This window comes from Anomaloglossus baeobatrachus, chromosome 8 (assembly GCF_048569485.1).
Source record: "Anomaloglossus baeobatrachus isolate aAnoBae1 chromosome 8, aAnoBae1.hap1, whole genome shotgun sequence".
Classification (NCBI taxonomy): domain Eukaryota; kingdom Metazoa; phylum Chordata; class Amphibia; order Anura; family Aromobatidae; genus Anomaloglossus; species Anomaloglossus baeobatrachus.
This window is the reverse complement of record NC_134360.1, coordinates 240,059,161-240,603,417: the sequence shown is the minus strand read 5'-3', so window position 1 is coordinate 240,603,417 and position 544,257 is coordinate 240,059,161. Positions and strand designations below refer to the sequence as shown.

At 46.0% G+C, this 544,257-nt stretch overlaps 5 protein-coding genes and 1 long non-coding RNA gene across 13 annotated transcripts; 1 reads left to right on the top strand and 5 right to left on the bottom strand.

Annotated features, from left to right (window-relative positions):
• Positions 1 to 138,727: 138,727 nt before the first annotated feature.
• On the bottom strand, positions 138,728 to 178,002 carry LOC142250086 (uncharacterized; the record flags this gene model as incomplete). The annotated part of the gene is made up of 8 exons (XM_075322149.1): positions 138,728 to 139,707; positions 139,943 to 140,018; positions 140,830 to 140,936; positions 141,090 to 146,531; positions 159,553 to 159,713; positions 170,888 to 170,946; positions 171,460 to 172,547; positions 176,712 to 178,002. Coding segments are annotated over 7 exons (8,205 nt in total), but the record flags the coding sequence as incomplete, so codon positions are not given.
• C8H1orf210 (chromosome 8 C1orf210 homolog) lies at positions 139,703 to 498,469 on the top strand. Of its 6 annotated transcripts, none has more exons than XM_075320441.1 (8): positions 139,703 to 139,776; positions 303,381 to 303,480; positions 355,302 to 355,488; positions 356,402 to 356,469; positions 476,441 to 476,523; positions 476,931 to 477,399; positions 495,310 to 495,456; positions 497,766 to 498,469. In XM_075320441.1, the coding sequence occupies exons 3-8, from the start codon at positions 355,427 to 355,429 to the stop codon at positions 498,086 to 498,088; spliced, it is 1,152 nt and encodes a 383-aa protein (XP_075176556.1). In that variant the 5' UTR covers positions 139,703 to 139,776; positions 303,381 to 303,480; positions 355,302 to 355,426; the 3' UTR covers positions 498,089 to 498,469. The 6 variants fall into 6 exon arrangements, with proteins under 6 accessions (XP_075176556.1, XP_075176559.1, XP_075176557.1 ...); XM_075320442.1 differs by lacking the exons at positions 139,703 to 139,776; positions 303,381 to 303,480 and adding exons at positions 219,459 to 219,518; positions 221,330 to 221,419; XM_075320440.1 differs by lacking the exon at positions 139,703 to 139,776 and adding an exon at positions 284,403 to 284,699.
• LOC142249505 (uncharacterized) lies at positions 182,008 to 195,139 on the bottom strand. The gene is made up of 3 exons (XR_012725069.1): positions 195,053 to 195,139; positions 190,652 to 190,687; positions 182,008 to 182,087 (listed from the first exon to the last, which is right to left on the bottom strand). It is a non-coding gene; the product is annotated as an uncharacterized LOC142249505 (long non-coding RNA).
• Positions 367,920 to 391,885, bottom strand: MPL (MPL proto-oncogene, thrombopoietin receptor). 2 transcript variants are annotated; one of them, XM_075321164.1, is made up of 11 exons: positions 391,561 to 391,885; positions 389,484 to 389,637; positions 388,615 to 388,778; positions 381,892 to 382,257; positions 381,195 to 381,303; positions 373,544 to 373,707; positions 372,873 to 373,015; positions 371,613 to 371,772; positions 371,005 to 371,092; positions 369,423 to 369,510; positions 367,920 to 368,558 (listed from the first exon to the last, which is right to left on the bottom strand). In XM_075321164.1, the coding sequence occupies exons 1-11, from the start codon at positions 391,697 to 391,699 to the stop codon at positions 368,295 to 368,297; spliced, it is 1,839 nt and encodes a 612-aa protein (XP_075177279.1). In that variant the 5' UTR covers positions 391,700 to 391,885; the 3' UTR covers positions 367,920 to 368,294. The 2 variants fall into 2 exon arrangements, with proteins under 2 accessions (XP_075177279.1, XP_075177280.1); XM_075321165.1 differs by having other exon boundaries at positions 388,615 to 388,775.
• On the bottom strand, positions 394,438 to 441,228 carry TIE1 (tyrosine kinase with immunoglobulin like and EGF like domains 1). The gene is made up of 23 exons (XM_075320438.1): positions 440,816 to 441,228; positions 434,327 to 434,626; positions 422,017 to 422,127; positions 415,111 to 415,266; positions 414,892 to 415,023; positions 414,264 to 414,404; positions 413,759 to 413,887; positions 410,361 to 410,506; positions 410,117 to 410,261; positions 409,701 to 409,859; positions 408,362 to 408,499; positions 405,941 to 406,228; positions 401,984 to 402,274; positions 400,764 to 400,957; positions 399,921 to 400,131; positions 398,591 to 398,701; positions 398,301 to 398,491; positions 397,910 to 398,023; positions 396,912 to 396,982; positions 396,762 to 396,802; positions 395,981 to 396,077; positions 395,801 to 395,900; positions 394,438 to 394,843 (listed from the first exon to the last, which is right to left on the bottom strand). The coding sequence occupies exons 1-23, from the start codon at positions 440,874 to 440,876 to the stop codon at positions 394,772 to 394,774; spliced, it is 3,399 nt and encodes a 1,132-aa protein (XP_075176553.1). The 5' UTR covers positions 440,877 to 441,228; the 3' UTR covers positions 394,438 to 394,771.
• Positions 498,470 to 502,729: 4,260 nt separating the features above from the next.
• Positions 502,730 to 538,246, bottom strand: TMEM125 (transmembrane protein 125). 2 transcript variants are annotated; one of them, XM_075320437.1, is made up of 2 exons: positions 538,114 to 538,246; positions 502,730 to 508,155 (listed from the first exon to the last, which is right to left on the bottom strand). In XM_075320437.1, the coding sequence occupies exon 2, from the start codon at positions 507,764 to 507,766 to the stop codon at positions 507,110 to 507,112; it is 657 nt and encodes a 218-aa protein (XP_075176552.1). In that variant the 5' UTR covers positions 507,767 to 508,155; positions 538,114 to 538,246; the 3' UTR covers positions 502,730 to 507,109. The 2 variants fall into 2 exon arrangements, with proteins under 2 accessions (XP_075176552.1, XP_075176551.1); XM_075320436.1 differs by lacking the exon at positions 538,114 to 538,246 and adding an exon at positions 512,222 to 512,344.
• Positions 538,247 to 544,257: the final 6,011 nt, after the last annotated feature.

Genomic DNA, 544,257 nt, shown 5'->3' with positions numbered 1-544,257 from the left:
TTGTAGTTGGAGGCTTAGTGGTTGTGGGAGGCTGTGTTGTAGTTTGAGACTCTGTGGTAGTGGGAGGCTCTGTTGTAGTTGGAGGCTCTGTGGTTGTGAGAGGCTGTGTTGTAGTTGGAGGTTCAGTGGTAGTAGGAGGCTGTGTTGTAATTGGAGGCTCTGTGGTAGTGGGAGGCTGTGTTGTAGTTATGGGCTCAGTGGTAGTGGGAGGCTCTGTTGTAGTTGGAGGCTCTGTGGTAGTGGGAGGCTGTGTTGTAGTGGGAGGCTCAGTGGTTGTGGGAGGCTGTGTTGTAGTTGAAGGCTCTATGGTAGTGGGAGGCTGTGTTGTAGTTGGAGGCTCAGTGGTAGTAGGAGGCTGTGTTGTAGTTGGAGGCTCTGTGGTTGTGGAAGGCTCTGTTGTAGTTGGAGGCTCTGTTGTAGTTGGAGGCTCTGTGGTAGTAGGAGGCTCTGTTGTAGTTGGAGGCTCAGTGGATGTGGGAGGCTGTGTTGTAGTTTGAGGCTCTGTGGTAGTGGGAGGCTGTGTTGTAGTTGGAGGCTCAGTGGTAGTGGGAGGCTCTGTTGTAGTTGGAGGCTCTGTGGTTGTGAGAGGCTGTGTTGTAGTTGGAGGTTCAGTGGTAGTAGGAGGCTGTGTTGTAATGGGAGGCTCTGTGGTAGTGTGAGGCTGTGTTGTAGTTGGAGGCTCTGTGGTAGTGGGAGGCTGTGTTGTAGTTGGAGGCTCAGTGGTTGTGGGAGGCTGTGTAGTAGTTGGAGGCTCTGTGGTAGTGGGAGGCTGTGTTGTAGTTGGAGGCTCAGTGGTTTTGGGAGGCTGTGTTGTAGTTTGAGGCTCTGTGGTAGTGGGAGGCAGTGTTGTAGTTGGAGGCTCAGTGGATGTGGGAGGCTGTGTTGTAGTTTGAGGCTCTGTGGTAGTGGGAGGCTGTGTTGTAGTTGGAGGCTCAGTGGTAGTGGGAGGCTCTGTTATAGTTGGAGGCTCTGTGGTTGTGAGAGGCTGTGTTGTAGTTGGAGGTTCAGTGGTAGTAGGAGGCTGTGTTGTAATTGGAGGCTCTGTGGTAGTGGGAGGCTGTGTTGTAGTTATAGGCTCAGTGGTAGTGGGAGGCTCTGTTGTAGTTGGAGGCTCTGTGGTAGTGGGAAGCTGTGTTGTAGTTGGAGGTTCAGTGGTTGTGGGAGGCTGCGTTGTAGTGGTAGGCTCTGTGGTAGTGGGAGGCTGTGTTGTAGTTGGAGGCTCAGTGGTAGGAAGCTGTGTTGTAGTTGGAGGCTCTGTGGTTGTGGGAGGCTCTGTTGTAGTTGGAGGCTCTGTGGTAGTGGGAGGCTCTGTTGTAGTTGGAGGCTCAGTGGATGTGGGAGGCTGTGTTGTAGTTTGAGGCTCTGTGGTAGTGGGAGGCTGTGTTGTAGTTGGAGGCTCAGTGGTAGTGGGAGGATCTGTGGTTGTGAGAGGCTGTGTTGTAGTTGGAGGTTCAGTGGTAGTAGGAGGCTGTGTTGTAGTTGGAGGCTCTGTGGTTGTGGAAGGCTCTGTTGTAGTTGGAGGCTCTGTGGTAGTGGCAGGCTCTGTTGTAGTTTGAGGCTCTGTGGTAGTGGGAGGCTGTGTTGTAGTTGGAGGCTCAGTGGTTGTGGGAGGCTGTGTTGTAGTTGGAGGCTCAGTGGTAATGGGTGACTGTGTTGTAGTTGAAGGCTCAGTGGTAGTGGGAGGCTCTGTTGTAGTTGGAGGCTCAGTGGTAGTGGGAGGCTGTGTTGTAGTTGGAGGCTGTGTTGTAGTTGGAGGCTCTGTGGTTGTGAGAGGCTGTGTTATAGTTGGAGGCTCTGTGGTAGTGGGAGGCTGTGTTGTAGTTGGAGGCTCAGTGGTTGTGGGAGGCTGTGTTGTAGTTTGAGGCTCTGTGGTAGTGGGAGGCTGTGTTGTAGTTGGAGGCTCAGTGGTAGTAGGAGGCTGTGTTGTAGTTGGAGGCTCTTTGGTTGTGGGAGGCTCTGTTGTAGTTGGAGGCTCTGTGGTAGTGGGAGGCTCTATTGTAGTTGGAGGCTCTGTGGTAGTTGGAGGCTCTGTGGTTGTGGAAGGCTGTGTTGTAGTTGGAGGCTCAGTGGTAATGGGTGACTGTGTTGTAGTTGGAGGCTCAGTGGTACTGGGAGGCTCTGTTGTAGTTGGAGGCTCAGTGGTAGTGGGAGGCTGTGTTGTAGTTGGAGGCTTTGTGGTAGTGGGATGCTGTGTTGTAATTGGAGGCTCAGTGGTAGTAGGAGGATGTGTTGTAGTTGGAGGCTCAGTGGTAGTGGGAGGCTGTGTTGTAGTTGGAGGCTCAGTGGTAGTAGGAGGCTGTGTTGTAGTTGGAGGCTCTGTGGTAGTGGGAAGCTGTGTTGTAGTTGGAGGCTCAGTGGTAGTGGGAGGCTGTGTTGTAGTTGGAGGCTCAGTGGTAGTGGGAGGCTGTGTTGTAGTTTGAGGTTGTGTTGTAGTTTGAGGTTGTGTTGTAGTTTGAGGTTGTGTTGTAGTTTGAGGTTGTGTTGTAGTTGGAGGCTGTGTTGTAGTGGAAGGCTGTGTTGTAGTGGGAGGTTGTGTTGTAGTTGGAGGCTCTGTTGTAGTTGGAGGCTCTGTTGTAGTTGGAGGCTCAGTGGTTGTGGGAGGTTGTAGTGTAGTTGGAGGCTCTGTTGTATTTGGAGGTTCAGTGGTTGTGGGAGGTTGTGTTGTAGTTGGAGGCTCTGTTGTAGTTGGAGGCTCAGTGGTTGTAGGAGGTTGTGTTGTAGTTGGAGGCTGTGTTGTATTCGGATGCTCAGTGGTTGTGGGAGGTTGTGTTGTAGTTGGAGTCTCTGTTGTAGTTTGAGGTTCAGTGGTTGTGGGAGGCTCTGTTGTAGTTGGAGGCTCTGTTGTAGTTGGAGGCTCTGTTGTAGTTGAAGGCTCAGTGGTTGAGGGAGGTTGTGTTGTAGTTGGAGGCTGTGTTGTAGTTGGAGCCTCTGTTGTAGTTGGAGGCTCAGTGGTTGTGGAAGGTTGTGTTGTAGTTGGAGGCTCTGCTGTAGTTGGAGGCTCAGTGGTTGTGGGAGGTTGTGTTGTAGTTGGAGGCTGTGTTGTATTCGGATGCTCAGTGGTTGTGGGAGGTTGTGTTGTAGTTGGAGTCTCTGTTGTAGTTTGAGGCTCAGTGGTTGTGGGAGGTTGTGTTGTAGTTGGAGGTTCAGTGGTTGTGGAAGGTTGTGTTGTAGTTGGAGGCTCAGTGGTTGTGGGAGGTTGTGTTGTAGCTGGAGGCTCTGTTTTAGTTGGAGGCTCAGTGGTTGTGGGAGGTTTTGTTGTAGTTGGAGGCTCTGTTGTAGTTGGAGGCGCTCTTGTAGTTGGAGGTTCAGTGGTTGTGGGAGGTTGTGTTGTAGTTGGAGGCTCTGTTGTAGTTGGAGGCTTAGTGGTTGTGGGAGGTTGTGTTGTAGTTGGAGACTCTGTTGTAGTTGGAGGCGCTGTTGTAGTTGGGGGCTCTGTTGTAGTTGGAGGCTCAGTGGTTGTGGGAGGTTGTGTTGTAGTTAGGGGCTCTGTTGTAGTTGGAGGTTCAGTGGTGGTGGGAGGTTGTGTTGTAGTTGGTGGCTGTGTTGTAGTTGGAGGCTCTGCTGTAGTTTGAGGCTCAGTGGTTGTGGGAGGTTGTGTTGTAGTTGAAGGCTCTGTTGTAGTTGAAGGTTCAGTGGTTGTGGGAGGTTGTGTTGTAGTTGGAGGCTCTGTTGTATTTGGAGGCTCTGTTGTAGTTGAAGGCTCAGTGGTTGTGGGAGGTTGTGTTGTAGTTGGAGGCTGTGTTGTAGTTGGAGCCTCTGTTGTAGTTGGAGGCTCAGTGGTTGTGGGAGCTTGTGTTGTAGTTGGAGGCTCAGTGGTTGTGGGAGGTTGTGTTGTAGTTGGAGGCTGTGTTGTAGTTGGAGGCTCAGTGGTTGTGGGAGGTTGTGTTGTAGTTGGAGGCTCTGTTGTAGTTGGAGGCTCTGTTGTAGTTGGAGGCTCAGTGGTTGTGGGAGGTTTTGTTGTAGTTGGAGGCTGTGTTGTAGTTGGAGGCTCAGTGGTTGTGGGAGGTTGTGTTGTAGTTGGAGGCTCTGTTGTAGTTGGAGGCTTTGTTGTAGTTGGAGGCTCTGTTGTAGTTGGAGGCTCAGTGGTTGTGGGAGGTTTTGTTGTAGTTGGAGGCTGTGTTGTAGTTGGAGGCTCAGTGGTTGTGGGAGGTTGTGTTGTAGTTGGAGGCTCTGTTGTAGTTGGAGGCTCTGTTGTAGTTGGAGGCTCAGTGGTTGTGGGAGGTTGTGTTGTAGTTGGAGGTTCTGTTGTAGTTGGAGGTTCAGTGGTTGTGGGAGGTTGTGTTGTAGTTGGAGGCTCTGTTGTAGTTGGAGGCTCAGTGGTTGTGGGAGGTTGTGTTGTAGTTGGAGGCTTAGTGGTTGTGGGAAGTTGTGTTGTAGTTGGAGGCTCTGTTGTAGTTGGGGGCTCAGTGGTTGTGGGAGGTTGTGTTGTAGTTGGAGGCTCTGTTGTAATTGCAGGCTCTGTTGTAGTTGGAGGCTCTGTTGTAGTTGGAGGCTCAGTGGTTGTGGGAGGTTGTGTTGTAGTTGGAGGCTCAGTGGTTGTGGGAGGTTGTGTTGTAGTTGGAGGCTCTGTTGTAGTTGGAGGTTCAGTGGTTGTGGGAGGTTGAGCTGTAGTTGGAGGCTCTGTTGTATTTGGATGCTCTGTTGTAGTTGGAGGCTCAGTGGTTGTGGGAGGTTGTGTTGTAGTTGGAGGCTCTGTTGTAGTTGGAGGCTCAGTGGTTGTGGGAGGTTGAGCTGTAGTTGGAGGCTCTGTTGTAGTTGTAGGCTCAGTGGTTGTGGGAGGTTGTGTTGTAGTTGGAGGCTCTGTTGTAGTTGGAGGCTCAGTGGTTGTGGGAGTTTGTGTTGTAGTTAGAGGCTCTGTTGTAGTTGGAGGCTCAGTGGTTGTGGGAGGTTGTGTTGTAGTTGGAGGCTCTGTTGTAGTTGGAGGCTCTGTTGTAGTTGGAGGCTCAGTGGTTGTGGGAGGTTGTGTTGTAGTTGGAGGCTGTGTTGTAGTTGGAGGCTCAGTGGTTGTGGGAGGTTGAGTTGTAGTTGGAGGCTCTGTTGTAGTTGGAGGCTCAGTGGTTGTGGGAGGTTGTGTTGTAGTTGGAGGCTCTGTTGTAGTTGGAGGTTCAGTGGTTAAGGGAGGTTGTGTTGTAGTTGGAGGCTCTGTTGTAGTTGGAGGCTCAGTGGTTGTGGTAGGTTGTGTTGTAGTTGGAGGCTCTGTTGTAGTTGGAGGCTCAGTGGTTGTGGGAGGTTGTGTTGTAGTTGGAGGCTCTGTTGTAGTTGGAGGCTCAGTGGTTGTGGGAGGTTGTGTTGTAGTTGGAGGCTCTGTTGTAGTTGGAGGCTCTGTTGTAGTTGGAGGCTCAGTGGTTGTGGGAGGTTGTGTTGTAGTTGGAGGTTCAGTGGTTGTGGGAGGTTGTGTTGTAGTTGGAGGCTCTGTTGTAAATGGAGGCTCAGTGGTTGTGGGAGGTTGTGTTGTAGTTGGAGGCTCTGTTGTAGTTGGATGCTCTGTTGTAGTTGTAGGCTCAGTGGTTGTGGGAGGTTGTGTTGTAGTTGGAGGCTCTGTTGTAGTTGGAGGCTCAGTGGTTGTGGGAGTTTGTGTTGTAGTTAGAGGCTCTGTTGTAGTTGGAGGCTCAGTGGTTGTGGGAGGTTGTGTTGTAGTTGGAGGCTGTGTTGTAGTTGGAGGCTCTGTTGTAGTTGGAGGCTCAGTGGTTGTGGGAGGTTGTGTTGTAGTTGGAGGCTGTGTTGTAGTTGGAGGATCAGTGGTTGTGGGAGGTTGAGTTGTAGTTGGAGGCTCTGTTGTAGTTGGAGGCTCAGTGGTTGTGGGAGGTTGTGTTGTAGTTGGAGGCTCTGTTGTAGTTGGAGGTTCAGTGGTTGAGGGAGGTTGTGTTGTAGTTGGAGGCTCTGTTGTAGTTGGAGGCTCAGTGGTTGTGGGAGTTTGTGTTGTAGTTAGAGGCTCTGTTGTAGTTGGAGGCTCAGTGGTTGTGGGAGGTTGTGTTGTAGTTGGAGGCTCTGTTGTAGATGGAGGCTCTGTTGTATTTGGAGGCACAGTGGTTGTGGGAGGTTGTGTTGTAGTTGGAGGCTTTGTTGTAGTTGGAGGCTCAGTGGTTGTGGGAGGTTGTGTTGTTGTTGGAGGCTCTGTTGTAGTTGGAGGTTCAGTGGTTGTGGGAGGTTGTGTTGTAGTTGGAGGCTCTGTTGTAGTTGGAGGCTCTGTTGTAGTTGGAGGCTCAGTGGTTGTGGGAGGTTGTGTTGTAGTTGGAGGCTGTGTTGTAGTTGGAGGCTCAGTGGTTGTGGGAGGTTGAGTTGTAGTTGGAGGCTCTGTTGTAGTTGGAGGCTCAGTGGTTGTGGGAGGTTGTGTTGTAGTTGGAGGCTCTGTTGTAGTTGGAGGTTCAGTGGTTAAGGGAGGTTGTGTTGTAGTTGGAGGCTCTGTTGTAGTTGGAGGCTCAGTGGTTGTGGGAGTTTGTGTTGTAGTTAGAGGCTCTGTTGTAGTTGGAGGCTCAGTGGTTGTGGGAGGTTGTGTTGTAGTTGGAGGCTCTGTTGTAGTTGGAGGCTCAGTGGTTGTGGGAGGTTGTGTTGTAGTTGGAGGCTCTGTTGTAGTTGGAGGCTCAGTGGTTGTGGGAGGTTGTGTTGTAGTTGGAGGCTCTGTTGTAGTTGGAGGCTCTGTTGTAGTTGGAGGCTCAGTGGTTGTGGGAGGTTGTGTTGTAGTTGGAGGTTCAGTGGTTGTGGGAGGTTGTGTTGTAGTTGGAGGCTCTGTTGTAAATGGAGGCTCAGTGGTTGTGGGAGGTTGTGTTGTAGTTGGAGGCTCTGTTGTAGTTGGATGCTCTGTTGTAGTTGGAGGCTCAGTGGTTGTGGGAGGTTGTGTTGTAGTTGTAGGCTCTGTTGTAGTTGTAGGCTCAGTGGTTGTGGGAGGTTGTGTTGTAGTTGGAGGCTCTGTTGTAGTTGGAGGCTCAGTGGTTGTGGGAGTTTGTGTTGTAGTTAGAGGCTCTGTTGTAGTTGGAGGCTCAGTGGTTGTGGGAGGTTGTGTTGTAGTTGGAGGCTGTGTTGTAGTTGGAGGCTCTGTTGTAGTTGGAGGCTCAGTGGTTGTGGGAGGTTGTGTTGTAGTTGGAGGCTGTGTTGTAGTTGGAGGATCAGTGGTTGTGGGAGGTTGAGTTGTAGTTGGAGGCTCTGTTGTAGTTGGAGGCTCAGTGGTTGTGGGAGGTTGTGTTGTAGTTGGAGGCTCTGTTGTAGTTGGAGGTTCAGTGGTTGAGGGAGGTTGTGTTGTAGTTGGAGGCTCTGTTGTAGTTGGAGGCTCAGTGGTTGTGGGAGTTTGTGTTGTAGTTAGAGGCTCTGTTGTAGTTGGAGGCTCAGTGGTTGTGGGAGGTTGTGTTGTAGTTGGAGGCTCTGTTGTAGATGGAGGCTCTGTTGTATTTGGAGGCACAGTGGTTGTGGGAGGTTGTGTTGTAGTTGGAGGCTTTGTTGTAGTTGGAGGCTCAGTGGTTGTGGGAGGTTGTGTTGTTGTTGGAGGCTCTGTTGTAGTTGGAGGTTCAGTGGTTGTGGGAGGTTGTGTTGTAGTTGGAGGCTCTGTTGTAGTTGGAGGCTCAGTGGTTGTTGGAGGTTCTGTTGTAGTTGGAGGCTCTGTTGTAGTTGGAGGCTCTGTTGTAGTTGGAGGCTCAGTGGTTGTGGGAGTTTGTTTGGTAGTTGGAGGCTCTGTTGTAGTTGGAGGTTCAGTGGTTGTGGGAGGTTGTGTTGTAGTTGGAGGCTCTGTTGTAGTTGGAGGCTGTGTTGTAGTTGGAGGCTCAGTGGTTGTGGGAGGTTGAGTTGTAGTTGGAGGCTCTGTTGTAGTTGGAGGCTCAGTGGTTGTGGGAGGTTGTGTTGTAGTTGGAGGCTCTGTTGTAGTTGGAGGTTCAGTGGTTGAGGGAGGTTGTGTTGTAGTTGGAGGCTCTGTTGTAGTTGGAGGCTCAGTGGTTGTGGGAGTTTGTGTTGTAGTTAGAGGCTCTGTTGTAGTTGGAGGCTCAGTGGTTGTGGGAGGTTGTGTTGTAGTTGGAGGCTCTGTTGTAGATGGAGGCTCTGTTGTATTTGGAGGCACAGTGGTTGTGGGAGGTTGTGTTGTAGTTGGAGGCTTTGTTGTAGTTGGAGGCTCAGTGGTTGTGGGAGGTTGTGTTGTTGTTGGAGGCTCTGTTGTAGTTGGAGGTTCAGTGGTTGTGGGAGGTTGTGTTGTAGTTGGAGGCTCTGTTGTAGTTGGAGGCTCAGTGGTTGTTGGAGGTTCTGTTGTAGTTGGAGGCTCTGTTGTAGTTGGAGGCTCTGTTGTAGTTGGAGGCTCAGTGGTTGTGGGAGTTTGTTTGGTAGTTGGAGGCTCTGTAGTAGTTGGAGGTTCAGTGGTTGTGGGAGGTTGTGTTGTAGTTGGAGGCTCTGTTGTAATTGGAGGCTCTGTTGTAGTTGGAGGCTCAGTGGTTGTGGGAGGTTGTGTTGTAGTTGGAGGCTCTGTTGTAGTTGGAGGCTCAGTGGTTGTGGGAGGTTGTGTTGTAGTTGGAGGCTCAGTGGTTGTGGGAGGTTGTGTTGTAGTTGGAGGCTCTGTTGTAGTTGGAAGCTCAGTGGTTGGGGGAGGTTGTGTTGTAGTTGGAGGCTCTGTTGTAGTTGGAGACTCTGTTGTAGTTGGAAGCACAGTGGTTGTGGGAGGTTGTGTTGTTGTTGGAGGCTCTGTTGTAGTTGGAGGTTCAGTGGTTGTGGGAGGTTGTGTTGTAGTTGGAGGCTCTGTTGTAGTTGGAGGCTCAGTGGTTGTTGGAGGTTGTGTTGTAGTTGGAGGCTCTGTTGTAGTTGGAGGCTCTGTTGTAGTTGGAGGCTCAGTGGTTGTGGGAGGTTGTGTTGTAGTTGGAGGCTCTGTTGTAGTTGGAGGTTCAGTGGTTGAGGGACGTTGTGTTGTAGTTGGAGGCTCTGTTGTAGTTGGAGGCTCAGTGGTTGTGGGAGTTTGTGTTGTAGTTAGAGGCTCTGTTGTAGTTGGAGGCTCAGTGGTTGTGGGAGGTTGTGTTGTAGTTGGAGGCTCTGTTGTAGTTGGAGGCTCTGTTGTAGTTTGAGGCTCAGTGGTTGTGGGAGGTTGTGTTGTAGTTGGAGGCTCTGTTGTAGTTAGAGGCTCAGTGGTTGTGGGAGGTTGTGTTGTAGTTGGAGGCTCTGTTGTAGTTGGAGGCTCAGTGGTTGTGGGAGGTTGTGTTGTAGTTGGAGGCTCTGTTGTAGTTGGAGGCTCTGTTGTAGTTGGAGGTTCAGTGGTTGTGGGAGGTTTTGTTGTAGTTGGAGGCTCTGTTGTAGTTGGAGGCTCAGTGGTTGTGGGAGGTTGTGTTGTAGTTGGAGGCTCTGTTGTAGTTGGAGGCTCTGTTGTATTTGGAGGCACAGTGGTTGTGGGAGGTTGTGTTGTAGTTGGAGGCTCTGTTGTAGTTGGAGGCTCAGTGGTTGTGGGAGGTTGTGTTGTTGGAGGCTCTGTTGTAGTTGGAGGTTCAGTGGTTGTGGGAGGTTGTGTTGTAGTTGGAGGCTCTGTTGTAGTTGGAGGCTCAGTGGTTGTTGGAGGTTCTGTTGTAGTTGGAGGCTCTGTTGTAGTTGGAGGCTCAGTGGTTGTGGGAGTTTGTGTGGTAGTTGGAGGCTCTGTTGTAGTTGGAGGTTCAGTGGTTGTGGGAGGTTGTGTTGTAGTTGGAGGCTCTGTTGTAGTTGGAGGCTCTGTTGTAGTTGGAGGTTCAGTGGTTGTTGGAGGTTGTGTTGTAGTTGGAGGCTCTGTTGTAGTTGGAGGCTCAGTGGATGTGGGAGGTTGTGTTGTAGTTGGAGGCTCTGTTGTAGTTGGAGACTCTGTTGTAGTTGGAGGCACAGTGGTTGTGGGAGGTTGTGTTGTTGTTGGAGGCTCTGTTGTAGTTGGAGGTTCAGTGGTTGTGGGAGGTTGTGTTGTAGTTGGAGGCTCTGTTGTAGTTGGAGGCTCTGTTGTAGTTGGAGGCTCAGTGGTTGTTGGAGGTTGTTTTGTAGTTGGAGGCTCTGTTGTAGTTGGAGGCTCTGTTGTAGTTGGAGGCTCAGTGGTTGTGGGAGGTTGTGTTGTAGTTGGAGGCTCTGTTGTAGTTGGAGGCTCAGTGGTTGTGGGAGGTTGTGTTGTAGTTTGAGGCTCTGTTGTATTTGGAGGCTCAGTGGTTGTAGGAGGTTGTGTTGTAGTTGGAGGCTCTGTTGTAGTTGGAGGCTCTATTGTAGTTGGAGGCTCAGTGGTTGTGGGAGGTTGTGTTGTAGTTGGAGGCTCTGTTGTAGTTGGAGGCTCAGTGGTTGTGGGAGGTTGTGTTGTAGTTGGAGGCTCTGTTGTAGTTGGAGGCTCTGTTGTAGTTGGAGGCTCAGTGGTTGTGGGAGGTTGTGTTGTAGTTTGAGGCTCTGTTGTAGTTGGAGGCTCTGTGGTTGTGGGAGGTTGTGTTGTAGTTGGAGGCTCTGTTGTAGTTGGAGGCTCTGTGGTTGTGGGAGGTTGTGTTGTAGTTGGAGGCTGTGTTGTAGTTGGAGCCTTTGTTGTAGTTGGAGGCTCAGTGGTTGTGGGAGGTTGTGTTGTAGTTGGAGGCTCTGTTGTAGTTGGAGGCTCAGTGGTTGTGGGAGGTTGTGTTGTAGTTGGAGGCTCTGTTGTAGTTGGAGGCTCAGTGGTTGTGGGAGGTTGTGTTGTAGTTGGAGGCTCTGTTGTAGTTGGAGGCTCAATGGTTGTGGGAGGTTGTGTTGTAGTTGGAGGCTCTGTTGTAGTTGGAGGCTCAGTGGTTGTGGGAGGTTGTGTTGTAGTTGGAGGCTCTGTTGTAGTTGGAGGCTTTGTGGTTGTGGTAGGTTGTGTTGTAGTTGGAGGCTGTGTTGTAGTTGGAGCCTTTGTTGTAGTTGGAGGCTCAGTGGTTGTGGGAGGTTGTGTTGTAGTTGGAGGCTCTGTTGCAGTTGGAGGCTCAGTGGTTGTGGGAGGTTGTGTTGTTGGAGGCTGTGTTGTAGTTGGAGGCTCAGTGGTTGTGGGAGGTTGTGTTGTAGTTGGGGGCTCTGTTGTAGTTGGAGGCTCAGTGGTTGTTGGAGGTTGTGTTGTAATTGGAGGCTCTGTTGTAGTTGGAGGCTCAGTGGTTGTGGGAGGTTGTGTTGTTGTTTGAGGCTCTGTTGTAGTTGGAGGCTCCGTGGTTGTGGGAGGTTGTGTTGTAGTTGGAGGCTCTGTTGTAGTTGAAGGCTCAGTGGTTGTGGGAGGTTGTGTTGTAGTTGGAAGCTCTGTTGTGGTTGGAGGCTCAATGGTTGTGGGAGGTTGTGTTGTAGTTGTAGGCTCTGTTTTTGTTGGAGGCTCAGTGGTTGTGGGAGGTTGTGTTGTAGTTGGAGGGTCTGTTGTAGTTGGAGGCTCAGTGGTTGTGGGAGGTTGTGTTGTAGTTGGAGGCTCTGTTGTAGTTGGAGGCTCTGTTGTAGTTGGAGGCTCAGTGGTTGTGGGAGGTTGTGTTGTAGTTGGAGCCTCTGTTGTAGTTGGAGGCTCAGTTGTTGTTGGAGGTTGTGTTGTAATTGGAGGCTCTGTTGTAGTTGGAGGCTCAGTGGTTGTGGGAGGTTGTGTTGTAGTTGGAGGCTCTGTTGTAGTTGGAGGCTTAGTGGTTTTCGGTGTTTGTGTTGTAGTTGGTGGCTCTGTTGTAGTTGGAGGCTCAGTGGTTGTGGGAGGTTGTGTTGTTGTTTGAGGCTCTGTTGTAGTTGGAGGCTCCGTGGTTGTGGGAGGTTGTGTTGTAGTTGGAGGCTCTGTTGTAGTTGAAGGCTCAGTGGTTGTGGGAGGTTGTGTTGTAGTTGGAAGCTCTGTTGTGGTTGAAGGCTCAGTGGTTGTGGGAGGTTGTGTTGTAGTTGTAGGCTCTGTTTTAGTTGGAGGCTCAGTGGTTGTGGGAGGTTGTGTTGTAGTTGGAGGCTCTGTTGTAGTTGGAGGCTCTGTTGTAGTTGGAGGCTCCATGGTTGTGGGAGATTGTGTTGTAGTTGGAAGTTGTGTTGTAGTTGGAGGTTGTGTTGTAGTTGGAGGTTGTGTTGTAGTTGGAGGTTGTGTTGTAGTTGGAGGCTGTGTTGTAGTTGAAGGCTTAGTGGTTGTTGGAGGTTGTGTTGTAGTTGGAGGCTGTGTTGTAGTTGTAGGTTGTGTTGTAGTTGGAGGCTGTGTTGTAGTTGGAGGCTGTGTTGTAGTTGGAGGCTTAGTGGTTGTTGGAGGTTGTGTTGTAGTTGGAGGCTGTGTTGTAGTTGGAGGCTGTGTTGTAGTTGGAGGCTGTGTTGTAGTGTGAGTGTTAGTACTATTTGTTTGTGTGGAGATTGTCGTCTGTGTTGAGGAAGTTGACGTTTTACCTGTTACAGGAAAGTGAGAAGATTCGTTGTTAGATTATTTTACCACAAATTTCGTATTTGGAGACACCGGTAGCAAACAGAGAGTTTTGTGATTTGTGTGAATCTGCGGCTCAGAATCTTCTGTGTGATGTTTGTGAGGTGTAATGTGCGCTGTGGCCCCGATTCATGAAGGTACAGTTTTCTGACATAAAACAGTTTAATTTTTGTAACATTTTTGCATATTTTGTAAGTTGCCTAAAAACATTCTAGCATTGAAGATTTTCAGGCTAGTCCCAGCTAGCTTCACCAAAATGGTCGGAATGGGGCTTGGCCAGTAGTGTGGCTACCTGAGGGGCAGATGGAGCGTTTGTGACGCCTTGGCCTATCAGGTCGTCACAGGGTATTGTGTAACCTGCCCTTCTGCACCGTATCCACCCTCCTTGGTTACAGGTCCTGGTTCTTTGGTGTTGCTAACAGCTGAGGCAATCAAAATCCTAGGAACACTTTACACTGTACCATACCTCCCAACTTTTAAAGAAGGAAAAGAGGGAGAAAGTTTGCGGGCAAATTTTTAGGCCACGCCCCCTAACCACACCCATTTCACAGTCACGCCCATATCCATTCCCCATCCACACCCATTCAGCATGGACACGCAGGCAGCCGGCGGGCCTCCAGCATGGACAAGCAGGCAGCCGGTGGGCCTCCAGCATGGACACGCAGGCAGCCGGCGGGCCTCCAGCATGGACACGCAGGCGGCCGGCGGGCCTCCAGCATGGACACGCAGGCGGCCGGCGGGCCTCCAGCATGGACACGCAGGCGGCCGGCGGGCCTCCAGCATGGACACGCAGGCGGCCGGCGGGCCTCCAGCACGGACACGCAGGCGGCCGGCGGGCCTCCAGCACGGACACGCAGGCGGCCGGCAGGCAGCCGGCAGGCCTCCAGCACGGAGATGCAGGCAGCCACAGTGAGGCGGCCGGTCGCCCGCACAGTGAGGCGGCCGTCCACCCGCACAGAGAGGCGGCCGGCCGCCCGCACAATGAGGCGGCGGGCCGCCCGCACAGACAGGCGGCGGGAGGCGCCCGGACAGACAGGTGGCGGGCCGCCGCACAGAGAGGCGCGGGCCGACCACACAAAGAGGCGGCCCGAACAGAGAGGCGGCCGGTCGCCTTCACAGACAGGCGGCCGGCCGCCCGCACAGACAGGCGGCGGGGGGCGCCCGCACAGACAGGCGGCGGGGGGCGCCCGCACAGACATGCGGCAAGGGGGCGCCCGCACAGACATGCGGCAGGGGGGCGCCCGCACAGACAGGCGGCAGGGGGGCGCCTGCACAGACAGGCGGCAGGGGGGCGCCTGCACAGACAGGCGGCAGGGGGGCACCTGCACAGACAGGCGGCAGGGGGGCGCCCGCACAGACAGGCGGCGGGGGGCGCCCGCACAGACAGGCGGCTGGGGGCGCCCGCAAAGACAGGCGCGGGGCGCCCGCACAGACAGGCGGCCGGCCGCACGCACAGAGAGGCGGCAGGCCGCACGCACAGAGAGGCGGCCGGCCGTCCGCACAGTGAGAAGGCGGGCCGCCCGCACAGAGAGGCGGCCGTCCGCCCGCAGAGACAAGCGGCCGGCCGACCTCACGGAGAGGCGGCCGGCCGACCGCACAGTGAGACGGCGGGCCGCCCGCACAGAGAGGCGGACGTCCGCCCGCACAGAGAGGCGGCCGTCCGCCCGCAGAGAGAGGCTGTCGGCCGCCCGCACAGACAGGCGGCCGGCCGCCCGCACAGACAGGCGGCCGTCCGCACGCACAGAGAGGTGGCCGGCCGACCGCACAGACAGGCGGCCGGCCGACCGCACAGACAGGCGGCCGGACGCACGCACAGAGAGGCTCCGGCCGGGAGGGGAGGGGAGAGGAGGGGAGGGGATGGGAGGGGATGGGAGGGGAATCAGCGCTGGGGAGATTCTACATACCTTAGCAGCAGCACAGAGACTAGTTTCGGGCAGCGCGCTCCTCTCTGTTCACGTGTTAGGATGGTAGGAGGGAAAAGCAGGGAGGCGGGGAGAGAGTGGGTGGGCGGAGCCCGGGAGACGGCCGTCCCGCTCGTGGCAACGAGACAAACAATGCAAAGCGTGATAGTCCCGCTGTATCCGGGACGGTTGGGAGGTATGCTACCCACCAGACACACCATTGGGGGGCCTGAAGGGAATAGGGCCGCCCAAAGTGAAGCTGTGGAGACATTATACTGTGTATAGTGGTGCTAAGGAGCCAACATACTGTGTATAGGGGATATCTGGAGGCATTATACTGTGTATAGGGGAGCTGAGGGCCCATCATACTGTGTATAGGGAGCTGTGGGCCCATTAAACTGTGTCTAGGGGAGCTGTATATGGGGAGATTCATTGGGAGAGATTTATTGTTAAGTGGATACTTAAGAAGCATTATTGTTATAGGGGCACTCGGAGTATTGTAACCGTCAAAGGTGCACATGGGACCCTTGCTAGCGGCAAAATGTGGACACACTTTTCTAGGGCACTTGTACAGGGCATTACGGTATTCTTGGGGGTAATTTTACTATCTACCCGGCACAAAGGAGGCATTATTACTTTGTAATGGGCATAGTGGGACATTGACGTCAGGAACGGTGGAACAGTGACATCAGGAATGTCATCGTTCATCACTCTGATGAGTGGTGCTGCTCCTCACGTCACCGCTCATCCCAATCGCAGAGTGCAGCATAAGTCGGGAGTGGCTGCTGCTCAAAGTCTATAGTGCCCCATTCTGAGACTCCATAGCCTTAGATTAATGTATCAAGAAACATTGTGTGACCCGCTGGATGGACTAAGTTGGACCTGGGAACTCTGCTTTCTAATAAATTAGTGAACGAGGGGCAGTGTCTTGTTTTTGTGTCATCAATATAGTCATTGTATACCACTACTAATGGTACTATTTTAGCTCTGTGCGGTGGTGTCTACATTCTGGGGCTCTGCTGTTATTTTTGCAGTAGTGACTTCATTTTGCTTTTGATTTTTTTTAAACTTGCCTTGTATGAAAATATATTAAAGTAAACCTCAACTAAAATGAAAGAACTGAATATTTAATACATAGCCAAGAGATAAAAGCACATCATGCCGCTGTGTGGTAGATGGAGCGTGGTGCAAAACGTTTGATTTTTAACTTAAAATGTGCTCAACTTACCAGTAGTAGTTTGTGTAGTTTGTGCTTCAGCTCCCAGGCTCAGAGCTGTATAAAGAAAAATACAGATTATGCATTAGCCAGGGGCGTACATAGAAATCATGGGGCCCCATAGCAAAAGTCTGAATAGGGCCCCCCCACTCGGTAAAAAAATACAATAAAATATTAACATAATAAACAGCTCACGTCTGGGGGGGAAATACAAGTTACTGGAGGGACATATAAGTTACTGGGGGCCGGCATACAAGTTACTAGGGGCGTATATACACATTATGAATTATTCTTTATGCTAGCCAGGCTCTACATCTACCAGTCCAGTAAAGCCTGCTTTACGTGTTACGATCCAGCATACGATATCGTATGCGATCGTAACCGCCCCCATCGTATGTGCGGCACGTTCAATGATCGTTGTTGAACGTGTCGCACAAACGAGTAACCCTCCCGTCACACGTACTTACCCATCCATACGACCTCGATGTGGGCGGCGAACGTCTACTTCCTGGAGTGGGAGGGACGTTCGGCGTCACAGCGACGTCACGCGGAAGCCGGCCAATAGAAGCGGAGGGGCAGAGATGAGCGGGACGAAAACATCCCGCCCACCTAGGCAGTTCATCGTTCGCGGGGTGTCACACACAGCGATGTTTGCTACCCCGGGTACGATCAACAACCTATCGTTCAATTTTTAGGAATTGAACGACGTGCATGCAATGAACGTTTTACCGTTCAATCGCAATCGCACGTAGCTGTCACACACTGCAATGTACCTTACAATGCTGGATGTGCGTCACTTATGACGTGACCCCGCCGACACATTGTAAGATACATTGCAGCGTGTAAGGCGCCCTTTAGTAGACTATTATCGGGCACGGATCCGTCTGCAGAGCACCAGTCTAGGCAGTCCTGTGCTCCTGTTTTGTGACTGTGCGTTGTGTCCACACAAGTAAGTAGGCCCGTTGACTCCATTCCTAAACAATTTTTTGCTCTGCCTAGGGATTCAGTACTAGTTAGAAACCATATTATATTTAACGCAATTTTTGTATTGTGTGTATGTGGTTTGTTTTTCACCTTTCTTTGCACCTGTTTCGGTGGTGGTTACCTTGCTAGACAGCTATAGGGTGAGGGAGGGTCAGCCACCCGGAACGGGGGAGGCCCAAAAAATTATGACATCCTCCGTCGGTAGAAAGGGCAATATAGGATGTGATCTAGTAATTTGAGTCTTTCCTAAAATTACTGATAATCTATCAATCCCTCACGGTATGGACCTTATACCTACCTAGCACTCACTGGCACGAAGTATGTTGTATGTTGGTTGAAGGGACACCCTATGTGTCTATTTGAATGAGATTGTTAATAAAAGTATAATTTTAGAGGTAAATGATTGGTGTTTTTTTCATTCTTTACTTACCATGTACACTGACCGTGCGGTCTGCTGCCAACTTGTCACTTGTAATCAGAGTCGGCGAGGGAGTGCACTGCCATTGTGCACTGGGAAGAACTCTACACAGTTACAAGATTCTACTGAGCATCCTTTGTAACTGACAGCCGGTATACTCAATAGAGCAGGGACTGGTTCATCCCCTCAAATGGACGTCGCTAATGACAATTCATTTCAGGGTGGGGACAGAGACTGCAACAGTGAGCAAGGATGGTTGACCTTAGAGAGATCAACATCCAGCACTGCGGAGCACCATCACGTGTTTTCTCAACGCAGTGATTCTAGAGCAATGCCCCCTGGGAAATATGCAAAACAAGGAAGCCGCGGAGACACCATCACATGTTTCTCAATGCTGGCAGGTAACTAGCCAGGTCTTTCACCGGGAAGGAAAAACCACGGGAAGGGCAGTCTCCAGTCAAGGAAACCACCTATGCCAAAGCATGGTATCCATCCACAGACAGCTGTTTCGGGGTATTTGCCCCTCATCAGTGTGGAGTAGGAAACTGGCTAGTGGGAGCAATGCCTAGTAGAAGACTATATAGGTAAGGATGGTTGATGTTTGGCATAGGTGGTCTCCTTGACTGGCACTTGCCCTTCCCGTGGTTGTTCCTTCCCGGTGAGAGACCTGGCTAGTTTCCTGCCAGCGTTGAGAAACATGTGATGGTGTCTCCGCAGGCCTTCTTGCTTTGAATATTTCCCAGGGGGCATTGCTCTAGAATCACTGCGTTGAGAAACACGTGATGGTGTCTCCGCAGTGGTGGATGTTGATCTCCCTAAGGTCAACCATCCTTGCTCACATAGTCTTTTACTAGGCAATGCTCCCACTAGCCAGATTCCTACTCCACACTGATGATGGGCAAATACCCCGAAACGGCTGTTTGTGGATGGATACCATGTTTGGCATAGGTGGTCTCCTTGACTGGAGACTGCCCTTCCTGTGGTTGTTCCTTCCCGGTGAAAGACCTGGCTAGTTTCCTGCCAGCGTTGAGAAACATGTGATGGTGTCTCCGCAGGCCTTCTTGCTTAGAGACTGCAACAGTGACCGCAGCCTCTGCCCCCTGATCATGACTCATTTAAGCCTCCTAGGATGCACTGGGATTTTCAAACCAAAGCAGCCAAAGTAACAGTGCCCAACGCTTGCTGAGCACCGCAGTGGCTGACACTCGCTGAGCACCGCAGTGCCTGCAAACAGTGGAATGCGCTGCAGCCAACAAACCAAAGAACTCCAGAGTAAACAGTAATAAAAAATAGACCTAGCAAGTGCCTGACAGTAATTACTGATACATTTACTAACGCCATAAACATAATTCAATTATACAAATCTATAAATATCTACATTTCTTTTTAGTAATGCATCAGCAAAATAGTCATACAATTACCAGATAACACATTCTATATAGTGTTACTGAACAACACCCACCATACCAAGACCAATAATACTACTATACATTGCACAATAATGCCGCCACACCATGACCAAATATTATCACCACAGAGTCTCAATACAGCTACCATCCAGTTAATAAGCAGAGCTCACTGCACCAAGACCAGTGGGTTCACACCGCAAATCCCCCCCAAAAAATCTGCAGTTTAGGAACTTGGCCTAATTTAGCGATGTCCTCCTTCATGCCCCTCACCAAACACAATATGAATTTTCATATTTGTCTCCCCCATATCATGGTAACGATTATGACCCTCTTTATAGCCTTAGGAGTAATAGTGAAACTCTGCATAGTACAGGGTACAGTGATGTCACAGTACAGGGATAACATGCAGTGATGTCCCAGTACAGGGGTAATACACACAGGGATGTGACAGTACAGGGGTAATACACACAGTGATGTCACAGTACAGGGGTAATACACACAGTGATGTCACAGTACAGGGATAACATGCAGTGATGTCCCAGTACAGGGGTAATACACACAGGGATGTCACAGTACAGGGATAATACACACAGTGATGTCACAGTACAGGGGTAATACACACAGGGATGTCACAGTACAGGGGTAATACACACAGAGATGTCACAGTACAGGGATAATACACACAGGGATGTCACAGTACAGGGATAATACACACAGTGATGTCACAGTACAGGAGTAATACACACAGTGATGTCACAGTACAGGGATAATACACACAGGGATGTCACAGTACGGAGATAACATGAAGTGATGTCACAGTACAGGGGTAATACACACAGTGATGTCACAGTACAGGGATATTACACACAGGGATGTCACAGTACAGGGGTTATACACACAGTGATGTCACAGTACAGGGATAATACACACAGGGATGTCACAGTACAGGGATAATACACACAGTGATGTTACAGTACAGGGATAATACACACAGTGATGTCACAGTACATAGATAACATGCAGTGATGTCCCAGTACAGGGATAACATGCAGTGATGTCACATTACAGGGATAATGCACACAGTGATGTCACAGTACAGGGATTACATGCAGTGATGTCCCAGTACAGGGATAATACACACAGTGATGTCATAGTACAGGGATAATACACACAGGGATGTCACAGTACAGGGATAATACACACAGTGATGTCACAGTACAGGGGTAATACACACAGTGATGTCACAGTACAGGGATATTACACACAGGGATATGACAGTACAGGGACAATACACACAATGATGTCACAGTACAGGGGTAATACACACAGTGATGTCACAGTACAGGGATATTACACACAGGGATGTCACAGTACAGGGGTTATACACACAGTGATGTCACAGTAGAGGGATAATACACACAGGGATGTCACAGTACAGGGATAATACACACAGTGATGTCACAGTACAGAGATAACATGCAGTGATGTCCCAGTACAGTGATAACATGCAGTGATGTCACATTACAGGGATAATGCACACAGTGATGTCACAGTACAGGGATTACATGCAGTGATGTCCCAGTACAGGGATAATACACACAGTGATGTCATAGTACAGGGATAATACACACAGGGATGTCACAGTACAGGGATAATACACACAGTGATGTCACAGTACAGGGGTAATACACACAGTGATGTCACAGTACAGGGGTAATACACACAGTGATGTCACAGTACAGGGATATTACACACAGGGATGTGACAGTACAGGGACAATACACACAATGATGTCACAGTACAGGGGTAATACACACAGTGATGTCACAGTACAGGGATATTACACACAGGGATGTCACAGTACAGGGGATATACACACAGTGATGTCACAGTACAGGAATAATACACACAGTGATGTCACAGGACAGGGATAATACACACAGTGATGTCACAGTACAGAGATAACATGCAGTGATGTCACAGTACAGAGATATACACACAGCGATGTCACAGTACAGGGATAACATCCAGTGCTCTCACAGTACAGGTGTAACATGCAGTGATGTCACAATACAGGGGTAATATGCAGTGCTGTCACAGTACAGGGGTAACATGCAGTGCTGTCACAGTACAGGGGTAACATGCAGTGCTGTCACAGTACAGAGGTAACATGCAGTGCTGTCACAGTACAGGGGTAACATGCAGTGATGTCACAGTACAGGGGTAACATGCAGTGCTGTCACAGTACAGGGGTAACATGCAGTGATGTCACAGTATGGAGGTAGTGAACACAGTGATGTCACAGTGCAGGGATAATACACACAGGGATGGCACAGCACAGGGCAGTTTCTGTAGTGTTACAGGCAGACATTTGTACATTATAATGCTCACCTGCTCCTGTGCTGTGAGAGATGTTAGTGGCTCCCCTCCATGCTGCACTTCCTGTGGGTCTGGCTGTGTTCAGATCCTGTCCTCTGCTTCTCTCTGTGTGCTCTGTGTTTGCTGTGCTGATTCTACTCTTTCTGCCTTGTTGCTCTGTTTTCTCTGCTCTCTGCTCATTATGCTCTCTGCTCCTTCTCTGTGTTTTTCATCTTTCAATCTCCCGCGCTGTCCTGAACAAGCTCCGCCCCCTCTGCTGATTGGCTGTCTGCCTCCTGGCATCTTTCACAGAGGCCACGCGGTGTGCAGTGGCTGCATATCGATGTTGCAGCAGCCTGCAGCTATTTGAACAGTGCGGGCCCCCAGCGGCTATAATCAGCTGCTTGGTGACCTCCCCGGGGAAGCCCGCTGGTGCTGGGAAGTATGAAAGTGAGAACACACACACAGCGGGAAGGCCGGGGCCGGGCCCCCTTCACGTCAGGGGCCCCATGGCCGTGGTGTGGTCTGCCTCTATTGACGGTATACCACTGGCATTAGCTATATGATGTAAATTATTACCCACATATCATCTTAATTAATATCAGCCTATTTATGCCACTGTAAAGTGGTGTGGGGCGTTAGTTTTGGGTGAGGGATTGACGAAGGACGCTAGGAACACAAGACACGATGCGTGAAATGCCTCGTCCTGGCTGGGTGTGTGGACAGAGAATCCGTGTAGACCACATACTGCCGCTGATGTCGGCTGGCCAGGACAAGATGATGTCTCACACTCACAAGGAGACCAACGGTCCACTGTAAACAACAATTCTTTATTGTACGGATCATTTTCTGTCACAATTTCACACTCCAGATAGCGAGCATATAACTTCCAGCGTGTTACACTTTTGCAAAGTATTATTATCAGAGTAGGAGGAGAAAGAGGGGGTTAATCCTGTGCAATCCGCCAAATAAGATGTAGAAATGTTGATAAATTAATCAATCTTTTTTTCTATAGGTCTACGCGTTTCGAGTTGTAAAAACCTCTTCCTCAAGACCAGAATATGAACAAATTATTGATATTCTGGTCCTGAGGAATAGGTTTTTACACCTCGAAACGCGTAGACCTATGGAATAAAAGATTTATTTAATCCATAGTTTGATTATTCCCCCGTCGGTTGTGCGTCACGGGCAAATCGCTGCCCGTGGCTCACAATATAGTTAGTCCCCGTCACACATACTTACCTGCCTAGCGACATCGCTGTGGCCGGTGAACCTCCTCCTTTCTAAGGGGGCGGTTCGTGCGGCGTCACAGCGACATCACACGGCAGCCATCCAATAGAAGCGGAGGGGCAGAGAGCAGCCGAAAGAAAGACACGCCCACCTCGTTGCCGGAGGACGCAGGTACGCTGTTGTTCCTTGTTCCTGGGGTGTCACACGTAGCAATGTGTGCTGTCTCAGGAACGACGAACAACCTGCGTCCTGCAACAGCAACGATATTTGGGATTAGAACGACGTGTCAACGATCAACGATTAGGTGAGTAATTTTGATCGTTAGCGGTCGTTTGTACGTTTCACGCGCAACAATGTCACTAACGAGGCCGGATGTGCGTCACGAATTCCATGACCCCAACGACATCTCGTTAGCGATGTCGTTGCGTGTAAAGCCCCCTATACTATTGTCGACTAATATTGGTGTAATTGGATAGAAATGGAAAGATGTCTTTACACATAAAGCCTTTTGTTTATTTTCAAATTGATTTCTTTAAAGGGATTGTCCACTAATGTGTTAGGCGGGCTTTGCATGTTGCGACATCGCAAGCCGATGCTGCGATGTCGCACGCAATAGTCCCCGCCCCCGTCGCAGGTACAATATCTTGTGATAGCTGGCGTAGTGAAAATTATCGCTACGCCAGCTTCACATGCACATACCTGCCCTGCGACCGTCGCTCTGGCCGGCGACCCGCCTCCTTCCTAAGGGGGCGGGTCGTGCGGCGTCATAGCGACGTCACACAGCAGGCGGCCAATAGCGGCGGAGGGGCGGAGATGAGCAGGATGTAAACATCCCGCCCTCCTCCTTCCTTCCATATAGCCGCCGGCAGCAGGTAGGAGATGTTCCTCGCTCCTGCGGCTTCATACACAGCGATGTGTGCTGCCGCAGGAACGAGGAACTGCATCGTACCTGTCGCGGCACCGGCATTATGGAAATGTCGGTGAATGCACCGATGATACGATAACGACGCTTTTGCGCTCGTTCGTCGTATCATCTAGCATTTACACACTACGATGTCGAAAGTGACGCCGGATGTGCGTCACTTTCGATTTGACCCCACCGACATCGCACGTGCGATGTTGCAACGTGCAAAGCCGCCCTTGGGGACATGAGTTTGTGCTACATATTTATCAGTATTCCCAGTTATTCTCCTTTGTGGAGTGCAGCCTTTCTCATAGATCGCTCTCCTTTCTCTAATCTCAATTGCCACTGATGGAGGAGCATGAGACTATACTTGGCCATCATCTGTTTTATCCATTGGATGTTTATGGACAGGTGTGGTCACATGCTTCTCCATCAAATGCCATGCTTAGAATAAGGCCGGGGCCACACGGGGACTACTGCGATCCACTTGCATGACACTCGGCTCGTGCTGGCAGTACAGCAGAGCCGAGTGTCATGCGTGTGTCCTTGCAACTGAGGTCCGTTCGTGCGAGCAGACCTCAGCTGCGGGGGGTGGGCCGGCGATGTGGAGGGGCGGACCAGCACTGCAGAGGGGCGGGCCGGCACTCAGGAGGGGAGGGAGGGATTTCTCTCCCTCTCTCCTGCGTAGTCGGCTATTGCCATTCTCGCACTGCACTAGCGGTACACCGGAGTACCGCGAGTGCAGTGCGATTTTTCTCTCGCCCCATTCACTTGAATGGGTGCGAGAGAAAGAGTCTCGCATTACAATCGCAGCATGCTGCGATTGTTTTCTCATTCCGATTAGGGCTGAGAAAATAATCGCTCATGTGTGCTGACATACAGGGTAGAATTGGTCCGAGTGGAATGCGATGTTTTATCGCACTCCACTCGCACTGTTTTTCTCGCCGTGTGGCTTAGGCCTTATATCGAGGCTAGAAGAGGGGGAGAAACTCAAAAAGGTGTGTTTAAATAAATTACATTTCTAATTAACAATCACAGTAATTTACATGTTTCATTTCTCATTTACTGTACATTGATTTTAGTGTTGGCATTAAAAGAAGATCAGAGATAGGTGTCTCAAAAAACAGCAACCACAGATCCTGCAGCATGTGATCAGTATTAGTTAGGCTATATGCGCACATTGCATAATTTAATGCGTTTACGCTGCGTATTGCACTGCAGCATAAACGCATGCGTCCTGCGTCCCCAGCACAATCTATGAAGATTGTGCGTAATCCATCCGCACATTGCATATGAGAGCGCAGCGATTTGCATGCTGAAATATTGATCCAAATCGCTGCGCTCAAAAAAGCAACATGTCACTTATTTGGTGCGCTTTGGATGCGGCTCCCGCTCTGTCTATGGGAGAGGAAGCAACCGGAGCAATTGAAATCTGCATCTATTCTGCAGACACACTGCAACCATTACGCAGTGTTTCTGCAGCGATTTGAAGCGCACATGTGCTGTCAAATTGCTGCAGAATATGTGTCACGTCAGTACGCAACGTGTGCGCATATCCTAACAGAGACTTGTCTGAAGAAGTCTCAGTAACTATAGGTGCAACCTCCCAATGTGAAATCTGTAATAGGCCCTCACCTACCATATGCCATTATGCCATTTATAATGGCATATTGTAAACCTCACGGGATCCAAAGCCCTGATATAACGACTATTGCTACATGTTCAATGTTACAAGTTCATTTTCATATTAAAGGGAATCTGCCATCAGGTTTTTGCTAACTCATCTCAGAGCAGCATGATGTAGGCAAAGAGATTCTGAATCCAATGATGTATCATTTAGTTTACTTGGTGCAGCTGTTCTGACGCAATCAGAATTGTTAAATTTATTAAAGCTCAGAAAGCTGCCCCTGCCCACACCAGGCTCTCTATATACAATGTCTGTAGACAGTGAGCTACTAATCACAGCAAGAGGTGTGCTGGACTAGCTGACCTAGTCCAGCAATGATAATTACCTGAAGTTAAAACAAACATTGCAGATAACAGCACACAATGTGAAAAGAGACGCATATCGCTGAACCCTGTGTCTCAGCCCCTACCTGCAGTTTTCAGATTACATACCAAAAACCTGCTAACATATTGCATTTAAATGGGTGAGATATAAAAATGGGATATTATCACAGGGCATCAGTAGAGGGACTTTTGCCACTGTGGAAGATGCCTAATTAGCCAAACTGGCCACGTTATATACAGTACATAGTTCACTATAGATTACAGTCAGAAAAACTTTCTCAAACTTTATGACTGATCCTACTTTCTGATACATTATTAATCTATATATTAGACTTGCTTTAACAGGAAATGTAATATCTCAGTCTTGTATTCTGGTGCTAATGAGAACTTGTCATGTCAAAACACACTATTTACATGCAGATATAGGGTTAATTTGAAGGTAAATGGCGGCCTGAATGCCTTACTGGAAGAGTAGTTAATGATGGCTGTAATTACTGTCTGCACCTCCTCAATGACTGGCAGCGAGCTGATGAAAACTTTTTCTCCCTGCTCGTGCAAGTCGGATATACAGGATTTAAATGCTATTTTGCTGCAGATTATCCTCATATCTGCAGGTAATTAGCGTTTCTGGAGGTGACAGATTTCCATTAACAGTATAATATTGTTTTATTTTGAGAGCAGCAATCTTGGCTAAGTGCTGCTGTACTAGAACAGTTCCAGAAAGTTGCTTTACTGCAGAAAAATATGAAATCTCATTCACAAAAATGAGAGAGTGCAAAAAATGGAGATGCTGGAGACAAGAAAGTGCAAATAGGGTCTTACCCAAATATATATATACAAATAAAACCAGGAGAGGCTCATCTCATAGGGTTGTGAAAGTCACAACCCCTATAACAGCATAAATGGCTGCAGCAGGCCCACGTGGAATCAGCAAACAATAGGAGGAAGAATGGAGTAAAATCTGCGCTGCCTTTCATTGGCAGTGTGGATTGTACCTATTTCTTCCTCCCATTGTTTGTTGTTTGATGGGAGAGATCAGCAGACAAGCTCAAAGATATGTATATAGTACAGTGTCTGCTATTGACAATCCTGTGATTATTAAGTGTAGATTATATTATAAATCATCCTATAGTGCGGGATCATAAAAACCAATAGGCTGATTCTGATTATACTTTTTTGAAACTTTATTGAGCTTAATGTTTAAAAAAATTGTGACGGAGAAACCCAACAATGGTTGTAGGTTTCATGACTTTTGGAATTTTTGAAAGGATGGCTGTTGTGCAAATTCATGAAAATTTCTCTTCCAATGTCTGTGTCCTCTGCAAAGATTTAGGCTATGTTCGCACGTTGCTTTTTGTTCCGCGTTTCTGCAGCGTTTTTAGCAGCAGCGTTTTTGCGCTAAAACGCATGCGTTTTTGTTTTCCAGTAAAGTCTATGGGAAAATCAGAAATCCTGTCTGCACTTTGCTTTTTTTTCTGCAGCGTTTAATTTGCATATTTGTGGTCAAAAACCATGCTGAAAAAGAAGCAGCATGTCAGTTGTTTTTGCCATTTCTGCAGCGTTTCCTTAAAATTGGAGTCAATGAGAAATGGCAAAATGCAACCAAAAGCACAATTCCTGCGTTTTTCATGCTTTTTACCTGCTTTTCCACTGCGTTTTTGGCTCCAAAAACGCATGCTTTTCTGGCCAAAAATTAATGGGTTCTAATGTTCCTTTACACACACACAATAACCGAAAATATAAATGTTAAAAAATAATAAACTTCACCTATTTTTCTGTTAAAATGTGCATAACCACTATTTTTTCATTAAAATTGATAATTTCCCATATAGTTTTATTAAAAGTTAATTTTATACTTTTTTTCTCTTTTTTCATTCTTTTTGACTATTTCAACTTTATTTCTCAGTGTCTTGATCTAAAAAACGCATCTGCAGAAACGCAGGTGAAAACGCAGTTAAAAAGCGCTGAAAACGCACTAAAAACGCGGTAAAAACGCATGCGTTTTTAGCGCTTAAAAATGGTCAAAAGCCATTTGGTCAAAAACCAAGGGAAGGAAAACGTGCAGAATAAACTGCAGGTACTCCGACGCAACGTGCGCACATAGCCTTACTGTCTTACCTGCTAGGAGCAGCCCGAGCATGGCGAGCATCTTCCACTTCATTCTGAGATCAGAGTCTCAGACCTTTCCCTTCTGTGTGCCCAGTATCTGTCCAAGCATAATTGGGAAATTCAGTAAATTTTAGTACTACTACTCACATAATCACAACCTAAATATTTCCAAATAAAAAAAAGTTCCTTTTGACCCATGGTTTTCATATTTTTTCATACTTTATTTATTATAAAAATAATTGTTTAAAAAAAATGACAGATAAAAATTATAAGAAAACAAATGATAAAAATGATAAGAAAAAAAAATGACAAATAAAAATGATACAAAAACAAATGATAAAAATGATAAAAAAACAAATGACAAATAAAAATGATAAGAAAACAAATGATGATAAAAATAAGAAAACAAATGACAGATAAAAATGATAAGAAAAAAAATGATGATAAAAATGATAAGAAAACAGTTATCACAACATTGACTTTAATAGTGATTGTTTATTCATTAATATGATCCTGAATTTAAACACATTGAAGTTTCTCTAGAATCACAATCAATCTTATAAAATGTATTTATAAAAAACGTATTATTTTTATTATACATAGCTAGATAGCGGTAGATAGATAGATAGATACGGTAGATAGATAGATAATAAATATTCATGCAAAATGACAAAGCTGTTACACAGTTGTGAAATCGTGTTCCACATAGCTCCATTCATTATAGTGGATGAACTTGTTTATCTGAAGGTTGCAAGATCACCCAATTCTAAACTTAAAAATAGAAATAGATATGTCTGATATATCTATTAGATAGAAAGATAAATACACTGAACAAAAATATAAACACAACACAATAGGTTTTGTTCTCTTTTTTCATGAGCTGAACTCTATGATCTAAGACTTTTTCTATGGACACAAATGGCCTTTGTTTCTCAAATATTGTTCACTATTTTTCTAAATCTGTGTTAGGCCTCTTTCACACGTCCTTGTCTCCGGTACGTGTTTGGTCCTTTTCCTCATGTACCGGAGACACGGGCACACGTAGACCCATTAAAATCAATGGGTCTGCGCTCACGTGCGTATTCTGCCATGGACCGTGTGTACGTGTGGAGCATACGTGTGTCCGTGTGCTCCACACGTCAACATGTCCGTTTTTCTCCGGCATCACGGGTGTCACACGGAACGCAAACGGACCACACGGAGGTGTTCCGTGTGACACGTGCCGGAGAAAACACACGTGTTTGAGAAAATAAAAAAAAACCTTTACTCACCTTCTCCTGCCCTCCTGTCTATGCCGCTGCTGTCACTTGCTTCCGACCACCGCTCATTATGCTCATTGAATATTCACTTCACTGCGGCCGGAAGCTGCAGCAGCGGGGAGTCGGCAGGACCGGAGACCGAAGATCAGCACCACGGACAGCGATGCCAGGGGCAGGTGAGTAGAAAGTTCCCGTTCTCCGTGTGTTTTCACGGATAACACACGGAGAACACACGTAGGCCATAAACACGGCTCACGGAGGGCAAAACGCACCTCCAAGATCGTTTCAGACCGGCCATCCGAAACGCCGCTGCAGTAATCAGTTTGTATAACCAAAGAATTTCTGCACAAACTGTTAGAAAGTGTCTCAGAGAAGCTCATCTGCTGCTCGTCATGTTCATCGGGGTCTCCACCTGACTGCAGTTTGTTGTCGTTGTAACCATCGTGAGTGTGTATAAGCACAAATTCAGTGGTGTCTGGCACATTGGAAAGGTGTTCTCTTCACGGATGAATCCCAGTTTTCACTGTTTGAGGCAGATGGCAGACTGGCAAATTGTGGTCACACCAGGTATTGCACATTTTAGAGTAGCCTTTTTTTGTGGCCAGCCTAAAGCACACCTGTGCAATAATCACGCTGTCTAATCAGTGTATTGATATTTCCCACCTGTGACTTGGATAGATTAAAAGACCTTTTCTGTACATAAAAAAGTCTTAGATCTTTGAGTTCAGCTCATGAGAAATGGGAGCAAAAACAAAAGTGTTGACTTTATATTTTTGTTCAGTATAAATAAATTCACAGAAAAAGAGGATTAGGAAAGTCTAGTCACTTATGTGAATACGTTATATTACTTATGCTGTACTAATCCTGAGTTACCTCCTGTATTATACTCCAGAGCTGCACTCACTATTCTGCTGGTGCAGTCACTGTGTACATACATTACATTACTTATCCTGTACTGATCCTGAGTTATATCCAGTATTTTACTCCCTACAACTCTTTCAGCATTTCCTGCTTGTTCAGTGTTAGAATGATATAATAAAGACTAACTCCCCTTTGCAGTATATGAGGTCTGCTAAGTAGATACAGTAGCTATTTATCCATACACTTGGTGACAATAACAAATAGCAAAGATGTGACTTTAGCTTTGGGATATAATCTAGACTTTTAGAAAGGAAATTTTTTTTGACGGGACATATATTTTCTTAACATACTTTAACTGCATAGGATTTATTATTTGCCTTACCCCTATTTATTTAATATAAATTACAAAGCCTCCTAATAGCCGAATTTATTTACCCCAAACATTTTTACAAGCACAATGGACCTTTGACTTTGGATATGGAAATGTTATTTCCTATCTTGTCTCAAGACACTGTATCTGGAGCTTTTAGTAAAATAACTTGGAATGAACAAAACATTTTCAAGGAATGAATGAATGAATAAATAAATAAAATGTTACATTCTCACCTGAGTGTTTACAATCCCTGTATTATCCTCCCAGCTGATAAAGGTAAGTGTGAAGCCTGGATAGTGGCAATGGCTTAAATAAAGGAGGCAGTGCCAACCAGTGACATGAGTCAGGTACCTGTACAAAATATCATCCCCTTTCCCTGCTCATACCTGACACTGGGATGCAGGGATAGAAGGACAGCTCAATTGTCATAATTAGCATCTTTCTAAAATGTAATTCAAGTATGTGAGGAATGAAATAAAGAAGCGGTGACAATCTCAGGCGGGGCATCAGCTTGTGTCATAGGACCTGCAAATGTTACAGTTATCTGAGTGCAGATGAGGAGAGGGCAGCCCTGTGAGGAGCTAGGTGACTGAGGTTATTGGCAGATCAGTGATGGGGATGAATGGGACAACATATGTAACAACAGAGAAAGTTCCATGTTACAGTATAATGAGAACCTGTCACATTGTAACAGAGGTGTTTACTGCCATAGTGCACAAGAGGGACCATCACAAACTGTGCACAAGAGGGACCATCATACAACCATAAGAGTTATATTGTGTTACTGTTAGGGCCAGGTGGACGGGCAGACCCAGGAGGTGGATCCACTGGGCTGAACACCTCACCGAAGTCAAGGTGCCCGGAAGCCGGAGCACTACGGGTAGCAGGACAGTCCGTTCAGAGGAGTGGAGTGAAGAAGTCCCTGGGACCACGGAATCTCTGAAGGTAGTCCGGGTGACGGAGCTCAGGTTCGGAGGCCGAGATGACGTCAGGCAGAGTCCGGAACCAACGGAGCGAGAAGATGGGTCACCACAGGGATCGGAGATGGTATGAACTGACGGGATGGCAGACCGTCACCGTTCGGGGTTCGGGTATCGTCAGGACCGGTTGGCGAGGCAGGAGCGGCTCTACGAGAGAGATAGGTAAGTATATCACAAGACGCAAGGAGACCTTACTCCTAGCTTAGCAAAACACGAAGAACAGGCCCCGCCCACTTGGAAAGGATCCCCCTATATACCCTGTACCTGATTCTTCAATATCCTGTTGGAGGACACTGGCCCTTTAAGAGAGGGTCAATGACCGCGCGCGCGCCCTAATGCGCATGCGCGAGGCCCGGGTGCCAGAAGCCAGAGCAGGGAGCGGTGAACAGGAGGCAGGAGTGCCGGGCTGGAGCAGAGTTGCCGACGGGCGCGGGGACCGGGCTGCCTGGGGACCGCAGGTGATGGGGCATGGAGGCTGTGGAGCGGGGGACGCCTGGCAGAGGAGCCGGGGAGCGTGGCAGGGAAGCCGGGGAGCGTGGCAGGGGAGCCGGAAAGCGTGGCAGGGGAGCCGGGGAGCGGGAGAGAGGAGCCGGGGAGCGTGACAGTTCCCCCTCCCCCACGCCCCCCTCCCCGCAATCGGGACAGGAAGGCACGTATCAGGGGAGTACCCACATTCTCGCGGGGTTCCCAGGACCTATCCTCAGGACCATACCCTGCCCAGTCCACCAGGAAGAACTGTCGGCCCCGTACGGTTTTCATGGCCACGATATCCCTTACCGCATAGATGTCATCATCAGCAATAGGAGGAGGAGCAGAACTGGCAGCAGCGGAGAAGGGACCAAGGACAACCGGCTTGAGCAGGGAGACGTGGAAGGAGTTGGGTATTCTCATCGTGGCCGGGAGCTGCAGCTTGTAGGAGACCTCATTTATTTTGCTGAGGACTTTAAACGGCCCGATGTAGCGAGGGCCCAGCTTGTATGATGGTAGCTTCAATCGAACGTACTTGGAAGCAAGCCAGACCAGATCTCCTGGAGAGAAACACGGAGGATCCAGACGCCTCTTGTCTGCGCGTCTCTTCATCCGCAGGGAAGCACGTCCAAGGGACGTCTTGACAGAGTCCCAAATTGTTGTAAAGTCACGGACTACAGCATCAGCAGCAGGGACATCCGAGGAAGAGGATACAGGTAATGGGACGGAAGGCTGAAGTCCGTAAACGACATGGAAGGGAGAGCTGGAGGAGGACTCACTGACGTGGTGGTTATGGGAGAATTCAGCCCAAGGAAGAAGCGTGGACCAGTCGTCGTGATGGGCGTTAACATAGTGACGTAAGAAGGAGGTCAGGATCTGATTGACTCGTTCCACTTGGCCATTCGACTGAGGATGGTAGGCTGAAGAAAAGTCCAGAGTCACTCCCAGATGTTTGCAGAGAGCCCTCCAGAAGCGGGAGGTAAACTGAGTTCCTCTGTCGGACACAATGTGTGATGGAAAGCCATGCAACCGGAAGATGTGCTGTATGTAGGCGTCAGCGAGTTCCTGGGCAGAGGGCAGTCCGACTATAGGGACGAAATGAGCCATTTTGGAGAACCGGTCCACCACGACCCATATGACTGTGTGTCCGGCGGACAAGGGCAAGTCTGTAATAAAGTCCATTTCAATGTGTTGCCAGGGAACGGAGGGAATAGGCAGAGGCAGAAGACGACCATATGGCAGGTGTTTGGGCGTCTTGTTCCTGGCACAAGAGGAGCAGGCTGAGACAAAAGACGCGACGTCCGTGCGAAGGGATGGCCACCAGTAGTGACGTACAATTGTACTCCATGTTCTCTTCTGACCAGCATGGCCGGCTATTTTCGAGGCATGGCCCCAGTGCAACACTTTTTGCCTATCAGTCTCAGAGACATAGGTCTTCCCGGGCGGTATCTGGGCCAGGGTGACAGGGGCCACCGGAATGATTTTACTTGGGCAGATGATGGGCTGGGATGCCTCCTACTCCTGTTCCATGGGCATGAATGACCTGGACAAGGCATCTGCTCGCACATTCTTGTCCGCGGGTCGAAAATGGAGCTGAAAATCGAACCTGGCAAAGAACAAGGACCACCTGGCTTGCCGTGGGTTCAGTCGCTGAGCGGACCGCAAGTATTCCAGGTTCTTGTGGTCCGTGTAAATGATCACGGGGTACACTGCTCCCTCCAGAAGGTAGCGCCATTCCTCCAGAGCCAGTTTGACTGCTAATAGCTCTCGGTCACCGATGGTGTAGTTCCGTTCAGGCGCTGAGAAGCTCTTGGAGAAGAAACCGCAAGTGACCATCTTCCCGGAGGAGGACTTCTGCATGAGCACTGCTCCGGCTCCCGAGGAGGAGGCATCCACCTCCAAGGTGAACTGTCGGTTTAACTCAGGACGGTGGAGCACAGGAGAGGAAGCAAATGCCTGTTTCAGGGAGCCAAACGGGGCGTCGGCCGCAGGTGACCAGTCCTTTGGATTAGCCCCCTTCTTGGTCAAGGCGGAGAGAGGCGCAGTCAGGGCAGAGAAGTGAGGGATGAACTGACGGTAATAGTTTGCAAATCCAAGAAACCGTTGGATTGCCTTCAGTCCGGAAGGAGGGGGCCAGTTGAGAATGGAAGAGACCTTCTCCGGGTCCATCTGCAGGCCGGTATCGTAGATTACGTAACCCAGGAAGGGAAGAGAAGACTGCTCGAAGACACACTTCTCGTACTTGGCGTACAGACGATTCTCTCTCAGTCTTTGTAGTACCAGCTGCACGTTCTCTCTGTGGGTCTGGAGGTCCGGAGAGAAGACCAGGATGTCATCCAGATACACCACCACACAGACGTAGAGAAGGTCCCGGAACACATCGTTCACCAATTCTTGAAAGACTGCTGGTGCGTTACACAGGCCGAAGGGCATCACACAGTATTCATAGTGCCCATCGCGAGTATTGAATGCGGTCTTCCATTCGTCCCCAGAGCGGATGCGGACCAGGTTGTAAGCACCCCGAAGATCCAACTTGGTAAACACACGAGCTCCTCTAAGCCGATCAAACAATTCGGGGATGAGCGGCAGGGGGTATTTATTTTTCACGGTGATTTGGTTCAATCCCCGGTAGTCAATGCATGGGCGCAGGTCGCCCTCTTTCTTCTTAACGAAGAAGAAGCCTGCTCCAGCAGGAGAGGAGGATCTCCGAATGAATCCCCTTGCCAGGTTCTCCGTGATGTAGGCAGACATGGCCCTTGTTTCAGCAGGAGACAGGGGATATATCCGTCCTCGAGGTGGTGTAGTTCCCGGGAGTAGGTCGATGGCACAGTCGTAAGGACGATGTGGCGGCAGTACCTCTGACTCCTTTTTATCAAAGACGTCCGCGAAGGACCAATAGGCCGAGGGCAGTCCCGGTAGGGACTCCGGAACCGAAGGTCGTCGGATGGGCTGTATAGTCTTCAGGCAGTTCTCGTGGCAAGAGGAGCCCCATCGGGTGATCTCACCAGTACGCCAGCTGACTGACGGTTCGTGTGTCCGTAACCAAGGGAGTCCCAGCAGGATTTGATGAGACATGTGCGGGAGGACGTAGAGAGCGATGTTCTCGGTGTGCAGGGCACCGATACGTAGTTCCACCGGCTTGGTGATCCACGAGATGGTGTCAGAGAGGGGTCTCCCATCCACAATGGCAATCACGAGGGGTTTGTCGAGTGGAGTAACAGGCACCTGGTACTTGTCCACCGTGGCCTGCTGGATGAAATTGCCTGCTGCCCCGGAATCGTGGTACGCCTCGGCCGTGAACCGCGTCTCTCCCGTTGTCACTTGAACAGTCTACGTAACCGGGTCTGAGAGAGTCCCAGCACCTAGGGTGGCCTCTCCTACCAACCCTAGGCTTTGGAGTTTCCCGGCCTCTCTGGACAGGAACGTAGCAGGTGTGTGCCCTCTCCGCAGTAGAAGCAGAGACCCTTAGCGAGCCGTTCTGCTCGGCGTTGGTCGGACTGCCTCAGACAATCAATCTGCATGGGTTCGTGGACAGAGACGCCAGATGATGCCGACTGAGGTACGACGGGCTTCTGTGGAGGAGAGGAATGCCGTATTGGACGTCTCTCGCGGGACACCTCTTTGGATCGTTCCTGGAATCTGAGGTCCACACGGGTGGCTAGTGCGATCAGGGCATCCAGGGTGGAAGGAACATCGCGGCCTGCCAGCTCGTCCTTAATACGACTGGAGAGTCCTTCCCAGAAGGCGGCGGTGAGGGCTTCATTGTTCCACCCCAATTCTGAGGCCAAGGTGCGAAAGCGGATGGCATACTGCCCCACCGTCATGGTCCCCTGACGTAGCCTGAGGAGTGATGAGGCGGATGTGGCGGCACGTCCGGGTTCGTCAAAGGTGGTTCTAAATGCCTGCAGGAAGTCCTGGATGTTAGTGGTTACAGGGTCCTCCTTTTCCCACAAGGGGTTCATCCAGGCCAGTGCCTCACCCTCTAGATGGGACATCACAAACGCCACCTTGGCTTGGTCGGAGGCAAACAGGTGCGGAAGCAGCTTAAAGTGGAGGGAGCACTGGTTTAAGAATCCTCTGCAGGTTTTGGGATCTCCGGCATATTGGGGTGGAGAGGCCAAGCGGAGTTTAGAAGCTTCCGAGGTAGCCACCACGGGAACCGTGGCCGTGGACTGTGCAGTAGTAGCCTGAGATGCCAGGGACGTGGCAGTTGCTTGCAGCGTGTTCAGGCGGGTATCCACCGAGGACATGAAGGCCAGCATGCGGGACTGGGTCTCGCGCTGTCGTACGAGTTCCTGCTGCAAGGTGCCCAGCTGGGTCGCTAGTGCTTCGGCGGGATCCATGGCCTGTTATTACTCTTACTGTTAGGGCCAGGTGGACGGGCAGACCCAGGAGGTGGATCCACTGGGCTGAACACCTCACCGAAGGCAAGGTGCCCGGAAGCCGGAGCACTACGGGTAGCAGGACAGTCCGTTCAGAGGAGTGGAGTGAAGAAGTCCCTGGGACCACGGAATCTCTGAAGGTAGTCCGGGTGACGGAGCTCAGGTTCGGAGGCCGAGATGACGTCAGGCAGAGTCCGGAACCAACAGAGCGAGAAGATGGGTCACCACAGGGATCGGAGATGGTATGAACTGACGGGATGGCAGACCGTCACCGTTCGGGGTTCGGGTATCGTCAGGACCAGTTGGCGAGGCAGGAGCGGCTCTACGAGAGAGATAGGTAAGTATATCACAAGACACAAGGAGACCTGACTCCTAGCTTAGCAAAACACGAAGAACAGGCCCCTCCCACTTGGAAAGGATCCCCCTATATACCCTGTACCTGATTCTTCAATATCCTGTTGGAGGAGACTGGCCCTTTAAGAGAGGGTCAATGACCGCGCGCGCTCCCTAATGCGCATGCGCGAGGCCCGGGTGCCAGAAGCCAGAGCAGGGAGCGGTGAACAGGAGGCAGGAGTGCCGGGCTGGAGCAGAGTTGCCGACGGGCGCCGGGAGCAGGGACCGGGCTGCCTGGGGACCGCAGGTGATGGGGCATGGAGGCTGTGGAGCGGGGGACGCCTGGCAGAGGAGCCGGGGAGCGTGGCAGGGGAGCCGGAGAACGTGGCAGGGGAGCCGGGGAGCGGGACAGAGGAGCCGGGGAGCGTGACATATTGCATGTGTCACTGCACCTCTATTATGAAGATGGTGGTGGGATAGTCCTGACTGAAATCTTGCTATCTATTTATATACAGTTAGGTCCAGAAATATTTGGTTAGTTACACAAGTTTTGGTATTTTAGCTGTTTATCAAAACATATTGAAGACACAGTTACATAATCACTATGGGCTTAAAGTGTCGACTCAAGTCTGAGGCTCCATGCCGAAACATGTAGGATGAAGCTGAGTACCTGTGTTCCCTTGCTACTTCTATTGATTTAGAGGACTACAATATTTTTTTTTTATCTTATTCTACCTAGCTGCCGGAGATCCTTTCTTCTATTTTTAAAGTGTCAACTTTCAGCTTTAATTTGAGGGTATTCACATCCTAATTGAAGTAAAGGTTTGGGAATTTCAGCTCTTTAATATGTAGCTGCCTTTTTTTCAATAAACCATAAGTATTTGGACAATTATCTCAAAAGCTTTTAAATGGGTTGCATGGGTTATGTCCTTGTTAATCCTTCATCAATTAAGCAGGTAAAAGGTCTGGAGCTGATTCCAGGTGCGTCATTTGCATTTGGAAGCTGTTGCTGTGAATCCACAATATGCGGTGAAAAGAGCGCTGAATGAAAGAGAAACAGATCGTTAGGCTGAAAAATAGAAGAAATCCAACAGAGGGATAGTATCAGTGTTCCAGAATTTCCAGTTTGCTTCTGAAGGATCTTGCCCTTTGTTAACATGGAGTTTTCTATTCTGTTGCCCTACTTCCTGTTCATCTGTTTAAAAGCGCGCCCCTAAGCTTTGTCTAGTTTCTTGAGTATACTGCTTCCTGTCTACTCCTGCCCCGCTGCTCTCATTTCCTGGTTGTTATTTTGGATCCTGGTGAATCACCTGACACCGTCCCTGGACTCCACCTGGTCTCATCGAGCTGTGCCCTCTCTGGTCCCGGACTCTGCCTGCCGCTTCTGGTTGGCGCTTGTGCCCGGTCCCTTCTGGTACCATCAAGGACGAGTTAGCTCGTGTCGAATTCCCACTGGATTTTGAACAGTTTCTCCAACACTGTGTGCGTATCGATACCCGCTTGACGGAACGCAGACATGAAAAATGGGCAGCTGTAAACCGGGTAACCAACTTTGCTTTTCCTTCTAGGGAACCCGCTAACAAGACGCGATGGGAGGCTAAGGATGTTCCTATGCAAGTGGACTCTTTGCAAAGGCGAGAGACCAACGAACGTCATGAACATCGGCTCCGTGAGCGTTTGTGTTTCTATTGTGGTCAATCGGACCATTTTCTGATTGACTGTCCAAAACGTCCTAATCGCCCAAATAAGGTACTGGCAGCAGTGACAGAGTGTGACAACACGGACGCAGAGTCTGACATCTCTGAAGCAAGTATACACCTGGATGCGGTATTTCCCTCGACATTGATGTCAACTTCAACTAAGGGCCCGGAAGGGAAATACACCCATTGCTCGCTTCTCATTCAGATCGGTGGGGGGGACAGTTAATTCCTACGTCTGCTATGATAGACGCTGGGGCAGGGGGAAATTTCATGGACTCTTCTTTTGCCAGGAAACACGGTATCCAGACTCAACAAAGATCCTCACCGGTTACCATGGAGACGGTAGACGGTTCTCCATTAGTTTCCAGACCAGTTGATCGGGAGACAGTACCCCTTGAATGTGTGATGAAACCAGGTCAGCAGGAGACCCTTGTTTTCATGTTGATTTCTTCTCCCCATTTTCCGATAATTTTACGAATTCCTTGGCTGCGGTCTACAAATCCAGTCATCGATTGGGAGACTAAAGAAATATCCTTCCCACCCCAGAATGGTCCGACCATTAGTCCAACAGTACCGGTTCCAGTAACACAGAACGTGGAGGGCACTGTACAGGTACCTGTTCTACCCCCGGTTTATAAGGAATTTGCAGATATATGCGACAATAAAAAAGCAGATCGGCTTCCCCCGCATAGACCGTATGATTGTCCCATAGAGTTACTCCCAGGGGTAGAAATCCCGTTTGGTCATGTCTACCCGTTGGCGGCCCCAGAGTTACAATCACTGAAAGAATATATCGATGAAAACCTAGCCAAGGGATTTATTCGACCTTCTACCTCACCAGCGGGGGCACCCATCTTTTTCGTGATGAAGAAAGAGGGGACTCTGCGACCTTGTATAGACTACTGGGAACTTAATAAGATAACCATCCGGAACCGGTATCTGTTGCCGTTGATTCCCGAACTATTGGAGAGAGTACGACAGGCCAAAATATTTACTAAATTGGATCTCCGTGGGGCATATAATCTACTCTTCATACGTCCCGGGGACGAGTGGAAGACAGCATTCAGATGTCGTATGGACATTATGAGTATCTAGTGATGCCCTTCGGACTCTGTAACGCTCCTGCCACTTTCCAACACCTAGTCAACGATATTTTTAGGGATATATTAGACCAGTTCATGGTGATTTACCTGGATGATATCTTGATCTTTTCTGATTCCCTACAGGAACACCAGGAGCACGTCAAGACAGCACTTGCCCGTCTGAGGGATAACCACCTGTATATTAAACTGGAGAAGTGCGAATTCCATTGCTCAAAGATTCAATTCTTGGGATATGTTATCTCTCCTCAGGGACTAAACATGGAGTCTGGCAAGATCCGGGCAATTCTAGACTGGCCGGAACCGGGAAACATCAAGGAGGTACAACGCTTTGTCGGTTTTGCTAATTCTTACAGACGCTTTATCCGCAACTTTTCGAAGATCGTCCGTCCTATCACCTTGTTGACCAAAAAGGGGCAGAAGTTTGTGTGGTCCGCCCAGGCCCAGAAAGCTTTCGATCGTCTCAAGGTTTGTTTTACTTCGGCGCCAATACTAATACACTCAGATCCCGCACTCCCTTTTATTGTGGAAGTCGATGCTTCCGATTATGCATTAGGGGCTATCCTTTCACAGAGGACTGGGGACAAGGGTCTCTTGCACCCGTGTGCCTTCTTTTCTTGCCGGTTGTCCCCTGCAGAAAAGAACTATGACATTGCGGACAAGGAATTGTTGGGTATTATTTCCGCTTTTAAGGAATGGAGACACCACTTACAGGGAGCAGCGCAACAAGTGGTAGTTCTCACAGACCATCGTAACCTGGAATTCCTTAAATCTGCCAGGTGCCTGTCTCCACGGCAAGCCCAGTTGGAGCTTGTTCCTTAACCAGTTCAATTTTATCGTTACGTACCGTCCAGGGTCACATAATGGGAAAGCAGATGCCTTGTCCCGAATCCACGCCATGGACTCCGTGCCTGGAACCCCGTCTCAGACCGTTTTATCAGATGCCAATTTTGTTGGAGTAATCCAGGACCAGGATTTGTGGAAGAACATCAAGCTGGCCTATGCTGGTGGCGTATTTCTTGCTGCCCCCCCGAATGATGTGACTCTTGTCCTTCGGAATGGTGTGTGGTTGAGAGAGCGACGTATTTATGTCCCGGAGGCTGTAAGTGTTCGGGTTCTCAAGTTGGTCCATGACTCCGTGTTGGCAGGTCATAGGGGGGTACAGAAGACGCAGGAATTTCTGAGTCGTTTTTTCTGGTGGTCTACCTGTTTGAAGGATGTGAAAGACTATGTCCACTCGTGTGTGGTTTGTGCCCGGTGCAAGGTCCCTCGTGTTGCTCCTACGGGACTCCTTCAACCATTACCCGTACCATCTCGCCCTTGGTGATCCATCTCAATGGATTTTTATTGTGGAGTTGCCCATCTTGGGCAGTAACAATACCATTTTGGTGGTAGTGGACCGGTTGACAAAGGCTGCCCACTTCATTCCATGTATCGGTCTTCCCTGAGCCGCAGAGACAGTGGATTTGGTTATCCAGAATATATTTTGGTTGCATGGGGTACTGGATGAGATAATCTCTGACCGGGGCGTGCAGTTCACTTCTAAATTCTGGAAAGGGTTTTGTTCTGCACTCACATATTGATGTTTGTTTGTCTTCTGCGTACCATCCCCAGACAAATGGGTAAACAGAACGGACTAATCAAACCCTGGAGCAGTACCTGCGATGTTATGTCATCCATCTGCAGGATGATTGGTAGAAGCTGCTTCCTTTGGTGGAGTTCTCGTATAACAACACTCAGAGCAGCTCCACTAAGGTAACGCCCTTTTTCGCTAACGTAGGTTATCATCCGAGTATTTTGCCTAGGTCACCGGTAGCAGTTTCGGTGCCAGCGGTGGAGGACAGATTGACGGAGCTACAGCAGAATCTAGAGGTTTTGAAGAACTCTTTGGGTTCGGCTCAGGAGCGTTACAAGAAGTCGGCAGACACTCACCGGAAACAGGCACCCATGTGTAAGGTAGGGGACTCGGTGTGGTTGTCCACCAAGAATTTAAAACTGGGTGTTCCTTCGCAGAAGCTGGGGCAGAAATTCATTGGTCCGTTCAAGATCAGCGGGATAGTGAGCTCTGTGGCCTGTCGGCTGAAGTTACCGGAACTTGAAGGTACACCCGGTCTTTCACGTTTCCCTGCTGAAACCAGTTTCCCCTAATTCGTTTCAGGGACATTTCGTGCCTCCTCCTCCACCAGTGATGGTTGATGGCCAGGAGTAGTTTGTGGTTGGGGACATTATTGACTCCCAGCTCCATCGGCATCGGCTTCAGTATCTGGTTCATTGGCAGGGGTACTCCCCTGAAGACGATTCCTGGGAACCTGTGGGTAACATCCGAGCTCCCTGAAAGATTGCTCAGTTTCATCGGAGGTACCCGGACAAGCCTGGCCCTGGTTCGTCCTGAGGCCGTTTCTGGGTGGGGGAGTACTGTCAGTGTTCCAGGATTTCCAGTTTGCTTCTGAAGGATCTTGCCCTTTGTTAAAATGGAGTTTTCTATTTTGTTGCCCTACTTCCTGTTCATCTGCTTAAAAGCCCGCCCCTAAGCTTAGTCTAGTTGCTTGAGTATACTGCTTCCTGTCTACTCCTGCCCCGCTGCTCTCATTTCCTGGTTGTTATTTTGGATCCTGGTGAATCACGTGACACCGGCCCTGGACTCCACCTGGTCTCATCGACCTGTGCCCTGCCTATGCAACTCAGTAGCACCAGAGAAACCATATTGTGGAGTGTCAGAATCTGTAGTGTGAACAGTGTCTGATGCCGCCAGGACACTCAGCAAATTGTGAGCCAAATGGGGGACAGCTTCATCTGCTTCCTCCACCACCATCTGATAAAACTGTTAGTTATAAAGCAGGCAAACTTGGAAGGGCCCAGGATGGGGAAATTATACCTGAAAGGGGCCAGGATGGGGGATGTTATACAGTACCAGGATGTTGAATATTATATGAGAAAGGGGCTTAGGATGTGAAGTATTATACCAGGAAGGGGCCCAGGATAAGAGACATTATACCTGGAATGGGCCAGGATAGGGAACATTGTACCAGGACAGGGCACAGGATGGGGGAAATTAGTATTAAAAGGGGATCAGTATGGAAACATTATTAGAGGAAGGGGTCAAGGATGGATGACTTTTTAAAAGGAATGGGCCAGGATGGGGGACATTACAGGAAGGAGCCCATGATGGAGAACAACTGAACGCTTGGCAGACAGCTATTTAAAGTGCATGGGAGCTTTAGCCATGAAATATTTGGGAGAAAATGCTGGGTTATTTATAGCTGTTAAGTGACTTTCAAAATGCCTCCACTTACAGTAAAACAGTTGACTTGGATAATTAGAAAAGGAATTCTAGAAGAAAAAAATGGATGGAATCATGTATCCCTAGCAAGTCTAAAGAGATCTGCAGCTAAACATATTATAAAAATTGGATATTGCTATTTAAAAGAAATCATGGAAATGAAAATAAACTACAAATAAGAAGAAATAATCTAAGTGCTGGTTTCTAAGAATTTAGATTTTTAATTCTGATGCTTTGCAACTCCTGCCCAGGGTACTCCCTTCATCCCACGTTGTCTGTTCCATCCTGACCTTTTACCTGTCGGAGTTATAAAATTGGGGCCATACTGATAGACGTTGTGTCCAGGAACCGTCTCCGGTTGACCACCTCATCCTTCCATGCGTTTTCCTTCCTCTTTACTCAGCATCTTGCTATCCACTGACTCGGTCTACACCCACATATGGGACACCCACGTCATGTGGCTCAGCTCACTAGTCAGACCTTAGGTCCATCACTAATGCATGCTGGGCCCTATCTGCCCTCATGGCAGAAATCTGTCTCTGTGTCTTCATGTTGTTGTTTTTGTTTGACTTTGGGTAGATAGTGGGAGGCTAGTCCCAACATTAACACTAAGGGGTACTTTACACGCTGCAACATCGCTAGCATTGGCTAGAGATGTTGAGCGCGATAGCACCCGCCCCCGTCGCACATGCGATATCTGGTGCTTGCTGCCGTAGCGAACATTATCGCTACGGCAGCTTCACACGCACATACCTGCATGGCGACGTCGCTGTGACCGCCGAACAATCCCTCCTTCAAGGGGGAGGTGTGTTCGGCGTCACCGCAACGTCACTAGGCAGCCGGCCAATAGAAGCGGAGGGGCGGAGATGAACGTGACATAACATCCCGCCCACCTCTTTCCTTCCGCATTGCCGGCGTGACGCAGGTAAGGAGATGTTTGTCGTTCTTGCGGCTTCACACATAGCGCTGTGTACTGCCGCAGGAGCGACAAGCAACATCGCACCGGTACCAGTAACGACATTATGAAAATGAACGACGTGACACAGATCAGCGATTTTTAATGCTTCTGTGCTCGTTCATCGTCCCACCTAGGATTTACACGTTGCGATGTCGTTACCGGCGCCGGATGTGCGTCACAACAATCGTGACCCCGACGATATATCGGTAGCGATGTTGCAACGTGTAAAGTACCCCTAACTCTCCCTACAGTCAGACTAAGACAATATATCCCTAATAACGTGTGTCACAATACACATTACATATCATAACAGTACTTGTGTGTTCAAGGGGGAACGTGGGCAGTATGGCCATCTCCTTATCCGTGCCAATACACACTAGAGCATAATGAGCAAGTATTGTTGTACACATTTTTTTAGCAACTACAGTAACTATGAGGTAAAGATGAAAAGATGTCCTCTGTTCTTCATTAATCTCTGACATTAATTCCTAATTGTTTTTCTTCATCGTTCCTTACGGGAGACCCAGACCATGGGTGTATAGCTTCTGCCTCCGGAGGACACACAAAGTACTACACTAAAAGTGTAGCTCCTCCCTCCGAGCATATACACCCCCTGGATGACAAATCTAACCAGTTCAATGCTTTGTGTTCAGGAGGTCACACACACACGCATTCTCATCTGATTTTTGATTTTTTGATTTCAAAGATTTGAAAGAAAAGCGGGTCCAATCTGGACTCCCGGCATGTCCCTTCTCACCCCACTGTGTCGGCGGTGCTGTTAAGGTTGATTTTACAAGGCTGGAGCCTTCACATGCCGCGCTCCTTCACCATCCTCTGAGGCTCTGGCTTGAAGTGGGAGCCATCACGGTTCTCACTGCTTTGCAGGAGACCGGTCTCCATCCGCAGCCCTGTCAGGATCCTGCCGGACGGAGCGATCACTCCTCAGGGACCTGGCCCTGCGTCTCATAAGCTAAGTATTGAGACGTTATTCAGGGGTCCCTTGTGCATTTATTGTGGGGAGAGTGTGTTATTTCACTTTGTTGTGACGTGTGTCACAATACACATTACATATCATAACAGTACTTGTGTGTTCAAGGGGGAACGTGGGCAGTATGGCCATCTCCTTATCCGTGCCAATACACACTAGAGCATAATGAGCAAGTATTGTTGTACACATTTTTTTAGCAACTACAGTAACTATGAGGTAAAGATGAAAAGATGTCCTCTGTTCTTCATTAATCTCTGACATTAATTCCTAATTGTTTTTCTTCATCGTTCCTTATGGGAGACCCAGACCATGGGTGTATAGCTTCTGCCTCCGGAGGACACACAAAGTACTACACTAAAAGTGTAGCTCCTCCCTCCGAGCATATACACCCCCTGGATGACAAATCTAACCAGTTCAATGCTTTGTGTTCAGGAGGTCACACACACACGCATTCTCATCTGATTTTTGATTTTTTGATTTCAAAGATTTGAAAGAAAAGCGGGTCCAATCTGGACTCCCGGCATGTCCCTTCTCACCCCACTGTGTCGGCGGTGCTGTTAAGGTTGATTTTACAAGGCTGGAGCCTTCACATGCCGCGCTCCTTCACCATCCTCTGAGGCTCTGGCTTGAAGTGGGAGCCATCACGGTTCTCACTGCTTTGCAGGAGACCGGTCTCCATCCGCAGCCCTGTCAGGATCCTGCCGGACGGAGCGATCACTCCTCAGGGACCTGGCCCTGCGTCTCATAAGCTAAGTATTGAGACGTTATTCAGGGGTCCCTTGTGCATTTATTGTGGGGAGAGTGTGTTATTTCACTTTGTTGTGATTTCCGGCCGGTTCTCTGTTTTTTTCCTGAGAACCGCGCCGAGGGTGCCTGCTCGTCGGCCGCATGGAAAAATCTAGGCCCCGGCTTCAGATGCGGCCTAGTTTCGATTTCACTGCCCCTGCATGTCAGTCATGCAGGGGAACAGTGCGGCGCCACCCACCGGCCGTTCAGCAGAGGGGAGGACACTCCTCTCTGAGGAGATGTTCCCCTCCCCTGTATTTCTCCTTGGCCCTCCGGTTCCTGCTCTTGGACTCAACCCCGCCCCCCCTCCTCACTCCGGCGCCATTTTATCAGCGTTTACACACTGATCGGCGCTGGCTGCTGCAGCTACTGCATCTGTCTGGGGGTCCAAGCTGTGGAATCCGGAGGGCACACAAAAGCGGTCTGGTAAGCCACAACTTCTGGTTGTGGACTTTATTATACACTCTCTGGGGGTCATTCTCAAGGAGTGTATTTTTTTTTACTGCAGAGCCTCCACCTCAGCAGCATGTCTCTCACTAGGAGCAAGGCTGCAAGGCTTTACTCTATTTGCACTGCATGTCAGCTCATACTGCCTGAACCGAGCACATATCCACATTGTGATGCCTGCTCTAACATGGTAGTGCCTCAGCCTGGAGCCTCCTCAGGGGTCCCTCCGGCTGCTCCAGTCCCGGTGGCTGAACCCCCGGCTTGGGTAGCATCGTTTTCTAAAGCTATCTCCCAGTCCTTTGCCGACTCCATGGGACAGCTGTCCCGGTCTCTGCTGTCCATGCATCAGCCCCCTTCTCAGGGCGCTTCTGCTGCTCCGACTCGCTTTGCAGAGCTCTCAGAGGATTTTTTATCTGTTCCCGGACCCCGTCCTCCTAAACGGAGACGCAGGGACTCTTCTCCTTCCTCGTCCCACGGCTCTGATTCACGAGCTGAAGTGCAGGGCGAGGAGGATGCCTTTACTGTGGGCTCGGACGCTACCTCTATGTACCCTATTGATGTATCTGAGGGTGATGTGGATGTAAGTGATTTGATTGCGTCCATTAATTCCGTACTGGACCTCAATCCACCAGTGTTAGAGGAACAAGCCTCTCTGGTAGAAAAACACCAGTTTACCTCACCTAAGAGAGCAAGGAGTATGTTTTTTAACCACTCCAGTTTTCAGGCCACTGTGACCAAGCCCAGGGCCTGTCCTGACAAACGCTTCCCAAAGCGTAGTTCTGATGACCGTTTTCCCTTTCCACCAGAAGTGGTCAAGGAGTGGGCTCATTCACCAAAGGTAGATCCTCCGGTGTCTAGAATCTCAGCCCGGACAGTTGTATCTGTGGCTGATGGCACCTCACTTAAGGATCCCACTGACCGCCAGGTTGACCTTCTGGCCAAATCTGTATATGAGGCGGCAGGGGCTTCGTTCTCCCCGTCTTTTGCAGCAGTGTGGGCTCTTAAGGCAGTCTCTGCTTCTCTGGCGGAGATACATTCCCTCGCCAGGGACTCTATGCCCGAAATGGTTGCCTTAACTTCCCAGGCTTCGGCTTTTTCATCCTATGCCATGTCTGCCATTCTGGAGGCCTCTCACGGCGGTGGCTTCGGCTAATTCCCTCGCGATCCGCAGGATCTTGTGGCTTCGAGTGTGGAAAGCAGACGCTTCTTCCAAGAAGTACCTTGCTGGGCTCCCCTTTGCAGGGTCCCGGCTGTTCGGTGAACAACTGGATGAAATTATTAAGGAAGCTACTGGCGTGAAGAGTACTTCCTTGCCACAAACTAAAACCAGGAAACCTGTCCAGGGCAGGAACCAGTCGAGGTTTCGTTCCATTCGTTCCTCTAACTGGTCATCCTCTAAGCCCTCAGCCTCGTCCACTAACTCAGCCAAGGATTGAAAACCCAGCTGGCTCGCGAAGCCGCGTCCTCAGAAGAACGGAGGAGCCGCTGCCACTAAGGCAGCCTCCTCTTGACTATCTGGCTGCGCCAGCAACGTCCTTGGTCGGTGGCAGGCTCTCCCACTTTGGCGACGTGTGGTTTCAACACGTCTCCGATCAGTGGGTGCGGGATATCATCTCCCACGGCTACAGGATAGAATTCTCTTCCAGCCCGCCAAACAGATTTTTTCTGTCCACTCCCCCCTGCTCCAATGCCGCCGCTTTCTCTCAGGCCGTGGCATCCTTGCAGGCCAACGGAGTAATTGTTCCGGTTCCCGCCCGGGAACGGTTCAGAGGTTTCTACTCAAACCTCTTCCTAGTCCCCAAAAAGGACGGTTCCTTCCGGCCCATCCTGGATCTCAAGCTTCTCAACAAGCATGTTCAGGTGCGGCACTTTCGCATGGAATCTCTGCGATCGGTCATTGCCTCAATGACCCAAGGAGATTTTCTAGCATCCATCGACATCAGAGATGCCTATCTGCATGTGCCAATTGCAGTTTCACACCAGCGTTGGCTACGTTTTGCAATCGGAGAGGAACATTTCCAATTCGTGGCTCTCCCCTTCGGGTTAGCCACGGCCCCTCGTGTATTCACCAAGGTCATGACACCAGTGGTTGCGGTTCTGCACCTCCAGGGGTTGGCAGTGATTCCTTACCTGGATGACCTTCTAGTCAAGGCTTCATCCAGTGCAGACTGTCAGCGGAGTGTCTCGCTCACTCTCGCCACGCTTGTTCAATTCGGGTGGCTTGTCAATCTGCCCAAGTCCACTCTGACCCCGACCCAGAAACTTACGTACCTAGGGATGCAATTCGAGACTCTGCCGGCACTTGTGAAGCTGCCCTTAGTCAAACAGCAGTCCCTTCATCTGGCGGTGCGTTCTCTATTGAAGCCCCGCCGTCATTCCATCAGGCACCTCATGCAGGTGCTGGGTCAGATGGTGGCGTCAATGGAAGCGGTTCCCTTTGCCCAGTTCCATCTGCGTCCTCTGCAGCTGGACATTCTCCGCCTTTGGAACAAGCAGACCTCTTCCTTGCACAGGCTAGTAGCTCTGTCGCCACAGACCAGGAGCTCTCTTCAGTGGTGGCTTCGGCCCCTCTCTCTGTCTCAGGGACGCTCCTTCCTGTCTCCGTCCTGGGTGATCCTCACCACGGACGCCAGTCTCTCCGGCTGGGGAGCAGTATTTCTCCACCACCGAGCACAGGGCACTTGGACTCCGTCCGAATCAGCCCTCTCGATCAATGTGCTGGAAATCAGAGCTGTGCTCCTAGCTCTCGTGGCCTTTCACCACCTGTTGGCGGGCAAGCACATTCGAGTCCAGTCGGACAACGCGACAGCAGTTGCCTACATCAATCACCAGGGCGGGACTCGCAGCCGCCTGGCGATGTTGGAGGTTCAACGCATCCTTCAGTGGACGGAGGACTCCAAGTCCACCATATCCGCAGTCCACATCCCAGGCGTAGAAAACTGGGAGGCAGATTATCTCAGCCGTCAAACCGTGGACAGCGGCGAGTGGGCCCTGCATCCGGCAGTGTTCCGGTCAATCTGCCGCAAGTGGGGCACTCCGGAAGTGGATCTAATGGCATCCCGGCACAACAAGGTCCCGGTTTACGTGGCTCGCTCCCACGATCCTCAGGCCTTGGCAGCAGACGCGCTGGTTCAGGATTGGTCCCAGTTCCGTCTGGCCTACGTGTTTCCCCCTCTAGCTCTCTTGCCCAGAGTCCTGCGCAAGATCAGAATGGAGGGCCGTCGGGTCATAATCATTGCTCCAGACTGGCCCAGGCGAGCTTGGTACCCAGACCTGCTCCATCTGTCCGTAGAGGTGCCGTGGCATCTCCCGGACCGCCCAGACCTTCTCTCGTAAGGTCCGTTTTTCCACCAGAATTCTGCGGCTCTCAGATTGACGGCGTGGCTCTTGAGTCCTGGATCCTGACGGCTTCAGGCATTCCTCCCGAGGTCATCTCCACTATGACTCAGGCTCGGAAGTCTTCCTCGGCCAGGATTTACCACAGGACTTGGAGAATTTTCCTGTCCTGGTGTCGCTCTTCCGGCCATGCTCCTTGGCCTTTTTCCTTACCGACCATCCTGTCCTTTCTGCAGTCCGGTCTGCAGCTAGGACTATCCCTCAATTCCCTCAAGGGACAGGTCTCGGCTCTGTCAGTGTTGTTCCAGCGGCGTATCGCCCGACTGGCCCAGGTGCGCACCTTCATGCAGGGCGCATCTCACATCATTCCTCCTTACCGGCGGCCTTTGGATCCCTGGGACCTTAATCTGGTCCTCACGGCCTTACAGAAACCCCCCTTTGAGCCTCTTAGGGAGTTTTCTTTGTTTCGACTTTCACAGAAAGTGGTCTTTCTGGTGGCCATAACTTCTCTCAGGAGAGTCTCTGATTTGGCTGCGCTCTCTTCGGAGTCACCCTTTTTGGTTTTTCACCAAGACAAGGTGGTTCTCCGTCCGAATCCGGACTTTCTCCCTAAGGTGGTGTCTTCTTTCCACCTTAATCAGGACATTTCATTGCCTTCCCTTTGTCCGGCCCCTGTGCATCGCTTTGAGAAAGCGTTGCATACTTTAGATCTGGTGCGGGTGCTCCGGTTCTATGTGTCACGCACCGCCGCTCTCAGGCGGTGCACCTCTCTGTTTGTGCTAACCACAGGTCAGCGCAAGGGTCTCTCGGCTTCTAAACCGACTCTGGCTCGTTGGATTAGGTCGGCCATATCCGATGCCTACCAATGTTCTCAGGTGCCTCCCCCGCCGGGGATTAAGGCGCACTCGACCAGAGCTGTCGGTGCCTCTTGGGCTTTCAGGCACCAGGCTACGGCTCAGCAGGTCTGTCAGGCTGCCACTTGGTCTAGTCTGCACACCTTTTCGAAGCACTACCAAGTGCATGCTCATGCTTCGGCAGATGCGAGCTTGGGCAGACGCATCCTTCAGGCGGCTGTCGCCCATTTGTGAAGTTAGGTTTTGCCTACTTCTCAGTTTTCTGTTTATTTCCCACCCATGGACTGCTTTGAGACGTCCCATGGTCTGAGTCTCCCATAAGGAACGATGAAGAAAAAGAGAATTTTGTTTACTTACCGTAAATTCTTTTTCTTATAGTTCCGACATGGGAGACCCAGCACCCTCCCTGTTGCCTGTTGGCAGTTCTTGTTCCGTGTGTTTTCACTGGCTGTTGTTGTAGACAGAGGTTCCGGTTATTCCGGGTTTTACTCTATCTCTACTTATGGGTGGATGTCCTCCTTCAGCTTTTGCACTAAACTGGTTAGATTTGTCATCCAGGGGGTGTATATGCTCGGAGGGAGGAGCTACAGTTTTACAGTTTTAGTGTAGTACTTTGTGTGTCCTCCGGAGGCAGAAGCTATACACCCATGGTCTGGGTCTCCCATGTCGGAACTATAAGAAAAAGAATTTACGGTAAGTAAACAAAATTCTCTTTTTCTACTGGCACTGCACACAGTGCTTCTCACCCACGATACCCCTATCATGGCTGATGGTGCTCTAATACTCTCCACCCACACACTCTTAGTATGGTAACCCTACAGTGAACCACCTCTTAAATTTCACCCTACGTGAACAGTAGGATGCCTCCTCAGTGCCTTCAGCAAAGTATGATGTCCCCACAGTGCCAACAACACAGTAAGATGTTGACCTCCGAAGCCCACAGTATGATGGCCTCCACAGCCCACCCCCCACTCAGTATGATGGCCCCCATAGTCTCCCATTTCAGGATGGGGCCCCATAGTCTTCACTTTCAGGATGGGATGTTTTCAGTCTGAAACTCAGTATCAGGGCCCCAAAAGTCACACACTCAACATGATTGCTCCCACAAAGCCCCCCTCAGAATAATGGCTTCGATAGTCCTCCACTCAGTATTGAGGCACTCATGGCCCCAAATCTATACGGGAGTCCCCATAGCACTCCACACAGTTTGATGTCCCCATATCAGTATGTGGACCCCCACTCAGTATAAGGGCCTCCGCAACCTTCCACTCAGTATGATGGTCTCCACAACTACTGACATTTAAAAAATAACCACTACTCGCCAGACTCGTTTCCCCTGCTTGCCGCTCGAGTGTTTGAAGTGTGAGGGCTGAGGATTCCCCACAGGGGGCACAATGTAGTAACGTTATCCCACCTGCAGTACTTAGAGTCTCAGATTCACAGACCCAGGCTGAATGGTGGATCACGGAGCCATTGGTTCCCTGTTTCACCATTTTATTCAATGGTATCTGCCTCCTGAGGATCAAGTTACCGCTGAAATTGTGATGACATTCGGGGTAGTACCTGGTGTTTTACAAGTTCCTTCCCAGAGAATACACCCAGCTCAGTACAAAATGGATAGTTTGAGCTATTCCAATGGAATTAGAGTAGTTCAAACTATCCATTTTGTACTGAGCTGGGTGTATTCTCTGAAAAGTGTGCTATCATTCTCTACTGACCTACAAAATCGCAGTCTAAGTTCCTATCATAATAAAGCCTTGCGACGGGAAGTTGTCTTATGCAAACCAGCCGCTCTGGAATAACTTGCTCAAACACAATCTGACCAAATCATCAGTCAGCACAACCTGACAATAACCAAAGGAAACATAGTTAAGGATGGTTAACCTCGGGGAGATCAACATCCAACACCGCGGAGACACCATCACGTGTTTCTCAACGCAGTGACACTAGAACAAGGCCCCCTGAGAAAATATGCAAAACATGAATGCCGCGGAGACACCATCACATGTTTCTCAACGCTAGCAAGAAACTAGCCAGGTTTTTCACCGGGAAGGAACAACCACAGGAAGGGCAGTCTCCAGTCAAGGAAACCGCCTATACCAAAACATGGTATCCATCTACAGACAGCTGTTTCAGGGTATTTTCCCCTCATCAGCGTGGAGTAGGAAACTGGCTAGTGGGAGCAATGCCTAGTAGAAGACTACATAGGTAAGGATGGTTGACCTCGGGGAGATCAACATCCAACACCGCGGAGACACCATCACTTGTTTCTCAACACAGTGACACTAGAACAAGGCCCCGTGGGAGAATATGCAAAACAAGAATGCCGCGGAGACACCATCACATGTTTCTCAACGCTGGCAAGAAACTAGCCAGGTCTTTCACCGGGAAGGAACAACCATAAGAAGGGCAGTCTCCAGTCAAGGAAACCACCTATACCAAAACATGGTATCCATCCACAGACAGCTGTTTCAGGGTATTTGCCCCTCATCAGAGCATTATCATTAAAGAGCATTATAATTCAGTGTCATCTGGAAAAGGTTCCCCCTGCCTGATCAATCATATGTGTAATGTGCATAGTGGTGATCCGAACGCATTGCGTTTTGAAGGCTTAGAGAGGGTTTGCCTCCCTCCACAAGGGGGGGATCTGCATAAATTGCTCCTTCAAACCGAAGCCAAATTGATTATTAAATATAAAGTCCAGGGATTTGGGGATTAAATGATGAGGTTGAGATGTCAGTGTTTTTGTAAAAAAACGTATATGATATATTTCTATGTATCCTATTTACATATATGTTGTACATCTGTTTTTGTATGATGTTGTTTTTAATGGTATATTGCACATACATGTCTGTATTGTGCATCACATTGATTTTAAATTGCACTCCTCACCTGTTTTTAATTGACAGTGATGTAGACCTCACACAGGCCTCTCATAAGGAGACGGTCTATGCCTGTCCACATGGCCCTGAGGAAGCGTATTCATACGCGAAACGGCCGTCGTCCGTGAGGGGGCCCGTTGACAGGTCTACTCCTGCCACTTTTACTGCACCTTTTTCAAACAAAGAATTCACTGGATCTTGGTGAGTGCCGTCCTCTTTCTAATATGGACGCTACGAAAATTTGACTTTCTTGCTTTGAATTCATTAGGGACCCTATTGGAACTGTCATGTCATCAATATAAATCAGCAAGTCAAAGGACCCACCAGGCACTTGCTCCCTCTTTTTTTCTGTGACACGCTCTCCATGGTGTCTCTCTGATCCCTTCGAGGTTGCCCATTGTATACAGGTGGAATTAGGCATTAGTAGGTATACTAAGGCACAGCTCCCCTTCCATCTGGTTGGGAATCTGGACCTTAACCTTCCATCCCTGCATAAGCACCATATGTCCGCCCTCGGGGTGACGTGGTTCTCCAACTAGTCCTTGGGATAGTTAAACTGTTGATCAGTTATATTTATGGACTGGGCACAGTAATTTTACCCAAGGTTTTCATGTTCTTAGCGGCGCCTTTCTTCTAGAAGCAAATGTAGTTTCCCGTGTAGGTCATTACCAAGGTGAGTATGACTTTTCTGAATACAGGGGTAGTTCCTTAAAGAAAGGTTTTTTTACAATTTTCAGTTGTTATGTTGTGATTAGAATTACACAGTTGTAAAATGCACTGCAGTCCCTCTGGGTTATTCTTCTTGACTGTAAGCAAAAGGTGCAGTACCAAGCTGTGGTCGAGCTCTTGCACATGCAATACAACTAGTCTTCTCTATAGTAAACACTATATAGTTCATCCATTCCAAGCATTCATTTTTCTCTGTATACCCAGTCTCTAGGGCCAGCTTTTCCTCATATATCATACCATACCATGTCATACCATGAAAATGAACTATTTCTACTTCTATAAGATTTAAGTATGCTCTTTTATTTCTATATAGAAGTGACCTATGAAATCTACCTGAAACATAAGCTCCTATTGTATAGAACTGTATTCTGAACTAGCCATTTTTATAATCTTGAACCTCTGCTGTAGCTTAGTGTCAGAATTTTTACCGCAGTTTATATTATATCCATAATCTTCCACCATATTTCAGATGGTGAAGGTCTAATTCTTACACCGGACAGAAGCCGGGGTCGTTGAGGGGGGGGACACACACATATCTTTCTGCGCATGTCAAATTATCTAGATTCTCTTTTGTCCCACATTTATCTTTATCAGTGAGCAAAAATCCACTTCCACTGTGGATGTCTCTCCCTGATAAAAGGTTATATTAGTTACTGGGTAGTCTAATCCAAAACTGCTATAGGTTCTTGTAGGTGGGACATATGTTCCTTGGATTCTTAGTATTATTACTGTAGATAACCCTAGAATTAATGCAAATTCCTTCATTGTGTTCCAGATGTTTTTTGTTTCTAGGCTATCCCTTTATGGTTCAGAATCTTCCTCCACCACCTTCCATTGGGAAAGAAGTTCTGGAAGTGTTCACTGGTTTAAGACAGACCCACCCTTTTGGAGAGCCCCCTTTGTAACCAGACGTAGGCTCCAGGTGGTTGGGTTGCTTTCATTTCTGACCCTACTTTTTCCCTGAAATCTTTTAACAATTTACAATGTAAGGCTATGTGCACACGCTGCGTTTTTGGCCGCTAAAAACGCACAAAAACGCACCCGCGGCAAAAAACGGTGCGTGATTTGGTGCGGTTTTGGCAGCGTTTTGCTGCGTTTTTGATCTCTGCGTTTTTCTGCGTTTTTCCAATGCATTGCATGGGGGGAAAACGCAGAAAAACGCAGGAAAGAATTGACATGTCCATTTTTTTAAGCTCAAAAACGCAGCTTAAAAAAAAGTTGTGTGCGGACATCAAAAATGAAAACTCAGACTTTGCTAGGGAAGCAAAGTTATGCAGTTTTTTTTTTTTTTTTTTATCATAAAGGTTTTTATTGAGTTTTCAGAAAAATACAAACTTCTCATACAACAACATCAAGAACAGGAGCATTGAGTAGCAAGAGGTGGAATAGCCTCGAGCCATTATCAGAATATCAATCTGGGACATTAAATACCCCTTACAACAACAACCTGAACATAGGAGCAGGGAGGGAGGGGGGAAAGAGAGGGGGTGGGGGAAGCAACTCTATAAGACATTCTTAGGCATAATCAATTTATTTATGGTGTAGGTGTCGGTATCTGGGGGAGGGCCGTTGCATAAAGGGAAGTGGCCCACGGGTGCCATTGTTTAAGTCTCGCCGTTCTCTTCTCTAGGTTGGGGGCCAAGTTGGTTTCGTATAGCCAGTGTAGGTTGATCCTCTCAATTAGATCTCTTTTTGTAGGGGGGCTCACCGACCTCCACTTGTATGCCACACAGTACCTGCCAGCTATGAGAATGTGAGAAATGATGTTTTTTAAAAGATCCGGGATCCCATCTAAGCCAATGTGTAGCACCGCTAAGGTTGGGTTTGGAGAAAGGCGGAGACTAGTAACCTCATGGATTAGATTGAACACCTCCTGCCAGAAGTTAGATAACTTAGGGCAAAACCACCACATATGACATAAGGTGCCCCTGTGGTTGCAGCCCCTCCAGCACAGTGGTGACACATGTGGGGAAAAAGAAGCCAGTTTAGTAGGGGAGTTGTACCACCTCAGATGAACCTTTTTTAATTGCTCTATATGATTGAGACAAGAAGAGAACTTGTGGATCCATTTTGAGGCCGCGAACCATTCTTGCGGCGGAAGCGGAGAAGCTAGATCTTTTTCCCATTTGAGCATATACGGCAATTGTTTGTCCGGTTGTGGGGAGTTTAGCATATTATGGATATATGAAAGGCCTTTGATTTTGCTATTTTGAAAGAATTTTTTAATTGAGGCGTGGTCAGCTGTCGTGGGAGCCGGGAGATGAGGAGCGGACTGAAGAAAGTGACGTATTTGAAAAAACTGGAATAGACTGTGTCGGGGAAGGTTAAATTTATCACACATTTCTGAGTACGGGAGTAGGTCGCCTTCTCTATAGAGATCTGCTAGGGTGATTGGACCTCCACGTGTCCAGGCGGCAAGATTCAAGTTCGGAATGAAGGCTTCTAGCGATCTAAGGGGAATGCTGGGACCTAAAGCATGTGACACTGGCTTGCTCCACAAGGACCAAGCTTTCTTTAGAGCTGCTGTGGTGGGTAGAAGATCGCCGGGGGGCGAAGGGGTTAGGAGCAGGGAGTCTATGAATTGTTTAGGGGAGTGGACCTGTGCCCAGGTGTACTCAATCTGTAACCATCTTAAGTCTGAATCATTCCTCCACCAATCTCGAGCCGGTTCCAGGATAGCGGCTCTGTGGTATGTTAGAATATTAGGAATACCCATTCCTCCACCACTTAACGGGGCATGCATGCATCTCAGGGCTATTCTAGGTTTTTTCCCAGCCCATATAAATTTACTCATTAGCGAATGAATTTTGGTGAGATACCGTTGCGGAATTGTTAGGGGCAGGCACCGAAGTAAGTAGATAATTTTTGGGAGGCAGATCATTTTAAAAGTCTGCATTCTCGCCACCCAAGAGAGCGGGAGAAGAGAAAGGCGAGTAAGTTCTCTATCCAGTGAGGTGTGCAGGGTCAGCAGATTTTTCCGGATCACGGAGTGTAGCGGGGCCAGTATAATACCCAGGTAGGGGATACCCTCGTCTTCCCATTTGAAAGGGTAAAGATGAGAAAGAGTGGCTCTAGTTGAGGCGGGCAGGAAGAGCGGAAAAATTAAGGACTTGGTAATATTAAGCTTGTAATACGAGACTTGAGCGAAGGAGGACAGGATCTCCATTACATGTTTTAGGGACACCTCTACATTAGTGCAGGATAAAATCACATCATCCGCATATAGACTGATCACATGGTTTGTACTCCCCACTCGAATCCCCGAGATCCGAGGGCATTCACGGATAGTCTGCGCCAGAGGCTCTATAGCAAGGGCATAGATGATAGGGGAGAGCGGACACCCCTGGCGTGTCCCATTGGATAATTCAAAACTCCGAGATATAAATCCGGATGCCAGAACTTTGGCGTTAGGGTTAGAGTATAGTGCCATTATGGCGGTAAGTATGGGGCCTTCAAATCCAAACTTGGCCAGTACAGATTTCAGATATCCCCAGTGCACCCTGTCAAACGCCTTCTCTGCGTCCAAGGACAGGAATACACTGGGGATTTTCCTCCCCTCAGCCACCGCAATCAGGTCCAGCATACGTCTCGTCCCATCTTTCGCCTGCCTCCCCGCCACAAACCCCACTTGATCCGGGGAAATCAGTGATGGAAGGACTTTATGTATTCTAGCTGAGATTATTTTGGCGTATAATTTTAAGTCGCAGTTTAGGAGGGATATTGGCCTGAAGTTTCCTGGTGATGTAGGGGGTTTTCCTGGCTTTGGCAGGGTAGTTATAATGGCCTCTAGATTATTTGGTGAAATATCTGCTGTGGCTCGCCAAGAGGAGAAAAGTCTCAGGAGGAAAGGAGACAGGGTTTCAGTGAATTGCCTATAATAGGAGTTAGTGAGGCCGTCTGGGCCTGGAGCTGAATTTCTTTTGGCTGTGATCACCGCCTGGCGAACCTCTTCCAGGGAGAAAGGGGAATTTAGTTGCTCTAGATGTACTGTAGATAACCGAGGAAGATTAATATTGTTTAAGAAGGAATTAATTGCCGATTGGGTAGGCTTTGGGGCAGTGGGGTCATTTTTAAGGTTGTAGAGAGACTGATAAAAATCAGCGAATGCATTGGCTATTTCCGTTGGGTTGCGTATTGTGGCATTAGAACCCGTCACGAGGTATTCAATTTTGTTTTGCATTTCTCGTTTTTTAACCCTCCTGGCTAGTAAGGCACCCGCCCTGTCACCCATCATATAGTACCGCTGTTTGAGGGATCTTAAATTTTTCTCATAGTCTACCATCAGCAATTGGCGAAGCTGTGTTCTTAGTTTCCTGAGTTCGTCAGATGTTGACATGTTTGGGGCAGATTTATTGTGGGCTTCTAAAAGCGCTATGTGGGACAGTAGAGCTTTGGAAGTTGCCTGACGCCTCCTTTTCTCCCTAGTGGCAATTTTGATGAATGACCCCCTAATAAAGGCCTTGTGTGCAGACCATAGCGTTTCCTCTGTCACCTCCTTGTTGTCATTAAATTTAAAAAACTCTGCGAGGTCGGCCTGCAACTCCTCAGAGAGTTGTCTACAGGCCAGGAGGGAGTCATTCATGCGCCACCGGGTAAAAACGGGCGTGCGGCTTTGCTCCTGGACTGTCAGGTATATGGGGGCATGGTCCGACCAAGCTATAAGTCCAATTTTTGAATCTGAGCAATCCAAAATAAGTGAGCTTTCAACCAGAAAGTAGTCCAATCTGCTGTATGAGGTGAACCGAGGTGAGAAGAATGTGTAGTCCCTCTCATTTGCATGTTGGTATCTCCATATATCATGGAGATGCCTTTCTGAAATTATTGTGCTCATTTCCTTCCTCTTTACAGCAGTATTGGAGCAATCCAGAGTGCTGGACATTAACATGTTAAAATCCCCGCAGATTATTTGCTTACCCTCTGTAACGGATGAAAGCTTGGAAAGAAACCTCCGCAGAAAGCTGATCTGACCAGAGTTGGGGGCGTAAAGGGTTGCAATAGTATACTTAGATCCATTTATGGAGCAATTAATAATGGCGTATCTACCTTCAGGGTCTAAATGTTGGGAATGTAGTGTGAACGCAACAGTATTTTTTACACAAATGAATACTCCAGCCTTTTTTTTTTTCCCACAAGCCAGCAGTATGAAAGGAAATTTAGCATTATTTAACCTGTGCGAGTCCCCCTGGAGGAGATGAGACTCTTGACCACAAATCACGTCACATTTGGATTTAACCACTTCCCGCCAAAACATGGATCTCTTGGCCGGCGAGTTCAGGCCCCTAACATTTATAGACATACAGTTCAATACCATTGTACATGAAAAAAAGTCTCTTGCCTAGAGCTGCGGGGGGAGAAAGGAAGGTTAGGCAGGAAAGAGGTAACACTGACAACATTAACATCACTAACATTACTGATGTAGGGAGCATCAGTCCACATAGAAAAAAGCCCAAAAAGGGGGCCTGCGGTATGGTGGAAATGTACCGCCATGGGGGCTCAGGGTCCTGGTTGAACAGAACCAGCGGACCTTAAAAGTAGCAACTAAGTCTCAGCCGCGACTCAGACATATCACATAACTCACGCGACGGACCAATCTTCATTCACTTTATCCCTTTGGGATGATCCTGTGGCTCTTGGAGATCTGGCCGGGAGATTTGCCATGTTCCATGAGGATAGGAGCTTTGCCAACTGTTGTGGGGAATGGCAGACGTGGGTGTTTCCTGCACGGAAAAGCAGGATCTTTACAGGGAAACCCCATCTATAGGATATAGCTTCATCCCTGAGAATTTTGGTATAAGGGGCAAATTCCCTCCTTTTTGCCAGGGTTCCTGCAGACAGATCCGGAAAAATGGACAGGTGCTGGAATTGCTCAGACAGAGGCGGCCTCCTTCTCAGGGCTTGCAGCAGGGCTTCTTTGGTCTTGTAAAAGTGCAGGCGAGCCAAAGTGTCCCGGGGGGCATCAGCACTGAGGGATTTAGGCTTAGGGACTCTGTGTATTCTGTCCACCAGGAAATCAGTTGCAGACAGGTCTGGGAGCAGCTCCTGCAGCAAGGAGCCTAGAAAGCTCTGCAGCCCCTTGTCTGGTATGGCCTCTGGAATTCCTCTGATTCTTATGTTGTTTCTGCGGGACCTGTCCTCTAAATCCAAGACCTTGGTATGGAGCTTTTGCACTTGTTCCTCCAGTGCTGCATTAGCATCAATGAGGCTATTGTGTGACTTTGTCAGCTCCTGCATTTTAGTTTCAATGTGTGCTGTGCGACTGCCTATGGCAGTGATATCTCCCCTCAGCTCAGCCACCATATCTTTCCAATCCTGCTGCAGTGATGAGCGGAGGGCACTGAGCAGTTTCTGCATGGTACCTTTGGTAAGCGGTATATCTGCAGCGTCTGTGTCCAAGTCTGGGCCTGCTGTGGATCCCCTCCTGGATGAGCGTGAGGAAGCTGTGGAGGAGGATGCTGCTGCCATTTTCCCTCGTCCCGTGCTGGAGAAGAAGTCTGTAACTTTCGCCGGGGACGGCTTCTTCTGGGACTTTCCCCTTGGCATGCCACGTTCCTGGGTACCTCCGCAGCACTTTCCCCCCGTGTGCAGAGAGATTGGTGCCACTGGTGAGCCGCAGTGAGCCGGTTAGGAGTCGAGGTGGCTGGAGCTCAGCAGCTAGGTGACCGGTGCCATTAGCAAGCAGGCCACGCCCCCCAGTTATGCAGTTTTGAGGCCAAAAACGCACCCGAAAAACACCGCGTAAAACGCACTGTGTGAACTTACCCTAACTGGTGTTTCCATGAGGTTCTTTCTGCTATCTGTACTGCTGTGGGTGTAGCTAATAATACCTGATACTGTTAAGGTTGTTGGGATACAAGTGATCCCTCGATCTGATCGTTGTTCCGAATTAAAAATATTGTGTGTTCACGGCGAAAAAGAATAATAATTAATTGGAATCAATTATAACTCTTCCTCTCACGACCAAGGCTGAGACAAAACTGAAATCTTTATTCTTGGACAATTAGACCACGAAGTAAAAGGGGTGTAAACAAAGGTTTTAGTCCAATCAAGTATCGTAGGGCAGGGCTTCATGACGTAGAGAGATCTGCATATCCTCCTTGGATTGGTCAGTCCAGACTCCAGGAATTTCTTTTGTCCATCTGTCTTGGGTGCAGGACAGGAAATAGCAGCCATCTTCAAGCTATATATATATATATCCTAGTATATACTGAGTCTAAGGAAAATACACTGAATATGCAATATACTTATATAAACGTATTAGTAAAAGAATAAAAGAGAACAAAGACATGCATAGATATGTGTGTTAGTTTACATCTTACTAAACTATATACCTGAGTCTATGAAATGGCTGAACTAAGTATTTTTGTATACTCAGTTCTCATCCCCAACAGTCCCCCCTAAAGACTTATTTCTGCCATTTCTGAATTCTAAGGGTACTGTGTTCCCTTAGGAAGAGAGGTAGAAAGACTTATCGGAAAACCTGCCTAACTGAACATTGAGGCATGGGCGGAAAGGGGAAGTGGTTTTTTTCACCGGTTTGAGACCAAGGACTCCTAGGCGAGTTCTCACCCTTTGTAGTTGGACTTTCCCATGTCCCAAGGTTCTCTAAGTCCTCTCTTCTAAAAGTTTATTCTAGCAGAATCGTTTTGTAACTGGGGGAGAGGGTCGTATTGGTCTTTATGGGCATGTCGTCTGTCATATCTAGGTCTTCTGTTTCGAGTAAAGGAAAGGTCCCTGGGTAAGTCTCTTTTGGGGATAAGCGGACCTACAGAGCTCTGGCCACTGTGGCAGAACCCCGACTTGCCAGAAATTAAAAAATTAGTAGGGTTCAGAGGATGGGAGGATAAAGGGATCCATTTAGTGTCACAAGTACTACAAAATAATACTCTTAAAAGCTTTGAACAATTGAGAACGGAGTTTCACCTTCCGCATGTCTTCTTTTATCAGTATTTGCAGCTGAGACACGCACTGGAAAGACAGGGGAGGACAAACCCGGTAACAGTGACACATAATCAAACATTACATAGGCTGCTTACATCTGAGTCCTCTAAGGGTCTTATTTCGGAACTATATAAAAAATTACTACCTGCCCATCTGGAAACACATCCATTGCTTGTTAAAAGCAAATGGGAACGAGACGTCGGTCCCCTGACGGAAGGCCAGTGGTCTGATATATTGGAACAAGTTCCTAAACTGGCGGTATCGGAGTGCCAAAAGCTGTCTCAAATATATCTCATCCACAGGGTATATAAAACTCCCAGTCTACTATTTAAGATGGGACTCAGACCAAACACACAGTGTGTTAGGTGTGGACAGGATGATGCCCATTTGATGCATGTTATGTGGGAGTGTGGACATATTGGTGATTTCTGGAACCAAACCCTGGGACTTATAGGTCAAATATATCATATCACAATACAACCGTCGCCCCGCCTGTGCCTGTTGAGCCTATGGGAAGGAGAAGTGGATCCGGATTCTCCAACAGCCCTGGGAATAGCACGTATCTTGTACCAAGCAAGAAAGCTACTTGCATATCACTGGTTAGACCCTCTACCACCAACATTACCAGAGCTCAAAATCAAATTAAATAACGTCATAAGATTGGAAAGGGGAGTTTATTTAAAAAGAAAAACATTGAAAAAGTTTTACAACATTTGGCGGCCATGGATGGAGTTGCCGGGCCTACCCTCTAGTGCACTGGTTCGGGATGCAATGCTGGACCGGTTACTGTTGTGCCTGCAGTGATGGCATGTGTGAGGAAGGGAATTAGAACTAGTTTTTTCTGTGGCGAAATGGACTTTGAATGAAGAGGTGAGAGAGGACTGGAACGGTTTGATGGATGACTGCACGGAGAGGGAGGAGCAGGAGAGTATAGCAATATGATGTGGAGCGACACGGCTGATGGAGGAGGTGTTCCTGTTAGTCTGAGGCATTATTGCATAATTTAAGTTTTGTTTATTTGTAGAGCCACGAGGTTTGTAGGCTCAAGTTATATAATATAATTATGATTTGAGAACTCTATTATTATATTTACATATATGCAGAGAAAGAACCTGATTTATAAATCATATGTGTTTATCTGTTTATTGTTATCAGTTATATGAAAAGTGAAATACTCTCTGTATTGATCCCTAATGATTTAATAAAAAAAGATCTGATTTAAAAAAAAAGGAAAGGTCCCTCCTAATGTGACTTCAGCTGTTTTGGAAAATATTTTCTTCAAACACGGAATTACACAAACCAGAATGGCTAGTAATATAACTAATACTATACTTAAGGCGGTCCCTATCTGGATCAACCAGCCTTTAAAAGAACTCGTCCATCCAAAATAGTCTCCCCAAGGGTCGGTCACTCCTGAATTTTTCTTTAATTCTTCAGACAGTGTAGTAGGTTTCTTTATAGCTAAGGTGACCTTCCCATCCACTCCAGTGTTATCTGGTATATATGTGCAACAAACATCCCCCACCATTTTACAGACTCCACCTTTCTCTGCGAGGATCATATCCAAAGCCATTCTGTTTTGATAAGCCATGATGGAAGTCGGATCTAGTTGTTCTGCTAGTCCCTGTAAGGCGTCACGTGTATAATTAACAAAACGTTGCTGATTATAGTAGATATAATTAATCCAGTCTACATTTTTATTTACAGTAATTATGGGGATAATGGATTCGAACCCCGCTCTGACTTGGTCTCTAGCTTTATATTCGTCAGGGACCCCCCTGGGCACTCCAATAGCATCAATGTAAACATGTGGGTCAAAAGAGCCTTTAGGTGTATTTCTACCGGTACGGTCATCATCTGCACTCCGTCGAGTCCGTAAGTTGATTTTGATGTGCGCTATGAAGTCATTTTCTTTGACAGTGTGGTCAGCGGGGGCTATGTGTATAGGCATAAGTGCCTTAGCTAAAGTGCATTCTCCCGTCCAATTTCCTTCTACTCGTGATCGAATTTTCATATCCCCACAAATCCAAAACACATCTGCCACGGACTATACCTGGTTAATTAAGTGATCATGGGTGAGATTGCTATAGGATCCACAGAACCCATCTCGAAATCTACCCATATCTCTCCCTTGACCACTCACATTATAACAGGTATAGTTGCCAGGGTATATAGTAATGCCTTTCCCAGGGGAGAAGGCCTTAGCTATTATCGGGTATCTCTTTTTCCATTCTTCACATGCATTTCCCTCAGTCATATTTGTAAACAGACTAACAAGACATAATTCAGCTTCGTAATCTAAATTCAGTGGGACAGTTCCTAAATGAGGTCTGGCTCCTGCACATACATAACAGTCTGACCTGTTGGCTTGGTGTACTGTATATTTCATCCATTCTAACCACAGGTTAGTGTCTGTATAACCCTGTTCAACCGCATATACATCTTCCATGGTGGGATTAGCTATGGCTACCATACTGTGAAAGGTCTGAATATGTGTAAGCATTCGAAATACTGGTAGAACTTTTGTCATCTGTGATAACCTAAATTTTCCCAACTGCGTACAACCATTGTGTCCACCCTTTATATGTGTACCCAGAAGGTATATACCTTCATCCTGTGGTTGGGGGTGTTCTATGTTGAGAACTAAAGGGTTACACTGGTTATTTGTATTACATGTTCTAGTGGTTGGTGCACGGGAGAGTGTCATCCTGGTAAGTAAAGATCTGCCCTTCTCATCCCGATTATTTAAGGCTACACTTGGTTTGTATCCCCAATTTTCACCAATATTCCCCCCAACAGCCTTCCATGAGCTACATGTGTCTCCATATCCTCCTCCTGTAACACATATGTACTGTTGCCCCTGTCTCAAGTGTGCCTGACATCCCACTTGGGGGACCCGTCCTAGTTCACATTTCACGATATCACAGTAATCAAATGTAAAAGTGACAACTTGTGTCGAACTATTGTACCAAAACGTAACCACATCATTTGTTTTAGTAACAGTGGCCTGAGACCACACAGATTTTGTAAAAAGGATAAGTATAAGCAGGACACTCAGTGCAACTCTGGTGGATCGACCCTTCTGCAATGCGAGACGTGGATCCATGTTGTCCTGCCTTCAAGTTTCACGGAGGTGGGAGTCACCAGGATTATCTGGAACGGGCCTTCGTATCTGGGCTCCAGACAATTCTTCCTGACGTGTTTTTTAACCACCACCCACTCTCCTGGTTTCAATGTGTGGGTGGCTAAATCTGTGTCAGGATCTGGAAGAGAAGAGAAAACTGCTGCATGTGTTTTAGTTAACTCTCGACTTAGTTCAATAACAAACTGCACAACTGAGTCATGGTGGTCAGACAAATTTTGAGGGAAATAGGACCCTAATCTGGGGACGGAACCAAAAAGTATTTCAAAGGGGGTTAGGCCATGTTTTGCAACAGGGGTGTTTCTGACATGGTACAGGACTATAGGGAGATGTTCTGTCCAGGGCAGTGCACTGTCTTGTGAGGCCTTGAGCAGTTTGGTTTTCAGAGTTGAGTTCATCCTTTCCACTTTCCCACTGCTCTGGGGATGATAAGGAGTATGCAGTCCGAGACTTGCTCCAAGCATATTCCACAGTTCTTGATAAATGTTAGCTGTGAAGGCTGGTCCTTGATCGCTTTCGATGACTTCTGGCATTCCAAACCTGCACACGGTTTCCGTGATGAGCCGTTTAGCTGTGACTCTAGCAGTCATGTTGACTACCGGGTAGGCCTTGGGCCAACTGGAAAAGATGTCGACAACTACCAAAACATACTCGTACTTCCCCACTTTGGGTAGTTGGATGTGGTCTACTTGTATCCTTTGGAATGGATAAAGGGGCTTCGCCAGATGTTTTTGTGGTGTCTTCTCTGTTCGTGCAGGATTACATGTTATGCAAGTCTGGCAGCTTCTGGTGTACGCGGATATTGCTGAGGAAATTCCTGGTGCGTAGTAGAACTTCTGGATGAGTGCCAACATTTGATTCTTCCCTCTGTGCGTACAACCATGGGCCCATGCTACTACTGCAGGGAACATTCTTCTTGGTAGACAGACTCGACCCTCGAGCTTCCAAAGTTTCCAATCCACTTTGGCTCCCATCTTCTTCCATTCTTGTCTTTCATCATATGGAGCATGGATCTGTTCCGATATGAGTTTATCATATGGAGTCCTCCCCACTTTATTGCCTGAGTCTTCTGGCTGTGTAGTCTTCCCCGTCCTGGTTATTACCATAAGTAGAATATCCGCCAATTCTTCCGGTTTCTCTCGTGCTGCCGTCTTCGCTAGTTCATCAGCATAATGATTGCCAAGTGCTTCTGGGCTGTCCAGCCGTCCATGCGCTCTGACCTTCATGACAGCTATCTGGGCATCTGAACTGCCTGCAACAGTCTCTGGACAAGTACCGCATTCTTCACTGGAGTTCCAGTTGTGTTAATGAGTCCTCTGTGCAACCATAGCAGTCCAAAATCGTGTACAACCCCAAAGGCATACCTGCTGTCAGTATAGATGTTGACTCTTTTCCCTTCTGCCGCTTCACATGCCTTGATGAGAGCTACCAATTCTGCTTCTTGTGCTGACATGTGGGATGGTATGGCTCCCGATGTAATTGGCTGATCCAGAGTGGTCACAGCAAATCCCGTGTAGAACTTGCCGCCATCCCCGTACCGAGAACCATCTGTCCACAAAGTAAGGTCTGCATCTGGCAAAGGTGTTTCAGATACTTGACAAGGTGTAGTAATTTCCTTTTCCATCTCCTTTAAGCAATCATGGCTGCAAACAGGGACGTCAACCATGTCGCAGGAGCTGCAGCGTTCATGGACTTCATGCTGACATATGGGGTAGTCCCCCCTAGAAAGCGGAAGAAGAGTGGCGGGATTCAAGGTAGTACATCGCTGTAGAGTAACGTTGTCAGGAAGTAGTAGGGAGCACTGAAGACGAAGGTGACGTTGAGCGGACAGGTGTCTTGGTTGAGTCTGGTCAAGAATCGCCTTCAAATCATGGGGTGCTTGAACCACCGTGGGGTGGCCAAGGGTAATGTCGGCCGTTTTGTCAAGAAGAAGATGTGCAGCATGAACCGCACGAAGACAGGTGGGCGAGGCCCTTGCCACAGGGTCTAGTCTGCAAGAGTAGTATCCAACTGGGCATTTTCTGGAGCCATAGTCTTGTGTTAACACTCCAGAGGCATGGCCATCGATCTCATGAAGAAAAAGAGTAAATGGCAAAGCATAGTTCGGAAGGCCTAATGCTGGGGCTGTTAAGATGGCATCTTTGAGTTTCTCGAAAGCCCAATATCATTTGTCATAATCCTCAGGAGAGTCATTGTATGTGATATGATTGGTCTTGACAGCGTCGTACAATGGTTGCATGATCCTGGAAGCGTCTGGTATCCATTGTCTGCAATAAGTGATGAGGCCTAAGAAGGCTTGCAGTTGTTTGATATTTCTGGGAAAAGATAAAGCATCAATGGCCTCTTTCCTGTCCTCCGTAAGATGCTTACAGCCTGGTGAAATACAATGACCAAGGAATACGACTTTGGGTTGGCACCACTGAATCTTTGCTTTAGAGACCTTACAATTTTGGGCTGCAAGGAACTGGAGCAAAGATACGGAGAAGTCATAGCAGTCTTGTTCACTCCCAGCACAGAGGAGTAGATCGTCCACATACTGTAAAAGAGCCACTTCTGGATGCTCTTGCTGCCATGGTGAGAGAATGATAGACATTGCTTGAGTGAACTGATTGGGACTGTTTTGTGCTCCTTGTGGCATGACTGTCCATGTATACTGGTCTCCTTGAAAGGTAAAAGCGAACAGATATTGACAGTCTGGATGTAGAAGTACACTGAAGAAAGCGTTGGCGAGATCAATGACAGTGAAAACGGTCGCTGAAGGTGGGATCTGTCCAAGAAGAGTATGTGGATTAGGTACCACTGGGGTTTCCAACAGAGTAGCAGCATTGACGGCCCTCAAATCTTGCACTAACCGAAACTTAGGAGCTTCTCCTTTAGACGTCTTCTTTTTGACAGGAAACAACGGCGTATTGCATGGCGAAACACAGCGAATGAGGGCCCCGTTTTCAAGGAGAGCTGATATTTGCAGTTTGAGTGATTCTTCCTGGATGGATTTTAGAGGATATTGCGGCACTCGAGGTAGCTGGGCCCCAGTTTTAAGACGCACCATAACGGGAGGTACTTGCAGACGACCAACATCTTCGGGACCCGTTGACCATAGAGACTGTGGTATAAGAGCTATAACACTGTCAGGTATTCCATACAAGGGATTGTCTCGATACAAGAGCATCATAGGCAATGCTGAGACAATACACACGTCTTCAATTCCCTCCGGTGTATTGGGATTGTAGAAAGTTACCGTCATGCCATCGGAGTCGAAATTGATGTTGGCTCAGAAACGGTGTAAGAGGTCGGCACCCAGAAGATTAATGGGACAGGTAGGCGACACCAGGAGTCTGGTCAAAACTTCAGGGAAAGGACCGATTGGGACCGGCACTGTAAGTTGGTTTTTAGTTGGTGTGCCATCTACACCAACACAAGTAAAAGTGTCTGAAGTAAGAGGAACTGACAATGGTAAGTCTTGTTGTCTAATAACAGTTTTGGCCGCACCTCTGTCCACCATGAATTTGATTGGGTTCTCATCTACCAGCAGGGTGACTGCAGAGCAAGGAGAAAAGGCACTTGTGGTAGAAGCCATGGTAGGCTCAGGCGTGCCTGACCATCATTGTGGCTGTTGTTGGGCCTGAGCTCGATCACCTTGTTCAAGTGGTGGGCATTGTCTTCTTGGTTGCCGATTATCGACATTCCGATGATAGCACCTATTGGACGGTGTTCGACAATCACGTTGGATATGTCCATCCCTTCCGCATCGGAAACAAGGGCCTCGGAATCCTCTCCGATCAGGGTAGTTTTGAAATTGTGTTGAATGTTCGGCCGTAGTCGGATGGATGGCGGGAGGGTACACTTGCGTAGGAAATGGTGATACATTAGACATAACGTATTGAGGGTTCTCAGAGTCCTCTTCCGCCAGGACAACCATCGCCTTCTTGGAGGGTTTCATATTCTTCTGGAAGCTTTTTGCAATAATAATAGCATCTGTCATGTTAGCATTTTCAATTTCCGGGCGAGTCTTCATTATATTGTTCCTAAGCTCCTCCCTCAGGCCAGCGACAAAGGCTTGTGACAAAAGCTGAGCCTGTGGTTTAATCTGTTGTGAGAATCCGAGGTCTGCGAACATCTGGGTGAGTCTGGAAGCGTATTTTTCAACTGACTCTGCTTGATCTTGAGTCACATCCTTAAGGCTGGTAGCTTGATCAGATAGACGGTCTTGTGCCCAGGATTTCAACTGTTCACAAAAAGTGACACCGGATTGCCAGGTTTCTTCAGAAGACAGGCGAGAATCATTCAGGGCCCCTTCCATGACTGGCCAATAAGAGTCTCCTGCTTTAATTTGGGCCAATGACATTAAATCTTGCCATGTAGCTGCGTACATCTTCTGGATCTGTACGATACGGCGGTAGAATGGCATAGGTTGGGCCTCTGGGTCTGGCAGTGTGGAGACTAAGGTAGCTGCCTGTCCAGGAGTAAACTTTATGTACATCAAGGGTTCTGGGTCGTCCTTATCAAGTATGGCTTTCTGTGTCCGGACTGGTACTTGATCATCACTTGCATCTTCAACCATAATAGGTAGTTTCCTGGAGATGGTAGTGGGTTTGGATGGGCGAACATATCCTTGGAGGGCATCCTGGAGTGCCTTAACAGTCGCTTCCAAACTTCCAACTAGACGAATTTCTTGCAAGTTCAACATCTGGCCATGGATTAGGGGCATTATGGTTTTAACAATCTCGTTTGCACAAGCTCGGATAGGGAATCCGAAAACTCCAGCCGAAATGGCGGGCAAGGCTATTGACCGTAAAGGCATCTGGGCCTGAGAGGCCTGGGAAGCATGTAGAATGGCTGCTTCGACTGCCTCTCGGAGGATCCGGCAACTGGTGTCATGTTGATTGGAATCATAAAGTGGGCCAACTGCATGAATGACTAGATTGCAGGGCAGGTTGCCTGGGCCTGTAATAGCAATACGTCCTGGTTGGACAAGGCCTTGTGTACGTACTAGGGCTTCTGAGTCACGTTGAATAGATTCGCCTCCAGCCTTGACTATACGAGCAGCTAGGCCACCACTGTGGTGCAGGTGGCCGTTGGCAGGATTAACCACGGCTCCTACAGACATGGTAGTGATGTCTCCTTTTCCAACTGAGAGGAGGAGGGTGCCATTAGCACAGGCATAATAACGCTGAAAGACAGGGTCCCACTCCTCGGATATGGTAGAAAATGAATCCTGTGATCCTCCATCCGTATGGGGGTTATCATAAGCCACACCGTCCTGTGCATAAGTAACACCCTCCTGTCCGGGTGGATCCAGATCAATAAACTCATGTGACAGTGCAGAATGGGTAGTATGTGGTAGGGGCCTATGAGGTTGCAAAACTGGAGGTGCCACTGAGGATGCTGAAAGATTGGGACAAAGCAAACCGGGTTCAGGCATCGGGCTATAATAGGTGCCGGCTGGGGTGATGACTGGACAAAGTAATTGTGGTTTATGAGGTGTAGCAAGATGGCCACCACAGGAAGTTCCAGGCATCTGACTTCCGGGAGTATTGCCATGTTGGGACACTATGGGTGTACTGGGAGGGGCAGAAGCTACGGGCGGTGCCAGGGGCATTACTCTCAAGGGCTCTAAACTGGTTTGCATTACAGCATGCAAAGGAGGGGTTTGGGTAATACCGGATACAGTAACTCCTAGAGAAGGGGAACAATGGGTCACAGTTGGAGGAAGACATTTAGTGACGTCAGAAACCGCAACAGGCAAAGGGGTGTAAAGGGGGGGACTGTAAGCTATAGCAGGCAGTGAATGAGGTCTTTGTCCTCCACAATTATAACAAACACCACAATAATCAGGATTTTGGCAATCACAAACAGGGCATATCCACCCACCTGGACCAATGCCTGAATCGGCCGCGGAACTATTGTAAGACGGCGGCAATGAGGTTTGTGAATCTATCACTTGAACCTTTGATTTTTCACTTAAAACATAACCATACAGTTTAACATCTCCTTGGTCCACTTCAATCTCCTGCCAGCCCTCTTTCTGTAACACCGCAGCTGTCCGAAACCAAGCCCTTGCTGTATCTAACAGATTATTATCTTCAAGTATTCCCTTATTGGCGGTCAATATAGACTTCCATACACTGGGCTGCAGCCTGCCACCTGGTGGTAATCCAACAATTTTACACAATTTCTTACAATTTTTCGTATATTTTTTCCCTTCTCGTTTTCCAACTAGAATACTAGCACTCTCGGCATCCTCCGGAAGAACCGTTTTCCTTCTGAACAGAGCATACATAGTGCTTAATTGGACCGGCCGTTCCAACTGAGTCCTTTCTCGCCTAGTCCGCGTTTGTAATGCGCTGACAGTGACTCGCGTCTAATACGCAGGAGAATCCGCTAACTCCAGCACCCTTACCTTAACTAAAGTGAGATCCTTTCCCGCCTCGTCTGCCACGCAGACAGTGACATGCGCCTGGGGAATACGCTAATTCCACTTTAAGTTAACAGAACCCTTTCCGCCTCGTTTATTATCTATCCAATATTCAATATTTAATATTTAACAAACAGTGGCTGTGTCATCCGCAACACAGGGGAATCGCTAGTTCTCATACTTCTGTTCAAAAAGAAAACAACTCAACTGAAAACACCAAAAAATGCATAAACCCGTCAGGTTCTGTTCCAATTTAAACCAAAATAACACTTGTCTTTCTTTCAAATCATTACAACTCCTCCGTTTGCTTTACTATACAAAGGCTGCAGCCACCTCCACTGACCCCTCCTTTCTCCTCACTCCAAAGAGCTGCGCTGTTTTGACCCCCGGTCTCTGCCTCTTCACTCCTTCACCCCCCTTGCTTGTCAGCTAAAAGACAGCAGAGACGTAGCTGTGTAATTTGATCTCTGCTCTGTCTCAAGCAGCCGGTGGACATATGGCCCCCACCCCTTTTTTTTTCCTTTCCCTCAATGTAAAGACTGCAGGCAGTGGGTGATTAACTTCCCCCCCTGCTTTCTTTGTGTAAGAGACTGCAGGCACAGCGCATAATACAACTCCCGCTCTCTGTCCCGTGTAAGCAGCCAGTGAGGGACTGACCCCCCTTCCTCCTTTGTTCACAGCGAAGAAGAAAAAACTGCAGGCAATTAACTCTTTGAAAACTAAATCAGAGCGTAGAATCTACAAGCTATCTATGAAGCTAAAAACTCCGTTCACAATTAGCAATAAAAAAAAACAGACGATCAGATCGTATGACCCACGGACCCTATGACGCTATGGGGTCTGGGTCCGTCTCTTTGTTCTTAAACTACCGGCGAAAGATTCAAGCCCGCTAAGGGTCAATAGCGTCAACCCCTTCCTCAGCTCAGGGATCAGACCTCTCGCCACAAATCGCCGAAATCGCAGGTAGTACTCATATACATTATATATGACACCTGCGATTTTGAGTGATCAGCTCCTGTTTCGGCGGCCCGTGGATACTAGGAAACGATCCCTTGGATCCGAGATAGAAGTTCGGCCAATCTGTCTTACGGTATCTCAGCAGTGCCTCCAATTTGTTAAGGTTGTTGGGATACAAGTGATCCCTCGATCTGACCGTTGTTCCGAATTAAAAATATCGTGTGTGCACGGCGAAAAAGAATAATAATTAATTGGAATCAATTATAACTCTTCTTCTCACGACCAAGGCTGAGGCAAAACTGAAATCTTTATTCTTGGACAATTAGACCACGAAGTAAAAGGGGTATAAACAAATGTTTTAGTCCAATCAAGTATCGTAGGTCAGGGCTTCATGACGTAGAGAGATCTGCACATCCTCCTTAGATTGGTCAGTCCAGACTCCAGGAATTTCTTTTGTCCATCTGTCTTGGGTGCAGGACAGGAAATAGCAGCCATCTTCAAGCTATATATATATATATATATATATATATATATATATATATATATATATATATCCTAGTATATACTGAGTCTAAGGAAAATACACTGAATATGCAATATACTTATATAAACGTATTAGTAAAAGAATAAAAGAGAACAAAGACATGCATAGATATGTGTGTTAGTTTACATCTTACTAAACTATATACCTGAGTCTATGAAGTGGCTGAACTAAGTATTTTTGTATACTCAGTTCTCATCCCCAACAATACTGTCCCACCCGCCTTGGCATGTGCCAATGTTTTTTCTTTATTACTTTCACTAGAGTCCAATCAGTGGGTTTCACCATTGCAGGCTCAGATAGTGGCTCTCCTGGAATAGAATAAGGGGTAGAAATCTCTTTATGGTTCAACATTTTTCTATGTATTCCGCTAGTGTATGATTTATTTCTTCATCTACCCTCTTAAATGGCTCTAATTGTAGGAAAGGCCTTCCATAGATGATCTCAAAAGGTGTACCACCAGCCAGAGTCAGAGTTACATGCATATTTAACATCACCAATGGAAGGCGATAGAGCCAATTTTACCTGCTAGGTGCATGGTCTTTCTTTGTATACTCTTGAGAATGCCATTGTGTCTCTCTACCAACCCAGCTGACTGGGGACAATAGGCACAATGGTTCTTTAATTTGATAGTCAGTGTCTTGGCCAATAATGATATTACTTGATTTACAAAGTGTGGACCATTGTCAATGTATATCTTCTCTGGGTTACCAAATCTAGTTATTATCTTCCTTTTAAGAGTGTCTTTGCTACTGTCATTGAATCATGGTGTGTGGATTCAAATAATTCAATCTATTTGTTAAATATGTCTATTATTACCAAAAAGTATTTCTTCCCTTCACATCTGTTCAGTTCAATAAAATCTATACAAATGTGTTAAAAAGGGTACTGTGGGTGTGGGAACTGACCTCCTTTTGCTAGCATGTTGCCTTGAGAATTATTTTTAGCACACACTAGACTTGATGAACAATTTTTTTTTTTTGAGTAATTGTTAAAGCCGAAGGAAGTAAATACCTTAAACATGACCTGTACCATCCCCCTGTTGAGACATGGATGACTGATCCCATGGCTCAATACAGCAGCATACCTCAAAAGGTTAGTAGTTAAAATGTATGTGTTATCAGAGGACACATATAACTCATTTTATAGAATGGTTCCTTTGTCCATTTAGCTTGCTTTGTTTTTTGAGATATATGTTGCATATCTTTAAGGATTTGTAAGGCTATGTGCGCACGTGTGCGTAATTCATGCAGTTACGCTGCGCTTTGTAGCGCAGCGTAACTGCGTGCGTTCTGCGTCCCCTGCACAATCTATGGAGATTGTGCAGGGGCTGTGCGCACGTGGCATATTAGAACGCAGCGCTTCGACTGCTGCCCGAATCGCTGCGTTCTAAGAAGTGACATGTCACTTCTTCCGTGCGCTTTGCCGGCAGCCCCTGTTCTGTCTATGGCAGGAGCTGCAGGCAGGGCGCATGTTCTCGCCGGCACCATGCGCTTCAGAACGCAGCTTTTCACCTTTTCGGTGCGGTGCAGAGCGCACACGTGCGCACATAGCCTTAGTCTGAATTTATTTATTTTAACGCTAGTCTATCCGTAATTGCTGCTTGTTTTGCAGCAGTGTCTGCTTTTTCATTATCTCTGGAAATGGGATCTTCCTTTTGTGTAAGTGCTGCACAATTACATATAGCTCTCGTTTTAGGAAGCTGAATGGTGTCTAATAATTGAAGAACTAGGTCTTTTTTTCATCAGTCTGGTAATTTCCACACCCATCAGATAACAGAACTTGCCTTTTACAATAATTTGTTTCTTGGCCTTGAATAAATCTTTCACACTTCCACTATATTGTGCAGAAAGGAGAAGCATAGATAAATAAGTAGATAAAAATAATGAGTACAGACAATTAAGACTATATATATGTTAGGGTGAACTCTTAATCAGAGATCACTAGTTGCCTACTGCCTGGTCTAATTGGTGTGGATCGAGTGCATGCTTGAAAAATGAGATCAGACACAGTCGGATATTCATCTTTCCTCGACAGAAGTCAGCCCATGCTCTGCTTTATTACAACTGAGCATGCTCTGATATAACCTTGCAAAGGGGCATGGTCAGCCCCACAGTGAGCATACTTGGATGTGTCCATTGGTCAGTGGGTTGAACAATGTGTTAGTCCATGAGCTGATTGGTGGGCGTCATTGTAGGCGGGTCTATGACGTCATCGGATGGATCCATGGTGATGGTGATGGGAGGGACATCATCTGGTGGATCCATGCTGATGGTAGGGTCTGTGATGTCATTGGGGGCCATCTTGGCTTCCTCTTAAGAGTGACTGGCTTATCATTTCATTGAACACACTTCCCACAGTGCTCTATGTTCAGAGGTTAATTAAGTATTTCATCTTATGGCTCTCCTCCATATATATATATATATATATATATATATATATATATATATATATATATATATATATATATATAATATACACACACAGTGCTGGCCAAAAGTATTGGCACCCCTGTGATTCTGTCAGATAATGCTCATTTTCTTCTTGAAAATGACTGCAATCACAAATTCTTTGGTATTATTATCTTCAATGAGAAAAAATAAAAAAAATTGTCATAAAGCCAAATTGTATATAATTCCACACCAAACATAAAAAAGAGAGTGGACAAAAGTATTGGCACTGTTTTAAAAATCATGTGATGCCTCTCTAATTTATGTAATTATAAGCACCTGTAACTTACCTGTGGCACCTAACAGGTGTTGGCAATAACTAAATCACACTTGCAGCCAGTTGACATGGATTAAAGTTGACTCATCCTCTGTCCTGTGTCCTTGTGTGTACCACATTGAGCATGGAGAAAAGAAAGAAGACCAAAAAGCTGTCTGAGGATATGAGAATCTAAATTGTGAGGAAGCATGAGCAATCCCTAGGCTACAAGTCCATCTCCAAAGACCTGAAAGTTCCTGTGTCTGCGGTGCGCAGTGTCATCAAGACGTTTAAAGCCCATGACACTGTGGCTAACCTCCCTAGATGTGGAAGGAAAAGAAAAATTGACGAGAGATTTCAACGCAAGATTGCGTGGATGGTGGATAAAGAACCTCGACTAACATCCAAACAAGTTCAAGCTGCCCTGCAGTCCGAGGGTACAACAGTGTCAACCCGTACTATCCGTCGGTGTCTGAATGAAAAGGTACTGTATGGTAGGATACCCAGGAAGACCCCACTTCTTACCCGAGACATAAAAAAGCCAGGCTGGAGTTTGCTAAAACTTACCTGAGAAAGCCTAAAATGTTTTGGAAGAATGTTCTCTGGTCAGATGAGACAAAAGTAGAGCTTTTTGGGAAAAGCCATCAACATAGAGTTTACAGGAAAAAAAAGAGGCATTCAAAGAAAAGAACACGGTCCCTACAGTCAAACATGGCGGAGGTTCCCTGATGTTTTGGGGTTGCTTTGCTGCCTCTGGCACTGGACTGCTTGACTGTGTGCATGGCATTATGAAGTCTAAGACTACCAACAAATTTTGCAGCATAATGTAGGGCCCAGTGTGAAAAAGCTGGGTCTCCCTCAGAGGTCATGGGTCTTCCAGCAGGACAATGACCCAAAACACACTTCAAAAAGCACTAGAAAATGGTTTGAGAAAAAGCACTGGGGACTACTAAAGTGGCCAGCAATGAGTCCAGACCTGAATCCCATAGAACACCTGTGGCGAGATCTCAAAATGGCAGTTTGGAGAAGGCACCCTTCAAATCTCAGGGACCTGGAGCAGTTTGCCAAAGAAGAATGGTCTAAAATTCCAGGAGAGCATTGTAAGAAACTCATTGATGGTTACTGGAAGCGGTTGTTCGCAGTTATTTTGGCTAAAGGTTGTGCAACCAAGTATTAGGCTAAGGGGTACTTCGCACGCTGCGACATCGCAAGCCGATGCTGCAATGCCGAGCGCGATAGTCCCCGCCCCCGTCGCAGCTGCGATATCCTTGTGATAGCTGCCGTAGCGAACATTATCACTACGGCAGCTTCACATGGACTCACCTGTCCTGGGACGTCGCTCTGGCAGGCGACCCGCCTCCTTATTAATGGGGCGGGTCGTACGGCGTCACTGCGACGTCACACGGCAGGCGGCCAATAGGAGCGGAGGGGCGGAGATGAGCGGGATGTAAACATCCCGCCCACCTTCTCCCTTCCGTATATCCTACGGGAGCCGCGGTGACGCCGGTAGGAGATGTTCCTCGCTCCTGTGGCTTCACACACAGCGATGTGTGCTGCTGCTGGAGCGAGGAACAACATCGAACCGTCGCGTCAGCGTAATTATGGATTACGCCGACGCTACACCAATGATACGATTACGACGCTTTTGCGCTCGTTAATCGTATCATCTAAGCTTTACACACTACGATGTCGCCTGCGATGCCGGATGTGCGTCACTTTCAATTTGACCCCACCGACATCGCACCTGCGATGTCGTAGTGTGCAAAGTACCCCTAAGGGTGCCAATACTTTTGTCTAGCCCATTTTTGGAGTTTTGTGTGAAATGATCAATGATTTGATTTTTGTTTCATTCTCTTTTGTGTTTTTTCATTGCAAGCAAAATAAATGAAGCTAATAATACCAAAGAATTTGTGATTGCAATCATTTTCAAGAAGAAACTAAAGGCCCTGTCACACACAGAGATAAATCTTTGGCAGATCTGTGGTTGCAGTGAAATCATGGACATATTGGTCCATTTGTACACAGCCACAAACCTGGCACTGATTGTCCACAATTTCACTGCAACCACAGATCTGCCGCAGATTTATCTGTGTGTGACAGGGCCTTAAGTATTATCTGACAGAATTGCTGGGGTGCCAATACTTTTGGCCAGCACTATATATATATATATATATATATATATATATATATATATATATATATATATAAAAAAAAGTAGTCTTAATTGTCTGTATTCATTATTTTTATCTACTGATTTATCTATGCTTCTCCTTTCTGGACAATATAGTGGAAGTGTGAAAGATTTATTCAAGGCCAAGAAACAGATTATTGTAAAAGGCAAGTTCTGTTATCTGATGGGTGTGGAAATTACCAGACTTATGAAAAAAAGTATATATATATATATATATATATATATATATATATATATATATATATTTCTAAACTAAAATTTCTATAACAAGATGAAACAAGGGTGGATATTTCAGCAAGTCAATGATCCCAAACATACAGCCAAGGAAACTCTCAATTGGTTTCAGAGAAAGAAAGTAAAGCTGCTAGAGTGGCTGATCCGATCACCGGAGCTGTATCTAATAACAAATTTATGGAAGGGACTAAAGCTCAGAGTTCATAGAAGAAGCCCACGGGAGCTGCAGGATTTGAAGAGTATTTGTGTGGAAGAATGGGACAAAATCCTATGGATCTTGAAGCTGTCATCACCAACAAAGGCTTTTGTACGATGTATTAAATAAATGTCAGTAAGCGTGTTCAATAACTTTTCCTTATGTCCGTTTTCATTATTCCACATAAATTAATTTATGGACATCTATGGTTTGATTCATTTGCCCGTGTGGATTGGGTGGGTTGATTCTGACATCTGGTAAAAAAAATTCATGTCAACAGCACCTTAAGAAATATATTTACCGTATTTTTTTGCTTTATAAGACGCACCCCAAATTTAGGTGTAAAAAAAGAAAAATGGGGTCCATCTTATACTCCGGTGTTCTCTTGGCAGCAGTGGTGGTGAAGCAGGGTCACAGGAGGCAGAGTTTGTGCTGGCAGGCGAGGCGGCTCAGTGGTGGCGTCCGTGGTGGCAGGTGCGGTGGCGTCCGTGGTGGCAGGCGCGGTGGTGTCTGTAGTGGCAGGAGCCGCGGGGTCCATGGTGGCAGCAGCAGCGGCGGCGGGTGAGTTGTGCAGCAGGCCGGTGCATTGAGTGTCCCAGTGTCCACGGTCCCGGTTCAAATGATGGCACCTGGAGCGGCGCATGCGCAGATGGAACTCTCATCCAAGTGCTCCATCATCTGCGCACGCGCTGACTCCCGGACAAACTGGATAACCTGCTGCACAACCGCCCCGCACGCACAGAGTGGCAGCCAGCAGCAAATTTTGGGGAGGAAAAATGCATTTTATAATCCGAAAAATACGGTACTTTGAAAATTGGTGACGTATTCAATACTAATTTTATCCGATGTATGTCAATAGTAGTACATTACATATCCCTACAAACCTTTTCTTTGTTAATTCAATTAAAATCGCACGAGTAGACAGATAAGTACTAAAAATAAGGGGGACACAATGTGATGTTGTAACGTCCTGGATGTGGATTCACTGGGCCGTGCACCGGACTCCCCCAGAGAGGTAACCCGGAGCTAACCCCTATACAGGGACTGTCCGGTCACCCCGCCAGAGGGCCTAAATGCACGGTAACCGGAACACGGGAGGTACGAAATCCAAGTCCTGTAGAAGTCTGCAAGAGTCCAAAGGGAACCGTAGGCAGGACGGATGACTGGAACCGGGTTCAGGTGCCGGGTAGGAACAGCAGACGGGGTCCGGGTCCAGTGGGACGCGCAGGCGGATGTAGCAGGTAGAGTCGGGGATCGGTTACAGGTATAGGCTGACGGAAGATGGCGGGATCCTTCAGCAGACTGTCACCTGGACTCTGTGGATGAGACAGTGTTAATGGAGAGACAAAGCACAAGGGGACCTGAGCACCTAGCAATGGGAACACGTTGATCAGGCGCCGCCCACCTGGAAAGGGAAGTCTTATATACCCTGCACCTGTATCATCCATATCCTGTTCCAGGGATTCTGGGCCTATAAGACAAGTTGAGTGAGTGTGGCCTCGCCCTAATACACATGCATGAAGCCTGGGAGCCAGAGGCAACACAGGAGGCCGGGGACAGGGCGCAGAGGAGCCGCGGGCAAGTCCCGAGCCGCAGCAAGCTAGGGGGACCGCCGAGCAAGGAGCACGAGGGACGCAGGAGAGCATGCGCGGGAGCAGCGGCCGTGATCGGTGAGCACGTGGACCGGATCAGTGGGTACGGAGCGGCATCGTGACATTGAGACTGGATCAGTGGGTAAGGAGCGGTGCCGGGACACCGAGAGCGTGCCAGTACCCCCCTCCTCACGCCCCTCCCCCCGCAGCCGGGCCGGGAACCTGCACAGCAGGGAGCAGCAACGTCCTCCCGGGGGTCCCAGGACCGGTCTTCGGGACCACAGCCCTCCCAACCAACAAGGAAGGACTGCTGACCCCGCACCGGCATCATGGCCACTATATCTCTTACCGCATACACATCGTCGTCAGCAATAGGAGGAGGAGGAGTACCGGCATCAGAAGAGAAAGGACCAAGGACAACCGGCTTGAGCAAGGATACGTGGAAGGAGTTAGGGACTCTCTTCGGCGCTGGGAGCTGCAGTGCATAGGAGGCCTCGTTGATCCTCTTGACGACCTTGAAAGGACCGACGTACCGCGGACCCAACTTGACAGATGGACACTGCAACCTGACGTATTTGGAGGCGAGCCACACCAAATCCCCAGGAGAGAAGCGAGGAGGACCACAGCATCTTTTGTCTGCAGGTGTCTTCATCTTGGCGGAGGCATAGTCAGGAGGGACATGAGAAACAGAGAATCGCAGTAATGGGATGGAAGGCAAGTCCGTGATTAAGTCCATGGCAATGTGCTGTCCAGGAATGGAGGGAATCGGTTTGGGTGTCTTGTTCCGGGCACAGGACAGACAAGCGGAGATGAAGAGACGGCCACCAATAGTGGCGAACAATAGCGCTTCGGGTTTTCTTCTAACCGGCATGTCCGGTAACTTTTGAAGAATACCCCCATTGAAGGACCTTGAGTCTATCAGTCTCCGTGACGAACATTTTCCCAGAAGGAATCTGTGCCAGGGTGGCAGTTGCCACCGGGACGACTTTACTGGGACCAACGCTGGACTGATTCGTCTATTCTTCTTGTTCCTCCGGCATGAATGACTCCGGTACCAGTGACTGAGGAACGGGCCGTACAGGCTGTAGACAGTTTTCGTGGCACAACGGGCCCCAACGAGTGATCGCTCCAGAGCGCCAACTAATGACAGGTTCATGTACTCGTAGCCAGGGCAGACCCAGCAGGAGTGAGTGAGCCATTTTCGGGAGGACATATAGAGCAATATTTTCGGCATGCAGAGCGCCAACATGGAGTTCCACAGGTTTGGTAATAAACAACACGGATTCGAATAAGGGCTTTCCATCCACGGAGGCGAGCACGAGGGGTTTAGCAAGCGGGATGACAGGTATCCGGTATCTGTCCACCGTGGCCTGTTGGATGAAATTGCCCGCTGCTCCTGAATCAATGTGAGACTCTGCCGTGAACCGGGTCTTCTCAGTCGTCACTTGGACAGTCTGCGTAGCCGGGGCAGAGGGGGTTCCAGTACCTAGGGTGGCATCTCCCACCAACCCTAGGATTTGGAGTTTTCCCGGTCTCTCAGGGCAAGAGCGAATCAGGTGCGTACCGCTTCCACAGTAGAAGCACAGATCCAGGGAGAGCCGCTCTGCTCGGCGTTGCTCGGCTAGTCCCAGACGGTCTATTTGCATGGGTTTGGGAGTAGAATCGCCGGATGGCAGTGACGGAGGAATGGTAGACCTCTGCGGAGTGGAGGTGTGACGGATTAGTCGCCTCTCCCGGGATACTTCCTTGGATCGTTCCTGAAAACGAAGATCAATCCGGGTTGCTAGAGAGACCAGACCATCCAAGGTACGAGGAACATCACGACCGGCTAATTCATCCTTGATGCGGCCGGAGAGGCCCTCCCAGAAGGCTGCCGTCAATGCCTCGTTGTTCCATCCTAACTCAGAGGCAAGCGTACGGAACTGGATGGCGTACTGGCCAACCGTTATGGTTCCTTGGCGTATCCGGAGGAGCGAAGAGGTGTTACGGAAGGCCTGAAGGAAATCCCGGATGTCGGTAGTCACCGGATCCTCATTTTCCCACAAGGGGTTTATCCAGGCCAATGCTTCACCTTCCAGATGGGACATCAGAAAGGCCACCTTTGCTTGATCAGAAGCAAAGAGGTGTGGAAGCAACTTGAAATGCAGCGAGCATTGATTTAGAAAACCTCTACAGGTCTTGGGATCCCTGGCGTACCGGGGCAGAGAAGCTAGGCGGAGTCTCGAGGGTAAAGAGGAAGCTTCTACGGAAGCTGCTGCTGTGTTCTGGTCCGACTGGGAAGGGATGGTTGTTTAGAGAGTATGCAGACAGGTATCCACCGAAGTCAGAAAAGCCAATATGCAAGATTGGGTCTCGCACACTCGTGTCAGCTCTTGTTGCAATTTGGCCAGCTGGGACGCCAGTGTTTCGGCGGAATCCATGGCCTGATCAATCTGTAACGTCCTGGATGTGGATTCACTGGGCCGTGCACCGGATTCCCCCAGAGAGGCAACCCGGAGCTAACCCCTATACAGGGACTGTCTGGTCACCCCGCCAGAGGGCCTAAATGCACGGTAGCCGGAACACGGGAGGTACGAAGTCCAAGTCCTATAGAAGTCTGCAAGAGTCCAAAGGGAACCAACCGTAGGCAGGACGGATGACTGGAACCGGGTTCAGGTGCCAGGTAGGAACAGCAGACGGGGTCCGGCTCCAGCGAGACGTGCAGGCGGATGTACCGGGTGGAGTCGGGGATCGGTGACGGGTATAGGCTGACGGAAGGTGGCGGGATCCTTCAGCAGACGTTCACCGGGACACTTCCTGGAGAACCAGTAGTCAGGACAAGCGGACGGACTCTGTGGACGAGACAGTGTTAATGGAGAGACAAAGCACAAGGGGACCTGAGCACCTAGCTGTGGGAACACGTTGATCAGGCGCCGCCCACCTAGACAGGGTTGTCTTATATACCCTGCACCTGTGTCATCCATATCCTGTTCCAGGGATGCTGGGCCTATACGACAAGGTGAGTGAGCTCGGCCTCGCCCTAATACACATGCATGAAGCCTGGGAGCCAGAAGCAACACAGGAGGCCGGGGACAGGGCGCAGAGGAGCCGGGGGCAAAGTCCCGAGCCGCACCAAGCTGGGGGGACCGCCGAGCAAGGAGCACGAGGGACGCAGGAGAGCATGCGCGGGAGCAGCGGCCGTGATCGGTGAGCACGTGGACCGGATCAGTGGGTACGGAGCGGCACCGTGACATTGAGACCGGATCAGTGGGTAAGGATCGTTGCCGGGACACCGGGAGCGTGACAGATGTGAGGTAGCTGTACACCTTCTGAAACTGGGGTAGTAGGGTAAGTGCAAATTAATATTGGATTATCATTTCCCTATTAATTCCCTGTTATAGCCCCTGCCTACCAGCGGAGGGTATAACAACCTAACTTATCTGGGCGCCCCCGTTCCATGTTGGCTCACCTTCACTCACTCTTTTTTAAAGCAGATTCCACTTGGAAAAGCATCTCAGAACCACCAAAAAAAGTATACAAAATCATTATTATATATTATTATAGCGCCAATTATTCCATGACGCTTTACATGCGGAAAAAGGGGCATACATAGACGAGTACAATAATCGGGACCATTTCAAGCCACAGACTGGTACAGGGGGAGAGAGGACTCTGCCCACGAAGGCTCATAGTCTACAGGGAAGAAGTTGAGGATACAGTAGGTGAGGACAGAGCTAGTTGTGCTATGGTGGACTAAGGGTTTCTGCAGGTTGTAGGCTTGTCGGAAGAGGTGGATCTTCAGGTTCCTTTTGAAGGTTTGCACGGTGGCTGAGAGTCTTATATATTGTGGCAGAGAGTTCCAGAGTATGGGGGAGGACCGAGAGAAATCTTGTATGCGATTGTGGGAAGAGAAGATAAGAGGGGAGTAGAGAAGGAGATCTTGTGAAGATCGTTGGTTGCGTGCAGGTAGGTACCTGGAGACTAAAGCCCCCGTCACATTTAACGACTTACCAGCGATCCCAAAAACGATGCGACCTGATAAGGATCACTAGTAAGTCGCTGGGAGGTCGCTGGTGAGATGTCAGACAGGCAGACCTTACCAACGACGCAGTAACGATGAGCGACCTGTATAACGATGAGCGACCTGTATAAGAGGTCATTGTTAGGTGTCAAACACAGTGATGTGTGCTGCCCAGCAGGACATCACCTTTGAAGAAAATGGTCCGGACCCTTCGGCAACGACTAGCGATCTCACAGCAGGGGCCTGATCGCTGGTAGGTGTCACACATAATGATATCGCTGGCAAGATCGTTACTGCGTCACAGAAACGGTGACGCAGCAACGATCTCGTTAGCGATCTCGTTGTGGGTGACGGGGCCTTAGGTCACAGATGTATGGAAGAGACAGGTTGCAGGTAAAACAACAGCGCTGGGCACATGATCATTTTTTTGTTACTTCTTCCATTTCGGTGTCTTTTCACTGTTCTTTTAACAATAAAAAACAGGTTTCCAAACTCTGAAGCAATTAAAAGTGGAAACTGTTCATTCTTCCACCTGCTGTCTATAGTTACAAACACAGGAAAATATGGCAAAACGGCCAGCAAAGTAATCGAAGACCGACGACTTTTTCCTGAAGTGACTTTCCCTCGGAGGTTTCTCCATTGGAACTAAGTCATCATTTGCACATACTCTAAGGATGAAACAGGGTGGGCATAGCAACACAATATGTTTGTGTTTGTCATGGACTGAGAGGAGGATGTTATGCCATGGAATTCCTGTATTTGTACCTGTACCTCATTTCTAGGTGTTCCACATACTTTGGAAATTCTGATGTGTGTTTGGTCCAGCTAAAAAGCTGATTTTAATTTGAACTGGGAAGGTAGATTATAAATAGATTGCAGCATATATTAATGTACTGCAATGATGAATGTTACACTGTTCCTTATAAGAATGCAGTGCGGTATGTGACAAATCCCTCCCTTTGATATTTAATTTGGTTGCATTAATTTATGACTAATGGTTTTTCTTGAAGTCTTTAGTCTTCACCCTGCTCCGTCCTGTCCATCGCTTCATATAGGTTAAACTTAATGTAGACAAAAGGATACATTTCTCAGGACATATTTCAGGTAACAAAGGTTATTTGCTCTATATCAGGAATAACTGCACTTTCAGAAATCGTTTCTCATATCGCGACCCCTATGGACCAGGAAAATAAACGAGAAGCAATGGTAAACTATAGTCCCCATAGCAAACTTTAGTTTTGAATATACTCAAATATACTCATTACACACATAATGGGCACATATATGTGACGCCCAGGGTTATGGGGTACTCGGTCCCGGGCAGTGTATATCTGGGGAATGTCACTTTGGTGGCCGTTGCCCGGTTCCGTGCCCTGGGTCCTTTTTGTAAAAGGGAATATTTACAGGGGATTAGGTTAGTGTTCACACGTGGCGCCACTTGCGGTGTTGCGGCTATGTAGATGAAGCAGCCGCTGCACAATGTACACTACTTGGGCTGGCGTTAATGGCAGACCCTCCGCAATCAGGGCCGGGCCCCAGAGGGTAGGTGTAATGATGGGTGTTGGAAGAAGGTAGTCCACACAAAGGGTTCAGTGCAACTGGTTCTTTATTCAATTTCTGGTGGTAACTGGTCATCCGAGGCATGGTTTCACCTTCAGGTCCCCTTTATCCCAGTGCCAGTGTAGTAATCTGGTACCTTCTTCCCCTGTACCTGTCTCTGGTTTGTGGGTCCTTGTGGCATAGAGCAACTGGGGGTCCCCGTCCGGTGGTTTTTCCACTGCTGTCCGTATGAAGGTAGCGTGAACCCTGTGGGGTTGGAGTCTCTGGTCCTGTCCCCGGTTCTCCCTTTGCTACTGAGTCTCGGATTTATAAGGTCAGCGAGGTCCTTGATGGTTCCCTCGCTGTGCAGGTGTTATCAGGCCTGCCTGGAGCTTCTGCCTGACCTACGGTCCTGTACCCCGTTGGTGCGTATGTACCGCCCCGCGGGCTCGGCTGCGACCGCCGAGCCGTTCGGATCCGTGCTCGCACTGCGGGTGGTGGCTCGAGCCTCTCACTAACCCGGGGGTCACGTCGCTCTGCAAGGGAGTTGGCGCTACACGTGGGGATTTGGGTGTTTGGTTTGAAGTGATAGTTCGTAACGCCACCCACGGGTTGTGGCGATTGTAGACACCACCGCTGCGGTGAAGGTGTGGGGGCCCCCGGGTGCGGTGTAGTAGCGCAGCTAGGTGTTGACCCCTCCGTGGGTAGAGGATGTTGGTCCCGGGGTCCAGTGGGCCGGGGTCCAGGTGCAGGGTGTAGTGTTGCGGTGCAGCGCGGTGCGGTGCTGGATGGCACTGATGTACTCACTGTCTAACACAAGACACTGGAGTCACTGGTAAACCAAACGGAGTGATGAACGGGGCCCGCAGCCGGCTGCAGATTTTCCCAGATTAGGTTGGTAATGTCCGCCTTTCTCCTGCACCTCTGTGTGTGAATCTTGACTCCTGTGCCTAAGCACCGGTAGTCTGCTCCCCGACGTGTATCTGTCGTAGGAGCCCGTTTGCCCGCAGACGCTGGACCTTTGGATCTCTTGCCCTTGGCGGTGGCACTTATCCGGAATGGGTGGGCTGTTGCCTTCAATCGGGACTTAGGTGGGAATGAACCCCTGAGGTCCAGACCGCAATCAGTTAATTTGACTATGGTCGTGGCTTCTAGCCTAGTTCGGGGTCTGAGTTCCCTGCCTGTTGCTCCGGTATCCAGTTGGCTCCCCGGTTCAGTTCCGGCGGGCCACTACCCTGTCCCGGTCCCTTACGGTTCCACCGGTCGTCTTCCCAGTCTCCTGCAGGCGGCCACTACCATCTGCCTTCTTGCCAATGGTGACTGGGCTCCAACCCAGCCACTGGAGTAGTCTCTGGGCAGCCTGGACACAGGACTGCCCGTGAACTTGACTCTTCCAGAGCCTGAGCTAGACTACAACTAACTGTTTTCCTGCCTCCAGGCCTGTGAACTCCTCGGTGGGTGGAGCCAACTGCCTGGCTCCACCCCCCTGGTGTGGACATCAAACCTGGAGGGTGGTGACAAGGCTTTTAAGTTTGACTGATGTTACCTAACTGGGAAGGGGGGTGTGTAGTGTTGTTGTGTCTACCTGGCACGACCTGGATAGTCCAGGGTGTCACGCGTAGTTTCGGGAATACTCCACCGTACTCCACCGGTAACTACCCTCCTGGGCACAAGGTTACTGTTCACTCCAAGTCAGTGCGTCTCCTCACGTCCACCTTCACTCTGTCCTCTCACTACTCTGACTGACTGTCCACAGTCTGCCGTTCCCACCTGGTCAACTAGTGGACTGGACTGGCTCCACCTCTAGGCGGCCATCCATTGGTCCGACCATAGCTTTGCACCATTGCTTCAGATGCACTACATATACACATTACATACAGAGTGGGCACATATACACATTACACACATCCTATAAGAAGGTACTCATAGACACCTGTGCCATCACTAATCTAGGGTTTAGTAACAGCTTTGCGCTGTTTTTAACCCCTTATTAACCTCATTGCCAAAGCACCAGGGTAATCGGAAAGAGCGGGGTCAAACACCAAGCTTGTCACATCTAATGGATGCGACAATTCAGCTGCAGGCTGATATTTTTAGCTGGGTCTCTACAGCTGGAGTATACCAGGTATCAAAATTAGGGGAAACTGCACATCAGTGTTTTTAATTATTTATTTAAATAGTAAAAAAAAAAAGCCGCATGCGGTTAATCTTAGGCCAGATTCAGACTTGTCAGGGACTCTCAAGAGTCTTGCATCGCATCAACCGGCTCAGCTGCACAATCTCCTGACCGGAGTGGATCGCCTGCGCGTATTTCTATGCAGCTGCGCGCTCGTGTCAGGGGAGCGTCAGCCTGTGCAGGGTGATGCGATGCAAGACTCTTGAGAGTCCCTCACAAGTCTGACTCCTGACTTGTTTTGCACACAGCCAAGATAAAGCCCGACAGCTGGAGACTGCAGCCTGTAACCGTGGGCTTTATCTGTGCTGGTATCAGAATATGGGGGTCCCTACGCTAATTGTTTTATTTATTCATTTATTTTTATATCACAATATTGACCCACACACATTTTGCACTGCTTTCCCCGCCCACCCTGGCACCTGTGATTGGTTGCAATCAGCTGACACGTTGACACTGAGGGTGGGGGCGCGTCTGTCTGCAGCCAATTACATGCGCCGGTAGTAGGGGAAAGCAGTGAATATTCAATGAGCGTTAATTGTCGACTCTGAAAGAGAAGCATTTTGCCTCCATGACGGATCTTCAGTGAGTACATCGCGCACGCTCCTCCCTCCCTATCCCTTCTACTAACATTTTTAATCTATGGATTCTGGTCCCCTTAGACTTATATGGGTACTGGATTCCGGACCGGATCTGGATTTTTTTTTTTTAAATTTAGCAAGCACCCGCCAATCCCAGTTTTCTGTGAGTCCGACCAGCTCTATCTACTAGTGATATCTCTGTGCCCACCAGTCTTCCTCATTCTATGTAAAGAGGCCGGAAACAAGCGCCGAAGGGCAGAATATTGTCACTAGTCTGAAGTCAGTAGATGTAATTGCAACATAAATGGTTGAGTGTGATGGGGCAATATGTGAGCATTTAGGGCCCTACTTTAAACTTTTTCAGAGTGACCCACTTTGTCTAAAAAGGCCCTGTGTGGTGCTTGAGCAGCTCAAAAGTCCATTTGTCAGATAAGAAGCCCAGTGTGTCATACAGTAAATGGTAACTCAGCCCCAGAAGCTTCCAGTGCTACGTATCCTATTGCTTTGTAGAATATATTGAACCTCGAGCCTCTGTGAGATCAGCACTTGTCATACATGTAAGTACTTGTGTTTTCTAACCCTATAAATACTCCTCCTGGTATTATTTCCTTGTAGATAGTGCTCCTGTGAGTTACACAAGCTTTGTATGACTACCCACATCTACAGCCGCCACTTGTGAGCCTTGTAATAAGCATATAATTAGAGGATTGGTGAATTGTCTCTATACTGTGTCATCGGGTGATTCCTTAGCGACATTTACATACATTACCATGTAAATATATTGATGAGATTGCTAAGACATCTTGGAGAGGACATTGAGTCTATTTCAGTTTATCAGTCAAGCAAAGTATAGAATGTTTCTTCCTCTGAAAGAACTTCATGTAACATCAGCAATAGAGCCCTAAAAGATCAACCAAGAACTAAAGGTAGATGCACAAGTGCCAGAATTTCTGAGATTTCCCTGTCTGATACTTTTGTCTGAAAATTCACAGATCACTACAATTGACCTTTACCTTTAACGCCTGCACAAAAAATATAAAATATAAGCTGCTTGGAAAACTGCCAAAAAATTACCCAATCAAAAAAATTACACTTTTTTGTGATTCTACTTAGAATAAAATAGTCTAAAGATATTGTTTGTATAAGATGGATGGTCATAACCAGTCTTACTTTACACAGCTTACTCTGTAGTTGTGGGGCAAGTAGAGTCCCCCTTTAATTGCAATTAACTCGAAGTGGAAATTTTATGGTTATTTATTGTATATAAGATTGTTGGTGCAGTCTATACGGTCAATAAAGCAGGACTCTTCTGATTTCAGGAGTCCAATCCGCAGTCCCAGCGCTTTATCCCGACTTCCAATACTCAGTTCACTCCAATAGCTTCATCTTTTGCTCTCATGTACATAAATTAACAATTCTCTTCTTTTATGATTTCCACAGGAGTCAAACCCATGACCTTTATCTTTGCAGGAAGTGGCATAAGTGATGAGCCACAACTTACATTGATTAGCATGAGAGAACTTGGAAATCGTGAAGCTCTATTGCAGGCAATGAACTCAGAAGCAAATTAAGCAGGTACATAGAGATAAAGCTGTACATAGCAGGGTATCTTTTATTCTAGAGGTGGATAAAAAGTCAGATATTTTTTACTCCTACACCACTACTAAAAATAATGAAAATCAATTAAAAAATGTTATTTTCCCAGGAACAACCCACACAACCTCTAACACTGGAGGACAGTAGCTAAAGCCAACTGCCACAGGCTGCACTGACATACAGTTAGGTCCAGAAATATTTGGACAGTGACACAAGTTTTGTTATTTTAGCTGTTTACAAAAACATGTTCAGAAATACAATTATATATATAATATGGGCTGAAAGTGCACACTCCCAGCTGCAATATGAGAGTTTTCACATCCAAATCGGAGAAAGGGTTTAGGAATCATAGCTCTGTAATGCATTGCCTCCTCTTTTTCAAGGGACCAAAAGTAATTGGACAAGGGACTCTAAGGGCTGCAATTAACTCTGAAGGCGTCTCCCTCGTTAACCTGTAATCAATGAAGTAGTTAAAAGGTCTGGGGTTGATTACAGGTGTGTGGTTTTGCATTTGGAAGCTGTTGCTGTGACCAGACAACATGCGGTCTAAGGAACTCTCAATTGAGGTGAAGCAGAACATCCTGAGGCTGAAAAAAAAGAAAAAATCCATCAGAGAGATAGCAGACATGCTTGGAGTAGCAAAATCAACAGTCGGGTACATTCTGAGAAAAAAGGAATTGACTGGTGAGCTTGGGAACTCAAAAAGGCCTGGGCGTCCATGGATGACAACAGTGGTGGATGATCGCCGCATACTTTCTTTGGTGAAGAAGAACCCGTTCACAACATCAACTGAAGTCCAGAACACTCTCAGTGAAGTAGGTGTATCTGTCTCTAAGTCAACAGTAAAGAGAAGACTCCATGAAAGTAAATACAAAGGGTTCACATCTAGATGCAAACCATTCATCAATTCCAAAAATAGACAGGCCAGAGTTAAATTTGCTGAAAAACACCTCATGAAGCCAGCTCAGTTCTGGAAAAGTATTCTATGGACAGATGAGACAAAGATCAACCTGTACCAGAATGATGGGAAGAAAAAAGTTTGGAGAAGAAAGGGAACGGCACATGATCCAAGGCACACCACATCCTCTGTAAAACATGGTGGAGGCAACGTGATGGCATGGGCATGCATGGCTTTCAATGGCACTGGGTCACTTGTGTTTATTGATGACATAACAGCAGACAAGAGTAGCTGGATGAATTCTGAAGTGTACCGGGATATACTTTCAGCCCAGATTCAGCCAAATGCCGCAAAGTTGATCGGACGGCCCTTCATAGTACAGATGGACAATGACCCCAAGCATACAGCCAAAGCTACCCAGGAGTTCATGAGTGCAAAAAAGTGGAACATTCTGCAATGGCCAAGTCAATCACCAGATCTTAACCCAATTGAGCATGCATTTCACTTGCTCAAATCCAGACTTAAGACGGAAAGACACACAAACAAGCAAGACCTGAAGGCTGCGGCTGTAAAGGCCTGGCAAAGCATTAAGAACCCAGCGTTTGGTGATGTCCATGGGTTCCAGACTTAAGGCAGTGATTGCCTCCAAAGGATTCGCAACAAAATATTGAAAATAAAAATATTTTGTTTGGGTTTGGTTTATTTGTCCAATTACTTTTGACCTCCTAAAATGTGGAGTGTTTGTAAAGAAATGTGTACAATTCCTACAATTTCTATCAGATATTTTTGTTCAAACCTTCAAATTAAACGTTACATTCTGCACTTGAATTCTGTTGTAGAGGTTTCATTTCAAATCCAATGTGGTGGCATGCAGAGCCCAACTCGCGAAAATTGTGTCACTGTCCAAATATTTCTGGACCTAACTGTAACTGAGTGAATTTTTTATACTTGAAGCTACATTGCAAACACCAAACCCACAGGCAGATTATACTGGTAAATACGAGATACATCTGGATTTAGCAGTGTCCTTTTTTAAAAATAATGAACATCAAAAATTAGCAAATAACATGGACATACATCGGGTGAAATAAGTGATGAAAATTACACCAATTTTCTAAGTAAATGTATTTTTAACGGAGCTACTGACATTAAATTCTCACTACATGTAATTAGCAAACCATCCAATCCGCACAGGCAAAGAAACCAAAATATTGTCACGCTCCTCGGTGCCCGTGCCCCGCTCTCCGGTCCCTGTGGCCCGCTCCCCAGTTCCCGGCGGCGTTCCCTGCTCACCACCCCGGTCCCAGCCTCCTCTTCCTCGCCTGCACCCTCCATGTGTCCTGCTCCCCGCTCTCGGCGCTCCTCTGCGACGTGGGACACACAGCCGGGCACTCCTGCTTCCTCTGCACCGCTCCCTGGACTGGCTTCTGGTACACGGGCCTCGCGCATGCGCATTAGGGCGCGCGCGCAGTCATTGACCCTCTCTTAAAGGGCCAGCACCCAGAAACAGGAAATTGCATAGACAGGTACAGGGTATATTAGGATTCTCTTTCCTGGTGGGTGGGGCCTGTTCTACGTGTTTAGTAAGCTAGGAGTTCAGGTCCCCGTACTGCTGTGTCCAGTACTAACCCCTGTCTGTCTCGCAGAGCCTGTCCTGTCACGCCAGCCGGTCCTGACCACGTCCGTTCCAGTGCTACTGGCGGTGACCTCGGCAGAAGTTCCACCACCTCTGCAGCTCCGCCAGTCTCCTGTCCCTGGCTCCGCCTGGTGACCCGTCCCCTCGCTCAGCAGGTTCCGGATTCTGCCTGACCCTCCAACCCGGCCTCAGACCCTGAGCCTCGTCACCCAGACTACCGTCTAGAACTCCGTATTCTCAGCGACATCTACCTTCCAGCCCTCCTACGGACTGTCTTGCTACCATAGTGCTTCGGCTGCCGTGCATCAAGACCCTCTGGCGGGGTGACCGGCCTGGCTGCCTCACCAAGGGAACCCGGTGTACGGTCCAGTGTTTCCACCACCCGGACGTAACAAATATAGGTGTCCATAAATGAAGTTATGTATAATAATGAGAAATGACACAGGAAAAAGTATTGAACACACTTACTGAAATGTATTTAATACGTCGTTCAACAGCCTTTGTTGCTTATGACAACTTCAAGAATCCTCCTGTATGGAGAAACTAGTCGCTTAAATTGCTCAGATGGAATTTTGGCCCATTCTTCCACATAAACACTCTTCACATCCTGCAAGTCCCATGGGCTCCTTCTATGAACCATGAGTTTTAGTATCTTCCATAAATGTTCTATTGGATTCAAATCTGGTGTGCGGCTCGGCCATACTAGCAGCTTTATTTTCTTACTCTGATCTAATTGAGCGTTTCCTTGGCTGTGTGGTTTGGATCATTGTTTTCCTGAAATGTCAACCCTTGTTTCAACTTCATCATCCTGGTAGATGGCAGCAGATTTTTTTCAATAATGTCTCGGTACATTTTTCCAGTCATTCGTCCTTCAATTAATTAAACTTTGCCAGTGCCGTATGCTGAAAAACAGTCCCACACCATGTGTTCCCACCTCCAAACTTCTCTGATGGTATCGTGTTTTGGGGGCAATTTGTCTTTTGGCCTCCAAAAATGGTGTGTATTATGATATCCAACAAATTCAATTTTGGTGTCATCTGACTAGACTATATTCTCCCTGTATTTCACAGGCTTGTTGAAATGTTATTAAACAAACTTTAAACGCACTTGAACATACTTTTTGTTCAGCAATGCGGTTCTGTGTGGTGAGCGTGTATACAAGCCACAGAAGGGTCAGTGCTTTATATGTTTTCTATGAAAAATTGTACCTGCTGATTCCAGGTGTTTTTGTAGCTCTCCACAGGTGGTTCTTGGCTCTTGAACAACTGTTCTGATAATTATTTTCACTATTCTGTATGAAATATTGTGGGGATCACCTGGACGTGGCCGGTTTCTGGTGAAATTATGTTCTTTCCACTTCCGGATTATGGCCTGTGACCAGAAGGGGAGGGGCCTCAGCCAATATAGCTGATACCAGGAAGAAACATTATTTTTCTGTTGGCTGAGGCCATACCTCTTCTGGTCACATGGGTATGACATTAGCAAAGGTTCTTCTAGCCACTTAGTTAAATGCTTCTATAATAGAATTAGCCAATCAAAAAGCTGCTCATTTTACAAACTTTACTTGCTTGTGTTTCAAAACCTATACATCCTAGTTGACAACTAAAGATATGTATAGAATCAGCATGATAGCGCCAGTATAGCACTGACTTTAGGTTATATAGGAGAATTCTGGTGATGGTGCACTTTAAGTGCAGAATCAAAGCTTTTCTGTAGTACAAAAACCACAAAATCACTCCACATCTGCACCAAAACCACATCTAATTAAGGGGAAAAGGCATAAGAAGTGCAGCAAAAATGCTATAACCAGAGAAGACTGTTATTGCGTAGTTTGGTGTGGGAAAACTGCAGAAAACAAAAAAATAACCCTGTGAACATTGTCTTACAGAAGCAAAAAAACAGATTTCACATAATGAAGCTTACATAAAAATGAGAAAGCTCTGGCTGCTACAACTATAAATGAAGGAACAAATAATAAATCTATCGGTCCCAACTAAAGATGAGCTGGATGCACAAATTATGTCACTTCAACCTTGGATAATCAAAAGCCCCACCGGTGACACCGGAATGTAATAGATTTGCGGCCTCCTATCCAGCCGCCGGGTACCACTGACCTGGACACTGGACCAGAGTCCCGTGAATCGATCCGCTCATCTCTAGTCCCAACTGTCCAGGATACAGCAGCACAGTTCCGGGTTTGGGTCTACGACCAGCAGTGCGGGCATCTGCTGAATGTCTCTCACTGCTGCCGGTCCTCGACAACTCCTCCTGCCGGGGTAGAACAAAATAGTAAATGGGTGTGATAGGTGTGCGGTGAAAACTTACCAAAGGATGTGTAACGCGCTACATTATTTCTCCCTCTTTTTCTTCAAAAGTTGGGAGATACGATTGTGTGTGCCAGTCTTACAATTTCAGATATGGTGCAGCACATGTGGATAGCAGTGTCTTTCGGAGTAGTGCTAACCTTAGTTTCTACTATAAGGTCATGTCCCGTACTTCTCACTTGATGCGTGACAAGATAGAAGCAGTAACTTATGAATAATATCTGTTTATACAGCAATTGTCAGCTCCCATTGACACAGATTTCATAAAGAGGTCAGTGAGAAGTTTGTGTGTGTATCATGAGTGAACCATGAGCATAATGAGATATAATAGAGTATAACATTGTATAGTATCTGGAAAATTTTAATAGGGAGGAAATATAAAGGTAACAGAGTACAATGAAGTTGGAGATATAAGCAGATTCTGCTTTATTAATCCAATATAGAAAACAACAGTATCTGCAAATTTTCTTGATAAAATCTTTGCTTGATTTATTCCATATAAAAGTTTAAAACATAGACACAGGCCAGTCTACGCGTTTCAAATTAAAAATGATTAAGAGTGGGATCGCTCAAAACATATAGACCGGCCTGTGTGTATGTTTACTGCTGCTCAGGAGACGGCCTGATTTTTTTTCAGTGCACCGCACCCCTTGGGACGTCCTGGACTAATTTATGGTGAACTGATGCTTTTTTCTCCTTTTTGGCTACCTTCTGTTTTCGGCATCATTGATTTTCACGGATTTATTTTGATTTATTATGGATCAATCAAAATTCACATTCGCCTATTCATGTGGATTTTACCAGGAAATTTGACTTGCTGAGAAGGTTTTCTTCGTGAAATGAATGTCCCTTATAATGTTCTGGGGTCTGTAGAGACCCCACAACATAATACATGTAGGATGTAAAAAATAAAAAAAATACTTACCTCTCCGGCCGCCCCTACTGGTCTGTACCTGCTAACCGGTCCTCTGTGCCTCTTTCGTGTCATATCTCTGCCGGGTGTTCACTCTTTCAAGGGACTTCTAGCTATGAGAAGAATTTGGAGAATGCACAATGAACTCCACCCCTGGCCTAAAGTGAACACAGGGCCCAATATAGGGTGTGTGACAGACACGTAAAGGATCCACCAGTGGCCAGAGAGGTAAGCTACAAGAATAAAATTGAGAATAAAAAAATATATACCCCACCACTTACCTCTCCAGCTACTGTCACTGCTCCCTGTCCACTGTCTGGTCGGTCCTTCTTTCTTCCATCACGTTGCACCTCTGGTCTGGTGTTCATTCTAGGTCGAGGCCTCCAGGTGTGAATAGATGAAGATGCAATGTGATCAAGGCTCAGAGGACTGGACAATGCACACAGAGCAGTGGGGACAGCTGGAAAGCTGAGATGAGTATTTTTTTTTCTTTTCTTTTTAAGCTTTTGTTCAGCAAAATGGTGGCCCCGAGAGAATTCCAAAAAATCTATTTCTCCAGAATGCAGATTTTTGTAACATTAAAGTAGAATTCAATTCCATGCTCATCTTTATTCCATTACTAATGTGGCAATGTTTCTAAAGCCTTCTTTACCCAAAACCCCTTTTGTAGATACAACTGGCTCATAAACCTTTAGACTCCAGTTTATGCAAAACTGAGTACACCCCTCACGTTTTTGTAAATGTTTTATTATATCTTTTCATGGGAGAACACTAAAGATCTGACACTTAGATACAATTTAAAGTTGGTATACAGCTTGTATAACCTTGTAAATTTGGTGCCCTGTGAATAACTCAACAGATAGCCATTAATATACCAAGTATAATAGCAATCGAACTTGGGACTCAAGCTCAAGTCCCCCATGGACTTCCATTATACTCGTGTATTCGAGTCTAGAAACAAACTGCTCGAATTGTTACAAGTACCGAGAACCCGAGCAAGGTAGTGCTTACTCATCACTGTTTACGAGTACTAAGCACTTGAGCATGGTAGTGCCCGCTCGTCACTAGTTACGAGTACTGAGCACCCGAGCATGGTAGTGCTCGCTCATCACTAGTTACGAGTACTGAGCACTTGAGCATAGTAGTGCTCGCTCATCACTAGTTACGAGTACTGAGCATCCGAGCATGGTAGTGCCCGCTCATCACTAGTTACGAGTACTGAACATCCGAGCATGGTAGTGGTAGCTCATCACTAGTTACGAGTACCGAGCACCCGAGCATCATAATGCTCGCTCATCACTATTTACGAGTACCAACACCCAAGCATGGTAGTGCCCGCTCATCACTATTTACAAGTACCGAGCACTCAAGCATGGTAGTGCCCGCCAGGGGTGGGATTCAGCCGGTTCTCTCCGGTTCTGGAGAACCGGTTGTTAAAATAGCAGCCAGTTCCCAGAACCGGCAAGAAACAGCTCCAGCGACCCAGTTCCCTGTATTCATTTGTGTTAGTGTCTCTTTAAGACACTAGCACAAATGAATCCCGTACCTCCGCGCCGCACTTCCGGGTACAGTGGAGCCTGTCTGCTCCCTGACCCGGCGTGCAGCGTTGCGCTGATGCTGCAGAGGTCAGGCAGTGTGAGGAGGGAGCTCCTCCTCCTGCTGTCTGTCAGCGTCAGTGTACTGAGAGCCGCGGAGGAGGACGTAAGACAGAGTAGAGGCCGCCGGTGCCTGGAGGTAAGCGCTCAGTGAGCCGAACCTGCAGGGAGCAGGGAGAGGAGCTGCATTAAGATGGAAGCTATATGTGGCTATATGGGGAGACGCCACATAAGATGGGAGCGCTATATGGGGAGAGGGGCCACATTAAAATGGGAGCGCTATATGGGGAGAGGGGCCACATTAAGATGGTAGCTATATGGGGAGAGGGGCCACATTAAGATGTGAGCTATATGTGGCTATATGGGGAGAGGGGCCCCATAAGATGGGAGCTATATGGGAAAAGGAGCCATATGGGACAGGATCTGCAGGGGAAAAGGAGCACATGGGATTAGATCTGCTGGGGAAAGAGGCCATAATGGGATGAGATCTGCTGGGGAAAGAGGCCATAATGGGATGAGATCTGCTGGGGAAAGAGGCCATAATGGGATGAGATCTGCAGGGGAAAGAGGCCATAATGGGATGAGATCTGCAGGGGAAAGAGGTCATAATGGGATGAGATCTGCAGGGGGAAAGAGGCTATAATAGGATGAGATCTGCAGGGGGAAAGAGGCCATAATGGGATGGGATCTGCAGGGGAAAGAGGTCATAATGGGATGAGATCTGCAGGGAGAAAGAGGCCATAATGGGATGGGTTCTGCAGGGGAAAGAGGCCATAATGGGATGGGTTCTGCAGGGGAAAGAGGCCATAATGGGATGAGATCTGTATGAGGAAGGTCATCCGTTCCAATTTTAGCAGGGCTCCTTAAGTAATAATTTTTAAAAACTGTAGAAAAATAATTTAATACAATATGACTGACAGTGACGGGAACAACTGGCACTGGACAGGAGAGTGAAGGTAGAGATTTTACTTTAAATTACTTGTATTTTTTGGCTGAGGAAAGTCTGTGAAAGTGGGTGTGGTTACAGAATGGGTGTGGTTTTCAAATGGGCGGGGTTTACAGAGAACCTGTTGTTAAAAATTTGAATCCCACCCCTAGTGCCCGCTCATCACTAGTTACCAGTACTGAGCACCCGAGCATGGTAGTGCCCGCTCATCACTAGTACTGAGCACCCGAGCATGGTAGTGCCCGCTCATCACTAGTACTGAGCACCCGAGCATGGTAGTGCCCGCTCATCACTAGTACTGAGTACTGAGCACCCAAGATGTCAAAGTTTAGTTTCTCTCTAAGACATCATGGTTGCACTAACATGAGTGAATCCTTCTGCAAACAGAAGTGTCCAAATATGTTTCTAACAATGGTTTACATTTCCTATATTTCAGCAATGGTTTTCTACTTTCTGGAGTGTTGACTGCTTTTTAGCTCTGGTCTACAATTCAGTCATGGCCAAAACTCCAGTTTACCTGAATTGCCTGTTGGAGTCTGTGGTTGTCTGTAATGTCTCCATTACATAAAGTAGTGTTTTTTTGCGCTCTCCTTTGTTTTCAGCCCCATAAAGTAGTGGTTAGTAACACTTAATACTTCACGCAATCCCGCTTATTTTATGTACACTTCTCACTATTGGCCTATGTTATTAGATTTAATCCTAGAAGATGCAAGTTAATGATGAGTTGTAAATCTGAACATCACAAAGCACACAAAATGGATGTAATTATACATTGCATCAGAATGTAAACCGATAGCAACAAGTAGTATAGACTGTTGCACTCTAGGCTGTAATTAATGGTTTGACTTTAATGACTATTTGTGTAGCTGATATCAAAGTGAATTACATATAAAACTTTCATTGGTAACTAATAGTGATGAGCGAATATACTCGTCACTATTCGTTACTCGCACAAATATTAAGGTATTCGTGATATCCGTTACTCATCAAGTATTTTGGTATTCATATTCTGAGATTCGAGACCTTTCCCAGCATGTTTGACACCTGATTTTTATGCACTAAACATGCTGGGATTGCCGTCCAATCACAGTAATTCTGTAGTCATCATTGCTGCTAGCATTACTGTGATTGGGAGGCGAAGTGAAAAAAAAGACTGAGATTCCTCATGGCTGTCACACTACTTCTGGGTCCGCTCATTAGATCTCATACATATGCACTGCTTCCATCGCCCATACTCTCTGCCGGTGTCTGTGATTGGCTGCAGTCAGACTGCCGATGTGCCGGCATCTCTGATTGGCTACCGTCACAGTAGCTGTCTGGGTCCCCTAATGGAGTGTGAAAATAAATCTAATATATAAAGCTGAGTGTATGTGTGTATGTGTGTATGTCCGCTAAAGGAATCCGCACCGTCGCATTTACAATCACTATATTTTGCACAGATGCCTCATGTGACCCAGGGAGCGTCGTAGACTATGTTTTGAGAGAAAAATTTAACCCCGTGCTTTACAGTTAGTCTCTAAAATCCTGACGCCATTAAACTGAATGGAGGTGAGAGCTACAAGCTATTAAGCTATTAATAGTAACTGTCAGTGGTTCCTATAGGAACAAAATAAACTGTTAGTTGAAGCTTATGCGTGAGGTTATATGATGTTGGTGGAGAGATGGATAGAGAGACACAAAAAGACAGACAGAGACAGAGACAGACACAGACAGATGGGGAAAGAGACAGACAGACGGGGAAAGAGACAGCCCTGGAAAGAGACAGCCCTGGAAAGAGACAGCCCTGGAAAGAGACAGACGGGCAAAGAGACAGACGGGCAAAGAGACAGACGGGCAAAGAGACAGACGGGCAAAGAGACAGATGGGTAAAGAGACAGACGGGCAAAGAGACAGACGGGCAAAGAGACAGACGGGCAAAGAGACAGACCTGGAAAGAGACAGCCCTTGACAGAGACAGCCCTGGACAGAGACAGACAGGGAAAAAGACAGACGGGGAAACAGACAGACTGGGAAAGAGACAGCCCTGGAATGAGACAGACCTGGAAAGAGACAGCCCTGGAAAGAGACAGCCCTGGAAAGAGACAGCCCTGGAAAGAGACAGCCCTGGAAAGAGATAGCCGGGGAAAGAGATAGCCGGGGAAAGAGATAGCCGGGGAAAGAGACAGCCGGGGAAAGAGACAGACGGGGAAAGAGAAGGACGGGGAAAGAGACGGACGGGGAAAGAGACAGACCTGGAAAGAGACAGCCCTGGAAAGAGACAGACGAGCAAAGAGACAGATGAGCAAAGAGACAGACGGGAAAGCGACAGACGGGAAAGCGACAGACCGGGAAAGCGACAGACCGGGAAAGAGACAGACTGGGAAAGAGACAGACTGGGAAAGAGACAGATCGGGAAAGAGACAGCCCTGGAAAGAGACAGCCCTGGAAAGAGACAGACTGGGAAAGAGACAGACGGGGAAAGAGACAGACGGGGAAAGAGACAGACGGGGAAAGAGACAGACGGGGAAAGAGACAGACGGGGAAAGAGACAGACCTGGAAAGAGACAAACGGGTAAAGACACAGTCGGGGGAAGAGACAGATGGGGAAAGAGACAGACAAAGACTGACTGGGAAGGAGACAGACGGGGAAAGAGAGCAACAGACACACAGATAGAGACAGACAGAGATAGAGAGACAGACAAACACAGAGATGGAGATAGATAGACTGATATAAATACGGACAAAGAGATAGAAACAGACAGACAGAGACAGACACAGATAGACCAGGAAAGAGACAGACAGAGAGACAGACAGAGAGACACAGACAGAGACTGGGAGAGAGACAGAGAGACAGTTAAGGTACCGTCACACTAAACAACTTACCAGCGATCCCAACAACGATACAACCTGATAGGGATCGCTGGTAAGTTGCTAGGAGGTTGCTGGTGAGAGGTCACACAGTCAGACGCTCCAGCGATCCCACCAGCAACCTGACCTGGCAGGGATCGCTGGAGCATCGCTACACGGGTTGCTGGTGAGCTGTCACCAGCAACCAGTGACCAGCCCCCAGCCATCAGCGACGCACTGAAGCGATGCTGCGCTTGGTAACTAAGGTAAATATCGGGTAACCAACCCGATATTTACCTTGGTTACCAGCGCACGCAGCTACACGTGCAGAGAGTAGGGAGCCGCGCACACCGCTTAGCGCTGGCTCCCTGCTCTCCTAGCTACAGCAGACATCGGGTTAATTACCCGATGTGTGTTGCAGCTACATGTGCACAGAGCAGGGAGCAGCGCACACCGCTTAGCGCTGGCTCCCTGCTCTCCTAGCTACAGTACACATCGGGTTAATTACCCGAAGTGTACTCTGCTACACGTGCAGAGAGCAGGAGCCGGCACTGACAGTGAGAGCAGCGGAGGCTGGTAACGAAGGTAAATATCGGGTAACCAAGGACAGGGCTTCTTGGTTACCCGATGTTTACGTGGTTACCAGTGTCCGCAGAAGCCGGCTCCTGCTGCCTGCACATTTAGTTGTTGCTGTCTCGCTGTCACACACAGCGATCTGTGCTTCACAGCGGGACAGCAACAACTAAAAAATGGCCCAGGCCATTCAGCAACAACCAGCGACTTCACAGCAGGGGCCAGGTTGTTGCTGGATGTCACACACAGCAACATCGCTGCTATGTCACAAAAGTTGTTCGTTAGCAGCGATGTTGCTAGCGATGTTGCTTAGTGTGATGGGGTCTTTACTATCCCGGGCAACGCCCGGGTACTACAGCTAGTGAATAAATTAAAAAAAGTTGCAGGGTCCCCCGTATATAGATACTAAGCACAGATAAAGCTTATGGCTACAGGCTGCAGCTTCCAGCTATGTGAGTTATCTTGGCTGTGTATCAATGTAAAAGGAACCCCATTTTGTTAATTATTTAAATAAATAATTCTTTTAAAAAGGTGTGCGGTTCCACTTGCCCAATTTTGATACCCAACCAACCCAACTGAATTTAAGATAAGTGCATAGTTTCAACACAATTACATAGTGGTGATAACTGTAATTGTTGAATTTCATTAGGGAATTGTGTGTCTGTTTGTGATTCTGTGAAAAGGGAAAAAAAAAAAAAAAAAGGTTAGTCTTGTGATTTAATTAGTAGGATTAGTCACACCTGTTTCTAGAAGCTTCCAGCAGCTTCTGATACTCATTGTACATCTATATAAACCAGCCAGTACTAGCGAGGGGGCTGAGCGAGCGAGGTGCTGAATTCAAGTAAAGTGCTGAATTTAAGATAAGTGCATAGTTTCAACACAATTACATAGTGGTGATAACTGTAATTGTTGAATTTCATTAGGGAATTGTGTGTCTGTTTGTGATTCTGTGAAAAGGGAAAAAAAAAAAAAAAAAAGGTTAGTCTTGTGATTTAATTAGTAGGATTAGTCACACCTGTTTCTAGAAGCTTCCAGCAGCTTCTGATACTCATTGTACATCTATATAAACCAGCCAGTACTAGCGAGGGGGCTGAGCGAGCGAGGTGCTGAATTCAAGTAAAGTGCTGAATTTAAGATAAGTGCATAGTTTCAACACAATTACATAGTGGTGATAACTGTAATTGTTGAATTTCATTAGGGAATTGTGTGTCTGTTTGTGATTCTGTGAAAAGGGAAAAAAAAAAAAAAAAAAAAAGGTTAGTCTTGTGATTTAATTAGTAGGATTAGTCACACCTGTTTCTAGAAGCTTCCAGCAGCTTCTGATACTCATTGTACATCTATATAAACCAGCCAGTACTAGCGAGGGGGCTGAGCGAGCGAGGTGCTGAATTCAAGTAAAGTGCTGAATTTAAGATAAGTGCATAGTTTCAACACAATTACATAGTGGTGATAACTGTAATTGTTGAATTTCATTAGGGAATTGTGTGTCTGTTTGTGATTCTGTGAAAAGGGAAAAAAAAAAAAAAAGGTTAGTCTTGTGATTTAATTAGTAGGATTAGTCACACCTGTTTCTAGAAGCTTCCAGCAGCTTCTGATACTCATTGTACATCTATATAAACCAGCCAGTACTAGCGAGGGGGCTGAGCGAGCGAGGTGCTGAATTCAAGTAAAGTGCTGAATTTAAGATAAGTGCATAGTTTCAACACAATTACATAGTGGTGATAACTGTAATTGTTGAATTTCATTAGGGAATTGTGTGTCTGTTTGTGATTCTGTGAAAAGGGAAAAAAAAAAAAAAAAAAAGGTTAGTCTTGTGATTTAATTAGTAGGATTAGTCACACCTGTTTCTAGAAGCTTCCAGCAGCTTCTGATACTCATTGTACATCTATATAAACCAGCCAGTACTAGCGAGGGGGCTGAGCGAGCGAGGTGCTGAATTCAAGTAAAGTGCTGAATTTAAGATAAGTGCATAGTTTCAACACAATTACATAGTGGTGATAACTGTAATTGTTGAATTTCATTAGGGAATTGTGTGTCTGTTTGTGATTCTGTGAAAAGGGAAAAAAAAAAAAAAAGGTTAGTCTTGTGATTTAATTAGTAGGATTAGTCACACCTGTTTCTAGAAGCTTCCAGCAGCTTCTGATACTCATTGTACATCTATATAAACCAGCCAGTACTAGCGAGGGGGCTGAGCGAGCGAGGTGCTGAATTCAAGTAAAGTGCTGAATTTAAGATAAGTGCATAGTTTCAACACAATTACATAGTGGTGATAACTGTAATTGTTGAATTTCATTAGGGAATTGTGTGTCTGTTTGTGATTCTGTGAAAAGGGAAAAAAAAAAAAAAAAAAAGGTTAGTCTTGTGATTTAATTAGTAGGATTAGTCACACCTGTTTCTAGAAGCTTCCAGCAGCTTCTGATACTCATTGTACATCTATATAAACCAGCCAGTACTAGCGAGGGGGCTGAGCGAGCGAGGTGCTGAATTCAAGTAAAGTGCTGAATTTAAGATAAGTGCATAGTTTCAACACAATTACATAGTGGTGATAACTGTAATTGTTGAATTTCATTAGGGAATTGTGTGTCTGTTTGTGATTCTGTGAAAAGGGAAAAAAAAAAAAAGGTTAGTCTTGTGATTTAATTAGTAGGATTAGTCACACCTGTTTCTAGAAGCTTCCAGCAGCTTCTGATACTCATTGTACATCTATATAAACCAGCCAGTACTAGCGAGGGGGCTGAGCGAGCGAGGTGCTGAATTCAAGTAAAGTGCTGAATTTAAGATAAGTGCATAGTTTCAACACAATTACATAGTGGTGATAACTGTAATTGTTGAATTTCATTAGGGAATTGTGTGTCTGTTTGTGATTCTGTGAAAAGGAAAAAAAAAAAAAAAAAAAAAAAGGTTAGTCTTGTGATTTAATTAGTAGGATTAGTCACACCTGTTTCTAGAAGCTTCCAGCAGCTTCTGATACTCATTGTACATCTATATAAACCAGCCAGTACTAGCGAGGGGGCTGAGCGAGCGAGGTGCTGAATTCAAGTAAAGTGCTGAATTTAAGATAAGTGCATAGTTTCAACACAATTACATAGTGGTGATAACTGTAATTGTTGAATTTCATTAGGGAATTGTGTGTCTGTTTGTGATTCTGTGAAAAGGGAAAAAAAAAAAAAAAAAAGGTTAGTCTTGTGATTTAATTAGTAGGATTAGTCACACCTGTTTCTAGAAGCTTCCAGCAGCTTCTGATACTCATTGTACATCTATATAAACCAGCCAGTACTAGCGAGGGGGCTGAGCGAGCGAGGTGCTGAATTCAAGTAAAGTGCTGAATTTAAGATAAGTGCATAGTTTCAACACAATTACATAGTGGTGATAACTGTAATTGTTGAATTTCATTAGGGAATTGTGTGTCTGTTTGTGATTCTGTGAAAAGGGAAAAAAAAAAAAAAAAAAAGGTTAGTCTTGTGATTTAATTAGTAGGATTAGTCACACCTGTTTCTAGAAGCTTCCAGCAGCTTCTGATACTCATTGTACATCTATATAAACCAGCCAGTACTAGCGAGGGGGCTGAGCGAGCGAGGTGCTGAATTCAAGTAAAGTGCTGAATTTAAGATAAGTGCATAGTTTCAACACAATTACATAGTGGTGATAACTGTAATTGTTGAATTTCATTAGGGAATTGTGTGTCTGTTTGTGATTCTGTGAAAAGGGAAAAAAAAAAAAAAAGGTTAGTCTTGTGATTTAATTAGTAGGATTAGTCACACCTGTTTCTAGAAGCTTCCAGCAGCTTCTGATACTCATTGTACATCTATATAAACCAGCCAGTACTAGCGAGGGGGCTGAGCGAGCGAGGTGCTGAATTCAAGTAAAGTGCTGAATTTAAGATAAGTGCATAGTTTCAACACAATTACATAGTGGTGATAACTGTAATTGCTGAATTTCATTAGGGAATTGTGTGTCTGTTTGTGATTCTGTGAAAAGGGAAAAAAAAAAAAAAAAAGGTTAGTCTTGTGATTTAATTAGTAGGATTAGTCACACCTGTTTCTAGAAGCTTCCAGCAGCTTCTGATACTCATTGTACATCTATATAAACCAGCCAGTACTAGCGAGGGGGCTGAGCGAGCGAGGTGCTGAATTCAAGTAAAGTGCTGAATTTAAGATAAGTGCATAGTTTCAACACAATTACATAGTGGTGATAACTGTAATTGTTGAATTTCATTAGGGAATTGTGTGTCTGTTTGTGATTCTGTGAAAAGGGAAAAAAAAAAAAAAAAAAAGGTTAGTCTTGTGATTTAATTAGTAGGATTAGTCACACCTGTTTCTAGAAGCTTCCAGCAGCTTCTGATACTCATTGTACATCTATATAAACCAGCCAGTACTAGCGAGGGGGCTGAGCGAGCGAGGTGCTGAATTCAAGTAAAGTGCTGAATTTAAGATAAGTGCATAGTTTCAACACAATTACATAGTGGTGATAACTGTAATTGTTGAATTTCATTAGGGAATTGTGTGTCTGTTTGTGATTCTGTGAAAAGGGAAAAAAAAAAAAAGGTTAGTCTTGTGATTTAATTAGTAGGATTAGTCACACCTGTTTCTAGAAGCTTCCAGCAGCTTCTGATACTCATTGTACATCTATATAAACCAGCCAGTACTAGCGAGGGGGCTGAGCGAGCGAGGTGCTGAATTCAAGTAAAGTGCTGAATTTAAGATAAGTGCATAGTTTCAACACAATTACATAGTGGTGATAACTGTAATTGTTGAATTTCATTAGGGAATTGTGTGTCTGTTTGTGATTCTGTGAAAAGGGAAAAAAAAAAAAAAAAAAAAAGGTTAGTCTTGTGATTTAATTAGTAGGATTAGTCACACCTGTTTCTAGAAGCTTCCAGCAGCTTCTGATACTCATTGTACATCTATATAAACCAGCCAGTACTAGCGAGGGGGCTGAGCGAGCGAGGTGCTGAATTCAAGTAAAGTGCTGAATTTAAGATAAGTGCATAGTTTCAACACAATTACATAGTGGTGATAACTGTAATTGTTGAATTTCATTAGGGAATTGTGTGTCTGTTTGTGATTCTGTGAAAAGGGAAAAAAAAAAAAAAAAAGGTTAGTCTTGTGATTTAATTAGTAGGATTAGTCACACCTGTTTCTAGAAGCTTCCAGCAGCTTCTGATACTCATTGTACATCTATATAAACCAGCCAGTACTAGCGAGGGGGCTGAGCGAGCGAGGTGCTGAATTCAAGTAAAGTGCTGAATTTAAGATAAGTGCATAGTTTCAACACAATTACATAGTGGTGATAACTGTAATTGTTGAATTTCATTAGGGAATTGTGTGTCTGTTTGTGATTCTGTGAAAAGGGAAAAAAAAAAAAAAAAAAGGTTAGTCTTGTGATTTAATTAGTAGGATTAGTCACACCTGTTTCTAGAAGCTTCCAGCAGCTTCTGATACTCATTGTACATCTATATAAACCAGCCAGTACTAGCGAGGGGGCTGAGCGAGCGAGGTGCTGAATTCAAGTAAAGTGCTGAATTTAAGATAAGTGCATTGTTTCAACACAATTACATAGTGGTGATAACTGTAATTGTTGAATTTCATTAGGGAATTGTGTGTCTGTTTGTGATTCTGTGAAAAGGGAAAAAAAAAAAAAAAAAAAAAGGTTAAAAGGTTAGTCTTGTGATTTAATTAGTAGGATTAGTCACACCTGTTTCTAGAAGCTTCCAGCAGCTTCTGATACTCATTGTACATCTATATAAACCAGCCAGTACTAGCGAGGGGGCTGAGCGAGCGAGGTGCTGAATTCAAGTAAAGTGCTGAATTTAAGATAAGTGCATAGTTTCAACACAATTACATAGTGGTGATAACTTTAATTGTTGAATTTCATTAGGGAATTGTGTGTCTGTTTGTGATTCTGTGAAAAGGGAAAAAAAAAAAAAAAAAAAAGGTTAGTCTTGTGATTTAATTAGTAGGATTAGTCACACCTGTTTCTAGAAGCTTCCAGCAGCTTCTGATACTCATTGTACATCTATATAAACCAGCCAGTACTAGCGAGGGGGCTGAGCGAGCGAGGTGCTGAATTCAAGTAAAGTGCTGAATTTAAGATAAGTGCATAGTTTCAACACAATTACATAGTGGTGATAACTGTAATTGTTGAATTTCATTAGGGAATTGTGTGTCTGTTTGTGATTCTGTGAAAAGGGAAAAAAAAAAAAAAAAAAAAGGTTAGTCTTGTGATTTAATTAGTAGGATTAGTCACACCTGTTTCTAGAAGCTTCCAGCAGCTTCTGATACTCATTGTACATCTATATAAACCAGCCAGTACTAGCGAGGGGGCTGAGCGAGCGAGGTGCTGAATTCAAGTAAAGTGCTGAATTTAAGATAAGTGCATAGTTTCAACACAATTACATAGTGGTGATAACTGTAATTGTTGAATTTCATTAGGGAATTGTGTGTCTGTTTGTGATTCTGTGAAAAGGGAAAAAAAAAAAAAAGGTTAGTCTTGTGATTTAATTAGTAGGATTAGTCACACCTGTTTCTAGAAGCTTCCAGCAGCTTCTGATACTCATTGTACATCTATATAAACCAGCCAGTACTAGCGAGGGGGCTGAGCGAGCGAGGTGCTGAATTCAAGTAAAGTGCTGAATTTAAGATAAGTGCATAGTTTCAACACAATTACATAGTGGTGATAACTGTAATTGTTGAATTTCATTAGGGAATTGTGTGTCTGTTTGTGATTCTGTGAAAAGGGAAAAAAAAAAAAAAAAAAAAAAGGTTAGTCTTGTGATTTAATTAGTAGGATTAGTCACACCTGTTTCTAGAAGCTTCCAGCAGCTTCTGATACTCATTGTACATCTATATAAACCAGCCAGTACTAGCGAGGGGGCTGAGCGAGCGAGGTGCTGAATTCAAGTAAAGTGCTGAATTTAAGATAAGTGCATAGTTTCAACACAATTACATAGTGGTGATAACTGTAATTGTTGAATTTCATTAGGGAATTGTGTGTCTGTTTGTGATTCTGTGAAAAGGGAAAAAAAAAAAAAAAAAAAGGTTAGTCTTGTGATTTAATTAGTAGGATTAGTCACACCTGTTTCTAGAAGCTTCCAGCAGCTTCTGATACTCATTGTACATCTATATAAACCAGCCAGTACTAGCGAGGGGGCTGAGCGAACGAGGTGCTGAATTCAAGTAAAGTGCTGAATTTAAGATAAGTGCATAGTTTCAACACAATTACATAGTGGTGATAACTGTAATTGTTGAATTTCATTAGGGAATTGTGTGTCTGTTTGTGATTCTGTGAAAAGGGAAAAAAAAAAAAAAAAAAAAAAGGTTAGTCTTGTGATTTAATTAGTAGGATTAGTCACACCTGTTTCTAGAAGCTTCCAGCAGCTTCTGATACTCATTGTACATCTATATAAACCAGCCAGTACTAGCGAGGGGGCTGAGCGAGCGAGGTGCTGAATTCAAGTAAAGTGCTGAATTTAAGATAAGTGCATAGTTTCAACACAATTACATAGTGGTGATAACTGTAATTGTTGAATTTCATTAGGGAATTGTGTGTCTGTTTGTGATTCTGTGAAAAGGGAAAAAAAAAAAAAAAGGTTAGTCTTGTGATTTAATTAGTAGGATTAGTCACACCTGTTTCTAGAAGCTTCCAGCAGCTTCTGATACTCATTGTACATCTATATAAACCAGCCAGTACTAGCGAGGGGGCTGAGCGAGCGAGGTGCTGAATTCAAGTAAAGTGCTGAATTTAAGATAAGTGCATAGTTTCAACACAATTACATAGTGGTGATAACTGTAATTGTTGAATTTCATTAGGGAATTGTGTGTCTGTTTGTGATTCTGTGAAAAGGGAAAAAAAAAAAAAAAAAAAAGGTTAGTCTTGTGATTTAATTAGTAGGATTAGTCACACCTGTTTCTATAAGCTTCCAGCAGCTTCTGATACTCATTGTACATCTATATAAACCAGCCAGTACTAGCGAGGGGGCTGAGCGAGCGAGGTGCTGAATTCAAGTAAAGTGCTGAATTTAAGATAAGTGCATAGTTTCAACACAATTACATAGTGGTGATAACTGTAATTGTTGAATTTCATTAGGGAATTGTGTGTCTGTTTGTGATTCTGTGAAAAGGGAAAAAAAAAAAAAAAAAGGTTAGTCTTGTGATTTAATTAGTAGGATTAGTCACACCTGTTTCTAGAAGCTTCCAGCAGCTTCTGATACTCATTGTACATCTATATAAACCAGCCAGTACTAGCGAGGGGGCTGAGCGAGCGAGGTGCTGAATTCAAGTAAAGTGCTGAATTTAAGATAAGTGCATAGTTTCAACACAATTACATAGTGGTGATAACTGTAATTGTTGAATTTCATTAGGGAATTGTGTGTCTGTTTGTGATTCTGTGAAAAGGGAAAAAAAAAAAAAAAAAAAAAAGGTTAGTCTTGTGATTTAATTAGTAGGATTAGTCACACCTGTTTCTAGAAGCTTCCAGCAGCTTCTGATACTCATTGTACATCTATATAAACCAGCCAGTACTAGCGAGGGGGCTGAGCGAGCGAGGTGCTGAATTCAAGTAAAGTGCTGAATTTAAGATAAGTGCATAGTTTCAACACAATTACATAGTGGTGATAACTGTAATTGTTGAATTTCATTAGGGAATTGTGTGTCTGTTTGTGATTCTGTGAAAAGGGAAAAAAAAAAAAAAAAAAAGGTTAGTCTTGTGATTTAATTAGTAGGATTAGTCACACCTGTTTCTAGAAGCTTCCAGCAGCTTCTGATACTCATTGTACATCTATATAAACCAGCCAGTACTAGCGAGGGGGCTGAGCGAGCGAGGTGCTGAATTCAAGTAAAGTGCTGAATTTAAGATAAGTGCATAGTTTCAACACAATTACATAGTGGTGATAACTGTAATTGTTGAATTTCATTAGGGAATTGTGTGTCTGTTTGTGATTCTGTGAAAAGGGAAAAAAAAAAAAAAAAAAAAAAAGGTTAGTCTTGTGATTTAATTAGTAGGATTAGTCACACCTGTTTCTAGAAGCTTCCAGCAGCTTCTGATACTCATTGTACATCTATATAAACCAGCCAGTACTAGCGAGGGGGCTGAGCGAGCGAGGTGCTGAATTCAAGTAAAGTGCTGAATTTAAGATAAGTGCATAGTTTCAACACAATTACATAGTGGTGATAACTGTAATTGTTGAATTTCATTAGGGAATTGTGTGTCTGTTTGTGATTCTGTGAAAAGGGAAAAAAAAAAAAAAAAAAGGTTAGTCTTGTGATTTAATTAGTAGGATTAGTCACACCTGTTTCTAGAAGCTTCCAGCAGCTTCTGATACTCATTGTACATCTATATAAACCAGCCAGTACTAGCGAGGGGGCTGAGCGAGCGAGGTGCTGAATTCAAGTAAAGTGCTGAATTTAAGATAAGTGCATAGTTTCAACACAATTACATAGTGGTGATAACTGTAATTGTTGAATTTCATTAGGGAATTGTGTGTCTGTTTGTGATTCTGTGAAAAGGGAAAAAAAAAAAAAAAAGGTTAGTCTTGTGATTTAATTAGTAGGATTAGTCACACCTGTTTCTAGAAGCTTCCAGCAGCTTCTGATACTCATTGTACATCTATATAAACCAGCCAGTACTAGCGAGGGGGCTGAGCGAGCGAGGTGCTGAATTCAAGTAAAGTGCTGAATTTAAGATAAGTGCATAGTTTCAACACAATTACATAGTTTGACACAAGAACATAGTTTGAATTTATCCTTATACGTTTCCCATTGGGTTTCTTTCGTTTTTTTCTCTTTGTTTTTCTACTTTACTGTTGATCCCCATTTGATAGGTGCTCCATGGACAATGCTACCAGGTGTGTATCTTGTCAGATGTATGCATGCCTTGAGCAGCCGTTCGAGGGTGAATATGTCTGCACTCGATGCAAGCATGTTGCGTATTTGGAAGCCAAGGTAACTGATCTAAATAAGCAGCTTGCAACACTAAGGGGCATTGCAAACCTGGAGAGGAGTTTAGAGCTCACTGAGCTTTCTCTGGCTGGGGCCAGTGATATGGAGGAGGGTGGAAGTGGGGAAGATCAGGACCCAGAGGTAGGTAGCTGGGTAACAGTTAGAAGAAGAGGTAGGGGGAAAAGTGTCAGGGAGCCTAGTCCTGACCTGGCACAACCTAGTAAATATGCCTGTTTGGCTGATATTAGGAATGAAGGGCCTGGACTAGGGTTACTACAGCAGGACGTTGCTCCTAGCAACCAGGAAAACAACTGCTGTAGGAAGGAGGGAAATAGGAGTGCAGCAAAGCCCAGACAGATGTTGGTGGTAGGGGACTCTATAATTAGGCGGACAGACAGGGTCATCTGTCGCCGAGACCGTGAATGCCGAACAGTGTGTTGTCTGCCGGGTGCTCGGGTTCGGCATATTGTGGATCGGATAGACAGATTGCTGGGTGGGGCTGGGGAAAACCCAGCGGTCATGGTGCACATTGGTACTAATGACAAAGTTAGAGGCAGGTGGAAGGTCCTTAAAAATGATTACAGGGAACTAGGAGAGAAGCTGAAGTCCAGGACCTCCAAGGTGGTGTTTTCAGAAATACTACCGGTGCCACGAGCGTCACTAGAAAGACAGCGGGAGCTTAGGGAGATAAATATGTGGCTTAGAAATTGGTGCAGGAAGGAAGGGTTCGGGTTCATGGAGAACTGGGCCGACTTCTCAGTCGGCTACAGGCTCTACGGTAGGGACGGGCTGCACCTCAATGGGGAAGGTGCAGCTGTGCTGGGGGAGAAAATGGTCAGACGGATGGAGGAGCTTTTAAACTAGGATCGGGGGGGAGGGAGGGTAGTGGAGCAAATAAGGGGATAGATAGAGCAGATAGAGACAGGGAGACGGTAGGGGTCAATGAAGGATTAGGGGGGGATGGGACATACAAGGAACGTAGGGAGGCTAGGAGTAATAAAGGTGTTAATAGGATTAAATGTCTACTGGCAAATGCAAGAAGTCTTGCAAACAAAATGAATGAATTGGAGACTCTTATGTCAACCATGGATTATGATGTGGTGGGCATTACGGAAACCTGGCTGGATGAAAGCCATGACTGGGTGACAAACATACAGGGTTATAGTACATTTAGGAAGGACAGGAAAGGCCAAAAAGGTGGTGGGGTGTGTATATTTATCAAATCTAACCTAAAACCTGTGTTGTATGATGACATTGAGGGGAACAGCAATAATGTAGAGTCAGTATGGGTAAATGTACATGGGGAGGGGAATAATGGAAAAATGCTAATTGGAGTTTGCTATAAGCCTCCTAACATACCTGAACAAATAGAGGGTGAAATGCTGGAACAAATTGAAAAGGCAGCTAATAATAATAATCGGGTTCTTATTATGGCGGATTTCAACTATCCAGACATACAGTGGGACATAGAATCTTCTGGTTCTGCTAAAAGCTGTAAGTTCTTATCTACCATTCAGGACCATTTCCTCTCTCAGATGGTAGATGAACCGACCAGGGGAGATAATTTGCTAGATCTGGTCCTGTCAAATAGACCGGATACAATTTCAAATCTACAGGTCCGGGAGCACTTGGGCACCAGCGATCATAATATGGTAAGCTTCGACATAATATTCAATAGAACATTTCAAAGGGGGAATGCTAAAACCTGGAATTTTAGGAAAGCTGATTTCAACAAATTAAGGGAAGAGCTTAAATGTGTAGATTGGGACAAAAAAATTGTTTAAAAGAACAGAGAGTCCTCAGTGGTTGATACCTTAGATTGGGACAGAGTCATGGTAACTGGGGATACCGAACATAAATGGGGTAAGTTTAAGGATATACTGCTAGAGTCCTGTAAAAAACTTATACCCTCTGGTAATAAAATGTCCAGGAATAAAAAGAAACCACTATGGATAAATAAGACTGTACAAAGTATAATAAAACAAAAACAAAGGGCGTTTAACATCTTAAAGGCTGAGAATACAGAAATAGCATTGCAGGAGTATAAAGATATCAATAGGCAATGCAAAAAAGAAATCAAACAAGCAAAACTAGCTACTGAAACAAAAATCGCCAATGACATTAAAATAAATCCCAAAATCTTTTATAAATACATTAATGCCAAAAGGAAAACAAAGGATAGTATCGGACCCTTAAAATATAATAACAAGTTAGTTATAGAGGACAAACAAAAGACTGAGATATTAAATAGGCATTTCTCATCTGTATTCACCAAGGAACTGACTGTACCAGGGATCATTCAACAAGTGAAAAATCAAAGTCCACCACCCGATATAATTAATTTAACACAAGATGAAGTACGCCTACGTCTGAGTAAATTAAACATTGACAAATCCCCAGGGCCAGATGGCATTCATCCACGAATATTGAGGGAATTGAGCTCCGTAATCGACAGACCGCTGTATCTCATCTTTTTAGACTCACTTGTAACAGGGTTGGTGCCTCAGGATTGGAGGATTGCTGATGTGGTACCGATATTTAAGAAAGGTAAGAGGGTAGATCCAGGCAACTACCGTCCAGTAAGCCTGACATCAGTAGTATGCAAAGTTTTTGAGGGCATTTTAAGGGATGACATGCAAAAATATATTGCAGAAAATAATATGATAACTGACAAACAGCATGGATTCATGAAAGATAAGTCGTGTCTAACCAACCTGTTGGGGTTCTATGAGGGGGTAAGTGCAAACCTGGATATTGGTAATGCAGCTGATGTGATTTATTTGGACTTTGCAAAGGCATTTGATACTGTACCACATAATAGCCTTATACTAAAGCTCCAGAAGCAAGGACTAGGGGACACAATATGCAACTGGGTAAGGAATTGGCTAAAAGATAGGAAACAAAGAGTAGTCATAAATGCTACATTCTCTAAATGGGCTATAGTCAGCAGTGGGGTGCCGCAGGGATCTGTGCTAGGACCAATTCTTTTTACTCTCTATATTAATGACCTTGTGGATGGGATTGATAGTACAGTGTCAGTCTTTGCCGATGACACCAAACTATGTAGGATATTAAAAACTGACCTGGATAGTACAATATTACAAAAAGATCTGGATAAGATGTCAGAATGGGCAGATACTTGGCAAATGAGATTTAATGTTGATAAATGTAAAGTAATGCAACTAGGACGGAGTAATCCTATAGCTGCGTATACATTAAATGGAAGTAAACTCGGGACTACAGAACAGGAGAAGGACTTGGGTATTCTCATTACAAATAAACTGAGCAGCAGCACTCAATGTCAGGCAGCAGCTGCTAAAGCAAACAAGATTCTAGGGTGTATAAAAAGAGAGATTAGATCCCGTGATCCCAACGTATTGTTACCCATCTATAAATCACTTGTAAGGCCACATCTGGAATACGGGATCCAGTTTTGGGCTCCACATTTTAAAAAGGACATTCAGAAGTTAGAGTCAGTTCAAAGGCGGGCAACTAGACTATTACAAGGAATGGAAGGCCTCCCATATGATGGCAGATTGAAAAAGTTAGATATGTTTAGCTTAGAAAAAAGACGTCTCAGAGGAGATCTCATTTATATGTATAAATACATGTGTGGTCAATATAAAGGACTGGCACATAACTTATTTCTTCCGAAAACAATACTAAGGACCAGGGGGCACTCACTGCGAGTGGAAGAAAAGCGATTCCGACACCTAAATAGGAAAGGGTTCTTTACAGTTAGAGCGGTCAGACTGTGGAATGCCCTACCACAAGAGGTAGTAATGGCAGATACTATAACAGCTTTTAAAAAAGGGCTGGATGATTTCCTCAGTACACAAAACATTGTTGGTTATAAATGACTTAGTGACTAAATGTACAACTGGTGGAGGAAGGTTGAACTAGATGGACCTAGGTCTTTTTTCAACCTAAGTAACTATGTAACTATGTAACCAAGGTAAAGTAGACAGCTGGGGACTGGTATTCACAGGCCGGCGAGGCCCATGGTTATTAGGTTGCCATGGCTCAAAGCCATCAGGTCTCATAGCAGCTGTCAACCCGGTAACTTTAAGAGACCTTTTAAGAGTGCCTTTAACATTCCTTGAGTACCAGCTGCTGGGAAATCTAGAGGCTGTAATCTCTCACCAGAGTTCACAGTCTAAAGGTGTGCCAACAACTGGGAACACCAAGAAACTTAAAGGTTCTGTTAAAGGCTTTTTTAAGGTTTCCAGGCCTCACAGCTGCCAGGAGATCCAGTGGCTGTAAGCTCCAGTAATCTTTAGGTTACTGGAGCTCACAGCCAGCGAGTCTAATGGCAACTGTCAACCTGGTTACTTTAAGGGAGCCTTTAAAGGGAGCCTTTAATGTTCCTTGAGTTCCCAGTTGCTGGGACATCTGGAGGCTGTGAACTCTGGTAACATATCAGTTTCCAGATGTTCCAGAAACTACCAGAGGTCACAGCCTCCAAATGTCCCAACAGCTGGAACTCCAAGAAACTTAAAGGCTCCTTTAAGGTTTCCAGGCCATACAGCTGCCGGGAACATGAGTGGCTGTGAGCTGGTAACCTTTAAGTTACCGGAGCTCACAGCAACTGGGTTTTGCAGAATCTGTCAACTCGGTAACTTTAAGAGAGCCTTTAACATTCCTTGAGTTCTCAGCTGCTAGAACATCTGGAAATTGATGTGTTACCAGAGTTCACAGCCTCCAGGTGTCCGAACAGCTGGGAACTCCAAGAGACTTAAACGCTCTCTTAAGGTTTCTGACCCTTACAGCTGCCAAGAAACTTGGTGGCTGTGAGCTCTGGTAACCTTTAGGTTACTGGAGCTCACAGCTGTGGGTTCTCGTGGCAACTGTCAACCCGGTAACTTTAAGGCCTCCTTCACACGTCCGTGAAAATCACGCACGTGTTTCCGGACGTGTCAAAGGTGTTATCCATGATAACACACGGAGAACGAGAACTTTCAACTCACCTGTCCCTGGCGTCGCTGTCCGTGATGCTGATCTTCGGTCTCCAGCCCTGCCAGCTCCCCGCTGCTGCCGCTTCCGCCGCAGTGAAGTGACTATTAAATGAGCATAATGAGCAGCGGTCGGCAGCAAGTGACAGCAGCGGCAGAGATAGCAGGGCTGGAGAAGGTGAGTAAAGATTTTTAATTTTTTTCTCTGACACGTGTGTTTCTCTGGCGCGTGTCACACGGGACCGCATCCACACTACATCCGTGTGGTACGTGTGCGGACCGTGTGACACCCGTGCTGCCGGAGAAAAACGGACATGCATCCGTGTGGAGCACACGGGCTCACGTCTCCTCCACACGGAGGCACGGGCCAATGGCTGCACACGTGTGTGCACATAAACCCATTGATTTTAATGAGTTTACGTGTGCCCGTGTCTCCGGTACATGCGGGCACAGACCTAGCACGTACCGGAGGCACGGGCGTGTGAAGGGGGCCTTAGGGAGTGTGTAATGTTCTTTGAGTTCTCAGCTGCTGGGATATCTGGAGGCTTTGAACTCGTGCAATGGTTTATCTGTGCTGGGTATCAATATATGGGGGACCCTATGACATTTTTATTACTTATTTATTTTTACACACTATTCGTAGACGCAGACAACCTCTGTGAGGGCAGCCAATCAGATAAACCAGCACACTGGAAGACTAACTACAGCCAATCATAGATGCCAGCAGAGAGTTTGGGTGAGGAAACAGTGCATCGTGTATTGATCCTGAGTGACAGCCTGTATTATATTCCACAGGTGTATTGATGTATGCGCATAGTGACTACACAAGCAGAATAGTGAGTTCAGCTCTGGAATATAACACAAGATGTATCAGGATAAGTAATGTAATGTATGTGCACAGTGACTCCAACAGCAGAATAGTGAGTGCAGCTCTGGAGTATAATACAGGATGTAACTCAGGATCAGTACAGGATATGTAATGTAATGTATGTACACGGTGACTTCACCAGCAGAATAGTGAGTGCAGTTCTGAAGTATAATACAGGATGTAACTCAGGATCAGTACAGTATACGTCATTTATATACACAGTGAGTCAAATAGAAAATATGATAGTGAACTTATAAAGTAAGTTATAAAGTAACTAATTTGTTTATGTAGTTGTAGTTCCTAAACCTATATTGGAAATAGCCATGATTGTGCCAAAATCAGGATACACTACTAGTCTTTTTACACGGTTTTGTAATGTTGTAGTGTAGTTGGTAAAATGTGTGTTCCTGGTAAATGCATTTTATGATAATTGCTGTACTATAGAATATAATACAGCGAGGGTGCGGCATGTTCTTTGTTCAGGACACTTTTCTTACTCTCATTGCTCTATCAAGTCATTTGAAGTTAATATAATCAATAACGAAAAGACGCCTATTACTAAAACATCTAAGCAATGCCTGGAATGGTTAGAGCCATTAATAATATGAAAATTACTTTAATGAAATGACTTACACAAGTCGCTAAAACTCAATTACAACGTCATAAGGAGGATTTATTGTGAACATAGTTTTCTATAACCAGACTGCCTTAGGTCATCTGAAACGTCTCTTTCAGGTTTCCAAAAAGTTTCTTGTCATCACTTATGAGCACCAAGCCTCAGCTCGTGAATATTAATCCAGAAGGTTAAAAAGATTGTCCAGGAATAAAAAAAATTGCACTACCAGTTTCTTAACAGACACAACCTGTGGGTAAGTATGGTACATTTCTGGAAAAAAAACAGCGTGTTTTTCAATCTCAAACTACCCTTTCTTTAAAGGCTTGTATTCAGAGTGAGCCTCATCTCTGTCTTTGTTTGAAATAAGTCTAATATGAACATGCTCCGAAACCTGTAAATTTGTCCTCATCTAATAATAGTTGGGGGTTTAACTAGGCTTTTTGCTCACCAAAAGGCACGCATTCATTACGCCGGTCTTATGGCATCAACATCTGAAGAGGGTATGGTGAGCATTGTAGTTAATCAGCATTAGGTAATAACATGGAGACTTCACATTCCGTTCAAGCAGTAGTACCCATCTTAGAGAAATATGAAGGCTGGCCTGTAAAGATTTAAGTGACTGAAGAAGTAAAGCAGTCTCAGAGATTCAGCGAGCTCTGTCGTGCTTCACTGTAGGCATTATTGAGCCACCACCATGCTTCACTGTAGCCATCTTCGAGCCAGAGGCTTCCAGTTCCATCATTGTATTCACCGGTATCTGCGTCCTGAAGATGCAGATACCAGTGAAAGTGACAAGCTGGGCAAAGTGTAGGCACGTGGTCAGTGACACCGCTGTATCTAGTCCTTTGGATTTTCTGATCCACACTGGAATAGCCAAAGAGCCGCATGTGGCTTGCAGGCTATATTTTCCCAAGGTCTGTGCTCGAACAAGGAGCTATAAACTCCTACCAATAGAAAACCATCAAAGTGGATTGTATACATACCTCACAACTTTTGAAGAATAGAAAGAGTGAGAGAATATGCAGCACACTCTGCGTGCTCTGGCAATATTTTAGGCCTTAAACACCCCACAACTCACCCATTTACCATTTCATTCTCACCTGGTCACATTAAAAAGGTTTAGAAAGGGAAGGACAAACATTTAAAGTCTGTGTTCACATTACTGCTAAATCTTTTTATTGTCCTGTCCATTATAGGAGCAGAACAATGGAAAGCAGCTTGGGTTGATTTGTCATCTAAGGGTGGTGTCACACACAGCGACGACGACAACGACGTCGCTGCTACGTCACCATTTTCTGTGACGTTGCAGTGACGTCCCGTCCCTGTCACTGTGTGTGACATCCAGCAATGACCTGGCCCCTGCTGTGAGGTCGCCGGTCGTTGCTGAATGTCCAGCTTCATTTTTTGGTCGTCGCTCTCCTGCTGTGACACACACATCGCTGTGTGTGACGGCGAGAGAGCGACGAAATGAAGCGAGCAGGGAGCAGGAGCCGGCATCTGGCAGCTGCGGTAAGCTGTAACCACGGTAAACATCGGGTAACCAAGGGAAGACCTTTCCCTGGTTACCTGATATTTACCTTCGTTACCAGCGTTCGCCGCTCTAGCTGCCAGTGCCGGCTCCCTGTTCTCTGCACATGTAGCTGCAGTACACATCGGGTAATTAACCCGATGTGTACTGTAGCTAGGAGTGCAGAGAGCCAGCGCTAAGCAGTATGCGCGGCTCCCTGCTCTCTGCACATGTAGCACAGCGACGTGTGTCGTTATGATCGCTGCTGCGTCTGCTGTGTTTGACAGCTAAGCAGCGATCATAACAGCGACTTACAAGGTTGCTGTTGCGTTACAGAAAATGGTGACGTAACAGCGACGTCGTTGTCGCTGTCGCTATGTGTGAACCCAGCTTAACACACAGCAGAGTCCGACTGTCCCCACGGACTACAATGGGCTCCATCAACTTTCTGTCCAGGTGTACATCACATTTTAAACCTAAGTTCTTGTTTCTATCAGTCCACACTCAGATACTGCCATCACCATACTTCACTATAGGCACCATGTATTTAGAAAAATTAATTTAGAAAACTGCATGCTGCCTTCAGAGAGACCTTGTGGTGCCAATGTCGTTATGTGTATGAGCCCTGCTGGTGTTGGGGAGCTACATATCATTGATGGTATCACAAATTCACAGAAGATGCCATCATTCCAGGCCCTTGGTAGACAAACACATTTCCAACAAGGCAATGACCCAAAACACACATCTGATGCATTTCTGAAGAAGAACGGGGTGAAAGTGTCTCCTGACAGGGGTGATATTTTTATGATATAGATTTTTTGATATGAAATGCCTTTTTCACCAATAATCCTTTGGATCAGAGATCCCCTCTGTTTATGTGTTTATATGTTTTTTCTGGTGATGGTTTTTCTTGATCTTGTGATGATTTTAGCAATTTGAAATAAAGTGTTTTTATAAAAATATTTTGAAGAAAATTATTAAAAAAATGTTTTTTGATACAATATACTCTGATTTCTGTCTCTTTGTCCTTATCTAATTATTTGAGTTAAAGTATCTCTAAAAACTATGGTGGAGAAATTATAGGAATCTGCTATCATGTTTCCCCCGTAGTTTATTATGTAGGGTGTATTCATTTTTGCATTAACTAATCTGAGTAAAACTTAAGAATTTGTAAGTTATATTATTAACCCCTTCACGACCAACAACGTACTGGTACATCATTGGTCATGTCGAGGTAATCACCGCCGGCTACTGCGGTGATCCCTGCATGTCTGCTGATTTGAACAACAGACGTGTGGGGCTATTAGGCGCGGGTGGATGCGGTCAAAATGTGACAGCGCAATTTAAATAGCCGCAGCAGGAGGCCCCGTGACGTTATTACGAGGAGCCAGTGGTTGCCATGGTAGCTTGGGGTCATGTAATGACCCGTGACACGACCATGACGTATTTCCTGTGAGAGGTGGCAAAGTGCTCTTCAGAGCTGTGCAGCTTTGATCAACAGAATTGCAAAAGCCATCAGACTGCTGATTCATAAAGTCCCCTAGGGAGACTAGTAAAATAAATAAAAAATGTAAATAAAAATTATGAAAACATAAAAAAAAAGTTCAAATCACCCCCATTCGCCCCATTGAAAATAAAAGTTAATATTTGGTATCGCCGCGTTCAAAAATGCCCGATCAGGATATAAAATGAACTAATCTGAATAGCGTGTGCAATGCAAGTGAATGGGGAAAACTCGCAAAGTAACGAGTAACCCGAATGCTGCACTTTTTGCTACTCACAGGAATAGTACGGCATTCAGGTTCCTCATTACTTTGCGAGTTTTCCCCATTGACTTGCATTGCACAAGCTATTCGGAGTGAATCCGTGAGTATTAGACAGTACTCATTATGAGTATAGCGAGTACGAACAAATGGTTAGGTACTCGCTCAACTCTGATTAGTAATCTTACTACATTTATGTTACAGGTTAAAAAAAAAGGTGTATGACACACAGTCTTGTCAAAATTTTACAGATTGTTCCTTTATTCAGTGAGATATTTATTAAAATCATACTTTTCAAAGAGGGTGTACTCATTTATGCAAACATAGTGCTAGGGCCATATAAGTATGGTATATATCATGCTCATCCATACGTCTGCAGTGCTCTGCTGCATTGTGGACTCATAGAGAGCAGTCAGAGAGGACAGGCTTATGTTCAGGCTGTAAGAGAACCAGGCCTCGTTGCCCATAGCGACCAATCACAGCACAGCTTTCACTTTACCTCAGCAGAGCTGGAAGCTAATCTCTATCCCTGGTTGCTGTGGGGGATCCAGTCAGTGCTGGTCAGTGAGGCGTCCACCACACACAGGTAGTCTTTCCTGTGACAACATTTATGGTATACTAGAAGGTGGCCTGATTCTAACGCATCGGGTATTCTAGAATTTATTGTGTAGTTACTGTATGATTTTTGTTATATATATATATTGATGTTGTCTGTAGTTGCCAAGTATTTGTGTAGTGGGCTGTAAATGTTCTGGGTGTTGTCTGGGTGGGGGTGTGTGAGAGCGGTGTTGTTTGTGTGTTGCGTTGTTTGTAGAGCGCTGTGTGTCTGCAGCGTTGTGTGTGTGGTGCTGTGTGTTGCGTTGTATGTGTTGTGTTGTTTGTGGAGTGCTGTGTGTCTGCAGCATTGTGTGTGTGTGGTGCTGTATGTGTTGCACGGTTTGTGTGGGTGTGTGTGTGTTTTGGGGGAAGGTATGTTTTATGCAGTGTGTTTGTGTGTGTGTTGGAGGAGTAGTCCTGGGGGAGAGGAGGATAATAGGAGGAGTAGTCCTGGGGGGAGAGGAGTATAATAGGAAAAGTAGTTCTGGGGAGAGAGGAAGATAATAGGAGGAGTCCTGGGGGAGAGGAGTATAATAGGAGGAGTAGTCCTGGGGGAGAGCAGGATAATAGGAGGAGGAGTCCTGGGGGGAGAGGAGTATAATAGGAGAAGTAGTCCTGGGGGAGAGGAGTATAATAGGAGGAGTAGTCCTGGGGGAGAGGAGTATAATAGGAGGAGTAGTCCTGGAGGTGAGGAGTATAATAGGAGGAGTAGTCCTGGTGGGAGAGGAGGATAATAGGAGGAATAGTGCTGGGGGGAGAGCAGGATAATAGGAGGAGGAGTCCTGGGGGGAGAGGAGTATAATAGGAGGAGTAGTCCTGGGGGAGAGGAGTATAATAGGAGGAGTAGTCCTGGGGAGAAAGGAGGATAATAGGAGGAGTAGTCCTGGGGTGAGAGGAGTATAATAGGAGGAGTAGTCCTGGGGGGAGAGCAGGATAATAGGAGGAATAGTCCTGGGGGGAGAGGAGGATAATAGGAGGAGGAGTCCTGGGGGGAGAGGAGGATAATAGGAGGAGTAGTCCTGGGGGGAGAGCAGGATAATAGGAGGAATAGTCCTGGGGGGAGAGGAGGATAATAGGAGGAGGAGTCCTGGAGGTCAGGAGTATAATAGGAGGAGTAGTCCTGGGGGGAGAGGAGGATAATAGGAGGAGTAGTCCTGGGGGTGAGGAGTCTAATAGGAGGAGGAGTCCTGGGGGGAGAGGAGTCTAATAGGAGGAGTATTCCTGGGGGGAGAGGAGGATAATAGGAGGAGTAGTCCTGGGGGTGATGAGTCTGATAGGAGGAGTAGTCCTGGGGGGAGAGGAGTCTAATAGGAGGAGTATTCCTGGGGGGGAGAAGAATAGTAGGAGGAGTAGTCCTGGGGGGAGAGGAGGATAATAGGAGGAGTAGTCCTGTGGGGAGAGCAGGATAATAGGAGGAGTAGTCCTGGGGAGAAAGGAGGATAATGGGAGTAGTAGTCCTGGGGGGAGAGGAGGATAATAGGTGGAGTAGTCCTGGGGTGAGAGCAGGATAATAGGAGGAGTAGTCCTGGGGAGAAAGGAGGATAATAGGTGGAGTAGTCCTGGAGGTGAGGAGTATAATAGGAGGAGTAGTCCTGGGGGGAGAGGAGTATAATAGGAGGAGTAGTCCTGGGGGGAGAGGAGGATAATAGGAGGAGTAGTCCTGGGGAGAAAGGAGGATAATAGGAGGAGTAGTCCTGGGGAGGAGGAGGAGGATAATAGGTGGAGTAGTCCTGGGGTGAGAGCAGGATAATAGGATGAGTAGTCCTGGGGAGAAAGGAGGATAATAGGTGGAGTAGTCCTGGAGGTGAGGAGTATAATAGGAGGAGTAGTCCTGGGGGGAGAGGAGTATAATAGGAGGAGTAGTCCTGGGGGGAGAGGAGGATAATAGGAGGAGTAGTCCTGGGGAGAAAGGAGGATAATAGGAGTAGTAGTCCTGGGGGGAGAGGAGGATAATAGGTGGAGTAGCCCTGGGGGGAGAGGAGTCTAATAGGAGGAGTAGTCCTGGGGATGAGGAGTCTAATAGGAGGAGTGTTCCTGTGGGGAGAGAAGAATAATAGGAGGAGTAGTCCTGTGGGGAGAGCAGGATAATAAGAGAATTAGTCCTGGGGAGAAAGGAGGATAAGTATGGTACACATCAGGTAAGTATTCAAAGAGACAGTGCTGGGTTACTTGTTGGTCTCCTGCTGTGCAGCACGCATCAGCGTGTGACAGCGGGAGGCCAACAATCTGAATGGGCAGGGAGCCGGCATACGCTGGTAACCATGCTACACAATATTACCCGATGTGTACCATGGTTACCAGCGTACCCCGCCACCCGCACGCACGGGAGCCCACACCAGCGTACGCCGGCAACCCCAGCATTGCGAGGGTATGTGTCGGCTGTGTTGCCGGCATACGCTGGTGTGGGCTCCCGGGGCTACAGCACTCACCTGGGAGTCGGGGCTCCGTGTCGGTTCGGGGAATGCGTGCAGGGCCAGAGCGAGCGTGCAATGCGTGAGGGGGGCGGGGTGGGGCCGAGTTGCCAATGCGTGCAGGGGGCTGAGGCGAGAGGCCAATCCGTGGGGGGCGGAGCCTAGGCGAGCGGCCAATCCGTGCGGGGGGGCGGAGCTGAGGCAAGGCGAGCGGCCAATGAGACGCTTGTCACGGTAACGACAGAATTTTGGAGCAAGACAGACAGACAGAATAAGGCAATTATATATATAGATAATATAATTTTGTCACTAAAAAAATGAACGTGACTTATAAATGTTTCCATTTAGTAGCCAGAGGTGCTGAGGGCAATTCTTGTGTATAGTATAAAAGCAAGATTAGAAAATATGAGGAGACTGGGAGGCAGCCCCATCTTGTGTATCTTGTGGGTAACAACAGCTGTGAGGAGGCGCAGGCTCCATCATTTACTTCAGTTTCATGGTCATTAGTAAATCTATCAGGCTAAGAATGGTGAAAAATTGCAAATTGTTACCAGTTTCTCCACAAATGCGGCTTCTGTAAAAATATGCAGGGGGGTGATACCAAATAGAACATATTATTGTACTTTGTATTGGTATTTTTACACAGTATTTCTGTATAAAGCAAAAATCATGGTCTCCTATGAGCGGCTGGCATTCATGGGAGTGCCGTGTTGACCAGGGACGGACTGAGTCTGAAATTTACCTATGGCATTTAGATGCACAGAGACCAATGCTGTCCCTGTCCCCGAGCCCCAGATAGGGACATCCATTACTAATATCACCCTGCCTGGAGGAAATCACGACATACTACAAGAGCAATATTTCTAATAATGTCAATAATACCGCTATATAAGATTGAATAATAATAATACTGCAATAATGATATTGCAAGATAACAGACAAATACCGACAAACCATAACTGAACATTACCACTATATACCATAGTGATATACCACCATACTGATCTTTATAGGGCTTGAGGATAAAGTGTATCTGACCTCAGACTTCTGAATCCTCACAGTGCGCAGTGACTTTACCACAAATATGCTTTTCCACATCTCCGGCCACATTTCGACTAAACATACTCAGTTTTGCTAAATTCACTTGTATTGTGCGAGGCCGTGCACGTCTAGTCAGCATGTGACCGCATATATAGAAATCATATCCTGTACTTGTGGTCACATTGTCACCAATTCCCAGTGCTGGCATCGGAGAATCCTCACAGCACCCGAGCACATGAGGTGTCCGATGTCTGCAGTCACAGAGTCACTGCAGACTTTAACTTCAACCCCTTTAACCAAGACCACTGTACTACAACTGATATTACCATATAATGGTAATATCATCGTGCTCTGCAGACTATGTACAGTGCAGGTTCTCACCAGTAATGTTCTCACTGATTATTGTCAGTCATTTTCCTTTTACCATTCGCCCTGACCTCTTCTTCCATCTATAAGGCTGCTTTCACACTACGTTTTTTTAACATACGTCCTGAACATTTTTTTTGCAGCAAAAGAGGATCCAGTGGATATACGTTTTAATTTCAAAGCATTTGCAATGGACGTGCGTCAACATGCGTTGACATGCGTTTGCGTGCAGTATAGTGAGGTATAGTGAGGATCCAGCGACTTGCAGTATTTTAACATTTTTCAAAAACGCTACTTGTTTTTGAGCTGCGTCCAAATACTGTTTGTCACTGGATCCTGATTATACCGCATGCAAATGCATGTGAACGCTGGCATGCTGATAGACAGGATCCTGTTGGGCACAAAACAGCCTGGCGTGATCACAGAGTCTCTCTCTCTGTCTCTGTCGGTCGGTCTCTCCCTCTCTGTCGGTCTATCTCACTCTCTCGATCTCTCTCTGTCGGTCTCTATCTCTCTCTGTTGGTCGGTCTCTCCCTCTCACCCCCTCTCTCATACTCACCGATCACGGGCACGGCGCTGCACGGCTGTCACACTGTTCTGGCGGCTTCTCTTTTGAAAATGCCAGCCGCTCATTTTTCCATCTCGTATTCACTGCTTCCCCGCCCACCGGCACCTAAGGTTGGTTGCAGAGTCAGACACGCCCCCACGCTGAGTGACATCTGTCTCCCTGAAACCAATCACAGCCGCTGGTGGGCAGGTCTATATCGTGCAGTACAATAAATAAATAAATAATTTAAAAAAACGGCATGCGGTCCCCCCAATTTTGATACCAGCCAAAGTAAAGTCACACAGCTGAAGGCTGGTATTCTGAGGATGGGGAGCCCCACGTTATGGGAATCCCCCTAGCCTAAAAATATCAGCCAGCAGCCACCCGGAATTGCCGCATCCATTAGATGCCACAATCTCTGGACTCTACCCGGCTCATCCCGAATTACCCTGGTGCGGTGGCAATCGGGGTAATAAGGAGTTAATGGCAGCCCATAGCTGCCACTAAGTCCTAGGTTAATCATGGCAGGCGTCTATGAGACACCCCCAATGATTAACCTGTAAGTGAAAATAAATAAACACATACACCAAAAAAAATCCTTTATTTGAAATAAAAGACAAAAAAAACACTGTCTTTCACCACTTTATTAAAATCCCCAAATACCCCTCCAGGTCCGGCGTAATCCACACGAGGTCTCACGACGCATCCAGCTCTGCTACATGAACATGACAGGAGAGACAGTAGAACACCGCTGCTCGCTGTGAGCTCCATGCAGCAAATGAAGTGAGTCGCGCTGTCAGCGGTGACGTCACTCAGGTAGTGCCAGTGTGTGCGATGATGATGGGAGCGGTAGTGCCTGCATGTGTATGGTGATGACGGGTACGGTAATGCCTGTGTGTGTGGTGATGAGGGGTACGGTAGTGCCTGATTATGTGCCGTGATGATGGGTGCGGCAGTGTCGGTGTGTGTGCGCGGTGATGTCTCTCTCTTTCTCTCTTTCTCTCTCTCTCACTTCTCTCTCTCTCTCTCTTTCTCTCTCTCCCACTTTCTCTCTCTTTCTCTCTCTTTCTTTCTCTCTCATGCGTTTGCATGCGTTTCTCTTTGGAAAAACAGGATCCGCTTTTGCAGCAAGAAAAAACCGTTCAGGACGCATGTTAAAAACACATAGTATGAAAGCAGCCTAACTCATCCCTGTAAAATGTAACACACAGACATTTTCAATTTACTGCTATTCTAGGACCCTCCTGACATTCCACAACCTCTACACAACCCACAAGTTGTGCTGTGTTACAATAATACGTCCCCTGTGCCTGCTTTAATAATAATACACCTTGACCCCTTATAATAAGGAACCAAAACTACTTAAAATAATGAAAACATCCCCTGTGCCGCCTTCCTCTTCTTCTTCCTCTTCTTCTTCTTCCTCTTCTTCTTCCTCTTCTTCTTCCTCTTCCTTCCCCTATAATGATAATGATCACCCATTGTGCCTCTTTATAAGGCTGGAGTTCCGCTTGCGTATAACTCATACGACTCTCTCATAGGTATCACCTGGCACGGCCGCACACTCTCCGCACACAAGCGCCTCAGCTGAATGGAAATACATGCAGCCAACCTGTTCCTGTCAGGAGAGTGTGAGGTCGTGCCGGGTGATACCGATGTGAGACACGCATGAGTCATACGCAAGTGGAACCGTACGCAAATAGTGACTCTCAGTGTTTATTGTAATAAGGCTCCTGAGCAGGGATTACCTAGAAATAACAGGCGCCCCATTGAAAAAGGCCTTCCATGTCCCAGTCAAAGAGATATCTCCACATTTTTTAAAAAACAAATAAGGATATGTATTGTGGCACTTACAGTTAGGTCCAGAAATATTTGGACAGTGACACAAGTTTTGTTATTTTAGCTGTTTACAAAAACATGTTCAGAAATACAATTATATATATAATATGGGCTGAAAGTGCACACTCCCAGCTGCAATATGAGAGTTTTCACATCCAAATCGGAGAAAGGGTTTAGGAATCATAGCTCTGTAATGCATAGCCTCCTCTTTTTCAAGGGACCAAAAGTAATTGGACAAGGGACTCTAAGGGCTGCAATTAACTCTGAAGGCGTCTCCCTCGTTAACCTGTAATCAATGAAGTTGTCAGGTTTCCAGGTTTTCCAGTTCTCTTTTGAATGAGCTTGCCCTCAGTTAACATGGAGTTTAAGGTTCTGTTGCCCTACTTCCTGTCCAGCTGCTTAAAAGGCCGCCTCTCAGCCCAGTCCAGTGCCTGAGTATACTGCTTGCTGTGTGCTCCTGCTTTGCTGTTTCTACTTCCTGATTGCCTTGGATTCTCCTGAAACTCTACCGACCGACTCTGGACCATACCCGGTTTTCTTCAAGCTGTGCCCGGACTCCGTCTGCCGTCTTTGATCAGCACTCTGCCCGGTTCGTAACCACTCTGGACAATCATCCCGTACGGACACTCCTGGACTATACCACTTGCCCCTTGTGTACCGGCTGCCGCACATTTAGGCCTTCCGGGGTTGATTGCCGGACAGTCCCTGTACAGGGGTTCGCTCTGGTGGTCTCCCTGGGGGAGTCCGGTGCGTGGCCCCGGGAATCCCCTTCGCTCCGTTTTGTGTGTTGTTTTACTGTGTTTATTCCCGTTGTGTATCTACTGTGGTGACATATTATATAACATCTTGTACCCAGAACTCGTCTCTATTGTCATTGCCCTAACGCAATCGAAATCCTCAGAACATACAGTAGTATTACAGAAGTAGTTAAAAGGTCTGGGGTTGATTACAGGTGTGTGGTTGTGTGGTTTTGCATTTGGAAGCTGTTGCTGTGACCAGACAACATGCGGTCTAAGGAACTCTCAATTGAGGTGAAGCAGAACATCCTGAGGCTGAAAAAAAAGAAAAAATCCATCAGAGAGATAGCAGACATGCTTGGAGTAGCAAAATCAACAGTCGGGTACATTCTGAGAAAAAAGGAATTGACTGGTGAGCTTGGGAACTCAAAAAGGCCTGGGCGGCCACGGATGACAACAGTGGTGGATGATCGCCGCATACTTTCTTTGGTGAAGAAGAACCCGTTCACAACATCAACTGAAGTCCAGAACACTCTCAGTGAAGTAGGTGTATCTGTCTCTAAGTCAACAGTAAAGAGAAGACTCCATGAAAGTAAATACAAAGGGTTCACATCTAGATGCAAACCATTCATCAATTCCAAAAATAGACAGGCCAGAGTTAAATTTGCTGAAAAACACCTCATGAAGCCAGCTCAGTTCTGGAAAAGTATTCTATGGACAGATGAGACAAAGATCAACCTGTACCAGAATGATGGGAAGAAAAAAGTTTGGAGAAGAAAGGGAACGGCACATGATCCAAGGCACACCACATCCTCTGTAAAACATGGTGGAGGCAACGTGATGGCATGGGCATGCATGGCTTTCAATGGCACTGGGTCACTTGTGTTTATTGATGACATAACAGCAGACAAGAGTAGCCGGATGAATTCTGAAGTGTACCGGGATATACTTTCAGCCCAGATTCAGCTAAATGCCGCAAAGTTGATCGGACGGCGCTTCATAGTACAGATGGACAATGACCCCAAGCATACAGCCAAAGCTACCCAGGAGTTCATGAGTGCAAAAAAGTGGAACATTCTGCAATGGCCAAGTCAATCACCAGATCTTAACCCAATTGAGCATGCATTTCACTTGCTCAAATCCAGACTTAAGACGGAAAGACCCACAAACAATCAAGACCTGAAGGCTGCGGCTGTAAAGGCCTGGCAAAGCATTAAGAAGGAGGAAACCCAGCGTTTGGTGATGTCCATGGGTTCCTGACTTAAGGCAGTGATTGCCTCCAAAGGATTCGCAACAAAATGTTAAAAAAAAAAATATTTTGTTTGGGTTTGGTTTATTTGTCCAATTACTTTTGACCTCCTAAAATGTGGAGTGTTTGTAAAGAAATGTGTACAATTCCTACAATTTCTATCAGATATTTTTGTTCAAACCTTCAAATTAAACGTTACAATCTGCACTTGAATTCTGTTGTAGAGGTTTCATTTCAAATCCAATGTGGTGGCATGCAGAGCCCAACTCGCGAAAATTGTGTCACTGTCCAAATATTTCTGGACCTAACTGTATGCAGCTATTTTTCCCCTAAGTGATATCACTAACTCTGATATCCCTTTCATGACTCACTTAAAGTATTATGCCCCCATATGGTATGACAACCCACACAGAATGATTGTCCCACAAATCCTACACAACGTACGATGCCCAACTGCACCGAACACAGTAAGAATGTCACCTCAGCCCCTAATACAGTATTAACCACAGCTGCTAATATACAGTATAAGGTGTACCACAGACCCCCACATAGTATGATGTCCACCACAGACCCTATATAAAGTATGGTGTCCACCAAAGCCCCCTATACAGTATGATAACCCCACAGCCCTCATACAGTATGATGTCCACCACAGCCATCTCATACAGTATAATCTCCACCACAGCTACCCCACAGAGTATAATGTCCATCACGACCAAGCTACACAGTATAATGGTCGTCCCACAGCCATACAGTATGATAGATCCCCCACACACTATGAGGATCCCCCATAGCATCAACACAGTATGATGGTCCTCCCACAGGCCCCTATATACTATGATTGTCCATGTGAAAGCCCCTTATAAAGCATGATGGTCCACCTCTCAGCCCCTATATAGTATAATGGTTCCCCCAACAGCCCTTATATACTATGATGGTTCACTTCACAGCCCCTATATATAATGGTCCACCTCACAGCCCCTATATAATATGATGGTTCACCTCACAGCCCCTATATAGTATGATGGTCCTCCTCACAGCCCCTATATTGTATAATGGTCCACCTCACAGCCCCTATATAATATGATGGTCCACCTCACAGCCCCTATATAGTATGATGGTCCACCTCACAAGCCCTATATACTATGATGGATCACCTCACAGTCCCTATATAGTATGATGCTCTTCCTCAAAGCCCCCATACACTATGATGGTCCAACTCACAGCCCCTATATACTATGATGGTCCACTTCACAGCCCCTGTATAGTATGATGGTCCTCCTCACAACCCCTATATACTGTGATGTTCCACCCTCACAGTGCCCTATGTTATATGATGGTCCACCTCAGACCTCACAGCCCCCTATTATAGTATGATGGGGAGCAGTGCTATGTACTGTAAGTGACCATGACATATGTAATAGTAATATTCTTTTGATTTCTTACAAAATCTATAATAATAATAGGATGTTCTCTATATGATTGTGTATTTTATTTTCATATAACATAAATATTTATTGGTTGTTTATATTGTGATTTTCTCTAATAAAGATGAGAAAGGATCCGCGCTGCAGGGCAGAAGTCACACCCAGCAGCAGGTTGACTCAGCCACTTAAAGGGAACCTGTCAGCAGAAATGTCCCCTAAAACCTAACAGATTCCCCCTCTGCAGCTCGTGGGCTGCATTCTAGAAAGGTCCCTGTTATGATTGTGCCCACTTTCTGACCGAAAAAAAGTGTTTATAAAGTTGTACCTTTTTGGCTTCTGATTCTGTAAATCCGTCACGGGGGCGGGCAGCCTGATGGCCGTTATTCTGCCCCCTGGTCCTGTATGCCGCCCCCATCGCTGATTTCAATACTTCTGGACGCCGCCCACTGCTCCAGCCATCCCCGCGCATGCCCAGTGCCCATCTCTCGGGGATGAGCACTGTGCCCAGCGTCACGTGCACGCAGGGTTAAGATTATGGGCGGTGCTGTGATGTTTATTCCTAAGCAACCGCCCATAATCGCGGGACCGCGCTTTCGGTGTAGTCACTGCTCCGCGCTCTTCCCATCTATTTCCTGCCTCGGGGCAAGATGGGAAGGAGGCGAAGTGAGGTCAGCAGCAGCGCGCTTGCGCAGAAAGAAGCAGGCCGAGGGGGAAAGCGCGGTCCCGCGATTATGGGCGGTTGCTTAGGAATAAACATCACAGCACCGCCCATAATCTTAACCCTGCGTGCACGTCACCAGCGGTGACGCTGGGCACAGTGCTCATCCCCGAGAGATGGGCACTGGGCATGCGCGGGGATGGCTGGAGCAGTGGGCGGCGTCCAGAAGTATTGAAATCAGCGATGGGGGCGGCATACAGGACCAGGGGGCAGAATAACGGCCATCAGGCAGCCCGCCCCCGTGACGGATTTACAGAATCAGAAGCCAAAAAGGTACAACTTTATAAACACTTTTTTTCGGTCAGAAAGTGGGCACAATCATAACAGGGACCTTTATAGAATGCAGCCCAGGAGCTGCAGAGGGGGAATCTGTTAGGGTTTAGGGGACATTTCTGCTGACAGGTTCCCTTTAAACCAAGGTGTAATATCGTATGCGAAATACAAGTTCTGCCCCCTGCTGGTCAAACAATGCTAAATTTCAAATATTTATACAGTGGGGAAAACAAGTATTTGATCCTCTGACGATTTTGAAACTTTTCCCACCTTCAAAGAATGGAGAGGTCTGTAATTTTTATCATGGGTAACTTCAACTGTGACAGACAGAATAAAAAAAAAAATCCAGAAAATAACATTGTAGTTTTTTTAAATAATTTGCATTTTATTGCAATTAAATAAGTATTTGATACAATAGAAAAACAGAATAGATTTAGTTTTTCTTCATTCATTCATTCATTCATTCATTCATTTATAGTTGTAGCAGATGGAACTTTCTCATTTTTTTGTAAGCTTTATTATGTGACATCTGGCTTTTTTGTGTCTGTTAAGGCCGCTTTACACGCAACGACATCGCTAATGCTAACATAACAGATCAATTGGTTAATCACTACCCTACAATAGTGACCTACCTGGTCCGTACTACGCGGGCCATGCAGCTACTGCGCCCTAGCTACGGAGACCTATCCTACGCCCTACTAAGTGTGCACAAAGGTACAGACTCGTGGTCCAGTCAAAAAGGAACAGAATCAACCCCCAACTGCTCCAGTTCCCGCATAAAAACTCTTCTCCCGTTCTTTCTCCCTTTCCCACACTTTTTGGGCCAGGTTAGTGTGCCGCCCCCGTGCCAGCAGCCGCCACTGCTCGGATCAGGACCTTCAGGGGTGGTGGCTCGAGGGCCTTCGGACCCAGGGGTCTCGCGGACACGCCGAATAAAATGGGGAATAAAGATGTACGGGCTAGGCCGTAATAGGCTTGTGATGCCACCCACGGTGTATGGTGAGGTGGGACACCACCGCTGCTGTTACGGGGCACCCGGGGGAGATGTTGTGCAGCAAGATGTTAAACCCTCTGTGGGCAGGGATGGTGGCCCCGGGACCTGATGTCTCTGGTGCAGGGGGAATGACGACCGCAGGGGGTGTTGGTGTACTCACTCTGAAGGAAACAGACAAGTCTCTGGTAAACCAAGATGGTGGTGGCCGGTGCCACGGCCGGTTGTGTTCGGGATCCCCCACCCGGCTGGTGTTCTCTATCCTTTTCCTGCACATTTTTAAGTAGAAAAGACTTCCTTGTGTGAAACGTAGGAGTCTGCTCCCGGCTGGATATGGCCTAAGGAGCTGTGCCCACAGACGATAGCCCATGGGATCTATGGGCCTTGGCTGTGACCTCTTATGCCTAATCGGTGGGCTGTTGTCTTCTATGAGGGACTTTGGGTGGGACAGGACCTCTAGTCCTGGCCTCAATCAGTTAATTAACCAGTTCCAGTAGATTCTGGTTCCTGGCTTCAGGGTCCGAGTACCACCCTTTGTGCTACGGTTTCCGGGTCGGTTCCCTGTGTCGGTATCGGCGGGCTACAACCCTGGCCCTGTCCACCTCGGTTCCACCGAGCCATCTTCCCGTCTCCTGTTGACGGAGACTACCGTCTGCCTCCTAGCCAAGGCACCAGGGCTCCTTCCCTGGTACCTGTCAGTTTACTTCAGGCCTGACGCCCTGTGACTACACCCCCTGCGACTGGAACACGGGGGCATCCGCTACGTCTTGAGGAAAGAAGGTTTAATCATAATCACAGACGAGGATTCTTTACTGTACGAGCAGTGAGACTGGAACTCTCTGCCGCATGATGTTGTAATGAGTGATTCACTACTAACATTAAAGCAGAGCCTGGATGCCTTTCTTGAAAAATTTAATATTACCAGTTTTGTATATTAGATTTTATGACAGGGTATTGATCCAGGGAACTAGTCTGATTGCCGGATGTGGAGTCAGGAAGGAAATTTTTTCCCCATTGGAACTTGTTTGCCACATTGGGGTTTTTTTTGCCTTCCTCTGGATCAACATGTTAGGCTACGGGTTGAACTAGATGGACTTAGAGTCTCCCTTCAACCTTAAAAACTATGATACTATGAAACTATGACACACAGGCCTGACCTCACTCTCCACTTCTCTGAACTGACTCAGATTTCTACTGCCTGTTTTCCTGCCCCAGGCTGTCTAGACCCCTGGGTGGGCGTGCACCAACCGCCTGGCCACACCCACTGGTGTGTCTATCTGTCCCTAAGGGGGTGAGTAGGGTTTACTGGTTGGCTGTGTGTTTCCTAATGAGGGAACGGTGTAATGCGGGGACCTAACTGTGACTACCTGGTTTTGCCAGGGCGTCACATTAGTCCAAGTTCACAGTTCAGAGGGTGAGCGCTGGCAAGTCCATGACATGCAGAACAATAGGGCCACACAGTCTCTTAAAGTCACACTACATTTTACCATCTTGTAGAGGAGATACCCTTATGTAGAGGGCGCAGGGCAGGCAGTAGTAGTCGTGTGTGCAGGGGTTGCCAGGCCACAGCGCAGCCGCTCAGTAACCACTTGCCTCCCGGTCGCCATTGCACTGCAAAGTACCTTTCGCCACAGTCCATGCTTCCACTAAGTCAATAAATCAGACACAGATATACTTTCTTCAAACAGCGGAACTTTACTTGCTTTAAATACAGGGAAACTTTCATCTCGCTTACCATGGGCACCGCTTCTGACCCCGATGGGGTTCCCTCCAGACTTAGTTCCATGATAGAATTTACCAGCCGACCACTTTCCTGACATCTGAGCTCCTTCGGACACTGCTAGGCCACTCATTCCCATCTGACGTCACGCTGCACTAGCCTATTCAAAAAGTCCTGTAGCCTCTCCATCCCACCCACAGGGATTTAGCAAATGCTATTGAAGGGACTTATTACGACAGCACTCCTCCGCCGTGCTTCTGGCCAGGCCTTCGGTCTCGCAGGAGATTTTGTTGGGTTTCCAATCAAGGAAAGACGGACGCCACCCCGACTGACCGGACTCAACCCCTCTTCTGGGGTCTCAGTTCCAACAGTCTTCTTAAGAGTAGGATCCCGTGTGTCCGGGGTCAAAGGGTTGACCCTTAGGATCGTTTATAATAGAATCTTTGGGCTTATTATCGCTTTCTCCTACTGGGGACTCTCTTACCCTCCTTCTACATCCTGTCCTATTTACACACTGTACTCCTCCTTTCACTTAACCCTTTTCCCACCTACCTAGGTGCTAGAACAGCTGTCACTAAACCACATTGCCACCTGGTGGCCATTTACCAAAATACATGTTACAATTTATTAATACATCTCATAAACCTTATTACCATATTATTGGAATACCCCTTTAAACCCATCACCACCCTGCGATTTTTTGTTTTTGTTTTTTCCTCTCCTTCTTCCAAGAGCCATCATTTTTTTATTTTTCCATCAATATAGCCATATGAGGCTTTGATTTTTGCAGGACAACTTGTTGTTTTGAATGACATCACTCATTCTGCCCCATATTGTACTAGAAAATAGTAAAAAAAAATCCAAGTGCGGTGAAATTGCTAAAACAAAAATAGTTTTTTGAGTTTTTTATTTACCATGTTTACTATATAGTAAAACTGACCTGACAATATGATTTCCCAGGTCAGTACAAGGTCATAGATACCAAAATCAGATACCAAAAATAATAATTTTATCTAAGTGGTGAAAAAAGATTTCAGAAGTTTGTAAAAAAAAAAAAAAAAGAATTGTGCTTTTGTCACCATTCTCTAAGACCCGTAGCATTCTCATTGTTTGGGATCCAAGGCGCAGTGATGGCTGACATTTTTAATCTAATATATAAAGCTGAATGTGTGTGTGTATGTGTGTATGTCTGGGATTGGCATCTGCACCGTCGCAGCTACAGCCACAAAATTTTGCACACTCACACGTCTGGACCCCGAGAGCGTCATAGGCTATGTTTTGAGGGGAAATTTTAACCCACTTTACAGTTATTCACTAAAAAACCTGCCTCCATTGAAGCGAATGGAGCTGGGAGCCACAGTGCAGCCAGAACTTCAGAAGAATGCGCAGCCACGCCCTTATATGGAATGTTGGCGTGTCACAATGCAGCCAGGGAAAGAGACAGACACAGATAGGGAAAGAGGCAGACACAGACAGGGTAAGAAACAGATACAAAGAGACAGACAAAGACAGACTGACAGGGAAAGAGACAGACAAAGAGACAGACACAGGGAAACAGACAGACAGGGAAAGAGACAGACAGGGTAAGAGACAGACAAATACAGGTAAAGAGACAGACACAGGGAAAGAGACAGAGGGAAAGAGGGAATGAGGGAAAGAGACAGACAGGGAAAGAGAGGGAAAGAGACAGACAGGGAAAGAGACAGACAGGGAAAGTGACAGAGATAGATAGAGATACAGGGAAAGAGATAGATAGACAGACAGGGAAAGAGATTGAGACAGACGGAGAAAGAGACAGAGACAGTCAGAGACAGACAGGGAAAGAGATAGAGAGACAGAGAGAGATATACAGAGGGGGAGACAGAGAATGGAAGAGAAACAGAGAGACAGTTACTATCCCGGGCGTTAATACATTCTATTTATACATTCTATCCCGGGAATGTTAATACATTCTATTTTGTTAACAACAGTTATTAACCCGAGACAGACACAGACAGGAAAAGAGGCAGCCACAGACAGGGTAAGAAACAGACATAGACAGGGTAAGAGACAGACACAAAGAGACAGACACAGACAAAGAGACAGACTGACAGGGAAAGAGACAGACAGGGAAAGAGACAGACAGGGTAAGAGACAGGCACAGGGAAAGAGAAAGAGGGAAAGAGACACAGGGAAAGAGGGGGAAAGAGACAGACAGGGAAAGAGACAGGCAGGGAAAGAGAGGGAAAGAGAAGAAAAGAGACAGACAGGGAAAGTGACATAGATAGACAGACAGGGAAAGAGATTGAGACAGACGGAGAAAGAGACAGAGACAGTCAGAGACAGACAGGGAAAGAGACAGACAGACAAAGAGAGAGAGAGAGACAGAGAAATATATACAGAGGGGGAGACAGACATTACAATTACATTTATATCTATTTGTTTTGTGGTGTTTGTGTGCAGAATACATTTTTGTTAATACATTCTATTTTGTTAGCTGCAGTTATTAACCTGGCGAAGCCGGGTAGTACAGCTAGTTATACCATATTTGGATAGATACAATGTTTTAATCGCCTGCTATTGCATTTAATGTAATTCTAGTGTTTTAATTTTTTTTCTCACTACACCCTTTACCAATCACATTAATTGACTTTATATTTTGATAAATCATACATTTCTTAACGAGGTGATACCAAATATATGCATTTATTTAATTTTGTTTTATTTTCCGTGGGGCAAGCTTTTAGGTTTTTTGTTAAATTAATATTTTTAACTTTTTTTTACATTTTTTTATTGATTTTACTAGTCTTCTTAGGTCCTCTTAGACCTTATTCTACATGTATGAGTTACCTAATCATAAGCAGGCAGCAACACAGCGAAGAAAGAACATTTCCCCACCACGAGTTAGGTTTTTCAGTGTGTGAGATGATGATACAGCTCTGATCTCCTGGTGTAACCTCCTTCATGTTTAGAAAATGCTGAGAGGTCAGAGCATAAATGACTCACAAGTTTCAGATAAGGTCCATGTGGGAGAAAGGCAGCACAGCTGAGTTTAGCTGTGTCACAGTACTAACCCTTTGATAATATCTCCGCAACACAGAGACAAAATAAAAAGTTTTATTTTTCTCTGCAGCCACTGTTGCATTGTGTGTTCAGGTCAAGATGAAAAATGTATTGAAAACTCCTCTTTAGGCATAAAAGTCACCATTAATAGTGTAATTAATTTTAGCTTGTGTGAGCTCTGACAAAGTGGAAGAAGGACCGAAAGTTTATTTCTAATTAATCATACTTTAGTAAAATGTTATGAGGTCTGCGTGTGTGTGTGTGTGTGTGTGTGTGTATATATATATATATGTGTATATATATACATATATATACATATATATATACTAGAAGGTGGCCCGATTCTACGCATCGAGTATTCTAGAATTTACGTATTGTGTAGATCATGTATGATTTTTGTTATATATATATATATATATATATAGATGTTGTTGTGTGTAGTTACCAAGTGTTTGTGTAGAGCGCTGTACATGTTCTGGGTGTTGTCTGGGTGTGGCGGGGGGTGAGAGCGGTGTTGTATGTGTGTTGCGTGTGTTGCGTTGTTTGTGGAGCGCTGTGTGTCTGTAGCGTTGTGTGTGTGTGTATTGCGCGGTTTGTGTGGGTGTGGTGTGTTTTGGGGGGAGGTATGTTTTGTGCAATGTGTGTGTTGTGCGGTATGTGCGTATATTTATGTATGCCGCGGTGTTTGTGTGTTGGGTGTTGTGTGTGTGCGGCGTTGTCTGTGTGTGTGGGTGTCTGTGTATGGCGGTGTTTGTGTTTCCCAGTGTGTGTGTGGTGTGTTGTGTGTGTGTGTTGGGGGGAGGTGTGCACCTCCCATCGTGCTCCATCCCCCATGCTGCGCACCCCCCATCGTGCTCCATCCCCCATGCTGCCCACCCCCCATCGTGCTCCATCCCCTATGCTGCGCATTCCCCATCGTGCTCCATCCCCGATGCTGCGCACCCCCCATCGTGCTCCATCCCCCATGCTGCGCACTCCCCATCGTGCTCCATCCTCCATGCTGCGCACTCCACATCGTGCTCCATCCCCCATGCTGCGCACCCCCCATCGTGCTACATCCCCCAAGCTGCGCACCCCCCATCGTGCTCCATCCCCCATGCTATAATAGTTCTCCTATTATACTCAGAGAGGAGTATAATAGGAGGACTATAATAGGAGGAGTAGTCCTGGGAGGAGAGGAGTATAATGCCGGCTCCCTGCACATGTGTACCGGGAGCCGGTGTACGCTGGTAACTATGATACACATCGGGTAACTAAGGGACCTTAGTTACCCGATGTGTATAATGGTTACCAGCGTTCACCGGCTCCGTCAAGATCCCAGCATCGCAAGGTTATGTGTGGCGCTGCTGGGATCGTGACGGAGCCGGTGTACACTGGTAACTATGATACACATCGGGTAACTAAGGGACCTTAGTTACCCGATGTGTATAATGGTTACCAGCGTTCACCGGCTCCGTCAAGATCCCAGCATCGCAAGGTTATGTCTGGCGCTGCTGGGATCGTGACGGAGCCGGTGTACACTGGTAACTATGATACACATCGGGTAACTAAGGGACCTTAGTTACCCGATGTGTATAATGGTTACCAGCGTTCACCGGCTCCGTCAAGATCCCAGCATCGCAAGGTTATGTCTGGCGCTGCTGGGATCGTGACGGAGCCGGTGTACACTGGTAACTATGATACACATCGGGTAATTAAGGGACCTTAGTTACCCGATGTGTATAATGGTTACCAGCGTTCACCGGCTCCGTCACGATCCCAGCAGCGCAAGGTTATGTCTGGCGATGCGTGCGGAGGGCCGGGGCGAGTGGCCAATCCATGCGGAGTGCGGGGCCAGGCCGAGGCGAGCGACCAATCCGTGGGGGGGCGGAGGCAAGGCGAGGCGAGCGGCCAATCCGTGCGGGGGGCGGGGCCATGGCGAGCCCAGCGGCCAATCAGCTTTGTGTCACCGTAAGGACACAATTTTGGAGCAAGACAGACAGACAGACAGACAGACAGAATAAGGCAATTATATATATATATATATATATATATCCAGTAGTTCAGATGGTCCAATAATCTGACACTAATAATCTGATATTTTTTATTTATAAAGCCACAGATTATATATCAAAATTAGGAAAACTATTACATACTGTACAGTATATGTATATATAAAAATATCAAGTTGCTCACATGAAATACATAAAAAAGAAAAATCATTCAATAAATAGACATAGGAGATAAATAAATAAAGTGCTCATGGGTGAGCTTGGTAATATTTATCATGTGCAGCCATGACAGGCGTGATGTTGTAGGTAGAAATGAACCATTGTGTTGTGCGTCATATGATGTATTCTATGTGTGATCTTTGTCCATCCATTGGTAAGGCCAAATTCATTGTAGACATTAGTGCAAATCCATAGGCCTGCATTTCATATCTGACCCTCCTATCCTTCCAGATAATTTCCAGTGAGCACAGCTATGTATCTATTACATTACATGTATGAAAATGTGGTCTCCAGTACTGGAAGAGGCAGCTAAGAGATGTCAGAATCGTGAAGCAGGGGCTTATTAGAAGATAACAGGACAAAACAATCACTGATCTCGGGGAGACCAGCCAGAGAATACACTGCCGGCAGCCAATGAGGGCACTCAACACAGTGAAATCCTAGGTGCATTGCCCCCTGGGAAATATGCAAATCAAAAAGTCTGTGCAGCCTCTGTTAGGAGTCTCGACACAGAAACTAGCCAGATATTCCTACTTCTGTGTCGAGACGCCTAACAGAGGTTCCACGGACTTTATTGATTTGCATTAGAAGATAACAGGAAAGCGGGACATGCAATAGTGGTCTTCGTCCAGTGTCTCCAGATGTGCAAAACAACAATTATCAGAATGGCCCGAGAGCTGCAGACTGTATGGAGATTGCTTCTCTTTGCGGTTGCATTGCTAATTTGAAGACCTTTAGTTCTTTCACTACTGTTGCCACTTTCTGGACGTCTCTCATTCCACTTTGTCCATTTTTTTCTTGTTTATCAGATCATCATTGAATTCACGTCTCTGCCCGGGAGAAAATTACATCACTGAATGAGATTGATACAAGACTGATATACCCGCCATTATCTGCAGGTTTGTGCATAAGCATAACTCACAGCTGTCCTTTCTTGGGGGATATAGCCACATAATATTTGTCAAAGTGGATGAGGCTAGTGCAAAGTGCCCAATTATCTGACTGACGTCATCCAGACACAGTCACATAGGACATGTGAGAGGAAACCAAAATAAATTCTCTTACCGTTGCAGGTACCAAAACTTTAGGCCGGGATGCGACCAGTAGGCAGGATAAAGGGAACACTAGCAATTCTGGCGGCCTAAAAATGAAAAAAATAAATAAATAAATAAATGTCATGAATCACACTGGTATGGTAAAGAAAATCTGCAAAACACCCAAGAATGAACTTAACAACCATTTTATACCCTGTTCTGCATTCCACCATAAGCAGAACCCCCAGTATTTAATGAAGAGGGCCATACTAATGAAAACATCTAATATGTCTTTAGGAGCATTCCTCATTGATGACATTCAGAGTTTCCTTTCCTGATCTATTCCTGTGCACAGATGATGGGCTCCTACAATGTATCTGTCTAGGTAAAAGCTATCAGCCTGGTCTAGGGCAGGGGAGAGATTTCTGCTTCTGTACTTAGCTTACAGAGGATAGTTTAGACTGGATACATTGTAACTATTCTATTGGCTGTGTCAAATTGCACACTCTTTCCGTAGTCGTGAAATATATTTTAAGGAGCAATTTTGCCATAATTATTTTTTTACTTCAGCAAATCAGCGAATTGTCACAGGTCCAGGTTTTGAAGACCCTGATAATCCACTCATATTGCATAGACCATTAGTATATGAATTACCATAGCAACCACATAATCATACTTAGCAGCAGTCGTGATTTTGTTGGGACAGAACCACAAACCGAACCGGAAAATGGCCAGAGACATTCCTTGGGCGAGGTCAAGTGACCCAAATTATGCATAGTAAACTCTGCAAAGTATGCTTAAAAGCTGACTAGACTGAGCTTCCTGCCTTCATGATTGTGGTGTCAAATGATCCCGTAAGTTAGCAGGTGGTGATCATAATTATATTTATAGGAGCCTCAGTAATATTTGTCTACGTACCACAACAAAGCATACAGGTACAATAACGATAACGACAATGACCAGCACAATTAGGGCAATTCCAAAGGCAGGAATAGTGGCTGGAGCAGCAACACCAGCGGTATTTCCTGTAGAAAAACAAAATGCAGCAAAATTATGCTCATAATATACATGTATTATATATCATTATACAATATATGTTTTTGGTAAGACAAAATACCTAAGATCACTAAAAAAAAAAAAATAGCAGTGCTATGTATCTGTATTACTGGTCTCATTACCTTGTGGCTGACTTGATTGAGTTGGAGCTACACTTTTTGTTGTTTCAGTTCCCAGGGCTGTTGTAGTTACTGGAGATGTTGTGGATGTAGGTCCTGGGATTGTTGTTGTTGCAGGTTCTTTGGTTGCTGTTGCAGGTCCTGTGGTGGTGGTTGTTGCAGGTCCTGTGGTGGTTGTCGCAGGTCCTGTGGTGGTTGTCGCAAGTTCTTTGGTTGTTGTTGCAGGTAATGTGGTGGTTGTTGCAGGTCCCGTAGTAGTTGTTGCAGGTACTGTGGTGGTTGTTGCAGGTTCTTTGGTTGTTGTTGTTGTTGCAGGTCCTGTGGTGGTTGTTGCAGGTCCCGTAGTAGTTGTTGCAGGTCCCATAGTAGTTGTTGCAGGTCCTGTTGTGGTTGTTGCAGGTCCTATTGTTGCAGGTCCTGTGGTGGTTGTTGCAGGTCCTGTGGTAGTTTTTGCAGGTCCTGTGGTAGTTTTTGCAGGTCCTGTGGTAGTTGTTGCAGGTCCTGTGGTAGTTCTTGCAGGTTCTGTGGTGGTGGTTGTTGCAGATTCTGTGGTGGTTGTTGCAGGTCCCATAGTAGTTGTTGCAGGTCCTGTTGTGGTTGTTGCAGGTCCTGTCGTGGTTGTTGCAGGTTCTTTGGTTGTTGTTGTTGCAGGTCCTGTGGTGGTTGTTGCAGGTCCCGTAGTAGTTGTTGCAGGTCCTGTTGTGGTTGTTGCAGGTGCTGTCGTGGTTGTTGCAGGTTCTTTGGTTGTTGTTGTTGCAGGTCCTGTGGTGGTTGTTGCAGGTCCTGTGGTGGTTGTTGCGGGTCCCATAGTAGTTGTTGAAGGTACTGTGGTGGTTGTTGCAGGTTCTTTGGTGGTTGTTATTGCAGGTCCTGTGGTGGTTGTTGCAGGTCCCGTAGTAGTTGTTGCAGGTCCTGTTGTGGTTGTTGCAGGTCCTGTTGTGGTTGTTGCAGGTTCTTTGGTTGTTGTTGTTGCAGGTCCTGTTTTGGTTATTGCAGGTCCTGTGGTGGTTGTTGCAGGTCCTGTGGTGGTTGTTGCAGGTCTTGTGGTGGTTGTTGCAGGTCCTGTGGTGGTTGTTGCAGGTCCCGTAGTAGTTGTTGCAGGTCCTGTGGTGGTTGTTGCAGGTCCTGTGGTGGTCGTTGCAGGTCCCGTAGTAGTTGTTGCAGGTCCTGTGGTGGTTGTTGCGGGTCCCGTAGTAGTTGTTGCAGGTACTGTGGTTGTTGTTGCAGGTTCTTTGGTTGTTGTTGTTGCAGGTCCTGTGGTAGTTTTTGCAGGTCCTGTTGTGGTTGTTGCAGGTCCTGTGGTGGTTATTGCAGGTCCTGTGGTGATTGCTGCAGGTCCTGTGGTGGTTGTTGCAGGTCCTGTGGTGGTTGTTGAAGGTCCGGTGGTAGTTGTTGCAGGTAGTGTGGTAGTTGTTGCAGGTCCTGTGGTAGTTGATGCAGGCCCTGTGGTGGTTGTTGCAGGTCCTGTGGTGGTTGTTGCAGGTCCTGTGGTGGTTGTTGCGGGTGCCGTAGTAGTTGTTGCAGGCCCTGTGGTGGTTGTTGCAGGTCCTGTAGTGGTTGTCGCAAGTTCTTTGGTTGTTGCTGCAGGTAATGTGGTAGTTGTTGCAGGTCCTGTTGTGGTTGTTGCAGGTTCTTTGGTTGTTGTTGTTGCAGGTCCTGTGGTGGTTGTTGCAGGTCCTGTGGTGGTTGTTGCAGGTCCTGTGGTGGTTGCTGCGGGTCCCGTAGTGGTTGTTGCGGGTCCCGTAGTAGTTGTTGCAGGTACTGTGGTTGTTGTTGCAGGTTCTTTGGTTGTTGTTGTTGCAGGTCCTGTGGTGGTTGTTGCAGGTCCTGTGGTAGTTGTTGCAGGTCCTGTAGTGGTTGTCGCAAGTTCTTTGGTTGTTGTTGCAGGTAATGTGGTGGTTGTTGCAGGTCCCGTAGTAGTTGTTGCAGGTCCTGTTGTGGTTGTTGCAGGTTCTTTGGTTGTTGTTGTTGCAGGTCCTGTGGTGGTTGTTGCAGGTCCTGTGGTAGTTGCTGCGGGTCCCGTAGTGGTTGTTGCGGGTCCCGTAGTAGTTGTTGCAGGTACTATGGTTATTGTTGCAGGTTCTTTGGTTGTTGTTGTTGCAGGTCCTGTGGTGGTCGTTGCAGGTCCTGTGGAGGTTGTTGTAGGTCCTGTGGTAGTTGTTGCAGGTCCTGTGGTGGTTGTTGCAGGTCCTGTAGTGATTGTCACAAGTTCTTTGGTTGTTGTTGTTGCAGTTCCTGTGGTGGTTGTTGCAGGTCCTGTGGTGGTTATTGCAGGTCCTGTGGTGATTGTTGCAGGTCCTGTGGTGGTTGTTGCAGGTCCTGTGGTAGTTGTTGCAGGTCCTGTGGTAGTTGTTGCAGGTCCTGTGGTAGTTGTTGCAGGTACTGTGGTTGTTGTTGCAGGTTCTTTGGTTGTTGTTGTTGCAGTTCCTGTGTTGGTTGTTGCAGGTCCTGTGGTGGTTGTTACAGGTCCTGTGGTGGTTGTTGCAGGTCCCATAGTAGTTGTTGCAGGTCCTGTGGTAGTTGTTGCAGGTCCTGTGGTGGTCGTTGCAGGTCCCGTAGTAGTTGTTGCAGGTCCTGTAGTGGTTGTTGCGGGTCCCGTAGTAGTTGTTGCAGGTACTGTGGTTGTTGTTGCAGGTCCTGTGGTGGTTTTTGTAGGTCCTGTGGTGGTTGTTGCAGGTCCTGTGGTGGTTGTTGCAGGTCCTGTGGTGGTTGTTGCAGGTCCTGTGGTAGTTGTTGCAGGTCCTGTGGTAGTTGTTGCAGGTCCTGTGGTGGTTGTTGCAGGTCCCGTAGTAGTTGTTGCAGGTCCTGTTGTGGTTGTTGCAGGTTCTTTGGTTGTTGTTGTTGCAGGTCCTGTGGTGGTTGTTGCAGGTCCTGTGGTGGTTGTTGCAGGTTCTGTGGTGGTTGTTGCGGGTCCCGTAGTAGTTGTTGCAGGTCCTGTGGTGGTTGTTGCAGGTCCTGTGGTGGTTGTTGCAGGTCCTGTGGTAGTTGTTGCAGGTCCTGTGGTGGTTGTTGCGGGTCCTGTGGTGGTTGTTGCGGGTCCCGTAGTAGTTGTTGCAGGTCCTGTGGTGGTTGTTGCAGGTCTTGTGGTGGTTGTTGCGGGTCCCGTAGTAGTTGTTGCAAGTTCTTTGGTTGTTGTTGTTGTTGTTGCAGGTCCTGTGGTGGTTGTTGCAGGTCCTGTGGTGGTTGTTGCAGGTTCTGTGGTGGTTGTTGCGGGTCCCGTAGTAGTTGTTGCAGGTTCTTTGGTTGTTGTTGTTGCAGGTCCTGTGGTGGTTGTTGCAGGTCCTGTGGTAGTTGTTGCAGGTCCTGTGGTGGTTGTTGCAGGTCCCGTGGTGGTTGTTGCAGGTCCTGTGGTGGTTGTTGCAGGTCCTGTGGCGGTTGTTATAGGTCCTGTGGTGGTTGTTGCAGGTCCTGTGGTGGTTGTTGCAGGTCCTGTGGTGGTTGTTGCAGGTCCTGTAGTGGTTGTCGCAAGTTCTTTGGTTGTTGTTGCAGGTAATATGGTGGTTGTTGCAGGTCCTGTTGTTGTTGCAGATCCTGTTGTTGCTGGCTCTTTGGTTGTTGTTGTTGCAGGTCCTGTGGTGGTTGTTGCGGGTCCCATAGTAGTTGTTGCAGGTACTGTGGTGGTTGTTGCAGGTTCTTTGGTTGTTGTTGTTGCAGGTTCTGTGGTGGTTGTTGCAGGTCCTGTAGTAGTTGTTGCAGGTTTTGTGGTGGTTGTTGCAGGTCCTGTGGTAGTTGTTGCAGGTCCTGTAGTGGTTCTTGCAGGTCCTGTAGTGGTTGTCGCAAGTTCTTTGGTTGTTGTTGCAGGTAATGTGGTGGTTATTGCAGGTCCTGTTGTTGTTGTTGCAGGTCCTGTTGTTGTTGCAGGCTCTTTGGTTGTTGTTGTTGCAGGTCCTGTGGTGGTTATTGCGGGTCCCGTAGTAGTTGTTGCAGGTACTGTGGTGGTTGTTGCAGGTTCTTTGGTTGTTGTTGTTGCAGGTCCTGTGGTGATTGTTGCAGGTCCTGTGGTGGTTGTTGCAGGTACTGTGGTGGTTGTTGCAGGTCCTGTGGTAGTTGTTGCAGGTCCTGTGGTGGTTGTTGTAGGTCCTGTGGTGGTTGTTGCAGGTCCTGTGGTGGTTGTTGCAGGTCCTGTGGTGGTTGTTGCAGGTCCTGTAGTGGTTGTCGCAAGTTCTTTGGTTGTTGTTGCAGGTAATGTGGTGGTTGTTGCAGGTCCTGTTGTTGTTGTTGCAGGTCCTGTTGTTGTTGCAGGTTCTTTGGTTGTTGTTGCAGGTCCTGTGGTGGTTGTTGCAGGTTCTGTGGTGGTTGTTGCAGGTCCCATGGTGGTTGTTGTAGGTCCTGTGGTGGTTGTTGCAGGTCCTGTGGTAGTTGTTGCAGGTCCTGTGGTGGTTGTTGTAGGTCCTGTGGTGGTTGTTGCAGGTCCTGTGGTGGTTGTTGCAGGTCCTGTGGTGGTTGTTGCAGGTCCTGTAGTGGTTGTCGCAAGTTCTTTGGTTGTTGTTGCAGGTAATGTGGTGGTTGTTGTAGGTCCTGTTGTTGTTGCAGGTCCTGTTGTTGCTGGCTCTTTGGTTGTTGTTGTTGCAGGTCCTGTGGTGGTTGTTGCAGGTCCCGTAGTAGTTGTTGCAGGTACTGTGGTGGTTGTTGCAGGTTCTTTGGTTGTTGTTGTTGCAGGTTCTGTGTTGGTTGTTGCAGGTCCTGTGGTAGTTGTTGCAGGTCCTGTGGTGGTTGTTGCAGGTCCTGTGGTAGTTATTGCAGGTCCTGTGGTGGTTGTTGCAGGTCCTGTGGTAGTTGTTGCAGGTCCTGTGGTGGTTGTTGCAGGTCCTGTGGTGGTTGTTGCAGGTCCTGTAGTGGTTGTCGCAAGTTCTTTGGTTGTTGTTGCAGGTAATGTGGTGGTTGTTGCAGGTCCTGTTGTTGTTGTTGCAGGTCCTGTTGTTGTTGCAGGCTCTTTGGTTGTTGTTGTTGCAGGTCCTGTGGTGGTTGTTGCGGGTCCCGTAGTAGTTGTTGCAGGTACTGTGGTGGTTGTTGCAGGTTCTTTGGTTGTTGTTGTTGCAGGTCCTGTGGTGGTTGTTGCAGGTCCCGTGGTGGTTGTTGCAGGTCCTGTGGGGGTTGTTGCAGGTCCCGTGTTGGTTGTTGCGGGTCCCGTAGTAGTTGTTGCAGGTCCTGTGGTAGTTGTTGCAGGTCCTGTGGTAGTTGTTGCAGGTCCTGTGGTTGTTTTTGCTGGTTCTGTGGTGGTTGTTGCAGGTCCTGTTGAGGTTGTTGCAGACTCTGTGGTTGTTGTTCGTTCTTCAGGTGTTGTTGCAGGTAATGTGGTGGTTGTTGCAGGTCCTGTAGTTGTTGTTGCAAGTTCTGTAGTGGTTGTTGTAGGTTGTGTGATGGTTGTTGTTGTAGATCCAGCAGTTGTTGATAATGCAGTAGTTGTTTGTGATGTGGTAGGTACTGGAGTAGTTATTACTTCATCTGTAAGAATGGAGAAAAAAAATTAACAAACTTTTTTTGTGAATAGTAATATATACTGTTTCTACTATTCTGTTTATTGTTTGCAGACATTGCCTTGGTAAAAGCTCTGTGAAACACATCCTGAACTATTCAAAGAACTGTACCCAGTGGAAACATGTTTAGATGTTTATTCGATTTAGGGTTCCACTTGTGTTTTGTACGGACAAGTGCAATCCGATAAAACATCAGACTGCACTTGCACCAGTGCAAAACTATGGGGCAGTGTCCATCTGTGATTGATTTCTCATGCCATATCGACCTGAGAAATGAATTAAATGAATTGCAGCATGCTGCACCCCCATACAAATCTATGGGAACGTGTGAAACATAGCAATGCACTCGCATGTCATCCAACCACAGTGTGATGTACACAGAGACAGGCAGGGGAGGAGACACAGAGAAAGTGCTCCCTACCTTTCTTCTCCGCAGCTGTGATCCGATCGCAAGATCACATCAGTCGCGTGATCCTCGGCTCACGCTCGCAGCAATAGGGTCATTAGCATATTGCTTCCGAAGGTCTTGTGTGACGCCCAGAGTTATGGGGTACTCGGTCACGGGCAGTGTATATCTGGAGAATGTCACTTTGGTGGCTGTTGCCCGGTCTCATGCCCTGGGTGCTTTTTAAAAAGGGGAATATTTACAGGGGATTAGAATAATGTTCACACGTGACACCACTTGCGGTGTTGCGGCTATGTAGATAGAGCCGCCGCTTCACAATGTCCACTACTGGGGCTGGTGTTAATGGCAGCCTGGATGTTAGACCCTCTGCAAGCAAGGCCGGGCCGCAGAGGGTAGGTGTAATGACAGGTGTCGGAAGAAGGTAGTCCACACAAGGGGTTCAGTGCAACTGGTTCTTTACTGACTTTCTGGTGGTAACTGGTCACCCAAGGTCGGCTGGTTTCACCTTCAGGTCCCCTTGTCCCAGTGCCAGTGTAGTAATCTGGTACCTTCTTCCCCTGCACCTGTCTCTGGTTGGTGGGTCCCCGTGGCGTAGAGAAATTGGGGGTCCCCGTCTGGTGGTTTTCCACTGCTGTCCGTATGACGGTAACATGAACCCCTTTGGGGTTGGAGTCTCTGGTCCTGTCCCCGGCTCTCTTTGCTACTGAGTCTTGGATTTTTAGGGTCAGCGAGGTCCTTGATGGTCCTCTCGCTGTGCAGGTGTTATCAGGCCTGCCTGGAGCTTTATGCCTGAGTTAGGGTCCTGTAACCCATTGGTGCATAGTTCTGGGAGTACTCCATCATACTCCACCATACTCCACCGACAACTACCCTCCTTGGCACCAGGTTACTGTCAGCTCCTTGTCAGTGTGTCTCCTCACGTCCACCTTCACTTTCCGACTACTCAGACTCACTGTCCACTATCTGCTCATCCGACCTGGTCATCTAGTGGACTGGACTGGCTCCACCTCTAGGCGACCATCCATTGGTCCCACCCTAGATTTGCACCATTGTATGGGGGATTGTTGGGGAAAACTGGGATTTTGTGAAATGCTTGTGTGTGACCGGCACTGGTCTCCTGGGGCCCTAGGGGGTAGGCCCTGCATCCTGGTGAGGATGCATAACTTTGTAGCTCCCTGATGGCTTCAGTGGCGCTACACTTGCATCTGAAGCTATACACTAGTGGAACTGTACCTTTAAGGGTACTTTACACGCTGCGATATCAGCATATCCCTGCCCGTGGCGCACAACATCGCTAACACCCGTCACACGGACTTACCTTCCCTGCGACGTCGCTGTTGCCGGCAACTGCCTCCTTTCTAAGGCGGAGGTACGTGCGGCGTCACAGCTATGTCACACGGCAGCCGTCCAATAGTAGCGGAGAGGCGGAGATGAGCGGGACGAACATCCCGCCCACCTCCTTCCTTCCTCATTGCGGCCGGCCGCAGGTATGAGGTTGTTGCTCGTTCCTGTGGTGTCACACATAGCAATGTGTGCTGCCGCAGGTACGAAAAACAACCTCGCTACTGAATAGGCAACGATTTTTGGTAAGAACGATGTCTCACATACCAACGATTTTCACCACTTTTGCGATCGTTTAAGGTCGCTCATACGTGTTACACACTGCGACGTCACTAACAACGCCGGATGTGCGACGCAAACACCATGACCCCGACGATATATCGTTAGCGATTTTGCAGTGTGTAAATGGCCCTTAAGGCTATGTGCGCACTAGGCGTTTTTTACCGCTTTTTTGCGTGTTTTTCAGGTGTGTTTTTGTTCAGAAAACTGCATGACTTTGCTTCACCAGCAAAGTCTATGAGTTTTCATTTTTGCTGTCTGCACACAGCATTTTTTTTTTCCAGCTGTGTTTTTGTGGTGCCCACAAAAACGCAGCATGTCAATTATTCCTGCGTTTTTCACTGCTTTTTTCACCCATTGAGTTCAATGAGATGTTCAAAAACACAATGAAAAGCGAAAATTGCAAATATAGCTGCGTTTCTATGACTAAAAATGCAGCTATAAACGCAAGGGGTGGGTAGTACAGTCACGTGTACAGGAAGAGGATTGTACTCACCCAGCATTCCTTGCGTTGGTCCTGAGCATTGTCCGCTCCCAACTCTTCTCCCGGTACCACCACCCCTGCTCCGGCTGTCTGCAGACTTCCAGGACACATCCGATCGCTCCAGGACCTGCCGGTGATCAGCTGATGCGGTCACCTGACTGCATCAGATGATCGTATAAGTCCAGCGGTGAGGCTGGCTTTTTACCGCCCAGTTGATTTAAACGATCAGCTGATGCTGTCAGGTGACCGCATCAGCTGATTACCGGCGGCTCCTGGAGCAATCGGACGGGAGTCTGCACAGAAGTGTGTAGTTTTTTTTTTTTTTCTACTGATGCATCAGCTGATTGTATAAATGGCTTTTATACAATCAGCTGCTGTGTCATGTGATTCAGGTCCTTGAACACCTGACACACCATTTGATTGCTTTGCCTTCCAGCAAACCGATCAGATGATATTGGATCTGGATTGGACATCGCGGGACCCTTGACCCAGGCCTACGGTGGAGGGGGGAGTTCTTTATTTCAATAAAGAGGGAGTCACTAATTGTGTTGGGTTTTATTTCTAATAAAAATATTTTTCTGTATTGTTTTTTTTTTTATCTTTACTAGAAATTCATGGTGGCCATGTCTAATATTAGCGTGACACCATGAATTTCGGGCTTAGGGCCATTTGATAATACACAGCTAGCCCTAACCCCATTATTACCCAGTGAGCCACCTGGCACCAGGGCAGCTGGAAGAGTTGGATACAGCGCCAGAAGATGGCGCTTCTATGAAAGCGCCATTTTCTGGGGCGGCTGCGTACTGCAATTCGCAGCGGGGGAGCCCAGTGCTGCAGATTTCAATCCCCAGCTGCCTAGTTGTATAGAAATTGGGTGAAGCTCACTTCGGGTTTTTTTTTATTATTTCATGAAAGTCTTGCCTATATTTATTTTGCATGCTGAGCCTTGTAGTTCTGCAGCTGCTGTCTGCTCTCCTGCATACACTAGTGGATGGAGTATGCTGAGCTTTATAGTTCTACTCCCCCCTGCCTCTCCCTCCAGCATACAGTCGTGGATGGAGCATGCTGAACCTTGTAGTTCTGCAGCTGTCTGCTCTCCTGCATACACTAGGGGAGAATGAAGAACAGATTGAATAAGGAAATGACATCAGATCTTTTTTTTTTTTTCTTCACCAATCTTTAATGGCATTGTTCACGGATAAAAAAACACATAAAAACGCAGTGAACAAAAACACAGCAAAACGCAGCCAAAAACGCATGTGTTTGTTTGATGCGTTATGCGTTTTTAGCGGCCAGAAACGCAGCGTTTATTATGCCACAAAAAAAGTTAGCTGCGCACAAACTCTTAAGGCTGCTTTACACATTACAATTTATTGTGCGATCGCATTTGCGATCGCACCCGCCCCCATCGTTTGTGCAGCACGGGCAATTTGTTGCCAGCATTGCACAATGTTGTAACCCCCCGGCACACGTACGGTACTTACCTTCCAAACGACCTCGCTGTGGGCGGCGAACATCCACTTCCTGAAGGGGGAGGGACGTTCGGCGTCACCGCGATGTCACACAGCGGCCGGCCAATCGAAGCGGAGGGGCGGAAGGTAAACATCCAGCCCACCTCCTTCCTTTAGCATCGCCGGCGGCCTCAGGTAAGTTGTGTTCATCGTTCCCGGGGTGTCACACGGAGCGACGTGTGCTGCCTCGGGAACAATGAACAACAGGACGTTCGATTTTTAGAAAATAAGCAACGTGTCAACGATGAACGAGAAGGTGAGTATTTCTGCTCGTTCATAGCTGTCACACGCTACGATATCACTAATTATGCCAGATGTGCGTCACTTACGACGTGACCCCGCTGACATCTCGTCAGATATATCGTAGTGTGTAAAGCCCGCTTTAGTCATAAATATTGACATGGGGTTTTTTGCTGGTTACTGTCTAGTGAAAATGTCATTACCATTCTTGTACACACGTCGCCCCTGAGGCCTTGCAAGGATCTAGTTCTCATCCACATTCATTAATGCTCACATCTTACTTTATGTGTGAACATTCATGCAGATTTGGATTTAACTCATGTTGATGTCCTAACGGTCAAGAATGGCTATAACAAGATTAGCACAGCACAGCCTCAGGCTTCAGCCTCTATACTGTGTAGAGCCATCTAGACCTCATAGACATGTACATATTTACTGAAATAAAGAAAATCAAGAAAATATCTATACCACTGATATAAACGCCTAACCTACTGCTTTATAGTGTTTTACGGTGGACATTTAAATGTTTTTCTGAGGCATCACCTTTATATGACTGTCCTTCAGAAGATCACAACACAAAGCACTGAATGTCTGGGTCTGCCATATTTGAAATTAATGTCCTTAATGTGACCGGCTTCATAGGAGATTTACAATAGACTACAATGTGAAAGTATTGGAGTTTATTAAGTATATTATACAAGCAAAGGAGACTAGAATGAAAAATAGTAAAGATATGTACGGTATATATAAAAGCTCAAATAACTCCTTTAGGCCCTCTGCGCACACTGCTTTTTTGCTGCATTTTTGGTGAAAGATTGGTGCAGTTTTGTTCATAAACTTCATGCAGCCCTTCCCCAGCAAAATCAATGAGAAATCCGAAATGCTGTGCGTATGTTGCTTCTTTCTTCCTAAGGGTGCGTGCCCACGATCAGTGTTTATAGAGTTTTGGACGCAGCTGAAGCATGCTGCGTGCAAAACTCTGCGTTGCACAGTACAAGCATACTAGACGGGATTTCTAGAAATCCCATGCCCACTGTGCTTGTTTTTTCCACAGCAAACACTGACCTGCTGTGTGACTTTCCAGACCGCAGCATGTCAATTGTTTGCTGCGGACTCGCATGCATCCTTCGTAGGAAGAACAAAAGCGAGAGACCACAGTGCACTGAACCCTCCTCATGGGTACAAGCAGCTGCGGTCTCCTGTGTTCTCCTGCGGAGGAGACTCGTGGACCCGCAGGTCAGGGCCCGCTGCGTCTAGGACACAGTGAATCCTGATCGTGGGCACATTCCCTTACAAATTTTGCTGCAGTTTTTCCGCAGCAGAAAGGAGCAGCATGTGACTTCGTTTCTGCAGGTCCCTGCGTTTGTCCCTGTGTTTTGCCATTGATAATATTTGAAAAACGCGGGAACAAAAACACAAGCAAAAATGCACCCAAAACGCGGTAAAAAATGCATGCGTTTTTGGGTGCTTTTTTTTGGCCAGAGGTGCGTTTTTCTGCCAGAGGGTGCGTTTTTTGCTGAAGAAACAAATCTGCAGTGTGTGCACATAGTCTTATCACCCCCCCTAAAAAAATAAACTAAAAAGTTATAAATATCACAAAATAATACCAATAATGACAATAGAACCTCAATTAATCAAGCTCTTCACAACTATTTCACACATGAAATAAAAAAGTTATGGGTCTCAGAATAATTAATTTTTTAAGTGCATTAACCTAAAATGCTGCCGATTTGATAAGTTCCTATAAGCATCAATCAACAAGGGGTTAATAAATCACAAAAAAACAATAAATAATTTTTGTCACCACCATTATAATAACACACTCTAATGAAAATAACCTGTCATTTTTACTGTACAGTATAGGAAGGAGATAAAAGCAAAACAATAACTGGGGAATATCTGGGGGGGGTTTCTGTTTTTTTTTATTCCCAACAAAGAGGCAGTTCTAAAAATTACACAGGTCTACGATTAGAAAGCTGTTTGATTTTTTTCATCTAATTTCCATGTATTTTGGTGTGCTGAAAATGAAAAAAATATTGAAAAAAATCCTGGATGTCAGGATTCGCCACAAAATGCTAAATTCTCTTCAAGTATAGTACATTTTTCATAATTTTTTTCTTTTTTTTTAGGGTTTGGAAAGTCAAAATTACTAATAATTAATTCACATCAATGAACTGAATATATATATAATGCCAAAAAAATATAACTTTCAAAGAAAAGAGTGAGCTAATGAAACCAGCATCAACATTTTGCAAGCTGAATGAGTGGGCTCTGACATGCCCGGGCTTGTTTCAATTGTTTTATCTTTGTTCTCGCCTGTTCACATTTTTTAATCTTAGTTCGTGTTAGCTCTTCATATTCAACCATGTTTCCCAAAATTAGCATTATGGCTCAGTGGAAGTGTATTAATTCGCCTGACAGTTTCTGTTACATTTGTGGTGAGTATACAGTGTTGAAGCACAGCTGAATATTACAGACTTTGTGAAAAAAGTATACTTCGCATATTTCGGACTAAAGCTTGGAGATCAAGATAAAGCTTGGCGCCTCATAAAGTGTGCAAACGGTGTGTTGAGGACTTCCGAAATTGGTTCAAAGGTAAGAAAAAAGCTTTCCGTTATGGGATTCCTATGGTATGGCGAGAGCAAAAGAACCATAGTGACGATTGTTACTTTTGTTCATGCGATGTGAAAGGGTATAATTCAAAATAGAAGCATTCCATTTCATACCCCAATATTCACTCAGCAATTCGTCCCATCCCCCATGGCACAGATATACCAGTACCCAAGGCCCCTGCTTTCTTGGAAGAGATAACTATGTCCGATGAAGGTGGAGTCATACCTGAACCAGATGAATCAAGTTCTGACTTTGAAGATGATACAAGACCAAAATTGTTTTCCCAGGAAGAGATGAATGATTTGGTAAGAGACTTAAATCTTCCCAAAGATGCCACTGAGTTACTCGGCTCAAGGCTCAAAAGCAAGAATTTATTGTTGCCAGGAGTGTCTTTTTCATGGTTCAGACATCGTGAAGACGAGTTCGTTCCTTACTTTGCCCAGGAAGATAAGTTGGTTTATTGCATCAATGTCGAAGGTTTGATGGGTCAATTCAAAATCCAATATGATTCAGCGCAATGGCGTCTTTTTATAGATTCTACAAAAAGAAGTCTCAAAGCAGTTTTACTCCACAACGACGGTTTTTATGCTTCCATCCCTGTAGGTCATTCCGTACACCTCAAGGAAACCTACAAGAACTTAGTATTGGTTCTTCGGAAACTTAAATATGAAGACCATGGTTGGAAAGTGTGCGGGGATTTGAAAGTCTTGTGCAGGCTGCTCGGGCAACAAGCTGGGTATACCAAATATCCTTGTTTTCTGTGTCTATGGGACAGTTGAGACCGACAAAATCACTGGACCAAGAAGAATTGGCAGCCGAGGGTGCTCACAGTTGGTGAAAAAAATGTCATCCGAGAAACTTTGGTTCCTCCCCATAAAGTTCTTCTACCACCTCTCCACATCAAATTGGGATTGATGAAGCAATTCGGAAAATCACTTCCAAAAGATGGAGAATGCATCAAATACTTGGTCACCAAGTTTCCAGGCCTCTCGGAGGCAAAATTGAAGGAAGGTGTGTTCGTCGGACCAGACATTAGAAGGCTTATAGCTGATCAAGAGTTTATCAATACCATGACTTATCCTCAAAAAGAAGGGTGGATTGCATTTAATGGGGTCGTAGAGAAATTTTTAGGCAATAACAAAGACCCTGACTACAAACAAATCGTCGGACGAATGCTGAAAGCATTTCAAGCTTTAGGTTGCCTGATGAGTTTGAAAGTGCATTTCCTCCATTCCCACCTTGACAACTTTCTTGAAAATTTGGGAGCTGTGACTGAAGAGCAAGGTGAACGATTCCACCAGGACATTAAAGAGATGGAAAGAAGATACCAGGGAAGATGGAGCATTACAATGATGGCAGACTACAAGAAGATACCAGGGAAGATGGAGCATTACAATGATGGCGGACTAAAAGAAGATACCAGGGAAGATGGAGCATTACAATGATGGCAGACTACAAGAAGATACCGGGGAAGATGGAGCATTACAATGATGGCAGACTACAAGAAGATACCAGGGAAGATGGAGCATTACAATGATGGCGGACTAAAAGAAGATACCAGAGAAGATGGAGCATTACAATGATGGCAGACTACTGTTGGATGCTTCAGAGAGACATTACAGATGCTACTCACACGAGTACCAAGAGAAGCCTCACAGGGAAGAAGAATGAATTTTAGTGTGTGTTAGTGAGCTCATTGCAGTTAAAAAAATGATTTTATGAAACATTTGTAATAAAAAATTAATATTATGAGTCTATTTTCATTTATTTTGAGGTATTGTCTTATTTAACATAGTTACTTAAATTGTCACAAAACGTGATGTCCTATGACAAAACGGAGGTCATTTTCGGATTCAGCGCACTCAAAAACATAAAGATTACGTGGAATAACCAAAACAGCTCTCGAAATGTTTTTTTGGTTTTTTTTGCAGACCTGTGTTATTCAAAAATATTATGGATACCCCCAAAACAGCACCAATAAAAACTTGATCCCATCCTGGAGGAGAAAAAACCCCAGAAAAAAACAGATCTCAGATGACTACACTGACTAAAACAGATAAAATAAAACTCAGCCATCATCTTCCACTGACATCTTCATCATCATCTGCCTCTAAAGGGGCCTTTACACACTGAAACTTTCTAGCGATCCCACCAGCGATCCCAACCTGGCCGGGATCGCTACAAAGTCTCTGGTGAGCTGTCAAATAGGCAAACCTGGCCAACGACGCAACAGCGATCCGGACCTGCAGAACGACCTAGCTAGTCATTGGGGACGTTGTAAAGCAGCTTTTTGAAAGGGAAGTCGCTAACGAAGTCGCTGTAAAGTCCCCTTTGCACACTAAAACTTTGCTGCACAGCGGGAAACAAAGGACCAAAGAATGGTCCTGAACGATTTGTAGCGATCACAACTTCACAGCAGGGGCCAGGTCGCTGATGTGTTTCACACACTGCAATGTCGCTGGGGAGGTCGCTATAACGTCAAAAAACCGGTGACGTTACAGCGATGTCGTTTGCGATGTTGCAGTGTGTAAAGCCACCTTAACAGAAGCCAAGTGGAGCTGAGCCTCATAAATGCCAATGTCAGTCTCTGAAGGAGACATGTAAAGCGTGAGTTCGGGTTCAAGGGATGAGATGTTTGCAGTTTTAAATCCCCTAAGGGGACTGAAAAAATAGAAAATTTGAAGTTAAAAAAATATCTAAAAAAGAAAAAAAATTGAATCGCCTTTCCTATTCGCCCATTCAAATTTGTTTTAATGAAAAAATAAACATGTTTGGCATTATGGTGTTTGTAAATGTCTGATCTATCAAAATACAAATGAATTAAATCAATAGGTAACCACCACTAGAAAATAATGGAAACCACAGAATTGTAGTTGTGAAAATAGGTGTCTCTAAAATATGTATGGGTATGTGCGCACGCTGCAGATTAGGTGCAGAAATTTTCTACACCTAGAAATTCAACTTGTGACAGAATCGCATGCTTTTTTGGGGGGGTTTCGGAGGGTTTTTGTGCCATGTGTTTTTTTTTTTACTGTATTCAATGGCTAAAAAATCCAGGACAAAAACGCATCAACAATTGACATGCTGCTTCTTTCTTCTGCACCCAAAACTCCATGGACGAAAGAAGCAACGTGTGCACAGCATTTATGGATTCTCAAAGACTTTGCAGCGAGAAGGATAGGCATGCAGTTTTGGGCACCCAAAAAACAAGGCAAAAACACATAAAAAAAAATGCAGCATCCACACACAGCCTTAATATTTTCGCAATCTGGGTAAGGCTATGTGTGCACGTTGCGTAATTTCATGCGTTTACACTGCGTATTGCACTGCAGCGTAAACGCATGCGTCCTGCGTCCCCAGCACAATGTATGAAGATTGTGCATAATCCATGCGCACGCTGCTTTTTTAAACGCAGCATTTTGGATGCCAAATATTTGACAAAATCGATGCGTTTAAAAAAAGCAGCATGTCACTTCTTTTGTGCGCTTTGGATGCTGCTCCCGCTTTGTCTATGGGAGAGGCAGCATCCAAAGCACATGAAATCAGCATCTATTCTGCAGACACACTGCATCCATTACGCAGTGTTTCTGCAGCGATTTGACGTGCACATGCACTGCCAAATCGCTGCAGAATTTTTAGTATGGACACGACGCAACGTGCACACATAGCCTTAGGCATCCCCAGGAAGGAACTCCTATCTAATCCAACTGAATCCTATGCAGTGCCAATTTTAGACAAAGTGTGACCAGGGACAAAAGTTAAAACTGGAGCCCCAATGCTAAAATATTGCACCAATACACAAAAATATTTAGGTTGCATTTACATGGGCTGATTTCACACCATTAAAGCACCATGTCAGTGTTTGTTTGTTTTTTCAACACTGGAATGGTGCTTTATATGTAAACCCTTTGCTCACTGTATTAAACTTACTGTCCAGCAGCTTCATCGTTTTTCAGCTTTGTTACTGCAGCGCCATCTTGTACCCAGAACTTCTGACTGGCCGTAAGTCAAAAGTTATGTCACAATTGTTTAATGCAAGTTTACAAGAACCAGAACGAGGTGCGAACGAGGCTCTTATAGACTTCTATTAATTTGTAACTTCAGGCGCACAACATTAAACACTGCCTATCGCTGAGAGGCACTGGGTACTTTAGGCACTCTCCCACTAGGGGAGATGCCTGAGCAACGTGATTAGTTAGTTCGTGGCTTGTTCCCTAACCAGCTAGTTGTCAGGTCCCCCTGTCCACTGTGCATCCTCATGTCAGTGAACAGTGTCCTTGCCTGTTTTCAGGCCCGCCGGTATCCCTGTGTCCGCCCACCCTGGCCGTGCTATCTGCCTCAGCCGTCCCAGTGGTCTCTGTCTATACTAGTGACTGTACCTGTCTATCCTGGCCGTGCTATCTGCCCCAGCTGTCCTGGAGGTCCCTGTCTACACTAGTGACTCTGCCTGTCTGCATCTGTGTCCGGTCTTGCCCTGGAGGTCAACAACGACAGTCCTGCTCACTGCTCTGGGAGTGGCACCTGGCGTTTGCCTCGCGGTGGGTGCTTTGTCAAGCTCCTTCCACTAAAGGGTGAGCCAAGGTCCCCCCTGTGGTCCAGTGGGTCCACTTCTGATCACCACAGTACCATCTCAAGCGGTGAGCCTTACAGCAGGCAGGTAACAAATCGCAAGAGACCAACCCGAGCAATGCTGAAAAAAGATGAAGACAGTGGCAGGTGAATATAAGACGGGACAGGGGAACTTAGATTTAAAGCACCACTCCAGCTTTGAAATAAGAAAAAAAATACTGGAGTGAGCTTTAGAGACATTCACCTACCATACTGAAGTCGTTTGAGCTCATTTATCAGCCACGTTGGAATAGCTGCTCTCAGTCTTTATTATAAATCAAATCAAACCTGCAAGTATCTAAGGATGTTTTATGTAGAGGATAAACTCAGAGAGGCCAAAACTTCCACCTCACCAAATTAATATTAAGTTCAAATGACTTAAAGGGAATCTGTCAGCAGATTTTGTTATTTAATCTGAGAGTACCGTATATACCAGGACGAGTCCAGCATAGGTAACATATATACCAGGAAGGGAACATATATACGAGAATTGGCCAAATATATACCAAGATGGGTGACATATACAAGTGCATCTCAATAAATTAGAATATCATCGAAAAGTTGATTTATTTCAGTAATTCAATACAAAAAGGGAAACGCATATATATATATATATATATATATATATATATATAGAGTCATTACACACAGATGGCTCTATTCTTATACATTATATAGAGTCATTACACACAGAGGGATCTATTTTCACATGTTTATTTCTGCTAATGTTGATGATTATGGCTTACAGCCAATGAAAACCCAGAAGTCATTATCTCAGAAAATCAAAATAATTACCACAAAACACCTGCAAAGCGTTTAAAATGGTCCCTTAGTCTGGTTCAGTAGGCTACACAATCATGGGGAAGACTACTGACTTGACAGATGTTCAGAAGGCAGTAACAGAAAGAAAGAAGCCGTGTATCAAAGGAGGATCCAGAAATCAATTAAATATATTTACTAAATCACAGATGAGACAAATACATTGAAAGTCCTTATAAAACCTGTAGGCTTGGATGGATACAAAATACACAACACCCTATTGGGCACAACCTTTTGTGTATTTTGTTTCTATAAACCTACAAGTTTTTACACATCTTTATTGTATTTGTCTTGTCTGTGATTTAATGCTGTAAATATATTTCATTCTTTTGGGGATCCTCCTTTGATACATAATTATTATTCTATTATTTCTTTCCTATAGTGTTAAGTATTTTTTGAGATGACCCCTTTAGAGCCCCCTCCCCTCTCAGTGTCGACATTGCTGGTATGGCACCAATCCAGGAGGTTTAGTTTAAGCTATTTTCATTTTCAGTGAACTGTGAAGAGACAACCCCTTTAATCTAAGTATAGAAGGTCACCAAAAGAAATCCCCTGCGAATAAACGATATTAAAAACCAGAGTCCATACTACTTTAGTGACCTGTATGTGCTTAGGATGGACTTTCTTCTTTCTTAGGGAGGTTTATGATACTATTATGTAGTTTGTAATAATCCAAGTGTAGACTTACCTCTAGATTGTATACTTAAAGGGTCGACCTGTAAACCATCAATGCTGTTCTGGGAGTCGTTTGTCACTCCATTATAGACTGTATCAACCAATTTCCTGGACGTAGGGGTTACTGTCTCATTTGCAAATTCTATTTCCATGTCAGGAACTAAAGAGCCACTCCTGCAGGAAAGATCCAAAAAGTCAGGTTAGAAGTGTGGAGTAATCAGTGTATTGTATGTGACAGGAGAAGGGGGGATATAGAGGAGGAGGATCATTATGATAAGGAATACCGATTTTTGACCACCTGGACCTTCACTTTTATACAAGTATATATTGACTACCGTATCACTTGCAACATTTTCAAGTTTATTGTAAAGATAATGCAACTTTTTTTTATTTTAAAGTATTCTTGATTAATCTTTCACATTCAGAAATTCTATTTATGCCAATATATAGAGTTAATCTGCAGGTAAATGGCAACTAAACCCTGACAGCTGGCGAGAAGTGCGGCTACAGGGAGAAAACGGAGTGGCTTCCAGTCATTGGGGAGGTGCAAGGAACGGTTACAGTCACTGCTGAATACACAGTGAGTGCACGGTTATCACTCCCCAGCACATTGATTGACAGTCTGCTCTGTACATATAATCTACATAAACACTGCCGAGCAGGCGGTCTATCAAAGTGCCTGTGAGTGATTACAGCCGCACTCATAGTGTAGTGAGGAGTGAATGTAACCGCTCCCTGCACCACTCCTCTCTCTCTCTCTATGTATATGTACTGTGAGGTAGCACGGTCGGCTGCGCAGCAGAAGACACGGGATCCAGGCATTAAGGTTCACAGCACACGGTTTTAATGTCCAAACAAAAGTCCATAACACAATACATGTGCCTCTCCAGCAGAAAACTCAGGGAGTTCTGTTCACTCCCTCACACCCGGCACACCTGCCCTCGTTCCTGATTCTATTTAACCCTTCCTTCAGCCTGTAGGGAAACAGCATTAACCCTAGAGTGGATTTACTTTCTATCATGGAGTGAGCACAACCGGGGCGAGACATACCGGCCGTCATAGATAACCCCGGTCACAGTCTCACAGTACACACTGTGGATATAGGAAGTATTCAGGCCCCTTTACATTTTTCACTCTTTGTTTCATTGCAGCCATTTGGTAAATTCAAAAGAGTTAATTTTTTTTCTCATTAATGTACGCTCTGCACCTGTAACGCCTGCCTGGATCCACAGACTCAGATGGGCTGTAAAGGGGAGGCTAGAGGGAAGCCACTCACCAAGTAGGACCCCCAGAACCCTGAAACCCATTAACCCCTATACAGGGGTTTGGAATTACACAGGGAACTGGAGATCACTACCTGTGGAAGGCTGCAGTCCGATGAGAGTAGTAGTCAGGCAGGGTCAAACCAGGAATAGCGGAACAGGGACATAATCGGCAGGCAGTGACGTAGTCAGCAAACGTAGCAGAGGTCAGATCCGGGTCGGGCAGCAAGGTACAAAAACAGTAGGCAGAAGGATAGTCAAAACACGCAGAAGTCAATCACAGGAATCATCAACAGAATAGGACGTAACAGGAGCCAGGAAAATCAGAACTATATCTAGCAGTAATCATGTGACAGGAGGGGAAATAAGAAGGGTGTGGTGTCTTCCCATTGGCTGTAGCTGAACGCTGGCAACTTCAGCTGGAAGACACATGCCACCCACAGTCAGCCAGCGGTACTGCAGATCCCAAGCTAACCCAGCCCAGTCAGGGGCGTAACGACCGCGGTCGCAGAGGTCGCCACTGCGACCGGGCCCGCAGGGTTATAGGGGCCCGGCAGCCGCTCTGCAGAGCCGACTCCTCTCTGTAAGACAGGAGATCCGCTCTTCAGTGGCCGACCACGCGACCGCCGGGGGCCGGCCTGTGAGTCCGGGGGGTGGGGTGGGGGGCGAGTGTTAGCAGGGGGCAGAGGGACCCCTGACCTGGAGAGACCCACCAGGCGTTTCTAAGCTGCGGCAGAGCAGAAGCACTCCTGCGACCCGCACAGCAGATGGAATCCATCCTGTCAGGACCTGCGATGACGTCATGGCCATGTGACTGTGTGGGAGGAGATACAGGATTGCCGGCAGAAAGCAGAAGATAGTTATTCCTGACGGAGATTGAGACACATGACTGGTAATGAGAAACGAGAGGACATGAGGAGGGGGTGTGCAGGGTGAGGGGCATATGAGGGGTGCAGACTGTGACAGAAGCATGTAAAGGGGTGCAGAGTGTTTGAGAGGGGTAAGTTGGGGTACAGGCAGGTTGAGATATGTGGGCAGGGTGTGTGACATATGTAGTGTGTGTATGTGTGTGTGTGATATGATGGGTGCAGGCTGTATGGGGAGCAGGGTGTGTGACATATGTTGGTGTAGTGTGTGTGATGTGGGGGGGGGCCCTGGGGGGCTGGCTGCATGACACATGGAGGCCCTGGGGGGGGGGGGGCTGGCTACATGACACATGGAGGCCCTGGGGGGGGGCTGGCTACATGACACATGGAGGCCCTGGGGGGGGGGCTGGCTACATGACACATGGAGGCCCTGGGGGGGGGGGGCTGGCTGCATGACACATGGAGGCCCTGGGGGGGGGGGGGGCTGGCTACATGACACATGGAGGCCCTGGGGGGGGGCTGGCTACATGACACATGGAGGCCCTGGGGGTGCTGGCTGCATGACACATGGAGGCCCTGGGGGTGCTGGCTGCATGACACATGGAGGCCCTGGGGGGGGGGCTGGCTACATGACACATGGAGGCCCTGGGGGGGCTGGCTACATGACACATGGAGGCCCTGGGGGGGGCTGACTGCATGACACATGGAGACCCTGGGGGGGCTGGCTGCGTGATACATGGAGGCTCTGGGGGGGGGGGGCTGGCTGCATGACACATGGAGACCCTGGGGAGGCTGACTGCGTGATACATGGAGGCCCTGGGGGGGGGCTGGCTGCATGATACATGGAGGCCCTGGGGGGGGGCTGGCTGCATGATACATGGAGGCCCTGGGGGGGGTCTGGCTGCTTGATACATGGAGGCTCTGGGGTGGCTGTCTGCATGACACATGGAGGCCCTGGGGGGGCTGGCTGCATGATACATGGAGGCTCTGGGGTTACTGTCTGCATGACACATGGAGGCCCTGGGGGGGGGGCTGGATGTGTGATACATGGAGGCCCTGGGGGGGGGGGGGGCTGGCTGCATAATACATGGAGGCCTGGGTGTGCTGGCTGCATGATACATGGAGGTCTATGGGGCTGTATAATAAACATGAAGGACACTTTATACATGGACTAGGGGTGCATTATACATGGAGGAGTATGGGGCTGCATAATACAATATGAAGGTTTATGGAACTGCATTATAATACATACAGGACTATAGGGGCTACATTATAATATATGGAGGACTATGGAGGCTACCTTATACATAGACTATGGGGGTGCCTTATAAAACATGGAGAACTATGGGGTGAATTATAATATATGGAGAACTCTGTGGAAATGCATTATAATACATGGAGGACTATGGAGGTGCATTCTAATATATGAAGGGTTATGTGGGACCCTTTATACTATATGGAAGGCTATGTGGGGGCCATTATAGTATTTGGAGAACTATACTATACTATAGGGGGGACAAAGATACAAGCAAGGTATGGGAATGTTTTGTGCTGAGGGAAAAAGGCTTTTTCCCTCAGCACCCAGCTTCCCCATGCTCTGCTGTACATCTTTCCTTCAGCACCCAGCTTTCCCATGCTCTGCTGTACATCTTTCCCTCAGCACCCAGCTTCCCCATGCTCTGCTGTACATCTTCTCTCAGCACCCAGCTTTCCCATGCTCTGATATGGAAAGCTGGGTGCTGAGGGAAAGATGTATAGCAGAGCATGGGGAAGCTGGGTCCTGTGGGTAAAAGCCAAGTGTCAGCGTCATGATCATGTACCCCGAGTGTCGGTGTCATTATTCCGTACCCTAAGTGTCGGTGTACGTGGAGGGGGGCCCCGGTCCAAATTTTGCACCAGGGCCCATCAAACTCTAGTTACGCCACTGAGCCCAGTGGATGATCGGAGCCTGCGCCCACTGGTGCCGCTGGCATCGACTTCTCTCCCATCACCAGCACCATCCACGGCAGGAACACGGCGTCGCCTGGCGATCGGAGCAGAAGTCGCTGGAGCAGACTCCGGAGGTGACGTAACAGCACCCCATCTTGCCAGAAAAAAAATGTATTAAACAAGAAAAACTGAAATATCACATGGTCATAAGTATTCAGAGCCTTGGCTCAGACACTCATGTTTTAGTCACATGCTGTCCATTTCCTTGTGATCCTCCTTGATATGGTTCTACTTTTGCATTGGAGTCCAGCTGTGTTTAATTAAACTGATAGGACTTGATTTGGAAAGGCACACACCTGTCTATACAAGGGCATGTCACAGCTCACACTGCATGTCACGCCAAATGAGAATCATGAAGTCAAAGGAACTGCCCAAGGAGCTCCGAGACAGAATTCTGGCAAGGCACAGATCTGGCCAAGGTTACAAAAGAATTTATTCAGTTCTCAAGGTTCCTAAGAGCACAGTGGCCTCCATAATCCTTAAATGGAAGATATTTAGGACCACCAGAACTCTTCCTGGACCTGGTCGTCGAGCAAAACTGAGCAATCACTGGAGATGAGCCTTGGTGAAAGAGATAAAGAAGAACCCCAAGATCACTGTGGCTGAGCTGCAGAGATGCAGTAGGGACATAGGAGAAAGTTCCACAAAGTCAACTATCACTGCAGCCCTCCATCAGTTGGGCCTTTATGGCAGAGTTGCCCCACAAAAGCCTCTCCTCAGTGCAAGACATATGAATGCCCACATAGAGTTTGCAAAAAAACACATGAAGGACTCCCAGACTATGAGAAATAAGATTCTCTGATCTGATGAAACGAAAATAGAACTTTTTGGTGATAATACTAAGTGGTATGTGTGGAGAAAATCAGGCACTGCTCATTACCTGCCCAATACAATCCCAACAGTGAAACATGGTGGCAGCATCATGCTATGGGGGTGTTTTTCAGATGGGGGCCGGACGACTGGAAAGATGAATGTGGCCTGGTACGGAGATATCGTGGACGAAAGCCTCTTCCAGAGTGCTCTGGAACTCAGATTTGGTTAAAGTTTCACCTTCCAATGAAACAAGGACCCTAACCACACAACTAAAATAACAAAGTAGTGGCTTCAGAACAACTCTGTGACCATTCTTAACCGGCCCAACCAGAGCCCTGACCTAAACCCAATTAAGCATCTCTAGAGAGACCTGAAAATGGCGTCCACCAACGTTCACCATCCTACCTGACGGAACTTGAGAGGATCTTCAAGGAAGAATGGCAGAGGATCCCCAAATCCAAGTGTGAAAAACTTGTTGCATCATTTCCAAGAAGACTCATGGCTGGACTAGCTCAAAAGGAAATGGTGCTTCTACTCAATACTAATCAAAGGGTCTGAATACTTATGACCATGTGATATTTCAGTTTTTCTTGTTTAACCCTTTCACGACCGGCCGATTTTTCGCTTTCCGTTTTTTTTTCGCCATTCTTTTTCTGAGAGACGTAACTTTTTTATTTTTCAGTCAATATGGTCATGTGAGGGCTCATTTTTTGCGGAACGAGCTGTACTTTTAAATGAAACCATCAGTTTTACCATATTGTGTACTAGAAAATGGCAAAAAAATTCCAAATGCTGAAAAATTGCAAAAAAAGTGCGATAGCACTATGGTTTTTGAGATATTTTATTCACTGTGTTCACTATATGGTAAAACTGATGTGTGGGTGTGATGCCTCAGGTCAGTGCGAGTTCGTAGACACCAAACATGTATAGGTTTACTTTTATATAAGGGGTTAAAAAAAAATCAGAAGTTTGTCCGAAAAAAGTGGCGCACGTTTTACGCCATATTCCGTGACCCGTAGCGTTCTCATTTTTCGGGATCTTAGGCTCAATGACGGCTTATTTTTTGCGTCTCGAGCTGACGTTTTTAACGGTACCATTTTTGCGCAGATGCTACGTTTTGATCGCCTCTTATTGCATTTTGCGCAAAAGTTGTGGCGACAAAAAAACGTCGTTTTGGCGTTTGGAATTTTTTTGCCGCTACGCCGTTTACTGATCAGATTAATTGATTTTATATTTTGATAGATCGGGCGTTTCTGAACGCGGCGATACCAAATGTGTGTATATTTTTTATTTTTTTAACCCTTTAATTTTCAATGGGGCGAATGGGGGGTGATTTGAACTTTTAGGTTTTTTTGTTTTTTTTTAATTTTTTAAAACTTATTTTTTTACTTTTTTTTTTTATTTTACTAGTCCCCCTAGGGGGCTATTGCGATCAGCATTCCGATCGCTCTGCAGTATCTGCTGATCACAGCTGGAAGGCTGTAAACAGCAGATACGCTGTCTTTCTCTTTTGCTGTGCCCCGGGCACAGCGAAAGTGAAACCAATTCATGTGTAGTACAGGAGTCATCACATGACCCTGTACTACCATGACAACTATCGGGAGTCACGTGATCGCGTCACGTGACTTCCGGTTTCGGCGGTAAGTAAAACTTTACCGCGATTGCGCTTATAATGGCGCTGTCATGTATTGACAGCGCCATATAAGGGGTTAATCGGCACGAGCAGATAACGATTCTGCTCGTGCCTAGCAGGCACACATCTCAGCTGTGAAAATCAGCTGAGATGTGTGCCGATCGCGGCATGCTGCCGCCGGAGGACCGCGGGCAGTAAGATTATGTCATTTAGGACGTAATTTTACGGCCCGCGGTCGTTAAGGGGTTAATAAATTTGCAAAAATTTCCGTAAAGCCCCTGAATCCATCAGGGAGCTACAAGGTACTGCATCCCCAAAACATTCCAGTTTATCCCTGTTTTAGTTCCCAAATTCCCCAAAGACTGGTGACAGACTAGGGTTGGACCCAGTGGATGGCCACCTAGACGGTGAAGCCGATCCAGTCCACTAGATGATCAGGTGGGAGGAGCAGACAGTGGAGAGTCAGTAGTTGGTCGGTGACAGTGAAGGCATGTGGAAGCACTGACAGAAGTGTGACGGTGACCTGAGGGCCCAGGCGTGTGGTTGCTGATGGAGTACGATGGAGTACTCCCGAAACCATAGCACCAACGGGGTACAGAATCCTAGGTCAGGCAAAAGCTCCAGGCAGACCTGATAAAATCTGCACAGTGAGGGGATCATCAAGGACCTCACTGACCTTGAAGTTTGGGACACAGTAGCAATGAGAGAACCAGGGAACAGGACCAGAGACTCCGACCCCACAGGGTTCACGCTACCGCCATACGGACAACCGTTGAAACACTACGAGGAGGGGACCCCCAGATGTTCCAAGCCACGGGGACCCACCAACCAGAGACAGGTGCAGGGGAAAGAAGCCACTAGGTCACTACACCGGCACTGGGACTAAGAAGAACAGAGGTTAAGACCAGCCTTCCTCAGGTAACCAGTTCACTAGAGACTGTGAGCAAAGACACCAGTTATACTGCAACCCCTTGTGTGGCCTACCTTCTTTACGCAACCATCAACATCACATACCCGCTGGGGCTCGGCCCTGCTTGCGGAGGGCCAAACATCCAGACTGCCACCAACACCAGCCTCAGTAGTGAGAACTGTGCAGCGGCGGCTCCATCTACATAGCTGCAACCCGCAAGTGGTGTCACGTTATAAACTGTATTCTAACCGCCTTTGTATATGTAAAGCGTCCCCAGGGTCACGGAAGCGGGCAACGGCCACAGCACACCCGTGACACAGCATCCCCGTACATATACAGCCCGGGACCGAGTACACCATCGTCCTGGGCGACACATTTCTACATTTGTTTCTTTTTCTGTCAACATGGGGTGCAGAGTGGACATAAATGAGAAAAAAATGAACTTTTTTGAATTTACCAAATGGCTGCAATAAAACAAAGAGTGAAAAATTTAAAGGGGTCTGAATACAGTCCATACCCACTATATATATGTGGTTGCCGATGGAGTACGATGGAGTACTCCCGAAACCATAGCACCAACGAGGTACAGAATCCTAGGTCAGGCAAAAGCTCCAGGCAGACCTGATAAAATCTGCACAGTGAGGGGATCATCAAGGACCTTGAAGTTTGGGACACAGTAGCAATGAGAGAACCGGGGAACAGGACCAGAGACTCCGACCCCACAGGGTTCACGCTACCGCCATACGGACAACCGTTGAAACACTACGAAAGAGGGGACCCCCAGATGTTCCAAGCCACGGGGATCCACCAACCAGAGACAGGTGCAGGGGAAAGAAGCCACTAGGTCACTACACCGGCACTGGGACTAAGAAGAACAGAGGTTAAGACCAGCTTTCCTCAGGTAGTTCACTAGAGACTGTGAGCAAAGACACCAGTTATACTGCAACCCCTTGTGTGGCCTACCTTCTTTCCGCAACCATCAATATCACATACCCTCTGGGGCTCGGCCCTGCTTGCAGAAGGCCAAACATCCAGGATACCACCAACACCAGCCTCAGTAGTGAGAACTGTGCAGCGGCGGCTCCATCTACATAGCTGCAACCCGCAAGTGGTGTCACGTTATAAACTGTATTCTAACCGCCTTTGTATATGTATCCCTTTTAAAAAGCGTCCCCAGGGTCACGGAAGCAGGCAACGGCCACAGCACACCCGTGACACAGCATCCCCGTACATATACGGCCCGGGACCGAGTACACCATCGTCCTGGGCGACATATTTCTACATTTGTTTTTTTTTCTGTCAACATGGGGTGGAGAGTGGACATAAATGAGAAAAAAATGAACTTTTTTGAATTTACCAAATGGCTGCAATAAAACAAAGAGTGAAAAATTTAAAGGGGCCTGAATACTGTCCATACCCACTATATATATATATATATATATATATATATATATATATAGTACAGACCAAACGTTTGGACACACTTTCTCATCTCTAGAACAACTGTTAAGAGGAGACTTTGTGCAGCAGCCTTCATGGTAAAATAGCTGCTAGGAAACCACTGCTAAGGACAGGCAACAAGCAGAAGAGACTTGTTTGGGCTAAAGCACACAAGGAATGGACATTAGACCAGTGGAAATCTGTGCTTTGGTCTGATGAGTCCAAACTTGAGATCTTTGGATCCAACCACCGTGTCTTTGTAGAAAAGGTGAATGGATGGACTCTACATGGCTGGTTCCCACCGTGAAGCATGGAGGAGGAGGTGTGATGGTGTGGGGGGGCTTTGCTGGTGACACTGTTGGGGATTTATTCAAAACTGAAGGCATACAGAACCAGCATGGCTACCACAGCATCTTGCAGCGGCGTGCTATTCCATCCGGTTTGCGTTTAGTTGGACCATCATTTATTTTTCAACAGGACAATGACCCCCAAACACATCTCCAGGCTGTGTAAGGGCTATTTGACTAAGAAGGAGAGTGATGGGGTGCTACGCGAGATGACCTGGTCTCCACAGTCACCAGACAGGAACCCAATCGAGATGGTTTGGGGTGAGCTGGACCGCAGAGTGAAGGCAAAAGGGCCAACAACTGCTAAACATCTCTGGGAACTCCTTCAAGACTGTTGGAAGACCATTTCCGGTGACTACCTCTTGAAGCTCATCAAGAGAATGCCGAGAGTGTGCAAAGCAGTAATCAAAGCAAAAGGCGGCTACTTTGAAGAACCTAGAATATAAGACATATTTTCAGTTGTTTCACACTTTTTTAAGTATTTCATTCCACATATGTTAATTCATAGTTTTGATGTCTTCAATGTGAATCTACAATTTTCAGAGTCCTGAAAACAAAGAAAACTCTTTGAATGAGATGTGTCCAAATATATGGTCTGCACTGTATATATATATATATATATATATATATATATATATATATATATATATATATATATATATATATATATATATATATATATATATATTTCTGTAGCTAAATAGTATTTCTGGAAGTGGAAAATGCCCTTAAAGGTGCTAAAGAGCAAAAAGAAATTGCAGCAATTCATCAAACATTGTCCACCCCTTTTGATGAATTTATCATTACTTTTGTCAGCAGAAAAAAAACCATGATGAAAAAATACTTAAAGGGAAAGTGATAGGTTTTTTTTTAATTCTATTTTTATTCAAACACTGGGGTCTGCCATTTTGCATTTGCTGGTGTGTAACGACACTTACAAACCACAAATACAGCAGCCCCTGTACATAGGAGATGATAATATGTGTCCAAAACCCCTTCTCCTACATTGTAACTTCTTCCTGCAGTGACCTTGGCACACACCCTGGGCTGTCAGGTGACAGCTGTGAGAGGGGATCGGTGCCATCTTTGTGAAGACAGTTCCCCTATAACTGCTCTATGCTAAGTGTGAGCCAAGTGGTGAGAGGAGGAACTGCCGGGACACCAGAGTGACAGGAGGAGCTGCCATGAGCAGAGGTCTGGGATTAGGTAAATACCAGCGTCGTGGAGCGGTGATTGCAGCCTGACGTTATTAGTACAGGCTACAGATCACCGCCAACGCCGTGTTCAGAGAAATAATCACGCTGCTGTGCCCTGAACACACTTACACAGTTCTGCTATATTCATGCAAACTGATATAGCAGAATTGTGTGCTGTATAGAGCACTATGGGACATATGATATAGTGGAGCATTATGGGACACATTAAACTGTGGTGCACTATATGGGGCACATTATACTGTGGGGCACATTATACTGTGGAGCACTATATAGGGCACATTATACAGTGGAGCACTATATGGGGCACATTATACAGCGGAGCACTATATGGGGCACATTATACAGTGGAGCACTATATGGGGCACATTATACAGTGGAGCACTAAGCTGGCTGTCCTCAGTGACACTTTCTAAATTTAAGTATCGCTTTGCAGTCACCAACAAAATGGCTCCTCACTGTGATCCTAAACTTCTATTCTCTTATCTTCTTGCAAACACCCAGAAGGAGAGAGGATCGATGACATCAAACACATGTGACCAAGCCCCGCCCACTTTTACTGCAGTTGTAATGCAAGCTAGTTGTACATTAGGTTTTCATGCCAAATTTCATCAGCTGCTCCCCCTAGTGGTTAAAAGTGGAAAATATAAAACTTTTTAAATTATTCTTCATATTTTACTCAATTAAAATAAATAATATTTAAATAAAACATTGAATCATTCATATTTTACATTTTTATCAGTTGAATAAAATATTGTTGATTGTGGCCTTGATGTGGCTAACAGTAGTGATGTCCCCGACTGCCGCTGATAACAGTTATATTCCTCCCGGCTTATTATCACTGTATCCTTCACACTCATATATAAGAACTTACCTAAATATTCTTATGGTTATTCTTATAACGATGAAATATTTGTTTAAAAACACCAGCATCTGTAGAGAGAGATGAAAGGAGAGAAGGGTGAGGGTCCAGTAATGACAGTGGGAATCCCCCATCCTCCTGTGCGGTGGCTTCTAGTCTGCTCTGCTGCAGTCTATACTCCTAGATGGGAGCGACACAGCAGATGATGGACAAGTCACTACAGGAGGGGAAATGGAGCAAATGTTGTAAATTTCCTACATGTTCATATCAGTCTTAGATTGTTATTTTAACTGTCAAAAAGGAAAAAATGAAAACCAGGAATTATATCGTAGGAGCCTATAATTGAATACATTTCACCTCCCTTATTTACATATGAGATTAAAAAAATCCTCACTGCTCGTATGTGTTTTATAGGAATTCATTACATTAGATTGTAAACCCCACAGTGGAGACATCAGATATGAGAATATAATCTGCGTATATTCCCCAATCGTACATAATAAGAGATACACATCCTATGCCATGTGCGGACTGCGCCCTAATAATATAAATATGAATGTGAAGATTAATTCATTGTTACTTACTTTGTGTATTATTTCAGTAGACTCTCTTTGATAGTCTACAGACGATCGGTCCTGGAGACTGGGCGTATATGTTCTGTTTACAATCTTGAATGTTAATGGTAGTATGTTTTTAGCAGTTGTGGTTGTCACTGGCCTAGTAGTCGTTGGAGGCTTAGTACTGGTTGGAGGCTGTGTGGTAGTTGGAGGCACTGTGGTAGTGGGAGGCTGTGTTGTAGTTGGAGGCTCAGTGGTAGTAGGAGGATGTGTTGTATTTGGAGGCTCTGTGGTAGTGGGAGGCTGTGTTGTAGTTGGAGGCTCTGTGGTAGTGGGAGGCTGTGTTGTAGTTGGAGGCTTAGTGGTAGTGGGAGGCTCTGTTGTAGTTGGAGGCTCTGTGGTAGTGGGAGGCTGTGTTGTAGTTGGAGGCTCAGTGGTTGTGGGAGGCTGTGTTGTAGTTGGAGGCTCAGTGGTAATGGGTGGCTGTGTTGTAGTTGGAGGCTCTGTTGTAGTTCGGGGCTCGGTGGTTGTGGGAGGTTGTGTTGTACTTGGAGGCTCTATTGTAGTTGGAGTCTCTGTTGTAGTTGGAGGCACTGTTGTAGTTGGAGGCTCTGTTGTAGTTGGAGGCTCAGTGGTTGTGAGAGTTTGTGATGTAGTTGGAGGCTCTGTTGTAGTTGGCGGCTCAGTGGTTGTGGGAGGTTGTGTTGTAGTTGGAGGCTCTGTTGTAGTTGGCGGTTCAGTGGTTGTGGGAGGTTGTGTTGTAGTTGGAGGCTCTGTTGTAGTTGGAGGCTCAGTGGTTGTCGGAGGTTGTGTTGTAGTTGGAGGCTCTGTTGTAGTTGGAGGCTCAGTGGTTGTGGGAGGTTGTGTTGTAGTTGGAGGCTGTGTTGTAGTTGGAGGCTCAGTGGTTGTGGGAGGTTGTGTTGTAGTTGGAGGCTCTGTTGTAGTTGGAGGCTCAATGGTTGTGGGAGGTTGTGTTGTAGTTGGAAGCTCTGTTGTAGTTGGAGGCTCAGTGGTTGTGGGAGGTTGTGTTGTAGTTGGAGGCTCTGTTGTAGTTGGAGGCTCTGTTGTAGTTGGAGGCTCAGTGGTTGTGGGAAGTTGTGTTGTAGTTGAAGGCTCTGTTGTAGTTGGAGGCTCAGTGGTTGTGGGAGGTTGTGTTGTAGTTGGAGGCTCAGTGGTTGTGGGAGGTTGTGTTGTAGTAGAAGGTTCTGTTGTAGTTGGAGGCTCAGTGGTTGTGGGACGTTGTGTTGTAGTTGGAGGCTCCGTGGTTGTGGGAGGTTGTGTTGTTGTTGGAGGCTCTGTTGTAGTTGGAGGCTCAGTGGTTGTGGGAGGTTGTGTTGTAGTTGGCGGCTCTGTTGTAGTTGGAGGCTCTGTTGTAGTTGGAGGCTCAGTGGTTGTGGGAGGTTGTGTTGTAGTTGGAGGCTCTGTTGTAGTTGGAGGCTCAGTGGTTGTGGGAGGTTCTGTTGTAGTTGGAGGCTCAGTGGTTGTGGGAGTTTGTGTTGTAGTTGGAGACTGTGTTGTAGTTGGAGGCTCTGTTGTAGTTGGAGGCTCAGTGGTTGTGGGAGGTTGTGTTGTAGTTGGAGGCTCTGTTGTAGTTGGAGGCTCAATGGTTGTGGGAGGTTGTGTTGTAGTTGGAGGCTCTGTTGTAGTTGGAGCCTCTGTTGTAGTTGGAGGCTCAGTGGTTGTGGGAGGTTGTGTTGTAATTGGAGGCTCTGTTGTAGTTGGAGGCACTGTTGTAGTTGGAGGCACTGTTGTAGTTGGAGGCTCTGTTGTAGTTGAAGGCTCAGTGGTTGTGGGAGGTTTTGTTGTAGTTAGAGGCTCTGTTGTAGTTGGAGGCTCAGTGGTTGTGGGAGTTTGTGTTGTAGTTGGAGGCTCTGTTGTAGTTGGAGGTTCAGTGGTTGTGGGAGGTTGTGTTGTAGTTGGAGGCTCTGTTGTAGTTGGCGGCTCAGTGGTTGTGGGAGGTTGTGTTGTAGTTGGAGGCTCAGTGGTTGTGGGAGTTTGTGTTGTAGTTTGAGGCTCTGTTGTAGTTGGAGGTTCAGTAGTTGTGGGAGGTTGTGTTGTAGTTGGAGGCTCTGTTGTAGCTGGTGGCTCAGTGGTTGTGGGAGGTTGTGTTGTAGTTGGAGGCTCTGTTGTAGTTGGAGGCTCAGTGGTTGTGGGATGTTGTGTTGTAGTTAGAGGCTCTGTTGTAGTTGGAGGCTCAGTGGTTGTGGGAGTTTGTTTTGTAGTTGGAGGCTCTGTTGTAGTTAGAGGCTCTGTTGTAGTTAGAGACTCAGTGGCTGTGGGAGGTTGTGTTGTAGTTGGAGGCTCTGTTGTAGTTGGAGGCTCAGTGGTTGTGGGAGGTTGTGTTGTAGTTGGAGGCTCTGTTGTAGTTGGCGGCTCTGTTGTAGTTAGAGACTCAGTGGTTGTGGGAGGTTGTGTTGTAGTTGGAGGCTCTGTGGTAGTTGGAGGCTCAGTGGTTGTGGGAGGTTGTGTTGTAGTTGGAGGCTCTGTGGTAGTTGGAGGTTCAGTGGTTGTGGGAGGTTGTGTTGTAGTTGGAGGCTCTGTTGTAATTGGAGGCTCTGTTGTAATTGTAGGCTCTGTTGTAGTTGGAGGCTCAGTGGTTGTAGGAGGTTGTGTTGTAGTTGGAGACTCTGTTGTAGTTGGACGCTCAGTGGTTGTAGGAGGCTCTGTTGTAGTTGGAGGCTCTGTTGTAGTTGGAGGCTCAGTGGTTGTGGGAGGTTGTGTTGTAGTTGGAGGTTGTGTTGTAGTTGGAGGCTCTGTTGTAGTTGGAGGCTCTGTGGTTGTGGGAGGTTGTGTTGTAGTTGGAGGCTCTGTTGTAGTTGGAGGCTCAGTGGTTGTGGGAGTTTGTGTTGTAGTTAGAGGCTGTGTTGTAGATGGAGGCTCTGTTGTAGTGGGAGGCTCTGTTGTAGTTTTAGGCTCCGTTGTAGTTGGAGGCTCTGTTGTAGTTGGAGGCTCAGTGGTTGTGGGAGGTTGTGTTGTAGTTGGAGGTTGTGTTGTAGTTGGAGGCTCTGTTGTAGTTGGAGGCTCAGTGGTTGTGGGAGGTTGTGTTGTAGTTGGAGGTTCTGTTGTAGTTGGAGGCTCTGTTGTAGTTGGAGGCTCAGTGGTTGTGGGAGGTTGTGTTGTAGTTGGAGGCTCTGTTGTAGTTGGAGGCTCTATTGTAGTTGGAGGCTCAGTGGTTGTGGGAGGTTGTGTTGTAGTTGGAGGCTGTGTTGTAGTTGGAGGCTCAGTGGTTGTGGGAGGTTGAGTTGTAGTTGGAGGCTCTGTTGTAGTTGGAGGCTCAGTGGTTGTGGGAGGTTGTGTTGTAGTTGGAGGTTGTGTTGTAGTTGGAGGCTCTGTTGTAGTTGGAGGCTCTGTGGTTGTGGGAGGTTGTGTTGTAGTTGGAGGCTCTGTTGTAGTTGGAGGCTCAGTGGTTGTGGGAGTTTGTGTTGTAGTTAGAGGCTGTGTTGTAGATGGAGGCTCTGTTGTAGTGGGAGGCTCTGTTGTAGTTGTAGGCTCCGTTGTAGTTGGAGGCTCTGTTGTAGTTGGAGGCTCAGTGGTTGTGGGAGGTTGTGTTGTAGTTGGAGGTTGTGTTGTAGTTGGAGGCTCTGTTGTAGTTGGAGGCTCAGTGGTTGTGGGAGGTTGTGTTGTAGTTGGAGGTTCTGTTGTAGTTGGAGGCTCTGTTGTAGTTGGAGGCTCAGTGGTTGTGGGAGGTTGTGTTGTAGTTGGAGGCTCTGTTGTAGTTGGAGGCTCTGTTGTAGTTGGAGGCTCAGTGGTTGTGGGAGGTTGTGTTGTAGTTGGAGGCTCTGTTGTAGTTGGAGGCTCAGTGGTTGTGGGAAGTTGTGTTGTAGTTGGAGGCTCAGTGGTTGTGGGAGGTTGTGTTGTAGTTGGAGGCTCTGTTGTAGTTGGAGGCTCTGTTGTAGTTGGAGGCTCAGTGGTTGTGGGAGGTTGTGTTGTAGTTGGAGGCTCTGTTGTAGTTGGAGGCTCTGTTGTAGTTGAAGGCTCTGTTGTAGTTGGAGGCTCTGTTGTAGTTGGAGGCTCAGTGGTAGTGGGAGGTTGTGTTGTAGTTGGGGGCTCAGTGGTTGTGGGAGGTTGTGTTGTAGTTGGAGGCTCTGTTGTAGTTGGAGGCTCAGTGGTTGTGGGAGGTGGTGTTGTAGTTGGAAGCTCTGTGGTAGTTTGAGGCTCAGTGGTTTTGGGAGGCTCAGTGGTTGTGGGAGGTTGTGCTGTAGTTGGAGGCTCTGTTGTAGTTGGAGGCTCAGTGGTTGTGGAAGGTTGTGTTGTAGTTGGAGGCTCTGTTGTAGTTGGAGGCTCAGTGGTTGTGGGAGGTTGTGTTGTAGTTTGAGGCTCTGTTGTAGTTGAAGGCTCTGTTGTAGTTGGAGTCTCTGTTGTAGTTGGAGGCTCTGTTGTAGTTGGAGGCTCAGTGGTTGTGGGAGGTTGTGTTGTAGTTGGAGGCTCTGTTGTAGTTGAAGGCTCTGTTGTAGTTGGAGGCTCTGTTGTAGTTGGAGGCTCTGTTGTAGTTGGAGGCTCAGTGGTAGTGGGAGGTTGTGTTGTAGTTGGAGGCTCAGTGGTTGTGGGAGGTTGTGTTGTAGTTGGAGGCTCTGTTGTAGTTGGAGGCTCAGTGGTTGTGGAAGGTTGTGTTGTAGTTGGAGGCTCTGTTGTAGTTGGAGGCTCAGTGGTTGTGGGAGGTTGTGTTGTAGTTTGAGGCTCTGTTGTGGTTGTGGGAGGTTGTGTTGTAGTTGGAGGCTCTGTTGTAGTTGGAGGCTCTGTGGTTGTGGGAGGTTGTGTTGTAGTTGGAGGCTCTGTTGTAGTTGGAGGCTCAGTGGTTGTGGGAGTTTGTGTTGTAGTTGGAGGCTCTGTTGTAGTTGAAGGCTCTGTTGTAGTTGGAGGCTCTGTTGTAGTTGGAGGTTCAGTGGTTGTGGGAGGTTGTGTTGTAGTTGGAGGCTCTGTTGTAGTTGAATGCTCTGTTGTAGTTGGAGGCTCTGTTGTAGTTGGAGGCTCAGTGGTTGTGGGAGGTTGTGTTGTAGTTGGAGGCTCAGTGGTTGTGGGAGGTTGTGTTGTAGTTGGAGGCTCTGTTGTAGTTGGAGGCTCAGTGGTTGTGGGAGGTTGTGTTGTAGTTGGAAGCTCTGTGGTAGTTGGAGGCTCAGTGGTTGTGGGAGGCTCAGTGGTTGTGGGAGGTTGTGTTGTAGTTGGAGGCTGTGTTGTAGTTGGAGGCTCTGTTGTAGTTGGAGGCTCAATGGTTGTGGGAGGTTGTGTTGTAGTTGGAGGCTCTGTTGTAGTTGAAGGCTCTGTTGTAGTTGGAGGTTCTGTTGTAGTTGGAGGCTCTGTTGTAGTTGGAGGCTCAGTGGTTGTGGGAGGTTGCGTTGTAGTTGGAAACTCAGTGGTTGTGGGAGGTTGTGTTGTAGTTGGAGGCTCTGTTGTAGTTGGAGGCTCAGTGGTTGTGGGAGGTTGTGTTGTAGTTGGAAGCTCTGTGGTAGTTGGAAGCTCAGTGGTTGTGGGAGGCTCAGTGGTTGTGGGAGGTTGTGTTGTAGTTGGATGCTCTGTTGTAGTTGGAGGCTCTGTGGTTGTGGGAGGTTGTGTTGTAGTTGGAGGCTCTGTTGTAGTTGGAGGCTCAGTGGTTGTGGGAGGTTGTGTTGTAGTTGGAGGCTCTATTGTAGTTGAAGGCTCTGTTGTAGTTGGAGGCTCTGTTGTAGTTGGAGGCTCAGTGGTTGTGGGAGGTTGTGTTGTTGTTGGAGGCTCAGTGGTTGTGGGAGGTTGTGTTGTAGTTGGAGGCTCTGTTGTAGTTGGAGGCTCTGTGGTTGTGGGAGGTTGTGTTGTAGTTGGAGGTTCTGTTGTAGTTGGAGGCTCTGTTGTAGTTGGAGGCTCAGTGGTTGTGGGAGGTTGTGTTGTAGTTTGAGGCTTTGTTGTAGTTGGAGGCTCTGTTGTAGTTGGAGGCTCAGTGGTTGTGGGAGGTTGTGTTGTAGTTGGAGGCTCTGTTGTAGTTGGAGGCTCAGTGGTTGTGGGAAGTTGTGTTGTAGTTGGAGGCTCAGTGGTTGTGGGAGGTTGTGTTGTAGTTGGAGGCTCTTTTGTAGTTGGAGGCTCTGTTGTAGTTGGAGGCTCAGTGGTTGTGGGAGGTTGTGTTGTAGTTGGAGGCTCTGTTGTAGTTGAAGGCTCTGTTGTAGTTGGAGGCTCAGTGGTTGTGGGAGGTTGTGTTGTAGTTGGAGGCTCTGTTGTAGTTGAAGGCTCTGTTGTAGTTGGAGGCTCTGTTGTAGTTGGAGGCTCAGTGGTTGTGGGAGGTTGTGTTGTAGTTGGAGGCTCTGTTGTAGTTGAAGGCTCTGTTGTAGTTGGAGGCTCTGTTGTAGTTGGAGGCTCAGTGGTTGTGGGAGGTTGTGTTGTTGTTGGAGGCTCAGTGGTTGTGGGAGGTTGTGTTGTAGTTGGAGGCTCTGTTGCAGTTGGAGGCTCTGTGGTTGTGGGAGGTTGTGTTGTAGTTGGAGGCTCTGTTGTAGTTGGAGGCTCAGTGGTTGTGGGAGGTTGTGTTGTAGTTGGAGGTTCTGTTGTAGTTGGAGGCTCTGTTGTAGTTGGAGGCTCAGTGGTTGTGGGAGGTTGTGTTGTAGTTGGAGGCTTTGTTGTAGTTGGAGGCTCTGTTGTAGTTGGAGGCTCAGTGGTTGTGGGAGGTTGTGTTGTAGTTGGAGGCTCTGTTGTAGTTGGAGGCTCAGTGGTTGTGGGAAGTTGTGTTGTAGTTGGAGGCTCTGTTGTAGTTGAAGGCTCTGTTGTAGTTGGAGGCTCTGTTGTAGTTGGAGGCTCAGTGGTTGTGGGAGGTTGTGTTGTAGTTGGAGGCTCTGTTGTAGTTGAAGGCTCTGTTGTAGTTTGAGTCTCTGTTGTAGTTGGAGGCTCTGTTGTAGTTGGAGGCTCAGTAGTTGTGGGAGGTTGTGTTGTAGTTGGAGGCTCAGTGGTTGTGGGAGGTTGTGTTGTAGTTGGAGCCTCTGTTGTAGTTGGAGGCTCAGTGGTTGTGGGAGGTTGTGTTGTAGTTGGAAGCTCTGTGGTAGTTGGAGGCTCAGTGGTTTTGGGAAGCTCAGTGGTTGTGGGAGGTTGTGTTGTAGTTGGAGGCTCAGTGGTTGTGGGAGGTTGTGTTGTAGTTGGAGTCTCTGTTGTAGTTGGAGGCTCTGTTGTAGTTGGAGGCTCAGTGGTTGTGGGAGGCTGTGTTGTAGTTGGAGGCTCTGTTGTAGTTGAAGGCTCTGTTGTAGTTGGAGGCTCTGTTGTAGTTGGAGGCTTAGTGGTTGTGGGAGGTTGTGTTGTTGTTGGAGGCTCAGTGGTTGTGGGAGGTTGTGTTGTAGTTGGAGGCTCTGTTGTAGTTGGAGGCTCTGTGGTTGTGGGAGGTTGTGTTGTAGTTGGAGGCTCTGTTGTAGTTGGAGGCTCAGTGGTTGTGGGAGGTTGTGTTGTAGTTGGAGGCTCTGTTGTAGTTGGAGGCTCAGTGGTTGTGGGAGGTTGTGTTGTAGTTGGAGGTTCTGTTGTAGTTGGAGGCTCTGTTGTAGTTGGAGGTTCAGTGGTTGTGGGAGGTTGTGTTGTAGTTGGAGGCTTTGTTGTAGTTGGAGGCTCTGTTGTAGTTGGAGGCTCAGTGGTTGTGGGAGGTTGTGTTGTAGTTGGAGGCTCTGTTGTAGTTGGAGGCTCAGTGGTTGTGGTAAGTTGTGTTGTAGTTGGAGGCTCAGTGGTTGTGGGAGGTTGTGTTGTAGTTGGAGGTTCTGTTGTAGTTGGAGGCTCTGTTGTAGTTGGAGGCTCAGTGGTTGTGGGAGGTTGTGTTGTAGTTGGAGGCTCTGTTGTAGTTGGAGGCTCTGTTGTAGTTGAAGTCTCTGTTGTAGTTGGAGGCTCTGTTGTAGTTGGAGGCTCAGTGGTTGTGGGAGGTTGTGTTGTAGTTGGAGGCTCAGTGGTTGTGGGAGGTTGTGTTGTAGTTGGAAGCTCTGTGGTAGTTGGAGGCTCAGTGGTTTTGGGAAGCTCAGTGGTTGTGGGAGGTTGTGTTGTAGTTGGAGGCTCAGTGGTTGTGGGAGGTTGTGTTGTAGTTGGAGGCTCTGTGGTTGTGGGAGGTTGTGTTGTAGTTGGAGGCTCTGTTGTAGTTGGAGGCTCAGTGGTTGTGGGAGGTTGTGTTGTAGTTTGAGGCTTTGTTGTAGTTGGAGGCTCAGTGGTTGTGGGAGGTTGTGTTGTAGTTTGAGGCTCTGTTGTAGTTGGAGGCTCTGTGGTTGTGGGAGGTTGTGTTGTAGTTGGAGGCTCTGTTGTAGTTGGAGGCTCAGTGGTTGTGGGAGTTTGTGTTGAAGTTGGAGGCTGTGTTGTAGATGGAGGCTCTGTTGTAGTTGGAGGCTCTGTTGTAGTCTCCGTTGTAGTTGGAGTCTCAGTGGTTGTGGGAGGTTGTGTTGTAGCTGGAGGCTCTGTTGTAGTTGGAGGCTCTGTTGTAGTTGAAGGCTCTTTTGTAGTTGGAGGCTCTGTTGTAGTTGGAGGTTCTGTTGTAGTTGGAGGCTCAGTGGTAGTGGGAGGTTGTGTTGTAGTTGGAGGCTCTGTTGTAGTTGGAGGCTCAGTGGTTGTGGGAGGTTGTGTTGTAGTTGGAGGCTCTGTTGTAGTTGGAGGCTCTGTTGTAGTTGGAGGCTCAGTGGTTGTGGGATGTTGTGTTATAGTTGGAGGTTCTGTTGTAGTTGGAGGCTCAGTGGTTGTGGGAGGCTCAGTGGTTGTGGGAGGTTGTGTTGTAGTTGGAGGCTCTGTTGTAGTTGGAGGCTCAGTGGTTGTGGGAGGCTCAGTGGTTGTGGGAGGCTCTGTTGTAGTTGGAGGCTCAGTGGTTGTGGGAAGTTGTGTTGTAGTTGGAGGCTCAGTAGTTGTGGGAGGTTGTGTTGTAGTTGGAGGCTCTATTGTAGTTGGAGGCTCAGTGGTTGTGGGAGGTTGTGTTGTAGTTTGAGGCTCCGTTGTAGTTGGAGGCTCTGTTGTAGATGGAGGCTCAGTGGTTGTGGGAGGTTGTGTTGTAGTCGGAGGCTCTGTTGTAGTTGGAGGCTCAGTAGTTGTGGGAGGTTGTGTTGTAGTTGGAGGCTCTGTTGTAGTTGGAGGCTCTGTTGTAGTTGGAGGCTCAGTGGTTGTGGGAGGTTGTGTTGTAGTTGGAGGCTCTGTTGTAGTTGGAGGCTCAGTGGTTGTGGGAGGTTGTGTTGTAGTTGGAGGCTCTGTTGTAGTTGGAGGCTCAGTGGTTGTGGGAGGTTGTGTTGTAGTTGGAGGCTCAGTTGTAGTTGGAGGCTCAGTGGTAGTGGGAGGTTGTGTTGTAGTGGGAGGTTGTGTTGTAGTTGGAGTTTGTGTTGTAGTGGGAGGTTGTGTTGTAGTTGGAGGCTGAGTGGTTGTGGGAGATTGTGTTGTAGTTGGAGGCTCTGTTGTATTTGGAGGCTCTGTTGTAGTTGGAGGCTCAGTGGTAGTAGGAGGTTGTGTTGTAGTTGGAGGCTGTGTTGTAGTTGGAGGTTGCGTTGTAGTTGGAGGTTGCGTTGTAGTTGGAGGTTGTGTTGTAGTTGGAGGCTCAGTGGTTGTGGGAGCTTGTGTTGTAGTTGGAGGCTGTGTTGTAGTTGGAGGCTCTGTTATAGTTGGAGGCTCAGTGGTAGTGGGAGGTTGTGTTGTAGTTGGAGGCTGTGTTGTAGTTGAAATCTGTTTTGTAGTTGGAGGTTGTGTTGTAGTTGGAGGCTCAGTGATTGTGGGAGGTTGTGTTGTAGTTGGAGGCTGGGATGTAGTTGGAGGCTGTGTTGTAGTTGGAGGCTGTGTTGTGGTTGGAGGTTGTGTTGTAGTTGGAGGTTGTGTTGTAGTTGGAGGCTCAGTGGTTGTGGGAGGTTGTGTTGTAGTTGGAGGCTGTGATGTAGTTGGAGGTTGTGTTGTAGTTGGAGGCTTAGTGTTTGTTGGAGGTTGTGTTGTAGTTGGAGGCTGTGTTGTAGTTGGAGGCTGTGTTGTAGTTGGAGGCTGTGTTGTAGTTGGAGGTTGTGTTGTAGTTGGAGGCTCAGTGGTTGTGGGAGGCTGTGTTGTAGTTGGAGGCTGTGATGTAGTTGGAGGCTGTGTTGTAGTTGGAGGCTGTGTTGTAGTTGGAGGTTGTGTTGTAGTTGGAGGTTGTGTTGTAGTTGGAGGCTCACTGGTTGTGGGAGGCTGTGTTGTAGTTGGAGGCTGTGATGTAGTTGGAGGTTGTGTTGTAGTTGGAGGCTGTGTTGTAGTTGGAGGCTGTGTTGTAGTTGGAGGTTGTGTTGTAGTTGGAGGTTGTGTTGTAGTTGGAGGCTCAGTGGTTGTGGGAGGCTGTGTTGTAGTTGGAGGCTGTGATGTAGTTGGAGGTTGTGTTGTAGTTGGAGGCTTAGTGGTTGTTGGAGGCTGTGTTGTAGTTGGAGGCTGTGTTGTAGTTGGAGGCTGTGATGTAGTTGGAGGTTGTGTTGTAGTTGGAGGCTGTGTTGTAGTTGGAGGCTGTGTTGTAGTTGGAGGTTGTGTTGTAGTTGGAGGCTCAGTGGTTGTGGGAGGCGGTGTTGTAGTTGGAGGCTGTGATGTAGTTGGAGGTTGTGTTGTAGTTGGAGGCTTAGTGGTTGTTGGAGGCTGTGTTGTAGTTGGAGGCTGTGTTGTAGTTGGAGGCTGTGTTGTAGTTGGAGGCTGTGTTGTAGTGTGAGTGTTAGTACTATTTGTTTGTGTGGAGATTGTCGTCTGTGTTGAGGAAGTTGTCGTTTTACCTGTTACAGGAAAGTGAGAAGATTCTGTGTTAGATTCTTTTAGCACAAATTTCGTGTTTGGAGACACCAGTAGCAAACAGTATATTTTGTGATTTGTGTGAATCTGCGGCTCAGTTTCTTCTATGTGATGTTTGTGAGGTGTAATGTGCGCTGTGGCCCCGATTCATGAAGGTGTTTACCTCAGTTTTCTGACATAAAACAGTGTAATTTTTGTAGAATTTTTCCACATTTTTAAGTTGCCTAAAAACGTTTAGCATTGAAGATTTTCAGGCTAGTCCCAGCTAGCTTCACCAAAATGGTCGGAATGGGGCTTGGCCAGTAGTGTGGCTACCTAAGGGGCAGATGGAGCGGTTGTGACGCCCTGGCCTATCAGGTCGTCACAGGGTATTGTGCAACCTGCCCTTCTGCACAGTATCCACTTCTCCTGGGTTACGGGTCCTGGTCCTTTGGTTTTGCTAACAGCTTAGCCAATCAAAATCCTAGGAACACTTTACACTGTACCCACCAGACACAGCATTGGGGGGCCTGAAGGGAATAGGGCCGCCCATTAGGGGGGTTGGTAGGGGAAAGTGAGAAAGTGACAGTCGAGCAGGAGAGAGAGAGTGGAGCGGAGGTTACTCTCTGAGAGGGAGAGGTCACCGGCCTGGAGCAGGGCTCCTATAGTTACTAAGTGGCAGAAATTGGTGTGGGCCTGGTAGGAGCTGGAACCCTGGTCGCAAGGGATTGTGTCAAGGAGCACGGACTGCCGAGGAGGGCAGCCGGCGGCCTTAAGCTATCACCGGGCAAGGGGCCTGGGCACGACGGGGTACGTGGACCCTAGGCCGGAAAGTAGCTTCACGTGTTCTGGTAATTTACCCGACGGGGGTGAAGACTTCACGATTCATCCCCAACCCGCTCCAAAATCGGGGTACTAGCGCACTGATAGGATAGGACTTTCTCAATACAGTCCAAAGAAATCCTACGCGTGAACCCTGAGAGCAAGCTCACTCCGTTAGCCATACGAGTGAGCGGGACCCGAAGAGTTTCACACTTGAGGGTCCAAATAGAGATAAGGAAAGGGCGACAGACTAACCGCAACACCAAGGGCTCTGACCCAAGAGTGCTCCCTACAAGCTGCAGTGGTGCTCAGAATTCTGGTTTTCAAGCTGTCGGTGTTGTTATTCCTGGACTGAATGAGTATACTGAAAAACCCTTTTCCTATCCCCAATGGCACCCCAAGCACCAATCATCCAACAGGCCCCTTGACACGAACGCCCTACCCACGGGGGGGTTAAACATCCTGCTGCTACACCATCGTCACCTGGCTCCCCAACAGCAGCGGTGGTCTCTCACATTACCACACACCATGGGCGTCGTCACGAACTTCCTAATCCCCTTGTACATACTTTCTCCCTTGTTTTAATTTGAGTGTCCGTTGCGGACACCCGGATCCGGAGACCCCTTGAGCCACCGCGGCTCCGGATCCGAGCGGCTCGCCCGCTGCCACGGGTGTGGTACTCAGTCGCTCCAGGTCATCTGATAACGATAGGAGCCCTCCGAGATGCGAAGCCAGCTGTGCGGTAGAGCAAGGAGACACAATCTCTCTGCACTGCTGCTCTCTGTTCTGTAGACCGCGGGGGATGAACTGGCTGACCTCAGCACACATAGGTAATTTTCTTGCATTGGTGCTATGACCTCAGCTCCTTGGTCTGCCCAAGCCTCTCCAGTGGACTCATCAGGATCCTGGATTACATGAGTACATGATGTTTTTTGGTTTAATTAAAACTTGTGTTTTTACTGTGGGAGCATAAAACTATGGGGGACCCTCATACAGTGTGGGGTATCCTGAAACAGTGTGGAATCCTAATACAATGTAGGGACTAGTGTGGGGGCCCTGATAAAGTGGGCCGCATGGTGGCTCACTGGTTAGCACTGCAGCCTTGCAGCGCTGGGGTCCTGGGTTCTAGTCCCACCAAGGACAACATCTGCAAGGAGTTTGTATGTTCTCCCCGTGTTTGCGTGGGTTTCCTCCGGGTACTCCGGTTTCCTCCCACACTCCAAAGACATACAGATAGGGACTCTAGATTGTGAGCCCCAATGGGGACAGTATGACCAATGTATGTAAAGCGCTGCGGAATTAATAGCGCTGTATAAATGAATAAATATAAAGTGTGGAAGCTTATATGGAGGGTCATAATACAGCTTGGAGGTTAATTTGAGGGCCACTATATAGTTTGGGGGCTATCGCAGGGGCCACTATACTGTGTGGAAGCTAATATGGGGGAAATTACACAGTTTGGGGCCCTCCATGGGTACAATCATGCAGTATGGGAACTATTTTGAAGGGCCCTCATACAGTGTGGGGACTACTGTGGAGGGGGGGAGCTCCTCATAAAGTGTGCTGCTATTATTCAGTTTGTCTTCTACTGTGGGAGCCATTATGCAATGTGAGGCCTACTGTGTGGCTCATTATATTGTATATAGGGGAGCTGTGGAGGCATTATACTGTGTATGGGAGAGTAGTACGCTCATTATACAGTGTATAGGGAGCTGTGGGCTCATCTTAAGGGTGCTTTACACGCTGCGACATCGCTAGCGATGTTGCGAGCGATAGCACCCGCCCCTGTCGTTCTTGCGATATGTGGTGATCGCTGCCATAGCGAACAATATCGCTACGGCAGCGTCACACGCACATACCTGGTCAGCGACGTCGCTGTGCCCGCCGAACAATCCCTCCTTCAAGGGGGAGGTGCGTTTGGCGTCACAGTGGCATCACTAAACGGCCGCCCAATAGAAGAGGAGGGGACGAGATGAGCGGCCGGAACATGCCGCCAACCTCCTTCCTTCCTCCTTTCCGGTGGACGCAGGTAGGATGATTTTCGTCGTTCCTGCGGTGTCACACACAGCGATGTGTGGTGCCGCAGGAACGACGAACAACCTGCAGAATGAAACACCAATGACATTATGGTCAGGAGCGACGTGTCAACGATCACCGATCTTTGTTGGTATTGCGATCGTTGATCGTCGCTCCTTGGTGTCACACGCTGCGATGTCGCTAACGATGCCGGATGTGCGTCACTAACGATGTGACCCCGACGATATATCGTTAGCGATGTCGCAGCGTGTAAAGCACCCTTTACTGTGTATAGAGGAGTTGTCTGGATATCATACTTTGTATAAGAGAACTGTGGGCTCAAGATACTGTGTATAGGGGAGCTGTGGATACATTTGTCACACGGAGTTTTGCACAAAATTCACCGACTGTCATGGCGGCGTTATGCTGTGTTCACAATGCAGAGTCTGACACTCTCTCCTATGGTTTCTCTGGTATTTCTGATCAACCCAGGCAGACCCGGGCGTTGACCTGCTGTATGCTCATTCAAGACAGGCTTCTGAGGGTTAAACTCTGCTAGACTGCTGTTAGGCTTCTTGATCACATATTGTATGGAATCCAAATCACTTCTCCTCCTCTCATTTTTAGGCTGGAGGAAATTTTCTACCTATGCCAACTATAGTTGATGCTGTGTTGGTCTGTGAGTTCTGGTGTCCCAGACTTGCTGGAGAAAGAGTTCTTTTCTTATTTGAGTTACCCATCGTTTTGTAGTTTTCACCCTGCTTTTGTTTTCCTTCTAATCTCTTGTTGTCTTATACCTCTGTGTGTGCTGTGTGACAGAGTTTTGGTTTCCCGTTTGTCTATTTCTGTGGGTTAAATCACACTCCTGTCCCGGATCCCCCTGGGGAAAGGGGTGGGGACATACAATCAGGGATGGTCAGGAGAAGGGCCATGAAGGAGACTGGCATCTCCACCATTATGAGTATCTTTAAGGCTATGTGCGCACGTTGCGTACTGTCCCTGCAGAAATTTCTGCAGCAATTTGAACAGCACACGTGCGCTTCAATTCGCTGCAGAAAGAGCCCGTAATGAAAAAAAAAAAAAAGCCGATTCCATGCGCTCTGACTGCAGCCCCTCCCATAGACAGAGCGGGGGCTGCAGGCAGAGCGCAGGAAAGAAGCGCCATGTCACTTCTTAGAACGCGCGCTTCGGGCAGCAGACGAAGGGCTGCGCTCTAATACGCCATGTGCGCACGTCTCCTGCATGATCTTCATAGATTATGCAGGGGACGCAGGACGCATTATTCTGCGGTGCAGATCGCAGCGTAACTGCATGTATATACGCAACGTGTGCACATAGCCTAAGAATCGGGATAACACAGGGCCCCCTAGTCTAAAAGTCAGCTTGGGGGCCTTGGTTTCCTGTTATTCCCATAGTCCCTTGTGACAGCATTATACTGTGTATTGGAGAGCTGTTAACCTATCATGCTATATACAGGGCAGCTGAGGGCTAACCTTGTGTATAAGAGGGCTGACAGCTCACCATACTATGTATAGGGGAGTTGTGGAGGCATTATACTGTGTATCGGGGAGCTGTGGGCTCATCATAGTGTGTAAAGTGAAGCTGTGGAGACATTATACTGTGTATAGTGGTGCTGTGGGGGGTCAAGATACTGTGTATAGGGGATATCTGGAGGCACTATACTGTGTATAGGGGAGTTGAGGGCCCATCATACTGTGTATAGGGAGCTGTGGGCCCATTAAACTGTGTCTAGGGGAGCTGTATATGGGGAAATTCATTGGTAGAGATTCATTGTTAAGTGGATACTTAAGAAGCATTAGGCCCTGTGCGCCTAGACAAAGGAATATTCTTAAGAAAATTCCGGAGGCTCAGTAAGATTTCCGCACCTGGGGAAAATACCGCACCAAACTCCGCATCCAAATCCGCATGCGGTTTGTTGCATTTTGCTGCTGATTTGGATGCAGATTTGGTGGGGAAATGGCGCAGCCAGCGTCGGACTGGCTATTGGAGGAATCTCCAGTAATACCAGGCCTGGCCGCGGTTACCTGCACTGAACTCCGGAGCTGTCACCTGAGCTCCGGAGTGCAGCCTAGACTAAACTATGAGAGTCGAGTGATTGATTCGCCGGCGCTCGTGTACCGCTACGGGGCTTGGCCGGCTGCCGAGTCGCTCGGATCCGTGCTCGTCGGTGGGTAGCTCGAGCTCCTCTCAGACCCGGGGGTCACATTGCTCTGAAAGGGGGTTGGCGCTGCACGTAGGGACTTTGGTGGGGAGGTCCACGGCCGGAGCCACAGTCGTTTGTAGGGGATTTGAGTTTGTGACGCCACCCACGGGTTGTGGGGAATGGATGGACACCACCGCTGCCGTTGACTAGGCTCCCGGGGACGGTGTTGCGCAGCTTGGTGTTGATTCCTCCGTGGGTAGGGGAGTGATGGTCCGGGGGCCCGAGGGAGATGCTGAGCCGGGGGAGTGGATGCATGCTGGGGTGTCGGTGCAGTGCGGCGTAGTGCGTGGCCCAAAGGCACTGTTGTACTCACTATTACAAACACGCTGGAGTCTCTAGTAAACCAAACAAGATGGTGAACGGTGTCCGCAGCCGGCTGCTGTTTTCCCCTTAATAGGTTGGTGGTTTCCGCCTTTCTCCTGCACCTCACTTATGTAGAAAATGTCGACTCCTATGCCTGAGCAACGGTAGTCCGCTCCCCAGCTTGGTAAGTGCTGGGAGAGCCCTTTTTGCCCGCAGACACTGGCCCCTCGGGTCTCTATGCCTGAGCGGTGGCGTTACCCTAATGGTCGGGCTGTTGTCTTCAGTCGGGTCTTAGGTGGGAAAGGGCTTAACGTCCAGTCCTCAATCAGTTGATTTGACTCAGCCCGGTTGTTTCTGGGCCTCGTACTGGGTCTGAGTACCCCTCCTGGTGCTCCGGTTTCCAATCGGTTCCCCGGTTCGGTACCGGTGGGCCACCGCCTGTCCCCGGTCCCTACGGTTCCACCGGCTGTAATCCCAGCTCCTGCAGGCGGCCACCACCGTCTGCCCCCTTGCCAGAGGTGGCTGGGCTCCAACCCAGACACCTGGTGTAGACTATGGCAGGCCTGGACACAGGTCTGCCCTTGAACTTCACTCCTCTCCACTGTCAAAGCTCAACTCCTCTGTTTTCCTGCCTCAGGGCCTGTGAACTCCTCGGTGGGCGGAGCCAACCGCCTGGCTCCACCCCCCTGGTGTGAACATCAAACCCGGAGGGAGGTGACAATGTTTGTGTGTGTGTGTAAGGGCCTACTTGTGACAACCTGGCTAGTCCAGGGCGTCATATTTGCAGCCTAGACTGGACTGCGAGCGCCGAGTGATTGATTCCCCGGCGATTGCTGTTTAGTTCAGGCCAGGCTGATCTCCGGAGCTCAGGTGACAGCTCCGGAGTGCAGCCCGGCCTCTCTACAGCTGTCACCTGAGCTCCGGAGATCAGCCCAGCCTGAACTAAACTGCAATTGCCGGGGAATCAATCACTCGGCGCTCGCAGTTTAGTCTACGCTGCACTCCGGAGCTCAGGTGACAGCTCCGGAGTTCAGTGCAGGTAACCACGGCCAGGCCTGGTATTACTGGAGATTCCTCCAGTAGCCAGTCCCGCAGCTACCTGCGGAAAAAAATTGACATGCAATCGTTTTGCTGCGGGAATCCCGCAGCAAAACATGTGTGACGCCCTGGCAAAACCAGGTAGTCACACATACGCCCCCGCATAACACCTTCCCTCACTCAGGTAACACACAGCCGACCTGAAACCCTAGTCACCCCCCTTTAGGGCAAAACAGGCACACCAGTGGGCCGGACCAGGCGGTTAGTGAATGCCCACCTAGGGGTTTAGACAGCCCGGGGTGGTAAAAACAGTAGTTCAATCTGTAGTTCAAGTAGAGAGGAGTGTGGGCTGGAGCTAGGTGTAGCTCCAGCAGAGGGAGTTCAAGATGAACGGTGCCAGGGTTGGAGCCCTAGTACCTTGGCTAGGTGGCAGACGGTGGTCTTCGGCAACAGGAGACAGGAAGATGGCCCGGCAGATCCGAGGAGGACTGGAGAAGGGTTGGAGACCACCGGTACCTACACCGGAGACCCGACCGGAAACCATGCACAGAGGGGATACTCGGACCCTGAAGCCAGGACCGAAGACAACGGCCTAGCTAATAAACCGATTGAGGGCAGGATTATAGGTCCTGTCCCAACCTAGGTCCCGAAAAGTAGAAAACCACGCAACGAGAGGGCTAGGGCCACCGCCAGGGCCTGTAGATCCCACGGGTCAGCGTCAGACGGGCACGGCTCCTCAGGCACACAAAAGCCAGGAGCGGACTCCCATGTTCCATACCGGAAAGTCTGAACACACAACAACACTAGTGCAGAGGAAAGGACGGCGACCACCAGCCCGGGTGGGGGACCAGAGTACAACCGGCCGCGGCGGCCGGCCACCAGCACCTTGGTTTACCAAAAGACTCGTGTGATTTCTTCCAGTGTGAGTAACAACTCTCCCCCGGTCCATGTGGGCGTGCAAGCCCCTGCCAACGCCATACCCTGCCCAGAGACACTGGGCTCCGGGGCAACCATCCCTACTCACGGAGGGGTTAACATCCAGTTGCCATAACACCTCCCCCGGGTGCTCCCCACAATAGCAGCGGTGGTGTCCCACTTCACCACCCACCGTGGGTGGCATCACGAACATTCTATAAACAATCCCGTATAAATACGTCCCCCTTTTTATTCGGAGTGTCCGCGCGACCCCCGGGTCCGGGCGACCCCTCGAGCTGTACCGTAGGCCCCGGATCCGAGCAGCGCCGGCTGCTGGCACGGGGGCGGCACACCCCGCAGCTGTCAAAATCCGCCTAGTGCGCACAGAATTTTTTTTACCCATAGGATTTGCTGGTGAATCACTGCAGAGATGTTATGAACATTTTCTGCAGCGAAACATGCAGCAAATCCGCGGCAAAAACCGCACAGGGCCTTATTGTTATAGGGGCACTCGGAGTATTGTAACCGTCAAAGGTGCACATGGGACCCTTGCTAGTGGCAAAATGTGGACACACTTTTCTAGAGCACTTGCACAGGGCATTACGGTATTCTTGGGGATAATTTTACTATCTACAGGGCACAAAGGAGGCATTATTACTTTGGAATGGACATAGTGGGACGTTGACGTCAGTAATGGTGGAACAGTGGCATCAGGAATGTCATCGTTCATCACTCTGATGAGTGGTGCTGCTCCTCACGTCACCGCTCATTACAATCGCAGAGTGCAGCATAAGTCGGGAGTGGCTGCTGCTAAAAGTCTATAGTGCCTCATTCCGAGACTCCATAGCCTTAGATTAATGTATCGAGAAACATTATGTGACCCGCTGGATGGACTAAGTTGGACCTGGGAACTCTGCTTTCTAATAAATTAGTGAACGAGGGGCAGTGTCTTGTTTTTGTGTCATCAATATAGTCATTGTATACCACTACTAATGGTACTATTTTAGCTCTGTGCGGTGGTGTCTACATTCTGGGGCTCTGCTGTTATTTTTGCAGTAGTGACTTCATTTTGCTTTCGATTTTATTTAATCTTGCCTTGTAAGAAAAATATATTAAAGTAAACCTCAACTAAAATGAGAGAACTGAATATTTAATACATAGCCAAGAGATTAAAGCACATCATGCTGCTGTGTGGTAGATGGAGCGTGGTGCAAAACTTTTGATTTTTAACTTAAAATGTGCTCAACTTACCAGTAGTAGTTTGTGCATCAGCTCCCAGGCTCAGAGCTGTATAAAGAAAAATACAGATTATGCATTAGCTGTATGATGTAAATTATTACCCACATGGTATCTACATTAATATCAGCCTATTTATGCCACTGTAGAGTAGTGTGGGGCGTTAGTTTTGGGTGAGGGATTGACGCAGGATGCTCCAGCATGATGCGTGAAATGCCTTGTCCTGGCTGGGTGTGTGGCCAGAGAACCCGTGTAGACCGCATACTGCCGCTGATGTCTGCTGGCTGGGACAAGATGATGACTTGCACTCACAAAGAGACCAACAGTCTACTGGAAACAACAATTCTTTACTGTATAGGCCCTGTCACACACAGAGATAAATCTGTGGCAGATCTGTGGTAGATCTGTGGTTGCAGTGAAATTGTGGACAATCAGTGCCAGGTTTGTGGCTGTGTACAAATGGAACAATATGTCCATGATTTCACTGCAACCACAGATCTGCCAAAGATTTATCTCTGTGTGTGACGGGGCCTTATGGTTTATTTTCTGAGACATAGGGTTCAGCGATATGCGTCTCTTTTCCCACTGTGTGCTGTTATCTGCAATGTTTGTTTTAACTTCAGGTAATTATCATTGCTGGACTAGGTCAGCTAGTCCAGCACACCCCCTGCTGTGATTAGTAGCTCACTGTCTACAGACATTGTATATAGAGAGCCTGGTGTGGGCAGGGATAGCTTTCTGAGCTCTGCTAAATGTAAAAACTCTGATTGCGTCAGAACGGCTGCACCAAGTAAACTAAGTGATACATCATTAAATTCAGAGTCTCTTTGCCTACATCATGCTGCTCTCAGATGAGTTAGCAAAAACATGATGGCAGATTCCTTTTAACATGAAAATGAACCTGTAACATTGAACATGGAGCAACAGTCGTTTCACCAGGGCTTTGGATCCCGTGAGGTTTACAAAATGCCATTATAAATGGCATATGGTAGGTGAGGGCCTATTACAGATTTTACATTGGGAGGTTGCACCTATAGTTACTGAGACTTCTTCAGACAAGTCTCTGCTACTAATACTGATCACATGCTGCAGCGGCATGTGAAATCATGGACATATTGTTCCATTTGTACACAGCCACAAACCTGGCACTGATTGTCCACAATTTCACTGCAACCACAGATCTGCCGCAGATTTATCTCTGTGTGTGAGGCCTTGGACACACATCCGTGCCACCGGTACGTGTTTGGTACGTTTTTGCACATACCGCCGGCACGGAGACACGTATACCAATGTTACCCTATGGTAGCAGGCACACACACGTAAAAACACACGGAACGTGTGTCCATGTCCGTTTGTACGTGTGTGCGTTTTCCAACACACTGACTTGTCCACGTTTTCTCCGGCATCACGGGTATCACACGGCCTGCACCCGTACCACACGGATGTAGTGTGGATGCGGTCCTGTGTGATATGCGCCGGAGAAAACACACGTGTCAGAGAAGAAAACCCCCAAAATCTTTACTCACCTTCTCCTGCCCTCCTGTCTCTCCCGCTGCTGTCACTTGCTGCCGACCGCTGCTCATTATGCTCATTTAATAGTCACTTCACTGCGGCCGGCAGCAGCGGGGAGTCGGCAGGGCTGGAGACCGAAGATCAGAACCCTGGACAGCAGCAAGGACCACGTGAGTATTGAAAATACCTGTTCTCCGTGTGTTATCGCGGATAGCACACAGAGAACACACGTTGCCCGCAGGTACCGGAGACACGTACTTTCCAAACGCAACACGCAGGGAAAATACATGTCTCGTGGCACGTTTTAACGGATGTGTGGCAGAGGCCTGACAGGGCCTTTAGACTTGCTTTAACAGGAAATGTAATATCTCAGTCTTGTATTCTGGTGCTAATGAGAACTTGTCATGTCAAAACACACTATTTACATGCAGATATACGGTTAATTTAAGGTAAATGGCGGCCTGAGTGCCTTACTGGAAGAGTAGTTAATGATGGCTGTAACTGCTGCCTGCACCTCCTCAATGACTGGCAGCGAGCTGATGAAAACCTTGTCTTCTCCCTGCTCCTGCAAGTCGGATATACAGGATTTAAATGCTATTTTGCTGCAGATTATCCTCATATCTGCAGGTAAATAGTGTTTCTGGAGGTGACAGATTTCCATTAACAGTATAATATTGTTTTATTTTGAGAGCAGCAATCTTGGCTAAGTGCTACTGCACTAGAACAGTTCCAGAAAGTTGCTTTACTGCAGAAAAATATGAAATCTCATTCACAAAAAGGAGAGAGTGCAAAAAATGGAGATGCTGGAGACAAGAAAGTGCAAATAGGGTCTTACCCAAATATATATATCCAAATAAAACCAGGAGAGGCTCATCTCATAGGGTTGTGAAAGTCACAACCCCTATAACAGCATAAATGGCTGCAGCAGGCCCACGTGGAATCAGCAAACAATAGGAGGAAGAATGGAGTAAAATCTGCGCTGCCTTTCATTGGCAGTGTGGATTGTACCTATTTCTTCCTCCCATTGTTTGTTGTTTGATGGGAGAGATTAGCAGACAAGCTCAAAGATACGATACGATGCAATACACTTTATTGATCCCGTGGGAAATTATGGTATCACAGCAGCACAACTTAAATAATAACATGAATTACTTAATTGACAAGTCAGTAGAGTTCACAGAAGAACATTATATATTAGATTAGGTCATACACAGCGGGTGAACTGAAAAGTAGAAGAAATAAAGAAGGAAACATTCACCTTGATGATTTTACACTAATGTTATTGTTGTACATTCCCATAGCAGTTGGCACAAATGATTTCCTATATTTTTACAACTCAGAAGGATTAGCCGGTTACTGAAGGTGCTCTTCTGTCTCATGAATAGCTCATATAATGGATGTACATTATTATTCATAATCGCCTTACACTTTTTCATATATATATAAAACAGTGTCTGCTATTGACAATGCTGTGATTATTAGGTGTAGATTATATTATAAGTCATCCTATAGTGCGGGATCATAAAAACCAATAGGCTGATTCTGATTATACTTTTCTGAAAATGTATTGAGCTTAATGTTTAAGGCAATGTGCGCGCTTTGCGTTTTTTCATGCGTTTCCGCAGCGTTTTGAACTGCAGCGTTTTAATGCCAAAATACATGCGTTTTGATTTTCAAGCAAAGTCTATGAGAAATTGGGATTTATTGTGTGCACTATACTGTTAAAAACGCTGCGTTTTAGTTGCAGAAAATTTGGCAAAAACTCAGCGTTTAAAGAAGCAACATGTCAATTGTTTTTGCCATTTTGGCAGCGTTTTGCTAACATTAGAGTCAATGAGAACTTTCAAAACGCAACCAAAATCAAAATACTAGCATGTAACATGCTTTTTTGATGCAGAAAGCATGCTTTTTTGACTAAATAAACGCATGCGTTTTTGACATTACATTAAGGGTATGTGCGCACGTTGCTTTTTACCTGCTTTTTACCTGCTTTTTTGCTGCTTTTTCTTCTGCGCTGTTTAATGCCAAAATGGATGTGTTCTTCTATTCAAGCAAAGTCTATGGGAATTTGGGTTTCTTGTTCACACTATGTTGTTCAAAATGCTGCCTTTTTGTGGCAGAACTTTGGTCAGAAACTCAGCTTTGCAGTGCAAAACCCAAATGGCAAAAACAATTGACATGTTGCTTCTTTGAAAAGCTGAGTTTTTGACCAAAGTTCTGCCACAAAAAGGCAGCATTTTGAACAACATAGTGTGAACAAGAAACCCAAATTCCCATAGACTTTGCTTGAATAGAAGAACACATCCATTTTGGCATTAAACAGCGCAGAAGAAAAAGCAGCAAAAAAGCAGGTAAAAAGCAGGTAAAAAGCAACGTGCGCACATACCCTAAGGCCATGATATGTCCCTTTACACACACACATAGTCTGACAATTAAATTAATGAAAATCAATAATTTAACGTTATTTAATACATAAATATTAGAACACAGTTATCATTTTAATAAAATAATCTATTTTGTGTGTGATTTTATTCAAGATATTTGTTATCATTTTTTTCTTTTTTTTTCATAGTGTTTGGATGTTTAAACTTTATTTAGTGTCTTTGTATACAAAACGCATCTAACTTTAAGCAGGTAAAACACGGTAAAAACGCACGCGTATTTTTAGCGTTTTTGAGGACAAAACCAAATTTGACAAAGACAATTTCTGCCAGAGGATGCGTTTAGAACTGCAACTACCCCGACGCAAAGTGCGCACATAGCCTAAAAGAATTGTGAAGGAGAAACCCAACAATGGTTGCAGGTTTCACACCTTTTGGAATTTTTGAAAGGATGGGTGTTGTGCAAATTCATGAAAATTTCTCTTCCAATATCTGTGTCCACTGCAAAGATTTTCTGTCTTACCTGCTAGGAGCAGCCCGAGCGTGGCGAGCATCTTCCACTTCATTCTGAGATCAGAGTCTCAGACCTTTCCCTTCTGTGTGCCCAGTATCTGTCCAAGCATAATTGGGAAATTCAGTAAATTTTAGTACTACTACTCACATAATCACAACCTAAATTCTGTTTTTTATATATATATATATATATATATATATATAGGTTCCTTTTGACCTATAGTTTTCATATTTTTTCATACTTTATTTATTATAAAAATAATTGATTAAAAATATGACAGATAAAAAGTATAAGAAAACAATTTATAAAAATTAAAAAAAAAATGATGATAAAAATGATAAGAAAACAAATGATAAGAAAACAGTTATCACAACATTGACTTTAATAGTGATTGTTTATTCATTAATATGATCCTGAATTTAAACACATTGACGTTTCTCTAGAATCACAATCAATCTTCTAAAATGTATTTATAAAAAACTTATTATTTTTATTATACATAGCTAGATAGCGGTAGATAGATAGATAGATAGATATAGAAGGATGGACCTATAAATAGATAGATAAATATTCATGCAGAATGACAAAGCTGTTACACAGTTGTGAAATCGTGTTCCACATAGCTCCATTCATTATAGTGGATGAACTTGTTTATCTGAAGGTTGCAAGATCACCCACTCCTAAATTTAAAAATAGAAATAGATATGTCTGATATATCTATTAGATAGACAGATAAATACACTGAACAAAAATATAAACACAACACGTTAGATTTTGTTCTCATTTTTCATGAGCTGAACTCTAAGATCTAAGACTTTTTCTATGGACACAAATGGCCTTTATCTCTCAAATATTGTTCACTATTTTTCTAAATCTGTGTTAGTGAACTCTTCTCGTTCTTCTTCGCTGAAATAATCCATCCACTTCACAAGTGTTGCATATCAAGATGCTAATTAGACCGCATGATTATTGCACAGGTGCGCCTTAGGCTGGGCACAATAAAAGGTCACTATAAAATGTGCAGTTTTATCACACAGCACAATGTCACAGATGTCCAAGTTTTGATGGAGCGTGAACCTGGTGTGTTGACTGCAGGAATGTCACCAGAGCTGTCGCCCGTGAATTTAATGTTCATTCATTTATTTACCATGAGCCGTCTCCAAAGGCGTTTCAGAGAATTTGACAGACTTCACAACTTCAGACCAGGTTTAACACACACCAGCGCAGGACCTCCACATCCAGCATCTTCATCTCCAAGATCGTTTCAGACCGGCCGCCCGGACAACTGCTGCAGCAATCAGTTTGCATAACCAAAGAATTTCTGCACAAACTGTGTTTCAGAGAAGCTCATCTGCTGCTCGTCGTGTTCATCGGGGTCTCCACCTGACTGCAGTTTGTTGTCGTTGTAACCGTCTTGAGAGGGTATAAGCTCACATTCAGTGGTGTCTGGCACATTGGAAAGGTGTTCTCTTCACGGATGAATCCCAGTTTTCACTGTTTGGGGCAGATGGCAGACTGGCAAATTGTCGTCACACCAGGTATTGCACATTTTAGAGTGGCCATTTTTTGGGGCCAGCCTAAGGCACACCTGTGCAATAATCATGCTGTCTAATCAGCGTCTTGATATTTCCTACCTGTGACTTGGATAGATTAAAAGGCCTTTTCTGTACATAACTAAAAGATCTAAGACTTTTTCTCAGCTCATAAAAAATGGCAGCAAAAACAAAAGTGTTGACTTTATATTTTTGTTCAGTATAAATAAATTCACAGAAAAAGAGGATTAGGAAAGTCTAGTCACTTATGTGAATACATTATATTACTTATGCTGTACTAATCCTGAGTTACATCCTGTATTATACTCCAGAGCTGCACTCACTATTCTGGTGCAGTCACTGTGTAAAAACATTACTTATCCTGTAAAAAAAAATTGTTTAAAAGAACTGAGAGTCCTCAGTGGTTGATACCTTTTAATGGCTAACTGAAAAGATGGTAATAATTGCAAGCTTTCGAGACTACTCAGGTCTCTTCATCAGGCATGGTATAACACAAAATCTGAAGAGTCACATATTTATACACAACAGGTCTTAGAATAGTGCAGTAAAAAAAAAAACAAAAAACAAGTTATATAAAACAGAACTATCACTATGGCAGGGGGCAAACTGTTGTGGCCATAAATTTTGCTGCAGTTCAGTGTGAAAGTTTTATTGTCCTTTGATAAGGGTCTGGTCCAGGGCTGTGACACGCTCGGATGGTCAGAGGAGAACATCTCTTAATTGATGTAAAAAGACATGAATCCATGAGACACATTCATTCCTACTCTGAATGTGTCAAAGGTCATCATAAGTTTGTACTCCCATAGTCTCCTATCTCTCTGGGACTTGAAGTTTCCTTTCAATACCAGCAATTTCATGTCCATGATGCTGTGGTCTGGGTTACAGAAATGTTTGGCCACAGGTAGATCCATCCTTTTTTCTCTAATTGTGTGGCGGTGAGAATTCATCCTTGTCCTGAGCTGTTGTCCGGTCTCCCCTACATACAGACCCCCAGTTGGACATTTGGTACATATAATTAAGTACACCACATTAGTTGTGGTGCAGCTGAAGGTACCTGGGATCTTGTAGTCCTGATGTGATCTGGGAATCTTTATCTTGTCCGTTGTCAATATTAATGGACAGGTCTTACATTTTTCTGGTTGCAGGGAAATGTTCCTGTTGTTGTTGGAGAGGACAGGGAGCTTCTGACAATGATGCTTCTTAGATTTGGGGGCTGTCTAAAACACAGAAGTGGGGGGTCTGGAAAAATAGATTTTAACCGGGCATCTTTTTGCAGTAATGGTTGTAGTTTCCGTGCAGCTCCTCTAAACACCTCCAGATGTGGATTGTAGGTGACTACAAGAGGGACCCGGTTGTTTTCTTCTTTATCTCTACTGGCTAACACGGTACAAAGATATATTTTACTTGTATCAAAATGGAGGATACCAGAATGTACCGCATCTTTATGGAACTAAAGACACTTCTGAAGAAACGCGCACAACTGGACAGCGACATATTTTTCTTATCCAAATGCAAAAAGGAGAATCTGATCCCCAAAGGACTCTGGATTACAAACCCAATTCTACATACCTACAATACCCATTATGCACAAAACCTTTGTCACAGGACTTCTGAGAGACTAAGGAACCACCTTTTGCATGTCTTCTACAGCATCAAGACTTAGGGACCTGATGCCACGGTGAAAGGTTGTCATTACAGACACCTACTGTTTTAGAGAACCTTCCTGGTACCGTTGGAAGGGATTTTTCATTTGAAAATCCAGCACCTATTGGGGGGGTACGGCATTCTAACTGGACCTACTTAAGGACCATACAGGACCCTGGTTTTATGGAGAATATAAACAATGAGGAGATTGATGGCCTTAACAGACTAGAGATATCTTGCTATATCTATATCCCCTGATGAACCCCAAGACGTTTGGGGGGAAACGCGTCGGGATCAAGTTAGTCCTGGCAGGATAAGTACTAGGACCACAGGTCCATCATCTTTTCCCTAGACCCTTAATTTCATGTATCATCCCAGTTTTGTAGCCATATAGGTAATTTGTAAAACTGTGATTTGAAATCTTTCATTTGCATATGAGATTTGGGCTGGGATCAAGTTAGTCCTGGCAGGATAAATACTAGGACCACAGGTCCATCATCCTTGCCTAGACCCTTAATTTCATGTATCATCCCAGTTTTGTAGCCATATAGGTAATTTGTAAAACTGTGATTTGAAATCTTTCCTTGTATATGAGAATTGGGTTCAATTTCGTAATTGGATATGATCTATGACACATGACTGTTATGCACCGCTGCACAATTCACTTGGTGGTGGGTTAAGGTCAGGAGCAGTTACAGGGGCAGATAGGGCTAGCCGCCGAGGAACGGGGGGCACCCAGAAAATTAAGGTGTTTTTGACCTCCGTGGTTAGGTAGGGAATAACATCAGGGACTACTAGACCCACTACCTTATCCTCATAATTATCAACATTATAATTCAATATAGTAGGCGGTGTACACCCCCTGTCCCCCTTCAAGACTTGTTCTAGTTATCACTAAGCACGACTTGTTGATATTCTTATTTCTGGATATTATTCCAGAATTCAGTACTATTTTAGTATTTTAACAGTATTAATAAAAGTGATGTTTTAGAGAGTTTTTTTCTGGTTTTCAAGTGATCCTCTAATCTTTATATAACTGAAATTGGTTTTTGATCCCCAAAGGACTCTGGATTACAAACCCAATTCTACATACCTACAATACCCATTATGCACAAAACCTTTGTCACAGGACTTCTGAGAGACTAAGGAACCACCTTTTGCATGTCTTCTACAGCATCAAGAGTAAAATCCAGAGGGAATTTGAAACACAAAGGAAGACACTTCCAGAAAGCACAGAACAAGAAGTACAACAATACTACTACAGACTACGAACCCTTCTGATCCACAACAAGGAAAAGAAGCTACATAGACTGCGCCTCAATTCAGGACTTAATACAAACAGGTGGAGAACAAAGCCAAAACCTGACAACTTGGACAACTACTCCATTCAAGGCACAAAAGCATCTAACTGTGTTATCAATCTCTCGGATTACAAACCAAACAAAGTGGAACTTGCTGTGCTTTCTAGAGGACTCTCATTTTGTCCTACTAAAGCTCTAGACAAAATTGAACTCTGCAGCGACATGGAAGATTACTTCAGGAGACTACGTCTGAGGGAATATTTTAGCGATGCAGATGTTTCAGAATCCACCCAGACTGAAGGAAGACGGATCTTGACAACCAGGAAAAGATCAGATTGGACACCTCCACCAGGACACAACCCTCATCTGGATAACTATATAGACACTTTCAGACATTTGGTAAAATCCACTTTCCTAGACACACACAGGAGGCAACCATCCAACATCAGTGCCCAGGAGAGAAGGGCCATAAAATCTTTGAAAACCAACAAAGAAATCATCATTAAACCTGCAGACAAGGGGGGTGCAATAGTCATGATGAACAAATCAGACTACATGAAGGAAGCACACAGACAACTGATGGACACACGCTACTATAAGAAATTGGAGTCTGACCCTACACAGGACTATTACAAGGAACTTAACAAGTTGGCCTCTTGTCTGCCTGACATATCCATAAGAACTGATGAACTGATACCGGTGAGTCCAAGAATAGGCACATTCTACATGCTTCCCAAAATTCACAAATCTGGAAACCCAGGAAGACCCATCATTTCATGTGTGGGCACCCTCACTGAACAAATCTCTGGATGGGTAGAGGGTATCCTTAAACCCTTGGTAAGGGATACAACCAGCTACATCCAGGACACTACTGACCTATTGAAAAAACTATCAGCAATAGGTCCTCTTCCAGAGGGAACCATCCTTGCTACCATGGATGTGGAATCCTTGTACTCGAATATTCCACACCAGGATGGATTAAATGCTTGCAAAATTTTCCTGGAAAATACAGGAATTGATGCCAATTCTGTGATGAAGCTTACAAAATTCATCCTCACCCATAATTACTTTGCATTTGACAATGACATATATCTACAGGAGACTGGGACTGCAATGGGAAGCAAAATGGCACCACAATATGCAAATCTTTTCATGGCCAAGCTTGAGAGTGACTTTTTATCCTCTTGTCCTATCAGGCCTCTGGCCTACTACCGTTACATTGATGATATTAATCATCTGGACAGAGTCTGAGCAGCAGCTGAAGACCTTCCATGAACACTTTAATCAGTTTCATCCCACCATCAACTTAACACTCAGCTACTCCTGCATGGAAATCAACTTCTTGGACACCATCATTAAACTACGGAACAATTAAAATAGAGACATCCCTGTACAAGAAGCCAATTGACCGTCCAACATACCTGAAATGGGACAGTTTTCATCCAAAACACATAAAAAACTCTATTGTATACAGCCAGGCTATCAGGTACAATCGGATATGTTCCAACAGTACAGATAGAGACAATCACCTTGAGGGCCTCAGAAAGACCTTTCTGAATCAAGGCTACCACCCAAGAACAATTGAAAACCAGATTACAAGAGCCACCAGAATATCAAGAAACCATCTCCTACATTATAAAACTAAAGAAGAAAACAACCGGGTCCCTCTTGTAGTCACCTACAATCCACATCTGGAGGTGTTTAGAGGAGCTGCACGGAAACTACAACCATTACTGCAAAAAGATGCCCGGTTAAAATCTATTTTTCCAGACCCCCCACTTCTGTGTTTTAGACAGCCCCCAAATCTAAGAAGCATCATTGTCAGAAGCTCCCTGTCCTCTCCAACAACAACAGGAACATTTCCCTGCAACCAGAAAAAATGTAAGACCTGTCCATTAATATTGACAACGGACAAGATAAAGATTCCCAGATCACATCAGGACTACAAGATCCCAGGTACCTTCAGCTGCACCACAACTAATGTGGTATACTTAATTATATGTACCAAATGTCCAACTGGGGGTCTGTATGTAGGGGAGACAGGACAACAGCTCAGGACAAGGATGAATTCTCACCGCCACACAATTAGAGAAAAAAGGATGGATCTACCTGTGGCCAAACATTTCTGTAACCCAGACCACAGCATCATGGACATGAAATTGCTGGTATTGAAAGGAAACTTCAAGTCCCAGAGAGATAGGAGACTATGGGAGTACAAACTTATGATGACCTTTGACACATTCAGAGTAGGAATGAATGTGTCTCATGGATTCATGTCTTTTTACATCAATTAAGAGATGTGCTCCTCTGACCATCCGAGCGTGTCACAGCCTGGACCAGACCCTTATCAAAGGACAATAAAACTTTCACACTGAACTGCAGCAAAATTTATGGCCACAACAGTTTGCCCCCTGCCATAGTGAGAGTTCTGTTTTATATAACTTGTTTTGGGTTTTTTTTTACTGCACTATTCTAAGACCTGTTGTGTATAAATATGTGACTCTTCAGATTTTGTGTTATACCATGCCTGATGAAGAGACCTGAGTAGTCTCGAAAGCTTGCAATTATTACCATCTTTTCAGTTAGCCATTAAAAGGTATCAACCACTGAGGACTCTCAGTTCTTTTAAACAATTTTTTTTTATCTCTACTGGCTAACACGGTACAAAGATATATTTTACTTGTACTTATCCTGTACTAATTCTGAGTTACATCCTGTAGCATGCTCCAGAGCTGCACTCACTATTCTGCTGGTGTAATCCCTGTGTACATGCATTACATTACTTATCCTGTAGTGATCCTGAGTTACCTCCAGAGCTGCACTCACTATTCTTCGGGTGCAATCCCTGTGTACATACATTACATTACTTAAGTTGTACTGATCCTGAATTACCTCCAGTATTATACTCCAGAGCTGCACTCACTATTCTGCTGGTGCAATCATTGTGTACATACATTACATTATTTATCCAGCACTGATCCTGAGTTACATCCTTTATTATACTCCAGAGCTGCACTCACTATTCAGCTGGTGCAGTCACTGTGTACATACATTACATTATTTATCCTGTACTGATCCTGAGTTATATCCAGCATTTTACTCCCTACAACTCTTTCAGCATTTCCTGCTTGTTCAGTGTTAGAATGATATAATAAAGAGTAATGCCCCTTTGCAGTATATGAGGTCTGCTAAGTAGATAGGCTATTTATCCATACACTTGGTGACAATAACAAATAGAAAAGATGTGACTTTAGCTTTGGGATATAATCTAGACTTTAAGAAAGGATTTTTTTTTTATGGAACATACATTTTCTTAACATACTTTAACTGCATAGGATTTATTATTTGCCTTACCCCTATTTATTTAATATAAATTATAAAGCCTCCTAATAGCCCAAATTATTTACCCCCAAACATTTTTACAAACACAATGGACCTTTGACTTTGGATATGGAAATGCTATTTACTACCTTGTTTCGGACACTGTAGCTGGAGCTTTTAGCAAAATAACTTGGAATGAACAAAACATTTTCAAGGAATAAATAAATAAATAAAATGTTACATTCTCACCTGAATCCCTGTATAATCCTCCCGGCTGATAAAGGTAAGTGTGAGGCCTGGATAGTGGCAATGCCTTAAATAAAGGAGGCAGTGCCAACAGTGACATGAGTCAGGTACCTGCACAGAATATCATCCCCTTTCGCTGCTCATACCTGACACTGGGATGCAGGGATAGAAGGACAGCTCAATTATCATAGTCATCACCATTCTAAAATGTAATTCAAGTATGTGAGGAATGAGAGAAAGAAGCGGAGACAATCTCAGGAGCTAGGTGACTGAGGTTATTGGCAGATCAGTGATGGGGATGAATGGGACAAAGTATGTAACAACAGAGAAATTTCCATGTTACAGTATAATGAGAACCTGTCACATTATAACAGAGGTGTTTACTGCCATTGTGCACAAGAGGGACCATCATTCAACCATAAGAGTTATATTGTTTGTGTCACTGCACCTCTATTATGAAGATGGTGGTGGGATAGTCCTGACTGAAATCTTGCTATCTATTAATATACAGTTAGGTGCAGAAATATTTGGTTAGTGACACAAGTTTTGGCATTTTAGCTGTTTATCAAAACATATTCAAGATACAGTTACATAATCACTATGGGCTTAAAGTGTCGACTCAAGTCTAAGGGGCACTTTGCACACTACGACATCGCAAGCCGATGCTTGCGATGTCGAGCGTGATAGTCCCCGCCCCCGTCGCAGCTGCGATATCATGGTGATAGTTGGCGTAGCGAACATTATCGCTACGCCAGCTTGACAAGCACTCACCTGCCCTGCGACGTCGCTCTGGCCCGCGACCCGCCTCCTTATTAAGGGGGCGGGTCGTGCAGCGTCATAGCGACGGCAGGCGGCCAATAGAAGCGGAGGGGCGGAGATGAGCGGGACGTAAACATCCCGCCCTCCTTCTTCCTTCCGCATAGCTGGCGTGAGCCGCAGGACGCAGGTAGGAGATGTTATTCGCTTCTGCGGCTTCACACACAGCGATGTGTGATGCTGCTGGAACAAGGAACAACATCGTAACATCGGTCATTTCCAAATTATGGAAATGACCGAGGCTACACCGATGATACGATTACAACGATTTTGCGCTCGTTAATCGTATCAAAAAGGCTTTACACACTACAATATCGCCTGCGACGCCGGATGTGCGGCACTTTCAATTTGACCCCACTGACATCGCACTGCTTTGGAAATATTGACAAAAAGACATTTTTAGCATATACATTGGCTAATCCATGTGAGTCCGATAACAATGGCAAGGTATTATCGTTATATCGGGAACCTAACTGTAAATGCCTCTATGTGCGATTACTAGTTTAATGCCGGAGAGGGCACGCTTATACCTTGACTTCCCAATTCATACGGTTTTAAACCAAGTACTGTATAAACTATGCTTTCATTGGCCTAAATTTTCACTTGAAGCGCCTATCTCTCGAACTGTTTGACCCACTTGAATGGGTGTGAAAGATACGGCTCTCGCAGAAAATCGCAGCATGCTGCTACTTTTCTCGCATCCAGAATCTGGATGCAAGAAAAGCTGACCGACTGCTGTCCCTCATTCACTAATTGGTCTGAGTGCAATCCGAGATTTTATAGCATTGCACTCGTCCGATTTCAACGCTCGTGTGAGCGTACCCTTAATGTGAGTATGGTGGAGGAATATAACCTGCAGCCACATTGTTACCCCAGCTTGCATTGAAGTAAGGGGATACTCATTCTGTGGTGAGTGATGACAACAATTTTTACCCTGAGACTGGCAAATGGAATGAAAAATATTAATCCTAACACTAATTTGTGCCATAATACTAGAATTGGTGCATTACAGAGCATTGTACTCTGCTGAAGTGTATTTGACTTTGAGTTACAGTTCAATCAGGAAGTTAATGTACTAACCTTTATGTGATTAAGCAGTGGAATAATTTAACATAATGGTAACACATTAATAGTTATAAATCAGGAATATCCTGATGATAAAAAAAGAAGTAGAGATGTGATGTAAAAGAGGAGTGAGAAAATAGAATCTCTCTCTGCTTCCTGTCCAGAAAGGTTTTCTAATATTCACTTAAACCACTTACACACCTTTAATTGAAGCTATGTGTTCAGCTAAAGATTAGCAAATACAGTTACAGTTGTTAAAAAAGTAGAAAAATCATAGGGAACAACAAAATGTTTCTTGAATATCTAAATATGAGGTACAGCAGAAGCCAGTTAAAGCGCCTGTGGTGGTATGGAGATCACAGGGGAACGGAGCTCTTAGACTGGCCCCTTAGGCTAAGGGGGCCCTAACTATCCCTGTGCCCAGATATACCTCTGAAGGTGAGGACACCTGGGCTGCCTTCCTTGCCCTGCTCCTGGCCAGCTCTGATATAATAACCCCTGTCCCTCACTCCAGGATAGGGCCGGGACAGGAGTGGTTAAACCTACGGGAATAAACAAACAAGGGAAACCAAACTCAATCACACAGCACGCTCACACAGAGGAGGAAACAGCGAAACGATGAGAGAATTCTACAACAGCCAAGCAGCATGCAGTCTAAACACCAGCAAACTGAGACACACAGCACACAAGTTTAGCAGAAGCTATAGTAGGCATAGGAAGACAGATTCCACCATCTTATAAAAAGGTGGGGAGAAACTGTGATAGGTTTCCCACAACATGTGATCCTAGTGGTGACCAGCCAGCAGGCTAGTAGAGATTAAATCTTGCTAGCCCAACCATTAATGAGCACACAGCTGGTCGACACCCAAGCCTGGCTATGCACCAGAGAAACCATATTGTGGAGTGTCAGAATCTGTAGTGTGAACAGTATCTGATGTCGCCAGGACACTCGGCAAATTTTGAGCCAAACTCCGGGTGACACCTCTATCTGCCCCTCCACCCCCATTTGATAAAACTTGGAAGAGCCCAGGATGGGGACATTATACCTGAAAGGGGCCAGGATGGGGATGTTATACCAGGATGTTGAACATTATATGAGGAAGGGGCTTAGGATGTAATGTATTATACCAGGAAGGGGCCCAGGATAAGAGACATTATACCTGGAATGGGCCAGGATAGGGAACATTATACCAGGACGGGGCGCAGGATGGGGGAAATTAGTAATAAAAGGGATCAGTATGGGGACATTATTAGAGAAAGGGGTCAAAGATGGATGACTTTATTAAAGGAATGGGCCAGGATGGGGGACATTATAGGAAGGAGCCCATGATGGAGAACAACTGAGTGCTTAGCAGACCGCAATTTAAAGTGCATGGGAGCTTTAGCCATGAAATATTTTGGAGAAAATGCTGGATTATTATAGCTGTTAAGTGACTTTCAAAATGCCTCCATTTACAGTAAAATAGTTGACTTGGCTAATTAGAAAAGGAATTCTAGAAGAAACAAAATGGATGGAATCATGTATCCCTAGCACAAGTCTAAAGAGAGCTGAAGTTAAACAGATTATAAAAATTGCATATTGCTATTTGAAAGAAATCATGGAAATGAAAATAAACTACAAATATGAAGAAATAATCTTGTAAATGCTGGTTTCTAAGAATTTAGATCTTTAATTTCTGATGCCTTGGAACTCCTGCCCGGGGCACTCCCTTCATCTCACGTTCTCTTTTCCATCCTGGCCCTTTACCTGTCAGACTTATAAAATTGAGACTATACTGATAGACGTTGTGTCCAGGACCCGTCTTCGGTTGACCACCTCGTCCTTCCATTTGTTTTCCTTCCTCTTTACTCAGCATCATGCTATCCACTGACTCGGTCTCCACCCACATATGGGACACCCACGTCATGTGGCTCAGCTCACTAGTCAGACCAAAGGTCCATCACTAATGCATGCTGGACCCTATCTGCCCTCATGGCAGAAAACTGTGACTTCATGTTGTTGTTTTTCTCTGACTCTAGGTAGGGTGTGAGAGGCTAGTCCCAACATTAACACTAACTCTACCTACAGACAGACAAATACAATCTATCACTAATAACGTATGTCACAATACACATTATATAATCATAACAGTACTTTTGTGTTCAAAAGGGAACGTGGGCAATATGGCCATCTCTTTAATCCTGCCAATACACACTAGAGCATAATGAGCCAGTAGTGTTGTAGGCATTTTTTAGTAACTATGAGGTAAAGAAAAATAGATGTCCTCAGTTCTTTATTAATCTCTGACAAGAATTCCTAATTGTATTTCTACTGGTACTTCACACAGTGCTTCTCACCCCTCACCCATGATACCCCTATCATGGCTGATGGTGCTCTAATACTCTCCACCCACACACACTCAGTATGATATCCCTACAGTAAACCCCCACAGTGGCAACAAAATAATATGATGTTGACCTCCAAAGCCCCCCCCCCCTCGTATGATGGCCTCAACAGCCTACCCCCAACTCAGTATGATGGCTTCCATAGTCTTCCATTTCAGGATGGTGCTCCCATAGTGTTCACTTTCAGGATGGGGCGCTTACAGTCTGAAACTCAGTATCAGGACCCCAAAAGTCACACACTCAACATGATTGCTCCCACAAAGCCCCCCTCAGAATAATGGCTTCCACAGTCCTCCACTCAGTATTGGGGCACCCACAGCCCCAACTCAGTATGGGAGTCCCTACAGCATCCCACTCAGTATCATAGCCCTCACAGCACCCCACACAGTAGGATGTCCCCAGATCAGTATGTGGACCCCCACTCAGTATAAGGGCCTCCTGCAACCATCCACTCAGTATGATGGTCTCCACAACTACTGACATTTCAAAAATTACCACTACTCGCCACACTCGTTTCCCCTGCGTGCCACTCGAGTGTTTGTAGTGTGAGGGCTGAGGATTCTGCACAGAGGGCACAATGTAGTAACGTCATCCCACCTGCAGTACTTAGAGTCTCAGACTCACAGACCCAGGCCAAATGGTGGATCACGGAGTCATTGGTTCTCTGTTTCACCATGCTATTCAATGGTATCTGCATCCCGAGGATCGAGTTACCGCTGAAATTGTGATGAAATTCGGGGTACTACCTGGTGTTTTACAAGTTCCTTACTCCAATTCCACTGGAGTACCTCAAACTATCAATTTTGTACTGAGCTGGGTGAATTCTCTGAAAAGTGTGCTATCATTCTCTACTGACCTACAAAATAGCAGTCTAAAGGCCGCTTTACACGCTGCGGTCTCGCTAGCGAGATCACTAGTGTGTGTACCCGTCCCCATCGTTTGTGCGTGATGGGCAAATCGCTGTTTTTGCAACGATTCAAATTCGCTCATAGGTGTCACATGTCGCTAACGGCCGGATGTGCGTCACAAATTCCGTGACCCCAACGACATCGCTTTAGTGATGTCGTAGCGTGTAAAGCGGCCTTAAGTTCCTATCATAATAAAGCCTTGCGACGGGAAGCTGTCTGATGCAAACCAGCCGCTTTGGAATAACTTGCTCAAACATAACCTGAAAAAAAAATAAGTAGCCACTGGGTATAAATACAATTTATCAATGATAAGTAGCAAGTTTTTCTTTTGGTCCGAAAAATTTATTTTAAAATTTAACTTTTAATAGTGCAACTAAAAGTGATGAAGTATCACAAACACCAGACAAACAACATAAAAAGGTTCTGGCCCTCCTATCGTCTCAAGGATTCATATAAGCCCAGAAATTGTTTGGACCTTTAACCCAAATGTAATCGGACTTCAATACCCGTCAATATAGGTGCCAATTAACATCCGTGTCCAAAAAAAATGGATAATTCTTACCTCACTCCATAACAAAGATATGAATTGGTCTCACCACATATTATTTGGATGTCATCAAACGCACATATTGGGGTCACGAAATACCCCTACCTCCCGACGCGTTTCATTCAAGTATCGAACTCTTCAGGGGAGTCTCAAAAAATATATTACATCCTTTTAGGGTCCTTCAGAAACTGAACCCATATATCCGCATGACATGCTGAAAACAAATATACAATATCATAGGCATCAGCATGTCAGCCCACCAAACAAATCCATGGATGAAATTGGTACATAAATGCTTCGTATTGGCTGCTATGCGCTTTATGAAAATAATGGTACTATAGGGAATACCCCCATTTATCTGGGTGATACACCATATCTTTATGGAGTTAATGTTTCTCCAGTTGTGTATCAGAATGAAAAAAATATTTTTGGTGATTTGGCCGAGATCTGTAATTATGCAGTATGCAATCACCGTGTATTCTTTTATGATGTTTATGGGTGGCACCGTTTTTATTGAACGGGGGCAGCCTCACCATTATAAAGAAAAAATAATAAAAAAATATATTTTGATATGCCCTCTTTTGTTTCAATTTTTGTTGGGTAGGAGGTGGAAAAATGTTGCTGTTTTTTCCGCACACTATTCTATGTACACCATTCATGGACGATTGTATGAGTTATCATGGCAATCGTTTGTGATAGAATGGCGTGTGTTGACATGAGTGTTATTTTGAGCTTTTGTAACCATATTCAACATTGTCAAGGGGGTTTAATTGCAGCTCTATAACCTGGGGACAGTTGTCTCGCCTAGTGATCTAACCCGACGACTTTTGTGGTCGGATTGGGTTTACCCAGCTGACAATGCTTTGCTCTGAACGGTAAGTCAGCACCATCTAGCGTCATTGAATACCATGGTAACTGCATATATTTTCTTGTACGGTGCAGCCCCACTGTGGCCATGTGATTTGGAGGCAGGCACTGTGCACTGCGGCGAATTCCGGCGCGACGGGAGCCGCTCCAGCAGTATGATATAGTCGGACTTAGCTGCGGTTATGTGATCTGATAGGAGCCGGGTATCAGGTCCTGGCTTCTGTGTGGCCGCATAGATGTTTTGATTTTGTCGGCGTCACATGATCGGGTGGGTGTAGCCCGGCGCCATGGTAACCTAATAGACAATATGACGTGGTATGCTTCAGATGCGGTCATGTGACTCGGAGGGCGGTAGTGACGCTGGATGGTTGTCCGGGCACCATGGAAACTGTATAATCATTCTGAGCTGTTCATTAATCACATGACCGGAAGTTACATCATATGATATGACGTGGTGGGAATATTTAAATCTGGGCGGCGTGCAGTGGTTCCTTTGATAGAGCGATAAGCACGGCCGCTCCAGCCACATGGTGAGTCCCCTAATTGCTTGTTTGTTTTATGTGTACAGCAGCTTTGATGTGCTGACTCTTATCTTATGAAGTTGCACATTATCTCCCAGCATGGTGTATAGGCTATGGGTCCATAACTTTTGGGACCGAAGTTGGATGCGTCACAGAGTGGTTATGTGATGAATCCTCACTAGTTGGTGAGTTTTTTTATGTACCAATTTCATCCATGGATTTGTTTGGTGGGCTGACATGCTGATGCCTATGATATTGTATATTTGTTTTCAGCATGTCATGCGGATATATGGGTTCAGTTTCTGAAGGACCCTAAAAGGATGTAATATATTTTTTGAGACTCCCCTGAAGAGTTCGATACTTGAATGAAACGCGTCGGGAGGTAGGGGTATTTCGTGACCCCAATATGTGCGTTTGATGACATCCAAATAATATGTGGTGAGACCAATTCATATCTTTGTTATGGAGTGAGGTAAGAATTATCCATTTTTTTTGGACACGGATGTTAATTGGCACCTATATTGACGGGTATTGAAGTCCGATTACATTTGGGTTAAAGGTCCAAACAATTTCTGGGCTTATATGAATCCTTGAGACGATAGGAGGGCCAGAACCTTTTTATGTTGTTTGTCTGGTGTTTGTGATACTTCATCACTTTTAGTTGCACTATTAAAAGTTAAATTTTAAAATAAATTTTTCGGACCAAAAGAAAAACTTGCTACTTATCATTGATAAATTGTATTTATACCCAGTGGCTACTTATTTTTGATTGTGCTTAAAGATATGGCGGGTTTTCTGAGTACTGGTATGGACACTGGCTCTTGGGCCAATGAGGCAAAAGATGTTTTTTCAGAAAAAACGTTTGTTCAAAAGAAATATACTCCTACTCTGAATGGTGCCTTCCGAGAATTGACAAAAATTTACAAGAATAGGACAGCATCTTGGTGGGAGGTTCAATCTTTAGAGGTATACCTACGTGATAAGATTGTTCCAAGGCACCTGAGAATCTCCCTACAGCCTGGTTACCGTTACAGGAGCCAGGAGTTAGCTACTAGATGGGAAAAAGAAGCTACAGAGAGCTCCCTAAGGCTCATGGCTTTACTTCTGGATGAAGAAAAGAAAAATCTTGCAGATCTAGAAACAGCACTTAAAGAACAAATAGAAATGACTAATGCTTTTTCAAAAGAAACAGAGTTTTTGGTAAAAGAAAAGACTCTGCAGAATACGATTGAAAAGTATCAGTATCATTTAAAAGATAAAAAACACAAATTTTATAACAGGGATCTGCAAGATTTTAGAGAAAATAAAATTTATAATTTTGCTCAGCCACGTTTTGCCAAACCGAGTGAAACTGACTGCTCAACTACTGATACTGATGTGTCTGATTCTGAGAGCAGGATAATGGGAGCGAGAGGTAGGAAGAAAAAGAATTTTGGTAATGGGAGAGGGAGATTCCACCAACCATACCAAAATAGCCATTTTTTAGAGCCAAGGGAGTATTTTCTCAGGAACCGTACGAACCGAGGGGGCTACCAAAATCAGACCCCAATGGATCTCAACAAGTAGTTAATCTTTCAAGTAGGGAATTAAGTACAACAGAGCTCAGCGTACTAAGTAAGGGTCTATCATTTGTGCCTACAACGGACTATAATGATTTTGAGTGTGTCAAGGATCTTGGTCTCTTCATCAGGAAACTGAAGTGGAAAAAATATTTCATTAGAGATAATAAGAAAACATGCACTGATTTGGGAATTCCAGATGACATCCTAGAGGATGTCAGACTATTGTATGGTCTGGATGAAATGGGACCTGAACTGACAGGTCGAGGTCCCTTTACAGAGTGCAAATTAAAAAGCACTAAGACGCCTCCGGTCCAGAGTGACCTAAGTGCAATTGATGTTTTTCAAAATCTGGTATCTCATGAATTGGAGAGATTGAAACCCAATCATAGGGTTAAATTTAATCTCACCAAGAAGGAGATGGAGAGCCTTGACACTCTGGGTAGGGCAATGGACATAGTTATCAAGCAGTCCGATAAAGGGGGGAATACTGTTGTGATGGATCGATCTAAATACCTGGAGATGTGTTATAGCATCCTTGAGGATAAGAATGGTTATGTTAAGTTAAAAACTAATCCATCACATCAGTATTTCAAGGAATTGAGGATGATCCTTTTGTCTGCCCTGGATAGAAATCTAATCAGCAAGTCCGAATTTGATTTCCTTCTTCCTAAATATCCGGTTATGGCTACTTTTTATAGTTTGCCTAAACTTCATAAGGGTGTCGATCCTTTGAAGGGTAGACCTATAATATCGGGTGTTGATAATCTGACGCAAAATCTGGGTATCTACCTGGATGACATCCTGAAACCGTTTGTAGTGGGTTTGGGCTCGTATTTACAAGACACAACCGACCAGCTTAAAAAAGTAGAAGGACTATCTTTTGAGGAAGAGACATTCCTGGTGGGAATAGATGTAGAGTCGTTATATTCATCAATACGCCATGACCTAGGCTTGACTGCAGCCAAATATTTTCTCAAGTCCAGGGGGATCCAGTGTGAGGAGCACACTGAATTTGTCTTGGACATTCTTGAATTCTGCCTGACCCATAATGTCTTCTCCTTTGATGGCCACACCTTCCACCAGCTCAGGGGCACAGCGATGGGGAGCCCATGTGCCCCATCCTATGCCAATCTGCTCCTGGGCTGGTGGGAGGAAACGGTGGTCTTCAGGGAGGAGTGTGAATCTGTGAACAGTAACATCGGAATCTGGTACAGATTCATTGATGATATTTTTATGGTCTGGAAGGGCAGTGAAGATGATTTGAGAAGGTTCATGAGAGATCTGAACAATAACAATTTAGGCCTTTTTTTCACATTTGAAATGGATAGATCGAGGCTATCCTTTCTGGATTTGTTAATCGAGAAGGATCCGGATGGTACTCTGGTGACAAGTACGTTTCGAAAACCTACCTCAACTAATTCCTTATTGCGGTGGGAAAGCAATCATCCACTAAGCCTGAAGAAAGGTATTCCTAAGGGACAGTTTGCTAGGATTCGTAGGAATTGTTCCGAGGAAACACACTTTAGGAACCAGTCAGAGGACTTAGAGAGGAGGTTTCAAGAAAGGGGCTATCCGAGGTGGGTGGTAAAAAAGGCGGCTGCAGACATTGGTAAGGTAAAAAGAACCGAGTTGTTATATCCCCCTAAAAAAGTGGCCAAAGAGGATGGGAGGAATGTGATAAGATTCATAACCACTTTCAATAATGGAGCCAAGGATGTAAGAGAAATCTTGGAGAAATACTGGCCCATATTGAAAATGGATGGAGATGTGGGGGGTCTGCTTACAGACAGACCGTCCATCACTTATAGAAAAGCAAGATCGCTAAAGGACCGGCTGGTCCATAGTTTTCTTCCTCCAAATAATCCTTTTGGTGCTTTGCCTGCTTTGAAAGGCTGCTACAAATGTAGTGGCTGTATTGCCTGTAATTTCATCACTGTGGGTAAAAAATTTATGAGCCAGGTCACGAAGAGGGAATATGACATACGGTCCTTTATAAATTGTAAAACGAAGGGCGTGATATACAAAGCAACCTGTATATGTAAATTAGAGTATGTGGGGAAAACCCGTAGAGAACTAAGACGACGGATCGGTGAGCATCTAAGGGACATCAGGCTAGATAACGACACTCCTCTAGCCAGACATGTCAATGGTAGGCACAATGGAGATTCTTCTGTGATTGCGTTTCAGGGCATTGATCACATAAAGCCGTTGCCTAGAGGAGGTAACTGGGACAGGAGGTTACTACAGCAAGAATCAAAATGGATTTACTGGTTAAAGACCCTTTCCCCTAATGGTCTAAATGAGGAGCTTTCATTTGCACCCTTTATTTAGTGGTGATGTAGGGTCTTTGCTAGTTAGGAGGGTCAGACGTCGGCCGAGTGGGGGCGCCCTCACACCGTCTCTTTTTATGGCGCCAACCCCCACGTGATAGGTAGGGCTAGAGATTAATAGTTAGACTCCTAGGGAAATGGCAGTTCCTTCCTTGGTTCATGGTATCTCCTTCTTCTTTTTCTGAGTCTTCATCCTCCTCTGTTGAGGTGAGGGTGTTGTATTCGATACTTTTTGTGATCAATGCCCTTAGAAAACAACAATTGAATTGGAGCTGGGAGTAGGTAATTATATATCATCATTTTTCAGGTATATGAAAAAATAGTTTTGATTTTTTTGTTCTTTTGATATTTTTAATGTCCTTTGCTTCGTATTGGCTGCTATGCGCTTTATGAAAATAATGGTACTATAGGGAATACCCCCATTTATCTGGGTGATACACCATATCTTTATGGAGTTAATGTTTCTCCAGTTGTGTATCAGAATGAAAAAAATATTTTTGGTGATTTGGCCGAGATCTGTAATTATGCAGTATGCAATCACCGTGTATTCTTTTATGATGTTTATGGGTGGCACCGTTTTTATTGAACGGGGGCAGCCTCCCCATTATAAAGAAAAAATAATAAAAAAATATATTTTGATATGCCCTCTTTTGTTTCAATTTTTGTTGGGTAGGAGGTGGAAAAATGTTGCTGTTTTTTCCGCACACTATTCTATGTACACCATTCATGGACGATTGTATGAGTTATCATGGCAATCGTTTGTGATAGAATGGCGTGTGTTGACATGAGTGTTATTTTGAGCTTTTGTAACCATATTCAACATTGTCAAGGGGGTTTAATTGCAGCTCTATAACCTGGGGACAGTTGTCTCGCCTAGTGATCTAACCCGACGACTTTTGTGGTCGGATTGGGTTTACCCAGCTGACAATGCTTTGCTCTGAACGGTAAGTCAGCACCATCTAGCGTCATTGAATATCATGGTAACTGCATATATTTTCTTGTACGGTGCAGCCCCACTGTGGCCATGTGATTTGGAGGCAGGCACTGTGCACTGCGGCGAATTCCGGCGCGACGGGAGCCGCTCCAGCAGTATGATATAGTCGGACTTAGCTGCGGTTATGTGATCTGATAGGAGCCGGGTATCAGGTCCTGGCTTCTGTGTGGCCGCATAGATGTTTTGATTTTGTCGGCGTCACATGATCGGGTGGGTGTAGCCCGGCGCCATGGTAACCTAATAGACAATATGACGTGGTATGCTTCAGATGCGGTCATGTGACTCGGAGGGCGGTAGTGACGCTGGATGGTTGTCCGGGCACCATGGAAACTGTATAATCATTCTGAGCTGTTCATTAATCACATGACCGGAAGTTACATCATATGATATGACGTGGTGGGAATATTTAAATCTGGGCGGCGTGCAGTGGTTCCTTTGATAGAGCGATAAGCACGGCCGCTCCAGCCACATGGTGAGTCCCCTAATTGCTTGTTTGTTTTATGTGTACAGCAGCTTTGATGTGCTGACTCTTATCTTATGAAGTTGCACATTATCTCCCAGCATGGTGTATAGGCTATGGGTCCATAACTTTTGGGACCGAAGTTGGATGCGTCACAGAGTGGTTATGTGATGAATCCTCACTAGTTGGTGAGTTTTTTTATGTACCAATTTCATCCATGGATTTGTTTGGTGGGCTGACATGCTGATGCCTATGATATTGTATATTTGTTTTCAGCATGTCATGCGGATATATGGGTTCAGTTTCTGAAGGACCCTAAAAGGATGTAATATATTTTTTGAGACTCCCCTGAAGAGTTCGATACTTGAATGAAACGCGTCGGGAGGTAGGGGTATTTCGTGACCCCAATATGTGCGTTTGATGACATCCAAATAATATGTGGTGAGACCAATTCATATCTTTGTTATGGAGTGAGGTAAGAATTATCCATTTTTTTTGGACACGGATGTTAATTGGCACCTATATTGACGGGTATTGAAGTCCGATTACATTTGGGTTAAAGGTCCAAACAATTTCTGGGCTTATATGAATCCTTGAGACGATAGGAGGGCCAGAACCTTTTTATGTTTGTCTGGTGTTTGTGATACTTCATCACTTTTAGTTGCACTATTAAAAGTTAAATTTTAAAATAAATTTTTCGGACCAAAAGAAAAACTTGCTACTTATCAAACATAACCTGACCAAATCATCAGTCAGCACAACCTGACAATAACCGAAGGAAAAAGACACCGTATAAAAGCCAAGAATATATATTAAGCGGCTAGAAAAATAAGATAAGAATGTCACAGGAACTAACAATATACTAAAGTCCACAGAAAAGTAGAGACTAAAGGGTGCTTTACACGCTGCGACATCGCTAGCAATTGCTAGCGATGTTGCACGCGATAGCACCCGCCCCCGTCGTGTGTGCGATATTGTGTGATCGCTGCTGTAGCGAACATTATCGCTATGGCAGCATCACACGCACATACCTGGTCAGCGACGTCGCTCTGGCCGGTGATCCGCCTCCTTTCTAAGGGGGCGGTTCGTTCGGCGTCACAGCGACGTCATACAGCAGCCATCCAATAGCAGAGGAGGGGCGGAGATGAGCGGCCATAACATGCCGCCCGCCTCCTTCCTTCCTCATTGCCGGTGGACGGAGGTAAGGAGATGTTCGTCGCTCCTGCGGTGTCACACATAGCGATGTGTGATGCCGCAGGAACGAGGAACAACATCGCTAACAAACAGGCAACGATATTTGGTTTTAGGACGACCTCTCCAAAACCAACGATTTTTGTCTGTTTTGCGATCGTTTAAGATCGCTCGTACATGTCACACGCTGTGATGTCACTAAGGACGCCGGATGTGCGTCACTAACGACATGACCCCGATAAATCATTAGCGATATCGCAGCGTGTAAAGCACCCTTTAGTTCCCATTTATATGGACCAACCAGTGGTATGATGTGACCACTGATCGATAAACCTTTACCGATTGGCAGTCGTTTATTGGCCTGTTTACACATGCAGACCAAAGTAGATGTGGCGCATTGAACCATCTGTAAAGAATTGCTGATTGCGCAACACTACTGCCATAACATGATGATCTTCTGCGCTCTGCTTTGACCGGCAGCCTATCTACACTGCAAGATAATCATGAATCAAGAATGCTCATTCACGATTATCTTTCAGTGTAAATACAGGTTAAATTCATATCTAGAAGAACTCTCAAACCACGAACAATAAATGCTACAGCTGAGCACCCACCGTCTGGTGCAAATCGAGCAGCTCAAAGGCACAGGGAGAGCAAACTGTGCCAACACTGTGACCAGGAGACCTTGGAAAATTAGGAAATTTTTCTGATACAATGTTTCAAGTGCTAACTACATGTGGTCCCCGAAAATAAGACAGTGTCTTATATTATTTTTTTAGCCAAAAGATACACGAACAACAATCCACATTTATTCTTCAACAAAAAAAAAAATCAACATTTATTCACATATAATCATGTCATCACATTCTGGAACATCATCATTTTGTGTTAATCCTGTTACTGGATCAGATGCACATTTTCTTATCTGATCTGCTATTCTCATGGTACAGAACCAGTCTTATAGTGGTGGGTATATACCATATTTACAAAGGTTTAAATTACCTGATTAATTTATTATTTTCTATGCACTGCTAAGTTTACCCCCAAAAGAAAGCAGAGAGAATCGCACTTACCAGACCCCAAACAATTAGAGTTGGCAAATGAATGGGCTCTCACATACAAATCTGTGTCACTGTCACGTCCCCTGCGTTCTACAGCGGTTGGCTCCTTCTGTGAGTGGAAAAAGTATCACCCACCTGGAGTGATACTGGTACCCTATCTGTTTGTGAGAGCTACAGTGCAATGCAGCTGGAATGGCGAGGAACCTGACAGCTATTCAAATCTCTGTGTGAGAGCTCATCCACTATCGTCACTTGCCAACTGTAACTAGAGGGGGCATCTACTTTCTTTTGGGGGTGTCTGCTTTCTTTGATAAAGAGTAATGTTGTGTTCTTTAAGTTTTTTAGCTGTTTGGACACTTCCTTATAGAACGGCAACTAGGGCTTATTTTTGGAGTAGGTCTTATATTTTAAGCATACTCGAAAAAGCTCCAAAAATCATACTAGGCAGTGGCGTACCGTCAATAGACGCAGGACACGCCACTGCTATGGGGCCCGCGACCTGAAGGGGCCCGGGGGCAGCTGCCCGCGGTATCAGCGCCAGCAGCACTCCCACGCCAGGATCGCACATTCAAATGTATCGGTATCACAGATGCCGAGACAGATGAAAGCGACGATGACAGAGCGCAGCGCGCCCTCACATCATTGTCCCGCTGTGCTCTGACATTTCAACACAGGCGGTGACGTCACTAATAAGCGCCAGCCGCCGGCGTGTTGAAGTGTGCAGACAGAGCACAGACATGATCTGCCGAACTAGGAGCAGCGGCGGGGGACCGAGGTGAGGTGAGTATGCAGGAACAGCGGGGTATCCACAGGAGGGCCCCGGGTCCTCAGTGCCCCCCCCTTCCCCGTGCTTCATATAGGACTGGTTAACCGCCCTCTGCTATCGGCTGGCTGGGCTAGGGCAAGGGGCCCCATACCGCTCCACAAGCGGCTGTTCCTGGGGCCCCTAGCCCAGCCAGCCGATAGCAGAGGGCGGTTAACCAGTCCTATATGATGCACGGGAGGGGGGCCCACTGAGGACCCGGGGCCCTCCGGTGGATACCCTGCTTTTCCTGCATACTCACCTCGGTCCCTCGCCGCTGCTCTTATGATTTTTCTATGTCGGCCAGGGCTGCACTGAGCCTTCAGATACTCTTGTGCAGCTCTGTAAAAACAAAAAAACAAAAAAGTGAGCCGGAGTATGAGATGGTATACATGGAGCTTGTGAGCTCATGTTTACACTGGCCATTAGACAAAGAGAAACCAAGGGAAAAAGTGTGAAAACATACCCTGCTGTAACTAAATAAAAGCATAGTGCATATAAACATAGGGTACTTAGTAAACACTGTTTTTGATCAAAAAAATGTGGCCCTTAGCCACATTGAGGCCTATTTTAGACCCATGGTAAGGTTTTAATATTAGAGAGTGTAGGTACTATCCCAACTGGGTATACCTTGGCGTTGGTGGGATAGCTTTATGCTTTTTTTGATCAAAAACAGTGTTTACTAAGTACCCTATGTTTATATGCACTATGCTTTTATTTAGTTACAGCAGGGTATGTTTTCACACTTTTTCCCTTGGTTTCTCTTGTGCAGCTCTGGCAGTGTCACAGTTAACAGACACTGCCGTGTCTGCTAACTGTGACGTCACGCTGTGCGCCCTGGACTGAAGCTTCCCACCGGAGAGGAGAGGATCAATGGAGCCTGGAGACAAGCCGGGGGAAGGTAAGAACTCCTCTAATGTGTGTGTGTGTATCTGTGTATATATGAGTGTGTGTGTGTGTGTGTGTGTATATATATATATACAGTATGTGTGTATATATATGTATATATAATATGAGTGTGTGTATGTGTATATACTGTGAGTGTGTGTGTGAATATGAGTGTATATATGAGTATATGTGTATATGAGTGTGTGTGTGTATGTGTGTGTGTATGTGTATATATATGAGTGTGAGTGTGTATATATATACTAGCTGTAGTACCCGGCTTTGCCCGGGTTAATAACTGCTGTTAACAAAATAGAATGTATTAACAAAAATGTATTCTGCACACAAACAAATAGATATCAATGTAATTATAATGTCTGTCTCCCCCTCTGTATATATCTCTGTCTCTCTATCTCTTTGTCTGACTGTCTCTGTCTCTTTCTCGTCTGTCTCAATCTCTTTCCCTGTCTATCTATCTCTGTCACTTTCCCTGTCTGTCTCTTTCCCTCTCTTTCCCTCTGTCTCTTTCCCTGTGTCTGTCTCTTTGTCTGTCTCTTTCCCTGTCTGTCTCTTTCCCTGTCTGTGTCTGCCTCTTTCCCTGTCTGTGTCTGCCTCTTTCCCTGGCTGCATTGTGACACGCCAACATTCCATATAAGGGCGTGGCTGCGCATTCTTCTGAAGTTCTGGCTGCACTGTGGCTCCCAGCTCCATTCTCTTTAATGGAGGTAGGTTTTTTGGTGAATAACTGTAAAGAGCGGGGTTAAAATTTCCCCTCAAAACATAGCCTATGACGCTCTCGGGGTCCAGAAGTGTGAGTGTGCAAATTTTTGTGGCTGTAGCTGTGACGGTGCAGATGCCAATCCCGGACATACATACACACATACACACACACACACATACACACATTCAGCTTTATATATTAGATATGCGTGTGTATACGAGTGTGCATATGTATGTATAAGTGTATATGCGTGTGTGTGTGTGTGTGTGTGTGCATATATATATGTGAGTGTGTGTGCATATGTGTGTATATTTGTCTGTTTTTGACTTTAGGGGCCTGGGATGGAGGAACATAGGAGCCCAGGATGGGACAGTTTAGGGGCCTGGGATGGAGGAACATAGGAGCCCAGGATGGGACAGTTTAGGGGCCTGGGATGGAGGAACATATGAGCCCAGGATGGGACAGTTTAGGGGCCTGGGATGGAGGAACATAGGAGCCCAGGATGGGACAGTTTAGGGGCCTGGGATGGAGGAACATAGGAGCCCAAGATGGGACAGTTTAGGGGCCTGGGATGGAGGAACATAGGAGCCCAGGATGGGACAGTTTAGGGGCCTGGGATGGAGGAACATAGGAGCCCAGGATGGGACAGTTTAGGGGCCTGGGATGGAGGAACATAGGAGCCCAGGATGGGACAGTTTAGGGGCCTGGGATGGAGGAACATAGGAGCCCAGGATGGGACAGTTTAGGGGCATGGGATGTAGGAACATAGCAGCCCAGGATGGGGCAGTTTAAGTGCCTGGGATGGAGGAACAGGGGCCCAGGATGGGAGACATTATTAAATCCAGGGGGCCAGGATGGGGGACATAATTACTATATGGGGCCATAGTGAGGAACATACATTATTGGCTTATGATGGCAAATACTGGAGATGATTACTGTAGGGGCAAATTAGGGGACACTATTACTGATGAAATATAGTTTATTTTTTAGGATACTATCTTCCATGGTGGGAACAAAAGTCTGATGTAGTGTAGAAATTAGGGAAACAGTGTGGAATGTGCTCGGACAATGATCGGCCTAAGGTGACTGTGTGTTATTTTCTGCAGAGGCATGTTCTGGTTGGAAGAAATGATGGCGGTCAGCGCTAGATGGAGAGGAAAAGCGAAGGTGAACAACGTCCGCTAGAGACATCACTGGTAAGTCAGTGTATTACATGTACACACACACACACACACACACACACACTATATACAGAACTCCTGTGTATAATGTCACTGGTGATCACTGTATTACCTGTACACTGACACTATATACAGAGCTCCTGTGTATAATGGCACTGGTGATCACTGTATTACCTTTACATTGACATTATATACAGAGCTCCTGCGTATAATGGCACTGATGGTAATATTAATGTTATTAGTATTGTGGTTTTTATTCATAATCATTATTGTAGTATTATTCAGTCACTATGTGGTCTGGTCATGACATGTTGGTATTTGACCCTTGTATGTGGTTGTATTCGGTCACTGTGTCGTGTTAATATGTGGTCTGGTCACGATATGGTGGTATTTCTCTTTTGCATGTGGTATTGTTTGGTCACCATGTGGTTTAGTCACAGTGTGGTGGTATTTCTCCCTTACATGTGGTATTATTCGGTCACTATGTGGTCTGGTCATAGTGTTGCAGTATTTCTTCCTTTGTATGTGGTTGTATTCGGTCACTATGTGGTGGTAACGTGTTATCTGGTCACAGTGTGACAGTATTTCTCCCTTGTATGTGAGTGTATTTGGTCACTATGTGGTGGTAATATGTAGTCGTAGTCTGGTCACGGTGTGGCGGTATTTCTCCCATGTATGTGGTATTATTGGTCTTTGTATAGTGGATTATGTTGTGCATGGAGGTCACTTTTTCTTTCTAATATCAATATGGGAAAGATTCTTTATTTCCAGTAGAGATTAAATACTTGAATGTTTAACCCCTCCCTGTCCTGTGATTATTACACTGTAGGATATATGCACTTACAGAGGTTGTCTGGTGAAAACAAGTAATCACCTCTTCATTTTACTATATGGAGGACTATCTGAGGCCCATTATTCTCTTCTAAAGCCCCGTGCCCATGTTGGGTATTTGGTCAGTATTTTATCTCAGTATTTGTAGCCAAAACCAGGAGTGGAACAATCAGAGGAAAAGTATAATAGAAACACGGCCCCACTTCTGTATTTATCACCCGCTCCTGGATTTGGCTACAAATACCGATGTAAGATACTGACCGTGTTTGGGGGGCACTTTTGTTGCAATCATATTTTATGGCTGCAATGAAAGGGAATCTGGGGGCTTCAATAGGAGGAAAATTACATGGTAAGGGCTGCAAAGTTGGGAGGGTAAGGGCTGCAAAGTTGGGAGGGTAAGCCCTGCAAAGTTGGGAGGGTAAGGGCTGCAAAGTTGGGAGGGTAAGGGCTGCAAAGTTGGGAGGGTAAGGGCTGCAAAGTTGGGAGGGTAAGGGCTGTAAAGTTGGGAGGGTAAGGGCTTCAAAGTTGGGAGGGTAAGGGCTGTAAAGTTGGGAGGGTAAGGGCTGCAAAGTTGGGAGGGTAAGGGCTGCAAAGTTGGGAGATATGCTCTTCTGTGACCCAGCTGAATATTTTTATTTATTATTATTAATTTCATTTTTTTTGGGGGGGGGCCCAATTAGAAATTCTGCTATGGGGCCCCATGATTTCTATGTACGCCTCTGCTACTAGGGCTTATTTTAGGGGGGGAGACTATTATTATATAAGAATCTCTGATCTCTTCCTCCTTTAAGGATCGAAAGAAACTATACACCCTGCAGGGTAAGAATGAAACCTGGTGGTTATAGCCACACTAAATGTTTGTGCTGATCATAGACTTAAAGGATTTGTTCCTGTCCCTCATTCCTAGGTCTTCCACATACTTTGGCAATGTAAATGCATATTTGGTCCAGCTAAAAAGCTGATTTTAATTTGAACTAGAACGATAAATTATAAGTTGATTGCAGCATATATTAATGTACTGCAATGATGAATGTTACACTGTTCCTTATAAGAATGCTGTGCGGTATGTGATAAATCCCTCCCTTTCATAATTGATTTGGTTGCATTAATTAGTGACTAATGGTTTTTCTGAAAGCCTTCAATCTTCACCCTGTTCCATCCTGTCCATCGCTGTTATATAGGTTAATGTAGACAAGAGATTACCTGTGTCGGGACAAGATTTAGGTAACAAAGGTTATTTGCTCAAATTGCTTTAGGTGTAACTGCAATTGCATAAACATTTTCACATGTCAAAACCCCTATTAATCATTAAAATGAAGGATCAGAAGCAATGGTAAACTAGTGTCCAATGGGCCACATCTCAAACTTTATTCTTGAATTGAAGTGATCTTTATTCTCATTATTCACATTCTTAGGCCCGTTTTACACGTTAGTGAAAAACACAGATGTTCTTCACTGACGTATAAAACACACACATGTCCCTCTGTGTTCCGTGATTCACGGCACACGTGGGTTGTTCATGTGCAATCCCTACGATCCATGATCCCTGATTGCACATGGACGTATACTCACCTGTCCCGTTCCTGCTGTCCATGGTGCTGAACTCCTTGGCTCTGCAGCGTCCGCCCACCACTCTCTGCAGCTACTTTGGGTCGGCTCTGGCTGCATTCATGAATATTCATGAGTTGGCCAGGAAGCTGCAGAGAGCACAGGCTGCACAGAGCGTCGCTGGAAAGGTGAGTTGAAAATGTTTATTATTTTAAATGTCCGTGTTTTTCTGGTACGTGTTTCACGGAACAGACCACTGTGTGGTCTGTGGGACATCAGTGATACCAGAAAAAACGGACATGTCTCCATGCAGCAATCACAGACACGCGTGTACGCCGCACGGAGACACGGTCAATGAAAAATCACTGATGTGTGAGCAGACCCACGTATAAAAAAAGCACATATGTACCAGAATCACTGACGTCTGAAACAGGCCTTAAATACACATTACACATATTCACTATTTCACATAAGATATACATAAAGAAAGGGCAGACAAAGCCAAAGTATAGGAAATTACAAAATCTCTTTCTTTATTCTTAAAAAAAGAAATAACATAAGAGAAATTAAAAAGTGGTTCACCAAGTGGATGGCAACACATTTATCAGGAGACATGACAATATATACTGATGAGCAAAAGTGTAACAATGTTTTGAACTTTTGACTTTCCAGCTCCATATCTCACCATCCTCTACAGTTTTGCGCGTGAGGCAACCTTCATCTTAAAGACAATCATCTTGGCTATCTCATATACTTGCAACTATTTAGCATATGATTAATTCTGAATATTATGCATTGTTACGGTTTTTCTCTTGGTGTTTTAAAAATCTTTTTCTTCTTGTATACTACAAATGATACTTTTGCTCGTCAGTACAAGACCAATCACAGAAAAACGGGGAATAAATTGATATAGCATCCCGTTTAGTATATCAAAAACTATTATAATCCACCCTAGACTGGACCACCAATCAGGATAAACTCCAACCCAAACATTTTTACAATGTGTAAAATCACACTGGGAGTATTTATATCCAAAAATATACAAACTTTATTGATAGAAAAAATTGTTTGCAAACAAAATATATCGTAAAAGATAACCAAATCATCAAACAGTATGTAAAAGGTATATATAGAGGGCTCCATTGCTCGTCAGTGTATCAGTAGTCCAGACTTTGTATGTTACACAGCTCACAAATAGAAGTGTTAAATTGCTAAAAATATGTAATAAGGTTTATAGTTCTACTTTGGTCTCATTTAGCTAGAGCACCTTCTTCCACATGCCACAGCAAATGTATGGAAGATGATGCTCTGGTCAGATGAGACCAACGTGGAACTTTTTGGGATAAATGTAAAACACTGTGTGGCAGAAAACTAACCTTGCACATCACCCTGAAAACACCATCTCCACCGTCACACATGGTGGAGGCAGCATCATGCTGTGGGGAAGCTTTTGTTCAGCAGGGGCAGAGAGGCTGGCCACAGTTGATAGAAAGATGGATGGAGCTACTTAAAGGGCATTCCTGAAGGAAAACCTGTTGGAGACTGGAAAAGACCTGAGGTTCATCTTCCAACAAGACAGCGAGCCTAAACATCATGCCAAAGCTACAATGGAGGGTTTACATAAAAACATATTCATGTGTGTAAATTCCCCAGTCACTGTCCAGACCGAAAAGACATGAAAATTGCTGATCACAGACACCTCCATGCAATCTCACTAGATAGAGTGGGTGTGAAAAAAAGAACTGGCAGAATTGTTCCCTCTAGATGTGGAAAGCTAATACAGACAGACCACAAAAGACTTCCAGCAGTAATTGTAGAGAAAGGTGGTCCTGCAAAGTATCGACTCAGGGGGGCTGAAGACAAATGCACATCACAATTATCAGATTTTTACTTTTAAAATATCTAGTAAACCAGGTATCATTTCCTTTACACTTCACCAATACTTCCTACATAGTGTTAGTATATAAAATAAAATCCCAATAAAGTACATTTAAGGCTAGCGCCACACATCCGTGCCTCCGGTACGTGTTTGGCATTTTTTACACGTACCGGCGGCACGGAGACACGTACAGCAATGCTACCCTATGGTAGCAGGCACACACACGTAAAACCACACGGAACGTGTGTCCGTGTGCGTTTGTACGTGTGTGCGTTTTTCAAAGCGCTGACATGTCCGTTTTTTCACCGGCAGCACGGGTGTCACACGGCCCGCACCCGTACCACACGGGTGTAGTGTGGATGCGGTCCCGTGTGACACGCGCCGGAGAAAACACACATGTCAGTGAAAAAAAAACAAAACATTAACTCACCTTCTCCTGCCCTCCTGTCTCTGCCGCTGCTGCCTCTTGCTGCCGACCGCCGCTCATTATTCTCATTGAATATTCACTTCACTGCCTGGCAGCAGCAGCAGCGGGGAGACGGGAGGGCTGGAGACCGAGGATCAGCACCACGGACAGCAGTGTGGACATCAGGAAGGACCAGGTGAGTATAATAATTACCGGTTCTACGTGTGCTATCGCGGATAGCACACGTAGAACACACGTGTCACGCACGTACCAGAGACACGTACTTACCTGCACGCAACACGCAGGGAAAATACGTGTCTCTCGGCACGTGCGTGAATTTCACGTGAGTGTGGCAGAAGCCTAAGTTTGTGAGAGTAACATGAAAATATGTTTAAAAATTCACAGGGTATGAATACTTTTTCAAAGCACTGTTTGTCACCGTCCATTGGGTGACTCCATTTCTATGTGTATTTTTTTGTAATAGAATAAAGTAAATTATTTTGCACCTTGGCTTTGTGTGCATTTTCCTTACGTACAGGATTTGTCATTTTTGTACTTTGGCTTTTTATGTCCTTTCTTTTTGTATAGTTATTTTTCATGATTGCCTAATTATTGATGTATGACTAGATATTTTCAGTATTAAATATTTGCATTTTACTTGTCCTTGGTATGCCATTACTGTGTATACTTCATGAACAATACATACATGGACATTGGTAGTTGAAAGTTTAAAAACCTTTTGAGTTTTCTATGTTTCGATATAAATTTGAAATAAACCTACATCCAATTTTCCCTAAAATTGTTAGTTGGAAAAAAAACATTTTTTAGGGTACACTCACATTGGCGTATAAAAAAATCACACCGATTTTCATCCAGAAAAGTTGGACAAGTGGAATCCGTTTCCTATTCCACATGTCATGCAAGTGCTTTGCAAGTGTGCGATTATTTTCACGCCTACCATCCGTTTTTCTCAGTAAGGCTGGACTCACACGAACGTATGAAAAAATGGTCCCATTCTTACCCAGGAGAGTAGGATGATTTTTTCTCACTTGTCATCCGTGTGCTGTCCATGTGCAATCCGTTTATTGCTCAGCAGCTATTAGTGATTTACAGTCATTTACAGGATCATTTACAGAATCATTTACCGGATCATTTACAGTGTTTTCTGCTACATGATAGGATTATATCCAAAAAAACGGATGTCACTAGGATGGTCCGTGTGGTGTCCATTTTTTCTCACACCCATTGACTTGTATTGGCGAATCTCGGATGATTTCGTCAGCAAATCGCAGCATGTTGCGACTTTTCTCTCATCCAGATTCTGGATGAGAAAAAAAGCTGACCAACTGCTCTGCCTCATTGACTAACATTGGTCCGAGTGCAATGAGAGATTTTCTCACGCTCCGATTCGTACGCTCGTGTGAGCGTACCCTAACTATTACTCTACAATCATTTACAGGACCTTTCACAGTGTTCTGTGCTCCAGAATGGTTATGTATCTGTAAAAAATGGATGGCATACCGAGAGTCCATGTACTGTCTGGGTTTTTTTTCTCGCACCGATTGACTTGCATGGTGAGTTTTGTCTGACATACGCGGTCTATCACAGCATCCTGAAATGTTTTCCTTAGTGCAATACGAGGTGAGAAAAAACTCACAGTGCAATGCAATGTTTTCTCTTATTGCACTCCTCCGTATTATACACCAGTGTGATCAGGACATTAAACTTATGATTAGAGATGAGGTGAACCCGAGGTTCAGTGTTTGGTGTTTGTACTGAACACAGACTTTACCAAAAAAAACAGAGTTTGGATGCTTTACATATGAAAACCACTTGCGCGAACTTCGCTGTGTTCAAGTACTCTCGGTGCTCTGACCAATGCGAGCTGCTTGCAGTGTTTGATTGGCTCACACTGGGGCTAACAACAGCGTGATCGGATGTAGTAGGCACCAAGCAAAAGAAATGGAAAAACCCTGCTCACCCGATCCTGGAAGGGATCTGTTTATTGCTGGCTGTATGTGGGCTGAAACCCGAACTGCTCAATTAGTGACTCCCATTGGGTTCAGGTCAAGTCCGGGTCCCAAATCGAACTTTATCTAAAGTCCAGCTGAACCTGCCGAACTGAACTTCCACAGGTCCGCTCATCACTACTTATGATCACAGGTATAGCTATAGCGAATGCAGAGGTACCTGTCACTCCCAAGTTCTAGTACTTGACGGGCTCAAAGGTCAAATCCGAAGTCCTTATTTTGCATCGGGGCCCAGGAGCATCCAGTGTTATTTATCCCTTTGCTATGTAGATGAAATTGAGCCTCGAGCCTCTGTGAGATCAGCACATGTCATACATGTAAGTACTTGTGTTTTCTACGCATATTAATTCTTCTGATATTTGCTGCAGATAGTGCTCCGGTGAGTTACACAAGCTTTATTTGCAATGACTGTACCCACATCTACAGCTACCACTTGTGCACCCTGTGGTAAGCATGTAATTAGAGGATGGGTGAATTGTCTCTGTACTGTGTCATCGGGTCATTCCTTAGCGACATTTACATACATTGCTGTGTAATAAGAATATTGATGAGATTGCTAAGAAATCTTGGGGAAGACACTGAGTCTATTTTAGTTTCTCCATGGAGCAGAATATAGAACATTGCTCTAAAGTAACCTACCTCTCCTTTTGATTTTAATGGGTGCTATGTACATCAGCAGTAGAGTTTTACAAGATAACCTAAGGGTAAATGCACAAGTGCCAGCATTCATGAGAAATTTATGTCCGATCCCTACAGTGCCAACATAGTGGATGAAATTTGAACAATGTAAATTTCTGAGTAGACTTTCCCTGTAGTTTGTGCCCCTTTGAATTTTTCCAAGCACAAAATTCAGCTCCACTAAAACTTGTCTTTATTTATTTATTTATTTATTTAATTATTAGTAAATAATTAAAACATCTACCACCTTTCAATTTATAATGGAGAATACTGTAGACAAATTCACAGTAAATCGGTAACAAAATTCTTCTTTCTTAGTCAAAGGTCCTCCCCTTTAAAAGACTTTAGCATGGGAATAACATGGTCATCCTTTCAGTTGAAGGGTCGGTGTATGACGATCTGTACTCCTATGGTAATAACATCAATATGAAAATAATTTTGTCAGCGTGATTAGAGAATACAGTCAGGGCCAGAAATATTTGGACAGTGACACAAGTTTTGTTATTTTAGCTGTTTACAAAAACATGTTCAAAAATACAATTATATTTATAATATGGGCTGAAAGTGCACACTCCCAGCTGCAATATGAGAGTTTTCACATCCAAATCGGAGTAAGGGTTTAGGAATCATAGCTCTGTAATGCATAGCCTCCTCTTTTTCAAGGGACCAAAAGTAATTGGACAAGGGACTCTAAGGGCTGCAATTAACTCTGAAGGCGTCTCCCTCGTTAACCTGTAATCAATGAAGTAGTTAAAAGGTCTGGGGTTGATTACAGGTGTGTGGTTTTGCATTTGGAAGCTGTTGCTGTGACCAGACAACATGCGGTCTAAGGAACTCTCAATTGAGGTGAAGCAGAACATCCTGAGGCTGAAAAAAAAGAAAAAATCCATCAGAGAGATAGCAGACATGCTTGGAGTAGCAAAATCAACAGTCGGGTACATTCTGAGAAAAAAGGAATTGACTGGTGAGCTTGGGAGCTCAAAAAGGCCTGGGCGTCCACAGATGACAACAGTGGTGGATGATCGCCGCATACTCTCTTTGGTGAAGAAGAACCCGTTCACAACATCAACTGAAGTCCAGAACACTCTCAGTGAAGTAGGTGTATCTGTCTCTAAGTCAACAGTAAAGAGAAGACTCCATGAAAGTAAATACAAAGGGTTCACATCTAGATGCAAACCATTCATCAATTCCAAAAATAGACAGGCCAGAGTTAAATTTGCTGAAAAACACCTCATGAAGCCAGCTCAGTTCTGGAAAAGTATTCTATGGACAGATGAGACCAAGATCAACCTGTACCAGAATGATGGGAAGAAAAAAGTTTGGAGAAGAAAGGGAACGGCACATGATCCAAGGCACACCACATCCTCTGTAAAACATGGTGGAGGCAACGTGATGGCATGGGCATGCATGGCTTTCAATGGCACTGGGTCACTTGTGTTTATTGATGACATAACAGCAGACAAGAGTAGCCGGATGAATTCTGAAGTGTACCGGGATATACTTTCAGCCCAGATTCAGCCAAATGCTGCAAAGTTGATCGGACGGCGCTTCATAGTACAGATGGACAATGACCCCAAGCATACAGCCAAAGCTACCCAGGAGTTCATGAGTGCAAAAAAGTGGAACATTCTTCAATGGCCAAGTCAATCACCAGATCTTAACCCAATTGAGCATGCATTTCACTTGCTCAAATCCAGACTTAAGACGGAAAGACCCACAAACAAGCAAGACCTGAAGGCTGCGGCTGTAAAGGCCTGGCAAAGCATTAAGAAGGAGGAAACCCAGCGTTTGGTGATGTCCATGGGTTCCAGACTTAAGGCAGTGATTGCCTCCAAAGGATTCGCAACAAAATATTGAAAATAAAAATATTTTGTTTGGGTTTGGTTTATTTGTCCAATTACTTTTGACCTCCTAAAATGTGGAGTGTTTGTAAAAAATGTGTACAATTCCTACAATTTCTATCAGATATTTTTGTTCAAACCTTCAAATTAAACGTTACAATCTGCACTTGAATTCTGTTGTAGAGGTTTCATTTCAAATCCAATGTGGTGGCATGCAGAGCCCAACTCGCGAAAATTGTGTCACTGTCCAAATATTTCTGGACCTAACTGTATATTATCCAGTTGGGGTCTTCACTGCTTCCCACCAGTCAACACTTAGCTCCCAGCACCAGATTTTTTTGCACTGTGATTGCATGGGATTTTCAGGTTGATCTTCTCTGATCACCCATAGGTGTGATGTTATTTGTTATTGGCAGCCCATGGAAATGACTAAAATTTGTAAAAAAAAAAAAACCCCAAAAAAACAAAAGTATTATTTTTGACATTTAGCCCTTGAGATGAGCAATATAGACTATGGCATCACAAGAGATGGTGGCTTCCTTTGCCGCCTAATCATCAGACCCCATGCTAAAAAGAAAAAACATAATCATGGAAGGTGTTGGCAGCTTGAAATTGTTAAAAAAAAGTATTTCTCCCACACTAATATTGCAATTACATATGTTTGTCAAACACATGAATATTTATTTTGTGTGTATTGGAACAACACAATAACACTGAGAAAAAAGGCAAATTGGATATAATTTCACATAAAACCCCAAAACGAGCTCTACAAAATTGTTGGCACCTTTCCAAAATTGTGGGTAAACAACTTTGTTTCAAGCATATTATGCTGGGCAATATGAAAATCACACCTGAATCCAGGTAAAATGGGGAAAAGTTGACTCATTATTTGCATTATGTGTCTGTGTGTGCCACACTAAGCATGGAGAACAGAAAGAGAAGAGAACTGTCTGAGAACTTGAAAACCAAATTTGTTGAAAAATATCAACAATCTCAATGTTACAAGTCCATCTCTAGAGATTTTGATGTTCTTTTGTCCACAGTGTGCAACATAATCAAGAAGTTTATAAACCATGGCAATGTATCTAGTCTTCCTGGACATGCATGGTACAGAAAAATTGACGAAAGGTTGCAGGATAGTCCGGATGGTGGATAAGCCCCAATCAAGTTTCAAAGAAATTCAAGCTGTCCTGAAGCTCAGGGGCATCAGTGTCAGAGCCAACTATCCATTGACATTTGAATGAAATGAAACCCTATGGTAGGAGACTCAGTCAAAAGGATCCCACTGCTGACAAGAGACATAGAAAAGATAGACTGCCGTTTGCCAAAATGTACGTGAGTAACCAAAATCCTTCTGGAAAAGTGTCTTGTGAACAGGTCAGATCAAGATAGAGTTTTTTGGTAAAGCACATCATTCTACTGTTTACTGAAAACAGAATGAGGCCTACAAACAAAAGAACACAGGACCTACAGTCACATATAATTGATGTTCAAAGATTTTTTTTGTTGTTTTTCTGCCTCTGGCGCAGGGGGCCTTGGCTGTGTGCAAGACATCATGAAATCTGAGAATCACCAAAGGATTTTGGATTACAATGTAGTGCCCAGTGTCAGAAAGTTTGGGTTTGTGTCCTAGGTCAGGGGTCTTCCAGCAGGACAATGACCCCAAGCATATTTCAAGAAGCCTCCAGAAATTGATGAAAGCAAAGTGCTGGAGAGTTCTGAAGTGGCAGCAATGAGTCCGGATATAAATTCCATTGACACCTGTGGAGAGATCTTAAAATTGCTGTTCGGTGCCTTAAAATATGAGAGCCCTAGAGGAGTTTGCAAAAGAAAAGTCTAAAATTTCAGGTGAGAGGAGTAAGAAGCTTGTAAATGGTTGTGAGGCAAATCCCGGGATATGAAGATGAATTATGACTCCAGTCATAATCCCTCATCACTCCCTGGCAGTGCCCCCTCCCTTCTTGTTCTCAGTGTTCCACTTACACCTCCATGGCCATGTCCTGTGATATGGAAATTAGGTGGCTTGGGGACAATGGACACAGGATGACTCCCTGCCGTGACCCTGTAGTGGGGGCTGCTAGCTAGTTAGCAAGGCTATGGAAATAGCCAGACAGAACGACTCCAGTAAAAAATGGTTCATATCTCGCAAGCCATATTTCCGATAAATATGGCAACCATAAAAATGGTGTCTCCGCATGCGGACGATGCCGGCACACCCTTTTTATGGGAGCAGGACATTGGGAAATGCCCCAGGCGTGATATCAGCCAATGGGGAACTGGCAGACAGGTCATGAGTCCCCTCGTTCTGTAGCTAAATTCATAACTGTCACAATGAGAGCATTGGCGTCCGCCTACGACGCTCCCAGGCAAAGTTATGGCCATATTCCATGTTGTGGATTTTGTCCATAACTCCAGCCAGGGGTGGAGCAGTGCTCCCTCTGAGGTCACGAAGGTAGGAGGGGACCTGGATTTGTCCAGGTTGATAACCCTACTTCGGCCATTTTCCAGTGTTCTTTCGCTGGGGGTCACGTGTAGGAAACATCTGTGGGAGTTCCTAGAAACCTGGTCTACAGCGCCCCCCTGTGGCCAGACGCACAAGGTAACTGATCGAATTGCATACCTGTTTGTAAACCATGCTTTATCTGTAACTGTACTCTGACATATGTATATTCTGTAGATTCCCTATTGTATATATTGTAGTTTCTAGTGTGCTTTAGGCTGATTAAATTATATAATTAATCTTGGGCTGTTCTGTTATCTCGATCTTGAATCCCACGTCTGTGTGTTCGGCTAATAGTTACCGTGAAGCGGTTGGTGGCAGCGAGTTTGTGCCAAGGATTATTGTGGGGAGGCCAGTGAGATTCGGGGAGATTTTATATATTCCGCCCGCGGAGGTCGGGGGAATATATACCCTACTCTCACCGGGGACCCTTCAATAATCGGCATAAGTAGTATAGCGGCCTCCTTGCTTATTGTCGGGCAATTCCATAATTGGCCTGACTATAAGAGGGGCGCTAGAGAGCGCGTCACGTGCTCTGTCTGTCGGTCGGGAGGTATAAAGGAGGGGTGACCCCCACTTGTTACCCCCCGATTGTGACGTACTGGTAGCCAGCGCGGGGGATTTCTGAGTGACCCCCCGGTGGTTTGTGACATATTGGTGGCATAGCGGTGGGATCGAGATAATAGTGTGTGTGAGTGTGAGACCCATACTCCCAGACACTAAAGACTGCCTGCAGCAGCTGTGGCTGCTGGGGTCTTCAGACTAGCTCAACACTAGAGTGTCAGAGTGCAGATACTGTAAGGTGTGTGGAGGCATCAGGTGTCAGTTCTGTGTCAGTGACCAAAAGTCTGCAAGAATGGCTGATGGCACCAGGAGCAGAGCTATGCAACTGGCCAATGCTAAGGCAGGAGCCGAAGAGAGGGAGGACGGTGCTGTGGACAGTAATGAGGAGGTTGCCCACGAGTCCTCCAGGAGCTCGACGCCAGAAAACCGTTCTGCAGAGGACATTGCACAACCTAGCAATTATGGACAAGATGAGGAGCAGCTCACCCAAGGGTCCTCAACGAGCCAGATGCCAGCCCTCCGCTCTGCAAGGGACAGTGAAGCACCAGGCTCCGCAGCGGGCCGCAGATCACCACGTGCCATTCCACCGAGCCTGGGAGGCTCGGATAGCCTTCTCCAAATGGCTATGGCCCTTCTCCAGGCGGGAGACCGGGATACCTACGAGATACTCATGGCAGAGCGCAGGGCAGAGCGGCAGGCAGCGCGTGATGCTGAGGCTGCGGAGCGGCAAGCAGCGCGTGAAGAGCGCCAGGCAGAGCGTGAGGCTGCGGAGCGACAGGCAGACCGTGACTACCAGCTGCATCTAGCTCAGCTCCGGCCCTCATCAGCCACACGTGACCTTCAAGACACCAAACTTCCAAAGGTCCGTGTTGAGGACTTCCCAGTGCTGGAGAAGGATGGAGACTTGGACTCTTTCCTGACTGCTTTTGAACGGACTTGCTTGCAGCACCATCTGGACAAGGACCAGTGGGCCAAATACCTGACCCCCCGTTTAAGGGGTAAGGCCCTGGAAATCCTTGGGGACTTGCCTGCTGAGGCAGATCAGGGCTACGACACCATCAAGCGGGCCCTGATCCAACAGTACAACCTCACTCCGGAGTCCTACCGCAAGAAGTTCCGGACCCTGCAGAAGGGACCAAAGGACTCCTGGGCTGACCACCGGCGGGCACTTGCCCGAGCTGCCGACCACTGGACCCAAGGCCTGCAGCTTTCCACCGGACCAGAGATCCTGGACTTGGTCATCACGGAGCAACTCTTGTGGAACTGCCCTGAGGATCTCCGCCAGTTCATCCGAGACCAGAAGCCAAAGGGGTCCACGGCTACAGCTGCCCTGGCCGATGACTACACCAACAATCGGGCTCATGAAGCCAGGAGAGCAGCCACCAGCAGCACCTGGAGAGGGGGTAAGATGAACTCTGCGACTGCCCCACCTGCCCCTAGACTGCAGGGGGTGTCCCCCTCAACTCCCCTCTCCAGGCCCGTGGCAGAACCAAGACGGTGCCACCAGTGCAACCTACCTGGACACTTCAAGGCCATGTGCCCTCAGCGTCCCAAGGCCCCGGCTCCGTCCCCGTCCCAAGGGCCGCCCAAGGTGTATTGTGTGGGTGGGGGTGGTGGTAGGTCCCTGGACAGCTTCCAACCTGTCACCGTCGGCCGGTCTGTGACCATAGGACTGCGAGACAGCGCCTCGGAGGTGACTCTGGTGCGGCCTGAGATGGTGTCCCCCCAAGACTTGATCCCTGGAAAAACCCTCGCCGTCTCCGGGATTGGAGGCACTGACCCGGCGCTGCCTGTTGCTGACATTTATGTGGACTGGGGCGCAGGGCGGGGGGTGAGGGAGGTGGGGGTAACTGATCGGATCCCTGCAAACGTGCTACTTGGGACAGATTTGGGGCAGATAACCTCCCAGTTTGGGCCCCCCCCAAGGGCTGAACCTTCAGCCCGTACTGACATGACTCCTAACAATGTTAATGTGTTATCTATGAATGATGTAAGGGAGGAGGGAGTGAACTCTGATATTTCTGCTTGCATAGACACCATAGACACACACTCAGCTGCAGCTGTGACAGGGGAGGGGGTCAGAGAAAGGTGTGACAATGCCTCTACAAGTAACCAGCCTGTGAGCTGGGATCTGTTGCCCTCTGCAGGGATAAGCAGAGAGCAGGGTGCTGCAGGGGGAGGACCAGTGTGTGGGGTGGGGGCTACCACAGCAAATGTGGGGTCCCCAGAGATTTCACAGCGGGGTTCTGTTGCTGCAGGAGGGGAACAGGCAGGTGAGATTGGGGCCGGTCCAGGAGCGGAAGTGCTCCCAGGTAAGATCTCGGTGCATGGTTCCCCCACAACCGGGGTGTCAGGAAGCCAGGTAGGTCTGCCTGAACCGGCGACTTGGTCAGGAACGGAGGAGGAGCAGGCACGACCCACGGTCGCAGCGGCTGTGGCCGCTGTCACCCGCAGTGGGAGTGCTGGAAGCCAAGGGGCCTCCCGGAGGTCCGATAGCTCTTCCCCTTCTGACCAAGTGGCAGCCGAGTCAGGTGGAGGCCAGGACACAGGTCCCGGGGTACTGACCGAAGATGTGACAGTCTCGTCGATTCTGGCCACATCTAGTCAGGGGTTTCAGGCAGCGTTAGAAGCTGACGACAGCCTGAAAGCTCTTAAGGAGCAGGCGGCCCAGCCTCCCTCGGACTCGGACCCGGAGCGAGTGGTCTGGGACCAAGGACGGCTGTACCGGGCCACGGTCCAGCAGGGTTCACCGGAGGCGTGGCCCAGGGACCGACAGTTGGTGGTACCCTATCCGTTCCGGACGGAGTTGTTGCGGATCGCACATGAGATTCCGATGGCCGGACACCTAGGGATCGCTAAGACCAAGGCCAGGTTAAACCAGCATTTCTACTGGCCAAAAATGGGGGCCGATGTGGCTGCCTACTGCCGTTCGTGTGAAACCTGTCAGAGAGTGGGGAAGGCGGGGCCACGCCCCAAAGCCCCACTGGTATCTCTGCCCATCATCGATGAGCCTTTCAGGAGGGTGGCTGTGGATCTGGTCGGCCCGCTGGCCATCCCCAGCAGCTCCGGGAAACGCTTCATACTGACGGTAGTGGACTATGCCACCCGGTACCCAGAAGCAGTGGCCTTGTCGTCCATTCGGGCTGACAAGGTGGCCACCGCATTGCTGGAGATTTTCTCCCGAGTGGGTTTTCCCCAGGAAATGCTCACTGACCGGGGGACCCAATTCATGTCCCAGCTGATGGAGGCCCTCTGTAAGCAGGTCCAGGTGCGACATCTGGTGGCCAGCCCGTACCATCCACAGACTAATGGCCTGTGCGAGCGGTTCAATGGCACCTTAAAGCAGATGCTTAAGATGTTGGTCGACTCCCATGGGCGTGACTGGGAGCGGTATCTCCCACACCTGTTATTTGCTTACCGGGAGGTTCCACAGGCCTCAACAGGATTCTCACCGTTTGAGCTCCTGTACGGGCGACGTGTGCGGGGCCCCCTGGCTCTGGTGAAAGAGGCTTGGGAAGGGGATTTGGCCACCCCTGGAGTGTCGGTTATCGAGTATGTCATGCGCTTCCGGGACAAAATGCAGGCCTTGACGCAACTGGTACACGACAATATGGCTCAAGCCCAGGCCGATCAGAAGCGTTGGTACGACCAGAACGCTTGTGAGAGGACCTACCAAGTGGGTCAAAAGGTGTGGGTACTGGTCCCCGTACCACAGGACAAGCTTCAGGCAGCCTGGGAAGGCCCATACCTCGTGTACCAGCAGCTCAACCCTGTAACGTACCTGGTCACCCTGGACCCTGCCCGTGGAAGGCGGAAGCCCTTCCATGTGAACATGATGAAGGCACATCATGAGCGGGAGGCATGTGCGCTCCCCGTGTGCAACCTGCCCGAGGAGGGAGAAGCGGAAACCCTCTTGGATATGCTAGCCCAGGTTAGGGCAGGCGGATCCATTGAGGATGTGGAGGTTGGCCACCAGCTCTTGGAAGACCAACGGTCCCAGCTGTGGGCCACCCTCCTCCCCTTCCGGGGGTTGTTTACCAACCAGCCCGGAAGGACTGACTTGGCTGTCCATCACGTGGACACTGGGGATCATCCCCCGATCCGGCGTTCAGCATATCGGGTCTCCCTGGAGGTGCAGCAACACATGCGCCAGGAGATTGACGAGATGCTGAAGCTGGGGGTGATCCAGGCATCCAACAGCGCTTGGGCCTCGCCTGTAGTCCTCGTCCCTAAGAAGGACCGAACCACGCGGTTCTGCGTGGACTACAGGGGGCTCAATGCTGTCACGGTCGCCGATGCGTACCCAATGCCACGCATCGATGACCTGCTCGATCAGTTGGCCGGGGCTCAGTACCTGACCATCATGGACCTGAGCCGGGGATATTGGCAGATCCCCCTGACTCGCAAGGCCAGGGAACGCTCTGCCTTTATTACCCCATTTGGACTGTACGAGTCCACGGTGATGCCATTCGGGATGAGGAATGCCCCTGCCACTTTCCAGCGGATGGTCAACACCCTGCTCAAGGGACTTGAAGGGTACGCGGCCGCGTACCTGGATGACATTGCCGTCTTCAGTCCCACCTGGGAGGACCACCTAGAACATCTAGTACAGGTGCTCAGGCGGATCCACCGGGCAGGTTTGACCATCAAGCCGGGAAAGTGTCAGCTGGCCATGAGCGAGGTCCAGTACCTCGGTCACCGGGTAGGTGGGAGAACACTGAAGCCCGAGCCTGAGAAAGTGGAAGCCATCGCATCCTGGCCCACCCCCAGGACCAAGAAGCAGGTGATGTCCTTCTTGGGGACCGCAGGGTACTATAGGAGGTTTGTTCCATGCTATAGTAGCCTGGCAAAGCCCTTGACGGACCTCACCAAGAAGAAGCTGCCCTCTGCAGTCGATTGGACAATGGACTGCGAGACAGCCTTCCGGGCCCTAAAGGACGCCCTGTCCAGCCCGCCCGTGCTACAGGCAGCCGACTTCACGCGGCCGTTTGTAGTACAGACCGACGCCAGTGACTTCGGCCTCGGTGCGGTGCTCAGCCAGGTGGACTCTGCGAGCCAAGAGCACCCAGTCTTGTACCTGAGCAGGAAGCTGTTACCAAGGGAAGTTGCCTATTCCACGATGGAGAAGGAGTGCCTGGCCATAGTGTGGGCCCTGCAGCGTCTGCAACCCTATCTATACGGGCGCCACTTCATCGTGGAGACGGACCACAATCCCCTCAGCTGGTTGCACACCGTCTCTGGGACGAATGGGCGATTGTTGCGATGGAGCCTTGCGCTCCAGCAATACAACTTCACCATTCGCCACAAAAGGGGCCGTGACCACGGTAACGCAGACGGGCTGTCCCGACAAGGAGAGGTCGCGGACGGGCGCACGGGGGAACACCGGAGTGTGCTGCCCCCTAGCGCCCTCAAAAGGGGGGAGGTGTGAGGCAAATCCCGGGATATGAAGATGAATTATGACTCCAGTCATAATCCCTCATCACTCCCTGGCAGTGCCCCCTCCCTTCTTGTTCTCAGTGTTCCACTTACACCTCCATGGCCATGTCCTGTGATATGGAAATTAGGTGGCTTGGGGACAATGGACACAGGATGACTCCCTGCCGTGACCCTGTAGTGGGGGCTGCTAGCTAGTTAGCAAGGCTATGGAAATAGCCAGACAGAACGACTCCAGTAAAAAATGGTTCATATCTCGCAAGCCATATTTCCGATAAATATGGCAACCATAAAAATGGTGTCTCCGCATGCGGACGATGCCGGCACACCCTTTTTATGGGAGCAGGACATTGGGAAATGCCCCAGGCGTGATATCAGCCAATGGGGAACTGGCAGACAGGTCATGAGTCCCCTCGTTCTGTAGCTAAATTCATAACTGTCACAATGAGAGCATTGGCGTCCGCCTACGACGCTCCCAGGCAAAGTTATGGCCATATTCCATGTTGTGGATTTTGTCCATAACTCCAGCCAGGGGTGGAGCAGTGCTCCCTCTGAGGTCACGAAGGTAGGAGGGGACCTGGATTTGTCCAGGTTGATAACCCTACTTCGGCCATTTTCCAGTGTTCTTTCGCTGGGGGTCACGTGTAGGAAACATCTGTGGGAGTTCCTAGAAACCTGGTCTACAGCGCCCCCCTGTGGCCAGACGCACAAGGTAACTGATCGAATTGCATACCTGTTTGTAAACCATGCTTTATCTGTAACTGTACTCTGACATATGTATATTCTGTAGATTCCCTATTGTATATATTGTAGTTTCTAGTGTGCTTTAGGCTGATTAAATTATATAATTAATCTTGGGCTGTTCTGTTATCTCGATCTTGAATCCCACGTCTGTGTGTTCGGCTAATAGTTACCGTGAAGCGGTTGGTGGCAGCGAGTTTGTGCCAAGGATTATTGTGGGGAGGCCAGTGAGATTCGGGGAGATTTTATATATTCCGCCCGCGGAGGTCGGGGGAATATATACCCTACTCTCACCGGGGACCCTTCAATAATCGGCATAAGTAGTATAGCGGCCTCCTTGCTTATTGTCGGGCAATTCCATAATTGGCCTGACTATAAGAGGGGCGCTAGAGAGCGCGTCACGTGCTCTGTCTGTCGGTCGGGAGGTATAAAGGAGGGGTGACCCCCACTTGTTACCCCCCGATTGTGACGTACTGGTAGCCAGCGCGGGGGATTTCTGAGTGACCCCCCGGTGGTTTGTGACAATGGTAATAGAAAACAATTTATTGCAGTTACTTATTCCACAGGGTTTCAACCAAATATTAAGTTCATGGTGCCAACAATTTTGTCCGGCCCATTTTTAGAGTTTTATGTAAAATTACTTCCAATTTGTCTTTTTCTCAGGTTTTTTTGTGGTGCTTCATTATATACAAAGAAATTAAACATGTAATTACAATAGTTATCTAGGTGAAATATTTCATTTTCTGTAACAAAATCAAGGGTGCCAACACGTTCGGCTATGACGGTAATTATTTTTCAATAAAACATTTTTTTAATAAAAAAAAAAAGTAATACAAGTTAAATAAAAACATTAAATATAAATCCAATAACACTAAAAGGAGAAGTTCCTTAATATTCCAGAGTATTTAGAAGTCAGGGAGGAGCAGAATAATAGAGCGGGAATGTCACATACATCTCACTTGATGCGTGACATTATACCAGCACACTTATTAATAACTAGCTGTACTACCCGGCTTCGCCCGGGTTAGGCTGCTTTCACACTACGTCTTTTTAACATGCGTCCTGAACGTTTTTTTAACGCAAAAACGGATCCAGTGCAAATGCGTTTTCATTTCAATGCATTTGCAATGGACTCGCGTTAACATGCGTTCACCTGCGTTTGCGTGCGTTATAGTGAGGATCCAGCGACTTGCAGTTTTTTAACATCTTTCAAAAACGCTACATGTAACGTTTTTGAGCTGCGTCCAAATACTACAAATCGCTGGATCATGACTAAACAGCATGCAAATGCATGTGAACGCTGGCATGCTGATAGACAGGATCCTGCTTGCTCTACTGAGCATGCCCAGAACCAGTCTCGCGTGATCAGTCCCTCTCTCTCCTACCTCTCTGTCTCTCCCCCTCCCTCTCCCCCACCTGAGAGCTGCGGACACTCGTAACCAACGTAAATATCGGGTAACCACTTCTCTTAGTTACCCGATGTTTACGTTGGTAACGTGTGCAGGGAGCAGGCTCCTAGCAGCTGCAGACGCTCGTAACCAAAGTAAATATCGGGTATCCAAGCAAGTATACCCGATGTTTACCTTGGTTACGAACCTCCGCAGTTGTAAGAAGCCGGCTCCCAGTCTGGCACGTTTAGTTCCCCTCACTCCCGATCACATGACTCCAATGCCCGCCCCTAAACATCCAGTGACAGGATCCTGCAATGTAAACATGCGTTTGCATGCGTTTTTTGCTGTAAAAGCAGGATCCGCTTTTGCAGCAAAAAAACGTTCAGGACGCATGTTAAAAAGACGTAGTGTGAAAGCAGCCTTAATAACTACTGTTAGCAAAATAGAATGTATTAACAAAAATGTATTCTGCACACAAAAACCACAAAACAAATAGATATAAATGTAATTATAATGTCTGTCTCCCCCTCTGTATATATCTCTCTGTCTCTCTCTCTTTGTCTGTCTGTCTCTTTCCCTGTCTGTCTCTGACTGTCTCTGTCTCTTTCTCCGTCGGTCTCAATCTCTTTCCCTGTCTGTTTATCTATCTCTTTCCCTGTCTGTCTCTTTCTCTCTCTTTCCCTCTCTTTCCCTGTCTGTCTCTTTCCCTTTCTTTGCCTGTCTGTCTCTTTCCCTCTGTCTCTTTCCCTGTGTCTGTCTCCTTGTCTGTCTCTTTACCTGTCTTTGTCTGTCTCTTACCCTGTCTGTCTCTTTCCCTCTCTTTCCATGTCTGTCTGTTTCCTTGTGTCTGTCTCTTTCTCTTTGTGTCTTTCTCTTTACCTGTCTGTGTCTGTCTCTTAACCTGTCTCTCTCTTTCCCTTTCTTTCCCTGTCTGTCTCTTTCCCTGTCAGTGTGTCTCTTTGTCTGTGTATGTCTTTGTGTCTGTCTCTTACCCTGTCTATGTCTATTTCTTACCCTGTCTGTGTCTGCCTCTTTCCCTGTCTGTGTCTGTCTCTTTCCCTGGCTGCATTGTGACACGCCAACATGTCTGTTTCTTACACTGTCTGTGTCTGTCTCTTAACCTGTCTCTTTTCCTCTTGTTCCCTGTCTGTCTCTTTCCCTGTCAGTCTGTCTCTTTGTCTGTGTCTGTCTCTTTGTGTCTGTCTCTTACCCTGTGTGTGTGTCTGCCTCTTACCCTGTCTGTGTCTGCCTCTTTCCCTGTCTGTGTCTGCCTCTTTCCCTGCCTGTGTCTGTCTCTTTCCCTGGCTGCATTGTGACATGCCAACATTCCATATAAGGGCGTGGCTGCGCATTCTTCTGAAATTCTGGCTGCACTGTGGCTCCCAGCTCCATTAGCTTTAATGGAGGCAGTTTTTTTGGTGATTAACTGAAAAGCGCGGGGTTAAAATTTCCCCTCAAAGCATAGCCTATGATGCTCTCGGGGTCCAGAAGTGTGAGTGTGCAAAATTTTGTGGCTGTAGCTGCGACGGTGCAGATGCCAATCCCGGACATACACACATACATATACACACACACACACACATTCAGCTTTATATATTAGATATCACAGCAATTGTCAACTCCAATTAGCACAGATTTAATAAAGAGGTCAACAATGAGAAGCTTATTTGTGTATTATGACTGTACCATGAGCATAATGAGATGACAGAGTATAACATAGTATAGTTAATGGAAAATTCCTCTAGGGAGTGAAGTTGAAAATATAGCCAGCTATTTTAGGCTTAATTGACCCTATATTGATTCTCTTTATAAGTTAACACTGTTTCGTAAGCCTTTTTTGCTCCCAATGCCCAACTGACTCATAAATCTTCAGGCCTCAGTTTATATATGGAGTAAAGGAATGCGAGTGGATAAATTAGTCTAAGCCCTCAATTCAAAACTTCATGCCTCAACTTCCCTGGTTGAAAACCTAGTGAGAAACTGCCTCTTCTTTCCTGGCTGAAGTTCTAAGGCAAAGCTGCCTGCCTTACCATTAGCGATGATTAAAAAAATTCAAAATACCCCAATCCAAAAACAAATATGGTCCTCTTTGCCAGTCTCAAGGACAATGTAACCTGCTGAGAGAGAATTGCCAAGGCCGAAGTGAACTCTGTCCTGGTCCAGGAGTCATGGAGGAGCAAAGAGGGCGCCGGACCAGGGTAATTTAAATATCTGAAGACAGACTGTTCAAAGGTTTTATGGACTTGTAGAGGGAAGCCAACATGAGGCCAACCAGACTCCGCACTCCTTCACCTAACAAAACCTGTGTTTGTGATCCGCCAAGGATGAGGGGTGCGACACTTACTTCGGTCTTCAAGGGAGCGTCCACCACCCCGCAGTCGGTCACCGTTGCCATTTCTATCCAGTTTTACTGGTGCTGTTCCGGGAACTTCTTCTTGCCTAACCCGCTGCCTGGGAATTAGCATTCCAGCTGCTGAGCCTAAAGGCCACTTTACACGCTGCGATATCGGTACCAATATCGCTAGCGTGGGTACCCGCCCCCATCGGTTGTGCGACACGGGCAAATCGCTGCCCGTGGCGCACAACATCGCCCAGACCCGTCACACTACTTACCTGCCTGGCGACGTCTCTGTGACCGGTGAACCGCCTCCTTTCTAAGGGGGCGGTTCGTTCGGCATCACAGCGACGTCACTAAGCGGCCGCCCAATAGAAGCGGAGGGGCGGAGATGAGCGGGACGTAACATCCCGCCCACCTCCTTCCTTCCACATTGCGGGCGGCGGCAGGTAAGGAGAGGTTCCTCGTTCCTGCGGTGTCACAAGGAGCTATGTGTGCTGCCACAGGAACGAGGAACAACATCGTTACTGCAGCAGCAACGATAATCGAGATCAGGGTGGCATGTCACCGATGAGCGATTTTGAACGTTTTTGCGACGATTCAAAACCGCTCATAGGTGTCACACCCAACGACATTGCTAATGCGTCCGGATGTGCGTCACAAATTCCGTGACCCCAACGACATCGCATTAGCATAGTGTGTAAAGCGGCCTTAAGCCTCTATTTAACCTCTTCTTGTCTCCACGGCTACCTGTTACCAAACGCTGTCTCAGAGGGCTTCTCTAGTCCCGTATTGAGGTGAGCTGTAGGTGCCAGACACTCAGAGGATACCGCTGAGTTCCTCGACAGGCCCAAGTTATCAAGCACCGTCAACACACCAGGAACTCCACCGTAGAACTGACTTCTCTCAGGCCCGTTTCAGCAACCAACCCGTTTCGCTCTCTGTCACTCCTTCCATCCTGCTCCCCATTCCCTCGGCACCCGTGAAGTACCTGCCACTCTGTACATACTAAAATCAGTCTGCTTTACCTTGGATGGTTATCAAAAATTAACTTTTCCTTATTGTCCTGGTGCGGTAGCAGTTGGGGTACTATTTTTTTGGGTTGATTGTAAATTGTCAGCTGGCATCAGGGGTTAGTAATGGAGAGGAGTCTATCAGACACCCCCATTACTAACCCAGTAAGTGTAAAGTTAAAAAAACACATATACACAGGAAAAAATAGTTTATTTGAATAAAGACTCCCTGAAACTATCCCTTATTCACTAATTATTTTTTTTTGTAAAAACAAAACATGAAGATTTGATGTAATCCATTGTGTAATGATCAATGACATCAGTAATTCATTGAGGCTACTGCGCTTGAGAAACTCCAGGTCTGGCACTGACTTGCAGTGACCTTTTGAGCCTTGTTGTGAGAATATGGCTGAATAGGTTGGAGTATAGATTGGAGGGAACCTCGTGAGGTCACTACACCATGGAATATGTATTAGTTTTTTCCTGTGTGTGCTTTTTATCTCTACACTTACTGGGTTAGTAGTGGGGTTGACTGATAAATGTCTCTCCATTACTAACCGCTGGGCTTTATGCCAGCTAAGAATTCACAGCTGACATCAACCCCATAAACCATTACCCCGATTACCATCACATCACGGCAATCGGGAAGAGCCAGGCAAAGCGCAAGAATTGGCACATCTAATGTGAAATACCAATTCTGGGGCGGCTGGGGGCTGCTATTTTTGGCCTTCAAAGGGCCCAATAACTATGGGCCTTTCAAACCTGATAATACCAGCCCCCAGTTGTCTGCTTTATCTTGGCTGGTTATCAAAAATCAGGGTGACCCCAAGTACTTTTCTCGATTGCCCTGATGCGGTGGCAATTGGGGTAATAGTTTTCTGGGTTGATGTCAGCCTTAAATTGTCAGCTGGCATCAGGGGTTAGTAATAGGGAGAAGTCTATCAGACAACCCCATTACTAACCAAGTAAGTGTAAAGTTACAAAAATATGTACATGCAGGAAAAAAACAATATATTTGAATAAAGACTCCCCTATGCTATCCCTTGTTCACTAATTTATTTAATTAAAAAAAACATGAAGATCCAACATAATCCATTGTGTACTAGTCACATGCGGTGACGTCAGTAACTCAATGATGTCACTGTGCATGAGAAACTCCAGGCCTGGCACTAACTAAAGTAACTTATGGGGCCTCTTTCTGAGATTGAGGCTCCATAGGTTGGAGTATAGATTTGGGGGACCTCATGGGACCACTGCACAATGGATTACATTGGCCCTTCATGGTTTAAAAAAAAACTAAAAAATGATTAACTAGGGATAATGTGGGAGACTATTTAAATAATCTATGTTTTATCTTGTGTGTGTTTTTTAACTCTACATTTACTGGGTGTCTGCTAAATGCCTCTGCATTACTAACCCTGGGCTTGATGCCAGCTGACAATTCACAGCTGACAACAATCCCATAAACCATTACCACATCAGAGCAATTGGGAAGAGTTGGGAAAAGTGCAAGAATTGGCGCATCTGATGTGATACACCAATTCTGGGGCTGCTGCGGGCTGCTATTTTTAGGTAAGAAAGGGCCCAATAACTATGGACCTTCCTATACTGTCTCCCTGTCGGCGTCTATTATATCTAAACCTCACTGAGTGCTAACAATGGCTCTGATTATATGTTTGAATATAACTAGATAGCAACACCGTAGTATAGACTGTTGCACTCTAGGCTGTAATTAATGGTTTTGACTTTAATGACTATTTGTGTAGCATCTAAGTGAACTGCATATAAAACTTTCATGGGTATCTAATGGTATTTATACAGTGATTTACAGCTTACTAAGTTTCTTGTATGTGGGAGGGAAAGAAGGAAGCTGGATCAAGACTCAAATGTGTTTAAGATGCAACTCTGGTGGCTGGAAGGGCTTTAGTAGAAAATATACGAGTATTCCAAAATTATAGGACGACCTTATGTTGCATTGAAACTTAAAACGAACCATACAGCTGATATATGTTGCCTGATCTATAGGCAGTTTGTATCAGGCACTGGCTACAAGATTTCAACCAGGTATTTGTGACTTTGAAATGCTGCCGTGCTTAGAGGAAAACATACTTTAAAACCTGTCTGGGACTGAGCCGCGCAGGAGACTAGTCAGACAGGGAGGTCCTCAGCGGCTTCTCCCGAAAGCCCCCTTATTTGACAAATCTCTTCCTGCTTGCATATATAGGGAGAGACCTGTCATTCTAGTCTCCAATGTAGCTCTAACCTCAGTGGCTTTTCATGTATGTTCTTCTTTGAAAATCTGTAACGTTTCAGAGTCAAACATACCTGGCTGAAATCATGAAATCAGTGCCTGATACATTCTGCCCTGGATTGGGCATTATGTATCAGCTGTCAGGTTCCTTTCAAGTGTAGAGAGAAGGAGCGCCAAGAAAGGATTAGTGGATTCACAAGCTTTTTTACAGTTTCTCATAACATCCAGCAGAATAGTGAGTGCAGCTCTGGAGTATAATGCAGGATGTAACTCAGGATCAGTGCAGGATGAGTAATGTAATGTATGCACACAGTGACTGCACCAGTAGAATAGTGAGTGCAGCTCTGGATTATAATACAGTATATAATTCAGGATTGGTGCAGGATAAGTAATGTACTGTATGTACACAGTGACTGCACTAGCAGAATAGTGAGTGCAGCTCTGGAGTATAATACAGGATGTAACTCAGGATCAGTACATGATGAGTAATGTAATGTATGTACACAGTTAGGAATAACGTTTGGAACACCATTCTAAGTCTGAAGTGGGTGCAAAAACCTAAAAAAAACTAAAAAAAAATCACTATGGGGAGATAAGGTATGCACACCAGTGACTATGTAAGGGGAATACATGAAATAGCAGAAACTGCTGTGTGAATACTGACTTGAAAAATCCAATAGCTATATGCAAGAGTGAATATGTGAAAAATGGAATCTGCATTACTGCCATGAACATATGAATCAAGAGAAATTTAGCTACTGAATTGATCAATGCAATAGAGCCCCAACACTACGCCAAAGTATTTCTCTACGTTGGGGTCCCTAGCTTGTGTGTGTCCTCTCATGCAGTTAAAAAACCTACCGCGTATGGGAAGCTGAGACCCAGGCTATTTATGCGTATGATATGGATTGGCAATAGGTTTGGTTGGGGAGGGTTCACAAACGAAAAAATACTAACAAATAGGAATAACGTTTGGAACACCATTCTAAGTCCGAACTGGGTGCAAAAACCTAAAAAAACATCACTATGGGGAGATAAGGTATGTACACAGTGACTGCACCACTGCACCAGCAGAATTGTGAGTGCAGCTCTGGAGTATAATACAGGAGGTAACTCAGGATCAGTACAGGATAAGTAATGTAATGTATGTACACAGTGACTGCACCAGCAGAATAGGGAGTGCAGCTCTGGAGTATAATACAGGATATAACTCAGGATCAGTACATGATAAGTAATGTAAAGTATGTACACAGTGACTGCACCAGCAGGATAGTGAGTGCAGCTCTGGAGTATAATACAGGAGGTAACTCAAGATCAGTACAGGATAAGTAATGTAAAGTATGTACACAGTGACTGCACCAGCAGAATAGTGAGTGCAGCTCTGGAGTATAATACAGAAGGTAACTTAGGATCAGTACAGGATAAGTAATGTAATGTATGTACACAGTGACTGCACCAGCAGAATAGTGAGTGCAGCTCTGGAGTATAATACAGGATATAACTCAGGATTAGTACAGGATAAGTATTGTAATGTATGTACACAGTGACTGCACCAGCAGAATAGTGAGTGCAGCTCTGGAGTTTAATTTCTGGATCAGTACAGCATATGTAATTTTTATACACAATAAGTCCATTAGAAAAACTGCAGTGAGTACAAAGTAATTCATTTGTTTTTGCAGTTGTGGTTCCTAAAACTGTCTGTATTGGAAATACATCTGATTGTACCAGGACACACTACTTTGCCTTCTTACACGGCTCTGGAACACTGTAGTGTAGGTGGCTGCAATATTTGCTCCTGGTGAATGGGCTCTGGTGATTGTACTGTAGAATATACTGCAGCGGGTTGTGGCTTGTTCTTTGTGCAGGACGCTTTTCTTACTTTCATTGCTCCATCAATTAATTTGAATTTAATTATAGTCAATAACCAAAAGACACCCATTAAACAAACATGTAAGCGATGCCTGGAATTATTAGAGCCTTTAATAATATGCAAATCACAGTTTCCTTTAATGAAACAAGCCGCTAACACTCAATTATAGCATCATGAGGAGGAACATAGTTGTCTTATAACGTGACTGCCTTAGGTCATCTGAAAGTTCTCTTTCAGGTTTCCGATGAGTTTCTTGTCATCGTCACACAAGATCACTGAGCCTGAGCTCTAGAGTATTAATCGAGACGTTTTACAAGACAGACCAGACTTAAAAAAAGCCCAAACATTACTACTTTCTTACTAGGCACAACCTGCAGGTAGGTGAAGTGCATTTCTACAAGATAGAAGCCATGTTTTTCTAATCTTAGAAAATCCCTTTAAGGGCTGATACATAGGTAAGCTTCATTCTCGGTCTTTGTTTGGAATGAATATGAGCCACAAATAAAACAAATGTATACATGCTCCTAAAGATGTCCTAATGGGAATTGGGACTAATACTCAGTGTTCAGTTCCCCAAAAGTCACATATTTTCCACTTTGTCCCTTGCTGGTGTTGGGGCATCAGCATTATCAAGGGGGTATTGTGACCGCTGCAGCCAATCAGCAATAGCTGATAATCTGAAACCTTCATATTCCATCCAAGCAGTAAAAGGCAGCTTATACAGAATGTGAAGGCTGCCCTTCAAACGCTGCAGGTTTTTAATGCCAGAAGAAGCAAAGCAGACCCAGAGCATCACCGTGTCCCTGCCATGCTTCACTGTAGGCATTACCGAGTCACCACCATGCTTCACTGTAGGCATCAGTAAGCCACCATCATGCTTCACTATAAACATAAGAGAGCCACTGCTATGCTTTACTATAGACATAACAGAGCCCACACCATGCTTCCCTGTAGGCATCGCTGAGCCTCCACCATGCTTCACTGTAGACATCAATATGTCACCATCATGCTGCTTCACTATAGACAAAACAGAGAAACTGCCATGCATTACTGTAAACATAACAGAGCCACCGCCATACTTTATTGTAGACATCACTGAGCCACTGTCTTGCTTCAATGTACTTCATCACTTAGCCTCTGCCATTCTTTATTCTAGGCATCACTGAGGCTCCAAAATGCTTCACTGTAGGCATCACTGAGCCTCCGCCTTGCTTTATTGTAGACATCACTGAGCCTCTGCCATACATTATTTTAGGTATCACTGAGTCTCCACCATACTTCACTGTAGGCATCACTGAGCCTCTGCTATGCTTTATTGTAGGCATCACTGAGTTTCCGCCATGCTTGACTGTAGGCATCACTGAGCCTCTGCCATGCTTTATTGTAGGCATCACTGAACCTCTGCCATGCTTTAATGTAGGAAGAGTGTTCTTTTCAGTTTATGCTTCATTTTTCATCCATCCGACATAATGTCTAATTTTAATAAATGTCTAATTTTAATAAATGTCTTCACATAATAGAATAGCAAAATTTCTATGGATTATTTATATGGTTTTGAGAATAGTAAAGGCAATTTTTTTTCCTTTTCAGTAGTAATGGTGTCCATGAGCATGGAGATTTACATTTTTAGTACTGTATGTGCTTTACTGTGAAACCTGAAACGTCAGTGTCTGCTGGCACCAAATTTTGCTGCAGGTCTTTAGCAGTCACTTGAGGGTTTTTGACCACTTGCCTCTTTGGGAATCTGGTGGTGTTTGGTGACAGGCTCCTCTTTCTGTCACGTCCAGGTATTGTACTCTATAGTGAAGCATTGCTTGTTCCTTTAACTTTGAACTTGTGAACTCTGCTTCTAGCTGTATCTCTGGGACCCTTAAATATTTTGCATCTTTTTTTACCCTATTCCTTGTTTGTTCAAGGCAATGATCTCTGAACTTTTTTGGACCACACAACCCAAAAATATTAGTGATCTGGAGACCATAGTCCATAACGAATAGGCTAAGCGCCCTCAGGAACGCTGCAAGAAGCTGGTGTCAGGTTTATGCATCACATTTGCAGCAGGTCATAACAGCCAGAAGTGCTCTACTAAGTACTAAAGATGTAAGGGGTGAATAATTTGCAAACTCCAATCGTTAGAAAGCAAAACATTTGGAAATGTTGCTAATAAATTTAATTTGCAATGGGAGTTGAATAATTTTGATTACAACCATATGTTGCTGACAAGATAGGTTCTCCTTTTTTCTCCACAGCTTGGTTCTCCTGTTGATAAGTATTAGATTGGTGAGCACTTTGACTAATAAGATTCCCACGATTGCTGCTAGAACACCGAACCACAGTCTTCCACTAGGGTCTTTGTTAGTATCAGCGGTCCGCACCCAACAAACTGGAAGTTGTAGTTTTTCAGCTGCTATATGGGTCATAAGATGGGAAACACTGATGGATATAGCAGGAAGACTATTTATCTTTAAGACAAAAAAAATTGTTTAAAAGAACAGAGAGTCCTCAGTGGTTGATACCTTTTAATGGCTAACTGAAAAGATGGTAATAATTGCAAGCTTTCGAGACTACTCAGGTCTCTTCATCAGGCATGGTATAACACAAAATCTGAAGAGTCACGTATTTATACACAACAGGACTTAGAATAGTGCAGTTTTTTTTTTTACTGCACTATTCTAAGTCCTGTTGTGTATAAATACGTGACTCTTCAGATTTTGTGTTATACCATGCCTGATGAAGAGACCTGAGTAGTCTCGAAAGCTTGCAATTATTACCATCTTTTCAGTTAGCCATTAAAAGGTATCAACCACTGAGGACTCTCTGTTCTTTTAAACAATTTTTTTTATCTCTACTGGCTAACACGGTACAAAGATATATTTTACTTGTATCTTTAAGACAAAATTCAGGTTTTCTTAGCTCTAAGCTCTGTAGCCCCATCTAGAGGATGGAATGTGTATATTATAATAACCACATTTGCATAGTGTGAGTATATTTGGAAACCATGTAACCTCATGGGAATGCTACAGGAACAGTTCTTACTACATAATAGTTGGCTCCATCCTAGAGTGACCTCCTTTATTTTTTCACGTTGCACGTAATAACACATAATAGCTTAATAACAGATCAATTATCAGCAATAGATTTTAATGATCGCTATTTTATGTTCTGCTATATAATGTATGCAAGAATAATGAATATTCAACAACATACAGTAACTATAGGAATCTATCTGGCTCTCTATGGTTATTGAGTGTACATCTACAATTAACACATCCTTCATCAATGTTGAACCGAGGGCACTGTGGGTCCTGGGCCTTAAGAACCTGCATCCTAAGAGCTGTTTGGCCATGTGCTCCCCAGGTCTTGCCCTATTGCCCTGCTGATCAGCCTGCCCTTCAAGATTCACATTTAACGTGAGGTCGTACATAGATTAGTTTGATTTATGAATTTAGATTTTAGGGAAATTCGATTGTACCCCTAATGTAAATTGATAAAATGTTGAGGTTTTACAACTTTGGGAGCTTTGTTGTAAACTTGATGTGTCAGACTGGTGTTTTGGGAAAACTAATAACCATATCTATTCCCCTCATCTACAAATTTCCTTTACCATTTTTCTCCTTTTCCAGACAATCTTCTACATATCCTGTTAGGCTATGTTCACACAGAGCATTTTTGGTGCTTTTGTTGGCGCAGTAAAGCCTGATCTTATGCCAGTAAAGAAGCTGTGTTTTTTTTGCTCCTTTTTTGTGGTGTTTTGCAGCTTTTTTTTTACTGCGTTTTTTGGTGTGTCATTTGTCTACAATACATGTTTAAATAAAATTAGTTTTATTCACCAAAAAAGCAGCAAAATTCAGCAAAAAAACGCAGCTGTGTTTTTGTACTGCCCCGCGAGCTCAGCCGGCGGCCGAGCCGCTCGGATCCGTGCTCGTACGGTGCGTGGCTCGAGCTCCTCACGGGCCCGGGGGTCACGTCGCTCTGCAAGGGGCTTGGCGCTACACGCAGGGACTTCGGTGGGGAGTTCTACGGCCGGGGCCGCGGTGGTTTGTAAGGGATAAAAGTTTGTGACGCCACCCAGGGGTTGTGGTGAATGGATGGACACCACCACTGCCGTTGACTAGGCCTCCCGGGGACGGTGTTGCGCAGCTTGGTGTTGACCCTTCCATGGGTAGGGGAGTGATGGTCCCGGGGGCTCGAGGGAGGTGCCAAGGCGGGGGAGCAGGTGTGTGCTGGGTGCTGGTGCGGTGCGCGGCCCGAAGGCACTGGTGTACTCACTATGATGCAACACACTGGAGTCTCTGGTAAACCAAACGGGGTGATGAACGGTGCCCGCCGCCGGCTGCAGCTTCTCCCTTAACAGGTTGGTGGTTTCCACCTTTCTCCTGCACCTCTTTATGTGAATGTTTTGACTCCTATGCCTAAGCAACGGTAGTCCGCTCCCCGGCTTGCTGGGTGTCGGGAGAGCCCTGTTTGCCCGCAGATGCTGGCCCCTTTGGTCTCTATGCCTTGGCGGTGGCTTTACCCTAATGGTTGGGCTGTTGTCTTCAGTCGGGTCATGTGTGGGAAAGGTCCTAAAGTCCAGTACTCAATCAGTTAATTTGACTCAGCCTAGTGGTTTCTGGGCTTCGTACTGGGTCTGAGTACCCCTCCTGGTTCTCCGGTTTCCAATAGGTTCCCCGGTTCGGTACCAGCGGGCCACCGTCCGACCCCGGTCTTTACGGTTCCACCGGCTGTAATCCCAGCTCCTGCAGGCGGCCACCACTGTCTGTCTCCTTGCCAGAGGTGACTGGGCTCCAACCCAGCCACCTGAGTAGACTATCGGCAGGCCTGGTCACAGGTCTGCCCTTGAACTTGACTTCTCTCCTCCACTGTCAAACTACTCTCTCTAACTACTCTCAAGAACTCCACTGCTTTTTCCCGCCTCCAGGCCTGTGAACTCCTCGGTGGGCGGAGCAAACCGCCTGGCTCCACCCCCCTGGTGTGGACATCAAACCTGGAGGGTGGTGACAAGGTTTTGAAGTTTGGCTGCTGTCACCTTTTTAGGGAGGGGGTGTGTGTGCATGGGACTACCTGGGACGACCTGACTAGTCCAGGGCGTTACATTTTTTTCACTCTCATTGCGCTAAATAATGAAAAAAGCAGCAAAAACACTGAAATAATTTCAAAAACACATTTTACCATTTCAGTCAGAAAAAAAGCACGTATTTGTGTGTGCATGAGATTTCTGAAATCTCATAGGTTTTGCAGGTACTGTAAAAAAAAAAAAAAAGCTGGAAAAGCTATGGGTTCGAATGTAGTGCCACTGTGACACCCTGGCCTATCAGGTCGTCACAGGACATTGTGCAATCTGCTCTTCTGCATGGTGTCCATCTCCTCCTTGGTTACGGGTCCCTAGCCTTTGGTGTTGCTAAGAACAAGCTAATCAAAATCCTAGAAATACTCTGCACCACACCCACCAGACACACCAATGGGTAGCCTGAAGGGAATAGGGCCGCCCACTTGGGGGGTTGGTAAGGGAGGGTCAGGAGTGTCAGGGGACAATTCAGTTGAGTGGTGACTCTCGAGAGGTGAGGTCACACATTAGTTGGAGGAGGTTAGGAGCTCGGCTCCTCACTTACTAAGTAGCAGACATTGGTCTGGGCCTGGTAGGAGCTGGAATCCCGGTCGCAGGGGATCGTGTCAAGGGGCACGGACTGCCGAGCAGGGCAGCCGGCGGCCTTGAGCCATCTCCGGACAGGGGCCAGGGCACGGTGGGGTACGTGGACCCTAGGCCGGGAAGTAGCTTCAAGCGTCCTGGTAATTAACTCGACGAGGGCGAAGACTTCACGATTCGTCCTCCACCCTCTCCAAAATTGGGGGACTAGCGCAACGAGGGGGATAGGACTTTCCCAATACACAGTCCAGAAAATCCCAAGCGTGAACCCTGAGAGCAATCTCACTCCGTTAGCCATACGGGTGAGCGGGACCCGACTAGTTCTATACTACAGGGGCCAACCAGTAAAGACAGTGCCCAGGTAAAGGTCATAGGCTAACAAGCAACACCATCGGGCACGGGTTCCCAGCGTACTCCCTCCCTGCTGCAGCAGTGCTAAGAATTTTTGTTTACAAGTTGTCGGTGTCAGCGTTATTGGACTGAGTGAGTATGCAGTGACCGTTTCCTCCCCAACGGTGCTCCCCACTCACCATCACCAAGCCCCGGGGCAATTCCCCTACCCACGGAGAGGTTAAACACCTGGATGCCATTCCATCGCCACCGGGCGCTCCCAACAGCAGCGGTGGCATTCCACCTTACCACACACTGTGGGTGGCGTCACAAACTCTAACCACAAAATCCCCTGTAAATACCCCCCTTTTATTTCGGATGACCGCGCGACCACTCCCGGGTCCGGAGACCCCTTGAGCCACCGCGGATCCGGATCCGAGTAGCAGCCTGGCTGCTGGCGCTGGGGCAGTACACCACCGTATGCGAATGTATTCATGGCCATGTTTGAGGAATTGTTCGTTTATATTCATCCAATGTACCAAAAACATGTACTCTTTTGGAAACGCTACATAGATGACATTTTTTTCATATGGCAAGGTTCCTCTGAGTTACTTACCATCTTTTTTCAGGAACGTAACAACTGCATATTTCAATAAACCTTTACCATCAACTACCACCATTCTAAAACCTTTAGATACCATTGTTCTCCTGAATACCTAGGGCCACATTAGCATTGATCTATATATCAAACCCACATATAGGAATAGCCTTTTACAGTACACCAGTTGTCATCCACCCCATATCAAAATGGCTTTACTTAAATCACAACTTGACAGAGTTAATAGAATTGTATCTGATTATCATGTCTGCCGCACACAACAAGGTGAGATGACACAGAAATTCCTGGATAGGGTTTACCCGATGTATTACGATGGATGAGACTTCTGATGCGACTACTCCTAAGCCCAAACATGTGCCATTTGTCAATACCTATCATTCATTTATAAATTAAATACTGTACATTGTCACATACGTTCCCATTGGTCATTACTGAAAAGGGGCTATCGTGATGTACTTAAATTTAATTTTCCTCCTCTCATATGCAATAAAAAAAACAAACTTGAGAGACTACCTAGTAAATGCTGATATAAGCACCGTAATATGTCCTTCAAAACAACAGAGTTTGGGCCCACAACGGAACGGAACATTCCCTTGCTGACAATGATTCCAAAGGTGATTAATTCACAGATCCACGTTCAGGAAAAATGGATATTTTACATGTGACTCTTTCTTTATGATATATTTGATTAAATACCCATGCGCTCTCGGTTATGTTGGGGAGTCTACTCTACATATCCAGGAGCGCGTTTCTCGCGTTTCTCAACATAAGTCCACCATCCGGTGTAAAAAACCTACAGTATGTTGCCTTTACCAGCTAATTTCATTCTATTGCACAATTGTGTTTTCAGGTATTAGAATACGTTTCTATTGCTACACGCAGAGGTAATAGAATCCAAAAATTAAGGGAACGTGAGGTATTTTGGATTGATACCTTGCAGACACTCGAGCCAGCAGGCTTAAACAGAGAATATTAAGTGTTTAATTAACACATCCTTTCCTATATCCTGATTTTGTGCCTACCTATTTATAGATTTTTTTTCTTTCTATTTTTTTCTTTTCTTTCTTTTCTGTACTTACACTTCCTCATCCATATATATATATATATATATATATATATATATATATATATAAAATACCATCCTTATTTATTATATAAATTATTTTTTAACCTGTTCCTTTACCTTCTACTTACTTCTTAATTAGTTACCTCTTATATTAGTCCATTATATGTTTCTTCTCCTATTTTCTTTGTCTATTTTCTCCTCTTTATGCCTCGTCTTTTCTCGTTTTAGTTGTCCATCTTTCATATAGCTCTGATTTCTCTCGTATGACCGTACTTACATCTACTACTTCTTATCTAACATGCTTATTTTGGGGTAACACACCACTTTCATTCTCAGCCCTTCCTCAACTGCACTCCTCCATGTGAATCAGCTACTATTTGCGCATGCGCCTCCTTTCTATCTCCTGGAGCGTGTTCTTATGTCCGCGGGTCACCGCTATCACAGTGTTTGGGGTCAGCGTGACTCACTGAGTGTAGATGCAAAGATTTCAGCAGATCTCCATGATTAATAACCTTTCCCTCCTGCTCCCTTTATACAGCTTCCTTCCACCCTTAGGCTAAGTGTACATGCTACAGATTTTGTGCAGAAATTTCCTGCACCAGATCTGCATACTGTGGCAAAAAAAATGCGGTTTTGACACCGTTCTGATGCGGTTTTAGTGAGGCTTTGATGCGGTTTTGGTACGGTTTATATGCAGTTTTTTGGGCTATTAAAAAAGTCAATAAATTGAAGTTAATGGGTGAAAAAACGCTACTAAACCTGACAAATAATCTGCACCAAAACCGCACGGGAAAAAAATGCACCGTGTGCACAGCAAATCTGAAATCCCATAGACTTTGCTGGCTTCAGGAGAGGCATGCAGATTTTGATGCAGATTTTTTTAAAAACCGTAGTGTGTGTACAGGGCCTTATGGCAGCTATACAGAGCAGCTTAACCCAATGTTCCTCCACTCCATGTGATCTCCACCACTCTCACAGGTACGGTATATATATATATATATATATATATATATATACTAGAAGGTAGCCCGATTCTACGCATCGGGTATTCTAGAATTTACGTATTGTGTAGTTCATGTATGATTTTTGTTATATATATATATATATATATATATATATATATGTTGTTGTGTGTAGTTACCAAGTGTTTGTGTAGGGCGCTGTACATGTTCTGGGTGTTGTCTGGGTGTGGCGGGGGGTGAGAGCGGTGTTGTATGTGTGTTGCGTTGTTTGTGGAGCGCTGTGTGTCTGTAGCGTTGTGTGTGTGTGTGTTGCGCGGTTTGTGTGGGTGTGGTGTGTTTTGGGGGGAGGTATGTTTTGTGCAATGTGTGTGTTGTGCGGTATGTGCGTATATTTATGTATGCCGCAGTGTTTGTGTGTTGGGTGTTGTGTGTGTGCGGCGTTGTCTGTGTGTGTGGGTGTCTGTGTATGGCGGTGTTTGTGGTTCCCAGTGTGTGTGTGGTGTGTTGTGTGTGTGTGTTGGGGGGAGGTGTGCACCTCCCATCGTGCTCCATCCCCCATGCTGCGCACCCCCCATTGTGCCCCATCCCCCATGCTGCCCACCTCCCATCGTGCTCCATCCCCTATGCTGCGCATTCCCCATCGTGCTCCATCCCCGATGCTGCGCACCCCCCATCGTGCTCCATCCCTCATGCTGCGCACCCCCCATCGTGCCCCATCCCCCATGCTGCGCACTCCCCATCGTGCTCCATCCCCCATGCTGCCCACCTCCCATCGTGCTCCATCCCCTATGCTGCGCATTCCCCATCGTGCTCCATCCCCGATGCTGCGCACCCCCCATCGTGCTCCATTCCCCATGCTGCGCACTCCCTATCGTGCTCCATCCCCCATGCTGCGCACTCCCCATCGTGCTCCATCCTCCATGCTGCGCACTCCCCATCGTGCTCCATCCCCCATGCTGCGCACCCCCCATCGTGCTCCATCCCCCATGCTTTGCACCCCCCATCGTGCCCCATCCCCCATGCTGCCCACCTCCCATCGTGCTCCATCACCCATGCTGCGCACCCCCCATCGTGCTCCATCCCCCATGCTGCGCACCCCCCATCGTGCCCCATCCCCCATGCTGCCCACCTCCCATCGTGCTCCATCCCCTATGCTGCGCATTCCCCATCGTGCTCCATCCCCGATGCTGCGCACCCCCCATCGTGCTCCATCCCCCATGCTGCGCACCCCCATCGTGCCCCATCCCCCATGCTGCGCACCCCCCATCGTGCTCCATCCCCCATGCCTCCCACCTCCCATCGTGCTCCATCCCCTATGCTGCGCATTCCCCATCGTGCTCCATCCTCGATGCTGCGCACCCCCCATCGTGCTCCATCCCCCATGCTGCGCACTCCCTATCGTGCTCCATCCCCCATGCTGCGCACTCCCCATCGTGCTCCATCCTCCATGCTACGCACTCCCGATCGTGCTCCATCCCCCCATGCTGCGCACCCCTCATCGTGCTACATCCCCCATGCTGCGCACCCCATCGTGCTCCATCCCCCATGCTATAATAGTTCTCCTATTATACTCAGAGAGGATAATAATAGGAGGACTATAATAGGAGGAGTAGTCCTGGGGGGAGAGGAGTATAATGCCGGCTCCCTGCACATGTGTACTGGGAGCCGGTGTACGCTGGTAACTATGATACACATCGGGTAACTAAGGGACCTTAGTTACCCGATGTGTATAATGGTTACCAGCGTTCACCGGCTCCGTCAAGATCCAAGCATCGCAAGGTTATGTCTGGCGCTGCTGGGATCCTGACGGAGCCGGTGTACACTGGTAACTATGATACACATCGGGTAACTAAGGGACCTTAGTTACCCGATGTGTATAATGGTTACCAGCGATCACCGGCTCCGTCACGATCCCAGCACGCCGGCTGCAGCTTCTCCCTTAACAGGTTGGTGGTTTCCACCTTTCTCCTGCACCTCTTTATGTGAATGTTTTGACTCCTATGCCTAAGCAACGGTAGTCCGCTCCCCGGCTTGCTGGGTGTCGGGAGAGCCCTGTTTGCCCGCAGATGCTGGCCCCTTTGGTCTCTATGCCTTGGCGGTGGCTTTACCCTAATGGTTGGGCTGTTGTCTTCAGTCGGGTCATGTGTGGGAAAGGTCCTAAAGTCCAGTACTCAATCAGTTAATTTGACTCAGCCTAGTGGTTTCTGGGCTTCGTACTGGGTCTGAGTACCCCTCCTGGTTCTCCGGTTTCCAATAGGTTCCCCGGTTCGGTACCAGCGGGCCACCGTCCGACCCCGGTCTTTACGGTTCCACCGGCTGTAATCCCAGCTCCTGCAGGCGGCCACCACTGTCTGTCTCCTTGCCAGAGGTGACTGGGCTCCAACCCAGCCACCTGAGTAGACTATCGGCAGGCCTGGTCACAGGTCTGCCCTTGAACTTGACTTCTCTCCTCCACTGTCAAACTACTCTCTCTAACTACTCTCAAGAACTCCACTGCTTTTTCCCGCCTCCAGGCCTGTGAACTCCTCGGTGGGCGGAGCAAACCGCCTGGCTCCACCCCCCTGGTGTGGACATCAAACCTGGAGGGTGGTGACAAGGTTTTGAAGTTTGGCTGCTGTCACCTTTTTAGGGAGGGGGTGTGTGTGCATGGGACTACCTGGGACGACCTGACTAGTCCAGGGCGTTACATTTTTTTCACTCTCATTGCGCTAAATAATGAAAAAAGCAGCAAAAACACTGAAATAATTTCAAAAACACATTTTACCATTTCAGTCAGAAAAAAAGCACGTATTTGTGTGTGCATGAGATTTCTGAAATCTCATAGGTTTTGCAGGTACTGTAAAAAAAAAAAAAAAGCTGGAAAAGCTATGGGTTCGAATGTAGTGCCACTGTGACACCCTGGCCTATCAGGTCGTCACAGGACATTGTGCAATCTGCTCTTCTGCATGGTGTCCATCTCCTCCTTGGTTACGGGTCCCTAGCCTTTGGTGTTGCTAAGAACAAGCTAATCAAAATCCTAGAAATACTCTGCACCACACCCACCAGACACACCAATGGGTAGCCTGAAGGGAATAGGGCCGCCCACTTGGGGGGTTGGTAAGGGAGGGTCAGGAGTGTCAGGGGACAATTCAGTTGAGTGGTGACTCTCGAGAGGTGAGGTCACACATTAGTTGGAGGAGGTTAGGAGCTCGGCTCCTCACTTACTAAGTAGCAGACATTGGTCTGGGCCTGGTAGGAGCTGGAATCCCGGTCGCAGGGGATCGTGTCAAGGGGCACGGACTGCCGAGCAGGGCAGCCGGCGGCCTTGAGCCATCTCCGGACAGGGGCCAGGGCACGGTGGGGTACGTGGACCCTAGGCCGGGAAGTAGCTTCAAGCGTCCTGGTAATTAACTCGACGAGGGCGAAGACTTCACGATTCGTCCTCCACCCTCTCCAAAATTGGGGGACTAGCGCAACGAGGGGGATAGGACTTTCCCAATACACAGTCCAGAAAATCCCAAGCGTGAACCCTGAGAGCAATCTCACTCCGTTAGCCATACGGGTGAGCGGGACCCGACTAGTTCTATACTACAGGGGCCAACCAGTAAAGACAGTGCCCAGGTAAAGGTCATAGGCTAACAAGCAACACCATCGGGCACGGGTTCCCAGCGTACTCCCTCCCTGCTGCAGCAGTGCTAAGAATTTTTGTTTACAAGTTGTCGGTGTCAGCGTTATTGGACTGAGTGAGTATGCAGTGACCGTTTCCTCCCCAACGGTGCTCCCCACTCACCATCACCAAGCCCCGGGGCAATTCCCCTACCCACGGAGAGGTTAAACACCTGGATGCCATTCCATCGCCACCGGGCGCTCCCAACAGCAGCGGTGGCATTCCACCTTACCACACACTGTGGGTGGCGTCACAAACTCTAACCACAAAATCCCCTGTAAATACCCCCCTTTTATTTCGGATGACCGCGCGACCACTCCCGGGTCCGGAGACCCCTTGAGCCACCGCGGATCCGGATCCGAGTAGCAGCCTGGCTGCTGGCGCTGGGGCAGTACACCACCGTATGCGAATGTATTCATGGCCATGTTTGAGGAATTGTTCGTTTATATTCATCCAATGTACCAAAAACATGTACTCTTTTGGAAACGCTACATAGATGACATTTTTTTCATATGGCAAGGTTCCTCTGAGTTACTTACCATCTTTTTTCAGGAACGTAACAACTGCATATTTCAATAAACCTTTACCATCAACTACCACCATTCTAAAACCTTTAGATACCATTGTTCTCCTGAATACCTAGGGCCACATTAGCATTGATCTATATATCAAACCCACATATAGGAATAGCCTTTTACAGTACACCAGTTGTCATCCACCCCATATCAAAATGGCTTTACTTAAATCACAACTTGACAGAGTTAATAGAATTGTATCTGATTATCATGTCTGCCGCACACAACAAGGTGAGATGACACAGAAATTCCTGGATAGGGTTTACCCGATGTATTACGATGGATGAGACTTCTGATGCGACTACTCCTAAGCCCAAACATGTGCCATTTGTCAATACCTATCATTCATTTATAAATTAAATACTGTACATTGTCACATACGTTCCCATTGGTCATTACTGAAAAGGGGCTATCGTGATGTACTTAAATTTAATTTTCCTCCTCTCATATGCAATAAAAAAAACAAACTTGAGAGACTACCTAGTAAATGCTGATATAAGCACCGTAATATGTCCTTCAAAACAACAGAGTTTGGGCCCACAACGGAACGGAACATTCCCTTGCTGACAATGATTCCAAAGGTGATTAATTCACAGATCCACGTTCAGGAAAAATGGATATTTTACATGTGACTCTTTCTTTATGATATATTTGATTAAATACCCATGCGCTCTCGGTTATGTTGGGGAGTCTACTCTACATATCCAGGAGCGCGTTTCTCGCGTTTCTCAACATAAGTCCACCATCCGGTGTAAAAAACCTACAGTATGTTGCCTTTACCAGCTAATTTCATTCTATTGCACAATTGTGTTTTCAGGTATTAGAATACGTTTCTATTGCTACACGCAGAGGTAATAGAATCCAAAAATTAAGGGAACGTGAGGTATTTTGGATTGATACCTTGCAGACACTCGAGCCAGCAGGCTTAAACAGAGAATATTAAGTGTTTAATTAACACATCCTTTCCTATATCCTGATTTTGTGCCTACCTATTTATAGATTTTTTTTCTTTCTATTTTTTTCTTTTCTTTCTTTTCTGTACTTACACTTCCTCATCCATATATATATATATATATATATATATATATATATATATATATATATAAAATACCATCCTTATTTATTATATAAATTATTTTTTAACCTGTTCCTTTACCTTCTACTTACTTCTTAATTAGTTACCTCTTATATTAGTCCATTATATGTTTCTTCTCCTATTTTCTTTGTCTATTTTCTCCTCTTTATGCCTCGTCTTTTCTCGTTTTAGTTGTCCATCTTTCATATAGCTCTGATTTCTCTCGTATGACCGTACTTACATCTACTACTTCTTATCTAACATGCTTATTTTGGGGTAACACACCACTTTCATTCTCAGCCCTTCCTCAACTGCACTCCTCCATGTGAATCAGCTACTATTTGCGCATGCGCCTCCTTTCTATCTCCTGGAGCGTGTTCTTATGTCCGCGGGTCACCGCTATCACAGTGTTTGGGGTCAGCGTGACTCACTGAGTGTAGATGCAAAGATTTCAGCAGATCTCCATGATTAATAACCTTTCCCTCCTGCTCCCTTTATACAGCTTCCTTCCACCCTTAGGCTAAGTGTACATGCTACAGATTTTGTGCAGAAATTTCCTGCACCAGATCTGCATACTGTGGCAAAAAAAATGCGGTTTTGACACCGTTCTGATGCGGTTTTAGTGAGGCTTTGATGCGGTTTTGGTACGGTTTATATGCAGTTTTTTGGGCTATTAAAAAAGTCAATAAATTGAAGTTAATGGGTGAAAAAACGCTACTAAACCTGACAAATAATCTGCACCAAAACCGCACGGGAAAAAAATGCACCGTGTGCACAGCAAATCTGAAATCCCATAGACTTTGCTGGCTTCAGGAGAGGCATGCAGATTTTGATGCAGATTTTTTTAAAAACCGTAGTGTGTGTACAGGGCCTTATGGCAGCTATACAGAGCAGCTTAACCCAATGTTCCTCCACTCCATGTGATCTCCACCACTCTCACAGGTACGGTATATATATATATATATATATATATATATATATATATATACTAGAAGGTAGCCCGATTCTACGCATCGGGTATTCTAGAATTTACGTATTGTGTAGTTCATGTATGATTTTTGTTATATATATATATATATATATATATATATATATATGTTGTTGTGTGTAGTTACCAAGTGTTTGTGTAGGGCGCTGTACATGTTCTGGGTGTTGTCTGGGTGTGGCGGGGGGTGAGAGCGGTGTTGTATGTGTGTTGCGTTGTTTGTGGAGCGCTGTGTGTCTGTAGCGTTGTGTGTGTGTGTGTTGCGCGGTTTGTGTGGGTGTGGTGTGTTTTGGGGGGAGGTATGTTTTGTGCAATGTGTGTGTTGTGCGGTATGTGCGTATATTTATGTATGCCGCAGTGTTTGTGTGTTGGGTGTTGTGTGTGTGCGGCGTTGTCTGTGTGTGTGGGTGTCTGTGTATGGCGGTGTTTGTGGTTCCCAGTGTGTGTGTGGTGTGTTGTGTGTGTGTGTTGGGGGGAGGTGTGCACCTCCCATCGTGCTCCATCCCCCATGCTGCGCACCCCCCATTGTGCCCCATCCCCCATGCTGCCCACCTCCCATCGTGCTCCATCCCCTATGCTGCGCATTCCCCATCGTGCTCCATCCCCGATGCTGCGCACCCCCCATCGTGCTCCATCCCTCATGCTGCGCACCCCCCATCGTGCCCCATCCCCCATGCTGCGCACTCCCCATCGTGCTCCATCCCCCATGCTGCCCACCTCCCATCGTGCTCCATCCCCTATGCTGCGCATTCCCCATCGTGCTCCATCCCCGATGCTGCGCACCCCCCATCGTGCTCCATTCCCCATGCTGCGCACTCCCTATCGTGCTCCATCCCCCATGCTGCGCACTCCCCATCGTGCTCCATCCTCCATGCTGCGCACTCCCCATCGTGCTCCATCCCCCATGCTGCGCACCCCCCATCGTGCTCCATCCCCCATGCTTTGCACCCCCCATCGTGCCCCATCCCCCATGCTGCCCACCTCCCATCGTGCTCCATCACCCATGCTGCGCACCCCCCATCGTGCTCCATCCCCCATGCTGCGCACCCCCCATCGTGCCCCATCCCCCATGCTGCCCACCTCCCATCGTGCTCCATCCCCTATGCTGCGCATTCCCCATCGTGCTCCATCCCCGATGCTGCGCACCCCCCATCGTGCTCCATCCCCCATGCTGCGCACCCCCATCGTGCCCCATCCCCCATGCTGCGCACCCCCCATCGTGCTCCATCCCCCATGCCTCCCACCTCCCATCGTGCTCCATCCCCTATGCTGCGCATTCCCCATCGTGCTCCATCCTCGATGCTGCGCACCCCCCATCGTGCTCCATCCCCCATGCTGCGCACTCCCTATCGTGCTCCATCCCCCATGCTGCGCACTCCCCATCGTGCTCCATCCTCCATGCTACGCACTCCCGATCGTGCTCCATCCCCCCATGCTGCGCACCCCTCATCGTGCTACATCCCCCATGCTGCGCACCCCATCGTGCTCCATCCCCCATGCTATAATAGTTCTCCTATTATACTCAGAGAGGATAATAATAGGAGGACTATAATAGGAGGAGTAGTCCTGGGGGGAGAGGAGTATAATGCCGGCTCCCTGCACATGTGTACTGGGAGCCGGTGTACGCTGGTAACTATGATACACATCGGGTAACTAAGGGACCTTAGTTACCCGATGTGTATAATGGTTACCAGCGTTCACCGGCTCCGTCAAGATCCAAGCATCGCAAGGTTATGTCTGGCGCTGCTGGGATCCTGACGGAGCCGGTGTACACTGGTAACTATGATACACATCGGGTAACTAAGGGACCTTAGTTACCCGATGTGTATAATGGTTACCAGCGATCACCGGCTCCGTCACGATCCCAGCAGCGCAAGGTTATGTCTGGCGATGCGTGCGGAGGGCCGGGGCGAGTGGCCAATCCATGCGGAGGGCGGGGCCAGGCCGAGGCGAGCGACCAATCCGTGGGGGGGGGCCGGAGGCGAGCGGCCAATCCGTGCGGGGGGGCGGGGCCATGGCGAGCCCAGCGGCCAATCAGCTTTGTGTCACCGTAAGGACACAATTTTGGAGCAAGACAGACAGACAGACAGACAGACAGAATAAGGCAATTATATATAGATAGTGTTTCAACAAAAATAGGTTCAGGGTCTTGTATTATTTTTTTGGTCCCAAAGATGGGTTAGGGCTTATTTTCAGGAGATGTCTTATATTTTTCATAAGTAAACATTTACATCTATTCTTCAACAAAAAAATAAACATTTATTCAAATATAATCATGTCATCACATTCTGGAACATCATCAAAACTCTCCAACTTGAATTCCATCATGAATGTCTGGAGATCCTTTTTTCTTTTTCCTTGTAGAACAATCTACCAGTATTCATGAACAAAAAATCGAAAAGTGACCAAGCAACTACCAGTAAACATGCAAAAAAAAGGTAAAACACCTATTCACAAATGATATACTGTATAGCCTTGAATAAATTATAAATTGTATGAACACTACTAAACTGCAACTAGGGCTTATTTTTGTAGTAGGACTTACATTTCAAGCTTAGTTCCAAAAACCTGAAAAATGACACTAGCTCTTATTTTCGGGGTACATCTTATTATCAGGGAAACGGTATATCACATACTAGCAAATTGTCTTTTACTCATTATGCCTTATTGCATCTCTACTCCTTGTTAATTGCTTTTTACTATTTCTGTCTTTTTCTAGCTTTTAGATATTGCGTTTTCCCTTCTCTATCACTGAGGATGTTAGCTTAATCTCATTAGTATTAGGGCGGCACGGTGGCTCAGTGGTTAGCACTGTAGTATTGTGGTGGCTCAGTGGTTAGCACTGCAGTCTTGTGGTGGCTCAGCGGTTAGCACTGTAGTATTGTGGTGGCTCAGTGGTTAGCACTGCAGTCTTGTGGTGGCTCAGTGGTTAGCACTGCAGTCTTGCAGCGCTCGGGTCCTGGGTTCTAGTCCCACTAAGGACAACATCTGCAAGGAGTTTGTATGTTCTCCCCGTGTTTGTGTGGGTTTCCTCCCACACTCCAAAAACATACTGATAGGGAATTTAGATTGTGAGCCCCAATGGGGACAGTGTTGCCAATGTATGTAAAGCACTGCGGAATCAATAGCGCTATATATGTGAATAAATATTATTAGTAGTAGTAGTAGTAATAGTTACAAGACTTGCTGCAAATTATCGTATAGCACCATCTAGTGGCGCTATTCAATATTGCAGACCAGATAGAATGTGGTTTATATTATTATGTACGTACAGTATGTCTGGCTGTACTCGCCTCTTTAGGAACCTCGGTATCACCACTCATCTTTTTTGTCCAGATTATTCTTATTTTGTTAATGGTGATATATCCGCTGTGCTTTATTAATTCTGTCATGTATGACATTATTTCTGTTATTATGTAAATTGAACTTTTGATATTGTCTCCGATGTAATTTTTATACATTGTGATTTTTTTCTGTATGTGATGATTACAGATTTCCTTGATAGAGGCCATCCTAGGCCGAAACATTGGAAAAGATCTGTTGTTTCTTTGGTCAGAGCTTTCTAATAAAATATAATTCAAGCTAATCAAGTGCATCTCAATAAATTAGAATATCTTCAAAAAGTTAATATATTTCAGTAATTCAATACAAAAAGTGAAACACATATTATATAGAGTCATTACACACAGAGGCATCTCTCCCTTTATATTATATAGAGTCATTACACACAGAGTGATCTATTCCTACATATTATATAGTCATTACACAGAGGGATCTATTCCTATATATTATATAGACTCATTATACACAGAGTGATCTATCCTATATATTATATAGTCATTACACACAGAGTGATCTATTCATATATATTATATAGAGTCATTACACACAGAGGGATCTAAGCCTATATATTATATAGAGTCATAACACACGGTTTTATTCCTATATATTATATAGAGTCATTACACACAGAAGGATCTATTCCTATATATTATATAGAGTCATTACACACAGAGGGATTTATTCTTATATTATATAGAGTCATTATACACAGAGGGATTTATTCTTATATTATATAGAGTCAATACACACAGAGGGATCTATTCCTATATATTATTTAGAGTCATTACACACAGAGGGATCTATTCCTATATATTATATAGAGTAATTACACACAGGGATCTATTGCTATATATTATATAGAGTAATTACACACAGGGATCTATTCCTATATATTATATACAGTCATTACACACAGAGGGATCTATTTCAAGTGTTTATTTCTGTTAATATTGATGATTATGGCTTACAGACAATGAAAATCAAAAAGTCATTATCTCAGAAAATTAAAATAATTACCACAAAACACCTGCAAAGGCTTCCTAAGCGTTTAAAATGTTCCCTTAGTCTGGTTCAGTAGGCTACACAATCATGGAGAAGACTGCTGACTTGACAGATGTCCAAAAAGCAGTCATTGACACACTCCACAAGGAGGGTAAGCAACGAAAGATCATTGCTAAAGAATCTGGCTGTTCAGAGTGCTGTATCCAAGCATATTAATGGAAAGTTGAGTGGAAGAAAAAAGTGTGGCAGAAAATGTACCGTATTTTTCGCTTTATAAGACACACCGGATTATAAGACGCACCCCAAATTTAGACATAAAAAAAGGTAAAAAAAAAAAAGGAAAATGGGGTCCGTCTTATACTCCGGTGTTCTCTTACCAGAGGGGGGCTGCAGTGGTGGTGAAGCGGGGTCACAGGAGGCACAGGTTGTGCTGGCAGGCGCGGCGGGTCAGTGTCAGCGGGGTCCGTGGTTGCAGGTGCCGTGACGTCCGTGGTTGCAGGCGCGGTGGTGTCCATGGTGGCAGGAGCCGTGGGGTCCGTGGTGGCGGCAGCAGCGGCGACGGGTGAGCCGTGCAGCAGGCCGGTGCAGTGAGTGTCCGTGGTCCCGGTTCAGTGGTGGGAGCGGCGGCGGCGACTGCCCAGTGATGGGAGCAGCGGCGACTGCTCAGTGGTGGCAGCGGTGGGGACTGCTCAGTGGTGGGAGCGGCGGCGACTGCTCAGTGGTGGCAGCGGCGGCGACTGCTCAGTGGTGGAGCAGACGGATGCGGTGTTTTCCCAGTGTGTCCGCGGTCCCGTTCAAGTAATGGCGCCCGGAGCGACGCATGCGCAGATGGAGCTCTCATCCAAGGGCTCTGTCTGCGCACGCGCTAACTCCCGGAGCAGCGCGTGCGCAGATGGAGCTCTCATCCAAGAGCTCCACCGGCGCCATCATTTGAAAGTGGGACCGCGGACACCTGGTAACTTGCTGCACAGCCGCCCGCCCTGCACGCACAGAGTGGCAGCCAGCAGGCTGCCCGCCCACCCTGCGTGCAAGCCGCCGGGTACCTGTGCTTGCGTGCAGTGGCAGCCGGGTACCCGTGGTTGTGTGCGGGCGGCAGCCAGGTGCTGTGTGAGGGCGGCAGCCGGGTGCCTGTGTGAGGGCGGCAGCCGGGTGCCGCCCGCACGGGCACCCGGCTGCCGACCCCACACAGCACCCGGCTGCCGCCCGCACACAGCCATGGGTACCCGGCTGCCACTGCACGCAAGCACAGGTACCCGGCTGCCGACCCCACACAGCACCCGGCCGCCGCCCGCACACAGCCACGGGTACCCGGCTGCCACCACACACCAAGCACAGGTACCCGGCCGCTTGCATGCAGCCACAGGCACCCGGCCGCCCGATCGCCTCAGACAGGACCCCCCCCCAAGTACCGCTTTATAAGACGCACCCCCCATTTTCCTCACAAATTTTTGGGAGGAAAAGTGCGTCTTATAAAGCGAAAAATACGGTACTTTAATTTTTACAGTGCTGTTTTTTTTATTATTATTACATTGACCTTTGTCATTTCTTTACGCACAAACAACTATTTTGCAATGTGGTGACCTCTCTATATTTTAAAAATATCCAGGGAAAGGTCAGAAGTTTGAAGAAGTTTGTTTGCTTTTATTTCTAGTTTGAAGACCTGATGATGCCAATCTAGAATTTAAAAGCTGACCATAGTCTTCAAGGGATTTTCCACTTTTGAGACCATTTTATTTATTTATTTTAAATGTATGTATTTCAAGTTAATATTTATTTTTGCATTTAGGTTTCATTCAAAATGTATCACCTTTGGACTATTACAGACTGTTTTATTCCCTGCACATTTACCTGAAATGTGGGCTGTGGTGTTTGGAAGCTAAAGAAATAAAAAAGCTGCAACAATTTTTTATGAAATCGAATTGCAAAAAATATTTTTTTCCCCAAAATACATGTATATAAGTAAACTAAAAGGCACCAATGGTGTGCAAACTGTTTTAGTTGGACTTTGAAATCTTAGTTTACTCAACTCAATGCTCAAAGAACCACAATAATCAACCTAAAGGTTAAAGCGGTATAACATTATGAAGTAGTAATCTAAGGTTGTATTAAAATGTGCTGAAGTCAAGGGCACAAAAATAGATGTTTGTCCATTTTTCCAGTACTTGACAACTGATTTTGGTAAAATAATAATCGGTTTTAAATGCAAAACACATAAGGTGAACTTCTATTATTTTTTTAAAATAATGTTTAAACAGGTTTAAAACAGCTCCAAATTCCGTGCATTGGCCTAGAATAAGATAACTTTCTGTCTGTCAGCAGCCACCACTAGAGGGAGCTTACTGTATACAGGGCATACACTGAACTCGTCAACAGCGTAGTGAGCTTCTAAGCACCCCCTAATGGTGACTACATGTAAAGAAAGAAATGGCTTCTATAAGGGCCGATTAGGAATAGTAAACATAGAACATAGTTTATAGTATAGTGTATATATTTTATTTAAAAAAAAGTTAGACATCCAATTACTATTGTTATTGTGCAGATGACAGATAGTATTTGATTGACCCTAATGTCTTTGCTCTGCACCATCTGTTCCATTGTGGTTAATGGAGCCTGTCCCCCATGTCCATTTCCTATTGTATGGGTAATAAAAGTCTCTGAATTGGATTACTATGTCATTTCTTTATTAAAATGACCACACATATATCTCTTAGCATAAATCTGACACGTAAAATCTAGAAAGCATTCTACCTTACGAACAAATCTGCATAAAAGGAATCATAAAAAATACAATCATCTTATAAAAAATAAATTAAAGTTTATATATTAAAGGGTCAGGTAGTAAACTGTACACGGAGGTAGTATTTGTGGCGGGGAGGCGCATGGGACTATATGACCTGGGCAGCGCTCCTCTCTGTACATAGTGTGCACATTGGCTGTTACCTTCTCTGTGACACAAGGGGGCGCTCCACCAATAAGCATCTCCAGTCCTTCTATACTGATTTGTTGGACGCATCAGAAATTCCCATCATATTGGGTCATACAAGTTTACACATTGTGCATGATTTTGCCTCTGTGTCCTTGTGAAGAGGATATCGCCATTCCAGGTAAACATCTTAGAAATCTTCTATCTTGTGACCACTTCATGGATTAACCACATATGAACCTCTCTGTAATGATAAAAAGTTAAAATAAATATAGTCTTCCTTCTTTATGAAATAATGTTTTTCCTAACAAGCAGAGCTGTAGTGTAAAGTATAGAGGAAGAACAGGTTCCAATAGATGTGATAGCTAAGAAAAGTCACTAATCATGCCTATACCCTAAGGCTATGTGCCCACGCTACAGGATTTACCGCGGATTTACCGCGGATTTTTCCGCGGATTTACCGCGGATTTGCCGAAAATCTGCAGCAGCAGCACTTCCAAGCCATTTCAATGGCATTTTGGAAATGCTGTGCCCATGCTGCGGATTTTTCCGCGGCGGATTTGCCGCGGATTTTGATCAGGAAAAATCTGCAGCATGTCAATTGTTTGGTGCAGATTTGGTGCGGATTTTTGGCTTTGAATGGGGGGGAAAAAAAAAATCCGCATCAAAATCCGCGGCAAATCCGCGGGTGCGGATTTGCCGCGAAAGTCGCGGATTTTCAGGCAAAAAAATCCGCAGGGACATTCTAGCGTGGGCACATAGCCTAATGATGTACACATAAAAGGGAGCGCTTTTCAGTTGGCAGTAATTGTTGTCATTTATTGGTGTTTATGTCCCGGTGAGTGTAAATTTAGCCCATGTTCTAGCAGGTCTCTTACCTTAGCAGTCGGCATTTGAACCCCAATACTTCGGACTCGCATTCCAGACTCTGGTAGATCATATACAGAAGCCGGAGTCCAAGCACTAGCAGCCTGACAACACAGCCCCAGTCTGGAGGCCTGGGAAACAAAAATATCAAAAAATGAAGCCATCGACAGGAGAACAGCTAGATGTTTCTGCTTCCCACCAACATCTGTAACTAGATAAAGATGGAATCTGTCAGTAACGTCTATGCCCCCCTAACAATTGATATGACTGTGTAGCCCTTCACAAGATACCAGAGACATGCTCCAGCAGTCCACTTTTGACATTCTGCAAATATGTGTCTGGAAGAGCATTGGGACGTGACGATGCACTTACAGCTCCTCAGCTTCACGTTGTCAGCCATGACATGAGGCTGAGGAGTTGTAAGTGCATTGTCACGTCCCAATGTTCTTCCAGACAAATATTCACAGAACATCGAAAAGAGATTGTAGAATCATCTTGGGGTCATAAAGAGATCACCTTGTTTATCTTTTAAATGGCTATATGGAGATATAAATCTTTTGGAGTGTAGATGTTTCTGACCAGTTCCCTTTAAAAGGAATCTGTCGGCAGGTTTTTGCTCTGTAATCTGAGAGCAGCATGATGAAAAAGATAGAGACCCTGATTCCAGTGATGTCTCTTAACTGAGCTATTTGCTGTAATTTTGATATAATCACAGTTTTATCTTCACGTTCTCTGAATGCTGAGCTGTGTATAACCCCGCCCACACCACTGATTGGAAGCTTTCTGTGTACACTGTGCAGAGGTAGAAAGTTGACAATCAGTGGTGGGGTTACACAGAGCACAAATACTGCATTGCACGAGACAATTAGTCCTCTAGTGATGATCTCCTGCTGATAAAACACTGAACTTATTAAAACTACAACACACAGCCCAAAACGTGACATGTAGTTGGAAACAGGCTCTTTGTAGCTACATTATACTTCTCTCAGATTATAGCAAAATCCTGCTGACAGATTCCTTTTAGGAGTTGATTGCGCTACAGCCTTCACCATATAGTGTGCTCTATTCCTCACTCTGCTTCGCCCACTGTAATTAGGTGAGCTATTATTTGGGGAACTATATGACACTTATCTGGGCACTGTTATAACTTAGCTATATGTTATTATTACTTCATCCCAGTAGTACAGCATTTGGCTCTGTGCCAAACGTTGCGTATTTGTGTGCAGTTACGCTGCGTATTGCACTGCAGCGTAACTGTATGCGTCCTGCGTCCCCAGCACAATTTATGAAGATTGTGCATTATCCATGCACACGTTGCATTTTAGAACGCAGCGATTTGCATGCTGCCAAATCGCTGCGTTCTAAAAAGCAACATGTCACTTCTTTCGTACGCTTTGGATGCAGGTCCCGCTCTGTCTATGGTGGGGGCTGCATCCAGAGCGCATGAAATCGGCTTTTCAGTATGCAGTGTTTCTGCAGCGATTTGAAGCGCACATGTGCTGTTCAAATCACTGCAGAAATTTCTGCAGGGACACAACGCAACATGGGCACTAGTGTAATGACAAAAAATTTTTTTTATGAAACCATGTGCAATCGAGGAACTTTTATGGGTAATTTAAGCAAAAGTATTGCTTTTTTTTGTTTTTTAAAAAAAGTTTCCCCTTTCATTCAAATGAAATAAGGCAAAAATTATTTTTTCTCCCCAAAAAAGGACATGCAATTTTGCATTATTGAAACGATAATAGTAATAACTAAGCAACTTTTATTATTCTTTTTTAACAAATACGGTATAAAACAGTTAATTATAAGTACAATATGTACAAAAGAAGTGTTTAAAAAAAAATTTTTCCTATGAATTTTAGATTCAAAAATTCATTTTTTTTCGATTTTGCATGTAGTTCCTCCATCAGTTTTACAGCACGTTCAGCATTTTGGTTAGATCTGGGAATGTCAATTAATGACTCCTCGACCAACCTTCAAACACTTAATTGCCTTCTTGCACTTTGTCTTGGTGAGTGAGGTTAACAGTTCATTGAAGGACGCTTCGTTGTAGTGTTGCGACTGGAACCAGGCATTTGCCCATTCATAGCAGATGAAGTCGCATGCTATACCGAGGACGCGGCGCCACTCTGGTATCAGAAGAAATGCTATAACAGCATATACAGCTTGCGAGTTCCATCTTGCCATGTGCAGGTTTGGGAGTTTCTTCCAACTGATTCGAGGCCAATGTGATGTTGTTTTGTAATGACGATATGCCTGACATAGTTGATATAAGAACTTGAAATCATCTCGCCATCCAGGATTCTCGCAATCTGTGTTGACATCATCTGTTGCAACTTGGTGGTAATCAATCTGAAGTGAGGCATAGTTTTCTGTTAATTTGTCAATGAAGAAATAATTGAGTTCTGGTTTCTTCGTTGACTCTGGAATAAGGAAATTCATGACGTGCTTCAGTAGGAGGTCGAGTACATGGTGGTGACAGCCAATGTATTGTGGCTTCTGAAAGCCCTTTCTCAAGACATCATCCTGTATCAGCGTTACAATCCCGTTCACACCACCAGTATTTACTGCTGCCGTGTCGCAGATTATCATGCGAATATTTTCCCAAGCGTCGTATTCATCAATTAGCTGATGTAGTTCCTTGTGAATAGCCGTGGCAGAACCATTCTCACATTTCAGAATACCCAGTTTGATTTCGGTTGTGGTATTTTTCAGCAGAACTACTTGATACTCTTCCCCTTGGATTCTTTTACCATCCATGTGGAGACAATAGGGATCTTTGCTTTGAAGTTTTTCAAAAATTTTGGTTTTCATTTTCTGTCCTTCTGAGATTATTCGTCTCCAGAACAACTTCGAAAGATATTTTCTTTATAGATCAAAAACAATATTAAATTAAGATTTTTATATTGATTAAAATATTAATGAATATTTTAATCAATATAATCTCTATGTTTTACCTTTGATTGATCTTTACTTGAAGAAACTATTATTGTCAAAATATCGTATTAAATTCCTCAAACAAATTATGATATTTGTCTCATTTTTTTTTTTATATCTTGCACTGAACTACCAGACCTACCCCTGTACGCACTCTTTCATATCAACATTTACTTTCTTATTTTCTTTCCCAATATTACTTAGAAATCTATAAACATTTACACTATTTATTTATCACGATTATTTTATCACTTATTCACTTCATATACACTTTTTGAAATTAAAAAACTTATTCAATGATTGTTGTACGTATACCCTCTTTCACTGTAAAGTGCCATGGAATAAATAGCGCTATAAAAATAAATAATAATAATAATAATTCAAAGTAAAATTCACTTTATAGTATCCAAGATGGCTGCCTGACTCCAAATGTACCACATGCTTTTCAATTCTTTCAGCTCTTCTTATAGCACATGTTTGTAAGGCTAGATCTAACTTTTAAAGAAAACGTTAAATATAAATTTTTAATGGGTAACGATTAAAAATGTCATTTTTTCACTAGATTATTGTTATTCTAGATGTTCTAAATTATTCCTGAATATTCTAAGTCATTCCAGAATCTTCAAAAAATTAAAACACGAAAAATCTTTATTTTGAAATGAAAAAGAGGGGGAACTTTTTTGAATATTTTACAAATTTGACGATACTAATGTCATTTGAATGCAATTGTTCCTCGAATGTAAGGGGTTTCATTTTCGTTTTGCAAAATTTTTAAAATAGTCATCACACTAGTGGGCACATACCCTTAATGTGGGGCCTGAGTGGTAGTATTCTGTATGAATTGATTATCTTGACCCTATTATGTAAGCAACGCATGGCAACCATATAGTGTATATAAAAAGTTAGTATACCCCTCACATTTCTGTAAATATTTTATATCTTTTCCTGGGACAACACTGAAGATATGACCCTGTGATACAAAGTACAGTGTCAGTGTGCAGCTTGTGTTACAGTGTAAATTTGGTGTCTTGTAAATAACTCGGCACACAACCAGTAATATCAAAACTGCTGGTAACAAAAGTGAGTACACTCCTAAGTGAAAAAGGTCAAATTGAGCCCAAAGTGTGAACATTTTGTGTGGCCAGCATTATATTCCAGCACTGCCGTAACTCTCTTGGGCCTGGAGGTCACTAGAGCTTCACAGGAGCCGCTGGATCCTCTTCCATGCTCCATGACGACAGCACGGAACTGGTGGATGTTACAGACCTTGCGCTCCTCCACCTTCCGTTTGAGGAGGCCCCACAGATGATCAATAGTGTTGAGGTCTGGAGACACTTGGCCAGTCCTGAACCTTTACCCACAATTTCTTTAGTGAGGCAGTGGGGGTCTTGGAGGTGCTTACGGTCATTATCATGTTGGAATATGAAGAAGAGAGGGGATCCTACTCTATTTCAGTATGTCACAGGACATGTTGGCATTCATGGTTCCCTCGATGAACTCTAGCCCCCCACAGCCGAGAAAACTCATGCAGCCCCAAACCATGAACCTCCACCACCATGCCTGACAGTAGGCAGGTCACCCTTGTCTTTGTGCTTCTCACCTAGTTGCCACCACACACGCTTGGCACCATCTGAACCAAATAAGTTTATCTTGGTCTCATCAGAGCACAGGACGGTTCCAGTAATCCATGTCCTTAGTCTGTTTGTATTCAGCAAATTGTTTGTGGATTTTTTGAGCATCATCTTTAGAAGAGACTTTCTTCTGAGATAACAACCATGCAGACCAATCTGATGCAGTGTGCGACGTATGGTCTGAGCACTGACCCCCACCCCTGTAATCTCTGTAGTAATGCTGGCAGTACTCATACTTCTATTCTGAAAAGACAAACTCTGGATATAACGCTGAGTATATGCACTTAGCTTCTTTGGTTGACCATGGCGGTGCCTGTTCTGAGTGGAGCCTGTCTTGTTAAACAGCTGTATGGTTCAAGGTGTTGTCAATCTTCTTATAACCTCGGCCATCTTTATGTAGAGCAACAATTCTTTTTTTAAGATCCTCAGAGAATTCTTTGACATGAGGAGCCATGTTGAATTACCAGAGACCAGTATGAGAGAGTGTGTGAGGAATAACACCAAATGTAACACCCCTGCCCCCCATTCACACCTGACACCTTGTAACACTAATGAGTCACATGATACCGGGGAGGAAAAAATTGCTAATTGGACACAATTTAGCCATTTTTGCTTAGGGGGTGTACTCACTTTTCTTACCTGCAGTTAAGACTTTAATGGTTGTGTGTTGAGTTATACAATACACAGCTATTTATACAAGCTGTACACTGACTACTTTACATTTTCTCAAAGTGTCAGATCTTCAGTGTTGTCCCATGAAAAGGTATAATAAAATATTTACAAAAATGTGAGGGGTGTACTCATTTTTGGGAAAAACTGTATATGGGTACTGTATGATGATGCTCTTATTTAATACTCTGTGGCAGTGCTTTTTCTTCAGTGCATGTTAGTTTATCAAATTGCATGACCCTATGTGGCAGCATTATGTGGGGATCATCTATATGTCCACTAGATACACTGTATGTTATTACTGCTGTAGGATATGACATGGGTTTGCATGTATGGTATGATAGTATTATTGTATGGTACTATGCGCTATGGTCATGGCAATGTATGGCAGTAACATCTTGAGGCTACATAATATGGCACTGCACTGTTGTTACTACCGGTATGTCACACAGCCCTACAGCACCAGAGCAGCTCCATACTCCTGCAGCTGCACTATATATAACATTGTACAGGTAGAACGTATTGACCTTCCGCTTGTACATACCATACAAATGAGTAACGGCAACAGGAGAATTGCTATGCTGACCATCACACTCAATGCAATGGCATAGGCAGGGAAGTGCGAGTCCTCGCCAGAAGCAGCAGGGATACCACTAGCTGTCCCTAAAAGTAGAGGAGAAAGTCATGCTTGATTTATTTACCAAAACAGACATGTACAGCTATTACAGATAAGTATTCAAAGCTTCAATGTTTCACTTGATATAGGTCATTATCTTAGAATCCAGCGAGAACCATTAGATCGTGTAACCTGAGGTTACTACAAATCAACCCTAAAGCGCCCTCTGGCCCATAGATGAACCAAATTTTACTACGTAACAACCTATTCTTTTCCCCCATTGTTTATGTGGAGCATATCAATTTTTCTTCATTGATGTTGCTCACCTGTCCGGGCTCCAGCACCGGTCTTTGTTCCCTCCGCTCTTGTGAATGTAATATTCCCACCGAGCTGCACCACTGAGGTCACCCGATTTAGGCTATGTGCGATTGTGCGCACGTTGCATCGAGGTAGTTGCAGTTCTAAACGCATCCTCTGGCAGAAATGGTTTTTACCAAAGTTGGTTTTGACCACAAAAACGCTATAAATACGCTTGTGTTTTTAACCAATCAGTTTTTATTAAAGATTTCCATAACAGAAACAGATTAAACATAAGAATACAGAAAGAAAAATAAGAGAATATTAGCCACTTCAAGTTCCGTAGGTGGGCCGCTACCCTTGGTGTTTATACAATCTACATAATGCATTACTGACAAGAATGTATTTCCACCCGTGTTTTGATAGATTATCTGTGACTATACCATATTCATAGGTTACTGTTTGTCACCTTTTGCTTCCAAAGGGCTAGACCCGCCTGTCTATATGAAGAACCTTACTAGAAAAGTGGTCAAGATATAGAGTGAGTAGATAGCAGAATAGAAAGAGATGGGAGAAGGAGGGGACTTATACAAGGGTTTTGGGGAGGGAGGTAAGATGGGGGTTGTTTATGCACTGTCACTAGAACAGGCTCCTGAATGCAGGGGACTCCTTGAACAGTATCCACGGCTGCCATAGTTTGGTAAACTTCTCATTTGTGCCCGATACCCAAGAGGAGAGTTCCTCCATGTGACAAAGATGCGTTAACTCTGTCAGCCATTCCCCTATTCCGGGGGTCACTGTGGTCCTCCAGTGTCGTGGAATGACTGCTCTGGCCGCAATCAAAAAGAACCGCAACAGGCGCTTCTTTTGGTATCCCAGTGAACCGGGTAAAATAGACAGTAGGGCGATCTTAATGGAAGGAGTTACGCTTTCTCCTGCCATTTGGTTGTAGGTCGCAAACACCTGAGTCCAAAAGTTGGATAGTTTGTTACAACCCCACCAAATGTGTGGCAGCGTACCTTTGTCTGAGCCACAGCGCCAACACTCCTCCGGGACCACAGGGAAGGCTCTATGGAGGTTGACTGGGCATTGATACCATCTTGCCAGTAGCTTAAAGCTCTTTTCCTGGGCATTGCATGCTACTGAGATCTTGTGGGAGAACACATACGCCTTTCGTTTTTCGTCCTCAGTAAGGCTGAAACCTAATTCCGATTCCCATCTTCCAATGTAACTGGGGTCCTCAGAATAGAGGTTCCTGTTCATCATATTGCAAATGAGGGAGATCTGGTGCGTCGGAGGCGAACTCTGCAGGAATAAGTGTTCAAATGGGGTGGATGTATCCGGGGAGGGGGGCCTCTTCCCACCCAAACAGGATCGCACAAAGGAGTGAAGTTGTATGTATTCGAGCCACCTCAATCTCAATCCGGGGAACGCGGCCTGAAAGTCTTCAAAAGGGGGCAAGTCTCTGCCCTGTAATATCTGCCCCAGTCTAATATCCAAACTTCGTTGCCAGCCCAGAAATCTCTCCACCGTACACCCCGGAGGGAAGCCCGGATTGCCGAACAAAGGCATCAGAGGAGTGGGCGAGCCAATCAGGCCGCTTTTCAGCTTTGTGGCCTCCCATACCTCCAGTGTCGCCCTGAGCAAAATCCCATCAGGCTCCACCTGTCTCCTTACATCCTCCAACTCTTTTGGTAATAGCCAGGGAAGTGCCCCAAGCGGAACTGGGGAATAGAGCTGCTCTAGTGCCACCCACTGCTTGGTCTGCCGGTGAAAATGCCAGTCTAACAACCTAGCCACCAGGACAGCATGGTGATAGGTACGTAAATCAGGCAATCCGGCTCCCCCCCTCTGTTTGGGTTGTATCAAAGTCTGATATTTGATCCTTGGTTTTCCCCCTTTCCACACAAAACGAACCAGTGCGGACCTCAATGTCTTAAAGAAGGCCGGAGGGGGATTTATAGGTATCGCCTGAAAGATGTAAAGGAATCGTGGTAGTATGTCCATTTTGAATGTGTTTACGCGGCCGAACCACGAAAGGGGTCGTTTGTTGTACTCTTCCATATCTTTTAGGGTTCTGTTTAATAAGACTTGGTAATTCAGGGAATAAAGTGTCCCCAAATTAGATGGGATCGTTACCCCTAAATATTTTATTGAGGATGCCTGCCATCGAAACGGGAATTTTTCTTTTAGTAGGGCGACTTCCTCTATTTTAAGGGAGATGTTTAGCGCTTCTGTTTTGGAATAATTTATTTTAAAATTGCTCAAATTTCCAAATCGTTCGAATTCTTTTAGTAGTGAAGGGAATGTGATCAGAGGTTGGGACGTATAGAGTAGGAGGTCATCTGCGTATATAGCCGTCTTAAATTCCCTGTCTCCAATGCTCAGACCATGTACATTGGGGTTCTGTCTAATGGCCACTGCAAGGTGCTCCATAACAATGACATATAGAAGGGGGGATAAAGGGCACCCCTGACGGGTGCCGTTTCTGATTTCCACCGGATCCGAGAGGGCCCCGTTAACCCGAACTCGGGCCGACGGTCTAGAGTACAAGGCCATTATCTTACTCACAAAGTTCGGGCCTAAACCAATTTGTCTTAATGCTGAGTTCATGAATCCCCAATGCACACGGTCAAATGCTTTTTCTGCATCTATTGAGAGCAGCCCTAGGGGCTCCCTTATCGACGCGGCTCTGGCTATTAGGTGAATTGTTTTAGTCACATTGTCGCGGGCCTCCCTACCCTGCACGAACCCAACCTGATCTGTGTGTATAATGGAGGGCAACAGAGGTGCCAACCGGCTAGCCAGTACTTTTGCGAAGATTTTTACGTCAATATTTATTAGTGAGATCGGGCGGTAGTTGGCTACCATTGTTTGGTCTTTACCATGTTTAGGTAGAACTGTGATGTGGGCTTCTAAGGATTGTGGGGTGAAAGGGGACGATTCTGATACCGAGTTATATACTTTTGTGAGGAATGGAGTGATTTGGGCTTTAAAAAGTTTATAAAAAGCAGGAGAGAACCCATCAGGTCCCGGGCTTTTACCGCTTGGGGAGATCTCTATCGCTGTGGCCACCTCCCCCTCCTCGATTGTCCTGTCCAGTCCCCTGGCATCTTCCCCATCTAATGCAGGGAGAGCTGTCTCTGTAATGTATGACTCAATTCGGGCCTGTAATTCACCCGGGGCCATATCTGAGAATGTACCCCGTATATTGTATAGTTCTGCATAGTATTCTTTAAAGTGATTTAAAATTTTTGCGGGGTCTTGCGTGTCTGAGTTTCCCCGAGTCTTTATTTTAGTAACGTGCGAAGCTTGATTTCGTGGGTGTAATAGCCGCGCAAGTTGTCGCCCGCTTTTGTCCGAGTGATTATATAATAGCCTTTTGAATTGATTTTGAAACCTAAGAAGTCTATAATCCAGTAGTTTTCTTAATTTGTCCCTTGTTGTTGTCAGATTGGCTAGAATATCCGAAGAGGGATTATTTTTGTGTGTTGTCTCTAGTGAATTAATCGTTCGGAGAAGTTGGGCCACCTCCTGTGTTCTCTCTTTTTTGATCCTTGTCCCATGTTTTATTAGGATTCCTCTTATTACACATTTAAATGCCTCCCACTGAAACGGTAGGGGTGTAGAGTCCGTCGCGTGGGTGCACATAAAGACGTCCATTGTCTCCCTTAGGTCTGTTACACATGTTTCATCTCTTAATAAGGAATCGTTGAGCCGCCACGTCCACGCCCTGTTTGGGTAGTCCGGTGGGGAGATCTCCAGGAACACTGGAGCATGATCAGACCAGACCGCATTCCCTATAGCCGCGACCGGGTGCCACGAAATAACTCTTTGGCTGACCAGAATAAAGTCAATGCGACTGTAAGTCTGGTGGGGATTAGAGAAGAATGTATAATCTTTATCTGTGGGGTGCATGATTCTCCACACATCAACCATGTGGAGATCTGCTAACTTACGTTTTAGGGCGCTCAAGCGTCTCTGAGGTATGGCGCTCCTCCCCGTTGACACATCCATTGTGGGATTCAGTGCAAAGTTAAAGTCTCCTCCCACCAGCACCTCCCCCTCCGCGAATTCTGATAGATCCTTTAAAAAAGAGCAGCATGCATTAGTTTGATTAATATTTGGTCCGTACCACCCCGCGATCGTGTAGACCACCGAGCCTATTTTAACTTTTAGCAAAGCATATCTGCCTGTCTCGTCTGTCTTAGAGTCTAAAACCGTGTGGACCAGGTTTTTGTGTATTGCGATTGAGACCCCTTTCGATCTTGATTCATTGTTCGTGCTGTGAAGCCAATGTGCAAAGTATCTGTTATGTAGATTTGGTATGTGGCCAGTTTTAAAGTGCGTTTCCTGAATGATGAAAATTTGAACTCTTTGTTTGTGCATCTCATATAGGATATGTGATCTCTTTTGGGGCACGTTGAATCCCCTAACATTCAGTGAGCCTATTTTTAACCCCGGCATTCTATCCCAGCGCAGCACTATCTCCTAAGGTAAAGAACACTCCGGGTACTAGGGGATTAACACAGGGAAGAGGGAAAGGAGGGGGAAGAAAAGGTTATGGTTATAAGTGGGGAGAAGACTAGAGTTCCTTTAGGAGGAAGATGGAGGTAAAAAAGGAAAAAGAAAAAAGAATACAAGAAAGTCAAGAAGTCAGCACTTCGAGTCCACCTCTATCTCCCTGACTTTCCTCTAAGGGTGGGTCAGAGGAGAATAAAAAAAAAAAAAACAAAAACTCAAATTCTCGTCTTCCTCACCCCCAGCCACAAGAAAGGAGGGTGATACTTTTAACTAATCCTCGCAACGTGAGGAATAGAACCCTCTATAGGGGTTGTGCTTTCCAAGGGGAGAATCTCCCCCCGAGCCAAGAACTTTCAATATATGTAAGCTTAACAAAATATTATTGCGAGCATTTAAACCGATGCCCCCTACAGGTGTCAAAACTATATAATGGTACCAGTATTTGCTGTTGGTCTTCCTTTGCGGATCATGTTATCAATGCATATATTTATACACTTTCTTTATTATAAGGGAGCGACGGTCCCTCTCCACTTGCTCCTCCGCTCTTCTGTGTTACTCCTAGGTTTGTGCTCACAGAGGCCGGTCACAGTGGGGCCCTTAATGAGAGGCAACTGCCTCTAATCCTTAGAAAATAAGCATAACTGGGTTGTCTTGGGACGTGTGTGACCGGCCTCCGCAGCCCGACCATCAACAATAAATTTTATCAGTATAACCGTGATAAAGACCACTCGCTCAGAGCCTCATTCACTACTGCTCCATGTCCTCTCGTCTCATCCTTCTCCTCGGGTCTCTGCGCCGTTGTGGCTGCGGGTGATTCGGACCATCTGCCTGCAGACCCGATGGTAGCTCCGGCCACTCTGTTATCTGGACCCGCGGTAGATTCAATGCTGCCGTAAAGTCCTGAAGACCTCTGGGATGGGTAAGCATATGCATCCGGCCCTCTCGGTGTACTCTCAGACGAAATGGGAAGCCCCATGAGTATGGTATATTGCGTTCCCTGAGGACGTCTAGCAGTGGCCTTAGAGCTTTCCTTTTCTGTAGGGTCCATCTCGATAAGTCCGGAAGGATCTGCAGGCGGGTTCCCTGGAAACGAACATCTCCCACTGCCCGAGCTTGGGTCATTATAGAGTCTTTCACTTGGTATCTGTGGACTCTGCAGATTACATCCCGTGGGAAGTTTGGATCCACGGGTTTAGGGCCCAGGGCTCTATGGGCTCTATCCAGCTCCAGGTGTGCCTCCCCGGGGGAACCGAGTAGGGGGTTAAAGATTTCTTTGAGTGTTGCATGCAGCTCTCCCGTGGGTACCGATTCTGGGAGCCCTCGGACCCTTATGTTGTTTCTTCGTCCCCTGTTTTCGGCATCGTCTATCATATCCGCCAGGTAGTGGAGTTGAAAAGAGTGAATAGATGTATCCTCTTTTTGTGTTGTAATTTGGGCAGACAATGTGGATGCAGTAGCCTCGATTGCTGTGACTCTTTCACCCCAGTGCTGGACCTCATCTTTCAGCATTGTCAATTCAGCTTTATAAGAACTTTCCAGCCTTTCAACATATTTCTCCATGTCATGTTTGGTTGGGATGTTTCTGATATGAGCAGCCAGGCTTTGTATATCCATGGCCAGTGTATGGCCCCCTAGAGCGGCTCTGTTGTCTGTTTCAGCTTCTGTGCTTTGGAGCCGTGGAAGGAGCTCCCAGCTTGTTATTATATTGGTATGTGGCATTATGATGGTATCTGCTTTCTGCCCCTGATCCTGGTGTGCATTCATGTGGGGTAGATTAGAGTGAGAGGGGGGGCTTTGTTGGGAAGAGCTATGTGATCTACTGTCTGCTCCTTCATTCCCCTCCCCCCTCACCACATTCCTGTTCTCAGCAGTTATCTCACTCTGTGTGCCAGCTCCTGTCATCCAGGCTTCTGTCTTATCACTGTTTAATGTCAGTGCGTGTGGCTGCTCTGCTTGTCTCCTGCCGCCGCTGCATGAAACAATTAACCCCTTCTCCCTCCCAGACAGAGACTCACGTTCAAGTGGTGACCTTTGTGTTATCAGCAGCGTCTCCTCTGCACTCTCGGCGCCATCTTCCCTCCACGTGGGCACTGACTCACTGCTCATCGGAGGTCCCTGCAGCTCCTGATTCACTCCACCGGAGGCCTGTGGGGCTGTGCTGAGCATCGCTTCTGTCCACTGCCTGTCTGCAGCACTCCTCAGGGACATGCGTGGGTGGATGGCCTCTGAAGCTGCTGCACGGTCTGTCATGGCTGCCTGACTGGGGCCTGTCAGGTATCTGGTTATGTCTCCCGTTGTTGCTGCAGGTGGTCTGACGGGTGCTGCTTTTGATCTCTGCCTCTTCCTGACTCCCATGGACTGGTTTTGATTGTGTTTACTGCTCTGTTTCTCCGTTTATTCTTGGCTCGGGTCAGGAGCAGTGCTCACATGCGTCTTGTCTCCACCATGGCCAGGCCACGCCCCTTCAATACGCTTGTGTTTTTAACGCGTTTTTACCGCGTTTTACCTGCTTTTTCACTGCTTAAAATCAGATGCGTTTTGACTAAAAATACAATGCTAAATAAAGTTTAACCCCTTAACGACCGCGGGCCGTAAAATTACGTCCTAGCGGTCATAATGTTACTGCCCGCAGTGTCTGCCGGCAGCATCATGCTGCGATCGGCACACATCTCAGCTGATTTTCACAGCTGAGATGTGTGCCTGCTAGACATGAGCAGAATCGTTATCTACTCGTGCCGTTTAACCCCTTATATGGCACTGTCAATATGTGACAGCGCCATTATAAGCGCGATCGCGGTAAACTTTTACTTACCGCCCGATACCGGAAGTCACGTGACGCGATCACGTGACTTCCGATAGTTGTCATGGTAGCACAGGGTCATGTGATGACTCCTGTACTACACCTGACTTGCTTCCTCTTTTGCTGTGCCAGCGGCACAGCAAAAGAGAAAGAGAGCGTATCTGCTGTTTCCAGCTTTGTAGTTGTGATCAGCAGATACTGCAGAGCGATCGGATTGCTGATCGCAATAGCCCCCTAGGGGGACTAGTAAAATAAAAAAAAAAAGTTAAAAAAAAAGTTTTAAAAAATTAAAAAAAAACCTAAAAGTTCAAATCACCCCCCATTCGCCCCATTGAAAATTAAAGGGTTAAAAAAATAAAAAATATACACACATTTGGTATCGCCACGTTCAGAAACGCCCGATCTATCAAAATATAAAATCAATTAATCTGATCAGTATACGGCGTAGCGGCAAAAAAATTCCAAACGCCAAAACAACGATTTTTTGTCGCCACAACTTTTGCGCAAAATGCAATAAGGCTATGTGCGCACGTTGCGTAAATACATGCAGTTACGCTGCGCTTTGTAGCGCAGCGTAACTGCATGCGTCCTGCGTCCCCTGCATAATCTATGGAGATTGTGCAGGGGCCGTGCGCACGTGGCGTCTTAGAGCGCAGCGCTTCGGCTGCTGCCCGAAGCGCTGCGTTCTAAGAAGTGACATGTCACTTCTTCCGTGCGCTTTGCCGGCAGCTCCTGCTCTGTCTATGGCAGGAGCTGCAGACAGAGCGCATGGAATCGGCTTTTTTTTTTTTCTCTACGGACATTTTCTGCAGCGATTTGAAGCGCACATGTACTCTTCAGATCGCTGCAGAAATTTCTGCAGGGCTAGTACGCAACGTGCGCACATAGCCTAAGAGGCGATCAAAACGTAGCATCTGCGCAAAAATGGTACCGTTAAAAACGTCAGCTTGAGACGCAAAAAATAAGCCGTCACTGAGCCATAGATCCCGAAAAATGAGAACGCTACGGGTCACGGAATATGGCGTAAAACGTGCGCCACTTTTTTCAGACAAATTTCCGATTTTTTTTAACCCCTTATATAAAAGTAAACCTATACATGTTTGGTGTCTACGAACTCGCACTGACCTGAGGCATGATACCCACATATCAGTTTTACCATATAGTGAACACAGTGAATAAAATATCTCAAAAACCATAGTGCTATCGCACTTTTTTTGCAATTTTTCTGCATTTGGAATTTTTTTGCCATTTTCCAGTACACTATATGGTAAAACTGATGGTTTCATTTAAAAGTACAGCTCGTTCCGCAAAAAATGAGCCCTCACATGACCATATTGACTGAAAAATAAAAAAGTTACGTCTCTCAGAAAAAGAATAGCAAAAAAACCCGGAAAGCGAAAAATCGGCCGGTCGTGAAGTGGTTAAACATACAAACACTATGAAAAAAAAGGAAAAAAAGATAACAAATATCAAGATTATTATCAATCAAAAAATGGCTTATTTTATTAAAATGATAACTTTGGGATAACAATTATGCATAAAATTACATTTATTTATTGATTTTTTTAAATTTAATTGTCGGACTATGTGTGTGTGTAAAAGGACATATCATGCCATTAATATTTAGCCAAAACGCATGCAATTAATTGGTCCAAAACGCATGTTTTCTGCATCAAAAAAGCATGTAAAACGCTAGAATTTTGATGTTGAATGCATTTTTCAACTTCTCATTGACTTAATGTTAGCAAAACGCTGCCCAAATGGCAAAAACAATTGACATGTTGCTTCTTTGAACGCTGAGTTTTTGCCCAAAAATATGCAAATTAAACGCTGCATTTTTAACAGCAAAGTGCGCACAAGAAATCCCCATTTCCCATAAACTTTGCTTGAAAATCAAAACGTATGCATTTTGGCATTAAAATGCTGCAGTTCAAAACGCTGCGGAAACGCAGGTAAAAACGCTAAGTGCGCACATAGCCTAAGCCTTTTTTTCTGACTCAGGTGGTAGCATGTAGCTTGAGTATTCTAGTAGTTGGTGTCTAAAGCCCGCTTTACACGCTGCAATGTATCTTACAATGTGTCGGCGAGGTCACGTCGTAAGTGACGCACATCCGGCATTGTAAGGTACATTGCAGTGTGTGACAGCTACGTGCGATTGCGAATGAACGGTAAAACGTTCATCGCATACACATCGTACCTTTCTCTAGAATTGCACGTCAGATTGTTCATCGTACCCGGGGTAGCGCACATCGCAGTGTGTGACACCCCAGGAACGATGAACAGATCTTACCTGCGTCCTGCGGCTCCCGGCCCACAATGCGGAAGGAGGTGGGCGGGATGTTTACATCCCGCTCAGCTCCGCCCCTCCACTTTTATTGGCTGCCTGCCGCGTGACGTCGATGTGACGTCGAACGTCCCTCCCACTCCAAGAAGTGGACGTTCGCCGCCCACATCGAGGTCGTATGGACGGGTAAGTACGTGTGACGGGGTTAATCGTTTGTGCGGCACATTCAACAAATTGATCGTGCCGCACATACGATGGGGGCGTTGAAAATCGCATACGATATCGTATGCGAAATTGCAACGTGTAAAGCAGGCTTTAGCCTATGCCATATGACTGAGCTTAGCTATTCTTGATTCACAGTGTACTATAACACAATTTCAGCTCTGCTTTATAGCTGGGGTCTGCTGCATAAACCCTAAAGTGAATATCCGCATACTCGAGTCTGCTGTTCTGAAGGGCTTGTCCACAAAATCTGCTCTGATGTTCCAAGATTTCTATTCACATACTCAGATCTGCAGTTGTAAGGTGCATGTCTGCATACTTGAGGGGAAAAAAAGCAGGGATTCCTCACCAGCGCTGCTGATTCCATGTTTCCTTAGGATATAATCAGTAAATACACTCACTCATAGGGTATTCTGCACACAGGTAGCAGTGCTCAGTATAGTAGCAATCAGGTATCCAAATTACAAGCAAAAAAAAAATGTGGCCCTTGTCCCTTATAACTTGTGCTAAAGTCAAAATTACATGTAAACTGTTCCGTACAGATGCTGCTCCCAATAGCCAATGCTGTTTTGCTTGAAGAGAGACTTTCTCAAGGCTCCCTGGTGCAGTTTACATGTAATTTGGAGCAAAGCAGAAGTCAAGAGACAAATGCTGCAAGTTTTGCCATGTAGGTTGGTTTGTCTGGTGACCAGAAAAATGCCCACAGGAAAATTGCCAATTGCAGCATCACAAAGTTTCAGATCTATGCTATTTGTGGTGCAAGGTGAGGATGTTCACATGATAGGTGATCAACTTATGATTTACAGTGGACCTAGTGCAAAACTGCAAAAATGCTGAAGATCTGTGGTTTGTAGCTGTCTGTCATTATCAGCGATAGATAGATCCAGTCTGCTCTCATCTCTCTCTGATTCTGCCTTAGGGGTACTTTGCACGTTGCGACATCACTAGCCGATGCTAGCAATGCCGAGCGCGATAGTCCCCACCCCCGTCGCACATGCGATATCTTGTGATAGCTGCCGTAGCGAACATTATCGCTAGAGCAGCATCACACGCACTTACCTGCCCTGCGACGTCGCTCTGGCCGGCGACCCGCCTTCTTGCTAAGGGGGCGGGTCGTGCGGCGTCACAGCGACGTCACATGGCAGGCGGCCAATAGAAGCGGAGGGGCGGAGATGAGCGGGACATAAACATCCCACCCACCTCCTTCCTTCCGCATAGCCGGTGGAGGCAGGTAACGAGATGTTCCTTTCTCCTACGGCAGGGGTGGGGAACCTTTTTAATGCCGAGGGCCATTTGGAATTTTCTACCAACCTTCGGGGGCCGCACAAAACTATCAACTTAAAATTACCCTGCTATACTTAGTCAAACAATTAACTCATCATGGCGGCTGAAGCTTCTTGTTTTTGGTGCGGCTATATTATTCAATATTGATCTTATTGCTTCTCACAACTGTTTTTCCACGTTTGTGTCAGCTGGGACTGCTGTAAATACATCACAGGAGATGCTGAGGGCATATACATCACAGGAGATGCTGAGGGCATATACATCACAGGAGATGCTGAGGGCATATACATCACTGGGGAGGGCTGGAAGGAATATACATTGCTGGGAGGACTAGACATCACTGGGGAGGGCTGGGAGGACTAGACATCACTGGGGAGGGCTGGGAGGACTAGACATCACTGGGGAGGGCTGGGAGGACTAGACATCACTGGGGAGGGCTGGGAGGACTAGACATCACTGGGGAGGGCTGGGAGGACTAGACATCACTGGGGAGGGCTGGGAGGACTAGACATCACTGGGGAGGGCTGGGAGGACTAGACATCACTGGGGAGGGCTGGGAGGACTAGACATCACTGGGGAGGGCTGGGAGGACTAGACATCACTGGGAAGGGCTGGGAGGACTAGACATCACTGGGAAGGGCTGGGAGGACTAGACATCACTGGGAAGGGCTGGGAGGACTAGACATCACTGGGAAGGGCTGGGAGGACTAGACATCACTGGGAAGGGCTGGGAGGACTAGACATCACTGGGAAGGGCTGGGAGGACTAGACATCACTGGGAAGGGCTGGGAGGACTAGACATCACTGGGAAGGGCTGGGAGGACTAGACATCACTGGGGAGGGCTGGGAGGACTAGACATCACTGGGGAGGGCTGGGAGGACTAGACATCACTGGGGAGGGCTGGGAGGACTAGACATCACTGGGGAGGGCTGGGAGGACTAGACATCACTGGGGAGGGCTGGGAGGACTAGACATCACTGGGGAGGGCTGGGAGGACTAGACATCACTGGGGAGGGCTGCGAGGACTAGACATCACTGGGGAGGGCTGCGAGGACTAGACATCACTGGGGAGGGCTGCGAGGACTAGACATCACTGGGGAGGGCTGCGAGGACTAGACATCACTGGGGAGGGCTGCGAGGACTAGACATCACTGGGGAGGGCTGCGAGGACTAGACATCACTGGGGAGGGCTGCGAGGACTAGACATCACTGTGGAGGGCTGCGAGGACTAGACATCACTGTGGAGGGCTGGGAGGACTAGACATCACTGTGGAGGGCTGGGAGGACTAGACATCACTGTGGAGGGCTGGGAGGACTAGACATCACTGTGGAGGGCTGGGAGGACTAGACATCACTGTGGAGGGCTGGGAGGACTAGACATCACTGTGGAGGGCTGGGAGGACTAGACATCACTGTGGAGGGCTGCGAGGACTAGACATCACTGGGGAGGGCTGCGAGGACTAGACATCACTGGGGAGGGCTGCGAGGACTAGACATCACTGGGGAGGGCTGCGAGGACTAGACATCACTGGGGAGGGCTGCGAGGACTAGACATCACTGGGGAGGGCTGCGAGGACTAGACATCACTGTGGAGGGCTGGGAGGACTAGACATCACTGTGGAGGGCTGGGAGGACTAGACATCACTGTGGAGGGCTGGGAGGACTAGACATCACTGTGGAGGGCTGGGAGGACTAGACATCACTGTGGAGGGCTGGGAGGACTAGACATCACTGTGGAGGGCTGGGAGGACTAGACATCACTGTGGAGGGCTGCGAGGACTAGACATCACTGGGGAGGGCTGCGAGGACTAGACATCACTGGGGAGGGCTGCGAGGACTAGACATCACTGGGGAGGGCTGCGAGGACTAGACATCACTGGGGAGGGCTGCGAGGACTAGACATCACTGGGGAGGGCTGCGAGGACTAGACATCACTGGGGAGGGCTGGGAGGACTAGACATCACTGTGGAGGACTGGGAGGACTAGACATCACTGTGGAGGACTGGGAGGACTAGACATCACTGGGGAGGGCTGCGAGGACTAGACATCACTGGGGAGGGCTGCGAGGACTAGACATCACTGGGGAGGGCTGGGAGGACTAGACATCACTGGGGAGGGCTGCGAGGACTAGACATCACTGGGGAGGGCTGCGAGGACTAGACATCACTGGGGAGGATTATATATCACTGGGGAGGATTATATATCACTGGGGAGGATTATATATCACTGGGGAGGATTATATATCACTGGGGAGGATTATATATCACTGGGGAGGATTATATATCACTGGGGAGGATTATATATCACTGGGGAGGATTATATATCACTGGGGAGGATTATATATCACTTGGGAGGGCTGGGAGAAATATAAGGACATTGCTAGGGGTTCTGACATACCAGGGGGGCACAGGCAGCAGTGTGGAGGCGACAGGGGCACAGGCTGCCGTGGGGAGGCCACAGGGGGACAGGCTGCCGTGGGGAGGCCACAGGGGGACAGGCTGCCGTGGGGAGGCCACAGGGGGACAGGCTGCCGTGGGGGAGAGTGAGGAGCACAGGCTGCCGTGGGGAGGCCACAGGGGGACAGGCTGCCGTGGGGAGGCCACAGGGGGACAGGCTGCCGTGGGGGAGAGTGAGGAGCACAGGCTGCCGTGGGGGAGAGTGAGGAGCACAGGCTGCCGTGGGGGAGAGTGAGGAGCACAGGCTGCCGTGGGGGAGAGTGAGGAGCACAGGCTGCCGTGGGGGAGAGTGAGGAGGATGAGACGCTGCACGGAGCACAGGCTGCAGTGGGGATGTGCAGGGGCACACACAGGCATGGGAGCACAAACACACCTGTCGGACGCTGAGGTAGTAGCTTCTCTTCTGTGGAAAAAGAGCGAGTTGAGCGCTTACTCCACCCACAAAGTACGTCCTCACGCTAGCATGAGGACGTAAGCCATACAGGGTTTAAAGGGCCAGCAGCAAGCAAGACGCTGCTGCCTCCCGAGCTCTGTGGACTGTGGAATGTGCCCGGGGGCCGCAGAAAAGGTCATGGCGGGCCGCATACGGCCCGCGGGCCGGAGGTTCCCCACCCCTGTCCTACGGCTTCACACACAGCGATGTGTGCTGCCGCAGGATCGAGGAACAACATCGTATCTCTTATTGGTGCGACATTATGAAAATGACCGACACTACACAGATCACCGATTTTCAACGCTTTTGCGATCATTTATCGGCGCATCTAGGCTTTACACGTTGCGACGTCGTTACCGGCGCCGGATGTGCGTCACTTTCGATTTGACCCCGACGATATCGCAGTAGCGATGTCGCAGCATGCAAAGTACCACTTACTCCTCCCTCCAGCCCAAAACAACAGCACATGCAGAACCAGCAGCAGTGTGATCCAGAGGAGCAATCACTATGTGTACGCACAAAAAGTATCACTATATTATCTGTTGAGTTACATGAGATCATCTCAGTGGGAGCCCACCAAAAGCAGGGTGCTGCTGGCAGAGAGATGGTCCTGGAAGCCCAGAAGGCATAGCAGAAAGGTGAGACTGTCGCTTGTACCACCTTGGGCTCTTGCTGGGAATGTATGATATGTTTTTGCAGTGATGTAAGTCCAATGGGTCCCAGTGTGAAATTTCTACCTGCCCTCCCCCACACACGTTTGTCAGATGTATTGGCCCTTGTAGCGTTCTAAATGCTATAAAGACTTATGAATAGCCCCCCCTCATTATATGGTAATGTTCCCCATCCTGGTATATATGGACTTCATCCAGGGGAATATGTCTGCATCCTGGTATACATGTCCCAATGCTGGTATATATGGTCCCCATCCTGGTATGTGTAGTCCACATGGTTTCCATCCTGGTATATATGCCCCTTTCCTGGTATGTATGTCTCCATCCTGGCTTACATGGTCCTCCATTCCGAGTATATGTGTCCCTGTTCTGCCCCTGATGCATAATTAAAAACAAAAACATTCTACTCACCTTTCCTCTGCTCCCACATCACCTGGTGTCTTCTGCAGAATCAGTGACAGATGAGAGCAGACTGTCTCTATCTATCTATCTATCTATCTATCTATCTATCCCTCTATCTATCCCTCTATCTATCCCTCTATCTATCTATCTATCCCTCTATCTATCTATCTATCTATCTATCTATCTATCTATCTATCCCTCTATCTATCTATCTATCTATCTATCTATCTATCTATCTATCTATCTATCTATCTATCCCTCTATCTATCCCTCTATCTATCTATCTATCCCTCTATCTATCTATCTATCCCTCTATCTATCTATCTATCTATCTATCTATCTATCTATCTATCTATCTATCCCTCTATCTATCTATCTATCTATCTATCTATCTATCTATCCCTCTATCTATCTATCTATCTATCTATCTATCTATCTATCCCTCTATCTATCTATCCCTCTATCTATCCCTCTATCTATCTATCTATCCCTCTATCTATCTATCCCTCTATCTATATATCTATCTATCTATCTCTCTATCCCTCTATCTATCTATCCCTCTATCTATCTATCTATCTATCTATCTATCTATCTATCTATCTATCTATCTATCTATCTATCCCTCTATCTATCTATCTATCTATCTCTCTATCTCTCTATCTATCTATCTATCTATCCCTCTATCTATCTATCTATCTATCACTGATAATGACAGACTTCTACAAACCACAGATCTTCATCATTTTTGCGGTTTTGCACTAGGTCCACTGTAAATCACAAGTTGATCACCTATCATGTGAACATCCTCACCTTGCACCTCAAATATCATAGATCTGAAACTTTGTGATGCTGCAATTGGCAATTTTCCATGTGGGCAATTTTTCATGTGGGCAATTTTTCATGTGGGCAATTTTCCATGAGGGCAATTTTTCATGTGGGCAATTTTTCATGTGGGCAATTTTCCATGTGGACAATTTTCCTGTGGGCATTTTTCTTGTGGGTAATTTTCCTGTGGGGATTTTTCCAGTGGGCATTTTTCCTGTGGGTAATTTTCCTGAGGGGATTTTTCAGGGAACTGGAAGGTGTTTGTATATTCTTCTTTGATCTTCAAAGGGGCAGTGAGGAAGATTGGCAGGTGGGAGTTTCTGGTCATACATGTTGTAGTTGTTGGTATGGTGGAAAATATTGGGTTGTTTATTTTGTCTTTTCAGGTGTTCCGTTATTGGTGTGGGTGTTGGGCTATTCATATGTAGTCTGGGGAGTGTTGTGGGTGGATGTCAGGCCAGAGGGCCACCAGCTTGGCTTGCATGCTGAAGAGACAATGGTCAGATGGATTGGGGTCAGCGGCATGCTCTGGACCCGTATCTTGCCGGAGTTTCATTTTCACGTAACGCTCGACAGACCTACAGATATTTTGTTGATACACATGGGGGGTTACAACTTGGGCCTTAGAACCTTCCTGTAGTTGATCCGCAACTTCAAATATGATTATTTGTGGCTCATGTCTTCTTACCCCAGCCTTATTATAGTATGGTCGGATATAGTGGCCCATCTTATTGGAGACACGGCCAGTCGGTAGAGTGGTCTGAACAAGGCCCGTATTAAACAGGGAAGTGACCTGATTTTTTATTAGGAATGGGACTATGGTGGTCCGGCATGAGAATTTGGAGGTTCCCTCTCAGGAGCATGTACACCATGATGGGGTTCATTTGTCTCAAATCGAGAATGACATAAGGGCGTTGGGTCTAAGGGATGGCCTTTAGAGAGCAGTCAGGGTGTAGAGGGACATTCATGCATGAGGTGTCTGCATGTCTGTCGTGGCGGGAGCAGGTCTGTTGAAAACCAATTGGTGGTGTGGAGGAAGGGGAGTGGTTGAATTGGTGGATTAATTCGCCACTCCCCTATTCTCCTTTTATATTAAAGGGCTGGTAACCTTTGGGGAGCCCCTACTGAGCTGAAGGCTCAGATGGACAACATATAGGGGAGCCATACAGCAGGAGGGCCCCCAAATCAGTGCAATCCGGTTGGGATCAAAGAGGCGTAATGGATGGTGCCATGATTTATTGGTTTGGTATTTATAGACCCATTCCCCCTTATAGTTATGGTTATTTTCTTATGTTGTAATTAATTTAATAAAAGGCTGCTGTGGCCATAATTTTCAAACAAAATATTGTATTGTCATTATTGAGAGATTAAAAGGTAATTTTGCATGAAGATAGGAATTGTTAGGTAGGGTCAATGTCAGCCATTCCATAGTCATGGTTTTTACATGGTCTATATCCCCCTACAAGGCTTTATATTGAATTTATACTGTCAGTCTGGAATAACGGACTCTTTAACAGTTAATGGGGAAAGCTATAGAAAGGCTTTAAAAAATGGCAAGGACTGCTGAGGCCAGTAGAGGCAGATCCAATGTCCTGTAAAGTGTTTTATAGATTTATGCAGTAAATATATAACACTCAAACAAGCAAGACTATGACGTACCGGGCATGCTGGTTGATGCAGGCCTTGTGCTAGCTCTTGGTGTGCTCTCGGTTGTTGTTCTTGGTTTCTGTGTGTTTATGGTTGCAGATGTCACATCACCAGCGTTAGTGTTGGCTCCGAGTGCATTATTGACACTTGATAAAATGGTGGTGCCAACTGTTAAGAGGGGACCTAATGTATTGCTGGCTCCAATATTGCTGACTGGAATGGTATGCCCAGTTGTTAAAGTGGGACTAGATATATTGATAGGTAAAAGATTGTTAACAGCTGTTGAACCTATGACTCCAGGAGAAGTGGAAGGGTCTGGTGTAGTGCTACCTCCAGGTGTACTGCTGCTTCCAGGTGTACTGCTGGGGTCTGATGTAGTGCTACCTCCAGGTGTACTGCTGGGGTCTGATGTAGTGCTACCTCCAGATGTAGTGCTGGGGTCTGATGTAGTGCTACCTCCAGATGTAGTGCTGGGGTCTGATGTAGTGCTGCCTCCAGGTGTACTGCTGGGGTCTGATGTAGTGCTACCTCCAGGTGTACTGCTGGGGTCTGATGTAGTGCTACCTCCAGGTGTACTGCTGGGGTCTGATGTAGTCCTACCTCCAGATGTACTTCTGGGGTCTGATGTAGTGCTGCCTCCAGGTGTAGTGCTGGGGCCTGATGTAGTGCTGCCTCCAGGTGTACTGCTGGGGTCTGATGTAGTGCTACCTCCAGGTGTACTGCTGTGGTCTGATGTAGTGCTACCTCCAGATGTAGTGCTGTGGTCTGATGTAGTGCTACCTCCAGGTGTACTGCTGGAGTCTGATGTAGTGCTACCTCCAGATGTAGTGCTGGGGCCTGATGTAGTGCTACCTCCAGATGTAGTGCTGGGGTCTGATGTAGTGCTGCCTCCAGGTGTACTGCTGGGGTCTGATGTAGTGCTGCCTCCAGGTGTACTGCTGGGGTCTGATGTAGTGCTGCCTCCAAGTGTAGTGCTGGGGTCTAATGTAGTGCTGCCTCCGAGTGTAGTGCTGGGGCCTGATGTAGTTCTGCCTCCAGGTGTACTGCTGGGGTCTGATGTAGTGCTACCTCCAGGTGTACTGCTGTGGTCTGATGTAGTGCTACCTCCAGATGTAGTGCTGTGGTCTGATGTAGTGCTACCTCCAGATGTAGTGCTGTGGTCTGATGTAGTGCTACCTCCAGGTGTACTGCTGTGGTCTGATGTAGTGCTACCTCCAGATGTAGTGCTGTGGTCTGATGTAGTGCTACCTCCAGGTGTACTGCTGTGGTCTGATGTAGTGCTACCTCCAGATGTAGTGCTGTGGTCTGATGTAGTGCTACCTCCAGATGTAGTGCTGTGGTCTGATGTAGTGCTACCTCCAGGTGTACTGCTGGAGTCTGATGTAGTGCTACCTCCAGATGTAGTGCTGGGGCCTGATGTAGTGCTGCCTCCAGGTGTACTGCTGGGGTCTGATGTAGTGCTGCCTCCAGGTGTACTGCTGGGGTCTGATGTAGTGCTACCTCCAGGTGTACTGCTGGAGTCTGATGTAGTGCTGCCTCCAAGTGTAGTGCTGGAGTTTGATATAGTGCTGCCTCCAGGTGTACTGCTGGGGTCTGATGTAGTGCTGCCTCCAGGTGTACTGCTGGGGTCTGATGTAGTGCTGCCTCCGAGTGTAGTGCTGGGGTCTGATGTAGTGCTGCCTTCAGGTGTACTGCTGGAGTCTGATGTAGTGGTGCCTCCAGGTGTACTGCTGGAGTCTAATGTAGTGCTGCCTCCAGGTGTACTGCTGTTGTCTGATGTAGTGCTGCCTCCGAGTGTAGTGCTGGAGTCTGATGTAGTGCTGCCTCCGAGTGTAGTGCTGGGGTCTGATGTAATGCTGCCTCCAGATCTAGTGCTCAGAGTCAGGACTGATGTAGTGCTGCCTTCAGGTGTAGTGCTAAGGTTTGAAATAGTGCTACCCCCAGGTGTAGTGCTAGGGCTTGATCTGGTTCTATCTCCAGGTGTAGTGCTGGGGTGTGATGTGGTACTGCCTCCAGGTATAGTGCTGGGGTCTGAAGTAGTGCTGACTTCAGGTGTAGTGCTGGGGTGTGATGTAGCGCTACCTCGAGGTGTAGCGCTAAGGTTTGATATAGTGCTACCTCCAAGTGTAGTGCTGACTTGAATTGCATCGCTAACTCCAGGTGCCATGACAATTGGCATGGTACTAGCTGCAGACATTGATCTGGTAGTGGTTACTAGAGATGTGGTTGCATTTGAAATAGTGATCATCTCTGATGTTGTGGTGACCTGTAGTGTTGTTATGGTGGGGCTTTGTGTACTGGTATTTACAGACATTGTGATAGCATTTGGTGCTCTGGTAATGTAAGGTGTTGTGGTGGATCTTGGTAAAGTGCTGACCATAGCTATTGTTGATACCTGAGGTATTGTGGTGATGTTAGGTGTTGCGGTGGCTCTGGGTGTAGTGGTAACTTCAGATGTTGTGGTAGCACTTGGTGTAGTGGTAACTTCAGATGTTGTGGTAACTTCAGGAGTTGTGATGGCCAAAGTTTTTGTGGTGGCACTTGGCAGGGTAGTGACCTCACGTGTTGTGATTGCACCTGGTGTGGTTCTGACCTCATTTGCTGTGGTAGCCAAAGTTGTTTTTGTGACACTTGAAGTGGTGGTGATTTCAGATATAGTTGTGGCACTTGATGTAGTGGTGACCTCAGGTATTGTTGTGCTTGTGCTTTCAGTTGCACTTTTAGGAGTTGTGTTGATCTGAGGTGTTGTGATGGACCTTGATGTAGTCATAACTTGAGATGTTGTGGCAGCACTCTTTGTTGTGATGAAGTGAAATGTTGTGGTGGCACTTGGCAGAGTGGTGACCTCAGTTGTTGTGCTGGCTAAAGGTATTGTGATTGCACTTTCATTGATTGTAGCCACAGGAGTTGTTGTGGCACTTGGTGTTGTGGTGACCTTTGTTGTTATGGTAGCCAGAGGTGCTGTGAAGGCACTTAGCGGGGTGCTGATCTCAGATGTGGAGGTGACCAGAGGTGTTGTGGTAGCACTTGATGTGGGAGTGAAGAAAATTGTTGTGGTGGCACTTGGCAGGGTAGGGAACATAGGTGTAGTTGTGACTGTTAGTGTTGTGGTGGCACTTGGTGATGTTGTGACCTCCGGTGTTGTTGTGGCACTTGGAGAGGTTGTGACCACCAGTGCTGTTGTGGCACTTGGTGTGGTGGTGCTCACTAATGTTATGGTGGCATTTGATGAGGTTGTGACAACCGGTGTTGTTGTGGCACTTGGTGTGGAGGTGACCACTGGTGTTGTTGTGGCACTTGGAGAGGTTGTGACCATCGGTATTGTGGCACTTGGTGTGGAGGTGACCACCGGTGTTGTTGTGGCACTTGATGAGGTTGTGACCTCTAGTGGTGTTGTGGCACTTGGTGTAGTACTGAACACTGTAGTAGGCAGGGTTGACGATCGTATAAACAACACAGTACCTATAATTAAGAAGAAATATATTAAGCAATGTAATGTATACACATGCCCTGCACACAAGAGTATCCCAGCTGTATGGTAGATGTGCTACATGTACATCACTGATACACTATAGTGTTAAGAGTGTAAAACCTAGCTCCTTAGTAAAGTACGGGGATATCCTCGATATCTAGTATAGCTATGATTACCTTATACAATTATACAAGTCCCAATATAAGATAATAGTAGACCAGCCTGGTAGGGATAAATTGGCTATACCTATCATCTACCCAAACGCCATGATCTTAGAATGAAAAGTCATATAGACTCATATATAGGATTTTGCATAAAATTATAGCAAAATCTAGCAGACATCATTGCAACATCTTATCATTTTGCTTGTTAGTATGGCCAGGTTGACTGTGTGCACATTATGTTTACCTGGCTTGCATTGCTACCCCTGCAACTGTCAGAGTTATAGCTCTGTGTATATAATGAGATGGTAACTTTACATACCATTAAATGTGATACTAAAGACATCCACCGTCAGATTTCCAAAAGCAGCTGATGCTCTGATGCCATCAAACAATTGTCGGATTTCTTCAATATTCACAGGGGCAATGGTGTTATTTGGTAAGGTGATTAGTAAGACAACCTTCACTGATCCAGGGCTGTTGGATAAATAATTAATAAATAAATAAATACAGATATATGGAGGTAATTTGTTATAGCCAGCAGTCTACTGCCCACCATAATGAGACCACTGAACACTTCCTTCCATTTATTGGCTTTAGAACCGCTCCAGCACCCGATCCCTGATGAAACCACTTCCTCTGCACTTCCTATGGATATGCCCTTCACTGGACATCCACTGCTTTGATAGGATACCCTTATCTTCTTGATCATGGACTGTGGTGAACATAATGATCTTAAAGGGGATGTTAGACAGGCGCCCCCCTCTTAGCTGAACATGTTCAGATTTCTCCATACTGATAGTTTTACTCACCTGAAGCTGACTAAAGTCGTAGTCACATTCTCATCAAACTTTGTCTTTAGGATTGCATTAAGCTGTGCGGAGAGATGTCACAAAAATAATTGCAGAGTTGCAGCTCTTACAATTTACCTTATTTACAGATTATTTACGGAACAATCTTCTATTCCTTTGAGCACTATCATCATCCATAAATGTCGATCAACCCGCTAATTCTAAATTCGACAAATCCGAAGAGCTAAGAAGACAATACATATAATATTTCCCACTGATTTTTCTGGTAAAAATATGACTGGTTTATTATTGCTTACCTCATTCTCTACATTGGCTTTCAGCTTTTGGTATGTCAGGGTGCTACTGTCTCTCAGATCATCTGTGAATTGTTCCTCAGGTAGTGTAAAAGTCATATTCGTTATGATGTTTTCTCCAGAATCCCCAGTCATTTGTTCAGCCCTAAGTGTACTGGCTGTGGTAGATGAAGGGGTGACGTCACGTTTTGTACTAGTGACATTAGCTGTTGTGGTGATTTTAGGTGTTGTGGTGATATTTGGTGTGGAGGTGTATTCAGGTGTCATGGTGATAATTGGCGTGGTGGTGACTTTAGGTGTTATGGTGATATGTGGTGTGCTGGTGACGTTAGGTGTTGTGGTAATATGTTGTGTGATAGTAACTTCAGGCGTTGTGGTGATACTTGGTGTGGTTTTGAGTTGACTTCAGCTGTTATGGTGATACTTGGCGTGGTGGTAACTTCAGGTGTTGTGGTGATACTTGGTTTGCTGGTGACTTCAGGTATTGTGGTGTTACTTGGTGTTGTGGTGGTTCCTGGCATAGCAGTTCTTTCAGACATTGCGGTGGTACTAGATGTGATGACTTCAGGAGTTGTAGTGATTTCATTTGTTGTGATGGGACTAGGTGTGCTTACTTTAGACATTTTGGTGTCACCTGGTGTAGTGGTTACTTCTGGTGCGGTTGTGACTTCTGGTATTGTTCTAGCATTTAATGTGGCGGTATCGTCAGGTGTTGTACTGGTGATTTCAGCTGTTGTGATAGTAGTCAGTTCAGGTTTTGTGATGGCGCTTGATGTATTGCTTACTTGAGATGTTGTGGTGGGGACTCCTGGTATCACTGTAGTGACATCAGGTGTTGTGATTATTATTTTTGGTCTTATAGTGGTATTTGTTGTTGTGGTTACTTCAGGTATTGTCCTATTAATCTCAAGTGTTACTGTGGGACTGAGTGTCATGGTGATTTTTGGTGCAATGGTTGCTTCTAGTGTTGTGGTGACTTCAGGTGGGCTGGCAGTTGATGTGGTGGTAACTTTAGCTGTTGTGTTGGTACTTGGTGTGATAGTGACTTCAGGTGTTGTGGTACTGACCCCAGGTTTTGTATTAGTAGTAAATTTGGGTGTTGTAGTTAATGCATGTGTTGCAGTATTGATCTCAGGTGTTGATGTGGGAATGTGTGTGGTGGTAATTTCAGGTGATGTGGTGACTTCTGATGTGCTGATGGAATTTGATGTGGTGGTAATGTGAGATGTTGTGGTGGGATTTGATGTGATGGTGGCTTCAGGTGTCGTGTTAGTGAAAACAGATGTGTTAGTAAATTTGGGTGTTGTGGTTACTTCATCTGTAGCCATGATACTTGGTGTAACGGTTACTTCAGAAGTTGTGGAGGGGACTTTTGTTGTTGAGGTAGTGACTCCAAGTGTTGTGGTAGTAATTTCAGATCTCATATTAGGACTTATTTTGGTTGTTAATATGGTGGTGTTTAGCGTGGTAGTAATATTAGGCGCTGTATTACTGACTTCAGGTGTTGATGTTAAACTGGGTGTGATGGTGACTTCTGGTGTTGTGGTAGTCCCTTCTGTTATTGTGTTGGCATTTGATGTGGTGGTAACTTCAAGTTTTGGGCTGGTGACTTCAGAGATTGTGGAATTTGATGCGGTTATGACTTCAGGTATTGTGATAGTGACACCATGGGTTGTGTTAATATTAAGTTTGGGTATTGTGGTTACTTCATGTATTGCAATGGTGAATTCTGGTGTTGTAGTAGTAATTTCAGGTGTTGTTGTTGTAGTAGTACTTGTGTTTGTTTCCTCAGATGATGTGGTTGTAACTCCAGGTGTTGTAATGTTTACCTGTGGCGTTGTGGTGGCATTTGGTGTAGTGGTTGTATCAAGCATTGTACTAGTGATTTTAGGTGTGTTAATAGTGATTTCAGATGTTGTTGTGTTATTTGATGTAGTGCTAATTTTAGGTGTTGAAGTAGTGACATTGAGTGTTGTGGTGGGACTTGGCATGGTGGTAACTTCAGGAGTTGCAGTAGTGGATTCAGGTATTGTTGGGGTACTCTCTTTGGTGATGACTCCAGGACTTGTGGTGGCACTTGGTGCGGTGATGACTTCAGATGTGGTGGCACTTGGCATGGTTGTGACTTCAGGAGTTGTGCTTCCTATTGGACTGATATCAGTGCTAGATGTTGTTATGGGCTGAGTGTTTGTTAGCACAAATAGTCGTTGACCTATAAAATATAATATTTTGTAAAGAACAGTTGTCTTAAAAATAACAGAACCTATAATCATAATTTTGCCTACAATTCTGATGATGCTGAAAGACTGGATGGAAGGTGTTAACCTGCGCGGTCTTAGATATGAACACCAAGAAGGGCAGATTCTGGATAAGGATTTATTGTCTACGCGTTTCGAAGTAAAATAACTCCTTCCTCAGGATAATCATGATTTTATGATTGTTCTGAGCAAGGAGTTATTTTACTCCGAAACACATAGACAATAAATCATTATTTAGGACCTGCACTGCTTGGTCTTCATATCCACAGCCGCACGGGTTAATCCTTTTCATCCATTCTTTTAGCATTATCCACCGTAGGGCTGTTACAGCCATATTATGCTTCTACAGCGGTTATGACTGTTCCCAACCTTGCCAGGTGAGCATGGTCCTATGTACAACTTATCTATAAACGATAAGACTATTTCCCCTATTGTCTCACCAGCTCCTTTACCATATACCAAAGTTCATGTCAACCATTAAAAATCAATTACATTTAAATTCTATGAAAACTAATTTCCTAAAATATCTTAAAATGACTCAGAGCTTCAGTTATCTAATGCAGACCGCCATATCGCCTGCATGCATAGAAATGGGGTGGGGGGATTTATTTAAGGGGTTCTTCAGGATCAGCAAACATTAGTGCCATGGCTAATAATTAGGGATGATCGAAAACCTCAAATATTCAGCTTCGTGAATATCCGACAAATAGGTCGCCGCTATGCGAATATTCGATGCGCAATGTAAGTCTATGGGAAGCCCGAATAGCTGTTATTCGGGTTTCCCATAGACTTACATTGCACATCGAATATTCGCGAACAGTCAAATAGCGGCGACCTATTCGGCAAATATTCGCGAAGCCGAATATTTGAGGTATTCGATCATCCCTACTAATAATGTATTCAAATTTATTAAAGAAGGATTTCTTACCTGCAGATGTCACTACAATTTCAATATTGCCACTACTGATGACATCCTGCCAATGACACATCACCGCTGCAGCCAATCAATGGCTCTACTGACCATGCTGAAGCAGGTGAGCGATTTGCAGAGATTTGTGATACAATTTGATATAATTTCTAGTGTAAATGTAGATGAACCAATGAGCCCTACTGGGTAAAGCCTCAGCCCTATTATGAAAAGTCGCAAACTTTAGCACAATTATGGAATGCACCATAATTTGCTATCTTTCTACTCCTTAAAAGTGGCGGAAATTTTATAAAATTTTTCACACAATGTTTGCCTGCTTAGAACATGCATAGATTTTAAGCTCTAAGGACAAAGATTTATTTTTAATGGACGAATGTTTCTTAATCAATTTGTCTCATTTTACTCTTATGAATTATGGGATTAGATTGGTTAGTTAATGTATTTTATATCAGGAAAATGGAGATCCAAACACTCTAAAGAAAAGTAATGAAATTAAGCAACACATGTATGTAAATAACAGGTAGAAGCCTTCTTTACCATTAAATGTAATGCTGGAAATATCCACTGTCAGATTTCCCAGCATGCCCGTCTTCCTCACTTCATCAAACAATAGTTGGATGTCTATAATATTCACAGGGACCAAAACGCCATTCGAGAAGGTGATTTGTAGCTCAACAATCACTGATCCAGGGCTGTTACAAATAAGATATGGGTTAGCATATTGAAAGCTTGATCATTCATTAATTTACACTTGTAAATCGGCTTCCCCACAGTTGCATTGATCATTCAAGGGATCGCCAACTTCAGGTGTCCCATTTTCATTGGCAATGTCATTGCATAATAATATGTAATACATGTGAATATCTTACTTACCTAAATGACAATACAGATACTATCACATTTCCAAATTTTGGTGTGAAAATATTCTGTATCTATGGGGACACAAAAATAACAAGAATTAAACATTTATACACTATGTGACCATATGGATTAGGCTTATAATCATAAAGATACTATATTATCAGAAAATACTAAATACTGTATTTCATCAGTTTCTGATCAGTGGGGTCCAACTGCAGGGACGATGCATTCTATGTATTACATGGTCAGTCATTTCTTTTAATAATCAATGTGTAATACCACAGCTCCAATCAAAACTATCAATATTCTTGGGTTTGCATTCTGTAATTGCCTCTTTCACAAGCTTTCAAAATATTTTCTATAGTGTTTAAGTAACACGACTGTGACAGCTTGTCTAAAGTTTTCCAGGACTTAAAAGTGGCATTTTGTGTTGAATTTAGAGAAACTACTTGTAATATTAGTTTTGTCGGAACTGTGATGATTTTTTTTCAATTAATAAATTAGTAAATGAGGATAGTGTAGAAGAGTCTTTATTCAAATAAACTATTTTTTTCCAGCGTGTGTTTTTTTAATTGTAGTCTTACTGGTTTTGTAATGGAGGTGTCTGATAGCCACCTCTCCATTGCTAACCTGTGGGCTTGATGCCAGCTGTCAATTCACAGCTGACATCAACCCCAATAATATTACCATAATTGCCACCACACCAGGGCAATCGGGAAGAGCTAGGCAAAACGCCAGAATTGGCGCCTCTAATGGATGTGCCACTTCTGGGCAGATTGTAGGCAGCTATTTTTAGGCTGGGAAGGGCAAAGTAACCATTGGCCTTCCTAGCCTGATAATACAAGACCCCATCTGTCAGCTTTACATTGGCTGGTTATCAAAAATAGGGGGACCCCACGTCACTTTTTTTAATTTATTTTATTTTGTTTGTAGGGCAATTGTCCTGCTGTTACCCACATTTTGCTTCCTTTTTCAGTCCCCTAGTCCTTACTATGACCATTTTCCAGCACCAAAGTTTGGGTTCCCATTGATTTATATGCGGTTTGGGGTCAATTAAAATTTGTCAGAACCAGGTGAATGGGTCAATTCCTCCCTACCTCTCAGCAGCTGCACAGGTTGCACCAATGATATGTCTGCCCCGCCTTCAATCTCTTCCTGCATATTTACTGATATAATTATGGTACTTACAGCTTGCACTACATTTCTCTGTAGTTGCTGGAATTCTTGAGAGTTCGAATTAGTGAGATTACTGTTAAATATTTTGTCAGGCAGTTTCAAAATCAAAATTGATGTAACATTATCAACTTCATTATTATCTGAAGGACTTTGAGTTAATTGTTCCTTAATTGTACTTTCAGGGTTGGGATTAGTAATCGCACCTGTTGCCATTATTGTGCTAGCTGAGATCAATTTGCTTGTTGGGGAAACTGTGCTGCCTAATGATGCAGTGGTTGTTGATTCATTAACAACCGCTGGTCCTGTGCTTCTTGCATTTAATGAAGTGGCAGTGAGTTCCTGGTTTGTGGTAGATTCTAATGTTGTCGTTATGAATTCTGTGTTTGCTGTAGGCTCTGTTTTTACAGCCTGTGTGGTTGTTGGAAGTTGTGTAGTTTGTATATGTTTTACAGTTGTTTGAAGCTGTGTAGTTGTAGATTTTATCATTGTCATTAGTTCTAGGTTTGATGATGGCTCTGTGGGGATTGGTGTTGCAAATTCTGTAGTTAGTGGCTCTGTGGTTTTTGAAGGTTTTGCAGTTATTGGTGCCTCTGTGGTTGTTGGAGATTGTGTAGTTATTGGTAGCTCTGTAGTAGTTGGAGGTTCTGTAGTTGTTAATGGATATGTGGTTGGTGGAGGTTCTGCAGTTTTTGGTGGCATTGTGTTAGTTGGTGCTTTTGTAGTTATCATTGGCTCAGTGGTTTGAGATTCTGAAGCTGTTGGGGGCTCTACAGTTGTTGGAGGTTCTGTAGTTGAGGGCTCTGTGGTTGTTGGGGGTTCTGTAGTTGTTGGTGGCCTTGTGGTTGTTGGAGGTGCTGTAGTTGTTGGAGGCTCTTCAGTTGTTGGAGGTTCTGTAAATGTTGATGACTCTATGGTTGTTGGGGGTTCTGTAGTTGTTGGTTGCCTTGTGGTTGTTGGGGGTGCTGAAGTTGTTGGTGGCTCTGTGGTTGGTGGAAGGTCTGCAGTTGTTGATGGATTTGTAAATGTTAATGTTTTAATAGTTGTTAGTGGCTCTGTGGTTGCTTGAAACTCTTTAGTTGTTGATGGCTCTATGGTTTCTGGAAGTTTTGTAGTTGATGGCTGTGAGGTTCTTTGAAGCTTTGTAGTTGTTGATGGGTCTGTGGTTGTTTCAGAATCTGTATTTGGTGGCTCTGGGTTTGTTTGAAACTCTGTAGTTGTTGATGGCCCTGTGGTTGTTGTAGGTTCTGTAGTTATTGGTTGCTCTGTGGTTGCTGGAAGCTCTGTAATTGATTGCTCTGGGGTTGTTAAAATGTTTGAAGCTGTTGTTGGCATTGTTGTTGAAAGCTCTGTAGTTGTTAATGACTGCGTGATTATTGAAGGTTTCGAAGTTTTTGGTGGCTCTGTTGTTGGAAGCTCTTTAGTTGTTAATGGCTCTGTGGTTATTGGTGGTTCTGTAGTAGTTGATGGCTTTATAATTGTATGATGCTCTGTTGTTGTTTTTGCAGTTGTTGAAAGTTCTGTAGTTGTTGGTGGTTTTGTTGGTGGTTTTGTAGTTGTTAATCGCTCTGTAGTTGTTGGAGTTGCTGTAGTTGTTAGTGGGTCTGTGGTTGTTGGAAGCTCCATAGTTGATGTCTCTGTGGATGTTAGATGGTCTGTTGTTTTTGGAAACTCTATTGTTGATGTCCTTGTGGATGTTGGATGCTCTGTAGTTGTGGATGACTCTATGGTTGTTGGAGGTTCTGAAGTTGTTGTTATCTCTGTGGATGATAGCTTACTAGTTGTTGGAAACTTTGTAGTTTTTGGTAGTTTTGTGGTTGTTGGAAGCTCTGTAGTTGTTGATGGATTTGTGATTGTTGGGATTTTAGTAGCTGTTGTTGGCTCTATTGTTGTTGACAGATCTGTAGTTGTTGATGGCTGTGTGATTATTGAAGGGACTGAAGTTGGTGGGGATTCTTTTGTTGGAAGCTCTGTAGTTGTTGATGGCTCCGTGGTTGTTGGAGGTTCTGTAGTTATTGGTGGTTTTGTTGTTGGCGGTTCTGAAGTTATTGATCGCTCTGTAGTTGTTGGAGTTGCTGTAGTTGTTAGTGGGTCTGTGGTTGTTGGAAGCTCTATAGTTGATGTCTCTGTGGATGTTAGATGGTCTGTTGCTGTTGGAAACTCTATTGTTGATGTCCTTGTAGATGTTGGATGCTCTGTAGTTGTGGATGACTCTATGGTTGTTGGAGGTTCTGAAGTTGTTGTTATCTCTGTGGATGATAGCTTTCTAGTTGTTGGAAACTTTGTAGTTGTTGGTAGTTTTGTGGTTGTTGGAAGCTCTGTAGTTGTTGATGGATTTGTGGTTGTTGGAATTTTAGTAGCTGTTGTTGGCTCTATTGTTGTTGAAAGATCTGTAGTTGTTGATGGCTGTGTGATTATTGAAGGGACTGAAGTTGGTGGTGATTCTTTTGTTGGAAGCTCTGTAGTTGTTGATGGCTCTGTGGTTGTTGGAGATTCTGTAGTTATTGCTGGTTTTGTTGTTGGCAGTTCTGAAGTTATTGATCGCTCTGTAGTTGCTGGAGTTTCTGTCGTTGCTACTGGCTCTGTTGTTGTTGGAAGCTCTGTTGTTGGTGATGTCTTTGTGGTTGTTGGAGGGTCTGTAGTTGTTGGTGGCTCTATTATTGACGGCTCTGTGGTTGTTGGAGGTTCTGAATTTGTTGTTATCTCTGTGGATACTGGTAACTCTGTCATTGATATCTTACTGGTTGTTGGAATTTCTGTAGTTGTTGGTAGCTGTGATGTTGATGGTTCTGTGGCTGTTGAAGGTTCTGGACTTGTTTTTATTTCTGTGGTTGCTGGAAGATCTGTAGTTGTTGGAAGCTCTGCAGTTGTTGTTAGCTCAGTGGTTGTTGAAAGCTTTGTAGTTGTTGGTAATGTTGTGGTTGTTGTAGGATCTCTAGTGGTTGGTGGCTTTGTAGTTGTTGACAGCTTTGTGGTTGTTGGATTTTCTATAGTTGTTGGTGGCTCTGTTGTTGTTGTAAGCTCTATAATTGTTGATTGCTCTGTGGTTATTGGAGGTTCTGAAGTTGTTGGTTCTGTGGTTGTTTGAAGCTCTGTAGTTGTTGGTGGCTCTGTTGTTAGAGATTCTGATGTTGCTCGTAGTGCTGTGGTTGTTGGCAGCTTTGTAGTTGTTGATAACTCTGTGGTTCTTGCATTTTCTGTTATTGTTGATGGGTCTGATGTTGTTGGAAGGTCTATAGTTGTTGATGGCTCTGTGGTAAATGGAGATTCTGATGGAGGTGTCTCTGATGTTATTGGATGTTCTGTCATATTTGATGGTTCTGTGGTTATTGGAGATTCTGCAGTTGTTGGTGGCTTTGTTGTTGTTGAAGGTTTTATAGTTGTTGATGGCTCTGTGGTTGTTGAAGGCTCTGAAGTTGTTGGTAGCTCTGTGGTTGTTAAAAGTTTTGTAGTTGTTGTTGGTTTTCTGGTTAAAGGTTCTGCAATTATTGTTGGCTCTGTTTTTGTTGTTAAATATTCTGTAGTTGTTGAGAACTCTGTGACTGTTGGAATCTCTGTTGTTGTTGATACCTCTGTGGTTGTTGAATTTCCTGTAGGTTCTGATGACTCTGTGAGTGAAAGCCCTATAGTTGTTGAAGGCTCTGTGGTTATTGGAGGTTCTCTAGTTGTTGATGGCTCTGTGGTCATTAAAAGCTCAATTTCTGTTGATGTTTTTGTTGGAGGTTTTGTAGTTATTGGCAGCTCTGTTGTTGTTGGAAGCTGTGTAGTTGTTGGTGGCTCTGTAGTTGTTGAAGGTTTTGAAGTTGATGGCCCTGTTGTTATAAACTCTATAGTTGTTGATGGCTGTGTAATTATTGAAGGTTCTGAAATTGTTTGTGGCTCTGTTGTTGGAAGCTTTGTAGTAGTTGATGGCTCTGTGGTTGTTGGAGGTTCTGTAGCTGTTGGTGGCTCTATAGTTTTTGGAAGCTCTGTTGTCTTTCTGGTTGTTAGACGTTCTGTAGTTGTTGGTGGTTTTATTGTTGTTGGAGGTTCTGTAGTTGTTGATTGCACTGTAGTTGTTGGAGTTTCTGTAGTTGTTGGTGGCTCTGTTGGAAGCTCTGTTGTTGATGTACTTGTGGTTGTTGGAGGTCCTATTGTTATTGGTGGCTCTGTTGATGTGGGAGGTTCTCTAGTTGTTAGTGGCTCTGTTGTTGATGGCTCTGTGGTTGTTGTTTTCACTGTGGATGATAGATGCTCTGTGATTGATAGCTTTTTGGTTGTTGGAAGTTTTGAAATTGTTGGTAGTTTTGTGGTTGTTGGAAGCTCTGTAGTAGTTGATGGCTCTGTGGTTGTTGGAGGTACTGTAGTTGTTAGTGGCTCTGATGTTGATGACTCTGTTGCTATCGAAGGTTCTGAAGTTGTTATCTCTGTGTTTGATGGAAGATCTGTAGTTGTTGATAGCTCAGTGGTTGTTGGAAGCTTTGTAGTTGTCGGTAATTTTGTGGTTCTAGGTTCTGTAGTAATTGGAGGTTCTGAAGTTGTTGTTGGCTCTTTAGTTGTTGGAAGCTCTGTAGTTGTTGATGATTCTGTGGTTGATGGAAGTTCTGTAGTTGTTGGTGGCTCTGTTGTTGGAGGTTCCATAGTTGTTCGGAGCTCTGTGGTTGTTGGAAGCTCTGTAGTTGTTGATGATTCTGTGGTTGATGGAAGTTCTGTAGTTGTTGGTGGCTCTGTTGTTGGAGGTTCCATAGTTGTTCGTAGCTCTGTGGTTGTTGGAAGCTCTGTAGTTGCTGATAACTCTGTGGCTGTTGGATTTTCTGTTATTGTTGATGTTGATGAGTCTGATGTTGTTAGAAACTCTATAGTTGTTGATGGCTCTGTGGTTAATACATGTTCTGACGGTGGGGGTTCTGATGTTTGAAGCTCTGTTATATTTGATGGTTCTGTGGTTGTTGGAGGTTCTGCAGTTGTTAGTGGCTTTGTTGTTGTTGGAGGTTGAGTAGTTGTTAATGCCTCTGTGGTTGTTAGAAGCTCTGTAGTTGATGGCTTTGTGATTGTTGGAGATTCTGTAGTTGTTAGTGGCTCTATGGTTGTTCGAGGCTTTGTGGTTGTTGGGATTTCTGTTGCTGTTGTTAATGCCTCTGTGGTTGTTAGAAGCACTGTAGTTGATGGCTCTCTGGATGTTGGAGGTTCTGTAGTTGGTGGCTCTGATGTTGTTGATGGCTCTGTGGTTGTTGAAGGTTCTGAAGCTGTTGTTATCTCTATGGTTGCTGGAAGCTCTGTGATTGCTTGTAGCTCAGTGGTTATTGGAATCGCTGTACTCATTGGTAGTTTTATGGTTGTTGGAAGCTCTGTAGTTTTTGATTGCTCTGTGATTATTGAAGGTTCTGAGGTTGCTGATAGTTCTGCAGTTGTTGGAGTTTCTGTAGTTGTCGGTAGCTCAGTGGTTGTTGGAAGCTTTGCAGTTGTTGGTAGTTTTGTGGTTCTTAGAAGCTCTGTAGTTGTTGATAGTGCTGTGGTTGTTTGAAAATCTGTAATTGTTGATGTTTCTGTGGTTGTTGTAGATTCTGTAGTTGTTGTTGGCTCTGTAGTTGTTGATGGTTTTATGGTGGTTGGATATTCTGTAGTTGTTGATGATGCTATTGTTATTGAAGGTTCTGTAGTTTTTGGTGACCCTGTGATTATTAGAGGTTCTGAAGCTGTTGGGGGCTCTGAGGTTGTTGGAAGCTCTGTAGTTGTTGCTGGCTCTGTTGTAGGAAGCTCTGTAGTTGTTGGTGGCTGTGTGGTTATTAGAGGTTTTGAAGTCGTTGGTGACAGTGAGGTTGTTGGTAGCTCTGTTGTTGTTGTTGGCTCAGTTGATGGAGGTTCTGTAGTGGGTGGTCCATTGGTTGTTAGAGGTTCTGAAGTTGGTGGCTCTGTGATTTTTAAACGTTCTGTAGTTGTTGATGGCTCTGTGGTTGTTGGATGTTCTGTAGTTGTTGGTGGCTTTGTGGTTGTTGAAATCTCTGTTGTTGTAAGCTCTGTGTTTCTTTGAAGCTCTGTAGTTGTTGGTGGCTTTGTGGTTGTTGAAGCTTCAGTAGTAGTTGTTGGCTCTGTGGTTGTTGGAGGCACTGTAGTTGTTGGTGGCTCTGATGTTGATGGCTCTGTGACTGTTGAAGGTTCTGAAGTTGTTGTTATTTCTGTGTTTGATGGAAGATCTGTAGTTGTTGATAGCTCAGTGGTTGTTGGAAGCTTTGTAGTTGTTGGTAATTTTGTGGTTCTAGGTTCTGTAGTAATTGGAGGTTCTGAAGTTGTTGTTGGCTCTTTAGTTGTTGATGATTCTGTGGTTGATGGAAGTTCTGTAGTTGTTGGTGGCTCTGTTGTTGGAGGTTCCGTAGTTGTTTGTAGCTCTGTGGTTGTTGGAAGCTCTGTAGTTGTTGATGATTCTGTGGTTGATGGAAGTTCTGTAATTGTTGTTGGTTCTGTTGTTGGAGGTTCAATAGTTGTTCGTAGCTCTGTGGTTGTTGGAAGCTCTGTAGTTGCTGATAACTCTGTGGTTGTTGGATTTTCTGTTATTGTTGATGTTGCGGAGTCTGATGTTGTTAGAAACTCTATAGTTGTTGATGGCTCTGTGGTTAATATAGGTTCTGACGGTGGTGGCTCTGATGTTTGAAGCTCTGCAATATTTGATGGTTCTGTTGTTGATGGAGGTTCTGCAGTTGTTAGTGGCTTTGTTGTTGTTGTTGAAGGTTTTATAGTTGTTGATGGCTCTGTGGTTGTTGAAGGCTCTGAAGTTGTTGGTAGCTCTGTGGTTGTTAAAAGTTTTGTAGTTGTTGATGGTTTTGTGGTTGAAGGTTCTGCAGTTGTTGGTGACTCTGTTGTTATTGAAGGTTCTGTATTTGTTGATAACTCTGTGGATGTTGGAAGCTCTGTAGATGTTGATACCTCTGTGGTTGTTGTATTTTTTGTAGTTGATGATGACTCTATTGGTGGAAGCCCTATAGTTGTTGATAGATCTGTGGTTATTGGAGGTTTTGTAGTTATTGAAAGCTGTGTAGTTGTTGGTGGCTCTGTGGTTGTTGAAGGTTCTGAAGTTGTTGGTGGCTCTGTTGTTAAAAGCTCTATAGTTGTTGATGGCTCTGTGATTATTGAAGGTTCTGAGGTTGCTGATGGTTCTGCAGTTGTTGGAGTTTCTGTAGTTGTCGGTAGCTCAGTGGTTGTTGGAAGCTTTGCAGTTGTTGGTAGTTTTGTGGTTCTTAGAAGCTCTGTAGTTGTTGATAGCGCTGTGGTTGTTTGAAAATCTGTAATTGTTGATGTCTCTGTGGTTGTTGTAGATTCTGTAGTTGTTGTTGGCTCTGTAGTTGTTGATGGTTTTATGGTGGTTGGATATTCTGTAGTTGTTGATGATGCTATTGTTATTGAAGGTTCTGTAGTTTTTGGTAACCCTGTGATTATTAGAGGTTCTGAAGCTGTTGGGGGCTCTGAGGTTGTTGGAAGCTCTGTAGTTGTTGCTGGCTCTGTTGTAGGAAGCTCTGAAGTTGTTGGTGGCTGTGTGGTTATTAGAGGTTTTGAAGTCGTTGGTGACAGTAAGGTTGTTGGTAGCTCTGTTGTTGTTGGTGGCTCAGTTATTGGAGGTTCTGTAGTGGGTGGTCCTTTGGTTGTTAGAGGTTCTGAAGTTGGTGGCTCTGTGATTTTTAAAAGTTCTGTAGTTGTTGATGGCTCTGTGGTTGTTGGATGTTCTGTAGTTGTTGGTGGCTTTGTGGTTGTTGATGCATCAGTAGTTGTTAGTGGCTCTGTGGTTGTTGGAAGTTCTGTAGTTGATGGCTCTGTGGGTGTTAGATGGTCTGTAGTTGTTGGTGGCTTTAATGTTGTTGATGGCTTTGTGGTTGTTGAAAGTTCTAAAGTTGTTGTTATCTCTGTGATTCCTGTAAGCTCTGTAGTTGCTGGTAGCTCAGTGGTTGTTGGAAGCTCTGTCCTTGTTGGTAGTTTTGTGGTTATTGGAGGTTCTGTAGTTATTGGTGACACTGGGGTTGTTAGAAGCTGGGAAGTTGTTCTTGGAAGTTCTATAGTTGGTGGCTCTGTGATTGTTGTAGGTTCTGTAGTTGTTGGTGACTCCGAGGTTGTTGGAAACTCTGTAGTTGTTGGTGGCTCTGTTGTTGTTGGAAGCTCTGTAGTTGTTGGTGGCTCTGTGGTTATTATAGATTCTGAAGTTATTGGTGACACTGGGGTTGTTGGAAGCTCTGTAGTTGTTTGTGCCTCTGTTCTTGGAAGTCCTATAGTTGGTGGCTCTGTGGTTGTTGGAGGTTCTGAAGTCGGTGGCTCTGTGAGTTTTGTAGGTTCTGTAGTTGATGGTGGCTTTGTGGTTGTTAGAATCTCTGTTGTTGTTAGCTCTGAGTTTCTTTGAAGCTCTGAGGTTGTTGGTGGCTTTGTGGTTGTTGAAGCTTCAGTAGTTGTTAGTGGCTCTGTAGTTGTTGGAAGCTCTGTAGTTGATGGCTCTGTGGGTGTTAGATGGTCTGTAGTTGTTGGTGGCTTTGATGTTGTTGAAAGTTCTGAAGTTGTTGTTTTTTTTGTGACTGCTGTAAGCTGTGTAGATGCTAATAGCTCAGTGATTGTTGGAAGCTCTGTACTTGTTGGTAGTTTTGTGGTTGTTGGAGCTTCTATAGTTATTGCTGACACTGGGGTTGTTGGAAACTCTGTAGTTGTTAGTGATTCTGTTCTTGGAAGTTCTGTAGTTGGTGGCTCTGTGGTTGTTGGAGGTTCTGAAGTTGGTGTCTCTGTTGTAGGTTCTGTAATTGTTGGTGTTGTTGTTGTTGAAGGTTTTGTGTATATTGGTGGCTCTGTGGTTGTTAGAGGTTCTGTAGTTGTTGGTGACTCTGAGATTGTTGGAAGCTCTGTAGTTTTTGGTGGCTCTGTTGTTGTTAGAAGTTCTGTAGTTGTTGGTGGCTCTGTGGTTATTAAATATTCTGAAGTTATATGTGACACTGGGGTTGTTGGAAGATCTGTAGCTGTTGGTGGCGCTGATATTGTTGTAGGTTCTGTAGTAGTTGGTGACTCTGTTGTTGGAGGGTCTGTGATTATTGGTGGCTTTGTGGTTGTTGAAGGTTCTGTAGTTGTTGGTGGCTCTGTGGTTATTAAAGATTCTGAAGTTATATGTGACACTGGGGTTGTTGGAAGATCTGTAGCTGTTGGTGGCGCTGATATTGTTGTAGGTTCTGTAGTAGTTGGTGACTCTGTTGTTGGAGGGTCTGTGATTATTGGTGGCTTTGTGGTTGTTGAAGGTTCTGTAGTTGTTGGTGGCTCTGTGGTTATTAAAGATTCTGAAGTTATATGTGACACTGGGGTTGTTGGAAGATCTGTAGCTGTTGGTGGCGCTGATATTGTTGTAGGTTCTGTAGTAGTTGGTGACTCTGTTGTTGGAGGATCTGTGATTATTGGTGGCTTTGTGGTTGTTGAAGGTTCTGTAGTTGTTGGTGGCTCTGTGGTTATTAAAGATTCTGAAGTTATATGTGACACTGGGGTTGTTGGAAGATCTGTAGCTGTTGGTGGCGCTGATATTGTTGTAGGTTCTGTAGTAGTTGGTGACTCTGTTGTTGGAGGGTCTGTGATTATTGGTGGCTTTGTGGTTGTTGAAGGTTCTGTAGTTGTTGGTGGCTCTGTGGTTATTAAAGATTCTGAAGTTATATGTGACACTGGGGTTGTTGGAAGATCTGTAGCTGTTGGTGGCGCTGATATTGTTGTAGGTTCTGTAGTAGTTGGTGACTCTGTTGTTGGAGGGTCTGTGATTATTGGTGGCTTTGTAGTTGTTGAAGGTTCTGTAGTTGTTGGTGACTCTGTTGTTGTTGTTGGAGGTGTTGGTGACTCTGTTGTTGTTGGAGGTTCTGTGATTATTGGTGACTTTGTGATTGTTGGAATCTCTCTTGTTGTTGATGTCTTTGTGGTTGCTGGTGGTTCTGTAGTTGTTGTTGGCACTATGGTTGTTGGAATCTCTGTAATCATTGGTAACTTTATGGTTCTTTGAAGGTCTATACTTGTTGATGACTTTGTGGTTGTTGAAGGTTCAGTAGTTGTTAATGGCTCTATGGTTGTTGGAAGCTCTATAGTTGATGGCTCTGTGGATGTATGAGCGCTTGTGGTTGTTTGTGGCTCTGTGTTTGTTGCAGTTTCTGTAGTTTTTGGTGGCTCTGTTGTTGTTGGAAGCTCTATAGTTGTTTTTGGCTCTGAGATTGTTGTTGTTATTGGAGGTTCTGAAGTAGTTTGTGCCTCAATACTAGTTAAATACTGTGTTGTTGGCATAATACTTGTTATTGGAGCAGTTGTGGTTGTATTTAGGCCAATAGTTTCACCTTGAGAATGAAAACAAAATATTTCAGTGTCATCACATTGTTTGGGTTGGGGGAACAAATTAGCTATAATGGATCTCTTTAATACAGTTATTTTCAGTGAAAATCTCTTCAATGTTCAGATGCAACTATGCTTTTTTTATTTACTTGTTTATTACAAAACCACATTAATTTCTGACTTGAATGGATCTTAAAAACCATATTGTAAGTTTCCACTCTAATGTATAAAAAAACAAATATAAAGACAAAAAACTGTGTGTCATCGTAACATTATATAAAAATTGCAGCATCTTATTGGTATACGTTGGCACACTTTCCAAAGGTCTCAATGTGGCTTATTTCCCACCAATTTCCCACCCCAAGCTACCTCCCCCTTGACTCTCATGGGAACATTTTACTTTCTTTAATGGCTATTAATAAGAATAAATTGCTCACCTGCGGAGCCAACACTTAGAGCATCAAGCAGTAAGTCCGCTACATTAGAATTAATTGTTTTCAATAGTTCATATATTTGTCTAATCAGATCTTCTGATAAAGGAATTTGCGTCCCGTTCTTAAACACCAGCAACATGTCCACAAACACCGATCCACTCCTAAACAAAGAATACAATGTCACATAAATATGTAGCAGTACTGTACCGATAAGTGTAACAAAGTTATGTTTGTAACACGGTACAAAGATATATTTTACTTGTTTGTAGCTTGACACAATTCATGGTTAAATCGCTATGTGCTATCTGTGGTGTGCCATGGGCAGGAGGTAATCCTGGCTTTATTTTATATATATATATATATATATATATATATATATATATATATATATATATATATATATAATCATAACATGTGCCATATTATTGAAAAGAAGCTTTCTCTGTCTATGTCTCCCTTTTTACCTTATAAGAATATGATGATTGGCATTTTAAATACAGCGGGCACCATATTAGCATAATTTATAAATGGTACACTGTAGAATTTATGTGTGCACCAGCAAATTACTATTATTATACTAGATATTGTGCAACCTCTGGCTAATTCCCCCTTAACCTCCTCATAAACACCATAAGTAAAGCCATTTCAGATTAGTTTATTATGGGGGTAGGTGTATTATACTGCAGGTATAAGGACCCAACTGACCGTTTTAGAGATCCATGTGAAAGTTTGGTTTTACATCCATGGATGGGCTGGGAATTGCATCCAAAATACAGGTGCACAAATGTGTCAGTAATAGACTCATTTGAAGCTGACCTGTGATTTTTTTTTTTTATTCAGTTTTCAAATTAAAAGAATCTGTCACCAGGTTTTTGCTATGTATTCTTAAGGGTACTTTATGCGCTGCGATGTCGGTACCGATATCGCTAGCGAGCGTACCCGTCCCCGTCGGTTGTGTGTCACGGGCAAATCGCTGCCTGTGGCGCACAACATCGCTTACACCCGTCACACATACTTATCTGCCTAGCTTAGTTGCTTTGACCGGCGAACCGCCGTCACGTCACTAAGTGGCCGCCCAATAGCAGAGGAGGGGCGGAGATGAGCGGGCCAAACATCCCGCCCACCTCCTTCCTTCCTCATTGCCGTCGGGACGTAGGTACGGTGAGTTACCTCGTTCCTGCGTTGTCACACATAGCGATCTGTGCTGCCGCAGGAACGACAAACAACCTCGCTACTCACCTGTCAACGATTTTTGGTGTTGGAGCGACCTCTCCAATACCAACGATTTTTACCCTTTTGCGATCGTTTTAGGTCACTCAGAGGTGTCGCTAACGACGCCGGATGTGCGTCACAAACACCGTGACCCCGACGATATATTGTTAGCGATGTCGCAGCGTGTAAAGCACCCTTTAGAGCACCGTGATGTAAAGGATGAGACCCTGAATACAGTGATTTGTCACTTACTGGGCTGTGATTTGCGGTTTTTATACAATCAGTATTTTATCAACATAAGCTTATCATTACAGTACAACCGGCTTCATATATCATAGTCCAGCTGTCAAGGTTGGGAATTTTGGGGAAACCACAAATGGGGTTTCTCAGGGTCACAGAGATGGATTTCAAATCGATCTGCGCAGATATAAATAAATCTGACAACAATGATCACTCCGAGACGTATTCACTGTTTGAACAGAAGCAAACTTCTGGCTCATGTATTAAAAATCTGATGATTATACAGTCCAACATTTGACCTTGAAACGGGAAGAAGGAGTAAAGATAAAGCCCCAGTTTAACATCCCAGCTGGTGAGAACCAACATGTTATTAATACAATCAGTGTGTTATGAATACTTCTTTGTTCATTGTACATTTTAGCTTATCCATCTTGGTTAACACATTCCTGAGTGCACATCTTAAAATCATATTATGGTGTCTATGCGATTGCCATACAGACATACAGATAATTATGCAACAACATCTATGCTTTAATTATATACACACAGATTATCTTATTACATCTGGACAGACGGCCTACAGCCCAGGCCTTACCCCCACACTCCCACCACTGATTAGCAGCTCTCTGTCACTATACAGTGAACTCATAAAGCTGTGGTGTTGGGCTGATTATACACAGATAAATAACTGATCTCCACTAGATCTGCAGCAGAGAAAAGTGTGACTCTATTACAATTGTTGCACTCAGTCAACTAAGTGTTATATCATTGGAATAAAGGTCTCTGTCCCTATCTCTTAGGGGTACTTTGCACGCTGCGACATCGCTAGCCGATGCTAGCGATGCCGAGCACGATAGTACCCGCCCCCGTCGCAGATGCAATATCTTGTGATAGCTGCCGTAGCGAACATTATCGCTACGGCAGCTTCACACGCGCTTACCTGCCCTGCGACGTCGCTCTGGCCGGCGACCCTCCTCCTTCCTAAGGGGGCGGGTCGTGCGGCGTCACAGCGACGTCACACAGCAGGCGGCCAATAGAAGCGGAGGGGCGGAGATGAGTGGGACATATACATCCCGCCCACCTCCTTCCTTCCGCATAGCCGGTGGACGCAGGTAGGTGATGTTCCTCGCTCCTGCGGCTTCACACACAGCGATGTGTGCTGCCGCAGGAACGAGGAACAACATCGTACTGATATTGTGGAAATGACCGACGCTACACTGATCGCCGATTTACGACGCTTTTGCGATCGTTTATCGACGCATCGAGGCTTTACATGTTGCGACGTTACTGGCGCTGGATGTGCGTCACTTTCTATTTGACCCCGATGATATCGCAGTAGCGATGTCGTAGCGTGCAAAGTACCCCTTAGTGCTGTCAGATTGCATAGCAAAAATGTGCTGACAGAATCCCTTTAACAGTAATTACAAGTTAACCATATATTTTTTTTTTTCTACCTGTAATTACTGTGTGGTCTTTGTGAACACAGGAAGCAAATGATAAATGGATACGGGGTAAAATATAAACTCACTTGTCATTTTCGTATTCATTGGAGTCAGATGCAATGCTAAGTCACTGTGCATACCTGACTTCAAAGTTAATTTGGTAGGATATTCTCAACCACATTTCGTTCATGATTAAAATCCTCAAATATTTAAAAATTCCAGCCGCTTTTTAAGTCCATGTTAAGATCCAGTGAACAAGTAGTACAACAAGGACGCGTTTCGGACTATGTGTTTTTATAAGAACACATCCAATTTCCGTGGACTCACAGAATGGAGAAGATGGGGAAATTTTGTTTTCCATCTTCTCATCAGAGTGTTCTATGATTCTCTCATCTAAGAGAATCGGATCACAGTAGCTGAGACTCTGATCAGAGTTTGATCAGAGTGTCATTAGCAAAATTGTCCCAATACTCTCACATCAGAAAATCTACGGCCGTGTGACCACTGCTTTACAGTAACTCTGACAACATAGCACTTGTGGACATCTGGCAGCACGCACTTAACTTTTTGTTTTAAATAATAATATACTTACCAAAATGTAATATTTTGGATTTCATTAAGGTTCGGGAATAATTCTTGCAGGAAAGGAAAAAACTATAAAGAAACAAATGGCATGAGACATTGCTTTGTAAAATGAAATAGAAATGTAATAAAAAATAAGATTAAATTGGTTACCTTGTTTGTAACCGTAGATGACATATTTTTATAGTCATCTGAACTCTTGTTTTTGAGACTTTCAGTAAAGTTTCTGTTTATAATTCTTACTCTCAGTGGTCGAGTGTTTAGAGCTGAGGCGCCTGCTGTGAATTCAGCTGATGGCGGTAACGTACTTATAAGATATGTTGCGGTTGTTGGTGACAATTTAGTAGTAGGAGGTTTTGTATTTATGGTAGATTCTCTAGCGGTTGTTGGCTGTGTAGCTGTTGTTTGCTCTATAGTTATAGCTTCTATAGTTGCAGGTTCTTTGCTGGTTAATTGTTTTGCCATTGTTAAGTCTCCAGTGGTTGGAGTCTGAGTGGTTGTTTTTGACCCAGTAGTTATTAGTTCTGCAATGTTTGCAGGTTGTGTGGTTGACTCTTTATTTTTTAGAAGTTCTGTACTTGTAGGTTGCATTATGGTTGTTTCAACTTCTGTACTTGTTTGTAGCTCTGTAGTAATAGGAGACTCGGAGCTTGGCGTAAATCCAGTATGTTTTGCTTTTGTTGTTAGCTTTGTAGTTACTGTAGCTTCTGTGTTTTTTGTATATTCAACTGTAGTTCTTTGAGGTTCTGTAGTTGGCTGTGGCTCAGTGGTTGTTGGAGATCCTGTGGTTGTTGTAGGTTCAGTCGTGGTTGGGAACTCTATTGTTTTAGGTGGCACCTTGGTTGATGTTGGAGGTTCTTTAATTATCAATGGTTCTGTAGTTGTTGAAGGATTTTGTGTTGTTAATGGCTCTGCAGTTGTTGAAGGCTCTGTAGTTAATATAGGCTCTTTAGTTGTTGGCTCTGTGGTTGTTGGAGGTCCTGTACTTGTCAGTGGCTCTGCGATTGTTGGAGGCTCCATAGTTCTTGGAAACTCTGTAGTTGTTAGAGGTTCTATAGTTGTAAGTGGCTCAGTGATTGTACGAAAGATTCTAGTTGTCAATGGCTCTGTAGGTGTTGGAGTTTCTGTAATTGTTGGTATCGTAATAGTTATAGGTTGTTCTGCAGTTGATGGTGACTTTTTGTTGCTTGCAGTCTTTGGGTTTACTAGTTTTGATGTTGTTGGTTTTGTGGTTGTTAATCCTATAGTTTGTTGCTCTGCAATTGTTGGAAATGTGGTACTTGATGGAGGTTTTGTTCTTGAGGCCTCTGTATTTGCTGGTGGCAATGTGGTTGTTGAAGGATCTGTAATGATTAGTGACTCTGCGGTTATTGGAAGTTTTGTAATTGCCAGTGGCTGTGTCGTTTTTGGTGGTTTTGTAGTTGTTAGAGGCCCTGTTGTTTTTGAAAACTCTGTAGTTGATGGTTGTGGGGTTTGCATTTGTTGGTGACAATGTAGTTGCTGCAGGTTTCGTAGTTGATGGTGACTTTGTGGTTGTTAGAAACTCTGTGGTTGTTAATAATTCTGGCTTTGTTGTTAACTCTGTATATTTTACTTCTGTAAATGCTGTTGGTTCTGTGGTTTTTATAGGTTGCATGGTTGTTTGTGACCTAGTGGTTATCGAATGTGTTTTAGTTCTTTGTGGCTCTGGGGTTGATGGAGTTTGTGTAGCTTTTGGCTTGGGGGTTGTTGGAGATTCTATAATTCTTGGTGGCTCTGTGTTTGTAGCAAATACTGTAGTTCCTGGTATCTTTGTAGTTAAATATTTTACCGTTATTTTCTCTGTGGTTGCTGGAAGATCTGTGGTTGTCATTGGCCCAGGAGTTATTCGAAGTTCTTTAGTTCCTGATGGCTCTGTAATTGTTGGAGGTCCTGTTGCTGTTGGTGACTCTGTGGTTTTTGGATGTTGAAGTTCTGTAGGTGCCAGTGCCTCTGTAGTTGTTAGAGGTGCTATAGTTGTTATTGGCTCTGTAGTTGTTAGAGGTGCTATAGTTGTTATTGGCTCTGTATTTGTTAGAGGTGCTATAGTTGCTTTTTGTTCTGTAGTTGTTAATATTTTTGTAGTTGTTGGTGATTCTGTGGTTATTGGTAGTTCTATAGTTGTTGAGGACACTATGGTTGTTGGAGGTTCTGTAGTTGTCAGTGACTGTGTGGATGTTAGAGGTTCTACAGTTGTCAGTGAGTCTGTGGTTGCTGTAGGTTTCATATTTGTTGATGCCTCTCTAGTTGTTGGTACCTTGTTAGTTGTTAAAGATATTGTAGTTTTCAGTGACTCTGTGGTTGTTGAAGGTCCTGTAGTTGTTTTTAACTCTGTTGTAGCAGTTTCTGTAGTCTGTATAGTAGCTGGTTCTGTTGTGGTTACAGCCACTACTGGTATTGGTAGCTCAGTGGTTGTTTCAGGTTCTGCAACTGATAGTGGGTCTATGATTGTTTGAAGCTCTGTAGTTGCTGACGGCTCTGTATTTGTTGGAGGACTTGCAGTTGAGTCTGTAGTTGTTTGTGGCAATGTGATTCTTAGTGGCTTTGTGGTTGTCGGAGTTTTTGTAGTTGATGATTTTGTGGTAGTTGCAGCTTCTGCAGATGTTGGTGGCTCTGTGGTTGTCACACATTCTGTAGCTTGTGGCTCTTTAGTTGTTGGTGTTTGTGTAGTTGTCAATGGCTTTATGGTTGTTGGAGTCTTTGTGATTGTTGGAGGCTGTGTGTTTATTGGAGTTTCTGTAGATACTGGTGCCTTTGTAGTTGTTAGATGTTTGGTAGTTGTTGGAGCCTCTGTAGTTGTTGAAGGTTCTGTAGTTGTCAATGGCTTTTTGGTTGTGGAGTGTACTATAGTTGTCAGTGGATCTATAGATGTTGGAGGTTCTGTAGTCATTTGTAGCTCTGGAGGTATTGGAAATTCAGTAGTTGTTGGTGGCTCTGTGGTTATTGCAGGTTGTGAAGTTGGTGGCTCTGTGGTTGTTGCAGGTTGTGAAATTGTTGGTGGTTCTGTGGTGGTTGGAGATCCTGTTTTCTTTGGTTGCTCTGTGATTGTTGGAAGTTCTGTAGTTGTCAGTGCATCTGTAGTAATTAGAAGTTCGATAGTTCTTGGTGCCTCTGAAGTTGATGGTCCTGTAGTTGATGATAGCTCTGGTGTTTGAAATTCTGTAGTTGTCAGTGCCTTTGTAGTGGTTGGAGGTTCTGTAATTGGTGGCTGTGGGGTTGTTTGAGTTTCTCTGGTCAATGGAAGTTCTGTAGTCATTTGTAGCTCTAGGATTGTTGTATATTTTATAGTTATTGATGGCCTTGTAGGAGTTTTGGTAGTCTGTGGCACGGTTGTTGCAGTTTCTCTTGTTAATGCTACTTTTGTACTTGTTGGAGGTTTAGTGATTGTTGGAAGCATTACATTTGTAGAGAGTGACTTTACATTTGTTAGTATATCTGTAGTTGGAGGTTCTGTAGTTGTTTCTGGTTCTGAGGTGGTAAGAGGTTCTGTAGCTATTGGTAGGTCTATTGTTCTTGGAGGTTTTGTAATTGCTGTTGGGTCTTTGTTTGCTTGAATCTCTGCAGTTGTTGATGGCTCTGTGGTTGTTGAAAGGTGTGTAGTTGTTCGTGGCTCCATAGTTGTTTTTGTTGAAGTTTCTGTTGGCGACTCTGTGGTAGTTGCAGCTTCTGCAGTTGTTGATGGTTCTGTGGTTGTTGCACATTTTGTAGTTGTTGGTATATCTGTGGTTGTTGGATATTTTGTAATTGTATGTGGCTTTGTGATTGTTGGAGGTCCTGTTGTCATTGGTGACTCTGTGGTTTTTGGATGTTGAGCTTCTGTAGTTGTCAGTGCCTCTGTAGTTTTTAAAGGTTCTATACTCTTTGTTGGAAATGTAGTTGGACTTTGTGTAACTGGCGATTCTGTAGTTGTTGGTTGCTTTGTGGTTCTTGGTTGTTCTGTAGTTGTAAGTTGCTGTGTGGTTGTTTGAGTTTCTATAGATGTCAGTGAGTCTGTGGTAACTGGAGGTTCTGTAATTGTTTGTAGTACTGTAGTTGTAGTTTCTGTAGTTGGTATAATAGCTGGTTCTGAGGTGGTTGGAGGTTCTGCTGTAATTGGTAGTTCTGTGGTTGTTAAATATTCTATAGTTGTTTGTGGGTCTTTGGTTGGTAAAAGCTCTATAGTTGTTGATTTCTTAGTAGTTGTTGGTGGTTCTGTGATTCTTAGTGGCTTTGTGGTTGTTGGAGGTTCTGTAGTTTCTAATAGTTTTGTAGTAGTTGAAGCTTCTGCAGTTGTTGGTGGCTTTGTAGTTATTTCAGGTTCTGTAGTTATTTGTGGCTCTGTGTTTCTTGTAGGTCCTGCTGTCATTAGTGGCTCTGTGGTAGTTTGAGGTTCTGTTGTAACCAATGTCTCTGTAGTTGCATGTGGCACAGTTGTTGGTGATTCTGAAGTTGTTGGCATCCCTGTAGTTGATGATGGCTTTGTGGTTGTTGCAGGATTTCTAATTGGTAGCTCTGTGGTTCTTGAAGGCTTTGTGGTTGTTTCTGCAGTTACTGGTACCTCTATAGTTGTTAGATGTTCGGTAGTTCTTTGAGCCTCTGTAGTAGTTTTAGGTTCTTCAGTTGGGTCTGTGGTTGTGGAATATATTGTAGTTGTCAGTAGGTCTGTAGTTGTTGGAGGCACTGTAATCATTTGTAGCTCTGAAGTTTTTGGATATTTATTAGTTGTTATTGACTCTGTGGTTGTTGCAAGTTCTGAAGTTGTTGAGTCTGTGGTTGTTGGAAGTTTTGCAGTTGTTGTTGGCTCTGTAGTTGTTGGTTGTTTGATAGTTGTTGGAGCCTCTGTAATTGCTGAAGGTGCTGCTGTTGTTGTTATTGAGTCTGTAGTTGTAGGTTCAGTAGTTGGTTGTAGATCTGTAGTTTTAGTAGCTTCTGTAGTTGGTATAGTAGCTGGCTTTGAAGTGGTTAGAGGTTTTACTGCGATTGGTAGCTCTGTGGATGTTGCAGACTCTGTAGTTGTTAGTGGGTCAGTGGTTGCTTGAAGCTCTTTATTTGTTGATGGATCTGTGTTTGTTGAAGGGTATGCAGTTGTTGGTGGCTCCGTGATTCCTGGTGGATTTGTGGTTGTTGGAATTTCTGTAGATGCTGGTGATTTTGTAGTTGTTGCAGTTTCTGCAGTTGTTGTTGGCTTTGTGATTACCAGAGGTTCTGCAATGGTTTGTGGCTCTGTGATTGTTGAAGGTCCTGTGGTCACTGGTGGGTCTGTGGTTGTTTGAGGTTCTGTAGTTGCCAAGGTCTCTAAAGTTGTTGGATCTTCTGTAGTCGATGGTTGCTCTATCTTTGTTTGAAATTCATCAATTGTCTGTGTCTCTTTAGTTGTTGGCATTTCTGTAGTTGTTGGCTCTGTGGTTGTTGGAGTCTCAGAGGTTGTTGATCGCTGTGAGCTTTTTGGATTTTGTACAGTTACTGGTGATTCTGTCATTATTAGATGTTTGATAGCTGTTGGAACCTCAATAGTTGTTAAAGATTCCGTAGTTATTAGTGTCTCTGTGGTTGTGGAATGCACTGTAGTTGTCAGTGAATCTCTGGTTATTGAAGGCTCTGTTGTCATCTGTAGCTCTGGAGTTCGAAATTCAGCAGTTGGTGGGTCTGTATTTGTTACAGGTTCTGATGTTGTTGGTGGCTCTTTGATTGTTTGAGGTCCTGTTGTCCTTGATGGCTCTGTTGTTATTGGAAGTCCTGTAGTTGCCAGTGCCTCTGTAAAAATTAGAGGTTCTGTAGTTGTTGATTCCTCTGAAGTTGTTGGAGGTTCTGTAGTTGCCAACTGCTCTGTTGTCGTTTGAGGTTCTATAGTTGTCAGTGACTCTGTAGCTGTTGGAGGCACTATAGTTGATACCTGTGTGGGTGTTGGTGTGTCTGCCATTTTTGATGTCTCTATAGTTGTCAGTTGCCCTGTGGTTATGAAAGGTACTATTGTTGTTAGTGAGTCTGTGGTTGATGGCGGATCTGTAGTCTTTTGTAGGCTCTAGGATTGTTGAATATTCTGTTGGCGTTGGCCTTGTAGGAATGTCTATAGTTTGTTTTACTGTTGCTGGAGTTTCTCTTCTTGATGTTACTTTTGTAATTGTTGGAGGTTCACTGATGGTTGAAAGCATTATGGTTGTTGTGTTTGTTATTGGATCTGTAGTTGGAGGTTTTGTTGCTGGAGGATCAGTAGTTGTTTCTGGTTCCAAGATGGATAGAGTTTCTGTTGCTGTTGGTAGCTCTGTGGTGCTTGAAGGTTCTGTAGTTGTTGCTGTGTCTGTGGTTGCCGGAAGCTCTGTAGTTGCTGGTGGCTCCATAGTTGTTAGTGGCTTTGTTGTTGATGTTTCTGTAGTTGTTGATTCTGTGGTCATTGTATCTTCTGCAGCTGTTGATGGCTCTGTGGTTGTTACAGGTTCTATAGTTTTTGGTGGCTCTGTGGTGGTTGGAGGTCCTGAAACTGTTGGTGGCTCTGTTGTGGTTGTAGAAGTCTCTGTGATTGTTAGTGGCTGTGTACTTTTTGGAGTTTCTGTAGTTACTGGTGCTTCTGTCGTTCTTAGATGTTTAACAGTTGTTGGAGCCTCAGTAGTTCTTGAAGATTCTGTAGTTATTGGTGGCTCTATGGTTGATGGAGGTCCAGCAGTTGTTGATATCTCTGTGGTTGTTGGAGTCTCTGAGGTTGTTATTGGCTGTGAGCTTTTTGGAGTTTGTATAGTTACTATTGCTTCTGTTATTTCTAGATGTTTGATAGCTGTTGGAGCCTCAGTAGTTGTTGAAGATTCTGTAGTTGTTGGTGGCACTGTGGTTGGGGAATCTACTGTCGTTGTCAGTGAATCTCTGGTTATTGAAGGTTCTGAAGTCATCTCTAGCTCTGGAGTTGTAAATTCAGTAGTTGTTGGTAGGTCTGTATTTGTTGCAGCTTCTGATGTTGGTGGATTTGTGATTGTTAGAGGTCCTGTTGTCATTGATGGTTCTGTTATTGTAGGAATTTCTGTAGTTACTGGTGCCGCTGTAATAATTAGAGGTTCCGTAGTTGTTTGTGCCTCTGAAGTTGCTGGTGGTTCTGTAAGTGTTGATTGCTCTGTTGTTGTTTGAGGTTCTTTAGTTGTCAGTGACTCTGTAGTTGTTGGAGGTTCTATAGTTGATACCGATGTGGGTGTTGGAGTTTCTGTTATTTTTGAAGTTTCTATAGTTGTCAGTTGCCCTGTGGTTATGACAAGTACTATAGTTGTTAGTTGGTCTGTGGTTGAGGAAAAATCTGTAGTCTTTTGTAGCTCTAGAATTGTTGAATATTCTGTTGTCATTGGCCTTGTAGGAGTGTCTATAGTTTGTGTTACTGTTGCTGGAGTTTTTGTTGTTGATGTTACTTTTGTAATTGTTGGAAGTTCACTGATGGTTGGAAGCATTAGGGTTGTTGTGTTTGTTATTAGATCTGTCGTTAGAGGTTTTGGTGTTGAAGGATCTGCAGTTGTTTCTGGTTCTAAAGTGGTCAAAGCTTCTGTTGCTGTTGGTAGCCGTGTGGTGCTTGGAAGTTCTGTAATTGTTGGTGGGTCTATGGTTTCTGGAAGCTCTGTAATTGTTGGGGGCTCCATAGTTGTTAGTAGCTTTGTCGTTGATAACTCTGTAGTAATGGCATCTTCTGCAGTTGTTGGTGACTCTGTGGTTGTTGCAGTATCTGTAGTTATTGGTGGCTCTGTGGTTGTTGCAGTATCTGTAGTTATTGGTGGCTCTGTGGTTGTTGGTATTTCTGTAGTTGGTTGCTCTGTTGTTGACGTATCTTTTGTTGATGTCACTTTTGCAGTTGTTGGAGGTTCATTGATGATTGTTGGCATTGCTGTTGTGAGTGTCTTTGTAGGTGTTGGTGGTTCTGTTGGTTTGGAAGTTGCTGTCAGCTCTGCCATTGTTCTTATTTTTGTAGCGTTTGACAGCTCTGTGGTTGTTCTTAGTTTTATGGTAGTTGAAGTTGCTGTGTGTAGATAAAGAGAGACCTGTCAGTCAAAGGGTTCGGGGGCAGGGATAAGCCATTCAGGGACCCGCCTAAGGCTAGGTTCACACTTCCGCTGTTTTTCATCAGTCACAATCCATCACCTTGAGGAATTACGGTATCCTGCAAAATATTTTGCAGGACTCCAGTTTTCCCCATAGACTTCTATTTGTGACGGATTGCGACTAATGATGCTGCGTTGCATCCGCTGCGTCGCGGTCAGTCGTTTTTTAACTGACCGCCAGGCGGGAGCAACGCAGCCTGTAAAGTTTTTTAAGCAGCACAATCCGTAGGATTTTGCTACGCATGCTCTCTCTGGCTCCCTGCACACATAACCAGGATACACATCGGGTAACCAAGCAATGCGCTTTGGTTAGTTACCCGATATTTACCCTGGATACGTGTGCAAGGAGGCTGACACTTCCCCACTCGGCTCCACCCCCTCCCGCACTCCGCATGTGTACACACACACACACTCACTTGTCCCCAGCCCTGCAGTCCCCGCGGCACTAACGTCCTCAGCGCCACGGCCCCGCTCGGCTTTGCCCCCTCGCGCTCCGCCCCCCTCGCACTCCGCCCCCGCACACAACGGAGTCCGACAATGATTTCTGTTCTTTGTCATACGTTGTACAACGCATCAGTCACATGCGTCAAGCAACGCATGTGACTGATGCAAAACAACGGAAATGTGAACCTAGCCTAAGACTATTCAGCTGAGATACATGAAATGGAGCTGAGTACTGCACTTGGCTTTCTCTGGCAAGGGGACTACGCGTTTCGGTATGAAACCTTCCAAAATGCGTAGTCCCCTTGTCTGCTGCAATTTCTACATGTCGATGCGGTTTTTTTCATCTAATATTTTTTATGCGAGAAATAAAAGTAAAGTTTTATGAAATTTTGGAAGTTAATTTCTTCGTTGGAAATCTTTCTTTTTATACGTTTTAATAAATTGTTTGTAATTTTAACATTTCTATCATAATAAACTTACTTATTTGGGCTTAATATACTTATGTTGTGTGTCTCACTTCATCCTTGGGTTTTTTTATGTTTTTTCACTACTGGAGTTTTATTGTCCATGCCAGTACTAGTGCACCTCCATAGAGAACAATTGCTGTGTTCCATGTAACAGGCGGATGCACATATAAAGGCCAAGTAATCAACAATAACATTTCTACGATGTGTACTCTGGGTCTTGATGTTTCCCCAGTTTCTCTGTAATTAAAGTCACATTCACACATCAGTATTTGGTCAGTATTTTGCATCAGTATTTGTGTGCCAAAACCAGGAGTGGAACTTACAGAGAAAAACGATAACTAAAAGACTGACACGTGTTCTCTGTTCTGGAGATATTCCTGGTTTTGGCAAAAAATACTGATGTGTGAATAAAGCCTTAAGATGTGACTGGGGAAAGTGACAAAGTTCCACTTACTTGTAACCAATGAGTTTGAGGTGACTTCGACAGCACCAGTTTGTGCCCTGGCTTTGGTAAACAAGGCTGTATACGGCAAAAAGAATATATGTTATTATGGTATTGGATAATAATATTTTTGAGCTAATATAATAAAATAGATTTCGCTAGCCTTACTGGAAAATCTCACTGCCATTGAACAAATTCTATTATTAATTGGTCACTTTCAAGATAACAATTGCTCAAGTCTTTGCCTGAGTGACAGAGAGTGCAAAAAATACTTTTTCCATAATTGCTATTTTATGATTAATCTGTTTTTATTAATTTTTCACACAGTAAACAACAATATTTTAGAGAAAAAGAAAGCAAGATTAGATAAAGAATTCGTGAGAGCGGTCTCTCTCCTAAACCGGCAGTCTTGCATATTCCATTACATATAATAATTGAGCTATACACTTGCTCTTCATATTTGCTCTATATTAACGTTTCTCCTCACGTAGCCAAGTACCAACTATTTCAGTTTCCCATTCCTTGCACTTTTGGATGTACTTCAAATACTATGTCTTACTTCAAATTATCTCCTTTTTCTGTCTAACGAACAACCATGTCTATACTATTTTCCCATTTTTCGGTCTGAGGGGGATCCAGAGCGTAGCTCCCTAAGTTGCGGAATTTCTCACTTCCAGCCTGGACCAGGGTGGGCCCCTGCCAGTGTTATGCTTCTGATTAGGGAATATGCTCTACACACCCTCGTTGTCGCTTACTGAAGATCCACGTGGATATGTTTTGCGTAGGGAGTGTGTGAAGTTTGCAATATAGGAGACAGATTCTTTAGTGTGCTTGGAGAGAGCGCTAGATGAGAAAAGTTAGGGAAGAACGATATCGGAGATGAAAGCTTAGGAGAGAAAGAGAGAAAAGAGAGGAATGTACTGAGGAATGAGAAGGAAGAGAAGTGTAAAGTAGAGAGGGAGAAGGAGAAGAGAGAGAGAGAAAAAAAAACAAAAAAAGGGGGGGGGGAGAGAATGTGTAATTTGGGGGGTGTGAGGTAAATCCGGAGATATGACGATAAATCATGATATTCAAGTATGTCAGGAAGCCCTCTCCTGGTGTCACCCCCCCTTTCCTTCACACAACTGGTTTAGCAACAAATCCCATGGCCATGTCCTGTGATATGGAAATTAGGTGGCTTAGGGACAATGGACACAGGATGACTCCCTGCCGTCACCCTGTAACAAGAGTTGTATCTCATTAGCAAGGCTATGGAACTAGCAGACAGAACGACTCCAGTAAAAAATGGTTCATATCTCGCAAGCCATATTTCCGATAAATATGGCAACCATAAAAATGGTGTCTCCGCATGTGGACGATGCCGGCACACCCTTTTTATGGGAGCAGGACATTGGGAAATGCCCCAGGCGTGATATCAGCCAATGGGGAACTGGCAGACAGGTCATGAGTCCCCTCGTTCTGTAGCTAAATTCATAACTGTCACAATGAGAGCATTGGCGTCCGCCTACGACGCTCCCAGGCAAAGTTATGGCCAATATCCCCTTTGCTGGATAATTCTGATCCATGCAGGGGGAGTGGCAGTGCTTCCCTGTGAGGTCACTAAGGTAGGAGGGGACCTGGATCTGCCCAGGTTGATAACCCTACTTCGGCCATTTTCCAGCGTTCTTTCGCTGGGGGCACGTGTAGGAAACATCTGTGGGAGTTCCTGGAAACCTGGTCTACAGCGCCCCCCTGTGGCCAGACGCACAAGGTAACTGATTGAATTGCATACCTGTTTGAAAACCATGCTTTATCTGTAACTGTACTCTGACATATGTATATTCTGTAGATTCCCTATTGTATATATTGTAGTTTCTAGTGTGCTTTAGGCTGATTAAATTATATAATTAATCTTGGGCTGTTCTGTTATCTCGATCTTGAATCCCACGTCTGTGTGTTCGGCTAATAGTTACCGTAAATCGGTTGGTGGCAGCGAATTGTGCCAAGGATTATTGTGGGGAGGCCAGTGAGATTCGGGGAGATTTTATATATTCCGCCCGCGGAGGTCGGGGGAATATATACCCTACTCTCACCGGGGACCCTTCAATAATCGGCATAAGTAGTATAGCGGCCTCCTTGCTTATTGTCGGGCAATTCCATAATTGGCCTGACTATAAGAGGGGCGCTAGAGAGCGCGTCACGTGCTCTGTCTGTCGGTCGGGAGGTATAAAGGAGGGGTGACCCCCACTTGTTACCCCCCGATTGTGACGTAGTGGTAGCCAGCGCGGGGGATTTCTGAGTGACCCCCCCGGTGGTTTGTGACATATTGGTGGCAGCGGTGGGATCGAGATAATAGTGTGTGTGAGTGTGAGACCCATACTCCCAGACACTAAAGACTGCCTGCAGCAGCTGTGGCTGCTGGGGTCTTCAGACTAGCTCAACACTAGAGTGTCAGAGTGCAGATACTGTAAGGTGTGTGGAGGCATCAGGTGTCAGTTCTGTGTCAGTGACCAAAAGTCTGCAAGAATGGCTGATGGCACCAGGAGCAGAGCTATGCAACTGGCCAATGCTAAGGCAGGAGCCGAAGAGAGGGAGGACGGTGCTGTGGACAGCAATGAGGAGGCTGCCCACGAGTCCTCCAGGAGCTCGACGCCAGAAAACCGTTCTGCCGAGGACATTGCGCAACCTGGCACTGCTGGACAAGATGAGGAGGAGCTCACCCAAGGTTCCTCAACGAGCCAGATGCCAGCCCTCCGCTCTGAAAGGGACAGTGAATCGCCTAGCTCTGCAGCGTGCCGCAGATCACCACGTGCCATTCCACCGAGCCTGGGAGGCTCGGATAGCCTTCTTCAAATGGCTATGGCCCTTCTCCAGGCTGGAGACCAGAAGGGCTACAAGGAACTCCTGGCAGAGCGCAGGGCAGAGCGGCAGGCAGCGCGTGACGCTGAGGCTGCGGAGCGGCACGCAGAGCGTGAGGCTGCGGAGCGAGAGCGGCAGGCAGCGCGTGAAGAGCGAGAGCGAGAGCGACAGGCAGACCGTGACTACCGGCTGCAGCTAGCTCAGCTCCGGCCCTCATCAGCCACACGTGACCTTCGAGACACCAAACTTCCAAAGGTCCGTGTTGAGGACTTCCCAGTGCTGGAGAAGGATGGAGACTTGGACTCTTTCTTGACTGCTTTTGAACGGACTTGCTTGCAGCACCATCTGGACAAGGACCAGTGGGCCAAATACCTGACCCCCCGTTTAAGGGGTAAGGCCCTGGATATCCTTGGGGACGTGCCTGCTGAGGCAGATCAGGGCTACGACACCATCAAGCGGGCCCTGATCCAACAGTACAACCTCACCCCAGAGTCCTACCGCAAGAAGTTCCGGAGCCTACAGAAGGGACCAAAGGACTCCTGGGCTGACCACCGGCGGGCACTTGCCCGAGCTGCCGACCACTGGACCCAAGGCCTGCAGCTTTCCACCGGACCGGAGATCCTGGACTTGTTCATCACGGAGCAACTCTTGTGGAACTGCCCTGAGGATCTCCGCCAGTTCATCCGAGACCAGAAGCCAAAGGGGTCCACGGCTACAGCTGCCCTTGCCGATGACTACACCAACAACCGGGCCCCTGAGGCCAGGAGAGCGGCCACCAGCAGCACCTGGAGAGGGGGTAAGATGAATTCTGCGACTGCCCCACCTGCCCCTAGACTGCAGGGGGTGTCCCCCTCAACTCCCCTCTCCAGGCCCGTGGCGGAACCAAGACGGTGCCACCAGTGCAACCTACCTGGACACTTCAAGGCCATGTGCCCTCAGCGTCCCAAGGCCCCGGCTCCGTCCCCGTCCCAAGGGCCGCCCAAGGTGTATTGTGTGGGTGGGGGTGGTGGGAGGTCCCTGGACAGCTTCCAACCTGTCACCGTCGGCCGGTCTGTGACCATAGGACTGCGAGACAGCGCCTCGGAGGTGACTCTGGTGCGGCCTGAGATGGTGTCCCCCCAAGACTTGATCCCTGGAAAAACCCTCGCTGTCTCCGGGATTGGAGGCACTGACCCGGCGCTGCCTGTTGCTGACATTTATGTGGACTGGGGCGCAGGGCGGGGGGTGAGGGAGGTGGGGGTAACTGATCGGATCCCTGCAAACGTGCTACTTGGGACAGATTTGGGGCAGATAACCTCCCAGTTTGGGCCCCCACCAAGGGCTGAACCTTCAGCCCGTACTGACATGACTCCTGACAATGTTAATGTGTTATCTATGAATGATGTAAGGGAGGAGGGAGTGAACTCTGATATTTCTGCTTGCATAGACACCATAGACACACACACAGCTGCAGCTGTGACAGGAGGGGAGGGGGTCAGAGAAAGGTGTGACAATGCCTCTACAAGTAACCAGCCTGTGAGCTGGGATCTGTTGCCCTCTGCAGGGATAAGCAGAGAGCAGGGTGCTGCAGGGGGAGGACCAGTGTGTGGGGTGGGGGCTACCACAGCAAATGTGGGGTCCCCAGAGATTTCACAGCGGGGTTCTGTTGCTGCAGAGGGGGAACAGGCAGGTGAGATTGGGGCCGGTCCAGGAGCGGAAGTGCTCCCAGGTAAGATCTCGGTGCAGGGTTCCCCCACAACCGGGGTGTCAGGAAGCCAGGTAGGTCTGCCTGAACCGGCGACTTGGTCAGGAACGGAGGAGGAGCAGGCACGACCCACGGTCGCAGCGGCTGTGGCCGCTGTCACCCGCAGTGGGAGTGCTGGAAGCCAAGGGGCCTCCCGGAGGTCCGATAGCTCTTCCCCTTCTGACCAAGTGGCAGCCGAGTCAGGTGGAGGCCAGGACACAGGTCCCGGGGTACTGACCGAAGATGTGACAGTCTCGTCGATTCTGGCCACATCTGGTCAGGGGTTTCAGGCAGCGTTAGAAGCTGACGACAGCCTGAAAGCTCTAAAGGAGCAGGCGGCACAGCCTCCCTCGGACTCGGACCCGGAGCGAGTGGTCTGGGACCAAGGACGGCTGTACCGGGCCACGGTCCAGCAGGGTTCACCGGAGGCGTGGCCCAGGGACCGACAGTTGGTGGTACCCTATCCGTTCCGGACGGAGTTGTTGCGGATCGCACATGAGATTCCGATGGCCGGACACCTAGGGATCGCTAAGACCAAGGCCAGGTTAAACCAGCATTTCTACTGGCCAAAAATGGGGGCCGATGTGGCTGCCTACTGCCGTTCGTGTGAAACCTGTCAGAGAGTGGGGAAGGCGGGGCCACGCCCCAAAGCCCCACTGGTATCTCTGCCCATCATCGATGAGCCTTTCAGGAGGGTGGCTGTGGATCTGGTCGGCCCGCTGGCCATCCCCAGCAGCTCCGGGAAACGCTTCATACTGACGGTAGTGGACTATGCCACCCGGTACCCAGAAGCAGTGGCCTTGTCGTCCATTCGGGCTGACAAGGTGGCCACCGCATTGCTGGAGATTTTCTCCCGAGTGGGTTTTCCCCAGGAAATGCTCACTGACCGGGGGACCCAATTCATGTCCCAGCTGATGGAGGCCCTCTGTAAGCAAGTCCAGGTGCGACATCTGGTGGCCAGCCCGTACCATCCACAGACTAATGGCCTGTGCGAGCGGTTCAATGGCACCTTAAAGCAGATGCTTAAGATGTTGGTCGACTCCCATGGGCGTGACTGGGAGCGGTATCTCCCACACCTGTTATTTGCTTACCGGGAGGTTCCACAGGCCTCAACAGGATTCTCACCGTTTGAGCTCCTGTACGGGCGACGTGTGCGGGGCCCCCTGGCTCTGGTGAAAGAGGCTTGGGAAGGGGATTTGGCCACCCCTGGAGTGTCGGTTATCGAGTATGTCATGCGCTTCCGGGACAAAATGCAGGCCTTGACGCAACTGGTACACGACAATATGGCTCAAGCCCAGGCCGATCAGAAGCGTTGGTACGACCAGAACGCTTGTGAGAGGACCTACCAAGTGGGTCAAAAGGTGTGGGTACTGGTCCCCGTACCACAGGACAAGCTTCAGGCAGCCTGGGAAGGCCCATACCTCGTGTACCAGCAGCTCAACCCTGTAACGTACCTGGTCACCCTGGACCCTGCCCGTGGAAGGCGGAAGCCCTTCCATGTGAACATGATGAAGGCACATCATGAGCGGGAGGCATGTGCGCTCCCCGTGTGCAACCTGCCCGAGGAGGGAGAAGCGGAAACCCTCTTGGATATGCTAGCCCAGGTTAGGGCAGGCGGATCCATTGAGGATGTGGAGGTTGGCCACCAGCTCTTGGAGGACCAACGGTCCCAGCTGTGGGCCACCCTACACCCCTTCCGGGGGTTGTTTACCAACCAGCCCGGAAGGACTGACTTGGCTGTCCATCACGTGGACACTGGGGATCATCCCCCGATCCGGCGTTCAGCATATCGGGTCTCCCTGGAGGTGCAGCAACACATGCGCCAGGAGATTGACGAGATGCTGAAGCTGGGGGTGATCCAGGCATCCAACAGCGCTTGGGCCTCGCCTGTAGTCCTCGTCCCTAAGAAGGACCGAACCACTCGGTTCTGCGTGGACTACAGGGGGCTCAATGCGGTCACGGTCGCCGATGCGTACCCAATGCCACGCATCGATGACCTGCTCGATCAGTTGGCCGGGGCTCAGTACCTGACCATCATGGACCTGAGCCGGGGATATTGGCAGATCCCCCTGACTCGCAAGGCCAGGGAACGCTCTGCCTTTATTACCCCATTTGGACTGTACGAGTCCACGGTGATGCCATTCGGGATGAGGAATGCCCCTGCCACTTTCCAGCGGATGGTCAACACCCTGCTCAAGGGACTTGAAGGGTACGCGGCCGCGTACCTGGATGACATTGCCGTCTTCAGTCCCACCTGGGAAGATCACCTAGAGCATCTAGCACAGGTGCTCAGGCGGGTCCACCGGGCAGGTTTGACCATCAAGCCGGGCAAGTGTCAGCTGGCCATGAGCGAGGTCCAGTACCTCGGTCACCGGGTAGGCGGGGGAACACTGAAGCCCGAGCCTGAGAAAGTGGAAGCCATCGCATCCTGGCCCACCCCCAGGACCAAGAAGCAGGTGATGTCCTTCTTGGGGACCGCTGGGTACTATAGGAGGTTTGTTCCATGCTATAGTAGCCTGGCAAAGCCCTTGACGGACCTCACCAAGAAGAAGCTGCCCTCTGCAGTCGATTGGACAATGGACTGCGAGACAGCCTTCCGGGCCCTAAAGGACGCCCTGTCCAGCCCGCCCGTGCTACAGGCAGCCGACTTCACGCGGCCGTTTGTAGTACAGACCGACGCCAGTGACTTCGGCCTCGGTGCGGTGCTCAGCCAGGTGGACTCTGCGAGCCAAGAGCACCCAGTCTTGTACCTGAGCAGGAAGCTGTTACCAAGGGAAGTTGCCTATTCCACGATGGAGAAGGAGTGCCTGGCCATAGTGTGGGCCCTGCAGCGTCTGCAACCCTATCTATACGGGCGCCACTTCATCGTGGAGACGGACCACAATCCCCTCAGCTGGTTGCACACCGTCTCTGGGACGAATGGGCGATTGTTGCGATGGAGCCTTGCGCTCCAGCAATACAACTTCACCATTCGCCACAAAAGGGGCCGTGACCACGGTAACGCAGACGGGCTGTCCCGACAAGGAGAGGTCGCGGACGGGCGCACGGGGGAACACCGGAGTGTGCTGCCCCCTAGCGCCCTCAAAAGGGGGGAGGTGTGAGGTAAATCCGGAGATATGACGATAAATCATGATATTCAAGTATGTCAGGAAGCCCTCTCCTGGTGTCACCCCCCCTTTCCTTCACACAACTGGTTTAGCAACAAATCCCATGGCCATGTCCTGTGATATGGAAATTAGGTGGCTTAGGGACAATGGACACAGGATGACTCCCTGCCGTCACCCTGTAACAAGAGTTGTATCTCATTAGCAAGGCTATGGAACTAGCAGACAGAACGACTCCAGTAAAAAATGGTTCATATCTCGCAAGCCATATTTCCGATAAATATGGCAACCATAAAAATGGTGTCTCCGCATGTGGACGATGCCGGCACACCCTTTTTATGGGAGCAGGACATTGGGAAATGCCCCAGGCGTGATATCAGCCAATGGGGAACTGGCAGACAGGTCATGAGTCCCCTCGTTCTGTAGCTAAATTCATAACTGTCACAATGAGAGCATTGGCGTCCGCCTACGACGCTCCCAGGCAAAGTTATGGCCAATATCCCCTTTGCTGGATAATTCTGATCCATGCAGGGGGAGTGGCAGTGCTTCCCTGTGAGGTCACTAAGGTAGGAGGGGACCTGGATCTGCCCAGGTTGATAACCCTACTTCGGCCATTTTCCAGCGTTCTTTCGCTGGGGGCACGTGTAGGAAACATCTGTGGGAGTTCCTGGAAACCTGGTCTACAGCGCCCCCCTGTGGCCAGACGCACAAGGTAACTGATTGAATTGCATACCTGTTTGAAAACCATGCTTTATCTGTAACTGTACTCTGACATATGTATATTCTGTAGATTCCCTATTGTATATATTGTAGTTTCTAGTGTGCTTTAGGCTGATTAAATTATATAATTAATCTTGGGCTGTTCTGTTATCTCGATCTTGAATCCCACGTCTGTGTGTTCGGCTAATAGTTACCGTAAATCGGTTGGTGGCAGCGAATTGTGCCAAGGATTATTGTGGGGAGGCCAGTGAGATTCGGGGAGATTTTATATATTCCGCCCGCGGAGGTCGGGGGAATATATACCCTACTCTCACCGGGGACCCTTCAATAATCGGCATAAGTAGTATAGCGGCCTCCTTGCTTATTGTCGGGCAATTCCATAATTGGCCTGACTATAAGAGGGGCGCTAGAGAGCGCGTCACGTGCTCTGTCTGTCGGTCGGGAGGTATAAAGGAGGGGTGACCCCCACTTGTTACCCCCCGATTGTGACGTACTGGTAGCCAGCGCGGGGGATTTCTGAGTGCCCCCCCCGGTGGTTTGTGACAGGGGGGTTATAGGATAAAGGGAGGATTAGGGGGAAGCTGAGAACGTCCCCCAGAGACATTATAACAATATGTATGACTGATACAATGCTGTTACACTAATAAAAAATGTTATCAATTTCAGACAGTGACCAGTAGAGGGAGCGGCAGTTGCATTGTAGCATACAGTTTTACAGTTCTTTGCATACTATAAATGAATATATGTCTATAGATGTAAACTAAAGCTGCTCCTTAGTCAAGTGTGACTATAGTTAACCCCTTCTGTATCATATTCACAAAGAACCTGCAAGCTGAGATATGAAGAATTATATTTTCTGGGGTCCTCACAGTGTAGGATATCTTTCCATGTCCTTGTGCTGCATATGCTGGTATTAGCTACTGATGATTTTCTTTCCCCTGCAGGGTAGAAGTCCCAGGAAACTTTTGATCTTAAATATTTACAATTGTGTTAATCTGAGATGGAACTGTATTTATTTACCATGATTTGCAGCTCTTCTGTGCATAAACCCTATCTAGCAGCTCTTTATATTCATCTATATTCCTTTATATCCCTCTTCATGGAGGGAATATAGATTTTCAGTCCCATCTATAGAACTCACTGATTTTCACCTTCATGACAATTCTTTCTCTTACCTGCTAGAAGAAGCAAGAGGCTGGATTGTACTTTCCAGATCATTTCTGAGATCAGGGTCTCTGACTTTCTCATTTGCGAGCCCCCAGTATCTGCCAGGGTTAAATGGAGAGTCAATGGTTACATTTACAATATGCATACAGTAGGTTTTAAGATCTTGCATGTAATAAATTAATCATGCATGAAAAAGACCATGAAGTCCGTTGAGTCCATGGCCCTGTTCAATCATGGCAATATTCTGCTGGATTTATATACAACTGGGTGACATTGCTGTGATATAATCTACAAGTATAATCAGACAATTCTCAATTTCTACAAGTGACAGCACATTTCTCCACCTGCAACACTGTAACATATTATATATATCACACATCCGCCTGTAACACAGTAGCATATTACATATATCACACCTCTGCCTGTAACACAGTAGCATATTACATATATCACACCTCTGCCTGTAACACAGTAGCATATTACATAGATCACACCTCTGCCTGTAACACAGTAGCATATTACATATATCACACCTCTGCCTGTAACACAGTAGCATATTACATATATCACACATCCGCCTGTAACACAGTAGCATATTACATATATCACACCTCTGCCTGTAACACAGTAGCATATTACATATATCACACATCCGCCTGTAACACAGTAGCATATTACATATATCACACATCCGCCTGTAACACAGTAGCATATTACATATATCACACATCCGCCTGTAACACAGTAGCATATTACATAGATCACACCTCTGCCTGTAACACAGTAGCATATTACATATATCACACCTCTGCCTGTAACACAGTAGCATATTACATATATCACACATCCGCCTGTAACACAGTAGCATATTACATAGATCACACCTCTGCCTGTAACACAGTAGCATATTACATATATCACACCTCTGCCTGTAACACAGTAGCATATTACATAGATCACACCTCTGCCTGTAACACAGTAGCATATTACATATATCACACCTCTGCCTGTAACACAGTAGCATATTACATATATCACACATCCGCCTGTAACACAGTAGCATATTACATATATCACACCTCTGCCTGTAACACAGTAGCATATTACATATATCACACATCCGCCTGTAACACAGTAGCATATTACATATATCACACATCCGCCTGTAACACAGTAGCATATTACATATATCACACATCCGCCTGTAACACAGTAGCATATTACATAGATCACACCTCTGCCTGTAACACAGTAGCATATTACATATATCACACCTCTGCCTGTAACACAGTAGCATATTACATATATCACACATCCGCCTGTAACACAGTAGCATATTACATATATCACACCTCTGCCTGTAACACAGTAGCATATTACATATATCACACATCCGCCTGTAACACAGTAGCATATTACATATATCACACATCCGCCTGTAACACAGTAGCATATTACATATATCACACATCCGCCTGTAACACAGTAACATATTACATATATCACACCTCTGCCTGTAACACAGTAGCATATTACATATATCACACCTCTGCCTGTAACACAGTAGCATATTACATATATCACACCTCTGCCTGTAACACAGTAGCATATTACATATATCACACCTCTGCCTGTAACACAGTAGCATATTACATATATCACACATCCGCCTGTAACACAGTAGCATATTACATATATCACACCTCTGCCTGTAACACAGTAGCATATTACATATATCACACATCCGCCTGTAACACAGTAGCATATTACATATATCACACATCCGCCTGTAACACAGTAGCATATTACATATATCACACATCCGCCTGTAACACAGTAGCATATTACATATATCACACCTCTGCCTGTAACATATTGCATATATCACACATTTGCCTGCAACACTGTAGCATAATATATATTTTTTTATATATATTACATATATATATATATATATATATATATATATATACACACACACATATCTGACACCTCCGTCTGCAACATTATAACTTATATGTAGACATATGTATCATACCTCCACCTGCAACACTATTGTCACGCTCCCCGGGTCCCCTGCGCTGCCCTCCGGCTCACCTGTCACGCTCCCCGGCTCCCCTGCCTCGCTTCCCGGTTCCTTGGTCCGGTCACCGCCGCTCCCCGCTCTCCAGCATCCATTGCCGGCGCGTCCCCGGCGTCCTGGTCCCCGCTCCCGGCGCCCGTCGGCTTCCCAGCCCCAGCCCGGCCTTGCTGCTTCCTCCTCGCAGCTTCCTGCCCTGGCTTCTGGCACTCAGGCCGCGCGCATGCGAATTAGGGCGCGCGCGCGGTCATTGACCCTTTCTTAAAGGGCCAGCGTCCATTAACAGGAAATGATGCAAACAGGTACAAGGGTATAAAGGGGTTTGATGTCCAAGGGGGCGGGGCCTGATCTTCGTGTTTCTTAAGCTAGGAGTCAGGTCTCCTGGTGTCTCTATGATATACTCACCTATCTCTCTTGTAGAGCCGTGCCTGCCTCGCCATCCGGTCCTGCCGAATCCCGAACCCCCGAACGCTGTCCATCTGCCATCCTGACAGTCCGTACCATCTTGGATCCCTGCGGTGACCCGTCATCTCGCTCCAAAGGTTCCGGACCCCGCCTGACATCTTCTCGGCTTCCGAACCTGAGCTGCGTCACCCGGACTACCATCAGTGACTCCGTGGTCCCAGGGACTTCTCCGTTATACTCGTATGCACGGACTGTTCTGCTGCCTATAGTGCTCCAGCTACCGGACCCCTTACCACCATCTAGGAGTTCGGCCCAGTGGATCCACCTCCTGGGTCTGCCCGTCCACCTGGCCCTGACAGTAAGATCAGGAATCCCGCTGCAGCACTAGCAGCCGTACAGGAGGAACTCCAACGCCAGCGTGAGACTCAGACCCGCATGCTGAAATTCATGTCTTCTGTGGACGCCCGCCTGAACACGCTACAAGCAGCAGTTACGTCTTCAACATCCCGGGCTTCCACTAGTCAAGCCACGGCTCCAGCTCCCGTGGCGACTTCTTCAGAAGCTTCCAGACTTCGTTTGGCCTCACCACCCCGGTACGCCGGAGACCCCAAGACCTGCAGGGGATTCTTAAACCAATGCTCCCTCCATTTTACGCAGCTGCCGCATTTGTTTGCCTCCGACCAAGCCAAGGTCGCCTTCATCATGTCCCATCTTGAGGGTGAGGCACTGGCGTGGATGAACCCCTTGTGGGAGAAGGGGGATCCTGTGACCACAAACATCCAAGAGTTCCTGCAGGCATTCCGTGGCACCTTTGATGAGCCCGGACGCGCCTCCGCGTCTGCTTCGTCTCTTCTCCGGTTACGTCAGGGGACTCTGACGGTGGGTCAATACGCAATCCGGTTTCGCACCATGGCTGCGGAACTCGGCTGGAACAACGAGGCCCTAACCGCCGCCTTCTGGGAAGGTCTCTCGGGGCGAATTAAAGATGAGCTGGCGGGTCGTGACGTACCGACCACCCTGGATGCCCTGATTGCCCTAGCGACTCGAGTAGACCTTCGCTTTCAGGAGCGATCCAAGGAAGTGTCCCGTGAGAGACGTCCGGTACGGCATTCCTCTCCTCCGCAGAAGCCCTCCGTACTTCAGTCATCAACAGCTGGGGCCCCCGTCCACGAGCCCATGCAGATCGACCGAGTGCGGCAGTCTGAACAACGTCGAGCAGAGCGGCTCGCCAAGGGCCTCTGCTTCTACTGCGGAGAGGGCACACACCTGCTACGCTCCTGTCCAGAGAGGCTGGGAAACTCCAAAGCCTAGGGTTGGTAGGAGAGGCCACCCTAGGTGCTGGGACTCTCTCAGACCCGGTTACGTGGACTGTGCAAGTGACAACGGGAGAGACGCGGTTCACGGCTGAGGCATACCTCGATTCCGGGGCAGCAGGCAATTTCATCCAGCAGTCCACGGTAGACAAGTACCAGGTGCCTGTTACTCCACTCGACAAGCCCCTAGTGATTGCCTCTGTGGATGGGAGACCCCTCTCTGACACCATCTCCTGGATCACCAGGCCGGTCGAACTACGTATCGGTGCCCTGCACACCGAGAACATCGCTCTCTACGTCCTTCCACACATGTCCCATCAAATCCTGCTGGGACTTCCCTGGTTGCGGACACACGAACCATCAGTCAGCTGGGGTACTGGCGAAATCACCCGATGGGGCTCTTCGTGCCATGAGAAGTGTCTGAAGACCATACAACCCATCCGACGACCTCCGGTTCCAGAGAACCTACCGGGACTGCCCTCGGCCTATTGGTCCTTCGCAGACGTCTTTGATAAAAAGGAATCTGAGGTACTTCCGCCACATCGTCCTTACGATTGTGCCATCGACCTGCTCCCAGGAACTACACCTCCTCGAGGACGGATATATCCATTGTCTCCAGCCGAAACAAGGGCCATGTCTACTTACATCACAGAGAGCCTGGCAAGGGGATTCATTCGGAGATCCTCCTCTCCTGCTGGAGCAGGCTTCTTCTTCGTCAAGAAGAAAGAGGGCGACTTACGCCCATGCATAGATTACCGGGGATTGAACCAAATCACCGTAAAAAACAAGTACCCTCTGCCGCTCATCCCCGAATTGTTTGACCGGCTTAGAGGAGCTCGTGTGTTCACCAAGCTGGATCTTCGGGGTGCTTACAATCTGGTACGCATCCGCTCTGGGGACGAATGGAAGACCGCGTTCAACACTCGCGATGGGCACTATGAATACTGCGTGATGCCCTTCGGCCTGTGTAACGCCCCAGCCGTCTTTCAAGAACTGGTGAACGACGTTTTCCGGGACCTGCTCTACGTCTGTGTGGTAGTGTATCTGGATGACATCCTTGTCTTCTCTCCGGACCTCCAGACCCACAGAGAGAACGAACAGCTGGTTCTACAAAGACTGAGAGAGAATCGTCTGTACGCCAAGTACGAGAAGTGTGTCTTTGAGCAGTCTTCTCTCCCCTTCCTGGGGTACATCATCTCTGATACCGGACTGCAGATGGATCCAAAGAAGGTCTCCTCTATTCTCAACTGGCCTCCTCCTTCTGGACTGAAGGCAATCCAACGTTTCCTGGGATTCGCCAACTACTACCGCCAGTTTACCCCTCACTTCTCTGCTCTGACTGCTCCTCTCTCCGCTTTGACCAAGAAGGAGGCTAATCCAAAGGACTGGTCACCTGCGGCCGACGCCGCGTTTGGCTCTCTGAAGCGGGCATTTGCCTCCTCTCCTGTACTCCACCGTCCGGAGTTAAACCGCCAGTTCACCTTGGAGGTGGATGCCTCCTCCTCGGGAGCCGGAGCAGTGCTCATGCAGAAGTCCTCCTCCGGGAAGATGGTAACTTGCGGATTCTTCTCCAAGAGCTTCTCAGCGCCTGAGCGCAACTACACCATCGGTGACCGAGAGCTATTGGCAGTCAAACTGGCTCTGGAGGAATGGCGCTACCTTCTGGAAGGAGCAGTGTACCCCGTGATTATTTACACGGACCACAAGAACCCGGAATACCTGCGGTCCGCTCAGCGACTGAACCCACGGCAAGCCAGGTGGTCCTTATTCTTTGCCAGGTTTGATTTCCAGCTCCATTTCCGACCCGCGGACAAGAACGTACGCGCTGATGCCTTGTCCAGGTCTTTCATGCCCATGGAGCAGGAGGAGGAGACTACCCAACCCATCATCTGTCCTAGCAAAATCATTCCGGTGGCTCCTGTCACCCTGGCCCAGATACCGCCCGGGAAGACCTATGTCTCTGATACTGACAGGCAAAAAGTGTTACACTGGGGTCATGCCTCGAAAACAGCCGGTCATGCTGGCCAGAAGAGAACATGGGGTGCGATTGTACGCCATTACTGGTGGCCATCCCTTCGCACGGACGTCGCTGCTTTTGTCTCTGCCTGCTCCTCTTGTGCCAGGAACAAGACGCCCAAACACCTGCCATATGGCCGTCTTCTGCCTCTGCCGATACCCTCAGTTCCGTGGCAACACATAGCGATGGACTTTATTACGGACTTGCCATTGTCCTCCGGACACACAGTCATATGGGTCGTGGTGGATCGGTTCTCTAAAATGGCTCATTTCGTCCCTATGGCTGGACTGCCCTCTGCTCAGGAACTCGCGGACGCCTATATACATCATATCTTCCGCTTGCATGGCTTTCCATCACACATCGTATCCGACAGAGGAACTCAGTTCACCTCCCGCTTCTGGAGGGCGCTCTGCAAACATCTGGGAGTGACTCTGGACTTTTCTTCTGCCTACCATCCTCAGTCTAATGGCCAAGTGGAGAGGGTCAATCAAATCTTGACCTCCTTCTTACGTCACTATGTCAACGCCCATCACGACGACTGGTCCACGCTTCTTCCTTGGGCTGAATTCTCCCATAACCACCACATCAGTGAGTCGTCCTCCAGCTCTCCCTTCCATGTCGTTTACGGACTTCAGCCCTCCGTTCCATTGCCTGTATCCCCTTCTTCGGATGTCCCTGCTGCTGATACTGTAGCCCGTGACTTTGCAACCATTTGGGGCTCTGTCAAGGCGTCCCTTGGGCGTGCTTCCCTGCGGATGAAGAGACACGCAGACAAGAGACGTCTGGACCCTCCGTGTTTCTCTCCTGGAGATCTAGTCTGGCTTGCTTCCAAGTACGTCCGATTGAAGATACCATCCTACAAGCTGGGTCCTCGCTACATCGGGCCGTTTAAAGTCCTCAACAAGATCAATGAGGTCTCCTACAAGCTACAGCTCCCGGCCACGATGAGGATACCCAATTCCTTCCACGTCTCCCTGCTCAAGCCGGTTGTCCTTGGTCCCTTCTCCGCTGCGGCCAGTTCGGCTCCTCCTCCTATTGCCGATGACGACATCTATGCGGTAAGGGATATCGTGGCCATGAAGACCGTACGGGGTCGACAGTTCTTCCTGGTGGACTGGGCTGGGTATGGTCCTGAGGATAGGTCCTGGGAGCCCCGGGAGAATGTGGGTACTCCGCTGATCCGTGCCTTCCTGTCCCGGTTGCGGGGAGGGGGGCGTGGGGGGGGGTACTGTCACGCTCCCCGGGTCCCCTGCGCTGCCCTCCGGCTCACCTGTCACGCTCCCCGGCTCCCCTGCCTCGCTTCCCGGTTCCTTGGTCCGGTCACCGCCGCTCCCCGCTCTCCAGCATCCATTGCCGGCGCGTCCCCGGCGTCCTGGTCCCCGCTCCCGGCGCCCGTCGGCTTCCCAGCCCCAGCCCGGCCCTGCTGCTTCCTCCTCGCAGCTTCCTGCCCTGGCTTCTGGCACTCGGGCCGCGCGCATGCGCATTAGGGCGCGCGCGGTCATTGACCCTTTCTTAAAGGGCCAGCGTCCATTAACAGGAAATGATGCAAACAGGTACAGGGTATAAAGGGGTTTGATGTCCAAGGGGGCGGGGCCTGATCTTCGTGTTTCTTAAGCTAGGAGTCAGGTCTCCTGGTGTCTCTATGATATACTCACCTATCTCTCTTGTAGAGCCGTGCCTGCCTCGCCATCCGGTCCTGCTGAATCCCGAACCCCCGAACGCTGTCCATCTGCCATCCTGACAGTCCGTACCATCTCGGATCCCTGCGGTGACCCGTCATCTCGCTCCAAAGGTTCCGGACCCCGCCTGACATCTTCTCGGCTTCCGAACCTGAGCTGCGTCACCCGGACTACCATCAGTGACTCCGTGGTCCCAGGGACTTCTCCGTTATACTCGTATGCACGGACTGTTCTGCTACCTATAGTGCTCCAGCTACCGGACCCCTTACCACCATCTAGGAGTTCGGCCCAGTGGATCCACCTCCTGGGTCTGCCCGTCCACCTGGCCCTGACAACTATAAATATTATTTATATCTCACCTGACTGTAACACTGTAATATATATCATAAATCACACCTCTGCCTGCAACACTGTAGCATACTACATATATCACACATCCGCCTGTAACACAGTAGCATATTACATATATCACACCTCCACCTGCAACACAGTAACATTTATATATATATATATATATATATATATCTGACACCTCCGTCTGCAACATTGTAACATTATATATGTACTGTATACATATATATCACACCTCCACTTGCAACACTGTAACATATTATTTATATCTCACCTCTGCCTGCAACATTGTAACTTGTCATACATGCCAAACCTCGCATTTCGCATAGTAGACATATTACTTGCCTATATGTAACACTACCATATATATTATACATCATACTTTTACATATAATATCACTGCCTAACCTATCTATTACCTGTGACGGATTATGGCGGGGGGTTATTTCCCGGTCATTCTGTCGTCCTGTACACTCGCATATATAGGTTTTCCTGCTCTCTGCATTAGCAAGATTTGTTTAGGAATGATTTCCCTATTTGCATCTGTGTCATTTTACCTTTTTCTCATGCAAAACTGTATGAGGAGCTATTCTTCCTGGCAGAGATACACAGGAGGTCACAGGACTAATGCTGAAGCCGCCAATCAGCCTCCTTGGAAGTTATTTGTCTGTTATTAAAAACGTTTTGTTGTATTACTTCTACAGAGCGAATTTGTTTTTCTAATTCTTTTTTTTTTTTTAGTTATGAGACCAGCTGATGGAGGAGCACGTGATCGGACCTGTTCATCAGCCTCCTCTCATCACGAAGCCATGTCCCTATGTGCGGTGATTGTCTATTGGAGGAGGCTGATGGACAGGTCTGGTCTCGTGACCCTCCATCCGCTGTCATTTTGAGAACTGGAGCTTTCTATATCCTGTGACGAAAAAAAGACTTGTAATATTTATATATTAGTATGTGCCACAGGTCATATCACCAAAAATGTGTTAAATTTCATCTACAGTGGACAAGCCCTTCAAAGATGACTCTTTGCTTCAAATATACAGTATTTTAGGGTATGTGCACACTTGCAACCATTTTCTCCATGCAGAGCTGCTTGGAAAAAATGCAGAATAACACATTTTTCTTTTTCTGTTGACATATTCATATGAGGGCTTGTTTTCTGCTGGACAAATAATTTTTAGTGATACTAATAAACTTAACATCTAGTGTCCTGAGTTTGCTCCATACATACACACTGAGTGTGTACATCTGCTAATTTGAACCATATGAACATTAAATTTGGATCAAATTGATCTAATCCATGGATCCTCAAATATTACAGGACTTGGTTGGCTGCACTCACAAGTTGTGGGCATGATGCAGTAAAAAACATATTTTTTGCCGCAATTTTTGAAACTTACAGAAACAATGTTGTGATTAAGTCACGAGGGATAGCTCTACTCCATCCTCAGTAACGAGGTATTGAGGAGGGAAGATATACCAGAAGCATAAAAAAGTGAGTTTTAATAATGTTTTAAAATGACCATACACTGCTTTTTGGCAGAAAAGCCTTCTTAGGTAATATATAAATTTAAAATCACATGAACAATGTATTGGTCTTATATATTAGTCACAAGGGACTATGGGAATAGCGGGAAACCAGGGCTCCTAAGCTGACCCTATTCTCAGAGATACCCCTAATGGTGGGGATGGCTCAGTCTCCTTCCTGGCTCTGCTCCTGATCATCCTTGATCTTATACCACCCCCTCTCCCATGGGGGCTGGGACAGGAGTGTGTTTTAACCCACAGAGATAGTCAAATGGGGGAAATCAAAACTCTGTCACACAGCACGCACACACAGAGGTTTAAGACAACAAGAGATTAGGAGGAAAACAAGAGCATGGAGGAAACAACTAGTTGATGGGTAACTCCACAACAACACCAAGCACAAAGCAACTCTTAGGGGTACTTTACACGCTGAGACATCGCTGCCGATATGTCGTCGGGGTCACGTCGTTAGGGACGCACATCCGGCGCCGGTAGTGACATCGCAGCGTATAATACAAATGAGCGTCGCTCAATGAGCACAAAAACGTGAAAAATCGTTGCTCGTTGACACGTCGTTCATTTCCATAATATCGGTGCTGCTGCAGGTACGATGTTGTTTGTCGTTCCTGCAGCACCACACATCGCTATGTTTGACGCCAGTGGAACGACAAACATACCTGCGTCCACTGGAAAATGAGGAAGGAAGGAGGTGGGCGGCATGTTTTGGCCGCTCATCTCCTCCCCTCCTTTTCTATTGGGGGCAGTTCAGTGATGCTGCTGTGACGTCGCTGTGACGCTGAACGAACCGCCCCCTTAGAAAGGAGGCAGTTCGGCGGTCACAGCGACGTCGCAGAGCAGGTATGTGCGTGTGAAGCTGCCGTAGTGATAATGTTCGCTACAGCAGCAAGCACCACATATCGCATGTGCGACGGGGGCGGGTGCTATCGCGCTCGACATCGCTAGCAATCGCTAGCGATGTTGCAGCGTGTAAAGCCCGCCTTACTCCAGAAAGTCTGGGACACCACAACTCACAGAAAAACACAGCATAATCTACAGTTGGCATAGGTAGAAGATTTCCTCAAGCCTAAAAATGAGAGGAGCAGAAGTGATTGGCTTCCTTACAACATGTGATCAAAGAAACCTAATGAGCAGGCTAGCAGAGATTAGCTTTTGATAGCCTGTCTATGAATCAACATACAGCAGGCTGACACCTGGGTCTGCCTGAATTGAACATAAACACCAGTGAAACCATCAGGCAGAGTGTCAAACTCTGCAATGTGAACAGAGCCTGACACCGCCATGACAGTCAGCAAGTTTTGTGCCAAATTGTGTGACAATATCTACCCTAAATACAGGGAGTGGAAGCCGGGTGGGGTATCATGAAAATCGTGAGGCATTGAAACAAAAAGTGTGGTAGAAAGTTGCTGAACTTTTCAAAATATTATGATTACTTAATTATAAATACATTAATATCATACTTTTTAGTTTAGTTTTCATTTCATGTGCCATATACAGTATATGCCATGATGCCCTCACTGCTTGTATTACATTTGTACTGATATCAGGTGAAAATATTTAATCATTATTAATATGGGATGGAATTGGAGGTACAAGATACTTCCATGGCATAAATGAGCCAAGGGCATCGTATATTGGTAAGGGTCGGGATGTGAAATAAGAGAGCTCAACTGTGCCAACGAGCAAATATCAGGTTCTTCCTCTGGAGCTCCAAACCTCATGATGTTTAGAAATCCCCCAGCAGAAAATAAAATGTTATCAGACAACACTTTTTTATTTTGTTATGAAATTTTACCATATCCATTTTTTTGTGTCTAAGATACCAAATAGACAATGAAGATTTTACATCTAGTTTCTGTGGACTTTTTTTTTCCTCCTCAGACTCCCGGCATTGTGCCTGATCTCAGCCTTTATCTCCCCTGTGCTAATGGCATGGCTTATTTCTAGATTAAAAAGTCACTAAGGTATTAACAAGCCCACTCAGATGTGTAATAACAAATCAAGACTGAAGCAATGAGCATCTTCTAAATTTCTGGCCACCAGTGACATCCCTGCGGGACATGACGTATACTGAATATCAGACAATATTCCTCACAGTATGCCTCAGTGCACAGAAATGCTGCCAAATACAGGGTGACCAAGGTCACGAGCACATGTTGAATATTTGGTGAGTTTTTTACCTCAGTATTTGTAGCCAAAACCAGGCGTGGGTGAAAAATACAGAAGTGGCGATTGTGTTTCTATTATACCTTTCTTCTGATTGTTCCACTCCTGATTTTGGCTTCAAAATGCTGAGGTAAAATACTGAGGTAAAATACTGACCAAATACTGAGGTAAAATACTGACCAAATGCTGAGGTAAAATACTGACCAAATGCTGAGGTAAAATACTGACCAAATGCTTAGGTAAAATACTGACCAAATGCTGAGCTAAAATACTGACCAAATGCTGAGCTAAAATACTGACCAAATGCTGAGCCAAAATACGGACCAAATGCTGAGCTAAAATACGGACCAATTGCTGAGGTAAGATACTGACCAAATGCTGAGGTAAAATACTGACCAAATGCTGAGGTAAAATACTGACCAAATGCTGAGGTAAAATACTGACCAAATGCTGAGGTAAAATACTGACCAAATGCTGAGGTAAAATACTGACCAAATGCTGAGGTAAAATACTGACCAAATGCTGAAGTAAAATACTGACAAAATGCTGAGGTAAAATATTGACCAAATGCTGAGGTAAAATATTGACCAAATGCTGAGGTAAAATACTGACCAATACTCAACATGTGCATATGGCCTTATTATGAAGGACATCTATAGGATGGGTCACTCCACGTGCACACATTGAATATTTGGTGAGTTTTTTACCTCAGTATTTGTAAAGCGGGCTTTACACGCTGCGACATCGCTAATGCGAACTCGTTGGGGTCACGGAATTCGTGACGCACATCCGGCCGCATTAGCGATGCCGTTGCGTGTAACACCGATAAGCGATTTTGCATCGTTGCAAAAACGTGCAAAATCGCTAATCGGCGACATGGGGGTCCATTCTCAAATCTCGTTACTGCAGCAGTAACGATGTAGTTCGTCGCTCCTGCGGCAGCACACATCGCTGCGTGTGACGCCGCAGGAACGAGGAAGCTCCCCTTACCTGCCTCCCGGCCGCTATGCAGAAGGAAGGAGGTGGGCGGGATGTTACGTCCCGCTCAGCTCCGCCCCTCCGCTGCTATTGGGCGGCGGTTCAGTGACGTCGCTGTGACGCCGCACGGACCGCCCCCTTAGAAAGGAGGCGGTTCGCCCGTCACAGCGACGTCGCCGGACAGGTATGTATGTGTGACCGGTCTGAGCGATGTTGTGCCGCACGGACAGCGATTTGCCCGTGTCGCGCAACAGATGGGGCGGCTACCCACACTAGCGATATCGGGACCGATATCGCAGTGTGTAAAGTAGCCTTAAGCCAAAACCAGGAGTGGGTGATAAATACAAAAGTGGTGATTACGGTATGTTTCTATTATACCTTTCCCCTGATTTTTCCACTCCTGGTTTTGGCTTCCAAACACTGAGGTAAAAAACTCACCAAATTCTCAACATGTGAACATGGCCTGACCCATAATATAGACTTCCTTCTTAATAAGACCATGTGCACACGTTGAGTATTTGGTGAGTTTTTTACCTTCGTATTTGAAGTCAAAACCAGGAGTGGAACAATCAGAGGAAAAATATAATAGAAACACAATCACCACTTCTGCATTTTCCAACCCACTCCTGGTTTTGGCTACAAATACTGAGGTAAAAAACTCACCAAATACTCAACATGTGAATGTGGCCCAATTCCTCCATCACTGAGAGAACCACAGCTCTGCCGATTAAGCACAGACAGCAGGATGGCATCACTGCTCAATGCTTTTTCTATCGCCATTTGCATGATTTTACCAAGCAGTGAGTGTTTTCCAGGTGATAAGTTAACAATAAATGTGATCCACCTATAAAAGCCATAAAGGAAATTACCATATTGCCAAACCATGCAAATCCTAGTAAATTTTTGCTAATGCATTTTTTCCTCCAATGTGGCTTTGAGTTTCGTGGCTGGTTTCACTTTACGTTCACTGTGTGCCAACCACATAGGCAGGATGGGACCCAGATCCTACTTCATCAACAAAATTGCACACTAATTGCACCAAAAGCGTGGAAAAAAACCGGCAACGTTTCTAACATGTTTTTATACTTTCTCTTTGACGACAGCTAACTTATTGTTACAGCATTTTTGCTGCATTGTGTGTTGGAGTCTGAAATCTACCTCCTTTCTCAGGTTGCTGCTCAGGGTTTGTTCACTGAGTTCAGTGTTTGGCTGCAGCGGTGTTGGGCGCCATTGATGTCTCGTCACTGCTGCAGCCAAAACACCTAGACCCAAGTCGTAGCAGAATGAAAAAATGATTATTAAACAGTCACAGCTATCTAGAGCCTGTAGACCCTTTTTGTGTTGTTCCCCACCATGATGCTTTAACCTCTTTAGGCAGAAATGATGCTTAGATTTCATGAGTTTCCCTTTCGGTCAATATCATGTCGCACACATAGGCTGCTGAGTCCAGGCTGTAGAACCAGTTTCCATCTTACTGTCGTCCTATAGAAATCAACCATTGTTCCCTAATAATGAAAACTTTCCTACAGTGAAATGTGGTGCAGGTGACATGATGCATCACGGAGGACACATATGGAGCACAGTGACGATGCACATAGGGGAGCGTTCTATGGTGCCTGAATAAGCCTCATCATCGGCCTTCATCATACCATTAAGACAATGGGAGAGATGTATCAACATCGCTACTGTGACCGATCAGTGATGTCTCTTACACCCTAGTAAATATTAAATCTAAAAACGTCCTTACATATTATATTGAGACCTATAAATAGCAATGTGTAGCCGACATATATCTAAATATATATGTGTGTGTGTGTGTGTATATGTGTGTGTGTGTGTGTGTATATATATATACATTTTGCTAAAATAGAGTTATGCATGCAAGTTTAATTTCTATTTGTCTATATAATCCTTTCTTTTTCTCATTCTTCCTCTTTTTCTCTTTCTTTCTCTCTTTTACGCTCTCTCTTTTTCTTTCTTCTTTCTCTTTCTTTCTCTTTCTCTCTTTCTTTGTCTTTCTCTCTCTCCCTCTTTCCCTATTTCTCTTTCTTTCTCTCCTTTCTCTCTTTCTCTCTTTATCGCTTTGTTCTCTTTCTCTCTCTTTCCTTTTTTTCCCTCTTTTTCTTTCTCTCTTTCTTTCTCTTTCGCTTTCTCTTTCTTTCTTTCTTTCTCTTTCTTTCTCTTTCTCTCTTTCTTTCTCTTTCTTTCTCCTTCATATAGGGGGGAATTTAATGATCTATAAATATATTGCATTGGGCCTCATAGAAGTAATTTATCCCCTGTAGATTCCCTGCACAGACCACATACGACATCAGATAATACCTGATTGACACCAACATCAACCCAAGAATAGTGCAAAATAGGATTCAAATCACCCAAAAAATCTAAAAAGGGAAAATTTTCATCCTCACCTGAGTGCGTACAATCCCTGTATTATCCTCTGGGCTGATAAAGGTGAGTGTGAGGACTGGCAGACGTCAGTGGTTATATAAGGAGGTAGGGCCGGCCAATGACATGTGTCAGGTACCTGCAAAGAATATCATCCCCTTTCCCGACTTACAACTGACACTGGGATGGAAGAACATCTCAGTGAGCACATTCATAACCATTAAAAAATGCAATACATGTATGTGAGGAATCAGAGAAATAAGTGGAGACAATCCCAGGCAGGGTCAAAACTTTTGTCATAATCCTAGAACCAGCAAATATTACAATTATCCGAGTGCAACCTTCAGGAAACTGGGACTGTTCTGAAATGATTGATTATAGCATAAAGAACATAAACGTTTGTACAAACAGAGCAGAGACATTATAATGCTGCATTACAGCTACTACAACATTATAAGGATGCATTATAATGAACACAGAACAGCTTCTCTTTGAATGATTTTTTCCATATTCATTCACTTGAAACTATTTAATTATCTTTATGGAAGTCATAAAAGTTCATGTAGTTCAGCAATAATTGCGAAGAATGACACTAGTTGTCTGTGGTGTCAACCTCAGCTTAGCCACATTGGTCGTTTAAAAATCCAACCCGTTTTATTGTTCTGCTCAGTTCTTCCCATTGCTATATAATGCGGCTTTGCTTTTTTTTTGTTTGGCTCTTGGGTCTAAGCACAAAGCACAAACTTATTAACAAATGTAAGGCTGCTTTTACACATCCGGTTTGAGCAATGCGGCTCAATCCGGCTGTAAAACCTATGCAACGGATGCGGCGAAAAAAAAGCATCCTTTGCATACGTTTTTACATGCGGCCCGTCCGTTTTTTTCCGGTTACGGCACGCTACTGAGCATCCGCAGTGGAAAAAAAATGCATGCGGCGGCCGGATACGGTTTTTGCCGCATCCGGCATCCATAGGAAAATGCGCCGCATCGGCTGGATGCGGCGCGATGCGTTTTTTTTTTTGCCGGACAAAAAAACGTGCCAGGCAACGTTCGATCCGGCTGCCGCATCGGCTAAATATGCCACATGCGGCAAAAACCGGACTGCAAAATAATGCAAATTGACCTTATTATATATATTTTTTTTTTTTTTGTTACTTTTACATTTTCCCCTTTACTATTTCCTTCCCTTTCCCTTCCATATTCCAATGGTTTATTTTATTATATGTTAATTACTTGTGTGTATTGTTATCCCCTTTCACCCCCTAAATTCAATAAAAATATTTTGAAGAAGAAAAATAATGCCAAAAGTTAAAGAACAATGCTTTTATTGAATACACATGAATGCCTTCAAAATCATCATTTTCTTCCTTTAAATCATTAAAACTGATTGATTCTTCAACAATATATATTATAGTTTTGATTGTATAACTGTTAGTGTATTGGGGTTTTGTATAGTTTATAAAAATAGTGAAACTTTTAGGCACCGCCATGGGTACCTACTGTGTGCCAACTTATATAATTCATGCATGGTCTGTGAAATATACATAATTTAATCTCAAAATACAATCAGAACTTCTTGGAAAGTTTTTCCACACTTGACAAGAGATATATAGAAGGTTAGGTAATTTTTTTTTCTTCTAAATTACTATGGACTAATATAGCTGTAGCCAATATAGATACAGTATAGTTATCTCTGCATTGAAATCACAGAAAATGAGATTTGCACATTGTATTGAAGTGTTCTGGAGATTGCAGTTCCATTTTTATTATGCTTTGCTTACATAATGTCATATTTCACAGCAATTTACGGATACCATTATCACTGTCCCCATTGGAGATCACAATCTAAAATTCCCCATCAGTATGTCTTTGAAGTGTGGGAGGAAACCGGAGTATGATGGGGAGAACATACAAACTCCTTGCACATGTTGTCCATGATGGGATTTGAACCGAAGAGCTCAGCGCTGCAAAGCAACAGACTTCAAAGGTGATATTATGTTTTATATCTATTTATCTATTTTAATATATTTTGTCAAGCTGACAATTTCCTTTTGTAATGCTCAGAAACAGCTGTATTTTAAGATTCTGTCACACATCACCATGATGAAGACATACTGGCTCACCTGATAGAGATGCCGGGATTACAGAATCCGTTCAATCACATCTGTCCAGCTCATTTTCAATTTGCTTATGTAGAAATATCTCATTTTCACAATCATTGTGTTTTGCTAAAGGCATTGTTCAACAATCAGCTCTACATATTAATAAAATCTGGCAAGGAAAAATTATTGATAGGTTCTAAATACAAATACTCTTTACAATTTTACATTGTATCATCATGTAACCTCAACTGCAACATTTTTACATTAACATGTTATATTATTGTCAGGGATAGCGTTAGTAAAGTAGATGGGAGGATATTTTATAATAGTTACAAATTTTCTAAAATAATAATAATACATAATAATAATAATAATGTTGCTAGTTTTGTAGCTCCACTAATATAAACCAGATCCAATTTAAAAGGAGATTGTTCAAGACATTGATAGTAAATGCTCATTTATTATCAAGTAGCAGAACCTGAACTTAACAGTTCCTCAAACCAAAATTCATAACCCAAAAATCTTCCTGCAAGCTTTATTTCAGCATAACTATATCACAATTCATCATTCTAAACCTTCTTATTGCATGTTACTTTACACCAAACCCTTATAGTTCATTGCAGCTTATTGTAACTCTATCACTAATCCTTGTCCTTCTCATTAGTCTAGTCCTAAAACTAATTATAGCACAGTTCATAATGCTACCTTTAATCATACCGCAACCATAAACCATAATTTTGCACGGTTCTAAAGATAAGGGCCCTTATACTGAATCCTAATTTTATGGTCTTTACCAAGGGGGCGTACAGTGCAGCCTAAAGACACGAGGATCCTGTGTGCCACGTCTCAGTGTAAAGACCATAAAGGTTAGTAACTAAAGTTATGGAATTTTTTTAGGTTTTAGGCTCTTAATTGTTTGTGGTTCCTGAGGTTGCAAATACTGTCCCTACTAAACCCTGCTCTGTATAACTTTTTTGGTCTTGATTGACAGACACCCCTCTATGTAACGTTTTAGCAATTTATACTAAATCATGTTTTTATTTGAAGCATAAAGTAAATTAGAAAGCTACTTATCCCTCTCAATGGCAAACTGGCTCTACTCTCTCCCTCTCTATCTCCTTAACCTTGCAAATCGCAGTATTTCTGAATCCTCTTCATATTGGAAAAAAGTAAAGAGGGGACCAGAACAAAATGCAGAAAGAATTGACCCGCTGCAGTTCATTTTCTGCACCAAATCTGCAAGGAAAAAATAAGCAACATGTGCACAACACTTCAGAATTCTCATGGACTTTGCTGGCATAAGGATAGGCATTAAAAGCGAATAAAAAAAACTCAGTGTGTGCACATAGCCTAATAATTTATTTTTCATCCTCATTATAAGTACCGTATTTTTCGGACCATAAGACGCTCTTTTTTCCCCCCAAATGTGGGGGGAAGTGGGGGGTGCGTCTTATGGTCTGAATGTGGCTGCGGGGAATGAGGGTCCTGTGGTGGAGCAGGTCATCGGGGGCACGAGCAGGCTGCAGCAGCCTGCCGTGACCACGTGGACCCGCTCATTTAATATGCACGCCCATCCTCCCACCCATCATCTCAGCGCTGAAGCCGGCACTGGCAGGTGGGCGGGTTGATGGGCGGGGGGGTTGAGCGGGGGGTGCGCGCATAATTAACAGCCGGCCCGCATGATCACCCCTGGCAACTACAGCCTGGAGTGATCATGTGCGGCTGTATTCACTGCCCCCCGTGCATCATTATCAGCGCGAGGGGCAGTGAATCAGTGTACTCACCCGTCGCCGTGTGTGGAGCCGTCCCCCTGCAGCATCACGATCTCCTCCTGTCTGTGCCGGTTAGCTGATCTGTGTAGTGAGCGGTGAGCAGAGCGATGACGTCATTGCTGTGCGCGCCGCTAGTGTCCACACAGATCAGCTGACAACAACAAACAGGAGGACATCGTGATGCTGCAGACAACGGTGACGGCTCCACACACGGTGACGGCTCCACACAGCGGCGCTGCAGCTGAGACAGAGGAAGCTGATCGGTGCTGCAGGGAGTGAGGTAAGGTGAGTATAAACGTTTATTTTTTTCTGTGCCACAGGATACAGGCCATATACCAGGATGCTGGTATATGTGCAGAATGGATGGGGGTCTATTATGAGCAGGATGGGGGGTATATGAGCAGGATGGAGGGTAAATGAGCAGGATGGGGATATATGAGCAGGATTGGGGGTATATAAGCAGGATGGGGGTATATGGGCAGGATGGATGGGGGTATATGAGCAGGATGGGGATATATGAGCAGGATGGGGGTATATGAGCAGGATGGATGGGGGTATATGAGCAGGATGGGGATATATGAGCAGGATGGGTGGGGGTATATAGTAGGATGGGGGTATATGAGCAGGATGGGGGTATATGAGCAGGTTGGATGGGGTATATGAGCAGGATGGGGATATATGAGCAGGATGGATGGGGGTATATAGCAGGATGGGCGTATATGAGCAGGATGGGGGTATATGAGCAGGTTGGGGGTATATGAGCAGGTTGGATGGGGGTATATGAGCAGGATGGGGGTATATGAGCAGGATGGATGGGGGTATATGAGCAGGATCATATACAAGGCAGGAGGATCCTTACCAGAATAGGGTACCTTAGTAAAGAATTTGGGGACATTACCCCCATAACAGTGTCAGCAGCAGATCCTCGCCCCATAACAGTGTGTCATGACCAAATTTTTGGTTAAAATTTTATTTTCCTATTTTCCTCCTCTAAAACCAGGGTGCGTCTTATTGTTCGGTGCGTCTTATAGTCCGAAAAATACGGTAACCAGTTTCTTACCAAACATAAAAAAATTATTGATAACAGATTGAAAGCAATGGTCACAGTAATGACTCCTCTTCTAAATGCCCTGCTGCAACCTTACAGATCCTGTTTCTAATTTATCATAAGTCACCTAAGCATTGATGTCATTGTTATATATCAACCTCAGTTTTAGATAGTCATGGTAGATACTGTAAATGTTGATACTGAGCCACGTGGGGCTATTTCTAAAATTTCGCACTATGTAATGTTCACCTTTAGGAAATGTAACAGGGTCTTCTCCACAAAAATGGGGAACTTGCTGTGACACAACCAGAGTATGTACAGTATGTCTTATGTGGATGCTCATTGGCACCAATAGGTTCTGTTTTATAACTGATTATTATGACTGAATTGCCAATGTGTATAAATTTCCACTTTGAACATCCGCATCTATCAGGTGCTTCCCCGATAAGGATCTGATTGAGGAGGATGCTGTTGCTGAAGCATCTAGGGAATCAAACATACTCAGCTAATCATTGGTGGGATTAGCCTCTGAGTAGATGTTATCCACAGGACAAAGTTCCTCTAAGGCTATGGGCGCACGTTGCCTTTTTTTTTGTGACCACAAAAATGCAGTGTTTTTGGCCCCAAAAAAACGCACCCGTGGTAAAAATGCATAAAAAAAAACGCATGCGTTTTTGCACACTTTTGTGCGTTTTACTGCGTTTTTGTTGCTGCGTTTTTTCCAATGCATTTCATGGGTGAAAAACACTGGCAAAAACGCAGAAATAATAGACATGTTGCATCTTTGTGGTCACCACAAAAATGCACCTAAAACAAAACTGCGCTGTGCCGACAGCAAAAATGAAAACTCATAGACTTTGCTGGGGAAACAAAATCATGCAGTTTTTAGCCCAAAAACGCATCCGAAAAATTTGCAAAAACGCAGCGTGCGCACACAACCTAAGCAGTAACCAAACTTTCTTTAATAATTTTGTCCAGCATGAAAAGTTATGAAACTTTGCAAATCATTTCTTAGGGGATTTTTTTTTCATCCCTGTAAAACAGAATTGCATGAAGTGGTTTCCAGTACTCTTCGTATACCCGGTTTATTTGCTTGTCTTTAGCTGCAGTGATATCAGAATGTACTGATTTGGAGTACAGATGATTGCAGTGATTGGTCAGCTCAGCATCTGTGTCTCACTAACTCTGGGGATAAACTGCCGTAGGAGAATAATTGCTCTGAAGCAGAATACTCAGAGGAGGAGACAGATGCCATACATTTCACTGCCATCATCTGTACTCCAAAGGAATATGTCCTGATATCGAAGCAACTAAAGGCAGGTAAATATATTGGAGAAAAGCTGGGGCTTGGAAGCAACTTACATGCAGTTTTCTATAAAGGAATGAATACTAATCCCCTAATAAAGAGATTTGCAAACATTTCACACCTTTCCACTCTGAACAAAAGTCTGGGAGGGAAAAATAAAATTTGTTACTTTTTACGGAGCAATGTTCTTTTGCTAATCACACCATGAAATGTCATGCTTAACCTCTGTTAATGTAACTCAGTGTTTTATCATCCACTTCCAAGAAGAGATTCCCAATTTTGATCTGGATCTGGTACTTTATGAATAATATTTGAGATCCATGCGCCTTCCACTGTGATTGCTCATTACTTTTCCACCTAAGACTTTACAGCTGGAGTGAGGTCATCCACAGTGGAGCTAGGGTTGTCTTATGAGCAGTGGCGTAACTAGAGTGCGATGGGCCCCGGTGCGAAAGTTGGACCTGGGCCCCCCTCCGGACGTTGGTCAGATGAATGGGCACCTGTAGCGTTCTAAATCCTATAAAGGCATATTAATTGCCCCTTCCCCCCCTTCACTATGCAGTAATGTTCCCAATCCTGGTACATATGTCCCCCATACTGGTATATATGTCCCCATCCTGGTATACATGTTCCCCATCCTGGTATACATGGTACATAACGTCCCCATGCTGGTATATATTTATCCAATCCTGGGCCGATCCTAGTAAAAATGTTGCACATCCTGGGCCCATCCTAATATGTCTCCCATCCTGATATATAGTATATGTTCCTCATCCTGGTATATATGTCCCCCATCCTGGTATATATGGTCTGGGACTGTCTCTAATGAATAATTAAAAAAATATAAATAATTTAAAAAAAATTCTACTCATCTTGCCTCTGCTCCCACATCACCAAGTGTCCTCTGTAGCGAGTGCGGAGTGGCTTGCAGCTGACATCAGAGTGCGTGCTATAGAGCATGACCGTACTACCATGCGCTGCCCCCAGTTATGGTATGAACGTCAGCTGCCAGCCACTGTGTCCCCTGTACCTTTGGGCCTGGTAACAATCTCTACGTTTGTGATTGTTACTCCCCTACCTGCTTTCCTCACTCCATCCACCAACTATTGGCTGCTGAAGTCAGCTCACGTATTGTAAAGATAAAGCACCCTCCCAGGACATACTGCATCAAATCTATTTTAAGGCTATGTGCCCACTTTGCGTTTTTATGTGCAGAAAATCTGCACATAAAAACGCATGTTTGGAACGAAAAAAGCAACTGAAAAAAAACGAGCATTTTTTTATTGCGTGTTTTTTCACCTACCTCTTTTTGAGCGTTTTTTAGTCATGGCGATCATGGGGGTTCAAGTGCTGTACCCCCGCGGTCGCCAGGACCTGGCTCTCGCTGCCAGGAGGAGTACCCGTGCCGCTCTCGGCAGTTGAACCCTCTAAATGCTGCAATCAATGCAATTGCTGCATTCAGAAGGCAGGGAGAGGCATCGCTTACCCTCCCTGGCGATCAGGTCCCTGTAGTGCAATCACAGGGACCCGATCACTGCCATGGCAACCCTTGGTCATCACCCTGATGACCCCGGTTTACTGAGGCATGGATCGCCCCCCAAACCAGGGCACCTACGTCACCAGAGTTCCCTGCAACAAGGTCCTGTGGTAAAGACCACAAGGCCTAGGTGCAGGAAACCCTGGTGACATCACAAGGTGAACTGAGTTCATGGCGGTGGATCTGCAGGACACCCCGGTGATCCGTAGGCATGAACTCGATTCACCTTGTGATATCACTGGACTTCCCAGAAGCAATGTCCTGCAGTAAAGACTGTGAGATGAGGAAATGGCTGCAGGGAGCCCCAGTGACGTCAACACACGCAAATTCAATGTGGGCATTACACATGCGTTTTTTCCTGCATTTTTCACTGACTCCATTGAAGTCAATTGGTGAAAAAGCAGGAAAAATACAGAAACAACTGACACACTGCTTCTATTTTCAGCAACAAAAACTGCAAGAAACAGCGTGCGCACAGCAAGTCAGGATTCTCAGACTTTGCTGAGATCATTTTTCCTTGCTTTTATCAATTAAAAAAGCAAGGAAAAACGCATGAAAAAAGCCAAGTGTGCACAAGGTCTTCTGTGTATGTAGCTGAGCAGTGCACAGTAATTTAGCTGGATTTAGATACAGGACCTGGCTGTGCTGCTTTCATCAAACTGCTGCAAGCACTTCCCCACTGCTCACATTGTGACTGATTCTGTGGGATGGCGACCCCAATCACCTGATCAGCCTCATCCTCCTCACCCCCCCCCCCCCCAAATCAAAAAGTATCCAAAGCAGCACCTGAACGGTTTACAGTAAGATAACAGAATGTAAAGAAGGTCAGATAAACTTTCCTGCCCCAGCTCACCCCTCTCCACATGGTCGCACGTCAGCAGGGCCGGATTAAGGTTGGTGGGGGCCCCTGGGCAGAAAATCTGGTGGGGGCCCCATAAACGTTAACATTTTTAGCCATAACAGTAGAGCGCGAACTGTAGCATTTAGATATAAATTTAATGAACATTTATCTTCTCCTGTTCTGCCACATTCAGATTTACAGGACTACAATACAGATACAGTCCAGGATCACTCACAGCAGCCACTTATATACACACAGTACAATACAGATACAGTCCAGGATCACTCACAGCAGTCACTTATACACACACAGTACAATACAGATACAGTCCAGAATCACTCACAGCAGTCACTTATAGACACACAGTACAATACAGACACAGTCCAGGATCACTCACAGCCGTCACTTATACACACAGTACAATACAGACACAGTCCAGAATCACTCACAGCCGTCACTTATACACACAGTACAATACAGACACAGTCCAGGATCACTCACAGCAGTCACTTATACACACAGTACAATACAGATACAGTCCAGGATCACTCACAGCAGTCACTTATACACACAGTACAATAAAGATACAGTCCAGGATCACTCACAGCTGTCACTTATACACACAGTACAATACAGACACAGTCCAGGATCACTCACAGACGTCACTTATACACACAGTACAATACAGACACAGTCCAGGATCACTCACAGCCGTCACTTATACACACAGTACAATACAGACACAGTCCAGGATCACTCACAGCAGTCACTTATACACACAGTACAATACAGATACAGTCCAGGATCACTCACAGCAGTCACTTATACACACAGTACAATACAGATACAGTCCAGGATCACTCACAGCAGTCACTTATACACAGAAAGTAGAGTTACTCACATATTTTTTTATTCATCCCAATGTTAAGGCAGCCAGGGCCGGCTCCAGGTTTTTGTGGTCCCCGGTTGAGTCTCAGTGGACCCCATCCACACACAGACACGCACATACACATACAGGCATACGTACATATACATATTTGAAGACAAATTCACAAAAATACATTTAAACAGACAAATATATGCACAGTCATATACACTGACATACATGCAGACACAGACGCATTACAGGTGTTAATATGGAGAAGTCACAAGCAGCATCACTCACCTCTCCCGCTTGTTTCCGTCCAGCTCCTCCAGGACATGTGGCTGTGTTGCATGATGGCCATCAATAACAGACATGACTGCACACCATGCACACTGACACAGCACTGCTGTATATACATCACAGGAGGGGCTAGGGCCTACAATATATACATTACAGGAGGGGGCATAGATGTTGCTGGAGTGGCAAACAGCTCTGGTGGCGTACACATTACTGGGATGGGTGGCTTAGCGCTCTGGGGTGCCGCACAGACTGCTCTGATTCATATACACACACACACACACAGCTCTGCTTCACACACACACACACAGCTCTGCTTCACACACACAGCTCTGCTTCACACACACACAGCTCTGCTTCACACACACACAGCTCTGCTTCACACACACAGCTCTGCTTCACACACACAGCTCTGCTTCACACACACACACACACACACACACACACACACACACAGCTCTGCTTCACACACACACAGCTCTGCTTCACACACACAGCTCTGTTTCACACACACACAGCTCTGTTTCACACACACACAGCTCTGTTTCACACACACACAGCTCTGCTTCACACACACACACACACACAGCTCTGCTTCACACACACACACAGCTCTGCTTCACACACACACACAGCTCTGTTTCACACACACACACACACACAGCTCTGTTTCACACACACACACAGCTCTGTTTCACACACACACACAGCTCTGTTTCACACACACACACAGCTCTGTTTCACACACACACACAGCTCTGTTTCACACACACACACAGCTCTGCTTCACACACACACAGCTCTGCTTCACACACACACAGCTCTGCTTCACACACACACACAGCTCTGTTTCACACACACACACAGCTCTGCTTCACACACACACAGCTCTGCTTCACACACACACACAGCTCTGCTTCACACACACACACAGCTCTGCTTCACACACACACACACACACAGCTCTGCTTCACACACACACACAGCTCTGCTTCACACACACACACAGCTCTGTTTCACACACACACACAGCTCTGTTTCACACACACACACAGCTCTGTTTCACACACACACACAGCTCTGTTTCACACACACACACAGCTCTGTTTCACACACACACACAGCTCTGTTTCACACACACACACAGCTCTGTTTCACACACACACACAGCTCTGTTTCACACACACACAGCTCTGTTTCACACACACACAGCTCTGCTTCACACACAGCTCTGTTTCACACACACACACAGCTCTGTTTCACACACACACACACAGCTCTGTTTCACACACACACAGCTCTGCTTCACACACACACAGCTCTGCTTCACACACACACACAGCTCTGCTTCACACACACACAGCTCTGTTTCACACACACACAGCTCTGCTTCACACACACACACAGCTCTGTTTCACACACACACAGCTCTGTTTCACACACACACAGCTCTGTTTCACACACACACAGCTCTGTTTCACACACACACAGCTCTGTTTCACACACACACACACAGCTCTGTTTCACACACACACACACAGCTCTGTTTCACACACACACACAGCTCTGCTTCACACACACACACAGCTCTGCTTCACACACACACACAGCTCTGTTTCACACACACACACAGCTCTGTTTCACACACACACACAGCTCTGTTTCACACACACACACAGCTCTGTTTCACACACACACACAGCTCTGTTTCACACACACACACAGCTCTGTTTCACACACACACACAGCTCTGTTTCACACACACACACACAGCTCTGTTTCACACACACACACAGCTCTGTTTCACACACACACACACAGCTCTGTTTCACACACACACACAGCTCTGTTTCACACACACACACAGCTCTGTTTCACACACACACAGCTCTGTTTCACACACACACAGCTCTGCTTCACACACAGCTCTGTTTCACACACACACACAGCTCTGTTTCACACACACACACAGCTCTGTTTCACACACACACAGCTCTGCTTCACACACACACAGCTCTGCTTCACACACACACACAGCTCTGCTTCACACACACACAGCTCTGTTTCACACACACACACAGCTCTGCTTCACACACACACACAGCTCTGTTTCACACACACACAGCTCTGTTTCACACACACACAGCTCTGTTTCACACACACACAGCTCTGTTTCACACACACACAGCTCTGTTTCACACACACGCAGCTCTGTTTCACACACACGCAGCTCTGTTTCACACACACGCAGCTCTGTTTCACACACACGCAGCTCTGTTTCACACACACACACACAGCTCTGCTTCACACACACACACAGCTCTGCTTCACACACACACACACAGCTCTGCTTCACAAACACACACACAGCTCTGCTTCACACACACAGCTCTGTTTCACACACACACACAGCTCTGCTTCACACACACACACAGCTCTGTTTCACACACACAGCTCTGTTTCACACACACACAGCTCTGTTTCACACACACACAGCTCTGTTTCACACACACACAGCTCTGTTTCACACACACAGCTCTGTTTCACACACACACAGCTCTGTTTCACACACACACAGCTCTGCTTCACACACACACAGCTCTGCTTCACACACACACAGCTCTGTTTCACACACACACAGCTCTGTTTCACACACACACAGCTCTGTTTCACACACACGCAGCTCTGTTTCACACACACACACAGCTCTGCTTCACACACACACAGCTCTGCTTCACACACACACACAGCTCTGCTTCACACACACAGCTCTGTTTCACACACACACACAGCTCTGCTTCACACACACACACAGCTCTGTTTCACACACACACACACAGCTCTGCTTCACACACACACACAGCTCTGTTTCACACACACACACAGCTCTGCTTCACACACACACACAGCTCTGTTTCACACACACACACAGCTCTGTTTCACACACACACAGCTCTGTTTCACACACACACAGCTCTGTTTCACACACACACAGCTCTGTTTCACACACACACAGCTCTGTTTCACACACACACAGCTCTGTTTCACACACACACAGCTCTGTTTCACACACACACACAGCTCTGCTTCACACACACACACAGCACTGTTTCACACACACACACAGCACTGTTTCACACACACACACAGCACTGTTTCACACACACACACAGCTCTGTTTCACACACAGCTCTGCTTCACACACACACACACAGCTCTGCTTCACACACCACACATCTTTCTTCAGCTCTGCCCTTACCTGCTCTGATGCCATCCTCCTGCTGCCCCGGTATAGGCCGCCGTCCTCCTGCTGCTGTTCCGGTGCCGCGGCCATCCTCCTGCTCCGGTGAGTCTCCTCTCCTGGCCACGGTGCCGGTCTTCTCATCCGCGGCCGCGGCGGCGTCCTGCTGTGACATCCGCGGCCGCGGCGGCGTCCTGCTGTGACATCCGCGGCCGCGGCGGCGTCCTGCTGTGACATCCGCGGCGGCGTCCTGCTGTGACATCCGCGGCCGCGTCCTGCTGTGACATCCGCGGCCGCGGCGGCGTCCTGCTGTGACATCCGCGGCCGCGTCCTGCTGTGACATCCGCGGCCGCGTCCTGCTGTGACATCCGCGGCCGCGTCCTGCTGTGACATCCGCGGCCGCGTCCTGCTGTGACATCCGCGGCCGCGGCGGCGTCCTGCTGTGACATCCGCGGCGGCGTCCTGCTGTGACATCCGCGGCCGCGTCCTGCTGTGACGGCCGCGGCGGCGTCCTGCTGTGACGGCCGCGGCGGCGTCCTGCTGTGACGGCCGCGGCATTGGACCCCGCAGCAGAGCAGGGAGTAGGCATACCTATGACCCCGGAAGTACAAACTACTTCCGGGGTCAGCGTCCTGCGCCCGCAGATACAAATAAATGTAGGTGCGCGCACCTCCCCCCCCCCCCCCCCCGAAAACACAGCTGATTTATTAGACTGTCTTTACGGAGGGGGAGAGGGTGTGAAGAAGAAAAAAAAAAAAATTGCTGACGGGTGGCAAGTATGGCCCTGGTGGTGGGGGCCCCCTTGGAAGCTCTGATGGTGGGGGCCCCGGGGCTGAAGCCCCGCCTGCCCCGCCTATAATCCGGCCCTGCACGTCAGTAAATAAACGATCGGACGCTGTCAGTGACTGCTCAGAGCGATGGAAGGGAGGCAGAGTATATATTATACTGCCATGCCTGAGCTGCTGGGACTGAGAGGTACGGAGTGCTGCCTCACAAACATGCCGGTCACTGCACTGCTGCCCTCACCTGATATGTCTCCTGCAGAGGCCGGCACCACAGTGTAATCACATGCAGAGACTGGAGGGGGCAGAGCTCACGCTGCCCGGCCGCTTCTACTGAAAATGCAGGAACAGCCCAGCTCCTCTCACTGACAGGAGCTGCTGCTGATCTGCAGCGCGGGCCCCTAACCTGCGGGCCTGGTCGCAATCGCGACCCCTGCGACCGCGGTAGTTACGCCCCTGCTTATGAGGTCACCATCATCTGAAATGATCCATTTTTAATTTTCTATGAAGCCCCCTTTCCTCCCCTGCCTCCATGGTTTGGGGGGTTAATTTACAGTATCATTATATTATCAGCCTATATCCATCAGCCCCTGATTTATTATTGATAGAAGTCATTTATTGTGCTAGGTTTTCTGTGATGTCGATTCCCAGAAGGAAATATTTGAAAACATTTACATAATTGATACATATACAGTATGTTACAATCTGCAGCTTCACTTGTCTCCAACTGTTGCAAAACTGGAGCTCCCAGCATGCAGTGACAGGGAACTTGCATTCTGGGCTTTGTAGTTTTGCATCTGTTCTCTTCCACATTCAGTTTTTATAGATGTGTCACAATGTGTTTTTTTGGTGAGGTTTATGGGTAGATGCATAGTAAAAAACAAACAAACATTAAAAAACCCCTATAGACAATTGTTACATTCATATACATTGTATCCAAGATTAAACACAATCTTCTAATACAATTGCGCTGACAATGTTCTACATATTTACAACAAAGCTTCACCCCGAGCTCCAGCCTGCGGGCAGATAAGTCTGATTGGTGAGGTCACACGGCAGCGGATCATTGGCACTAAGTCCCTGGTTCAGCTCCAGAGGCTCCAGGTTTGGCCATCGCTCCTTATTCTGGTAGCTCGATGGGGCGAGCTGAACATAATCCCGTGATGCTGGTTGACTTTCACTGGATAAGGTCAGTTCACAAAGGATTTCCAGGCATGAGGTCTGTGCCGCTTCCTCCAGAGGTTTCTCATACAGAGTAGCATCAGGCTGGAAGAGAGGGCAATATGGTCACGTGAGAGAACAGAATCTATTTTGTTTTTATGGTATATATATTGTCTTATAACTTATGATGGCATGTGGATCAGCTAACACTAATGGGCAGGGAAGTTTCACATTTCTATCACAACCCTACTGCTCTTATTGGTGCATAGTTCAGAGTTACCTAATTCTTTGTCTGAGATCCTATATGAACTGCTCACATAAAGCAGAAGTCTTCAGTACACTAAGCGTGTGTGCTGTACTGATTTCCCGAGCGCTCGTAAAACAAATCTTATTAATTTGCAGTTCAAATAGTATAGTAGGAGTTCAATTCACTCACAGTCATATACAAGTGCATCTCAATAAATTAGAATATCATCAAAAAGTTCCTTTATTTTAGTAATTCAATACAAAAAGGGAAACAGAAAAAAAACCTTGAAATAGATCCCCCTGTGTGTAATGACTATATAATATATAGGAATAGATCCCTCTGTGTGTAATGACCCTATATAATATATAGGAATAGATCCTTCTGTGTGTAATGACCCTATATAACATATAGGAATAGATCCCTATGAATAGATCCCTTTGTGTGTAATGACCCTGTATAATATATAGGAATCCCTCCGTGTGTAATGACTCTATATAATATATGAGTTTACCTTTTTGTATTGAATTACTGAAGTAAATTAACTTTTTGATGATTTTCTAATTTATTGAGATGCACGTGTGTGTGTGTATATATATATATATATATATATATATATATATACACAGTGTATTTTTTTTTTGGCAGGTAGGTGGGAGAATATGGATCCCCGTTCAATTCTGATGGCTTTGTATTCGTTATAATGTGCTCTCATTAGACGTTACCTGATACTGTTTCTGGATCTCAGCTAGAAATGTGTCCAGCACACGGTGCAGGTTCGGTAAAGGGGGCCACAACTTGTCTTTTAGTTTCCTAAAGCAAAAAGATCAACAAACATAATACAGGTATAATCCTATTTATATACTTTTTATAATATTTATTTCACCAGTACCATAGCTAGGCTTTAACTCATCCAATGCAATGATTTAGTCAGTTGGCATAGCCTGGTATTTAGAGAGAGAGTCGCTAGTTGGTGCTACCCTAAAACAGTCAGCCACCAACTATACTATATCTGTCTTTTGAAGTTGTTACAGAGGTCACAATATAGATCCAACAAACAGAGTTCACACAACAGGGGAGATAAAGATAGATGGGAACACCAACTGAGACAAGTCAAAGAAGCAAGTATGGTGCCGTCACACTGCGTTTTGTCCCCCGTTCAGTGGTCCTGTCGGGGCTTACGTCTGAATGCCCTGCAAAATGGGATTCAGATGTATGCACCGACAGAGCTATTGACTAGAATTGTGCAGACAGAGCCACCGCATACACCATTTTGAGGTGTAAACACCTATTGGAGAGGACACCCAGACACAGAAGACTGCGTCTTGGTGTCCACCTCCCGGAGGCGTTTACACCCAAAAAATAGTTCTCGACTGAGCACACAGTGACTCCGCCTGCACAATTATAGTCAATGGCCTACTTGGCGCATTGGTCCAATTCCCGTTTTGCGGGGCGTATGGAAGTAAGCCCCGATGGGACCACTGAATGGGAAACAAAACGTAGTGTGAAAGTGCCTTTAGGGCACGTTCACATATTCAGTATTTGACATCGGTATTTGTAAGCCCAAATCAAGAGTCAAATAATCAAAAGAATTGTATAATAGAAACACCGGCACCACTTCTGTATTTTTCACATTTGGCTTTCAAATACTGACCAAATACTGAACGTGTGAACGTAGCCTTAAGGCTGCTTTACACGCAGCGACATCGCTAGCAATAGCACCCGCCCCCGTCATTTGTGTGTCACGGGCAAATCGCTGCCCGTGGCGCACAATATCGCTAACACCCGTCACATCTACCTACCTTCCTAGCGACGTCGCTGTGGGCGGCGAACAACCTCTTTGTTAAGGGGGAGGTTCCTGCACCGTCAAAGCGACGTCACACAGCGGCTGACCAATAGAAGAGGAGGGGCGGAGACCAGCCGCATTAATGACATGCCCACCTCGTTGCCGGAGGACGCAGCTAAGCTGTTGTTCGTCATTCCCGGGGTGTCACACGTAGTGATGTGTGCTGCCACAGGAACGACGAACAACCTACATCCACAACGACCAACGGGATTTTGAAAATGAACAACGTGTCAACGATCAACAATTAGGTGAGCATTTTTGATCGTTAACATTCGATCGTAGCCGTTACATGCAACGACGTCGCTAACGATGCTGGATGTGCATCACGAATTCCGTGACCCCGACGACGACGCGTGTAAAGCCCCCTTTAGACTAACAGAAATCATCCGACAATATGGAGGAGCCTGAACCCCTCCAGATATATATTATCAGGATTTGAGTTGTATGACACATTTACTTGCCTATAAAATGAGGGGAAGATACAATGCAGACCAAATCCTGCCGCCAAGAGAATCAGCAGAGTCACGATGATCACCGGAGTCACCCAGACTGCAAAAGAGGAACATATAATATTATCAATTCTATTAATTTCTGGTGTTCAAAGCATTGCCCATCATTTTTTTTAGATCTATTTCTGAGAAAGGTGAGTGTCAACCAGTATCACGTCCTGGCTATAATATTTACACATCAGGAGGACTCTAGGAGAGATGGGGGTTTACTCTTTCTAAACCTGTTATTGAGGCCATATTGGTTAGCGCTCAAGTTTTCTAGGGATATAAAAATAATATATGTGAATATTATACAGTATGTAAGAAAAACAAAATTGAAGGACATATATTGGCTTGGAATGGGCCTGATCCCATTCAATTATTTGCCAAGAAAGGCACCCTGTGCACTCCCATTTTTTGGCATTAGTTGGAATTCCGGAAGCCGAACTGTGACTGATCAGACATTTATAGCCGCATCAAATGAAAACCATCTATTAGTAATTACACAAGATATGAGTGTCCTTCTTGTGTCTCATAAAATGGTACCGTAGAACCTACAACCATCCTGTCTTATTCCTCACCAAAGCTGGAAGAAGATTTGGTGGTGACTCTTGAGGACCACTTGCTCCAATACCCCTGGATTTCCTCCTGACTAGGACTTGCTCTGATTTGCAGGGTGTAACTTGAACCAGAGACCATGGAGATCACCTTCTTGTGAACACCGGCCGCAACCTGGAGAGTCTGATATCAAATAAGCAATGAGGACAGGTTCACACTGTAGATCCACGGTCAGGGGTGTAACCTAGAGCCTCTGTGCCCCAGTGGAAAATCTGAAACAGACCCCAACCTATCTTGTTCACCAGCTACTTATATAACCTATATAGCTACGTCCCTGTCTACAGCTGTGCAGTTCACAGTCCGATCACCAATACTGTAAATGTATTATTTTGTTTCTCATTGAAAGCAAATGCTTAAAGGGAACCAATCACCAGGATTTTCGTATATAACCTAAACCAATATATGCTATACTGGCACTATCAGGCTGATTCTATACATATCTGTAGGGGTCATCTCGGATGTTTAGGTTTTGAAATCCAAGAAAGTAAAATTTATAAAATCTGCAGCTTCTTGAGTGACAGCAGCTGAGGAGCAGATAATATATTCATAGTTATCCCCTCCATCTGTTAGAATTAGCATAAGTATTATACAATCGATGTAACTTTTCTCTTACAGGACCTGTGCTGAGGTCATACCCATGTGACCAGAAGGAGCGGGGCCTCAGCCCCGTGGGAGAATGTTGCTTCCTGATATCAGTTATGTTGGCTGAGGCCACGCCTCTTCTGGTCACATGGGTATAACCTCACTAGAGGTCCTGGAAGAGCAAAGTTACATCGATTGTATAATACTTATGCTAATTCTACCAGAGGGAGGGGATAACTATGAATTCCCCCCATATATTATCTGATCCTCAGCTGCTGTCACTGAAGAAGTTGCTGATTTTATAAACTTTACTTTCTTTGGATTTCAAAACCTAAACATCCGAGCTGACACCTAAAGGTATGTATAGAATCAGCCTGATAGCGCCAGTATAGCACTGTATGTATAGACTCAGCCTGATAGTGCCGGTATAGCACTGTATGTATAGACTCAGCCTGATAGTGCTGGTATAGCACTGGCTTTAGCTTATATAGGAAAATCCTGGTGATTGGTTCCCTTTAACACACAATGAATACCCATTGCCCTTCTTAGACATTCGTCTTGCTTCACCCCATTACTTGTACCCCACTTATCTTTGCACCCCTCTGAGCTGTCCCCGCTTCTCCCCATCTGTTATACTTTACCGTCCAGGATTTCTCCTTGTCTGTTGTAAAGCGGATTTGATACATCAGATGTTTTTGGAGATGTGGAATTGGACTTGACCAGTTAAGAGCCAGCTTGTTCCCAGGCAGATGCAGGACATGTAGATCTGGGGCTGGTGGGAGAACTGTGTTCAGGGAGAACTAGTTACATAATTACATTTTATTAGAAAAAAACAAATATACGTATTGTAGATGGTACAAAACATTACAAGAAAAAGATACCATAAGCTATACCCTGGGGATATCCTCAGGAGTGGGACTAGCTCTTCTGGTGCTCAGATCTAGAGTTTTGGATTGTGCCTTTCCCATCAGTCCCTAAATCTTATTTGACAATGCTGAGCAAACGTCTTGTTCATCTACATGTATGTGAAGTGGTTTCCCCTCTCTGCCTATTAATTTTTACCGTCCTCCTCAATAGCTCCTTGGGCAGATGACTACTCTGCCTTACCCTCATCCCAGCATTAGATTTTCTAGCTATAGCAGGTCCTGTCTACTGGGAAACCCATAATTGTCAGGATCCAATTTTTGGCGGGCTCTTTCCTGGTTGCCTCTGGTACAATGTATCATTATGAGAGCCATTTACCATTGAAAACATCAATCACACATCAGCCATTATGTTGGGGGTTAGTAGCCATGTCCTTACAAGCACTTACCAACATGGTTGAGCCAAAAGGGTTTCTTATAATACAAGCCCCTCTTCCCATCCATTAATGTGGTGTTCAGTTTTACAGAAATGATGCTGTCGTTTCTTGCTGAGAACAGACAAGGACATTCCCTTTGATGTATCAAGTTCTCACAGAGCTTCAGTATGGATGGGCTGTGGATAGAAGAGAATATCTGAAATTACACCAGGGGTAGAACATACAGGACACCCATGGAAAACAAAGACTGGCACTTGTGGAGGATCGTGGGTCATTGTTGTGCTACAGAATATGATCTTCATATCTTCACCAACCACCATGTAATAAGACCACTGCCAATGGAAAGAGGTACCACATATAAGGCTCATCCTTAAAGAGGAGCAACCAGCTGGATTTTGCTGTATGAGATGCAGGCAGTGCCATACAGGCACTAAGATGCTGATTGCAGGCATGCCTGTTGTAGAAATATCCGATGCTTGGTTGCAGAAATATCTTTAATCAAAGTTGCAGAAATGCCCTGCACTTTGACTGGTGCTGCATGTGTGGGTCTTTGTGAGTCGGGTCCTCGTGTTTATTCCTCCTCCTCCGGCGTCCTCTGGCGTGCCCTCTTTTCTTTATTTCAATATCGCGCCGCCATTGTTGTTGTTGGCGACGTGTGCATATTGCCAGAGTACTTAGGCGCTCATTAAAATGGCGCCAGAGTCCGAGCATGTGAGTACCACGATCTCCGGCGCCATTTTATTGAATACACTGCGGTGAAAACTGAGAAACATCGGCGCGTGCGCAGCTGTAAAAAAAATTCTGCTCATGTGCTGATGTTTCTCATGGTCTTCACCGCAATGTGCTCAATAAAATGGTGCCAGAGATTGTGGTACGCACATGATCGGACTCTGGCGCCATTTTATTGAAGACCTGAGTACTGTGGCAATGTGCACGCACCGCCAACAGAAGCAACGGCAGCACGGCGCCATTTTCAAATAAAGAAAAAGGGGTAAGCCAGGAGGACACCGGAGGAGGAAAAAACGCGAGGACGTGACCCACAAAGACCCATCCATGTTACACACATGAATCAAAGTGCAGCGCATTTCTGCAATTTTGATTAATGATATTGAAACAACCAAGCATCAGATCTTTCAATAACAGGTATGCTGCAATCAGCATCTTACTGCCTGTATGGCACTGCATGGATTCAGCATCTTACTGCCTGTATGGCACTGCCTGCAATCAGCATCTTACTGCCTGTATGACACTGCCTGCAATCAGCATCTTACTGCCTGTATGGCACTGCCTGCAATCAGCATCTTACTGCCTGTATGGCACTGCCTGCAATCAGCATCTTACTGCCTGTATGACACTGCCTGCAATCAGCATCTTACTGCCTGTATGGCACTGCCTGCAATCAGCATCTTACTGCCTGTATGGCACTGCCTGCAATCAGCATCTTACTGCCTGTATGGCTCTGCCTGCAATCAGCATCTTACTGCCTGTATGGCACTGCCTGGATTCAGCATCTTGCTGCCTGTATGGCACTGCCTGGATTCAGCATCTTACTGCCTGTATGGAACTGCCTGGATTCAGCATCTTACTGCCTGTATGGCACTGCCTGCAATCAGCATCTTACTGCCTGTATGGCACTGCCTGCAATCAGCATCTTACTGCCTGTATGGCTCTGCCTGCAATCAGCATCTTACTGCCTGTATGGCACTGCCTGGATTCAGCATCTTACTGCCTGTATGGCACTGCCTGCAATCAGCATCTTACTGCCTGTATGGCACTGCCTGGATTCAGCATCTTACTGCCTGTATGGCACTGCCTGGATTCAGCATCTTACTGCCTGTATGGCACTGCCTGGATTCAGCATCTTACTGCCTGTATGGCACTGCCTGCAATCAGCATCTTACTGCCTGTATGACACTGCCTGCAATCAGCATCTTACTGCCTGTATGGCACTGCCTGCAATCAGCATCTTACTGCCTGTATGGCTCTGCCTGCAATCAGCATCTTACTGCCTGTATGGCACTGCCTGGATTCAGCATCTTGCTGCCTGTATGGCACTGCCTGGATTCAGCATCTTACTGCCTGTATGGCACTGCCTGCAATCAGCATCTTACTGCCTGTATGGCTCTGCCTGCAATCAGCATCTTACTGCCTGTATGGCACTGCCTGGATTCAGCATCTTACTGCCTGTATGGCACTGCCTGCAATCAGCATCTTACTGCCTGTATGGCACTGCCTGCAATCAGCATCTTACTGCCTGTATGGCACTGCCTGCAATCAGCATCTTACTGCCTGTATGGCACTGCCTGCAATCAGCATCTTACTGCCTGTATGACTCTGCCTGCAATCAGCATCTTACTGCCTGTATGGCACTGCCTGCAATCAGCATCTTACTGCCTGTATGGCTCTGCCTGCAATCAGCATCTTACTGCCTGTATGGCTCTGCCTGCAATCAGTATCTTACTGCCTGTATGGCTCTGCCTGCAATCAGCATCTTACTGCCTGTATGACTCTGCCTGCAATCAGCATCTTACTGCCTGTATGACTCTGCCTGCAATCAGCATCTTACTGCCTGTATGGCTCTGCCTGCAATCAGCATCTTACTGCCTGTATGGCACTGCCTGCACCTCATATAGAAAAATCCTGCTGGTTGGTCCTCTTTAAAGATACCTGTAGGACCATATAGGACTAATTTGTGAAATTCTTACACGTGGGACAAGCAGAAGGACAAACCTGGCACTTACCTAATACCCCTTTATGTAAAAGTGTGGCGCCCCTGAGGCTTCCGTCGCCACAGGTCATTGCACCCCATCCAGTGGTGTGATGCCCCATTCTGGGAGAGGAAGAGAGTGAACTCCGGTCCCCTGGTAGATCCACACTACACCCATTGTTAGGTACATACTGGGACCAGGGAAAGTGGCAGTTACCCCCCCCATGCTGCATGCTGGGAGGGGCCGTAAGACCCATCCCTGCTCCTATAGGGTACAGCTTGGCAAATGGGGAGGTGGGAGGAGCCATCAGAGAGCAGATAGAGAAAGGAAGGTCAAGTTAGTTGCAGTCTACCTCAGGGAGGGAGTGAGTGAGGAGCCAGCATGTAGTTGGAGAAGAAGAACGAGAGAAAGGAGGGAGGAGGAGGCCTGCTGGAGGCAGGCAAGGAGGAGGAAAGAAAGAAAGAAGGAAAGAAAGCTCCAAGTCAGACAGGAGCAGAGAAACAGAAGGAGACGCTTCCTGGTGAAGATCCTGGGACCCAGAGGTCCAGGTGACACCACGTAGGAGACAGAAGGAGTCGCAGGGCCACGGGCAGTCTGTATAGCTGTCGGGGCAGTTTAGAGCTATGGTGGCCTGTTCCACAATAACATCGGTGGAGGGATCAAGCTGCGACAGGGGACGGTCCCTAGAGACTGGAGGAGTGCAAAATCATCTCCAAACAGTAAAAACCGAGGCCCAGGGAACGTTGTAGACTCCCAGGGCCAGAACCCATAGCAGACTTCCAGAAAAGGGGTAATCAGCCGACAGGTGACCCCCCCCAGCCTGGCGGCTGTAGTGGAGGCCAAGCCAGGTTCATCCTAACAAAGGCAAGGCTAAGGAAGACAGCAGAAGAAAGAGACACTAAGAGAAGGGTACCGGCTTTTACTCTCTGAATCACCCAGAAACGGCGGAGGTCCCTGACAGTGGTCCCAGCAGTCCAAGGGTTCCTGCCGGCCTTGATAAGAACTGTGAGTAAAGAACTTGAACTGCACCCTTTGAGTTACCTCTGTTATTTCATCTGCATAGACACTCACAAGCACCAACTGTGCCCCGGGGCATTGCTCCACCTGTGGGGAGTAGTACCACCATTGCTGCTATATCATCCCCCCCGGAGGCCTCATACAGCAGCGGCGGCTTATTAGCCGCATACCACAGGTGGCGTCACGAACACAAACTTTATTCATCAAGCCACATATTCTACTGACACCCACCAGGGCCACGGAGCCGGGCCCAGCCACCACTGACTACCACCGGACTAGTCCGGCCCGGCACCGGGTGTCCCATAGCCCTGGGGTGGGCGCGTCAACTTTGGCGTCACGAACAGGATTTCGTGCCCGGTCACACCGGGTACTGTGCGCCTGAAGAATCGTGAAAAAGCCTGTGTTTTACTGAGAGACTGCCACCATTGAAGTCGCTGAGCGCGGGAAGAAGGGGGGCGTGCAAGAAGAAAGGGCGCGAAGAGAAGCCCCGCCCCCTTGTCCAAGAAAAGAGCGCGAAGCGGTGCCCGCCATTGAAGGCGGAAGAAGAAGAAATGGCGACCAGATAAGCTGGCCGGCTGGCAGAGAGAGTCTAAATGCCAGACCAGCAGATAAAGAAAATGTACCTTATCGCAAACGGAGTGATGCCGGTCGTGATGGGCTGGGCGCCAGTCTGGCGCCAGATGCTAGTGCAGCCTCCGGCCCCGCCTCCGAGAAGAAAAAAAAGGGAGCAGCCGAGTAGCGTGGTCGAGCACCCGAGCAGTGTTCCAGTCAGCATTCCCCAGGCCGGCAGCATGGCGGAGGAGCTGCAGCAAAGTGCACCAGGGACCGGAAGAATGGATCCTGAGCTGGACTTGCTCCGGGAGGAAATGCGAGTCCTGGCCCGGAGGCTGAGCAGCGTGGAAGTAGAAGCGGGCCGGCAGAAAGGAACGCCGAGGGTGCCGGAGGATCTGGAGCGGTGGATGGATGCCGCGGAGCGGAAGCAGGGTGAGCAACCAGAAACCCCGACCAGTCCGGACCCAGGGTCCCGCCACACGCCCCCGCTTAGCCCCTTCACTGACCCCCTGACCTTCCCAGCCTACCCCGCGGACGCCCGGTGGGGCACCGGAGGCCTGCCTGAGACCCCCACAGACGGAGCCTGGGGAGGGGTGGACCCCGAACAGCTAGCGGGCCCCCTGCCGAGTCCCCCTGTGAGCCTCCTGGGAATGGCATCCCCGGGAGTGAATTGGGACGCAGCGCCCATTGAAAGCGGCGGACTGCAGCGGCCGCTGCTCCCCAAGGAAACTCCCCTGGCCAGCGAGCTGACGTGCCGGAGGCTGGTGGTAGAGTACCAGAGGGAGCGGGAACTCCGGGAGGAGAAACGGAGGGCCAGAGAAGCCGCTAATCTGGCCTCCAAAGAAGAGGTCAGGAAGGCCCTGAAGGGATCCGAGGGCCCAGTGCGACGGGGCCTAGTAGTGGACTTCCGACAAGCTGGTGGCTGGGGCTTCATCAGGGAGCCCGGCGTGGGCAAGGACGTGTTTGTGACCCGAAGAGACATTGAGGAGCACCTGCCCAGAGGCCACCCAGGAAGAGATGCGAAGCTGGGTGATGTGGTGGAGTACACCCGGCTGATGGGGAACCGTGGGTGGTATGCGCTGCATGTGCGAATCCTGAAGGAAGAAGCGGCCCCAGAAGAACCAGAGTGGCGCCGCACAATGCAAGTACGCAGCCTCTCCCCTAGCAGCAGCACTACCTCAAGGCAGACCCAGGCCACAGAACTGAGCAGAGGTCCTGCGACAAGCACGCAAGAAACGCAGACCAGGATCTCAATGGCCTACATGCTGCCCAGGGCCCTGCCAAAGAAGGACCCCAGCAATGAAGAGTAAAGAAATAAGAAGCAGCTGAACTGTATATAGCCCCTGTCTGCCCCTCATTCTTTTTGAAGATGTCCCTTGTTTTCTGCCCTAATGTTCTTTTTGAAGATGACACCCTTTCCTGCTGTACTGCCCCTCATGCTTTTCGAAGATGTCACCCCCATGTTTATATGTACCGGGCCACGGAACTGGAATGTGGTCCCCGGTGAATGTGATGTCTAATGTGTCCTGTGTAACCAGGCCACTGGACTTAGTGGCTGGTTGAGTATTTGCCCCATTGTTGTTTGAAAAGAAACGAACTGCCAGGCTACTGGACTTGTTGTAGCCAAGAAATGTATATAGTTGCACCCGTTGTGCCCCCTACCAGAATTATGGGGGATGTGCCCGAACCGTGCAATGAACTGGAAGTGCACACATAGTTTTCTTTATAAGAAGTTTGCAACGTTAAAGTATTTGTGCCTCCCATAAAGGGAAGAAATGTTAATTGTTTTGTTACTTTGCATACCAAAAATGTTTTGCAGTTCTTCCACATGTTTTTGTTGTTTTTCAGCCCGAGGACGTGCTGGGATTTGCTGTGGGCGAGTGTGGCGCCCCTGAGGCTTCCGTCGCCACAGGTCATTGCACCCCATCCAGTGGTGTGATGCCCCATTCTGGGAGAGGAAGAGAGTGAACTCCGGTCCCCTGGTAAATCCACACTACACCCATTGTTAGGTACATACTGGGACCAGGGAAAGTGGCAGTTACCCCCCCCCCATGCTGCATGCTGGGAGGGGCCGTAAGACCCATCCCTGCTCCTATAGGGTACAGCTTAGCAACTGGGGAGGTGGGAGGAGCCATCAGAGAGCAGATAGAGAAAGGAAGGTCAAGTTAGTTGCAGTCTACCTCAGGGAGGGAGTGAGTGAGGAGCCAGCATGTAGTTGGAGAAGAAGAACGAGAGAAAGGAGGGAGGAGGAGGCCTGCTGGAGGCAGGCAAGGAGGAGGAAAGAAAGAAAGAAGGAAAGAAAGCTCCAAGTCAGACAGGAGCAGAGAAACAGAAGGAGACGCTTCCTGGTGAAGATCCTGGGACCCAGAGGTCCAGGTGACACCACATAGGAGACAGAAGGAGTCGCAGGGCCACGGGTAGTCTGTATAGCTGTCGGGGCAGTTTAGAGCTATGGTGGCCTGTTCTACAATAACATCGGTGGAGGGATCAAGCTGCGACAGGGGACGGTCCCTAGAGACTGGAGGAGTGCAAAATCATCTCCAAACAGTAAAAACCGAGGCCCAGGGAAGGTTGTAGACTCCCAGGGCCAGAACCCATAGCAGACTTCCAGAAAAGGGGTAATCAGCCGACAGGTGACCCCCCCAGCCTGGCGGCTGTAGTGGAGGCCAAGCCAGGTTCATCCTAACAAAGGCAAGGCTAAGGAAGACAGCAGAAGAAAGAGACACTAAGAGAAGGGTACCGGCTTTTACTCTCTGAATCACCCAGAAACGGCGGAGGTCCCTGACAGTGGTCCCAGCAGTCCAAGGGTTCCTGCCGGCCTTGATAAGAACTGTGAGTAAAGAACTTGAACTGCACCCTTGGAGTTGCCTCTGTTATTTCATCTGCATAGACACTCACAAGCACCAACTGTGCCCCGGGGCATTGCTCCACCTGTGGGGAGTAGTACCACCATTGCTGCTATATCATCCCCCCCGGAGGCCTCATACAGCAGCGGCGGCTTATTAGCCGCATACCACAGGTGGCGTCACGAACACAAACTTTATTCACCAAGCCACATATTCTACTGACACCCACCAGGGCCACGGAGCCGGGCCCAGCCACCACTGACTACCACCGGACTAGTCCGGCCCGGCACCGGGTGTCCCATAGCCCTGGGGTGGGCGAGTCAAAAGGGCAACTCCATTATGGAACCCCCAGCTCCAGCTTTCAGTGGCACAAATAGCAGATCATTAAGGATTGGGCTAACCCTGCAGAGCAGCACAGTAAATGTCTGCCAAATGACTGCCGATTCAACATCTCCCGACATCTCCACTGACGTTGTACACTTCCCCCCTCACTTACAGAAGAAGCCATGTGTCTAGGCATGTGTTACTATCACATCGTACCTCTCTTGTGCATAGTACACTTGGAGGAATTGGGCGTCCAAGATAGTTTCGTCCCATTTACAGCAGACCTGAGACAAGTCAGAGGTGAAGCACTCGAGCCCGATGGTTTCTCATAAGATAAAAAAACTCAGCATTAGTTTCACTAATTTAGTATTAATGTACAGATAATGAACCTACTTCTCACTATACAGTATATATTGTGCTCATTTATTCCAAACCTGAGAGCTGCAATGTAAATCATGGTTTCTATGGCAAATCTCAAATTCCTATCCAATCCAGATACAATTTGGAATTACCAAATGTATTAATATTCAAGTGTCCAATGATAAAATCTTGGAAAGAGTCAGAGTTGCTCTGTGGTGCACAGCCACTGAAGTGAGCGTACATGTGTAAGAGAAGAGGAATAGATGGATATTCGCCTCCTCCTACAAGCATCCAGGTGACTGGGAAATAGGGAGCTCAAATATTGGGAGCCGTTTGATCGACTCGTCACAGTGGAGAATTGCTTTAACTCCTTTGTGGGGTTTAAAAAATAAATAAACAATGGCATTTTGGCTTCTTGACTGCTATTTTGTTAGTCAGGGACCATCAGCAGCAGCTTTACAGAGTGGGGAGCCCATCAAACAGCATCCAATATCTCAGCTTCTTTGACCTCTGTTATTGTGAAGAACGGCACACACATGTTATATCTATCTACCTGGAGACATCGGACTAGTGAATGTAACAGCCTCAGACCACGGTCCCCATATGGATGGCTTCTCGTACTTCCATGATGTGCGGACTCGGACTTGGTAGAGAAGACCGGGCTTCAGTGGGGGAAGCAGAACTTCTTTGACCTCTTTAATTATCGCCGGAATCGGTGAGTTCTCCAAAGTTGGACGAGGGGTCGCTGTAGGTGCAGGAGGAGGTTCACCCGCCTGGTGCTGATCCTCAGTTGACCAAAACTGGACCTCATATTTGAAATTGAATTGCAGATCCATTTCTGGAGGTTTCCACGTGACCCAGAATCTTTGAGGTCCATCTTCCCACACAACATTTATGTCATGTGGAGGCTGTAATATAACTATAGAAAACCCAGGGAAGTCATTAAGTCATTGAGAACAAATGGTCTCCCTGCTACACCCTGGCTGCCAGGAAGAGCATAGAGAGGGATGAGTGCTTGTAGTTGACCAGGTAACAAAGAAAGCAGCCACATGAGAGCTAACATATAGAATTGGTGAAACAATGGTTGTATGCTCACCTGTCAGGGTTATGAGTAGCACAATCACCATAAGATTGAATGCCAATGGATCATGGAAGGAATATGCGCTGATGATTAATAATGGATCAGGATCTGGATTACGAAAGTGGTTTATTGTCTATGCATTTCAGAGTTAATCCAACTCCTTCCTCAGGACAACTACATGTCAACCTCCAGCACTCCTTAGGGGTACTTTACACGTTGCAACATCGATAGCATCGGCTAGCGATGCCGAGCGCGATAGTACCCGCCCCCGTCGCACATGCGATATGTGGTGATTGCTGCCGTAGCGAACATTATCGCTACGGCTGTGTCACACGTACTTACCTGGTCAGCGACGTCGCTGTGATCGCCGAACTATCCCTCCTTCAAGGGGGAGGTGCGTTCGGCGTCACAGCGACGTCACCGCAACGTCACTAATCGACCATCCAATAGAAGCGGAGGGGCGGAGATGAGCGGGGCATAATATCCCGCCCACCTTCTCCCTTCCGCATTGCTGGTGGACGCAGGTAAGGAGATGTTTGTTAAAAGAAAACAAAACTGAATATTCCAGTCCATCCTAGTCATTACAGACATAGAGAGTCACCAAATATAAACTAAAGGAACCTATATTGACCTCCATATACAAAAATTATGCTCACTTATGAACAGACAGTGATAATATTTTAAATTTTTTTGAAAAATTTATTTATATAGTTCAAAGGGATACAAAAAGTGCAACACAAAGTGCAATGTGCATAAAAACATGTGCTGATTGCCCCTCCCCTTTGTGTCCGGTGATCACATGGGTGCGGGGATGCGCGCATGCGCAGGCCCGCTTCCTGAACGCCGGACGCACTGGAGGATGGGCATCGGGTCTTCAGGGCGCGCCGCAATAGGATGGTGAGTAATGCTTCCTCACGATATAAGCAGCCCTGACTGTCACTTCTGCACCTCACCGATGAAGCTGGTGGCGAAACGCGTCTGAGGTGCAGGGCGGCGTGTCAGGCAGGCTATAACGTCTCCTCCTGGTGGGCTATCATACCTTCCTGGTTTAACCCTTGCATATTATGGATGTTCTTGGTGGCTATACAAATGAGTGTTTCTGGTGGGCTACCGTATCTTTTACTGTATGTGCCTTTATCTATTGGTAGCTCCCAGATAAGCATGTTTATTCAGGTCAAGTGTGGAGTTTAATCATGATGTATTCAGCTGTTCATTATTCTGCTCATTATGCATGAACTTGGATTATATACACTCTTTATATACTCCTGCTCTGTGTTAGGTCCTATGTGACCACTATACGTGTCTGTCTAGGCTGCTTATTTGATGTTTCACTGTAATACAATTGAGTGTTCATCATTATGCTTATATTGTATGAACTTTGACTATATACACTGTTTGTATACTCATACCCTGCAAGGCATTCTGATTATTTTAGTCTGTCTTATTCTGACATGCTGTCCTGACTATCAGCACATGTTTTTATGCACATTGCACTTTGTGTTGCACTTTTTGTATCCCTTTGAACTATATAAATAAATTTTTCAAAAAAATTTAAAATATTATCACTGTCTGTTCATAAGTGAGCATAATTTTTGTATATGGAGGTCAATATAGGTTCCTTAAGGAGATGTTTGTTGCTCCTGCGGGTTTACACACAGCGATATGTTCTGCTGCAGGAGCGACAAACAACATCGTACCTGCGGTCGACCCAACATTATGAAAATGACCGATGCCAAACAGATCACCGATTTTCGCCGTTTTTGCGATAGTTTCTCAGTGCATCTAGGATTTACACGTTGCGATGTTGTTACCGGCGCCGGATGTGCGTCACTAACTACGTGACTCCGACGATATTTCGCAAGCAATGTCGCAATGTGTAAAGCCCCCCTAAATCCTGATCCTGTATCCATTATTGATCAGCAGTGCAGAATCACTCCACTATCCAATGGCATGAGAGCTAACATGGCAGACATGGCATGAAATCAGACAGCTACTTCTTGTCACAAAAACTGAAGACAGGAAATTAGGAGGCAGAAAAAAAAAAAAAAAGACTGCACGTAGAGAATGCAAAGGGTAAAAGTGGCACATAGGGGCTGCTTAGGTGGAAGAGACCACAGGGCAGGAAGAGATTGTTCACAGAGACTGAACATGAAGAAGAGACTTCACAAATGGAAAACACTGCACATAGTGACTGCACATACAGAAGAAAGTGCACACAAATACTGCACATCAAGAAGAGACTTCTCAAGAGGAAAAGACAGCACACAGTGACAGCACATGAGAAAGAGACTGCACAGGAAGAAGAGACATCAAAGGCAGATGAGATTGCATACATTGTCTGAACAGGAAGAAGAGAGTGTGCTTAGTGACTGCATAGCATAATGTTTTCACACAGCACTTAAAAACAAGGAAGAGACAGCATAGGGGAGAGACAGCATATGGAAGAGACAGCATAAGGGAGAGACAGCATAAGGGAGAGACAGCATAAGGGAGAGACAGCCTAGGGGAGAGACAGCCTAGGGGAGAGACAGCCTAGGGGAGAGACAGCCTAGGGGAGAGACAGCCTAGGGGAGAGACAGCATAGGGGAGAGACAGCATAGGGGAGAGACAGCATAGGGGAGAGACAGCATAGGGAAGAGACAGCATAGGGAAGAGACAGCATAGGGAAGAGACAGCATAGGGGAGAGACAGCATAGGGGAGAGATAGCATAGGGGAGAGACAGCCTAGGGGAGAGACAGCATAGGGAAGAGACAGCATAGGGGAGAGACAGCATAGGGAAGAGACAGCATAGGGGAGAGACAGCATAGGGGAGAGACAGCATAGGGGAAAGACAGCCTAGGGAAGAGACAGCCTAGGGGAGAGACAGCATAGGGAAGAGACAGCATAGGGGAGAGACAGCATAGGGGAGAGACAGCCTAGGGGAGAGACAGCCTAGGGGAGAGACAGCCTAGGGGAGAGACAGCCTAGGGGAGAGACAGCATAGGGAAGAGACAGCATAGGGGAGAGACAGCATAGGGGAGAAACATAATAGGGGAGAAACAGCATATGGGAGAGACAGCATAGGGGAGAAACAGCATAGGGGAGAAACAGCATAGGGGAGAAACAGCATACGGGAGAGACAGCATAGGGAAGAGACAGCATAGAGGAGAGACAGCATAGAGGAGAGACAGCATAGGGAAGAGACAGCATAGAGGAGAGACAGCATAGAGGAGAGACAGCATAGAGGAGAGACAGCATAGAGGAGAGACAGCTCACAGTGACTGCACATAAGAAATCGGCACAGGCGAGACATGAAGGGGCCATCTCAACTAGTTCTTATGTGGGAATAGCAGATGGATTTTTAATGGTATAGTTTACAGCTTGTTGCTGATATTACGGTCCACGCTGTGGTCTCAGAATGGCCGGTTACCTATATAAGGAGCTTGTGCCACTAGCGGGCTCCATGCTTTACACCCAACTCATTTGGCTCTGAGGGGGGCTGGATCTCTGGTTCTGACCAGCTTCATCCCTCCAGCATTTCATCTATGCTGCAGAGACAAAGCAACCTCTGCCAACTACATGGCAGAGTGCTCAGACAAGGTTGCTGGTCTGAACTGTCAAGGGCCAAGAGCGATGCACTACAAAAGAAAAGAAGTCGAGACAATCCCTTCAGAAGGCTATTCCCAACATTAAAAGTTATCATCTATCCAAAAGATTCAATGGGGAAAAAAAGTATTTAGTCAGGTTGTGGAAAGGTGTCTTTTATACTATAACAAGTTCAAACAGCAAGAGCCATTACTACAGGTAATGAGTGGAGGACAGAGGAGCCTCTTAAAGAAGAAGTTACAAGTCTGTGAGAGCCAGAAAATCTTGCATGTTTTTAGAAAACTTAATACTTATTTTTCACCTATGATGTCAATTACAAGCCTCGCTCATCTTTATAAGGGGGAGAATTTGCACAATTGGTGGCTGACTAAATATTTTTTCCCCCACTGTAGGTGATCTCCAGGGGTCCAACTACTGGGACCCTCACTGATCCCAGAAATGGTGCTATGATGTATCCCACTGGCATAGAAAGTTGGCTGTTCATGAACCACCACTCCCTATAGGACGGCCAATAAAAATAAGCTCTGTACCTGAATATCTCCAGCAGTCCTATAAAGAATTAATTGATGGATGGTCCAGCCATTCTAGTGGGGCATTTAAAGACCTATTTTCTGGAGCTGTGCGGTTACAAGCAGTCGCAACACCACCGATCTGCAGGATAATCTTTCATGTTGGAAATAACCTTTTAATTCATGCCCTGAGCTACTCTAATATTACATTACAAGTGATTCTATAATACAGTCATGGCCAAAAGTTTTGAGAATGCTACAAATATTAATTTTTACAAAGTCTACTGCTTAAGTTTTTCTAATGGCAATTTGCATATACTCCAGAATGTCATAAAGAGTGATCAGCTTAACAGCAATTACTTGCAAAGTCAATATTGGCTAAGAAAATGTCCTTTAACCCCCAAAACACATTTCAACATCATTGCATTCCTGCCTTAAAAGGAGCAGCTAACATTGTTTTAGTGATTGTTCCATTAACACAGGTGTGGGTGTTGATGAGAACAGGGCCGGCGATCAATCAGTCATGATTAAGAATGACACCACTGGACACTTTAAAAGGAGGCTGGTGATTGGTATCATTGTTTCTCTTCAGTTAACCATGGTTATCTCTAAAGAAACACGTTCAGCCATCATTGCTCTGCACAAAAATGGCCTAACAGGGAAGAGTATCGCAGCTACAAAGATTGCACCTCAGTCAACAATCTATCGCATCATCAAGAACTTCAAGGAGAGCGCTTCCATTGTTGCCAAAAAGGCTCCAGGGTGCCCAAGAAGGACCAGCAAACGCCAGGACCGTATCTTAAAACTGTTTCAGCTGCGGGATGGGACTACCAGCAGTGCCGAGCTAGCGCAGCAATGGCAGCAGGCTGGTGTGAGTGCTTCTGCATGCACTGTGAGGCGGAGACTGCTTGAGCAAGGCCTGGTTTCAAGGAGGGCAGCAAAGAAGCCACTTCTCTCCAGAAAAAAGATCAGGGACCGACTGATATTCTGCAAAAGGTACAGGGAGTGGACTGCTGAGGACTGGGGTAAAGTCATTTTCTCAGATGAATCCCCTTTTCGATTGTTTGGGACATCTGGAAAATAGCTTATTAGGAGAAGAAGAGGTGAGCGCTACCACCAGTCTTGTCTCATGCCAACTGTTAAGCATCCTGAAACCATTCATGTGTGGGGTTGCTTCTCAGCCAAGGGAATCGCACCACTCACAGTCTTGCCTAAAATCACAGCCCTGAATAAAGAATGGTACCAGAATGTCCTCCAAGAGCAACTTCTCCCAACTGTCCAAGAGCAATTTGGCGCCCAACAATGCCTTTTCCAGCATGATGGAGCACCTTGCCATAAAGCAAAGGTGATCACTAAATGGCTCCTGGAACAAAACAGAGATTTTGGGTCCATGGTCTGAAAACTCCCCAGATCTTAATCCCATTGAGAACTTGTGGGCAATCATCAAGAGATGGGTGGACAAACAAAAACCAACAAATTCTGGCAAAATGCAAGCATTGCTTATGCAAAAATGGACGGCTATCAGTCAGGATTTGCTCCAGAAGATGATTGAGAGCATGCCAGGGAGAATTGCAGAGGTCCTGAAGAAGAAGGGTCAACACTGCAAATATTGACTTGCTGCATTAACTCATTCTAACTGTCAATAGAACCTTTTGGTACTCATAATATGATTGCAATTATATTTCTGTATGTGATGTAAACATCAGACAAACGCAATTAAAAACCAGAGGGCAACAGATCATGTGAAAATATCATTTTGGTGTCATTCTCAAAACTTTTGGCCATGACTGTACATTTATTTTTGTGACAGTTTGTACACTGCACTCCTTGGGCACAGGACACATTGACTACTGTGATAATACATTTGTGCCAAGATTAGAGATGAGCAGACCCATGGAACTTCGGGTTCTCCAGGTTTAGCCGGACTTTGGATAAAGTTCTGCTCTGGACCCAAATCTTATTGGAAGTCACTGATTGGTCAGATTGGCTCTTTTCCGCACACACTGCATCCGATAAGGCTGATTTCACCCCCAGTACGAGTAAGTTTGGATTTGCTCATCTCTAGCCAAGGTATCTCCAAGAAAAGCCATCAGATCTTACCATATTGCTCTAGTTCTAATTTGCGTCTGCGCAGGATCCGGTTCGTCATTTTGTCCTTCACAGTCAAATTAAGGTCATTGAACAGGACGACATCATCGTGCTCGCAGACGTAGAGTGTGTGGTGGCCGGTCTGCACCACGATGTCACATTCCACCTCCGATCTGCTGTGAGGAATAATAGCATCTGATCACTCAGAGAAAAGTTTTATCCAGTTTAGATAATCCTCTGTGAGATAAACACATCCACAGCAATTGTCTCTCCTGCCCTGTTAGAGGCTTAAATGGTATCATTGCATGTAACAAGATCAGCCTTAAGAGGATTGTTTAAACTGGAATATAATTGTAACAAACTACAAAATTTTGTGGCCTCTGGGAAGAAGAAGGAGGAAGAAGGAGGAAGAAGAAGGAAGGAGGAAGAAGAAGGAAGAAGAAGGAAGAAGAAGGAGGAAGAAGGAGGAAGAAGGAAGAAGTAGAAAGGAGGAGGAAGGAAGAAGTAGAAAGGAGGAGGAAGGAAGAAGTAGAAAGGAGGAGGAAGGAAGAATAAGGAAGAAGGAGGAAGGAGGAGAAAGGAGGAGGAAGGAAGAAGGAGGAAGAAAGAAAGAAAGAAAGAAAGAAAGGAGGAAGGAAGAAGGAAGAAAGGAAGAAGGAAGAAAGAAAAAGAAAGATTACTGATCACTAACAGGCAGCAGAGATTTTGACAATGTTGAGAAATTGTAGCAAAAAATGTATCACCAAGGTGGCACAGGAGGATGACTACAGACAAGAAGGGGATGCAGAGGGACATGAGAATGGCCAGCAGGGGACAGTATGTGCGCAATTTGGGGACCGAGTGACTACATGACTCCTAAGTTATCATTCATGGACACGTACTCGCCATAGGAGTAATAAAAGCCATAAGAGACGTCTTCCTTTCCTGCCCAGTCCCCGACCAGCAGCTCCTCATCAGTCCAGTAACAGATAACCGTGTCCAACTGTCTAGAAAAGCAGTGAGGGACATTGCGGTCTTCGGATAATAGAAAGAGGTCTGCAAAACACAAGGTGCCCCCAGCATCAGCCAGCAATCCTGCAGGAGTTCTATACATTCAATACATTCATATGTACAATGTGAGGATGGACAGCAGGGGCCCCTGTGCATAAAAAAGGATGTGGCCCCTTGTTCATTTTTAGATTCTGGTCCTAAATATTTTAATACACTTCAGTTTACTATCAGCATTGTATGATCCTATTGATATTTGTTATAGGGCCCCATACGTTATAGTAATGGAAATATTACATATACCACAACCCTGACTCACCGTGTTACTCTGCAGTGGAAATTCCCTGCTTCTTTGGATAAATTCTCATCATCGTATATAAAAAGCATTTGAATTTCATCCAGAATCAAACAAAATAATTATTCATTGGTGTTATCTTTTTAACATTTCTCTTACATCAGCAGTGAATACAACTTACTAGATAAGTTTCCTGTGTTAATAACTAACTGCAATGTATTCATCCCAATCGCATACCCACAGATGAGCATTGTGGCATCTCATTTTTTTGCACGAGTTTTATCTAAAATGCGGAGCAAATTTCTAAATGCTGCAATTTTTGTTAACATAGACATTCAGTCCACATGAAAAAATGGTAATTTGAACGTCCCAATTGACTAACATTGATCCAATTGATGTCAGTTTCTTCAGCGAGTACAAATCTGGAGTAATACAGGAGGTAACTCAGGATTAGTACAGGTTAAGTAATGTAATGTATGTACACAGTGACTGCACCAGCAGAATAGTGAGCGCAGCTCTGGAGTATAATACAGGATGTAACTCAGGATCAGTGCAGGATAAGTAATGTAATGTATGTACACATTGACTGCACCAGCAGAATAGTGAGTGCAGCTCTGGAGTATAATACAGGAGGTAACTCAGGATCAGTGCAGGATAAGTAATGTAATGTATGTACACAGTGACTGCACCAGCAGAATAGTGAGTGCAGCTCTGGAGTATAATACAGGATGTAACTCAGGATCAGTGCAGGATAAGTAATGTAATGTATGTACACAGTGACTGCACCAGCAGAATAGTGAGTGCAGCTCTGGAGTATAATACAGGAGGTAACTCAGGATCAGTGCAGGATAAGTAGTGTAATGTATGGACACAGTGACATAGAAATAAATCTTCATGGTATGGAACATGATCTGTTTAAAATGGGGATCCTTTAAAGACACGTTATCTTTCTATGGACAGTAAACATGTCACTAGACAGTGGTTCTGATTTTAGGTCACCTCTCAGAGGGTAAAAACAGTACAATTTCTGTGTTCTGGCTGTCAGATGTTTTGGGGAAGTATATGATAGGTAATCAAATTGAAATGTATTGGTCAATTTGAGGAATTAAAGGGGCTCAACTATTTTCACCAAGAGACCAGGAATTATCCAATCATTTGGTGTAAAAAAAAAAAACAAAACATGAAAATAAATAATCAGAGATCCGTTTAGTGATGTCACTTCTAAAGATACTTTTATCTTAGTTCCTTACAGCTTTTGAGATCTCTTCTTTTCGTCAGTGAATTTGGACATTTAAATTATGAGGCTGAAGCCCTTTCTTCTGGGCTGGGAGGAGGAGGAGGGGGAGGAGGAATAGTTCGCTGCCCAGGATGCAATTATGGGAGACATTTTATTGATAACTGAACCTATTTTCACACCGTTGATACTTTTTTTAAGCAGGTTTGATCAGCTCAGAATCCTCAGCCTGGAGACAGAAGGGGAGAGGTTTGTGCTGCCGCAGTGTTCAGCTCACAGAGGATTGCCGGGCACAATATTACAAATCTGCTGTGAGAGGTTTTAGCTCCAGACTGGTCTTCAGCCTTTGAATGTAGACAACATTTCAATTCACTGACAGCAAGCAGGAATCATAAATAGTATTCGTTCTTGAAACTAGAAGAAGCTCAGCTCTTAGACTTACCTTCTTCTGTAACTTTGGGCTTCACGACAGCGCAGAGCAGGGCGAGCAACGTGCACAAGGTGAGGGGTAGACATTTTTTCATGTCTTCAGATAAGTTTAGGTCCCAGAAGCTGACACTTAGAACAATATGATGGAACATAAAAGTACACTCTTATCTAACGTGATAGCTTGTAAGGAAACCCCTTTCTAGAGGCCCCACGAGCCGTCAGTGTGTGGTAAGCCCTGTGACAGTGACATGGTGGCGGCCCTCGGCGTATCCTGTTGGCGGCTGGTACAGGAGGGTGAAGCCCAAGTGGCAGGAACCAGAGAAGGAAACAGGAGAGGAGATAAGAGCCTGCAAGAACATGACACGCTACTAATTCCTTTATGTAGGGGTCCACTTATGTGAAACTACAACTCCCAGCATTGTCAGTGAATGCTGAGAATAATAGTTCCAACATTTGGAGAACCACCAGGTGCAGATTACGATATTGGGTTGTATTGAACTATTAAAGGGTCCACATCAGATAAGGACAGGGTTGCCCCAATTTTATCCAGTCTAAACAATTGTCTCAGCCGGTCACCAGACCGATACAATGTGAAGGCAGGTAAAATGTAACAAATGGAGGGCAGAGAGATTGCTGCCGCTGCTGTGTTTAGCTCACAGAGGATTATCTAGACTGGACACAACTGTAACAAACCGTCAGCAATAATATCTCTATTACCTGACATCATGCGGAGATCTTGGAAAATGGTAATGTATTGACACAACAAGAGGAATACATAGTTTAAACCCCTCTGAGCTCCCTTCTTAAACAATGTTAAAGGCATTTTCCGCTTTCAGAAATTCTGTATGCTCCAGATGCTGTTTGTTTACTAAATAAATATGTGCCTCACTCACCCTCTCCTGGTCCAGCACTGAGTCTCCACTGCTGCCCTCAGTGTCTTTTATAATCTGCAGAGCCCACATCATGACAACAGCGCTGCAATCAATTACTGAGCTCAGTGGTGACAGCGTTGCAATCAATTACTGAGCTCAGTGGTGACAGCGTTGCAATCAATTACTTAGCTCAGTGGCCACAGCATTTCAGTCAATTACTGAGCTCAGTGGGGCTATGCTGCAATCAATTACTGAGCTCAGTGGTGACTGTGCTGCAATCAATTAATGAGCTCAGTGGTGACTGTGCTGCAATCAATTAATGAGCTCAGTGGTGACAGTGCTGCAGCCAATTACTGAGCTCAGTGGCTCTGCACCAGTAGGCGATAACGACCTGCTCAGAGCTGCTGAGCTCACTGATTAATTACTGACGTATGATAACAGACACTGACACTCAACACTGGACCAGAGGAGGGTGAATAAAGCTCAGTTTGTTGTTTGTTTTTAAAACAACCTGCAGCCGAGGGGGTGGAGTTTTTTGAAACCTGAAAATCCTTTTAACTCTTTAAAACAGCTCCAAGTTTAGGGCTCACAAGCATAAGCACCATTAATCATTGGTTGGAGGTGCACTTCAGACCATTGCAGATTACTGGGAGATTACACAGATTACACAGACAACAACCCCAGCTGTGCAGGGAGCACCCCTCTTTTTTTGCAGCCATATACATGTGAATTGTTGCACATAATGTGCATTTTATCAGAATTATCGAAGTGTTATGGCCATGTTCATGAATGTGCATTTATACATGTCCATAGGGTTTATATGCTGTATCTATAGAGTTCTATGCAGCTAACATTTAGTGTGGGTTTAGAATGCAAAAGACCCTTTCACTTTATTGGGGTTGACCACTTTGACCAGACGTTTCCAGAAGAGCTACAAGGGTACAGAGAAATAATGGGCATGGATCTAGAGATGAGGGCTGCTGCATAGAAAGCTTTCTCATGCTTTAGGATCACTGGTATCTGTGCAATATACCATGATTATAGGTTTCAACATCACTGCAGGCAAAATAAACAAAACGTACAAACATGCCCCACATTTCTCTAAGTATGGGGGTGCCCAGCGCCAGCTTTCTGATATTCCTCTGTTGTTCTTCTTGGAAAGGTTTACAAATAAATTGTTACCATTCCACTTGTTATGGGAGCGTTTCTCTACACAGTGAAGCCATCTAATCCGTGCTAATAGTGTCAGACTATGTGGAGATACACCCTATTCAGAAGAGGAAAGGTAATGTATATATTTCCTGGAGGACTAACAGAGGAACAGCAAAATGCAGAGATAACAAAAAATAGAACTTTGATTTTTCTTTTTGTCAAATTCACTAAAACAGTCCGGAGAGCGGACACGGCCTCTTTGCAGTCAATGATACATATTTTTGTCTATTCATTTTTGGAACATCAATAATTCTGATCACAGCTCCATCCATTAGACTTCGTTCACACAGAGACTGTTGGGGTCTTTTTTAGGGTGGTCAAAAATTAGATGTTTTCTAGTGGAAGCCGCTTTAGGAAATGTTCCTTTGTGGAGGATTTTTTCTGTTTTGGTTTTGTAGCTTTTTGGAGAGTTTTTTTTGTGAACCTTTTCTTTGCGGTCTTTATTGTACGGTGCCAAGTTTGGAGCATTTGCTATCGGGGCCGATTCATAGATGGGACACGCATGCTCATTTTTCCTATCAGGTGGTTTTCAAAACCTGAAGTGGAAAAAAAAAAATCATACGACCAGCAAAGTGGTTTTATGATGCAAATGAATAGGATTAGTCTGTTTAACAGACTTTATGCAATATTTTAGGCGTTCTTTGATGCGGCCACACTCTAAAAACCTCTGTGTGCACAAATCCTTACACAGCCCGCACTAGGAGACCCCGTACAGCTCCATGGGGCAGACTTTCTGATGACTTGTAGTTGATACTTTGTTTCTGTAGTAAGATGATGAGATATAGTGAAGGAAAAGTAAGACCAGCTACAAAGTAATGAGGTTTATTGTGGCAGTATAGGTGTGGGGGACTGTACAGGGGCAGAGGGGGCTTTACATATGGCAGTGTGGAGCTGTAGTGGGGAGCTGGCTCTTATCACACTCCTCCAGCTGTGCGCATTGACATCTCCATGTTACCCATTCCTGTGGTTTGTGGACGGAGTCGGAGATGACTGACAGTACAGAGGCCCGGGATCCGGCCATGGGCTCCGCTACTCTCCATGGTCCACCTCTCCGAGAAGACGCCGGGAACATTAGTCCTTATATACAGAGTCCATATCTCCAAGTGTGCAGAGTCCATAACATCCTCGCTCTTCCATCTCTTACGCTTCTTCAGCCGTCGCATCAATTCCAGCATACGTGAAATTCTCAAATAAAGCCATGTTCACATAGGCCTGAAAGAGACGAATAGAGGTGCGATAGTGTCAACAAGTGATGCCCGAAACCTCTTATGCTACACCCCCAAACAGCTCCCCTTTAATCACACCCTGTTGCAAAATTCCTTGCACCCTTATTTCTTTGCCATACTAGAAATAACTATACATGAGAACAAATGTAGGTGCAAAATGCTAAATATCAACTGATGAATCACTTTGCTGCATAGGAGTAGGTTGGCCAAATATTCAGCTTTGATTTCCCAGGTCTAAAATTTGGGGAGCTGTAATGCGGTGGCACGGTGGCTCAGTGGTTAGCATTGCAATCTTGCGGTGGCTCAGTGGTTAGCACTGCAGTGTTGCGGTGGATCAGTGGTTAGCACTGCAGTCTTGCGGTGGCTCAGTGGTTAGCACTGAAGTCTTGCGGTGGCTCAGTGGTTAGCACTACAGTCTTGCGGTGGCTCAGTGGTTAGCACTACAGTCTTGCGGTGGCTCAATGGTTAGCACTACAGTCTTGTGGCTCAGTGGTTAGCACTACAGTCTTGTGGTGGCTCAGTGGTTAGCACTACGGTGTTGCAGTGGCTCAGTTGTTAGCACTACAGTGTTGCAGTGGCTCAGTGGTTAGCATTTCAGTCTTGCGGTGGCTCAGTGGTTAGCACTACAGTCTTGCAGCGCTGGGGACCTGGGTTCAAATCCCACCAAGGAGAACATCTGCAAGCAGTTTGTATGTCCTCCCCGTGTTTGCGTGGGTTTCCTCCAGGTTCTCCGGTTTCCTCCCACACTCCAAAGACATACAGATAGGGAATTTAGATTATGAGCCCCAATGGGGACAGTAATGCTGATGTATGTAAAGCGCTTTGGAATATGGTAGTGCTATATAAAAATAACATTATTATTAGTAACGCGGCCCCTGGTTCTTTTTATTTACCGCTATACTCTTCTCCTTCTCAGTATGCGGAGTATTGGCTCCATTCTTACCTTCCTGGCCTCCAACATGCGGATGAGCTGTAACGATATTTGGGTAAATGGTGGCCGCTCGTAGGGACGGTCCCTCCAGCACTGACGCATCAGCTCATACCTGAAACAAATGCACATCATCAGTTCGGACCCCCATCCAGGACAGGACGGGGAAACAAGCCATCCCGTGCCCTCACTTACACCTCGTCATCGCAGTTCCGGGGTTTTTCCATCCTGTAACCCTGCGGTAAGTTTTCATAGAGCTCCGCACAGGTCATTCCACAATATGGAGTCCCACCTGGAAACACATGATGGAGACGGTTCTTATAGCGGAGAGTCCAGTATCGATATTAGAGCCCCCAATTACCAGGAAGTCTCCCCATCTGGGGTAAGGTTTTCTAAATTAGACATCCCCTTTAATTCTCCAGCCCATACCTCTAATGATATGTACGCTTTTAAAGTAAATAGCTTATATATGTGATTTCACTCCATTTATTACATTTCCATTGGTAGAAAACTATAAAAATAAGTTTGTTCAGGTTTTCAAAAAGTTGTACTAAATTTTTTTTGATTTTTTTTAAACCTTCAGTGATGGCGGCCATATTAAAGATGCACACGTCCTTCCTGTATACACAGTGCAGGGTTGTAGATTAATATGGAAGTGATAAGAACAGAGACCAGGGAGCTACAGACACACTTATCTGTGTGCACACGGTTACTCTCCTGCCACAAAATTCCCGACTGAGATGACTCTGCTTCTCTGTCCCAGTCTATACAGCTCAGCTGATGCACAGACTGCAGTAAACAGGAACTGTCTGCTTATTTATCGGCATGAAAACTATTCTACTTCTTTTATAATATTAAAATTTTGAAAATAATCTGTTTCTAAAAAAAAAAACTACAAACTAATTTCAATTGTTACATAGTTTTAGGATTTTACCCTTTCCCTCAAGATCAAAGAACCGGAAGATTCGTCACTTACCTAAACTGACAATCTCCCAGAGGAGGACCCCAAAAGACCAGCTGTGAAGATAAGGAGAAGCACACACATATTATAGCGGTGCTGAAATACCCCAGCTCCGTGCCCCTCCCCTCCGTCCACGACGCGGATACTTCTATAGGGGGCACTTACACATCGCTCTTTGTAGTATACACACTGTAATTGAGGGACTCGATGGCCATCCAGCGCACCGGGAGGCGACCCTGAGAAGTGGAAACCATCATTAATCGAAGGAACAATCTAAAGAGTCAAAGTCAATTCTCCATTTTTTTTCTGAGAGGAGTTTAGTTTTTGTATGGCTGTGTGCACCTGCCAATAGATAAATAAACTCCCATTACCCTTAGTAATGTAATGTATTTACACAGAGACTGCACCAGCAGAATAGTGAGGGCAGCTCTGGAGGATAATACACGATGTAACTCAGGATCAGTACAGGATTAGTAATGTAATGTATGTGCACAGTGACTGCACCAGCAGAATAGTGAGTGCAGCTCTGGAGGATAATACACGATGTAACTCAGGATCAGTACAGGATTAGTAATGTAATGTATGTGCACAGTGACTGCACCAGCAGAATAGTGAGTGCAGCTCTGGAGGATAATAAAGGAGGTAACTCAGGATCAGTGCAGGATATGTAATGTATGTACACAGTGACTGCACCAGCAGAATAGTGAGTGCAGCTCTGGAGCATAATACAAGATGTAACTCAGGATTAGTGCAGGATAAGTAATGTAATGTATGGACACAGTGACTGCACCAGCAGAATAGTGAGTGCAGCTCTGGAGTATAATACAGGAGGTAACTCAGGATCAGTACATGATGAGTAATGTAATGTATGTACACAGTGACTGCACCACTACACCAGCAGAATAGTGAGTGCAGCTCTGGAGTATAATACAGGAGGTAACTCAGGATCAGTACAGGATAAATAATGTAATGTATGTACACAGTGACTGCACCAGCAGAATAGTGAGTGCAGCTCTGGAGTATAATACAGGAGGTAACTCAGGATCAGTACAGGATCAGTAATGTAATGTATTTATTTCTCTGATACGAGTGTAGCAGTTGCACTTGTTCAGTCTTTTTTTACAGTCATACGTACATACAGTACATCCATTTGTATCACTTACCATCGTCTTCTTCACATAAACCTCTTCTCCTCTTGAAAGCCCAAAATCTGCAATTTTCGCAGCCATATTTTCGCCAACAAGAACATTTCTGGCAGCTAGATCCCTATGAATAAACTAAGCAGATAACAAAGATAAATATATAATCCCTTATAGTTCATCCTGATCTTCCTGGTTCATGAATATTATTGAGCATATTAAGGACATTCATAAAAGTAGGTGGAATAAGAGAAGGGGCAGGGAGGAATGTAACTGTATAATGCAGCAGGTTTAGTGTCGTGCAGGGTTTGTGGAAAGCTGGGTGACATGCCCCATGTGCTGCTATTAGTGGTGGTCACTCGGTCTATGTTGTCATCTCTGCCATAAAGGACAACAACCCTCATCATCATCTCACCTGCTTCTCGCTCAGGTACTGCATGCCTTTTGCTACATCTGAGGCAAACTGCAGGAGCTGCTGGGAGGTCAGGGTGGACGCCGTGCCGTGCTCCTTGGCGAAGGCAGGATCCGTCTCCAGGACTCGGCTTTTCCGTAAGTAGTCCAGCAAGTTCCCAAATGGGGCGTATTCAATGGCTATATAGAGATATCCTACAAAACAGGTGAACGAAGCCCCAATACATAAGGATGAATGGCCAATAATCTCCAGGACCTGTGGTGGGGACAGCGGCACTGCAGGGTGTGCGTTACCTCTGTTCTCACAAGCTCCCAGCAGATTGATGATATTTGGGTGATGCCCCAGTTTACATAGGACTTCCAGTTCTCCGGCAAAGTCTCTGTGGTCGTTCTCTGATGCAAATTCTAAAAAAGAAATAAAAAAATAAAATGGAACAATAGAGTTCTATTGAGTAAACAGATTATAATAGAAAAAAATATGGTCAGGTCTTTGCATTTCCATTTATCATCGTTATCAAGATCTCTGCTGACTGTCAGTGAAAACATTTTTATTTACATTCAGCCCAGACCTGCTCATAACGCATTAAACATGTTATAACAGTAGAATACTGAATGCAGCTCTGGATGTGATCAATGCATTAGACATGATGTAACATCAGAATATTGAATGCAGCTCTGGATGTGACCAATGCATTAGACATGATGTAACAGCAGAATACTGAATGCAGCTCTGGATGTGACCAATGCATTAGACATGATGTAACATCAGAATATTGAATGCAGCTGTGGATGTGACCAATACATTAGACATGATGTAACAGCAGAATATTGAATGCAGCTCTGGATGTGACCAATGCATTAGACATGATGTAACAGCAAAATACTGAATGCAGCCCTGAATGTGATCAATGCATTAGACATGATGTAACAGCAGAATACTGAATGCAGCTCTGGATGTGACCAATGCATTCAATGCATTAGATTTGATGTAATATCAGAATATTGAATGCAGCTCTGGATGTGACCAATGCATTAGATATGATGTAATATCAGAATATTGAATGCAGCTCTGGATGTGACCAATGCATTAGATATGATGTAATATCAGAATACTGAATGCAGCTCTGGATGTGACCAATGCATTAGATCTAATGTAACAGCAGAATACTGAATACATCGCTGGATATTACTAATGCATACAACATAATATAACAGCAGAATACTGCATATAGCTCTTGATGTAAATTATACAATAGACATGATGGAACACCAGAATACTGGATTCAGCTCCGCATGTGACTAATGAATTAGATGTGATGTAACTGCAGGTTTTTGAGTGCAGCTCTGGATGTGACTAATACATACTAGAACAGATTATTGAGTGCAGCGCTGAGTGTAATTAATACTTAGGACATGATGTAACAGCAGAATACTGAGTGCAGCTCCGGATGTGATTGGAGCATAAGAGCTAATGTAAATCTGCCTCAGTACAGGATAGTTTTTAGTCAGCGTACACTATAAACTTGTTTAAAGGGGAATGTACATTGTGGCTCCAAGTTTCAGTGCATGCACACTCCCCTATTGCAGCTCTGGGGTCCGGTATGACTAGCAATCGCTTTCTTACCTTTTAGCATTTTGATAGCTGCGTTCATCCGCACCCCGTCTTTTTTGATCATGGCCTTAATGACTTGACCAAAGTTCCCTTCACCTATCACATCTTCAAACTTGATGTCTGCCCAGTCCAGGATGGGGTACGAGAAGGGCTCTGTCTGGGGTCTCGGCCGCCGGGTGAGGGTCAGCGTCCCTGAACTGAACTGCAGGATGGTTTCTTCTCCCTTAGAAAGAAATATTTAAAAAATATCATCAGCAGCAGCGCAATATGTCATCTACTGAAAGCAGCCAGAGCTATTGTCCTCTGTCATCAGCCAGTTTTGTTAAGCATGTGCCTGGATTTTGCTGTTACAAACCTGTATCAGGTTTTTGCTAATGTTACAGATTGGTCAGTTCTTAAAAGGGAAACTATCCCTAAAGTCTGCCTTTCAGGTAACCTTTTTGGAAACAAACTTGATCTATTGTTCTCTGTTTTCAGCCATTTCAGATCAAGCAGAAACTGACTGTGGAACAGGCGAAAAAAAAAAATCTATTGTTCTCTGGTATCTGTCATTACCACTGTTATCTCCAATGCTGAGAACAGATATCAGCTCCTCTTATAAGCTCCTGCATTGTTATAAGCCCCAGCTGGTTTATTCTTTTGTCTGAGTGCAAAAATATAGCAGTGGATTTGCTGCCACCTAGTGGACAGATGTGGATATACTGTTATGTTTGTGAAACTCCTGTCCCATAAGTATTCATAGTACTGGTCTCATATGGGGCATTTGACCCGTGTGTGCCGCACCCTGTGCCACCCCCTACTTGCCCTTTATTTGGCAGCTGTCTGTAATGAGCTGACATTAAAGGGGTCACTTACAGATCCAGACTGATATGTGAACATTCTTCTGCGATGGAATAAATTCTTTTTGATGCAGAAAAGAGCGAGAAGCGCGACAATAATGGTGAAGCACGTGACGGACACGGAGCCGATGATCGCCAGGAGGAGCTGCTGCCCAGTACTGGAGGCTTGGAAACTCCGGACCTCCTCACTGGTGGCCATGACGGGGGGCTCTGCGGAGACAAATGACGTTTACTACAAGCGGGATGAGGGATCAGGACAAATTAAACCACTGGTAGTAATAGTAGTATTAGTATACATACAGTGTGTCCACCCATATCCTGTCCACCGCCATTAACTTGAGAACGGCAGCAGCTATAGGCATAGAAGTGGTGTCTATGTATAGTAAAGTAGCCATGTGTTACGCAATGAAACCACCTATAGCGCCACCTGGTGGAAAACAACGGAATTAGCATTTTTATCTCGAAAACGGAACGAGATAGAGGAAAAAAAGTGAATTACAAAGTTGTAGGGCATCATCAATTCAATATGAATCGACACCTTGCATACAGAAATGCTATGATTAGAACGTGTAAAACTCACAAGGCTGCGGACGGGAAGTGATATCTCATGGAGACCTTCCTACAAGTCATTGGGTATGGTGGCTGCGTGGAGTGGCCGCCACGCTCACCGGACCTGACACCATTGGACTTCTTTCTGTGAAGTCACATCAAACAGCAGGTGTATGCGACCCCTCAACCAACATTGCAGGACCTACGACGACGTATCACAGATGCTTGTGCAAACGTGTCACCTACCATATTGCACAACGTGCAGCAAGATACAGTATGCTGTGCAGAGTCCAGATGTGCATTGCAGCTGACGGGGGCCACTTTGAGCATCAAAGTTAAATGAGCGCCATATGCATGATCAGCATTCAATGTTTTGGGGGGTCATGGGTTTCATATCATAGCATTTCTGTATGCAAGGTGTCGATTCGTATTGAATTGATGATGCCCTACAATTTTTTAATTCACTTTTTTTCTCTATCTCGTTCCGTTTTCAAGAGAAAAATACTAACTCCGTTGTTTTCCACCAGGTGGCGCTATAGGTGGTTTCATTGCGTAGCGCATGGCTACCTTACTATACCTAGACACCACTTCTATGCCTATAGCTGCCGCCGTTCTCAAGTTAATGGCGGTGGACAGGATATGGGTGGACGCACTGTATAAGTAATACAGACCAGGCAGGACAATTACCGTCGCTGTATGTGGCTGCCATCGCAATGTGGCTCCATTCTCCGGGGACTCTGGAGTTCGCCCGGACTCTGAACTGGTACAGGGTGCTGGTGTTCAGGCCGCTGATGATGTACCAGGTCTGGTTGTTGCCCTCCGTGTCCGCCCACTGCTGCCCCCCAGAAGCCCCCAGCCTCCGGCTCTCCACCGTATATTTAATGATCCCTCCATTAGGGTCATCGGGGGGAGACCAGATCAGCTTCACACTCTCCCTGGAGAGGGGGTCGGCGTGGACATCTTTGGGGGGAGAGGGACCTGTGGACACAGTGGATGTAGAAAGAAATGGAAGTAAGCAAAGAACCTACTGGAAAAGCTGAGGATGACGACCTATAAAAAAAAAAATCACTAATCGCTCACATCTGAGAGTCTGTTACAGTGTCTCATTGAAGGCAAGAGCCAGCAGCAGTGGTGTAAGCTGAAGTTCATGGGATCCAATACAAAATCTCTATCGGGGCCCATTGCATTGGTTTATTCATATACTGTATTAGCAAAGTGAATGAATTAATTACGCCTAAAAATTAACTTTTAATATTATCAAAATAAGTAAAAAGGTCAGATAAAGGACCTGGTTTAAAAGGACAAACAATAGAGAAAAATAGCCAGAACCATTAATCCTGATCCAAACGGACCAACTGGCTAACACATAAAACACCCTATGGTTTGAGGATGTGAGTATTGTGTCAATAAACGATGCTGCATGTAAGTCGCATTAATAGCAGCAGTAGCAATAACGAGAGGAAAAAGGAACGGTCTTACCCCATCTGCCGTATACCCATTTCCTGGTTACTGTAAACACCTGATGCTGGATGGTTTTGATTTACCAAAAAGCAGGATACCCGGTCTTCAGACCTATGACCTAGGATCCCCACAGGTAACAAACGCATACCCAGCGGTGTGAAAGCTTCTCCCAACGCGTTTCTTTAGATTATATCATCAGGGGAGATGTCCGGTCATACATATGACCCACACAATATAGCACAGAAATACTGCAGAAAAAACATGACAAACAAAACTCCGTCACAAAAGAGTCCTCGCCATCAAGGCACACCGGCACATCACAAGCGCGCAGCGGGTAACTTACTTCCATCAGGATCAAAAGATTCCTGGGCAGAGCGCGCCCCACAAGCCGCGCCGCCAAGTTTTAAAGTGCCGGTTGCTTGGAGTGGCGTCTGACGTCACATCCGCAGAAAGGATGGTGAGCTCACTTCCGGGTCATGTGATCGGGACCACCCCGTGCGCGTCACCAAGAAAGCGTAACTATGGCAGCCGTTATACACATGAAAGGCTACAGGAAAATGGCCACTAGTGAAATCGCTATCATAGCGATATAACGAACCATTAGTGTTAAAGTAATCCCATTCGCACAAGGAATGGGTGACCAAAAAAAACCAGACAAAAGTCATAGTTGACCCAGGTAAGGTAAGCAGGCTCTAAATATAGCAACAGGACATAAAAATACACATACAAGAGGGGGGCCGAATAAAGAAAAAGAGATCCAATCCCGAAGAGAACAACATATTAGATGAAAAAATATTAATAATAACCAAAAATAAAAGAGAGGGATAGGCAAGCAGGAGAAGAGATCGGATCCGAGAAGCACAATAGGTAGGGACAATGCAAAATGATCTATATTGGAAAAATGGGGGGGGAAAAGGAGGAACCTCCACCAACCATTACGACTATTACTCATTCTAACCAAAGCTAGTCCTACCTATTTGTGGAGGTCGGCACCCTAAGATAGTACGGTGGATGGTGCCCCCACTCGGACGACGACTGTCCCTCCTGGCACTAATCTAAACTAATCCACCACAAAGGGTGCGAAGGAAAGAGTGTCATTAAGGCCCAGTGGTTTGCACGTCTTCAGCCAAAAGATCCATTTGGTTTCCTGTCTGAGGATTTTCTTATCCCAATCGCCTCCTCTAAAGGGAGGGGCCACAACATCAATGCCCTGAAAACTGATAGATCCGGGGTCCCCTGCGTGGTACTCCGTAACATGGCGAGCCACAGGGGTATCATTACCCAAACGGATGTCCCGGATGTGCTCCCCAATCCTCCTTCTAAATTCCCTTTTGGTCTTACCTATGTACTCCTTATGGCAAACGCACGTGGCCTTATAAATAACGCCCTTTGTTCTACAATTAATGAAACTTCGTATCTCGTAACGTTTACCCATGACATAGGAGAAAAAGAATTTCCCTGGATTAAGCGACCCGCATGCAATGCATCCACTACATTTATAGCATCCCTTAACAGGGTTGACCAGCCATGTTTTTGTATGGCTGGAAAAATGACTGTGGACAAGTCTATCTTTAATAGAGCGGGCCTTCCTATACGTCACCGAGGGAGTGCTGGAAAGACACTTTCCAATGTCCTCATCCATTCTCAGAATGGACCAGTGCTTCTCGAGGATCCGTCTCACCTCCCCTGATCCGTTATTGAAAGTAGTGATGAAACGAATAACATCCTCATTTAGTGTTGGTCTCCCTGGTCCGTGTAGAAGATCATTTCTTGTCTTCTTTTGGGTCTCTAGAAAAGCCTTGTTTATGACATGATCTGGATAGCCCCTATGATGAAATCTGAGGCTCAAGTCACGGGCCTGTTCACGAAAGCCTTGCTCTTCCGAGCAATTTCGTTTAAGCCTGAAAAATTGCCCCTTTGGGATGCCCTTCTTCAAACTATTCGGATGACTGCTCTCCCAACGTAGGAGTGAGTTCGTTGCAGTTGGTTTTCTATATGTGCTGGTATGAATATTACCCATAGAATCCCTCTCCACAAGGACATCCAAAAAGGGCAGCCTCCACTTGTCAAATTCACAAGTAAAGTAGAGGCCAAAAGGGTTATCATTAAGTGCAGCGACAGTTTTTACAATTTCGTCTTCGGTACCCTTCCACAGAACAAACACGTCATCTATAAAACGACACCATAGGACCACCTTGTCCTGGGAAACGGGGGAACAATCGCCAAAAACACAAGTCTCCTCCCACCAGCCGAGGAGGAGGTTAGCATACGATGGGGCCACTGGACTCCCCATCGCAGTCCCCCTCAACTGGTGGTAGACCTGTCCATCAAAAAGAAAGATATTGTTCCTTAAACAGAAATCGACGAGACTTAAAAGAAAGGAATTATGATCCTCAAATTGTTGCCCCCTACTCCTCAAAAAATAGGCCACCGCTTGTAGACCCAATTCGTGTCTGATCGAGGAGTACAGGGATTCAACGTCGATGCTGACGAAGATGACATCCTCCTCCACTGTGACTCCCTCCAACTTTTTGAGTAGATCTGTAGTGTCCTTGAGATAGGAACCCAAAGATGTAACAAAGGGTCTCAACACACGATCAGCATAGACACCCACATTTTGCGAGACACTCCCAATACCAGACACTATTGGTCTGCCTCGCAATGGAGAAAGGCCCTTATGTACCTTGGGCAGACAGTAGAAGGTAGGAGTCACTGGGAAAAGAGGATAGAGGAAATCAAATTCCGACTTATTAATTAAACCCTTGTCACGTGCATCACTCAGTAGCCCTTTTAGAAACAGCAGGTAGTCAGATGTGGGGTTCCTATCAAGTTTTTCATAACTCGATTTATCTCCCAGGATATCCATACACATTTTCTTGTAATCGGAGACATTCATGAGGACGATGTTGCCGATGTTTATTCATATACTCCAAAGGGATTTTTTGGGCCCCCTAGACAGCAGGGCCCGGGTACAATTGCAAACCCGGCACCTATTGTAGTTACACCCCTGGCCGTAGCCTTGTACAAAACCTTGATGTCCAGGGATATGTGCTTTGTCTGAAATGATACATTGTAACAGAACCTCCTCTACCAAAGGAGAATACAAAGTTGCAGACCTTTTGATTGTAATTTGTTTATTATCAGAGGATTTGTTTTGTCCCTCAGAGTAGGGGCCGCTCTCACCTTTGCTGTTGAGAAAGATGATGTAGGGGTCGGATGGGGGTCCCAGGCTGGTGCAGTGGTATATGAGGACTCTGAAGGTGAACTCTGTCTTGGAGCTGAGGCCATAAATCCGGGCAGACAGGACGTCTATGGAGGTGACGTTCTCCTGGCGGATAAGACGGTTGGCGGGATGATAGATCTTGAGCAGGTAGCCGCTCCCGACACTGCTATAGGTGGGGAGCTGCCAGTTTATGTATAACGTGTTGTCTTCTATGGAGTAGCCCTTGATCTCTGGCTTCACTGTGGGCTCTGTAGACAAGAAAGAACAAAATGAACCAACCTGGAAAAATATTCCCAATTAAAAAAATCTATGTCCCTCTTTCTTTGTGTATACAGTTCCTATGCAAATCAGTATATTGCCATGGTTACAGACTACAAACAAGCCCTGTGTAGTCTGATAATATTAGCATCACCTCTTCAGATTTCTATAAGATACAAGAACAGGAAGCGAATAATAGGACTGCATGGTAAGTCTGTAACCGCATGATATAAAAACTGACCAGCCCCTCCAAACAGAACAAGATAAGTGTGAACAGGTGCAAGCTGAGAATTCAATATAAAAAAAAAAATACTGCAGCACTCTGAAATACTATAACACTGAATATAGGAATTTGGAAATGCATTACTGCTATTGAAACTGTTTAAAAAATGAGATAGTGCACAAATTGGACAGTGCATGAGAGCCCAGCAGCCAGCGACAAGGTGTATCTCTTTGTTGGGACCCTAACCTAATATGCCTCTATCTAGGCTAATAGTCTACAATTTTAGGGACAGGCAGGATCCAGCTTAATTGACGCCTTAGGCTGAAGGGAGGAGTGCTCAATCAGAGAGGATTGTGCTTCAAATATATGGGTCTAACCAGCCCCTCCAAGCAGAACAAGATAAATGTGAACAGGTGCAAGCTGAGAATTCAATATAATGAAAAAACAAATACAGAAGTACTCTGAAATGCTATAACATTGATTATAGGAATTTGGAACTGCATTACTGCTATTGAAACTATGTTTAAAAAATGAAATACTTAGTGCACAAGTTGGACAGTTCATGAGAGCCCAGCAGCCAGCGACAAGGTGTATCTCTTTGTTGGGACCCTACCCTAATATGCCTCTATCTAGGCTAAAAGCCTACGATTTTAGGGGCAGGCAGGATCCAACTTAATTGAAAACCCCTTAGGCTGAAGGGAGGAGTGTTCTTCAAATATATAAGTCTAACCGGCACCTCCAAGCAGGACAAGACAAGTGTGAACAGGTGCAAGCTGAGAATTCAATACAATAAAAAGAATACATAGCAGCACTCTGAAATGCTATAACATTGAATATAAAAATTTGGAACAGCATTACTGCCATTGACAGTATGTCGAAAAAATTAGATACTTAGAGCACAAATTTGCCAGTTCATGAAAGTCCAATAGCCAATGGCGTTTTTAATAAAGCTGGATCCTACCTGCCCATAAAATTATATATCCGTATACGTTCCCTGATGAAGAGGTGAAACGCGCGTCGGGACGCTCGGGCGCAACACAGATCAAACAGTAAACGGGTTAGTACTTTAATGCAACCTTAATGGTAATTATTAATGGATGTTGTTTATACTGATATAATATTACTAAAGGGAGAAATATAGGCTTTACTCTATCAAGGATTTTGTGCAAAATCAAGTCACTGGGAGTTTAACTATTTAATCACTGGATGCACTATAAGTAAAAATCCTCCCTGTATATCATTACCTACATTGAGGTAGCATAACCATCGTATATAATCATTCTGTTTTGAATCTGATTTGACTGATTAAGCCCATACTGTGCACTTCTTGCTTGTTTTTTATTTTTATTGTGTTTTAAAATTTATATGACTAAAATAAAACATTTTTTTTTTTAAAAAAAAGAATTGGATCAATAGCACTATTATTTCGCTGAGTTCCTATGTAAATTGGGTGGTTCATTATTATTCTACCCATAAAATTGTAGACTTTCAACTTGGATAGAGGCATGCGAGGTTAAGGTCTCAACAAAGAGATACACCTTGTCACTGGCTGTTGGACTGTCATGAATTGGCCAATTTGTGTGCTAAGTATATTATTTTTTAAACATAGTATTGATAGCAGTAATGCAGTTTCCAATTCATATAATCTATGTTATAGCATTTCAGAGGACTGCTGTACTTTTTTATTGTAACTGCATAAATCCGCCTGGTGGACATAATTGGTACTGCTTGTTTTAACTGCATTTCTTGGACAATGTTCTGTATCTTAGAGAACTTATATGTCCCTGATATTTAAGGGCCAGAAATCTGGTTCTAACACACAGAAGCTAAGGAAACAGATCACAAATGAATCTCTGGTTCAATATGAAATACAGTAAAGCAATGTAAAAGGCATATTTACCTATACAGTCTGTATGCAGCACAGCAACGGGTCCCAGGGGTCCTTCTCCTCCAGCTCCCGGTCGACTCAACTGAAACTGCACCAGGTAAGCAGTGACCGGCTTCAGGTTAGGAAGCGTAATATTGTCTTTTGGATCCACTAGAATTTCAAGAAGATTAAAAAGTGATTGATTCACTGTTCAAACAAGTCTCTGCTGATTGTACTAATAAAAATGCGCCATGAAGGTTCTAGCAGTTTTCTATATATACACAACCTACATAAGATGCTTGGTTACTCTGTATGTGCATTACATTACTGATCCTGAATTACCTCCTATATTATACTCCAGAGCTGCAGTCACTATTCTGCTGGTGCAGTCACTGTGTACATACATTATATTAGTTATCCTGTACTGATCCTGAGTTACATCCTCGGAGCTGCACTCAGTATTCTGCTGGTGCAGTCACTGTGTACATACATTACATTACATTACTGATCCTGTACTGATCCTGAGTTACATCCTGTATTATACTCCAGAGCTGCACTCACTATTCTACTGATTGCTAGTGGTGATAGAAAGCTTCTAGACAGACATCTCCTTACAGCATCATTAAGCTCCTAAAATTCAAGGATGTAGTTCAAGTCTCTTGTACCGATGACTAGTATAAAGCTGACACCTCCCACTATGTAAATCACTGGAGCCCGAAGAATTGTGAGCACAGCTCTGAAGTATAACACAGGCTGACAGTGGCAGAAAACAAATACAATCTCTGAATAATCAATATATATTTTTGTACATTTTTAAGTTTTTTCTAAATTAGAAAAAAAACACAAAAGGGCAAATTAAAACATAATGGTAAAATCTGTAGCTATGCAATATCAATAATGGAGCGAGTTCTCTTTAAATGGTAATCATCATTTTATATTTTTATTTTCCATAACTCAATAACACAAGAAAATAAGCAGCGCTGTAATATATCTTTTCAAAGAAATTCACTTCTTTCACTTCTTGGACTGGTCTGTTATTCTTAATTCATAGGTAAAATCTGAATTCAGTAAAGACAGATTTCCCCAGGACGGAGGCGGACAGACATTCTGCTGCATAGACCTTAATGAGCACCAACTGTCTCCTATCTCAGTAATGGGAGAATATGGATTAGCTGAAGAAACCTTTACCTGTGAACTGATAATTATCAGTCCAGGAAGAGAAAGAAGCAGTTCTGTGATGAAATATATTACATAGTTTCTTATTTTCTTGTGTACTACTAATTTATTGTTGTGACCTTTTTTCCTTTGAGTATTATTTCTGGCATACACAATACTTGACCTATGACTGTCAGTTACAGTAAAGATCTCCTACCTACAATGTTGGACCAGTAGGTTGTACTTTTCTTAGGTCGATACAGTAACTTAATAGATGAAATCGGCCCATCTCCAGTAAAATTATGTAGTGGTGCGAGGATCAGATGTCTGCTCCCCCGATCAAGCAGACGTGGAGGCTCCAGGGGTTTTGGAGGCACTGCAGAAAGAGAACGCAATAATGACAATTATGACATCAGTACAGGGGTCAAAGGTCTAAAATGAGGTCTAAGATTTGAATTGACATGCAAATGTCAATTCAATTGAATCATATGACATGCAGTACCAGTTATGGCCACCGGGTGTCCACTGAGACAAGCTACTGCGCTTTATGGCATGTTGTGATTAGCACATTGTACATTCCAATGAGTTGTATTGGATAAGAAGTATGAGGAAAATTGTATTCAGGATCATTACCTCTGACAACAACTTGAAATTTGCGGCTGTCCTGCCCCCCGCTGGTAGAGACACGACATTCCCAGAATCCATGGTCCGTCAGCGTCAGTGCCGGCACATTGAACTTACACGTGCTGCGCTCGGAGTCCAGCACGGCCTGACTGGCCTGAGGGGGAGAAGACAGACGAAGGGTCATCACCGGATAAATCCTATAACTGCGGCTGTATGTGGCCTGTAATGTGGGACTACAAGTCCCAGGACTTACACTGAGGACAGAGCCGTCCGGGCGGCGCAGCACTATACTCTCCCGCACCGGCTGAGGCTTCCCCGATGCGGCACAGCTCAGGATCGCTGTGGAGTTCAGATTAAACTCAACCTGGATCGGAAGATCAATGATCTGAGGAAGATGATCTGCGAGGAGGAAGGACGGCGTGGTCAGATAATACTGCGCCTTATTACTCTACTATGGAATTCTCATTTTGTGGCCTCCTTCAAGTTAATTTTTCTACTTGAAATACTCTGTGCTGCTGGAACACCTTTCCAATCTATAATTTTCAGTACTGGCGTATACAGACAGAAGAGGCCCCTGTGCAAGGACAATATATGGGCTCTTTGCAGCCCAACTGCACCTTCTTTGGAGGAGGAAATGGGTCCCCCAACCTCTTGGGCCCCTGCGTGGCTGCACAGATTGTACCAATGATATGTCCGCCCCTCTTTATGTCTCTCCTGAAATACTCTGTGCTGAATAAACGTCTTTGTAACTCTCAGTTTGTTACTTCGACAAGATCTCCAAGGTCTCCAAGCTGCACAATGTATCTGTCTGTTCAGCACACTTCACTCCTGAAATACTTTGTGCTGCTGGACCTTGTTCTTTGTAACGCTCTGCTTGTATCCCCCACAATAGCTCTGCTAAAATCCTCTGTTCTGCTGGGGGATTTTGCTCCTTCCACTATTTTACGCTCAGTCTATAATCCACTCCCCCCACCCACAGAAAAGATCCCTCCTGAAATACTTTGTGCTGCTGTGGATCATGCTCCTTCCACCATGTCACAGTCTGTTCCTCTTAAGGGTAAGAATGCACTTTGCGTTTTCACTTGCGTTTCAGCTGCTTTTTAGGTCCGTTTTGAGAAGCACCTTTATAATGCCAAAATGCATCCGTTTTGTTTTCCCAGCAAAATCAATGAAAAAAGTTGATTTTCCGACCGCACTTTACGTTTCTAACCGCTGCGTTTAATTTGCATATTTTGTGGCAAAAAACATGCATTCAAAGAAGCAGCATGTCAGTTGTTTTTGCCATTTTGGGTGCGTTTTGCTAACATTGCAGTCTATGAGAAATGGCAAAAAACAAGAATTCTACAAATTCCTGCGTTTTACCTGCTTTTTTGGTGCAGAAAACATGCATTTTGGACTACCAAAACGCATGCTTTTCTGACATCAAAATAATGATTTCATATGTCCCTTTACACACACATATAGCCCGACAATTTAATTAAAGAAAATTAATAATTTTTTGCTATTTTTACACTAAATAGTATATTACCGCTATAATTTTAATAAATATTTCTTTTTTCTTTATTATTTCTGAAATTATATATGTATTCCTTTTTTTCTCTTTTTTCATTGTGTTTGACAGAATAAACTTGATTTAGCAGTGTCTTGATGTTCAAAATGCATCTGTCAAAACGCAGGTGAAAAAGCATGTAAAAAGCGCTGAAAACGCATCTAAAATGCGGTAAATACGCATGCGTTTTTAGCGCTAAATTTCAGGAAAAGGCAACTTTGGTCAAATCAATTAAGGCAAAAACGTGTGTTCTAAACTGCAAGTAGGGCAACGCAAAGTGCGTTCTTACCCTAAGGCCGCTTTACACGCAACGACATCGCTAACGAGATGTCGTTGGTGGTCACGGAATTTGTGATGCACATCCGGTCACGTTAGCGACGTTGTTGCGTGTGAAACGTATGAGCGACCGTTAACGATCAAAATTACTCAGTTGATCGTTGACACGTCGTTCTAATCGGAATTATCATTGATTGTTGCAGGACGCAGGTTGTTCGTCGTTCCCGAGGCAGCACACATCGCTACATGTGACACTGCAGGAACGAGGAACAACACCTTACCTGCGGCCGCTGGCAATGAGGAAGAAAGGAGGTGGGCGGGATATTCCGGCCGCTCATCTCCGCCCCTCCACTTCTATTGGGCGGCCGCTTAGTGACGCTGCTGTGACGCCACACGAACCGCCCCCTTAGAAAGGAGGCGGTTCGCCGGCCACAGCGACGTCGCAGGGAAGGTAAGTCCGTGTGACGGGTGTAAGTGATGTTGTGCGCCACGGGCTGAGTTCACATGTCCTGTAATCATCCGTTATCATAGTGATCAGTCAGTGATCCATTTGCAAAAAGGTTGTGCAAACACAACGTTTTTGTCCGTTGTTAAATAACGGATGCCGGCCGGATCATCTTTTAACATGTGGAGTCTATGGACAATGGATCCGTTGGGAAACTGATTTCTGCCGGATCAGTTTTTTTTTTTTAACATGGGAAGTCTACGGACAATGGATCCATTAACGAATTGCTATTTATCGTCCACTTGTAACGGATCCGTTACAAATGCAAGTACAATGATGGCTAAATAGCAATCCGTTAACGGATCCGTTACAAATGCAAGTACAATGATGGCTAAATAGCAATCCGTTAACGGATCCGTTGTCCATAGACTCCCATTTAAAAAACAAAAACGGATCCGGCAGAAATCAGGTTCCCAACTGATCCGTTCTAACGGAGGACTACAGGACTTGTGAACTCAGTCTTAGGCTATGTCCGCACTTTGCGTTTCAGCTGCTTTTTAGGTCCGTTTTGAACTGCAGCGTTTTCATGCCAAAATGCATGCGTTTTGATTTTCCAGCAAAGTCTATGGAAAATGGGGATTTCCTGTCCGCACTTTGCATTTCCAAACGCTGCGTTTAATTTGCATAATTTTGGGCAAAAACTCTGCGTTCAAAGAAGCAGCATGTCATTGTTTTTGCCATTTGGGCTGCATTTTGATAACATTGTAGTCAATGAGAAGTTGCAATAAGCAAGCAACATCAAAATTCCAGCGTTTTACCTGCTTTTTAGCTGCTGAAACAATGCGTTTTGGTCTACCAAAACACATGCTTTTCTAACATCAAATTAATGGAATGATATGTCCCTTTACACACACACATAGTCCGACAATTAAATTAATGAAAAATATAAATTTATTGATATTTTTCCGCTAAATAGTATAAAACCGCTATAATTATATGAAATATAAATATTTTCTTTATTATTTCAATAATTATATGTGTCCCTTTTTTTCCCTGTTTTCATTGTGTTTGACTGTGTCAACTTCATTTAGCAGTGTCTTTATGTTCAAAACGCATCTGTCAAAACGCAATGGAAAAGCATGTAAAAAGCGCTAAAAACGCAGCAAAAACACGGTAAATACACATGCGTTTTTAGCACAATTTTGTGGTCAAAAGCAACTTTGGCAAAATCAATTACTGCCAGAGGGTACGTTTTTAACTGCAAGTAGGACAACGCAAAGTGCGCACATAGCCTTAAAGAAGATCAGCGCACGTCTCTCCTGAAAATACTCTGTACTGCTGTGATTATTCCTTCTGAGGCTGTTGCATGAAGCAGTCTCACCTGACTTCTCGCAGTGCTGCCCATGCCATCCATTGGGGCACACGCAGCCACTGAACCGGTTACAGGACCCCCCGCTCTTGCACTCGCACTTCAGGGCGCAGTTTGCTCCGTACATTCCAGGAGGACACTCTATAAAGTGTAGAAACACAATGCAGAAAGCAGGTTGTTAATTAATGGGGTGTGAAATGCTCAAAACCAGTTTGCCAGTTACTGGAATAAAAAAAAGCTGCGCCCACAGAGTCACCAGAGCTGGTAATGCTCCGAAATGTGTGGACGATGTCTTTATCTTCCTCCTGGGATTATCTGCCTTTGCCATGTAAAAAAGCAAACAGTGCGTGGGACAGTGACAACCTTCCATTATTCTTATGGCATAGCTGGGTTGTCAAAGAACTCCAATGTCATCATGGAACCATATACCCGGAGGATCCTCCGATGAGCCAATCCGACCTGATGGGCAACAATATACAAGTTCTCACTAAAGTTGGTACATCTTAAAATCCCGTACCGGTTTGGCAACGTGTCCCAGTCCAGCCACTTCCACAGGAGCATCCGTAGGGGTCGGGAAGACAGAAGGTGAGGCCCATACATCCGTTCTCTCTCTTACACGTCTCCTGACAGTTTCTGCCAAAGTTTCCTTCTCTACAAGCTGCAGAACACGATGGAGAAGAATGGTGGAATGATTATATCACACATTCAACCATCAACCTGACGTGACCAGACTACAGACGCCCATACACCTAAGATCAAGCATCAAAGATGGTGTTTTCTCTACACAAGTCATTCATGACAGCCACATTGCTCCATCACAATGCCCAAGGGATCCCACCAGCATTGGCAACATTGGTGGAATTGGCCACTGAGGTCTATGTTGGGGAAAACTATGAAAGACTTCTCAAATTTCAACATTCCCAATATGTTTTTCCCTTGGTGCCATCAGAAAAGTCCCATAGAAACAATATGGATGGCGACAATGTACCCTGAGCCGTCAAGAGGCCTCAAGACCCAAAGACAAGACTTTCTGGAGGACAATTCAATAATTGAACCCAAGGCAGAAAAATTATATGAGAATTGAGTCCAACATGGTTTATTTTTTCACTCAGCCCCTATTGATTCCCCAAAAAGTGTTGTCTTACCCTTTTCACAGAGTGTTCCCATGAACCCGGGGGCGCAGATGCATTCTCCGCTGCTGTCATGGCACACGCCACCATTCAGGCAGTCCAGGCAATCCTTCTGACATGATGGACCCCACTTATTAGCTGGACACCCTGCAGAAGACAACACAGGGGACAATTACAGTGGAAATCCCACAATTTTGGGATTTATGTTGTATATAAACTTAGTTGACATCTGACCTCTTACGATGAGTCTGAAGAAGGCGTTGACGAGGGGGGTGGCCCCCATGAAGCCGGCGCTGTAAACTCCAGCGTGACTGTGCTGCACCAACTTGAAATTGAGCTGGGCTATCCCTCCACTTACATCGTTCTTGTATGTTGTCTTCAAGAAGGTGCCTGGAATGGAAGAGTTAATGTGTCAGACATGAAAAAGCATAGGAACAATAACTACCAATATTTCATGAAATCCCCATGAGAGCCTCAAGTCCCTCAGACTGAGTCTGACCCTGACTAATCTAATGAATCAGATCTCTCCGGAAGGTCCCATCCCTTCTTCAGGTCTTCCGACTTCTCAGTAACGTGGGTGATAAATCCTGTGATGGGCACCCCTATTTCCAAAATAATCAGATATTGACTCTAAGAAATATCCTTTGCTGTAATGTCTCTGGAGAATAGCTAGACATACTGATTTTCCCCGGCAGATGTTCACCCATCATTGCAACTATCTCTACTACTGCTGAGATCTGCATAGGCTTTTTGTTTGGTCTTCCATCTCTGTGTAGACCGGTCTAGAATGGTTTACCCCATGGGGTATACATACCAAGCAGCAAAGCCAAAACTTGTCCCCGTAAAGCCCCATACAATGAGGATCAGCCTTTATATTTTCTCACAATGGAAACGACAAAAACCCTCACCGTGGCCCTGATCCACTCCCACCTTGACTACTGTAACTCTCTATTAATTGGTCTCCCCCTAACTAGACTCTCTCCTCTACAGTCCATCATTAATGCAGCGGCCAGGGTCACCTATCTGGCTAACCGCTACTCGGATGCCTCTGCTCTGTGCCAGTCATTGCACTGGCTGCCCATATATCACAGGATCCAATTCACATTGCTTGTTCTCACCCACAAAGCTCTCCACAGTGCGGCACCCCCTACATCTCCACCCTCCTCTCTGTCTATCACCACAAAGCTCTCCACAGTGCGGAACCCCCTACATCTCCACCCTCCTCTCTGTCTATCACCACAAAGCTCTCCACAGTGCGGCACCCCCTACATCTCCACCCTCCTCTCTATCACCACAAAGCTCTCCACAGTGCGGCACCCCCTACATCTCCACCCTCCTCTCTGTCTATCACCACAAAGCTCTCCACAGTGCGGCCCCCCCCTACATCTCCACCCTCCTCTCTGTCTATCACCACAAAGCTCTCCACAGTGCGGAACCCCCTACATCTCCACCCTCCTCTCTGTCTATCACCACAAAGCTCTCCACAGTGCGGCACCCCCTACATCTCCACCCTCCTCTCTATCACCACAAAGCTCTCCACAGTGCGGAACCCCCTACATCTCCACCCTCCTCTCTGTCTATCACCACAAAGCTCTCCACAGTGCGGCACCCCCTACATCTCCACCCTCCTCTCTGTCTATCACCACAAAGCTCTCCACAGTGCGGCCCCCCCCTACATCTCCTCCCTCCTCTCTGTCTATCACCACAAAGCTCTCCACAGTGCGGAACCCCCTACATCCCCACCCTCCTCTCTGTCTATCACCACAAAGCTCTCCACAGTGCAGCACCCCCCTACATCTCCACCCTCCTCTCTGTCTATCACCACAAAGCTCTCCACAGTGCGGCACCCCCTACATCTCCACCCTCCTCTCTGTCTATCACCACAAAGCTCTCCACAGTGCGGCCCCCCCCTACATCTCCTCCCTCCTCTCTGTCTATCACCACAAAGCTCTCCACAGTGCGGCACCCCCTACATCCCCACCCTCCTCTCTGTCTATCACCACAAAGCTCTCCACAGTGCAGCACCCCCCTACATCTCCACCCTCCTCTCTGTCTATCACCACAAAGCTCTCCACAGTGCGGCACCCCCTACATCTCCACCCTCCTCTCTATCACCACAAAGCTCTCCACAGTGCGGAACCCCCTACATCTCCACCCTCCTCTCTGTCTATCAACACAAAGCTCTCCACAGTGCGGCACCCCCTACATCTCCACCCTCCTCTCTGTCTATCACCACAAAGCTCTCCACAGTGCGGCCCCCCCCCTACATCTCCTCCCTCCTCTCTGTCTATCACCACAAAGCTCTCCACAGTGCGGCACCCCCTACATCCCCACCCTCCTCTCTGTCTATCACCACAAAGCTCTCCACAGTGCAGCACCCCCCTACATCTCTACCCTCCTCTCTGTCTATCACCACAAAGCTCTCCACAGTGCGGCACCCCCTACATCTCCACCCTCCTCTCTGTCTATCACCACAAAGCTCTCCACAGTGCGGCCCCCCCCTACATCTCCTCCCTCCTCTCTGTCTATCACCACAAAGCTCTCCACAGTGCGGCACCCCCTACATCCCCACCCTCCTCTCTGTCTATCACCACAAAGCTCTCCACAGTGCAGCACCCCCCTACATCTCCACCCTCCTCTCTGTCTATCACCACAAAGCTCTCCACAGTGCGGCACCCCCTACATCCCCACCCTCCTCTCTGTCTATCACCACAAAGCTCTCCACAGTGCAGCACCCCCCTACATCTCCACCCTCCTCTCTGTCTATCACCACAAAGCTCTCCACAGTGGGGCACCCCCTACATCTCCACCCTCCTCTCTGTCTATCACCACAAAGCTCTCCACAGTGCAGCACCCCCCTACATCTCCACCCTCCTCTCTGTCTATCACCACAAAGCTCTCAACAGTGCGGCACCCCCTACATCTCCACCCTCCTCTCTGTCTATCACCACAAAGCTCTCCACAGTGCGGCACCCCCTACATCTCCACCCTCCTCTCTGTCTATCACCACAAAGCTCTCCACAGTGCGGCACCCCCTACATCTCCACCCTCCTCTCTGTCTATCACCACAAAGCTCTCCACAGTGCGGCACCCCCCTACATCTCCACCCTCCTCTCTGTCTATCACCACAAAGCTCTCCACAGTGCGGCACCCCCTACATCTCCACCCTCCTCTCTGCTATCACCCCACCCGTTCTCTACGCTCTGCAAATGACTTTCGACTAACATCCACACTAATTGGAACCTCCCACTCCCGGAGACTTCTTCCGAGCTGCACCAATTCTCTGGAATGCTCTACCCCAAGAAGCTAGGACAAATCACAATTTACTCAGCTTCAGACACACCCTAAAACACATTATTTTAGGGCGGCCTATCACACTCCCTAGCCAAACTAAGTTCAAATAGTCCCTCCACGCCTTCTCAGAACATAACCCCACGTCCATGGCACCCAAATGCATCTCAAGGTTCTGGCCAACTGGTCCAGGCAGCCATTATCTATCCATCTATCCCCCATTTCCTTGAGATGGCTAGATTGTCATTGTAAATAAGCACTTATACCTTGCCCCCCCATCTTATTATAGATTGTAAGCTCTGACGAGCAGGGTTGTCTTTTTTTTCCTATAATTATTGTATTTTCTATAACTGTTACTTGTTTGTATATGATCCTCCTGAATTGTAAAGCGCTGCGGAGTATGTTGGTGCTATAGAAATAAAGATTATTATAATTATTATTATTATTTATATTGATATACGGTATGTTGGGAATGGTGGTCGACCTTCACTGAACATTGAGGTCATATCAGGGTATATTCTTACTAGTGAGGAAATAGCACCGCCATCCACAGTGCCCCGTCATTATGAGTAAGAATTTCTGGATGCCTGGGATAGAGGACTTTCTGGAGAGAGGGCTGCGCTCTATGGACGTGGACTGCGGAGTATTCAGCTGGATTTGATTGCCATTGACACTGGATACAATGGTGCCAGATATACACTGGATACAGATATATACTCACACACTGGATACAATGGTGCCAGATATAGACTGAATACAGATATACAGTATACTCACACTGGATACATATATTCTCACACACTGGTGTGAGACTCATGTGGGATTAGTGGATGAGGGCAGGTATATCTCACCCCGGTATCGGTCCTATGTGACTTAGCCTGGCCAGGATCACCTGGCTACTAATGGATTAATGGGAGGTGAAGGACGGAGGTAAAAGGAATCTGGGAAGTTGGGGGAGGGTCTCCATCTGGGAACACAGTAAGCCTGTCTGTGTAGGAGACACTTGTGAGGAGCAGTGCCTGGTGTTTGTATGGTTTAGCTGGAAGGGAGAAGACCTCCAGTTGGTAGTTAGGATAACACCGTGTATAGTTAGTGCCGGACAGGCAAGGATTTATTTTGTTGGTGTTTTTTTTTCTTTTTCTTTATGCTTCACTGCAATAAACCTGACCAAGCGTCAGTTACACCTTGAATTCGGCTGTCTGCCTGAGGTGAATACGTGCCCTTTGAACCCAGCAAAGGCGATCCCGGAGCGTGTTATCACACTGGATATAATGATGCCAGATATACACTGGATACATACAGTATATTCTCACACACTGGATACATATATTCTCACACACTGGATACAATGGTGCCAGATATACACTGGATACAGATATACAGTATACTCACTCACACAGTAGATACAGATATATACTCATACACTGGATACAGACATACAGTATACTCACACACTGGATACAGATATATACTCACACACTGGATACAGATATATACACACTGGACACAGATATATACTCACACACTGGATACAGATATATACTCACACACTGGATACAGATATATTCTCACACACTGAATACAGATATATACACACACACTGGATACAGATATATACTCACACACTGGATACAGATATATACTCACACACTGGATACAGATATATACACACTGGACACAGATATATACTCACACACTGGATACAGATATATACTCACACACTGGATACAGATATATACTCACACACTGGATACAGATATATTCTCACACACTGAATACAGATATATACTCACACACTGGATACAGATATATACTCACACACTGGATACAGATATATACTCACACACTGGATACAGATATATACTCACACACTGGATACAGATATATACTCACACACTGGATACAGATATATACTCACACACTGGATACAGATATATACTCACACACTGGATACAGATATATACTCACACACTGGATACAGATATATACTCACACACTGGATACAGATATATACTCACACACTGGATACAGATATATACTCACACACTGGATACAGATATATACTCACACACTGGATACAGATATATACTCACACACTGGACACAGATATATACTCACTCACTGGACACAGATATATACTCACACACTGGATACAGATATATACTCACACACTGGATACAGATATATACTCACACACTGGATACAGATATATACTCACACACTGGATACAGATATATACTCACACACTGGATACAGATATATAGTCATACACTGGATACAGATATATAGTCATACACTGGATACAGATATATAGTCACACACTGGATACAGATATATACTCACACACTGGATACAGATATATACTCACACACTGGATACAGATATATAGTCATACACTGGATACAGATATATACTCACACACTGGATACAGATATATAGTCACACACTGGATACAGATATCGTCTCACACACTGGATACAGATATATACTCACACACTGGACACAGATATATACTCACACACTGGATACAGATATATACTCACACACTGGATACAGATATATACTCACACGCTGGATACAGATATATACTCACACACTGGATACAGATATATACTCACACACTGGACACAGATATATACTCACACACTGGATACAGATATATACTCACACACTGGATACAGATATATACTCACACACTGGATACAGATATATAGTCATACACTGGATACAGATATATAGTCATACACTGGATACAGATATATAGTCACACACTGGATACAGATATATAGTCATACACTGGATACAGATATCGTCTCACACACTGGATACAGATATATACTCACACACTGGATACAGATATATACTCACACACTGGATACAGATATATACTCACACACTGGATACAGATATATAGTCATACACTGGATACAGATATATACTCACACACTGGATACAGATATATAGTCACACACTGGATACAGATATCGTCTCACACACTGGATACAGATATATACTCACACACTGGATACAGATATATAGTCATACACTGGATACAGATATATAGTCATACACTGGATACAGATATATACTCACACACTGGATACAGATATATACTCACACACTGGATACAGATATATAGTCATACACTGGATACAGATATATACTCACACACTGGATACAGATATATAGTCACACACTGGATACAGATATCGTCTCACACACTGGATACAGATATATACTCACACACTGGATACAGATATATAGTCATACACTGGATACAGATATATACTCACACACTGGATACAGATATATACTCACACACTGGATACAGATATATAGTCATACACTGGATACAGATATATACTCACACACTGGATACAGATATATAGTCATACACTGGATACAGATATATACTCACACACTGGATACAGATATATACTCACACACTGGATACAGATATATAGTCATACACTGGATACAGATATCGTCTCACACACTGGATACAATGGTGCCAGATATACACTGGATACAATGGTGGAAAATATACACTGGATAGATATATAAACTTGCACACATTGGACACAATGAAGCCAGAGGAGTTTTGTGAAGCTTCTGGGATCCAATGTTATATGTGTATGAGGTCCACTCCCCACCATTCATAATACTGGAGCCTTCTAGAGTAGAGGAGGCTTTGGACCCCGTTAGCAGTAGGACCCAGGTAACTCTGCTGCTTCTGCGCCCATGTCACATTTCTTGGCTGTCTGACATATTAACCCTCAGCTGAATCATTTTTACCCTTTTCTCAGGTTTCATCCCAATAGATATAACATACCAGATGCCATTACCCACCATTGTACTTCCACAAGATGTCTGGGTGCCCGGTCTTTACGACTTTGGCTTGTAGCTGGGCATCTTGGTTCAGGCTGACGGTCAGCGTCACCTTAACTGGAATTAGATCGGCTGAAGACAAAAACACAGAAGTGATTACTTAGGACTGATGACTAGAAATCAAGAAGCGAGGCTGCACGTATATAGTCAGAGCTCGGCATCTATTGCTTGGGGAAGATCACACAGGTTACATTATAGCCCTGGAGATAAGGTGCAACATAAATATCTGCCCACCACTTATCTCCTGTCTTTGAGACTTTGTTGGCAAGACAGTAATGGCCCAATTAGATAGGCACACTTATTATGGATATCGGCAATCGACTGACAAATGAGAAAAATGCTTCTTCGTTAGGTGAAATGATGAAAAATCATTGTTCACAGCAGCACATCCCTTATAGTCAAGGCTTTTGGGGAAGAAGCTGTGAGTTGAGGATTCCTTGTTTGCTTCTATGCTCATGAATTTCTTGATGTATCTTTATAGGGGTCTGATGCAGAGCTCCAAATCTCCTGTACAGATTTAAATAATGACATTTTGCCCACCTTTAGTCACCACTAGAGAGAGCTCACTATATGCAACATTTCCAGTGAACCTAATCTTATGGTGCGCACTCTCAGGCGCCACCTAGTGGTGTCTTCAGGTAGAAAAGAAAGGTATCATTGCTCTCTATGTCTATACAAGGAATTTAGAGTTCTGTTTAAAAAAAAATTAGGACTTTGAGCAAATCAATGGTGTATTAAGAAATGAATCCATACAAAATGCCCTCAAAACAACATGATGATAAAAAGTGAGGATTGCCCCTAAACGCTTCCATTATTTGTAAAGCCAATTATCTAAGCGCTGCAGACGACTTCTCCCGACATTTCCTTGTTTTCTCTCCTTGGTCTCAGGCTTCTTATCTCACGTTCTTTCTTTTTCCTGCTCTCAGAAATTATCAGAGAATTTCTCCTGTAAAGCGAAAGTTGCTTCCTTGTAAATTAATCGCCATCAATTAAACATTTCGCTTATTTTTTTTCTTCTTGGGAACTCGGGAGTTTAGTTATTTACTGCATTTATTAGTGAAGCGATAAGATCACCGCTACCGTACAGTAGAGAAGGAAGGAAGCACAATCAGTGACGGGAGGATTACAGCTCTGGAGGAAAAGAAGAAGCATGAATACCCCCCACTAAAGAAGTAATAACAAAATACAGCACGAGACACAACAAGTTATAAACTGCGCTGCTCCTTACTGTAGAGAAGAAACTTGACGTGATTTAATAATATTGGCACACTTGGATTGTCCTAGGGTCAGAAAAATTAAAATCTGCCAAAATCAAATAGAGATGCACAAAAAATTGTGGCTTCTACTTAATACATTTTTCCTAAACTTGGAGACCATAACTATTGCAACAACGTTGCACTTACTATTATGTCATTTCCACCCCCCCAAAAAAAATCAATTTGCAGCAATTTAGCTCATTTCATGATTTGTAATATTTTTTTTTTTGCAGTTACATCAAAAACTGCCGCAAAGTAATCAATTAATGTGGACCTTTATGTTCCAATCCATCCCTATTTTCAAGACCTTTGCTTGCTGTCAGTTAGGGAAAACTGTTCAGTCCCATCCGGCCATAATACTTCTCACATTTTAGGGATTCCGGTCCGGTCTGCACTGGACTATGCACTGTGTAACAATGCTCTGATACATTGTAACAATGGACAGCACTGGAGAAAGATTTGTGCTGCTGATTACATAATATATAATACATTCTCAGCCATTGGCCATAAAGCACATAAAACTCATTCACTGACAAGAAGCACAGATTTTATAAATGGTGAGGGCCCAAGACTCAAAATTGTAAACCTTGTCTATATACAGTCAGGGCCAGAAATATTTGGACAGTGACACAAGTTTTGTTATTTTAGCTGTTTACAAAAACATGTTCAGAAATACAATTATATATATAATATGGGCTGAAAGTGCACACTCCCAGCCGCAATATGAGAGTTTTCACATCCAAATCGGAGAAAGGGTTTAGGAATCATAGCTCTGTAATGCATAGCCTCCTCTTTTTAAAGGGACCAAAAGTAATTGGACAAGGGACTCTAAGGGCTGCAATTAACTCTGAAGGCGTCTCCCTCGTTAACCTGTAATCAATGAAGTAGTTAAAAGGTCTGGGGTTGATTACAGGTGTGTGGTTTTGCATTTGGAAGCTGTTGCTGTGACCAGACAACATGCGGTCTAAGGAACTCTCAATTGAGGTGAAGCAGAACATCCTGAGGCTGAAAAAAAATAAAAAATCCATCAGAGAGATAGCAGACATGCTTGGAGTAGCAAAATCAACAGTCGGGTACATTCTGAGAAAAAAGGAATTGACTGGTGAGCTTGGGAACTCAAAAAGGCCTGGGCGTCCACGGATGACAGCAGTGGTGGATGATCGCCGCATACTTTCTTTGGTGAAGAAGAACCCGTTCACAACATCAACTGAAGTCCAGAACACTCTCAGTGAAGTAGGTGTATCTGTCTCTAAGTCAACAGTAAAGAGAAGACTCCATGAAAGTAAATACAAAGGGTTCACATCTAGATGCAAACCATTCATCAATTCCAAAAATAGACAGGCCAGAGTTAAATTTGCAGAAAAACACCTCATGAAGCCAGCTCAGTTCTGGAAAAGTATTCTATGGACAGATGAGACAAAGATCAACCTGTACCAGAATGATGGGAAGAAAAAAGTTTGGAGAAGAAAGGGAACGGCACATGATCCAAGGCACACCACATCCTCTGTAAAACATGGTGGAGGCAACGTGATGGCATGGGCATGCATGGCTTTCAATGGCACTGGGTCACTTGTGTTTATTGATGACATAACAGCAGACAAGAGTAGCCGGATGAATTCTGAAGTGTACCGGGATATACTTTCAGCCCAGATTCAGCCAAATGCCGCAAAGTTGATCGGACGGCGCTTCATAGTACAGATGGACAATGACCCCAAGCATACAGCCAAAGCTACCCAGGAGTTCATGAGTGCAAAAAAGTGGAACATTCTGCAATGGCGAAGTCAATCACCAGATCTTAACCCAATTGAGCATGCATTTCACTTGCTCAAATCCAGACTTAAGACAGAAAGACCCACAAACAAGCAAGACCTGAAGGCTGCGGCTGTAAAGGCCTGGCAAAGCATTAAGAAGGAGGAAACCCAGCGTTTGGTGATGTCCATGGGTTCTAGACTTAAGGCAGTGATTGCCTCCAAAGGATTCGCAACAAAATATTGAAAATAAAAATATTTTGTTTGGGTTTGGTTTATTTGTCCAATTACTTTTGACCTCCTAAAATGTGGAGTGTTTGTAAAGAAATGTGACAATTCCTACAATTTCTATCAGATATTTTTGTTCAAACCTTCAAATTAAACATTACAATCTGCACTTGAATTCTGTTGTAGAGGTTTCATTTCAAATCCAATGTGGTGACATGCAGAGCCCAACTCGCGAAAATTGTGTCACTGTCCAAATATTTCTGGACCTAACTGTATAAAATGTCATAGAAAGTTGAAGGGTTTTTCAGACATTTTTATCTACAAGTGGATCTCAATATATTAGAATATCATCAAAAAGTTAATTTATTTTAGTAATTCAATACAAAAAGGGAAACGCATATGTTATATAGAGTCATTACACACTGAGGGATCTATTCCTATATATTATATAGAGTCAATACACACAGAGGCATCTATTCCTATATATTATATAGTCATTACACACAGAGTGATCTATTCCTATATATTATATAGAGTCTTTACACACAGAGGGATCTATTCCTATATATTATATAGAGTCATTCTACACAGAGGACTCTATTTCTATATATTATATAGAGTTATTACACACAGAGGGGTCTATGCCTATACATTATATAGAGTCATTACTCACAGAGGGATCTATTCCTATATATTATAAAGAGTCATTACACACAGAGGGATCTATTCCTATATATTATATAGTCATTACACACAGAGTGATCTATTCCTATATATTATATAGAGTCATTACACACAGAGTGATCTATTCCTATATATTATATAGTCATTACACACAGAGGGATCTATTCCTATATATTATATAGACTCATTACACACAGAGTGATCTATCCTATATAGAGTCATTACACACAGAGGGATCTATTCCTATATATTATATAGAGTCATTACACACAGAGGGATCTATTCCTATATATTATGTAGAGTCATTACACACAGAGTGATCTATTCCTATATATTATATAGAGTCATTACATGTAGAGTGATCTATTCCTATACATTATATAGTCATTACACACAGAGGGATCTATTCCTATATATTATATAGACTCATTATACACAGAGTGATCTATCCTATATCTAATATATAAAGCTGAATGTGTGTATGTATGTATGTATGTATGTCCGGGATTGGCATCTACACCGTCGCAGCTACAGCTACAAAATTTTGCACACTCACACTTCTGGACCCTGAGAGCGTCATAGGCTATGTTTTGAGGGGAAATTTTAACCCCGCGCCTTACAGTTATTCACCAAAAAACCTGCCTCCATTAAAGTGAATGGAGCTGAGAGCCACAGTGCAGCCAGAACTTCAGAAGAATGCGCAGCCACGCCCTTATATGGAATGTTGGCATATCACAATGCAGCCAGGCAAAGAGACAGACACAGACAGGGAAAGAGGCAGACACAAACAGAGTAAGAAACAGACATAGACAAGGTGAGAGACAGACACAAAGAGACAGGCAAAGAGACAGACTGACAGGGAAAGAGACAGACAGGGCTGAATGTGTGTATGTATGTGTATGTATGTGTGTGTGTGTGTGTGTGTGTGTGTGTGTGTGTGTGTGTGTGTGTGTGTGTGTGTGTGTGTGTCCGGGATTGCCATCTGCACCGTCGCAGCTACAGGCAAAAAATTTTGCACACTCACACTTCTGGACCCCGGGAGCGTCATAGGCTATGTTTTGAGGGGAAATTTTAACCCCACCCTATACAGTTATTCAGTTTTGAGGGGAAATTTTAACCCCGCACTCCCACGCTTTACAGTTATTCAGTCTTGAGGGGAAATTTTAACCCCGCGCTTTACAGTTATTCACCAAAAAAACCTGCCTCCGTTAAAGCGAATGGAGCTGGGAGCCACAGTGCAGCCAGAACTTCAGAACAATGCGCAGCCATGCCCTTAAATGGAATGTTGGCGTGTCACACTGCAGCCAGGAAAAGAGGCAGACACAGACAGGGAAAGAAGCAGACACAGACAGGGTAAGAAACAGATAGACAGGGTAAGAAACAGACAGACAGGGTAAGAGACAGACACAAAGAGACAGACAAAGAGACAGACTGACAGGGTAAGAGACAGACAGGGAAAGAGAGAGAAAGAGAGAGACAAGTTAAGAGACAGACACAGACAGATAAAGAGACAGAGACAGACACAGGGAAACAGACAGACACAGGGAAACAGACAGACAGGGAAAGAGAGGGAAAGAGACAGACAAGTAAAGAGACAGAAAAAGAGACAGACACAGACAAAGAGACAGACACAGACAAAAAGACAGACACAGACAAAGAGACAGACACAGGGAAAGAGACAGACACAGGGAAAGAGACAGAGACAGACACAGGGAAAGAGACAGACACAGGGAAAGAGACAGACACAGGGAAAGAGACAGACACAGGGAAAGAGACAGACAGGGAAAGTGACAGAGATAGATAGACAGGGAAAGAGATAGATAGACAGACAGGGAAAGGGATAGCCAGACAGGGAAAGAGATTGAGACAGATGGAGAAAGAGACAGAGACAGTCAGAGACAGACAGGGAAAGAGACAGACAAAGAGATAGAGATAGAGAAAGAGATATGTACAGAGGGGGAGACAGACAGAGAATCAGAGAGAAACAGAGAGACAGTTACTATCCCGGGCAGTGGATATTGTGTGCAGAATAAATTTTGGTTAATACATTCCATTTTGTTAACTACAGTTATTAACCCGGGCGAAGCCGGGTAGTACAGCTAGTATTATATAAAGTCATTACACACAGAGGGATCTATTCCTATATATTATATAGCGTCATTACACACAGAGGGATCTATTCCTATATATTATATAGAGTCATTCATTATACACAGAGTGATCTATCCTATATATTATAGAGTCATTACACACAAAGGGATCTATTCCTATATATTATATAGCATCATTACACACAGAGTGATCTATCCTATATATTATATAGAGTCATTAAACACAGAGGGATCTATTCCAATATATTATATAGCGTCATTACACACAGAGTGATCTATTCCTATATATTATATAGCGTCATTACACACAGAGGGATCTATTCCTATATATTATATAGAGTCATTACACACAGAGGAATCTATTCCTATATATTATATAGAGTCATTACACACAGAGGGATCTATTCCAATATATTATATAGCGTCATTACACACAGAGTGATCTATCCTTTATATTATATAGAGTCATTACACACAGAGGGATCTATTTCATGTGTTTATTTCTGTTAATGTTGATGATTATGGCTTACAGCCAATGAAAACTCAAAAGTCGTTATCTCAGAAAATTAGAATATTATATAAGACCAACTGAAAAAATGATTTTAAACTCAGAAATGTTGGTGCCTCCTGAAAACTCTGAACAGTAAATGCCTCAATACTTGGTCGGGGCTCCTTTTGCATGAATTACTGTATCAATGCAGCAATGTGGCATGGAGGCGATCAGCCTGTGGCACTGCTGAGGTGTTATGGAAGCCCAGGTTGCTTTAATAGCCGCCTTCTCACGTTGTCTATTGGTCGTGAGTGGCTTGACACATGGGCGTACCCAGGATCAAAACTAGGGGGGGGGGGCAAGCCATGGTCGTTCATGTTGTAAAATATTAGAGCGGAAAAGGTGAAGGTGCCCCCCAGAGACAGCCTAACGTTCAATCTGCTCTCACTGAGGTGCCAGCTCACTTTATGTAGTGAAGGGAGCTGTCAAATTGTGTCAGATCCATATTGATCGACACGTCACTCACGAGCACCAGTGATACTGGCTGAATAAGAAATAATAGATCCTTCTGTGTACAATGCAGGGCCGGCGCCAGCACCCGGCAAACCCGGTCAAATGCCGGGGCCCTGAGCTGCCGGGGGGGCCCACTCGCGGTGGCAGGAGTGGCGCACCGCTACTCAGGGGGGCCCGGTGGCCGCGCTGTCACCGCCCCCCGCCGAGGATCGCGCTTTCAATTGAATTGGCATCGCAGGTGCCGATACAATTGAGAGCAATGATGAGAGAGTGAGCGGCGCTCTCTCTCTTATCATTCTCCCCGCTGTGACTGTCGGCGTTCTTCTGACAGCTCTGCAGAGGACCGCGGTGACGTCATCACTGCGCGCCTGCTGAGAGGTCAGAGCGAGCGACAGCAATGGACGACGCGCCGAGGAGACCGGATCAGCGGGGGAACGAGGAGAAGTGAGCCGCCCCTCTACTGACACTGGGCTCCCCTGACTCACAGGCCGGCCACTACACAGCGGCACTAGTACACATAGGGGCCCGGCAGCCGCTCTGCAGAGCCGGCTGCCGGGCCCCTATGTGTAGTGCCGCTGTGTAGTGGCCGACAATGCAACCGTCAGGGGGCCGGCCTGTGAGTCAGGGGAGCCCAGTGTCAGTAGAGGGGCCCCTGACCTGGAGAGGCCCACCAGCCGTGTCTGAGCTGCAGCAGAGCAGGAGTGCTCCTGACCTGCACAGAAGACGGAATAAGCCATCCTGCAGGACCTGCGATGATGTCACGCCCATGTGACTGTGTGGGAGGAGACACAGGATGCCGGCAGAAAACAAGAGATACTGAATCCTGACGGAGATTTGGACACATGATGACTGGTAATAAGAAAAGAGGGGACATGAGGGGAAAGGGGGCTGCAGGGTGAGTGGCATATGAGGGCTGCAGACTGTGACAGAAGCATGTGAAGGGTGCAGAGCGTTTGAGAGGGGTAATTTGGGGTACAGGCAGGGTGAGATGTGTGGGCAGGGTGTGTGAGATATGGGGGTGTAGTGTGTGAGATGTGGGGGTGCAGGCTGTATGGGGAGCAGGGTGTGTGAGATATGGGGGCAGGGGCGTAACTACCGCGGTCGCAGGGGTCGGAAGGAGAAGAGAGGTACTTGTTTTTTTTATTTTGCTGGCTGCATGACACATGGAGGTCTATGGGACTACATAATAAACATGAAGGACACCTTATACATGGACTATAGGGGTGCATTATACATGGAGGAGTATGGGGCTGCATTATACAATATGATGATTTATGGCGCTGCATTATAATACATATAGGACTATGGGGGCTACATTATAATATATGGAGGAATATGGAGGCTACCTTATACATGAACTATGGGTGTGCGTTATAAAACTGGAGGCCTATGTGGTGCAGTCTAAAATATGGAGAATTATGGGGTGAATTATAATACATGGAGGACTATGGGAAATGCATTATAATACATGGAGGACTATGGGGTGCATTATAATATATGAAGGGTTATGTGGGACCCTTTATACTATATGGAAGGCTATGTGGGGGCCATTATAGTATTTGGAGAACTATATACAAGGGGGGGAAAAAGATACAAGTATGGGATGGTAATGTTTTGTCCTGAGGGAAAAAGGCTCTTTTCCTCAGCACCCAGCTTTCCCATGCTCTGCTGTACATCTCTCAGCACCCAGCTTTCCCATGCTCTGATATGGGAAAGCTGGGTGCTGAGGGAAAGATGTATAGTAGAGCATGGGGAAGCTGGGTGCTGAGGACAAGATGGATATCAGAACATGGGAAAGCAGGGTACTGATAGAGGGATTTCAGATCATGGGAAACCTGGGTGCTGAGGGTAAGAGCCAAGTGTCAGCATCATTATCCTGTACCCCAAGTGTCAGTGTCATTATTCCGTACCCCAAGTGTCGGTGTACGTGGAGGGAGGCCCCGGTCCAAATTTTGCACCAGGGCCCATCAAACTCTAGTTACGCCACTGAGTATTAATCACTGTATTCTACATGAGGGTGCCTACTGCTATCTGACTCTGCACTGTGCTGTATACAGGCTGTGCTATGTTATATAGCACAGCCTGTATATAGCACAGTGCAGAGCCAGATAGCAATAGGCACCCTCATGTAGCATACAGCTTGTATATAGCCTATATACAAGCTGTATGCTACATGAGGGTGCCTATTGCTATCTGGCTCTGCACTGTGCTATATACAGGCTGTGCTATATACAAGCTGTATGCTACATGAGGGTGCCTAATGCTATCTCGCTCTGCATTGTGCTGTCTGGGTCTGCACTGTACTATATAGGTCTGTGTACTACATGAGGATACCTAATGCTATCTGGCTCTGCACTGTGCTATATAGGTGCTGTGTACTATATGAGGGTGCCTATTGCTATCTGGCTCTGCACTGTGGTATATAGGGGCTGTATACTACATGAGGGTGCCTAATGCTATCTGACTCTGCAATGTACTATATAGGGGCTCTGCACTACATGAGGGTGCCTAATGCTATCTGGCTCTGCATTGTGGTATGTAGGGGCTATATACTACATGAGGGTGCCTAATGCTATCTGGCTCTGCACTGTGGTATGTAGGGGCTATATACTACATGAGGGTGCCTAATGCTATCTGGCTCTGCACTGTGGTATTTAGGGGCTGTATACTACATGAGGGTGCCTAATGCTATATGTGTCTGCATTGTGCTATATGTGGGCTGTATACTACATGAAGGTGCCTAATGCTATCTAGGTCTGCATTGTGCTATATGGGGGCTGCTTAATGTTATATGGGGCTGCATAGTGCATATGGGGGCTACATAATACTATATGGAGGACAATGGGGGCTTCATAACACAATATGGGGGCTGCAAACTACTATACCCCCAGAGTTGTATGTCCCCTCCACCCAGGTGCTGTATACCCCCTCAGAGCTGTATGTTCCCTCCACCCAGGTGCTGTATACCCCCTCAGAGCTGTATGTCCCCCCCACCCCAGAGCTGTATACCCCCAGAGCTGCATGTCACCCCCCACCTCACAGATGTTTGTCCCCCCCACCTCAGTCACTGCCCTCCTCTAGAGCTGTATGCCCCTCATTGCTGTATACCCCTTTCCTCAGTAATATATATTCCCCCAGTAATGTGTTTGTCCCCAGCCTCTCTTGTGATGTATATACAGCAGTGTTAGTGTGCTCTATGTGCGGCCATGTCTGTTAGACAAGCCGGGAGGTGAGTGAGGCTGTTGCCGGCTTCCCAATATTAGAAATATATATACAGGATAAATATATAAAAATAATGTGTGTGTGTGTGTGCGTGCATGTATGATGTGTATCTATGTATGTCAGTGTATATGACTGTGTCTAGATTTATGTCTATTTATGTGTTTTTGTGAATTTCTCTTTAAATAAGTATGCGTACGTATACCTGTATGTGTATGTATCTGTGCATGTCTATGTGTGGATGGGGCCCACTGAGACTCTTTCGCCCAGGGCCCACAAAAACCTGGAGCCGGCCCTGGTATAATGACTATATATAATATATAGGAATAGATCCCTCTATGTGTAATGACTCTATATAATATAGAGGAATAGATCCCTCTGTGTGTAATGACTCTATATGATATATAGGAATACATCCCTCTGTGTGTAATGACTCTATACAATATATAGGAATAGATTCCTCTGTGTGTAATGACTCTATATAATATATAGGAATAGATTCCTCTGTGTGTAATGACTCTATATAATATATAGGAATAGATTCCTCTGTGTGTAATGACTCTATATAATATATAGCAATAGATCCCTCTGTGTGTAATGACTCTATATAATATATAGGAATAGATCCCTCTGTGTGTAATGACTCTATAATATATAGCAATAGATCCCTCTGTGTGTAATGACTCTATATAATATATAGGAATAGATCCCTCTGTGTGTAATGACTCTATATAATATATGTGTTTCCCTTTTTGTATTGAATTACTGAAATAAAATAACTTTTGATAATATTTTAGTTTATTGAGATGCACTTGTACTTCTGTTTTACTGTTTAGTGTCAGTTTGAGTCACATTCACAGCCAGAGCTACTTTCATAATTCTGCCATTTTACCCTTGGAAGTAGACAGCCATTTCCGACCCCACTGTAAGACCCCATCTCACAGGAGAAAACATCATGTAACATGAAAATTGTCAAAAATAAGTATCGAAGGACTTCAACCCTCATCCTCCTATGGGGATGTCAGAATTTTTCAATCTGCAACTCAAGACCCAATTGATGGACAGGCGTGGGGCTCTTCCTGGAAAAACACAGCCAGGTCTTTGAATGTAATGAAGTTGGTTTTCAGTGCCCTTCCCCCACTCATTCTGTTGGCAGTTCATGTTCATTGCATTACTGTAACGCCTGCCTGAATCCATAGACTCTCACCAAGCAGGACCCCCAGAACCCTGAAACCCTTTAACCCCTATACAGGGAATCGGAATTACACAGCGCCCCGGTAATCACACTCTGTGGAAGGCTGCAGTCCGATGAGAGTAGTAATCAGTCAGAGTCAAATCAGGAATTGCAGAACAGGGACAGAATGAGGCAGGCAAGAACGTAATCAGAAAACGTAGCAGAGGTCAAATCCGGATCAGCAGCGAGGTACATAAATAGCAGGCAGGAGGGTAGTCAGGAAACAAGCAGAGGTCAGAACACCAGAATCACTAAACAAAACAGGGCAGGACAGGAACCAGTAATACAGAACCATCTCTGGCAGTGGTCAGCAGACAGGAGGGGAATTAAAAAGGGTGTGATGTCTTCCCATTGGCTGTAGTTGAATGGTGGTAACTTCAGCTGGAAGACACACGCCACCTATAGTCAGCCAGTGGTACTGCAGGTCCCAAGGAAATCCAGATTAGTGGATGAGCGGAGCCTGCGCCCATCAGCGGAGCTGGCATCGACTCCTCCCCTATCACCAGCACAGTCCACAGCGGGAACACGGCATCGCCTGGTGATCGGAGTAGAAGTCTCTGGAGCGGACTTCGGTGGGGACGTAACAATTACCCAGCAGGGGGCGCCAATGAGCACCTTTAATACATCATGAAATCTGTGCTCTATCCTGAAGCATGATGGGAGTGATGGTCCTCATAAATAAGATGATTAGCTGTACACAATGTATTTGACATGTACCAAATAAATGAATCCTGCCCCTTCCCATCGTTCCTGGCTGGAGCTGCTCGTTCATGGATTTCTTCACTTACCGTGTGGACTGTTATAGGGGTAGAGTATCTTGGTCTGCTCGGCCGGCCCCCGCGCAGTGCAGTAGAAGACGCCCACTAGAGCATGGCTGGAGAATCCGCTCGCCTGCAGCTCCTTATCCAGCGATTTGATCTTGAATGGTTCCCCAGCAGGGATGAGCACGATCTTGTTATCTCGCTCAATGCGCAGATCCGAACTCTTCATATCCCGCTCCCCAGTGACACATGATAATGATAAATCTCTTTTTCGGTGCTCAGAGGTAAATGAGGTAAATGACACCAGTGTGACATCTAATACAGCTCCTGCGCAAGACAAAATCACACAAAGCCGAAGTCAGCTCTGAATCAAAATATAAAAAGTGTCCGAATACAGATAAATAACATTACTTATTCTGTACTAATTGTGAGTTACATCATGTAATATGCTCCGTGACTGCACTCACTATTCTGCTGGTGCAGTCGCTGTGTACATACATTACATTACTTATCCTGCACTGATCCTGAGTTACATCCTGTATCATACTCCAGAGCTGCACTCACTATTCTGCTGGAGCAGTCACTGTGTACATACATTACATTACTTATCCTGTATTATACTCCAGAGCTGCACTCACTATTCTGCTGGAGCAGTCACTGTGTACATACATTACATTACTTATCCTGTATTATACTCCAGAGCTGCACTCACTATTCTGCTGGAGCAGTCACTGTGTACATACATTACATTACTTATCCTGTATTATACTCCAGAGCTGCACTCACTATTCTGCTGGTGCAGTCACTGTGTACATACATTACATTCCTTATCCTGTACTGATCCTGAGTTACCTCCTGTATTATACTCCAGAGCTGCACTCACTATTCTGCTGGTGCAGTCACTGTGTACATACATTACATTACTTATTCTGTACTGATCCTGATATTTATTATTTATATTTATTATTCCCACAGAGCTGTATTCACTATTCTGCTGGTAGATTCACTTTGTATATAGTATAATACAGGATATGCAATGTATGTACACAATGGCTTAACTTTTTATATCAAATATTTCTATATATGAAGATTATATAATTATGTAGGATGTTAGGTGAGAGCTATGATTTTATGATCAGATGTTCTGTACAGTCATGGTCAAAAGTGTTTCCATCCTTGAAAATGTTCTAGAAAATTAAGTATTTCTCCCAGAAAGTCATTGCAATTACACATGTTTACTTCCTTTGTGTATATTGGAACAACACAAAAAACTGAGGAAAAAGGCAAATTGGACAAAATGTCATACAGAACCCCCCAAAATGGTCCGGACAAAATTGTTGACACCTTTCCTATGAACAATACAAATCAATGTAAATACTTTTATGCCCCGAAATGACAAAACTATTCTAGGAGTGATGATACCTTTTCTTAATAAAGGTGTCAGTTCTAGAATACTTTTGTCATTTTGGGGTATAAAATTATTTACAATGGTACCTTTCCAAAATTGTGTGTAAATAACTTTGTTTCAAGCATGTGAGGCTTTTTCAAAGTTACCTGTGACAAGTAACAGGTGTGGGCAATATGAAAATCACATCTGAAGCCAGATAAAAGGGGAGAAGTTGACTCAATCTTTACAGTTAGTGTGTGTGTGTGTGTGTGTGTGTGTGTGTGTGCGCGCCACACTAAGCATGGAGAACAGAAAGAGGAGAAAAGCTGAGAAAGAGATAATCAAAATTGTTGAAAAATATCAACAATCTCAAGGTTACAAGTTCATGTCCAGAGATCTTGATGTTCCTTTGTCCATGGTTCGCAACATAATGAAGACGTTTACAACCCATGCCACTGTAATTAATTGTTCTGGACATGGATGGCAGAGAAAAATTGATGAAATGTTGAAACAGAGGATAGTCTGGATGGTGGATAAACCCCAATCAAGTTCCAAAGAAATTCAAGCTGTCCTGCAGCTCAGGAGGCATCAGTGTCAGCATCAACTATCAGTCCAAATCTGAATTAAATGAAACGCTATAGAGGGGACAAAGAGGACCCCACTGCTGACACCGAGACAGAAAAAAAACTAGACTGCACTTTGCCAAAATCTACGTAACAAAAATCCTTCAGGGAAAGCGTTATGATGACAGATGAGACCAAGATAGAGCTATTTACCTACAGTCAAATATGGTGGAGGTCAGAGATGTTTGGGGCTGTTTTGCTGCCTCTGGGACTGAGTGTCTTGACTGTGTACAAAGCATCATGAAATTTGAAGATTACCAAAGGATTGTGGGTCACAATGTAGTGCCCAATTTCAGAAAGCTGGGTATAGTCCCAGGTCATGGGTCTTCCAGCAGGACAATGACCCCAAACACTTCAAAAAGCCCCAGAAATGGATGGAAACAAAGCACTGGAGAGTCCTGAAGTGGCAGCAATGAGTCTGGATCTAAATCCCTTTGACACCTGTGGAGAGATCTTATTATTGATGTTGGGAGAAGAGAAGAGAAGATGCCTTCAAATATGAAAGACCTGGAGGCGTTTTTTAAGAAGAGTCGAGAATTCCAGGTGAGAGGAGTAAGAAGCTTGTGGACGGTTAAAGGAGGCGACTGATTGCAGATATTTATTCCAAAAAGTAAAGGGCTTGCAGCAAAATATTAAGTTGAGGGGGACAACGATTTTGACCGGAACATTTTTGGGGTTTTGTGCAAAATTTTATCCAATTTGCCTTTTTTTCTAATTTTTTTTGTGTTGTTCCAATATACACAAAAGGTAATAATCACATGTATATATTTATTATTTATTATTATTTGTTTATAGAGCACCATTAATTCCATGGTGCTGGATGTATAACAAAATGTGTTAATTGTATTAATTTTCTGGGAGAAATACTTCATTTTCTGGTACAATTTCAAGGGTTCCAACACTTGCGGCCATGACGGCACGTTTTCACACTAGAGGCGCCTCTTGAAGTCCGTCTATGATGTGATGTCTTCCCTTTTTCCTTCTTCTTACCTGTAGGTCCAGGTGTGACAGATACATCTGCTCCTCCTTTAGAGACCCCACTATTTAACATACTGTATTTTTTAACTACCAGAGGTACAGGAGCCCCCTATCTCTGTTCACTGCAACCAGCAGATAATTCACATCTTCAGATCAGAATCACCCTACACGAATTCCCATCATGGCTGATAACAGAGAATAATAGTTTGCAGTCGTGAAAAAATGCTCCTATCAACCCAAAATATCTGTGTAAGTGCCAAAATCTGTAAGAACTTATACATGAAAATTATCTTCAGCGCCATCCTAACTGATAATCTAATTCAGAACGTGTGTTAATATGACACCTGCCTGGTTCTAATAATGCACAATTAAAGGGGCTGTACAAGGTTACAATCACATGGCTACCATTTGCAAAAACAGCGCCATCCCAGTATCACGGCATGTGGTATTACAGCTCTGCACTATTTTCTTCTATGCAGCTGAGCTGTAATACCACACATGACCTGTAAACAAGGGGGGTGCTGTTTTCAGAATGTTTTCTTAATCCTAAAAAAAGGGTGTTTTTTTTCATACTCCATTAGGTATGTGCTTTGATTCCCTATGCGGATCACTGCAGTCGTTGTTTATCTGGACTCCAATTTTACTTCCTTATCAAAAAATGGGATCAATTAATAATAATTCTGATTATAAAAGTTTTTTTCTAGAACTTTAAACTCCCATCCTCTTCATCCCTTTCCTAAAAGTTGTGCCTCTTCTCATATAAATATAACACAATCAATACATTGTAACAAGTTCTGCCACTTTCTGCTCTTTGTTTTTGCAATCTTCCCTATTTTCAAGATCTCCGCTTGCAATCAGGTTGGGAAAAAATCCATCTAGAAGATGAAAACCTGTCCTGTGCTCATAGCTTTGGTTGTTATAGTGTAAGGCTATGTGCGCACAGTGCGTTTTTCACGGCGTTTTGCACGTTTTTCTGGTGCGTTTTTGGGCTCAAAACTACAAGACTTTGCTTTCCCAGCAAAGTCTATGAGTTTTCATTTTTGTTGTCCGCACACATCTTTTTTTTTTTAGCTGTGTTTCTGAGCTGAAAAATAATGGTTATGTCAATTCTTTTCTGCGTTTTACAGCGTTTTCCCCACATGCAATGCATTGGAAAAACGCATCAAAACGCAGAGATCAAAAAAGCTGCAAAATGCAGCCAAAAACAAACAGAAATGTGGCAAAAACGCATGCGTTTTTACCGATGTGTTTTTGCTGCGGGTGTGTTTTTGTGCGTTTTTTGCGGCAAAAACACACAAAAACTCAGCGGCAAAAAAACGCAGCATGCGCACGTAGCCGTGTAGTCTAGACATAGATTTGTGCTCCTATGTAGCTCACTGAGGATTCCCTACACTGATACATTGTAGCAAATTTTCAGCTGTGAGCAGATTACAAGAGGTCAATATAGGTTTTCAGCCTGCCTCTTTTGTATCCACTCATAACAAGCAGATTGGACTGAATGGCGCTTTAATAATAAATAGTAATTACTTGGTCTTTGCTGTCAGTGAATGGAAACGTTATTTCATATCACATGATTGGACAGAGAACCATAATCTCCTACAGCTGGAAATTGTTACAGGGTGTCGGTAGAAATAGAAGAACTTTTATCAGAGTGAGAAATCCTCTGTGATCTAAATACAAACATAATTAATTAATTAATAAACCTCTCATCCTAAATTCCAGCTGCGATGTACACTGATCGCTCCCGGAATAGGACGAAATTTCACATTCTGGATCTAAATGAGACTAAATACTAATTGCAGCAAGCAGAGGTCTTGGGAAAGATGAGCAACTGAAACCCTAATATTGCAAATTTGCTCAGACCAGTCTTATTTAGGATTTGTCAGATGATTGCATTGACTGGTACACTGTAACGAATCCATGATCTGTGTAAGCAGGACTGGGTCAGGCTGAAATCCAGCCCTTTGGTCATGTTCACACTAAGCGTTTTTGATGGAGGTTTAAGGCAAAGATCACACAGTGCATTTTGCTTCTTTTACTGGTTTTTTTTTCTTCATTCTTTTTTCATATTTTTTGTGTTGAGCTCAATAAGTAAAATTTGCAGCTGAAAGAATAGACTTGTTGCGGCTTTATTAAAAAATGCACCACAGCTCAAAACAAAACTGAGGCTATGTGCGCACGTTGCGTTTTTTACCGCGTTTCTGCAGCGTTTTTAGCAGCAGCGTTTTTGCGCTAAAACGCATGCGTTTTTGTTTTCCAGCAAAGTCTATGGGAAAAGCAGAAATCCTGTCTGCACTTTGCTTTTTTTTCTGCAGCGTTTAATTTGCATATTTGTGGTCAAAAACCATGCTGAAAAAGAAGCAGCATGTCAGTTGTTTTTGCCATTTCTGCAGCGTTTCCTTAACATTGGAGTCAATGAGAAATGGCAAAACGCAACCAAAATCACAATTCCTGCATTTTTCATGCTTTTTACCTGCTTTCCACTGCGTTTTTGGCTCCAAAAACGCATGCATTTCTGGCCACAAATTAATGGGTTCTAATGTTCCTTTACACACACACAATAACCGAAAATTTAAATGTTAAAAAATAATAAACTTCACCTATTTTTCTGATAAAATGTGCATGACCACTATTTTTTCATTAAAATTGATAATTTCCCATATAGTTTTATTAAAAGTTAATTTTATACTTTTTTTCTCTTTTTTCATTCTTTTTGACTATTTTAACTTTATTTCTTAGTGTCTTGATCTACAAAATGCATCTGCAGAAACGCAGGTGAAAACGCAGGTAAAAAGCGCTGAAAACGCACTAAAAACGCGGTAAATATGCATGCGTTTTTAGCGCTAAAAAATGGTCAAAAGCCATTTGGTCAAAAACCAAGGGAAGGAAAACGTGCAGAATAAACTGCAGGTACTCCGACGCAACGTGCGCACATAGCCTAATGGGGAAAAAAATTGCACCGTGTGAATGAGATCTTAAGTTTCATTCATTTTGCTCTTATTGTAAAACACTATTTTATCCACATACAAATAAAACAAGCAAAAATGCTGCGTGTGAACAATCCCTGAGAATAGGAACAATGAACGTTTATATTCTCTCAAGGGAAGAAGAAATGTTGTGAAACATCTAAACAAGATTTATGAGAAATGTGACTTTATTATTTCAATATTTACTAATTCAAGATCTCTGCTTGTTGCCAGTGAGTGGAAGAGTTTATTTCTACGTGTAGTTGTGTATAGTTTATACATAAAGATGCTATTGGAAGCTATTTCCAATTATATAGATTGTTACAATTTATAAATTGAGACAAATCTGACTTTGGCTGGAGCTCATATGAGATTATCTACATTGTAACAAACAGTCAGCTGTGAGCGAAGAACTACACTAGAGTCTACTTAGAGTCACTAAAAGCAAGCAGGAGTCTTGATTTGATGATAAATTGAAATACAATTGTATTTTACCAATGAGGTCAGAATTTAATAAGTGCCCCCCGGATTATTCTACATGTAATGAACTGTTTATTGTTACCTATTTCCTTGGAAAGTAAAGCTACGACCACAAGAATGAGGGAATGGAGCAGGCTCCGCATTGTCCTCAATCCGATCCAGAGGTGAGAGTCCCGATGCCGTCCACGTGTCCAGGAATCACCGCCACATCCACATCGTGTCTTGTCCCCAGACAGAAAACAAGCAAAATGATCCACAAAAATATTCCGAAAATATCAACCCAGATATGCCATCCAAACCAAGAAACTTGTAACAGTAAAATTCCGGTGAAATGACGTCAATAATCAATCGGTCGTTACAATGTATCCAGCCCCGGGTCACCCTTCTCACATGATTGCCAGCACCGCCATAGATGGTCAGCTCTTAGGACCAATACCCAAATTTTTAAGAAGCGATCGTCAACTACTGAGCTCTCTGCTTTACTGTCTGTGACTTTCTCACGTTCACTCACTTCCGACTTCCACAAATTTCTGGGATTTGGCCATGGAAAGAGGAAAAGGCGTAACAGAGGAGCGAGGCACAGGAAACGCTGGAGCTGAACACTCTGCAAAGGCCTCGGAGTATAGGAAATCACATTGTAGTGAGTCTGGGAAGAGAAGATGACAAAGGCTGCACCCCCCACATCCCCACACCCCAGAACAAACTATATTGTTCTATCATACACCGCAGCCCAGTACACCCACCTATATCGATCAGCACACAAGCCGCAGCTCCCCCCTCCCCCTCACCAGAGAAATGGATCATCAGATATTAATTAAACATACACTACTCACTAAAAATTAAGGATATTTGGCTTTCGGGTGAAATGTATGTAAGATGTTCACGCTACAGTGATATTTTATCATGAAACTAGGGCATATAAGTAGAAGCAGCAATGGTGATTTCCTCATCTCAAACAATTTATTGAAACAAAAGCCAACACCAGTGGCCGGTACACCCCCAAAAATGTCAGTGACGCAATAACTTGTCATGTGGTCTTGTACATTAATTACAGCTGACAACAACGCCTCCTGCTGGTCACCAGTGGAGTTATTATCTGCGGATGCATGTCATCCCACTCTTCCTGAAGGGTGGCCCTCAGGTGATTGAGGTTCTGGGGTACATAGTTATGGCCTCTACACGGCGACTCAGCTGATTCCATAGGTTTTCTATGAGATTCAGGTCTGGAGAAAGTATTGCTGCTCCATTTGAGGTCCCCCAGTCTCCAGCAGCCGTTCCCTAATGATGTGACCTTGATGAGCTGGAGCATTGGCCTCCATAAAGATGACATTAGGCTGGTGTTGTTCATGCAGAGGCACAATGACTGAAGTAATAGTGTTATTCCAGTAGTAGGGGCTGTCACTGTACCATTTACAAAGTATAGGACCGTTCTGTACTGACTAGACACACCGGCCCACGCTGTAACTCCACCACTACCAAAAGCTTGTCTGGTCACAGCTGTGGCTGATGCACAGCGCTGTCCTTGATGTCTCCAACATCGTTGGCGGCCATCATTTCTGGTCAGCATGAATCGACTTTAACTAGTGATCAGCACTGAGGCCACTGGTCCTTTGTCCAGCGTGGATGACGCCTGTGCCTGATGGTATGGTCAGGTACCTTGTAGGTCGTCTAGCACGCAGAACACACTGATGGTTTTGAATGGTCTGACATGACACTTGGGGGGCTCTCACCTCCCTTAAATGTGCCTGGAGTTGTGAGGCATTCATCAACTGGTTCTGAAGTGTATTGTTTACAATAAAGCGGTCATCAGTGTGTGATGTAGCCAGAGGACGTCCACTTCTCTGCCTTTCTGTCACTCTTCTAGCCTCTCTGTGTCTCTGTACAACCTGCTGGTGATGCTCTGTGACACTCTAAGCTCAGTGGCCTCTTCCATCTGAGAACATCCTGATTGAAGCCTCACAATGGCGCGGTGCTGCTGATCAAATGATAGGTGTCGACTTGGACTCATGATGTCAAAATGCAAACAACATGCTTAGGAGGACGGTTAATACCAATTCTAATTTAACACCGAAATTTATTGGGCAATTCATAGATCAAACACCTGTTGTGAATTTTGCCATTAAGCTCCCGGTTAGAGAACAGCAAGTTGTGCAAAAAGTCCTGAAACATTGAACAGTTGGACATGAGCATCCAGAAGTCTAGAGAAGGTCACATGAAAAGGTCAGAGGGCATCATAGGATCATCCTGAAATTTCACTCAAAAGCCAAAAATCCTGAACTTTTTGTGAGCAGTGTATCTCATCTGGTGTCTTTCCATCCTCCTTCAAACATGCCAGCATACACCCATTACTTAAAAAACATCCCTGGACCAGAACCGTTCTGCTAACTACGGACCTATGTCTAAACTCCTGGAACGTCTGGTCCACTCCTGTCTAATCCGCTGTCTGTCAGATAACTCTCTCCTCGACCCTCTACAATCCGGTTTCCGCTGCTTACATTCTACTGAAACTGCTCTCACTAAAGTCTCCAATGATCTACTTACAGCTAAATCTAATGTTTGCTGCTCCCTGCGGATCCTCCTGGATCTCTGCTGCATTTGATGCTGTGGATCATCAGCTCCTCCTCACTATGCTCCGCTCTATTGGGCTCGAGGACACCGCTCTCTCCTGGTTCTCCTCCTACCTCTCTGACCGCTTCTTCACTGTATCCTTTGCTGACTCCTCTTCTCTCCGCCTTACTGTCAGGGTTCCTCAGGGTCCAGTCCTAAGCCCCTACTGGACAAACCATCAGCAGATTTGGTTTTCACCACCATCTTAACACTGTTGACACCCAAGTATATACATCGTCTCCTGACATCACCTCTGCATTATTGCAAAATACTAGCAATTGTCTGTCTGCTGCCTCTAACATCATGCACGTGCACTGCGCCACTTTCTCTTTTCCTGTCTGCAGATGTGCACCTGTGCATTAATCACATGACCTATCACATGATCTATCAGGGGGATGGTGTGGAATATCAAATGATACATCTGGCGGTGGCTGCATGTCAGTAGTGTATGAAGCAGACTTAAGGGGGCTTTACACGGTAGCGATATCGCTAGCAATTTGTAGCGATAGCGAGCGTGTAAGTACCCGCCCCGTCGCGCATGCGATTGTTTGTGATCGCTGCCGTAGCGAACAATATCGCTACGGCAGCGTCACACATGCTTACCTGGTCGGCGTCGTCGCTGTGACTGCCGAACAATCCCTCCTTCAAGGGGGAGAGACGTTCGGCGTCACAGCTACGTCACCGCGACGTCACACAGCGGCCGGCCAATCAAAGAGTAGGGGCGGAGCTGAGTGTGATGTAAACATCCCGCCCACCTCTTCCTTCCGCATTGGGGCCGGCGGCAGGTAAGGAGACGTTCCTCGCTCATGCGGTGTCACACATAGCGATGTGTGCTGCCGCATGAGTGATGAATCACAACGCTAAACAACCCTTACCGATTTTTGAGTTTGGGACGACCTCTCCATGATGAACGATTTTCACCATTTTTGAGGTCGCTTAAGGTCGCTGGTCAGTGTCACACGCTGCGATATTGTTAATGACGCCGGATGTGCGTCACTAACAATGTGACCCCGACGATCAAACATTAACGATATCATAGCGTGTAAAGCCCCCTTAAGTCCTGACACTATGGACATTCATAGGGCTGGATGACCGGACAAAGGAGTGATATTCAGTTGTTTTTATTATGCACTTGCTATTGCTTGTAAATATTTTGCTTTTACTGGCCACCAAGTGTAAATACCGGCCGTGCCAGTGATGTACCAGCCCGGTGACAGTGCTATATACAGTACAGGGTGCTCTGTGCCATCGTATTTGGCCTCATCAGCACAGGTTGTGCCTCGTTATTGTGGTCCAAAACAGCATAAGAACTGTCCAATAGTTTTATCGTTTTCTTTGGACGTTTCTTGTCTCCTAGAAGGAGCGGAGAATGTGTTGGAGAACCAAGGAAATGGAGAAGAATGGAGCGAGGTGAAGTCTGAGCGCCGAGATCATGGAGGAGATTGTGCCCTCCACATTCACACACAAATCACCAGTGGACACAATGGACCCTTCTCTATACTGTAGGGTTTGTTTTCTCTCTGAACTCTCCAAGGAGTTCTGTATATTCTGGATTTCCCAAAGACTCAACTGGCTCCTGATGCTGAATCTGTACTTGTGGGGTCACAGGGGTCAGTATTGGAAAATACTGGGGCTCATCCTTTTCCTTACATTTAGGTGGGATTGCAGAGTAAAATATACATTGTTGCAGAATATATAAAAATGTATCATGTTACTATAAAGTACAAGATCTGGAGATAGAAATGTATCATGTTACTAACACAAAGAGGATAAAGTACAAGATCTGGAGGTGGATGAGGTAAATGTGAGGCTATGCAAATGGAAAAGAAATATTATAGATCATTAAAATCAGAAACACTTTGTAAAACAGGTGTAAGGAAAGAACGTTTGCAAGTCGACAGAAGTATTCACCAGACGAAAAAGTGTTAGGTGGCTGCGGCCAAGGCATAAGATTACAGGGTGCATCCAAATGGACATAAATACATTATATCCCTAAGACGGACCACACAGGAACAGATTCAAGGCAACCAAACTAAAGGGCCATCCATGACATCTAGAGGAAAGAAGCTTTCAACACAAAAGAGGTTCTTTACTGTAAGAGCAGTGATACTATGGTGAATTCAATAAAACTTGTGTGTCTTGTGTATTCCCCTATACGTCTTACTTGAGTAAAAATTCTGATTGACCTTGTATTTGATTTATTTTGCTAACTTCACATCCATGTTTGTGAAAATATAAAAACTTTGGAATAAATAAAGTTATAAAAAATAAAAAATAAATATGTAAATAAAAAGGGGCCTGGATGTAATATTGTAAGTACTGAGAATTGGTGGTGGATCCAGAGATTAAGGCGGGCTTTGCACGTTGCGACATCGCAAGCCGATGCTGCGATGTCGCACGCGATAGTCCCCGCCCCTGTCGCAGGTACGATATCGTGTGATAGCTGGCATAGCGAAAATTATCGCTACGCCAGCTTCACATGCACTCACCTGCCCTGCGACCGTCGCTCTGGCCGGCGACCCGCCTCCTTCCTAAGGGGACGGGTCGTGCGGCGTCATAGCGACGTCACACGGCAGGCGGCCAATAGCGGCGGAGGGGCGGAGATGAGCAGATGTAAGCATCCCGCCCACGTCCTTCCTTCCGTAGAGCCGCCGGCGGCGGGTAAGGTGAAGTTCCTCGCTCCTGCGGCGTAACACACAGCGATGTGTGCTGCCGCAGGAACGAGGAACAGCATCGTACCATCGCTGCAGCAAAATTATGGAAAAGGGCGGCTTTGCACACTACGACATCGCAGGTGCGATGTCGGTGGGGTCAAATCGAAAGTGACGCACATCCGGCGTCACTTGCGATGTCGTAGTGTGTAAATCCTAGATGATACGTATCATCGTTGCAAGCTCCGACTTTTCCATAATTTTGCTGCAGCGATCACACGATATCGTACCTGCGACAGGGGCGGGGACTATCGCATGCGACATCGCAGCATCAGCTTGCGATGTCGCAACGTGCAAAGCCCGCCAAAGTCGGAGCTTGCAACGATGATACGATAACGACGCTTTTGCGCTTGTTAATCGTATCATCTAGGATTTACACACTACGACATCGCAAGTGACGCCGGATGTCCGTCACTTTCGATTTGACCCCACCGACATCGCACCTGCGATGTCGTAGTGTGCAAAGCCGCCCTTAGGCGGGCTTTGCACGCTGCGACATCGGTAACAATGTGTTACCGATGCTGCAGCGATAGTCTACGGCAGTTTCACACGCACATATCTGCCGTGCGACGTCCCTCTGGCCGGCGACCCGCCTCCTTCCTAAGGGGGCGGGTCGTGCGGCGTCACAGCGACGTCACACGGCAGGCGGCCAATTGAAGTGGAGGGGCGGAGATGAGCAGGATGTAAACATCCCGCCCACCTCCGTCCTTCTCATTGCAGCCGGCGGCAGGTAAGGTGAAGTTCCTCGCTCCTGCGGCTTTACACACAGCGATGTGTGCTGCCGCAGGAGCGAGGAACAACATCGCACCTGTCGCTGCACCGGCATTATGGAAATGTCGGAGGCTGCAGCGATGATACGATAACGACGCTTTTGCGCTCGTTCATCGTATCAAAAAGGATTTGCACGTTGCGATATCGACTGCGACGCCGGATGTGCGTCACTTTCGATTTGAACCCATCGACATCGCACGTGCAATGTCGCAACGTGCAAAGCCGCCCTTAGACTGGTTCCAGTCTTGTGGTTGTGTAGGAATATTTTTTTATTGTAAGATGAAGAAAGTTCTGATTTCCAGGGATGTGTTTACCACCTCTGGATGAGTTCTGCTGGGGATATTTCTGTATTTATAACTGGAACCAGCAGCGTAGTAGAAACCAGCAGTGTAGTAGAAACCAACAGCGTAGTAGAAACCAGCAGCGTAGTAGAAACCAGCAGTGTAGTAGAAACCAACAGCGTAGTAGAAACCAGCAGCATATTAGAAACCCGCAGTATATTAGAAACCAGCAGCGTAGTAGAAACCAGCAGCGTTGTAGAAACCAGCAGCATATTAGAAACCAGCAGCGTAGTAGAAACCAGCAGCGTAGTAGAAACCAACAGTGTAGTAGAAACCAGCAGCGTAGTAGAAACCAGCAGCATATAAGAAACCAGCAGCGTAGTAGAAACCAGCAGCGTAGTAGAAACCAGCAGCATATTAGAAACCAGCAGCATATTAGAAACCAGCAGCGTAGTAGAAACCAGCAGCGTAGTAGAAACCAGCAGTATGTATATTAGAAACCAGCAACGCATTGGAAACCAGCAGTGTAGTAGAAACCAGCAGCGTAGTAGAAACCAGCAGCGTAGTAGAAACCAGCAGTGTAATAGAAACCAGCAGCATATTAGAAACCAGTAGTATATTAGAAACCCGCAGTATAATAGAAACCAGCAGCATAGTAGAAACTGGCAGTGTATTTAAAACCAGCAGTATGTATATTAGAAACCAGTAGCACATTGGAAACCAGCAGCGCATTGGAAACCAGCAGCGCAGTAGAAACCAGCAGCAGAGTAGAAACCAGCAGCGCAGTAGAAACCAGCAGTGTAGTAGAAACCAGCAGTGTAGTAGAAACCAGCAGCATAGTAGAAACCAGCACACTAGTAGAAACCAGCAGCATACTAGAAACCAGCAACATAGTAGAAACCAGCAGTAAATTAGAAACCAGCAGTATATTAGAAAACCGCAGTATATTAGAAACCAGCAGCATAGTAGAAACCAGTTGTATATTAGAAACCAGCAGTATGTATATTAGAAACCAGCAGCGCATTAGAAACCAGCAGTGCATTAGAAACCAGCAGTGCAGTAGAAACCAGAAGCAGAGTAGAAAACAGCAATGCATTAGAAACGAGAGAGAGAGCGAGAGAGATAGGACGGATTCCTGCGCCCATAGGCTTCCATTATAACTAACAACGTACGCATAAGCAAGGATGGTTGACCTTAGGGAGATCAATATCCAGCACCGCGGAGACACCATCACGTGTTTCTCAACGCAGTGATTCTAGAGCAATGCCCCCTGGGAAATATTCAAAACAAGAAAGCCTGCGGAGACACCATCACATGTTTCCCAACGCTGGCAAGAAACTAGCCAGCTCTTTCACCGGGAAGGAACAACCACGGGAAGGGCAGTCTCCAGTCAAGGAGACCACCTATGCCAAACATGGTATCCATCCACAGACAGCTGTTTCGGGGTATTTGCCCCTCATCAGTGTGGAGTAGGAACAACATAACAATGTACGCAGACAGATCCGTCGCTGTCCATTTTTTCGACGCACACAAAGAAGTTGCATTGTGCGTTGCTTCCGCCCGATGGTCAGTCATTCCACGACTGATCCGGATGCAACGCAAGCCCATCAGTCGCACTCCGTCGTCAATACAAGTCTATGGGAAAAAACTGAATCCTGCAAATTATATTGCAGGATACCGTATTTTCTCAAGGCAACGGATTGCAACTGATGGAAAAAGACTGAAGTGTGAAAGTAGCCAACTACTTCTTCTTTTCTTACACGTATCCTTCCTCCGTGTTTGTCTTTGGCCACTGTAACCCTGCCAACTCTGCGCACACCTCAAAGTTTCAGGCAATAAGTGACTACAGTTTCAGCAATTTTAATGTAATGAAGATGTAAAAAGTATTTTACGCTAAATAAAAAAAACATTTCCAATAAATTTATACAAGATTTATGCCCTAGAACGGGAATGAGCTGCAGTACCCCATACTGGCCACAGACACGGGGGGCACTGTTTCAGACACTATTGACTAGCAGCCATTGACTTGTCAAATTCTCTAAAAACTTTACAACTATTTTTTAGCTCTGATGGTTTCTGTAGAAATCAGGTGACTACTCTCATGGCCTCCATTATCTCTGTGGTTGTCGTATATTCTGGAGTGTAACATTGTAATATTTTGTTTCTATTTTTATTACAATATTTCAGTCTTGTTTTCTTACTTGAACCTCTGGGATTTTTCGGGAGCTCACACGGGTCTCTTCAAGGTGCAGAGTCCAGATATTAGAACAATAGGGAGGAAGTCTGGGTAATGTCTCCTGGCCGCGACTGTCTTAAATCCGGGGGTGCTAAAGGATGGGGGGGAGGGGGTCTCTGGACTCGGTGAAGACTCTTGTCTTAGAAGTTGTTTTCTTTCCTGCAATTCATAAGCAGCTGGCACAGAACCAACCCCCTCTGTGCCCGGTACACAGCTCCGGCCGTCCATGCTTGTCCTAAAGTCTGAAAAACTAATAACTAAAAAAGGAAAATGACATTTGCATTGTAATGCGGTCCTGAGAGGTGAACGGAGACCCCAAAGTGTCCAAAAACTCCTTCAATATCTAATGTATGTTACGGAGTTAGAATTGCAGTAGTTTTTCCACAAATTTAACCTGAGCAAAATCTGTACAAAGACCAAAGCCATCAAGTGTCATTTCCCACGGCATAAGGGGCCCCACTGGAAACCTGTGCACCCCCATAACTATATTTCTGTACAAAGTAATTGGCTAACATCCATCATACAAGCCTCACACCACCCACTAATTCTTAATTTTGTTTTTCCCACCAAAATGATCCCTCTAATACATAAGACAAAACCTATCAGAGATCCCAGTGACCGAATATAGATTTATCCTCAATCAACAATGGGATGATATTGGACTTTACATGGTCACGGGCATTTCAACCAACTTTGTATAAATGAATTTCGTAAGTGAGTAATATTCAGGGGTGGAACGATAGCGGTCACAGGAATCGCAACCGCAACCGGGCCCAGGGATGTGGGGAGCCCACTGGTTCCAGCCCCTGCTTCAGCTGGATGTGCGTCTGAGGCCGCACACCCAGCTGAACTGCATCGCTGTGCAAAGACTCGTCGGGTCTCTGCACTGTGATACACGCTGCCGGCCAAAAAGTGGCCGGCTGACAGCTAACATCGGCATCATCATGACTGAAGCGGCGCATGACAATGACATTGTGCGTTGTCATAGCACGGACGCTGATAAAAACTGCCGGCTATAGAGGAGGACGCCACGCGACGTGCGAGCCGGGCAGTGTGAGTATAGTCTATACCAGGAGGGGGACAGTAAATACCTGGAGAGGCCCAGGAGAGGAACATATATATGCCGGGAAGGGGACATTATATACCAGGAGGGGCCCAGAAGAGGAATTTATATACCAGGAGGGGCCCAAGAGAGGAACATATATAGCAGGAGGGGGACAGTATGTACCATGAAGGGAACAGTATATACCTGGAGGGGGACAGTATATAAAAGGAGAGGCCCAGGAGAGGAACATATATACCAGGAGGGGAACAGTATATACCAGTAGGGGCCAGGGAGGCAGACAGTATATACCAGGAGGGGGACTGTATATACCAGGATGGGGGGCATATATGCCAGGTTGGGGGAGATATTTACCGGGAAGGATCCCAGGATGGGGTACATTAGAACAGGATGGAAAATATTACTGTATAATGGGGGGGCACAACTCATATGTCTTTATGGGATTTAGAAAGCTAAATATATACATACATCTGACCACTATATGGGGATAAGGGGGTGAACCATGTCCAAATTTTGCATGGGGTCCCATTGAACTCTAGTTAGGCCACTGAATATGTTGTATCAGAGAAATACGCCTTTCTTTCCTCTTATGAGCCACCTTTTCTCTTTACCTTACCCCTTGACACTAAATGTCAATGTTTTGCTCACTGAGCCATTTAGGTATCACTTTTGCCTTGTGCAATGATCTCCATTGTGCTGGAAAAAGCATCATCATAAGATTGCTCCTTGATCGTTGGGATAAGTTGCTCTCTGAGGAGGTTTATATTTACTTCTTTATTCATGGCAGTGTTCTTAGGAAAGAGTTGTGAGTTAGCCCCTTCCATGGAAGAAAAGCCCCTACACATAAATGGTCTCAGGAGGCTTTACTGTTGGCATCATGGTCTGGAGGGGGCTTTATCAGGAAAAATAACTTTACCCCCATCCTCTGCAGTATAACCCTGCTCTTCCTGAGAAATCAGACTGTTTTAAGACATGGAAGAATGATTCTCCAGGGAAGAAAAGTTGAGCACTACCATGAGTCATGAGTCTGCCAACAGTAAAGCCTCCTGAGACCATTCATGTGTAGGGGCTTCTCATCCATGAAAGGTTCTTGCTCACAATTTTGCCTAATAACACTGCTAAGAATAAAGAATGGGAACTAAATATCCTCCAACTTCTACCAACTATGAGGAGTAATGTGGTGATGACGCTTTTTCCAGCACGATGGAGAACATGTCACAAGGCAAAAGTGATAACAAAAAACTCCCCAGATCTCAACCCCATGGAGAACCTGAGCTCAATCCTCAACAATCAAAACCACAGAAATTGTGATAAACTCCAAGCACTGATTAGGCAAGAATGGGCCGTCAGGATTAGCCTAGAAGCCGATATCCAGGACACAGGACAGAGTAGAAATGTCCTGGTAACATGGAGGAGGTTTATTCGTGGCTCTGCACCTCAGGGGTTAAGTGCTTGGCGTCTCCTTGTAGCATCGCCATTGTCTCGAGATGTTTTCCTGTTATTGTATGAGGACAGTAATGAAGTTTGTCTCCACATCCTGAGACTCTGTGAGCAGAGAGCAGCTGGGGATTCTCAGGCTACGTGGACCTGGTGTGATTGAGGATGTCACCACTTTGTTTTTAGGTTCGTTGCACAGTGAGTGGCGCTCCCTCCGCTTCCTGCACCATGCCACAGAGTGGTAATACAGAGGAGACGATGAGGATGAGGGTCAGGACTGGTCAACAGAAGACATGTGTGGGATCACTCTAGATTAGTTCTTCTCAATTGCTAATAATCCTCATTTGTCTTTCATCTTTCCTAACCATTTGCCACAATGTATCAGTGCATGAAACAGCTACAAAGCAGCCTGCAGCCTTCCCTGCATGGATATCATCACACACCTGGACTAGATTCATTATAACAAACCCTCAGCAGTTAGTCCCTCACTACTGAGCACATACACACATATATGTATACACTGAGCACATACTGTACATGTATACACTGAGCACATACACACATATATGTATACACTGAGCACATACTGTATAAGTATACACTGAGCACATACACACATATATGTATACACTGAGCACATATACACATATATGTATACACTGAGCACATACTGTATAAGTATACACTGAGCACATACACATATATGTATACACTGAGCACATATACACATATATGTATACACTGAGCACATACTGTATAAGTATACACTGAGCACATACACACATATATGTATACACTGAGCACATACTGTACATGTATACACTGAGCACATACACACATATATGTATACACTGAGCACATACTGTATAAGTATACACTGAGCACATACACACATATATGTATACACTGAGCACATATACACATATATGTATACGCTGAGCACATACTGTATAAGTATACACTGAGCACATGCAAACATATATGTATACACTGAGCACATATACACATATATGTATACACTGAGCACATACTGTATAAGTATACACTGAGCACATACACACATATATGTATACACTGATCACATACACACATATATGATATAAGAGGAGGAAGAATAGGACTTTGTGTGCCACAAATATGTATGGCCGTAATTAATACCACCCAATACCAAAATGCATGTAAAATTTATTTTTATTAAATATAGGGGATTGGGATATCAGGTAGAAAGGTATAACAATACATATATGTATATGCTTCAGGGAAACACATATATGTATACACTGAGCACATACACACATATATGTATACACTGAGCACATACACACATGTTTACACTGAGCACAAACACACATACTGTATATGTATATACTGAGCACATACACACATATGTATACACTGAGCACATACACACATATATGTATACACTGAGCACATACACACATATATGTATACACTGAGCACATACACACATGTATACACTGAGCACATACACACATATATGTAGACACTGAGCACATACACACATATACGTAGACACTGAGCACATACACACATATATGTAGATACTGAGCACATACACACATATATGTATACACTAAGCACATACACACATGTATACTCTGAGCACATACACACATGTATACACTGAGCACATACACACATGTATACACTGGGCACATACACACATGTATACACTAAGCACATACACACATATATGTATACACTGAGCACATACACACATGTATACACTGAGCACATACACACATGTATACACTGAGCACATACACACATATATGTAGACACTGAGCACATACACACATACAGTATATGTAGACACTGAGCACATACACACATATAATATATACACTGAGCACATACACACATATGTATACACTGAGCACATACACACATATACAGTATGTATACACTGAGCACTGAGGAGTAACAAGTCCAAATTTCAGTAAAACTTTCCTCCTCCTTTTGAAAAAAAGTGAAGGTTCACGAATTAAAGGCCACTTTTATACAAAATGGGGACCTGAGCAAAAGATTAAAGTAGGGCCCTAAATGGTAACATATTGCACCATCACACCCAACCATTTTGGTTACATTTACATGCGCTGCGTTCAGACTAGTAAATAAGCGCAATCGATAATATTCAAGCCGTTCAGCGCTTGTTTACGGCCTCTTTTCCCCATCGGAGCTTGTTTGCCACATTGATTTTTTTTTGGGTTTTTTTTGCCTTCCTCTGGATCAACATGTTAGGCTACGGGTTGAACTAGATCGACTTAGGGGCACTTTGCACACTACGACATCGCAAGCCGATGGTAGCGATGCCGAGCGCGATAGTGCCCGCCCCCCATCGCAGATGCGATATCTTGTGATTGCTGCCGTAGCGAACATTATCGCTACGGCAGCTTCACATGCACTCACCTGCCCTGCGACGTCGCTCTGGCTGGCGATCCGCCTCCTTCCTAAGGGGGCGGGTCGTGCGGCGTCATAGCGACGTCACACGGCAGCCGTCCAATAGAAGCGGAGGGGCGGAGATGAGCGGGATGTAAACATCCCGCCCACCTCCTTCCTTCCGCATAGCTGGCGTGAGCCGCAGGACGCAGGTGGTAGATGTTCCTCGCTCCTGCGGCTTCACACACAGCGATGTGTGCTGCCGCCGGAACGAGGAACAACATCGTAACATCGGTCATTTCCAAATTATGGAAATGACCGACCCTACACCGATGATACGATTACAACGATTTTGCGCTCATTAATCGTATCAAACGGCTTTACACACTACGATATCGACTGCGACGCCGGATGTGCGTCACTTTCAATTTGACCCCACCGACATCGCAGCTGCGATGTCGTATTGTGCAAAGTACCCCTTAGAGTCTCCCTTCAACCTTAAAACTATGATACTATGATTTACTGTATACAAGATGATGGAGACTGGTGGGCACAGAGAAATCACTAGTAGATCCATCTGTCCCCTACAGTATCATGTTATCTGCAGATCTTCTGTAATTTGCAGCAGGCGATGTGATACTGAGAACAAGGATTTTTGTTCCGCCATATACAATCCAACCCCCCGATGAATGAGCAGAATTTGACTTGTCCATTGGGCGTTTGCCGACCTGTTTACACCTATGAACTCATGTCTACGCTGCCAGGATTTATAAATGTGGAGGCTACATACACAAAGTATGTGACACAAACACATATATGTATACACTGAGCACATACACACATGTATGCACTGAGCATATACAGACATGTATACACATAGCACACACACTTGTATACACATAGCACACACACATATCATGTATACACTGAGCACATGCTCATGTATACACACATACATAGCACACACACATGTATATACAGATCACATGCAGGGCTGCTACCAGGAATTTCAGGGCCCTATACTACCAACATTTTCAGGCCCCCTTCAGACTCCGCCTCCACCACAGTCCCGCCTCTACCCCTCGAACCTTTGGCAATAGAAAAAAGTTGTTTCCAGCATCACATCCAAGAAAAGGTTAAAAAACAATTTTATTCCATAAGGTTAAAACCAACACTGGGTTGGATGGACGTCCACGAAGTATAAAACAATGTCTGACGCGTTTCACACCTAAAAGAGGTTCCTAGTCTTAGACATATCCTTCTTGATTCGCACAAGTAAGTTATGGAATAAATTGTTATTTAATCTAATTTCTTGGACGTGACGCTGGAAACAACTTTTTTCTATTGCCGGACTTTGCCTCTTTGAACACGGAGCTGCCCTCCCTGCACCGTCCCCCAGAGAAAGGACTCATGGGATGCATTTACCGGGTGAGCCAAGATCCTCCTCTGCATACTGACCTCCAACCTTCCACAGTCCCACCATCACTGGAAAGTCTCCAATTCTGCAGACAGTCCTCACCAATCAAACATTAACCGCTAGTCGTCATTTTGACAGCCCGAAAAAAGCTGCATGCACCATTTTTTGGGTCATCAAAATGAAGAGCCCCAGACAGAATCGTCAGCTATATGCGTATATCTAATATATAAAGCTCGGTGTATGTGTGTATATATGTGTGTGTGTGTGTGTCCACTAAAGGAATCCGCATCGTCGCATTTACAATCACGAAATTTTGCACAGACACTTCTTTGACTCAGGGAAAGTCATAGACTATGTTTTGAGGGGAAAATTTAACCCTGCGCTTTTCAGTTATTCGCCAAAAAACCTGCTTAGATTAAAGTCAATGGAGTTGGGAGCCATAGGTCATTAATAGGAGCTGTGATTGGTTGCTATAGACAACGAAGGAAATTCTTAGTATAAGAAGCTTATGAGTGAGGTAATATGATTTTTGTGGAGAGACAGAAAGAGGCAGACAGGGAAAAAGAGTCAGAGACAGGGAAAGAAACAGAGACAGGGAAAACGTCAGACAGAAAGACAGACAGAGACAAACAGAGACAGACAGACAGAGAGAGACAAAAAAGACAGTTTGCACTCTGAAATGCTAAAGTATGAAAACTATGAATGTGTGAATATAGACCTACTATATACTTTAGCATTGCAGAGTGCAAACTATCTTTTTTGTATTTTATGTCATGTTCAGTTATGCATCTGTTCACATTTCAGTTTGGTGAGTGCAGGCAGTCTTTTTGTCTATAGACAGAGAGAGAGAGAGACAGACAGAGACAGACAGAGAGAGGCAGACAGAGAGACAAAGAGAGACAGGGAAAGAAGCAGACAGAAACAGACAGAAAGAGACAAACAGACTACATGCACATATACACACACAGCTCTACAACAGGCACATTTACTTACACACACTATACATTACCTCATCTTGTAGTTCCTGATCGGTGCAGAGCAGGAGAGAAGCTAATGGGACCTGCACAGAGGCTGCAGCAGCTGAACAACAGGACCTGCCAGTTCACCAGTCATGTGATCAGGCACATGTTTAGTCGGATGACCTGGAAGGTCTTTCACCTTCTCAGTCTCCATTCTAGTCATTCTAGATCAGTGCAGAGCAGGAAGAGAGAGGGCAGCTCTCTATGAGTGACCCGGGCCCTCCTCATTGCCCGGGTCACTCATAATGCATCACCCGGTGTACACAGGACATGTGCTGCCAATAACATGATGCATTGCCTGGTGTACACAGGATATGTACTGCCAATAACATGATGCATCACCCAGTGCACACAGGACATGTTCTGCAGATTACATGTTGCATCGCCTGGTGCACACAGGACATGTGCTGCCGACAATATGATGCATCGCCCGGTGCACACAGGACATGTGCTGCCGACAATATGATGCATCGCCCGGTGCACACAGGACATGTGCTGCCGACAATATGATGCATCGCCTGGTGTACACAGGACATGTGCTGCCGACAATATGATGCATCGCCTGGTGTACACAGGACATGTGCTGCAGATTATATGTTGCATCGCCCGGTGCACACAGGACATGTGCTGCAGATTATATGTTGCATCGCCCGGTGCACACAGGACATGTGCTGCCGATAACATGTTGCATCGCCCGGTGCACACAGGACATGTGCTGCCGACAATATGATGCATCGCCCGGTGCACAAAGGACATGTGCTGCTGATAATATGATGCTGTAGGGGACAGACCGATCAAATTCTAGAATGTTCTGTTCCTATCAGTACTCTTTCCACCTTTGCACATAGGCCCATAGATGAGCACTAATCGACTTGTTGCGTAGTTGACCTGTGCACATTAATAGACCGAGATTGGCTGGTGTGAATGCGCCTTTATTCTTTACCACTATTCGGATAGATCACTGTTTTCCATTTCAGAGCGGCTGCTGTCGGGGTCAGGAGCGGCGGAGAGGTCTCCAGGCAGCAGAAGTGGAGATAAAACTAAAGGAAATGGGAGGTGAAGGAGACAGATAATAGAAGATAATTGACCCCACCTATGGGGGAAACGCTCAAAATAGCAAATCCACGAAGCCAAAGAATAAACTCGTTACATTCCCGCCAACTGCAGATGATTTCCAGGCAGAAACTGGTATACAAGGGAGAGGGGCAGGCACCGGAGAGGATGGGGGTGCACATCTCCCGCCCTCCAGGCTATCAACATCCAGGGTCCTTCTCGATTGTCCCAGGGGTAATTTTTCAGCCTTCACTCAATAAGTCACATCCGAGTCCGCTGTACCCAGTTATGACCCAGTCCTGCTCTCACAGCGGATGGGTTGTTACAATGTTGCAGGCATAGGCAATTCTCTTTTTTCCTGGATCTCAGGCTCTTCTCTACGCTGGCACCACTTTTTACCAAACCTTCCTGATTACTGAGCGGGGCATAGTCGAGGAAGGCTTTCATCCCTAAATGTAAACAGTGAATGTTTCCATTCACTGACAGCAACCAGAACTGCACAAAGTTGAGAAAATGAAACATAAAAAACCCAACTATGATCGCGACTGAGGATATTCTTCCCAACCGTGTCACCCTCACCTAGCAATTCTATATAAAGATACATAATTAACCTAAGCCGCCACATATTGTCATATAGTCCCCTCTTTGGAATATGTTAGGGTGAGACGGACTGATACAAGTGACCCAGATACTGATAAGTACAACAGTGCCCCCCAGTGGTGCGTCACTGCCACTTCAGGTCCTCTGCATGGGATTCACTCTCGCAGATAGAACCATTGCTGCCGGCTGTGCACATTGTCGAATGATCGTTTGCCGACAGCCATCTCTCCACACTCGGCCGATCGCTGCCAGAATTATTTATCAGAACCTTATCTCTCAGAGACCAAGGGGATTATTTGATGAAGTTCCAATCTCCGGATCCGTCTTTCCCACAAGAGTCAAAAGCTGGGGTGTAACCACCATAGGTGCAGGAGTTGCAATCACAACGGGCCGGGAGCCTAAGGGGTACTTTACACACTGCGACATCGCTAGCGATTGCTAGAGATGTCGAGCGCGATAGCACCCGGCCCCGTCACTCGTGCGACATTTGGTGCTCACTGCCGTAGCAAACATTATCGCTATGGCAGCGTCACACGCACATACCTGGCCAGCGACGTCGCTGTGACCGGAGAACAATCCCTCCTTCAAGGGGGAGGTGCGTTCGGCGTCACCGCGACGTCACTGCGGCGTCACTAAGCGGCCGGCCAACAGAAGCGGAGGGGCGGAGATGAGCGGGACGTAACATCCCGCCCACCTCCTTCCTTACGCATTGCCGGTGGACGCCGGTAAGGAGATGTTTGTCGTTTCCGCAGTGCCACACAGCGATGTGTAGATCAAAAGGATCAGGATACACCATATCACCAGCCACAGCGCTGCTGCGCTGGCTAAACCCAGGACCTTTATCCTCAAGGTATTCTCTACCAAACGCTATTAACCCACTCAAATTTCCATATCCCAGGCACCCATCTTGAAGCGACTCTTGACTAAGACCCAGCCGGGGTCGAAACGTCGGAATGACTTCACAGTCGCCTCAATAAATTTGGAAAACTTTTTGCATCACAATCTATGAGTGCAGTGAATTTATTTATTATCACACATAACGATGTGTGCTGCCGCAGGAACGATGAACAACATCGTACCTGCAGCAGCAACGATATTGAGGAAAGGAGCAACGTGTCAACGATCTCCGTTTTGGAACGATTTTGCGATCGTTGATCTTCGCTCATTAGTGTTACACGCTGCGATGTCGCTACTGGCGCCGGATGTGTTTCACTAACGACGTGACCCCGACGATATATCGGTAGCGATGTCACAGCGTGTAAAGTACCCCTAAAGGCCCCGTTACAGTACACGCTACGATATATCGGGCGATATGTCGTTGGGGTCACGGATTCTGTGACGCACATCCGGCCTCGTTGGACATATCGTAGCGTGTGACAGCTACGAGCGACTGTGAACAAGCAAAAATACTCACCTTATCGTTGCTCGTTAACACATCGTTCATTTTCAAAATATCGGTCACATTCCTGGATGCAGGTTGTTTGTCGTTCCTGCGGCAGCACACATCACTCCGTGTGACACCCGGGGAACGACGAACACAGCTTACCTGCGTCCCGCCGGCAATGCGGAAGGAAGGAGGTTGGCGGGATGTTACGTCCCGCTCATCTCCGCCCCTCCGCTTCTATTGGGCGGCCGCTGTGTGATGTCACTGTGACGCCGCACATCCCTCCCCCTTCACGAAGAGGATGTTCGCCGCCCACAGCGACGTCGTTTGGGAGGTAAGTACATGTGACGGGGGTTACCGACTTTGTGCGAAACGGGCAACAAATTGCCCGTGACGCACAAACGATGGGGGCGGGTACGATCGCTCATGCGATCGCACGATAGATCGTATCGTGTAACGCCGGCCTAAAGCCCACTTTACACGCTACAATATATCTTACGATGTGTCGGCGGGGTCACATCGTAAGTGACGCACATCCGGCATCGTAAGGTACATTGTAGTGTGTGACAGGTACGTGTGATTGCGATTGAACGTTAAAACGTTCATCGCATACACGTTGTTGAATCCTGACAAATTGCACATCGGATTGTTCAATGTTCCCGAGCCAGCGCACATCGCAGTGTGTGACACCCCGGGAACATTGAACAGATCTTACCTGTCTCCTGCGGCTCCAGCCGGCTATGCGGAAGGAAGCAGGTGGGCGGGATGTTTATGTCCCGCTCATCTCCGCCCCTCTGCTTCTATTGGCCGGCTGCCGCGTGACGTCGATGTGACGCGGAACGTCCCTCCCACTCCAGGAAGTGGACGTTCGCCGCCCACATCGAGATCGTATGGACGGGTAAGTACGTGTGACGGGGGTTAATCTTTTGTGCGGCACGTTCAACAAAATTGAACGTGCCACACATACGATGGGGGCGTTGCAAATCGCATACGATATCGTATGCAGAATCGTAACATGTAAAGCAGGCTTAAGGCCCAAAAAGTCCCCTTGGCCTGTATGAAATGACCAATACTATTAAAGATTTGCAATAATTGGGGGCCATGCTGAAGCTTTGCTTTGGGGCCTGTGAGGTTTCACTTGCGTCGCTGGTCAGGAGACCCCCAAATACAATGGATGATCAGCCTATCTGTCAGGGCCAGGCGGTCGGGCAGACCCAGGAGGTGGATCCACTGGTCCGAACTCTAAGATGGTGGTAAGGAGTCCGGTAGCTGAAGCACTATGGGCAGCAGAACAGTCCGTGCAAGTGAGTGTAACGGAGAAGTCCCTGGGACCACGGAGTCACAGATGGTAGTCCGGGTGACGTAGCTCAGGTTCGGAAGCCGGGATGAGGTCAGGCGGGGTCCGGAACCTTTGGAGCGAGATGACGGGTCACCGCAGGGATCCGAGATGGTACGGACTGTCAGATGGCAGACGGACAGCGTGCGGGGTTCGGGATTCAGCAGGACCGGATGCCGAGGCAGGATCAGCTCTAGAAGAGAGATACGTGAGTATGGCAAGGAGACACAAGGAGACCTGACTCCTAGCTTGGAAAACACGAAGATCAGGCCCCGCCCCCTTGGACAATAAACCCTTATATACCCTGTACCTGTTTAGCTTCATTTCCTGTTAATGGACGCTGGCCCTTTAAGAAAGGGTCAGTGACCGCGCGCGCGCCCTAATGCGCATGCGCGCCGCCCGGGTGCCAGAAGCCAGGGAAGGAAGCTGAGGGGAGGACGCAGGGGAGCCGGCCAGGGCCTGGGAAGCCGTCAGACGCCGGAATCGGAGGCCAGGGAACCTGGGAAGGACGGGCACCGGAGGCTGGAGAGCGGGGAGCGTGGCAGGTGAGCCGGGGAGCGGGGCTGAGGACCCGGGGAGGGGAGCCGAGGACCCGGGGAGCGTGACAGTACCCCCCCCCACGCCCCCCTCCCCGCAACCGGGACATGAAGGCACGGATCAGAGGAGTGCCCACGTTCTCCCTGGGCTCCCAGGACCTATCCTCAGGACCATACCCCTCCCAGTCCACCAGGAAGAACTGTCGGCCTCGAACAGTCTTCATGGCCACGATATCCCTTACCGCATAGATGTCGTCCTCGGCAATAGGAGGAGGAGCCGGACTGGCAGCAGAGGAGAAGGGACCAAGGAAAACCGGCTTGAGCAGAGAGACGTGGAAGGAGTTGGGAATCCGCATCGTGGCCGGAAGCCTCAGTTTGTAGGAGACCTCATTGATCTTGCTGAGGACCTTAAACGGCCCGATGTAGCGAGGACCCAGCTTGTAGGAAGGTATCTTCAATCGGATGTACTGGGAAGCAAGCCAGACCAGGTCACCAGGAGAGAAACACGGAGGGTCCAGGCGCCTCTTGTCGGCGTGTTTCTTCATCCGCTGGGAAGCGCGCCCAAGGGACGCCTTGACAGAGTCCCAAATGGTAGCGAAGTCACGGGCTACAGTATCAGCAGCAGGGACATCCGAAGAAGGGGATATAGGCAACGGGACGGAGGGCTGAAGACCGTAAACGACATGGAAGGGAGACTTGGAGGACGACTCACTGATGTGGTGGTTATGGGAGAATTCAGCCCAAGGCAGAAGCGTGGACCAGTCGTCGTGATGGGCGTTGACATAGTGACGTAAGAAGGAGGTCAAGATTTGATTGACCCTCTCCACTTGGCCATTAGACTGAGGATGGTAAGCAGAAGAAAAGTCCAGAGTCACTCCCAGATGTTTGCAGAGCGCCCTCCAGAAGCGGGAGGTGAACTGAGTTCCCCTGTCGGACACGATGTGGGATGGAAAGCCATGCAAGCGGAAGATGTGTTGTATATAGGCTTCCGCGAGTTCCTGAGCAGAGGGCAGTCCGGCCATAGGGACGAAGTGAGCCATTTTGGAGAACCGATCCACCACGACCCATATGACTGTGTGCCCGGAGGATAATGGCAAGTCCGTAATAAAGTCCATCGCTATGTGTTGCCATGGAACTGAGGGTATAGGCAGAGGCAGAAGACGGCCATATGGCAGGTGCTTGGGCGTCTTGTTCCTGGCACAAGAGGAGCAGGCAGAGACAAAAGCAGCGACGTCCGTGCGAAGGGATGGCCACCAGTAATGGCGTACAATCGCACCCCATGTTCTCTTCTGACCTGCATGACCGGCTGTTTTTGAGGCATGACCCCAGTGTAAGACTTTTTGCCTGTCGGTCTCAGAGACATAGGTCTTCCCGGGCGGTATCTGGGCCAGGGTGACAGGAGCTACCGGAATAATCTTGCTAGGAGAGATGATAGGTTGGGTACTCTCTTCCTCCTGCTCCATGGGCATGAGGGACCTAGACAGGGCATCAGCGCGTACATTCTTGTCCGCGGGTCGGAAATGGAGCTGGAAATCAAACCTGGCAAAGAATAAGGACCACCTGGCTTGCCGTGGGTTCAGTCGCTGAGCGGACCGCAGGTATTCCAGGTTCTTGTGGTCCGTGTAGATAATCACGGGGTACACTGCTCCTTCCAGGAGGTAGCGCCACTCCTCCAGAGCCAGTTTGACCGCCAATAGTTCTCGGTCACCGATGGTGTAATTACGTTCAGGCGCTGAGAAGCTCTTGGAGAAGAAACCGCAAGTCACCATCTTCCCGGAGGAGGACTTCTGCATGAGCACTGCTCCGGCTCCTGAGGAGGAGGCATCCACCTCCAAGGTGAACTGGCGGTTTAACTCCGGTCGGTGGAGTACAGGAGAGGAGGCAAATGCTCGCTTCAGAGAGCAAAACGCGGCGTCGGCCGCAGGTGACCAGTCCTTTGGATTAGCCTCCTTCTTGGTCAAGGCGGAGAGAGGAGCAGTCAGGGCAGAGAAGTGAGGGATAAACTGGCGGTAGTAGTTGGCGAATCCCAGGAACCGTTGGATTGCCTTCAGTCCAGAAGGGGGAGGCCAGTTGAGAATGGAGGAGACCTTCTTTGGATCCATCTGCAGCCCTGTACCCGAGATGATGTATCCCAGGAAAGGGAGAGAAGACTGCTCAAAGACACACTTCTCATATTTGGCGTAGAGACGATTCTCTCTCAGTCTCTGTAGAACCAGCCGTACGTTCTCTCTGTGGGTCTGGAGGTCCGGAGAGAAGACAAGGATGTCATCCAGATAAACTACTACACAGATGTAGAGGAGGTCCCGGAAAATGTCGTTCACCAATTCTTGGAATACGGCAGGAGCGTTACACAGACCGAAGGGCATTACGCAGTATTCATAGTGCCCATCGCGAGTATTAAACGCGGTCTTCCATTCGTCCCCAGAGCGGATACGAACTAGGTTGTAGGCACCCCGAAGATCCAGTTTGGTGAACACACGGGCTCCTCTGAGCCGGTCGAACAATTCGGGGATGAGCGGCAGGGGGTACTTGTTTTTTATGGTGATTTGATTCAAACCCCGGTAGTCAATGCATGGGCGTAGGTCACCCTCTTTCTTCTTAACGAAGAAGAAGCCTGCTCCCGCAGGAGAGGAGGATCTCCGGATGAATCCCTTTGCCAGGCTTTCTGTGATGTAGGTAGACATGGCCCTGGTTTCGGCTGGAGACAACGGATATATCCGTCCTCGAGGTGGTGTTGTTCCTGGGAGCAGGTCGATGGCGCAATCGTAGGGACGGTGTGGCGGAAGTACCTCAGACTCCTTCTTGTCAAAAACGTCTGCGAAGGACCAATAGGCCGAGGGCAGTTCCGGTAGGTTCTCTGGAACCGGAGGTCGTCGGATGGGTTGTATAGACTTCAGACACCTCTCATGACAGGCGGAGCCCCATCGGGTGATTTCGCCAGTGCCCCAGCTGACTGATGGTTCGTGTGTCCGCAACCAGGGAAGTCCCAGCAGGATTTGATGGGACATGTGTGGAAGGACGTAGAGAGCGATGTTCTCGGTGTGCAGGGCACCGATACGCAGTTCGACCGGCCTGGTGACCCAGGAGATGGTATCAGCGAGGGGTCTCCCATCCACCGAGGCAATCACTAGGGGCTTATCGAGTAGAGTAACAGGCAACTGGTACTTGTCCACCGTGGCCTGCTGGATGAAATTGCCTGCTGCTCCAGAGTCGAGGTATGCCTCAGCCGTGAAGCGCGTCTCTCCCGCTGACACTTGCACGGTCCACATAACCGGGTCTGAGAGAGTCCCAGCACCTAGGGTGGCCTCTCCTACCAACCCTAGGCTTTGGAGTTTCCCGGCCTTTCCGGACAGGAGCGTAGGAGATGTGTGCCCTCTCCGCAGTAAAAGCAGAGACCCTTGGCGAGCCGCTCTGCTCGACGTTGTTCAGACCGCCGTACTCGGTCAATCTGCATGGGCTCGTGGACGGGAATCCCAGCTGTTGATGACTGAGGTACGGAGGGCTTCCGTGGAGGAGAGGAATGCCGTACCGGACGTCTCTCACGAGATAGCTCTTTGGAGCGCTCCTGAAAACGAATGTCCACTCGAGTTGCTAGGGCAATCAGGGCATCTAGGGTGGAGGGCACGTCACGACCCGCCAACTCGTCTTTGATGCGACTCGAGAGTCCTTCCCAGAAGGCGGCTGTTAGGGCCTCATTATTCCACCCGAGTTCTGAAGCCAAAGTGCGGAAACGGATGGCATATTGGCCTACCGTCAGTGTTCCTTGACGTAAGCGGAGAAGGGATGAAGCAGACGCAGAGGCGCGTCCCGGCTCGTCGAAGGTGCTGCGAAAGGCCTGCAGGAACTCTTGAAGGTCCTTGGTCATAGGGTCCTCCTTCTCCCACAAGGGATTCATCCACGCCAGTGCCTCGCCCTCTAGGTGAGACATGATGAAGGCGACCTTGGCTTGGTCGGAGGCAAACAAATGTGGCAGCTGCGTGAAATGAAGGGAGCATTGGTTTATGAAGCCCCTGCAGGTCTTGGGATCTCCGGCATAACGAGGTGGTGAAGCCAAACGGAGTCGGGAAGCATCCGAAGAGGCTGCCACGGGTGCGGGAGCCGTGGATTGACTAGTGGAGGCCCGGAATGTTGAAGGCGTAACTGCCGCTTGTAACATGTACAGGCGGGTGTCCACGGAAGTCATAAAGTTCAACATGCGGGTCTGGACTTCACGCTGGCGTTGGAGTTCCTCTTGCAAGGCCGCTAGTGCTGCAGCGGGATCCATGGCCTGATCTTACTGTCAGGGCCAGGCGGTCGGGCAGACCCAGGAGGTGGATCCACTGGTCCGAACTCTAAGATGGTGGTAAGGAGTCCGGTAGCTGAAGCACTATGGGCAGCAGAACAGTCCGTGCAAGTGAGTGTAACGGAGAAGTCCCTGGGACCACGGAGTCACAGATGGTAGTCCGGGTGACGTAGCTCAGGTTCGGAAGCCGGGATGAGGTCAGGCGGGGTCCGGAACCTTTGGAGCGAGATGACGGGTCACCGCAGGGATCCGAGATGGTACGGACTGTCAGATGGCAGACGGACAGCGTGCGGGGTTCGGGATTCAGCAGGACCGGATGCCGAGGCAGGATCAGCTCTAGAAGAGAGATACGTGAGTATGGCAAGGAGACACAAGGAGACCTGACTCCTAGCTTGGAAAACACGAAGATCAGGCCCCGCCCCCTTGGACAATAAACCCTTATATACCCTGTACCTGTTTAGCTTCATTTCCTGTTAATGGACGCTGGCCCTTTAAGAAAGGGTCAGTGACCGCGCGCGCGCCCTAATGCGCATGCGCGCCGCCCGGGTGCCAGAAGCCAGGGAAGGAAGCTGAGGGGAGGACGCAGGGGAGCCGGCCAGGGCCTGGGAAGCCGTCAGACGCCGGGATCGGAGGCCAGGGAACCTGGGAAGGACGGGCACCGGAGGCTGGAGAGCGGGGAGCGTGGCAGGTGAGCCGGGGAGCGGGGCTGAGGACCCGGGGAGCGGAGCAGAGGACCCGGGGAGGGGAGCCGAGGACCCGGGGAGCGTGACACTATCAACACGATCAGCCAACTTTTATCTGACATTTACAGTTCCTTGACCCACAAGAAGACCCCGGCACATGATTGGAGGGAGCCCGGTTACTTTGGGATCCAAGCTTTTTCAGTGACAGCTCCGTGTATAGCTGGTGACCGCCAGCACTTGCACATTTTAGGCCATTTGTTGGCACTTACGGCTGGTAATTATGGTTCATAGTGATTGGCACAATAGGGTATTGGATGAAACTTAAATATATACTGTATCCGCCATGGGGACATTTGGACCTTGCCCCTTATATCTGCTATGGGGGAGGATGGGGGCTCCTCTCCATACAGCCCCCACACCCTTGATCCGACTATTAGTAAGCAGTTAGACTAAATCCAGCCTTGTTAATTGTCAGGACCAGGGGGGCGCTGGGTCAGGGGGTAGAGGGACAAATGCCCCCCGGGCTGTTGCCCCAGCAGTTGTGCAGGGCCGGCTGTTTCTTCTTCAGCGCTCTGTGTGATGGCCATCACTTTAGCAGACATGGCCGTGTACAGTGCACTGTGTGGCGGTGTCTGCTGGGTCGGCACATAAGCAAAATTAAAGGGGCAGTGTTGACCCGACCACATCACTATTAGCAGATACGGGTGCACAGTCCCCTGTGAACAGTCATGTCTACTATAATAATGGCTGTCGCGCAAAGTGATGAACAATAGGAGCTGTACAACAGACAAGCCGGGGGAGGCGAGCATCCACTCCTGGGCCGGTCTCGGTTGCGACCTCTGCGAGCACGGTGGTTATGCCTCTGTACACAAGTAATGTATTGCCACTATAAAGGCCCAGAATACAGAGGCCATATACTGCTGGATACCTCGCTGTGCCTCTGATTTCTTTCTGAGAGAAGGGTTAATCACTAGGACCAAACTCCATATAGCTGCCCTGTTTTCTACACTGCGCTACTGCTCTGATGGTGATATATAAAGGGTCTGTGCCCGCACCTGGCAAACCTGGCCAAGTTCTTGGGCCCACAGTGCCTGGGGGCTTACCCTTTGCAGTATCCGTTGCTCCTATACAGCAGATGTCTATACTTCATGTATGGATCAGGCTCATGAGCTGTGTATACAGCTGGCATCCGAGCCCAACCGCATAGAGGTTAACCCCTTAGATGCTATTGCCAATTGCACCAGTGGCATTTAAGAGGTTGGAACTGAGAGATGATGATAACCATCTCACACCATGATAGCAACGGTGGAGGCCTACTGAATCCTACAGTATCCACCATGTTAATACACCTGTGACCGGGCTTCATTGGAAATGGATAATTTTACAATACACCGCACTATTACAGCTTTCCAGTGTATGGTACAGGTGATCACAGGTTTACATGCCCTAGGGAGAGGCAAAAAAAATGTAATAAGTATTTTAAAAAAAACTTCATATCACTGCCCCTTTTCCATAACATATAATCTAACATGTAAAAAATAACATATTTGGTATCATGGAGTGTCCATATAAACAAAATATAATATGATGAGCGCAAAGAGAGAAAAAATTGAAAAGGCAGAAGCGCTGTTTTTTGGTCACTTCAACTCTCAAGAAATTATAATAATAATAATATTAATAAAAAACAAAGTCGTATGGACCCCAAAAATTGTAATGATAAAAATTACAGCTCGTACCGCAAAGAACCCTATAAACGAAAATAAAAAAAGTTATAGCTCCTAGAAAGGAAGGAGGAGAACTAGAAAGCCAAGAGAAGCCCACTGGAGAGTAATGGATGGTCCTGATGGATCCTATGGTTCCTCGGCCTTTGCATGCACCGCTCCATCGTCTTCCTCATAATTAGTAACCCTTTTTGAGGTTACATGAAATCCTCCCGCACAATGTTACCCGGCGTCTCAGGATTTCTTTTTATAGGCTTTCAGCGGAAACTGCAAACTTCTAAAAACAGGAAACACTATTGACTCCATGGATGGAGGCTCCGAGGCTCGGCTGCAGTGAAGAGTACATGAAATGCGTGAGCTGGAAGAGAACATGAAAGGGAGGAAAGCGCAAGGGGACGGTCTATGGGAACATTATGTGACTCATTATTAGGCACCAGGATGGAGAACCCACCCGGGGAGAATACTATAACAATGGCCGAACAGTCTTACTTACATCCAGACCCCCCAGACCTAATACTTCTCACAGCTGAGGATTTGCTACAATTGTATCTAGTCTCATGTACTGAATTCTGCTCCAGACTGAAACATTTGCGGCTACATTCACACCTGCATTGTTTTAAATCAGTCAGGTCCATCATTGCGTCGCAACAACGGATCCGTTAATTTTTACATGTAAACTGACGCAACAGATGTGTTATTTCACAGGATTCCTTTCACAGGAATCCTGTGAAAAAACTGATCCGTCGTGTCCGTTACATCCGCTGTGCGTCCGTTTTTTGATGGATCCGTCGTGATCCATTTGTGTTTGGAACAGCGCAATGGGTGTGCCAAACATGCTGGGCATGCTCAATAGAGTATGACAGAATCCAGTGTGACGCCATGGCCGGGCCAGGTAGTCACAGATAGGGCCCCGCATTACACCCTTCCCACACAGGTAACACACAGCCAACCATTTAAACCTAAGTCACCCCCTCAGGGCTTGATGGACAGACCAGGGGGGCGGAACCAGGCGGTTGGAAGATGCCTACCGAGGAGTCTAGACAGCCTGGGGCAGGAAAGTAAGGAGTTCAGTAGTAGAGTTCAAGGAGAGTGGAGGTCAAGCCTGTGACAGGGCCTGAGGCAAACTGACAGGTGCCAGGGTTGGAGCCCTGGTGCCTTTGGCTAAGAGGCAGACGGTGGTCTCCGTCTCCAGGAGCCGGGAAGACGGCTCGGTGGAACCGAGGTGGACGGGGACAGGGTAGTGGCCCGCCGGTACCGACCTGGGGAACCGACCCGGAAACCGGAGCACAAAGGGGGGTACTCAGACCCTGAAACTAGGCCCAGAAGCTACTGGAACTAGTTCATTAACTGATTGCGGCCAGGACTCTAGGTACTGTCCCACCCAAAGTCCCGACTGAAGACAACAGCCCAACAAGGGGGATAAAAAAGGCCACCGCCACAGCTCAGAGATCCCACGGGCCAGCGTCTGCGGGCAAAGGGCTCCTTAGGCCACATCCAGCCGGGAGCGGACTCCTGGAGTTGCAAGCACAGGCAGTCCACCGTTCTAAACAGGTGCAGGAGAAAGACAGAGACCACCAACCGGGTGGGGTACCAGAACGCAGCCGGCTGCGGGCACCGACCACCATCACCTTGGTTTACCAGAGACTCATGTGTTTACTAATAGTGAGTAGATCAGCACCCTGCGGTCACCCATCTCCCTGCGCCGCCACTCCCGCCAACGGTCCCAGGGCCACCATCCCTGCCCACAGAGAGGTTAACAACTTGCTGCACAACTTCTCCCCTGGGTGCCCCGTAACTGCAGCGGTGGTGTCCAATATCACCACACACCGTGGGTGGTGTCACGAACTCCGTACGGCTTAGCCCATACATTTACGTCCTACATCCACCAACCCATCACTCACCCTTTTCATTTGAAGTGACCGTGAGGCCCCCGGGTCCGGAGACCCTCGAGCCACCCACAGAAGGTCCGGATCCGAGCAGCGTCGGCTGCTGAGAGCGGGGTGGTACTCCAGCACCATAGACAGCCATTATAGCTCTTGACGGATGGCGACGGAATCCTGCGCACTGCGTTTTTTTGCCGCTCCAAAAAACTTTACATTCTGCATTCTTTACGGCCGGCAGTCAGTCGTTCCATGACTGATCCGCTGCACGGCGGATGCAACGCAAGCCCATCAGTCGCAATCCGTCCTTAATACAAGTCTATGGGGAAAAAACGGAATCCTGCAAAATATTTTGCAGGATACCATAATTCCTCAACAACGGAAGTGTGAAAGTAGCCTTACCTGCACAGATACATTGTAATAATTACTCAGGATCATCTAGAATGGTCACAATTGTAACAAACAAGTTTAATCTTTGACTGTGAAGAGCAATGTTCCCATTCACTGACAGTAAGCAGAAATCTTGAAAACGGTGGAAAAAAGGCAGTTTTTTCTATGTAATCCTTCAGCTCCACTGACACGAGACTGGACGACTTCTTTATTATCTGCTTTACTGCAGCCTCCTGACTCTACACCCTTCACCTTATCTGGTGTTTGTGCCCTGGACTTGGCATTCACGCAGCGCCATGTCATACATATTATGCCATCCAAGTGCAGCTTTAGGATGGTACAAAGCTCCTGCAGATCTGTTGTCTTTCTTCAGGACAGGTTATTCTTTAACCAGCGCTGCCACCTTTGGACCTCTCCCTGCTGACAGTCCCCACCCCTCCTTCAGGAAGAGGAATGTGAGTGGAAGGTGGTGCAGGGTGGCACGCTGCAGGGACATGGTGCACACCTGAGAGCCGCACATAGAGGTGAGGGGGCAGGAAGGGGCACAGGTGAGGGGACACCTCTCCGCAGCTGCTCGGGGAATGTGACTGGAGCAGCTGGATCCCTGGGGTCTGTATATGTGTTATATCTTATCCCTATAGCTGACAGCAGTTATAACCTGCCCAGGCCAAGGAACTAATGCACTAGCAGGATGCAGCAAGACCCCCAATAAGGTGGAGGCATCACAGGTGCAAAAGAAGCAAATCACTCACACACTTACAATCGATGGAGGGGGCGATTACTGAATGATAAAATTGCACACAAGTGGCTTGTATAGGGCGCCGTTCACACATGTAGGTGCACAGTATCTGGCTAGCAGCCTATTAGTTACACCCATACTATTCGACACATACTGAATATGTAAAAAAAAAAATCAGACCAATTTTCATCCAGAAAAGTGGGGCGAGTGAAATGTGTTTGGTATTCCGTATGTCATGTGAGTGTGCGATTTTTATTTTTTTTTCTCATCTAGCAACCATATAGAATGCGGGGGTTTTTTCTACCATCATTTACAGGACCATCTACAGTGTTCTATGCTACAGAATGGTAATGTATCCATAAAAAACGGAGATATGACCCTTGTGCCTTGCATTCTATTTTTTTCTTTGCACCCATAGACTTGCATTGGCAGTCTCATCCAATATACGCAATTAGATGCAATTATGGACACTGAAAATACATCTTGGTATTGACTATAATGGATTTTATTGACTGCAGGACTGGAGGCCACTGACTCATTTAATTATACGTATATTGTTACAGAACAGCACGGCACATAAGATTCTATTATTGCTCAGTGAGTTGTTATGTGCGGATCAGAGTATTCTACTGTGCCGCCCCTGCAGCGGTCGAACCGCTCGGATCTGGGGGTTGCTGCTGTGGCTCGAGGGTCTCCGGACCCAGGGGCTCGCAGCCACTCGAATGTAAAGGGGGTATTTACAGGGGATAAGAGTTCGTGACGCCACCCATGGTTCGCGGTAAGGGGAATACCGCCGCTGCCGATGGGAGTACCCAGGGGAGATGGAACGGGGCAGCCAGATGACGTTCCCTCCACAAGTAGGGGAGGCCCCGGGTCTCTGGATGGTGGGATGCTGGAGTAGGGGAGCGCAGCGCCGATTAGAAGCAGGGGAGGACCATGTACTCACTCAGGCAGTGTTGATAATAATGCAATTGCAAAGCAGACTCTAACAAGGTAAACCAAGTCTCTGGGTGCCGCTGCCCTCTTGGGGGAGCCCGTCTGGGTATCCGTCCTCTATAGTACTGCCAGGTGGTCCGGAGCCTGCCTCCATGCACAAATTAGAGGTGTTCTGGTAGCCCGTTGGTGTAAAGCTGTCCGGGCCCCGCTCCCTACTTGTTGGTAGTGGAGCTGCACTCTCAAGGGCTCACACCTGGAATTTCTGTGGGCTGCATGGGTTGGAAAGCCCTATCACCCTCGTTGCGCTAGTGCCCCTGATCTCTGAGCTTCTTGGGGACAGTCCATAAAGTCACTATCCTCCGCAGGTTAATTGCCGAGTTGCCTGAAGCTACTCCCCGACCTAGGGTCCAGTAACCCGCCGTACTTTCGGTCCCGGACCGCTTATTAGACTCGAGCTGCTGACCGTCCTCCAAGACCAGGTCTGGGCACCCAGCCTCAATACCCTGCGACCAGGTGTCCGACTCCTCCGGGCCAAGACCACCGTCTGTGACCCAACCTCTGACTCCCAGGGAGCCACACACTCCCCTAGCTCCTCACTACACGAGGGATAACACTACTCTATCCTACTTCCCTCCCACCAGTCTGCCTGACCCCTAGGTGGGCAGCCCTATTCCAGCTCAGCAGCCCACTGGTGTGTCTGACAGGGTGTGGTGTGAGGTGTGGTTGGGATTTGGATGCGGATGGAGGCAGTGCTGCAGGTTGGGAACCCAGAACCATGGGTGGTTGAGCCCTGCACGGAAGAATAGAAAGTGCAGTACCCTGTGACGCCCTGACTTGTCCAGGGGCGTCACACTACGATGAGATGATGATGGATGATTCTTTGGAGGGAGTTAGTCTTAAATTCTTCCTGTTTGGGTTGAAGAGGTTAATTCACATTATAAAAAAATAATTCAGTCTTGAACCTTTGCCCTGTGTCCTGAGATGCCAGGGTCCGGACCCAGCCCTGCTCCTATCTGGATGAATGAAGACCAGTCAGGGGTTAATCCGGAGCTGACGGATGATAACACACAGAAAAACTAAACTGTATCTGTTTTGCATTGTTTGTCAGTTTGCTTCTATAGAGCTCTGCTTTTGGCAGATTTTGAAAACCTAAACAGAATTTCCGCAACTAATTGTTTCAATTGTATCTGTCCTAGATAATTCTATCCAGTCTGTACTCCTTGCTGATATTTGTTACCTGCACTGATACATTGTAATAAACTATCACAAGAGGGAGATTTGCAATAGATGAACTTAGCTGACAGCAAGCAGAGGTCTTGAATATCGTGTGAAATTAAAGCAAAAAGTATATTATAAAGTGGCAGAGCTTTTTGTTATACAGTGATTCCATGGTCACTGTCATTTCAACCAACTGCTGTATAATGTCCTCGATGCAACTGCTAAGTGTTTTATGTCACCATTCTGTTGGATTCACATCTACACTGCTCAGTACTGCTGTATAATGTCCTCCATGCTGCTGCTTCTTAACAAGTCCTAAATATAGACAGGAGAGCAGGAAACACTCATATATGTGTGTAGTGTATATAGAAGACATCATAACAGCTATCAGGGGTGTAACAGTCGTGGTCACAGAAGTCGTGTCTTAGCACAGGGGTGGAGGGCACCCGCCGACCCCAGCATCTGCATCTGCTTCAGCATCATGGGCATCTGAGGACACACATAAAGCTGAAATGCATTGCAGTACAGAGGCCTGTCAGATCCCTGCTCTGCAACACACGACCCTTGACTGGCAGCACATGGTAGCGACATCATGGATTACCATAGCAGGCATCCCGATATCTGCTGCCAGCCACTGCAGCGGCTACAGAGGGGGATGCCGTGCAATGTGGGAGCGGACAAAGGCAAGAGGAATGTTTTAGGGATTTTTTTTATGTGTTAGAGGCAGAATGGGTAACATATTTACCAGGAAGGGGCCCAGGATAAGGACATATATACTAGGATGGGGGACATTATACCAGGATGGAGGCCCAGGTTAAGGCATATATACCAGGATAGAGGACATTATACCAGGAAGGAGACCCAGGTTAAGGCATATATATCAGGATGGGGGAAATTATACCAGGAAGGGGTCCAGGATAAGGACATATATACCAGTATGGGGGACATTATACCAAGATGGGGTCCATGATAAGGCATATATACCAGAATGGGGGACATTAACCAGGAAGGGGCACAGGATAAGGAATATATACACCAAGATGGAGACATTATACCAGGAAGGGGGCCAGGATAAGGCATATATACTAGGATGGGGGACATTATACAAAGATGGGGTCCAGGATAAGGAATATATACCAGAATGGGGGACATTATACCAGGAAGGGGCCCAGGATAAGGAATATATACCAAGATGGGAGACATTATACCAGGAAGGGGCCCAGGATAAGGCATATATACCAGAATGGGGGACATTATACCAGGAAGGGGCCCAGGATAAGGCATATATACCAGGATGGGGGACATTATACCAAGATGGGGTCCAGGATAAGGCATATATACCAGGATGGGGGACATTATACCAGGAAGGGGCCCAGGATAAGGAATATATACCAAGATGGGAGACATTATACCAGGAAGGGGCCCAGGATAAGGCATATATACCAGAATGGGGGACATTATACCAGGAAGGGGCCCAGGATAAGGCATATATACCAGGATGGGGGACATTATACCAAGATGGGGTCCAGGATAAGGAATATACATATACCAGAATGGGGGACATTATACCAGGAAGGGGCCCAGGATAAGGAATATATATACCAGAATGGGGGACATTATACCAGGAAGGGTCCCAAGATAAGGTACATTAGTACAGGATGGGGGACATCACTACATAATGGTGGGAGGGAAACACATGTCTTTATAGAATTTAGAACACTACAAGAACACATCCTTGGCAAAATTAGAGTTGGTGTAACTTCTCCACCCAGAAACGCAGAAACTGGTGATAAAGGATAGAAATAAGATTATGGCCAGAAATAGTCTTATTCCTCAGTTATATGTAAAGTGATTTTCTAACTAATTATCTAATCCACAAGAGTATGTGCACATGTTAAGAATTTGTAACAAATTTTTTTTGCAGCAGAGACAGGAGAGTGTTGGCAGGAAAATCGCTGTGTAAAATATGTGCATTTTAGACACGTTTTTTCTTGCTCTATTCCATTTGAATGGGTATAAAACAGTGCAAAAATACTGCAGGAATTGACATGTTTCATATTTAAAAAAAAAAACCAACAACATTTTAATGGTTCAAATCCAGGCATATATACCAGAATGGGGGACATTATACCAGGAAGGGGCTCAGGATAAGGAATATATACCAAGATGGGAGACATTATACCAGGAAGGGGCCCAGGATAAGGCATATATACCAGAATGGGGGACATTATACCAGGAAGGGTCCCAAGATAAGGTACATTAGTACAGGATGGGGGACATCACTACATAATGGTGGGAGGGCAACACATGTCTTTATAGAATTTAGAACACTACAAGAACCCATCCTTGGCAAAACTAGAGTTGGTGTAACTTCTCCACCCAGAAACGCAGAAACTGGTGATAAAGGATAGAAATAAGATTATGGCCAGAAATAGTCTTATTCCTCAGTTATATGTAAAGTGATTTTCTAACTAATTATCCAATCCACAAGAGTATGTGCACATGTTAAGAATTTGTAGCAGATTTTTTTTTTGCAGCAGAGACAGGAGAGTGTTGGCAGGAAAATCGCTGTGTAAAATATGTGCATTTTAGACACGTTTTTTCTTGCTCTTTTCCATTTGAATGGGTATAAAACAGTGCAAAAATACTGCAGGAATTGACATGTTTCATATTTAAAAAAAAAACCAACAACATTTTAATGGTTCAAATCCACAAGGAAAAAATAAGCAGAGGTCAGAAATCTAATCTACTTTGCTGGCACTGTAAAACGCTGTGTTTTTTGTCTGTGGCATAAACACGTGGCAAAAAAAATCCTAAAAAACTGTTATTTCAGCCTATTATCACCTGGAAAACTAATAAATGTAAGATCCCACCGCTCCAGCTTTATCACCTCTGCAGCGAATGCCTTGAAATAGACACTTTCATCTTCCTATGAATGAAACCCTTCACATAAAGCAATTACAATGTAACAATAAATACAATATTTGTATTGTCTTCTCATTGACAGCTTGTATCAGCATGAGGCTCGCCCTGTGCCTCTCATCGCTCCTCCTGGCAGCGTCTGCACACCCCTGTACACTGAGCGCTCAGGTAAGACACTATACTTATTAATGAAAGGAAGGGGATAAAAGTCATTACAAAAAGTCCTGGATCTCCAAAGATCCCAAACACTGATCTATAGGTGGGGTCCAATACAACAGATGGTGAATAGTATACAAGCTGCACCCGTGGGTGATGGCTTTTATCTCCCATCCTTTATTAGCACACGGCAATGCACGTCTAACAACTGACTACTTTGTAGAAGTCATATATAAAGATTTGCTGAAGTTAGAACATATATAATATCTGATATAGATAAAAGTTTCAAACTGATATAATCTAGAAACCGTACTGTAACACAAATAAATAAAGGGCACAAACCAAAATGATGGGTCGACATGGAGATGGGTGGGGAAGTGGGAAAGCAAACTAATCTGTTCTGTGTCGACTTTCTATAGGGCCGTGCAGACTGCAGCCACAAAGGACTCACTAACGTCCCCTTCACCCTCCCCCATAATCTCCAATACCTGGACCTATCCTCAAACTCCATCCATCACTTGAAACCATTTCCTCTAAAGTTTTCAGAACTTCTTTTTCTTAACTTGTCCGGGAATCCCCTACACCTCATCCCAGCAGGAGCTTTCAAGACTTTGCCTCACCTCCAAGCCCTGGACCTGAGCAGCTGTGAGATCTCCAGACTACACTCCGATGCTTTTAAAGGACTGCACCGTCTTCGGACACTGATCTTGAGAAATAATACTTTCCAAGACATTGATCTATGGAATCTTAAGGCATTGTCTAGGCTGGATGTGAGGGGAACCACCTTGTTGTCATCACCCAGGATTGGGGTCTTGATGGACCAGATAGCCAGGCACAGATTCTGCGACTGCTCCTCCAAGAGAAGACTTCACAAAACCCACGATCGAGGTATTGGGAAGAGTTTATTATTATTATTATTATATATTTATAGAACACCATTGATTCCATGGTGCTGTGCATGAGCAGGGGTTACATACAGAATATACATACAAGTTACTATAGATAAACTTGTACAGAGGAAAGAGGACCCTGCCCTTGCAAGCTTACATTCTATAGGATATTGGGGAGGAGACAGTAGGTCGGCAGGGGGTGAGGTTTGCTGCAGCACCGATGTCGAGGTGGCAGTAGGGTCATTGAAGACCGTAAGCTTTCTTGAAGAGATGGGTTTTCAAGTTCCGGTTGAAGCTTGCGAATGTAGCAGATGATTAGACGAGTTTGGGCACAGAATTCTAGAGGACATGGCATACCCGGGAGAAGTCTCGTGGAGGCGGTTGGATGAGGATCGGATAATTGTGGAGTAGTGGAGGAGATCTTGGGAGGACCAGAGATTACGTGTTGGAGTATACCGGGAAATTAGTTTGGAGATATATGGAGGGGATAGATTATGAACAGCTTTGTAGATAATCGTTAGTAGTTTCAATTGAATATGCTGGGGAATTGGGAGCCAATGAAGGTATTTTTTAGAGAGGAGAAGCAGAGGAGTATTGAGAAGAGAGGTGGATCAGTGGATGGGCTAGAGAGGTGCGAGAGTATAATCAGTGAGGCCACAGAGAAGGATGTTGCAGTAGTCAAAACGGGAGATGATGAGGGCATGCACTAGCATTTTTGCAGATTGGGAGTTGAGGAAACAACAGTTTCTAGAAATATTTGGAGGCGACTGGAGGTGGTGAGAGCTTGGATGTGCGATTTGAAGGACAGGGCAGAATTGAGGGTTTCTCCGAGGTGACAGATTTTGGGTACTGAGGAGAGTGTGATGTTATTTACTGTAATAGATAGATCAGGTAGGGAATGTAGGTGTGATGTAGGAAAAGATGTTTAGTTCAGTTTTTTCCACATCGAGCTTTAGGAAGTGAGAGGAGAAATAGGATATGGCCGATAGACACTCAGAGATTCTGGACAGCAGAGATGTGACATCTGGGCCAGAGAGGTAGATCTGAGTGTTATCAGCATATAGGTGGTACTGGAAGCCATGGGACTTTGTGAGTTGTCCTAGGCCAAAGGTATAGATGGAGAAGAGCAGGGGTCCCAGGACAAAGAATTGAGGGACTCCGACAGAGAGATGGCGGGATGACACTAAAAGTGCGGTTGGAAAGGTATAAAGAGATCCAGGAGAGGACAAGGTCTGAGGTCTGTGACACCAAGGGAACATAGGATCTGTAGTGGGAGGGAGAGGTTGACAGAGTTGAAGGCAGAGGAGTATGGAGAAGTGACTGTTAGCTTTGGAAGTAAGCCATTATTAATTTTGGTCAGGGCAGTTTCGGTAGAGAGGTGGGGACGGAAGCCGGATTGTAGGTTGTCGAAAGTGCGTTAGGCTGCGTGCCCATAATCAGGGTTCACAGCATTATGGATGCAGCATGTTTTTGCTGCGTCCAAAATACTGTGTTGCACAGAGGATCGATTTATAGAAATTCCATGCCCACTGGGCTTGTTTTTCCTGCAGCGTAAACAGACATGTGGTGCAGCTTCCTGAGCCGCAGCATGTCAATTTATTGCTGCGGAGCCGCGAGTGTTCTCCACAGGGAGAACAGAGAGAAAGACCACAGCTGTCTGAACCCTGATTGTGGGCACCGGCAGCTGCAGAGGCAGTGTGTGCTAATGGTGTGCACGTATGCTTAGATGAGAGGTGGGGGACAGGTCAGCATGGACGTGCTGTTCGAGTTCAGAGTATGTTATGGGTATGTGGTCAATGTTGGTTGGCGTTAGTAGAAGGTTCACTGTAGACGTGTTATATTTTTGATATTGTTATAATGAAGCGATGGCCGAGAGGACCACCGCAGTGCAGAGTAGGTTACAGTACACAAGACGAGGTGCGAACAACAAGGGTGTATTTATTAACAGGCGGGGAAAGATGTGGAGAAGGCAGGTTCAGGCACGGGGTATACAGTGGCAAAACGTGATTTAACAACACTTTTGTATTCTCTAGCTGGTCCGCTCAATAGCACGGTGCTCCAACTATTACAGGTTCAAGAAACACAAAAACAGTCAGGTACAATGCTACTCTGCACGTAACCTCTCTGGCCTCTGCTAAACGGGCCACACGGATGCCGTGTTCTACCTACTGAAGCCTACTTTAGCCCCTAGTATGTGCACAATATTCAACTCACAGTGATGCTGGGGACGTGGATCCAGTCCCGGGGGCCCCCAACAACAGTCTCATCTGAAGGTGCGCACGTCTCCTGGGCCGGGTTAAGGAGATCAAAATCTTCTTCTTGCTTCAGATTCCTCGCTTGTTCCCTGTTATCTGCAAGTCTCTCTCTCGATTCAGAAGAAAAACGCCAATCCTCCGAGACACACCGGCTGTGTGTTCCTTCACACGCTTCTAAAAGCAAAACAGAAACTCACTTCTCTTCTTACACTCGAGCTGTCCATTAGCACACTTTCTGCAGGGGGAGCTGAACATTCCATTACCCCTCAACACGGGGAGGGTTCTGTCTCTTAAAGTGGCAGCGTGTTTCTTATTGTCCATAGCAGTAGCACCCCCCAATATGCCTCCCCACTTAATGATGGTCGTCCTCGGCCATCACAGCTTCGAGCCCACTGTGTTTTGAAGGAAGGTCCAAACCTGTAGAGGAGACAACAATGGCAGTACAGCAGACCTAGTACATTGTTCAACATATCGGATTGGTGGAACCCCTGCAGTAGACCTCTGAGATCTTCTAAGATCTTGACTATCAGGCCCGGCTTGACTAGCTTCCGGCGGAACACTTGCTGTGGGAGCTGCAGTGGAATCTTGGCTGGTCTCTTCTTCCCGTGGCGGTAGTGGCTCATCCATGGGATCTCCGTTTCCGGAAGGCTGAGGATCCCCCGCTGCATCGGGGGCTGTCCACCAGTCATCATCGACTTCACACACAGATGACGTATGTTCAGGGAGTGGGGCAGAGACTGCAGGAGATCTTGGCGTAGAAAGAGCTGCAGACCGGCATGGTCGCAACATATTTCTGTGTAGTACTCTAGGGCCGGACGCTCCATTCTCAATTTGCACCTTGTAGACCGGGCCGTCAGCCTACACCCGTTCGATTACTCTGTAGGGTTGAACTTCCCATCTTTCATTCAGTTTACCCTTGGGGCGTTTCTCTCTGACTAACACTCGATCTCCAGGTTGAAGCGGTATCTCTTGAATCGGTTTAGGGCTCATATGTTCTTTCTTCTGTAGCTGTTGACAAGCCAACCGACGTATCGTCTGTAATCGTTGTCGATGTTCTTTCACCCACGAAGTGACAGTTCGTTCCATGAAATCCTCTGGCTGCTCCAAATTCAGCTCGATGATTTCTCGCCCAACTCTTCCAAACAGCAGTAGATATGGGGTGTAACCTGTAGTGGAGTGAACTCGGTTATTGTAGGCCCAGACCAGTTCTGCCAGGTATTCCGGCCAACATGCCTTCTTATCTTCCTCTAATGTTCTCAGCATTTGAAGTAGAGTTCGGTTGAAGCGTTCACATGCTCCATTGCCTTGGGGATGGTAAGGTGTAGTCCGAGATCGCTCGATGTCATACATACGACATAATTCCTCCATCACCTTGCCTTCAAAACATGCACCTTGATCGGAGTGGATCCGCTTCGGGCATCCATACACCCGGATGAAGTCTTGGCAGATGGCCCGTGCCGCCGACTCAGCAGTCTGATCTCTAGTCGGGGTGACTACAGCGAACTTGGAGAAATGGTCGGTCTTAACCAAACAGTATTGTAGTCCCCGAGTGGAGTGTCCCACGAGGAGATAATCAATCATCAACAGTTCTAGCGGTTCTTTGGTCTGTATGGTCTGAACGGGTGCCCTTTGTTCGGTGCTTTTAACGAGGTCGCATACTCGACATTGCCGGCAAACCTCTTCCACCACAGACTCCAACCTGGGGCAGTACACGTACTGCTGTAACCATTGGTAGGTCTTTGCAGGTCCAAAGTGAGCGCCAAACTCGTGAGCTTCCTTAGCTACCTCTTGAGCCATTTTTCCGGGGATGACCACCTGCCATCTTGCTTCTATATCTTTTGGCTGTTGTCTCTTACGATATAACACTGATCCTCGAACTTCCAGTCTATCCCACTGGAACACTCTTCATCTCGGCGTCCAGGTTAGCCCTTTCTTGTTTGTCTGGCTTCTGCTTCTCAGTTACCCAGTGTTTCATCTGTTGCAGCCCTTCGTCTGCATCTTGATCACGTCCCCATTCTTCATTGGTTCTCCCCAGGGACCGGGGCAGTGTGCAAGCCTGCCTACTCAACTGGGACGCAACCACCGAGGGTCCAAACTTGCTAAAGTCTGGCGTTTCTTCCTCCTCTAATCGTTCATCGAGATCCCCCACTGGGGTCTCCACCGTCACTCTTGACAGCCCATCCGCATTTGCGTTTTCGGTAGCAGGGCGATAACAGATGGTAAAGTCAAACTTTGCAAGGCGAGCCACCCACCGTTGTTCCAAGGCTCCCAATTTGGTATTCTCAAGGTGGGCCAGAGGATTATTGTCTGTCCGGACCTGGATCTTGGTTCCTGTCAGAAAGCCAGCAAATTTCTCTGTCATGGCCCACACTAGGGCCAGGAGCTCTAGTCGAAAGGAGCTGTAATTGTGGGGGGTTTTTTCGCTGTCCCGCAGGGACCTACTGGCGTAGCCAATGACTCTCTCATGTCCATTTTGCATCTGAGACAATACGGCACCGAGTCCATGAAGGCTACCATCTGTGTACAGCAGGAATGGTCGGTCGAAGTCCGCATAGGCCAGGATCGGGGCTGAAGTAAGGGCATTCTTCAAAGCCTGAAAAGCCTCATCTTGTCTTTGAGCCCAAGAGATGCCCTGGTTCTTCGACACTCCGGCGGTCCCCCTCAGCAGCTCGTTCAAAGGACCCGCCACCTTTGCGAAGTCTTTGACGAATCGGCGGTAATACCCGGCGAGTCCAAGAAATGCCTTGAGTTCCCTCACCGTTCGAGGGACTGGCCACTTCTGAATGGCCGCCACCTTTTCTGCGGAGGGTAGGACTCCATCTTGTGACACTGTGTGGCCCAGGTACTCGATCTCTCTCTTGAAGAGGTGGCATTTTTTGGGCTTCACCTTCAGGTTATGAGCCTGCAGTCTCCCGAGTACCTGTCCAAGCCGGTCAAGGTGTTCTTTGAACGTGGCCGAGAACACGATGATGTCATCCAGATAGATCAGGGTCGCTTCAAAATTTAGGTCTCCCAAGCACTTTTCCATCAGCCGTTGAAACGTGCCCGGAGCATTGGAGAGTCCGAAGGGCATCCGGTTAAACTCAAACAATCCCATCGGGAGGATGAATGCGGTCTTGGCTTTGTCTTTTTCCGCCACAGGTACTTGCCAGTACCCGCTTGCTAAATCCAAGGTGGAGAAGTACTTGGCCTTCCCCAAGGCCGTCAAGGATTCTTCGATTCGTGGTAATGGGTAAGAGTCGCGAACGGTACAAGAGTTGAGTTTTCTGTAGTCTACACAGAACCGGATGGTTCCATCCTTTTTCTTGACGAGTACCACCGGGGCCGCCCAAGGGCTCTGGCTGCCCTGCACTATTCCTGAATCCAGCATCTGCTTCAGTAACGTCTTTACCTCTTGGTACATCTTGGGAGGGATCTGGCGGTACCGTTCTCGAATCGGGCGAGCTTCCCCGGTCGGTATCTCATGCATGATGGCTTCAGTGCAGCCGAAATCTTCAGCGTGGCGAGCGAATGCGGCCTGGTTCTCCCACAGCATAGCTTCTACTGCTTGCACACGCTCAGGGCCCAGCGAATTCACATCCACTTCCATCTGATCGAGGATGGCCTTTCCACTCCACTCTGGGGATGGCATCTCTTTGGGCCTCGCAGAGACTGCTAGGGTCCACCCCACACCTTCTATCGGCGATAAGGATATCTCTTTATGACTCATTACCTCGCCTTTATGTACGTACACCAGGGCCAGATCCGTCCCTCGAGGCAAGGTGGCCTCACCGGGGCCCACATTCAAGGCTCTGATAGGGACGCGTCCTTGTTGGACCACAGCTACCGTACGAGCTATCATAACTTCTTGGTCCACTCTTCCGGTTGCTACAGGCTGAACAATCACTTCTATCCCATCGAGATTGCGATAGGTTCCCACTGGGAGGTGTAATATACTTTCTCGGCCGGGAGGCAGGATTATAGGTTCCTTCCCAGGAGCCCTGATGACCCCTACCGTCTGATGAGATGGCACACTCTTCTGCGTCCCACAGACGCGGATCAGCCATTGAAGTGCTTCCTGTGTAGGCTTATGTGTAGTAGCTTGCTTCCAGTATCCGGGTCCCCGTTTGGTGAACATAATCTGATCTAATTCACGTAGGACATTCATCCCCAATATTACAGGTACATCTTCGTTGATGGGCTCGGGGACTAGTAGGATCCCTTTTTTCCCCACTTCTTGCCCACAGATTCGAACATTCATCCACACAACTCCTGTGACCGGGATCGGTTGTTGATTAGCAGCAATCACCCGGATACGGGTCTCTTTCTCTGGCCTGGCCAGTGTCTGGAAATGTTGATTGAAATATGCTTCTGGCATCGTCGTCACTTGTGACCCAGTATCTTTCAAGCAATTCACTGGGACACTCTCGAATTCAGCACGTAGGATGGGACAACCAGCGATCAAATGTTCGTTATGATATGGAGCGGCCTCCCTTCTCGCCTCCCCCGCAGAGTGCCGCACTACTGCGGGGGTTGGTAGTTTAACGATGGCTTCCGTTGGCTTTGAGTGTTATTCCGGCACCCACTGGCAATATGCCCCCGACCTCCACATCCCCAGCAGTGGATGTCTTCTCCTCGCTGGGGAATACCTCGTGCCTCTGGTGGCTGACGAGAGGAAGCCTGCAGCCTCCAGTCCCCCATTGGTAGAGCCGAGGAATTGTTGCGTGAGTGTGAAGCCCCAGAGGTGTTGTGTCGGTGCATTACCTTCAGGGACTCCACTCGGCTGGATCCTGTCACAGGTAGGAGATCTTCTTCTAGGATTGTCGTGACGCCACTCTCAGAATTGCGGTCAGTGGGGACCGCCACTGCAGGTTAAGGGATGCCTGGGGCTGATGGTGGGTGCAGTCAGTTGTAATAGCCTCCTGAGAGTGAGGCAAGCCCCAGGGCCCTGTGTAAGTGTGTGGAACCACAAGGCGCAGAATAACTCCACACAAGCAGAAGGTCTTTCAGGGGTTTTACTCACTTTAGATGGCAGGGTGAGTAACCCGGGCGTAGCTGGGATGAACCAGGCTGGAACCAGGTATCCTTCAGGCTGACTGTTGATGGTGACTACCGACTCGCCTTCCTTAGCCCTTGGTGGTTTGGGGTAACCCCGACTTTTAGTCCCTATGGGGGTCACCCAGGGAAGTTGCTGGTGCCTCTCTCCCCTTCGTTTGGTTGCCGTTTGCTTGTCGCCTGGACCAGATCACTCCAGCTGCTTGCCTCCTGTGAACTATGGGCCCTAACTGTGGCTACGTGGCTGCGGCTTTTGGGTGTTGTGGTGTGGGCTTTGAGGGCCCCACACCGGCAGGTTTAGCAAGGAAAGGTGGATCTATCCCCGCTCCGGGATCTGCCGCCCGTTTGGGCCTGGTACTCCCTAGCAGTCTCCTTACTTCCCACTCCGTGCTCTCTCTTTAGCTGAAGATGGATTTCGGGTAGCACTCCTAGGTGACCGTTCTCCCCCGTCGGTAGCCACTGCGCGGGCGCTGTTAGACTGCAACAGCCCCAGGGGTCTGCTCCTCTCTGAGCTCCCTGGACTCTGCACTAAACCGGCTCACTCGTGGGACCTTCACTGCTGCTCCTGTCTGAGCTTCACTTCCATGCTCCTCACTCCTCCACACTCTGCTGCAAACTGTTTACTCCTCCTTCTCTTTTCCCCTTGTGCCTGCCTACGCCACCTAGCAACCAGGCTCTCTACCACACCCCTTGAGTGGAGATGGAGGCTTTTGGCCCCCTCCACTATTCCAGTGGAGGTGAAGGCTTTTCCCCCCCCTGGGATCCCCAGGGGTCCTCTCAAAGGTACATGTGTGAGACCTGATCACTATGCGCCTGTGTAGTCACACCTCGGTCAGCCTTCTGGATTACCTGTATTGTACTGTCCCCAGCATGGGTGCAGTACTCAGTGGTGCCTGACCAGGTCAGGGGCGCCACATTCCCCCTTAGTTATCACCAGCACGTCCTCGGGCTGCAAGACAACATTTTAAAATGCATAAAACATTAAAACATGGTAAAACATTTAAAACCACCAGGTACCATACATCACCACCCTCCACCCACAAGTCCGTTAACCCACCCAAAACCCTTTCACGTTGGCCGCGCCTTCAGCCACTTCTGGCAGGATGTAGAGGCGGCTTTCATGGGCTGGTGGTTTCAGGGTATACCTGGCCTGGTGGATCCGCGCCTTCAGCCTCTTCTGGCAGGATGTAGAGGCGGCCTCCACAGTTGGTGCTGACCAGGTACCCTCTTTGTGGTGGAGAGCCAGGCCCCATAAACAGGCATGCTCTCTGGTTGCAGGTGAGCCAAGGCCCCATAATGGACGTGCTCCCTGGTTGCAGACGAGCCAAGCCCCTAAACAGGCTGACTCTGGTGGTGGTGCCTCTGGGGTAACTATGTACACTGCGAGAGTTTGTGGCTATAGCCAGTTCATAGCCTTAAGGTTCATGGGTTTCTCACATTAGTTCATGTGGGCACATGCTTAAACTTATAAACGTTGCAAAAACTTCAAACTTGTCAAACTGGGAACTTCTATGCTTCTTTCTTTACTTTATGTGGATTCCTCCTCACCAGGGCTTGGGCCTGTAGGGCTGCGGCACCTGCTGCTTTCTCGGCCTTTTTTATCGTCCGTGGTGGTCTCATCAGTGGGTTCTTTATCTTTCCTTTCTTCTTCTGTATCTGTTTCTTTTTCTTTAGGACATGGTGTTACATCGAGTGCATACCAGCCTCTTTCTCCTTGATGCATGGTAAACTCCACTGAATCTCCCATCCTTAGGTTTCTTCCAGGATGTCCTCTGGGCAAATGGGCTCTAACGTCTCTTCTGTTGACAAAGATGCCTTCCTTCATACCAGGTGCTACTATGAAGCCGTATCCTGATTTTAGGCTGAAATCTTCTACTACACCTCGACAAAGTGGACCTCTGACCTGGGATTTGGCTCTTCTCAAAAACCGTTTCTCCTCTAAGTCTCTGGCCGTGACTTCATCTTTATTCTCTGGAGACTGCGGTGCAGGGGAAAACTTGGTTCTGCTACGGCGCCGTGTCTTGCGGACTGGATTCTGCGGGGTACAGCTTACAAGCTCCCAGGTGAGGCTTTTGGGCAGATCTTCTTCAGCAGACGGTGCCAGGTCTTCTTCATCCCAGCGGGAATATGGCAACATCTCTGGCTCGGGGTATGAATCCACTGCTGATGGCTCCGGAGTCAGCTCCTCAGCTTTCTGTCCTCCTCTCCCCCTTAGTTCTTCTGAACACTCCTGTCGTGGCAGTGCTGGGGATGGACTTTCATCAGCAGGCCCGGGCGGGGGACTCTTTGGCGTGTTTGCTGCAGGAGTCGCCTTGGGGGGGTGCGGAGGGAGCAGATACCGGTCCACCATCTCCTGTGGGAACTTGGCCTCCAGGTCAGCCTTCAGTCTCCAGTATTCGGGGTCCGCACCTATCAGGGACTTCCTAGCAGGGACTTCCTTGGACTGGGGAGCGGTGTCCGCTCTGGCCTTGCGGGCCGGAGTAAACAGAGGTACCTTCTTGTCTTTGTGGGCCGTGCCTGACATGGCGGCGGCCTGGTCTTGGCGGGCCGCGCCTGGCATGGCGGCGGCCTGGTCTTGGCGGGCCGCGCCTGACATGGCGGCGGCCTGGTCTTGGCGGGCCGCGCCCGACATGGCGGCGGCCTGGATCAGCGTCGCTGTCGCAGCTGGAGTCTTATCGGGCATCGCTACTGTGGCCGGTTCTTGGCGGGCCGGGCGTTGCTGCCGCGGTCTGGGCTTGGCGGGCCGGGCCTAGCATGGCGGCGGCCTGGGTCAGCGTCACACCTGCGGCGTGGATAAGGGTCGCGGCGGCAGCCGGATCTTTGCGGGCCGGACTGGGCGTTGCTGCGGCCTGCTTCAGCGTCGCCGCGCCGGACGCCTCTTCAGGGACCGCGGGCGTGGCAGCAGGGGTCGGGGCACTCGCGCTGGCAGGGGCAACACTGGACTCACCCATCGGTGGTATCAGCAGGGTCTGAGTCGTCGCCGCTCGGTCTGGCACTCGTCGCGTGGCTCTCCCCTCGTAGGCCTGAACCGCTGCAGCCATCTCCAGAAGCTCCATGCGTTCCTCTCTGATCTGCTCTACGACCCGGGTCTCCAGTCGGTCGCAGAACTGGGCAAGTTCCCGATACCACCAGGCAGCGGAGCCTGGCTCTGGGTTTCTGCGTTCAGACGCCATTTCCTCTGCGCCGTCTTCTGCACGATTTCCCAGCAGCGGACTCGTCGCTGCCTCCAGTAGCAGGCTCTTCAGTTTCTGCTCTGCCTCTTCCAGCAGCAGGCTTCTGGCTCCCTTTCTGTCCCGACGTCTCTGAACGCCTCCGCTCTCTTCACTTGCGAGGTCAGGACTCTGCAGGGGATCTCTGGGTAGCCACACCTCTTCGTGGGCGGTAACTTCTCCCAGCGCGGGCTGCTGTTGTTTTTCAGCGCGCTTTTCATGGTGGCAATATGGCGGCGCTTCCAATTTTTCAAGCGGACCGCCCAGGCACATGGTCACCTGTCTGAACAGGTCTAGTCCTTATCCTGTTCGTGACGCCAGATGTGAAGCCCCAGAGGTGTTGTGTCGGTGCATTACCTTCAGGGACTCCACTCGGCTGGATCCTGTCACAGGTAGGAGATCTTCTTCTAGGATTGTCGTGACGCCACTCTCAGAATTGCGGTCAGTGGGGACCGCCACTGCAGGTTAAGGGATGCCTGGGGCTGATGGTGGGTGCAGTCAGTTGTAATAGCCTCCTGAGAGTGAGGCAAGCCCCAGGGCCCTGTGTAAGTGTGTGGAACCACAAGGCGCAGAATAACTCCACACAAGCAGAAGGTCTTTCAGGGGTTTTACTCACTTTAGATGGCAGGGTGAGTAACCCGGGCGTAGCTGGGATGAACCAGGCTGGAACCAGGTATCCTTCAGGCTGACTGTTGATGGTGACTACCGACTCGCCTTCCTTAGCCCTTGGTGGTTTGGGGTAACCCCGACTTTTAGTCCCTATGGGGGTCACCCAGGGAAGTTGCTGGTGCCTCTCTCCCCTTCGTTTGGTTGCCGTTTGCTTGTCGCCTGGACCAGATCACTCCAGCTGCTTGCCTCCTGTGAACTATGGGCCCTAACTGTGGCTACGTGGCTGCGGCTTTTGGGTGTTGTGGTGTGGGCTTTGAGGGCCCCACACCGGCAGGTTTAGCAAGGAAAGGTGGATCTATCCCCGCTCCGGGATCTGCCGCCCGTTTGGGCCTGGTACTCCCTAGCAGTCTCCTTACTTCCCACTCCGTGCTCTCTCTTTAGCTGAAGATGGATTTCGGGTAGCACTCCTAGGTGACCGTTCTCCCCCGTCGGTAGCCACTGCGCGGGCGCTGTTAGACTGCAACAGCCCCAGGGGTCTGCTCCTCTCTGAGCTCCCTGGACTCTGCACTAAACCGGCTCACTCGTGGGACCTTCACTGCTGCTCCTGTCTGAGCTTCACTTCCATGCTCCTCACTCCTCCACACTCTGCTGCAAACTGTTTACTCCTCCTTCTCTTTTCCCCTTGTGCCTGCCTACGCCACCTAGCAACCAGGCTCTCTACCACACCCCTTGAGTGGAGATGGAGGCTTTTGGCCCCCTCCACTATTCCAGTGGAGGTGAAGGCTTTTCCCCCTCCTGGGATCCCCAGGGGTCCTCTCAAAGGTACATGTGTGAGACCTGATCACTATGCGCCTGTGTAGTCACACCTCGGTCAGCCTTCTGGATTACCTGTATTGTACTGTCCCCAGCATGGGTGCAGTACTCAGTGGTGCCTGACCAGGTCAGGGGCGCCACATGAGTATGATGGGCCAGGTTGGAAGGAGGAGGATGCAGCTGGGTAGGGATGTTCACCAGACAAGTCCCTCATTCTTTGCTCCATCTGGGTCAGCTTCTCCTGTACGTTGAGAACGGATTTCTGTAAATCTTGCACCACCTGGACCAGTCCCACCTGGCAGTTTGGGTCCACTCTGGAGGTGGCGGTTTGGACGTGCACCACTCCAGATGCGTAACTTTCTTCTTTACTTCGGGCTACTGCTTCTGCTAGGATTTGACGAAAAGTAAGAGCCGGATTCGCTCGGACCCGTTCTGCCAGGGCTTGCCGCAAGGATACGCTATGCAATCCCAGAATAAACTGTTACCGGAGTATCCGGTCGGTAGAGCCTATGCCGCCGAGTCCATCTGACTCCTTTCTCTGGACCTCCGCTAACACTTCTTGTAGTGCTGTTGCATACTGAGAGATCCCTTCTTCTTCCCGCTGCAGCCTCGAAAAAAATTTGGCGCGAAGATGTCCCGCGCTAGCAGTCTCGCCATAGATCTCTTCCAAGAATCCAACTAACTCTTTCATTGTACTACGGGTGGGTTCTGGTTGTAGACAGACGTTTCTACGGGCTTCTCCCTCTAGGGCAGTCAAAGCGATGTCCACCTCAAGCTCTGGGCCGATGTTATACACTTTCAGGGTGCTCTGCAGCCGGGACACCCAGTCGCACAGTGCCATGTTATTGCCATCGAATTTTGGTAGCACACTAAATATGGTGCCCATTGGAAGTGTCCTTGCAAGGGTTCCACCATTGCCCACAGCACCCACATTAACATTAGCATCCCCGCTGTTGCTGTCTGCTGCCTCCATCTTGGTGACCGTACCCTGCTCGTAGCGCCACTTGAAGCGATGGCCGAGAGGACCACCGCAGTGCAGAGTAAGTTACAGTACACAAGACGAGGTGCGAACAACAAGGGTGTACTTATTAACAGGCGGGGAAAGATGTGGAGAAGGCAGCTTCAGGCACGGGGTATACAGTTGCAAAACGGGATTTAACAACACTTTTGTATTCTCTAGCTGGTCCGCTCAATAGCACGGTGCTCCAACCATTACAGGTTCAAGAAACACAAAAACAGTCAGGTACAATGCTACTCTGCACGTAACCTCTCTGGCCTCTGCTAAACGGGCCACACGGATGCCGTGTTCTACCTACTGAAGCCTACTTCAGCCCCTAGTATGTGCACAATATTCAACTCACAGTGATGCTGGGGATCCAGTCCCGGGGGCCCCCAACAACAGTCTCATCCGGAGGTGCGCACTTCTCCTGGGCCGGGGTAAAGAGATCAAAATCTTCTTTTTGCTTCAGATTCCTCGCTTGTTCCCTGTTATCTGCAAGTCTCTCTCTCGATTCAGAAGAAAAACTCCAATCCTCCGAGACGCACCGGCTGTGTGTTCCTTCACACGCTTCTAAAAGCAAAACAGAAACTCACTTCTCTTCTTACACTCGGGCTGTCCATTAGCACACTTTCTGCAGGGGGAGCAGAACATTCCATTACCCCTCAACACGGGGAGGTTTCTGTCTCTTAAAGTGGCAGCGTGTTTCTTATTGTCCATAGCAGTAGCACCCCCCAATAATAATATCATATATCGATATAAATTCAATGTTTGAAAAATCAGTTCTTCCCAATACTCCATTGCAAAATATGTTAGAAGAGTTAGCTGTCAATGTGTAGTAATCAGTTATTATGCAAATTAATGTGTACAACTATGCATATAAGCTGCCCAGTTGTGGAGTTCAGAACCTATTTATCTGCACTATAATGAGAATAGGTGTCTCACTGCCACCATACAATGGTAATGTCTCCCTATTGTGCCCCTGTACAGTAGTACTAGCCTCCTGTTTTTGCGCCCCCATACAGTAGTATTGTGTGTCTGGCACTGCACCCACACAGTATCCCCAAAGGTGCAAAATATGACGGCTAATCCAGTCCATAGTTAGCTCATGCTGATATCCGTGTAAAGTGATTGGAGCATGGACTGAGAGTTGTCAGTGGCTTTATTGACACGAGCGTCAGAGCCCTATAGACATAGTTGAAAATGTGACATTCGGGTTGGGAGAGCCACAGTCGGTCCGTACATTGCGATCTGTGCATTTCGGTCTGTGCATTGCAATCTATGCATTGCGGTCTGTGCATTGCTGTCTGTTAATTTCGGTCCGTGCATTGCGATCTGTGCATTGTGGTCCGTGCATTGCAGTCTATGCATTGCGGTTTGTGCATTGCGATCTTTGCAATGCAGTCTGTACATTGCGGTCTGTGTATTGTGGTCCGTGCATTGCAGTCTATGCATTGAGGTCTTGCATTGCGATCTTTGCAATGCAGTCTGTACATTGCGGACTGTGTATTGTGGTCCATGCATTGCAGTCTATGGATTGAGGTCTTGCATTGCGATCTATGCATTACAGTATGCACATTGCGGTCTGTGCATTGCGGTCTGTGCATTGCGATCTATGCATTGCAGTCTGTGCATTGTGGTCCGTGCATTGCGGTCTGTGCATTGCAATCTATGAATTGCGATCTGTGCATTGCGATCTGTGCATTGCGATCTGTGCATTGCGGTCTGTGCATTGCGGTCTGTTAATTTCGGTCCGTGCGTTGCGATCTGTGTATTGTGGTCCGTGCATTGCAGTCTATGCATTGCGGTCTTGCATTGTGATCTGTGCATTGCGGTCTGTGCATTGCGATCTGTGTATTGTGGACCGTGCATTGCAGTCTATGCATTGCAGTCTATGCATTGCGGTCTTGCATTGCAATCTGGGCTTGGACGTCTGCATTAAGGATCATATAATTCCATCTGTGACGCCCAACTCTGAGTAATCACCAGAGCTACAATATTGTTGCAGTTTTGCAGTATGGGGGTCGTTTAGTGAATACATTTGCACTCATGAGATCTCCAGTATTTGAACATCACACAAGAGCGATGGTGCAATACTCGCCAACCTGCCGCTCTACAGTTTTTGGGTAGGTTCATATGAGGAGATAAAAAAAGTTTTATCCAGAAAACTCAGGCAACTATTTTCTCACTTGTCATCCGGGTACAATCCGTTTTTTTTCAGCAGCAGCAGTTAATCATTTACAGGACCAGTGACAGTTTCCTATGTTACAGAATTGCAATGTATCCGTAAAATTCCGATGCCAAACTGCGGCTCCGTGGGGCATCCGATTTTTTTGCGTAGCCATAGACTTGAATGGCTGAGTCTGATTTGTGGAAGAAGCTTGTGCATGCTGCAATTTTTTTTTCATGATCAGATTCGGTCAGTGAAAAAAAATCCTTCATCTGCACTGTCCACATTAGCTAAGTCCGATTCATTGTTTTTTGGGGGGGTTTTCACAGAAAAATATGGTCGTATGAATGAGCCCTTTGTAAAACTGCAACTCTCATCATGTCCTGAGAACCTGTCTGATGGGAGTTGGTGGTTTATATCCTGGATGGCTGCAGATCAGCGAGCGCTGCTTGGATGCATGGGTTGTTCTTAGCTTTTATGTATATTTGTTACCATATTTACATTAGGGTTATGAATATCAATCACCCCTGAACATTCAGTGGACGATTCATGAGGAAGGGGAATTGAAAAACCATGACATTTCTGAGAATGACATTGCTCTATAAAAAAAGCTGCAGGTCACAAAACATTGTAAAAATGTTTTTATAAGACACAAGGAAGCAATAAAACAGCAGACAGGCATGGTGTAATGCTTCAGTTCTCCTGTGGGGGTGCTGCAGGGAAATGTAAACATTTGCTTCCAGGTCACTCCATAGAGCACAGATGATTGCTGAGGTCTCAGCAGCAGGACACTGGGATTTGCTGATTGTTGAGGGACACAAAAAGGAATTATCCAAAGCGGAGAACCCCTTAAATGTCAAAAGGTCATCAAATCCAATACACAAAGAAAGAGAGCGCGTAGTTTTGAATGGAGTTCCCCTTTAATTATCTATACAGTAACAGGTCACATAGTAAGAATATTAATATTCATGGAGGCTGATTATTCTGATCTAACCCCCAAACTCAGATGATTAAATTAAAGGGGTTGTCCAATAGTAAAGGTCTGCACCGTCTCTGGAGGTTTGCACCGTCTCTGGAGGTCTGCACCGTCTCTGGAGGTCTGCACCGTCTCTGGAGGTCTGCACCGTCTCTGGAGGTTTGCACCGTCTCTGGAGCTCTGCACAGTCTCTGGAGGTCTGCACCGTCTCTGGAGCTCTGCACCGTCTCTGGAGCTCTGCACCGTCTCTGGTGGTCTGCACCGTCTCTGGAGGCCTGCACCGTCTCAGGAGGTCTGCACCGTCTCAGGAGGTCTGCACCGTCTCTGGAGATCTGCACCATCTCTGAAGGCCTGCACAGTCTCTGGAGGGTCTGCACAGTCTCTGGAGGGTCTGCACAGTCTCTGGAGCTCTGCACAGTCTCTAGAGGCCTGCACCGTCTCTGGAGGTCTGCACCGTCTCTGAAGGCCTGCATCGTCTCTGGAGGGTCTGCACAGTCTCTGGAGCTCTGCACAGTCTCTAGAGGCCTGCACCGTCTCTGGAGGTCTGCACCGTCTCTGGAGATCTGCACCGTCTCTGAAGGCCTGCATAGTCTCTGGAGGGTCTGCACAGTCTCTGGAGGGTCTGCACAGTCTCTGGAGGCCTGCACCGTCTCTGGAGGCCTGCACCGTCTCTGGAGGCCTGCACCGTCTCTGGAGGCCTGCACCGTCTCTGGAGCTCTGCACCGTCTCTGGAGCTCTGCACCGTCTCTGGAGCTCTGCACCGTCTCTGGAGCTCTGCACCGTCTCTGGAGGCCTGCACCGTCTCTGGAGGTCTGCACCGTCTCTGGAGGTCGGCACCGTCTCTGGAAGTGGTGTCTCTTCTGTTTGGAAGTCATAGCACTGAAATATTTGTGGCAGTGACTTCTGAATGGAGCAGACATCATTTCTTCCCCGTGGGGGCTTGTGCTGGATCTGCGGGGGCCCTGGAATGTGGGGATGTCACCGTTTGTTATTTTCAAACAATCCTTGCCTAAAAAAAAAATATTTTACAGTCGGACAACCACCTTTCATTATGGAACGGAGCCGGGGTACGGGTGCTTTCTTTATTGCTCTGTTCTCTAGCACAACATATAAAACGATGGTGGCGTCTCCTTTGTCTATACACCGTGTAATAAATCATTTATAGGTTGGATGTCACTTACCAGGAGAATAGTTTTCTCCTAAAGGCCGCTTTACACGCTACGATTTATCTGACAATCTCATAAACGATGTGACACGACCAGATCGTAGTTACGATTTGCCGAGATCGCTCATAGGTCGTTTTGTAGCGGTCACACGTAACGACCTCACAAACGACGCAAAATCGTTCAGCGATATATTGTTTGACCAAGGCGGTCGTGTGGATGTTGTTCGTCGTTTGCAAAGTGTGAAACGTAGCAATATGTCTGCTGCGATCAAAACGACGAACAATATTTTGAAAGTGAACGACGTGTCAACGATTTTCACCCTATTTGCGATCGTTTGGAGTCACTCATAGGTGTCACTCGCAACAACGTCGCTAATGATACCGGATGTGCGTCACAGAATCCGTGACCCTGACGACATATCGTCAGATAAATCGTAGCATGTAACGGGGCCTTAACTCTTATTGTAGCAGGTCAAAAGAATCAAGGTGTCAGATAAGAGAAGAGGAGCGAGACCCCTCTGATCAGACATGGGAGACCCCCTCCTATCAGACATGGAAGAGCTGCCCCGGGGTCAGGATTCCCCTTTAGGTCCATTTTTAATGGCATTTTACTTACTTTTCTGCCAGAGTATAAGGAAATGAGTAAGACACTGAACCCGCATGACTCTTGTCTCTGCCAGCGTCTGGTGACTTCTGCTCTTGTCCGACCCTGATCGAAAAAAGGGAACTGGATGTACAGACTGCGGGCGAGGGGCACAGCGAGGTCGTCCAGCGCCACGTCCGCGACGTCAGCGACATCTCCAATGCCAGCTCGTCCTCCAACCACAGTGAGTAGCGTCCTGCCTCTATACTGACATCGTATATATAAGATTTATTGCGGCGTCACTTTATGACGTTCAACATTGCAGCAGGCAAAGCGAGAAGAGAACTGAAAAGGTTTTATTTTATGCAACAATTATCTTTAATGAAAAGTTTTATAACTTTATCATAGACTTTGTGCATCAATTCTTCATAATCTCTGCTTCTGTCACTGAATAGAAACATGTAACCAGGACGTCTCCTATAGAAATTGGTCTACTTTCTCTGGTTCTCCTCCTTTACATCAGCAGTGTCCTGTGCCCGCCAGCAGGGGGCAGTATTACACTTCTAAACTATGAAAATTGTCTCTTCAGAGTAAGCGGCCTTGAACTCTGGCGTCGTCTATTGGAAGTCACAATCCTAAAAGTCAATATCCATCATATGACTTAGGATAAAAGCCAAACCAGAATCTCAATGTGCAGACACGTGTTTCGGGGGCATTGCCTCTCATAAGTGCAAAGCATGAGATCTGATTTGGCTGTATGAGAGGACCTAAGAGTGACACATCAGGTCCGGCATGTATCTACTACTAAACTATCAGTTGTATTATACAGAAAGCCTTTCAAGCCCCTCCCCTTCACTGAGGCTCCACCCCTCTGACTATGTGTAGCACTTTTCCAATAATCTCCTTTTTCTTACTGTGATTTAGCTACGTATTTAGTTATAATCATTCTGTCCTGAAAATCATTTTTCTATGTACTAAATGCTGCAGTGTAAAGCATGGGGGAAATTATACGGAATTGTTAAACCCTTCAAATGGTCTTAAAAACTGATAATGAGGAAATTAGATGGGAACACTAATCGAACAGCTCTGGTGGTCTTATTGGTGGTCACCCAGCTTAAATAAAGAGAGGAATATATCCCATAATATGTACTGGGGGGTATAATTCATTTTTGGGGCCAGGTCTTCACTTCTATCTGTTTTTGCACTTTGTAGTTGATTCTTCCGCACTCTGATTATTTGTAGCGCTGTCCCCCGGGAGAAGGAAGGGAAAGTTTCCTGCTGTGATCGCAAACACTGCAGCTTTTGGGTGTGATACAGGAGCGCAGTATTTTGGCATCGTCCATTTAATATGTGACTTCGGCTTTATGTTTACGCTGTCGTCACGGCCGAGTCCTCGGCTCCTTCCAGTTTCCTTGTTTGTACAAGGCTGTTAATAATAATGCGCACGCCCTCCGTCTGCTCATATTTAACTGCACGATTATTGTCGCTCTGTAAACAAGAGCTTGGTATCCAGAATATTAGGAGATTTGTGTGGAACTACAAGTCTCAGCATGTCCTGAAGTTTACTACTTTAGTTTGTAAGAGACTCCTATGGTCGAGAATTAAAATGAGCAAATGCTAAAGAAGCAGCCATCCCGCGGAAAATGTGGGGTTCTGTCACAGACAGTCGTCTCTCTGCATTTAGAGACTTGTGACAGGATCGGGGCCAGAGTCTCTCTTTGCCATCTATTCTAATTCATTCTGAAGCTTGGCCTCGAGGTGGAAGGAGCTGCTGAGCCCTTGTTGTTTGATGCGGTGTAAGCTTCAGTCCTGGTGTCTGACTGCAGCCGTAAAGACGGGCTTTAATCTTTCTGTCGTACTTTCCCCCTTGTATTAGTGCAGAGGTGGGACTAGCGATCCTCACCTGCCAGCTCACTAGCCAGGGTTATTACAGGATCTCTCAGGGTTTCGGGTATCCTGCTCAGCGACAGGTGCGCAACCTGTATAGGGACTGGCTAGGAGAGTAGGGTACAGCCACATCATCTCCTTCTATAGCACTAGGGCCAACCATTGTTAAAGTATCCCCATTGTACCCCTTGTTTATTGTGGTGAAACCCCTGTTTGTTTTGTGTCTTGCCACCCCAAGTCCGTGCGTGACAGGTTCTGCATAGGTTGGTCTGATTCCCCTTCTTCATCGGCTGTGCTAAAAGCAGACAAGGCTCCTCTACCCATGTACAGCTCGAGGGTCCCTCTGGCCTTTTTACAAGAAATTGTGAAGAATTGAGGCTGTCTGAAATCAGGACCACTGGGCTTCTATGTCCTACTTTGACTCTTTCTTTGGGCCTCCTTTAACTTTTGTTTACTCCCCTGCTTAAGTTGGAGGCTAGAAATAAATCTTATCTAACACAACCTCACATTGCAAGTAAATCATCCAGGCTAAGAACATTAGAAGGGAAAAGGGGTGCAATTTAGGAACCCCGGAAAGTTGTGAGATGTCCCCGAGCTACAATGTTGCCTTTTAGAGTTGTGAGGGTCTGAATTTCAACCTTGATGTTTTTTCTTTTTTCTTCACAGCCTCTGTCTCTCCAATCGCTCCACTTTCTCAGGGTAGAAGTTGGCCGTACCTGGTGGGATTTGTGCTGATCGCCGGCACCCTGTCCCTTCTCATTGCCGCTGCTGCCAAATGCAACCTCTTCCACCGGTATTTCCGCAGCTATCGGCATCGCCCCCTACCTGAGAACGAATGGATTACGGAGTCTCAGAATGAGCTGCCAGGGGTGCCCCTTCCACCACAAGATGATGAGGATGGCTTTATAGAGGACAATTACATCCAACCTAGTGACCATCGAGAAGAGCTGGATGAGGAGGATTTGAGTGAACTACATGGAGAACTTTAGGACTTGAGGAGATAAGAATCCTCAAGTTCTGCGCCTTCTTATTTGGTTTCTGAAGATGACAGTGAAGGAGAACATAGTCTTTAATGAACATCTGGAGGTCCTGGTAAGAACCATGAAGACCAAGTGTCGTAGGGCATGTACTGGGCTCATGATGATTGCTATTCCTGATGTATCCACTGCCTGTGGTCGTATACACTGGATCAAGATTCATCATTTTCAATATCTGAAAATGATGTCACCTATGAAGACCATGAGAATGATTACCTGGCTTCTTATCATAAATGGTCAACACTCCAATCACAGCCGAAGCTCCAAATCAGAGTCTCTTGTTATTCCTCAGGGTCATTGCATCTTATGCATTAATAAAAAAAAAAATCCAAATTTTGTTGTTCAGTTACTTGTGGTTTCCAATGTTTGCTGTTGTAGAAATCATATGTGATTTCACTTGTTGAGTTTATGCATGGCAGCCTGTTAGAAAAAGCAAAGCTGCAGTGTAAAGCAGTGGGGGCAAAGCAGCAGAATGATCATCTGTTAACCCTAGAACGCGCAAGCAATTCAATCTACCATAGAAAACAAATGAAATAGCAGGCCTGCGAAGCCCCAGGTATGCGTTCTAGGGTTAAACTAACACTGACATTGATATTGCTAGAGTCACGGATCATCAAAGATGTGTGATCATGAAAATGGCCTGACAACCTTAGAATAAAATAGATTTAGATTGGCCATCATAAGTATGTTGTAACAAACAGCAGATAATCTGCAGCACTACTAGGGGGAAGTTGGTGTACATAGATTTACACAGCCACCACTAGAGGGAGCTCACTACATACAGTTTTATACAGCCACCACTAGAGGGAGCTCACTACATACAGATTTATACAGCCACCACTAGAGGGAGCTCACTACATACAGATTTATACAGCCACCACTAGAGGGAGCTCACTACATACAGATTTATACAGCCATCACTAGAGGGAGCTCAGTATATACAAATTTATACTGCCACCACTAGGGGGAGATCAGTATATACAGATGTATACAGCCACCACTAGGGGGAGCTCCCTACATACAGATTTATACAGTCACCACTAGAGGGAGCTCACTACATACAGATTTATACTGCCACCACTAGAGGGAGCTCAGTATATACAGATGTATACAGCCACCACTAGAGGGAGCTCACTACATACAGATTTATACAGCCACCACTAGAGGGAGCTTACTACATACAGATTTATACAGCCACCACTAGGGGGAGCTCACTACATACAGATTTATACAGCCACCACTGGAGTGAGCTCACTACATACAGATTTATACGGCCACCACTAGAGGGAGCTCACTGCATACAGATTTATACAGTCACCACTAGAGGGAGCTCACTACATACAGATTTATACAGTCACCACTAGAGGGAGCTCACTACATACAGATTTATACATCTACCACTGGAGGGAGCACACTACATACAGATTGATACAGCCACCACTAGAGGGAGCTCACTACATTCAGATTTATACAGCCACCACTAGAGGGAGCTCACTACATACAGATGTATACATCCACCACTAGAGGGAACTCACTACATACAGATTTATACAGCCACCACTAGAGGGAGCTCACTACATACAGATTTATACAACCACCACTAGAGGGATCTCACTACATACAGATTTATACAGCCACCACTAGAGGGAACTCACTACATACAGATTTATACAGCTATAAAAACACAAATGAAACTGACCAGCACCTCCTAAGGATGAAGCAAGAGTGAACTGATGAAAGCTGCAATGGCTATGCTATGCTATACTATAGAAGCTGCAATGTGCAACAGAACACTATGTGCACCACTATGGGTACAAAGATTAAATGTGAAATTTAAACTGCGTTACTGCTATATAGATAGGCCAAAAACCTACAAATATAAAGGGCAGGAAGGATTCAGCACTAATTTAAAACAGTCAGGGCTGATGGAAGGAGCTAAGGAGGCAGTCACAACTTCCTGTTTTAAATTAGTGCAGGATCCTTCCTGCCCTTTAAATTTGTGGACCTTTTGCACAGTAGAGGCATTTCTCATAGGTTAAGTTTCCTCGAGAAAAAGGAACACCTTGATATGGCCGGTGGGCACACACGAATTGGTGAATTTGTGCACCAAGCACCTTCATTTTATAAGTATAGTCTATATAACAGTAATGCAGTTTAAATTTCACATTTTTAATGCTTGTATATATCTTAGCATATACACAGTGATGCTGTATTCTTTACAGATTTATACAGCCAAACTAGGGGAAGCTCAGTATATTCATATGTATACAGCTACTACCAAGGGAAGCTCACTGCATACAGGTTTATATAGTCACCACTAGAGGGAGCTCACTACATACAAATTTATACAGCCACTAGGGGGAGATCACTACATACAATTGTATACATTCACCATTAGAGGGAATTCATTAAATACATATTTATACAGTCACCATTAGCGAGCACTCACACCATACAGATTTATACAGTCATCATTAGAGGGAGCTCACTATATGCAGATTTATACAGCTGCCACTAGAGAGAGCGCACTACATACAGATTTATACAACCACCACTAGGGGGAGCTCACTACGTACAGATGTAAACAGTCACCACTAGGGGGAGGTCACCACATACATATTTATACATCCACCACTAGAGGGAGCTCACTACATACAGATTTATACAGCCACCACTAGAGGGAGCTCACTACATACAGATTTATACAGTCACCACTAGAGGGAGCTCACTACATACAGATTTATACAGCCACCACTAGAGGGAGCTCACTACATAAAGATTTATACAGCCACCACTAGGGGGAGCTCACTGCATACAGATTTATACATCCACCACTAGAGGGAGCTTATTACATACAGATTTATACAGCCACTACTAGAGGGAGCTTACTACATACTGATTTATACAGTCACCACTAGAGGGAGCTCACTACCTACAGATTTATACATCCACCACTAGAGGGAGCTTATTACATACAGATTTATACAGCCACTACTAGACGGAGCTTACTACATACTGATTTATACAGTCACCACTAGGGGGAGCTCATTATATACAGATTTATACAGTCACCACTAGAGGGAGCTTACTACATACAGATTTATACAGCCACCACTATGGGGAGTTCACTACATACAGATTTATACAGCCACCACTAGAGGGAGCTTATTACATACAGATTTATACAGCCACCACTAGGGGGAGCTCACTACATACAGATTTATACAGCCACCACTAGAGGGAGCTCACTACATACAGATTTATACAGCCACCACTAGAGGGAGCTTATTACATACAGATTTATACAGCCACCACTAGGGGGAGCTCACTACATACAGATTTATACAGCCACCACTAGATGGAGCTCACTACATACAGATTTATACAGCCACCACTAGGGGGAGCTCACTACATACAGATTTATACAGCCACCACTAGAGGGAGCTCACTACATACAAATTTATACAGCCACCACTAGAGGGAGCTTATTACATACAGATTTATACAGCCACCACTAGAGGGAGCTCACTACATATAGATTTATACAGCCACCACTAGAGGGAGCTCACTACATACAGATTTATACAGCCACCACTAGGGGGAGCTCACTACATACAGATTTATACAGCCACCACTAGAGGGAGCTCACTACATACAGATTTATACAGCCACCACTAGAGGGAGCTTATTACATACAGATTTATACAGCCACCACTAGGGGGAGCTCACTACATACAGATTTATACAGCCACCACTAGATGGAGCTCACTACATACAGATTTATACAGCCACCACTAGGGGGAGCTCACTACATACAGATTTATACAGCCACCACTAGAGGGAGCTCACTACATACAGATTTATACAGCCACCACTTGAGGGAGCTTATTACATACAGATTTATACAGCCACCACTAGGGGGAGCTCACTACATAGATTTATACAGCCACCACTAGAGGGAGCTCACTACATACAGATTTATACAGCCACCACTAGAGGGAGCTTATTACATACAGATTTATACAGCCACCACTAGAGGGAGCTCACTACATATAGATTTATACAGCCACCACTAGAGGGAGCTCACTACATATAGATTTATACAGCCACCACTAGAGGGAGCTTATTACATACAGATTTATACAGCCACCACTAGAGGGAGCTCACTACATATAGATTTATACAGCCACCACTAGAGGGAGCTCACTACATACAGATTTATACAGCCACCACTAGAGGGAGCTCACTACATACAGATTTATATAGCCACCACTAGGGGGAGCTCACTACATACAGATTTATACAGCCACCACTAGAGGGAGCTCACTACATACAGATTTATACAGGTAACACTGCATACATCTCTGCATGAGACCAATAGTGTCAATATGATAATGTAATACTGACATTACAATGTTATGTCGTAAAAGAAATCAGTCTTTGTTGAGTCCCAGGCTGACAGAATGGTCACATTTTACTTCCTTCATTTGTTTTTTTTTGTATCACAGCAATGTAGCGCTGAGCCCTTATTAAGATATTTTATATAATTAATTAGCAGATAATACCAGAGAAACACAAAGAAAACAAAGCAGATAGAATCACAATGTCTTTAATATCGTGTCATATATTAGCATCTCATTAAATAATCTTCATTTCTTTGTATTGTAAAAATATATTATGTCTGTACCACGTCTTCATATATCAGCATCTCAGATGCATCAGGATAGAATCCTCCTATACCTCCTGCTCTGGACAGATTGTATGAGTGGAGGGCCGGCTCCTGCCCAGCACCTTCTGGAGGATGACTGCAATGTAAGGCCTCAGTGTAGGGGCCCCTATAAAGGACCTGGGACCACCACAGCAATGGGAGTCGCATGAGGTCATTGTATAGAGCAGGCTGTGTGGATCCAGGTGAGTAGAGGTGGGGTGCTGCTTGTATTTACTGCTAGGGATAAATCTAGATACAATGTTTCAAATACTTTGTGCTATTGTCATTATATTCCAGTCACATCCAGAGCTGCAATCACAGTTCTGCCATTCTATTGTTATGTAAAGCTGTTTCAGTCTTGTTAATATATTAAAACTTATCTCATCCAGAGCTGGAATCACAGTTCTGCTATTATATTATTATGTAAAGCTGTTTCAGTCTTGTTAATATATTAAAACTTATCTCATCCAGAGCTGGAATCACAGTTCTGCTATTATATTATTATGTAAAGCTGTTTCAGTTCTGTTAATATATTAAGACTTATCTTATTCAGAGCTGTATTCACAATTCTGCTGATACATCAAATTTGACACCAGAGCTGCAATCACAATTCTGCTGATGTTCGTTATTTTAGCACATGCGTTAAACTTTTTATTTTTTTATCTCCTACCTCAGGATTTATATGGATCGGATGGTTTGTATTTTGTCGGCTCAGATGCTTGCAGCTACTTATCCATGGCTGCTCTATAGCCCTTACCTGAACTCCAACAAGGCAGTTGATTTTGCATGTGTGACAGCGAGAGAGCAACAACTGAATGTGCAGTGAACAGGGAGCCGGCTTCTGAGGACGCTGGTAACCAATGAAATATTGGGTAACCCACCAACACACCACAGGGGGCAGTGAAGGGATAGTGACTGGGGAGCAGGAGAAGGCAGCAGAATTCTAAATGCAGCTCTTGTTACTAGAGTATAAAATGCAATACAAGATCAGTATAAAATGATAGGCTAGGTTAGCACACTGCGTCTTTTTGACGCTGCGTTTTTGTGCGTTTTTAGCCGCTAAAACGCACCTGCGTCGAAAAAATGCATCAAAAAACGCATGCGTTTTTGCTGCGATTTGGTGCGTTTTTGGCTGCGTTTTTGATCTCTGCGTTTTGCTGCGTTTTTCCAATGCATTGCATGGGCGGAAAACGCAGAAAAACGCAGGAAAGAACTGACATGTCCATTTTTTTTTTTTTTTTTTTTTTTTTTAACTCAAAAACGCAGGTAAAAAAAACAGATGTTTGCGGACAGCAAAAATGAAAACTCATAGACTTTGCTGGGGAAGCAAAGTCCTGCAGTTTTAAGGCCAAAAACACACCCGAAAAACGCACTGTGCGCACATAGCCATAAAGTGTAAACAGGACGTGTTATGTAGTGGATGAGACGGACACATCCGAGGGGCTGATTGGAAGGAGTTCTGCATTCTATGGAACTGGAATTTTGCAAACTTGAGCATTCTTATTGTGGTTTCTGACAAGGTCCAAGACAATCTGCACATGTGTGACACCCAGTGATGAGGGAGGGTTGTTTTCACTAGAATTTACATCCTCATCAGCTGTTATGTGACACCAGGAGACAAGGAGTCAGCAAACAGGCAATGTCATGTATGTGGGGGAGGGGTGCTGACCCCTGTGCAGTCACTATGCACTGAAGTATCATAAACTGCGGCCCTCCAGTACTGCTCTCCTCTTACAGGGCCACAGCAAGTAATAGGCAAAGGCTTTACTAATGGGGATTTATAATGATCCATATACCATGCTTGTTATTATATAGTGTCGGGTTCAGAAAACCCAATCCCAAATACTCCACTGGTGTAAAAAAGGGATTTCCAGTTTTGGAGGAGTAAATAAAGCCCATCTCCCTCTCTGGGGGGACCCAGCCCATACATGTAATCCACACACAGCCCACTGATTTCAATGGGCAGCATGCAATACCATATTGCTCCAGTTGGGGTGCTGCTGTTTCCAGCTTAGGAAGGGCTCCAAATCTACGATCAGATCATTGTTACCTATCTGCACATTTTTAGCTGGTAGTTGACAATTAAATGTTATTATTTTGGGCTCTTTATGGAAGATTTTGGAAAAATTGTTCCTCTTTTTGCATTTCTTTAATACACTACAGCCATATTTTTCACCAGTAGGCTGCAGTTGCTGAACTAGTTTCCCTAAGAAATGGGTATATACACATAAGGGTTAACTCAAATATGACGAGTGCAATGCGAGAAAAATAGGTATTGCACTCGGACCCATGTTATTCAATGAGGCAGTGCAGATCTGCCATGTTTTCCTTAGGGCGCGCTCACACATCCAGCTTTTCGCCGGTTTGACGGATGCGGCGCACGCCCGTACAGTGTATACAGTACAGTGGCAGCGCAACAAGCGTCGGTCACATGCTGTCATGTGACCGGAGCATGTGACCCGGAAGTTGCTGCGCTGCCACTGTACTGTATCATACTGTACTGGCGTGCGCCGCATCCGTCAAACTGGCGAAAAGCCGAATATGTGAGCGCGCCCTTAGCTGTTTTTGGCCTGAATAATAAATCGCAGCATGGTGCAAATGTCGCATAGTCTACAAGAAAAACATATTTTTATGCCTCTTTTCTGGTAGAAACTATTTTATGTCTATAGTGTTTTGTTCTTGGGGCCATAAATCTTTGATACGGCGATGTCCGCCAATGCAACATTGCACCATTATCTTTGCAAATATCAACATGCAAATAGAGCAAATGCTATGCATTATTACATGCTATTAAAATGAATGGTATAGCATGCAATGTGTTAAATTTCAATGTAAAAATTGCTCTAGCTTCTGCATTGAGGCCCCTATCATCAGGCTTTGCCACTAAGTACTTATCCTTATCATAGGCGTAACTCCTGCAAAGGAAAAACTCTTGTTTGATCATTAGATAAACACTGTTACATTGTAGATGGTTCCTCTGCTGATTGCTCGTTTCCCACCATGGCTTGTGAGCACAATTCTTGTTCTTTGACTCCATTGTGACTTCATAGGAATGAGAAGACGGGTCAAGGACCCCACAAATTGCAGCGGGGACAGCAGAGGACACTTGGACATGACAAGGACACTTGTTAGCGCTCATCTATTAGGTCATAAATTTTATGTAGAAATCAAATTAATATTGGATCTGACTTCAGATGTGACTGGAGTACAAGCCTCGAGATCAGTATTCAGAAAGTGACTCAAGGATTTCAGGTGTGTGGAGGGACGGAGTCTTTTCTCTGCCATTACCCGTGATGACTCCCATGAGAATTTGCCGCTTATATCAGTGCTCATTTCTAGAGGACATATTTGATGGATTTTCTATAACTGTAAAAGGAACATCCTTGATTTTCTTGCAAAGATCTGTTCTCTAGTTTGAAAGTTATCCAAAGGATAGGGGATAACTTTCCGATCTCTGGCATCTGACTGCCATGGCCCTCACCGATCCCAAGAGAGTATGATCTAAAGAGCCCCGGCTGAATGGAGAAGAGGTCAATTATGTGCACCACCTCTCTATTCCTTCTAATGGGCGCGCCGAGAACCAGACAAACGGCCCGCTCAGCAGTCTCCAGCATTCCCATTAAGAATGTGCGCACTACCGCTTCATTCAATCAACCTCAGCTCTGAAGGTCTCCAGATCGGTGAAGCCATGGCCGTCAGACTCCCAGTGATTGGAAAGTTATCTACTCTCCAAGGGATCGAGGATAACTTTTAGACTTTAGAACACCCCTTTAAGTTGAAGGTTAGGAATGTTCACATAACTGGCCATTGGGAATTATTTCCTTCAACCCAGCTGCTGTCCTCATCATGACATCCAAATAACATCATACTAATCCTATCTTTATCATGACATCATCATAACCCTACCATGTGTCTATCCTAAAATTTCCTCAACGTGACATCATTATGACCACATCAATTCCTCGTCATGATTTCACCTTGACTTTAACGCGACATCTTCATGACCCTATCATGTCTTCAACATGACCTTTTCATGATCTCACCAATGAACTCAATATGACATTATTATGACCTCATCATGATCTCACCATAAATTAAACATGACATCATCATGTACTCATCATGATTTCAGCATAACATGATCGTGTCACCATTGTGGTTTTCATCCTGACATCATTATATCCTAGCCAATACAATTTTTGGCTCAGATTTTGGTGAAATTCAGAAGAGCTCACTGCCATTGGTTACTTTGGCATAGAATAAGCTCATATGAGATTGGCCAAACTCGAAGTGGTGTTCTGCCGTTGATGTAATTGCCCGGAGATGGAGAAGACCTCAGTAATACGGGAATGAAACCGACTAGAAACACAAGATCTGCAAAACACCACTAGAGTGAATATAATGACACCAACGAGGAGAATTGATCCCACAACGGTCAGCGTCACCCCCACACTGTGCATGGTGACCAGAATAGGAGGGAAGCCTGGAGATTCTCCAGCAACAGAAAGTACAAGAAGGGAAATCCCACAAATGAGGATAATTATGGAGCTTACGAGGAAAACCAACACATCGGATAATCCTCCACTCTTCAGCATATTGATGTGGTCACGCCTGGTCAAACATTGCATGTCTTGGATAGCTGAGCTCAGGAGTTGTTTCAGTAAAATCAGCAGGGCAAGTATACAAAGTGTCGCTCCAACAGCCAATCTCCATTCTCCTGATCGACTGGTGGTGGTGGAGAGTAGTACAATACCACCAATGCCACAGGCCAAGATAAGGAGCACAGAGAAACAGTAGCAAACTATGGACTTGACCGGCTCCCTAGACCACCACAGATCGGTATGCTCCTCTAGAGCGTCGCTCTGGATCTGTTCTTGGTTCGGTGAGGCCCTCGGTGGAGGCAACGCGTCAATGGAAGACATGGTTACAGCAGAAGGACCAAAAGAGGAAAACTTGGAAAATTCTTAAAGTACAAGCAGAATCTCAAGGCTTCTTCTCCAGGAATCCAGCCATGATAGACGTTTGTGAGATTATGGAACAGAGTTCACAGACCAAAAACCCACAGGACTCGTCATGACCAGGGCTCTAGGAGATTCATCGGAGGTCAGATCTTATAATAGAGGCTCAGCTGGAGGGGCACAATCACCGGAAGACCAAGAACAGCAAGACGTCTCGCTGATGGACATTTGGTAGTCAACGTCATATGGGACAGGACTTCCTTCAAGGTCTTTCCTGTTGATTATAGCAACAACCTCTTCATCTTAGATGACTGTACATGGGGTGTCCTTCAGTCTTCAAGATGACATTTCACCTAAAACATGAAAGCATTAATGAATTAGTATTGATCCTGGAAGATGATTAATCATTCCGGAGAAGGCAGAAAAATGGGGATCAACAAGTACAAAGGCTACACAGGCAGACATGGCTAACAGAACCTATAGGAAGAGAATATGTAAATAGTGATGTATATACAAGTGCAAGGTCTATACAGGCAGACATGGCAAACAGATCCTATAGGAAAAGAGTATGTAAATAGTGATGCATAAACAAGTGCGAGGACCCTACAGGACAGACATGGCTAACAGATTAGATGAGAGTGGATGTGTGTATACAATGGATTTTAGGCAGGTGTATTAAAAATGCTGCAAAGTAAGAAGCCTCCAAAGATGGAAGTGTTGATCGTTTATATTTATCAATTATAAAATGCAAAGTGAATGAACAAAAGAGAAATGTAGATCGCATCAATATTTCAGCGATCGCCATTTGCCTTCAAAATAGCATCAATTTTTTTTTATTTTTTTTTATAGGTACGCTTATAAAAAGTCAAGGATTTCGTGGAATTATTTTATGGTGTTTGACTAACTAATTATACCCAATGGGTGATAATGATCATCATTTTCAAATGTAGGTTGAGGCACTGTGATTAAAGGGAACCCGTCAGCAGATTTTTAGACTAACTTCCTCTGAAATATTGATGACGTTCATAACTTTGTATTGTAAGTCTGTCTCTCCATTCTCTAAAAATCCATCCACCAATGTTTATGCAAATGCACTAGCAAGTGCAAGAGGTTTGGCCTGCACGTCCAGCTCTTCAGCCTCTCTCCATCTTTGTCCTCCTGTCAGTGTCTGGCAGATCACTCTTCTCTGCACCCAGGAATGATGGCGTCTGTGCGAGATTTCGGGCAGTGGAGCAGGTCACAGAGAGAGTGACTTGTCACTCACTGACAGAAGACAGACGAATTTTCAAAGAAAAAACGGGGGTCACTGCCGGCCTTATCACCAATGCAGGCCGGAATTATTAATCCAAGTTTTTTTTATTGCAGGCACATATACAGGTCAACGCATTTCAGGGGTCTCTGCCCTCTTCTTAAGGACAGTATAGTAATGACAAGGACACTATCCTTGTCATTACTATACTGTCCTGAAGAAGGGGGTAGAGACCCCTGAAATGCGTTGACTTGTATATGTGCAAGCAATAAAAGACTTGGAATAATAATTCCGGCCGGCATTGGTGATAAGTGCAGCAGTGACCCCCATTTTTCCTTTGAAAATCCATCTAATATTCCTGCGGGGCTGCAGCAATCTCCATCCATGATTATGTGATTTTAGGTATTGTGACTTTTTCACAACTGCTATAGGTGAGTGCACCTTAATTATCATTATCTGGTAAGACCCTATGAGCCTTTTTCTCCACAGTCTTTGAAACCTTGTTGACAGAGGGAGAGAGGCCGGAGAGCTGGAAGTGCTGGCCATGCCCCCCCACCCCCCACACTTGCTAGTGCATTTGCATAAACATTTGCTCATGGATTGCAAGAAAACAGAGAAGCAGACTTATAATACAAAAGTATAGGCGTAATCAACTCTTCAGATGTGATGTTTTACATTGATGACATTAATTTAGGGTACAAAAATCTGCTGACAAGTTCTTTTAAACTAAAATAGAAACAGCTGTGTAGGAGACTAAACTGGGTGAGGAACAGCAAAACTCTGCTGCAAAGGTGAGGTTGTGGAAAACACCTTCATGTCACAGGTCATACACCATGACATGTCTGGGTGGAGGAAAGCAGGAACTACCGTAAATGCAAAATATCACAATGTGAAATATTTGGCTGTAACAGAAGGCACTAGAACAATGGGTATCTGCAGGAATAGTGGAGAAGGTCCTTGCAAGTTTAAGGCTGCGTTTGAGCAAATGGAGTTGGGGATTCGGTGAATAATGGTGTCCTCAATGCTGAGAAATACAGACCGATACTTAGCTATCACATAATACCATCAAGGAGGAGTCTGATTGGCTAAAAAATTTATTTTGCAGCAGATTAACGACCCCTGAACATACAGCATACAACAGTGTCATTAAGAACTATCTTCAGCAAAAAGAAGACCCAGGAGTCCTAGAAGTGACGCTCATGATACGGCCCCACAAAGCCCTGATCATCATCCCGTCTGTCTGGGATCATATGAAGAAACACAAGGATGCGCACAAGCCTCATACACAGAAGATCTGGGGTCAGGTCTCCAAGATGTTTGGAACAAGCTCCCTGCTGAGTTCCTTCAAAAACAGTGTCTGTGTGCAAGTGACAAGTGACCCAGAAGAATTAAGGCAAAGGCTAAACCAAATATTAGTTTAATTTAAACATCTAAACTGCTCGTGTCTGTATATGTACGTATACGTATACTGTATAAATATATAGTGTCCAAGTTGCCTTTTTTTCCTCCGTTATTTTTAGTCCAATTCATACAAGGGACATAACCCTGTGTAATTATGATAATTTTCTGAGTGCAACACTTCATTTTCTGGAACAAATTCAATAGTGTCAACATTTTCATATTAAATATTAATATATATATATATATATATATATATATATATATATATTCTATTGCATATTGCGTATAACAGGGGGGGGTACTCTGTTTGCTGGATTTGCACCCCAGCTCCTGGCCGCTTCATTTGCCTCCTTTTTGTTCACCAGCTTATCTTGTAGGTTTTTCAAACCCAGAGAAGATGCAGTGTAGTGTAGGACCCAGCAAAGGAGGGTGCCGTGAAGGGGCGCTGGGCTGGTATTGCAATGGCCATTATAATATTCTAAATACCTCCATTTATGTTATAAGGTGGAATATATTTTGGCTTTTCACATTGTGCGGCTGGAATTTTTTCTTATATATATATATATTAGTTATACATATATAAAGTCATCTTTGCTCCTCCTTTGAGACCTTTGCTATTTATTACTGTCTATAGTTTTCCATAAGAAAGTTAGGGAAATCACAATGGAAACAAGGTGAGAAACAAAACGTTTGCTGCTAATGGCGTTTTAGCTCTTATATCTTATAATTATATTACTGAATGTCTCACTTCTAATCCACAGATGATATCAGCTACTAAATAACTAAAGAACAAAATCTGCAACATCATCGAGACATAGCAGAATAGGAACAAAGACAGCTCATATACATACAGTAGGAAAATACAAACTACATAATTAATTATATAAACACAAACATTGAGAAATAATATGTATATTATACAGACATATCCATACTGTATTTAGAGAGGGACAAGGAAACCTAAACACACATATATTGTAATATATATAAACGTATACAAATTTACTCACTGCACTGCACAGAAATACTGAGAAAGATCGATACATAGATAGGTGTGTGTATATGTTTACATATCTATCTAAACACGCTCATTTGTACATAACTAAAGAAAACACATACATACATCTACTGCCATACACATCTGTATACACAAAGGCACAAAATCAACAAACACTGGGGAAAACACACACGTGTGTGTGTGTGTGTGTGTGTACATATAAAATATATCTATTATATATGATAAAGATCTGCATGGAAAAACTTTTTATGGGCTTGTTGTTTGAAGGTCAGAAAGATCTCATCCTAGGGCATTCTTTTTATGAAAATACACCAATAACCATCCTTTTTCTGGTATCCTATACACACTTAACACCTGTACTGGTGACATATAGAGGTGTGTGTGTGTGTGTGTGTGTGTGTGTGTGTGTGTGTAAAACATATATATAATATATTGTGTATGTGTATATACTGTGTGTATAAATATATATGTGTGTATATATAATATGTATGTATATATGTGAGTATATACTGTGTGTGTGTGTATGTGTATATAATGTCACAGAGTGAGCAAGATCAAGGCTCTGTTCACACCTGCGCTTTGGATCCGGTTTTCTGCTTTTATGGATAGAGCATACTTGTGCAGTATAATAATAGAGATCCAGATTATGTACATGACCCCCATCCAGTATGATATACATGGTGCTTCCTATACGCAGGAAGCCCCTGTGAGCAGCCCCCCTCCTGCACTGTCTGAGTCCCCCTGCAGTTACCTTCCTCCGGGGGGCGCTCCCTTTAGAGGCACGGGGTGGCTCAGGGCATAGTGGGGTTTGGTGGCATGCAGGGTCCCGGCTGTGGGCTGCGGCACTGGCATGATGTCCCCTCTCATTGTGACTCTTGGCACTAACTGCACTCCCTGTCACCAAGTTACTCTGACTGCTGCCTGACAGAGGAGGAGTCGCCTGTAACCCTTTATATCCTACTCTCTATCGACTAAACGCAGCTGTCAGCTAGTGTCAAGCGATTTCTTACATCCCAAGAGCAGCGTCTTCTCTATGGGAATCTGCTGACTCCTATATAGGTCCCCCATGTCTTTAGGAACACTTGCCCCCCCACATAAAGAGTCAATTCTATTAATCCATTTCTCAGGTATATTTGATTCTGGAAATGTGCGGCAACCAGGAGTCCAAGTAGGGTGACAGCATTGTGAGGCGATTTCTAGCCTTTCGTCCACACTAGTCTGAACTGGCTGATCACAGTGAGCAATAGATCACATTATGTCACAGCTTGAGCAGAAATGGTGAACTTCCGGGTTACTGTCCCTTTAAATAAGTTTTCTGGTTTTATGCAAATTTAGTTAAACAACTACAAGTTCCGGAACTTTTTACTTCGCTTCAATTTTTCACCATTTCTAAGATCTTTGTTTAAAAAACATTCTTTATATCCAGTGATAGAAAACCTGTATAGACCTAACTCTTATCACAGCGAGAGTTTGCTACAAAGATAGCTTCTAGTCTGGTTTCTTGACTATCTGGAGAGGAGAGACATATGTGCTGCTGGTGTGGATAGCTCACAGAGGATTGTATAGACTGTATACAATTGTAACAAACCTTCAGCTGTGAAAACTGTTTGGATCTGTATAATTTTGTCATTCACAGTTAAATAGGGGCAGATGTTATGAGTAAGTGGTCGAGGAGGATCATAAAAAGACCAAAACTAGGAAACCCAGAATGTAACAGGGTGGTTGGAATCTCAGCGAACTGCAGACCTACCACTAACACACAACTAAAAGTAGGCATGGGACCTGCCTACAATGACCTAGTCGCCTCGACACAGCCGGAGAACTAATTATTCCTACAGAGAGAAATACAGGAAAGGCTAATCTGCCTCAGAGCAGTCCCCAAAGATATAGATAGACCCCCACATATAAAGATTACGGTGATGTAGAAAAACACAATACACAGGTAGAAAGCAGATACAGCAAAGATGAGGCCCAAACTATCTAAATAGGAAAGGACAGAAAAGAGCACTGTCTGCAGCTGTACAATACCCTAGAAAAAGAACCAACACGCCTGATATGGAAAAATACTGAGCCCACATGGACTCTCCCCCACTATATCAGTACTCTGGTGTTACTGGGATCCAAACAAGACACTAATATAGTGGAGGGACTGAAATTAGTACCAAGCATAACAAAACAAAATACATAGCAGAATATGGAGCAAGGTACACAGACATTCCCAGCAGGGAGTGATCCAACTCCACCCAGAACTCCTTACAGGCAAAATAAGAATAAGCCTTAGTACCTAAACAGAAAAACATCAAAATGGTGGAAACCGCCAGCAGAGGTACAAGGACCAACTTATCTGAAAGGCGTTCTAGTAGACACAGAAGGAAGGGCTGGCTTCAGAATGTCCTTAGGACACAGGAGACAACATTGAGCACCGGCCAGGAACAAGAGAACACTACTCAGTTATATAGGCCCAGTCAGAAGAACCTGATTGCCAATCATCCTCAGCTGCCTGGTTTCTATTCGGCAAGCAAACTTCACTACCAGCACTGACCACAAGAGGGAGCCCCCAAACTGGAACCTAGTCCAAATGTATTCACAACAGGCAGATATATAAAAAATATAATTCTTAGTGTATACTTTAAAATGCATCAAATTAATCAATGTGGATGATAAATCTAATTTTAAGACTGTCTAGTCTAAGTGTACACCAACTTTTAGTTGGCTTACATTGTGCCAGAAACATTACAAACAAAGTTGGTCACATTGTATCACAAATTAAAGGAATGTAATAAAATAGCCCCCGTCACATAATTCAAACATCAGCCCCTTTTAGTCATGTGTCAGGATAGACAATAGTCTGAAGAAACACTGCTCCTGAGACCTGTGTCTCAACTGACAGAGGAGCACACGTATAGATGAGGAGCTGCTGGAGAGAAGTAATATCTCCTTGGCTGACAAAAGGATTTTTCCCCTAGCCTCAGTCCTCCGTGCAGTCAGCTGGGGAGAAGATTTATTTCTTCTCCTTTCACAGTTGTTCTGTGACCGATATGTGCACTTACGATGCAGCTCCTCTATCCTCTGTCAGAGGAGACGCAGGTCTTCGGAGCTGTTTTTTTTTTCCCTTCTTTCTACTGCAACTATTCCTGCCACTTAACTAGGACGGGTTGCTGTTTGAATTCCACGATGGCGGCTATTTTAATATATTCTTGCATAACACTTTTAAGTCAGACCCCATTTCCTGATAAGCCTAAACTACCTTTTCAGCAAGGATGCAACTCTTAGTTGGACAAGTCTTAAAAAATGTACAAAACACTTAAATATCACGAGACATGAAATAAATATATATATTTGTTGTGAAATTTATACTAGAATTTTGCCTTATTTAGCTTGATAAATATGGCACAATTTTAATTGCAGTGGGGGAGGGGTGATTATCACAGCATCAGCGATAATTATCAGACTATCTCCTGAAGGATCGATTTGAAAATGACATCAGATAAGAATCTTCCAGTTGTGTCGTCAGTGGAACAAGGAAATGCTGCAGAATAAATATGGAGCGGCAGAGAATCATCCAACGCTGTAAACACAGAGTCGAAGAACTGGTTTTACAAGCGGCCATTAAATATTGTGTCCTTGTCAATCATTAAAGGAAAGCTATAGAAAAAAAAGATCATTTATGATGGGATCTATGAATATAAGGGAACTTTTATAAATACAAGTGGTTAACCAATATAACTACCAATTTCAGTCTAAATTGATGTGAAAATGGCTATTTGATCTGATTGAAATCTCTCATCTGCTATAAAACTGATCTGAGGAGCGTAAAAATCTGCCTACCAATCAAAAAAGTTGTACTGTGTGAACAGCATCTGAAAGACCTCGGACAACACTAATAGCATGTAATAGGAAGATGATGTCACAGCCGTCTCTCTGTATTTTGAGACTAGTGACAGGATCAGGACTACAGTCTCTCATTTTCATCTGAGACTCTACATATTAAACGTGTTTTCTTTCTTTGGGTGTGGCAAGGGTTAATGTCAGTTTTCCTTGCCAGCAGCTTCTGACTCCTGGTCAGGTGTTTCCAGTTTGGGACCACTCCTAGTCCCTTTATATACCTTATGCTTCCTGTAGAGGGTGCTGGTTATTTCTTTGCCATTTGGATTCTGGGCCTGGAGGTGGAAGGAGCTGCTGGAGTCCTTGCCGGTGGTAGCGATGTAGGCTGCAGTACTGGTGCCTGACTGCAGACTAGTTGTTAGAGTTAGTCTGTTGTTGTTTTCCCTCCTATCAGTCTTACCTTCCCTTGGTGTGTTTTAGTGCAGCCCATAGGACTAGAGATCCTTACCTTCCCACTCACTAGTCAAGGTTTGCTGCAAGATCTCTCAGGGCTTCAGGTTCCTGCTTAGCGACAGGTGAGGAACCTGTATTGGAACTGGCTAGGAGTGCAGGGTACACCAGCAGTTAAGTGGAGGAGGTTTCCACCTTTCCTCTCACTAGCATCAGGGCCCACCGTTGTTAATGTCCCCCCCGGAGTACCCCTTGTTTGTCTTGGTAAAACCCCTGTTGTGTGTTTTTACTTCACGCCGGATCTTCCCTACGTCCGTGTCATAACAAATGAGAATTGGTTCAAGCAACAAAATCTTGGCCGGCTTGACACAAGAGTTTTTTACGGTCTATATATGGACTGCAATGCTGGACTGACCACATATCTCCTGACCCAAACTTAAAGCCTCCTACATACTGTAAGTTTGAGTTGAGAGACGTTGCTGTTCCAATAGAGACCGTAAAATATACTTGTCTGCACCCGGCCTAAAGCGGGCTTTACACGCTGCGACATCGCCCGAGCAATCTCGTTGGGGTCACGGATTTTGTGACGCACATCCGGTCGCTTTAGCGATGTCTTTGCGTGTGACACCTATGAGTGATTTTGAATCGTCGCAAAAACGGTCAAAATCGGTCATCGGTGACATGCCCCCCTATTCTCGAATATCGCTGCTGCTCGGTGTACAAAGTAGTTTGTCGCTCCTGCGGCAGCACACATCGCTATGTGTGACACCGCAGGAGCGAGGAACCTCACCTTACCGGCGGCCGCTCGCAATGAAGAAAGAAGGAGGTGGGCAGGATGTTACATCCCGCTCATCTCCGACCCTCCGCTTCTATTGGGCGGCGGTTCGGTGACGCTGCTGTGACGTTGCTGTGACGCTAAGCGAACCGCCCCCTTAGAAAGGAGGCGGTTCGCCGGTCACAGCGACGTCGCTAGGCAGGTAAGTAGTGTGACGGGTCAGCGCGATGTTGTGCGCCACGGGCAGCGATTTGCCCGTGTCGCACAACCGATGGGGGCGGGTACACACGCTAGCGATATCGGTCACGATATCGCAGCGTGTAAAGCGGTCTTAAGTCACATTCATATGAAGGCCTGAAATTGTGAAAGGAGCATAGTCTTTGTTTCATGAATTGGTGTAACAGGCCAAATTAACCCCCGTCCAAATGAAAACCAGGTATAGTTTGGCCCAGGCCAGAATATGCCCAATAATAAACTTGTCCTTGGCCTACAGTGCTGGCCAGAAGTATTGGCACCCCTGCAATTCTGTCAGATAATACTCAGTTTCTTCTTGAAAATGATTGCAATCACAAATTCTTTGGTATTATTACCTTCATTTAATTTGTCTTCAATGAAAAAACACAAAAGAGAATGAAACAACTGCGAACAACCGCTTCCGGTAACCATCAATGAGTTTCTTACAATGCTCTCCTGGATTTTTAGACCATTCTTCTTTGGCAAACTGCTCCAGGTCCCTGAGGTTTCAAGGGTGCCTTCTCCAAACTGCCATTTTGAGATCTCTCCACAGGTGTTCTATGGGATTCAGGTCTGGACTCATTGATGGCCAATTTAGTAGTCTCCAGTGCTCTCTATCAAACCATTTTCTAGTGCTTTTTGAAGTGTGTTTTGGGTCATTGTCCTGGTGGAAGACCCATGACCTCTGAGGGAGACCCAGCTTTCTCACACTGGGCCATACATTATGCTGCAAAATTTGTTGGTAGTCTTCAGACTTCATAATGCCATGCACACGGTCAAGCAGTCCAGTGCCAGAGGCAGCAAAGCAACCCCAAAACATCAGGGAACCTCCGGCATGTTTGACTGTAGGGACCGTGTTCTTTTCTTTGAATGCCTCTTTTTTTTTTCCTGTAAACTCCATGTTGATGGCTTTTCCCAAAAAGCTCTACTTTTGTCTCATCTGACCAGAGAACATTCTTCCAAAACGTTTTAGGCTCTCTCAGGTGCGTTTCGGCAAACTCCAGCCTGGCTTTTTTATGTCTCGGGGTAAAAAGTGGGGTCTTCCTTGGTATCCTACCATACAGTCCCTTTTCATTCAGACGCCGACTGATAGTACGGGTTGACACTGTTGTACCCTCGGACTGCAGGGCAGCTTGAACTTGTTTGGATGTTAGTCACGGTTCTTTATACACCATCAGCACAATCTTGTGTTGAAATCTCTCGTCCATTTTTCTTTTCCTTCCACATCTAGGGAGGTTAGCCACAGTGCCATGGGCTTTACACTTCTTGATGACACTGCGCACCGTAGACACAGGAACTTTCAGGTCTTTGGAGATGGACTTGTAGCCTTGAGATTGCTCATGCTTCCTCACAATTTGGATTCTCAAGTCCTCAGACAGTTCTTTGGTCTTCTTTCTTTTCTCCATGCTCAATATGATGGATACAGGACAGAGGTTGAGTCAACTTTAATTCATGTCAACTGGCTGCAAGTGTGATTTAGTTATTGCCAACACCTGTTAGGTGCCACAGGTAAGTTACAGGGGCTGTTAATTACACAAATTAGAGAAGCATCACATGATTTTTCAAACAGTGTCAATACTTTTGTCCACCCCCTTCTTTATGTTGGGGTGGAATTATATCCAATTTGACTTTATGACAATTTTTTTTATTTTTTTTTCATTGAAGACAAATTAAATGAAGATAATAATACCAAAGAATTTGTGATTGCAATCATTTTCAAAAAGAAACCGAGTATTATCTGACAGAATTGCAGGGGTGCCAGTACTTTTGGCCAGCACTGTAACAATACCAGGGGGTGTAACGTAGCCTAGGCCAAACTATACTCCTCCAGGCCAGAATATACCCCGGGGTATAAACTGTCCTAGGCCAAACTATACCCCTCCCAATATACCCCTCTGTAAATGTAAATGAGATTAAAAAAAATCCTGACTTGCACGTAGTGGGAAGGTATTTGTATCTGAGATTACACTATTGTCTATCAAGATACCTCATATGTTTGTGGAAGTCAAATATTTTTACTGATTGAAATTTTTTTGGTTCAAGTAATAAAAGTCTATGTGTTTAGAACTTTAAGATTTAACTCCGTTATCTTCTCACATAACTTACCTGACACCTCAACCCCCAATAAGATGTTAAAAAAATGTAAGTAATTCTTGTGTATATTACTCAATGCTGCTGATATCAAGGGGTTATAATTTTGGCATGAGGGGTTATGAAATGGCCTTGGCCATAATATACCCGGGGCATAATCTAGCCAAGGCGGCTCTAACCCTGCGTATAGTCAGGACTCTGGGTTTACCTTGGCCTCTTCAACTGGCTAGACCAATTTTATCATCTCTAGCATCAATGTGATTAATCAAAACTTTGAGTAAATCCAAGCTCTGAGACTTTCAGATATGTCCTTCCTTTGCTTAGTAACAGAACACTAGAGCTTCACACTTCACATATAATTTTGCGTAAAACCTCTGAACTCCTGCACTAGATCCCTGCACTCTTGGACTGGATCTCTACAATCCTTGCTGCGTCTTCAGACTCCTGAGCTGGATCTCTGCCCTCTTTAGCTTAATCTCTGCACTCGTTATTCACATTCTTTCGCTTGATCTCCACACTCTTGGGCTGGATCTCCAGACTTTTTGGATGGAATACTGCACTTTTCTACTGGATCTCTACAATGTCCTGCTGGATTTCTATACTCCTGCATTATATCCCTGGCCTATCTCTCAGGCTGGATTTTTACACTCTACTAAATGAATCTCTGCCCACTTGGACTAAACCTCTAAAATCTTGGGCTGGACCTTCCCACTCTCGGACTGAACTTCCCTCCCCACTCCATACTCAGGCCAGACCTCCAAGCTCTCAGTTCGGACTGCCACCCTTTCAGGCTGGACCTCCGCACTCTCTCGGGCCGGACCTCCGCACTCTCTCGGGCCGGACCTCCGCACTCTCTCGGGCCGGACCTCCGCACTCTCTCGGGCCGGACCTCCGCACTCTCTCGGGCCGGACCTCCGCACTCTCTCGGGCCGGACCTCCGCACTCTCTCGGGCCGGACCTCCGCACTCTCTCGGGCCGGACCTCCGCACTCTCTCGGGCCGGACCTCCGCACTCTCTCGGGCCGGACCTCCGCACTCTCTCGGGCCGGACCTCCGCACTCTCTCGGGCCGGACCTCCGCACTCTCTCGGGCCGGACCTCCGCACTCTCTCGGGCCGGACCTCCGCACTCTCTCGGGCCGGACCTCCGCACTCTCTCGGGCCGGACCTCCGCACTCTCTCGGGCCGGACCTCCGCACTCTCAGGTTGAACATCCATGCTCTTGGGCCAGATTGCAGCAAAATAGAACTGTGACTGGACAGTTACATTCTCCACACTTTGTTGTCGACATATCCTAAATGAACATAAGAACACAGACATCCCCCACCATTTTTCTGGATTTACTGGTACCTTAATAAAGCGACATTATAATGTTACAGACATTTATGACGCAAATCGGTAGACTCATGAAATGATTAGCCACGTAGAAGGCACGTACACTGATAACAAATACAATTATGAGGCTACACGCCTATTTCTCAAACTGGAATAAACCTAAAGTGCTGCGTAATTGGATTCAATTTACGGTAGTTTCCTTTTATCTGCTGTTTTAGGTTATAGGGTGTTGACATTCTATTACTCCCTGATATCAGCCATTTCAGGCCATGTAGAGACTGACTGCAGTGTTCTTTAAAATAATGTCAGCTCTGCAGAAAAGTCTGTTTTAGTAAATTCTTCTAATTTCCATGAAATACTAATCCTGGAGCATCTTTTCTTATGAATCTGTGTGGCGCTGTTCCTCTGTTATTCCTCTTGGAAATTTATGAATGTCACCATTCCTCCTGTCAAAGGGGCATGGTCTCACATATCTGATTCGATAGTATCGGATTGTGCAGGCCATCCGCCCAATTAATGCACCAGCGTCCAGTAGGAATAACAGAACAGGGAAAATAAGTACGGTATTTTACTGAAGCAGCCATGTCAGGAGGAAGGCCTGAGTGACATGAAGTGTGTAACCCGCCTTCACCTCCATGATCACTGCTACATGTCACATATGTCCAGTGCTGAGTACAATCTCAAAGTCCTTCTGCCATAACTGTCCATTTAAAAGAGGCTAAAATTGTTCTGCCATACAGTGTCTACATAAGTCACATACAGCATCCACATCATCATACCTCTATACAGTGAACACATAAGTACAATATAATTGTAGTGGGTGGCCATAACCCCTACTGATAGTCCCGGAAAAGTTATTATTAAAAGTGTTTTAATATTTATATGTGATGTGTTAGGGCACCCCCTAGTGGCCGGGTGGGACGGCTGTTGCCACCGGGGAGGAGGAGTCGGCCGGATATCTAGGCAAAGTCTGTTTGTGTGAGGGAGAGAGGATCCGGGACAGCAGACAGTGAACATCTGCAGCGGCAAGTGTGTGTATGTGAGCGAACCATCAAGGGACACCGGAGAACAGGAGGTGGACGCAACCTCAGGGTCTATTCCGCTGGTGTGGGTCCAGTGCGTGCTTGGCCAGAGAGTGGGAGCCCGGAGAAGAAGAGTATCTAGGGCATATCCCCACCAGAGGGTGCGTTTGGGCAGGTTGTCCCCAGCTCCACTAATATTGCCGGAATCTGCTGACCGGAGTGTTTTATCTTTGTGAATAAATGTCGTTTTTATTGCATCTGGACTTTTGCCTGCAGACTCTTTGTGCATCGGCCGATGAAGATACCGACACACACTCTCTCAACATTAAAGAAGTACCAAAGACAGGGATGTGCCTTGAACACCGTGCTGCCACGACTACACAGCCAGAGGCCTCCCTGGCTGGTCACTTCATGTGGCGTAGTCGGCAGGATGCGATTCCCCTGCCAGGAACCCAAAAAGCTGGAGATCAGGTCGTGCCTGGAACACAGGACCCGGACCATGATGCAAGATTTCCAGTCCCCTGGTGGGAAGAAAACACAGTACCCGAAGCGTTGGACCGGGTACAAGATGGCGGCAAGGAGGCCGTTATCTGTAAGGAAGAAAAGGCGCGAAAAATTGGCGCCAAAAGAAGAGCCTGGGGCTGGCCGGCGCCGAAGAGAAAGTACGGAGTACTCCGCCCAAAGAGGGGAGGCGCCAGCTCCAGGGCATTGAAGAAGAAAAAGAAGTACCTCAGCGGAGGAGTCAAGATGATGCGTGAGGCTGGGGGTGGAGTCCGTTTAAGAGCGGGAAACGAAGACCCGCCTCCACTCTTCCCAGTCTCAGCGTCGACATCACCGCCATTACAAGCGATACTGTCAGAAACCGAGATGGAGACCTTTGGGCAACCCGCGGAGTTGGCGACGACTATGGCCCTAATCAGCCTCGGTCGAGGCCGACCCCGGTTCGCCCCTGCTAACGAGGCCGCGTTGGTGGACCTTCCCATTGGACCGGGAGGTTCTACAAGGCCGGATAAAGTCTCCTGGAAGACCTCATGGGACGCCCAAACCGGAAGTACCATCACGGAGGTGAAGGCGACCTATGCTACCCCACCCATGCCAAGCCGTCCGGGGGTTGCTGTCTTCCCATGGGAGACCCCGCAGCTTAACGCCGCCTCACCATTTGTTCCAGCGCCAGAGTCGGCTGAGGAGTTAGCCGGGCGTCTAGAGAAGGACCACCTGGGCTTCTTCTGGGACCCAGTCATCGCCCCGTCGGTGGAGTCGCACCCCAGTGTTCTGTCCCCGAAGCCTGACCCCGTCCAGGAACGTCTCCTGGCCGAGACCATTGTCCGGGAAATGCTGTCCGGTTCCGGTGGCGAGGAGCTGGCCCAGCAGTTTGTGACCGGGGTGGTTGTTAAGTTCAACCAAAAGGACGGGTATGGATTCATCTGAGAAGTAGAGACCGGGGATGATTATTTCTATAACAGAGTCCATCTGGACGTGGAAGGACTCCCCAAGCGACTCCATACCTTGTGGCCGGGCGAGAAAGTCCAATTCCTGCCGGACGCAGGTAGCCGCGGCCTGTTTGCTGTTTGTGTCTCTCGCATGCCAACCACCCGGGAAGCGGAGCAGTGGCAGCAGGAGATTGAGTGGGAGGAGCAGCAAGAGCGGCGCCGGAGCCATGCTAGACCGATCCCGCCCGCGCCCTCTCAACTCCGGCGCGTCATGGCTGCTGCCCCGGAAACAGCGACTGAACCGGCCCTTGACCCGGAGAAGTTTCCATCCGTGGTAGCGGTAACACAAAACGTGACCAACAAGCCGGTCATCATGCTGGACGCACCACCACCATCCCGGGCAGGGACGCCATCACCCCCAAGAGGAGCTGCAGCAGCTGTGCCGGTGGAGCCGCCTTTCGCCCCTGTGTCTTTCAGGCGAATCCGCCGCCAGCCGGGACAATCTCTGGGGGCCTATATCCAGGCTCAAGCGGAGGAATGGAAGAGAGCCTGGCCCCCAGAGTAAGTTGTTTACTCCAGCACCTTTAAAGACCGGTGTTGTTCCCAGACCGGCAGAAGGTTTCCTTGTTGTTGAAAAGTTTTACGGGCTTGTTGCCCTCCAGCAAAGACCGGGAGCGCTATTGAAGCCTCCGGGCGCCTCCAGCAAAGACCGGGAGCGCTATTGAAGCCTCCGGGCGCCTCCAGCAAAGACCGGGAGCGCTATTGAAGCCTCCGGGCGCCTCCAGCAAAGACCGGGAGCGCTGCTGCGCCATTAAGCGCCCCTAAAGACCGGGAGCGCCGCTGAACTGGTGCCGCTGTTGAGGACTGACCCAAAAGGTTTTTATGTGTTAAAATGTTTAAAGTTTAGAGCCTTGCCGGGAGGCTCGGATTTTAAGAGGGGAGGCATGTAGTGGGTGGCCATAACCCCTACTGATAGTCCCGGAAAAGTTATTATTAAAAGTGTTTTAATATTTATATGTGATGTGTTAGGGCACCCCCTAGTGGCCGGGTGGGACGGCTGTTGCCACCGGGGAGGAGGAGTCGGCCGGATATCTAGGCAAAGTCTGTTTGTGTGAGGGAGAGAGGATCCGGGACAGCAGATAGTGAACATCTGCAGCGGCAAGTGTGTGTATGTGAGCGAACCATCAAGGGACACCGGAGAACAGGAGGTGGACGCAACCTCAGGGTCTATTCCGCTGGTGTGGGTCCAGTGCGTGCTTGGCCAGAGAGTGGGAGCCCGGAGAAGAAGAGTATCTAGGGCATATCCCCACCAGAGGGTGCGTTTGGGCAGGTTGTCCCCAGCTCCACTAATATTGCCGGAATCTGCTGACCGGAGTGTTTTATCTTTGTGAATAAATGTCGTTTTTATTGCATCTGGACTTTTGCCTGCAGACTCTTTGTGCATCGGCCGATGAAGATACCGACACACACTCTCTCAACATTAAAGAAGTACCAAAGCCAGGGATGTGCCTTGAACACCGTGCTGCCACGACTACACAGCCAGAGGCCTCCCTGGCTGGTCACTTCATAATGCCTAAATAATACTGTAGCTACGCCTTCTTCATAAATATTCCCATACACTGCCCACATTACATACCAGATAATGACCTTATACCAGTGCTATACAGTGTTCACATAACACCGACAACCATCCTTCCATACCAATGTCACACAGTGCCCACTGCCTACAAAATACCACTTACAGTGACCCGTAGCAGTGCTGTACACATAATACTGCCAGAACGCTACTGTCACAGCGCCATTTAGCAATCTCTACCTACAGTATATAATACTGCTATACATCACCAGTGTCTTATTACTATTGTTTATGCTTTTTTTTTTTTCTCTCGTAAATTGAATTAAAATCTGTGATATAACTACTCTCCTTATTTTTAATACTACTAAATATGACCACCATCTTATCAAAGAACTCTCTTAAGGCTGTACATACTATATATACAGGGTGGGCCACAAAAAATCCACCCCCCCTTATCCCTTTATCCCTTGTGTGGTTTGTACAGGATGAGGCTTATCGGGCCTCATTCATCAGAACTATACTGCAGTAAAAATGTATGTGTTGCCGATAGCAACCAGAATTCAACTTTCATTTTGCCATAGCATAGCAACCAGAGCTCAGATTTCATTTTGCCATAGCAACCACAGCTCAACTTTCAGTTTGCCATAGCAACCATAGCTCAACTTTCAGTTTGCAATATCAACCAGAGCTCAACTTTCATTTTGCCATAGCAACCATAACTCATCTTTCAGTTTATCATAGCAACCAGAGCTCAACTTTCATTTTGCCATAGCAACCATAACTCATCTTTCAGTTTATCATAGCAACCAGAGCTCAACTTTTATTTTTTCAAATTAACCAATCAAAACTCAGCTTTAATTTTACTTAATAAGAGCTTAGATGTCATGTGACCAGTGGAGCCAATCAGAGCTCAGCTTTCATTTTATTTAATCAGAGCTTAGCTTTCATGTGACCAGTGGAGCGAATCAGAGCTCAGCTTTCATTTTACCCAATGAGAGCTTTCATTTGACCAAAGTAACCAATCAGAGCACAGCATTTATTGCCCATAACAACCAATCAGAGCTCAGCTTTCATTTTACCTCAGCAGTGTAAGTAATGACTGAGGTTGATATCTTTTTCCTGTCAGATGGGTGTTTCTCTGTGGAGAGCGGTCATGTCCTGTGTGAGCACAACATGGCGCATTGTGATAGTGGAATATAATGTACACACAGGGTCACTGACAAAAACGCGCTCCCGTTCTGCTGGGTAATGAATTTCCAAACCTTCTGGTTCCAGCATCATGCAATAGCCACGTTTTGACATAGAGATGGCTGATACATCTGGCTGATTCTTTTAAGTAACTTTTATTTTTTTTCTGTCCTGTAGAATTTTTTTTGAGGGTTTTTTTATGACCAATTCTTCTTTTATTTTTTTACCTTAACTTTTTTTTTGTATCTTTTTAGCTCCCAAAATAGTATGTTCCGCTAAAATTAAGTAAAAAATTGCACCAAAATTCCAGGCGCCATTAAAGCACCTCTGGGAAGGGGACTGAAGTACAGTTGCGAAAAATGTTATGACTTTTTGGAGATAAATAAAAGTCACAAAATGATGAATAAGCCGAAAATATCTGGAAACTCCAAACTGATTACAAACAAAAAAATATAATTAAAAAAAGGCGAAAAACCTACAAAATAGGTATTAAAAAATGCTGATTTAAAAAAAAAATAAAATAAAGCGCAAATGAAAAACAAGCGAAAAACACAAAAAAAAAAATAATAAAAAAAATGCTAAAATGCAATAATGGATCGGGCACCACATGTTTGGACGTCCATTGTTATTGCGAACATCCAGGAGAGAATTGGGAGAAGCCGAAGGATATTGATGCAGCAGAGCATGTCGATGTGTCGCCGATCCACCTTATTACATCTTAAAACTAAAAGCCAAAGTAGTTGAAGATCGCAGCTCGCTTTTATTCTTGCAGATGAAGCCATTTGCAGTCGCCTGCAACAACACTAAACCATTGTACACAGGGCCGTAATGATTCATCAACGCAGATAATAGGTTCCTATGTTGTTATCCATCATCCAAGCACAACTTCTCTCTAAACAATTTTTCCCCAGTTCAGAACCAACGTGCCACCAGGTCAGTGCCCTATAAATATAATATAGATGTGTCACAGCTAGGATACTTAATATTGATTGTACAATGACTGCACAGCGCTGACCTCGTATGTGACACTGACTCATCCAGAGACAATCCCAGCTGACAACAGAGAAATAGCACGAGTATAGAGACTGAAGACACTATTAACTGTAATTAATAAATGGAATTTGCTTAGCATGTATAATATAAAGTAACTGCAGTGCTGGACATAATTGATCTACTATACTACTGCTCCTATGTACAAGAATATAACTACTATAATACTACCCCCTATGTACAAGAATATAACTACTATAATACTGCCCCTATGTACAAGAATATAACTACTATAATACTGCTCCTATGTACAAGAATATAACTACTATAATACTACCCCCTATGTACAAGAATATAACTACTATAATACTGCCCCTATGTACAAGAATATAACTACTATAATACTGCCCCTATGTACAAGACTAACTACTATAATAATACTGCCCCCTATGTACAAGAATATAACTACTATAATACTGCCTCTATGTACAAGAATATAACTACTATAATACTGCCCCTATGTACAAGACTAACTACTATAATAATACTGCCCCCTATGTACAAGAATATAACTACTATAATACTGCCTCTATGTACAAGAATATAACTACTATAATACTGCCCCTATGTACAAGACTAACTACTATAATAATACTGCCCCCTATGTACAAGAATATAACTACTATAATACTGCCTCTATGTACAAGAATATAACTACTATAATACTGACCCTATGTACAAGAATATAACTACTATAATACTGCTCCTATGTACAAGAATATAACTACTATAATACTGCCTCCTATATACAAGAATATAACTACTATAATACTGCCCCCTATGTACAAGAATATAACTACTATAATACTGCCCCCTATGTACAAGAATATAACTACTATAATACTGCCTCTATGTACAAGAATATAACTACTATAATACTGCCCCTATGTACAAGACTAACTACTATAATAATACTGCCCCCTATGTACAAGAATATAACTACTATAATACTGCCTCTATGTACAAGAATATAACTACTATAATGATCTTTTTATTTAAAATTGCCAACCAAAATTTACAAAATATTTACATTTAAATCATAAAATACAAGAAATACAAGAAATATTGAAGTGATTTCACCTTCACAAAACATTAGGTCTCAGTAATGAATCCTGACACATGAATGTTCCTCCAGCTCAGGTTCCCTATTGTCCTCTGTATATCTTTCTTATACACGGTCTTGAGACTTTCTAGGATCTTACACCTGACGTTCTCACAGGACAGGATCTCCTTATTGATGAGCAGGCAGCACCGCGCACACCACAGATGGTAGATGGTCACCACATTTATGATATACAGGGAGCTTCTGCTATACGCCCTGAGCCCCGGCTGGAAGTCTCCGTACAGCAGCTGAGGGTACGACTGTCCCACCAGGTGCGGTAACTTTAGCGACCTAGACACAGACCCCCACACTTGAATACTGAAGGGACACTCCAGCAGCAGATGCTCCATGGTCTCCTGTACATTGGGGCACTCATCTCTAGGACAGGATCTGTCTGATACATTCCTACACTTCAGATTATCTCGGACGTACATTTTACCATGCATCCCCAACCAAGCTACATCTCTCATATGAGGGGGAACTCTGGGGTCTCGCAGGGTTTTTGCCGCCTGTTTCACATCTAGATGTGGAGCACCCTTCAGTTGTATTTGGGCTCTGAAGTGAGAGGACAGAAGATTTTTGTACAGTTCCTTCCTACTGAGCTGCTTAACATCATCATACAGGATCTTCCATCTAATGATCTTACTTATTACATGGACACCATACCAAGACACGTTATTCTTTATGCGCCCGGAGATCCTCTTGATGGGATCTCCTACCGACCACACCGACACAAACTGCTGAATCTGTCTCTTAAACAACCAAGACCACGGCGTCTTCTCTAACTTTTTACAAAATGAGAAGTTTTTCATCAAGAACAAGAGATTAAAGAAGAGCTCGGGGCATGGCATGGAGAGGCCGCCCTCCTCATAGGGGAGATAGACAATATTTCTCCTGACCACATTCACTCGGTTACCCCATAAAAAGTGGAAGAAAACATTGGTGAGCCTAGGGAGTAACGTATCAGGCACCGGGAACACCACACTGATATAGAGGAAGAGCGGGAGCAGGAACGTCTTCAGCAGACGGATCTTCTCCTGATACGTCATCCTCCAGTGCTTCCAGCTCTGCACCTTCTGCTCACACACCGACAACCTCTCTTCCCAGTTCACCTTCCCATCGTCTACAGCACCAAACACAACTCCCAAAATCTTTATCTGACCCTGAACTGTCCTAAAGGGCACAGAGAAGACATTCTGGTCATCCCCCAACCATAGAGCCTCGCTCTTCTCCATATTCACAGAGGAATTAGACACATGGGAGAAAGCTGCAATCTCCTGCTGTAGAGCCGCACAGTCTTTTCTAGAAGTCACCACGACCGACACATCATCCGCATAAGCGCAGAACTTCACATCCTCCACTTTACTCTGCAGGTGACACCGCAACCCTGTAAAATCTCTATGGTCCTGCAACTTTCTAAGGAAAGGATCTAGACTGAAGACATACAACAAAGGGCTGAGAGGACAACCCTGCCTCACCCCCGACATAATCCTGAAAGGCTCGGCCAAATGGCCATTAATCAGCGGCAGACTAATGGCCTCCTTATACAGAACCTGCAACCACTGCACAAACTGCACGGGAAGACCATAATGCGACAACACCTCATACAAGTAGCCATGATGGACTCTATCAAAGGCCTTACTCTGGTCTAACCCCACAATATACGCTCCCATATTGTGCTGCTTAATATACGTCACGGCCTCTCTCACCAGCAGTAATGAGTCCTCTATAGTGCGACCCTTCACACCACACGTCTGGTTGGCGATGAGCAGCTCACCCGCCACCTCACTCAGCCGAAAATACAAGATTTTAGCCAGGATTTTATAATCCGTATTCAGTAAAGACAGGGGACGCCAGTTCTTTAGATCTTTTAGATTTCCCTTTTTTGCCAGAAGGACCAGAACAGATTTATACTGGGACTGGGTGAGCTTCCCAGCAGAGAGACACTCATTATAGACCTGCACCAGGTCCGGAGCCAACAAGTCCCTAAACCCTCTATAGAACTCACTGGTCAGGCCGTCCAGCCCCGGGCTCTTGTTGGGCTTTAAGGAGTCAATGCTCCTTTTTACCTCCTCCTCAGTTATGGGCCTGGCCATACTCTCCGCCTGTACAGGGTCTAACGTTGTCCGAGACGTCCCCTTCAGATAGTCTTTAATGCCATCCTCTCTGATCTGGACCCCTTTATACAGATCTCTATAATAGTCCCCAATGATGTTATGGACTTTCTCCTGATCTGACTGCTCCACCCCATTCTCATCCAAAAAGCCGGTCATTAGCTTCTTACTGACTCTGTTCTTACAAGCTATAAAGGGGTCCGGAGTATGGACACCCCAACTATCAAACTGTCCCTCTGCCTTGAGAGACTTGAGGCGATCGTACTGTAACTCTCTCATCCTCTGCTTTATCTGGCTAACGTTCCGGCTGTCCACCTCCTCTCCACCATTCATCCTGCTATATAGCCTGCTCAATTGTAGTCTCAAGGCCGAGTATCTCATATACTCCACATTACTGCGTCTTTTAGCTGCCCGTATAATAAACTGCTTGATGTCACTTTTCATGATTTCCCACCACTCAGCTGTGTCCTCACACATACACTGCGTGGTCCTCCGCTCATTATAATAGGTGGTAAAGGCATCTCTAAACCCTGGCTCCTGAATTACGGAGCTATTCATCTTCCAGTACCCCTTACCACACACCCCAGTGCCGTCCGAATCCAGTGTCACGCTCACCATACAATGGTCGGAGTACTCCAGAGGGCTGATCCTGTACTGAGAACTTCTCACCTCTCTCTTTACATACACCCGGTCTATTCTACTGGCATTACCGGCTTTGTGGTAAGTGAACGTCTTACTGGTATGATGGGTTCTAAAAGGGTCTACTAGATGGGCCTGCTGGACTATATTATTAAGAAAGATCTCATCATATCTCAGTCTCTTGTGACTACTGGTTCGGTCCACATTACATGACACATTATTAAAATCTCCACACAATAGAAATACTTTTGAAGTAAAACAATATGACTTCAGATGATCAAATAACTCCCTCCGCTCCTTTCTGGTCTGCGGAGCATAAATATTTATGGCTCTATAATGGACGGAGTCCAGCGTAAAGTCCAGCATCAGACATCGGCCCGGACAGATCTCCAAGACTCTATTCACATGAACATCCATAGTATTAAAGAGGATCCCCACACCATCATTCCTCTCCAGACCGAAGGACCAGAACGACGGCCCGAGTCTCCAGTCTCTCTTAGCTGCATACACATGGGCATTACTCTTCAAATATGTCTCCTGTAAAAAGAAGACATCGGATCTCTCATCAGACAGACGCTGGTATATAGCCTGCCGCCGAGTCCTGGTCCTCACACTGTTCACATTAATAGAGCTTATCCTCAGCCGCATCTAGATCACTTAGACTTCCTGGTCTTCTTCCTCCTTCCACTGCTGTCACCTGTAGTTCCCCACCTCTTTGTGGACACTGGGGAAACAGGATCCACCTCATGAGAGTCACTTCCAGGAACATATGAAGGACTTTGCTCCATTTGTGTCTCTTCTTCCGGTCCTTCTCCCAGTACACTATAACGTCCCGAACTGACTGATAAATCCGGAGGCTCAGAAGTCTTCTGTACAGTTTTTATTTTTCTGGAAGGATTCGCAGCAATATTTTTCCTTTTTACGGTAACGAAACCTTCGTCATCGACACTGGACGAAGTGGCCAGTCCAACTGATTCTGCAGAAGTACTAGCCCGGGGACTGGGCGGTTTGACATAAGGCTTTTTAAACACTTTAGATTTTCCTTTAATGACTGACAGTTTAGTTTTGACTGGAAGGATTTTTGTTCTTCCTTTAGTGACTGATGGCCATTTAGCCCCTTCTTGATTAATTGATAGTAGGTTAGGAGTTGATAGCACCTTAGGGGTGTCTTCAATGACTGGTGGTACCATAGACTTTTTTTCAGTGGCTGGTGGTCTTTGCAGAACAGCTTTCTTTGGTGGCATCACAGACTCTGGAGCTGATTCAGTGACATTAAGACTGCTATCATGATCATTGCTTACTTCAGGGACAACATCAAGACCTCTGGCAACATCTTCCTGAGCTTCCTCCATAGGTACTGGGAAGATCGGATCATTATATTGATTATGTTCAGCAAAAGGACATTCCCTGAATGTGTGCCCTGATTCTGAGCACAGGTTACAGATGACAGGTCCTGTACACTCGCTCTTTACATGCCCCAACTGTCCACATAAGGAGCACTTCACACGAGAACAGTTCATGGCGAGGTGACGGCCTCCACATTTATGGCACCGACGTGGCTGACCAGGGTAGTAGCATATCCCCCTCTCGGAGCCCAAATAGAAGGAGTGCGGCAGATGACAGGTCACACCATTCTGTTGTAGGAGCTGAATCTTCACCGTATAGCCTCCATTCCACAACTGTTCCTCATCATAGATCTTCTCAGGATGACTTTTCACCATACACTGCCGACTCAGCCAGTGCTGTAGATCTGCCAGTGCCACCACCTCAGACCGGAACAGGACAGTGGCCGTTACCTCCTGCGGCTTAGACAACTGGATACAGTAGAGGTCATCCCAGATCTTATCATCTCTGGTGTCATTATAGATGCTCCAGAACGCATCCAGATCATACTGCAGCTTAAAACTGACATCAAAGACTCTGCTGGGGGGAACGTGTATCAGAGCATGGATTTCAGACGCCTGAAACTTCATGAAACCTTTCAGAAGGACTTTACCAATATAGATTCTGGAAGGGATCTTCTCCTCTGGCCCGGTGTACTTGATCCTCACAGCATTTATTCTTTGAGGTGGAGGGTTCACTAGTCTTGTGACATTGGAGAACAGTCTCCTGGGCTGATGCTGGTCGTCAGATGGGTTAGAGCCGGCATTTTCCCCATCCACAGGCGGATCGGTGCTGGGATTCTCAGCTGCAGGCGGCTCAGTGCTGCCGCTCTCCCCAGCCTTATGCTTACTGGACCCCGATTGTGCTGCAAACATGGCCAACTCCACTACTGATTGCTGCTGCACATTACATGCCAGAGAGTCCACCAGCCCCGACTGTTGCATATTACATGGCAGAGAGTCCACCAGCCCCAACTGCTGCACAATATTATCTCCATTGTCTAACACCGACGATCCGGAATCCATTAATACCACGATATTGTCGCCACTTACTGCCACAGACGGCCGAGAGTCCATTATACTTTCTGCTGCCAGAAGGTCTTCATTACTAGCACCACTGAGCGCGGTCTCAATCATATTGCCTAGGGTCTCACCCACCGTGCCGAGCGGGGTCTCACCCACCGTGCCGAGCGGGGTCCCACCCACCGTGCCGAGCGGGGTCCCACCCACCGTGCCGAGCGGGGTCTCACTTACTGTGCTGAGCGGGGTCTCACTTACTGTGCTGAGTGGGGTCTCGCTTACTGTGCTGAGCGGGGTCTCACTTACTGTGCTGAGCGGGGTCTCACTTACTGTGCTGAGCGGGGTCTCACTCACTATGCCGAGCGGGGTCTCACTCACTATGCCGAGCGGGGTCTCACTCACTATGCCGAGCGGGGTCTCACTCACTATGCCGAGCGGGGTCTCACTCACTATGCCGAGCGGGGTCTCACTCACTATGCCGAGCGGGGTCTCACCTACTGTCTCTGTACAAGGTGCACTTCCATTCTCAGTAGCAGGATTAATGTTCATTTCATTGTTGCACACAGAGTGCTCTGCAGTTAACCCCTCTTGTGCTGACACACATGGCTCTGCAGTTAACCCATCATTTGCTGACACACATTGCTCTGCAGCATTTTCGGATGTCTCTGACCGCTCACATTGCGCCCCTGATATTAATGCCGCGCTCCTCACCGGATTCCCCTGACTCACAATGTCATACACAGTCTCATAGTCTTTGTCCTTTGATTTAATGAAGCGCTGTCTCTTTACACTCTGGGCTCTGGATTCCCTTTGTTTTTCCTTAGTCCGTGTCTCCACTCTGGTCACAGAGGTCAGGTTTTTCTCCAGTCTTTCTTTCCGCATTGCCAGCTCACGTGTACAATCATCCAGGCACTCACATTTCATCAGCTTCAGTTTTGCATCACTCTCATTACTAATTTCTCTTTTTAGTCTGCTAATTTGCATTTCCAACTTAAAAATACTTTTCCTTGTATCTTTGGAACTTAATCCAGAAATATTGCACTCAGGTTTCAAGGACTCACCAGCCACCATTTCCACTTCTCCACCACCATCAGATCCATGCTGCAGGCCACACTCCAGACTGTGGACTTCTCCTGGATCATCAGCCCAGCTCCCCTCCCCTCCACCTGGGTCTGAGGCCATGGCCTCCGCCCTGCTGAGAGCTCACAAACACACGTCTATCCTCTCCTATGGACAAGAATAGAACTACTATAATACTGCCCCTATGTACAAGAATATAACTACTATAATACTGCCTCCTATATACAAGAATATAACTACTATAATACTGCCCCTATGTACAAGACTAACTACTATAATAATACAGCCCCCTATGTACAAGAATATAACTACTATAATACTGCCTCTATGTACAAGAATATAACTACTATAATACTGACCCTATGTACAAGAATATAACTACTATAATACTGCCCCCATGTACAAGAATATAACTACTATAATACTGCCTCCTATATACAAGAATATAACTACTATAATACTGCCCCTATGTACAAGACTAACTACTATAATAATACAGCCCCCTATGTACAAGAATATAACTACTATAATACTGACCCTATGTACAAGAATATAACTACTATAATACTGCCCCTATGTACAAGACTATAACTACTATAATACTGAAACTATATACAAGAATATAGCTACTATAATACTGCCCCCATGTACAAGAATATAACTACTATAATACTGCCTCCTATATACAAGAATATAACTACTATAATACTGCCCCTATGTACAAGACTAACTACTATAATAATACTGCCCCCTATGTACAAGAATATAACTACTATAATACTGCCTCTATGTTCAAGAATTTAACTACTATAATACTGACCCTTTGTACAAGAATATAACTACTATAATACTGCCCCCTATGTACAAGAATATAACTACTATAATACTGAAACTATATACAAGAATATAACTACTATAATACTGCTCCTGTATATACAGTGGCATGCAAACGTTTGGGCATCCCTGGCCATAATTACTGTCATTTTGAACAGTTAGGCAAGTTGAAGATGAAATGATGTCTAAAAGGTATAAAGTTAAAGATAACACATTTCCTTTGTATTTTAGGTAAAACATATTTACATTTTTAAATTAACAAAAAAAAGGAAGTGGGTCATTGCAAAAGCTTGGGCACCCTTCATGGTTAATATATAGCAGCAGCCCCTTTGACAAGTATCACAGCTTGTAAATGCTTTTTTGTAGCAGCCAAGAGTCTTTCAATTCTTGTTTGAGGAAATTTCAACCATTCTTCCTTGGAGACGTCTTCCAGTTCTGTAAGATTCCTGGCTCGTCTTGCATGTACTCCTCTTCCTTGGAGACGTCTTCCAGTTCTGTGAGATTCCTGGCTTGTCTTACATATACTGATCTTCCTTCGAGAGGTCTTCCAGTCCTGTGAGATTCCTGGCTCGTCTTGCATGCACTGCTCTTTTGAGGTCTAGCCACAGATTTTCAATGATGTTCAGATCAGGGGCCTGTGAGGGACATTGGAAACCCTTCAAGTTGCGCCTTTCGAGGTCATATATTGTGGATTTTGACGTGTTTAGAATCATTAACGATTTGTAGAAGCCATGCTCTTTTCTCCTCTTTTCTTCTCTTTTCAACTTCAACTTTTTTACACATGGTGTTATGTTTACATAAAAAATTTGTTGAAAGTTCACTGAATCCATTCTTCGCTCTACCCATGAAATGTTCCCCCATCCCATTGGTTGCAACACAATCCGATAGTATGATTGATCCTCCCCCATGCTTACTGGCTGGAGAGATATTATAGTCCTTAAATTCTGTGCCCTTTTGTCTAAACTCATACCTTTGATAATTGCCCCCATGAGTTCTATTTTACTCTCATTGGTCCACAGGACTTGTTTCCACAATGCATCAGGCTTGGTTAGATGTTATTTTGCAGACTGCTGATGCTAAATTTTATGCTGAGGACACAGGAGAGATTTTCTTCTGATGACTCTTCCATCAAGGCCATATTTGTGCAGGTGAATAAATATTATTATTATTATTATTAGGTGTCTCTGAAGAGTAGAACAATGTACCACAACTCCAGAGTCTGCTAAATCTTCCTTAAGATCTTTTGCAGTCACGCAGGGTTTCTGATTTGCCTCTCTAGAAATCCTACTAGCAGAAATTTTACTTGGTCTTCCAGACCTTATCTTGCCCTCCATTGTTCCAAATTTCTTAATTACATTTCAAACTGGGGAAATGTAATTTGAAAACGCTTTGCTATCTTCTTATAGCCTCCTGGATTGTTGGCCTCCACCATTTTCATATTCAGAGTGCTAGGCAGCTGGTTAAAAGAACACATGGCTGCTGTTTTTGGCACAAGGTTCCAGGAGGTTGAGTTTCTATAAAGCTGGGACCTTTGCATCACCCGGCCTTTCCTAATGATGATGGTGAACAAGTCATAACCCTAACAGGCTAATTAAGGTCTGAAACCTTGGTCAAAGTTATCTAAGCACACAAATCTCTAAGGGTGTCTAAACTTTTGCATCAGCCCATTTTCCTTTTGTCATTTTTATACATATAATTTATTTATTTTTTTGCCTAAAATCAAACAATCACTAAAATATTAGAATTAGGAGATTTACAATGGATGTGTTACATTGTTGCTGTTTTGCCCTCTGCTTACTAAATAATCACACATGACAATGCACTTACCAATATGCAGGTATAATACTTTTGGATGGAAAAGTTCAACATCAGCATAAAAGGGGCTTTTACGCTGCAAGATAATCATGACCGCTAAGTGCAAAACTCTCGTTCATGGGACGAAATTATCTTTTTGCAGGGCATGTGCGCACTGAGTGACCTGGTATACATCACTCAGTGCGCATCATTTCATTTGGTGTGCCTATGTAGACAGTCAAAAGGCCGCTGATTGGTAAAAGTTCACCAATTGGCGGTCATATCGTGCCACAACTCAGTCCATGTACTCTTCTGCAGGATACATGTGTTCTGCCAGGGTGCAGAGGTAGTAAAGGCACCTAGCTACTTACCTGAGCGGATATGATGGCTCCTATATCACATATGAAGACACCAGTGGCATAAATGGCACAAAGTGGTAATGGGGGGCTATTTGCGATTTGGCATTGAGACTCAGCAGCTTCAGTCTCAGCCTTTGCCGAGGGGTTTAGACTTCGGGGCAGACCCTCATGAACGCCATTGGCCAGATTTACAGTTTATAGCCTCAGTTTACAATGTATTGAATGTTGAAAGTCCTGCATTCCTCGGTCAGGGCGCAGCTCGCTGTTTACGTGGATCGCGTTTAGTTTCCAGATAAGATCAGAACCTCAGTCACCGGGTACAATGGACTCAGTGATAAACAGGTGTGCAGTGAGCACCTATCTGGAGTGACTAAGGAGGATCCAATAACGCATTATCTCAGGCACTGGCGGCACAGACAGAAAAGGGCCTATGTGTAAGAACAGTATGTGGGCCCTTTTCAGCCCAATAACTCATCAAATTCAAAATTTCACCTGTTTTGGAAGTAGAAATGGGTCCCCAACCTCTTGGGCCGATGATATGTCCGCCCTTGATCTCAGGGATCTACAGCTTCACCTGTGCAGTACAATTATAATATCAATGATATAACCCATTGGTGGACACAAACAGATGAGGGCCCCTGTGTAAGAATATATGAGCCCATTGCTGTGCAGAGATCAGTAAAATACACAATCTTACCAGCTTTTTAGGTAGAAATGGGCCCCCTGACCTGTTGGGCCCCTGAGCGGCTGCCCAGGTTACACCGATGATATGTCCGCCCTTGATCTCAGGGATCTACAGCTTCACCTGTGCAGTACAATTATAATATCAATGATATAACCCATTGGTGGACACAAACAGGTGAGGACCCCTGTGCAAGAACAATATATGAGCCCATTGCCGTGCAGAGATCAGTAAAATACACAATTTTACCAGCTTTTTAGGTAGAAATGGGCCCCTGACCTGTTGGGCCCCAGGCAGCCGCACAAGTTGCACTGATTATACGTCTGCTACTTGTGTAACCATTATATTTTCCACCTTTTCTACATATTCAGTTAGACTTTATTTTCTCCTCTAACCCAGCTTTCCCAGAGACAGATAAAATATGTAATATATATGGCATGGCCGTCTTTCTACGGCTTTTGGACTCCATTAGGTACTGGGTCCCAGTTTTAACTGCCCCATCTGCACCCCATTTAAAGACTCTCCTAGAATGACACTGCCCCCTTATCACAGCCCGATGAGCTCCTATGCACAACAGGTGCGGGCCCATATGTTACTACCCAATAGTGGTTGCCTGCCTCAGGCAGTGTCTTGAATGGGTTAAATCTCATATATGTAAACTTACCCACTGCCCCATCCACACGGCTCCCGAGTCATGAGTCCCTTTCTTCTCCTCGTCTTGATCTTGTCCCCGTCTTACAGGATTCTCGGCTTTTGTTTATTATTCACAGGTGGAAACTCTATCGCTTCCTCCTTGGCAGAGTCCTGGGCAGGGATTGGCTGCGGCTGCAGTGACGGGAAGGACAGGAACATTCCAGGTGATCAGTCTGCTCCACCTGCCGAGCTGGGCACAAGCCAAGTCCTTCATACATTACATTACTCGACACTTCTTTCGCTTGGAATTGTTGTTCCTTCTTCTAAACCTTCATTCTACTAATATACTTTGTGTTTCAATTCTTCACAATTTTCAAGATCTCTGGATGCAATCCGTGATAGGCGTAAATATATTCACTCCCAGAGGTAAAAAAACATCTAGTACTTAAAGGGTTTTTTCCCTCGTACAAAGTTCATTTTAAACAATAGATCTTGGAATAATAATAATTTCCACAATTGGATGTGATTAGAATTAATCTTCCTGTGCTGAGATAATCTTATATATATGTCCCTGCCGTGTACTCTGTAATGGCCGTGTCTGACCGTACAGGTACATGGTCTGATCATACCACATCTCCTGGGTAGGGGACGAAGTAGAGTATACAGACATTACAGCAGAGGGGGAATCATAGGTGATTCCTTTTGTGAGGTAAAACATTTTTCTGCCTGTTTTTTTAAAAAATGTTTTATTTCAAACAAAAAGTAATTTGCTATCCCGTGCTGTGCTATCTGTATACTTTTTTACCTCCTCCCCTGCCCAGGAGATGTGGTATGATCAGACCATGTCCCTGCACGGTCAGACATGACCATTACACAGTACATAGCAGGGGCACATATACAGTTGGTACGGAAAGTATTCAGACTCCTTTAAATTTTTCACTCTTTGTTTCATTGCAGCCATTTGATAAATTCAAAAAAGTTATTTTTTTTTCTCATTAATGTACACTCTGCACCCCATCCCCCATCTTGACAGAAAAAAACCCCAGAAATGTAGATATGTTTGCAAATTTATTAAACAAGAAAAACTGAAATATCACATGATCATAAGTATTCAGCCCCTTTGCTCAGTATTGCATAGAAGCACCCTCCTTTTGAGCTAGTACAGTCATGAGTCTTCTTGGGAATGATGCAACAAGTTTTTCACACTTAGATTTGGGGATCCTCGGCCATTCTTCCTTGCAGATCCTCTCCAGTTCCGTCAGGTTGGATGGTGAATGTTGGTGGACGCCATTTTCAGGTCTCTCCAGAGATGCTCAATTGGGTTTAGGTCAGGGCTCTGGCTGGGCCAGTCAAGAATGGTCACAGAGTTGTTCTGAAGCCACTTCTTTGTTATTTTAGCTGTGTGCTTAGGGTCATTGTCTTGTTGGAAGGTGAATCTTCGGCCAAGTCTGAGGTCCAGAGCTCTCTGGAGGTTTTTGTTCCAGGATATCTCTGTACTTGGCCACATTCATCTTTCTTTCAATTTCAACCAGTCGTCCTGTCCCTGCAGCTGAAAAACACCCCCATATCATGATGCTGCCACCACCATGTTTCACTGTGGGGATTGTATTGGGCAGGTGATGAGCAGTGCCTGATTTTCTCCACACATACCACTTAGAATTATCACCAAAAAGTTCTATCTTTGTCTCATCAGACCAGAGAATCTTATTTCTCATAGTCTGGCAGTCCTTCATGTGTTCTTTTGCAAACTCTATGCGGCTTTCATATGTCTTGCACTGAGGAGAGGCGTCTGTTGGTCCACTCTGCCATAAAGGCCCGACTGATGGAGGCTGCAGTTATAGTTGACTTTGTGGAACTTTCTCCCATCTCCCTACTGCATCTCTGGTGCTCAGGCACAATGATCTTGGGGTTCTTCTTTACCTCTTTCACCAAGGGTCTTCTCCCACGATTGCTCAGTTGGGCTGGACGGCCAGGTCTAGGAAGAGTTCTGGTGATGCCAAACTTCTTCCATTTAAGGATTATGGAGGCCACTGTGCTCTTAAGAACCTTCAGTACTGCAGAAATTCTTTTGTAATGTTGGCCTTGCCACAATTTTGTCTCTGAGCTCCTTGGGCAGTTCCTTTTAACCTCATGATTCTCATTTGGTATGACATGCACTGTGAGCTGTGAGGTCTTCTATAGACAGGTGTGCGCCTTTCCAAATCAAGTCCTATCAGTTTCATTAAACACGGATGGACTCCAATGAAGGAGTAGAACCATCTCAAGGAGGATCACAAGGAAATGGACAGCATGTGACTTATATATGAGTGTCTGAGCAAAGAGACTGAATACTTATGACCATGTGATATTTCAGTTTTTCTTGTTTAATAAATTTGCAAAATATGTCTACATTTCTGTTTTTTTTTCTGCCAATTTGGGGGATGGGGGCAGAGTGCACATTAATGAGAAAAAAATGAACTTTTTTGAATTTACCAAATGGCTGCAATGAAACAAAGAGTGAAAAGTGTAAAGGGGTCTGAATACTTTCCGTACCCACTGTATCAGATTTATCTTGGCACGGGAACTTTTTTTTTAAACACATCCAATTGTGGAAATTATTATTGTTCCAAGATCTATTGATTAAAATGAACTTTGTTAGTGGAGAAAACCCCTTTTAAGCCAGCCTTAAACATTAGATGACAGATGAATGAACGATGCTTTGGCCATCTCAGCTGGCTCTCCCAGACACTGGAGAGCTTGCTTGGCCTGTGTTGTCTAGATGTCATGCATGTATCTCGCTCGGGGGGAGACCACGAGTGAATCTGTTATCAGAAGGTCACAGCGCCTTGCTGCTGGCAGGTTCACTACTGTTATTTGATAACATCTCCTTGCTTGGGGTGCTGTAAAGGTTAAGCACCCTTCCCTGCCTGGCTGCAGCTTCCAAGCTCAGGTGCGGCTATTTGTGGTGTTTGCTCCACTGAAGCCACCTGGATTGTTTTCCTTTGCATGTCTATTTCCTCTGTCTGTTTTCCTACCCTCATGTTTCTATATTGTACTGGCGAGACTAGTAATCTTGTTGGCCTGCTCACTAGCCAGGGTAAGTGTAAGGCTAGCTAAGGACCTAAGGACCTGGGCGACAAGTTGCAAGAACTTGTAAAAGGACGGGAGGGAGCTCTGGAATCAGCTTAAGGTGAGTTCAGGAGGTGGCCCTTCACCCCTCACCCTAGTGGCAGGGACCTCCATTGTACATTGACCCCTAAGTTCCCTGTGTGTTGTTACATCTCCTGGGGATTAACCTGGTACTGGGTAAACCCTACTAGTCATGTGCGTGATACTAGGAGAAAGCGGCTGGCTGACACATTGACTGTGTCTTAAACATGATCGACCTCTGTCCCGTCCTTCAGATTGGCCAGCATCCCCACATTAGACTGTCAGCCGAACCTGTCGATATTGGAGGGTTCAGCCGACATTAGTCTAATATGTATGGGGAGCTTAAAACTTACACAGTTGTTACAATTGTATCCAGTCTATGTATATCCTCTGTGAGATAAACAGCCTGGCGTCTGGACACCATGATACAATGTAACACACTGTCAGGACAGGAGAGATTTGTACAAATAAATGTGTTTAGCTCACAGAGGATTGTCTAGACTGGATACAATTGGAACAAACTCTCAGCCCCTAGTTATGGACAGGTTGTTTTTGCCTTTAGATGTAAACAAGAATGTTTCTATCAACAACAGCAACCAAAATTCTGAAGAATGATGAGGATCTGAAACACAAAGGCCCCGATTCATCAAGACTGGAGTTGTTCACACCGATCCTGATGAGGGGATGTGCTGGAGTCAGGTGCTCCTGATTTAATAAGAGGCACCGGTCTCTTAATGAATCAGGAGTGTTGGACAAGTGGTGTGCGCCTCCGTGTGTGCCTCACCCCAAATCATACCATGTGGTAAACGCCGTTTGTGGGGTGACAGCGTTCGCTATGCCACAAATCTGAGCAGGGACTGGAGTAGGATTTGTGGCGAGGTGCACTCCACTTATCCGATGCTCCTGATTTGCACAAACAACGACTACCCTGATGAATTGGGGCCATTGAATATAGAAAAGTTGTGGTACTTTATATACCTCATAAAGCCAGAAGAAATGCAGCGTGATGACAACTATGGAGCACGGTTCAGCCAGGATGTCAGGAACTATAATGTCTGGGCATGCTGGGAGTTGTAGTTGTTGGTCACTGTAATTGCACACAAGGGCAGAGGGCAGAATAGTACAGTATACAGGGTGGTAATTACACATAATTAAGGTGACGAATGCTTGTGAAATGTAAATGAGCAGGTCTGATAGACAAAGCTGATCCTGGATAACGAGGTAACACTGAGCGTAATACCTTGTATAATGTGACCCAGTCCTGCAGAACCTATAATATGACCCGGGTCATGAGTCGCGTGTCTGCCCTTCATGAGATATAATAGTATAAATAGACGGCTGAAATTTATGTTTCGGATATTCTCATCTTTTGTGATGTAAAGGGTGAATTATGCATCAAATCTGCAGCAAATGTTTCTCATTATAATCTGCCCCTGTGTGTGGAAATTCTGCAGAAGAAATCGAAATCCAACCTGGACGTAAGCAGTGTCAGCTCTAAACTAATCTTACATTTTCTGGACTTATTTCCTCCGCTCTTTTAACCCTGGCTCCACACCTTTCTGTGTCAGTTTTCACTGTATGTTTGGTATTCTATTTACAAACCAGGATGCTCAGGATGAACATTTCTGGAGGAGAATTATGGCAGTGATTAGTAAGATTGCGGGGGTGGACCACAATACAGCGGGCACTGTATGGGGGCACCCTATGGCACTGTATGGGGGCACACTATAGCACTGTATGGGGGCACACTGTGGCACTGTATGGGGGCACACTGTGGCACTGTATGGGGGCACACTATGGCACTGTATGGGGGCACGCTGTGGCACTGTATGGGGGCACACTATAGCACTGTATGGGGGCACACTATAGCACTGTATGGGGGCACACTGTGGCACTGTATGGGGGCACACTGGCACTGTATGGGGGCACACTGTGGCACTGTATGGGGACACACTGTGGCACTGTATGGGGGCACACTGTGGCACTGTATGGGGGCACACTATGGCACTGTATGGGGGCACACTATGGCACTGTATGGGGGCACACTATGGCACTGTATGGGGGCACACTATGGCACTGTATGGGGGCACACTGGCACTGTATTGGGGCACACTGTGGCACTGTATGGGGCACACTATGGCTCTATATGGGGGCACACTATGGCACTGTATGGGGGCACACTATGGCTCTGTATGGGGGCACACTATGGCACTGTATGGGGGCACACTATAGCACTGTATGGGGGCACACTGGCACTGTATGGGGGCACACTGTGGCACTGTATGGGGGCACACTGTGGCACTGTATGGGGGCACACTGTGGCACTGTATGGGGACACAATGTTGCACTGTATGGGGGCACACTGTGGCACTGTATGGGGGCACACTATGGCACTGTATGGGGGCACACTATGGCACTGTATGGGGGCACACTGTGGCACTGTATTGGGGCACACTATGGCACTGTATGGGGCACACTATGGCTCTATATGGGGGCACACTATGGCACTGTATGGGGGCACACTATGGCTCTGTATGGGGGCACACTATGGCTCTGTATGGGGGCACACTATGGCACTGTATGGGGGCACACTATGGCTCTGTATGGGGGTATACAATGGCTCTGTATGGGGGCACACTATGGCTCTGTATGGGGGCACACTATGGCACTGTATGGGGGCACACTATGGCTCTGTATGGGGGTATACAATGGCTCTGTATGGGGGCACACTATGGCTCTGTATGGGGGCACACTATGGCACTGTATTAGGTCACACTATGGCACTCTATTGGGGCACGCTATGGCACTGTATGGGGGCACACTGCGAGTTGTGTAGACGTGGCACTGTATGGAGCCCAATATGAATGACATGGTATGGTAGAGTGACTGTCACTGTCACACTATGAGTTGCACTGTATGAATACACACTAGTGCTATCACTGTATGGGGGCACACACTGACTGGCACTGTTTGGTGGCATACTATGGATTGCAGGACACTGTAGGATTGGAAATGTACGGGGGCCACATTATAAGTTGCTCTTTAT

Bases quoted from the DNA above. Each gene is read 5' to 3' on its own strand.
- C8H1orf210 (XM_075320441.1), top strand. From the start codon at position 355,427: ATGTTGTCCATGATGGGATTTGAACCGAAGAGCTCAGCGCTGCAAAGC. The intron at 356,470-476,440 runs GTTAGTAACTAA...TCTCATTGACAG, and splicing joins TCAGTGTAAAGACCATAAAG to CTTGTATCAGCATGAGGCTC. The intron at 476,524-476,930 runs GTAAGACACTAT...GACTTTCTATAG, and splicing joins CCTGTACACTGAGCGCTCAG to GGCCGTGCAGACTGCAGCCA.
- MPL (XM_075321164.1), bottom strand. From the start codon at position 391,699: ATGTTCCATCATATTGTTCTAAGTGTCAGCTTCTGGGACCTAAACTTA. The intron at 373,708-381,194 runs GTACGATGTGAT...TTCTATCCACAG, and splicing joins GTGTACTATGCACAAGAGAG to CCCATCCATACTGAAGCTCT. The intron at 369,511-371,004 runs GCAAGTAAATGT...TTTTTGCTTTAG, and splicing joins ATCTTCCCCTCATTTTATAG to GAAACTAAAAGACAAGTTGT.
- TIE1 (XM_075320438.1), bottom strand. From the start codon at position 440,876: ATGCGGAGCCTGCTCCATTCCCTCATTCTTGTGGTCGTAGCTTTACTT. The intron at 398,024-398,300 runs GTGAGATGATGA...TTATCTGCTTAG, and splicing joins AGTACCTGAGCGAGAAGCAG to TTTATTCATAGGGATCTAGC. The intron at 396,803-396,911 runs GTAAGTGCCCCC...TTATCTTCACAG, and splicing joins TATACTACAAAGAGCGATGT to CTGGTCTTTTGGGGTCCTCC.
- TMEM125 (XM_075320437.1), bottom strand. From the start codon at position 507,766: ATGTCTTCCATTGACGCGTTGCCTCCACCGAGGGCCTCACCGAACCAA.